General features: G+C 51.6%; 2 protein-coding genes and 2 long non-coding RNA genes across 23 annotated transcripts; 2 read left to right on the top strand and 2 right to left on the bottom strand.

Moving 5' to 3' along the window:
• Window positions 1-85756: 85756 nt before the first annotated feature.
• RFLNA (refilin A) lies at window positions 85757-100886 on the top strand. Of its 2 annotated transcripts, XM_070769391.1 has the most exons (4): window positions 86198-86325; window positions 96975-97115; window positions 97481-97590; window positions 99343-100886. In XM_070769391.1, the coding sequence occupies exons 2-4, from the start codon at window positions 97008-97010 to the stop codon at window positions 99674-99676; spliced, it is 552 nt and encodes a 183-aa protein (XP_070625492.1). In that variant the 5' UTR covers window positions 86198-86325; window positions 96975-97007; the 3' UTR covers window positions 99677-100886. The 2 variants fall into 2 exon arrangements, with proteins under 2 accessions (XP_070625491.1, XP_070625492.1); XM_070769390.1 differs by lacking the exon at window positions 96975-97115 and having other exon boundaries at window positions 85757-86325.
• A 5719-nt stretch (window positions 100887-106605) lies between these two features.
• On the bottom strand, window positions 106606-343903 carry NCOR2 (nuclear receptor corepressor 2). Of its 18 annotated transcripts, none has more exons than XM_070769371.1 (49): window positions 343613-343903; window positions 309519-309565; window positions 265979-266196; window positions 259052-259179; window positions 256832-257009; window positions 249407-249586; window positions 244868-244981; window positions 235560-235616; window positions 227969-228021; window positions 217224-217290; window positions 209128-209300; window positions 207878-207971; window positions 204606-204784; window positions 201094-201148; window positions 198606-198704; window positions 184698-184840; window positions 182733-182905; window positions 180734-180796; window positions 166982-167124; window positions 158387-158534; window positions 154249-154299; window positions 152506-153139; window positions 144869-144989; window positions 143543-143714; window positions 138985-139149; window positions 137731-137870; window positions 136963-137065; window positions 136654-136758; window positions 136251-136354; window positions 133095-133245; window positions 130353-130493; window positions 129896-129982; window positions 128983-129281; window positions 126830-127184; window positions 125534-125755; window positions 124705-124956; window positions 123660-123809; window positions 123372-123521; window positions 123059-123281; window positions 118064-118605; window positions 116765-116914; window positions 116451-116596; window positions 115769-115962; window positions 114763-114912; window positions 113996-114141; window positions 112557-112610; window positions 109673-109897; window positions 108351-108530; window positions 106606-107777 (listed from the first exon to the last, which is right to left on the bottom strand). In XM_070769371.1, exons 3-49 carry the CDS (start codon window positions 266081-266083, stop codon window positions 107596-107598), a joined length of 7746 nt encoding a protein of 2581 aa, XP_070625472.1. In that variant the 5' UTR covers window positions 266084-266196; window positions 309519-309565; window positions 343613-343903; the 3' UTR covers window positions 106606-107595. The 18 variants fall into 18 exon arrangements, with proteins under 18 accessions (XP_070625472.1, XP_070625486.1, XP_070625477.1 ...); XM_070769385.1 differs by having other exon boundaries at window positions 109811-109897; XM_070769376.1 differs by having other exon boundaries at window positions 138985-139146.
• LOC139176725 (uncharacterized) lies at window positions 342512-351096 on the top strand. Of its 2 annotated transcripts, none has more exons than XR_011561144.1 (2): window positions 342512-342690; window positions 350651-351096. It is a non-coding gene; the product is annotated as an uncharacterized lncRNA (long non-coding RNA). The 2 variants fall into 2 exon arrangements; XR_011561143.1 differs by lacking the exon at window positions 342512-342690 and adding an exon at window positions 349347-349918.
• Window positions 351097-380618: 29522 nt separating this feature from the next.
• LOC139176851 (uncharacterized) lies at window positions 380619-382860 on the bottom strand. Its single transcript, XR_011561329.1, has 3 exons — window positions 382620-382860; window positions 382405-382521; window positions 380619-380828 (listed from the first exon to the last, which is right to left on the bottom strand). It is a non-coding gene; the product is annotated as an uncharacterized lncRNA (long non-coding RNA).
• Between the last annotated feature and the right edge of the window lie 143014 nt (window positions 382861-525874).

The following is a 525874-nucleotide window of genomic DNA, read 5'->3' as shown; positions in this document are numbered from 1 at the left end:
ATGAAACGAGATGCCAGTCCAGGTTCAATGCACGATACTGGATGCTTGGGGCTAGTGCACTGGGACGACCCAGAGGGATGGTATGGGGAGGGAGGAGGGTTCAGGATGGGGAGCACATGTATACCTGTGATGGATTCATTTTGATATTTGGCAAAACTAATACAATTATATAAACTTTAAAAATAAAATAAAAAAAAAACTTACTGACAGGAGATACAGTCTGGTAAGAAAGTTCTATTTTCTTTTCCCTGGATTTTTGTCTTATTAATTTTTTGACTTATCTTGTTGTATCTATTTTAATTGGAAACAAATATAATGATAACATTCATGTAGTAAAGCTGCAATAATTTGATCATTTTATATAAAGCTAATCATATTTTTTGACATTTTCTTCCACTTACTATGAAATAAAAATGTCCATAATATTTTGTATTCATACATTAAAAAATATTCATACATTTTTAACTTGGCATGGTAAACATTTCCCCATGTTTCCACATAGTCTTCAAAATAACTTTATATTCAGTTCAGTTCAGTTCAGTCTCTCAGTTGTGTCCGACTCTTTGTGACCCCATGAACCGCAGCATGCCAGGCCTCCCTGTCCATCACCAACTTCCGGAGTCCACCCAAACCCACGTCCATTGAGTCGGTGATGCCATCCAACCATCTCATCCTCTCTCGTCCCCTTCTCCTCCTGCCCTCAATCTTTCCCAGCATCTTTTCAAATGAGTCAGCTCTTTACATCAGGTGGCCAAAGTATTGGAGTTTCAGCTTCAACATCAGTCCTTCCAATGAACACCCAGGACTGATCTCCTTCCATAAGATTTCATCATGATGCTGGACCATGAATTATGAAGCTATTATTCTCATGCAGATGGTTTCTAAGTTTTTACTTTGTAGATTATGCTGCATTGAATATTTATGAACATGCATATTTTCTTTCTGTTCCTTAAATTGAGTCTTTGTGGTTAATTTTTATGTAAGAACTGTGAACTTTCAAATGAAGGTCTAATTCTTGCTTATGTAGTGTAAGTTTGGCAAGCCTGTAAGTTCTATGTAGTCAGTTCATTGTTTATTTCCTTTCTTCATGAACTCGCAGATCTGTAATACACTCCCTTTTATTAATTTTCCTTATATTACTACCAGTTTTTATTCTATTCATTCATACTAATGTTATTTAGCTGATAGTTTATGAATCCTTATCTTGATTTCGTTACAAACTAACTTCAATAATAGCCAATTTTATCTTGATAAATATTTTGCTTTATACATTGTGTTATTGAGTATCAATCCCTTTTCTTTCATATGAATTTGACTGAAGATCATTTGCCATTATATTCTGCCTTTCTATTTGATTTTTGTGTCTCTTCTGAATGACCAGTTTCAGGCCCTATGCTTTTAATAAATAAATCTGGACTATTTACATTTATTTGTTATAAAACTGTTATTTGTTATAACAGTTTTGCTTTTCTTTTTGATTAATTGATTTTGTTTGCTCTTAGCTGGCTTCTACAGTCTCACATTCCTAGAACAAATTTAATTTGTGAACATTCTGTTTTCCATTATAAACAGTATGTTTAAAAGGCAAAGAACTATATTTGAACATCATCCATGAGAGCTAGGCTCTTTTTTGCTATTAGTTTTTCCCATTGTTGGTTTAGGATTTGGCTCTTTTCAGGTCTGGTAAATCAGTTTTGACTCATCCCATTTACCTCTCAGCTTCTAAAATATTCTTGTTCCCTCCTTCCCTTGAAAGTTTCAGCTTCAAAATAACCAAAACCAAAAAACTGCCTTTCTTGTAGTTTTAGTGAGGTTTTGGGAGGGAACAAAGTTAAATGTATATGTTCCATCAACCATCTTAACCCCAAAGTTTGCCATCCCAATTTACATTATTTATTTTGTCTAAACAACTCTGGTCATCACACATAACTTTTTCCAAAACAACAAGTGTTTTGAAATTCCTTTCCTCTTTCTTTAGTCTTTGGAGTTCTTGACAATGTCTTCCCTACTGATGTCTGACAAAATGATACCTAGGTGGTAAATTTTGTGGAAGTTTGTGAGCGTACGAATATCCTTCTGAAGCAGTCACGTTTGAAGAATACAGCTTGGACCACTTCCTTAGCCATCATCACTCTCTTTAATGTTTTTGAAGACTGACTTTTGGTTTGGTCCTTGCAGCAGGAGGGTCCCCAGAAATATCCTGCTTTGGGTGTCTTTGAGAGAAATCTGTCTTTTCTGCTTGGGAAGTTGAAGAACTTTCCATCCTTTCTCCTATTCTTCTTATCTCTGTAAATTTCTTCCTAAATCTTTGTCTATGCTTTTAGGATCTTCCATTTTACTGATTCTCTGCATCTGTGGTCTCGTGTGTTTACTGTTTTCTGTAATGATTTAGTGAAGTCGCTCAGTTGTGTCCGACTCTTTGTAACCCCATGGACTGTAGTTTACCAGGCTCCTCCGTCCATGGGATTTTCCAGGCAAGGATACTGGAGTGGGGTGCCATTTCCTTCTCCAGGACATCTTCGCAACCTAGGGATTGAACCCAGGTCTCCCACATTGTAGGGCAGGTACTTTACTGTCTGATACTACCCTGGTCTGCTCCTTGTCCTACTGTGATCATATCCTTGTTAATGCGGTAGTGGAAATTCTTCCCTCGGGGGCCAGATTAAGTAAGACACATACAGCATTTAGAACAGTGCCTGGCATGCGGTCAAAGCTCCTGAAAGGATTGTAATTCTTTCCTAAAACTCTTGGGTCTTCACTCTGGAGGTTCTCTGATTCATGGATGGATTGACCTCTGGGCATTTTCTCGGTCTTTTCTTTTTTCTTTTACTGAAAAACCTTTTCATTGGAGTCACTTTCCTCCTCTTTCCCCCATAAAGTCAAATTTCCTTGTAATCAATATGCCCATCTTACAAGGTGAGTTCCACTAGGGTTGAGTTAGAGTCCTCCGCATGCTAATTTGATGGAAGGTCATTGGCAAGTTTAGAATTAAGAGAGGGTTTGCTGGGGTGTTGAATAGCTAGATCTCAGTCAACCTGAGATCAAGAAAGCCAACCACCTGGAAAAACTAGAGGTCCCTTCTCCTCTCTTTAACGCTTTTGCTGTTAAAGTTTCGGAGTCTGAGGCAAGTTTTAGCAGAGACGGGATACCAAGCAGAATAATTCTGGATGTGAGGAGGGAGCAGTAAGCTGGTTTGGCTCCGTGCCATATTACCCTATTCCCTTTCCTGCCCGGAGCTTTGTCAGAGAGACCACCCCCCAAAGATGAGTTTGACATCCTGATCTCATCACAACTTGAGTCTGACTTTTCCAACAGGAATCCCATGTCACAAATAGGGTTGACAACACCCATGCAACAGAGCTATGAGTGAGCATAACCTCGGGTGCTGCTGGGTTGGTAGGATGGCTCTGGAAGAGCATATTACTGTGATGCTCGTGCTGATTTGCCTCGGACAGCTGGGTGGAAGCCCAGGACTCCCAGGTGGGAGAACAGGGTTTGTAGGAGGTGTCTATTTGCATGTAACTTACATACATTTCAACACCGCACCTGGTGCTCCCTTGCTATCACTGCACCTACGTGCGAGGCGCTCCACACATGTTTCTGGGAAGAAGGGAGGGAGGGGTTTTTCATTTCTGTCTTGTCTTCACTTCCTCAAGACACGTCAACTATATTATCTCATTGGATTCTTGCAAGAGGAAGGAGAAAGGATGATTTGTCACCAGGCTTATTTTATGGATAAGGAAACCAAAGGAGAATGGCTTGATGATTAGTCCAAAGAGGCAAAATAACCAACACAAAACCGACAGGGAAACTTGGTGTCACTTATTACAGATTGAAAATGGGAGCCTCGCCTATGTGGGGAAATGCTTGTGCTTTTTGAACGCCCTTCACCTGTGTATCTCAGCGGTCCTCTTGCTCATTCAGTGGGGGAGAGAGAGCAGGCGTGTCACCCTTTTTTGTCATGGAGGGCACTCCAAGCTGCTGTGTTTGTTGCAGAAAGGGGGAGGGTCCAAGCATGGGCTCTTGTCTAACACTCGGAAATGAATTGTCCGAGGAGACACGCGTGCTGACAAAGCAAGAGACTTTTTTGGGAAAGGGTGCCCAGGTAGAGAGCGGCAGGGTGAGAGAACCCAGAAGGACTGCTCTGCCATGTGGCTCACAGGCTCAGATTTTATGGAATGGGGTTAGTTTCTGGGTTGTCTCTGGCAATCACTCTGACTCAGAGTCCTTCACGGTGGCACAGGCATCCCTCAGCCAACGTGGATCCCAGCTAGACGGGTTCTGGAAGGACATGTGGATGGGCCTCTCCTTTGCCCTGTCAGCCTTTCCTGCATATCCCCTTTGGTGGCAGTCTGTTAGATCTACCTTCCTTTCCAGGACGTCCTGCTGTAAGGTAACTCACGCAAGAGGTTACTATCTTGCCGACTCAGGGCGGGTGGTTTCAGTCAGTGGTTCCTCTAAGGTTTTTGCTGTTCAGTTGCTCAGTCGTGTCTGACTCTTTGCGGCCCCATGGACTGAAGCACACCAAGCTTCCCTGTCCTTCACCATCTCCCAGAGTTTGCTCAAACTCATGTCTGTTGAGTCAATGATGCCATCCAACAGTCTCATCCTCTGTTGTCCCCTTCTCCTCCTGTCCTCAATCTTTCCCAGTATCAGGGTCTTTTCCAATGAGTCGGCTCTTCACATCAGAGCCAAAGTATTGGAGCTTCCGCATCAATCCATCCAGTGAATATTCTGGGTTGATTTCCTCTAGGATTGACTGGTGGTCCAAGGGATGCTCAAGAGTCTTCTCTAACACCACAGTTTGAAAGCAACAATTCTTCGGCACTCAGCCTTCTTTATAGTCCAACTCTCACATCTGTACGTGACTACTGGAAACCTGGAATACAGCTCTCAACTGGGCTCAAAACCCTCGGCTGCCCTGCCATGTGTAGCAGAGGTCGCAAACATCATTAGTCTTGGCACCAAAACAAAAGCTGAGGACTTTCTCTATCAGAATTACGAGAAGAAAAACACCCTCCTCCTTGACTGGGGCTCGGTCCCTGCACTCTTCTGTGGCAGGAGGGTGAGAAGGGCTTTGCCTTCAAACCAGCACCATTTTCTTCCCTTGGCTTATCCAGGTCATGTAGAGGAGTCTTGGTTTCTTCATTTTCCTTTCACTTCCAGCTGCTGTCACATTGATTCGCCAAGTATGGCCCAGGGAAACCTTGAGGGAGTGCTTTTCAGGGGTCCACAAGGTCAATACTATTTTTATAATAGTATTAAGAGAATTGTCTTATTGCTCTCATGCTCTTGTGAATGCCCAGCAGAGTTTTCTAGAGGCAAAACAACATATCCATGATTATTTAAAAAGGCTGTTACAATTCTACTCCCTCCTTCCAACAATCTATCTATATGTGGCAGGATTTTCTTCATGTGCTTCAACCAAAATGATATATCACAACAGATAAGATGCAGATGCAGAGGTAAGAATCTAGCTATCTTTGGATTCCAGAAGTTGAGATTTTCCTTGGATAAAAAGAAATTAAACACATCAAAGAAACTTGCAAAGTGTAAACCAGTGCCACACTTCTCGCTGTATTTTTTGTTTTGGAAAAACTTACTCGTTCTGAAAAAGAGGATTATTTGTGTCAACATGTAATAGATAGGTTATTGTTATTTTAAAATGAATTCAGTTCAGTTCAGTTTAGTTCAGTCGCTCAGTCGTGTCTGACTCTTTGCGACCCCATGAATCGCAGCACGCCAGGCCTCCCTGTCCATCACCAACTCCTGGAGTTCACTCAGACTCATGTCCATCGAGTCAGTGATGCCATCCAGCCATCTCATCCTCTGTCATCCCCTTCTCCTCTTGCCCCCAATCCCTCCCAACATCAGAGTCTTTTCCAATGAGTCAACTCTTCGCATAAGGCGGCCAAAGTACTGGAGTTTCAGCTTTAGCATCATTCCTTCCAAAGAAATCCCAGGGCTGATCTCCTTCAGAATGGACTGGTTGGATCTCCTTGCAGTCCAAGGGACTCTCCAGTCTTCTCCAACACCACAGTTCAAAAGCATCAATTCTTCGGCGCTCAGCCTTCTTCACAGTCCAACTCTCACATCCATACATGACCACAGGAAAAACCATAGCCTTGACTAGATGGACCTTTGTTGGCAAAGTAATGTCTCTGCTTTTCAATATGCTATCTATATGGATATTTTTTAAATTTCTCAATTTTAATTCTTAAAAAAAATATTTATTTGGCTGCACCGGGTCTTAGTTGCAGCATGTGGGATCTAGTTCCCTGACCAGGGATCAAACCCGGGCCCCCAGCCTTGGGAGCCTTGGCCACTGGACCACCAAGGAAGCCCCTCAGTTTTAGTTCTTGATACAGTGAGTATCAACAGATACAGTGCGCGTGGAACACAAAGCTCTTAAGGAGTCCTCAGGAAGTTTAAAGCATGTAAAGAAGCCCTGTGCATTAGTGCCCCAGGGTTCCATCATGGATTGCCACAAACTTGGAGGCCAAACACAACAGAAATTTATTCTCTTAGAGTCCTGGTGGCCAGAAGACCAAAATCGGTATCACTGGGCCCAAATCAGGGTGTTGGCAGAGCCACACTGCTTCCGAAGGCTCTAGCAGAGAATCTAGCTATGGTAGCTCCTGCCTTTCTTTGACTCGTGGCTACATCACTCCAGTCTCCACCTGCAGTTTCACCTGGTCTTCTGTTCTCTGTCTCAGATCTCCCCAGGCCTTTCTCTTATAAGAACACTTGTCAGGACTTCCCCGGTGGTCCTGTGGCTAAGACTCCAAGCTCCCAATGCAGGGGGCCTGGGTTTGACCCCTGGTCAGAACTAGATCCCACATGCTGCAACTAAAAATATTCACACCACAACTGAAAAAAAAAAAAAAAAATCCCTCATGCCACAGTAAAGATCAAAGGTCCTGCATGCTTTGACCCAGCATAGCCAAATAAATAGATATTGAAACACACACACACACTTGTCATTGGGTTTAGGGTCAACCTGGACCATCCGGCATGATCTCATACCAAGATCCTTAACTTAATTATACCTACAAGACCCTTTTCCCAAATAAGGTCATATTCACAGGCTCCAGGTGTGTGGATGCTGACATATCTTTTGAGGGGCCACCCTTCAACTCAGGATGCCCTGTTACCAACCCATCTGAGAACTGCTGTCTGTTCTTTGTCTCATCCTCAGCCTCCCCAAACCTCCATTTGTTGATTTTTAAAGATAGTTAGGGATAAAGACTGCCCATCCCTCATGTGATCAACAAGCAAGAATTCCACTCTAGGCAAGTCTGCATTTTCCCCCCATGCTCCTGCAAAACAGATACAATCTTTTAGCCATCTACCATCACTCTGGTTCCCTTAGAATTTTTCTGAAAATACTCTTTCTTCTCCTATCATCTCTGAAACTGCAGTGGTTGGAGGAGTGGGCGGAGGAACTCTGCCGTCAGTCTTACCCTCTGGAGCCCGCTTGGGTCACTTTGCCTCTAGGCAACATCTGATAATCTTTTATTGAAGAAAAAGAAGTTTCTCCAAATATCAAACTCTGCCCAAATACAGTTAGAGTGGCTTAAGTGAAGGAGGGTCAGAAACATACGGAATAAATTCCTTTCAAAATAAACATGGGTTTTAAGCAACAGTGGATTGGAGAGAGACTCAGTTTTAGGTTTTTGCTAGGACCCAAAATGTCAGTCAGGATTAGAGCAAAATATCGGTTGACTCCTTCCCCACAGTTCCATGATGGAGCGGTTAATAGTGCAAATTCTAGCTGCAGCCTCCTTGGGTTCAAGAACCTCTCTGGGAATCAATTTCCTCATTTATATTGTGAAGAAATGAATTATTACCTACATTGTATCAGTCAGGATATGCTAGGTTATGCTGCAGTAACAAATGGCCCCCAAAATTTCAGTTGCTTATAACAAAGTATTATTTCTCACATTTACTCCACAGCCTTCCTGGGAAGCAGAAGGTTTTGCTCCCTTTCATCGTCAGTTCAGAACCAGATGATGGAGCATCAATCTGGAACACTGCCAGCCTCCTGAAAGAGGGAATAGATTGTGAGACAAAACACTTACTGTCTCTTAAAGCTTTCACTCGGAAGTGGAAAACAACCCTGATGCTCACATTTCATTGACTAAAATGGGTCATATATAGCCACACCTAAGTACCACAGGGTGGGAATTATTGTTCTTCCTTGGATGGGCTGGGGTGACAATGGGGAGTCAGGGAACTAGGGGGAGGAGCAGGATATGCTACAGTGATACACTCTTCCATGGACTTTATAAGCTGTTGTAGGGATCACATGAGATAATAACACACTCAGAGCCTCGGTACAGTGCTTGGCACATAATTGGCTGCACGCATAGGCACTCAGTCATGTCCAACTCTTTGCGACCCTTTGGACTGTAGCCCACCAGTCTCCTCTGTCCATGACATTTCCCAGGCAAGAATACTGGAGTAGGTTGCCATTTCCTCCCCTAGGGGATCTTCCCAACCCAGGGATCAAAGCCGGGTTTCCTGCATTGTAGGCAGATAATTTACCGCTGAGCTACTGGGGAAACCCCTGAATGAAGTTGAGGGGATGAGTATTTATCCCCCATTTTCATATTGTGCATCTCTTTAAAAAGCAGACTCTCCTTCGATTCTTTGAGACCCAACACCTAGCCCAGTATCGAGCATACAACAGATACCTGATCAGGGTTTGTGGGCTGAATGAGTAAACGGATGAATGAATGAATGAGTCAGTCGTAGGAATGTGCTGGTAAACCTTAGTTGAATAACTGGCTCTATTGGGAAAAAAACAAAAGCAAAAAGCCTTGGTTTGTAGCGTTTACCAGTTTCCATGGTATAAAAACTATCACCATGACTGATCTTAAGCTACACATGAGATGTCGTGGCGGGCTCCCTGGGTGGCGTTAGCAGTAGAGAACTCGCTTGCCAGTGCAGGAGACAAGAGATGCGGGTTTGATCCCTGGTCTGGAAGATCCCCTGGAAGGGGGTATGGCAACCCACTCCAGTAGTCTTGCCTGGAGAATTCCAAGGACAGAGTAGCCTGGTGGGCTATGGTCCATGTGGTCACAAAGAGATGCAACTGAAATGACTTAGCATGCATTCATGAGATGTCACTGCATGTAGCCCTGGGGCACAGTATAGCCTCCAGTGAGTTGCGGGAACCAGCTTTAACACGCCACTATTACCCTCCATGATATCTTTGCTCTCTATCAAGGAGGCACTTACTGAATCAAAAGGCAGTCTGTTCCATATTTGAACTGTTCTCATTATTACCAGACTCTTACATAAAATACAAACGATTGATGTCATCCTTAGAGAAGAAGGATTCCTCCTTCCTTAGAGCAGAAGATCAGAATTAGGAAAATATGTAGATTGTTTTGCTGTGTGACCTCAGACAAGTGCTTTACCCTCTCTGAGGCCCAAGGCCTGAGAATGACGAGAACATGAAAATCGCATAGGCTTAGCTTGACACAGAGGATAAATAATAGCCTGCTTCCCTGGTGGCTCGGATGGTAAAGAATCTGCCTTCAAGGCAGAAGACATCCCCTGGAGAAGGGAATGGCTCCCCACTGCAGTGTTCTTGCCTGGAGAATCCCACAGACAGAGGAGCCTGGTGTGCTACAGTCCATAGGCACACAGAGAGTCGGACACGACTGAGTGGCTGACATTCACCTTTTTCACATGCTGGATGGTCTGTGAGAGATGCTCTGTGGTTTGATTCGGACACATGCCCAGCTTGAGCTAAGGAGGACCCCCCCTGGCATGAAAATTTCTCTCTTGAGCACATCCATCATCACCACAAACCAGAACCGTGACACGTGCTTAGAAATCCTTTTACAAAAATTCCAAAACAGCCCAGCCCAGGGACCAAGCAGCAGGTAACCAAGAAAAACAAAAGAGAAAAACAATAATCGCCTTATTCTGGAAAGTTCAAATGTAGGCCAGAGCCTGTAAGTACAATTTTTAAGGCAATGAAAGGAATGGAAAATTTCGCTTGCTCACGTCTTTTTGTGAAAGCTCTCCTGGCGCCATCGTTGGCTCCGGCGTGGGGGGGTGGGGAATGGGGTTGGGGCAGTCTCGTGTTGCAGGATGAATGTGAAAAGCACACGCAGCCCTCTCTGGCTTCCTAATCTCCAGATATTACAGATGACAGATGATGGTTGGATTCTATCCATGGTCCCTGCAGGGGCTGGACAGCCATGCTGGCTCTCCAGTCTGTGTCGGATGCTTGTGAAACTCAGGGAGTGTGCTCAGCACCCTGCTTGGCATGTGAAGGGGACCTAGTTCTCCCTGGGTGCGGGGGTCTGTCTGTAACCTTGGGAGTGAATGCCAGGCTCCAGTGGGGACAGCTGAGTTTCCTAGTCCCCAGGGAGTTAGCGAACCAGCAGGTGCTGTGGACACCCTAGAGACCTCTCTCCCAGGAGGTGTACTATTGTTTCCTTCATCTTATCCCTCTCCTCTGTCGCCCCAGGCATCAGTCCCTGGCATAGGAGCTGCAGGATAGGTTCATGTCCACCCCTGCTGCTCTCAGGAGTCGCCTGGAACCTTCCCCCTCACCTCGCACATCAGGAAACCTTGCGAGTTTTCTGTCTCACATCTCCCTCTGCCATCTGGCCAGGCCGCCTATTCCACTGGGAAAACCAACGAGGAAATCAGGCTTCTTACCCAACTATGTCACACACAGGCAAAGCTATGATTTTTCACCAAAGAGCAGCTTTGGATGAACTGGCAAGAGCTAGATTTAGACCCTCAGCATCAAGCCCCTGGGATTTGGAAATGAACTTGCAAGTTATTCTTCTCTGTCCAGGAGATCCCAAGAAACAGAAGCATTTGCTCCTAGCCCACTCCTGAAAGTCACCATCACTGCTGACTGGGGTGGCAGTTACAGTCTCTCATAGTCTCCCCACTTCCTTTCTTGCTCCCACAATCCATTTATTCTCCTTCCAATCACTAGAGTGGTCTTCAAAAGAAAAAAGTCAGAACAGAAAGGAGGCCAGAGTAACCAAGTGTCCCCTGTCGGGGGGACGATCACCCTAGATGAGAACCACTGCTCAGTGAAATGTGGTCTTTCCCCTCTTGTTTCCTTTCTTCATAGCAGTTGCTATGATCAATAATTCTTTTGCTTATTCATTTGTCTTCTGTTTATTGTCCATAAAAGTGAAGTGAAAGCGTTAGTCACTCAGTCATGGCTGACTCTTCACGACCCCATGGACTATAGACCACTAGGCTCCTCTGTCCATGAAATTCTCCAGGCAAGAATACTGGAGTGGGTTGCCATGCCCTCCTCCAGGGGATCTTCCCAATCCAGGGATGGAACCCAGGTCTCCTGCATTGCCGGCAGATTCTTGACTGTATGAGCCACCAGGAAAGCCCTTTATTGTCTGAGGAGGTTTTCAAGCATGGCTGCATATTCTTTGACATCCTCTCTTTTCTACTTCCTCATCCCTTCAGATCCTTCTCCTGCGCTACCCCCTGCCACTCCCCCCGATACTGCCGTTTCCTCCTCTTCATAAATGCAGAGAGAAGTGATGGAATAAAGCAAGCTGAACACCAGAATTAAGACTCAGGTTTTTTTTTTTTTTGTACGTTCTCAATCCTCATCCTGGGCTCTGTGCACAGGTTAGATGAACAGGTCTCAAGTCTTCCAGAGTTTACAATCCAGGGATGCTCTGCTCCATTCCAGTAGTGATACTCAAACTTGAGCGTGCATCAGAATCCCCCTGGAGGGCCTGTGGAAACACAGATTTCCAGCCCATGCCTGATTCAGCAGGTCTGGGTTAGGCTAGAGAAGCTGCATTTCTGTCAAGTTCCCAAGAGATGCTGCTGAGCTGGGGACCACACTCTGAGAACCGCTGGCCTGTTTTAAGTCCTGAGCACCAATGGTTTGCATGCTAGACTTCCTCCGTCTTAACTGCCTGCTTAATTTTGCGGGGGAGGGGTTGGGATAAAAGAATAGCAACCTTGGGAGTGTGAATGGAATTGCTGGTGCTACTTTCTCCCCCTGGGATGAGAATTGAGATGCTGCAGGAAGAGGGGCAGCCTGGTGGCGGTCCGTGTCCCTGCTTTGCCAGAGGAAATGCCGCCCATGGCCTCACTTGGTGAGAGGTACCCCGACAGGCAAGGGCTCATTAGCAGGTCCAGTGATGGGTTCCCCAGCTCTGGAGAAACAGCCCAGCAAAACTACACAAATGTGGGAGTCTGTAAGAGACCTGGTTAATTACGCTGCCATTTGAAGGAACATAATCGTCCTTGCAATGGAGAAAAATTACAGGTTACCAGGCTGTCAGAGGTAGCTGTCAGAGGTAGCTGTCAGCCTGAGCACGAGCGACTTTTTAATTGAAAACGGTTTCTGTTCTGCTTTGTTGGGTTCACGGTTCTCTTATAGAAGGGTCACGTCACTCTACTGGAACACAGACGCCACCCAGAGAGGCGGTGTTAGGAATAAAATGGGCTTGTCTCAGTCCGCAAACAGCAGCAAATGTCAGGGCATGGGTGAATTATGAGCTATTCCAGGAGATATATTTGTTTTCCTTTCTAACCCCAAAGCTAATTGTAAGAAATGAAATTCATGTTTGTTTTTCTTTAGGTGTGTTTGAATTTACAAGTCTTAAGTCTTGTGGAACTAGGTCAACCAGACTTTGCATATGCGTATACTTTGGATGAAAATAGTCTTTATTTACATCTCTCTCCACTTCTTTCCAAAAAAGGAATGAGACTACAGTTTACAACAAAGGATCTCATTAAAAAAATTAAAATGAAAATGTTGGTATAACAGAAACAGTATATTAGGTCCAGTGAAAGAGGGTGTAACTATGCTGACAATAAGGATGAACCATTTCTGTGATGAAGCATATGACTCAGCCCCGAGCTTCCTGGTAGCCAGGTCAAAAAGGGAAACACAGGACATCTCATCTTTCTCGTAATAGAAAGAATGAAACAGCAATTCTTTATTTCTGATACCAAATTCTATAAATTTCTTATATTGGGCTTTATATAAAGGGTATCAAGTTACCATGCTCTGGACAACCATTTTTGAGCAAATGCAAATATAGGATTCCCATGATGGTTTCTTGAAATAATCTTGGATGAAAGCCGATATGGTGAAGGTAATTCCTCAAGGAGCTAATCTGACATGGTTCTTGTGTGATGACTCCTTGTGACCTCATTTGAGCTGAAAGTGGATCCTTCTTGGGGAGTGGAGGAAGGATAGTAATACTCCAGCAAACTGTGTGCTATTTTAGTTGCAAAGAAAAGAGACTTGCACTGGCTCTTTCAAGTAATGGGACCATTGCAAGGCTATGATAAATGCCAGTGCCTTCCAAATGCTTTTCATCACAGTGAGAGTAAACGCTGCAAGGTCCTACATGATCAGGCCCTGTCTGGGGCAATTCCTGCTTCAGGGCCTTTACACATACTATTCCTTCATGCAGAACACTCTTCCCTCAGTTGTTTGAGTGCTAGGCTCTGACTCATTCTTTAAATACGTGTCCAAATGTCCCCTCCTCCAGGAGGTCTTCCCTGACCACCTAACTAATATAGCCTTTCTCCCCTTCAAGTCATTGTCCATCATATTTATTTAATTTTGTCTTCAAAGCAGTTGTCATTTTGAAATGATTTCATTTACTTGTTCATTTTCTTTCTCTTCTCCTCATGAGATCAGGGATCGTGTCTCTTACTCCCTAGACAGTGCCAGGCAGTTAAAAACATACCTGAAAATGATGTGTTGAATGAATGAATGAATAAACATACAATGGATATTTGGCTGTCTCCAAATACCCAGAAAGTGAGCCCTGGTCAAGATCGTCATGTATAGTTGTAGATGTTGTACACTGCACAACTGCAGGAGGTACACAGCACCTTATGCATGGCACATTCAGTGTACACCCTATACAGCTATGTGCAGCAACCATGGGGTATTGCCTCTTGGAGATGGCAACTGGAAAGCCCAAATTCCCAAGAAAGTGCAAAGGCCCCAGCCGCAGGTCCCAGGGAGCTTCCCTCCAGGGCACATCCGTTGGCAGGATTCCACTAGTCTGTTTCAACTTTTCTCTCTGTGCCCGCTTGTGTATCCTCTCTCCATCATTCAGACACCCTGATCTTGGGCATAGCTTTGTCTTGCTCACGGCTCTCTAGTGCCCCTCCTGCCCATGTCTTCTGTCAACCTCATGCCTTTTGGTTCCTGTCACCAACCACCTAGTCCTCTCCACATTCCCAATTCAGATTCCCCAGAGGGAAAATCTTTCGGTCTCAGTTTTCCTATTTGAGTAGAATCTTCATGCTCAGCCTCCTCACTGGTTGCCAGCCAGCCGATGGCTTGGCCACGGACACTGGGTTGTGCCCTCTGTTCAATCACCTGCCCCCACGAGGGGAAAAGTCTACAGTACAGAACAGGCTTCACCCTGGAAAAGGTCTATAGGTGGAGCAGTCTCTCCCTCCTTGAATCAAAGGGCATATCACTGACTCGACCTACATTTCCCCTGTCTGAGAAGAGCCAGGACGAGGCCATGTGATAACAGACAACAGATCTGTTTGTCTGAAATCCAAACTGACCAGGGGCAGGGCTCCTATTTCATAGTGGAAACCAAACCAGGGAATTAGACTTTTCACGCACTGCGCACACAGGGAGAGAGATGAATTGTCACCAAAAAGAGCAGTTTTGAATGAACCAGGAAGTGCTCGATCTAGAACCTGAGCACCACGCCCATGGGACATTCGTTTACAGGTTTTCTCAGAAGGATATTTCTGAAATCATCTTGCAGTTTATTCTGTTCTGCCTAGGAGTCCCCAACCAATAGAAGCATCTTGGTAAGCGAGAAAGCTACTTTCTCCTTCTGAGCCTCAATTATGCCAGTTTTCTCGGTGGGCATAGCCATCCTTGAGCCCACTTGAGAAAGCTTGGAGGCTTGGAGCTGGGCCATGAACATGGATCCCAGCCCTGCCCCAGCTTCAGTCACTGCCGAGGACAAACACTTGGGAAGTAGCAGTCTCTCCTGCTGTGTCATGGTCCTCTAAAGAGACATCCTCAAATCAGGCCTTATGGCCTACTCACAGTGAGTGCTTCTCTCTTATTCCCCATGTTAAGCCTGAGGAAAGGGAAGTCCAGAGAGGCAGAAGTTAAATGACTTGACCAGGGTCACCCAGCACCCACAAGGAGGCTCCAGTCTCCCTCCCTCTCTGAGCAGTGTTCTTTTCATGACATTATACTGGCTTTCTCTCTCTCTTTTAAAAAAATATTTATTTATCCATATGTTTATGTATATGTATATATGTGTTTGGCTGTGCCAGGTCCCACTGTGGCACACAGGATCCTCTATCTTCGTTGTGATGTGTGGAATCTTTTCGTTGTGGCATGCAGAGTCTTTTCATACTGCTCATGGGGTTCTCAAGGCAAGAATGCTGAAGTGGTTTGCCATTCCCTTCTCCAAGGGACCACATTTTGTCAGAACTCCCCACCAGGAGAAGGGGACGAAAGAAGACAAGATGGTTAGATGACATCACTAACTCAATGGACATGAGTTTGAGCAAGCTCCAGAGTTGGTGATGGACAGGGAAGCCTGGTATGCTGCAGTCCATGGGGTCTCAAAGAGTTGGACACGACTGAGCGACTGAGCAACAACAAATGCAGAATCTTCAGCTGGAGCATGCGAACTCCCAGTTCACGTGGGATCCAGTTCCCTGATTAAACCCAAGCTTTCACCACTGGACCACCAGGGAAGTCCCCATACTTTCTTTCTCATTGTAGGCTTTCCTTAGCACCACCTGTAACTTCCCAGAGAGAAAACTGATGTTGCTTATCCCTACAATGCTTGGCGAAAAAGCTAGCTTAAAACTCAACATTCAAAAAATGAAGATCGTGGCATCCAGTCCCATCACTTCATGGCAAATAGATGGGGAAACAATGGAAACAGTAAGAGACTTTATTTTTTGGGTCTCCAAAATCACTGCAGATGGTGAGTGCAGACATGAAATTAAAAGACGCTTGCTTCTTGGAAGAAAAGCTATGACATACCTAGAGAGCATATTAAAAATCAGAGACGTTATTTTACCGACAAAGGTCCGTCTAGTCAAAGCTGTGGTTTTTTCAGTAGTCATGTATGGATGTGAGAGTTGGACCATAAAGAAAGCTGAGCACCAAAGAATTGATGCTTTTGAACTGTGGTGTTGGAGAAGACTCTTGAGAGTCCCTTGGACTTCAAGAATATCAAACCAGTCAATCCTAAAGGAAATCAGTTCTGAACATTTGCTGGAAGGACTGATGCAGAAGCTGAAACTCCAATAGTTTGGCCACCTGATGCGAAGAACTGACTCATTGGAAAAGACCCTGATGCTGGGACAGATTGAAGGCAGCAGGAGAAGGAGATGACAGAGGATGAGATGATTGAATGGCATCACCAATTCGATGGCCATGAGTTTGAGCAAGCTCCAGGAGTTGGTGAAGGACAGGGAGGCCTGGTGTGCTGCAGTCCATGGGGTCACAAAGAGTCAGACATGACTGAGCAACTGAACTGACTGACTGACAGTGCTTGGCATTGGTTTCCAAATGATGATTAAGGTTAGTTGAGATGAAACCAATCAGGGTATTTCTTCCTTAAAGCATTTTGGTGATAGCACCTCCCCCGCCGGGGGCCTTTGCACCTGCTGTGCCCGTTGCTTGGATTGTCCCAGGGCTTGTTCTCTGACTTTATTTTCCTTTTCAGATGTCATCTCTTTAAAGGGTCTTTCTTTAACCTTCTCATTTGGTTATCGCCCGTCTTGCATTTTTTTCTCACCATGTTTACCTTTGTGTATCAGCAATATGTTACCTGCTGCTATAATATTTATTTGTTTTTTCTTTTTAATATATTTATTTCGTTATGCCGGGTCTTAGTTGCAGCATGTGGGATCTAGTTTCCTGCTCAGGGATCAAACCCAGGCCCCCAGCATTGGGAGCACAGAGTCTTAGCCACTGGACCACCAGGGAAGTCCAATATTTATTTGTTTATTTGCTCATTATCTACCTTGTCTACTGGAATGTTGATTGCATGAGGGCAGCTGGGACGTTGGTTTCTTCTCTCCTGTGTTCCCAGGTCCTTGAACAATGCCTGACACAGAACAGAAGTTAATAAATGTTTACTGAATGAATGAATGCCTAATCAATATTTATTTCCTCATTTGGACTTTCTGTTGAAGTGAAGAGATGGGTCCCTGCTGGTTCATCCAATGACAAGGCTCTGTTGGGTGACTGACTTGTCCCAGTTTCCTGGCACCTTCCCGGGCTTAGCACTGAAAGTCCAGTGTCCTTGGTCTCTGGCAGACAGGGAGGGTTGGCCACTGAAGGGCTATGATTTCATTAGCCCTGTCATTTAGGCTGTTAATAATAGCCACTAACTCTTATAGGGTCCTTACTGAGTGCCAGACTTTGCTGTAAGCGCTTTACATCCATCACTTTATTTAATCCTCAGGGTGGCCCCACTTGGCAGATGTGGAAACTGAGGCACAGAGCTTTGGGTAGTGGGGAGAGGCTTTGAGTCCATGCCCTTCACCTCAAAGTCCAGGCTGTTAGCCCCCTTCCCAGCCTCCTTCTTGATCAGTCTCTCAAGTCCCCAATCTCTGCCCTGCTGGCCATCACTGGCCAGAGAGAGGACCTCAAAGAAGCTGATCAAGGCAGGGCCGGCTGTCAGCTCACAGTCCCCAAGGCCCCAGCGGCTGCCAAGACTCCTTTGGCCCCATGAGCTCATGCGTATTTCGTTTTCACCACCTCAGCCCCTGGTAAAAATATATGTCTGTATAAATAAATAACTAAATAGAGTGGATAGAGTAATAGTAAGTGGCACAGACCATAAATAATTCTGTGAAATGAGGAACTTGGTGAGCGGTCGAGAGGACTCCTTTATAAGATCAAACGCTGACTGTAAATGCCAGGGAGGGAGTTTATGAGCTGAGAACGAGCCTGCCCTCCCCTGGCCTGGGACGGCTCCCCTGCTCCCAGTAGGATGGGGCTGTGGCAGGGTGCCCTGGCAGGAGTTACCTGACCCACCCGGGAGGGCTCCCCAGGGCGACAGCCATTGCCCGGGTCTGGGAGCCTGAGGATGGACGGAGCAGGGGTGCTGGTCCACCCCTTGCTTTACTCAGAGACATGTCTCTATTTTTTTTGCCGATTCAAAAAATTTCTTAAATTGGAATATAATTGCTTTACAATGTTGTGTTAGTTTCTGCTGTACAACAACATGAATCAACTATGCTGTTGCTGCTGCTAAATCGCTTCAGTCGTGAATCAACTATGTGTGTGTGTGTGTGTGTGTGTGTGTGTGTGTGTGTATGGGCTTCCCTGGTAGCTCAGTTGGTAAAGAATCTGCCTGCAATGCAGGAGACCCCAGTTTGATTCCTGGGTTGGGAAGATCCCCTGGAGAAGGGAAAGGCTACCCACTCCAGTATTCTGGCCTGGAGAATTCCATGGACTGTATAGTCCATGGGGTTGCAGAATCGGACACAACTGAGCAACTTTCACTTTCACGCTTTCACGTATGTATATATTCCTTCCCTCTTGCGCCTCCCTCCCCCTCCCACCCCACCCCTCTAGGTCATCACAGGGCACTGAGCTGAGCTCCCTGTGCTGGACAGCAGCCTCCCACTAGCTGCCTACGTTACACATGGCATACACATGGCAGTGTATATATGTCAACGCTAGTCTCTCAGCTGTTCCACCCTCCACTTCCCCCACTGTATCCATAAGTCTTTATTCCTGCCCTGCAAATAGATTGACCTGTACCATTTTTCTAGATTCCACAAATATGCGTTAATGTATGATGTTTGTTTTTCTCTTTCACTCAGAGACACACCTTATTCAACATACTCCTGTTTCTACTTATCCAGGTCCAAGCGATATGAGTATATTAGCCACTAGAATAAATTAAGAATTAAAAGCAAACATACAAGAAAAACTTCTGTATGCATCTTTCTAACCCCCTCCCCACAAAACAAAGGAGTCTTGCCCTCCCTCAAACTTTCCATGTTCATGGACTTTTTTATTATGGGTATTGAATATTCATACCCACCAGTGCCTACCTGAAAGGCCAACCCAAATGGAAAGGACCAGCCATACCACGTGAAAATGTGGAACACTCTCCTACAGTGTGGGTGGGAAGGGAAGAGTGTGGTCACTCGGCAAAGAGGTTGAGCAGTTTCTCAGAATGTTCAACACACACCAACCCTATGATCCAGCCATTCTATGAACATGTGCGTATGGCCACCAAAAATCACGTACTGGAATGTGCAGAGCAGGACTCTTTGAAACCGCCCTGAACTTGGGGCTCATCCAAAGTTCCTTCAGCAGGTGAACAGGACAAGTGGGGTCTCTATACGAGGGGCCATCTGTGAGATCGACAGACATGTGCTACGCACAACTCGGAAAAACCACACACGTGGTGTTGAGCAGAACAGGGAGCGGGACCCGCTGACTGATTCCTTTGACATGGAGGTTGGGAGCCGGCATGCGTCCTCGAGTTGGGAGGCAAGGATGGTGGTTTCCTTGAGTGTACGCTGGGGCGGGGCCCAAGGCAGATATTTGGGGAACCGGGAAGGTGCTGGTCTTCCGTCTGGGTGCTGGTTATCTGGGTGTGTGCACTTGGTGAAAATCCAGTGAACTGTGTGTGTCTGATTTATACACTTTTCTGTGTATGGAAGTGAAAAGTGAAAGTGAAGTCGCTCAGTCGTGTCCGACTCTTTGCGACCCCGTGGACTGTAGCCCACCAGGCTCCTCCATCCATGGGATTCTTCAGGCAAGAATACTGGAATGGGTTGCCATTTCCTTCTCCAGGGGATCTTCCAGATCCAGGGATCGAACCCAGGTCTCCTGCACCTGCAGGCAGACGCTTTAACCTCTGAGCCACCAGGGAAGCCTTTCTGTGTATTAAATGAAATAAATAACTAAATTTATTTTCAATTAAATAAAATAAATAAGAAATTTAAAAAAAATTTATTTACTAGACTCAGGTTTCATCCCTGGGCCGGGAAGACCAGACAGTTCCCCGACCAGGGATCATACCAACGTCCCCTGCATTGGAAAGCGATTCTTAACCACTGGACCACCAGGGAAGTCCCTCAGTGAAACATCTTTAAAAGTTAGGGAGTGCTTAAAAGAGGGAGACAAAGCGCAGGGGTGGCCCCGTGCTGTCCCGTGACTTGACTGGGGTGATGTCCTCTCTCTGCCCGCTCGCAGTCACAGATATGACAGCTCACCTGTTTTCCCTCCAACCTCAGGGGGAAAGTTTCCTTTGTCTCCGTGTGAAATCTGGCATCAATTCTACCCAAAAGCTGGCACACTGGCTGGGGCTGCGAGGTGCTCACATCCCCACGGTGGCTCGGATGTCCCAACATTGGACAGCAGTGATTGTTTGGCTGCCCAGAGTGGGCCTGTTTGCCCCGAATGCTGCCTTGGACCCCTGATCATGTCCTAGCTAGAAACTGCTGGCTGCTCCCCGTGCCCACTGGCCAGGGGTGGCCAGCCCCAGAGTCAAGGACAAAGACATTTTTAGAAGAGCAACTGAGAAACATTTTGGCAGCTTCTCAGGGTGTGCTCAGGCCTGTAACTTACCTCATGGTCTAACTGGAAGGTATTTGCAGCCCATAAAATTGACACGAGGCATCTTATTGCCAATGTTATTCTTGGACTGAAATTTCATTTCAAAGACATTTGAAACCCATGTACAGAATCCCCTAGTTCAGGTGTCTTCCTCCGGCTAGTCTGGTGAACACGTTGCAGGAATGTTACCTGGCTGGTTCACAGGGCCTGGAATTCACAGGGTGCGTACAAATTAGTTCAAAGAGAGGCATTGCAGGGGCAGGGAGACCTCCCTGGTGGTCCAGGGGCTGAGATTCCATGTTTCCAATGCATGGGGCCCAGGTTTGATTCCTGGTCAGGGAACTAGATCCCATATGCCACAACTGAGAGTTTGCATGCCTCAACTAAGACCCAATGCAGCCAAATAAATAATAAATACATATAATAAATATTTTAAAAATGAAAGTGCATTACGGAGTTTGTCAATTTTTAGGTGTATGGGAACACTCTCTGGTCCTGAGCCTTGATTAGAGTCAGCCTAGTGTGTTTGAGCTTAGATTCAAAGGATGGATAGAAGGTACTGGTGGTGAAGGAAAAGGAAGGACATTTCCAACAGATAGACTGGCACATACAAAGGCCCAGTGGCAGCAATAAGGAGGAAAGAACCCCAGGGTGGTCAGGGCACAGGGGGTGAAGGGAGTATGCAAAGGTGGGCAGGGCCCAGAGCCCACAGGGCCTTACAGCCACACTGAAGAGTCTCACTTTATCTCAAAGGCAATAGAAATCATTGAACAATCAAAGGGAGACAGAGCTGGGGTTGGGAGATATCCACTCTTTGAAAGATCACTCTGCCTAAATTTCCACCATCTGCAAAGCTGTTCTGTGCTGAAAGAAGGAAAGGTGAGACACTTCCTGTCTCTCAGGAAGTGGACAACCCAGGTAAAGAAACAGAAAGGAACCCTGTGCTGTCCTCTAGAAAAAACATGTGAGCCACAAATGCAAGACAAGTAGTTTAAAGTTTCTAGTACCCACATGTTTGAAGACGTGAGAAGAAACAGGTAAAATTAAAAATTTTAAATTATTGAATTGATTTGGCTGCACCTGGTCCTAGCTGCCGTACAGGAGATCTTCATTGCTACATGCAGGGTCTTCAGTCGCAGCCTGTGGGATCTAGTTCCCTGACCAGGGATCGAACCCAGGCCCCCCACATTGGGAGTATGGAGTTTTAGCCACTAGACCACCACCAGGGAAGTGCTGAAATTAATTTTAATAAAATTTTAACACATTTTCATCAGTATATTTAACACATTTCCATCTCAACATTATTGATACAGAACGTTACTTTTATTGTTAGTGAGATATTTCACATTTTTCCACACTGCATCCTTAAAATCCTGTGTGTATCGTTTGTTCATGGCCCATCTCAGTTTGGAGTGGCCGCAGTGTGAGCATCTTACAGCTATGTGAGGTTAGTGGCAGCAGAATTGGACAGCGTGGATCAAAGTCATGGGTGCTGGCTTCCCCTGACCACTGCCTCGGATGAACACATCAGACAGGAAGGATGTGGAAGGTGGGAACGATTCTCCCAAATGAGAGCAGGATGGGGCAAAGTCCAAAGTGAAGAGGCACAGCAGCTGTCATGTGGGAGAGTGTGCACAGCATTGTGGTCTGTAGCAACCCCAGCTCAGAAAGACCCTAAATGTCCATCAGCAGATGGGAGAGATTGACTGATGGATTCGTGCAAAGGAATACCAGCTTCCATACCCATATCCTGGCTAGATGAGAAACGCAGAAAATAACAAGTGTCAGTGAAGATGTGAGAGGCATTGGAAACTTTGTGCCTTATTGCTGGGAGTGTAAAATGGGGCAGCTGACGTGCAAAACAGTCTGGCCATTCTTCAGTGGGGTAAACGTAGAGTTACCATAGGAACCAGCAATTCTGCTCCTGAGTATACGCTCCAAAGATCTGAAAGCAGGTGTTCTAACAAACATGTGTACACAGATGTTCAGTCAGTTCCGTTCAGTCACTCAGTCATGTCTGATTCTTCGAGACCCCATGAATCGCAGCACGCCAGGCCTTCCTGTCCATCACCAACTCCCAGAGTTCACTCAGACTCACGTCCATCGAGTCAGTGATGCCATCCAGCCATCTCATCCTCTGTCGTCCCCTTCTCCTCCTGCCCCCAATCCCTCCCAGCATCAGAGTCTTTTCCAATGAGTCAACTCTTCGCATGAGGTGGCCAAAGTATTGGAGTTTCAGCTTCAGCATCATTCCTTCCAAAGAATGCCTAGGACTGATCTCCTTTAAAATGGACTGGTTGGATCTCCTTGCAGTCCAAGGGACTCTCAAGAGTCTTCTCCAACACCACAGTTCAAAAGCATCAATTCTTCCACGCTCAGCTTTCTTCATAGTCCAACTCTCACATCCATACATGACTACTGGAAAAACCATAGCCTTGATTACACAGAACTTTGTTGGCAAAGTAATGTCTCTGCTTTTGAATATGCTATCTAGGTTGGTCATAACTTTCCTTCCAAGGAGTAAGCGGCTTTTAATTTCATGGCTGCAATCACCATCTGCTGTGATTTTGGAGCCCAGAAAAACAAAATCTGACACTGTTTCCACTGTTTCCCCATCTATTTCCCATGAAGCGATGGGACCAGATGCCATGATCTTAGATTTCTGAATGTTGAACTTTAAGCCAACTTTTCACTCTCCACTTTCACTTTCATCAAGAGGCTTTTTAGTTCCTCTTCACTTTCTGCCATGAGGGTGGTGTCATCTGCATATCTGAGGTTATTGATATTTATCCCGGCAATCTTGATTCCAGCTTGTGCTTCCTCCAGCCCAGCGTTTCTCATGATGTACTCTGCATAGAAGTTAAATAAGCAGGGTGACAATATACACCCTTGACATACTCCTTTTCCTACTTGGAACCAGTCTGTTGTTCCATGTCCAGTTCTAACTGTTGCTTCCTGACCTGCATATAGGTTTCTCAAGAGGCAGGTCAGGTGGTCTGGTATTCCCATCTCTTTCAGAATTTTCCACAGTTTATTGTGATCCACACAGTCAAAGGCTTTGGCATAGTCAATAAAGCAGAAATAGATGTTTTTCTGGAACTCTCTTGCTTTTTCGATGATCCAGCAGATATTGGCAATTTGATCTCTGGTTCCGCTGCCTTTTCTAAAACCAGCTTGAACATCTGGAAGTTCACAGTTCATGTATTGCTGAAGCCTGGCTTGGAGAATTTCGAGCATTACTTTACTAGCATGTGAGATGAGTGCAATTGTGTGGTAGTTTGAGCATTCTTTGGCATTGCTTTTCTTTGGGATTGGAATGAAAATGATAGGATTATTGCCAATAGCCAAAAGGTGGAAACATCTCAGTGTCCATGGAGAGTTGGATGGATAAACAAAACGTGGTTCATCCACATAGTGGAATATTATTCAGCCATTAAAAGGGGCAAAGTACCGACATAGGCTACTGCATGGATGAACCTTGAAAATGTTGTGCCACATGAAATCAGCCAGACTCCAAAGGCTGTGTATTGTATCATTCCAGAATTGGTAAATACATAGAGATAGAAAGTAGTTTGGTGGTTGCCAGGGGCCGAGGGAGGGGAGAATGAGGTGTGATGCTTTAATGGGTATGGGGTTTCCTTTGGGGATGATGAGAATATTCCAGAACTAGATAGAGGCAGTGGCTGCACACCGTGGTGAAGGTACTAAATGCCACTACTGGTGAATTGTGTGCTATACGGATTCTTAAAATTATTTATTTATCAGCTGTGTTGGATCCTCATTGAGGCGCTTGGGCTTCTCACTGTGGTGACTTCTTTCGTTGCAGGGCCTGGATTCGAGGATGCATGGGCTTCACAGTTGTGGTACACCGGCTTAGTTGCCCTGTAGCACGTGGGATCTTCCCAGACCAGGGATTGAACCCATGTCCCCTGCATCGGCAGGCAGACTCTTCATCACTGGACCATCAGGCAAGTCCCTATAGGCATTTTTAAAGGCTAAAGAAAAAAGGATGTGGGAGGGTGAATACTGGAGCTACATCGCACCAAATGTGAATGTATCTCATAGAACAAAGAAGGGAAAGCCAAGTTTCGGGAGAACGAGGAACAGATGCTGCTGACAGTGGCCCGAATCCCCCTGGCCGCCCCCACCCCCAGCCCTTGGCAGAGGCACGGGCTCTCTGCCTATTGTTTCCCCTTCTCAGGCACCTGTGTGCTGTGCTGTGCTTAGTTGCTCAGTCGTGTCCAATTCTTTGGAAGCCCATGGACTGTATCCCACCAGGCTCCTCTGTCCATGGAATTCTCCAGGCAAGAATATTGGAATGGGTTGCTATGCCCTACTCCAGGGGATCTTCCCAACCCAGGGACTGAACCCAGGTGTCCCGCATTGCAGGTGGATTCTTTACCTTCTGAACCACCAGGGAACCCCAAGAATACTGGAGTGGGTAGCCTATCCCTTCTCCAGGGAATCTTCCTGACCCAGGGATTGAACCAGGGTCTCCTGTATTGCTGGCGGATTCTTTACCGGTTGAGATACCAGGGAAGCCCCAGGCACCTGTGACCCTTCTGCAAAGACTTCCTCTGCCTGCAGGTGTAACTCCCCTGCAGGCGTGGGAGGGCACGGGTACTCCAGCATCCTAGCCCTCAGCTCGCGCTCTGAGGGCTGCTCTATACACTCAGGGAGCCCAGGGGACACAGCCTAACCACCGCAGCCCCCCGCCACCAGCTCAGCCCTCACTGCCTTGTCTCCTGCTCCCTGTCTTTCCCTGCCTCCCTGGCCTCACCTCCCACATAAACTGTGCACCAAACCCTCTTAGCCTCTGCTTTTAAGTGAACCCAAACTTAGACAAATGCCCGTGACGTTACATCACGTAGGTAGGATTTTGAACTGTGCAAAACAATACAGAGGTGTTGCTTGGGGAATTCACACACAGGTAGCAAAATGGCTAAGACACATCTAGGAATGATCAGCACCAAGTTCAGGGCACTGGGCACAGCCGGAGAAGGGGAGGGGCAGGTAGGAGGGAAATGCCCTCTGAGAAGGGTACCCAGAGGGCCTCAAGTGATTGGAAATGTTTTATCTCCTAAACACGGGTTGCAGGCACAGAAAGGCTCATTATATATGTATATTTCTTGAATGTTTGAAATGTATCATCGTCATTGTAAAAGAAGGCACGAGTAGGTGTATTTAGCAGCCAAGGAATTGGAGGGGATGGGGACATTTTAAGTGAAGAAATGCTGGACGCTAAAGCTGGTCCAGGTGGCAGTGGGGAGGTCAAGCGATATTGCTGTTTCATGTCATTCTGTTTGTGATCCGAGGACCCAAGGCAGCGAGGAGGACCTGGGGCAGGGAAGCTCCCATCACAGCTGCAGTAAGACGGTCTCAGTGGGGGCAGAGTCAGGAAGCAAAAGACCTCGGAAACATTTGAAGGCGGGAGGCAGTGGCCAGCTCTGCTCACTGGGGTGGGAACCAGGAGCAAACGAGGAGCTGGGGTTGCAACTCTGGGGGACAGGGGGACGGGAGGGCCCCTGCAGGGCTCTGGATACCCAAAGGTTGAACTGATCAGAGAAGGGGGCTGGGATAGGTTTGTACAGATCTGTACAGCATTTGTACTTGCTGGGGAGGCAGGTGGAGGCGGGAAGACTTCTGACCTCAGCACCTTGGATTTTCAGGTAACAACAGGGCTCTGTGTGCCCCCCAGCTCTGAGACCCCTGCAAACCAGTCAGCCCCTGCCTACAATTCACATGTGACCACTATTTCCGGGACCTGAGGGTGCGTGCCAAAGAAGGAGAGGATCCTTGGTGGCAGGTTCTTGGCGGGGGTCTGAGCCAACCCTTCACAAAGCCATTCTGCTCTGGGACTCAAATGCTCGAGGGAGACCCTGGGGTCTGATGCATCGCCTGCTCTCCGGTGGATTGCTTTAATGGTGCCCATTCTCCCTCTCTCTTTGTAGCCACACTCTGTGCTCTGGACCTTCTTTTCCCAGCTTTTTGGGGCTTTATTCAGAGTACAGTCTGATAGATTTTGGTAACTGAATTCCACACTGGTGTCATGATCTAGAACTTTCCAATCACCCCCAAGCTCCCTCGTGCCCCTTTGCAGTAAACCTCAGCCCCAACGTCTAATTCCAGGTGACTCCTGATGTCTTTCTGTCGCTATGATTTCGCCTTTTCTAGAATTTCATATAAACAAGTTCATTCTATATGAGCCTTTATGGACTTGAAAAATTATATTCTTTTTTTTTCAGTTTTGTGGAGATACAGTTGGCAAATAACCATGATATCTCTTTAAGATGTATAGGGTAATGCTTTGATATACATTATGAAATGATGGCTTCATAAAGCTAATTAACACACTCATCACCTCCCGTAATTCCTTTACGTGTGTGTGGTGAGAACACAAGATGGACTCTCTTAGCAAATCTGAGGTATACAATACAGTGTTATTAACTGCAGTCAGTCACCATGCTGTACACTAACTATCCAGAAGTTACTCATAGCTGAAAGTTTGTACCCTTTGACCAACATCCCCCCATCTCCCCCACCCCTCAGCCCTTGGCAGCCACCATCCTATGCTGTTACTACGAGTTCGACATTTTTAGATTCCACATATAAGTGAGGTCACACAGTATTTGTCTTTCTGTGTCTGACTTATTTCACTTAACGTAATGTCCTCTAGGCTCATCCATGCTGTCACACATGGCAGATTTCCTCCTTTCTCACGGCTGAATAATATTCCATTATATGTTCTTATACCACATCTTTGTGGGCTTCCCAAGTGGCACAGTGGTAAAGAATCTGTCTGCCACTGCAGGAGCCTCAAGGAGACACAGGTTCGATCCCTGGATTGGGAAGACCCCCCTGGAGGAGGAAATGTCAACCCATTTCAGTATTCTTGCTTGGAAAATCCCATAAACAGAGGAGCCTTGTGGGCTACAATCCACGGGTTCACAAAGAGTTGGACATGACTGAGTGACTGAACACACACATCTTTATCTGTTGACAGAAACCTAGGTTGTTTACAGACGTTGGCACCTGTGAATAAGTCTGCAATGAATGTGGGAGTACAGGTATCTTCTGGAGATAGTTTAGATATATTCCCAGAAGTGGGATTGCTGGATCATTTGGTAGTTCTATGTTTGAGGTTTTGAACAACCTCCATCTAGTTTTGCCTTGTGGCTGTACCAATTTACATTCCCACCAACACTGCATGAGGGTTCCTTTTTCTCCACAGCCTCCTCAACACCTGTTATTTCTTGTCTTCTTGATAACAGCATTCTAACATGTGTGAGGTGATAGCTCATTGTGGTTTTGATTTGTATTTATCTGATGATCAGTGATGTTGATCAGCACCTTTTAATATATCTATTGGCAATTCGTATGTCTTCTTCATAAAAATGTCTACTCGAGCCGTCTGCTCATATTTTAACTAGGCTATTTGTGTGTGGGGGGGGGTTATTTTTTGCTATTGAGTTGATATGAGTTCCTTATATATTTTGACTATTAGCTCCCTGTCGGAGATATATACCAATAGTTTTCAAATATTTCAAAATATTTCAAATATTTTCTCCCACTCTGTAGTTTGCCATTTCATGTTGTCGATTCTTTCCTTTGCTATTCAGAAACATTTTGGTTCATGGATTGGAAGAGTTGATATTCTTAATATGTCCATACTACTGAAAGCTATCTGTAGACTCAAAGCAATCCCTATCTCAGTTCCAGCGGCATTTTCACAGAAAAGGAAAAAATAAGTCTAAAATTCATATGGAACCATCAAGGACTCTGAATAGCCAAAGCAATCTTGAGAAAGAAGAACGAAGCTCGAGGCATCACATTTTCTGATTTCAGATTGTATTATAAAGCTATAGTAATCAAAATAGTACAATAATGGGATGAAAACAGACCCTTAGACCAATGGAACAGAGTAGAGAGCCCAGAGATAAACCCACACAGATATGATCAACTAGTCTTTGACAAGGGAGCCAAGAACACACAATGAGAAAGGAATAGTCTCTTCAATAAAAATGATGTTGGGAAAACTGGACATCCACATGCAAAGGAAAGAAATCGGACCCTTACCTTACACAGTACACAATAATCAACACAGAGAGGCTTAAAGACTTAAACATAAGACATATGTGCGTGTGTGCTCAGTTATGTCCGACTCTTTGTGACCTCATGGACTGTAGCCCGCCAGGCTCCACCGTCCATGGGGTTCTCCAGGCAAGAATACTGGAGTGGGTTGCTATTACCTTCTCCAGGGGATCTTCCCGACCCAGGGATCAAACACATGTCTCCTGCGTCTCCTACATTGCAGGCAGATTCTTTACTGCTGAGCCACCTGGGAAGCCCTAACATAAGATGTAAAGCCATTAAAATTCTGAGTCAAGGGTTTGGAACTTCCTTGGTGGTCCCTGGTTAGAGAACTAAGATCCCACCTGCTACACGGAGTGGCCAATAAATAAATAAATAAAATAAATATATCTTTTAAACAAAGGATCTGAGTACCAGGGGATAAGCATTCAGGAATCAAGTCCAGGAAGCAGCTAGAAGGAGGTGTGCACAGTGCGATGGGGACAGGAAGGCAGTGGAAAAGGATGCAGCTTCAGGCAGTTCACTGCTGGGCTACTGAGGTTCAGTAACCCATTGGGGAGCCCCGGAAGCCAGAATGGAACATGCCTTCAAACCTCCCCACTGAGGGGCTTCCCTGGTTTCACCATCCCCTGGGGGTGGGTGTGGACATGAACTCCCTAGCACTTCAGCCCAGGATCACTGCGGGATGAGTATGTAGCATCCAGAGCGGCTGATCACCTCTTGGCCCCCTTCGGTCCCTGATGATATGGAAGCCCTGAGATGCCGAGTAATTGGGAACCCTGCTTGTGCCTCAGAGTCCTCAGGCCCCATCCCTACCACCCTTGGATGTCCTCTGCTAACTTCAATATCCGGTTTCACAAGCCCCACAAGCCCAGCAGGAGCCTCCCAGGCTCCAGACAGGGTGGGGTCTAGCCCTGGTGCCCACGCGTCTCCGGGCCCTCCGCATGCACCTCCATCTGTTCATTCAGTGCGTGTGGCTGAGTTGGTCTCTGAATCAGGTGTTTGACTCACAGTGATTGCGGTGATAATTCCCAAGCCGGCAGCATCCACTTGGCTGGCTCCTAGGGTTTGTTGATTTGCATCCCTAGTCTATTAACCTCTGATAGATTGGAGCTTAAGAGCATCAGGAAAACCCCTGGTCCTCCCACCCTGGGATCAGCTGGGTCCCCAGGGCTCAGCCTTTTATGACCTCTGCTGCTGGGTTACCGCCTCCCACAAGGAGGCCCCTGGCGGCCTGGAGCTGATGGATGGTTTGGTCCTGAGAGCAGTGCTGCCAGACAGGGCGGGGCTGGATGAGTCATGCTGGACCTTGCTTGGTCATCCAGGTGCCAGGGCGGGCCTGTCCCTGGTCACCCTGGGATGTGGGGAGCTCCCCAGCAGGGCCTGTCATGGGTAATAATCCAGCAGGAGGGTTTATTTGCCTTCTCTGCAAGAGATCAGGGAGGGTGGAACCTATGCTGCAGCCACTACCCAAGGACGGAGGCGGGGCGGGAGTTGGGTGGGGGGGGGCTGACCTCCTGGGGGGCCGCCTGCCTCTTGGAAGATAATCAACCTTGATGGTTTGGGATGCCGCCTTCCCTAAAGGCGGGGTTCTCATTGTCAGAGTTTAAGAACAAACAAAACCAGGGTTTCTCAGAAACAGCCACTGCTGGGGAGCAGATGACTTCAGGTGGAAAATTGAATGGATTTAAATGAGATTAAGTCACATGATGAACAAATTATCCCCCCCTCCAGGGCTCTTTAATCCAGTTGATTCTTATCAGGCAAAAAACTCAGCCTGGCACTTATGAGTCTTTAATGCCTCTCTAGGACTTCCTAATTTCCTTTTTTTTAAAAAAAATACAAGGAATGTTAGACCTCAAGCTGCAAGTCTGACACAGTCCATCCTCCTGGTTAGAATTGAAAATGCTTGTTTTGTTTTCATTGAATTCACTTTTGCAGTTGTGTGTGCATGGTGTAGTTTTCCATTTAGAGGATGAATATGAAAAAATTTTTAATTTATTGTACCCTTTTTTTAGTCTTACAGCAAGTCCTTAATGTATTTTATAAATAATAATATGAGTTGGGGGTTGGCAGATCCTGGCCCTGGGCCAAATCCAGTCTGCAGCCTGGTTTTTGTCAATAAAGTTTTATTGGCACTTAGCCATGCCATCACTGACATGTTGTATGCTCCGGTTGCTTTAACAGGAGTTTCAATGGAGACCGTCCAGCCCATGTTGCCTAAAATATGGACCGTTGGGCTCTGTAGGGAAAAGTTCACTGATCTCTGATGTAAGTGATACACTGAAACAACAACAAAAAAGGAAGTGACAAAGGGCTAAAGTTCGGAAATTATTGATGAAATTAAGTACGAATTTCAGGGCCTTGGGTAATCATAGAAAATTACCATCCTTCTGCTTGTCTAATCACTTATCACCCCGAAGTACCAGTATGATGACCAAGTGAGCTGGAATTCCTTGTGTTATGTGTTCTTCCCCAGTTCTGGGCAGACTGTGGTTGGATGAATCAGCTGGGTATTGGGAACAGGGGTGTAAATGTCCAATTTCTTCCTCTCTTTTCCTGCCTGGTTCGACTTAAATTTTCTTTCCTAACTTAAGGCTGTAGACCTATGCCTGATTTCCCATTTAGTCCTGTGGTAGTTCTGAGCAATGCTCTTTTTTTCAGTCAATTATTTAAGTTCAATATCCTGCCTCCCATGCAATAAGCATTTTTGAGCTGAATTCTGAGTTGGAGATGCAAAAATGAAAGACCTGGGGCTTCCCTGGTGGCTCAGTGGCAAAGACTCTGCCTGCCAATGGAAGAGACATGGGTTCGATCCCTGGTCCAGGAAGATCCCACATGCCACAGAGCAATTAAGCCCGTGTGCCACAACTATTGAGCCTGTGCTTCTGAACCCACTCAATGAAAGTACTGAAGCCCGGTGCCCGAGAGCCCATGCCATGCAAGGAGAGAAGCCACCACAATGAGAAGCTTGCACAGTGCAAGTGTAGAGTAGTCCCAGCTCGCTGGAACTAGAGAACGCCTACATGGCAACGAAGACCCAGGACAGCCAAAAATAAATAAATACATTTTTTGTTTAAAAAAAAGAAAGACACTATCTAGCCTTGTGGACAATTCACAGCTTGTGGAACTCACCACCACCACCACATTTATCACCATCGCTGCCGCCCTCATCACCCCCATCATCACCATCACCACCCGCCCTACGGGTGATCAGCACCACCATCACTCTCACCCCCACCAGCATCTCCTCCACTACCACTATGCATAAAAGAGCCGACTTTAAATTGCCTAATGCTTAAAATACCCCAAGGGCAGCAGAGGCAATATCTGAGGTAAAGTTTCGCAAGAACATCGGGGGACCCTCTATCTTGCTGAAGCACCACCCCTCTTCTGCAGTGCCCACTAGGCTGGAAACAGGTCAGGGCTGTCCCCTGCCAGGAAGATAAATCTTCTCATGGCTTCGCTCAGCTCCTCCTACACAGGAAAAGTAGTCGTGGCTGAGCAGCTTGTATTTTCTATTTGAGTGGCTCACAAATACATTTTCTAAAACTCCCTTTTTTCCTTGTATGTATTTTCTGACTCTAATTTAGACACTTAGAAAAGACCCAGAATTCAGTGAGTCCTCGTCAGGCCCCAAGAATAGAAGCATGACCAAGACTCAGAGGGCGCTCGTCATCCAGACGCCAAGACAAACACGCTCACGGCCCTTGCCCGGAAGTGGTGGCTTGCGGTTCAAGCGCCCAAGTGGTGGGGGGAGGGCTGATAGGAAAAACAATCAAGAGATAACGTAGAGAAAGATTTCCCTCACCAACTTCTGCGCCGGAAACGCCTGTGGCGTTGCCAAGTGCTCCTCGTGTGGGCGGCAGACCGGCAGACCACCTCAGGTCCCTGTCTCACTAGAGCCGAGGCCGACCAGGACCTCGAGAAACAACGGCATGGCCTGCCCCGAACGAGTCTCCTTCTCAAAAGCGGAAGCCGTTGGCTTAAGCCAAACTTACTGGCAAAGCCTTGTCTGGGTAAAAGGTGCATAGCAAGGAAAGAAGAATGATGAGAAAACCAAGTCTGAGTGCCTGCTTGGGATGGTGTTAGAAGCTAGAAGGCAGAGGTGGGAGCAGAGTAACCATTGGATGGTGACAGGAGATGCCATAGTCATCCAATATGGTAGCCTCTGGCCACGTGTGGCTGGTGAATACTTGAAATGGGGCTAGTTCGACCAAGGAACTGACTTCTGGTTTAGTTTAATTTTAACCAATTTATTTGTTGATTTACTTATTTATTTGTTGTTATTCTTTTCCATTATGAGTGTGTGTGTGGTCTTTTTTTTTTTTTTTTGGCCACACCATACATCATGTGGAACTGTCCCACCCAGGAATGGAACTCAAGCCCCCTGAGTTGGAACCTCAGAGTCCTAACCACTGGACACCAGGGAAGTCCCATTATGGTTTATCAGAGGATATTGAATATAATTCCCCATGTCATGCAGTCGGACCTTGTTGTTTATCTATCCTGTATATACTAGTTTGCATCTGTTAATCTCCACGTCCAGAGACAATTTAAATTTAAACACAGATACTTAGTGCAGTTCTATCACAGATACTTAGAGCTTCCCTGATAGCTCAGTTGGTAAAGAATCCACCTGCAATGCAGGGGACCCCAGTTTGATTCCTGGATCGGGAAGATTCGATGGAGAAGGGAAAGGCTACCCACTCCAGTATTCTTGGGCTTCCCTGGTGGCTTGGGTGATAAAGAATCTGCCTGCAATGTGGGAGACCTGGGTTCGATCCCTGGGTTGGGAAAATCCCCTGCAGAAGGGAAAGGCTACCCACTCCAGTATTCTGGTCTAGAGAATTCCATGGACTATATAGTTCATGGGGTTGCAGAGTCAGACAAGACTAAGCAACTTTCACTTTCACTTTCCACTTACTCCAATTATTAGAAATCTTAAGTATGTTTGGAACACCTTTGGTAGGTGAATTAAATTTGTCAATGGTATATTTTCATGAAACATGCAACTTTCTTTTTTACACATTGTAAAATGTACTAATTTCCAATAAAAATGTAACATCCAAATCAACTTGTGCATAAGTATTCAATACACGTCAAATTTCAGACTTAATACAAAAAAAAGAAAATAGCTCATTGATAGTTTTTCTTTGTATTGCTTGCGTAGTTGAAACGATACTTTAGATATACTGGATTAAATAATACTTGTTAAAGTTCATTTCACTTGCTTCTTTTTAGTTTTTTGAAGTGGCTACTAGAAATTTTTATTTATTTATTTGTTTAATTCTTTAGTCAAGTTTGCTTGGCATGTGGGATCTTAGTTTGCCAACCAGGGATTGAACCCCCTGCATTGCAAGTGTGGAGTGTTAACCACTGGAGCACCAGGAAGATGGCTAGAGAATTTTAAATGACACATGCAGATTGCATTCGGCTTCCCCCAGAATTCGGGAAGCAGGCACAGTCTGCAGGGCCCCCCGGAGCAGCCACTGATGCTGGTCGGTTATTTCGTTTCCCTCTGTCCTCTGCCCCCTCCCCAGCCACACCTCAGGAGTAAATATTTGCCAACAGTTGCCCAGAGAGGAAGTGTGATATAATTAGAAAAATGAATCACGAGTTAGAAATTGTACAACTCCCAGTGTTATCATTGAATCTGGACTATTCCATAGAGTCTCAGTTCCTGCAGCAAAATTTGCAGGGAATTTTGATTTAGATCACCAGAGGAAGTGATCAGCTTATCCTAGATATGACTTCTCAAGACCACAAAGTTCCTGTCCCCTGAATATACTGGACTCTGTTGACCAGAAGATGTTGGGGTTCAAGATTCCCGATGCAGCGTCTCTGTTGATCTAAAAGTTATTTTAAGTGTAAAAGTTTATTTTTTAGAAAATCAAGTCTTGGACTTGAAACCAACCAGAAAACTTCTGATTTTAAGTCCTCGACGTGTGGCTTCATACTTTCCTTTCTAAAGGCATCATTCTCTTGTCCTTGTGTCACTGACATGGTAACTATCGGCCATGGGTGGCTATTGAATACCACATCCCTACTGTAAAGTACATCACATTTGAAAGGCTTAGGATGAGGGGGAAAAAAAAGTAAAGTGTCTAATTAATAATCTACTTAGATTGCATGTTGAAATGATAATAGCTTGGATGTACTGGGTTAAATAAAATATATCACAATGAATTTCCCCGGTTTATTTTTATCCTTTTAACGTGGCTACCAGGAAATTTGATCTACACATGTGCCTCACATTTGTGGCCTGTGTTTGTGGCTCACATCCTGTTTCCTTCGGATGGTGCTCCTGCAGAGTGTCCTTCCTCCATCCGTGATGGGTGAGATGTTACCCTCCTGATGTATGCACGGAAGATCCCATTCTGAATCCACCCAGTGTGACCACCAACAGGCCCCTTGACCTGTGGGAGCCTTGCTTTCCTCACCTGGAAAATGGATATTATAATAGTGTTCACATCGTGCATAGTATCCACATCAGGGAACTCTTCTGAGGACTAAAAGAGGTGTTCTATTGTAAAGTGCTTAGTGCCTTGTCTACCATATTGTAAGCCTTCAAGAAATAAATAAAATGTTACTTTTCATCTCAAAACTCCACCCTTTCACCTGTTGCTCCTTGGCATGTGGGATCCTCCCAGATCAGGGATTGAAACCGTGGCTCCTGCATTGGCAGGCAGATTGTTTACCACTGAACACTGGGGAAGCCCTCACTTACTCTTAAGTCTGACTTCTTTTCCTCTCCTTCAGAGTGTGGTTTTCTTTCTCATCCCTTCTCGGTAGTGCCTGGTCCTATTTCCCTGTAAACGCGTCCATCTTCCAAGATGACTGATGCTTCCCCAGTTCTCAAATGAGAAATATCTTTATTTGGACTTGTTTTATGACTCACTGTCCGATTTCTCTCCTTTCTTTTGCCACTCATGTGAGTGCTACATTCCATTCCTGTACTTTTCTTTTACTTCATTTTTTAGAGCAGCTGTAAGTTCCCAGCAAAATTGAGGGAAAAGTACACAGATTTCTCATATGCTTCTTGCCCCCAACACATGCACAGACTCCCACATTATCAACATGTGTGCATGCTTGGTCACTCAGTCGTGTCCAACTCTTTCGAGACTCCTTGGACTGTAGCCCTCCAGGCTCCACTGTCCATGGGATTCTCCAGGCAAGAATACTGGAGTGAGTTGCCATTTCCTTCTCCAGGGGATCTTCCTGATCCAGGGATCGAAACTGTGTCTCCTGCAGCTCCTGAACTGGCAGACAGAATCTCTACCACTGAGCCACCTGGGAAACTACATTATCAACATCCCCCACCAGTTGGTATATTTGTCACAAGTGATGAACCAACATTGACACATCCGTGCATGCTTCACATTACAGGTCTCCCTTGGTGGTGTACGTTCTGTGGGTTTGGACAAATGTATAATGACATGTATCCACCATTATGGTCTCATCTGGAGTATTTTCACCATCCTAAAACTCCTCTGTGCTCTGCCTACCCATCACTCACTCCCCACCAACCTCTGGCAACCACTCATCTTTTTACTGTCACCATAAGTTTTCCTTTTCCAGAATGTCACAGACTTGGAATCTTCTAGTACACAGCCTTTCAGATTGGCTTCTTTTCCTTAGTAATCTGCATTGAAATTGCCTTTGCATCTTTTCATGGCTTCATAGCTTGACAGCAATGAATAATATTCCATCGTCTGGAGGTACTAGGATTTATTTATTCATTTACCTACTGAAGGACGTCTTGATGGCTTCTAAAATTTGGCAGTTAAGAATAAGCTGCTATAGGGCTTCCATGGTGGTCTAGTGGTTAAGAGTCTACCTGGCAATGCGGAGGACACTGGTTTGATCCCTGGTCTGGGAAGATGCCACGGGCTACCTGTCTCATGCCACTGCAACTACTGAAGCCTCCGAGCCTGCCGCACTTGGAAACAAGAGAAGTCGCCACAGTGAGAAGCCTGTGTGCCACCACTAGACAGTGCTCAGTGCTGCTGCTAAGTCGCTTCAGTCGTGTCCGACTCTGTGTGACCCCATAGACGGCAGCCCGCCAGGCTCCCCCATCCCTGGGATTCTCCAGGCAAGAACGCTGGAGTGGGTTGCCATTTCCTCCTCCAATGCATGAAAGTGAAAAGTGAAAGTGAAGTTGCTCAGTCGTGTCCGACTCTTCGAGACCCCATGGACTGCAGCCTACCAAGGCTCCTCCGTCCATGGGATTTGCCATGTGCAGCAACAAAGACCCAGCACAGCCAAAATGAAATAAATAAATACATTTAAAAAATTAGAACAAAATAATAAAGCTGGTATAAACATCCATGTGCAGGTTTTCGTGTGGACAGAAGTTTTCAGCTCCTTCGAGTAAATATCACAGAGTACAATTTCGGATGATGTGATAGTCCCTCCACTTTTGAATCCTCCGCCCCTTTCCGGATCCCTGGCAAACTCAGCTTCTGCCCACACCCTCGGGCCAAAACCATCTTAAAACTTAGCCAGTGATTTATATCTCAGCGTGACTCTTGCCCGATCTCATCCTCCTCAATCCTTTAGAATAAAAAAAGAAAACAAGAAAACAAATTTAGGGATCTTTTAAAGTACTTTTGATTACAGCGATCCAGCTTTCTCCCAGTTGGTTGCATCTTCCTGGAGATGGATGGGGGAGTTTGCCTTCACTTTCATGTCTAACCTCCTTGCGTTTGTGGCAAGCCCCTGTGTGCAAGGGGCTGCTCTTATACGGATGGAGCCCTTTCCATTGAGCTGGAGGCAAGAGGTGCCCTGTGGGGAGCAGAGCCCCCTCCTGGCTCCCCTCCAGCCCACGGTCCCTGCAGAGCAACGTTAGCGTCTCCAGTCCAATCATGTTTTTCTGCCACATGTGCTAAGCAGTAAACAGCTCTCCGAGACCCAAATAAAAAGGTCTTTATGGAGAGAACAAACACAAGTAAATGCCAGAATCCAATTTAAATGAATAAATAAACCCAATTCCAAAGGCTGCAGGCCACAAGATTTCAGCAAGACGAGCCAAGCGAGTTGCTTTCTCTTCAGTTGGCTTCTTGACGTGAGGGAGGAAGAACCATTCCAGGCTGTCAGCAGAGCCCAGCATCTCCAAATCTGAGGGTCCCAGTCCCCTAAGAAGTAAAAGCACACAGTGCCAGATTTCTCAACCAACAACTAAGCCTTGCAAATTTTGCGTTTAGAAATAGAGGCGAGTTGAATCTCAGAGACTCAGGGAGAGAGGACTTGCCAGCCTCCTGGAACCTGCATCGGGGAGGGATTCCTGGAAGGTGATGCTGGCCCCTGGGATCTGTGCATCTTGTCATCTCAGGATCACTGGCTCCAGTGTCCCCTGCCGGCATGTGGAGGGGGCCCTTTCCTGGTCTCCATTCACTCCATCAACACTTGTTAAGCATGTTGGGTGCTGGGCGGTAGACAAGGAAACTCAGGAGAATAAACCCTGTCTTTGCCTCATAGGAACTCTCAGCCTGGAGATAGAGAAGCAGAATCTCCGTCAGATTCTAAGACAATCTCCTCCAATGAGTGAATGCGGTGGAGGAGGGGAGCGCTAAGAGTGAGGGTGAGGGGGCAGAGGAAACCCTCTGAGTCCTGGGGGCCAGGTCAGAGGGTGGCCGGACTGTGCTGTGAGGGAAGAGAGGCTGAGAGACACTTCTTGAGTGTGGGGAAGTGTCAGGGATATTGTGACATAAACTATGGGTCAGGAGGGACTCTGATGCCATTTTTAGAAGGCAGGTCAGCATCCAGCAAGTGCTGAGTCACTGAAAAGTGTCCTGTCCATCCTGGCATCTTCCACGAGTCACTCGGTGGCGTGGAGGGTGAGTCTGAGAGCTCGGTGATGACAGAGACTGCCAGCCGCCCCTATATCCCTGTGCGTCTTTCCTTCCTGGCCAAGCCCAGGAAACTACATTTCCCAGAATCCTCTGCCCCACTAGGTGAGATCACGTGAGTAGTTCTGGTCAATGGACTGTGGGCAAGAATGATGCCCGCACTTCCAGACCCGGCCTCTAAAACCTCCCTAGAGAAGCTCCGAGCTCTTTTCTGTCTCCCAGTTGGACACAGAGGATCCAGTGGAGGGTGCTGGGATGGAGCCACAATATGGAAGGAGTCTTGCTTGCCAATGCAGGTGACATAAGAGACATGGGTTTGACCTCTGGGTCAGGAAGATTCCCTGAAGGAGGACATGGGAAACCACTTCAGTATTCTTGCCTGGAAAAGCCCGTGGACAGAGGAGCCTGGTGGGCTATAGTCCATGGGATCGCACAGAGTTAGACACGACTGAAGTGATTTAGCAGGCTTACATGCATGCACTGGGTCCCCAGATCACTATAGAAGGACCAACCTATGTCAGCATGAGTGAGCAACACATTTTCATTGCTGTCAAGCTACTTTGATTTTGCAATTGTTTTTGAAACTGTGAGCTAATCTCTTACATTTTCTGATTCAACATCCATGATTGAGACATGATAGGAGCCTAAGTTTAGCAGATGGGGACCGAGAGAAGGAGGAGAAACAGATTCAAGCCACGTTGAACAGGGAAGTGATCACCACCTGATAATGAAGTAGACGAAGGACACGACAGAGAGGGGCACATCTAGGTGGAGGCTGGTGGCCTGAGAATCCAGGAGGAAAAAAAGTCTTTAGAAGGAAGGTGATGCATGTAAATTCACACTTGATAAACCTGCAGGAACCCCATGGGGGTGCCTGGGAGACCAAAGTGAGGAATTTGTGTCCAAGATGTAGATAGATGGGAACTGGAGCCAAGAAGTTAGACAAGCATGAACAATGCTTAATCATGATTCCACCCATCACAAAAGGTAGTAGTAGACACCAGTTATTTTTCTTCACCTGGTCAAAAAGAAAAATTGCAAGGAATACTGTGGATAGAAAAGAAAGTTCGCATATAACCCCTAATCTATAGAAGTATAGTTTCTTAAGAGTTGGAATCGATGTTTTGCAAAAAAACAAAAAACAACTCACTGTTTTACCAACTAGAAAAACACTAGTTAAAAATGAGCGCTCTCAGCTGAAGCAAAATTTTGAAGAGAGGAAAAGTCTAGAGCTCTTCCCCCCAACTCTTCAAATGCTGCCCTGGGTAGCATTTCTAATCTGAGCATGGGTAATACATCCTCAACCTGGCGAAATCTGGAAAATTGCCAGTGAGGTTGGTGGATGATCTGTCTCACTGTAGTGCAGATACAATGTAGTATTTTTTGAAGGCAATGGGGCATCTTTGCCACTCCAGGCCAATTACACCTCTGGTTTGGACCTACAGTCTGGCTTTTCAGGGAGCGATGGGAGCTGTAGCTGCCAGCATGGGGAGAAGCCCAAAATAATGGTATCTGTGTGTTCGCCCCCCTGATGTCCAACCCACTGACACTGGGCCCTTGTGCTAGAGACTTGGAGCAAAACCGAGAGGCAGGGTCCTGAGCCTTGGGGGCTGCACTGGGCTCCCTGAAATCCTATTTTTCAAACACTGGGGGGATTGGTTAAAATCCAAATTCAGTTTTTCCATGTTATGCTTTTTTTCCTCCTCAATTCAGCCCTCTTCATAACTCCATGGACTTTTTAGCCTTTGTGTGGGTATGAGTGTGTGTGTGTGAGAGAGAGAGAGTAGGAACATATATACATGTGTGTCCATGCATGGGTAGGCGTGTCTGCAAACACATATTATAGGGGAACTGTTCAGAGGTCAGGAACTTGGGAACTTAGCATTGTAGAGAAATGTAAGTAATGAATTCATCTCAATTTCCGTGGCCCTCTGGCACTCAGCAAAGGTAAGGTGAGAGGATTCCCTGGTTAGAACTCTGTACTTCCACTGCTGAGGACCTGGGTTCCATTCTTGGTTGGGGAACTAAGACCCCATAAGCCATGTGGTGCAGCCAAAACAAACAAAAATAAGGATAAGTTGGAAAAACTAGTTGAAGTTGACACTATGTCATTCTGTAGTAAGGAAGAGTTGTGATGGGTTAACTGTGTCCCCCTCCCCAAATGCACAGGTTGGCATCCTAACCCCCAGCACCTCAGAATTGGACCTGATTTGGAAGTGGGTTGTAATTAAAGTAATTAAAAATGTAAAGGAAGTAATTAAAGATGTAATTAGTCAAGGTGAGGTTACACTGGAGTAAGGTGGTGCTAATTCAATATGACTGGGCACTGGCACCCCACTCCAGTAGTCTTGCCTGGAAAATCCCATGGACGGAGGAGCCTGGTGAGCTGTGGTCCATGGGGTCGCTAATAGTCGGACACGACTGAGCAACTTCACTTTCACTTTTCACTTTCATGCACTGGAGAAGGAAATGGCAACCCACTCCAGTGTTCTTGCCTGGAGAATCCCAGGGACGGCAATGCCTGGTGGGCTGCCGTCTATGGGGTCGCACAGAGTCGGACACGACTGAAACGACTTAGCAGCAGCAGCAGCAGGTGTCCTTATAAAAGGGGGAAAATAGGCTTCCCAGGTAGCACAGTGGTAAAGAATCTGCCCGCCAATGCAGGAGACCCAAGGGACTCGGGTTTGATCCCTGGGTTGGGAGGATCCCCTGGAGCAGGAAATGGCAACCCTCTCCAGCATTCTTGCCTGGAGAATTCCATGGACAGAGAAGCCTGATGGGCTGCAGTCCATGGGGCCTCAGAAGAGTCGGACGCAGCCGAGCAACTGAGCGTGCTTGGACACAGACATGCACACAGGGAGATGACCCTGTGAAGCCTGGAGTTATGTTGCCACCAGCCAAGAAACTACCGGAAGCCAGGACAGGAGCCTGGCAGGGATTCTTCCTAGAGTCTCCAGTGGCAGCAGGGCCCTGTCAGCACCTCGATCTCAGACCTCTAGCCTCCAGAATTGTGAAGCAATGCATTTCTGTTGTTTAAACTGGTTGGTTTGTCATTTGGGCAGTCCTAGGGATGGCACCCCACTCCAGTACTCTTGCCTGGAAAATCCCATGGACGGAGGAGCCTGGTGGGCTGCAGTCCATGGGGTCTCTAAGAGTTGAACACAACTGAGCGACTTCACTTTCACTTTTCACTTTCATGCATTGGAGAAGGAAATGGCAGCCTGCTGGGCTGCCGTCTACGGGGTTGCACAGAGTCGGACACGACTGAAGGGACTTAGCAGCAGCAGCAGCAGCAGGGCTTCCCTGGTGGCTCAGACTGTAAAGAATCTGCCTGCAATACAGGAGACTCGAGTTTGATGCCTGGGTTGGGAAGATCCCCTGGAGAAGGAAATGGCAACCCACTCCAGTATTCTTGCCTGGAGAACCCCACGACAGCAGAGCCTGGCGGGCTACAGTCCATGGGGTCTAAGCACAGCACAGCACACATTCCTGTAGTAGGAAACTGATACAGGAGTTATGACGTTGATATTCAAAGATGAATCACTAAAAAGGCATTCTTTTTGGTTCCTTGGGAGGTATTTTATGAGTTTTTTTCCTAACAGACTTACTTTCCTTTTTTGTTTGTTGGGTAAATGCAGGCAATGAGACTGCGTTTACTCACGATGCACTAGAACACTATCATTCCTTCCTTCTTTCTAAGGAAGAAGGAGCTTTATTTTTAATTTTTTTTGAAGTAGAGTTGATGTACAATATTGTATTAGTTTCAGGTATACAGCAAAGTGGTTCAATTATATATATATATTTCAAGTTATTTGCCATTATAGGTTGTTACAAGACATTGAATATAGGTCCCAGTGCTATATATTAACAGTAATCCTTTTTGTTTGTGTACAGTGGTACATATCTATTCATCTCGGACTCCTAATTTATCCTTCCCTCTCCCTTTCCCATTTGGTAACCATAAGTTTGTCTTCTACATCTGTGAGCCTTTCTGCTTCATAAATAGATTCATTTGCATTATATTTTAGTTTCCACATGTAAGTGATATCACACAACACTTGTCTTCATCTGACCTAGTATGATCATCTCTAGGTCCATCCATGTTGCTGCAAATGGCAATATTTCATGTTTATGGTTGAATATTATTCCCTTGTGTGTGTGTGTGTGTGTGTGTGTATATATATGTATATATATATATATATCTCACATCTTTATTCATTCATCTGTCAATGGACAATAGGTTGCTTCTCAATCCTATTATCTTTCATTTGATTTTTGAAAAAAATTAAAACTTGAGATGATCAAAAAGGTTTAAAGAGGAATATAACAAAAGCCACTGGGTTAAGAAAGAAGACATCACTAAACAAACTGAAATCCCGGTGTCTCACCAGAATTAACAATTATCCTGAGTTTGGTGTTAGCTATTCCTCTGCATTTCTTTAAACATTTCTACGTATGGATGAGCATCTCCTTAAACCCTATACATTGTATGTTTTTAAGCATATGTGTATATACACATGGGCTTCCCTTGTAGCTCAGTCAGTAAAGAATCTGCCTACAGTACAGGAGAGCCGGGTTCAATCCCTGGGTTAGGAAGATCCCCTGGAGAAGGAAATGGCAACCCACTCCAGTATCCTTGCCTGGAAAATCTCATGGACAGAGAAGCCTGGTGGGCTGCAGTCCATGGCATTGCAGAGTCGGGCACGACTGAGCAACTAACACTTACTATATACACATGGGCTTCCCTGGTGGCTCAGACTGTAAAGAATCCGCCTGCAATGCAGGAGACCTATGTTGATTCCTGGGTTGTGAAGATTCCCCGGAGGAAGGCATAGCAACCCACTCCAGTATTTTTTCCTGGAGAATCTCCATGGATAGAGGAGTCTGGCGGGCTACGGTCCATTATGGTCCGCAGAGTCAGACATGACTGAGTGACTAAGCACAGCACATGTATATATTTACACACATAATATGTAATATAAATGTTTAAGATCTTTATAGACTGCACTGTATCTGTTCTTTCCTGACTCGTGTCTTTGACTCATTATTGTAAGTTCATCCACATTGATACGCATTGTGCCAGTTCATTCATTTTCACTAAATACAATATCCCTTTGTGTGAATGTTATCCATCCTGCCTTGGTGGGTACTTAAACTGTTCCCTGGTTTGGTTTCACGTGGTCTGGTTTTGTGTCCTCTCATGAATGAAGCTTCTAGAAATACTGTTGTCTGCGTCTCCAAATTTCTCTGGGGCAGTCTTTTTTCAAAATGACGGTGGTGCCCAGTAATGAGGATTGAAGTCGATTTAGTGAGCCACGTCAGCAGAACCATGAAAACAGGAGGCGAGGAAACAATCTATTAGAGCACATCACACATAGTGAGACTTTGCACCGTTTCATGGAATTTTCATATCAGGAATGTGTGTATGTGTGAGTGTGAGTGTGTGCTGCCTTGATTGAGATAGAGAGCTCCTAAATGTGAGCAGTTTGAGGAAAAAAGTGCTGTCTCATTTCAGGCTTCTATAACCAAATCAACTGATTTCACAACAGGTGACACTGAGGCTTTTTAGTGACATACCTGAAGCCTTGAATCTAATAAATTACAGAGCAAAGATTATGAAGCTAAGGGGCTCATCCTCAGAACCACACACTCTCTCTCTTTCTTTTTTGGCTGTGCCAGGTCTTAGTTGCAGCACTCACGTTCTTCGTTGCAGCTTGTGAGCTCTTCACTGTGGCACGTGGGATCTAGCTCCCTGATGAGGGATCAAACCCAGGCCCCCTGCATGGGGAGCTTGGAGTCTTAACCACTGGACCAGCAGGGAACTCCCTCACAACCACATTTTGACCACCAAGACATAGTGCTTCATATGGTTGCTTCCTACTTCATAGGGTTGAGGTGTTTTGTTTTGTTTTTAACATGATCAAGGAAAACAAGAAGGCAAATGTGGGTTAAACATATAGCTTGGGCAAGTGTAAAGAAACTTCTTTCTAAGCAACCTAATTGTTCACCAACAGATGGATGGATAAAAGAAGATGTGTGTATATATATAAATAATATATACACACACAATGGAATACCACTCAGCCATAAAAAATAATGAAATGATGCCATTTGCAGCAACCTGTGTTAGTGGCTCAGTCGTGTCTGACTCTTTGCAACCCCACAGACTGTAGCCTGCCAGGCTTCTCTGTCCATGGGATTCTCCAGGCAAGAATACTGGAGTGGTTTGCTGTCCCTTTCTCCAGAGGATCTTCCCAACCCAGGGATCGAACCCTGGCCTCCTGCATTGCAGTCAGATTCTTTACTATTTGAGCTCCAGGGAAGTTGGATGGACCTACTTGTCATCTTATGCAAAGTAAGTCAGACAGAGAAAGACAAATACCGTATGATATCACTTATGTGTGGAATCTAAAATATGACACAAAAGTGAATTCATTTACAAAAGAGAAACAGACTCACAGATGTCGAAAACAAACTTACGGTTACCAACAGGGATGATGGGGGGTGGGGGAGATAAATTAGGAGTTGGGGATTAATAGATGCAAACAACCGCATATAAAAGAGATAACCAACAAGGACCCACTGTATAACACAGGGCACTCTATTCAATATCTTGTAATAACTTATAACAGAGAAGAAAAAAAAAACAGGTAACAGGATGGAGAACCTGGCGTCCGTTTCTTTTCTGGCTGCCGAGTTGCCATTCTGCCTGCGGTTTGAGTAGTTTCTGCTGCATTCCAACCTTTATTAACTAAGAATTTGCTCCAACCCTTTATACAGTCTTAAGTTACAAATGCTGTGTGGAAGAGCCGGCGAGCCCAGCAGCTCCGTCGTGTTCAGTTCATGTTGTGGGTTATAATGCAGTAATTTATAAGGGGAAATCTACAGCACGCCCCTTGGCCCTGGGCCCGTAACTAAGAAAGGTTGCTCAGAAACATGCAGTCTTTCGTGCTTTTATACACTTCATGGCCCAAGGAATGAAGGAAGGGGAGGGGGTTGGGGAAGGGAATCTCAACTTGTGTTTACTACAACTCTACCCACACCCCTGTATTCCTCCAAGAAAGTCTTTCCAGTTCTCTTGTAAAAGGCTTCATGGTGAGCCAAGGAATAAAGCTGCCTGAGCAGGCTGGCCTTTACAAACAACACAACCAGGCTACTGTGGAGTGGGCTGTGGGCTGGACCACTAAGGTACCTGTGGAAGGAAACAGGCAGGCGAGTGGTTATAACTGGGTCTCGTTGGAGAGCAGATTAGGTCTGAGGCATCACGTGACCCACTGACCCAGCTTGGGAGGATTCCAGACCGTTTGCAAGGACAGAAGTAAGACCCCAGGAGTGTGGAAAACCAGGGGGTCAGAGAGTGGATGAAGGCAGGAACCACCTCACTTTTAACTGGCCCCATCTCTGCTCCCATCTTGAGCTGGCTTCTTTGGGGCCAGTCAGAGTGACCCGCAGGAATGCCGTGATTTCCCCAGGACACTGCCTGGGCTCTTTGGCGGGCATCTCTGAGTGCTGGCCCTCTATCCTGCCTCTATTCCTAAATTTGGGCGAAAGCTAAGTCCATCCTCATCCTATCAGTTGTCTATAGGATGAGGATGGACTTCGCTTTCTTCCCAGAGATGGGACCCTAGAGCATAGGGAATTCCACTGAATGCTCTGTGATGTCCTGCATGGGAGGGAGCCCCAAAGGGCAGGCATGCCTGCATACGTATGACTGACTCTTCTGCTGTGCAGTAGACACTAACACAACATTGTAAAGCAACTGTGTGTGTGTGTGTGAGCACGCGCATGCGCTCAGTCGCTCAGTTGTGTCTGACTCTTTGTGACCCCATGGACTGTAGCCCACCAGGCTCCTCTGTCCATGGAATTTTCCAGGCAAAAATACTGGAGTTAGGTTGCCATTTCCAGGGGATCTTCCCAACCCAGCAATCGAACCAGTGTTTCTTGCGTGTCCTGCATTGGCAGGTGGATTATTTACCACTAGCACCACTTGGGAAGCTCAAAAGCAACTGTACTGCAATTAAAAAAAAAAAAAAGCCCTCATCCTACTGGAAATCTGACTCTGAGATCTTGTCTTCCTCAGGGTGAGTGGTGTGAGAAATTTTGACTCTCGGAGATCCTATCCTCACAGGCACAGATGCTGAGACCCTGAGACGGAGGTTCTCATCCCCCGTGACTGATCACAGGCAAACTTTTGATCATGCTGAAATTGTCACATCAGCTCTGGGACAAAGTTTTCCCCCATAATGGGTTGAACTGGGACCAGGACCTCCATTGAGAAGGAGACAGGAGAGGTTGGGGTCCCTGAGAGAGCAAGGAGAGGTGGATACACAGAGGGAGAAAATGGCTAAGAAAGGAGATTTGAGACAGAATGCCATGCCCTGGCAGGATGACCTTGGTCAAGCATGTTGCTGCTCACTCATGTCTGACTCTGCAACCCCATGGACTGTAGCACCTTGTCCTTCACTATCTCCTGGAGTTTGCTCAAACTCACGTCCACTGAGTTAATGATGCCATCCAACCATCTCAACCTCGGTCGCCCTCTTCTCCTTCTGCCCTCAATCTTTCCCAGCTTCGGGGTCTTTCCCAATGAGTCAGCTCTTTGCATCAGGTGGCCAAAGTATTGGAGCTTCAGTGCCAATTCCCTCCTCCAGGTATAACCTTGAGCATTTACTGCACTCCACGTCTCCATTCCCCTCCTCTGTACAGTGGGACAATAATAGTACCTATCTCAGGAGCCAGAAGAGGATGGTTAAAAATGTATGTATGTATTTATTTTTGGCTGTGCTGGGCCTTCATTGCTGTGTGCAGACTTTCTCTGGTTGTGGGGAGCGGGGGCTACTCTCTAGCTGTGGTGCATGGGCCTCTCATTGCTGTGGCTTCTCTCGTGAAGCATGGGCTCAAGGCATGTGGGCTTCAGCAGTTGCAGCTCAGGGGCTCAGTAGTCGTGGTACGTAGTTGATTAGTTGCTCCGAGGCATGTGGAATCTTCCTGGAAAGAAAGAAAGAAAGGGAAGTCACTCAGTCGTGTCCGACTATTTGCAGCCTCCTGGGCTGTAGCCTACCAGGCTCCTCCCTCTATGGAATTTTCCAGGCAAGAGTACTGGAGTGGGTTGCCATTTCCTTTTCCAGGGTATCTTCCTGACCCAGGGATCAAACCCGGGTCTCCCGCATTGCAGGCAGATGCTTTACCATCCGAGCCACCAGGGAAGTCCTGGACTGAGAATCAAACCTGTGTTCCCTTCATTGGCAGGCAGATTTTCATCCTTATCCACTGCACCACCAGGGAAGCCCTGGAAGAGGATTTTAAGTGAAATCTTGGACTTGAAGCCCTGAGCAGAGCACCTGGCTGTACTAACTGCTCAGTAAAGACCAGCTTCATTATCGCTGGAAGAGAACAGAGGGGCACCCCGTGGCTGAGCAGAGGCTGAGCGGCACCAGGATCAGCAGGGAGTGCGCCCCTCACACTTGAGTCTGTGCCCAGGGGTGGGGGTGGGGTGTGCTGTTTTCCTCTGAGTCCTCTTCCTGCTTCAACACAGTTCAGCATCTGACACATACATAAGCCACATTGCTTTGGGCTCATTCCAGAGTTTACCTCCTGGGAGAATCCACGTCCCCAAGCATCAGCATTAAAAAAAAAAAAAGTCTAGGTCTTTCTTTTTGCACAGCCTTCATCTCAAGAGCAGACGCATTAATGTTTCCCCCACATAGCAGCCCAGGTTGCCCTCTAACCCACTGTATTTGTTCCTGATGGGCTGTGTTTGGGTTTCCCAGGTGGCACAGTGGTAAAGAACCCACCTGCCAATGCTGGAGATGCAAGAGATGCGATTTCAATCCCTGGGTCGGGAAGATCCCCTGAAGCAGGAAATGGCAACCCACGCCAGTGTTCTTGCCTGGAGAATCCCCATGGACAGAGGAGCCTGGCGGGCTATGGACCATGGGGTCACAAATAGTTGGATCTGACCGAGAGACTGAGTGTGCACACACACACACACACACACACACACACAGAGAAGCATTGTTAGGGTGGATGTGAATCTAAAGAATCCAGGCATCAAGGGACTGAAGCCTTGAATGGGGCTGTGAGGCTAGGAAAGGAGGTGGGTCTGGCCAAAAGCCAAAGAGAGAGACCATTTCTCACCCACTAGGGCGACTAGTGTTAATAAGACGTGAGCAGCTGGAATGCTTGTTCTTGGCTGGTTGGGATGCAATCCCACTGGTAGGTACTGACCCAAGAGAAATGGAAGCACATCCACCTGAGGACTTACACCTTTATGCTTAATAGCGCCACACTGGAAACAACCCAAATGTCTGCCAGTCGAGACACACTTATGCTAAAAAAGGATTCACTGATTATTCGAAATTCAAATTGAATCCGGGTCCTGTATTATCTGGCAAGCCTCCTTCAGAGGTGGGCTTCCCAGGTGGCTCAGACGATAAAGAATCTGCCTGCAGTGCAGGAGACCCGAGTTTGATTCCTGGGTCAGGAAGATCCCCTGGAGGAGGGCATGGCCACCCACTCCAGTATTCTAGCCTGGAGAATCCCCATGGACGGAGGAACCTGGTGGGCTACAGTCCCTGTACTTGCAAGAGTGGGACTTGCAAGAGTGACTAACACAAACACACACTCCTTCAGAGGCACTGCCAGGAGGTGGTGCTGGAGGTGAGGGGCGAACCCACAGCAAGGTATTAAACATGACATTGCTGCTGCTGCTGCTAAGTCGCTTCAGTAGTGTCTGACTCTGAGCGACCCCATAGACAGCAGCCCACCAGGCTCCGCCGTCCCTGAGATTCTCCAGGCAAGAACACTGGAGTGGGGTGCCATTTCCTTCTCCAATGCATGAAAGTGAAAACTGAAAGTAAAGTCGCTCAGTCGTGTCCAATCCTCAACGACCCCATGGACTGCAGCCATCCAGGCTCCTCCATCCATGGGATTTTCCAGGCAAGAGTACTCGAGTGGGGTGCCATTGCCTTCTCCGAAACATGACATTGGGTTGACCATAAAGTAAGATGTTATGGAAAAACCCAAACTTTTTGGCCAACCCAATATATAGCTACCATTTTTTGCTAAGTCGCTTCAGTTGTGTCTGACTCTCTGTGATCCTATGGACTGTAGCCTGCCAGGCTCCTCTGTCCATGGGATTCTCCAGGCAAGAATACTGGAGTGGGTTGCCATGCCCTCCTCCAGGGGATCTTCTTGATCAAGGGATCAAACCTGCGTCTCTTACATCTCTTGCGTTGACAGGCAGGTTCTTTAGCACTTGCGCCACCTGGGAAGCATTTACTGTTTGTTCTCAGGGGCTGCTTAGCTTGGACTCCCAGCTCTGTAGCTTTTCAAGCCGTGGGACCTTTTGGTGCCTCTGTCTCTTCATCTGTGAAATGGGTATAACTGTAGCCTCACAGGATGGTTTTGAGGTTTAAAAGAATTGATGTAGGTCGAGCGCTTGGAATCCTGCTTGACACGTAAAGGATACTCAAAAAGTTCAGCTACTATTAACATTATGGTTGTTGGCAGTTTCATGTTAGCCAAAGAAAACCAGTATCAATAAAAGTTACTTGAAGCAATCTCCTTAAGCCAGGAACCAAATTTGATAGACAAGAGCCAAAGAGTTGGATTTTTGCCTGGGACTTCATGTTGAAAAATGAAACCAGGTGATAAACATGTAGAAGATGATAATTGCACTAATGCACGAAGTCTTAAAATGAACCAAATAAAACTCTACAGGAGTTGGGGGTGTATGATTTTTCTGGCAAAATCACGTGGTTGCAGAATAAAATGTTCTTCTCTTCGGCAGCCTCCCAGCTGGTCCCTCTCCCCACTTCACCTCTCCTCTCCTTTTTAAAAATGTTCATTTATTTATTTCCATTTTCTTGCGGCACTAGGTCTTTGTCACTGCGTTTGAGCTTTCCCTAGTTGCGGGCATCGGGAGCTACTCTTCATTGTGGTGCGAGGGTTTCTTATTGCGGTGGATTCTTTCGTTGCGGAGCACGGGCTGAGGTGCTCTGTGGCATGTGGAATCCTCCCAGACCAGGGATCGAATCTGACTCTCTGCATTGGCAGCTGGATTATTAACTATGGGACCACCAAGGAAGCCCACTAGCTCTCCTCTCCTTAAATTGTACATCCGCACTGCAGCCCCCGGTACCTTGTGAAACCCAAGTCGCTTGTGTCCTCCTCCTTGTCAGAACCATTTTGAACCAATGGCCCACAGGAAATAATCCAAACTCTAGCATAACTCACTGGACCACACTGTTGATGAGAAGAGGTGAAACCTAAGACAACAAACCAAGATGTCAAAAGGTGATCTGGGGAAGAGAAGGGGACGTTTTAAGAAAAGAGAGACTGCCCTGACTATTTAAAACAGTGTTTTGGTGGGAATTCCCTGATGGTCCAGTGATTAGGACTCTGGACTTTTACTGCTGTGGCCTGGGTTTGATCCCTGGCCAGGGAACTAAGACCTCTCAAGTTGTGCAGCAGGGCCACAAGAGAAAGGGAAATAAATAATAAAACGGAGTTTGGAGAAATCAAAGGAGAGACGGCATCTGAGACAGAGAACAAATAAAAGTTGGCCCAGATTGCAGAAGGAAATGATAAACAGATAAGAGAATGTCAGTAGAGGTGAAGGACAGTGTCTTAGTAACCGGCTAAAGTACAGCCGCCAACAAAATCAGACGTGTAGGTCAAAAATGGTCACTGAAAGAACATCTCGTGCTGTTTAAAACTAGAAATAATATTCTAAAATCGCCGTTTACATGCACACAAAAATTAGGAATGGGCAACAGAAAGTGGAAACTGGTTTCATGTTCTTTGTCTCATTTTACACAGAGACCATTTCATTCCTGATCTTGATAATTACAGAGAGACTTGAATCCTCTTTATTGAAAGGCTCACACTAGTGAAACTAAAACCATTTGACATCTTTCACGTCCCTAGAGGGAAAAAGAAGAGTCTTCTTTTTCATATATAAAGGGTATGAAAGAGTAGAAATTGCAGAGATGACTAAACAGAACCTAAAACGAAAGAAGGGACATAGTGTGTATTTGTTGTAAAAACAAATATATAAGTTGGTTCAACCATGCTAAAACAGATTTTAATTGCTGATTTGAAAAATGAAATCCAACTACATGCTGTATACAAGGGACTCAGCAAAGTGATCAAGTGAGGTTAGAAATGCAGAGGAACAAAAATGTGGGGTGCAAATGCACAAGAGAGGGCAAGATTGAGAGAGGCGGAGGGACACAAAGCAAGCAAAGGAGGGATGGACCTCCTTGGTGGCCAGTGGTTAAGAATCCACCTTGCCACACAGGGGATGAGTGTTTGATCCCTAATCAGGGAACTAAGATCCCACATGCCTGAAGTAACTAAGCCCATGCTCTGCATCAAAGACCCAGCACAGAAAACAAAACAAATGAACAAAAGACAGAAAAAAAAAAACAAGCAAAGCAGACAAGGCACTGAATTCTTCAGAGGATGCAGGTTTTAAAGGGCAAGGCCTCAAGTAGGTCACTCCATATTGATAAAATCTCTTAGCACCAGATAATTCCGCTTTTGGTCACACTCCAGAGAAGATAAAGCTGAAACCAGCCTGAAATATGATCTCCATCCTCGCTGTTCCCTCGCTCTCCCCAACCCCCAGCACAATTTCCTGGTCTTCCATTCTGACAGCGAGATAAATATTTTTCAAGAGTCTTTTACTCAGAGACCTCCCTTTCTCTCTCTCCAAGGAGCTGATATTCAGAAATCATTCCAGGCATTTAGAATTCAGAACATAAACATCTCCAAGGCAGCCCTTGGCCCCAAACTCCCCAACACACCCTGTTTGCTCCCTGACACCTGTCTTCATGCCTCACTCCTAATTTCCCCAAGCTCTTGACTCTCGCCCTGTCCCAGGCAGTTCAGTTCAGTCGCTCAGTCGGTCCGACTCTTTGCGACCCCATGGACTGCAGCACACCAGGTTTCCCTGTCCATCACCAACTCCCGGAGCTTGCTCAAACTCATGTCCATTGAGTCGGTGATGCTATGCAACCATCTCATCCTCTGTCCCAGACATATCATGCTTATTCATGAAGAGGCAGCTTTCTCTGGGGACCAGAAATAAATTCATCCTTGTGTGCATTGTTTGAAAACAACCAACACACCATTTGGGGATTCGAGAATGCAGAAGTGTTTAGGGGTACAGCGTTCTTTTTGCAACAGCCCTAAAGTGGAAACAATCCACGTGTCCATCAACAGATGAATAAATAAAGTGTGGTCCATGCATGCAATGGAGTATGACTAAGCCATAAAAAGGGATGAAGCCCTGACACATGCCACAATATGAATGAACCTTGAAAAACTCATGTTATGTGAAAGGAGCCAGACCCAAAAGGGCAAAAACTGTATGATTCTATTGACATTTATAGAAAACACCCCAAATACGTAAATTCATAGAGACAGAAAGTAGCTTGGAGGTTGTCAGTGGTTGGGGAAAGGGAAAATGGGAAGTCACTGCTTAAATGGGACAGAGTCTCTGTTTGGGATGAGGACAAGTAGAAACAGAGGACGGTGACGACATTGCAGATGTTGTGGATCTATGAATGTGACTGAATTTCACACTTATAAAGGATTTAAAAGGTAAATTTTGGGTCATGTATGAAAAAAAAATGAAACGTTAGTTGTTCAGTCATGTCCGACTCTTTGCAACCCCATGGACTATACAGTCCCCGGAATACAGGTCGGAATACGGGAGTGGGTAGCCATTCCCTTCTCCAGGGGAATCTTCCCAACCCAGGGATCAAACCCAGGTTTCTCACCTTGCAGGCAGATTCTTTACTGTCTGAGCCACCAGGGAAGCCCTGGGTCATATATATTTTATTCCAATTTCTTTCAATTATTTCTTTCTTTTATTTTTGGCTGGGCTGGGTCTTCACTGCCGCACCTGGGCTCTTTGCTGCTGTGCACCGGCTTGCTCTAATTGCGGCCAGCGGGGGCTCCTCCCTAGTTGCAGTGCTCAGTCTCTCATTGTGGTGGCTTTTCTTGTCGCAGAGCACAGGCTCTAGGGCACCCAGGCTCAGAGATGTGGTGCTGAGCATAGTTGCTCGGGGGTGTGGGATCTTCATTCCTGCGCCAGGGATCGAACCCGTCCGTGTCTCCTGCCTTCGCAGGCAGATTCTTAACCACTGGGCCGCCAGGGAAGTCCCACAATTTTTTTTAATAGGAAGAAAAGTGATCTTTCTGCTCAAGGTACATGGAACTCCCCCATCCACAATGGGGATGGTCCTCAAGGCTGCCTGGAATGTCACCGGGGGACAGTGAGTGGTTGTGACAGATGATCTATCAGTGCTTGCTCCCCTCCCCGCCCCAGGCACCCCCTGATGGGCGTCTGCATGGGAAAAACCTTTCTTCTCCCTCCCTCTTCCCCTCTGTCTTTTCTTCCCTCTGTCCCTCCGCCTTTCTAATTTTTTTCCCCGATATAATAGCAACACCTAGTCAGTTGAGATGGAGAAGGAAATGGCAATCCACTCCAGTGTTCTTGCCTGGAGAATCCCAGGGACGGGGGAGCCTGGTGGGCTGCCATCTATGGGGTCACACAGAGTCGGACACGACTGAAGTGACTCAGCATAGCATAGCATAAGGAAGAAAGCAGGGAAGGCAATGGCACCCCACTCCAGTACTCTTGCCTGGAAAATCCCATGGATGGAGGAGCCTGGTGGGCTGCAGTCCATGGGGTCAAAAAGAGTTGGACACGACTGAGCGACTTCACTTGCACTTTTCACTTTCCTGCATTGGAGAAGGAAATGGCAACCCACTCCAGTGTTCTTGCCTGGAGAATCCCAGGGACGGGAGAGCCTGATGGGCTGCCGTCTCTGGGCTCGCACAGAGTCGGACACGACTGAAGTGACTTAGCAGTAGCAGCAGTCAGTTGAGAAAATGTAAAGTCTACCCAAGAAGCACCCATTCTCACACACAAAGTGATGCTGTATTGAGTCCTCCCTGTGTGGCAGGTGCTGGGGGGAGCCTTGGTCACTGGGAACACATGTAACCCCACAGCAAGCCTGTGGTAGGTATGTCATTGCTCCCAATTCACAGATGAGAAAACTGAGGCTCAGCGTCAATCAAGAAGTAGAGGAGCTGGAACGTGAACCTTGCTGTCAGGCTGCTGTGTCTTTTCCTAGTCCCTGTCCCTTTCCGGTCCCTATATTTGTGGGCAGAGTCACTGCAGACCTATGGAGACCAAGTGAGACCGTGGTCTCTGAATGGAGGCAACCTTTTCTGATCTCCACTCACTTCATTTTCTCCCAGGAATGTGTGCAGGCCCTGAAGCAGCACAGAGCCCCTTCCCTCCACCTCGCAAGTGTAAACATTTTGGCACCACGCTGCCAAAGGGGAAGAAAAAATCCTCACCTCGTATTAAAAAAAAACAGAATACCAGGCTGTGGAGAATCAAAGGGAGCTTTGTGTGGGGAGCCTCCAGGGAGAGGAGAGATGGGGTCCCCTCCAAGGCCAAGCCTCCCCATTGCCACCTCAGTGGGGGTACCAGGCTGGAATCACCGCCCGATGGCTCAGGGGAACAGGTAGGACCAAGTCAGGAATAGCCATGGATTCAGCTCTGGGCACCAAGATGGGTGCTTCCTTGCAGGCGGGACTGAGGCTGCCGGCTGGGGCAGGGGGCTTGGGTTCTGCAACGAAGGGGTTGAACTTGCTTCCTGGGGGCCCCCCAGAACAGTGAGTCTCCCCTCGATTCTGCAGTGGCAGCTCCCCCCACCCCACTCTTAACCCCTGCCCATTTCTGGGCACATTTAGTTTAAGCACTAGGAAGTGGGTTGGGGGCTTTCAAGAGGTTGGAAATCGCCACTGACTTTTCTGTCCCGCTAACCACACACTCCATGGAGGTTTCTTCACAGTATAGACGCAGAGACGGGTGTGGTGGGCTGCGTGAGTGCTCAGACATGTCCGACTCCTTGAGACCCTGTGGACTGTAGCCCACTAGGTTCCTCCGTCCATGGAATTTTTTCCAGGCAAGAATACTGGAGTGGGTTGACATTTCCTCCTCTGGGGGATCTTGTCAACCCAGGGATTGAACCTGCATCTCTTGCATTGGCAGGCGAATTCTTTACCATGGAGCCACAGGTTTGGGGTAATTCTGTAGGCACTGCAATCGATCATGACTCTGGGAGTTTAACACCAGGAATTTCAGATGCTCTCATTATAAACGTTCCCTGTGAGTTAGAAGAAAGTAGGGGACACAGTAACATGACCCAGTCATGCTCAGCTCCTAGGAGACTGACCAGAAAGCAGCATTGTGCTTCAAAGGTAACCATACATGCTGTGTATTTGAGTGCCCACCTAGTCTGAGGCACTTAGAATTATTAGAAGCTGATGAGACTTCCCTGGTGGTCCAGTGGCTAAGACTCTGCGCTATCAATGCGAGGGGCCCCAGTTTGATTCCCGGTTGGGGAACTAGATCCCACATGCCAAGGAGCAACTAAGAGTTCGAACACCGCAATTGAAACCTGGCATAGCCAAATAAATAAATTAAATATTAAAAAAATAAAGAAGGGGGGGAAGTTATGAAAACAAAATTTTAAAGAGGAGTCAATTCCACCCCACCAGAGACCAAGGAGGCACGCACTGTTGGCGCCCACTTTGCAGTTGAGGAAACTGAGGCACAGAAAGGTTAAGTAACTTGCCCAGTCAAGGACACACATGTAGTAAGCCATAGATATGCGATTCAAAACCAGGCAGTCTGGGAGCCCGTGCACAAAAACCTGTGTTACACGAGTGCCCAAAATACTGTACTTTCAGACTGTGGAAAGGCGTGGAGAAGCACACCCCGGGCAGACAGACAGGCAACCACACACACTAATAAAACTGACTAATAAAAGAGTCCTTCCCTGGACAACTTGCGTGGCAGGACCCCAGGATTCTGCCGAGGCTGTTTGCTTTTTTCGTTTTATTATGACTCTTAATTTTAGTGTAGGTTAAGACTCACCAGAAGTTGCTAAAAAAAAAAGGCACAGAAAACCCCTTGTACCTTCAGCCAGCTTCCCCCCGTGCTGACCTCCGACACCCAGAATTCACACAGGTAAGACGCTACATGCTCAGGCACAGACCTTACTCGGATTTAGTTTTTAGAGGAGGGAGAGCATGGTAAAATAGGTCAGCCTTTTGGTTTGAAACTGAGGGGCTGAATTCACCAAGAGTGGTGATCTGAAAGGATTTTAAGGTTTATTGTGTCGAGACTTCCCAGGTGGTCTGCTGGCTAAGACTCTGTGCTTCCCACGCAGGGGGCCTGGGTTCGATTCCTGGTCAGGGAACTAGATCCCACAAGCTGCAACTGAGGGTTCACAGGCCGCAACTAAAGATCTCACGCCTCAGGCTGGAAGGAAAGGCCCTGCCAAGGGCCTCAGGGCAGCTGGGAGCAGACCCTGCTCAGGGTTTGAAGCTGATTTCTGCATCTCAGTCTGTTTAGGGCATCTCCACAGAGGTGGAACAAGAGCCTGGGAAGAGAGTAAGGGCCAGGAGGTGGCAGCTGGGGGTGTGGGCGAGTCCCTAAGAACCAGAGCTCCACCCCGCTTGCAGTCAGGTCCTGACATGTAGCTGTGAGCAAAGGCTCAATCCCGGGGAAGGTAGTGATGACCTGGGGGCTTTAGTGTCTGAGGTTTCCTCTAAATCTGGAAAAGAGCTTTTTAAAGTGAGGCGTCATCTACATATAATGAAACGCACAGATTGCAGGTGTTTGACACACGTCTACACCTGAGTCACTAACGCCCCAATCAAGATCTGGAATACTCCCTCACCAGGCAGAGAGAGTCCCGCCTCTTCAGGTTAATACCCCAGAGGTAACCGCTAGGCTGACCAACCTCATCTAGACCAACCTCTAGTCTCATTGGCTCTAGAATTTCCCATGAATGGAATCGCATGGCGTTTTTGCATCCGGCTTCTCTCCCTGGGCACGGTGAATCTAGGACTCATCCCCACAGGGTGTTCCCTGTCCATCTGCGTGGCCGGCTAAGCCCTTCGCTGTATGAATAGGACCACCATTTGTTGATCCATTCACCTGCTGATGGATGTTTGGGTTGTCTCCAGATCCAGGCTGCTACAAATAGAGCTGCTGTAAACTTTCACACACAAAGCTTTGTGTGACCATCCGTGCTCCATTCTCTTGGGTAAATACCTGGGAACGGAGGTTTGGGGCTCGGGGTAGAAGCATGTTGACCTTGACGGAAAGCACTTTGGAGGGAGCTATTCGGGTGGCTCAATGGTAAAGGATCCACCTGCCAATGCAGGAGACCCAGGTTCGATCCCTGGGTAGGGAAGATTCCCTGGGGAAGAAAACGGCAACCCACTTCAGTATTCTTGTCTGAGAAATTCCATGTACCGAGGGGCCTGGCGGGCTACAGTCCATGGGGTCGCAAAGAGCTGGACAGGACTGAGCGACTAAAGAACTGAAAGCGAGCGCTGTTCTAAGCCACCCCGTTCGTAGCTGCTTGTCACAGCAGCCCCAGGAAATGGATATAGCCATCCTTTCCAAGGAAAACTGAGGCCCAGCACAGGACGTGACCGGCATGGGGCGTTCCTCCCGCAGCCCACCCGAGTAAGGACAAGTCCGCATTTCAGTCCTTTCAGCAGACCTGGGAGAAATAAAGACCCGCCCTGGGCCTGGCAGAGGGAGTCTTGGCAATCGGCCAGCTGCTTTCCCTCCCGCTACAAGCTTCTATCAAGCGCTACTCTGTGCTCTGAGCAGCTGAGCACTCAGGAGGGATGGGGAACATTGATTCCGGCATCAACAAACCCTGTGGAGCGACTCTTTGAGCCTCCAGGGGATGTGGAGATGAATAGACTACTGTTTGCCCGTAAAGCCGGTAGCCTGATGAGCAAAGTCAGCTAGAGTTAAGACGCTGCATTCTGAGCACCTTAAGGAGGATGGGGCCTCACGGAGGTGGGGGCAGTAGGGGGTGACAGTGGGGGAGGGACATGGTCTTTGGGCTAAAGCTTAGAAGACTGATTAGCCAGGTGGGTTTTGGAGAAATGCATAGATTTCCTCTCAAAAAAGAAAAAGAAAGAAAGAAAATCGCTACAACACAAAACAGAATACCATGATGAGAGTAGAGGGTGGCAGTGTAGGGTGGAGGTTAGAGAGCAGGCCTGGGAAACAGCCTGGGTTTCCTTCCCGGCTCTGCCTCTCCTGCTGGATCCCAGAAAGTCTGCACGGACTGCTACCCACTTCCACATGTGCTGGATTCTGGAAAACCTTGCATGGCAATTGATTGAAAGACTAAGAACCAAAAAATGTGAAAGAAGAAGAGGTCATCAGAACCACCCACTCCCTGCTCTGATGAGCAGGCGGACGCAGCCTCCAGCGAGCAGACACCTGGAGGTGGTCCAGGCCCCGCAAATCTCCAGCCTGTTCCCGCAGCAGCATCCTGATGAGTACATCCCAACCCAGTGTCCCTCCTCAGTGTGGGCCTCATGTTGGGAAAAGGACAGGTTTGGAAGAGCAGGCTGGCCTGGCTAAAGGGATGTTCAGCCCTTCTTTCTCCCAGGTGGGGACTGAAAGAGGAGATGGTACAGGAAAAACGGGTTCCTAAGCAGAGAAACAAAGAGATAGAGAGATGGCCATCACCACACTGTCAACTGTGTCCCCTCCTCAACTAGTTCCTGGACCAGGCTTCCAGGCCCTGAACCAGGTAAGCACAGCCTCTGTATTGATTGCATCACAGAGAAAGAGAGATAATTCCTTCTCTGTGTAATCTAAGCACGAGGTCAGCTTTCTTGAAATCATGATCCATCCTCTTTGTCACTGAGACCCTGGGTCAAATTTTGGAGGCAAACTGCAGTTCAATGATGCTTGAGAATTTGCGTTTCTTGGGGCTGGCATGTGGCCTGGGTTGGTGGTGGTGGGTGAGGGTATCCTGTGCTCTTGGGACAGGAGAATAGCTGGAACTTAGCATATTCTGGGATAAGGAAATGGTAACCCACTCCAGTATTCTTGCTTAGAGAATCCTGTGGACAGAGGAACCTGGTGGGCCGCTGTCCATAGGGTCGCACAGAATCAGACACGACTGAAGCGACTTAGCATGCATGCATGCATTGGAGAAGGAAATGGCAACCCACTCCAGTATTCTTGCCTGGAGAATCCCAGGGACAGAGGAGCCTGGTGGGCTGCCATCTATGGGGTCGCATAGAGTAGGATACGACTGAAGTGACTTAGCAGCAGCAGCAGCATATTCTGAATGTGTTGGGCAAGAATAACCATTATTGTACCTGTTTCAACAAAACCCTCATGAAAAAAGTTCCTAAGATCCTTCCAAATCACTTTCTTAGCTCAAGATCCATATCTCTACCTCCTTCGCATGATATTTTTCCCGTTAAGGGATTTCTAATGACTTTCCCCTTATAAACATCTGTGGAGGGTCTCCCTATTTTATGCATTATTTTAGTGTCTGTCTGTCCATATTCCTTCCAATGGTTCATCTGTAGATTTCCCCTGCAGTAAAAGGTGACTTCAGATCTCTCTGGGCTCCAGGAAAGCGTGCCCCAGTTTCTTCCCTGACAACCCCATTATGTATTTCTTACGATTGCTAAGGTTTCCAGTCCTTTGGGTTAAGATTGACAAGGCCACACTAGTGTCTATAAGAAATTCTATCAAATGGCCTGCCACATCACCATCAGAGGTTCGACGTTAGTTATGTAGAGAGTATCTCTAGGCAGAGCCACTTTTGGGCTCAGGCCCATAGGTCCCCTGATTGTGAAACCATCAATGGCTGAGCCCCATAATATTGGAATTATTAGTGATAATATTGTATTATTATCAATGACTTTATTGGTATAATTGATGTTATCAATAATATTATTGATAATTTTATATCATTGTATTATTGATATTGCCAGTAGTTTTATTCATGTTATCAGTATTATTGATATTATTCTCAATAATTGACAATATCAATATTATTAATATTATATAACAATATTATTGGTATTGTTATCAATATTATTGATGTTACTGTCAGTAATAATATTAATAACCAGAGCAGCAAACATTTACTGAGCATGGGCTTAGAGATGCTCCAAGGAGAACCTTTGCATCATCCCACGGATACTCCCCTTCGCAAGTCACCCCAATAAATCTAAGTCTCAGCAGTCAGCTTGCTGCATCTGATAAATAATGACCCTGCAAAGACGTCTACATCCTAAGCCCCAGAACATGATTAGTAAGATGGCGGTTGGCTGGAGCCAGCTCGAGAGAAGACCGGGGGGGGTCCAGATCCTGCAGGGCTTTCTCGGGGTTATAGTCATGACCTTGATGTCACCTCTGAGTGGAACAATGTAACCCTGGTCCCCAGCGTAGGTCCAGGCCCCTGGCCACGTGCCAAGTGTTTAGGCAGATAAATCAACGTTTGGGCACAGGGGACACTGGCCAAATGAAAGCGTTCAAAGGCCAGCATGAGCGAAGGCAGCAGGAGATGGGAGGGGTTTCTTTCTTTTCCTGCTCCTCCTCAGGCCCTGTATGTGCCTCCTAGGGCGGCTATAAGAAGGGACCACGACAGGGAGGCTAAAAACATCCAAGATTTATTTTCTCACAATTCCTAAAACTAGAAGTCTAAAATCAAGGTGTGGGTGGGGCCGATCCCTCCAGCCCCCAGAGGCGGATCTGTCCCAGGCCTCACCCCCAGCTTCTGGGGGCACCCGGCCCTCCTTGGACCCCCTCAGCCAGTAAACACCTCACTCCAGTCTCCGCCCCCATCTGCATCTGCACACGGATCCCTCGTCTGTGTGTCTGTCTTCTGACCTCCTAAGGACGCCTATGGTTAGGGTTAGACCCACCGCACTCCAGGGAGACTTCATCTTCATTTGATCACATCTGCAGAGACCCTATTGCCAAATAAGGTCCGATTCACAGGTCCCTGGGGGGCCTAGGACCTATCTTTGGAGGGAACACAATTCAATCCACGACAGGCCTCTTCTTTGCCTGTTATTTGTCCCCCTGTGTGTGTGCACATGTGTATGCACAGGTGTGAATGTGTGTTAACTCATGGGGAATTCATCTCACCAGCTTGCATTTGCAAGAACATCAGTGTTTAATTGGGAAGCATTTCTTAGACGCCCGGCCTCAGGAGCTCATGCTGATGGATGCGGTCCAGGCTGCACACCACAGGACCCTGCCGGGGCATCTCTGCATGAGGTTGGGAGCGCACGGGGCCGCCTGGTCTCTCCAAGTTTAACAGCCACGGCTCTGAATTTCTTTTCACTCTTCTTTTCCCAGAAGACAACAAGCCCGCACTCATTGTCCTTAGGCAGGGCTCAGAGAGCCTCTCCTGAATGCTCCAAAGAGCTCGCTTTTGCCACCAGCTTCACAAAGGGAGGATTCAGAGCCATGAAGGTAAGCAGAGAGGGGAGCCTGTGATTGGCTGTCTGTCCTCAGGGAGAAGAATGGACTGGTTCACAAGGCAGATGGAAATCAGATCAGATCGACAGAATCCAGGGGAGCAGAGAGCAGGGAGCCAGAACTGTAGGTCCCCAGGCCCTCTGGGACATGGTCTCCCCTGGGAGGATGGAGACCCAGGCTGCACCAGGGCTCCACAAAGTGGAATACAAATGAATGTAGTTTCAGGACTCACAACTGGGGTTCCCACAGCCAACGGGGAGGTCCAGTAACCCTGCAGTGAGTTCTGAGGGCACCTGCTTCCTCCTTCCCAGGCAGTTAGTGGAGATAATAGGCTTAACCCCTCAATTAATATAGACCCTCTTAGATGATTTGCTTGAAGGATCCAGGCCCCCCTTTTATCATGACTGCTATGGACTGAATGTTTGAATCCCCCCAGCATTCAGAGGCTGGAACCCTGACCCCTAAGGTGATGGTGTCAGGAGGTGGGGTCTTTGGGGTGAGGAGGTCATGACGGTACCACCCTCAAGTTGAGGTTGGTGCCCTTAAGAGAAGAGACACAAGACAGCTTGCCTCCTCTCTTTCTCTCTCCACAATGTAAGGATAAAGCAAGAACAGGCAGGAGGAGGCTTCTACCCAGACCCATACCATGCTAGCACTCTGATCTCAAATTTCTGGCTTCCAGAACAGTGAGAAATAAATGTTTGCTGTTTAAGCCACTTAGTCAATGGAATTCTGTTACAACAGCCACAACCGAGTAACGCAATGACTAGAAAATGAGTGAGCCTGTCCTGCAGTGCAGTCCCAATGTAAGGGCTGCCTGTCTAGGTCCCGAGGTAGATTATAGAAGCAGAGAGGTCTGTACTCTGCAGACGTGTGTGAAGGAATCTTGGGAGGAAATGCCAAGGACAGAGCACGTGTGGGGTTACCCCAGGCAGTGTCCTGGGTTGGGGAGCAGAGTGCAGAGGAGCACAGCTCTGGAACCTCCCTGCGAACCCCAGCTCTGCCATTTCCTCACTGAATGACCCCAAACACCTTGTGTACTGGTTCCCCCTAACTGACCTCATACAGTTGCTGTGAAGGCTAAACAGAGTAACTTATATCAGGGCCTTAAAATAGTGCCTGGCCCAGGTAAGCACACAAATATTATTATGATATTATAATCTTCTAAGACCTGAGATGTCGAAATTCTCTGTGTGACTTCCCTGGTGGCCCGGTGGTAAAGAATCTGCCTGCCAGTGCAGGAGACACAGATTCGATCCCTGGGTCAGAAAGATCCCTTGGAGAAGGAAATGGCAACCCATTTCAGTATTCTTGCCTGGGAAATCCCTTGGATAGAGGAGTCTGGCTGGTTACAGTCCATGGGGGTCACAAAAGAGTCACACAACTTAGCAACTAAACAATAACAACACTTATTTCACTGTATAGGGTCCCAGACGCAGCCCACGGCATCTTTGATCTTCACTGCAGCACATGGGATTTTTTGCAGTTGTGGAATGCAAACCCCTAGTTGCAGCATGCGGGCTCCCAGCTGTGGCAAGTGGGATCAAGTTCCCTGACCAGGGATTGAACCCAGGACCCCTGCCCTGGGAGCATGGTGTCTCAGCCACTGGGCCACCAGGGAAGTCCCTGTTTTCCCATCTTGACTTTGAGGTCTCTTGCTCCACCAGCCCTCACTCAGGCCACCAGGCCCTTCAGGGGGAGAGTGATGGGCAGGTACCACACACAGATTCTCCGATGCTCTGTCACCAAACCCATCCACCCCAAGGACCCCAGTGGGAAGGAGTGTGGACCTGACCCCCACTCCCCAGAGTGCTGCTTTCTTTATACTGCATAGGCAGATTTAGTGCCTGGTGGGGAGCCCTCATCCAGGTTCCCATCTTCTCACATGGTGGAAGGGGTGAGGGGGCTCTCTGGGGCCTCATTTATAAAGGCACAATCCATCCTTGTGACCTACTCACCTCCCAAAGGCTTACCTCCTAATATTAATACTATCACATTGGAGGTTAGGATTGCAAGTATCCATGCTGGGGAAGGGGAAACACACATCCATTCAATGGCAAATGGCTAAGCAAATTACAACGTATCCACTCAAAGCACACTATACAGTAAGGAAAAAGAGCAAGCCACTAATACCCCTGACAACATGGGTGAACCTCAACAATATTATGCTGAGTGAAAGAAGCCAGACACAGCAGGGCCCATCTGATATGATACCATTTGCATGTTTTAAAAGTATTTATTTATTTACTTGGCTGTGCCAGGTCTTAGTTGTGGCACGCAGGACCTTTGATCTTCATTGCGACACACAGGATCTTTACTTGCAGCACGTGGGATCTTAGTTCCTTGACCATGGATTGAACCTGGGCCCCCTGCATTGGGAGCACCAGGGAAGTTCACCATTTACATTTTACCGAGTTGTTCTATTTCCCTGCCTTGAGGCAAAAAGATGAATCTTAGTTGATCTTTAGGCGAAAGTCATTAGTGATGATCCAAGTCCAGGTGGAGGTCTCTCTGGGGTTGTTGGCTGGGAGGAGGCTGAGGGAGCCCTCTGGATGATGGACATCTTCTACACCGGGCTCTGGGTATGGTCGCATGGTGTCCACACATATAACAATGCATGCACAGAGATGGACATTTGAGATGTATGCTCCCCACATGTGCAAACTGTACCCCAGTAGAAATGAAGATGAAGCCGAAGCTTCAATACTTTGGCCTCCTGGTGCGAAGAGTTGACTTACTGGAAAAGACCCTAATGCTGCGAAAGATTGAGGGCAGGAGGAGAAGGAGGCAACAGAGGATGAGATGGTTGGATGGCATCCCTGACTCAATGGACATGAGTTTGAGCAAACTCCAGGAGGTGGTGAAGGACAAGGAAGCTTGGTGCGCTGCAGTCCAGGGGTCACAAGCGTCGGGACACGGCTCAGCGACTGAACAAAACAAAATGAAGATGCAGAGAAATGATGTATTCCACACCCAGAACTCACTGAAGAGCACACAAGAATAAATGCTTTAATGAAGGGAGGAATTGAAGGATGCTTTCTGCTTCCTGGGGTCCCCCGAGGGCTGAGCTCTGGAGCCTCTGAGCCTCCGGGCGCCCTTTCCAGCTCCCTCGAGCAGCTCATGTCCCCAGCGTCCTCAGGTTTGTCCCAGGAGGAAAAGTACCCTGTGAGTCAGCACTCTCAACCCCCCAAAGGACTCTCCCCAACACCAGTCACCTCGTTTTACCCACCCTCGACCACGAGCAGGCTGGGACCATGGCTCCTCTTATATCTGCACCCACCAGGGCTGGGGCACACCCTCCATGGTCTTGGGGCCCCACGCCGGCTTCTCCTGCCTGTTTGAGTTCAGAGCATAGGGGGAGTCACCGAGTCAAGCCAGCTTCCTCCTGCCGCAGAGAGTGTCCAAGTGTCCGGGCGCCCCGCCCCCCCCCCCCCGCCACCCCCACCATCCCTGGCCTCCCTCAGCACCCTAAGAGCATTTGTTGCCCCCACGCTCCAGTTAGGACTGCTGAGCTGAGCGATTTCCAGAATGGATGGTGCTGGAGAAGGCTCGCGCCACCGCGGGGGTTTGTAACGCCCCCTCCTGGAGGTCTCATAGCACCTGAGGTCGCCACGTGGCCTGCCCGAGTTCACGCTTTGGGGTCACGTGCTTTCCTCCAGGCCAGGTGGGACTGAGAGATCACGGCCATGTGGGGATACCCTTCTGCACTCCAAAACTCCTTCTGAACCTCCCCTCAGATGGTGAATTTGCCCAAAGGCAGCTTGCAAAAGAACCCTCTGGAAGGCAGCCTCAGCATCCACTCATCACCCAACCTGGAGCCAGGCATGAAGAAATGACGGAGGTCAGAGTGGCAGCTGCTGTTGAGCTGACTTTGAACTTGAACTAGTTTGAAATCCAGCTCGTAAATCTCCAGCTCAGCCCGGGGGCACTCACCTTCAGGTTGGGGTGTGGAGTTCGCGGGAGAGACCCGGGGTCCCCAGCACAATGCGACATTGACAAGGCCGCCTGGGGAGTGTGTGTGGACCTGGGGACGTGGTGCTCTGGATGGTGCCAGAGGGAGGGCAGCGTACATCTGGAAAGTGTCAGGTTTAACGCGCGAAGCCACGGGGCCCAGGTCAGCTAAAAGTACATGTTTGCTTCCAGCCGCAGCTGTGCAAACTCCCGCCGCTCAGCCCTGCTGGGCTCACATCAAGTTCCCTCAAAGACAGTGGTCCCTTTGTCAGATTGCCCTCCAATCCCCCTTTTCAAAGTCACTGGCCTGCCACGGGGCCCCCGCCACAAACAGCTGTGGGGCAGCGTCTGTCTGAGGCTGCATTCATTCAGCCTTGAGAAGGAAAATATCGTAATTTAGGGGTGCGTGTCTGCGGCCCCTCCACCAGACAGCACCCCTCCCCTCCCCTGAAACCTCTGCGTCCCGGCTCACCATGTGCCCACCCTCTCGGCTGCTGTTCAGGCATCACAGACAACTCAGCGTGTGCCCTGGAGAGCTGGTTCCTTTGGTTCTTCGTGGCTGGTAGTCACTCAGTTGCTTCTGACTCTTGGCGACCCATGGACTGTAGCACCCACCAGGCTCCTCTGTTCATGATATTCTCCAGGCAAAAACACTGGAGTGGGTCTCCCCTGGCCCTTCTCCAGGGGAACTTCCCAACCCAGAGATCGAACTCAAGTCTCCTGCATTGCAGGCAGATTCTTTACCATCTGAGCCACCAGGGAAGCCTGAAGGAAGAGTGGCTATTGCTTGGGAAACCCTTCCCTGTGGATGGATTTGGGGAAGGTGACAGGAGCACCAGAGTATGTGTGTGTCCATGCATGACAGGTGGGAACAGATTAGGTGTCACCTGTAGACAGCCGATGTCCTGGCCTGGGTTGAGCCCTAAAGCAGAGCTTTAGACTTGCAAGAAGTTAGTTTGTTTGCAACTGTGGTCCCAGGTATTGGAAGTGAGGGAACAGGGCAGGAAGGACCCAGTCCTTATCAGTCGGAGCTCCGTCCTGTAGGACCATCTTCTGAGATGCAGCTTCACATCTGTCCTCCCGGGGGATGGGAAGGGAGAGCATCCCACCATCAGCAGCTGCCCCTGCTGGTGGCTCCATGGCTGTGAATCTCTCCACACTCAGCTATGCATGTGCAAGGGGCAGGAAGGCCCCTGCATGTGGGGAAGCAGCCAGAAAGGTCTGAGGGATGCCCCGAGGTGGGAGCAGTCCCACTGCGCCTAGTGGAGCTGGATGAAGACTGTGAGGGGATGTGAAGGGTTGAAGTGATGGGAGGTGACAGATAGGAGGGGTGCAGAGGGAACAGCTTGGGTCATGGTGCCTGAGCCCCCCTGTCCTGCATCCTCCTGGGGTGCTGCTCAGTCTGGTGGGAACATCACTATAAAGTGACCAAGCTCTTGGTGTTCTTTAGCCAAAGGGAATGGGGGTGCTGGGCCTATCTAACCACAAACCTTCTCCCCAGGAGGACTGAAAAAGCTTGACTCTCTTGGGGAAGAGGGCTTCCCAGGTGGCACTGCTGGTAAAGAATCTGCCTGCCAGTGCAGAAGATGCAAGAGATATGGGTTCGACCCCTGGTTTGGAAAGTTCCGCTGGAGAAGGAAATGACAATACATCCTAGTGTTCTTGCCTGGGAAATTCCATGGACAGAGGAGCATGGAGATCTACAGTCCATAGGGTTGCAAAGAGTAAGACATGACCCAAGTGACTGAGCACACACTCCGTCTCTGCACATAGCCGCCCCTGTTACCAACATCTTGCATTAGTGCAATACCTTTAGTACACCTGATGACCTCTTAGTGTTAACTAAAGCCCATAGTCTACTTTGAGTCACTCTTTTTTTTGGCAGAGTTGGGTCTCTGTTGCAGTGCAAGGGCTTCTCTACTTGTGGTGCACAGGCTCAGTAGTTGTAGCTCTCGAGCCCAACTTATGATTAAGTTAAGCATAACTTAACCTACACTGACTGATACAGTTACTAACAGGATTGTTTTTAATTTATAAAAAAAAGAGTGATCTCTGGAAGCCAATATGGGTTCACTTAGAACAAGTCATGCCTGACAGATGCCTTTTACTTATTTGATAGATTATTCTGGTTTGGTAGAGTGATAAATCAGAAGAATTCTGTAGCTATAAGTGTAACTGCCTTTCAGCAAGGCATTGATAAGATTATTTCTCATAAACAATATGGAGAAATGTAAGCTCACTGATAGCATGATTAAATGATTTTATAACCATCACAGTGATGAACCAAGGGGGATGCTAATTAAATGCTGCAGATGCCAACCTACAGAAAGGTCTCTAGTGGTATGACACAGGACTCTCCCCTTGTCTCATTCACATTAACATTTTTATTAATGATTTTTTACAAGGTCTTCAAAGATGTGCTGATCACATTAAAAAATGATACCAAGCTGGGAAGAACAGTTTGCTGAATGATGAAATATTTTTGGCAGAACATAACAAGATGAAATGTGCAGAGATCAAACCACATCTCAAAAAACCAGAAGGACTGGAAATGGAAGATATAGATTTATAACGGTACGTGTGGAAAAGACAGAACTTGGTGGACCTTGAGCTCAGTATGGGTTATTATTAATTGCCAATATTCACTTCATACTCACAATGTACCAGACACTCCGTTATGTACTTTACACAATTACCTCATTGTATTCCTCACAACGACCCTGGTTATTTCATGCCATGCTTTGCACAAGAGTTGCATTCATTGAATCTCCTTATGGAAAAAGATATATGCGTATATATATATTTTTTTTCCTGTAAAGAAACTTCCAAGAAGTCGAGTCCAGTCATTCTGGAATGTGATGTTTTTTATCCTTTCTTCTTCAGTGTTTCTAACTTAAGGATTCAATTTAATTCAACAAAGTGTTTATTGAGCATCTACTATGTATCCAACATTTTTCCAGGGGCTGGGAATTGATGAGTGAATAAAACAGATAAGCTTCTTTCCTCCATGGAGTTGCCCACTTGTGTGGGAGACACAGAACAGTGAGCCTCATAATTTTAGGTGGCAATACATTCTTCGAAGATTGCAAAGCAGGGTGTTGGAATAGAGTGACTGGGGGAGGTTCATGCATGATCAGTTGTGTCTGACTTTTTGCTACCCATGAACTGTAACCTACCAGGCTCCTCTGTCCAAGGGGTTCTGCAGGCAGGAATACTGGAGTGGGTAGTCATTCCCTTTTCCAGGGGATCTTTCCAACCCAGGGATCGAACTCAAGTCTCCCGCATTGCAGGCAGATTCTTTACTGTCTGATCTACCAGGAAGGGGCAATCAGGCAGAGTAATCAGGGCAGGTGCCTCGAGGAGGTGAGCAGAGCCCTGAAGGATGAGAAGAAGCCAGTTGTCTTTTCCAAGGAAAACATTTCCTCTCCCTCCACTTCGTCTTTGATTAGAGACCAAGGCACTTGGGCAGAATGAATATATGTGTATGTATGGCTGAGTCCCTTCCAGTGGTGTTCACCTGAGCCTATCGGAACATTGTTAATCGCCTGTACCCCAATACAAAATAAAAAGTTAAAGAAGAAACCAAGGTACTTGAAACTTCCAATGTAAGGGTGTGGGTTTGATCCCTGGTCCGGGAGCTAAGATCACTCACGCCCCGGGGCCAAAACAAACAAACAAACAAAAAACAGAAGCAACATTGTAAGAAAAATAAAGCCCTTTAAAAATAGGCTAATGATAATTTAAAAAAAGAAAGAAAGAAACTAGGCACCAAGAGTGACTATAGAAAAGCTACGTTTTGAGTCAGGGCAAGAGGAGAGATTCTAAGAAGCTTTCAGATGTCCAGCTTTTTGTCCAGCTGGCTTCAAAGCAGAGCCTTCCCTGAGCCCTCGAACCTGGCAGGTGCCAGGGGCCTCATCCTGGGCCAATTCTAACAAACATACAGAAAGCAAACAGACAGACAAAAATGTATAGAAAACAAATCGCAAACAAGGGTATCTTTCTCCAGCTTGGATTATTTTTGCAGCTTTTGAGTTTTCCCTGTACGTTCAGGAACCCTGGGAAATGATTTCTTAACAAGAGCATTCGGAATTTCTCAAAGTCTGTTTTTTTAATAAGCAGCTTTGCCTTTGCCCTGTTTTTCTCTCTTTGTTTGGCTTTTGAGCAAAAACTTCCTACCCACTGTGATATTTTCCCCATGAATAGCTAAGTAGGCTAGAAAAACAGTAGTCGGAAATAGGGTGGATAGCCAGGAATCAGAGTAAACAGCAGCCTGGGAACCTCCCAGAAGAGCCAGGATCAGCATTCCAACCTCAGCTCATGTCAGCAAGTGGCTCCAAAGCCAAGGTGGCCATTTAAGTTCCACGGAGGGGATCCCCTTGCAAGATGCCGCTTAGCTCTAAGTCCCTCCCGTAGGACAGTGGCAATGGCAGACGCCTTGCTTGGCACGTCCTGTAGGGAACCAAGAGAGACACACATTTCGGAACCATCTGCCGTGAAGTTGGAGATAAAGCATCTTGTATCCGCAGTCACTTGAGGGACAGTGGCTGATCCAAATTTACCCAGCCATACCGCATCTTGCCTGCATAACAGTGACTTGAATTTGAAAGGATTAAAAGAAGCCCATGGAAATGGACTCTTTTCCCCCCTTTTTGCTCTTTATGTATGTAGTTTCAAATTTTTGTTAGAGTATGGTTGATTTACAATGCTGTGTTAATTTCAGGTGTACCACAAAGTATATCAGTTGTACGTATACATAGCCACTCTTTAAGATTCTTTTCCCATATTGGTCATTAAAGAGGGCTGAGTAGAGTTCCCTGTGCTATCAAGTAGGTTCTTATTAGTTATCTCTATTATACATAGTTGTGTGTGTAGATCATTCCCAATCACCCACTTTCCACCCTGGCAACCATAAGTTTGTTTTCGACATCTGTGACTCTATTTCTACCTTATAAAGAAGTCCCATTGTACATTTTTAAGAGTCCACAAAAGAGCAATTTATCTTTGCCTGTCTGACTATTTCACTCAGTATAACAGTCTCTAGGTTCATCCAGGTTGCTGCAAAATGGTATTATTTCATTCTTTTTTATGGCTGAGTAGTATTTTGGAGAAGGCAATGGCACCCCACTCCAGCACTCTTGGCTGGAACCTCCCATGGACGGAGAAGCCTGGTGGGCTGCAGTCCATGGGGTCGCTGAGAGTCAGACATGACTGAGCGACTTCACTTGCACTTTTCACTTTCCTGCATTGGAAAAGGAAATGGCAACCCACTCCAGTGTTCTTGCCTGGAGAATCCCAGGGATGGCGGAGCCTGGTGGGCTGCCGTCTATGGGGTCGCACAGAGTCGGACACAACTGAAGTGACTTAGCAGCAGCAGCAGCAGCAGCAGCAGTATTTCGTTATATATATGGATCACATCTTCTTTACCCATTAACCCAGTTTGACCATTTCAGTTGCTTCCATGTCCTGACTATTGTAAACAGTGCTGCAGTGAACTGAAAAGAAAAAAATCATCTCTGAACCACAAGGGCTGTGAAAGGTCAAATGTGAAGGGAAGCATGTCAATCATGCTTTTAGACAATTTGGGGGGAAATAAACACGGAAAGTTAAAGAAAAAAATTATTATTGGTTATTTGTCTATTCTAAGCATTAGCGCAGTTACCATACTTTGGTAAATGAAAGTGAACTTACCTTAATTTTAGTTTTATCGTTTTAGATTTATGTTTCAAGATGGAGTTCCAATCAAACCTCTTTTTTTTTCAACTATTAATCTATCATCCTTTTTTCCCTCTTGTTTTTAAAATATGAAATTTGCAGTCCCCTCATCCAGTGGCTTGACTTTAGATGCCCCTGTTTGGGAACCTGATGCCTTGGGAAATGAAGCCCTCTGTCCTTCTTTTCCTGGGCTTTTGGGCCACCCTGGTGTCACAGAGAGAATTTCACCCCCCTGGGCTGTGTTCCCATAGTTGACATCTAGACACCACTGAATGGAGATCTCTGTCTTCTGGGTTCTTCTGCGCAAAGGAAAAGCCCTATACTTCTCGTCTTCTCCATCTCTTCTATATAGGTCAGGTTAGGCAGCATTAGCTGCTGTAACAAACAATCCCCATTTCTCAGCAGCTACAGAGCTATCAGCAAGCAGGCTTTTCTTTACATAGTCACTCAGGAACTCAGGCTCCCTTATCCTATGGCTCCTCCCTCCTTTAGGTCCTTTGAATCCCCTCCCTTCAGCCAGTTGTGAGAGAAGGAATGCAGAAGTTCTATGGATTGGTCTTAGATGTATGGATCCCATGGATCCATACATGGATCCCATCCACAGTCCAGTGGCCACACCTAACTGCCCAGAAGCCTGGGGGATACAGTGCAGCCTCATCCCCTGGAGGGCATCCCATGTGGCACTAGTGGTAAAGAACTCACTTTCCAATGCAGGAGACATAAGAGATGTGGGTTCGATCCCTAGGTAGGGAAGATCCCCTGGAGGAGGGCATGGCAACCCACTCCAGTATTCTTGCCTGGAGAATCCCATGGACAGAGGAGCCTGGCAGGCTATAGTCCATAGGGTTGCAAAGAGTCGGACACGACTGAAGTGACTTAGCACACACAACTCCTGGAAGGAGAGCAGGACTTCAAAACCGGTGAGCCTTAGCAATTTGGCCACGCTTACCTGTATTTCCATCTTCTTTTTAATATCTCCTTCCTGTTCTTGTTCATCTCAGCTAAACACTGATGTGTCTAGCTCAGGCATCCTTGTTCACTCAGATGTACCAGGTAATCCTTGCCTCATCCTAAACCGCTGTTCAGTTTGCCAACTTGCTGAAGGTCAGAGACAATTTTAAAGCTAAGTGAGCTTGTGTTTCACATGGGCATATCTATGTGCACAATGTTTATACAACCTGAGCAAAAAGTAAACAACGTGGCTAGTGGCAGAGAGACACAGTCTAGCTTCCCTGGTGGCTCAGCTGGTAGAAGAATCCACCTGCAAATGGAAGACCTGGCTTCAATCCCTGGGTTGGGAAGATCCCCTGGAGAAGGAAATGGCACCCCCTCTAGTACTCTTGCCTGGAAAATCCCATGGACGGAGGAGCCTAGTAAGCTACAGTCCACGGGGTCACAAAGAGTCGGACACGACTGAGTGACTTCACTTTCTTTCAGTCTAGTTTGAGAAGCTACCCATCCATCCATTTGTTCAAACAATAATTAATGAGCCCACCGTACACAGAGCCTTGTGGTAAGTGCTGTGCAGAAAGGGGGGAAACAGTATAAGTCATACGCTCTGCTTTTGCTAAGTTTGTAATCCAATTGGGGAAATAAGAACTAAACACACAGGAAGCCAGCAAAAATTCCAAGTCCGTGCATGTAGAGACAAGAAGGGGCCGTTCGGAGTGAAGGCAGTGTGGGCCTGCTTTGCACACGCCTGTCTCCCTCCCCCCACAGGCACACAATTTGTTTCTATAGCCAGTGGCTTTCTTTCCCCGCCCCCATGAGTTTTCCTGTCCTTCACCTCCAGGCTTTCACAACCGATCTCTTTCACTTTTTGTCTTCCAGTTCCTTTTTCTTTCTTTTTAAAAATTATTTCTTTACGTTTCTGCATGGCATGTGGGATCTTAGTTCCCTGACCAGGGACTGAACTTGTTCCCTCTGTGTTGGAAGCATGGAGTCTTAACCACTAGACCTCCAGGGAAGTTCCCCTATCTATTTTTTTCTTGTCTCCCTTTCTCTGTTTATTTCCACCACCACCCCACTCCCCTCTGTCTCTCTCTTTTCATTCTTCCCTATATAAAGAGCACTTCAAGATTTGGTTCAGCTATTTCCAACAAAATCTACATTTCACTTAGTCTAAAACTTACTAAAGGCATGGATAAGAACAGGACACTCAGAATAGACACGTGGTTTTGATTGTTGGTTCTGCCACTCCCCAGCTGAAGGGATATTACATTGTAATTTTTTATAGAAAATGTCTTCTATTTTGAATTGAATATGACCCTTACTGCTAATAAATCCTGTGTTACATTATTAAAAAATAAAGAGTACCTCAAGTTTGTGGTGGCCTCAGGGACTTTGCACCTTCAGTGTCCTCTTCAAGGAATGCCCTTTCTCAGACTCTACTCAGGGCCAGCTCCTTTTCACCCTTCAAACCCACCTCCAAAGCAGCTTCCTTGGCTCTCTTCACCAACCCATCAACAGCAGACCCATCCTGGTTATTATCTTCCCGTCATCCCATTGTATTTGTATAATATTCATAAGTCTCTGAAATTATCTTGATCAGCTGTTTTCTCTCCCATCCATCTCCAGCCCCGACTAGAAATTACATAACAGTGGGGACCAAGCTTGACTTGTCCATGGCTGTATCCTCCATACCATGCATACAGCTGGTGCTCAATTAATAACTACTGATTGAAGAGATGGGTTTGCCAGGTGGCGCTAGTGGTAAAGAACTCACCTGCCAATGCAAGAGAGAAGGCATAAGAGACAGGAGTTCGATCCCTGTCCCCTGGAGGAAGGCATGGCAACGCACTCCAGTTTTCTTGTCTGGAGAATCCTATGGACAGAGAAGCCTGGCAGGCTACAGTCCATAGGGTAGCGAAGAGTCGGACACGACTGAAGCGACTTAGCACACATGGTAGCATGATTGAAGACACAGAGGATAAGAGTTCCTCTCCCTTTCCCTCAGTGTCTTGAGACTACATGGAGAGCACTGCTGAGCCTCCCTCTGCCCACGCCACACCCTCTCTAGAGTCTGGTACCCAGACTCTGCCTCCCTGGAGTTCCGGGGCATCATGCCAGGAGCCCAGAGTCTTTCTTTGGCTTCCTACTCAATGCCCCTGGTCTCCACTGTCAGCTGCAAACCACACAACCAGAAAATCTGCCCGGACTTGTGTCTTCCTTGAGAAATGAATGCAAACAGTATTTGTCTGCCCTACGCTGCAGTGTATTCACCCCAGGGCCCTCTAGGAGGGGAATACAGGGCCCCTGGCAGCTTGCCTCCACCCTCAGTCCCTCTGAGGCACAGAGAAATAGCTTGGAGTTTGGCAGGAGCTAGGAAAGAGTTTTGGAGAAGGCGATGGCACCCCACTCCAGTACTCTTGCCTAGAAAATCCCATGGATGGAGGAGCCTGGTAGGCTGCAGTCCATGGGGTCACGAAGAGTTGGACACGACTGAGCGACTTCACTTTCACTTTTCACTTTCATGCACTGGAGAAGGAAATGGCAACCCACTCCAGTGTTCTTGCATGGAGAATCCCAGGGACAGGGGAGCCTGGTGGGCTGCCGTCTATGGGGTCTCACAGAGTCGGACATGACTGAAGCGACATAGCAGCAGCAGCAGCAGCAGCAGGAAAGAATTTTGGAGAAGGCAATGACACCCCACTCCAGTGTTCTTGCCTGCAGGACGGAGGAGCCTGGTGGGCTACCGTCTATGGGGCCGCTTAGAGTTGGACAAGACTGAAGTGACTTAGCAGCAGCAGCAGCAGCAACAGGCGGAAAGAGTTTGTTCTCTCGTCTGCATGCCTCTCAGCTACTCTTGCCTCCTTTTGACTCCACCCAGGCTAGACTTACTCTTATGTATGTTGTGTTTTTTTTTGAAAAAGGAAACTTGCATTTTTATTTTTTAAATTAATTTTTTTTTAATTTTAAGTTTTTGGCCGCACTGTGCAGCATAAGGGATCTTAGTTCCCTGACCAGGGATCAAAACTGTACTCCCTTGCATTGGAAGACAGTTTTAACCACTGGACCACTGGAGAAGTCCACTTATGTATATTTAATGCACACAAGTGTCCTTTCTGCTTCTTTATTCAGATGTAGAGAACAACTGTCCAGTTAACGAGTATTTGTCATACTGGCAAAGTGAAAATCCATTGTGATTTTTGGAGGAATTTTCTCAGTATAACAACTTTTTCATTCCCACTCCCCTCAACCGTGTGTCTGAGTGCATGCGTGCTAAATCGCTTCAATCGTGTCTGACTCTTTGTGACCCGATGGACGGTAGCCCGCTAGGCTCCTCTGTTCATGGGATTCTCCAGGCAAGAAAAAATCAAGAAATCATGTTTATGCATCATGGATCTCGGCAGACATATTCAGCAATTCACGTAACATCATGCTTTCTAGTCAGAGAAAATCCTTTGAAACCGATTTAGATGGCGTGCCAAGTTTGGGAACATTTTGCCTCTCACAGATTCGCCAAGCGAGAGGCATGAAGAAGGGGCAGCTTCCACAGCTTTTAGTCCGCTGTGCGTGCACCCTGGGTCCACATGCGTCAAGCCCTGAAGATGTTTGTGTTTAATTTTAAGCGCAGCTTGAGAGCAGGAAAACCATGAAACCCTAAAAAAAAAAAAACAAAAAACTGGAAAAAAGTGGTAACAAAACTGGTACAGAAAGATGAATATACTGGGGGAATTCTCTGGTGGTCCAGTGGTTAGGACTCCAAGCTTCCAATGAAGGGGGCATGGTTTTGATCCCTGGTCAGAGAACTCAGATCCCTCAAGGCATGCAACTCGGCCAAAGAGAAAGAGAGGGATGAACGTGTTAGAGGAGATTTACTGATGGTAAGTCCTTGACTAACAACTCTGCTTCCATCTACCACCGGCCACTCTTGCAGGGACGGCAGGCTTTTCCTACAAGGGGCAGGGTGGGAAACATTTTAGGCTCTGCAGGTCGGGGGATCTCAGTTGTTGAAGCAAAGCATAATTTGCCCTGGTATCCGTGGGGCTGTCACCGAGCACACTGCCTCTCGCAGATGAATCGACTGGAGTTTGTGGAGGTTAAGGCTTGTCAGAGACAGGATATCCCCATGGGTCAAAACATCTTTCCACAGATTCCGGATGAATTACAAAGAGAAAGATAACTTTGGTGGTGCACCACCTCAGCCAAGTGACAAGATGTTTGCCTGATCGACAATGGGACAAGCTGCCCCGACGTCCCTTCCGCTGTTAGTGCCACCACAACAACCCTGTGAATTTCCTGCGGGAGTGTTTATGTGGAGTCTAATCGTCAGGGAGCGATCAAACTAACGCCGACTGTGGGACTTCCTACAAAACGACTGGCCTGTATGCTTTGGAACCATCAAAGTCTAGACAGACATAGAAAGGCACGGGATTATTCTAGAATAAAGGATGAAAGAGAAATGACCATTGGGGGTGTGAAGTGACTCATACTCTTGTCTGAAAATGATGATCAAAGACTAGAAAGGTCTGAGATCTCACCCTCCCAGCCAGCTAAGAAGGTAGCCTGCCCCTGTTGCCTGGGTCCTGGCAAAACACAGAAGACCCTGGGACCAGGGACAGGGGATGTTACTACTCACAGTAGCCAGAGTGCTGGCATTTCTTTGCCATTTTCCCCAAGCCCCGGGTCCCACAGGGCCACTCAAAGAAGGCCAAGTGTCGCCTGTACGCATAGTGCCTTGCTTGCCTCATAGTAGAGGAGCCCTGAGTGGGAGAAGCCCAAATACTTCATAATGGACAATAAGCCTGCCTGGTCCCCCCGCCCTCCAAGAGAGGTATTACTTTTCTTTCTTTCTTTTTTTTGCTGCTCCATATGGCCTATGACATCTTAGTTCCCTGACCAGGGATCGAACCTTCACCCTCTGCATTGGAAGCTCGGAGTCCTAACCACTGGATCACCAGCAAAGTCCTGATATTATCTTTCCTACACTGGATGGTAAACATGCCTACACTTTGCTTTGGAGGGAGACCCTGTCTCTACCTTTTGGAGCTGTACTCCTCACAAACATCCTAGAAATGACAGTCCAGGCAAAGGGCAGCCAGAGTGTCTGCTCCCAAGATGTGCAGAAATACAAGAGACCTGTGGAAATGGGCCCCCAGCAGTGACAGCTAGGAACACCGAATGCTTGGGCCCCAGACTGAAAAAGAAAGCAGTTCTCTAACATCGTTGGGATCATTGGGGGAATTTTTTTTTATATATACACACTGCTATATTCATTTATTTATTTTAAAATTTTGGCTGTACTGGGTCTTTGTTGCTGCATGTGGGCTCTCCAGTTGCAGCGAGCAGGGGCTGCTCTCTCGTTGTGGTGCACATGCTTCTCACTGTAGTGGCGTCTCTTGTTGGGGAGCACAGGCTCTCAGTGCTTGGGCTCAGTAGTTGTGGCACACGGGCTTAGTTGCCCTGCAGCACGTGGATCGAAGGACCAGGGATTGAACCTGGGTCCCCTGAGTTGGCAGGGGGATTCCTATCCACTACACCACCAGGGAAGTCCAATGGGGGGAATTTTGAGATGAGATCGAGATTCTGTAATATCATTGTGTTAACAGTTGAGGTATGGTGGAGAAGGATATTTGGGCTTTCGTGATATTATTCTTTCAGCTTTACAAAACAAAAATTGGTCGGGGACCTGGCTTCCCCAAGAACGCGCAGCTGGCCTGGGGCCGCCTGCCTTCTCCTGACTTAAAAGACTGCGTTTTTACTACACCCTGTCACCGATCTTATCCCTGCCCTGCTTTAATGAAGTGCTCTGAAGACATAAATAGTTTTTTGTTTACTCAAGCCTGGGAGAAGCTGGCAGAAAAGGCCTTTTCAGCTAAAAAGCTCCTTAAAGCCCGAAGGTGTGAACCAGTAAGTTAACAGCCGCGAAAACCCTTTCAGCTGTGTGCGCCTCTGCACGCGAGTGTGCAGTGATGCAGTCAGCTAGAAGGAGAGAGGTGAGAGCTTCTAGAAGGAGAGAAGCAAAGAGCAGCAGGAATTGCAAGCTAGAAAGGCAGCCCACAGACCCTTAGAGCAGTTTAATCCTCTTGCTTGAGGCACTGAGCATCCTGAGGCTGGACCAGACTCATCCGTTCAGAGGTCAGCAGAAGGATGCAATCCCGGGTCCAGATATGCTCTGGCTGCATTTTGTCCCCATGTCCCTCACAGGGCTGGTTGTCAAGAGCTGGGCCTGGCACGGACGCTGGTCCCTGCCCTCTGTGCACAGTCCCTGACCCCCAGACAGACAGCTGCTGGGCTGACACAGCCCCAGGCTCACAGGATTCGCTAAAAATGAAGAAGTGAGTCACTGGTGGAGCTATGTCCCGGCAGGGACACCTGTGGCCCAAGCTGGGCACCGAGCAAGGGGGCCATGGAAAAGCCTCTCAGGCCAGATGGCCAACAGGGGCGGACAAGGCTCTGCTGGCCGGGCTGGGCCGGGCTGTGGCCCAGATGTCATTGTCATTGCACATTCAGCCCTGGGCCTCTCACTGAGAGCCAGCTCCATTGGATCCCATGCCCTTGGGGACAAATCGAATGGGAGAAACAGACTCATAGACAGAGAATAGACTGGCAGTTGCCAAGGTGGACAGGGGTGAGGCAGGTGGCTCGGGAGTCTGAGCTGAGCAGATGTGGACTAGTACACAAAGGATGCATAAACAAGGTCCCACTGTAGAGCACAGGGGTCTCCATCCAATACCCTGTGATGGGCCAGAATGGAAAGGAATAGGAAAAAAAGTGTGTGTGTGTGTGTATGTATGTATCACTGAATCAGCAGAAATTAACACAACATTGTAAATCAACTATACTTCAAAAAGAAATCTATTGGGAGTTGTCTAGAGCTTATGATAACAAAGCAACTGTTTCTCAACTTCTCTGCCCTCTGCCTCTTTGCTTTTTTTGTTTATTTTTAATTTTTTTTGTTTGTTTTTGTTTATCTTTTGGCTGCCTGGCATGTGGAATCTTAGTTCCCCAACCAGGGATCGAACCTGAGTCCCTTGAATTGGGAGCTTGGAGTCTTAACAACTGGACCGCCAGCGAAGTTCCCCTCTGCCTCTTCAAACTCCACTTAGAGTCCTGGTGGCTACCTTCTAACACCAAATAATGTTTGATTACTGTTGTTTCCTGGATTCCCTACAGATAGATAATATCTATGCACTCTGCACGTAAAAGATAAGGATTTAGCTCACATTTCACCTCCTTCTCTTAAATATAAATATAAATATATATATATATATACACACACACACATATTTTTTTTCTTTTTTGGTAAAGAATCTGCCTGCCAGTGCAGGAGATGCCAGAGATGTGGGTTCGATCCCTGGATCGGGGAGATGCCCTGGAGGAGGAAATGGCAACCCAGTGCAGTATTCGTGCCTGGAAAGTTCCACAGACAGAGGATCCTGGTGGGTTACAGTCCATGGGGTTGCAAAGAGTCAGACACAACTTAGTGACTGAGCATGCATATATTAATATGTATGTGTGCACGTGTACCTCTGCTTATATACATATACACAGGTATTCAATATTGGCTGTATGTTGATATACTGATTATACATATACACACATATATTTAATATGTTAATTACTTTGCTCACTTTAACTAGAGAGGAAATGAGGTACTGTGATTAAGAGCAGGGGAGGGCCAAGCCTGGAGAATTTTTGCTGGCGCTGTGCCGAGGGCTCAGCCTGGCACTGGCAGGCCTGGAAGCTGACTCTTGTTAGGCTTACACTTAATCCCAGTGGATTTAATCCTCATTTAATTCCTGTATTAACATCCCCACTTTATGGGTGGGGACACTTAGGCACAGAGAGGACATGCAAATTACCCAAATCACACAGGACTGGGATTCCAACCCGGGCAGCCAAGCATGCCGACAGCAAGAAGACCCCTTTCCCTCCAGTGGGAGCGCTCCTGGAAGGGGAGGGTGTAGTATTACAGCTGTGACCACACCCCGTGGTGAGGAGAACCTGTGCCCACGGGCCCTATTGCCCCACCCAGGGGTGCACCCCATTCCTGACAGCAAGAACCCCTCATCTAGACTTTGAAGGAAGCTCATGAAATAAAAGTAGACAAGCTCCGATCTGCCCGTGGGAACCAAATCCTCGTTGGAGGAAGAAGGGCACTTCTGGGTGGGTTTTGACTTCGAGCCCTGCAAAGGGACAGCTCCTTATTGCAGACAGACCCCTGAATAATAACCAAGATGGATCCCAGATGAGGATCTGAAGAATGGGCTCTGCTGTGTGACTTTAGGCAAAACACTTACTCTCTCTGTACCTCCGTTTTCTCGCCTCTAAAGGTGATATAATTCTCTATATTCTGCCAGTCTTCCCAGAACATGATGTCAGCCACTGAGGGTCTATGGGGAACTGCGTGTGTGTGTGTTTAGTCACTCAGTCCTGTCCGACTCTTTGTGACCCACTGACTGTAGCCCGCCAGGCTCCTCTGTCCATGAAATTCTCCAGGCAAGAATGCTGGAGTGGATTGCCATTCCCTTCTCCAGGGGATCTGCCCAACCCAGGGATCCAACCCGGGTCTCCTGCATTGCAGGTGGATTCTTTACCATTTGAGCCACCTGGGAAACCCCGGGGAAGTATACAAATTTGATTAAATGAACCGGCCACTGCCTCCCCGGGGACTGCTTTGTAAGTGACTAGAGCCCTTCAGGTTAAGTACAATTACTCAGACTTGCTGTGTATGGTGTGCACAGCCCACCAGGAAACAGGAGTGCCAAGCCCTGTCCTTGAGGAACTTACAGGGCAGTTGGCAAGCCGGGAGGTGACCTGTGAACAATCACTATGTCACATGAGCAAAATCTTTGCTTTCCAGTCCCTGGGCCTTTGGGGTCTTCAACATGCTCCCCAGATGGGCTGCTTGCTTTCGTGTTTTCTGTGCAGGTCAGGGGAATGCCTCGTTGCCAGGCACTGAGACCTCAGTCTTGCTTCGCCCATTTCACAGTACAATGGCACCCACTGACAACTTTCCCCATATCCATCCTTAAGGCCTCTCTCTGCTTTCATCTTCACAGCTGTGTGGCCTCAGGCAAATCACTCACCCACTCTGAGCCTCCACGGATTGAGCTGCTCTCTTTTAAATTGGAAGGAATGCATGCGAATCTGGAGTGTGAGGGTGGTTTGCGTGGCTCCAGGGTGAGACGGCGTGTGTGCAGGGGCCTTTGTCAGAAGGTCCAGCCCCACTTCATGAATGTTGCTCACTGCTGCTTGGAACAAGTGGCTCATGGCTCTCTATGAAAAAGCCTTTTCTCCTCTGTGCGCTTCCTCTTCATCTGTTGGCCTTTCCCTCTCCCAGCATTGAACTTCTCTCCCTTACAGAGCAGCTCCAGAGAAGTCTCCCTGAGGCCGGAGTGCTGGGTGAGCCCCATGGAACTTGGGACCACCCTAGGTCACCTTTCTTAAAAGTAGGTGACTGCCTGAGCTGCTGAACGAACCTCTTTCTTCCCATAAGTGTGTGGTACCTGGGTCTCTGTCTCTCCAGTGTTGGATACCGACTTCTGGACCCCTTGTCGGGGTACCCTAATATTTCTTTTCTGTTAAATATCAACTTTACCTAATTTTTCTCTGTCTCAACTCTCCCCTCTTTACTCCGACTCCAGAAGCAATTTGCATCAGCTCATTCTTTTTTATTTCTTCTTTGGCTGCACCAGGTCTCAGCTGGGTGCGCAGGATTGTTGCCCTTCATTGTGACACGCAGGGTCTTTAGGGGTGGTGTGTGGGATCCAGTTCCCTGACCAGGGATCGAACCCAGGCTCCCTGCATTGGGAGCTCAGAGTCTCAGCCCCTGGACCACCAGGGACATCCCATATCATTCTTAAAATCTACATGTTCTGCATCCTCAGGCAGGTAAAGTCCAAATCCCTTAGACCCACATAGGCATCCCTGCAGACTCGAACTCGGCTTCCACCCACACCACCTGGCCCAGAGCATTTACTCCAATCTGGAACGATCCCTCTTCTTGCTCTTCTGGCCTCCAGTGACCGAGATTCCAGCCCCCTTTCCTCCAGAGACCAGCCAAGACAGCCAGCCAGCCACCCACTGCTAGCCCCTGGCTCAAGCTAACTTATGGAAATTTCAGCCTTTTCCCCTCTCTTTGACATTTGCAGACCATCTGGCACAGTGAGAGACAGAAGCTTTTTACAGTACGGGCTTTCAGTGGATGGACAGCCCTCGGCCTGTAGCAGTGGACTCGAATAGGTCAGAGGTCATGGTCACCGGGGTCGTTTGTGTGGGCTGCTAACTGGGTGTTTGTAGTGTAGTCATGTTTTTCCTGCTGCTGGGTGTATACACATCCCCAGTGTTACTACATTTCACGGGGAAGTTGTGTGTGGGTGCAAGGAAACTTCCAGAACCCAAGTGGGCACAGTTGTGAAGGCACCTCTAATAAGCCTGAATGGCACAAGAGAGCCAGGATTAGGGAGAGGAGAGTGGGGCACTCGCCTAGAGAACAAAATTTAAGGAAATGTCCCAGGGACTTCCCTGGTGGCCCAATGGTTAAGATTCTGAGCTTCCAATGCAGGGGGTATGTGTTCGATCCCTGGTCGGGGAACTAACATCCTGAATAAGTACATGGCCAAAAAAAAAAAAAATAGAAAATGTCCCAAACTCAGAAATCATGACAAATACTATTTTATTGCAATGTTTTACAGGTCAAACTTAATACAAAAAATTCCAGGTGAGCAACAGAGCAACACTTTAAATACAGTCAAGATAACTCTTCAAGTCTGCCCCCCACACCGCCCCCAGTGGATGCTGCTGCCTGGGGTAAGAAGCAGTCAGTTCTTGTCAAAGATTTTTCTCCAGCAATGGATGCAAGCTCTCTCTCGAGTGGGTGAGCATTTGGGGAAAGTGCATCTTGGGACTTCCCTGGCAGTCCAGTGGTTAAGATTATGAGTGTCCTCTGTAAGGGACGTGGGTTCGATCTCTGGTTGGGGAACTGAGATCCTACATGCCTTGCGGCACGGCCAAAAAAAAAAGAAAAGGAAAGAGCATCTTAATGTGTCCATGTTCTGGAAGGCGCAGTCCCCCACTTTTGTCCTGTGAATGATAAGTCACCCATGTTTTTCTGGTCAAGGAGCCCAAGGCTGAGGAATTCCTATCTTGTCTAAGAATTGAAGCAGTCAGTCAGTTCTGTTTTTTTTTCCTCCAGAATGCTCCAGATATTCAAAGTTCTGTTTGGGCAGCAGACTGCCCATGATCTTCCTGGTTGATATGGAAATGGGCTGTAAATTCATGATAACGCGTCGCTCTATGCACCTCCCCCCACCCCACACACACACTCGAAGCTACCCTGCCCTTCTGGGACTTCCTGGAATGAACCTCATTCTCACTACTGACTGGAAGGCTGATTCTCTTCCTCCAGCTCATGTGTGGTTATTCAGGACTCATCTTAAAATATCACCTTCTCAGAGTCAACTTCCATCAGCACCCCAGCAAGAAACTGTCCCGCTGATGGTTCTTGCTGGCAGTTTCTTGTTAATTTCCTCCCTGAACCTCACAGTGTTGCTTCCCCCACTCATCAGACTGGGCACCCCAGAGCTGGACTATCTTGCTTGTGGGTAGTTCTGAGGTTGAGCCAGGGCTGGAGACACAGTGGGCGCTTGATCAGTCCTCATGGGATGAACATGCTTGAAGATGGTGCCTTCAGTCTGGGGCTGTCTGAAGAGCAGACACCAACCAAAGAGAAACTCAACTAGTGTATCTGTCCACACTCACACCTTCCCTGCCACCTCTGTTCCCTTAGCTAGAATATGAGCCTCTCCCACAGTCCTTTGGTTTTTTTCAAAGCAACCTGCAGGTGCCCCTGGGTTCCCTGCTTTCAGAATGGAAGGTTGGATCACATGGAGGTGTTGTGGAGTGGCTGAGTGGCTGGGAGCTGAAAAGGTAAGGATCCCCTTTATCAGTCATCTGAAGTCCCCACTTTCAGAATGGAAGGCTGGCTCACCTGGGGATGGTGTGGAAGTGTCTGTGTGGGTAGATGGGTGGGTGGGAGCTGGAAATGTAAGGACCCCCTTGTCAGTCACCTGAAGAAAGAGAAGCAAGTGCCTTCTTCCTTCCAAGGAAGGAAAACAGAGGAAAGATGGGTGAGACCTTTGTCAGCGAGCAAGAACCTGCTTGGAAGAAACTAAAGTGAAAGTGAAGTCGCTCAGTCATGTCCAACTCTTTGCGATCCCGTGGACTGTAGCCCACCAGGCTCCTCTGTCTATGGGATTCTCCAGGCAAGAACACTGGAGTGGGTTGCCATTTCCTTCTCCAGGAGATCTTCACAACCCAGGGATCAAACCCAGGTCTCCCGCATTGCAGGCAGACGCTTTGACCTCTGAGCCACCAGGGAAGCCCGGGAAGAAACTAGGCACCCAGCAATATGCTGGAGGATTCAGGACATATTTCTAATCTCCTGGTCACCTCCCCCAGCCCCATTTTCCCTCAGTGCTGTCCACCCGCAAAGGCCCAGTGTGTTGGCCTCGGATGATCGATAATGGAGACACAAATACCCCTGGCCACTGGTTCCTATCTTAGAAGGTCAACAGGGGGGTGGACAGTCGCGTTGGAAAGAGAGGAGCCAAGGAACAGGTCTTGAAGCCTGGTGAGCGTTTAAGCATCTTGTTTTCGCCCCTTCCGTTGTAAGTTACAGACCTTCTAAAACAGAGATCTCTGAAGATTCTTTTATTGGGACTTTAGTGAGCGGGAGGGAACCTCGAATGGTCACATCAGACACGACTACTACTACAGCTGTTGCTTAGGATGGCTTGAGGACCCCATGAATCACCCCCTAGTGCTGCCACTGGGGTGTTTATTCCAGAGGCTTGTAGGGCTTCTCAGGTAGCTCAGATGGTAAAGAATCTACCTGCAATGCAGCAGACCCGAGTTCAATCCCTGGGTTGGGAAGATCTGCTGGAGCTGGGATGGCAACCCACTCCAGTATTCTTGCCTGGAGAATCCCCATGGACAGAGAAGCCCGGCTGGCTATAGTCCATGGGGTCGCAAAAAGTCAGACACGACTGAGCGACTAAAACACACATAACGTCGAGCTGTGCTGTCCCCCGGGCGCGGGCTGGTGGAGGCGCCGGCCGGGGCGGTTGCCCACCGCGGAGGAGGCCGGAGGTGGGGTGGGCCGGGAGGAGGAGAGAGGAGGGAGGAGGAGGCGCCTAGAAAAGGAGGCGCGGCCGGGAAGGTGCGGAGAGGGCCTCGCGGCGGCGTGCGCCTCGGGCTGGGCCGGGCCGCGGGCGGTGGAGCGCAGAGACGAGGCCGGGCCGGCGTGGCTGGAGCGCGGCCAGCGGCGGCGGGCGGGCTGCAGGCCCGGCGTGGCAGCGCCGCGGCGGCCGCCCCGAGCGCGCAGAGCCGAGCGCCCGACCGCCGGCCCCTCCTGGACGCGGCGCGCACGGCCCGGCCGGTCGGGGAACCCGGGGGCTCTGGGAGCCCCGGGGCCTGACGCGCCGCCTCTCGGCTCTGCCTGCAGGTCCCGGGCGCGCGCAGCCCTCGCCCCGCCGCCGCCGCCCGCCCGCCCCGGGCCCCGGAGCGCGGTGGAGGAGCCCCTCGAGGAGCCGGGGGCCTGCGCCCCGCGCCCCCCAGACATGGTGGGCCACCTGCATCTGCAGGGCATGGAGGAGAGCCTCAAGGAGAAGAGCCGGGAGGGCGTGCTGGACAGCCCCGACTCCGGGCTACCCCCCAGCCCCAGCCCCAGCCCGCCCTTCTACTCGTTGGCGCCTGGCATCCTCGACGCCCGCGCTGGGGGCGCCGGCGCCTCCTCTGAGGCCCCCGGACCCGGCGAGGCCAGAGCGGTAAGCACGCACCTTCGGGCAGAAAGGGGGGCAGTGCCCGCCCCCCTCACCCCCCAAGGAGACGGGGTACTTCAGGAGCCGGGCCTGGGTTCATCCCGGCATCCCCCCAGCCTAGAAGGTGTCCCAAGTGACAGCCATGCTCCCCAGGTGGGGATCGAGGCGCCTAGGTGGGGGTGGGCCAGCCTGATCCCTGCAGACCTCTCCCTGGCTGCCGACCTCTCTAGGGAGTCTTACTGTCAGCAGTAAAAGAACAGAGGGTGAGGACCATCTGAAATTCTCAAAGAGGTTGTCTTCCCAGAGGTGAGCTGGAACCCCAGGCTGCAGCAATGGACCCAGGTTCCCTGTTTACTGTTCCCCTTGTGCTGCCAACGTGAAAGCCTTTTTTTTTTTTTTTTAACCAAACCCAGACAGGAACCCTTCCTCCTCGGGATTTTGAGGGATGTTGACGTGGAGTTGAGGCGGTGCCTGGGGAAGGCTGGAACCCCAGGTCCGGAGGCGCAAGAGTTTTACCTCTTGCCAGAGGCGGTGGGACCTTTAGGTGGACTGCCAGGGTCTCCCCGCTTGGTGGCTGGGCTGAGACCGGGTTCCCCCCACACCACCCCTTCCGCGGCAGGCGGGAGCCAAGCGGGCGGGATCGGGTGCCTTCTAATTTGAGGAATGATAAACTGAGATCCGGAGGCTGCTCCCAGGCCCAGTGGCATCTCCCCATTCTTGCAGCTCTCTGCACGCTTTAACGGGGGTACTAGCAGGACTCCAGCCTGGCACCACTTCCTGGGGCCCCTGGCAGTGCTTGGTCCCTCACAAGGCAGTAAATGCATCCTGCTCATTGGAAAATCTCCCCAGAACCGAAAGGAATGGTTATCCCGCCTCCTGCCTACAGACAGGAATGTCACTGGTGTCTCCCTGGTTCTCTGCTCCGGTGTGGCCCAAACTTGAGAGCGCATGGGAATCTCTGGGAGATTAAAAAAAAAAAATTCCCATACCCACCTTGTACTTCCAGACATTCTCATTTGATTTATTAGAGGCTGCAAACTGGACATCAGGATTTTTTAAAACCTCCCCAGGCAATCCCAGCGCATCAAAGTTTGGGAAACCCCTGTCTTAGACCGAAATTACGTGTTGAATTTGAACTTTGCTCTCTCTTTGTGGGTGAGGGGGTGGGAGAGGCGTTCAGGACTTCCAGGGATCGATAGGTGTGACCCCAGCTGTTGGCAGTGAAACTGATCCTGTTATCGGAACGCGCCAACTTTCCTGCACAAGTGTCTCAGACTTGGCACTGTTGAATGGGGGTTTTTTGGGCTGCTCGCGATGGGACTCAGTTCCTCTGGTGTCCCACACAGTGGGGTTTGGAGGATAGGGGCGGAGAACCAGGCTTCCCCTTTATTCTTTGGGTCACGCAGAATTTGCCTTGTAGAAGGTTTTCTGGATGCTTTTCCTGCCAGCCAGGGGCAGCCACAGGAACAGAGCACCCAGCTTACTTGTCTTGGCTGTCCTGGTTGATTTTATTTTTCCCTCTCCTTGCTAACTAGATGCCAGATATGGAACTGAGCTGTGTCTCTAATCTTTTTAATTTGGCTTGAGGGCAAGACCTGGGGGTTTGTGTGCACAGGTAATGACATCTGCACTTAGACAGCCTTCCCATGTGCTAAGAACTGTCCTAAAGCTCTTTACTTCTGCCAACTCATTTCATTTTCATGATATCCCTATGACGTATGTAGGTGCTCTTGTTAGATCCATTTTCCAGAGGGGGAGACTGAGGCACAGAGAGGTCAGTGACTTTGCTGGATTAGAACCCAGGAAATTGGGCTTCAGAGTATGTACGCTTAAACCTTGCATTATCCTACTTTTCATTGTGTGGCTAATTAACTATCTGCGTGGGTTTTAAAATTTTATTAAAAAAATTTTTTTAAACATACTTTATTTTTTGTTTAATTTTTTATTGAAGTATAGTTGACTGGGGGGCTTCCCAGATGGCGCCAGTGGTAAAGAACCTGCCTGCCAATACAGGAGACATAAGAGATGTGGGTTTGATCCCTGGGTTGGGAAGATCCCTTGGAGGAGGAAATGGCAACCCACTCTGGTATACTTGCCTGGAGAATCCCAGGGACAGAGGAGCCTGGTGGGCTACAGTCCACAGGGTCACAAAGAGTCAGACACGACTGAAGTGACTTAGCACGCACACACACACGCACTGAGAATGCTTCCCGGGAGCAGATGTAGGCAAAAATACCAGCTGCCAATCTTGCACAAATGGACAGAAAGTTCTCCTGCGTTTTGGAGCTGATGGTTTCAAATGCCCAGGAAGAGGCTGGCTGCACGCAGGGCCGGGTTTGCTTTGGCACCCCGGGGGGGCCAGGGGTTCAGCCTGGTGTAGACACCTCTGTTCTGACACCCTGTTCCTGGCACTGCCCTCCCGGTCAACATTGGTGCCACACGCCCCAGCGGGTGGACGGGGGCGGGGTGAGCTGCAGTTCTGTCCCCACCCCCAGGTCACTGAGGTCCTCACAGGCTTGTCACCGTATTTATTATGCTGGACGTGCATGTTAAATTTGCTCACCCTCTACAAAGAGGTCCCCTCTCCCCCTACTTTTTTGTGAATAAGTTAAACTTACCTTCTGGACAGTACTCCATGGATGTAGGGTAACTGGCTGGCTGCAACACTGCCCCCCAAGACCTAAAAGGCGCTGGGGACCAGGCTGGGTGTGAGTGAACCCCCGACCCCCACCCTATCTTGACCATAGGTTTTTTTCTTTTTTCTTGCCCACTTTTTGAAGCAAAGGTGGTAATGTTTCTAGTAATTCTCAAGCCAAAGGAAGATCTGGGAATCATTCCATCAATGCTTACTGAGCACCTACTGTACGTCATGCCGTTTTGGGGCTCGTGGGTGACACAGTGGTGAACAAGATGTTCAAAGGTGGTCCCTGCCACCATGAAACTGGCATTCTAGTGGGAGAGACAGTCACCAACTTAAATACGTGATACAACGCTAGACGGACTGTTAAGTGCCCTTAAAGAGGTGGGTGCGAGTGGACAGGGTGGTCAGGAAAGTGACAGTTAATGGAAACCAGAAAAATGAGAGTGGCCCTCATGGTCATAGGCCTGAAACGTGTGTCAGTCCAAGGGAATGGCCAGTGCAAAGGCCCTGAGGCAGAAGCAAGCTGGCATGGTGGAGTTGCCGCAGTGAGGCCAGCCAAGGCCATTACAGGGACTTGTACACCCAGCTGAGGCCAGAAAGTAAAATTCCATTTGGTCTTTTAAAAAGGGACTTGTGGCTGTTTTATTTTCATTTTTTGAGAGCCTCATGAGTTCCCAGACTATTTAGAAACCCAAATTTAGAAACCCAAATCAGAGACTTGACTGAGAGGGGCCCGTGTGGAACAGGCTCTGTTGAGGGTGGAAAGAGGTCTTATCTCCATGCGGTGGGGCCCCGCTCAGCTGCAGGACACCGGGCCAGTCAAGGCCGCCTGCCGAGCCAGCCAGGCTCTGCCTGTCAGCTGCATTCATCCTTCGAATATTTAAGCCAGGCCCGCTGAGGGATACAGCCAGGAACAGGACAGAAGCCGTCTGTACCACCTTCAAGCTCCCAGGCCCTGGACCGCCAGCTCCCGTGTACTTCCTCCCCAGCTCCCTGTCCTGCCTGGAAGGAGCTGGGGGACTTTGGGGGCATCGTTGGGGAGAGGCTTATGTTGCCAGGAGGGCTGAGTGAGTGTGTTTGGCAGACACCCACCCCTCCAAGTTAACCTGGACAATTCGGGCAACTAGCCCTGTCCCTCTTTACTGCCCTTAGGGGGAGTGCAGATGGCATTGGGATCTCAAGTCATGATCTCTGGGTGCCCACTGGAGAGGACAGCCACCATGGGGTGGGGGAGATGAGAGCTTACCACCTGTGGCAGATGAAGGGCTCGCCCTACTGTGATCAGAGGTGGTGGTCTGAGCTGTTACCCCTCAGATATGGATGTGGATTCTCCAGCAGCCAGTGTTCTGGGTCCCGTCACCCCCATCTCATCTCCAGGGGTCTGTTTATACATCGAGTGTATGCCTGAGTGGCCTGCTGGAGAATTTCCCGAAGGATGAGGTGCTGGTTTCCTGGATCTGGATTCTGAGGGCACCCCTTGGGGCCAGATCCAGGTAGAATTAGTGATGGGGAGTGGGCTGTCTTTGCCCCATCCTTGAAAATTTCTTGGGGCTGCCGCCCAGCTCTTGGAAATCTTGGTCACAGCCACGTCTTAAGATCTTGTCTGTGTCCCCCAGAGTCCTCCACCCCAGGATGCTTGGATTTTCTCATTTCTCTGTTTCTAGTCTGTGTTGATGAAACCAAGGATGAGGGCAGAGAGGGAAGGGAGTTAGGAATTAGGCAGTTAGGGCCCAGGATTGGGAAGGATGTATGGACAAATGAATGGATGGATGGATGGACAGATGGGAGGATGGGCAGATGAATGCATATGTGGAGAGAAGGCTGGATGGACAAATGGATGGATGAATGGATAAATGGACAGATGGGTGGATAAATGGACAGTGGATAATAGATGGATGGATGGACATGCGCATGGATGGGTGGATGGATAGATGGATGAATGGGACGGACAGACAAGTGGATGGACAAATGAAGAGAAAAGTGGAAGGTTAGGTGTATGGCAGATTGTGAAGACAAGGTCAGCCTCCTGGCCCCCTAGCAGGCCCACAGGTGTGTCCCTGACCAGCACAGTTGCCTGAGCAGGGTCGGGGAAGAGAACCAGTTGTGTCAGGCCACGGGGGGAGGAGCCTGTGTGAAGGAAGAAAGGCTGTGAGGAGCCAGAAACCCTGGCGGCTCCTTTCAGCCCCCATCTGCTTAATCCTGGACACAGCGGCCTCCAGCGGAAACCCAGCGACCTCTCTGACAGCCCCGCTTCTCTGTGAAAGGCTCACCTGTCTGAGAAGCTCCGCCTGGAGCCTTAGTGTGAAAAGAAGACAAATAGGCCCTCGCCCTGCTCTGGGGTGAGGGAGCGATCAGGAGCCACCATCCTGGGAAAGTGGCACCCGGTGGAGGGGCACCCGGAGATGGGTCTGTCCTTTTCGCCCTTGGGACTCCTGGCCTTCCTGTCAGGGGAGGGATATTAGTACAAAGAGGCCACAAGTCTGAGACCCAGGTGTCAGCAGGTCCACCGTCCGTCCAGAGGTTCTAGGGAAGAACCCATCCGTGCGCCTGTCCCAGCTTCTGGTGGTGCCCGCCAGCCTCGGTGTGCCTCGGCTTGTAGACACACGCCCCCATCCCCATGTGACCTTCTTCCCTCTGTATATCCCATGTCCAAAGCTCCCTCTTTTTATAAGTACCCCAGCCGTATTGAATCAGGCCCCACCCCCACCCAGTGGGACCTCATCTTAACTTGATCTTCCTTACTTAAAGACCCTATTTCCAAGGAGGGTCACACCCCCAGGTCCCAGCAAGTAAGATGTGAACATACTTTTGTGGGAGCTTCCCTGGTGGCTCAGATAAACAATCTGCCTGCAATGCAGGAGACCAGGGTTCAATTCCTGGGTTGGGAAGATCTTCTCGAGAAGGGAATGGCAACCCACTCCAATATTCTTGCCTGGAGAATTCCATGGACAGAGGAGCCTGGTGGGCTACATACAGTCCATGGGGTCGCTGAGAGTCGGACAGGACTGAGTGACTCACACACACACACATATACCTTTATGGGGGTCACAAGCCAACCCAGCACCCTTCTGTGGCTTGGGCCTCTTTGGTCACTTGTCTTGGGGAGTAGGCCTGTCCTTCAGCCCCGCCTCCGACCTGTGGTCTATGGCTTTGCTCAGGTTCACTCTCTGAGTGTCAGCCCCTGGACCATTTGGGGTCCCCTTGGCCCCCCAGCCTGGCCCCGCTCACCTCCTCTGTTGTTCCATGTTGGGCACCTAGCCTTTGGGAGCTGCCTGCCCGCGCTGCAGCCCAGAATTGACCACCAATCCCCAAGGCCTTTCATAAAAAGGATGAGGATTCTTGGGGCATAAATAACCCCTTCTTGAATCGCTTTCCTCATGGGTGAAGGCTAACGTCCACTTTAGCCCACCATGGGAGCTTTTGGTCTCAACTCCCCAAACATGCTGAAGATCATCAGTTTAATTCTGATTGCAGTAGAAACCATGGCCACCAGTTAGGTCAGCAGCCTTGAGAAGGTCCATTTCAGCCCTCACAAAGGTTCCCCATGGCTTTGATGAGGATGCCCTGCCCCCACGCCAGTGTGGGGTCTCCCTGGACCCTTGCTCCTGCCACTCACTCTCCACTGATGGGGGCTTGATACCCCCTGACTGAGCAGAAAGTTTCGTGGGACACACGTGGCTCTAGCCACCTTCCATGCAGTGGCAGGTGAGGGACCACTGTGGGTCACCCAGGCTGGGGACAAATGCCCCTCTGCTGTCCCTAGCTGTCCCTGCCAGCCAGGCTGGGACCCCCGGTCAGGCTGGGCTGTCACCACACGGCACGGAGCTCTCACAGCCCAGCAGCGCTTATCTTTCATTGCTGTCCTGTGGGCTGTGCTGTGTACAGCAGCCAGAGACAGGGAGCGCTCCAGACGCCCATGTGTATTTTTACTTCCAGTATTTATCCTCACACATGAATCACGGGGCAAGGCGGGTGGGGCCTGGTGGGCAGAGGGCAGCCGCGACTCACTGCTCTCTGGGTCCTGCTTTCTCTGAAGTCCTCCCTGGTCCCCATGCAGATGCCCTGCCTGCCCAGGAGACCAGGGAGCCAGGCCAGCCCCCTCCCCAGGCCAGAACGGGGCTCTTCTGGTCCCCAGAAGGATTTGAGGGCTGGTCCAACTGTGTTACCATCCTAGGGTGGAGGGCGTGGTGTCTGGGAGATGAGGATCCAGCCTTCAGCCTCTCCACTCCTCTGCCCCAGAGACTCAGCTGCTTTTCCTCTGGCCCTGCCCCTCAGGGCTTCAAGGGGCCCCGAGGACACTAGCCAGCCTACACCTGGGCACCCAGGACTGTGGGCTTCACAAATGGCATAATCCCATTGTACAGATGGACAAACTGAGGCATGGTGAGCAGGTTCCCTGAGCGCAGGTGTCTCTCAGTGGGTCCTCTTCATAGTGGAGCAAGCACCTGGGCCTTTAGGGAAACAAGCTGGCCTATGGCTGCCCCCGGGTTGGGGAGTGGTGAGGGGAGCAGGGTGCCTGGGAGTGTTCTTCGCTCCACGTGGCCTGGGCCAGGCGAGCAGGTGCAGCAACAGAAGTGGTCCCTTGGGCCCGTGTGCCCCAACCCTTTCCACAGCCCGCCCTCACCCTGGTGGCTCCCATGGGGGTGTCCAGGGGCTGGAGGTGGGGAATTGGGTGAGCTGCTTTTACAGGGTCTGCGGCTTGCCTTCCTGGCCCGCCACTGTAGCTGCAAGACTGAGCCCCGAGCTTCTGGGGCCAGGCAGGCAGCTGTGGGGCACCTAGGAGCTGCACGGGTCCCTGGAGCCCTGCGAGGGTGGCCTTCAGCTGTCCTATGGCCCAGGTCCCTGGATGCCAGCCTCTGTCTGGGTTTTCAGTAGCTTCCCCCAGCTCTTGTATGGCACTCCCGGGTGGGACGAATTTTAGCTGTTTTTCACCAGGGCCCTTGGGACAATGATGTGAAGTCAGCCTAGTCCCCTCTGCTGGCAGCCAGTCGGGGAGTGAAATCTGGCCAGAATAGGGCCCCAAACATGCACTTGGCTCTCATCAGGAGGCTTGAGTGAAACTGAGAGGGATGGTGGTACCTGGTTCTTCATTACCTCCCAAAGAATTACTCCCTGCTTCTGAGCTTAGGAACTGTTCTTTCGTGGGGGTGGGGTGGGGGTGGGTGATGAAAACCAGTAGCAGGCTACCCCTTCCTCCCTCTACCCTTCCACCTAGAGATGCCACCGAAAACCTTAGCACCCACATCCACAGCCCCTTGCATGCCTGCATCATCCTCTCTCCTCTTCTGTGTCCACAAGACGAATCCTGGGAGGCACTGTGATTCATCCAACCCACACAGGATCTGGTGCACAGTAGGTGTTCAGCACACAGTAGGTGCTCAGCAAACCACTGCACACATTTGGGGGAGTGCCATACTTCAGGTAGGGAATGGCTCACCACTCTAGTATTCTTGCCCGGAGAATCCCATGAACAGAGGAGCCTGGTGGGCTACAGTCCACAGGGTCGCAAAGAGTCAGAAACGAATGAGCGACTAACATGCTCACTTTCGTACTTTAGAGAGTCTTGCAGGGAGAGAGCATGGTTTTTACGAACACCAAGTCATGGAGTTTTATAGCTGAGGTCAGTGCTGAGTTCACAGAGCCATGGAGAACACCAGAAGTTCCAAAATCTTGTCACTTTTTCTTTCTTTCTTTAACATTTTGACTGTGCTGCATATCTTGTGGGATCTTCGTTCCCCGACCAGGGATTGAACTCGGCCCTCGGCAGTGAGTGTGGAATCTTAACCACTGGACCACCTGGGAATTCCCATCACTATTTTACTTTTAAACTTAAATCTCCTGAATGATGCGTGCTTGCTTCTGGCAGGTCAGAGCAGGGTTGTCTCAAGCTTAAAAAGGGGGTGTGGACTGACCTCTCTCTGGAGAGGAACCCCCACCCCTGTCTCTTGACCCTTTATGAAAAGCATTCAGAATACAAGCCCACACTTACATGGAGCTTGCTCAGTGCCAGGCACAGTCCCACTCATTTACACACTTTGAATCCTGCAGTCCTCACTACGGCCTGTGAGGCAGGTGCTCCTGTCACCCCACTTTGGGGACCAGGAGGCTGCAACCCCGAGTGGGGAGTTGCTTGCCAGGTCACATGATGTATGAGCCCCCTGTCGCTGCTCTAACAAATGGCTACACACAGAGTGGCTTAAAACAACTCGGACTCGATACCTTACAGCTCCAGGGATTTCCCTGGTGGTCCAGTGGGTAAGAATCCGCCTACCAGTGCGGGGGACGTGCATTCTATCCTTGGTCAGGGAACTAAGATCCCACATGCCGCCAGGCAACCAAGCCCACGCGCCACAACTAGAGCAGACTGAGTGCCACAGCGAAGAGCATGTGTGCTGAGAAAGACCCAGCACAGTCAAAAACAAACAAGTGAAATCAAAATAAACGTAAAGAATACCGTACAGCTCCAAAGGGCAGCCGTCTAAAATGGGTCTCACAGGCTATTAATGAAAGCAAGGATTTGGGCAAGGCATCCTTTCTGGGGGCTTCCCAGCTGGCGCTAGTGGTAAAGAACCTGCCTGCCAGTGCAGGAGACATAAGAGATGCAGATTCGAGCCCTGGGTTGGGAAGATCCCCTGGAGGAGGGCATGGCAACCCACTCCAGTATCCTTGCTTGGAGAATCCCCATTGACAGAGGAGTCTGGCAGGCTACAGTCTATAGGGTCGCATAGAGTCAGACACAACTGAAGTGACTGAGCACACACCCATGCATTCTTTCCAAACACTCTAGGGGGGAATCCTTGCCTTTCCCACTTTCTAGGGGCTGCCCATGTTCCTTGGCTGGTGGTCCCATCCTCCATCCTTAAGACAGCAGGGTAATGGCCTCAATCTTTCTGACTCTGACCCGCTCCCTCCCTCTTTCACTTATAAGGACCCTTGTGACGATGGGGGGTGGGGTGGACACTGGATACTCCATGACAGTCTTCCCATCTCAAGATCCTTAATCACACCTACAAAGTGCCTTTTTGCCTTGTAAGGTTGCACATTCCCGGGAACTGGGCAATAGGACCTCACATTTTGGGAGACATTATTCTACCTGCCACGCCCAGCAAAGGAGAGATGGGACCACCCTGAGGACAGCTGCTGGAGACCTGTGGGGAACCCCTTGTTTGTCCAAGTCTTGGGTATTTTCTTCCTGTGGTCCTTCATTGCCCTGTGTTCTGGGGACACTGTGATCAGCTGAGGAGGTGGCTTTGGTGACCACAGGCAGATAAGCAGATTAAAAGACAGGCATGGGGCTGGCTCAGGGGCTCACAAGTGTGTGGGGGAGCAGGGTGCTGCTTTGCACGTGTGAGGTCCTGCCTTTGGACAGCACGGGGTCTGAAAGGCACCAGGCACTGGGGATAGAGTGGTCCTCTGGTCCTGAATCTTAAGGAGCTCGTGGTCTGGGGGTGACAGACACACAAAGGGGTCGCAGCAATGGAGACGAGCAGGTGGGAGCTCCAGGGACCCCACAGAGGATGTTCGGGAAGACAGGAAGCTGGTTTCTGAGTTGTCGCCTTAGACCAAGTCAGAGAGAAAGGAAAGGACGTTCCCAGTACCGAGAACATAAGCCAAGGCGCAGAGGCAGCCTGGGGCGTGGCCAAGGCTAGCGGAATATGGGCCTGGATGGGAAGCTCTGTGATCCTGTGCACGAGGGCAAGCTTGCTCTGAGCATGGGGGTGACAGGTCAGGTCTTGGGGCTACAGCGCCAGTCTTGTGGGCATTGAGAGGCAGTGGGGGAATGTGGGCGAGGGCACAGGCTCTGCAGCTAGACCATCAGCTCTGCCCCTTCCTAGCTGTGTGGCCTCAGGCAAGTTACTTGGCCACTCTGGGCTTCAGTTTTAGCGTCTATACAACAGGGATACGAGTAATAGCTCCGTCCCGTGAGTGAATGAATGGATCCACGGGGGCCTCAGAGCAGTGCCTGGTGCAGTTCACGCTCTAAGAGTGTCCACTGCTGTGATCCCTCATCCAGGTGAGGTCAAAGAGGACCTGGCGAAGGATTTGAATGAGGGACCCACAGCCATGTACCAAGAAGGAAACTCTTGCCTTGATGAGCGTGGTTTTCAGCCCATCGCAGAGCTCCGTCCTGCAGTGTCATCCCGGGGGGCAGCTCGTGAGGCTTGGGCTCAGGGGCTCCTTGAGAGGGTTCTCAGTTCTACAGGGCTCCGAGCCTGGCTCTTGGGGCTCAGGTGGGCTGGGCACTGTAGAAAGAGGCCATGACCACGTCCCCTTATAGTGATGCCTGAGAACCAGGTGGTTGGTGGCGGGGGGCAGGCCAGTGGGTGAGTGGGCATCAGAGTGCTTGGATTCCATAGAGGGACTCTGGGGTGGGCTTCCTGATGGACCCCGCAGAAGCAGCCTTCCAGAAAAGCCAGGACTGGAAGGGTGTGGGGAGCTCCTCTTGTGTCCATCAGGGAGCTGAGGCCGTAGTGCTGAAGGGCTGCTCACGTGACCCTGCGTCCCTGGCTCTCCCCACAGCCCCCTGCCCACCCACCAAGCACCCCAGCACGAGAGATGAGGCCCCGGATGCTGCCTGTGTTCTTTGGGGAGAGCATTGAGGTGAACCCAGAACCCACACCAGAGATCCGGTGAGTGGGGCTGCTGGGCTGGGTAGGGGTGGGGTGGGGGTGGGATGGGTGGGGGGCCAGGCTGGGGGTCTCTGCAGGTTCCCCTTGCTCTAGGCAGCCTTTCTGAGTGATGCTCCCCGAGGAGGCATGGCTGTGATTTGGAGAGACTCTGCGGCCTTTACTGTCTACACCCTCCACCTCACCGTCCCAGGCCCACATTTGGCCATTTCCACACTGACTTCACCTCCAACCTGGCTGATTGTTATTTAAAATTTTCCCCTTTATCCCCCAAGGAGCCATTGCCTGGAAGTGTATTAGGTGCCCTCCCATCACAGGGTATCTCAAGTGGCACCTGCACTGCTGAGCCAAGGTGACCAAAGACCTTGATGCTGGGAAAGACTGAGAGCAGGAGAAGGGGGCGACAGAGGATGAGATGGTTGGATGGCATCACCGACTCTATGGACACGAGCTTGAGCAAACTCTGGGAGATAGTGAAGGACAGGGAAGCCTGGTGTGCTGCAGCCCGTGGGGTCACAAAGAGCCAGATACGACTGAATGACAACCCCACCCCCTCAGGTGCTCTTCTCCAGCCATCTGCCCTCCTGAGAGGGCTTCTGGGGCTCAGGCTTCCAGAAGGTGCAGTCTGAGGTCCGTGGGTCTGGCCCCCATATCCATGGCATGCTCAGATGGATTTGTTCACATCACTCTAGCCTGGCCAGGGATGTGGGATCCTCTGCCTCCTGCTCCTCCAGCTCTAGATATGTTTCCAGGAGACAAATGGGTCTACTTTAAAGAATTTTCTGCCCGAAAAGTTATCCTTTTTAGTTTTTATTATCAGAGGCCCCTGCCAGGGTGGTTGCGGGCTGCCTGGGCTCTTGGGAGTCTGCTTCCATCCCCCCATGGATCACCCGTGGGATCCAGTGGGGAAGGAGACAGACAGGTGAAGCCCCTGCTCCCCACAGCTTTACCTTCCAGTGTGATGATCTGGGAGCAGAGCTGGGGGGTGCTGAGCAGCTGGCCACTCATGAGGGGGTCACCCCTGGAGGAGGGCATGGCAACCCACTCCAGTATTCTTCCTTGGAGAATCCCATGGACAGAGGAGCCTGGTGGGCTATACAGTCTATGGGGTCGCAAAGAGTCAGACACTACTGAGTGACTAAGCCCAGGGCAGCGCAAGGGGCTCACTCATCTGGAGGAGCCGACGCTACTCTGGGGGAACTTATTTTGATAAAATTTCAAACGTAAAGAAAGTTGCAGGAAGAGTATAGGGGACCCTGGTTGAACTGATTCCTTGTTGTTTCTATATTGCCCCGTTGGCTTGAACAGCCACATGCTCTCACTCATTCTACATAAACAAAACATTTTTTCTGACCTGTTTGAGAGGAGGATGACGACATCTTGACCTCGAACCTCTAAATAACTCTGGCTGGTGTCCTTTCTGAGAACAGGGACATCCTCTCACATAATGACGGTCCGCTTGCCAAAATCGGACCAGCTAAAGCTAAAAACACGACCACTGCCTAGTCCAATTCCGCCCATTGTCCCCAAATGTCCTTTTATAGCCTATTTTTAATCCCAGTCCAGGATCCCGCCAACTACATGTGGCATGTAGTTGGCCCGTTTCTTGAGTCTTCTCCGAGTCGGCAGGGTTCCTTCTTTGTCCTTTTGACCTTGACATTTTGCAAGAGCCCAGGATGCTCAATGTCCACCTTGCCCTCTGATCATGACCTGACTGCCCGGTCCTGAGCTCACCCCTGTCCTCCCCTCCACCAGCTGCAATTCTGAGGTCAAGTATGCATCGGAGAAGCACTTCCGGGACAAGGTCTTCTATGCGCCGGTGCCCACGGTCACGGCCTACAGCGAGACGATCGTGGCCGCCCCCAACTGCACTTGGCGCAACTACCGCAGCCAGCTGACCCTGGAGCCGCGCCCTCGCGCCCTGCGCTTCCGCAGCACCACCATCATCTTCCCCAAGTGTGCCAGCAACTCCTTCCGCACCACCCTGCACCTCAGCCTGGGCCGGCCCCGCTGCTGGTTCACGGCCAGTGTGCAGCTGCAGCTGTGCCCGCGCCCCGGGCCCGGTCTCCTGGGCCCCACGCCGCTCTGACCCACAGCCCGGCCCGGGTGGCGGTGCCGTTGGCGGGAACCAGGGTCATCCCTGGGGCAGCCGGAGGATGGACTCCGCTATTGGGAAGGACCCTGGGCTGTGTTTACCCTGGCCGCTGGGGCTCACCCAATAGACACATCTATTTTATCAGCACCTATTTGGGAAGGCAACTTGGGCCTGGCTCTCGGAGGAGCAGGGGGCGGGGGCAGGTAGATAGGCGGCAATGGAGAGAAGAAGGCACGTGTCCTTGGCTGCTCCTGAGGCGGGGACACCCTGAGCATCGGCAGGATGGAGGCATCCCAGCCTTGGCCGCATGGGAGGAAAGAAGGGGGCCATTCAGAAACCCGGCAGCCCTGGAGGAGGCTGTTTCCAAAGCGAGCCTTTCAAATGCATGCAGCTTAATGCCCAGAGCCATAGCCCGGCAAACTCCGGCGGATGGTGGGCCAGGAGCTGGATGCCAATGCCAGGGCCAGAGTGGGCTGTGTTTGGGGAGCTGCAGGGAGGAGCCCTGCCCACACTGTCCCGATGCCCGTGCCCCAGGGCAGAGGATGGAGGGCCCAGCCCGTCTGCACCGCAGCCTTTCAGCTCCGTGTCCAGAGCCTCACCCGCAGGGCAGCCTGCTAACCTCTGTCCACCGACGCCTTCAGGACCAGGACTTGGGAACATCAGAGCCCTCGAGCCAGGTGCCAAGGGGAGGCGTCTAAGCTCTTGGAGATGACCACCACCACCTGCCAGCCGTCAGCTTAGATTCTGTGGGGCCCGGCTGCCCTTGCTCAGGCCTTCCCCTCCTACAGTGATGACTCGGCAATGGCCGTGCTGTAGGGCTCACTGCACACGTGCAAGGTCAGGGAGGAAGACATGAGACCCCCATGCTCCTGGGAAGAGCCAGGACACGTGGGGGCCGGGGCCACGACCTGGGGCTGCTCGGCACCAGTGACCCAAAAGCTCCCCAACGTGGCCACAGAGATGCCCTCAGACTGGACCCTTAGGTGGGGGCTACCCCCGACATTCCCCTGGCTTCCCCCCTAAGATGGGGCTTTAGCTCCCTCGCTGGGGAGAAGGGCAACTTGGAGCTCACGTTCAGGAGAGGCAAGGTATTTTTATATAACTATACAGACTGTGCGTGGTCTCTCCACAAAGATGCTTTCTGATTAACAAAGAAATAACTTAAGGAATGACTGATTATCTTAATAAAATGTGCAAATTCAAAGAGTTTCCCTCTTCCGTGCTTCCAAGACCTTTGGATTCCCCGGGAGGGGGTGGTATTCACCGGCCCATGGTCCCTCCCGGCTGCTCACAGGGGACAGGAAGACACTCGGAAGGGTCAGAGCCCTATGCTAGCACCCCTTTCCCCATAGACAGCTTCAGGGTGCACCAGCTCCACCTAGGAGCTAGGAAATTAATGCAGAGGCCCAGCCCCACGCTGGGACTTGGTCTGGAGGTGATTCCAAATAAAGTCCCGGCAATCTGAATATTTGATGTTCCCATGCTTTGCCACCCCGTATGCCAGCCCTCAACACCCACAGACCCCCAGAGCCGGCTGTATCCCTGGAAAAGGGCCTGTGCTGCCTCAAAGCAGGTCTTGACCGTGTTACAACTTCTCCCCATCTGGTCCGCATCCTTGGAGGGCCCTCTGGGGCCCCAGATTGTGAACGAGGAGGGCATTCAGCAGCCTTAGGATGGTGCCCTCTTTTGAGTAGCGGAGTGCTGGTGTGTTTGCAATGGGCTTCCCTAGTGGCTCAGGGGTAAAGAATTCACCTGCAATGCAGGAGACCCGGGTTCGATACCTAGACTGGGAAGGTCCCATGGAAAAGGAAATGGCAACCCACTCCAGTATTCTTGCCTGGAGAATCCCATGGACAGAGGAGCCTGGTGGGCTACAGTCCATGGGGTAGCAGAGTCGGACACGACGGAAGCGACTGAGCACGCACGCTTGGTGTCTTTGCAGGGACTCCAGCCTTGCAGGAGGATGGTCTCTGACAAGGAGTGGGGGCGGTGAGGCAGGAGGGCAGGGCCAAGGGACAAGTTCATGTCACCAAGAGAAAGAACCTCAAGGCCTTGGCTGCTTGGGGAGGACAGACGGGGCGCAAACACAGCGCTGGGGCCTTGTGCGGACATGCACGCGCGCTGGGGTCACATCGCTGGCACCAGGCAAATTCAACTGAGTTTACTTTCCAGTCACAACTCTGATCTCCCCACTTGGAAGGAAAAATGGGTTGGGCTTCCTGACATGTTCAATTTTGGTGCCAACGAACCTGGTGACCTTGGAGATGTCCCAGGGGTCGCCGTTCAAGAAACAACTTCTGGGGCGTGTAGTTAGCTGATGGCTTCGTCACAGAGCACAGGAACAGGACCCCTCTGACGGGCGTCTTGGCTCTCGGTTGACCGAGGCTGGATCCCTGCCAGGTCCTGCTTTCTGCCTTTGTCTTTCACAGACGTCACCCCCATAGGCCTCATCCCCCTGCCCCAACCATCTCAGTACCTCCCCAAGGACCTGGGCAGCACTTGTGCCTCTGAGAATCAAGCAAGACCATCTCCTTGGACCATGCAAACAGCTTCCATGTTCCCTGTTGACCTTCGAACTCCAGCCTGCTTCCTTGTATGGCCGGGGTTCCAAGAGGCCCACCGTGTGGGGAGGAGTAAGAGGGGTGCAAGGGTTGCAGCCACAAGACCCTCAAGCACACCCCAATTTTCCTCTAGAGAAGCTGTGTGTCCTACCAGAACCTAGAGGACTTCGAGACCAGCAGAAAGCGGTGCCCGTCTCATCTGGGACCTGTCCCAACCCTTGAGATTACTACCCCTAAAATAGAGCCTAGAGGCTGGTGACCCCACTACCGAGGCTCAGGGTGCTGCCTGCAGAAGGCACTTTGGTCTTCTGTCCTCCCCACAATGCTCTCCAGATCCACTGGGCAAACTTGGGGGGCAGAGGTTGCTCACTAAGCTCCCTGGGAGGGGAAGACCAACATGGGAAGGGCATGGTGCCCGGAAAGAGTCTCTGGCTTTACTTCTCTGAGCATCTGCAAGATGGGCACATGATTTCACCTCCCTGGCGGCTGGGACAGTGAGAATCCATGCTGGTAAAGCTTCGGCTGCAATTGAATCAAGCTGGGACCATCCTGGGGGCGGGTGAGGGCATCCATCTCTCACGCAGCCGCAGAAACACTTCCCAGGTTGGAGGACCGGCTCTGGCCCCACACACCCAACCTGACCTGCTTTGCTAGGCTTCTTCTGCTGTCTCCCCAGCCAGTCTCTGGGTTCATCACACTCACAGGCCTCAAATCCAACTTGGCAGCCCCCGCCCACCTACAGACAGGTGCCCTGGCGGCAGTCTCATCCCCGCCCGCCCTTAGTGATGCTGCGAACAGCGGCCCTGGCAGCCGACATGTACACGGACTGCCTTCTCTGTCTGCAGACCGCCTGACCCTGCTGTCAGCACTTTTTTGAATTTAATCTTCCCAAGGAGCCTGTGAAGTAGCTGGTGAGACATTCTAATGAGGAAGTGGGACCTGGCCAAACTCCAGAGGGGTGAGATGGACAGACAGCCTGTCGTGTGACTGCCACAGCTGAACCTTCCCCGGCTTCCCGGAGGAAGCGTGAAGACAGACACTTCCTTCTAAGGGCTCGCTCCCACCAGCTGCCAGGGATCAAGTCAGTCCCACCCCTTCCCGGTAATATGCAAATGAGCCACTGTCCGTGGACCACCTGGAGTTTTCCCTCCCCTCTCTCCTTTCCTAACAAACCCATTCATGTCTTTTTCCCTGGCCTCACCCCACCAACTCCTGCTCAGATTGGTAAACTGTGTCTCTACAGAACTACACAGCCCAGCTCTGAGTTACTCCTCCCAGCAATATCATTGTCCCATTTTACAGATGGGAAAACCAAGGCACAGAGGGTTCAAATGGCTTGGCCAGGGTCACACAGCCGTTAAGTGGCAGCTGGCCTCACGGTCCATCCATACGCGCAGGCTACACCACCTCCCTCCTGCCTGTCTCGTTCGTGGTCTGGCCCCTTGATGGGAGCCCTTCCTGAGGCAGTGGGTCTCTGTCCTGGCCCCACACTAGTTTCCCGGCCTGCTTTCCCCTCAGCACTCGTATCCTCGCAAGTCAATGAGCTCCAATTTCAGAAAACCAGCCCCTCATCTTACTGGGTGTTGCTTGTTCTGTCTCAGAAATTCCAGGGCCCCCACACAATGTCCACCCACCCTGGCCTCCTGAATGCCCTGGCTGGGTCTCACCTCCCATGCTTTGCCCACACAGGTTCCTCCCACTCAGCACATCCCTTCCCCAAGAGCCACCACCTCCAGGAAGCCACCCTGATTGTTCCAGGTCAGTTGTCATTTTGTCTGAGTCACCTGGGCCCAGGAAGGCTTGTCCTGAGCCAACCTGAGTGCCTTGGGGACCAGCCCATTCCTGCCTTCCCTGTGGATGGCAGCTCTTCAGGCCAGTGGGCTGGGCCTTCCTCTGAAGAGCTGTCTGTGGCCTTACTGGAGATGTCCTGGCCACAAGGAACTGAAGGGATCGGGTTCTAGCTCCAACCTTGGGTACCACCCCTGCCATCAGGAGGGCTGCAAAGCATCTGCATCAGAAACATCTGGGCTGCTGGATGAATACAGATTCCCAGGCCCCACGGTGAACCCAGAGAATCATTCATATCCACCAGGTGGGGCTCAGGAATCTGCATTCTAACCAACGCCACACTGAGACACAAGGACACTAAATAACTGTCCCCCACCTTACAAACCACGTTCTCATTTCCTACTGAATCTGATCCTCACGTGTCAGTTCAGCTCACCAGTCACCAGGGGGCTTGGTTAACAATAGACAGGAAGAGAAAAGCAAGAGCCTTGCTCTCCAGGGGTTCTGTCCAGTAGCTTGTGGTGTATTAGCAGAGACCCAGAGGAGCAAGAAGACAGGAGAGATGATGGGTTTTAGAGGAGGGAACGACCTAGCTGGGTTTTGAAGTGTGTGTAAAAGTTTTCCAGGAAAATGGGGGTCAGGGAACAGCATGAAAGTGTTAGTTGCTCAGTCGTGTCTAGCTCTTTGTGACCCCATGGACTGCAGCCTGCCAGGCTCCTCTGTCCATGGGATTCTCCAGGCAAGAACACTGGAGTGTGTTCCCATATCCTCCTCCAGGGTATCTTCCCAACCCAGGGATCAAACTGGGGTCTTCTGCACTGCAGACAGACTCTACCAGAGAATTAATGCGAACAGCTTTGGGCTCCTTTTAAGATGGACCAGTAAGAAAACTGAACCAGAAGGGAGTCAGGTGAACCCTTTTGGGGGCTGAGCCTGGAAAAGAGGGTGGACCCTCTGCAGGCACCAGGAGGACCTGAGTTCTCCCTGTGCCCTGCCAACATCCTGGTGTGGGGTCTGTGCTACCGGCCCTGAGAATAGAGGTGCCAGGTGGTGTCAGTTCTGAGGTCCTGGAGACAGAGGGCTGGCAGAGATGACCCTGTGGGTTGACAGCTGTGTTACCCCCTCACCCCCACCCCTGGTCTGACTACAGCTGAGGGAAGAGCCATGGGATCCTGGGTGACACCAGCATGCCTGGCTAACCCCTGGTGGCTGGTGTGGCCAGTACAATCTGACCCACCCTGGATTCCAGGTGGGGGCTGGCCTGCACCCCAGGCAGAGGGAGGCCCCGCCGAGGACAAGACCCTTTGCTGGCCCAACACTGCCACCTGCTTGTCGGCACCAGTACTGCAGCCCAGGTGCTAGGCTGCATGCTGTGGGACTCAAGCCCTCTGCCTACTCCCTTCACGGCAAACAAAGGTTCGCAGGGTAAATTTGTAGTGCCAGCGAGGCTGGGCAGAGTCCCCTGGGAAAGCAGATCTCCCCCCCAACGCCCCGGTCTACACCCTGGGGAGATGGGGTGCTGGGTTGACCACCAGGTTTAAGGTTGGGCTGGGGATGGCAATTTCTCCCTCCAGCGGCCCTGGCTCTCTTCTCCTCTGCCCCCGACCCTGAAAGCCCATCCCGCACACCATGGCTGCTGCTAAGAACTGCAGCCTCTCTGAAGCGCTGGCTCCGCTCCCGAAGGAACATGGCAGGCGTGAGAGCACAGCCCTTCAGACCCGTTCAACCAAAACCGCAAGTCGCCAATCGGCAGATGTCTCAAGACTCGAGGTGGGAGGGCTGTTCCCTCTTCTGCCTCATATTCAAAGCCAAGGATCTGTCTGTTTTCTAACGAGGCGTAGGTGGAATAATTTTTACTTTTTAAAGTATTTATTTATGTGGCTGTGCCGCATCTTAGTCGTGGCATACGGGATCTTAACTGCTGTGCACAGGCAGAGTTGTTCCGCAGCATGTGGGATCTTAGTTCCCTGACCAGGGATCAAACCCGTGCCCCCTGTACTACAAGGTGGATTCTTAACCACTGGACCACCAGCCAAGTCCCAGAATAATAACTTTTGAGGTATTTTAACAGTTCAGTGTTGATGATGCCTGTCTTGGACACTGTCAGCATGGGTGTGAATTTCCGATACCCTCCTCGTGGGTGAAAATTCAATACTCCCACCATGGGTGTGATGGTTCAATGTCCACACACTGACGTCCTTACCATTGGTATAAATGCTCGCCTGCAGAGGAGCCGACTCACTGGGAAAAAACCCTGATGCTGGGAAAGACTGAAGGCAGGAGGAGAAGGGGACGACAAAGGATGAGATGGTTGGATAGCATTCCTGACTCAATGGACATAAGTTTGCTCCGGGAGATAGTAAAGGACAGGGAAGCCTGGCTTGCTGCAGTCCACGCAGTTGCAAAGAGTCGGACACGACTGAGCAACTGAACAACATTCAGCTGCAGATGGGACGAGTCTGGGGAGCCCGGGGACGTGCCCATGTCCCCCACAGGGTTACACTCCCACCGTCCCGTTCTGTGTTGCCCACCCTCCAGGCTGCGGGTCCGAGATAGAGAAGGAGCCTCTGTAACTCGAGTATAATTTGCTTTTTAATGAGAAGAACATGTGTAAATGACAGGACGCCACCGCCGTGCGCAGATGGCGGTCACAGAATACCCATCAATTCATTCTGCCCAAGGAAGGGAGGACGCAGGGGGGCTTGGGGGCCGGCAACTCCCACCCCCCCTTGGTCCTGCGGACAATGGGGTCACCGACTGTCGGCCTGCGCACGCCTCTTGAACGGTAAGCAGAGATCGAAAGCACAGCAGCAATAATACTGGGTAAGTCCTTCCTTGCTTAAAACATCTGAATTAATTCATTGAAGGTATCAAAAATATACCCTGTAAACCAATATATCATTTACACCTGCCTTTCCTTCCCGCCGCTGCGGCAATGCTGCGTGAACGAAACAGTCCAGTTCCTCGGAGCAGCCGCTCGCCCCAGGCCGCACCCGGCCCTGTCGCCTGCCCACCTGGCCTGATTCGGTTTCCCGCGGTCTCGTCGGCTGGGGCAGCCCCTGGGGCCCGGGGAAAAGAGTGCTGGGGCCTGGACAGGGCCCGTGTCCGTCTGTCCAGAGTGCTAAGCGGGAGGGGGGTTGGGGGCAGACGGGGCTGGGGGTGCGGGGGCTGCGAGCTCAGTTTAGACTTTGGTTCCAAATGCGTTAAGGGGGGAGGCAGTGGCGTGGGAGGTGGGTGGTCGTCCTGCTTTGGGTCCCTGGCCGCCCCGGCTGTACGCGTGTGGCTGCCACACACGCCTGCTGCGCCCCCTGCCCGGCCCGGCCCCTCCCCTCCCGAGCACCAGGTAAACATCCCCTGAGTAAGGTCACTGCGCGGGCCAGCCGGGGCGGGAGTCGTAGTTAAGGCTTTAGACAGGCAAGGATGCCGGCTCTGGACGGACGGACGGACGGACGGATGGGCGCACAGGCAGACTCAGGGGCTCCTTCCTCGGTGCGGGGAGTCGGCGGCCGCCCGCTCCTCGCCCCGCTGCTCCAGCTGCTCGCTGCCCCCTCCCCGCTCTGACCGTCACTCGCTGTCGGACAGCGTCTCGTACTGCGAGCAGAGCAGCGGCTTGGGCTCCTCGTCCCAGGCGTGGTGGGGGCCGGCCAGGGGCCCGCTGCCCGCGGGGAGCCCGGGCGGGGGCGGGGAGGCCATGACCCCTGCCTGCAGCCGCATAATCAGGGGGTTGTAGGGGAATGGGGTGGACCCTGCCGGAGAGACCGGGAGAGACAACTCGGTGAGCCAGGCAGTCCCTGTGGGCCCCACCCACCTGCAACTCTGGGGCCTCGCCCTCCTGCCTCGGCTGCCCCTTCTATCTCCTGAAGGTTCTCAAACTTCCCGCCTGGACTCCCTGCCACCACTCCCATCCCATCCATGCCCAGCAGCCTATCTTCCAGCCCTGCAGGAGCCTCCTCGCTGCTCCTGCCCTTGTCCCTGGGGCTTGTTTTGCAGCCAAGGGATCTCCTGAACCTCCACTAGGGACCTCCCCACACTCAGAGAGAAATCGGGGGTGGGGGGCTCCCTTGCAACCCCCTGCAAACCCATGGGACTGGTCCCTGCCCACGAGCTTCTCTCTTCACTTCCGGAATCCTTCATCCTCTCTAACTGCACCCTTGCCCTCCAGCTGGGCCCTTACAGGAAGTGTCCTGACCCTGTGCAAGCCTGAGTTTAGCTGGGCAGGGCCCTGAGTGGTTTTCTCAGAACAGGCCTGACCACACGCTCCGTGCACGGTAGGTGCTCAAGCAGCTGGCCTGGCCCCCTTGCCCAGCCCAGGTGCCCACCTGCGGACGAGGGCCGGTCCTCCCACACGCGATTGGTGAGTGGAGTCCGGCGGTTGCAGTCTCCTTCCGAGTGCACCGAGGAGACGGAGGGTGGCCGGTCCCCAGACGCCAGGCCCGGGGCTGGGGACTTGGCTTTTCGGCTGCTGGGTCTGCCGGAGACTTTGGCCTTCCCGCCGCCACCTGCAGGGAGACACACGGAAGGGGCCGCGTTGGACTGTGAGGACAGGTCTCATGCTGTGGGGACTGGGGGATGGGTGAGGCCCTGACCCCCTGCTTCCTGGGCCCCCCAGGGAGGGGGAACAGCAGCCCACGCCCCTGGGAAGCCAAAGAGGTCAACCAGATGTCCAGACCCAGCCATGCGCCTGGATGTGCAGGGGTTTCTACTAGGGCAGTGGATAGAACTATGTGCAAAGCCCCCTCAGGCTGCCCCGAGGCCCATCTACCCACTATGGGCTAACACTCCAAGCACAAAGCCTCAGGCCTCTGGCTTGACCCTGACCATGGCCCTAGGACTGTGCTGGGGCCTGGGGGGGTGCAGGCCCTCTGCAGGGAAGCCAGGGGCCCTGAGGCCAGGCCTCGGCTCGCCTTAAGTCCAGAAACGTCCTGGGGCCACAGCGTCCAGGTTAGAAAAATGGTTCAAGCGCTCTCCTTGCCCAGCCCTTGCTCTGATATGTGGTTATGATTAGGGACCCAGGGCTGAGGGCGAGCCGGTCCGTGTGGTTTCCCTAACTCATCTGAGTTTGGGTCTGGCACACAGACCCTGGTCTCCTCCCCAGCAGGCCCGAGGGCCAGCCGTGGACATGCATGGTGGCCACTGCAGGCACAGAGCCCACTGGCCTGGCTGCCCATGAGCCCAGGGGTCCCCTCGATCCACACACAGAAGGTAAGGTCCTCACTCCAGCCCGATCGCCCCCAAGGAGACACAGAGGCCAGGACGCGGGCATCCGGGGACCTGTGTCCGGCAGGGTTCGAGGAAGGCGGGGCAGGGCTCGGGCAGCGGTGTGAGTGGTTTTAGAAAAGCGGCAGCTCCTTCGTGCCCAGTGGGCAAGGGCGGACCCGGGGCAACTGGGACACCTGGGGGTGCCCGCCCAGCTTGGGGTTAGCCAACTCCAGGACCACGTCAAACACGCACAAAAAAGTCAAGTCACAAGCTCCAAAGCTGGGGGTGGGGGGCGGGAGGGGGGGCGTTGGTCAGAGGACCGTGGAGGAGGAGGAGGAGGAGGAGGAGGAGGAGGAGGCGGGAGGATTAATGACACCAGGGTGGGGAAAGACGGGGCGGGCGGGCGGGGCTGGAGGGCCGAGGCGGGAGGAGGCCTGCAGACCTGGCGAGGTGAGTGCGTGTTCGCTCCGTCCGTCAGCAGCGGTTATGGGCATAGCAGCAGCGGGCAGGCTGGCACTGGCATTCAGAGGGTTAAAAGCATTGGCGCTGAGCGGGTGCTCTTCCCACTGATCATATTTACCCATGAGCGCCTTTCTAATAATAGCCTCCAGCCCCATGTTGGTGCTGGCATGCTCCTGCACCGCCTGGCTTCTGCAGGTCATGAGGCCTGGGAGAGAGACACACACACAGAGGGGCCAGGAGGGGGCCAGAGGGGGAGGGAGAGAGAAGCACAGAGGGAGAGAGGGAGGAGAAGAGAGAATACACAGTGAGCACATTTCGGCAAAGCGACGATCGGTTTCCCTGTCTACCCCGCCCGCCCTGGTCTTCCCTGTGGGGCGATGGGTGGGAGGCCTCCCTCTGACTCGGACACTGGAGACTCTTAGGGATTCCTGGTGCGGGTGAGGGGGAGAGGTGGGCTTTGGGGAAGTTACATGCTCATCACCCCCCACCAAGCCTCACTTCTACTCTGCCCTCTGGGGAATCGGAAGCTCTTTCTGGCTCCCTAACCCCAGCTGGGGCTGCGTCATTATTTAAAATCCAAGTGGACTTAAAAACAGGGAGTGGGGTGGAGGGCGGGATCAGAGGTTCCCTTATTGAGGGGAAAGGGCTGTGGGGAAACTAAGCCCAGCCTGCGTGCAGCGCTGGGCGTGGGGGAGTCCTTCTTTGGTTCCCAGGGCTGCGGAGAGGGACGGGGGGAAGGTGACCAGACAGTCCTCTGGCTGCCCCAACCTGGGAGCCCCCAGCCCCCTGCCTGTCCCCCACCCCCCCACAGCTGGGGCCTAACTCTCCTCCCACGCCTTCTCCCCACCCAGGGAGCCACGAGGAGAGAGAGGTGCAGAGACGGACGGTGAGGGAGGGTGGCAGCCATGCAGTTACGGTGCGTGCGGGGGTCAGGGCAGAGCTGGAGACAGTGGCCTGGCCGCGCCCGCCCGGCCACCCCGGCCCACAGTGGTCCGATCGACGGTTGCCCCCGTGGAGCCTTCCAGACACCCACTGCGAAGTCAAGCCAGTTACTCCTCTTTTTCTGTTCACCAGGTTTTCTGACCCTCTCGTGTTTCCTAGGGACTAATTTTGCAAACCCTGGGGAATGTGCCTCTTTGGGGTATTTTTTGTTGTTGTTAAACCAGACTTCGCTTTCAAAAACCGCCGACAAAGCTCTCTGCCTGCCACCAGGCAGAATTTTTCATGAATTTTAAAACTTTTGCTCCGAGCCAACTGTATGATTAGCAAGTCTGGCTGACCCCTGACTCATCTGTAAACTGGACTGCTGACTTCGTGACACGGCAGCTTCTAAGATCACATTTCTAAAGCAACTATCTGCTGTCTACGTTTCCTTTTTCTCTTCTTCCTTTTACTTTCAAACTCGTTCACAGCCACAAGACCCCTTGACTTTTTTTTTTTTTAACTGGGTGTTGGCCATGTTTCATCAGCACTTCAAATAAAAAAAAAGCCATGTCCATCAAGAAAAAGCAAATTTTCCTACAGGGGTGATGGATGGGTGGAGGGGCAGGGAGAGCATTTATGATCCTACAAACTTAAACAGAGGGAAGTGGAAAAAAAAGATGTGAGGGATGCTGGTCATGATGGTTCCTCAGTAGGTTAGCATCCTACAATCACAGATGAGCCTGACACCAAGGTCATGGATACATGGTCTGACTGGTGCTTAGTCAGGAAGCTGACCCACCACCAGTCCTGAAGCAGGAGCTAAAGCAGCAGAGACTAAGGTCTGGGGGAAATTCTTTTGTTTGGATTACACGGCTTCAGAAAAAAAAAAGTTGGATCTAATTTATATACAAGTTTTCACATAAATCTTGGTTGTTGCGCATGAATTTCTACATACACGTGCACCTGCGTGTCTCAGTGTTTCAGTCAAGGTTCGGAACATTCTGGAAACATCCATTTCTGACCATCTTGTTGTTTCGACCAAACTGCCTCCTCCCTGTTGCCTAAGGCTCAGCATTTAGAGGCCCCGTGGCCCCTTGATACAATCCAATAGTTGTCTTTTGCTCACCCTGTGCCTGGAGCTGTGATGGCCCCAGAGAAGGTCAATATGTCCCCCTGTGTTCCTCCCGAAGATGCTCCCACTCTGGCAGAGCGTCAGCCCCATCTGCTCTGGGCTCAGCCTTTTCACACCAGACACAAGGCCCTTCCCCACCCAGCCCTACAGAGGCAGCAGAAATGCACAGTGTGGCCCCTACTGGAGGCTGGGGGATCCAACCCCAAGGGCTTCCAACGCATCATAGAAGGCTTAAGTTTCAGCTTTAACACACGTGTGGATTTTACGCTCCTCTCAGAATACATCTGCAGTGTTCCCCTAGCCCCCTGGCTAGCATTTTCAAGAAAAACTGATGCTCTAACTACATAAAATGCCCACCTGGACCGCGAGGGCAGCCTATATGCACACAGGCTCACTCCCCATCCACAGACTCGAGTCTCCATCTGAGACCCCAACAAACAAGCCGGGCAAGTTTCTGGACAGCTGTGTGTGATTCTAACACTGTCCTAAATGCACCAGGAGGCCTTGAAATTGAACTTCAAATAGAGACTCATTGCAGGCCTCTCCCTCCCCCGCCTCCGGCCTTTTATGTGCATCTGTATCCCCACTGCAAGGTTTGCTTAGACCAGAGGAGGGGACACACTCGAACTGAGAAAGGCTGCTTGTCACCACGGCTACAGCCAATGTGGGGCCCAGAGACCTCCATGACCTCACTCCCGAGTCTCCTCCTGGGTCCAGACACCCAGTGTGACCTCCCCAGGGTGCATAGTGACAGGGCTGGGGTGAGGGGACAGGCACAGGGCTGGCGGCCCCCGGGATGGATGGTTACCTGCTCCGGTGATGGCGGGCATGTTGAAAATCTCCGTCCCCGGCTGGCCGATATCTGGAGGGGGATGATAAGAAGGGAGAGGGCGATGGGCCCATGGATCCTGGAAATCATCTGCCCCGTCCCCCCCACCCCACGCCCCTGCCACCCGCCCCGCTTCCCTGTCTGGTCTAGGCAAGGTGCGCCAGCCAGGAGCTTGTGCAATGCAGCAGGCCTAGTCTCGGTCCATGGGATTCTCCTGGCAACAATACTAGAGCGGGTTGCCATGCCCTCCTCCAAGGGATCTTCCCGACCCAGGGATTGAACTCGTGTCTCTTGACATCTACCTGCATTGGCAGGTGGATTCTTTACCACTAGCACCACCTGGGGCAGCACTTGAGAGTCTGTATTTCTTTTTAAAAAAGACAGCCTGCCATACATAACACCTCACTTGGCTATGTCTCGAGTTTTGGAAGTTTGACTACCCTATGTGTGTGTGCTAAGTTGCTCAGTCATGTCTGACTCTTTGCAAGAGACCCCATGGACTGCAGCCCTTCAGGCTCCTCTGTCCATGGGATTCTCCTACAAATGGACTCTGAGTGCTTGTGTGGAGGTTCTAGCACAGCTAGAGGGGAGCACAGAGCTACTCATACACCCTTGACCAAAGAGGGGGTCATCCTCTTTAACTGTGCGCACGGCTCTGGGAGGCACACGCGTGCAGCAGTGAGGGAGGAAGGGGACACCTGCCAGACAGCCAGGTCAGCCAAATCAATCCTGGTGACCAATGGGGTGACAGAGGTCACAGCCAGGTGGCCCTGACATCTGAGATTTTGCATTCTGAGCCAGCTCTCGGGGGCTGCTCATCCACTGGCCAGTGCACGGCACTGGACAAGGTTCTGGACTTAACAGCCTGGGCCAGGGACTGTCTGAAAGGCTGTGATGCCAGCCCCAGAAGAAAAGGCTCTGCAAGGCCCTCGAACTCCCCCTGACTAAAGAGCTCTTTGAAGCTGGGGATGTGAGGACCCTCCATTCATTGGTTTACCAGCTCACAGGTTCTCTTGAGCGTCTGTTATGGGCCAGGCGCTGTGCTAATAGGGGTGGGGAGCTGAGCTAGGACTGACATCCAGGAACCACACAAACAGGGGAAAATCACATATGTGAGGAACACCGTGAGTGGCAGACACATGGAGCCCTTGTATGAGCATGACCTCAGTTGCTGGTGCCCAGCGTGAACTGGCCCGTTCATGCAAATATTCCCTGAGAGCCCTCTGTGTGCTGGGCACCATTCTGGGCACTGCATTCTGTGCCACCAGATACCTACAGCAAAAAGAGAGACCACCCTGGGCTCCTTGAACATGAGGTGACGGGCCAGCGGGAGAGGCGGTCGGCAGGTCCACCCGGCCCTGCTGGTCCCCAATCCTGCCCCCCGTCACCCCGCTCCCGGGGAGAGGTGGGCCCCTTACTGTATTCTGGCTCATTCCGGTTGTGGGTGTTCAGCTTCTTATTGATCTCCTGTTTCTTAGATTTGACCATGGCCGAGTTGCTCTCGGTCAGCTTACTGAAGAACGCTGGCGGCTGGCTGGTGTTGCCTGGAGATTTGGAGCCCATCCTGTTGTAAGAATCAGACATCCCAGGTCAGTTCACTTGGCGCTGAGGTTGCACACCCTTGATGACGGGGCGCTTACCACCTGAGCTGCCTTAGAAATTCAGAATGATGCTTCTCCCACCCCCGAGCCTGCTTCCTTGGTCTCTTAGGGACCATGTCTCCTGAAATCCTCTATCCTTGGCTCAGAATATCTCTGGAGAACCCCAGCTGTCCTGGTGGGCCATACCTGTCTGCCTACCACAGTCAGACGCCCAGAAAAGGGCTTGTGGAACCAAAACAGGCTCAGATCACACCTTCCCCTGAGATGAGGGGGTTTTTTTCTCTGCCTCCATCCCCACCCTGGGCCCTGGCTTGGTTCAGAACATTTAGCTCTTTAAATCTCAGATCCTCAAGTGTCGGCAACAGGGGCCCAGCCTGAGCTGAGAGACCCCAGCCCAAGACTCTGGAAGTTGTCATGGAGGTCTCCCAAGTTTCGACCTTGTTTAACAGTAGGTCTGAGGTCCTCAGTTGCACCCCGAAGCCCTTGTCAAGCCCCCAGTTGCACAGCGGTGGACCGAGGCCACAGGTGGGCAAGGGCTGTATTCCTGAGCACCCCAGGAAGGGGAGGGGCCACCAAGAAGATACCTGGGCTCCGCCTGTTCCCCGTCCCGGTACAGCAGCGGGTACATGGTGCCCCGCGGATGCCCAGGCTCCACCATGCCCTCCGGCGGGGACACAGGTTCGATACCATCCTCGCTGCTGCCCAGGGCTGATGTCTTGCTTGGCTCTGGAGACCTGGGTGGAGAGAGGGTCCCAACGGTGGTCAGAGCTCTGAGCTCTCTCTCTTGAAGGGGGTGCACCCCTCCCTCCACTCCCCTGCAAGCCCTGCCTCACTCTAAACCTGCGCTTAGCACACTTTTCCTATAAGGGGCCATATAGTAAGTATTTCAGGGGTGATGGGCCAGTTGTGGTCTCGACTATATTCTTCTTCATTTAAAAAGAATAATCCTTTAAAAATGTAAAAACGTCTTTAGCTCACGGACTGTGCAAGAACAGGCTATGGCGGGATTTGGCCCATGGGGGGCACTTTGTTGAACCCCTGCTGCTCCCCCACGCCAGGGACCCCATTGCTCCCCCAAGGACATCCTGCCATCTCCTTTCCTCTGTGTGCTACCCGGAGTGGCTCCCTCATCCTAATGGAGGGCCCTCAGGGGGGCCCTTCCCTCTCCTCTCCGACCAGGGGCCCCTCGGGGTAACCAGGAGTGTGAAGTGCATGGGTGCCTGCTAGGAGGCTGCTCTCACATCACACAGCTCTGCTTCGAATCCCAGCTCTGCCACTTACTGGCTGCGTCCCTGTGGGCAAGTGAGTTCACTGCTCCATGCCTCAGTTTCTTCATCTGTGAAATGGGGTAACACTGCCTATACTTCCTGAGGCTGTGGTGAGGATCCTGGTTGGCGTGTGTGAAGGGTTTAGCTTGGTGCCTGGAACCCCCACAGAGTGTGGTGTACATATCAGCTAGGGGTCCAGCTGCTCTGTGACCTTGAGCCAACTCCCCAACCTCCCTTAGCTTCACCCTTCCCGCAGCAGACACCTCACGAAGCTCCTCGGTGGGGGCTGGCAAGGGGCACCCCGTCTCCCACCCCTGCTCACCTCTTGCCCCCTTCACTGTGGGGTGAGCCACGGGCCTGGGTGCCGTGGTCCGGGGGTGGGAGGTAGAGGTCGCTGGGCGGGCGGCGAAGGTCCAGGACAGGGCAGCTGGCTCCGGGAAAGGAGTAGAGGGGGGCGGGGAGGGGCGCGCTGAGCTGCTGCGGGTGGTGCCGCGTGTAGTCCTGCGTGATGACCTCCTGCAGGCCAAGGATCAGAGGAGACATGAACGGTCAGGTGCCAGCCAGCTGCCAGAACCTTCCAGATGGGGTGAGGGCTGAGCTAGCGTTGGGGGTAGAACCTTGGGGCGTGGTCCTTGGCTCCCCAGGAGCTTTGAGCCTGTTTATAGCAGCTCAATGCCCCCAGGTGCATGGGGTGAGGCCCGAAGTGCCCACCTGGGCCCAAGATGGGTCAGATTCAACTGGCCAGCGTGTGTGAGGTATGGATCGTGGATGAGCTTGTGCACCTGACGCCCCATCAGTGGAGGAGGAGGGACACCTGAGTTGGAGACGACTCTGGGACCCCCGGCATGACGTGCCCTTGTCAACCCCCAGATCCCTGGTTCGCCCCCCACCCCTACCCAGGACTCAGTTTACCTGTCAGAGGACGTGTGGACCCTCCTCCCCTCCCTTTCTCAGGACCTAGTCCCGCCCCAGGTGCAAAGGCAATGACGAGGTGGGGTAGTTACACTGATGTGCTGTGCCAGGGTGACGACCCGCTGGTGACCTTTGACCCCTGGGGTGGTCTGGAGCAGCGGGCTGGACGAGGGCTGGTTCTCGGGCAGCGGCCGCAGGTGTGGGAGGTGTGCCGCCTCACCGCTGAGCTTTCCTGGGCCTGCGGGCAGAGCAGGGCTGGTCAGGGCGTGGCCGGGGTGGGCAAGGCCGGTGCCCCCCGGGGCTGCCGTCCTCAGATCCCAGCTCCGCCCTTTGAGCTGAGACACGGGGCTGACTCCACCACCTCCAAGTGCCTTGGCTTCCCCATCTGTGTGGGGCAGGACCCCACCTGGCTGCTTGTGCCGCAGGTCTCCCTCCAGGTGGCTCTTGTCGAGCTCCTCCAGGTGCTTGGGGAGCCCCTTGTCATGGGTCAGGCTGGGCGAGCTCACGGGGCTCACGGGCTCTACCCCGTCGGGGCTGTAGCTGCCGCCGTGGTAACCTGCAGCCGGGCGAGGCCCTGAGTTAGGCCAAAGCCAGGGCCAGGGCTGCCCTTCCCAGCCCGCCCCTCCACGCTGGATGGGTTCCCCCGGGCCAGAGGCGGGGAAGATTTGGGCAGACGGAGAGCGGGAGTGAGCCAGCGTGAGGGCTGCTGGCCAGCCAGGGGTGGGGACATGTCGGGAAAGGAGGGTGAGACAGCACTGCAGAGAGAGGTGGACGGAGAAGAAAGGCAGAGAACAAGACACACAGGCAGACAGGTGGAGGGAGATGGAGAGAGACCCAGAGACAGTGAGAGACGGACAGCAACAAGGTGCCAAAGGGGGACCGGAGACAGACCCGGCTGGTGGGGGCCGGACGTGGGGACTGAGATGGCGCAGGATGGGTTTCGGGCAAGGGAGTGTAGAGGTAGCGGATGGGTGGCGAGGGTGTGAGGTCAGTGTGGTGGCGAGTGACACTCAGATCCCAGGGTTGTCCGCCCACATCCCCCTCTCCAGCACAGAGGAGCCCTGAGCTGGGGCTGGAGGTGGGAGACAGGCACAGAAGACTCCCCTCTTCCCTGGGGAAGCTGGCTGGTGGGTCGGCAAGGTAGACATGGGGCCAGAGCATCCCCAAGACCCCCTCACAACCTGGGCAGAGGACGCTGGGGCCAGGTTCCCAGCTCCTCCTGGGAAGCGGGAGGGTGTTTCTCTTTCCTCCCTGACGTCCCCCTCACTGTACGCCTCGGGGGCAGTGGGGCGGGGTGGGGGAGGCAGCCTCCAAACCACACACAGCAGCAGGCAAAGGCGTGGGCCTGCGCCCCTCCGCAGCCCCGCTCCCCAGACAAAGGTACAAATGGGGAGATGGGAGGCGCGGCTGGAGTCAAAATCACAGATCCATTCATTAAAGGAAAAAAAAGCGAAAATCCAAAAGAAAAAAGAAAAATCATGATAAAAACGATGTGCAAATGATGCAGTGCTCCCCCCTCCGATCGGAGGGGTGGGTAGGCGCAGCTTGAGGAATCATCAGAGCGTGCAATCGACGAAGACGAGCTTCAAAACAAAATACCAAAACCAACGAAAAATGGGGGGAGGGGAAAAATAAAAAGCAGAGATCTGAAAATATCTTTAGGCCACAAGACGGGGTGGGTGGGCGGCGGGGCCGGAAGTCTTACCATCGCGAGGGGAGTCGTTGGCCAGCGAACCTCCTTCTCGCGGCCCTTTATCGTGAGCAATTTGACGCATGATTATCGCGTCTATGAAGGTGGCCGCTGTCAGGGTGGTCTTACCCAGAGAACGGAGTTCCAATTCCTGGATGGAAAAGGGTTTACTTTGAGTCTTTTCCCGGTGCAGGTCCGCAGCTGAGGCGGGGGGCGCCGGCTGGTCCGGGCTGGCGTGGTGGGACGCGAGGCTCTTCGCTGGGGCGCGGGCGATGGCCGCGTGGCCGGAGCCGGGGGGCGCCAGGGGCCGAGGCTCAGAGCCCTTGCCGGGGGAGGAAGCGGGCTCCAGCCCGGCGCGGGCTGGAGGCTTGGCGAGGAACGTGTGGCCAGCGTCCGCGCGGGGCCGCTCGGGCCGAGCGACCCGAGGGGCCTCCTTAGGCAGCAAGACAGGCTCCATGAGGGTGGGGTAGACCCCGTCGAGGGTGCCGCCCAGCGGGCAGTGGGTGGCGGGTGGGAATGTGGCAGCTGGGCGGACAGGCGAGGAGGTGGAGGTGGACCTGGGGGAGGAGAGAGGGAGGGTCAGCAGCTGCAGGAGTCGTAGCTGTGGCCCTTGAGGCTGAGGCAGGGTCACTCACTCACTTTGACACTCTGAGGGGTCGCCACTGCCCAGAATAGCTCCCACATTCCCCAAAATAAACCCTCCCAACTGTGGCCTGCGAGACCCCATGCCATAGGGCCTCACCTACCCCATCCATCCATCCATCTACCCATCCATCCATCCATCCACCTACACACCCATTCATCCATCTACCCATCCATCCATCCACCCACACACCCATGTACCCATCCATCTACCATCCATCCATCCATCCACCCATGCACCCACGCACCCATCCATCTACCATCCATCCATCCATCCACCCATGCACCCATCCATCCATCCATCCATCCACCCACACACCCATCCATCCATCCATCTACCCATCCATTCATCTATCCATCCACCCATGCACCCATCCATCCATCCATCTACCCAACTATCCATCCACCCACACACCCATCCATCCATCCATCCACCCACGCACCCATCCATCCATCTACCCATCCATCCATCCATCCACCCACGCACCCATTCATCCATCTACCCATCCATCCACCCACCCACACACCCATGCACCCATCCATCTACCATCCATCCATCCATCCACCCATGCACCCATCCATCCACCCATCCATCCACCCACACACCCATCCATCCATCCATCTACCCATCCATCCATCCACCCACACACCCATGCACCCATCCACCCATCCACACACCCATCCATCCATCCATCCACACACCCATCCATCCATCCATCTACCCATCCATCCACCCAGGCACCCATGCACCCATCCATCCATCCATCCATCCACCCACACACCCATCCATCCATCCATCTACCCATCCATCCACGCATGCACCCATCCATCCATCTACCCATCCATCCATCCACCCACACACCCATCCATCCATCCAGCTACCATCCATCCATCCATCCATCCACCCACGGACCCATCCATCCATCCACCCACGCACCCATCCTCCATCCACCCACACACCCATGCACCCATCCATCCATCCATCTACCATCCATCCATCCTTCCACCCATGCACCCATCCATCCATCCACCCATCCATCCATCCATCCACCCACACACCCATCCATCCACCCACGCACCCATGCACCCATCTATCCATCCACCCATGCACCCATCCATCCATCCATCTACCCATCCATCCATCCACCCACGCACCCATCCATCCATCCACCCACACACCCATGCACCCATCCATCTGTCCATCCATCCACCCACGCACCCATCCATCCACCCATCTACCCATCCATCCATCCATCCATCCACCTACGCACCCATCCATCCACCCACGCACCCATCCATCCATCCACCCACACACCCATGCACCCATCCATCCACCATCCATCCATCCATCCACCCATGCACCCATCCATCCATCCATTTACCCATCCATCCACCCACATACCCATCCATCCATCCATCCATCCACCCATGCACCCATCCATCCATCCAGCTACCCATCCATCCATCCATCCACCCATGCACCCATCCATCCATCTACCCATCCATCCACCCACCCACGCATCCATCCATCTACCCATCCATCCATCCACACATGCACCCATCCATCCATCCATCTACCCATCCATCCACCCAGGCACCCATGCACCCATCCATCCATCCATCTACCCATCCATCCACCCACCCACGCACCCATCCGTCCATCTATCCACCCACGCACCCATCCATCCACCCACGCACCCATCCATCCATCTACCCATCCATCCATCCACCCACACACCCATGCACCCATCCATCCATCCATCTACCCATCCAACCATCCACCCACACACCCACGCACCCATCCATCCATCCAGCTACCCATCCATCCATCCATCTACCCACACGCCCATCCATCCATCTACCCATCCATCCACCCACCCACACATCCATCCATCTACCCATCCATCCATCCACCCATGCACCCATCCATCCATCTACCCATCCATCCATCCATCCATCTACCCATCCATCCACCCATCCATCCATCCATCCATCCATGCGCCCATCCATCCATCCATCTACCCATCCATGCATTCATCCATCCACCCACCACCCATCCATCCATGATCCCATCAACCCAAAACCTCTTACTGAGCACCTACTATGTCAGGCACTGTTCTAGACATCAGGGATATGACAGGGCACAAAACAGACAAAACTGCCTTATGTTCTAGGCGAGGAGACACACTACGTACAGGCTCATATGATAACATGATAAATTAAACTCCTATTATTGTGGCAGTTGCTTGAAGGTAACGATTCTGGGTGGAAAACAAGCAAACAGCAAGGGAGCTCTCAGGCATGGGTGGGGTAGGGTGTCTCCCTGAGGGGCTGGCATATGAGCTAGAGAGGAAGTAAGCAAGCCCCGTGAAGAATCAGAACGCCAAGGGCAAAGGCCCTGAGTGTGGGCCAGGGTGGGTGGTTAGAGGAAAGGGCAGGGGCACCCAGTTCTTCCACCTCAGCCACCAGGGGCCACACAGGGCTTCTTGCTGTCTTCTCTGCCCGGAGTGCTCTCCTCACTCCAATTGGGCTGGAGCTGGCTACTCGAGAGTCCCATGCCTCTTCCTTCAGGCAGCCTTCCCTGATTGCTGCCTTGGTCTAAACCATAAGCCCTAAGAGGGCAGGGCTTGCATCACCATATCCCCCATACCCAGCACAGGGCAGGAGACCTACTGCAAGCCCACCAGGAGGAAGAAATACACAAATGCACTCCCTCTGACCTTCAACTGCTGCTGCTACTGCTGCTAAGTCACCTCAGTCATGTCTGACTCTGTGTGACCCCATAGACGGCAGCCCACCAGGCTGCCCCGTCCCTGGGATTCTCCAGGCAAGAACACTGTAGTGGGTTGCCATTTCCTTCTCCAGTGCATGAAAGTGAAAAGTGAAAGTGAAGTCGCTCAGTCATGTCTGACTCTTAGTGGCCCCATGGACTGCAGCCTACCAGGCTCCTCCGTCCATGCGATTTTCCAGGCAAGAGTACTGGAGTGGGGTGCCATTGCCTTCTCCGCTGACCTTCAAAGATAGTCTTGGACATGAGCTGGCCCGACTCTATCTCTCATTGGCTTCTCTCTCTAGTCCAATGTTTCCATGAGGAAGTCTTTCACTAACCCTCACCCTCAAGGGTCTTCCTCAGCTGCCACTGGGGAAGGCTTTGATGTTCCTGCTCCAGCTTCTCACTGGCTGTCGCTGGTGGGAACTCATGTCTGGGCACCCTGCTCTTAAGAGTCAGGTGCTCCTGTTCTGTATAACTGCTGGAAACTGACTCGGAGGACACCAAGACGATGCTTTTGGTAAATGATATTATTTTTTTGTAATTGGAATTGTGGTGGGGAGGGCGTGATTTAGAGCAGCCAAGTGTGGGGAGACTTGCATGAAGGGACGCTTCATTTTGGAAGAAGCAGCTGCCTCCACACAGGTCCCTGGGCAGGGAGGGGCCCTGGGGAAACACCTGCCCCCGGTCAGGCAGCTCAGCCCACAGGCCTTGGGCAGTGGTAGGAGGTGGGTCACCAGCGGGGACTTGGGCCTGTTGTGATAGGAAGTGGACTCCGGGGACCAGACACATCCGGGACCTCTGCAGGTTCTCCAGTCTCCAGGGAACCTCTGGACTTGGTCCAGACAAGAGGCACCCGATCTCCTCCTCCCTGTGGGGCTCTGCTGAATGAATACCTGGGGGAGCAGGAAAGCCTCTCCTCACAGCCCTCATGCTCTCTCTCCCTCTCTGCTCCAGACTCCATTCCTGAACTCCATAACCTACCCAAGCTGCTCACCTATCCACCCACCCAACTCCCCATCCACCTACTCATCCATCTACCTACCCAGCTCATCACCTATCCACCTCCCCATCTACTCACCCACCCACCTACCACCTAACCAAATATCCATTCCTCCACTTACCCGACCCATCATCTGCCTATTCACCCATCTACCCTCCATCCACCGATGTAACCATCTAACCATCCAATCAGCCTCCCATCAATTCATCCACCTATTCACCTAGCTCTAACCACCAGTCCATTCGTCCACCCACTGTCATCTGTCTGTCCACCTACCTATCCATTCATCTAGTCTGCCATCCATCCATCTACCACTGACCCACCTATGCACCTACCTACTCACCTGTCATCCATCCACTTATCCATCCATATAAATGGATAATATCCACTTACCCAAATCTATTACTACCCATCCATCTAACCAAATCACCCATCAATTTACCTCCTCACCCAACTCTCTGCCCACCCATCGCTCACTCTCCCATTTATCCCTGGACCCATTGGTACCCGCGCACATTCCTCTACCTGTATCCAGCGACCAGCCCCCCACTCCTCGCCCCCCCCACCATGGGCCTGTCCCCTCCCCTGTGCCAACCTGGCCCACCTCAGGACCGTAGGCGTGCTGGGCTCCACGGAGGTGATGATGCTCTTCATGCCCGTGTTGTGCAGCACACTGGGCCTCTGCTGGATGGTGTCCTGGGTCCGCGGTGAGATGGGCGAGTGCTGGTGGGCATGGGAATGGGAGGCGGGGCGGCTGCTGCTGCTGCCCCCACCCCCGCTGCTGCCACCGCCACCACCGCCACTGCTCTGCTCCGTACCTGGGGGAGGCAAGCTGTGCTATCAGACCCCTGGTGCAGCTGCGAAGACCCCGCCCCCCGGGGCGCGGGCTGGGGGCTCGGCCGTCCTACCGGGTCTCCAGATGGGCGCGTGCTCTACGGTGGTGGTGGACGTGAGGATGGACTTCTCCCGCTCGCGCTCGCGCTCCCGATCGCGCTCCCGTTCCCGCTCCCTCTCGGTCGAGGACGTGGTGGTGGGTTTTGTCAAGTGAGTGGGGCCTCCTGGAAACCCAAAGGCCTGAGGCTCAGCCCCAGGGACAGGAAGCCCCGCCCCCCACCACCCCGACTCATCTTCTGGGATGGAACAGAGAGGGCAAGGCATCTGCCCAAGGACGCCCAGCACTGGGGTGGGGGCATCACCTGGGGAGAGCGGTGAGCTGCTGAGCCGGCTGCTGAAGTGCTGGGGTGCGGTGGGGAGGTAGGCGAGGCGGTCCATGGCCGTGGCTGGTGTGCCTGGTGTCGGGGGCACCAGTACAGGCAGGTGTGGCACTTGAGACAAGTCGATGATGCCTGTGAGAGAGGAGGTGGGGCTGGGGGCTGCAGCGACGTGGGGAGGAGAGGAACCAGGCTGCCTGCTCGCTGACCGCACCACCCGGGGGAACACCGCACACCCTCTGAGAAGCAGCACTGCCTGGTGCTCCCTCCTTGGTGCACGCCCTAGGTCTGAATGCCGGCTGCTCACAGCCCTTCCTCCCTTTGCTCCCAAGCCCTGAAGTAGAGGTAGCTTGCAGGTGGCGCCACTGCATACACTGCTGTGCCCCTTGTGCCTGTGACCCTAGGCCATCAGTTGCTTGTATTCAATCCCCACTGTTTGAAATACCTAGTGTGACCAGTTTTAACAACTAGACCCTAACTAGGACTTGGTTGTTCTGAAAGAACATTCCGGAAGTGTTTCTAGAGAGTGTAATATTCATGTGCAAAGTAACCACAGGCTGGTTGCTCATCAAGGGAACAAGAAATTCAAACAGCCTTACATTTACATGTTTTTTTTTTTTTAAGGACCACATACATCAACAGCACACAGGCACACGCAGAGCCCATGTGTCGTCCAGGATGCAACCACACACAACTCTAAACACTGGCAGGGTGGTGGGTAAGACGTGGGCTTTCATCGCCATGGTCCTGGGTTTGATCCCTGGTCGGGGAACTAAGATCCCACAAGCTGCGACATGCAGCTAAAATATATTAATAAGTTAAAAGAAACCGCCCGCTGGGTCTGTGCATGCTCTCAGCGAGGTGACACCACCTGGGACTCTACAGTGACCACTCTCGGCAAGGGCAGATGTACAGGCGTGGGCACATACGTGTCCTGTGCTTCAGGAACCTGGGCAGACCAGGGATAAGGCTGATTCTGGGTAGAGGGTCCTGCCCACCCGTGTGCCTGGCAGCACCCCGCCCCACCCACCTCGCGGGCCAGTGGCGTAGTTGAGGGCCAGTGAGGACTCTCGGGGCGACAGGCCCCTCAGCATGTCAGCTCGCTGGGCCATGGCGGTGGCCGCGTTGTGGTGCATCTGCTGCGAGGTGATGTAGTCGTTGATGATTGTCTGGCGGTTCTCCAGCGCCGCCGTGTCGGGGTAGCCGCGGATGAGGTAAGGCGGGTACAGGTGTGGGTAGGTGGGGTTGGGGGCCAGGTGCCGGGGCAGGTAATAGGCAGCGGCTGCCAGGAGAAGGGGAATAAGTTCAGGCCGGCCCACACCTCGGCTGGGAATGCCCCTCTGCCTGTCTTAATGCCCCCACAGCTTCTCCCAAACACTCCCACAAAACAGAATTGAGAGCCTCAAAGTAGAAAAACCCTTGCTCTCCAACATACACGAGGGTGCCTCTTGTTGATAATATTCTTGGGATCAAAATTCACCCAAACACAGGGTATCCGAAATGCAGATCACAAAAATACCTAAGGGCTGTGTCCTTTTACACAGATTTTCAGATCATGTCTGTTTGGGGAAAGCACACCCTTGAGCCCTCTTTTGATACATTTGCAATTTTCAAGGTGCTGATTAAGTCTCACAGGAAAAGAAAACCATTGAAAAAATGTTTAACCCAGCATGATCCTGAGAACCCCCCAAGAGAAATTCTTTTCTCACCTCAACTGCTGACATGACTGCAATGTTGGGTTCCCCCCCTCTCCCTGCCCTGCACCTCAGCTTCCCCTTCTAGTGGAGCCTAGCTGATGCCTGAGGAGCCCTTGGGCTGACACTGATGCTACAGGGTTCCTTGGGTCTGGGACAAATCACCTGCATCCAGAGGGATTCCTCGGGGTATGGAGGTGGGGTCGAAGGCCAGCGGGATGTGGCCGCGGTACAGGTCCACGCCGCTCACCCCCCGGAGCAGGTGCTCGTAGGGCGAGATGGGGTGGGGGTGGTGCTCAGGCACGCTGCTGTGTGGGGACTTAGCAATCTCCCGGGGCGTGGATGTCAGCTTTCGGTCCTGGGATGCCTTGCTGGACGAGAGACTGCCTGTGGGGATGAGCCAAGTGCAGATGGCATCGGACCTCAGACACGGGTGTCCCACGCCCTACGTGGGGGCTGTTGCAGCTAGTGCTTATGGGAAATCGTTTGAGGGTAGGGTCTCTGGGGTCCCAGGAACCAGGCCTCTTCGTCCATCCATTTGCCTCTAGTTCATTTTTCGTTTTTACTCATTCACTCATTTGCTTCTGCTTTTTATTCTTTTAAAAAGCTCATCCATTCTTCTGTTCCCTTTTCTTCTCATTCATTCAATCAACCAAAAATATTTATCATGTGTCTACGATATGCCTAGTACTTTCTAAGAGCTGGGGCTCCCCCACCAAACCAAACAGGAAAACCCTAGCCCCCATGGGGCTGACATTCAATGTAGGAGGCAGATGATCAACCAGTTATCAAAAAAGAATTTCAAAGTAATAAATGAAGAAAAATTTAAACTGTGATAGAATGTGACCAGAATAGTGAAGAGGGAGGGTGACCATAAGTAACCTCCCTGACAGTGTGACATTTGAACAGAGTCCTGAAGGGCAAAAAGAAACCAGTCAGGTAAAGATCTGAAGGGGGGAGGGTGCATTTCAAGCATAGGGAAACTGCACGTGCAAAGGTCCTGAGCAAAGAAAGCTGAGTGTGGTCAAGTAACAGAGATAAAGCCCTGAGATGGAAAGGCGGGTGGAGCTGGATCCTGCATGGCCATGGCGGAAAAACAGTGACTTTATTTTTCCCCCTAGGAGCAGTGAGAAGTCACTAGAAAGATTTAAGCAGAACAGTGGCGTAACTCATGTAAATATTTCAAAAAAGTATTCTGGCTGCCGTTTTGGGGAGCAGATTATAGCAGCACAAGAGAGTAGTCAGGGAAGCCAGGTAGACTGGAGGCGGCAGGGAGACGCAGAGAATTCTGAGGATGGTCTGGAGGCAGAACCCACAGGTTTGGCAGGTGGGCTGGCTGTGGCGGCCCAGAGGATGCTCCTGAGCTAAGGGGTGGACGGTAAAGCAGTTTTCGGAGATTAGAGCCCACGGCGGCCCCGCCCCCGCCCCGCCCCGCCCCTCCTTGCGCCCTCCCCCACGCACCCTCCTGCAGGCGCGGGGTGGGCTCCCGTGTGGTCACTGGTGATCCGCGGGGTAGGTGGCCGGCGAAGGGCGCTGCGTGGTCCTCGTAGGTCAGGGGGCTCTGTCGCGGCTTTCCCAGCTCAGGCACGATGACCGGGGCCCCCCGGGTGATGGAGCCCCCCGAGCTGCTGACGGCACCCGACCGGCTCTTCAGGCTCTCCTCGTAGCAGGCGCGCTCCAGCGCCCGGGTGTCGGCCATCACGTCCAGCGGGTGCACGGCCGGGAACGTCCGGCCGGGACTGCCGATGATGGAGCGCACGTCGTGCTTTTTGGAGCCAGTGGAGGACGTGCTGGTGTCATACTTGAGCGGGGTGCCCTGGCAGGGGGGGAGGGAAGGGGGACGTGACCACCAGTGGCACAACCTCTCTGAGCCTCAGTTTCTCTGCTAGGAAATGGGAGAGACATCTCACGCTCCAGGGGCAGGGGTGAAGGGCTTTGCTAAGCCTAAGATGAGCCCACCTGCCCTTGCCCTGCCCACCCCTGGCCCCCAGGGCCACCCTGGGGGCTGCAGAAGGGGGCACAAAGTGCAGAGGTCAGCCCTTCCTGAAGCAAGTGGGGGACCCTCGGTTGGCCCTTGGGATTTGCTGGAAAGAAACTTAACAACCCCATGAGGGTAAATGCCTTCTTCCCATCAGTCTGGGACCCTCCCTGACCCACCCAAAGCCAAGCCAGAAAATCCAGCAGTAAAATCCAGTTCCACCACCCTGAGGTTCAAGTCTCAGAGGTCAGGGCTAAGGTTATGTCTGCTCTTTGGCCAGAAAGGGCAGCTGAAGGAACAGGGGTCATGATGAGACTGTAACCCGGCTGCCTGGGAGAAGACCCCACCCTGTCTAAGCAAGCCTGGGAAACCTAGGATACAGTGGGCTCTGTGTCTTTGCAAGTAAGAGGACTCTGCTTTTATTCACGAATGTTTTACTTACTTTCTTAAGAAGAGGAAATGCCCTCATTTTAGAAAGAATATTCTAGAATCAGACTGGCCTCCCTTTTGGATCTACGATGGACTCTTGCCAGTGACCCCAAACTGCCTGGAGGCTGAGTGCCAAACCTGATCCCTGGCCTTCGACGGCCTTCCCACCACTCCTGCCTTTTCCCTAGGTGATTCTGAGCCTTGACTCAACTGTGAGGCCCCCTGGACACCTCCCTACCACCTCTTAGCCATGCAGTCCCCCATGGATCTCATTCTCCTTCCTGTTCACATCTCTGACCCTGTGAAAAGACAGTGGCCCTTAGGTCCTCTAAGGGACCAGCTCCTCACAGAGTCAGAGTTCATCTTCCCCTTCCAGGCTGGGGCTTCTGGGGGGCCCAGTGCAGGCAGTGGATAGGCGCAGGGGTTGGGTGGGGATGCAACCTGCCGGAGGAGGCCAAGACACAAAGATGCTACAGATGTAAGGACATCTGGATTTGAGGTTCACAATGGCCATTTACTTGCTGTGTGACCCCGGATAAGTTGCTTAACCTCTCTGAACCTGTTTCGTCACCACTAAAATGAGGACACCTCACAACACTGTTGTGAGGGTTACATAAGTCATGACGCCAAGTTCTCAGGCAGTGAGTGCCTGGCTCACACTTAGGGTGCAATCAAGCTTTAGTACACCTAGCTCTGGGCTCTCAGCAAGCTTCTTGACCTCTCTGGGCCTCAGTTTTTCAATCTGAAGAATGGGGGTGATGGGTATAACTTCATGCTCAGATGCTTCAGTTGTGTCTGACTCTTTGTGATCCTACGGACTATAGCCTGCAAGGCTCCTCTGTCCATGGGATTCTCCAGGCAAGAATACTGGAGTGGGTTGCCATGCCCTTCTCCAGGGGATCTTCCCAGTCCAGGGATCAAACACATGTCTCCTGTGTCTCCTGCATTGCAGGCGGATTCTTTACCCACTGAGCCACCTGGGAAGCCTGGGTATGACTCTCCTGGGCTGTAAATACAACTGAATGAGGTCATGAGTATAATATAAAGCACCTGCTATGGACCCTGGAATGGATGTAATGACAACTCAGTAGTTAGCAGCTGTGTGACCTTGGGTGTGGCACTCAACAAGTCCAGGCCTCAGCTTCCCACTTGTAGGGGCCAGAGCCATGCCTATTGGTATCCTCTACCCTGACCTTGGCCCCCGTACCTGCGTGATGGAGCCCTCCTTGAGCGGCCGGGGGGCCAGGGGCAGCTCAGGTGTGCGCCGCAGCTCCTCCCGTGGAATTTCGTGGATGGAGCGGCCAGCCTCCTTCACCGTCGCCACCAGGCCTTCGTGGGCTGGCTTCAGCTTCAGAGGACCCAGGGCCTCCAAGGGCCGGGCCTTGTAGGCCTCAGCCAGGTCCCGAGGGGGCGGAGGTGGCGGTGGCGGCGTGCCCTCGCGCTTCAGGAGCTTGGCCTCCCGGCGCTGGTAGTCTTCCTGGGCCTCCACGTAGGACCGTGGGATCCCTGCCAGGGAGGAGGGGGCGCTAACGCGTGGGCACTTGCCTCCCACCTTGCTCATCCTAACCTGGGGCAGATTCTGAAGCCTGACTACCTGGGTTCAAGTCCTCACGTGCTGTGTGACCTTAAGCACGTGACTTGACCTCTCTGAGCCTCAGGTTCTTCATATATAGAATGGGAGTATTAACTGAAGCACCTCACCAAGTCATTCACATTCAGTGGGATGATACAGATACAAAGCATGTTAAAAAGTACCTGGCTTGCCACTGACCAGCCAGGAGAACGTGGGTGTCTTCCTTTCGGAGGCTGTTCCATAAGATAAGGAACAGAGAGCACTTGGGGTAGCACCCAGCACAGAGCACAGGAGATGCTCATTAAATGACAGAGTGAAGGGTGATGGGTAGTAGTTTGCTTTCGATTTTTGTTTTCATGCCTTGCTCTGCCTTTCAACCTGCACCCGTACCTGTCACGTACACATGTGTTACACGCCTTCCCTGGGTGCCTATGGCACTCTGGTATGCCTTCCCTCCCCTGCCCATCTTGACTGTAAACCCGAGGGCCTGTTGCAGCTGCCACGAGGGTGCGGTGGCTGGGCACGCCGGGAGTAGAGGGCAACTTACCTTGTGTGATGGAGCCTCGGATATGGTGCTGCTCTTTGAGGTGGTGGGGGCTGTGTCGCTCAGGCGGGATGGCACGGCCCATGAGACCTGGAGGGGGCGGGCGACAGCACTGTCTCACGGCTCCCTGACCCGGCCTTGCGCAGTGACCGGCCAGAGTCTACAGCCCCTGCCTCCCTCCAGCGGGTCCCTCCAGCCACCCAGTCCCCGAGATGATGCTGGTGGTGGTGGCGACAGAGGACCCAGCTGGCAAGTGGCCCGCTTTCTGGGCCCTGTGCTACCTCCGGATGGAGGCTCAGAAACTCCCAGCCTCAGTTTTCCTATCTGTAAAGTCCAGATAACTATTCCTGCACTCCGTCCAGGGGGAGCTGATGTAACCCAGCAAGTGGGGAAGCCCCCCGGGGCAGGTCTTACGGCCCCCGCTCCACCCCCAGAGTAGGGAGCCGGGCAGGGCACACACCTTCTATGCTGGCTGAGGAGATGGCCCGGCTGACACGGCCCTCCATCATGTCGTAGGTGCGCTTGGGGGCGGCTGTCTCGTGGGGAGGGCCCGAGCTGCTCCTGCCGTCCTCCTTGGAGCACTGGGGTACGGACATGCCACCTGGAAACCAGACCACGCTTACGATGCAGAGCGGCCCCGGGAGGCTGTGTGCAGTGAGCCCAGGGCCAGCAAACTGGAGGGCCGGAAGGCGACGGCGGCTCAAACAGACCCCTGTCATGAGAGCCCGTTGGTCACGCAGCTGAAGCCGGGCCCAGCTGAGCCTTCCCGCAGGAACCCCAGCCGGCAGTCCAGCCCAGGGCATGCTCTGCTGGTTGGTGGGTCTGTCCTTTGACTGTCCGCAGGCATGTGAGTCTGTGCACAGACGAGCACTCGTGGGAGCAGACATGTGATGTGAATGTGTGGAAACGTGTGCATGTGAGCAAAAATGCACCACCCGAGTGTGAACACGCAGGGCTGGCACGACCATCCCTGTGTGTCAATGCGGGTCTGTGTGTGTGCATACGTGTGCCACTGTGTGTGTGCCTGTCCACTGTGAACGACGTGAGGCCACGTGCAAAAAACTATGTGCATCTGTGTCCACGTGGGGAGAGTGTGTGTCTAGTTGGAGGTGGGAGGGACAAGGAGGGTCCACAGCACGGGTGGCCTCATCAAGCCAGGCTGAGCCCAGAGGGCGGGCACGTCAGGCTGGGCACACGGGTGCTTGACAGGCCATGGGTCTGAGCAGCCAGGAGGGGGGCCCTGAGGAGGCCACGGTTCGGTCTTGCCCATTGGGCTGGAGGCTCCCGAGTCAGTCTCTCCTTCCAGGGGTGGCGGAGTCCGCGGGTTTCAGAAGCAAGTCCCGCATGCCCCAGGCTGGCCCCTTAGGATAAAGGGTACCCTGGCTCTCACGGATTTCCATCACGACCCCGAGAGATCCTCAGAGCAGGAGCTCCTCCATGGGGTTACAAACTACTGGCCGGCGGAGAGACGGTATTGCCGCTCCTAATTTTTCTCAAAATTGATCGCTGATGTTTAAACACCAGGAGATGTCAGATAAAAATGGAGAGATCAGAAGTCTGGCTGGCGAGCTTGCACTTGTTGCAGGGTGACAATCAGCTGTCGGAGAACAGAGGCAGGGGCCCCTGTAGAGATGGCCATCACTCCCGGGGTTGCCACAGTCTCCTCCCCACCATCTACCGCCTGCCACTGGCATGACTAGTCCCCAGGCCCCAGGAAGCATGTGAGGAATGAAAAGCCTTGACGACACCCTTTCGGAGGATGCTAAACCTAAGGCCTGTAGGGGCTCAAGAACTGATGTGGAAGCCTGAGTGGGGATGCCACCCAGGGCTCCCTGCTCACGACACCTTGACTGCCTCTCTGTCCACCCTTCCCAGGGCCCCTGGCCATCCCCCAGGGCCCTCAGCCGTACTGAGGCTGGCACAGAACACAGCTGACAGCCTGTCCCCAAGGCTGTCTCCACCACTTGGTAGCAGAGAGAGGCAAGTGCCTAAGCCCCACGGTACCACCTCCGCTTCCCAGGACCTAGGGGGCCGTGGGGGCTGGGGGCCGGGCCGGTGGAGGCTGATAGTGAAGAGAAAGCACCCGCCCATCGGAGGAAAAGCAATTTGCGGCCCTACGGCTGCCAGCGGCTGAGAGGGGCGCCCATTAGCGGCTTTTATCTCTGCACCCCTGGGTGCCCGAGGCTGCCAGGAAATTGACATCTCAGCCCTTGATTCCCTTAATTCCTTCCAGGCAGGGCTTCTGGGTGGGGAAGCGGAACCCAGGGAGGGTGAGTGGAGTGAGGAACACTGAAGTGGGGGGCCCAGGGCATAAGGGGGCGGCGTGTCACTGGTTACCGCCCCTGCCTGCCACCCTCGTGCGGTCAATCAGAGAGCGCAGCCTTTGCCAGGAGCCTAGGGGTGTGAGCTGCGGGCTTCTGCTCCCTGGGCCTATTCCCCCACTCGCAAGGCTGGCCATAAGTCTGCTTCCTAAACTGTAAAGAACTAGGCAGAGGTGGGAGGCAGCTAAGGCCGATCTTCAGCTCCTCTGACTTACATACCTACAGGGACGGGGAGGTCACCACCTCTCTGATTGTGCTTCCTGGTGTCACCCCAGCCCTGCCTCGCGAGGAACCCACCTCAATGGACCAAAGACTCTCCCCACCCCCATCCCAGGGCTCCTGTTCTCTGAGGGGTACAGAAGAACCACTGGACACCATTGTACCTCAGCTCCCACACCTGGAAAATGGGAAGACAGTCCTTCACCTCGGCTCTCAACCACACACAGCTGATAGGAGGGCAACACACTCCCCAAGACTTGTTTCCTGAAGACATCTGGCTGCCCTTTAACCCCAACCATATTTTCTGGAACCTTCTCTCTTGACCAGCTCCAGAAACACCAAAGTCTGGGGTTCGGTGAATAAGCCACAGTGGATACAGACAGGTTTAATGACGAGATTAATAAGGTGACTTCCCATTTGCACCTGGGGAGGGGGGTTGTCCTGAGAGCCTTCTGAGGGGGCTTCATCTGCTGGACCCCCAACCCCTGGCATATGGGTGGCCCCCAGTAAATATCAAGCGACCAGATGAACAACTACCTCCAGGTCCCCATTGGTTCTCTACCTCGGGAGTCCTTGCTGGACATCAAAGAGCCCTGAGTGGGATGGCTTGGCCAGCCCCTGCCCGCCCACCAGCTTCTCATAGCCATGGCGGCATCACTCACCCTCATAGGACAGCACATGGCCCTTCTTGCCCTCGTAGATGACGTGGCCCTTGGGCAGCCCATCCTCCCGGCTGCGGTCCAGGCGGCTCGGGCTGTCCTCACCGATAATCCTGGTGATGGTTCCCTTGTACAGGACATCGGCCGGTGTGCCCTGCGGGTGCGGAGGCGGGTGATCACCTGCAGGCTCTGGCCAGGGACTGTACCCACCCCCCCAGATCGCCAGACATGACCAGGACGTGTGCACGTGTGCCTTCCAAATCCACACAGGCACACATGTGTATATCACTGCATACATGTTCATACACATGCGGCTTCAAAAGGGAAGGCAGAGGGACTTCCCTGGCGGTCCAGCGGCTAGGACTCCATGCTTTCACTGCCGGCACCCAGGTTCAATTCCTGGTCGAGGAAATAAGATCCTGCAAGCTGCCATGTGGCCAAGGGAAGAAAGAAAAAATGGGGGAGGCAGAGCCCTCCAGAACACAACCACACGGAACAGACATCAGCGATGTTAATAATAAGCTCTGAACCCCGTACAGGTATTGACTCATTTAATCCTGAAACTGAGTCAGGTACTGCTGTGCCTATTTCAGAAGAGGAAACCCAGCCACCAAGACACCAGGTAGCTTTGCCCAGGGTCACCTGGCTAAACGAGGGCAGAGCCAGGCTGGGGAGCCGGGTGGTCTGGCACCGGGCCGTGTTTCCACTTGTACTACGTGAATTGTACTTTCTCAGAGCCTGGATGCTGGGATGCCGGTCCACGTGCCTGTGACCGCGTGTCGCTCCCCAAACGAGAGTGGGGACTCACATCACGGCAGGACACCAGAAATCTGAGCTCTGCACAGGGTTTCTCAACCTCGGCACTGTGACCTGTGGGGGCCACCCTGGGCACTGCAGGACACTTAGCAGTGGCCCCTACCCCGGCACCCTGGGCTCTACCCACTAGATGCCATGTGATCCCCTCAACCTGCCCCTCCAGATATGACAATCAAAGATGTCCCCAGACACTCCCCAGTGTCCCCTGGAGGATAAAATTGCCCCTGTCAGGAACTACGGCCTTAGAGGGAATGTGCTTCCTATTGAGGGGTGTATTCAGGCAGACAGAAGATAGCCCCACGGGGTAGCATCCTGCCTTGGATGACTTCCAGGAACATGAGTGTGGGGATCAGAATATAAATCTGGAGTCAGACTGCTGGATGGCAAACAGCAACTTTACCAGCGAGTTGCTCTGTGACCTCTGTCAAGTCACTCTGCCTCTCTGAGCCTCAGTCTGTACATCTGCAAAACAGACACAATCTCTGCCCACGATTCTCGAAGGCACTTGGCACAGACAAGCCGTCCCCAGATCAAGACGTCTCTCTTCTCCTTCTATGAATCCAAGAGCCGATTCAGAGATGTGAGTCTGACCGTGTGCCAAGCCCGGGACTGGTGCCCTTCGAGTCTCCCCATGGGAGCATCTCTGCCAAGAAACATCCTTCTATGGGGTAAGGGATGACTGGCACCCCCTGGGCTTTTATCCCAAATCCTGGTGTTCAAGTTGGAGAAAAACAAAATGCCCTAACAGGTCTCCAGACAGGTCTCCCCAGATGTCTCAAAGCAGACACCCTAGGTAGGATCCACTGGTCACACTTTGGAAGACTTGTGCAGAATAAACGGGCTTCAGTTTGGGTGACGGTCCAGGGGTGGGCAGTCACCTCTCTCCTCAAAAGGGCACAGGGCAGCGGAGCCAACTGCACGTCATCAGGAAAGGCCTCTCCAGGGGCAGCTGACATAAGCACACGCATTGGAAGTCTACGTGTGTAAGAGTGTGTGTGTGTGTGTTCGTGTGTGTCTGTGTGTTTGTGTTCCCCGCACAGATTTCATCACCACCTGGTCGAGAGGCTATGGGAAAGTCTGACCCTCACACATTTGGCAGCTGCCACCCTCTGCCAACAACCATCACAGGCGTGTGAGTGACCGACACGGCTCGGGTCATGGCCACCTGGAAAGCAGAGGCCGACGGATGCCCAGACACTTCAGATGTCGACCTTTAACCCCAAACCACTCTACGAGAATGACTCAGCAGGGCTTCCCTGGCTGTCCGGTGGTTAAGACTCTGCACTTCAAATGCAGAGGGTGCAGGTTCAATCCCTGGTTGGGAAGTTAAGATCCCACACGCCAAAAAAAAAGTGATTTAAGAATTCCTACTCTATTTGAGTACTGATACTGAAGCTCCAATACTTTGGCCACCTGATGCAAAAAGCCGACTCACTGAAAAAGACCCTGATGCTGGGAAAGATTCAAGGCAAAAGGAGAAGAGAGTGACAGAGGATGAGATGGTTAAATGGCATCACTGATGCAATGAATATGAATTTGGGCAAACTCTGGGAGATAGTGAGGGACAGGGAGGCCTGGTGTGTGAGTGCTGCAGTCCATGGGGTTGCAAAAAGTCAGACACAACTGAACGACTCGACTCAATATGAGAATGACTCAGCGAGAGACAATTTTACCAAAGGGGTTTCAAAACTGAATCAGGGGGCGTCGGTCCCCTGCCTGGGTGAGTGTGTGGCCTGCCTTTGGCCCTAGGTACCTGGCAGCTGCCTTCGTAAGCTGGTGATTTCAAAACCGACAGGTCTTAGAGAAACATGAAGTGTGAGGGGCTCCCCTCTGTGGTATGATCTGAGGCCTCTGGGCTGCAAAGACACCTCACTGTCAGAGCCTGCGGCCTGAAGTTTCATCATTAAGACACATATGGGAGGGGGTGCTGTTCCCTGAGGCTCCTGAAGGGCTCACACCTCTGAGAGGTCTCCCCCAGCTCCCCTGTCTATGTGGCCTCGGCAGCACTGGACGCTCTTAATCGCAGAGTTTGACAAAGTCTGAAATCACCGCTCAGTTTTCACTGGTCTGCCTCCCTCTGCTGCCCTGCCAGGTCCTCGGGGGGCCTCGAGGTTTTTGCTCAGCACGTTAAATGCCTGGCTCCCAGGAGAGAAGATGAACGCTCACAGAACAGGCGGGTACCCCCAGGAAGCCACCCCATCCACTGGGGCAGGGGCCACTCAGGGATGCCGGTGGGGGGGAATGGGTGGGCTGCCCACTGCTTTGTCCACAATCGGGGCCACGTCCAGAATGCCGCCTGCGAGTCCCACCCTGGTCCCGCACACTGTGGCCCTGGACACCTACGTGGGTGATGGAGCCGCGGTACGTGATGGGGCTCTCGGAGGGGACCCGCGTGCTGGGGGTGCCCTTGGTGATGCTTCCGCCTGGAACCGAGCCCAGAGACGTCCCTGGAAGACATGAGACACAGGGCTTAAGAGCCGGGCCCAGAGCCACCCCAGCTGTGCTCCTGGTGACCTGCAAGCTCCACCCGCTCCACTCACGGTGTCTCAATGCAGAGTCCCCCGCCCCTAAAGGGAGAGACAGACACTTGGGAAGAGAGGCTGCCAAACCCTCTGGGAGCTGACACTTCTCAGCTAGGTTTTGGATAAGAGGTCCCATTCCTGCCTCGACCCTCCTCGGGATGGAGGGGCAGCCACAGGGATGAGGGCAAGACACGGTGCCTCATGCCCAGCTCCCACGCCCTCACCTCTCAGGACGGAGGTCTCCTGGGCCGTAGGCACCCCCAGGCTCTCAGGGGGTCCGGCCTGGCCCCGTGGGGACAGCTGCTCCTGCTTCACTCCGCTGAACGGTGCTGGGGATGGGCGAGAGCAGTGAGCAGAGCCACAGGGCAGGGAATGGGAGGCATGGCCCCCCGCCCCGCCCTACCCAGGGGCTGGGGGTCTTCCCCACCATGCTCAGGCCAGAGTCCCAAAGGCCAAATTGCCCTCCCTCACCCCTTGACACAAAGGATGGGAGACGAGCCCCGGCCATCAAGGTTGGGGGTCTGGATCCTTACTCAGCTTCTTGGGGTCCATGGCGAGAGGCAGCCCCATGGCGATGGGGCCCACGGGGGCCTTGGCATGCTCTGAGTATGGGACGTGGAGCTGCACCGACATTCCCTGTGGGGGCAGAGGTCATGGGTCCCAGAGGCTTCAACCAGGGCTTCCTGACACCCGCTTTCACGAGAGCGCAAGAGGAGGGGAACCTCGGGACCACACACGGGTCAGGGAGGCCTGGGGCTCAAGTCCCAGCCCCGCTGCCCCGCTGAGCGACTGTGGAGAAGTCACTGCCTCTCCTGAGCCTCAGGGCCCTCACCTGTGTGGTGGCCATCATGAGCTGGTTTAAAGGAAATGCTGCCCACGAGCATCTGGGCCAAGCGGAAGCCTTGCCCCTGCCCTCAATACACGGCAGCAGGTCAGGGAGATGAAGGGGCAGGCAGACCAAGGCTTTGCACATGCTGATGTCTCGTGAGCATGCTCTTCCGTTTCACAGGGAGGTGCAGAGAGGTCAAGTAACTTGCCAAAGGCCGCATAGTCTGGATGCAGTGCCCCCGCTCTTGAATGCCCCATGGGGTGACCTCCCAAGGTCCTGAAGCCTGGGGCAGACTGCAGCCAGCTTGGACCCAGCCACTTGGGGGCCTGGCCCCCACCCAAACACCATCCACCCCAGCGACCCCTCCCCCAACTGTACAGATGGAAAGGCCAAACCCTTAAAAGAGGAAGGGGCTATTCTCTGGGCACCAGCTGGCACAGGTATTTCTGGGGAGCTGGCCCTCCCACCTCACCTGGGAGATGGCCCCCATTTGCCTCTCGAGGACGCTGGGGTGCTTGGTGGAGGAGATGAGGGGCGGTGGGTTGGAGATGGTGGGTGGCCGTGGCAGGACGGGCCGGGCGCTGTCGTGGAGGCCCAGGGGCAGCGGGTGACCTGCAGGGCACATGTCTGTCCTTCATGGGGCTCCAGAGCAGTCAGAGACACAGCCCCCGGGGCCGCTCCCCACCCTGTCCCTGTCCTGTCCAGGGGAGTGCCTGTCCACACACGCCCCCTACTGCTCCTCTCCCACTTCTGCCCTGAGGAGCTGTCTGCATCCTTGGTTCAGACACCACTATGCCCACCCACCCCACCTCCCTCCATCCACCTCACCTCCGGGTCCTGGACCAGGTCCCTCCACTCTCCCTAGACTCCTTAACTGGTCTCCCCATCCCTCCTTTACTCTCCAATAGTTCATTCCCCTCACAGGAACCAAAAGGATCATTTTCAAAGTCTACTGGTTCACCTGCTCCCCCCGCCTCTGCTGCTGTGAACCTTCTATGGCTCCCCACTGCCTTCAGGGTTAGATCTTAGCCTGTGACACAGCTTTCAGGCTCACCTGACCTTGTGGGTGTGGTCTCCCCAGGCTCACTGGGCACTGCGCTTCCACAATGGCAGTCTGATTCAGTGTCTCAAGCTTTGCCTGCTCTTTCCTGCCTCCGGACCTTTGCTCATGCTGTTCCCACTGCCTGGCATACCCTTCCCTGTTTTTCTGGCTCTTTTGGCTCATTCATCCTGCAGGATCAGCTCTGCTGAGGATGACCTTTGCTAATTAAAGTCCTTATCCACCTCTAGCCTTGCTCCTTCTATGGCTGGTAGGGCCTAGCAGGACTGGGAACCTCAAGAAAGATCTAAATCCAGCGTGACTATATTTGTAAGCCAAAGCTGTCTCCTTCCCTCCTTACACCTTTCTCTCGACCTGCTCATTCTCCAGCTCTAAGTCATTGGTGGGAGTTGGCGCTCCCACTCCAAACCTGCCTCTCTCATCATCAGCTCAAGCACCTCCCTAGTACCAGTGCTTCCGTTGTCATGCTGGAGATTCCTCAAACCTCAGTGGAGCCCCCTTTCCCTTCACTGACCAGACCGTCCCTCCCATTAGGACCTGTCAGATTCTAAGATCCTTCTGCATGCAGTTCCAAGCAGTGCCGAGTGATTGGTGGGTGACTGGTGGTACCTAGTGATTGCCCGCTGGCTGACTTGTGGAGGAGGCCGGCTGGGGTGAACTACTCACCAGGTGGGGCATAGGAGAAGGCCAGGGGGTCAGGGGCATGCGGAGAGGCCTTGATCACCTCGCGAGGGGGCACAGGGAAGGGCAGGCCTGACGTCCAGCATGAGGGGTCCGCGGGCAGCTTCTGGCTCTCAGCTGCAAAGGCCGGGAAGAACACAGGCTTCTCTGCTGAGGGGTGAGGCAGGGCAGGTAGTCAGCCACGCTCAGCCAGCCCTCAGGCCCCCAGCCCTGGCTGCCCTGCTCAAATGAGCCCCCCTCCCCTTGCCTGCAGTGCTGGCCTCGGCCAGAGGAGGGTCCCGGCCAACAGTGATGGGGAGGAGGAGGGCTCCTAGGGTAGAGCTCCCCCAAGTCTGCAGACCAGGCACCACTCTGACTCTGTTAATGTCCTCCTGAGCACGAGTGTGCCTCGGGAGTGGGCTGGGGGCCTCTCTGCAACCCTTGATTTCAGCCCTGGAAAGACACAGGCACTGGCCCGGCCCCAGGTGAGCAAGGGGCCTGGACAAACCTCCCAACCAGGGGACGGAGCTGGCAGCAAGGGGCCCACCCACCGCCTGATTTTGCATGTACACTTGTACCGAAACGTGGTCATGTGTACCTGCTTATTTATCATCTACGGCAGAGCTGAGGAGTTGCGACAGAGACTGTCTGGCCCACAAAGCCTGAAATATTTACTATCTGGCCCTTTCCGGAAGAGGCTTGCTGATCTCTTTAGATGATGAAGGTGGTCGAACAGTTTGCCGAGACCTGTGTACGTGTGCTCTGGTGGGTGCGGCTAGGAGCCCACATGCTTGGGATGACAGCACGCACACGTCAGCCTGTGTACTAGCGCGTTCCACGTCCGGGCACTGGGCCGGGTGTTTCGAAAGCATGAACTCAACGAGCCTCCTCGCAGACTTGGGAGGGAGAGAGCGCCCAGGCCCGGCATTGTGGAATGGGAGCTGAGTACGGACACACTGATGGACTTATCTAGGGTTGGCAGCAATCATTTGGCCAAGTCAGGATTTGACCCCTTGACCTCATGGCTGCTGCAGTAGCAGATAATAGAACAGCTCTCCCATGAGGGCTCCAACTAAGGGCACTGTGTGGACTGACTTGTTTATCCTCCTAACACCCTTCAGGGAACTGATGAGGATTATCCCCATTTTGCAGATGGGAACACAGAGGCGTGGAAAGGCGAAGTCACCAGGTCAAAAGCTCAAAGCCAGCAAGCAGAAGCCCTGAGCCCAGGTAGATGGGCTGCAGGCTGTGACCTTAACCTTCGCAACACACCCTGAGCACCAGAAGAGGAGCAACAACTGACCCTGGATTCTCAGGCCTGAGGACTGCCTGCAGACATGGCCAAAGGCCAGGCCGTCTTCACAGTGTTCTCCTGTGGCCTCTCGCTGCTGAAATCGGCCCTAAGCACCAAACCTCTCCCTTGAGACTTGGTGTCAAGCTGGAGGACCCCTGGGAGCTGGGGGGTGGGGGTGGGGGGACCAGGGAGTAACCGGCTGCTAACAACTTGGGAACGCCAGGCCTGGGATGGGAACGGCAGGCAGGTGTCCTCCCTGGGGCCACCTCCAGATGACGAAGGGGTGAGGTTCTGAAGACCTGGCCGGGTGAGCGGGAGTGTGTTGGCAGCGATGAGAGGTGCCCGCTGTGGGCCCGGCAGGTGGGGTAGAGGCTGTGCGTGCTGTACACCCTCCCCGTCTCTCCTGGGAGAGACAGAGCTCCTGCTGGACCCATGTGCCTGCTGGTGGGGATAGCCTGCAGCGGGGGGCGTCACACATGTGGGCAGTAACCCAGGTAGGGGTTCTCACACTCAATCTCCTCTAATGGGGCACCTCTCTAGGGCCTGCACCGGGCCCAGAAAAATCCCCAGATGCCCCGGATGACGCTCATCCAGCGACCCGACCCTGTGCGCACCCGGGCTGCTCTCTCCAGCTCAGCCCCAGCTGTGGTGGGAGGGGGGCGGGAGGCCTCCGGTGCTGGAAGGGAAACTTGGGCCCCCGCCAGGCTGGGCGGGCAGCCGAGAGCCTGGAAAGACAACCTGTTCCTCCAGCTGGGCCCGGGGAGCCAGAGGGGTGGGTGGAGCCAGGGGGCAGGGGAGGCAGGAGAGACCAGAGAGAGGTCGAGCTGGGTGTCAAGTTCACGCATGTGCCTAAGGGTGCTAGCCGCAGGGCAGCCCACCATACCCGACGCCAGGTGCTCCATCTCTGGTGCTGCCGAACGATTCCAGGAAACGGCGCGGCCCTCTGCCGTGCCAACGGGCCGAACGCCAGACTCAGAAACCAGGGGGGAGGTGGCTCACCTTCTCTCGGGACAGGGCCTGTGACCCGTCCCAGCAGGCTCTGCCTGGCCCTGTGCGGTGTCCAGCCACCCAAGCGCAGCCTGACCTGGCTCAGATCTGGTGCTGGCCAAGGCTGTATGGGCCCCTGTCATTGCCATGCGGCTACTCCGCCCTGGGCTAGTGTCCTGGCCCTCGAATGTCCTTCCAGACCAGACCCCATGTCTCACACTACACTCTTGCCCAGCAAACCACACCCCCACCATGGGGAGTCCCGGGCCCAGCGTGGGTGACTGGCAGGGTCCCAGGAGGCAGCTGACACCCTGCTTTCAACCCCACACTCAGGTTCCTCAGCGGGTTCCACTGGCTTTGCCTCTGAAACAAAATCCCAAACCACCCCGCTTCCATCTCCATGGTCACCCACATAGTCCAGACTGCCACCACTGCTGGCCGGGAACAGCGCTGTGCCCTCCTCCATCTGCCCACAACTCCCTGTAGCCCTTTCTTCCCAACAACGGTCAGAGAAAAAGATCTTTTCAAAATAGAAATCGGACTGCCTGACCTCTCCTCAGTCCCCAACACACACATACACCCTGAAAGTTCCTCTTGTAAAGGCTTTCTTTTCCTGCACCCGAGACCAAACGCCCACAGCACCACAGCCTACCAGGCCCTGCATGATCTGGTCCCCATCTCCCATCCTCCCCTCCCCTCTCCCCAGCCACCAGGACCTCTTGCTGTGTCAGCTCTGCCAACATACCAAGCTTGCTCCTACCCCAGGGCCTTTGCACATGCTGCTCCTGGCGCCTGGAATGCCCTTCCCCCAGATCTTCCCACCACTGCCTTCTCCTGGTCTCAGAGACCCCTTCTCTGAGCCCCTTGTCACTCACCCCATTTTGTCTCATTCATTCCATGAACTACCCTGAGGTCATCTTGCTTCCTTGTGTGTTCCCCTGCTTAACATACTCTCTCATTCACAAAAAGGGCAGCTGGCCAGAGTAGGAACTTCATCCTGCTCACTGCCAGACCCGCACTTCCCAGGGGTAGTGCTTGGCGATGGTGGGTGTTCAACACATGTCCTGATCCCCTGGCCACACGCTGGATGGATGGATGCATGCCCGTCCGCGTGGGTGGCATCTGAGACTTCCTATGGCAGGTGAAGGTAGCCTCAGGGAGACAGGTCGGGGGTGGGCCGATTAGCCGGGGAGTGTCTGGCAGACCCTGTCACTTTCGACATGTGGAGCTGGCCTCCTTTAGGGACAGCCCTGCTTTTGTCCTCAGACACACAGCACCGCCCTCAGGGAGGTCCATGGCCAAGGGCCAGTCTGACTTTCTAGAGACGGCAAGATGCCGTACCAGAAGTTGCTCGAGGTGATGGCGCAGATGGCCCTGGCCGCCCGAGTCCGTCCCTGGCGGTGTTGGACAGGGATGGTGGCCTGGGGTCCCGCTGCCCTCGGACCCCTAGAGCAGCCTTCAGGAGACTGGGCTAGAACAGCATGGGGGGAGCCTTTGGGGGGAGGGGTCAGCCCCTATTGCTTGCGCTGTGACAGGCTGATCTGGGATGGGTGTCCCTTAGGGATACAGGCTTGACACTTCTTGGGGCCAGTGGGGAGTGGGGCAGAGATAGAAGATCCAGAGAACAAGAAACCAGACCCCACCTGTCTCCTGACCTTGAACTTCACGTGGTGACAGTAAAGCATGCCCCGAGCAGTTGCTGTAACACAGCTGCTCAGGGAATCACTCACTGGCTCCCCAGTGAACCCAGTGACCTCGGCCTGGAATAAGGTCAGGGTGAAAGCTGGAGAGGGCAGTGCTTCCTGCCTAGGCCCAGAGTTATTGCCAGCTGGCACTGAGCCTCATGGTTCTAGAAGCTCACGTGTGGACTGAATCACATGAAACCAGAAACAGCCACAGACGTGTTTTCGTATATGCACAGAGCTTGTAGAAATTTTGAGAAGTTGCCAATGTTGAGAAACTCTTAAGATTTCACATGAAAAGATGGATTTCTAGCTTCTCTGAAAGAACAACCCACAACCCCAGGCCTGAATTGCCACGTGGTGACTCTTGGCTGAGGCCAACGTGAGCCCGCTTCAGAATGAACGTTGAGTTCTCCAATTTGCTGCAGTCCCCACCACCCCCTACTGCCTCACTCCCACGCGTTTCACTCATTAACTTGGCCTGTCCTGCCGCCATAGCCATGGAGTTGGGAACAGCTGCTCGGCACACACAAAAGGCCCCTTATGCCCGCCCATCAGCCCCTTCTCCCTCTGACTCCCTCAGCCACTGACACACACTTACCCTCCTTCTCGGCAGGAGGCGCAGGACTCCTGCTTTTGCCTCGAGGGCTGCTGCTGGGCGGCTGGGGGGTGTCACTCTCCGGCTGCAGGTGCTGCGATGGTGGGGGGGCAGGGGGAGCTGGCTTAGGGGGAGCTGCTTCCTCCCGGGGCGGCTCGTGGACTTTGGTGACCTGCTGGGGGAAAGCGAGGAGGAGCGAGTGTCTTTACAGGCTGTCTGCAGGTCCCAGAGACTAGGGAAAGCCTTCCAGGCCCCCTGCGTGTGACCAGTCTCGAAACTGAGGCCCAGGAGAGGTAGCAACACACCCAAGGGCACACGGCTTGAGGGGCCAGGAGGTTGGGCTTTGTGCAAAGTGTAAGGGGTGTGCCCAGCCATCCCGGGTGCCTGGCTGTGGATGGGGAGCCCTCATTACCCTGCCCCTAGCCCCTTCCTTCTTCCTCAAATTTCTCGGGGTCTCAGAGAGATCAGAGCTGACAAATGGGACAGTGCCCGGCTGTGGGGAGCAGGCAGCACAGCCTGGCACTCCTTGTGCCCCTCACTCAAAAAGCCCTGGTCAGCTTGGAGTCTTTCAGCCCACAGCCCCCAGGTGCACTGGAAGGCCAGGCTCACGTCCTGGGAGAGGGCAATGACTATGTGAGTGTGCTAAGTCACTTCAGTCGTGTCCAACTCTTGGCCACCCTATGGACCGTAGCCCGCCAGGCTCCTCTGCCCATGGGATTTCCCAGGCAAGAATACTGGAGTGGGTTACCATGCCCTCCTCCAGGGGATCTTCCTAACCCGGGATCAAACCCACATCTCTTCCGTCTGCTGCATTGGCAGGCGGGTTCTTTACCACTAGCACCACCAATGACTGAGCCGTTACAATCACGGGCACCTCTGAGGATCCTCCTGCTTGGCCTGGAGAATTTTCTGGACAACCCCCCAACCCTTTCAGAGGGTCTCAAGTTAACTGGTGCGGCCCGGCCTCCTCTCTGAGGTGTTGTGACAGTGGGGGGCTTCCTGCCTGGTCTGGGGGGCTCTGGAGAACCCTCGGCAGGCAGGGGTGGGGTGGTGAGAGCTGCCAGGCTGGGAAGCCAGAGGGAGGAGACCTGCAGGCCGGGTACTTTGGGGGCCCCTCAGCCCCTACTGTTCCTGCCTGTCTCCATGAGGATTTCTACAGGAACAGGAGGTGGTGGGAAGAGGTGGCGCTGCAGATGCCGGGCCTCCACCTTCCTGGCCTGTGATCAGCCTGATTTATTGTCTCCTCAACAGGAAGTAAAGGTCATGGGGGCTCTGCGGGTCCTGGCTGGGTGGGGGTCCTGGGTCATGGGAGGTGGGCCTGGGACTCACAATTGGGGGGATGGCGGCCGCTCGCTGCTTCAGCTGCTTCAGGTCCAGCGGCTTCTGGGGCGAGGCGTTGGTCCTGGTGTCGCTGGTCGGGGTGAGGAGGCTGGGCCGTGGCGACAGGAGCCTGGTGGCAGGCGGGAGGGCAGGGGGGACGGGGAAACCAGTGTCAGGCCCACGGGCTCACAGGCTCTCCTGGCTCCTGCCTGGACGATGCAGCTGGGGGGACCACCAGAGGGAGGCGAACGTCCAGCGCCAGGGAGACCTGGGGTCGGGGTGGGGGCTCCTCCCTCCCTCCTCTGCTCCATGCAGGCCCCACAAGGGACCAAGACCCCTCCCACCCCAGCCCAGAGGATCAAATGCTCCCGAGATGGCCCAGGGCAAGGGAAGTCCCAGAGAAGCCCACACTCAGGGCCCGTTACCACGACTGGCCCTTGGGAAGCTGCTGGGAAACCCAAGAATCAACCTAATTAAGGCTTGGGAGGCTTAAGAGATTCAGGGAGATGACTCATCACCCAAGTATGAGAGGCTCAGGCCCCAGGGTAGGGGCCCGGGGTATGGTGCTGAGTTGGCCCTGCTTACTGGAGACGAGGACTGGGGCGCCCTCCCATTCAACCAGAATGCGTGGCTAACCGGAATCTCACCCGCATACCAGGCGGGTGCAAGCTCTGCGGGCACAGGGTCAGCATGTACACTGCCCGCCCTGCAGCCGTAAGTGGGGCTGAGCTGGGCCTGCAGGTGGCTTGTCCTCTAAAGCAAGGTCACATCTGTCTGCTGACATGCAGAACAGGGCAGCAACCTGCTAAGGGTGCACGGTGTGTGTGTGTGTGTGTGTGTCTGCACACGGGTGCACGGAGGTGGGCAGGGGGCTAAAACATGGTGGGAAGCCAGGGCTGGGGTCACCCCAGGGAAGAGCTGCAGTGCCTTGGGCGCCTGGGGCAGAGGCTGCCGTGGGGCGTGGCTCCAGAGCTGCTCACGGGTGTCCCCTCCTTGAGAGGTCTTCAGGGATTTCCAGGACACGACAGCCCTGGCCCGGTGCCATGCCACAAGCCCCGTCTGGTTCACCAGCTGGCATGAGGTCTCGAGGGCAGAAGCTCAGAGCCCCAGCCTTAGAGACTCTCACCCCTGCACTGGGGCTGCCAGGTTCCTGCCCAGCTCTTGAGTCCTACCTGGGACCACCACTCGCTGAATACACAGCAGGCCTGGGGGAATCAAACAGTGTGCACGCACAAAGGCACTGGCCGTGGGCTGGATTCAGCCAGGAGGGAGAATCACAAGACAGGTCAGCGAAGCCTGAGGGTCCTGTGGGCACAGCCCCTAGTGTGTGCCGTGACCACCCTGGCTGACGCCACGTGCAGACCATCGGCACAGCCCCTGCCTTCCAGGTAAGATCTGTGACAGCCAGGGTGCAGCTCACACCACCCAGAGCTGGCTGCCGGATCCAAGAGTGGATCACGCGCCTTCCAGCCGGCGGTGCAGGACAGACGTGTGACGTGCAGGCGATGGGCCCCCTGCTCCCTGCGGTGACGGGATCGCAACCCATGACGAGCCAGTCCCTCGGGTGCTGACCCCCTGCCCACATCTGCCACACGCTCAGCTGAGCAGAGACGGTCTTGGCGACACCCCCTGAGGCTGCCCATGGCATGCAAGTGGCGCCAGGCTCAGAGGTCAGACTGACTTCATGCTCAGCTGGGCTTCACCGTCCTCCTGACCAGCTCACCCTCCCTGCCGTCCTCACCTCTCTCGACCTCTCTGGATCCTGCTCAGGCTCCCAGGACCACCGGAGGCCTCTCCTCTGGTGGCTGCCCATCTTCACTCCCCTGGAGACCCAAACCCAGCCTCGTTTTGCCCTCTACCCTTGGGCCAAAGCACCCTGAACAGGTCTAAGAACTGATGCTCTCACTTGTCCTGTACCCCTCACTGTCGGCTCCAAATGTCACCAGCCCAGCCTTGCTCCCCTCCTCTTGCAACTAATTATCACTGTCCGCTTAAACCAACTTGTATTTGTAAACTTAAGAGTGAATACACTGCAGCCCTTCTGGAAAATGCTCTGGCATTTCCTCAGGAAGTGCATTAGAGTCATTATAGGGCCCAGCATTTGCACTGCTGGGCATACACTCGTGAGAATAGACACACACACACCCACACACCAACCGTTCATGAAAGATCATAGCAGCCACTATCTGCAAAAGGCAAAAGGTGGAAGCCAGCCCCACGTCCAAAACCAGGTGACATGGATAAACAAAATGTGGTATGTCCACACAGTGGAATATTACTCAGCCAAAAAGAATGACTCCAGGCTACAACTTGGATGAACCTCAGAAACATGATGCTGAGTGCAAGAAGCTGGTTGCAAAAGGCCATGTACTGCACGATTCCAATTACAAGAAATTCCCCCAAGAGGCAAATCCGTAGACATAGAAGATGAGTGGGTGCCAGGGGCTGGAGGGTGGGGGATAAGGACTGACTGCTAATGGCCTGGGGTTTCTTCTTGGGGTAGTTGACAATATTCTGGAATTAAACAGTGCTGATGATCACATAACTGTGAATGTACTAAAAATAAATCACTTCAATGGCTGAATTGCATGGCTGTGAATCATATCTCAGTAAAGCCATGAAATTAAAAGATGCTTACTCCTTGGAAGGAAAGTTATGACCAACCTAGATAGCATATTCAAAAGCAGAGACATTACTTTTCCAACAAAGGTCCATCTAGTCAAGGCTATGGTTTTTCCAGTGGTCATTGTGAAGAAAGCTGAGCGCCGAAGAATTGATGCTTTTGAACTGTGGTGTTGGAGAACTCTTGAGAATCCCTTGGACTGCAAGGAGATCCAACCAGTCCATTCTGAAGGAGATCAGCCCTGGGATTTCTTTGGAAGGAATGATGCTAAAGCTGAAACTCCAATACTTTGGCCACCTCTTGCAAAGAGTTGACTCACTGGAAAAGACTCTGATGCTGGGAGGGATTGGGGGCAGGAGGAGAAGGGGACAGAGGATGAGATGGCTGGATGGCATCACTGACTCGATGGACTTGATTGAGTCTGAGTGAACTCCGGGAGTTGGTGATGGACAGGGAGGCCTGGTGTGATGCAATTCATGGGGTTGCAAAGAGTTGGACACGACTGAGCGACTGAACTGAACTGAACTGAAAGCTGTTACAAGGAAAAGATAATGAATATACTCCTTGCTGGCCACAAAATCAAGGGTTTGATATATTAAGTATATTGTTTCAATGAACAATAAAGTAATAATGCTATACTATTATCTATTGTATAAAATATTTGAAAATGCAAATTTTAAAGTTAAAATATAAACTTTCATATCTATGTGAATATAATTTTATATGGACACAAAATATGCTTTTATGATACAAATAAAAAGCCAAGTGTCTGTGTCTCACTCTGATTGTCAACGAACCAGGGCCCTTGCCCTGTCCTGGTTTCCTGGTGGTTCCTTGTCCAGGCAGCGGGCAGGCAGATTGGAGGGAAGCAGGGATCACCCTCAAATGCCCTCAGCAGGCACCAGCTGGGGGTGTGCATGGAGGCCCAGACCCCTCTCTCTTGAGCCCCCCCAACCCCACCCAGGGAGGCAAGAGCTCAGTGGGGGTTGCAGCCATGGGCACAGTACTTCACAGCTGACAAGATGATAGTAGCCTGACCGCTCACTGTGAAGAGGGCAGCATCCAAGAGCAAGGGCCTGGATCCTGATCTTTAACAAGCCCGAGGGGCCTGAGCCTCCCCACCACCCCTGAGGGGCGGGAAGATGCCTGGCGCTCACGTGGCCCCCAAACTGCCTCATCCCACCTCCACAGCGGCAGGAGCCACCACCTCCAGGAGCTCTCCTCACAGTATCGCCCTCCCTCTGTTCTCTTTCCTTTGTTTTCTTGGAAGACAGGGCGTTTATTTTCCTCCCTAGAGACCGGGGCAGGGTAGGGGCTCTCGGAGCCTGGCACTGTGCACGTGACCTGGGCCGGGAGGGGCAGGGGCGGGGGCTGGGGGGAAGCTGGGTGGCAGGGGAAGCCGGCAACTTGGCTGAGAGCAGCTGGGGCCCTGCCCCCTAACGCTGAAGTTCAAGACTCCACCTCTCAGTTCAAATCCCACCACCGGCCAGATGACTTGACCAACTGTGCCTGACTCAGTTTCCTCATCTGTAAAATGGGTGTGAGAACAGTCGCTCCCTCCAGCGACTGTCCTGTGGGTAGGACACGGGAAGGCACAGGAAGCCGTGACAACAACGCCTAGTGCTGAGCAGCCTGGGCATCTTCTCATCCCTGGGATTTTCTTCCCACCCCGGAAGACCAGGGCTGGGGAGGGGGCAGGGCCCCAGGGGACTCTGGGTCTGCAACAGTACGTCCCTTCTCTGCTGAGCCCCCTCCCCAAATTCCTCATTATCGCTGGGCTGGGATAATCCCCGGCTGCCAGGCTGGGGCTGGGAAAGCAGGATTGTGAAGATCCACAAAGGCATGGTCATGCTGGTTTCCCATGCCCCCAAGATAAAACCCCACTCCTCGCTTCGACCCCCGAGGCCCTGTGGGGCCAAGTAGAGCCAGGACCCTGCCCACCTCTGTGACCTCCTCTCGTGCCCTGTCCCCTTTCCCTCACTCGCTCCGCTCTCTGCCACAGGCCTCTTTGCCGTCTATCCAACACAAGCTCGTGAGGCCATAGGGTCTTTGCATTGGCTGTTCTCTCTGCAGACTTTCCCTCCGTGTCTCATACTCTGTGTTTCCATCATCTTTCAATGTCACCTCCTCAGGCAGGTCTCCCTGACTGCCCCTCACACTCCCTCCATGACCAATCTCTCCCTCATCTGCTTATCACACGAGCATTCCCTTTATTCCATTGCTGTTCCAATTCCGTACTAATCACTCCCAGTGAAATGTAAGCTTCCTGGAGCCAGGACCTCATTTGTCGCTGCTCCCCTTGAGCCCAGGATGGTACCTGGCACACCCCAGTGCCTAGTTAATCATTTATGGAATAGAGAAATAAAGGAGAAATTGCTGTTACATTCTTTTGAAATTCCAGGGGCTCGGAAGTGCCTACATTCCAAGCTCCTCGTGGAGTGAACTTTGGGGGCTCCTGAAGCAGTTCCAAAGGAAGGGAGTAACTCCTTTCATTGAGCATCTTCCTGTGGGCTCGGAACTCCATTCTCCTCCCAAGCAGCCCATAAGTGGGGATACCCACACCCATCTTATGGGTGAAAAAACTGAGGCCCAGCAAGGCCAAGGCTCTTCTGAAGGCCCAGCCCTGTCAGAAAGTGCCCAGCACCGTCTCTGGGAAACGGAACAGGCGGGGGCAGGCAAGCTCAAGGCTCTGCAATCAAAGCCACTATCTCTGGCCGCTAGCCAAGAAAACTCCCAGGCGGAGCTGTCTGGCAGAAAGCAATGGAGAGTAAAAAGCAGGATATGATTTTCTCTCCCAAAGCCGTACGGGCACGGGCCAGAACGCAATGCATCTTGTGTCTTGTCCAGGGACGCCCAGTGCACTGCGCTGAGACTGCCAGGCGGGAGGCAGGGCTGTGGGCAGGAGGCCAGGACCTGGGGTCGCCCACCGATCTCTCTGGGGCGGTGAGGGAGGTGGTGCTGGCTGCCAGGGCGCACTCTGACGCATCTCGCCTGCGTCCTCCGGCGCCCGCCTGGCCCTGTGCGGCCACGGCCGGGGCAGGAGGGAGGGGTGGCGGACTGCCAGCCAGGAAGAGGTCAGGGGGCTGGCCCGAGTCCAACCTCACCCTGAGGGTGGGGGACTGGCCTCGGTCACAGAGGGCGTGACAAACCAGGTGTCCTGACTCCCAGCCCAGGGCTCCTGGTCCCGAGGGACCAAAGGCTGGACGCTCAGGCAGGAAGAGTGGACAGGAGCCAGACCCAGCTGGGGGAGAGAAGGACACATCCCTGGGTGGGGCTGAGGTTGTGCGGGGAGAGGCTCAAAGTAGGCTGCGGGGCTTCAGGCCTGGCCCAAGAGGTCCAGGGGGAAGCTGTTGGGACCCAGGCCAACCCTCCGAGCTGTCCAGCCCAGGCAGGCCATCTGTACCCAAAACACAGACTCCAGGAGGCCGCTTATCAGCGTGGCTGTCCCATGAGCTCAACGCTCTTCCCGCTAAGAGCAGAAACGTGTGTTTCCATGACTCTGTCTCTGTGGCCAGCGGGAGTAGGATGGGGAGCCGCCCACCCTAACCCCATTACCCAGGCACAAAGAGCGAGACTCTGGCCCAGGGCCTTCCCCGGCAGATCAGGCCACCGTGAACTCTTGTTTTCCGAGCTGCGCCCACTAGGCAGGAAACTTAGGACCTCCGGGCCCCCAGAAACCTGCTGGCCAGACTGCTGCTTATCCATGAGCCATACAAGTGGGCTGAGGGTCCTGCCAGGGACCAGAAGTAGCTCACTGAACACGTGGGGACCCAGCGAGCTCTGACCAAGTCCGGTTTTCACATGAAACGTTCTAGAATTTGCCATCTCCGCATGCCCCAAGGTGAATCACGGAGCAGAGGAAACGGCTCCCAGTGAACCGGTCAGATTTGAAAGTCAGATTTTCCTCTCTCGCGCGCTGCCCAGAACTTTTCCGAGAGACGTGAAAGGAGCGAAAACAGACTGCACTGTTTTCAGTCAAAATAAAAATGACCGGCCCGCCTCACTAGAAAACAATTCCTTAAGCCGCCCAGATGCAAGCGGGCGTGGATCTCCGCAGCCCTGCCCTTTGCTGCCCAGACTGGGCCCCGAGTGGGGCCTGCCAGCTTCCGCTCTGGCCGGGGTCTCAGGGACCCTCAGCGGGCAGAAGATGAACTGGCCAGGATCCCGGGCATCTGCCACTTGCCCCCATGTCCACCGCCACCAGCCTCACCAGGACATCCCCAAGGCTGCCTCACAAAGTGCATCCCTCTGCCACTCTGACCCCCATTAAATCTACCCCCTCACACAGCTGGCAAGTTTCAGAGCCTGAGACGCACCCCAAGTCTCAGGCATGAGCTGCGGAGGTCTCATTGTCCTGAGAACAAAATGCAGCCACCCACCCAGCCTGGAGGCCCTGCAAGGTGGGCTGGTCTGCTGAATCGTGCAGGCTCAGTCCCACCTCCGGCTTCTGCACTTGCTGGTTCCACCGTGTTGAGGGTAAAACTTTGTCTCTCCAAGTCTGTTCAAGTCCTAAGAGCCAAATACCTGTGAATGTGAACTTCTCTGGAAATAGGCTGTTTGCAAATGTGATGCAATTAAGAGGAGGTCCTGAGGGTGGACCCTCATCCAAAGACTGACATCCTTACAGCAAAAGGGAAATGTGGGCAAAGTGACACATCTACAAGCTGAGGATGGCCGGCACGACCAGAGCTGGAGGAGGCGGGAAGGAGCCTTCAGGGGGCGTGGCCCTGCCGATGCCACTCTGGGGTGGTCCTTGGTGGCGGCAGCTCTGGAAGCTAATCCATGCTGTCACCCTACTTCTCCCCACCCGGGCTCAGCTCAGAGGCCACCGCTAATGGGGGACCCACCCCATCAATGCTGCCCTGTCCCAACATCGGAATTCCTGCCAGACGGAGAACACTTAGTGGTGGCCCCCTCTCCCTCCAAGGGCAGGCGTGGAATCAGCCTCGTGTACGTTGTCTCGGTACACAGGTGATGCTCAGTAAGTGCTTACAGAATGAGACGACAAAGCCAGCGCACTCACCTGTTCTTGTCGCCGCCCTCGGGCTCGTCCACCTCGTCGGCGCTGCAGGTGGCACTGGAGTCACTGTCCTGGGGGGCGCCTGAGCCCTTGGCTGCAGGGCCTTTGCCCCCAGAGCCGCTGGCCTCCTTCTTCTCCACCTTGAGTGCCCCCTCGGGCGCAGCCTCCACCGCGGCCTCCGGGCCCGCCTTCACCTTGTCGGGCCCCTCTCCGGCGGCCTCCTCCTCGCACTCACTCTTGACAGGCTCCACGGGGTGCGCTTCGCCCGGCTCCTCCGTCTTGGCCTTGCCCACGTCGGCCGCCAGCTCTGGGGCCACGGGGGGCTTCTGTTCCTCCCCCTCCTCGGTTGAGGGGGCGGCTGAGGCCTCTTCCTCCTTCTCCTCCTTGGGGACCACGGGAGGGGGCGTGGTGGGTGACTGGGGTGCTGGTGGGGGTGTGGGCGGACCGGTGGCTTCGGGGGCCGGGGCGGGCTCGGTGGGGGCCGGGGTGTCCTCGGGCGGCGGGGTGGGCGGCTCGGGAGGTGGTGCATCCGTGCCCGGGGCGGGCGGGGGCTTGGGCCCGTTCTGCCCCGTGTCCTTGGCGGCCTCGGTGCGGGGTGAGGGGACGCTCTCGGTGTCGGAGCTGTTGTTGACGGCAGCTGCGGGGAGAAAGCAAAGATGGGGTGAGTGGTGTCGGGGGGCGCTCAGGCTCGAGACAGGCAGGGCCCTGCCCACGCTCCTCTCACCACCCGATGACCCTGACTGTGCAGCCTGGTTCTGGGTAGGAGTTCAGGGGGCTGCAGTCCCATCCCTGGACACCAAACAGCTCCGAGGCTCCTACACGCCTGAGCAGCCTGCCTGGCCCCTCCCAGACCTCTGTCCTCCTCGGGCCACCCTCTCCACCTGCTGACCCTGGAGGAGCCCAGGACCTGTTAACTTCCGATCCCCGGAGTGGCTGGGTGGGTGGCCAGCACCCTATGGAGCCAGGCCAGGGGCAGCCAGGGGTGCAGGCTTTCGTTCTGGGGTCTACTTGTTCTCATCGGAGCTGCAGCCCTGGCTCTGCCCCTGCTGTCACAGTGACCTCCTGGCCTCGCTTTCCCCATCTGTAGAGTGGGGAGAACAGTTCCCACCTCACAGGGGTTGCGGCACAGGGTGACACCTGCTAACTGTCTGCTGTTGTGTCATCACTGTTGTCTTCATATAACGCGGCCAGTGAACCTGGAGGAGCTCACGGGGAGAGGGTCCACACCAACTACAGCCCCTGGCCACTGTCCACAGGGCTGGTATGCAGCAGGTGCACAGGAAGTGCTGATCGAATGACAGTGTGCACAGATGAAGGGAAAGGGGACCTCAGCTCCAGACCTGGCTCCTTAGCCTCAACCACAACTCCTCTCGCTTCTTTGGGTTTCAATTTTCCTCACTTTCTACAAAATGGGGACATTTGAAACCTCCCTCCCCCACACACTTGCTGTAGGAGAAACATAAGTGGGTAAGAGTCACAGGTGGACACACAAGTAAGAGATCAACAGAACAGTCAAGTCGAGTGCACTGATCTGCAGGTGTGAGCCAGGGAACAGCATGGGGAACAGACACTGCACTGAGGAGGGGGAACAGAGACGGTGGTGGCACCAGCAGTGGGGCTCACAGGCAGAGGTGTGCTCACAGAGGTGGAGCCCCTCATAGACAACAGGGAACCTGGGGGTGCCCCCCACCCCGGCCTGGCCCTACCCCCACCCCACCCCCCCAGGCCAGCTGGCCACATTCATACCTGGGCCACTGCATTCCCCTCTGGGGACCTCGTTCCCAGAGGCGTGTAAGGCTGGAAGGAAGTGAGAGAAGGGTTAGAAGCGAGGTGGTATGAGCAGCAGGTGGGGAGGGAGGAGAATTTGGGGCCAGGCAGGCAGGGAGGACCTACAACCCTGTCCCAAAAGCCCGCAGCCCAGAACACTCCTGGGTGTCCTTGGACAAGTCACTGGCCTTCTCTGGTTCCCGGCTCCAGGGTCCTAGGGGTGGGGTGCTGGCCTCAGAGCGGGGCAGGGCTGGAGGGAGAGGCCTGTGAGGCTACCCGGCCCTGTCTCACCCCTCAGACGTGGAGCCAGGCCAGCAGGGGCTGCCAGTGCCCTGCAAAAACACTTCTTTCAGGCTTTACTGCCTCCAGACTCCCACCTCTCCTGTCTCTTGCCTTCCTTCAAGGCCCAGAGCAAAGGCTGCTCCTCCCAGAAATGACCATCCCAACAACAGCAACACAGGCTTGCTCTGTGGGTGTTGGGCTCTGGGCAAAGTGCTTCACACACATAACTCACTCTCAATAACCTCTAAGTTAGAGATCATCATCACCACTCTGCTTTGCAGATGCAGAAACAGAGAGGTTGAGTCGCCTGTCCCAGGCCACACTGCATGGGGGCAGGACAGGGTTGACCCCAGCATCCTGTATCCCTCAACACGGGGTTCCTGACCCTGCCTTCTGACTCCGGCAATGTCACTCCCTCTTTTCACATTGTCAGACCACAGGACGAAGGGGGCCAGCACTGAGGTCCTCTGGACAAATGGCTTAGCCCCAGAGTCTGTGTTCATCTACAAAATGAGTGGTTTATGCCTGGCTCTCTCCCTTACCCAGCAGCTTATCTCTGTCAGGGATTCTCAGGTATAAGCGTGCCTGAGGGTCGTGAAGACTCAGACGGCTGGGCCTACTACCGAAACATTTCTCACTCAGTCGGTCCAGGTGGGGCCCAAGAATCAGTATTTCTGACAAGCTTAAATCCTGGTCCCAAACAGGCCAACTGGCTTCCTTGGATAACTTCCTGTGTCTCAGAGTCCTTGTCTATTAAATGGGGTGACGACAGCACCCGTTGAGCTGCTGTGATGATTAAAGGGAATAATTCACGGCTGATGCTCTTATTACAACCACAGTCTTTACTGGAGAAACTACAAGGTCAAATGGACCACTCCTCCCTCCCCTGGACTCATCTCCAGCCTGGATACAAGGCCCTTGCTGCCTACCCTCTGGAGGGGTCTGTGGGGCTATTGGGATATTCTAGATGGTTCCATCGGAGAGACCTCAGGCTCTAACCTAGGACCTACCTCCCCTCCCCTATCCTGGTCACAAGGGACAGGTTTACACAGCAAACGCCAATCGGACTGGCAGATTCCAAGTCTCCCAGCTACGTGACACCCTATGTGAGTAATTCTCCTCTCCCTCCCACATGAGGCCTCGGTTTCCTCGTCTGTAAGATGGGACTGTCACCTGGGGCCTTGGGCAGACTCTTCTCAACTGCCTCCCTTGATGCGCTCAGGGCTGCCAGGTGGTCACAGAAGCCCTGGGTTCAGCAGACCAGCCAAGAATGCCCATCTCCCATCCTTGATGGGGCGTGTGAACCATACAGGGGACAGGGAACTCACTACCTCAAAATTCTCTAACTGGGCAACATCTGTTCTGCTTTTAATGCTGAGCCAAAGTCTGGCTTCCTTTAACTTTCCCACCAAGCCTGCATCCTGCCCACACACAGCCGGGAGGATATTTAAAGAGGAGAGTGGGTTCCTGCTCCCCAGGTTCCCTTTTCCTGGTTACAGACCCAGGACTCAGAATTCAAGGACCTGAGGGATTTGGAACCTTCCATCAGAAACTGGTCAGGCCTCTAGCCAACCTGGCCTGGAGAGACCCAGCGCTGGTAAGGAGGCCAGACTCAGCACCCCAGGTCACCCCCAAAGTAAGACAACAACAACCAAATGGGCCAATTCTTCATTTTCAACCTGGAAGTAGGATTCAGGCTGGTGAATGCACTGCAGGCTGGCGTAACTTGGATTTATTTGCATGTCTTGCTTACAGAGCGGGGGTGATTCACACCTTCCTTGCAAATGCTGGCAGAAGTTTGGGAGTTTAAACGCAGGGGCAAGCAGACAAGAGCGACAGGAGGGGAACCTGGCAGGAGACGGGACAGGAGGAGAGGTGGGGCCCTTCACTAAGAACCTGAGGCCCCGCGGGGGAGTTCAGGCCGGCGGGATGGCAGAAGGAGAAGCAGACACATTTAGTGAAGCGGGGGGCAGGGGCCTTCAGGGGTGTTGTGTGGGGGGTCTTCAGGGTTGTCGTGCCTTGAGGGACTGGTGTAGAGCAAGTAAAAGGGAGAGGACTGGGGGCCAAAGGCACAGTAATCAGTGACCAAGGATGCAAGCCTGCCTTTGGGCAGCCTGGTGTGACTTCCACATCTATAAATGCTATTTGCATAGTGGAGCCAGGTGTTACATGGGGGCCAGGCTCCGAAGTTGAGTGACCATCTTGTGCAGTCGAAATCCTCCTTTTGAGAAGCGGGCAGAACTGAGAGCAAAATTTAAATATTAATTCTCACTCTCTCTTTGGCAGCCCTCACCAGGTGGCAGAATTCACCTAATATCCAGGCCGACGACGCAATTCTGGGGTGCCTGGTGCAACTGCCCCCAGCCTCAGCGCCCCCAGGCAGAAAGCTGGGGGCTGTGCAGTTTATCATTCAAATTCAGACATTTGGGAGCAAAATGAAGCATAATTACATAACTTTTGAATACTTATCTACCAACGGTATTCGTTCTGCTTACATTGCTCAAGTTGTAAAATAATGTATATTAGTCACTCAGTCTTGTCCTGACTCTGTACAACCCCATGGACTGTAGCTCACCAGACTCCTCTGTCCATGGGATTCTCCAGGCAAGAATACTGGAGTCTAAAATAATGGTTCAGGTCAGAAAACTATTTTTATGGACTTCTCTGGTGGTCCAGTGGTTAAGACTCCACACTTCTACTACAAGGGGCACAAGTCTGATTCCTGGTTGAAGAGCTAAGATCCCGCATGCTATGTAGTGTGGTCAAAAAAAAAAAAAAAACTATTTTCAAAAATAAACAATTTTTTCCCCTAAAATGTGATACCAGATATGCTGGCAAGATAATAGGTGTCACCAGAACTGGATATGTCCTGGATGTGTAGGGTCACCAAGCACAAGATTGAACTCACAGGGGGCAGGAGTATAGAATGAACAAGTGTCCTGTGACTGCAGAGAGGCAGATTACCGTGATTATTGTTCCCACTGTCACCACCATCGTCACCACCACCACCATTGTCACCATCACTACCATCGTCACCATCACCACCACCATCACCATCACCACCATGATCATCACCACCATCGTCACTAGCACCATCACCACCATCACCACTACCACCATCATAACCATCACCACCACCACCACCATCGTCACTATCACCATCACCATCATGATCGTCACCACCACCACTGTCACCATCACTACCATCGTCACCACCACCATGATCACCACCATCATCACCATCGTCACCATCACCACCATCGTCACCATGATCATCACCACCATTGTCACTATCACCATCACCACCACTGTCACCATCACCACCACCGTCACCATCACCACCACCGTCACCATCACCACCACCGTCACCTTCACTACCATCATCACCATCACCACCATCACTACCATCGTCACCATCACTACCATCTTCACCACCACCATGATCACCACCATCATCACCATCACCACCATGATCACCACCACCATTGTCACTAAAACCATAACCATAGTCACCGTCACTACCATTGTCACCATCACCACCACCGTCACCATCACCATCACCACTACCATCGTCACCATCACCACCATGATCATCACCACCATTGTCACTAAAACCATAACCATCGTCACCGTCACTACCATTGTCACCATCACCACCACTGTCACCATCACCACTACCACCGTCACCATCACCACCATCGTCACCATCACCACCATCATCACCACCATGATCGTCACCATCACGATCGCCCTCTCCCCTTGGGGCAGTCCAGGCCCCTTCTCAGCAGGACCCAGGCATTTCTGGAAGAGGCCAGCTCCCACGGCCCACCCTCACCTTCCGCCTCCTCCGCCATCTCCTCTTCATTTCCACTCACGCCCGACGCCTCCATCTCCTCGTCCTCCACTACGGGTGGGAAGGCGGCCTCCTCACTGGCAGCGGCCGGGGCTTTCTTCTTCTTCCTCCGTGCATTCCTCTCCTTCTCCTAGGGCACAGGGATAGCGGCAGGTCAGGGTCAGCACCAGGGCCAGGACCTGGGCTGCCAGCCCGGGGACTCCCAGAACCAGAAGCCTGCCATAGCTGCTAGGGACAGTGATCCCGGCCACTGTCCCAAGGGCACTCTTCCCCGCTTGCGCCCCAGTTGCACGGCCAGACATGCCAGTGGTTATTTTTACCCACAGCTTCATTCTTCCGTCGTGTCCCAGATACACCAGGGCGCAGCGTGGCCTAGGGGCTGCCCCGACATCCTTCCGGAACGGGTGAGGAAGGGCTGCCTCTGCCTGGAGGCCCCCTAGGACTGCTCCAGCCCTGCTGGCTGTCCAAGCCAGAGCGACGACCACACTCCCTGGAGGGCACACTGCCAGGTGGTGCAGTCAGTACACTGGAGACAATGAATGAAAGAAGCATGCCCTTGCGGCACCACCTGCCCCCAGGCTAGCTTGGGTGGCGTGTCATTTCACCCCACCGGTCTTTATAGTACACCAGGGGACAAGAAAGCACAACGAATGATGTAGTCAGGGTCTCTGCCCCTCCACAGGCCAGCTAGTCAGGGAGACAGCAATCGACACATCAATTAAAAAGAAGACTCAGAGGTAGAAGAACGGCAGCCCATGGGGACAGACAGGGTGGGGCGAGACTGCAGGGGGGTGGGGCTCAGGAAAGACTTCTCGGAAGAGGTGACATCTGAGCTGAGTCCTGAGAAGAAGCTGGCCAGACAAGGCTCTGGACGAGAGTGGCCCAGGTGGAAGGAACTGCAAGTACGGAGGCTGGAGGTGGAACCAGCAGGGTGGTTCGAGGAACAGAAAGAAGGCCCTTGGTCGCCAGCCTTTCACTTCCCTCCACACCTCCCTGCCCCCGTCTGGTCCCCAGAAGCCCTGCTCCCCACTCTGGGAGCCAGGGGCTCACCCCCAGCCTGGGCACAAATCCTCCTTGACAGCTCCCATCTTTGCACCTCACTGTGCCAGGTGCCCCAGGAGGATGTCTCTTTACCCCCAGGCTGAGCCAGGCAGAGGTTCAGAAAGCGTTTGTTGATTGACTTACTGAGTGACTGAATGGGCAGCATCGGGGGCCTGAACACACAGCTGGCAGAGTCAGGGCACGTGTGGAGGCAGCGTGTGCTGGGGATCCAAAGTCACCAGGGACTCCCAGGGGGGTGCACTGGCCCCTAAGAGGGGACCCACCCAAATACCGCCAGTGTGATGGGAGGGGCCGCAGCCTGAACCCTTTGGGTTCCCAAGGAAGGAGATGGAACCTAAATGCTCCTCGACGTGTCAACAGCTCCCAGCAAAGCCTCTTACCCTGGATTGACTAGGTTCCTCCCAGAATAAACGTCCCTGGTGGCTCAGAGGTTAAAGCATCTGCCTCCAATGCGGGAGACCTGGGTTCGATCCCTGGGTCGGGAAGATCCCTTGGAGAAAGGCATGGCAACCCACTCCAGTATTCTTGCCTGGAGAATTCCATGGACAGAGGAGCCCCACAGGCTACAGTCCAAGGGGTCGCAAAGAGCCAGACACGACTGAGCGACTTCACTTTCACTTTCACTTTGAACCCTAGAATGGAACCTTACTTAGAAATGAGCTCTTTGCATATGTAATTATGTGAGATGAGGTCTTATTAGGTGAGAAAAAGAAGAAAGAAGAAGGTTGCTCAGTCGTATCCGACTCTTTGCAACCCCATGGACTATACAGTCCATGGAATTCTCCAGGCCAGAATACTGGAGTGGGTAGCCATTTCTTTCTCCAGCGCATCTTCCCAACCCAGGGATCAAACCCCAGGTCTCCTGGATTGCAGCCGGATTCTTTACCAACTGAGCTATTAGGGAAGCCTGGAGAATCCCAGGGACGGGGGAGCCTGGTGGGCTGCTGTCTATGGGGTTGCACAGAGTCGGACACGACTGAAGTGACTTAGCAGCAGCAGCAGCAGTAACTGAGCTATGAGGAAGGACCCTAAATCCAATATGACTGGTGTCCTTAGAAGAAGAGAGAATCTCGGACATAGAAGCACCCAGAGCCGCCAGCTGAGGAATGTTTGGGATTGTGGGCTGGCCCCATAAGCTGGGATAGCAGGGGGGCCTCCCCTGGAGCCTTCAGAACGAGCAGAACCCTGCCGACACCTGGATTTCAGACTTCTAACCTCTAGGATTACAAGATAGCAAGTTTCTGTACCAGTCTGCGGTACGCTATTACAGGGAAAAGGGCACTAATGCACCTCCCCTCTGCCAGTTCCCAGCCCCATGCAGCCCAACTCACTCTCGGACAAATGCCGCATCAACTCCAGGTGCCAGCAGGCCCTGCCCAGCCTGGCCCCTTACCATGCAGGGCCGCGAGCAGGCCTCAGGGGTCCCCAAGCCCCAGCCCCTGCCCAGGAGTCGGATCACTTCCTGTCCTGTCTCCTTCCTGAGCAAACGGGGCTCCTCGGAGTGCAGCCACTCAGAGTATAGGGAGGAAGAGGGAAAAGTCCGTTTGCCCGTTAGTCACGGTTTCCGTCACCAGCACTCGGCCAGGGCTGCAGCCCCACCCTGCCAAACGTCCACCGGGCTCCTGGGCACGCCCAGCTCCACCGCCATCTGCCCGCCTCCAGGGGCTGGTGCAGCCCAGCCCCAAATCCTGAGCTTCTCCCGGGAAGGTCCCCCAGCTAGAGCTTGCGAGGACACGAGAAAGTTGTGTGGCATGTGGGTTCTGTGGGTGCGGCTGAGGGCTCCCGCTTCTTCCCCAATCTATTTTTAGCAGACAGGGACCCACTTGAGTGTTTGGGGCTGGGTGATCAGCTGCCCGGGGGGCTGGGTCAGGGGTAACACTTGGAGCCTCACAGGGAACAGGGGCTTCCTGTGGGCTAGGCAGGGAGGCACCTCCTGGGGAAACCGAGGTCCCTTGGACCCACAGCCCAGGCCATGTCGTCCCAAGCCAAGTGAGTATGATGTCTAGACTGGAATTTCCCCAACACCGGGTCTGAGACGCTGGTGGACTTTGTGTCCCAGCAATCATACCAAATCCTTCCACACGTGGCCCCAAACCCCGGAATTGAGAGTTGTGTATGGAACAGGAGATGCTGGCGATACTAGTGTTAGTGACTACAGCTGATGTTTATTAAGCACCTACTGTGTGCCAGGCCTTCTCTACTTACAAATTTCCTGGCTCTGCACATCTACTCTGCAAGTCACAGAATTCTGCTCCCTGCTTTAAACTCCCCAGCCATTCCCGAGAACCCACAATATAAAAACTCAAGTCCTCCCCACTCCATACAGTCCAGTGTAATTTAGATCTAGACCCCACTCAGGTCTCTAACTGGTTTACCTTCCAGGTCTTCTACAAACACTGCCCTTCTTATGCAGATGTGCTCACAATGCCCTGGCCACAGGACCTTTGCACTGGTCATTCTTCTGGCTGAACATCCTTCTCCCAGACACCCACAATGCCCACCTCCATCAGGGTTTTACTCGTACATCACCTCCCCAGAGAGGTCTTCCCTGATTACTCCATCAAAATGAGCTAATCTCACTCCCCATCAATCACTTTCTACTACTATCCCTCATCATAACATCTTCAGACCACAATCAGAAATCATCTGTGTGTTAACGCTAATTTGTCTTTCCAGCTAGAACTAACCTCTCGAGGGCTGGTACCTTTGTTCTCAGCTGAATTCCCAGCACACCTAGAACAGAGCCTGGCGCAGAATAGGCACTCTGTAACTACTTCTTTAGATACACGAAACTGATAGACAAAGCCACTAGCTCAGAGAGGCAAAGACACCTGCCCAAGATCGCACAGCTCACGGGGTCGAGAAGTTCAGACTTCACTGCAGGTCAGGTTCAAGCACTTCCCTGCCTGACCATCTCTCTCTATTCAGGCCTGGGCAGCTTCAGATGAAGAGGCAACAGAGGAAAACAAGGCGAGGCGGGGGATGGGTTGAGACAGACAGAGACGGAGAGACACGGAAGCTGAGCCCCAGGGCCTGGATTCACAGATGGGAGGAAAGGGTAACCTTCGGCCATTAGCAGGGGGAGGGAAAACCTCGGAGAAGTCACCAGTGCCAGATGTTACATAACTCTGGGACGTGTTCCGCCTGCCCACCCGACCCTGCTTCCTGCTGACGTTGTCGGTGGCCACACTCAGGCAAGGTCTGGCGCAAGGCAGGAGGGGACACCCCCTGACCCCCTGCTTCCCCCACTGCTTCCTCCGTTGGCAGAGGGTGACATGTCTTCCTGAGCTCCAGACAGGGTCTGGCCGGCAGCCAGAGGTGGCTGCCCCTGCCTCAGGAATCATAAGGACCTGTCTCCCTCCCGGGATCTGCAGGGTGCGGGGCAGCATCTTGTGAGGCCTGGCTGCACTCTCCAGTGACGCGGAACTCACCCCTGCATGCCGGGTGGCCACTGTCAGGATGGATGGACCCAGGGCTGATGGGGCCCCACATCCCTCAGTGTACTTTCTCCGCAGCCTTCGACATAAGTCCACTCCCTCGCAGTCAGCAGGGAAAGAGAGCCAACCCCACTCTCCCAAACAGCCCTTTCTCATCCACAAGTGACTGGCCAGGTTCACCCATCTGCTGGCCTCAGAACATGGCCTGCTGGCCCCCACCTTCTGGGCCACTGCTTCCCACCAAGACCACCTTTGCTGAGTTCCGTGGGAGTCCTGGAACACAGGGAGGGGTCCAGAAAGGGAAGCCGGGTGCCTACAGATGTGAGTTCAAACCCTCTCTGTGGCCTCACCAGGCCCCTCTCCCATCTGACCTCAGCATCTTCACCTGAGGATGGGGTCAAGGTGACAACCTCAGGGGTCTGGGGAGGGGCCCAAGATGGTGCTCAGGGTCCCCCTGCTGCTCACACCCCCTCCTCCTCCTCAGCCCACCAGTGATGCCGCCTGTCCTCCAGCAAGTTCAGGGTCTGGGGACAAGGAAGACGACCGTCTCTATCAACTTTGGCTGCGCTTTGCTGGAACCCGCACAATCTACCTCAAGCCCAGCCCCCACCGGGTGGCCTCTCAGCTCACAAACCTTCAATGATTCCCAGTGTCCATTAAAGAAAGACTCAGTTCCTCAGTCCAGCAGGAAACCCCACCCACATGTATATGGATGGCACCTGCCATTTCTTCCGTGGCACATAATAGGCACTCAGTAAAGCCATGCGGAGCGTGCAAGGGGGGTGAGGTCCGATACTTATTAAGCATTGATCAAGGACCACGCCTGGCCCTTTACAAGTAGGAAAGCCTCTGCAGCTCACAGCAACCCCACGAGGCGGGCCGGTCTTACCTCCTTTAAAGCGAGGCTGAGTGCCACAGGCACCACCAGTCGGGAGGCAGCAGAGCTCTGTGTGCCCTTTAGCCCAGGGCCCCACTCTGTACCATCTGGCTAGGCTGCCTCTGAATGAGTGAATGAATGAATGAGCCAATCGATTAATGAACCAATTCCTCAGGCAATCCAGGAGTGGACATACTCTACACCCAATCAACAACCAAGAGAGATGCGACACCCCATCTCTCAGTGCACTTTCTCCGCAGCCTTCAATGTAAGTCCACTCCTTCGCAGTCAGCAGGGAAGGAGTGCATTTACATTGTCCAGTCATCCAAGCCACCAGGCACCAGGTGGCCACGGGCAATTCACTACTGAACCCGCCAACACTGCCACCGCCACATGGCTCTCAGTGAGGGACGCTTACGACATGCCAGGAACACTTCTAAGCACCCCACGCCCATTTCACTCAAACTGTTCCCACAGCAGCCCTTTGAGGTGGACATGTGTGTGCTCAGTCGTGTCTGACTCTTTGTGACCCCATGGACTACAGCCTGTCAGGCTCCTCTGTCCATGGGGATTCTCCAGGCAAGAATACTGGTCTCTTCGAGGGGATCTTCCCCACCCAGGGATCAAACCCATGTCTCTTGTGCCTCCTGCACTGGCAGGTAGATTCTTTATCAACTACGCCACCTGGGAAACCCACTTTGATGTAAGAATTATCCCCATTTCATAAGTGGGGAAACTAAGGCCCAGAGAAGACAAACCACTCACCCAAGGTTGCAGAACTAGAAAGCATCAGAATCTGCATTTGAATCTGGGTGTCTGGGGCGAGTCCCTACCATGGCTTTTCCTGCACATATTATTCAAGAGAGCACTTGAATAACACCCTTGAGAAGAAAAGCGGGGGGCCAGTGGCTTTAAAATAAACACGATGCCGATACCACTGCTAGTAGTTAGGGCAGCCTGAGTTCTAGGAGTAAGGGTTGTCATTATCATTTACAGATGAGGAAACTGAGGCTCGTGGGGTGAAGCCACTACCCAAGGTCACAGGTGTCAATTCATGAAACCAGGACTTGATTTCACTTTCTCCCAGAAGACGAGCCACACCACCTATCCAGCTAGTACCTCTGGTTCCCCAACCCACCCTCTCAAGTTCTGGGGTCTTCAGGGGTGCAGCAGGGCCGTGCCCCAACGAAACCTGGAAAGTGAGGCTGTGGGCCAGCAGGCTGTGAGAGGAGACTCCTGTAACCCAATAGCCTGGGGAAGGCACGCTGGTGTGTGGGCTCTGGGCTGGGCTGAGCAGGGAATGGGAGGGGGAGGGGAGAGGCAGGGAGGACTGACAGATCAGAGGGAGGAGGGGAGGGAGCAGGAAGAAGGCCTTTCTGTCCCTGGGGGATGTCAGGGCCAGCCCCTGCCCTTGGTGTGTACAGGTGACCTGCCACCCACCTCCAACCACCACCGCCACCTTGTGCTACGGGATCTTAACAAGCGTTGTGTTAGAGACCAGGTGCCCCTCAGCCTCAGCCCTCACCATCTTCCTCCCTGAAGAAACCAGAGTCCTGGAAAATCTAGAAGACCAGCAGAACTCCTTGTGTTTGAGTGAGCCCTGCCTGGAGCTTGAGGAGGAACAGAGGAGCACTGGGAACCAACTGTAGAGCAAGCAGGGGAGGGGCAGGAGGCACAGCCCAACCGGACACAATGGGGACGGGGTGCAGGCAGGGGCCTGACCCAGTGAAGCCTGCAGGTGGGCCTCAGCCCTGACCACAGGGCCATGGCAATAGCATCTTCCTCCAACCAAGAATACTCAGGGGGCTGGGAGTGGGTGGGCTAAGTCGTTTAGTCACGTCGAACTCTTTGCGACCCCATAGACTGTGGCCAGGCTCCCCTGTCCGTGGGATTCTCCAGGCAAGAATACTGGGGTGGGCCGCAATTCCCTCCTCCAGGGGATCTTCCTGACCCAAAGATTGAACCCATGTCTCTTATGTCTCCTGCACTGGCAGGCACGTTCTTTACCAACTGCACCACCAGGGAAGCCCAGGGGGCTGGGGAGTCATGTCCTCAGATTTAGCACAGCGCTCCAGAGCATTCAAGGAGGGAGATTTTGGTCCCTGATCCGCCTGCCACGCTGTGTGACCCCAGCAGCTTGCTTGCCCTCTCTGGACCACGGTGGGCTGCATGAGGAGCAATTCAACCCCCACCCCCCAGACAGACTGCACATACTTTGAACCCAGCAGAAGCCGCCCAACCATGGGGAACTGGGGTGTGGAGAGCTGTGTGTCCCCCTCCTGCCCCTTCACATCTGCAAGGAACTACACAGCCTGCCGACCAGAGGCATGAGTCCTCAGGTCACGTAGCTGTGGGTTCACCCCCAAGTCAGCTGTTTATGAGCCTGGCTGAGTCTCAGTTTCCCCAGATCTGAAATGATGACCATGCTTGACGTGTCACAAGTGTGCCCAAAAGGGGGAGAGAGAGGGATGGAGGGAGGGAGAGAGAGAAGAGGAAGAGAGGGAGGCAGAGAGAGAGAGGGAAAAGAAAAGGGAAAAAAAAGAGAGAGAAGAAAAGATGCCGCCCCCAAATGGCCCTGTAACAGCTTCCCAGTAACAGCTGCGGAGGAAGTGTGCAGACCATTCATAGGAGCAGTGAGGCGAGCCCGCCCCTTCTGTGCTCCTGGGGGAGGGAGAGCTCAGAGCTGCTTCTCCAGTCCCCTGGAGGACAGGGCTGGGCCGGCTGCCCCCCGGGGTGGCCCTGAGACTGTGAGTTCAAACGGGAGTGGGGGGAGATGCTGACTTAGGGTTCATCTGCCCCGGGTCTTCATTCCAATGTGCTGACAGCCCCAAGTCCCTGGTGAGTCAGTGCCTTGACCCACCACGCTCCTTCCTTCCTCCCTGCCCGGAGCTCAAGGCCCTCAGAGGGGTCTGACCGGGGAGTGCTAGTGAGGAGGGGGCGGGGTGGAGGGTGGTGGAGCCCGGGAGGCGGGAGGGTGGGCCTGTCCATTGAAGTACCCAGGAGGGATGCTGACGGCATGGGATCAATCCCAGCAGCATTCCAGGGGGACCACTGAGCAAGAACCGGGAGGGGCTGAATCCTGAGCCAGACCTGGTGTTAAGACCCCTCCCTGCCCAGGGCTCCGGGGCTGCAGCGACCACATGGGCCCACGGTGTGACCCCAGTGGGGAAGGAGGGGAGAGGAGGTTGGGGGGGGACTCACCATCTTCAGCTTGTGCTGCTGTAGAATCTCATCCAGGTTCTGCCTCTTCTTGTAGTTGAAGTAGAAGTTCTTACACTGGGACACGGTCTTGGAGCCCACCATCCGGGCGATGGCCGACCAGTTCCGGCCGTGTTCCAGGAGACCTATGGGAGGAGGACGGCAGATGAGGGGCGCGTCAGGGGGGCTGGAAGGGCAGAGAGGGCCTGTGTCCATGGCATGGAGAGCAGAGCCCCAGGCCAAAAAACAGCCCTGATCCCGGGCCTCAGGCTCACTGCACCGGTCCAGGGTTTCTGGGAAGAGACACACGTGGGATTGGGCTGGTGGGGGAGGGCACAAAAAGGAGGGGGCTGGGCTCCCTGAGAGAGGCCTGGGCTCCAGGAACTGGAAGGGCAGGTGGGAACAGCCAGGGTGCATCCCCACTGAGGTCACCATCAAGGGTTCTGGGGGCTGAGGGCTGAGGTCAGGGGCACAGACCCCGCCCGGGGCCCCACCTCTCCTCCTCCCCTGCCGGTCGTGACCCGGCACTGACACTCGCTCGCAGCTGCAGACGAGGAGGCCTCGGGAGACCGGGCTGTTTTCCGGCCGCACCGGGCCAGGGAAAGGAAGGAACGTGTGAGCAAGGGTGGGAGGGTGGAGTTCGGGTGGGGGTGAATCAGGCCAGGAGCCTCCGTGCCCAGGTTAACTGGGGCAACCCCAAGCTCCCCTGGGACACCTAAAGGCCCACCCTGGACTCGGGCCCCACCAGGTTGGTTCAGGATCTGGGGTGGACTTGCCCCACAAATCACAGCCACCCTCATCTCCATGAGCTTCTCACACAGCCTCAGAGATTCCTGATGTGGGGAGAAACCCCTAGGAATTTGCAGGCACCACCCCAGACTCACCTAGGGCAGAGAAAGCTCCCTCCACGCCCACAGACTTGGGCCAGAGCTGCGCCTCCAGCCCCTATTCCATTTTCAACACCGTAAACGCCAGGCTCAGCAGAAATGCAGTCCCCCCGACCCCCCCACCCCGCCTCAAGCCGGCCCTGAGTCTCAGCCCATCTGCCCGCCGTGCTCCGAGTACACGGGCTCGCCTCACATCAGCCGGTGCCTCTACGTTTTTATGTCTCGTATCTCCTGGTGGGCAGCGTGCCTTGTGCGCCCAGGTCAGCCCGAGCAGGGAGGGCCTGCCCCCGCTCCTGACGGCTGCAGGAGGGGCTGAGGGGACGTTCCAGCCTCCAGGGGCTGCGGGGCAGGACTGGGCCCCCAGAGGGCAGCAGGAACGAAGCCTGAGTCACGTTGCTGGGAACAGAGCAGCCTCTGAGCCCCGGAGCTAGACTCCTAACGACTAGCGAAAGATTTCCCATAACGAAGTTTGAGGTCGTCTTCCTTGAATCAAATCAAGCTGCAAGCCAGGAGGGCTATATTTTGCAGGGGTGGGAGCCTGAGGGGCTGACATTCTGACTGTCGATATTTTCTTTCATTCATTCATCCATCCATCCATCCCTCCATCTACCCATTCATTCAAACATATGCCGGCGGCTTGCTACATACAAGGCTCACACAGAAATAAAACAGCATCAAAAACAACATCAACAAACCACCGTGTCACATGGCTGAGCAACCTGGAGTTTGCAAAGCCCTTCAAAGATTTGGTTCCCTCTTATCCTTGCTGTCGAGGCCACGGCCGTTTTCACATCCCCTGGACGGGAGGGAAACCGATGCTCCAGAGATCAGAGCAACTCACAAGCTCATGGGGTGGGCCATGGGGCCGAGTGGACGTGGGGACCGGCTCCCGCCTGTAGGCCCAGCTGGGTGGGGGAGGGGGTGCTGGACTGACAGGCCACCTGCTCCCCTGCAGAGGCCACCGAGCCACGTGGCTCCACGGCCGCTGCTCAGGGTTCCTCAAGGACAGGCACGGGGCGGGGGGTTGGGCGGGGTTGGTGGGGTGGGGGGAGCCGAGGCGTGGGATCAAGTGTAACCCAGCCCCCTGACCTTTCCCGCCGCCTGCGCCAGCAGCAGCTGCCACTTCCAGAGAACCTGGCCGAGGACGACGGGGACACGTTTATTTATATTTCCCCAACCGGGGCCAAGAGAGCCCAGGCAAACACGTTGGGCCGGAACCCCGGGAGGGAGAGGGCGGGTCTCCCATCTGGGCCTGCTGGGGGGGGTAAGTATGTGGGGGGTAGGGGGGGTGGACAAGGACCCAGGGGGTGGCTGGACCCCAGGGAGGTTGACATTTACAAACTGGACACATAAATAAGGAGATGGCGTGGAGTTGGCTGAGAAGCTGAGGTTCTAATTAACTCCACTCGTGGCAGCAGCAGGGGCTTGGAGGGCAGGGGGGGTGTTGCCCAGCCCTGCCTGAAAGCTGCCTGGGAAGGACCGCTGGACTACGCCATCCCGAAGCCCTGCCCAGACTTGCTGTGTGTGGTCCCCGCCATTCCCTCTGCTCTCTGGGCCTCAGTTTCTTTAAGTGCTGTGCAAAGAGCTGGGGTGAGTGTCCTAATATTACCAGCCAGGACACCTAGGGTTGGGGTGGACGGGTATGGGGTGTCTTCTGGTTCTGAGAACCCAGACCAAGGGTGCTGGGCACAGGGAGATGCCCTGTAGACCTCATGAACCTGATGAGGCGTAAAGCCCCTACCCCTCGACCTGGAGAGAGCACCTCTGAGCACACACTGTCCAGGACCCCTCCCGGATCCACCTCAACACAGACCTCCTTCCCAGGGAGCCCCCACCCGACAGCCAGAGAGGCTGGGAAGGGGCCCTAGAAGAAAGTGAGGGTGGGACCCCACGGTAGAGAAACCCCGAGTCCCCCCCCCCCAGCCTGAGGTCCTTGTCACCCCTGGGGTCCCCGTCACCGTGGCCCAAAAGCCCCCCCCCCAATCCCCAGTCCCCTCCCCGGAGCCACTCACTCACATCCTCTCATCTGCGTCTCCCCCTCGGCCAAGTTTTCCGGAAACATACGGCTTGGAGGATGCTCCAGGGATCGGAGCTGGGAGCAGCGGGTTGGGAGGCGGGAGGCTGGGCGGCCGTGGTGCCGGCTCCGCAAGGCTTCTGGCTGGCGTCTGCTGGCGGCTCAGCTCAGCCTCACATCCTTCTCGTCCAACGGCGGCGCGAGGGAGGAGGGAGGGAGGGAGAGGGAGGAGAGAGGAGGGAGGAGAGAGGAGGGAGGAGGGAGGGGCCGGGCGGTGGGAGGGGCCGGGCGGCGGAGGGCGGCAGGCGGAGGCTGGCTCCGGGGAGGGCGGGGAAGCAGCTCCGTGCTGCGCGCGCCGGCCCGCCGGCCCGCCGTGGTGGCCCAGGGCTCCTCCGGCAGCGCTGCCACCCCTGAGCCGTCTCCCCCCCACACCCCCCCGCTCCCGGCAGCTGCGGGCATGCGAAGTGCCCTTCGCCTGATGGGGGAGGGCGGCGGGAAGTTGTCGGCTGTGTGCTCGGTGCCCCGTGCCAGGCGTCACCAGGGAGCACCGCGTCCGCGCCTCCTCCGGGCACCGACGTGCCCAGCGTGGGCGCTTAGCCCCAGACCCCTGACGCCCCCACCGGGGAGAAACCAAAGACCCCACCCCCACCCCCACCGCCTGTCCGGCAGCCTCGCCGCGGCGCACAAGGACTCGGCCGATCTTCCTGCTGCCTGACCCAGCGAGACGCGTCAGGGCTGAATGTGACCTCCAGACGGAGGCTCCCGGGAGCGGGCGGGCGGGGGAGCGTGGCAGAAGCCCAGGTTCAGAAGGGGGCGGGCCAACTTGGCACTGGCCTCCCCCTCCCTCTCTCCCCATCCGTGGCGGTGGCGGCGTCAGCAGCGGTAAGAACAGATGAGAGTTCAGAAAAACAGAGCTTTTCCACCCCGGCAAGCAGCCGGGGAGCAAACAGCTTCTTCCGCCGTCATTCCCCTGTGCGCTGGTTCCACCTGTGGTCTGACCCCCTTCCCGCCTGACTGCTGCCAGGGCGGCCAGGCCCATCGTGGGGGACTCTAGAAGACTGGATGGGCTGGAAGGGGGCGGTGGGTGGGCAGGGCTAGGTTCGCCTTCTAGGAGGAAACTTAGAATCTGAGGGGATTCTTCCAAATGCAAATGAGACCTCCAACCCCTGAGGATGGGAGGGGGGAGGGTCTGGAGTCCTTAGAGAGCTCTCTGCTCCCCGAGGGTCTTGGGGCCATGGCTACCTTTTTCTTCCCTCTCTGGGACACCCAGGTCAGCCTGTGCCCCATAAAAAACACCTGCTACAGATGCCCCAGGCAGCTCCCAGGGAGTTGAAAGTTAACTGAGTTGAACTTTGGAGCGAGATCCAGGTCATGAACGATATCTTCAACTCCCGGGTCATTGACCTGCTCATCCCTTCTGCCTTCAAGCCTTTCCATCCTGCCCACAAAACCCAAGGAACAACAGTCCACCCCTGTCCCACCACCTTGCCCACAGACCTCGCCGGGGCCCTGGGGCACACCCCCAGGGAGGACAACAGAGCCCAACCGTGCTGGGGAGCTGGACATCCCACCCGAGTCCCACGATCCTTTCCCTGCAAGGGAGGCCCAAGGGAGCTTCTAAGGATGCCAATCCAATCGGGTCACTCCTCTGCTTCAGATTTGCCAGTGATGACCCAATGCTCTTGGAATAACACCCAAAGGCTTTGGCGTGGTGCGTGAGGCCCTGCAGACTCGCCCCGCTCCCGTTGTCCAACTTGATTCCTACCTCTCCCCTTGCTCCAGCCACCCACCAGGACCTTTCCTGCCCAGCCCCTAGGTGTGCCCCAGGGCATCTGTACTCAACTGTCCCTGCTGCTTGCATGGCTTTTTCACAGATCTCCTTCTGCCTTCCTTCACTTCTCAGCTTCAAGGGACAGCTCCTCAGAGAAGCCTGCTGTGACCACTCTTTCCAAAGCTCTCCTCCCAGCCACCCTGCTGTCATGGGGTTTTGGTATCTCCAGAGCACTTATCGCTGCTCCCTGAAATTATCTCCTTGGCTCCGCTGCTCACTGAGGGCAGTGTCTCTGCACCCACAACTGCTAGGTATGCAGGAGGCACCCAGCAAATGAATAAAGCTCCAGATACCCTAGGCGTGTGGGTTTGGGGGCTCCCTGGGCATCCCCCAGGCGCCTCTGCTACCTTGCTGGGGCCCCCAGCTTCAGAGAGGAGTGGGCTGAGCATTTATCCCCAGGGGGGTCCTGAACATTCCCCAGAAGAGAAGGGAGGGAGTGCCCCCCTCTCACACCAGGGGCCCGCCCTCACGTACTCTGTGCCCCAGACAGCAGATTCTGCCAACATCCCCTGTGGTTTGGATTCCCCGACCTCACTTCTAATTTCTAAGGAAGGAGTTTCGTTCTGAAGCGCCCGGGAGGCAGGAACTAGGAAGTGAAATTGACCAAGACAGGAAGTCAAGCCAGGAGGTCTGAGTCATGGAGCGCAGAAAGAGGCGAAGGAGCAGGGGGTAGCCGCAGAGGTGATGGTGGGCGGGGGGGGGGTTCCCTGTGATGGGGCTTGGCCTGGCCGCTCTGGTTGCCCTGGCTACCCTCAGCAGGGAGCTTCTCATACACTGTCTGGGGGCCTGAGACAAACTGTTCTCACGGGAGCAGTGTCTAAGCCCCCATCAACTCAAGTACACAGGCCCCCAAAAAGGCCTTGTCCCTGTCATGTCCCTCCCCAAGGTGCTGCCCTTTCAGGGTCCCCACTGCAGGCAGCTCTCATCTCTAGGGTCTGCAAACCTGCACCAATTACACCCCCCAACCCCACTATGGGCATGTTCTGATAACCTGAGGGCGGAAGTACACCCGCGGGCAGTACCACACTGCCATCCATCTGCATCCTGGGAATTTCACAGCTGCACCCCGGCCCCCCCGCCCCGGAAACTAGCATCCGCCTCCCAGGAAACACTTGTTTCCCACCACCCCAGCCGGCCCCCGCCAGCTCCAGCCAGCCCTGAAGTTTTCTATTCCCTCCATGAAACAGCACAGGCCACTTGCAAGAAGGACGTGTCCACAGCCCTCCCACCAACCGCTGCTTTCCAAGAGAAACTCTGGTTTGCAAAACAAGATTTTCTGCCTAAAACACTATCAAAGGAGCAGGGTAAAAAAAAAGAAAGAAAGAAAAACCAGCCGATTTAGTCCTGAGTCATGCCACTTCCTTATTTCGGAAACTCCAAGCCCTGGGCGGGTTTGACTTGGACTCAGTGCAGGGTTGGTGACCTTGCCGGGAACCTACTGTGTATCTGAGCTTCCAACACACCTCCCGCCAGTCCCCGAGGGGATTCGGCCAGACAACCTCACACCTGAACTCGGACTTACCTTTCTACTCTTTTCAAAGTAAGCCTCAGTGCCTACACTAGCCTCGGCTTCAGCTATTACATCTGCAAATCTTAGGGACAATGTGATCTCCCAACATATGATCAAAGACATTAAGATGAAAAAAATATCACCTGTGTGCAACCTGGCATCCTACCATTTTGGGCAATTATGCATTCTATGTCAAGTTTTCCAATAGAGCACAGCCAAGTGGTAAATTCTGGGGCCAAGCAACTCCAGGATATTTGTTGTACAAGCTCCGGCTCATCACTCAGCCCCTTGGGCCTCAGTTTTCCCATCTGCAAAGCAGAAGGTGTGTCTGTGTGCGTGTGTGAGTGTGTGCACACATGTGTGTCCTCAAATATGGAGAAGCCGCCTTGAAGGTCCCTTGGAGGATTAAGTAAGATCATTCATGCAAAATTCAGGGACCAGCGAGCACCGGCCACGTGCTAACAGGCATTGTCATTACTGTGCAACCTGCCTTGGGTCTCTTTCTCTGAGGAAGCACCAACTTGAATGCCCATGTGTGGATTTTGCTCCTGGAAGTTTGAGTGGGCTGGGAGATGCTTGACTTTACTTTCAAGGCTGCTGCTAAGCAACAAGAGAAGGGTCTGGAGCTTACCCTGGTATCTGGCTGGGTCCCCCAAGTTCAGGCAGAAACCCCAACTCTCTCCTCCTGAATACCAGAAGAACCCAGGTTTGGGGAACAGTGCACCCAAGATGAAGTTGAGCTCCAGCAGGAGGTGGTGACAGCTCCCCACCGATGCCAGCCCCGGGATGGTGCAGGCTCTCTTCTAATGATCTTCGAGGTCACCCCATCCCTGTCCATGAACTGTCCCCAGTCCCCACTCAACATGCTGGTCCTGTTTCCTGCTGGACCCTCACTGATCTGCGTACTCAGAAGTGACCCAGCATCCTGAACCCGGGTGCATCCATCAGCTGCCAACCCTGTGCACTGACCATGGTGTCACGCTGCTCATTGTAAGCCCCAGTGAGCATGTGCATGGCTGTCCAGGCCAAGCACACCCGCCGTTGCTCTCCCGTGGTCCCTGCAGGAAGGATGGCAGGAGGCTTTAATGACAGACGTGTGGAAGTGGAGGCCTGAGCTCCCAGGCTGGGGACTCACACCTCCCCTCCCCAAGCCCTCGACTCTTCATCCGTAAAAACTAATTAAACCAGCCAGTGTGCACAGCAAGCACTTTGGAGGTGCAAAGCAATTAGTGGTTTCTCCCTCAGTCCCCATGAAAGGAGGCGAGTCCTGCGGGCAGAGTGGGCCTGGAGTTACTCGGGGAAGAGCTCTGGGACCCACCTGGGCTCCACCCAGGCTGATGGGCTTTGCTTGGGGGCACCAGGGCCTGGTCTCTGCAGGGCCCTCCCCCGGGTCCATGCACCTTGCCCTCAGCCTCCTCACCAAGCGGGCCACTTGAGGCCAGGGAGGGGCTGGCAGTGCGGAGCTGGGCCAGTGCCTATTTCTGGTCTTGGGAATGGTGTGCCCGGGGCCTCCCCTACCCCCCTCCACAGCTGGCGCCCTGTCCACCAGAGAAGGGGGCTGGGGACCAGGAGGGGGTGCCAGCCAAGCCCAGGGCCTCCCACTTAGCTGGGTCAAGACTGCAAGCCAGGCCACGCTGACCTTTCCCAGGGGAACCAGAGCTTCACATCCCAGCCCAGTGCCTGCCCAGCATGGCGCTGGGCCCAGGGGCAAGCGGCCAGCTCCCTGGGGCTGCCCTGCACTTGTTTGGTCCCCACCTGGTGTGAGCCCCAGGGCAGGCAGCCTGACTCCACATACAAAGGACGGGCAGGTGCTCACCAGCTACCTGGAACCCTGCAGTTCTCCTGTCTCTGGGCCACGCCTCCCCACATTATGGCCTCTCCCTGCTCTAGAGCAACCACCAAACTCTTGCCCACAGCTGGTCAGGCTGGCAGGGGTGGGATGGGGGTAGCCCTCCCAATGGCTTCTCCATCCCTTGCCTCTCTTTCCCTTGCTCTCTGGGTTTTTTTGGTTGTTTTTATTTAACTTTTGGCCACACCGTGCAGCAGGTGAGATCTTAGTTCCCTGACCAGGGATCGAACTTGTACTCCTTGCACTGGAAGGTGGAGTCTTAACCACTGGACCATCAGGAAAGTCCTGCTTGCTGGGTTTTAACAGCCTGTTACTTGACTTCACTGCCCTTGCCCTAGGGCCTTTGCACATGCTATTCCTTTTCTGGGATGCACTCCCCCAACTTCATCATCAGATTAATAGTAGCCAGGCCCATGGACTCATTTATTGAAACCTCACACCAGCCCCATTCTGTAACTAGGGTGCCTGGGTTTGAATTCCAGCTCTACCAATTAACAGCTGTGTGACTTAGCAGGTCACTTAACTTCTCTGGGTCTCAGTTTCATCATTTTGGATAGAGAAACAAGAAATAGCATCTGCCTCATAAGGTTGGTGGGGATGAAGTGATTTAACACACAGATCACCTTTAGCAATACCTGCTACATGGAAGTACTGACAAATACTTAATATTATTACTTATTATCCTGTGCTTTGGGTATCAGCCCCAGGGCCCTCTCCCAGTGCCATGAAACCACCTCCAAATGTCATCTTATACCACCAACCCCATTCTCAGGGAAGGGGCCGAAGCCCCCAGAGGTGTAGGTACTGTTCAGCGTCACCCACAAGAGACAGAGCCAGGACTCAAATGCAGAGTCTGTGTGCTGAACTGCAGGCCTGCCACTTCTGAGAACCTACTGTATACCAAGGACTGCACAAATAAGGCTCACATCACCCTTCTAATGCCTTTCAGTGATGGCATCCCCATCTCATTTTGGAGGACAAGGGAAAACGAGGCTAAGACAGGCCAGGTCAGGGTCACAAGGCTAAGGGGCTGGTTATCGTTCCAAGTGGTTGATGGGCTAAGTCACCACCCTCCTAAGCGTTTCTGCTTTCTTTTACTGAATCCTCACAAAGGGGCTTCCCTGGTGGCTCAGTGGTAAAGAATATGCCAATGCAGGAGACATGGGTTTGATCCCTGATAGCAGAAAATCTCACATGGTTGCGGAGCAGATAAACCCAAGAACTGCAACCACTGAGCCCTCGTGCCATAACTACTGAAGCCTGCACACTTAGACCCTGTGTTCCACAAGAGAAGCCACCACAGTGAGAAGGCTGGGCACCACAGCTAGAGAGTGGCGCCTGCTTGCCACAACTAGAGAAAAGCCCACGCAGCAAATGAAGACCCAGTATAGCCAAAAATAAAATAAATAAATAATTTAAAAAAAAAAGTAGTCGTACTGGATTAGTGTCCCCTGCCTCTCGTCAATTTCATGTCCACCCACCTGTAACCTGCGAATGTGACCTTATTTGGAAAAAGACTTTATAGACGCGATCAAGTTGAGATGAGGTCATGCTGGATTAGGGTGGATCCTTATAAGAAGAGGAAAATCTGGACAGAGACATGCAGAGGGAAGGCAGCCATGGAAGATGGAGGCAGGGATTGGAATGTCTACAAGCCGAGGAACGCCGACGGCTGCCAGCAACAGCAGAGGCTAGAAGAGAAGAGGCGGGATCCTTCCCCAGGGCCCTCGGAGGGAGCCCAACCCTGCCGACACCTTGACTTCGGACTCATGGCCTCCAGAACTGTGAGAGAACACGTCTCTGTTGTTTTTAAGCCACCTGAGTTTGTGCTTTGTTACAGCAGCCCCAGGAAACTAATACAGTGGGTGAACCTTGAGTTTTCATTGTACAGATGAGGAAACCAAGGCACGGAGAAGTCGACTGGTTTGCCTGATAACACAGAGCTAAAAGACCCCGAGGCTGAGGTCCAGTATCTCTCTGGGGATGATGGACTGTCTGCAGATTGTCCTACAAGGCCTGGCTACTGGAAGTCCCGCAGGATGCTCGGAGCAGGCTCAGTGGTCCCAAGACCTCGGGGACACCTGGATGCTCATTTCCTGGGCTCCCCGAGGGAGGGACAGAGCTGGCTCATCTCTGGTACCCTTGCCCTGCACAGGGTACAGCACTGGGCTGATATGAGTGATGGGTAGGAGGATGGGTGGGTGCCATCTGCCTTGGACACAGCGGGGTTTGAGGTACTTTCCTGGGTTTCTGAGAGTTGGGGGCCTTGGAACTGCCCTCTCCCCCACATCCCCACTCTCTGTGGAGAAGGAGTCCTGGGGGCTGCCAGCACCTGCCTCTCCACCCTGAACCCCTCCTGCCGCCTGGAACACGCCGCCTTTAGCAGCCACCCTGAGCAGTAATTGTGCAGATTGCTGTAATTCACAGCGGACGAGCGCACTGGCGCTCGTCACATTATCACAAATGTCACTGAGCAGGGCCTCGGCATGCACTGTTCCCCGGGGGACACGCACACCACCGTCTCTGTGGGCTGGGACTCAGGATGAGATCACTGCCGTCCCTGAGGACCCAACCTTGAGACAGTGGGGCACACTCCCGACTCAGCCGATGAGTCATCCCCAGCCGTCCTCCCAGCCCCTGGGTCTGCCCTTCCCAAAGGGAGAGAGAGGGCCGAGCAGCCAATTCCCCGTTCCCAGGCAACAAGGAGGGAGCCAGGGATGGGGTTGCCATGACGACAGAAGACGCAGCTCAGGCTGGCGGCCCTGGGACGTGCACGTGGAGCCCCTCACGGCCCTGGTGGTGATGGAGGGGTCCCCTGGGGCAATATCACTGCCAATGGCTGAGATCTCAGGGTCTGATGTGTGGTTTAAAAAAACCATGCGATTCTACACAAATGTTCACAGCAGCACTAGGCACAAGAGCTCATAGGTGGAAACAACCCAAGCATCCGTCAACGAACGGACAAATGGATAAACAGAATGTGGCATGTCCATACAGAGGACTACCACTTAGTCATAAAAAGGGATGAAGTGCTGACACAGGCTAGGACGTGGATGAACCTCGACCGTATAATGCTGAGAGGAAGAACTCAGATACAAAAGGGCATTCATTGTATGATTCAATTCATGGAAAAGTCCCAAACAGGCAAATCCACGGTGACAGAAAGCGGACTGGTGGATGCTGGAGGTTGGCAGGGCTTGGGGGGTGGGGGGTGGGGAGTGGCTGCTAATGGGTACGGGGTTTCCATATGGGGTGATGAAAAGTTCTAGAATAATGGTTGCACCATACTGGGAATGTACTTAATGCCACTGAATCGTACGCGTTAAGATGGTTAAAACGGTAGATCTGATGTTATGTGTGTTTCACCAAAATTAAAGGCAGGGGAGAAAAATCACTCATTTTTCAAATAAAGTCTCTGTTGCACCCCACGGCGAAATCCATACCAGAAACCACAAAATAAACACAGAAGACAGAAGGAAAGGATGACACGGCCCCCTTGGAGGGCTGACAGCACCCGCTGTGCCCTGGCAGCTAGAGACCATGCCCACAGGCCCCCACTCGTGCTCCTCTGAGATGCTGAAGTAGGACCTCCCCCACGACAGGAAGCATGACTGCTCCTCCTCTTACCCACAATGCCGAGGGCCAGCTGGGCCCTTCCTCCTGCTCCGCCTCGCCTGAAGGCTGGGAGCTTGGAGGAAGGAGGTCTGGAGCCTCCAAGGGGCAGGGTACCTTGGACAGGAGCCCGAGGGGAGGGGTCGGGTCCCAGGTGGAGGGCCTGACCAGGTCTGGGGCTGTTCCTCATCAGTTTCTCTCTCCTTTCTTTTAATTTTTACTGGACTAAATAAAGTCCCTTCCTTGGTGGCTCAGTTGGTCACGAATCCGCCTGCAATGCAGGAGACCCGGGTTATATCCCTGGGTCGGGAAGCTCCCCTGGAGGAGGGCGTGGCTACCCACTCCACTGCCCTTGCCTGGGAAATCCCAAGGACAGAGGAGCCTGGCGGGCTACAGTCCATGGGGGCGCAAAGAGTCGGACACGATTGAGCTACTAACCACACCAGCACACAGCTGCTTTACAGTGTGTGTTAGTTTCTGCGCACCTGTGTTCAGTCGCTTCAGTCGTGTTCGATTCTTTGGGACCCTATGGACTGTAGCCCTCCAGGCTGCTTGGTCTATGGGGTTTCCTGGGCAAGAATACTGGAATGCGTTGCCATGCCCTCCAGGGGATCATCCCGACCCAGGGATTGAACCCGGTCTCCTGAAATGTAGGCAAATTCTTTACCACTGAGCCACTGGAGAAGCAATCAGGGTTAGATTCTGCTGTATAGCAAAGGGAATCAGCTGTGCGTATACATATATTCCCTCTTTTTTGGATTTCCTTCCCATTTAAGTCTCCACAGAGCACAGAGTAGAGCCTGAGCCATACAATAGGTTCTCATTAGTCATCTATTTTATACATAGTATCAATGGTGTATATATATATATCAATCCCAATCTCCCAATTCGTTCCACCACCCTCTTTCTCCCCTTAGAGTCCATATGCTTGTTCTCTACATCTGAGTCTCTACCTGATCAGCTTCTGAAACACCAGGACCAGACGCTCAGGCCCCTCAGCTCCCCTACCTGGGGCCGAGGGTGGGAGCAGGGCACTCAGCCCGCAGTCCAAGGTCTCAGCCTCCAGGCCTGGCTGTCCTCACACACAACCGCCCCTGTGCAACTGGGTCCCCCATTAGAAAGGCCGTTTGTTCCCTCCCTGAGTCACGACCTGGCACTCTGGGCACAAAGAAGCTGCACGTCAGCAGTGGGGCCTCAGAAGGACCTCTGGGACAAGAGCTGGGGGTGGGGGTGGGGCAGGTCACCAACTCAGGACCCCAGCCATCCCCAGCCTCTGCCCCTCCCTTCCACGTCCACAAAACGTCCAGAAACAAGACCACCCCTCAGGGCTGGGGTCAAGATGAATGAAAGCAAGTCTGTGAATGGGGCTCAGATGTCCCCCCGACCCCACCAGCCTCAGCCTTCCTGTTGGTGCAAAAGCTAGTCTGATGGCCCCCAAACATCTCCCAGAGATGAGGCCGGGGGACCGACACCGACACGGGACCGACACCGACACAGCCCCGACAGTGCCTGTTATCTCTGGCTTCTCTGGGCCCATCTTGACACCCCTCCCATCTCACAGATGGGAAAACTGAGGCTCAGAGACAGTCCACTGAGCAGGGGAGGCAAGGGCCCAGCCATTCAGGCTCTAATAAACAATGGGGACACGCTGATGGCTTCCACGGAGGATGTGGGGTCGGCATCGCAGTGTAGCTGATGAGGGGACGGGTTGACACCGTGACCCCATAGCAGTGGATACCAGAAGGCTCTGCCCCTCCCCTCAAGGCGCCTAGGAGAGCTGCTGCCACTCTGTCTATAAGGCCATGATGTGCTGGCCCCAGAGGCCACGGACGCTGTCCCCCAACAACATGGTCACACAGACCCATCTTCTGGAGGACAAAACTGAGGCTCTGAAGAGACGAGGCCAGTCTGAGAACACCTAGAAGCGGAGCCTGGCCCCTGCACACCACACCACAGACCCCATAAGGGCACGTGTCAACCTCCTCCCCACCACACAAGCTGCAGGGCCTGCATACACATCGAGGGCGATGAGAGCGGCCAGAAACCACTCACCTTTCTTGGCTGTCTCCATCTCTTCTTCCGTCCAGCGAGAACTCTCGTTCATCTCCATGGAAGCTGAAAAGGAAGATAGCGGGTGTGTTGGCGGCAGTCCGCAGAGGGGAGGTTTCTCTGCCTCTGGCAGCTTGGGGCACTTGCTGGGATGGGGGGAGTGTGTGCAATCACCCCATTTCACAGATGGGGAAGCTGAGGCAGTCCAGGGCCTCTGCATACACCTGACAGCTTGGTGACTGCATTAGGGCGAGGAGACGAGAAGGGACACAAGCTTTGGATGGGCAGGGACCTCATCTGAGCATGGACTCACTAGGGCCGGATGAGTCTCTGTGGTGGGGGCTGCCCCGGGTGTTGCAGGGGCTTGAGCAGCAGCTCTGGCTTCTACCCCGCAGGGGCCAGGAGCCCCGACTCCAGCTGTGACAATCCAAAATGCACCCAGAGGTGGCCCCCTGTCCCCTGCTGGGGGACCCTGTTCTACAGGGTGATTATTAGACCCTGTTCCGACCTGTAGAGCACATGGAGGAGGCAGCTCATGTTCTTGAGAAGTAAGGCAGCTGCCCTCGGGAAGCTGGCCAAGGAAGGGTCTGCCGTGGCTATTTCCGAGCCTCTCCTCCGAGATCCCCTACGCGTGAGCCCCGGTCCTTCCCTGAAAGTCGCTTGAGACGTCGTGAGAGGGGTGAGCATGAGGGACGTCAGCTTCATGGACTTGGTGCCTGGAACACCGCCAGGCACAGAGTATGTACTCGGTAAAGGCTGCTGACCCCTGGGGGAAAGTCTGGGCAGCTTCCCCAGCTCCCTGCTGCCATGGCCAACTTCCCCTCCCCCTGCCTACAGGACCCCCAGAGGGAGGCTCTGGAAGCCGAGCCTGGGATGGGGAGCCCGTCAGAGGGACCAGGCTCGTGTTTTCCACCCCACTGCCCAGCCTCAACATTAGCTTGAGGTCCAGAAGAACGACCCTAGAGGTCAGGTGCACCAACACCCTACTGAAAAGAGCCCTCCTGCCCTGTGCCTCCGGGCACGCCGGCACCAAGGGGCAGCCGGCAAGAGCTTACAGGAGCCGAATGGTATTTGTGGCCAGTGGGCTGGGTTTCAATCCCAACTGACTCCATGACTTCACGGAGGCAATGTCCCTTCTCTCAGGCTCAAATAGCCCATCTATGAAATGGGTACAAACGATCTCTCGCAGGGAGAAGGGAGAGAAGCCTGGCACAAACCTCGGGTGTGGACAAGGAGGGCATCTGTGAGACAGAAACCATCCCTTCCATCAACTCCCACCCCAGGAAGACATCCAGGTGGTTGGGGCCTCAGCCTGAGCACTCAGGCCTCGGGTGGAAGTTCCCGCAGACACAAGAGGGCAGGCTCCAAACAGCCAAAATGGTATAGACAAGCACACACCGGCTGCCCCCCTGTGGCCAAACTTGGGAATTGCTATGCAATTCTTTTTTCGCCCACCTTAGGTTCAGAGCACCTAGGGGTGGGCATCTGTTGAGCAGGAGAAACTGAGGCCCACAGAGGTGATGGTACAAACCCAGATGCCTCCCAGGGCTGGAAGGGACAGCAGCACTCAGGCCCTCTTGAAAAGGGGTGGGTTTTTTGGCCATGCTGTGTGGCTTGTGGGATCCTAGTTCCCCAACCAGCAATTGAACCCGGGCCCACGGCAGTGAAAGCCTTGGGAAGACCCGAGGGCAGATCTTCTGATTGAAAAACAAAACCAAACTGGTGCTCTAGATTTGTAGGTGAATTCTCCAGCTCTGGAAGGATCACAGCTGAAGGCCAGCGAACCCGCCCCAGGCACTGTTCTAGGCTCTTCCTACACACAAAGTCACTGAAATGCTCAACCCCACAGTTACAGGCATTACTCACAACCCTGGTGCTGATGAAGCCAGCAGGGTACAGAGAGGTCAAGGAACTCACCGCAGGTCAAATAGCAAGTTTGCAACCAATGTGGGGATTCTGAGCCCGCTGGGGGTCAGCGCCCCTTCCCCAGCCCAAGACTCACCCAGCTCAGCGCTCTGCTGTGGGGTGACAGCCTCCTCACTGTTGGCCTCGTTGGCCATCGAGCGGGTGATGCGGCCTTTGCGTCTCCCCTGGCTGTTGGCGGTTTTTCGGCCTTTGGAGGTCACTGCCTCCTTTTCATCATTGTCTTCCCCAGATGTGTCATCCGTCTTCTCCCTAAAGGCCAGAGAGGGGAGACAGGGATGGTTTCACCTGGGCCAGGAACCTAAACGGCAGTTTTAAGATACCTGCTTTTCTTTAGCAAGATGAGAGCTGGCTGCCAGCGATTTTCTACTAGTCCATGGCAGTGGAAAAAGGGGGGAAAGCTCGGGGTGACGCGGTAGCAGTCTGCAAGGCTCCTTTATTCACCAGATTGAGGGAATGAGGCTGGTAGAGGTCTGCAATGCCATCTTATTTATCAAAAGGGAGGTGAGAGCTGGTAGCTGTCATCTGCTTTATTCTCCAATAGGGATGTGGGCTGGTAGGTAACTGATTGGCTTATTTTATTCATCCAATGTGGGTATGGGCTGGTGGCTATCTGCAAACCCATTTTTTTAATTATTTATTTGGCCGGGATAGGTAGGTCTTCATTTCTCCAAGGGCTTTTCTCTAGTTGTGGAGAGTGGGGGTTACTCTCTAGTTGTGGTGATCAGGCTTCTCATTGCAGTGGCTTCTACTGCTGTAGAGCGCCGGCTCTAGGGCACATGGACTTTCAGGAGTTGTGGCTCCCGGGCTCTAGGCTCGTAGGCTCAGAAGCTGTAGCACATGGGCTTAGTTACTCCAAGGCATGTGGGATCTGCCCAGACGAGGGATCGAACCTGTGTCTCCTGCATTGGCAGGTGGATTCTTTACCACTGAGCCACCAGGGAAGCCCTGCAAGCCCATTTTATACATCAGCTAGAGATGCTCTCTGCTATCCGTTTGCAAGATTACTGGATTAAATGCATAGGGGTGCAGGCTGGTACACCCTCCAGGCCACTTTACTCCCCAAAGAGGAGATGTCTCCCTGCAAACAATGCTAACTTTGCCTTCTGGGTTATCATGGGCCGCTGGGTCTTGCAGAAAACGCGAGAGGAGAGTATTCCGCCGGCCTGATGCGGGCCGAGTCAGGTGTGTGGGGAGCATGTGACCTCAATAGCTGGGGCTGGGACTTTTCTCAGAAACCGACTCAGGGGAGTTTACTGCAGGGCCGCTCAGATTTATCACCACCGCCTTCCATTCATCTTCTTGAAGGCCCTCGCGGGAGCGTCTGGGAGACAGGGGGTAACGAAGCCAGATGTTCTCAGAAGCCACATTCCTGAGCCCGCTCCAGGTACCTGGCGCTGAGCTGTGCCCACCCCCCCTTCACCCCTTGCTCGGAGTGAATCTCCAGCTGGCGGTGCTCCACCCCTGGCAGGCACGGGAGGCCGTCAGGGGCCCCGAGGCGAGGCTGTGCCTTGATCTGCAAGAACTCACACTGACAGCGATAATTCTAAAGGTGAGGGCTGCCGCCTGTGTGTACCTCGTCCTCTCAGATCTCCCCCCTCCCTCTCTCAGCTCTCAGGAGACTCAGCTGAGGAAAGGGGAGAAGACGGGGAGGTGGCGGAGGGGGGGCGAGGCAAAGAGTTCCAAAGTCATTGCCTGGATTTATTAGCTCAGGAGTAGAGCTCAAATGAGCCATCAGTCTCTAAGGTCTCCAGAGGCTTCAAGAGAAAGGGCGGGCAGGCGGAGGGAAGAGAGAGGAGCAGGCTTCCGGAAGGGGGGAGGAGGTGGGTGTGTGCTGCCAGGGGACCGGCAAAGGAAAAAGCGCTTCCCTTCTCAGCAGGAGATCTGCTGTAGATAGATGGCAAATGCTCACACACCTTTACGGAGGGCGGGTGGCCTGCAGGCTGAGTATCGACCACGGCCCCCCTGCTCGCCTGCCTGCCCGCCCGCCTGCCACCTGGGGGTTGCGGCCGGGCCCCCGGCAGGGCGGCCGGGCTGGCCTTACTTGATCAGTTCCTCCTTGTCATTCTCCACGTCGGGCTTCTCCTCCTCCTTCTCCACCTCCTTCTCCTTCTCCTTCTCATCTTTCTCCTCCTGGCTGCTACGGGGCATCTGCTGCTGCTGCTGCTGCTGCTGCTGCTGCTGCTGCTGCCAGGCCCCAGGGGAGGGCAGGGGGTGGTGGGGGAGAGAGGGACACAGTCAGGCAGGCGAGGCTCTGCACCTGGACTGAAAGAGCTGGAGGGGATGGGGAGTCCGGGGGAGCCCCCTTCTCCAACACCTGCACTGTGAACTGGGCAGAAAGCCCCACAATCTGGGGCACTGGGAGGCAGGAGTCAAAGGGCAAGGTATAGAAAGTGTTCGTGTCAGACGCCTGGCCTCTGGCACTTGGTGACTGCGTGACCTTGGATGAGAGTCTTAAGCTCTCTGTGCTCCGATTCTTCCCTTTGAAAGCATGCCTACCCCTCAGCCACGCATAGGCAGGCTGAAACGAGAGAATGCTTACAGAGTTGGCATCTGGCACCAGTATTTAAGCGTGGTGGGAACCCCAAGGCATGAGGGTGGGGCCCTAGTCAGCTTCAGGCAAGAGCAGGGTGAACACAGGGAAAACTGGGTCATAGCCTGAGGCCCCTGCCTGCCTGCCTGCCTGACTGCCCCAGACAAAAGCTCAGGCCAGCTCTCCAGGCCTCAGTCTCCACGTCTGTAAAATGGGTAGATGGAAGGGCTGTCCCCAGGCCCATTCCAGGATGGCTGCTGCTATGACGAGGGCCTGCTTTTGCTGCCGCAGGCCTGGTCTTCCTCTCCAGTCAGTCAGCCCTTGAAGAGGAAGAGAGCAGGCCCGCTGGACAGGAGAGATCAAAGGGGCTCACAACAAAACCAGCCCCCTTCCCGCAGGCCTGTTCCTTTCATCTTCTTCCCGAGTGAGTGAGCCGGAGCTGGCCAACCTGCCCCAGTCAGCCAGGCTGCTGACCCTGCCCTCGGCAAGACAGGGAGGGCGGGCGAGCGCCTCCCCACACCGCCACCCGACTTCCTTTCTGTCCTGCCTGATTTCTTTTAAGCCACACACTGATTCTCTTAGCCACCCCCAAAGTGCTCCATGCGGGCAGCTGCCAAAGCAGACCATCTTTCCATCCCCATGAGTCAATGAAAAAAAAAAAAAAAAAAACGAAATGCAAAGCCTTTCAATGTGTGCTGAGGGGAGTGGTCACACCAACATTTAAACCAAGGAGAAAGAAACCCAAGCAGATGGAGAAGGTGAGGGCATAGGGCAGGGGGCTCCCTTTCTCCCCATCTTTCCTGCACACCAGGAACACATGCCCATCCCCAGCACAGGCTGCCTTGGCCACCTCCCCCAATCCCCCCGCCCTCCTCTGTAGCTTTAATTTATGATTCATAATACGGCTGAGCACAGGGGTCAGCTACAGGCAATCTGTACAGAGCGGGGGTCTGGGTATTCATGGGAACCGTGGGCTTTCTGAGACTGCAGCAGTGTGAACCCAGGAAGCTCCTGGCTCAGGTCTGCCCCCTTCCCCAAGAACCTCCCTCTGATCTCTAAGAGGAGGGGCAAGGGGGCAGAAGAGCCTCCCTCCGCCCCCTGCTACGTCGCTGTCAATTCCCAGTGGGTGGCCCAATGTCTTTGAACTGTCCCTCACCACCACCCCAAACCCTGAAACACTAAACTTCCAACCACTAGGGAAGATGGAAGGCGGGGCAGCAGGGACCAGGATCCAGAGTGAGGGGAGATGGCATGGCCAACTGGGGAGGGACCCTTGCCCCGTGGGCTGCTCGGCATGGCTGCTGTCTTCACCTGTGAGACCTGCCCGGCTTCTGTACACTCAGGAACCTGACACCCAGGGCCCGGAAGGGCAGGGCTGGGGCTTTCCAACCTCAGGGGGCTTGATGTCTCCTGAAACATCATCGCTGGACTTTGTGCCAAGAATGCCCAACTGGGCTGCAGCTTCACTCCGAAGCTTTATCTGCTGTCCCTCCCAGTGGTTGACTCCAGGAGCACCTGTCATTGTTCCCTGGGTATAGGCTGGGGGCAGTGTCTTCAGCTCCCCCAGGAATCTCACCCTTGGGCCACAAAGCAGGCCACTATCTGCCCCCAGCACGGCCAGCAGAGGCAGCTTCCGAATTGCTGACCCAGGCAGCAGCGTGCCGCAGACCCCAGCCCTGCACTAACACAGCACGACTGACTGGGGCTGCTCCCAGGAAGTCTGCGCCTGCGCCCTCCTGCCCAGGGCCCTCCTGACTCAGCCCTCCCCACATCCTCCAAAAGCCCCACTGAGGAAGAGGCCAGCACTTTCCGAGAGCTCACTACCTGCCCAACACTGTGCTGTGCACGGTCTATTGATCAGTTCCTGGCCCCTCTGAAGTCCTGAGGATAAAGAAGATGAAAAACCAACAGTAATGGTGACCTGGGGTTCGTCCACTGTGGCCACTCCTTCCCTGGACCAGACCATGCCGAACGCCTTGCAAATACTCTTTCATCTACCGCCCTAGCCTACCTCTGTCGGGAAAGGACAGGGACCACTGCTCCCATTCTGCAAGAGGCAACTGAGGTTCAGACAGGCACAGCCTCACCGTCTCAGAGGGAGGGAAAAGGGGGGGCTCTCAGAGATGGGGAGCAGGCCTGATCCTGTCATCCCCAAAGCCCCTCTGAGGGTTTCACCTGACTCTACACTCTGGTTGGCATCATGGGCTCAAGTGGGGCGTCTATGGGCATCCTTGTCCCTTTTCATCAAGGCTACCTTGTCCCTCTTGCAAGATTCCTCGAGCCCCTACCTGGGCCTGGGCCAGCCCATAACCACCCATTCCCCTGTATAACCATCAACATCACAGCATTAATAATAAAAATAGCTCCCAGTGCCCCGTACCTGGCACATGTTTTATGCACTTCCTCATCTCCTTTACCAACCCCCATCACACTCCCATTTTACAGAAGACGACGCTAAGGCACAGTGAGGGTGACTGACAAAGCTGGGCAACAGCAATGGCAGGATTCAAACCCAGAGGCTGAGTTGACCCCAGGCACAACCAAGCCCCTCTCCCGTCATCTCCAGCACGCCACCCCGCCCCTGACTTCCCCAATCCTGCCAGTCTCAGAGGGAAGCTCTGAAATCCTGATCCGCACCAGAACCTGGTCATTATTCCTGCTGCCTCCCACCCAGGTGTGCAATCCCAGTGCCAGATCCCGTGGCCTCCAGCTTGACACTCTTATCAAGCCCCCCAGGGCAGGGGTGGGTGACTCCCACATCCCATCCTCCGGGAGAAGTGACTTCAGGGTCACTCTGGAGCCAGGGCACAGAGCCCCATGGATGGGCTCCCGGTTTCCTGGGGCCTGAACTCCATCTTCCTCTGAGGAGGTGTCCCTGTACCCCAAGCTGAGTGATGTGAGTGGAGGGGATGAAAGAGAGAAATCCCAGGTCAGTCCCGGCCTGAAACCTGGCTTCCACTGGGAGGGACCGTCAGGCACAATAGTGACCAGCTGCCTGGGACACGTAGGAGGTCAGCAGGCTGGTGTCCACTCGATCCGGGAGATTGATGGAGCCAGAAGGAGGCCCCAAATCCCAGGTCCCTGTCAACTAGCTCAGTCCCTGATAGCCTTCGAGGACAGCAAACATGGTGACAGCTAACTCCGGGACGATTCACACCTACTAGAGCTTCGCTTCTAATCTTAGGCCCATCATTGATCGAAACTGCACTTGCTGGGTTTCACGGGCAATTTAGAGCCACTGTTCTCACAGCTGCACACTCAGGTCACCTGGGGAGCTCTGGGAAGTCCCGATGCCCAGACCCCACCCACACCAGTCATATCAGGACCTCAGGGTGACAGTCTGGCATCAGCATGTTTAAATTCCCAGGTTATTCCAATAGGCAGCTAGGTTTGACGATCAGCAAACTTTTTCTGTAAGAGCCAGATGGTAAACACTTTAGGGCATCGGTCCATCCGTCTCTTTCGCAACTACTGACTCTGCCGTTTATAGTGTGAAAGCAGCCAAAATGTACACAAGTAAGCGTGGCTATGTGCCAATAAAATTTTATTTACAAAAGCAGGTAGGGGGCCAGATTTGGCCTGTGAGCCATAGTTTGACCACCGCCTGTCCCTGACAAGCACTGTTCAAGCAGAAATGCACAGTGGGGATACTGGAAAAACGCAGATCCTCACTCAGCATGCCTAGAGCAGGCCTGAGAGTCTGCATTTCTAAGTAGCTCCCAGGGACCACCCCATCCCCCAATGCTGCTGGTTCCCGGACCACACTCTGAGGAACCAGGCTTCTGGGGCAGGGTCGGGGGGTGGTCCTTGTTTCACAAAACACACCCAGGACCCTGGCCACTAGCAGCTGGTGATGCCCGTGGGTCCGGGAAAAGAACCGGAAGCCAGACTCCACCATCTCAAACGATTCTGGAGCCCACGGTGAGATCTACCTGTGCTTTCCAGACACACCACCGGTCATGCTGACAACGGGCTTCGTGCCCAGTGCCGGGACGCGAACGCCACCTCCCAAACCACAGCACAGCTCTGCAGAATACCTGACCAGATCTAGGGGTAGCCAGAGTCCTCAGTTCAAATCCCTGAGAGAGCCCTGCTCACTGAGCGCTGAGTGCTGGACAAGCAGCCCGTCACTGAGCCTGCGCTATGCTAAAGCCCCAGACCGGAAGCAGTACAGAAAACATTATGAATAAAAACAACAAATACTGACAAAGCACAACGAACATGGGACGAGGCCTTCTCTTTAGTTCATACCTGTCGTTAATAACAGCCTCCCAACAGTCTGTTTTACAGACAAGCACACAAAGACACAGAGAGGTGAAGTAGCTCGCCAAAGGTCACACAGCATTTTCCTGGCAAGGTCCCACAGACAAGTGCTCAGCCTCTCACCCTGGACTGGGGGAATCACAGGCTCCTCTCGCTCCCATTTAAGCCAAAGTGTGCCTATGCCCCTTGTTTATTCCCTCCACAAATACACTGTGAGCCCCCATGAGGAATACCAAATTATAGAAAATACCATCCCCAACATTACAGAGCTAGCACTTCAGTTGACAAAGTCAAGGAACGAAGTTGACAAAGACAGGACGCGTGGAAGCTACAATGTTAAGAAAATTTTTAAAAGGTCCAGCACCTTGCAGAGGCAACAGCGATTTACCCTGATGAACAGGGAGGAGGGAGGAGGCCTCTGAGCTGAGCCTCCAAAGGCTTTTGGTAAAGAAAGGTGAGAGATGTTTCAGGGAGGGGGCCCACTTGAGCAAAAGCAGGCTGAGAAAACGCCCACTGTCCTTACCGAACGGTATACTGGACGTGGCGGCAGAGCCTGGCCAGCTTTAACACCCTGGCTCAGAAATATGGAAGGCGGTTACTTCCCTGGTGGTCCAGTGGTTAAGAATTCGCCTTGCAATGCAGGGGACGAGGTTTCAATCCCTGGTTGGAGAACTAAGATCTCACATGCCCTGGAGTAAATACGCCTGTGTGCCACAACTAGAGAGCCTGCGTTCCTCAACTACTGAACCCGCACGACACCGTGAAGATCCCGCGTGCTGCAAGTAAGACCCGACGCAGTGAAATAGAAATAAACAAACAAACATTTTAAAAAGAAGAAAAAGAAAAGGAAATACAGGAGGTGCCCTGACGACAGGGGACAGCCACTGAGGCCTTTTTCAGAAAGTGGAGGCGGGGAGGGAATGCCGTGTTCCACCCCATGTTGCGGCTGATGCAGCAGCTCGTCAAGGGAGGAGTGTCTGTCAGTTTGAGGAATGAGAGGAGAGTTCAGTGAAGAGGCGGGAGCGACCGTCCAAGGAGGAGTTGGTGAGATTTAGTTCTCAGATGGCAGGTCCTCCCAAAACCTGACGAGAATTTCCCAACACCCAGCAACACGGACTGCAGCAAAATCTCACTCATTCATTTGGTAAACACTCTGCTGAGCATGAACTATGTGCCAGTGAGCAAATCCAGGAGGGGTCTGCCCTTGAGAGTCCCTCTCTTGCAGAGTGAAGGGACATCCTACGAGTCCAAGGCTTGGTGGGAGGAGTGAGGTCAGGGGTCAGGACCAAGACCCAACAGTTTTCTGTGGCTGGCAGGCCCTCCCTGACATTCGGCCCCCACCCTTCTTATCTAGTCCGTGTGTCTTCCTGGAAATAAAACTCAGGCCGGGGATGCCTTGTTGACCTTTCTAAGACACACAGATACAGGTGTGCTGGGCCGGCTTGTACCAGCTCACAAGTGCAGACTTCAGTTTCCAGGAATTTTGCAAGTTAGCTGTTAGAAACAGCCATTCTTAAAAGTGGAAACACGTAACTTTATGATGAAAGAAATTATAGTAAAAACAAAGGTAGTAAGTACTCAAAAATGCACCCCTTTCTCATTACTTGACTGCACTGGCTGTGGTCTGTGCTCTCGTATGCAGCTGTACCTACACGGTGCGAGTGGGAGGGATCGCGTCCCACCAGGTGTCAGGCACGCCCCTTTCCAACTCTACATTCAGCTGGTGGCCTGGAATCAGCGGGGTAGGAGTATTTCCACCACGGCAATCAGCGCGCGCTACAATCGGGGCTTTGTGCCCTGAAAGCTGGTTGTCAGACACTCACCAGCATTCCACCGCACACCGATGCATTCGCGTAACCAGAGCAACATCCAACACCCACACCCGTCACGTCTGTTCTGCCTTCGAGAAGACGCCTGCTTAAGGCGGCCAAGCCTCTGCTTTAACTGTCAATCAATCTTGTCTAGCCACTTGGGATAAAATCAGTGGTCCACACCTCAAGGCCGGGTGATGTAGCTCCTCCCCTGCACACACACCCCTCCTGGAAGATGTCACACTGGTTCCTGCCTCCTGCCTCAGGGCCTTTGCACTCAGGGTGCCCTCTGCCTGGGAGACTCCCCCTCCTACTCTGCCTGACCAGTTCCTCTTATTGCTCAGGTCTGAGCCCAAAGGATAGCTCCTCTGAGAAACCTTCAGGATTCTCTCCCTCAAAGCTGCCTTCTCTCCTATGTCAGCTGCCTCCTGACCCCGGCTCACCGCCTGTACCCCTGGCCGCCCCCTCAGATAACCATGTAATTTACTCGTGCACCGTCGATCCCCCCCGGGGGGCGTGACAGCTCTGGGGACCTGGTTTGTTTCGTTCACCATGGCATCACCTAGAATGGTGACACTGTGAAGGCAGGACAAAACGGACTGGAGCTTGGCCACTGTCTCCCCCCATCCCCCCGACGGGGACCCCTCCTGTGGTGACCCGAGCTGGCACAGGCCCACACGAATGCTGCTCTGCTGATAACTCTTTCCTGATTCTTGGCAGCCGAGCTTAAAATGCCCGGATGTGAGGTCTGTCAGCCCCTACCTCTCTCACCCGCCGGGAGGTTGGACTGATCCCTGCTCACATTTGCCACATCTTCCTGTCTCTTTGGTATGGCCTGCCTCAGACAGTGCAGAGAGGGAGCTGGGTCTGCCCTGCCACTGTGTCACGGCTGGTGAGAAGGCAGTGTCTCTCTTCCCCAAACGGCAGCCCAGCTTGTCGGGTCCCTGGGGCCTGGCCCCTCCAGCCGCCTTCCTGGGAACCATGTGCCCCGGGCGGGGATGTATCTGGGAGACCGTGGGCCTGGACAAGCTGTCCATAGGTCTCTGCCCACAAAACTGGGCAGGGGATCAGGGACATCTGCTTGCTGGAGCCCTAAACCTGGACATGATCCCATCCAGCCCAGCCTGCCCCCAGCAGAGCGGAAGTGGCCACCTCCTGCAGGCTTGGGCGGCCCGGGAGAGTCAGACTGACCCCCAAGCTGGAGGCCCAGCCAGGGTGGCGGTCTGGGACCGGCCCCCTCACGCTCACCCAGCAGGCAGGGAGCAGCACAGCCCAACCTGGAGGCAATGTGGCCGCGACTGGCAGGCCACACGTCCCCTCCAGACTTTACCAGGCTGAGCCATCCAGTGATATCATCTGCCCGGGGCGCGGTGGGGGGTGGGGGCCGGGCAGCCAGGGTCTGGGAACCAGCACCAACTGCGTGGTGGCCGCCCCCTCCCTCTGGGGACGGCCGCTTGGCTGGCCCTGCCCTGGAACGCCTTCCGGTCACGCTGTCCCCCGTGCAAGTTGCCCACGGCGCGGGAGTCTCTGGAGTGCAGAGCAGAGCAACTGGGAACAAGGTCACCTGTCCCCCGGCAGGGACCTGGGTGAGGAGGTGAGGGAAGGGAAGGAGGCTGAAGGAAGATGAGGGATACAGGGGAAGGGGCAGGTGTGGGGGAGAGACAGACACAGAGAGAGAGGAGAGATGGGGGAACAGGGCTGCAGGCCAGAGAGAGGAGGAAGGAAGTGGCGCCCTGTTCCCCAGACGTGCTCTTGCAGCTCCCAGGAGCGGAAGGCTGGGTGCCCTGTCCCTGTGCCCGTCTACGAGGGAAGAAAAGACAGACCATGTGGCCTTGAGGAGACCACAACCAGCCCAGCTCCCAGCTGCCCACGTGGCCCTGAGGGGTCAAAGCGGGGTGGCCGCACCTCCGTGGCATACCCCCCCATCGCCAGGAGTCCCCCCTGCAGAGCTGGGCCACTGGTCTCAACCCCGGTTCCCCGACAGTTCACACAGTTAAGTCAGGGAGAGACTTCTGACCACAGCATTCCTGGGCTCCAGCACTGCATTTAGCTGGGATAATGTAGCCCCTCTGTCCATGAATCATGAACTATAAACCACAGTGCCGTCACTGGTGCTCCGAGCTGGTCCCCGCCTTGGCTGGTGACTCACCTCAAGGAGAGGACGCGGGGGCCCTGGCCACAAGCTCACTGGCCACTCATGGCTAGATCTTGGGGACTGGGGTCCAGGGGGTGAGGGTTCCTTGCCAAAGCTCAGGTGTGTGGGGTTGGCAGGGGATGGGTGTGAAAGGGTTGGAATTCCTGAATCTCCCTCTGTCAGGATAGGGGAAAGCTTCTGGCAAGTGGATGGCACCCTCTCTCTCTCTTTTTTTTTTTTTTTGGCTGCGCTGTGCAGCATGTAGGATCCAGTTCCCCAGCCGGGGATCAAATCCGGCCCCCTGCATCGGAAGCATGACGTCTTAACCACTGGACCGCCAGGGAAGTCCCCAGGATGACACCTTCTCTGATATTCCAAATGGCCAACAGGTGTCCCTGCTTCCAGCCACTGCAGGGCCAGGCAGCCTTGCAGTGGACGTCAGAGCGGCCTTGCGTTCTCGGGTCATCGAGGGTCTGAGCCCAGAGACATCTGTTTTGAAAAGACAACGCTTTTCATCCAGGAATTTTATATGTGCTTTTGTAATCATCCCCGCTTTTGAATGGCAACCACCACCATGACGAACCAGGGGCCCAGCACTGGGTGTGGAGAGGGTGTCACAGAGCGGGTGTCACCTGAACACATGAGGTGACATCCTGCTGCCTGCTCTGTGGTTAAGCATCATGGCAGGAATATGCAGACATGCGGGATTTGTCCCCAGGATGTAATGACCAGGCCCCTTCCTAGAAGAAGCTTGCTGCCCCAGCTGCCAAGAGCGCACTCAGCCTTTATGGCCTCTGGGCTAAGGCCTGGCCCTCTCTGCCCACCTGGGGAACCTGGGAAGGTGTTAGCCCACCAGAGAATCTTCTGTCCATGGGATTCTCCAGGCAAGAATACTGGAGTGGGTTGCCATTCCCTTCTCCAGGGGATCTTCCTGACCCAGGGATCAAACCCACATCTTCTGCATTGGCAGGTGGATTCTTTACCATGAGCCACCAGGGAAGCCGGGTGACCACACAGTGTCATACATCCAGCACCTCAGTGCAGGTGGGCGACGAGGGTGGACTTTGGAGAAATGGAAGCAAGAGGGCCCTGAGGGGCATCTGTGGGCGGACAAGTTGAGCGGCCCCTAGTGGCCGTCCTTAGCTATGGCGTGGCCAGAGCCACAGGAAACACACCAGGACCACAGCCTGTCCCAAAGTTCTGAGCTACTGGAGTGGGCCAAGTGTTGGTCAGACACAAGGATGGGACAGCCGAGCTGTCACCTGAGCACCTGCTGTGCCTCTGGCAGACGGTGACTGCTCCCTAGCCCACAGTGAATCACCCTCCAGGCTCATTCCCAGCTGCCACTTCCGGCTGTACAGAGCAGAGGGTCTCTGCCTGCCTTACCACTCCTCACCGCCCCCCTCCATCTGCTCACAGTATTAACCCACGGGGGTCGACCACCACGGGCATCCATCCATCCATCCACACGTAAGCGCCCAAACAGATATACCTGCCCACAATCCATGCCAGGCTGGGGCACCTCCACCCACCTCCTGAGAGATTTATCAGCAGGATCACAGGTTTTATAAAATCATGGAGAGAGAAAGCAGCTCAGATTCACTCCAGTAAGTGCATCTTGAATTAAGAAGAGGGGCTGCGGGGCCTGTGTCTGCCTTTTATTTCGCTGTCACGGGGCCAAGAGATGAGTTATGACCACAAAGTCAACACCTGGGGTGACCCATTTATCCCGTATTTATGAACAGGGCTGGCGGATGGTGGTGAGGGCGGTGGATCTGCCTGGCACAGGAGCCCTTCCGGGGTTTGTGTGTAAATCTCTGTCCCCGGCGAGGCCGGGACCACACCACGCCTCCTTGCAGTCCCCACTGATCAGAGGGAGGGGAAAGCCCCAAAGGAGATGGAGGCCTCCTGCCCTGCCTTCTTCTCTCTTTCTGCATCCCTGTTCCACCCTGGGAGCCCCAGCCTGACACATCAGCTTGGGCAGAGGGTAAAACCTCACCAAAGAAGCCCCATGACCCCAGCATCACAGCCACAGCTGACCCAGAACGACTCAGATGAAAAGAGGAAGCAAACATTTCTTCTATAGCCATAAAGCACTCCAGGGCCCCCAGTGCCCTGATCCTGGCCTCTGTCACAAGTCACACATACTCTCTGTACCTCCTCCCTGAGCCTTATCACACTCTAGCCCACAGGTCCTGTGGGCTGAGAACAGATTTCAAGAGCAAAGATGAGCTGTCTGGCCTATACAGCATATTGTTGTCATTGTTTCATACATGACCTAAGAATAAAAATCAGGCAGTTTCACGTAATTCCAGATCTCCAGGTCATCATTATAAAAAAAAAAAAAAAAATCAGATCTGGACTTCCCTGGTGGTCCAGTGGTTAAGAATCCTCCTGCCAACGCAGGGAATATGGGTATGATTCCTGGCTCTGGAAGATTCCACATGCTAGGGGGCAACAACCGTGTGCTGTGCACCACAAGTACTGGGCCCACACGCTCTACAGCCTGTGCTCTGCGACAAGAGAAGCCACCGCAGTGGTAAGTCCTCGCACTGCAACCAGACAGTAGCCCCCGCTTACTGCAACTAGAGAAGGCCCAAGGGCAGCAATGAAAAACTCATCCCAACCAATAATTAACAAATAAATACCATTTTAAAAAGATAAATTAGATAAAATTTTTAAAAAATCAGATCTGACAATACGGGGCCAAGTAGTCAGCTGGAGCTGATGAGGTACAAGCTAGCTAGTTAACCCCAGGCCTCACCATTCCCTATTGTCTCCCATGGATTCTCCATCTCTTCATTCATTTAAGACCCTGGAAGGTACTCAGACTCCTGCTCCTAAGACTCTCAGGGTGCTGTGCACTCTCTCGTGCCCTGGTGCTCTTGTACCTGCTGTTCCCTCTGCCCAGGTCACCCTCACCTCTATCCTCGTCCTCCAGGGGGGCTGCTCCTCAACCTCATCTTTGGCACCCCTTACTCGATGGAGCCTCAGGCAGACCACTGGCACGCTGACTTGGAACCACCCCTGTACACCTGGTCTAGATGACTGGGCATGGAGCTGCCATTGTCAGCACACAAGCGTCCAGTGGACAGATGAGTCAGCAAGCAAGGCATAATGAAAAGCATGGCAGCCAGGACCAGGGGCGTCAGGCACTGACAGCCCCCCACCCCCCAGGACTCCTCTGGAGATACCCCCTCCCTACGGTGACGCCAACACACAATCTTTCTTTGCCTCCCTCCATGCAAATGTGGTTTTTAGCATAAGGTGAGGAGAATGCCATGTCTCTCTCCATCTGACTCAGAACACTTTCCTCTCCTAAGCACCCAGCCCAGCCATAAAAAAGGGCCTCATGAGCCCATCCACAAGGTCCCTACAAAGGTAGGGAAGCAGGGGTTCTGGTACACAAGAGATGCTCAAAAAATACCTGGCGATGTTTTTAAAATCAATCTAGAGGCCTGACTTTCCCCCTTTGTTTAGCCACAGTCCACGCCATGCCCTACTGCCTTTTATGCCAGCATAGTTAGGCTCTCTGCCTGGCATTTATTTGAGTTCTTGCCTCTCAGTCTAGAAAAGTTCCTAAACGCACTTCAATTTCTAACATGTGGCAGCTAGGTCTTTAGAACTGACTCACTCCAAGCTAGTACACCTCAGTTTTACGCATCTGTAAGATGGGTGAGCAGGCTGGCCAATTGTGGCCGTGCTAAACCTAGAAGAAAACCCTATCCTCAAACCAATCACAGCCACCCTTCAACGACTGGGCCCACAACAACCAATACTCTGTCTCAATCATTTTGGCCTGATGTTCAGGATGCAGTAAGGGGTTGTCTATTGCCCCCTGCCAACAGACTTGCTTCCCTAATTACACGTGGCTTAGCCAACAGGGGAATGGACTCACAGTCCTGAAGCACAGTTTCCAGAACGCAAGAAAGGAGACAGGGCATGTGTAAACCAACCCCTCAAAGGCTGTGGCCTTGATCACAGAGTAGCTGCTTCACAGTGGACACTGGAACCCCATGGGAGATGGCTGGACTTGACACCCTCAGGGTCCTGTCCCTGCTGGCCTCGGAAAGGAAAAATGCCAATGTCAGCGAGCACTCACCTACCAGAACCTTTGAGTCTTGCTCTTCCGTCCTGCTAATTCTGACCTTCGTCCCTTTCCCTTGTCCGATCTCCCAGGCCAGAGGCCCCAGAGAAGGATATGCCTCAACTAGTTCCAGTCCAGCATGTAGCAGCAGTGTCCAGCGCCTTCTGCAGGGTCCCGCCTACAACCCCCTGCCTGCAGCACAAGTCCACCCTACTATCTCCCAGCATTCCCTCCTGCCCTCAACCTCAGTACTCCCAGCATCGGCTCAGGGCTGATTCTCATTAGCCCAAAAGTAAGACTAATCCTTCCCCGTTCCTCTGTCTCCCCGAAGCCAAACACTCATGAGCCCCCTTAAAAATGTGTGCCACTGACCCCCATCATCTTTAACATATTTACTAATTTTTTGTTAAATGAATAGCCTTTTCCTCTAACTCAGTGGTCAGCAGACTTTTTCTACAAAGGACCAGATGGTGAATATGTCAAGCTTTGCGGTTTGTCATGACTATTCAACTCTGCTGTTGTAACAGAAAAGCTGCCATGGTAATTCCTCAACAGGTGTGTGTGGCCCTGTGTCAATAAAACTTTATTCACAAAACAAGTGGCTGGCCTGACTCACCCAAGAGCCTCAGTTTGCCAAGTCCTACTCTAACTTAAATCATCCCTCAGTCATATACAGTGATGTTTGAAATATGGCAATTTCAAGTACTGGCTACTCTTTTCCTTCAAAAATACATTACACCAAAAACTATTAAAAATTTTTAAATGTTAAGTTTGTGAGCCAGTCCAAGTTATCCCGGAAGCCCAGGCCTTGGTCTGGGAATGTGACCCTATTCACCCCAGAGCCTATGGGTCACCAAGTCAACTGTTCTAGAATTTTCCAGGCTAAAGATGGAAATGGCCATTTCTCCCAGCTCTCTTCCCTACTGTTGGGGTACAACAAATACCCCCAGAGAGGGTCTCCCAGCTGCCACTGAGAGGACCCCAAATGAGGGACCCACTGCTAAGAAACATGTGGAAACATCACTGCAAGCGGCAGTCAGGCCTGCCAGCTGCCAAGCATGCTGGGAGTCAGCCGCAGAGCATGCTGGGAACCCATCCAGAAGCCCGCCCTGCCCCCTTCTCACCTGGCTTTTGCCGCGGCGCCGGTAGCTCCGCCTCACCAGGCTCTTATAGTTCTCATTCTTCTTGGTCAGGTAGTAATAGAGGACACACTCAGCCACTGTCTGCAGGACAGAGAGAGAGAAAAGACTTCTGAGGAGTGTGCAGTGTGTACAGTTGGAGCAGGAAGCCTGGGTTCAAATCCCGCTTCCTCCACACGCTGGCTGGGTGACCCTGGCTAGTTTACTGAACCTCTCTGGGCTTTGGTTTTCTCACCTGTGTCATGGGAGTACTATCGCATACACTTCACAAGTTTGTCATGAAGACCAAGTAAGTTAATATACTTACGTGTAAAGGACTTAGGACCACAGAGCACGCACTGCAAATGTGTGACCTCTCCGTATGGTGGGGGCTGCTACTGTTAGCAGCAGCGACGATAAAGCCGTCACAGGCCATCCACTCGGGAACAAGGCCTCCAGCTCCCCTGCAGTCTCCTTCCTCTCACGCCAGTTTCCTTCTCCCTAATACTTGGGGCCCTGAGTAACCTCTTCCAAGCTTCGTGCATTCAGCCTGACTAATGTCCCCATGCGGCTCTTCATCTCTTGGGACGTTTCTTTTCTCTGTTGTGGTCTTTTCCATGTGGACCTGACACCTCCGCGTGCTGAGTAAGTGGCTGGTTCTCTCTGAACCCCACCACCTCCTCCTTGTCCAAATGAGACCAGTAAGAGGGCGTCACCCACAGAGAGCAACTGGAGGACAGAACGCGATGATGCCACGGCCTGGGCCCACTCCAGGTGACAGCTCGCTTTTGCCGGCAGCCATTACTGACATGATGTAAACTGTTTCTGTGATGCCCGGAGCTGATGCCAAGCCAGGAACTGGCCTCTGAGGGGCAATCCATGAGGGCTGCTGGGTGCAGAGGTGGGCTGGGCCTCAAACCCCTGCGTCCTCATCCACTCCCTGGAACGGACTGTGAACAGAGATGGCTCCCAGGCTAAACCTGACCACACGCACAACCCGCAAAGTAGTTCAGAATAACATTTTATAATCAGATGCCAGTATCTGCACACTGGGGGATGTGGGTGTCTGACTTCCCCTTGAACAATTCACGAGAGTGCCTGCCTGCGTCGGACAACCAATGGGCTGGCCCTAAGCCTTAGTTGCCCCTGTGGGTGGGCACGAGCTGGCCAATCCACTGGGCTCCCACCCTGCTATTGGCCTCACTCACCGTCAGGGCACACCAGTCCCCAGAGGCACAGCAGGCGGCTCCAGCTTAGACCCTTCTGGAAGCTCTATCTGAGTCTCAGCTTGGGCTGCCTCTTAGTCAAAGAACACCATAAAGTTTATTCTCCAGCACAGAGACCTCTGATTTCCTCATTCAAACAGCGCTGCTCAATTACCAATGTCTGAAATCCCTGCTTGAATCTCCGGGGAGCCCCAACCTAGAGTCTCCTGCATTGTCCACACCCCTAGTAAGAAGCTGTCACTAACTCAGGGGAGAGGCTATTTATGGGCTTGCTTCTCTGCACTGGTTTTTCAGGCCAGGAGAGATTTCGCTTCCCCACGCTGCTCCATCTCCCTCCTTCTATGGGTATCAGTTCATTAAGGGCAGATGCTGGGAACAACTGTTACCCTTTAAAACATCCGCCTGGATCCTGCTCCAACTGCCCTCCCAAAATTAGAAAGCGTGAGGCCTCCACTAGCAGGGTATCTGCAAAGCTAGGGGTGGGCAGACACCCCCACACTGAGAAACAAGATTCGGGGAAATGCTGCTTTAAACACCCAGACAAGCAGCTCCAGAAAGTAAACCTTTTCAGGAAGCTTGTCTGGCTCCACCCCGATGATGCTGGGGTCCAATGGCAGACTCTGACCTAGGGCCATGTCCAGCCCAGCCTCGTGGGTGCACAAAAGGGGGCGTTACCATTCCCTAGGACGTTCTGTGTCCACCTGCCAATAGGGAGCTGGAGCAGAGAAGGGCACCGCCCCTGTGGAGCTCCAGTGTCAGTTCTCCATCAAGTTTTATCCAAAGGGAATGAGGACTTTGCCAGCCACACGCGTCGCTTGGCATAAGGTGTGTCAGCATAGAGTGACCATCAGAGGGACCTAGAAAGGTCATTCCATCCAGCGCCCTGGAAGACCAGCACTCTTGCCCATAAAGCCTTAATTAGGATGCCAGGCACAGCACAGCTTCTAGAACCCAGGCCCAATCTGCCAGGATGCTCGCTGCCACGTCGGAGGAGGAGCTGGTGCACACAGCTCTCCTGGGGTTTCCCAGCCTGGAGCTCCGCCCCCGAGGGCCCGGGAGGCTGGGGCGGGGCCTGTGGCTGCTCCCAGGAGGGAGGCAGGAGGGAAGCGCTGTCAGACACAGCAAGGAGAGCAAGGGGCCGGCAGGCAGAGGCCTCGTGGGTGGGGAGGGAGGGTCCTTCACCAGCAGCCCAAGCGGCTACCCGCAGGAGTGGACGCCAGAGGGGAACGGGGAGGGGCGGGCGGCGCTGCACTCCTGGGCAGACTCACCTTCCTCTCCAGGAATGATGCGATCAGACCGAAGTTCTTGGGGTGCTGCATGAATCTGCGGGGAGAGAAGGGCGGGCCTGAGACCAGGCCGAGGGGGGCTGCCCGGCTGGGCGGCCGCCGAGCTCCCGGGCGCCTGCCATCTCCGCGGGCCCGGCTGGACGGGCGCCGCCCCACTCGGAGCAATTAAGCCCAGGGGGGTGTGGGAAGGGCCGCGGCGGGCGGGACCGAGGGGTAAGAGAGGGCGTTCCTTGGAGTGAGTCACTGGTTTTAGCGCCTTTGAAAATACATTTGTTTGTCCTGCTAGAGGCGGGTTCCAGGAAAAATGAGGACATTACATGCAGCCCTGTGGTGGGGTTCCCCCCCTTTTAAAAATCTGCTTTTGTTTCTATCTCCGGCTGGGCCTGGGAAGCTGGGCCTCGCCTGGCCCACACGGGGCCCCCACGGGTGAGGTCACGGCGCAGAATCTCGAGGCTGCCGGGCCTCCCCGGGAGAGATGGGAGCAGAGGCTCCGAGTGCCCGCAGGGAGGCGGGCAGGAGGCAAGCAAGCCCAGGAGGAGGCAAGAAGGGACCGAAGTTGGAGGGGTGGCGGGAACTGGCGCCCCACCAACTGGCTTCCTGCGAAGCCGAGAGAATTACTGGGAAAGAGCTGGGCCAGGCTGAAATGTCAGGGCCACAGGAGCAGGCGGACGGCGGGGGTGGAGATGTGGGTCACGGCTGCTGGGGCCCCGGGGATGCTGGGCGGGGCCTTGGCTGCGCCCCCCCCCCCCCCCACAACACACCACCACCCCGCGGCCTCCCTGGGGAGGGAAGAGGCTGCTGGGGAGGCAGGGGCCCCGGGTCCCCCACCCCCACCCCCAGGGAGTCCGGGCCAGGGCTGGCGATCATCCTGCCCAGCCCTCCAGATGGTTGGGCTGGAGGCCAGCCGGCCCCTCCCTGGCTCCCCAACCAGACACTGGAGAATCCGGAACAGCCTCTTCTGTCTTCCCAGAGGAAGCCGCGAGTCAGGCAGGCTTCCCGGCCTGCAAGTCCGCCTCAGGCAGCTTGCAAAGCTGGAGGCGGCCTAACGCCCTGATTTTCCAGACAGACAGAATCTTCCCTTTCTCTCCCCGCCCCTGTGACACTTCCTTCCCCCACCCCCCAAAAAATATCCTTTCCTCGGGGTTTCCCCAAGCCGAGATGAGGCCCCCAGGAGACCAAGAAGCAAACTCAGAGGATTCCCTTAGGTCAACTGTTCCACCTCCCTCCAACCTACACCTGTATCCTCTGAGAATGTTTCCTGAGAATTTACTCTGACACGAGGCACCTCAACAGCCAGACAAGGAGGCACTGAGGCTACACCCATTTTACAGATGTGGAAATTGAGGCTCAGGGAGGAGAAGTGGCTGTTCGAAATCACAAGGCCACTAAGTGAGCTCTACGCCACTGACACACGATTTTCAAAGCTCCTGAGTGCTATAACTTTCCCTGAGAAGGAGAGATCACCCAGGACCCTGAAAGACACAAGCTGCCAAATTGGGTCTCAGCACACATCAGCCCAGCCTGGGTCCCCCATTCTTCAGTTACTGTACTAACAGTATGCAATCATTGGGTCGGAACAAAGCACCCCCAGAAACCTCTTAAAAAAAAAAAAAAGCATAAATAAAAATAGGAAACACGTTAGGGGGATTTAAATACCTAATGCAATAGTCATTCTTGGAATCCATGACCATCCCATAGTTGGTTCTTAAAGTGTAAAACACCTAATACAGAGGACTGATTCAACGGCAGGGCAAGCACATCTGTGAGCATGAGACCTAGAAAGGAGCCACAAAGTACCTGGGTTTCCTGTCTCTGAGCAGTAGTCCCCGAACACACGTGGAAATTGCTCCCACAGCCCTCTTTCCTGTGGAAGACTGCTGAATCTGTGTTAGGTGCTCAAGGGGGCATCATACCATCCCTCTATTTTTATGTATGTTTTAGAATTTCTATAATCAAAAGCCATTAAAAAAAAAAAACAAAAAACCACAATACTTTCCATACCAAGAGCCTCTTCAGTCGCTTCTCCTGCATTTCCAAGTCCTGGTGACTGCACTGGCTGATGCACCCCAGCCTTGCCCGTGACCCAGAAGCATCCCCATCTCGGGAGCCCAGTTTGGCATTTTGGGGTCACTTGACCCTGCAAAGGGCAGAGACAGCCCCCGTCCCTATGGCCTGGAACCACAGTGGGTGGCTGGAGAAGTTAAGTTAATGACCCACGCAGGTCATCTCTTTTGAGGAAACTCTCTTGGCGATGAAAGAGGTGGTGGGCGTGAACATCCAGCAGCTAAGCCCCCAACGCCCTCCTGGTAGAGTGCTAAGGTCTCCACCTGTCCCTCAGTTTCCCACCCTTTTGCTTCACAGGGGTCCTCAGTCCTGTGAAGGTACAATGTGCTCAGGATGGGGTTCCCTGGGACACACCTTTTGAATCTAGTGGGGGAAAGGAGGGCTTTCTCCATCTGGCCCTTCACTCATCTCCCCAAAACAGTCATTCTGCTCTTCCATTTTAGAAGCCCCAGCTTCACCTCTGAGCATCCACATCCTGCCTCTGCTTCCCAAAGCGCTCCCTACTCCCTGGTTCCGTCTTCCCTCTCCCCCGACAAGCCTCTCAGTTGCAGCTGAGCCCCTGACCTGAAGCTGGGGGATTCTGAATCCTGCCTCCACCCTTTGCAAGCTGTGTGACCTTTGTTAAGTGTCTTAAATTCTCTGAGCCTCTGTTTCCTCCTCTGTGTAATGCAGATGGGTAACGCTGTTATGGGGGATAAGCGGGACAAATGCACAAACCCAGAAGACATCTGTTTAGTGTCTGTGATGAAGGAGGTGCTCAACCAATAGTCACTTTCCAGATAAAATGAAAACCAGTTACCGGCCAGCCACATGCCCTTGCCCATGCCTTCAGACCAGCCTCGAAGGCCCTCCTGCCTTGTTCTTCTAATACACACTGACTCATTTCACATAAAGCTTCCCTGACACTCTGTACTGGTCCGAATAGTGTCCCCCCAAAAATCTTGTCCTCCCAGAACCTCAGAATGTAGCCTTATTTGGCAGTGAGATCTTTGTGGATATAATTAGTTAAGATGAGGTCATACTAGAGTAGGGTGGGCCCTGAATCCAATGTGACTGGTGAATTTATAGGAAAAGCAGAAGACACAGAGAGACACATGGGAAACAAGACCATGCGAAGACAGTTGAGATGGAGGGAGCCATCTGCAAGCAGAGGGGTGACAGAGATCTCCAGCCACCACTGGGAACCAGGCTGGAAGGGATCCTCCCTCGGAGCCTCTAGAAGGAGCCACCCTGCCCACACCTTGATCTTAGACTGCTGGCCTCCAGAACTGTGGGAGAATACATTCCAGCTGTTGTGAGCCACACAGTTGGTGGTCACTTGTCGTCACAGCCCTGGGAAGCCAGGGCAAACCTCAAGAATACAGGCTTCCCAGGATAGGGGAGGGTGGCCTTGGCCAGGCCCCCCTCCACCCCACCAACAGGGGACTCACTTCTCCCGGAAGGTCTCCTTCTCCTGCTCACTCCACATGTTCATGACCTGGCGGTCTTTGTACACCTTCATGGGATCATCCATGAGCCCATTCATGTTGATGAACTTGATCCGCTGCTGGTCGGCATCATACAGCATGGGCGGGATTACAGCCAGCTGACGCATCTGCTTCTCCAGATTCTGGAAGGAAAATGGAGATAATGGAGGGCACCACCCTGGTCGGAAAATGCAAGAGGACAAGGAACTGGGGATCGGGCCGGGGAGGGGACAGGCTGCTCCTGCCAGCACAGGGGAACCCAAGTGAATGAGCAGAGGGTAGGGATGCTCCAAGTCAGAATGGGAAAACACAAAACCAGAGAGAAAGCGCATGATGGGTTAAAAAATAAGAGCAGGCCCGTGCAGGGGGAAGGGAGAATTTAAAGGCAGCCCCAGACAGGTTTATGGTGGGCAGGGCTGTAAATTCAACACAGAGAGCAGCAGTCACCTTATCTGCAGTAAGAGGGGAGTGATGAATCTTCCCTTTAGAAATGCAAGTGCCATAAAACACTGCAGGGAAGATGTGCAACCTGGCTGGCTCGGGGACGGGGCTGCCCACCCCCACCTCGGGTTCAGAGGGCATGCGGTGGGGGGCAAGGGGCTGCCTTGCTCTGGCAGGGCCCAGCGAGGCTGAAGAACCATTTCCTCACCAGCCGTCCATCTCTAGCCCCGGATTCCGCTCCTTCAAGCGTGCCCACTGGGGACCAAGCCTGCCCAGCCCTGTGCACCGCAGGAGTCGGGCGGCCTCACTCCTAATGCATCGGGGCAGCTATTAAGAGGCTCAGAGCCGCCACTCAGCTGGACTCATTTCCCCAAATCTCTGCAGCCAGCCCATTACTGGCGATTAATTACCAATCTCCGGAGGCAGGCGAGGGCCCCGGCCCAGCCAAGGTCAGCCGGTTCAAAGGATCTGCTGCCTAGCCTCCCACATCTAAGCGCTCCATTCAGTGCTGGGGATTCCCAACAGAAGCAGGGGAGCGCAGTGGGGGCACAGCCCTGACCTTGGCTGAGAGGAGGACTCCCAGGGAGGCCTGAGCCTCCCCGGCACTTGAGTAGCCCTCCAATACCATCACCTCCCTGTGTCCCTCGCCTGCATGAGACGCACAGTCCTGGCAGATCCAAGCTGGGTTCCTCTTCGCGGGAATCCCCACCCTATTCCATGGTTCCACCCACAGTGGGCTCGCACCCTGACTACTGCAAGCTCCCCCGAAATCGTGAGCATCTCTTTTCCTGCCCAGCCCCCTCCTCACCACCCTCCCAGGGAACCTCAGGTCAGCCTGGACTGGGTGAACAGTTGCTGCCCTGAATTCCCTTTCTGACCATCACCCTTAAGCACTGTCCCCTCAACCTCCCCAGGGACCCTGGTGGCTGCATTCTCATGTGGCCAGGAGCTGGGGAAGTGGTCTTCTGGGATGGGGGTGGTGCTGGAACACTGAATCAGCTGAGATGCCATGCACCCTGCATCAAGCAGGGAGCCTGCAGGAAAGGGTCACCCTCTTCCTGCTTCCACATGCCAGTGTGGGTTGTGTACTTGGCCACCATTGGCGGGACAGGAGCCGGAGCAAACCCACAGGTGTGGACAAAGGCGTTCCGAGTTCTGCTTTCTGCAGACTAGAGGGTGTTCAAAACAGGGCCACACCATGCGAGGTTTTAAGACAAAGGTTTGGACTTCGGCTTCCCTAGTAGCTCAGATGGTAAAGAATCTGCCTGCAATGCAGGAGACCCACGTTCAACCTCTGGGTCGGGAAGATCCCCTGGAGGAGGGCATGGCAACCCACTCCAGTATTCTTGCCTGAAGAATCCCATGGACAGAGGAGCCCGGCAGGCTATAGTCCATGGGGTCATAAAGACTTGGACATGACTGGGCAACCGACAGTTTGGCTTTCACACTTTTCCCTAGCAGTCCAGTGGTTAAGACTCCTCCTTCCAGTGCAGGGGGCAGAGGTTCGATCCCGGGTTGGGGATTTAAGATCTCTCATGTCGCCAGGCGAGGACAAGAAAAAAAAAATTTTTTTTTAATTAAATTTATAAAAATAAAATGAAAGCTCTTTTTTAAATAGCCAGATAGTCTGAACTACCTATGTCAAACTTGCATGAACAGCCTGGTGAAAATGCAGATTTCTGAGTTCTGCCATCCCAGACTGGCTAAATCAGAACTGCTGGGGGTGTGGGCCTGGGAAATCACAATTCAAGCTGGATGTCCCCTCCCCAGGACTCCTCAGTCTGTCCCATATGAGACTCAGTGACCTAGGGCAGCACCACCCAATAGAATGTTCTGCAGCGATGCAGGTGTTTATGGCCTGCTCTGTGCAGCACAGGGCCACCAACCACACGCAGCTTCTGAGCACTTGCAATGCGACTGGTGACGCTGGAGGAACTGAGTTTTTAATTTTATTTCGTTTCTGGTCATTTCCATTTAAACAGCCACATGCAGCTCATGAGCAGTGACTGCACTGATCTGGAGTTGTTAATACCTCCCAGCTGGACAAAAGCTCTCCCTGGACACAAGGCCCGGGGGAGGAAGAATGTGTTCCCCTCCTTTTGCGAGGCCCCCTCCTTTCCACTGTGATGTTGGGAACATGGAGGGGGGGATGGGGAACTGACACATGAGATGCTTGTAAGACCTGGGAGGGGGCAGGGCTGGTACAGGAGCAAATGCCTCCTCTCTCTGCTCCCTGGCCACCTCTGGGCTCCAGTGACCAGAGCCAGGGTCACCTGGCTGATAGAAGGTCATCTGGGAACTCTAGATAGAAGGTCCCCGGCTTGGTGAACAGCTGGTGAGCTGGGAAACCCCCTTCAGACCCTGGTTCTGGACAACTGGGAGGCTGACCTACAAACCACCACCCTCAGGCTCCTGTGCCCTCTGGCTTCTGGTCGGGTTCAGCCAATGGGAAGCACTGAAAGTAGACAGGGAGTGGGGGAGGGGTGAGAGGCCAGGATACTTACTCGGCCGTGGCATCATGACGGGGTCCCTGGCTGTGACCCTTCCTGGCTACGTCCTGCCAGGTGGCCCCTCCTGCATGGCCCCGGGAAGGCCTTTCTGCCTGCTCGGCCTGCAGGCCCGGGGACACCCAACGGCTACACCCCTGGGGCCTCCAGATCCCTCCTTGGTTCCGCCCCACATTCAGTACCAAGCCCCTTGATCTCAACCACCCAGGTGAATTCTGTTTCCTGCCAGACCCTCTCCCTGGACAGGGCACACAGCGGGTGGAGCTGAGGTCGGGGTCAAGGACTTACCTCCTGCTCCGAGAGGCCATCGATGATCTCGGACACCTCGTGCTCGCTGCGGGCGGCCGACATGGAGAGCCCGCTGCCCCGCTGACCCACCCTACTGGAGATCGAAGGCACACACTCAGGACCAGCCCCTCGCAGCCGGCACAGCGGCACAGCCCCAAGCCCACAACTTCCCCAGAGGCGGCGTGTGGGCAGTGGGGAGGAGCCAGGCCTCCCACACCCACACGGATGGCCCCAAGCCAAGGGGGTCTGGGGGAGGAATGGAGCGCCCCCACTCTCACCCAGAAAATGCCAGAACCCTTTTTCTCTCCTAAGATGCCCCCCACAAAAGACCAGCTGCACAGATCCACATACAAAGTCCAGGCCTGCCTCTTCGCAGCCTCTGGCTCCATGTCCTCCCCTGTAACCTGGGGATAAAGTGGTACCTGGCTCCCAGGACTGGGAGCAGGCATTCAGTGAGATATGGGATGTGAGCATCCAGTAAAGAGTGAGAGCCAGAGACTTCCCTGGGTGTCCAGTGGTTAAGACTCTGAGCTTCCACTGTGGGGACATGGGTTCAATCCCTGGTCAGGGAACTAAGATCCTACATGACATGTGGTGTGGCCAAAAAAAAAAAAAAAGACCCATGGCAAATAATCAAGGGTTCTAACAAAAAGAGGAGACAACATGCAGGGATAACTTAAAACTAAGAATCATACAATAATAAATTTTCATATATTTATTAAAAAAAAAAGAGTGAAGCCCATCATCCCTGCTCACAGCCCATTGCCTTATCTGTGTGACAACAGAAACTGCACTCACACGCCACCAAGCACCTACTGTGTGCTGGGCACTCCAACAGAGGATTGCACCCAGTCCTTATGCCCGCCACGTGTGACCAGCATCCTTTCCCTTTGACTTACACCAGGGATCTCACACTCGGGGGCCACATAAATGAACAAAGCTGGGGTGGGTACCAGCCCATGGCACACCAGAAGGAGAGCTCACTGCATCAAAATGGATTTAAGTTTCTTTCCAAGAAGTGTTAAGGCCAGGCAGGTGCTGAGTGACACACCCAAGGACCTAACTCGGCCCTTGGCGTGCAATTCGAGACCCTGCTGTGCTTTTCTTTCTCATGCCAGCCAGGGGTCCTCTGTGGACAGTGCCGCAAGCGGACCCAGGTCCTGGGAGGCAGGGAAGGAGGTGGTGGCAGGCGGGGGCGGTGTGGAGAGAAGGAGGGTGAGGGGCGCGAGTGGGCCCGGTCCTCAGCTCACCTCTGCATGCGCTCCTGCAGCTCCCGCTGCTTGCGGATCTCGGGGAACTGCTTCTCGTAGTACTCGCGCACCTTGCTCTCCTTGGCCCGCCGCCGGGGATTGTTCTCGATGCGCTCCACCTTCTTCTCCCAGGCCTCCATGAGCTGGTCATAGCGCTGGCAGAACTTCTGTTCCTGGGGACACGCGGGGGAGCCCTGTGGCAGCTGCTCCTCCTACATCCGACATTCAGCACCCCAGGGCTCCCTGCTCTGCCGTGCGCACGGGCAGGTATGCGATCACACACGGGTGCACGGGCAGACACACGACCACGCGGAGACCGGGGCAGACCCCGGCCACAGCCTGCCCTAAGGATCCGGCTGCCTTGCTCCTTGGGGCGTGGGCCACCCCCACCCCCAGCCTTCCTCTAGAAAGGCCTTATACTATACAGACGCTTCCAGTCACATGTGGCCGTTAAAGCTGAATCATGTAAAACTAAGTCGCATTTAAATGCAGGTCCCTGGTCCCCCTGCCACTGGGGCCACAGCTACTGTCTGCAGTGGGCGGTGCACGCAGACCATTTCCATCATGTGTCAGATGGTGCAGCTCTGGGGTGCCCGTCAGACCTGGGGCGGCCCTGTGGAACGCATTCTCTTTCTGAATAGTTCCTCATGCCGCAGCCTCAGGCCCAGCCGTGCTCCCCAGATCCAAGGACTGGGTGTAAAGACTCAAGCTGCTGTCCGTTCACGACAAGGAAGTCCCTCTCTGAGTCTAACCACAGTGCTTCCTGCTCTATGCATGTCCTTCCTTAGAGAAAAGACCCCTGCTCAGCCCAGAATGTAAGCTGCCTGGCTTCCGAGTCTCCAAGGTGACCCAGACCTCGAGCAGGCATGGAGCGTCCGGCTGCTCTTGAGACCCAATCTCCCCATCTCTAACAGCTGCCATGGACAGATGGCACGGTCTGGGAGTCTCGCTTGAATGCCTTCTCAACACTTCAGCATAATCAGAAAGCCCGTCTCTGGTCTTCGTGCCCAGACACCCCATCCCATCCTGAATTTCAGCTTCTGACCAAGGCAGTCTGTGACCTTGGTCCTCAACAAACCCAGCAACGTTGACAGTCCCCAGGGGGATGTCAGGCCATCTATGAGGAGGAGCAGAACTTGACCCCCAGCTACCAGGAGCACCACACAAACCGGGCTGCCCCAAGAACCCTTGGGAGTTCAAGTTCTAGCAGCACGCAATGGCCACACATGTTCGTGGCAACATGCTGCAGACAGCACTCCTGGGGTGGGAACCGACATGAAGGATACTCAGCCCATCGTCAGAGCAGGGGACCCTCGCCACCCTCTCAGTGTGAGTGTGTGATCCGAATCCTCCCCCGGCCAGCAGGGCCATCCAGGTGCAAATCCTGGCAGGGTCATTGCTGCCGCAGAAGGGGCAGTGGCCACAGCCACAGGCTGCCCTGCGGTGCTCAGGAGGCCTTGGTCTGATGGGCGAGAGCAGGAGAATGTCAGATGGGCTAAAGGTGAGAACGTGCTCACTCAAAAACCAGCAGAGAGAAAAAACGCAGTTACCAGTGAAGACAAGCAAGAAACCCGTGGGGCCACCAACCAGCTGCCCAGTGGAGGGGCGGCTGGCAAGATGACCCAGCCCTGCCTGGGGCCCTTGTAGAGCAAAAGGGACAGAACAGCCACGAGGGGTCATCCAGTCACACTGCCCAGCCCCAATCACCATACACAAAGACGCGAGCAGCTCCTGAGGACTATTCAACATGAGGAAGTTCCCCTTCATATCTGACCACACTGCCACCTGCTGTCACCTGTGTGCTGGGCGCGCTCTCTGTCCACTGAGGGCTGAGGGCCCTGGGCACCGCAGGGCAGCCCGTGGCAGTGGCCGCAGCCCCACCTGGGGCAGCAATGACCCTGCCAGGAGTTTCCACCTGGGTGGCCCTGCTGGCCGGGGGAGGATACGGATCACACACGCACTTGCACACACACACACATGCTCACACATACATACACTCACACTGAAGCACATACATCCCCACACATCCCCGCACATACACACATGCACACACTCACACACACACCCTAATACACACACACGGACAAATACATAACGCATATTCTCACTCACAATACAAACCACACTCACTCACTCATAATCTCACACACCCACGCTCTCAAGCACACATGTACTCACACACTGTCTCACACTCACATTTCAGAGGCTGGAGCACCGCTAAGCGAGCCTGCAGGCGACAGGGGCAAGAATCTGCACAGGAAAAGAAGGATGGCCGCTGTGACCGCAGTTTGTCACCCTCAGCGAGAATTCTTTGTTCCAGCACCGTCACCATCATCATCTTTGCCATCACTATCATCTCCATCATAAACAGCAACATCAGCTTCACCATCACCATCGCCACTGACACTGGCCTAAGGACCACTGCGCCACATGCCAGGCACAGAGCAGAGTCCTTCCCGTGACCGACTTTCCCAAACCCCCAAAAGCGGTGACCGGCATCCCCCCTCTGTACAGGTGGGAGCTCAGAGCTTGGGCGCCATCAGGCCTGGATTGCACAGTCCAGACGGGAGGTCAGGATCCTGACGGTTGTTCTGATAAAGTCCAGCGTGTCTACTTCCCCTTTCGCTGGTCTTTGGGCAGTCTCACCCAAGAGCCACTGCCAAATCCAAGGTCATAAAGATTCACCACAAGGGCTTTTCTTAATTGCATGGCTTTAGAGGTTTTTGGTTTTTTTTTTTTAAGATTTCTGGCTGCATTGGGTCTTCGTTGCTGCATGCGGGCTTTCTCGAGTTGCAACAAGCAGGGGCTGCTCTCTACTTGCAGTGCACAGGCTTCTCACTGCAGAGACTTCCTTTGTTGCAGAGCATGGGTTCCAGGAGCAGGGGCTTCAGGAGCAGTGGCACAGGGGCTTAGCTGCTCCAAGGCATGTGGGATCTTCCTGGACCAGGGACTGAACCCATGTCCCCTGCAATGGCAGGTGCATTCTTAACCACTGGACCACCAGGGGAGCCCTGGCTTTCGCTCTTGCATTTAGGTCTCTAGCTCATTTCGAGTGCATGTGTGTGTTAACTGTGTGAGGCGGAGCCCAACTCCATTCCGCGCGTGTGACCATCCTGCTGCTCCAGCACCGTTTGTTGAAGAGACAGTCCTAACTCTCCGAATGGACTTGGCCTCCTGTCAAAAACCCACCAGCCACAGATGCGAGGGCTTGATTCCAGACTCTCCATTCTGTTCCGCTGTCCTCCGTGTCTGTCCTTAGGCTGGAATCACACTGTGCTGATTACTGCAGTTCTGCAGGGTTTTTTACATTTATTTTTTAATTTTGGCTGTGCTAGGTCTTCGTTGCTACCTGTGGCCTTCCTCCAGCTGTGGCGAGCAGTGACTTCTCTTGTTGTGGAGCAGGGGCTCTGGATGCCCAGGATCAATAGTTGCGGCTCGAGGGCTCTAAAGCGTGGGCTCAGGAGCTGCGGTGCACGGGCTTAGCCGCCCCACGGCATGTGGGATCTTCCCGGACCAGGAATCGAACCTACGTCCCCTGTGTTGGAAGGTGAATTCTTAACCACTGGACTGCCAGGGGAGTCCCGCAATGTGTTTTAGAATGAGGAAGTGAGTCTTCCAACTTGGTGGGTTTTTTTCAAGACTGTTTTGGCTATTTGGGGTCCCTCTGAATTTGAGGGTCGGCTTGCGGCTGACAGTTCCGAGCAACCACGGTGGTCCAGGCACGGCCCCAAGCATGCCGCTTGCAGCCTCTTGCTCAGTAGCCTGATGAGGTGGGTGTTCCTACAGTCCCCACTGAATGAAACAGGAAACTGAGGCCCGGAGTTCAATGATTTGCCCTGGTCACCCAGCAGAGCCAGAATTTGAACCCTTCCTTCCCTGCCAGGTGTGGCAGAATGCAACTCTATAATTAGGGAGGAAATAAGAGATGGGGTGCCCAGGAGAACCCCCTAAACTGAGGAAGACAGTCTCAAACCAACAGAGAACATGGAGGGAGGTGCCAGGGAGCTGACTGGAGCCGGCTGGCCAGGGAAGCTGATCTGTGTGGTCACCTAGTGCCCTGGCATCCTCCGTACCCCCAGGGAGCCCGCGGCCTCACCTAAAGGCTTTCTTCCGCTGGGCTCAGCGGCTCAGGAGCCACAGAGTCAGAGAAATGTTCCCCCACTGGCTGTCCGTATGTTCAGCGATGGGTGAAGGGGACAGGCCGGGGCTTTCCCAGCCTCTGTCCTGCGGCCCATCACTCAGGCTGCAGAAGCGGATGCTGGGCCAAGTCAGGACAAAGCCAGATGTGAAGCATAAGGACATCAGAGGTGCAGGGGATACAGAGTGTGCATCCTTTAGCCATCTCTTAAAAAAAGAACTGTGGTGCTGGAGAAGACTCTTGAGAGTCCCTTGGACTGCAGGATCAAACCAGTCCATCCTAAAGGAAATCAACCCTGTATATTCATTGTAAAGACCAATGCTGAAGCTCCAATACTTTGGCCACCTGATGCAAAGAGCTGACTCATTGGAAAAGACCCTGATGCTGGGAAAGATGGAGGGCAGGAGGAGAAGGGGACAACGGAGGATGAGATGGCTGGATGGCATCACAGACTCCACGGACATGGGTTTGAACAAGCTCTGGGAGATCGTGAAGGACAGGGAAGCCTGGTGCTGCAGTCCATGGGATCGCAAAGCGTCGGACACGGCTGACGCACACCTCAGACCCCGGGACAGACGTCCATGTAAGAGAAGAGAGGGGAAAAGGGAGGTGAGGACAGAGGCCAAGATGGGAGTCCGGTGGCCACAGCCAAGCATCGTCTGGAGCACCAGGAACTGGAAGAGGCAGGCTTCCCCTAGGGCCTCTAAAGGGAGCACGGCCCTGCCCACATCTTGAACTTCTGGCCTCCAGCACAGAGCGAGAATACATGTCTGTTGTTCTTAGGCACCTAGTTTGTGGCCATTTGTTACAGCCACCTCAGGAAGTGAATACACCCACCATCCAGGCTGGGCTCACCGCTGACTAACCCATCCTGCAGGGCCACCGTCAATCACGCCCACTCTCCCCGCCAGGCACTGCGCTTCCTGCAGTACCACCATGACCCCATTTCACAGATGAGGAAAAGCAAGGCTTGGGGCCAGATAGCTCTCCCAGGACCACTCACAGCAGGTCTGGTGGATGGGGTTTGAACCTGTGCATCAGTGACTCAGCCTTACACCCTCCTCCCCCAACACACACACACACACACACACACACACACACACACACACAATCTGGCTTCCAGGGTTGTGGGGTAAGCTCAGGGAAGGATAGGGCAGGCCCGGTGGGGGTTCCTGTTGGGGCTGGGCACCCCTCCAGGAAAAGAGCCTCAGCTCTCTGGGCAGAGCAGGCACGCAGGGCAGCCTGGGCTGCTAGGTCGCCGTCCCCGAGACCTCTGAAAAGTGAGAGCTCCGCCGGAGAACTGACTCAGGTGGAGGCGGGCAACACACAGATCTGAAGGGGCACGTCTTGACCAAGCCCCCTCCAGGTCCTGCCTGACAACAGCACACAGGACTCGGGGCCCATTATATAAGAACTAGAGCGAGATCACGCCTGATGCCCTCCTGTCACAGTTTCTGTGGTTTCCGAATTCGTTTTCACAAGAGCCTCTCTTAAGACGGGCTCAGCTTGGCCACAAAGCCACCCAGAGTTTCTTAGAAGTCTCCAGTTCCTCTTCCTCTATCTTTAAATAAGCCCATTTCCCCTCCATCCCCTCAAAGGACCTCCAAGGAGCCCTGGGAGATTTCTTAAGAACTTACATCCACCCAACTCCAACCTCAGCAGTCACCAGGATCCTTTTAAAACGTAGATCAGATCTCCTTTCTCCCCAGCTAAAGGACCTCCCCAACCATGCCCTTCACCCCCAGGCAGGACTACTTGGGAAAAGCTGTACATCCTGAGGTGTGCTCCCGAATTTCCTTCATCCGAGAGAGACAGGGAAGCATGACAGGCGAGGGTCTGGGCATCCACACTTACTTTCTAAACGTTCACCACAAAAACATTCGTACTCACACACAGACACACAGACACACAAAGTGAATGTAAAGAAGTGCGTACACATTAAGTCACTTCGGTTGTGTCTGACTCTTTGGGACCCCATGGACTGTAGCCCACCAGACTCCTCTGCCCATGGGATTCTCCAGGCAGGAATACTGGAGTGGGTAGCCATGCCCTCCTCCAGGGGATCTTCCCGACCCAGGGATCGGACCCGCATCTCTTCCGTCTCCTGCATTGGCAGGCGGGTTCTTTACCACTAGCGCCACCTGGGAAACCCAAAGAAATGTTAACCATGAGGAATTCTAGATGGTGGGCATAGAGGTGTTCACTGTATCCTGTCAAACTGCCTACATGACTGTCAAGTTTTTGGAATCACTAAAAATCCTTAAAGACTTTGTATTATCTATTAAGAATGAATTGTCTCACTGTATTTGGAATAAAATCCAAATGTTCCACCCTAGTACAGAATGGTTCTCCACCACAGTCTCCTCACTCATGCTCTGTAGTCCAACTTGCCTGTTACATTGTCCCATGTCACCCTGTGCTGGTTCCTACCTCAGGGCCTCTGCACTTGCTGTGCCCGCTTCTTGACACTCAGACCCCCAGACATTCACACAGGTCGTCCTTTCCGGTCATGCCTCTCTCAGTTCTGAGGTGGGACACCCAGGCTGTCCCCCACCCCACTTCTCTGCCCGGCACTCGTCCCTCCTCTCCTCCACTCAGCATAACACAGCTCAGCACTGCACCAGGCCCACAGCACGTGTTCAGTAAATATTTCTTAATTCAATGAATAACATACGATGCCCTGTTTCATGAACCCCATCTACCCAGTGGGTGCTTCTGGTCACCATCCAGTCAGTTTAGGAGCCTGAGAAGGTCAAGAAAGGAAAGGCTGGGAAGCCCACCACTTCTTACCCATGGGTCCCTAGAGTCCAAAGGTGTTACCCCACCAGCCTCTCAGTCCTTCAGCATCTGGGACAGAAGTATCTCCCTTCTCTGAGGGTCCAGCTGACATCTAGAGCAGGGTGGGTTCGGAAACTGTTTCAAAGGGTCCAGGGCCCTCAAGTGATACAATCCGAGCTTTTGTGACATGGTCTAAGAAAGAGTAGTTCTCTCTTTCTGGCCTCCAAGCCTGCTGCAGAAATTCAGGTCCCAAAGGAAAATCAGTTTGTCATTGTGCTAACACAGAGTTGAGACAAAAAAAAACAACCAAGAAACTGCATAGACTTCAGGTACATCAGACCAGGTACAACCTGATCAAACCACTCCTGAACTCCATTCAGTGGACTTTGTCAGCTACAGAAATTCCTTGACTGGTTAAGCCCATCTGAGCCAGCTTTTCTTCCTCTCACAGCTGAAAGAATACTAACGGGTAACACTCCCTCCGTCCCTCAGCCCTAATCTCCCCCAGCACACCAGTGATGTAAACGAGCACCCTAAACCACAACTAAAGGTGTTCTCCGGCATGTGCTCTCCCTGCCTTCGGGCTGCCTCCCAGCTGAGACTGGAGTGTGCATGCAGCGGAATGCAGGAGTCGTACCACTAAGCAAGGAGGCCTCACTGCTTCTCTGGGTCCTGACTTTCCTGAGCCCAGAATGAGCACAGTGGGCTGGGAAAGGCTCATTTCTCAGGGAATCCCCGGCAATCACCGTCACCCAGCATACAGCCCACCCCATACTCCACCTCTGCCAACAGACCTCTCTCTGCCCAAAATATCCACAGTGGGTCCTCTGACAAGGGACCAGTTTTCCCAGCTAATGTCATGCTTTCTCCTCTTCCAGGTGGGAAAAGGAGGGGCAACGTCCCCAGCACCCCCTTCCACCCACACCCTTGCTTCCTTGAGGCAGCTGAGCCTCGAGCCCCCGGCCTCAATAAAGCAGCTGCTGCCTTTTCCCGTTTCTCTTGCTGTCCTTGGCTTTTTTTTCATGACCTGGACACTCAGGAATCAGGATCAGAACCCAGGGGTCCCAGGGGCCATGGCCTGAGTGGCGGGGACCATTTCCACTCTCCAGGAAGCCTGGTCCACGGAAGGGAGGGGGCAGCAGAAGAGATTCCAGGGCTGGGGGCCCCAGTGATGACTTACCCATTGTTTCCGGGCGTGATTCCTCCTCTTGAAGTACAAGATTAACTTTTTCCGCATCGCCTGGTTTCTAAGCAGGAAGGAGACAGCCAACAGGGCAGGTCAGAAAGGCAGGGTTTCAGGAATTTCGTCCCTCGCTGAAGCTTGCCCCATCACTGGCTTCCGGTGAGGGAAGAGACCCCACAGTCCCCCAGGGCAAGCCACGTACTGCCCATGTATGTCTTTCCTCTGCCCTATACGAAGTGCCCCCCACCCACACTCTGGCTGAGCATGTTCTGCAGGAAAAGAGGGCTCCAAAGTGGGGGCAAGGTCCTGAGACTTCCTGCCCTCCCTGGAGCTGCCATCACCCAAACTCCCCTCTCTCGTCAGCCACGGGAAACCAGCCACAGAGAAAAAGCCACAGCCTTAGACCAGGAACACAGGCCGGGCAGAATAAGCCCCCAAAAGCTGCAGACCCACAGAGGCAGGATCTTGGGGTCTGGCCTCAGTGACCCCAAGCCACCTCCAACCAAGAAAGCCCCTGCTCTGCCCCCCTGGGGTGGGGGTGATGTGGATAGGCCAGCGACAGGCTGGTGGGAGCCAGTGAGGCAAGAACTCCAGGAAGCACTCGAGGGGCCTCACGCCTCAGGTCGGTGAAGCCAGACCCCTCCTGCCATCGGGGTTCTCAACCGAGGAGGCCACACACAGCACTGTGGGCTCAGAGAGGAGTGGGCACTTCCAGGGGGTGGGAGGGATGCGGGTGGTTCAGAGAGAAAGAGAAGCAGAGAGAGAGACTCCGAGACCAGGAATGAGAGAGAAAAGGAAAGCAGAAAGACAGACAGAGCCCCAGAGAGAAGCAAGGGGAGAGAGAGAGAGAAATGGATAAGATCCCAAATGAGGACAGAGCCCCAGAGGGGAAGGAGCCTGGCAGAGAGAGACAGCGAGACAGGAAGGGAACAGGCCTCCAGGCAGAGGAGGACACGATCCAAAGAAAGTGGGGGGGATGATGGATACGCAACAAGGACCTACTGTAGAGCACAGGGAACTATGCTTAATATCCCCTTAATAAACCATAAGGGAAAAGAATATTAATATTGCTATATGTAAAACAGACAGCCAGTGGGAATTTGCTGTATGACTCAGGGAGCTCAATGACAACCGAGTGCTCTGTGGCAACTTAGAGGGGTGGGACGGGGTGGGAGGTGGAAGGGAGGTTCAAGAGGGAGGGGACATATGTATACCTATGGCCAATTCATGTTGATGTATGGCAGAAACCAATGAAATATTGTAAAACCATTATGCTCCAATTAAGAATAAATAAAGTAATGGAAATGGTATATAGGAGGCAAATTTTAAAAAGGAATATTAAAAGAATGTATATGTTTGTATATATATATTTGCTGTGCAGCACAGTTGTACAGCACAACACTGTGAATCAACCACACTTCAATAATAAAGTAAAAATGAAAGAAAGGGAGATGGAGCCCTAGAAGAAGGCAGAGGGAGAGTCAGAGATGCGGACCGATACAGAAAAGGGGGGAAGACACACCCAAGGACCCACTTCCCCCGACCCCCTCTCCACAACCTCCTATACACAGCAGAGTGCAGCAGCTGGGGTCTGCGGGGGTCACAGACAGGCCCCGGGAGGTCATCAGGCCTGTGAACTTGCTTGATCCCATCCGAGTGTACAGTGGGATCAATTTTTATGGGGCGGGGTCCCCCAAGTTGCTCATAGCCTCAGCTGCACCCAGAACCCTTGCAAAAAGCTCCCAAACCGATGGCTGGGAGCCATGCATGCACGGGTCTACCAGCACACCTTACTCCTGTCTGGATGAGTGTCCCCAGACCCTGCAGTGATTTCCAGCATCCTCACTATGAGGTCTCAAGTCCGAGATGCTGACAGGCCTGCACGGACCTTCTTCATTTATGGACCCCAGCCAGGCTTTGAGCCCTGTCTCCATCCATCTCCTGACAAGGAAAGGCCACACTCACTTCCAGGAGGGTCGCTGGTAAGAGGCCCTGGGCTCCCTGGATCAATCTGATTTCACCTCCTGCCGCGCAGGCCTCCCACCTCGAGGTCTCACTGCTTAACATCAATCTTGCCCTCCCCAGCAAGGTGGGCAATAGGGGTCCTCAGCCACACAGGCTGAGACCAGAACCCCCTCATTCCACATTAGGGGGTCTCTGAGCAAATCTCAGAAGGTCTCTCAGCCTCAGTTTACTCATCCGAATAATGGGAGCAATGGCATCATGCTTTCATCTCCTCAGTCACTCAGCAAAAGTTCACTGAGCACCTACTATGCGCCGGGCACTGTTCTGGGTCCTGGGGACCCACAGGTGGGCAACACAAAGCCCCGAGTCCTCATGGAGGCAGGTGACACATAGAGGGACCATGCTGACAATAAGCAATATAATCCTGGGGACCTCCCTGGTGGTGGAATGGTTAAGAATCTGCCCGGCAATGCAGAGGACATGGGTTCGATCCCTGGTCAGAAAACTAAGATCCCACATGCCCTTGAGCAATTAAGCTGGCACCTCACAACTAGAGAGTCTGTGAGTAGCAACCAAGATCCTGTGTGCCAAAACTAAGACCCGACGCAGCCAATTATAAATATTTTAAAAAATGATAACCTTAGATTCAGAAACTTACACAGAGGGATAGGGTACTGACTGGGGGAGGGGAGGGCATAGCTATTTTAGGTTCGGGGTGCAGAAAAGTGTCTCAGAGTTGGCCTGGACATTTCAATCACCAGGAGGGCCCAGCTGTGGAACGACCCACAGGGAGATGCACTCCAGGCAGAACACACTGGGTGTGCAAAGGCCCTGAGGTGGGAACAAACTCAAGTGTTTGCAACAGAAGAAGATCCTTGTGGCTGCAGAGTGCTGAGGAGGGACAGAGGGGAGGAGAGCAACAAGGTGAGCAGGGCCCCCTGTGCAACCTCATGGGCTGGAACACAGGAGAGGGTAGGGACCTAAAGGCAGCAGCTGAGAAGGCCAAGAAGCCATGACAGTTCAGAGCAATGAGCCCACCAGCTCTGAGGTCTTGGTCCCTAACACCATCCTCCAGTACAAGGAGCCATTTCTCAGGACTTCTCTGGCAGTCTACTGGTTAAGATTCGGTGCTTCCACTGCAGGGGGCACGGGTTCAATCCTGGGCCGGAGAACTAGGATCCTGAATGCAGAGGGACATGGCCAAAAAAATAAAAAAATAGAGCCATTTCTCCCTGGAGGAATGACTGAGTCCGGTGCTGGGGCAGGAAATATACAAGATGAGCCCAGAACATCTTTAAGCAGAGAAGTGTTAAAAAGGAAGGACAAAAAGATAAAGCGTGGGGGGGGGGGGTGTCAAAAGGACACAGGACCCAACCAAAAAGAGTTTCTGGCGACCAAAGCTGGAACAATCTGAGAAGCAAAGTAAATAACACGAGTGCTAGATTATAACCCGAAGAATAAAATAAATACCCACACGTCTACACAGATGTAAATAAATGATAGAATAAACAAACAAAGGAGAGAGAAGGGACACGTGTTCTTTGTGTGTGCGCATGCATGCTCAGTCAAGCCCAACTTTTTGCGACCCCATGGACTGACTGTAGCCTGCCAGACTCCTCTGTCCGTGGGATTTCCCAGGCAAGAATACTGGAGAGGGTTGCCATTTCCTTCTCCAGGGGATCTTCTTGATGCTGGGATCAAACCCCGTGTCTCCGGCACTGCAGGCGGGTTCTTTACCATTGAGCCACCTGGGAAGCCTTACGGAATTTCAACTACTACGTGCAGAAGGACTGAGCGAAGGAGAAAATCCCCATTAGATACCACGGTGCTCATCGTTACAGGCAAGCCCCTTCCATGAATGTTAAACTGGTTGGCAAAACGTTGAGGAAAGATGAGAAATTTGCATAGCTGCAAAGCACTTTCCCCCAAATATTTACTAAGCATCGTGGAGGCTTTCACTTGAGTCCACAAAGTCTTTGATATTCGCCCTTTAGGAGGTGCAGCTGGACTTCCCTCCCCTTGACAGTAGGCTGGACAGCGACTTGCTTCTAAAGCACAGAGTGGGGACTTCTCTGGTGGTCCAGAGTGGTGGTGAAGACTTCACCTTCCAATGCAGGGGGCTCAAGTTCGATCTCTGGTCAGGGAACTAAGATCCCACATACCTCCTAGCCAAAAGAACCAAAATGTAAAACAGAAACAATATTGTAACAAATTCAATAAAGACTTTAAAAATGGCCCAGACATCCAAATAAAAATAAAAAATAATGCACAGAGTAGGGATGGGAAAGACAGCAACTTGACGGGGAGACAGCTGACACTTCCCTGAGCAAGGGAGCAAAGTCAACACCACCTGTAGTGACAGAAACAACCCCAGTCAGGGTGTTGGGTGCCCCTGATGTATCGTGATGGGAAGGGCACCCCCTCACCTCGGGGGAAATCTTCCCCCAAATCCACAAGCCCAGCTCCTCCTGAAAAAATATCAAACACACCCAAATCGTAGGACATTCTGCAGATTCTGTGAGCAGTCCTCTTCAAAAGTGACAAGGTACAGAAAATCAAGGAAGACTGAGAAATGGTCACAGAGTGAAGACCAATTGGTCACGAGGATGAAGTACAGAGAAGGATTCTGGATCAGATCTTGGACCAGAAAACAGGCATCAGTGGGAAAATGGAAAATCCAAACAAAGTTTGTGCAGTGGTTCCCAATCTTTTGGGCACCACGGACAGGTTTCATACAAGACAATTTTTCCATGGACTGGGAGATGGTTTGGGGATGAAAAGACACAGGAAGAGGGCCATGTGAATATAGGGTTGGAGTGAAGCATCTACAGGCTAAGAATCGTCAAGGATGCTCAGCAAACACCAGAAGCTAGAAAACGCATGGAAGGATCCTCCCCATAGCACCTGCAAGAGATCACCCTGCCAGTCCCTGGATTTCCAACTTCCGGCCTGCAGAACCACGAGAGAATGACTCACTATAGTTTCCAGGCAGCCTGGATGTTGTGACGAGTTCTGGCAGCCTGAGGGAACTCAAACAGCCTGGAAGGATCTACCCCAAGCACAGTGCTGTGGCTTCGAGCTAAAGAGGCCTCGGTGAGAACAAAGGCTCGCTCGCAGGGGCAGAGGCCAGGCAAGCAGCCGTCTCCATTCCCCATAGCTACTGGAGGGCACGTGTCCTCCCCAGCTATCTGGGTTTCCTTCCAGAGCAAGCTGGTATCCATGGCAGGTATCCATTCGCTGACTGCCAAAGAGGACCAATGTCAAGTCCACAGGTTGCAAACAGGTGCAGTCCACCAAGCAGGGCCAGTTCCTGAGACTGCTGTGTTTGGGCTATGGAGCTTTCTAAAAACACTGCGTTTGTTGCCATTATTGAAAACCAGAAGCTGCTGCATAAAAAGATGAACAGAGAGCTTCTCTTAAAAAAAAAAATCAGGCAGCCTGATCACACTCCCTTATGGCCACAGACTGGGAACTGAGGTCTGACTGCCCCCCCACCACCCTTTTAAAATGTTTATTTATTTGGCTATGTTGGGTCTCAGTTGTGGTATATAAACACTTAATTGGGCTGCGTGGGATCTAGTTCCCTGACCAGGGATCGAACCTCTGTCCCCAGCACTGGAAGATTGGAGTTCTACCCACTGGACCACCAGGGAAGTCCCCTGATTGCCCATTTAAAAGAGTGACAAGCTCCCCATTCACCCTAGTCCCCACACTCCCTAGCACCTCCCACCAGCCCTTCCCTAACTTTGTTCCTGCCCCAGAGGCATGCATCTGGGTTCACAAGCTTCTAGACATCTGGCTTGGGGTGTTCATTTGTGCAACACTCTTCTGGCAAACTTTTTTTTTTGACTGTTTATTTTGTCGCAAGAAGTGTTTAGGTATTGCAGCTGCAAACAGCATACTGCAGACAAATCTTCTCTGCCGAGATTTTGTCTGGCAAAAATAAGAAGCAGAGTCTCTCTCAAAGGGTTCTGGAAGGACCGACAGACCAGCAATGTGATGAGTTCGTTGGTGGAAGCATTTTTGGGGTGCAAAGGATATCTCAGTCTCCTGGAGAAGTCAGGGTTTAAAAAAGCACAACCTGTCAAGAAATACAGGCTTTGTCAGCTGACACTGAACTAGGAGAAGGGGAACTAGGAAGGAATGAAAATCTGTGGACGTTCGAGGAAGAGTCTGGCCAAGCCCTGGGGTCTATAGGATTCTGAAAAAGGAAAGCATGGGACAATCAGGGGAGGCTTCCTGAAGGAGATGAGGTTTGAGCAGAGGCTTGGGAGAAGCAGTGAATAGGTGGGCAAAGAGAAATGAAGTAGGCACCCTTCCAAGGGAGGAAGGGTGATGGTGAATTTGGAAGAAGAACCAGACCCCCCAACTTCAGGGGAAAAGATGGAGGCAGCCCGTGCAGGGCCCTGAATGCCTTAGGAAAAGCTTGTCAGATTGGGGTGACTGATGGTCCGAACCAAGCTCCCTGGGCCAAGCACTTTTCCTGTGTGACTTCCAAGGAGACCAACTTACTGACAAGCAAAGTGATGTGACTTGCCCGAGGTCACTGGGCTAGTGAGGGGTAGAGCCTGGAGGAAAGCAGGCTGGGTGTGCAGATTGGGCTGGTCTAAAGAGTGTGGCTGTGTGGCCCCGGGGAAGTTACTCAACATCTCTGAACCTCCAGAGCAAGACCACAAGGACCAGTTAAGAGTAACCTGGGTCCACAGCGCCCCTCCCACCTGCATGGCCCTGGGGCATCAGCCAAACCCCAGTAAGGCAGGAAAAGGGGAGAAATCAATCTGTAAGACAAGAAAATCCGGAAGGAAGAGCCACCAGGAGCCAGCAGGCTTCTACCCTCAAGGGGAGGAGAGGACAAGGCTTAACACCAGGTGAAGGGGTAGCCACGGCAGAGCACACAGGAGCTGCAACTGTAACCATTGCATCAAGCCCACAACCTTTCACCGAATCACCCTAGGCTCCCCGACCCAGAGAATTCAGCCCCCAGCTCTCCCCGTGGGTCCAGCCTGCAGAGGGCAGGGAGCCCCTCCATGGAGCACCCACTGATGCCGCTCTGGGGTCGCCCCCCACCCACCCCGGCCCCTTCCCCTGCTTCCCAAAGCCTGGGAGGTCTGCGGAGTCACTGCCGAGGTCTGCGGAGTCACTGCCGAGGCTAAGACCAGACCACAGCCAGTCTCCCACACCACCCCCGCCACTGCCAGGAGCGTGGGCGGCCACCCCCACGCCTCCAGAGGCGGCAGGTGGCAGAGGACAGCATCGGGGTGGGTACAGGTGACTTCAACACGTCCGAAATTGCCAGTGCAGCAGGAAGTCAGGCGTGAAATTAACTTTAACTCAGAGGCCCCAGTGCGCAGACACAGAGAAATTAAAGTGACAGGGCAAGGTCCTTGGGGAAGGGATAACCTTCCACCTGGTGGCAATTACAGAGGCGGGAGGGAGGAGCCTGGGGGGAGGCCCAGTCGAGGCGAGCTGGTGAAGCTCTGCACTCTGAGCAAGAGAACGCCTCACCCCAGCCCCAGCCTGATCTGTCTTCTTGTCCTTATCAAGCTATCATTGTATCATAGACGTATTTCTTTATGATCTGCCTGCGCCACCAGAATGGCAGACCTCCTCACTCACTGCTCTCTCCCCGGGGCCCAGAACAGTGCCTGGCACAGAGCCAGTGTTCCTAAATATCTGCTGAATGAATGAGTGAATGAATGAGGGAGGGCAGCTCTCTTGGTCTCTGCTGATGAAGTGAGAAAAATCACAGAACACTTCCTACAGGCCTGACGCTGAATAACTTCTAGGGATTCATTGAATCTTCAACCCATCTCACAGATGGGGCAACTGAGGCACTGAGAGTGACTGGCCTCGTGAGCCAGATGCTTGTGATCCTCAACATGCCCCCCAGACCGTGGGCTCGCAAAAACCCCATCACATCACTTCACATAAACCTCATTACTAGCCTCTAGCACAGATAATAAAACCCAAAACTCGTCACCAGCCCTAGGTGATCAGCCTGGCACCTTCTTCTCCCTCACCTACCCCTTCGGGACCTGCCAGGCTTCTCTGTGATCCCGCCAGCTCAGTCCAGCCCCAGGGCCTTTGCAACGCCTGTTCCACCTGCCTCTGGTGGGGGCAGCTGCATGCCAGCTGCTGCTTGGTCTCTGAATGTTCCCTCAGCTGTCAGGTCCTGGCCCTGATCCCCTCGGCTTAAGTCACCCCTTACATTCTCTCCCATCACCCTGTTTGCCATCTTCATAGCATTTTTTTTTTGGCCATGCCACACAGCATATGGGATCTTAGTTCCCCAACCAAGGATCAAACCCATGCTCTCTGTAGCTGAGTCTTAACCACTGGACCACCAGGGAAGTCCCTTCAAAGTATTTTTTAAAGTAAATGACTGCACTGATTTAATCACAATCACGCTGAAACTAAAATTACAGAACTGAGTATGAATTCAGAGGCAAACTATGGGGGAAAAAATTAAAATTCTAAGAAGAAAGCAATTCAGATAACTTGCTTACAGATACATTTTTCTAACATGAAACAGACCACTTATCACCGAAGAAATCTCAAAATTATTTATCTCTATGTTTTAAACTTAAACATGTTCATCTGTGACTTAGATTTGGAGTAACTTTCACTAGGCAGTTACCTACTTAGCCAGAACGTACTCTAGTAGAGGAGAACAGTCCTCTGATGAAGATTATAGGCTATAAAAATTGGGCACTGGTTTCAGTAAACTCATAGCTTTATTTTACTTATATGCAGCAGTGTCTTATCAGTTTGTATTATTTGTATGGATACCTTTTGCCTTTGTTGTTTGGATTCTATGGCCATTCTTATAACCTGAAATCACCCACGCTATTCAGCTTAAAATATTACCCATTTGTAGTCTAGTGAAAAAAATGTATGCAAGACTTCTAGTGTAACAATATTGCTATCAAAGATGTTTATGTTGAAAGGGAAAATACAACTCGGTATATTAAAGCATAAAGAGCTTAAGACAGCTATGTGACCACAGTACTTTTTATTCGCTGATATTTTCTCATTTACTTAACTTGTTTCCTGTCTCCACTGCTAGATAAAGCTTAATGAAAGTATAGGGAACTTTGTCTTGTTCACAGCTAAATCCCCAGGTCCTAGAACAGGGCCTGGCATAGTGAGTGTAACAAATGTGTATTGAATGATTGAATGTTCCCAGCAGGGTCTGCCCAGCTGAGAACATGCCACGCTCATCCCCTAAACCAGCCAAGAGAGGCCCTGAAGGGCCCCACGCCCTCACCCAAACTCCATCTGGGGCTCCCCCACCCCCAGCAGTGGCCCCAGGAAGGTCCTGGGAAGCTTTATAAAGGACTAATGTGGCCTGATTGGAAAATAAAGCATGCAGTATTGAGAGAGATTTGGTACCTGAGCGGTGAACACACTCTCAAGGCCAAGCCAAAGCACAGGCCACACAAGACACGGAAAACCCAGGGATACCCCAGTGCTCCCCCGGAAAGGACACCCCACAGCCCCTGCCAGCCACAGGCTAAGTGACAGGCAGCAACGAAGGTGAGGCAGGTGCTCGCAAGCCCAAATAAGCCAAGGACCTCGGCGGCAACAAGAGATTCTTCTAGGTTGCTCCATTAGCCCCTGGGAGCTGCAAGGGCGGTGGCCGTGTTGGGTCCCTAGAGCCTAGACTAGTCATGTGGGTCCAAAAACTACAAGAGGAGGGACCTCTCCAACAATTAGTCCAGCACCAGTGGATACTTGAAAACCATCAGGAGGTTTGGATGCCCCCAGGGATGGGGAGCTCACTGCCGCACATACACCCTGCAACTCCACCCCAAGGAAGTTCGGACAGTCAGACCAAATTGGACTGCCCATTGAACCAGCTAAGCACTGCCCTCCTGAGGTCACACAAAAATGAACCTTGAACAGTTCAAAGATTGTGATCCCAAAGGACCTACCTATAACCTAACATCCCCGGAGTGTTCACAGCCACATGTTCTTCAACAGGCAAGACTCCTCTGATTTTTTAGATACCTGGATAATGACATGAGGTAATATCCCCTCCTCGGCCAAGGAGGCTATGCTCCTACTAATGCATCCCCAGAAAAAAGCCAACCTCTTTCTGACAGCCACAATTCCTCAACTGGTGCCCAGCTTGAACACATAAAGACACTGGCCCCCAGCACCGTCCTGGCGCCCTGCTGCCAGCTCGACCCATGCCAACTGTGCGTGGCACTTCACTGATATTTTTCAGCTTCTGTGTTCATCTGGGAAAAGGCCCCTTCACTGGGCTACATCATACTGGCCATTCCAAAGCCTCTGGGTCTGGGTGAGTGCTCCCAGCTGCTCCCACACGGGGCTGTATCACAGATGGACCCCCTGTGCAGACCACAGACAGTCCTAACTATGCTTACATCAGAGCCCAAACCACAGGGTCCCTGCTTACTCCATGGCCACTGCACGAGCTCACATTCCTCCTCCTGGTAACAGCTTCCTGCAGCTCAAACAGGAGGAGGACCTGCAGCCCTCCACCTCTGTTTCTCAGAAGCTATGCATGCAGCTTGCCCACCCTCCCAACCACGGTCTGCCTCCCAAAGCTTCATGGGGCTACTCCCTTGGCCCCCCACCACCTCTGCCTTTCCATCCAAGGCCCTGCCTGGCCCAGAACTCCGGCCCAAATTGCTCCCTTCCGTACTCTCCTCCTGGCCCTGGAGGGAGCCCCGACGGGAACTGAGAACCCACATCCCACCCCGGGCGCCCCACCCCACTGTGCGTCTGCACGGCTGCCCTCAAGTACTCACATTTTGATGTTCTCATGGTACTGCCTGGTGTCGGAGGGCTGGTTGTACAATGGCTGCAGGAAAACAGAGAGGGAGGCAGGTCAGAGGCGGGCCAGGACTGTGGGCAGCTGGCGCGGGCTGGGCTGGCCACTGCCCTGTTGTGGCGCCCCAGGCCCTGGCATCAGGGAGCTGTCCACTGATGTGAGAACCAGCCGCAGGCAGGCATGAAACAGGACATTGGGACCCAGCCCACAGCCCCAGCCAGGAACAGACTGTGACCCTCTGGGCACAGCGATGGGTACTATGGCCCCCTCCCCTGGGGCCACCATGGCTGCTCTGCAGGACACAGGGCCGTGCTGGCATGAGCACCCAAGGACAAGCACACACACCCCAGGTGAGCTGAGATCAGCAATGGTCTTGAACAGAGAAACTGCCCAAACATGGTGAGATACCCTGTCACCACCAGGGACTGGCAGAAGAGAAAACAGCCCAATAGTGCCAAGGGTTGGCAAAGACGTGGGGAGATAGGAAGGCGTGCGTACAGCCGACAGAAACATACACAGGTATCTGTGCCCCAGAGATGTGAAGGGAGGTGTGCCCGAGGACCCCCTCCCCTCCTGCAGGCACCCTGGAAACAGTCAGGCACTGTGTTCCACCAGGAGATGGGCCCCAGAATGCCCGGAAGGCACTGTTCATAACAGCAACATGTTAGAAGCAAGCCAGGACTTCCTTGGCGGCCAAGTGGTTCAGACTCCACGCTTCCAATGCGGGGGGCACAGGTTCAATCCCTAGTCAGGGAACTAAGATCCTACATGCTGCACGATACGGCCAAAAATGTTTTAAAAAGAAGCAAGCTGAGTATCCACCTTCAGAAAAAGGAATAAGGAAGTAAGGACTCGTTTACTCCTCGAAGGCTACACAGTGGTGAGAAATGAATGAATTGGGTCCACATACAACAACGTGTGCAAATCAAAAGGAGGAAGTTGCTGCAGTGTCTGCGATGGGGCAAGAGCTGAGCTAGATGGTGTGTGTTCTCTCTCCTGGGTGGCAGGGCTGCAGTTAAAGGCTAACCACCCCGGGCTCACATCCCGGCTCTGGCATCTTCCAGCTGTATGTCTCTGGGCGAGCACCATCTGTGCCCCAGGTTTTCACCCATAAATGGGGTTAAACTCGGAGAGTTGTTGTGAAGATCCAAAGAGATAACGAAAGCAAAGCTCTCAGCCACGTCTGGAAGACTGAGAGGCCCAAGAAGTATCAGGGTCATTATCACCATCAGGGTGCAGTGACCATACTCATGGAAGCAATTTTTCCTGCCCACCTTGTATCCATCCACACCCAATGTTTTGTTTTTCTGTTTGTTTGTTAGTCGTCCAGTCGTGTCCGACTCTTTGCAACCCCATGGATTGTTGACTGCCAGGCTCCTCTGTCCCTGGAATTTTCCAGGCAAGAATACTGGAGTGAGTTGCCATGCCCTCCTCCAGGGGATCTTCCCAACCCAGGTATCACACCTGGGTCTCCTGCATTGCAGGCAGATTCTTTACCGACTAAGCCACCAGGGAAGCCCCAATGGGACAGATGCAAACTGTGAAAGCAGATGAAGCCTTTCTGCTCTTTCTTCCTCTCTTGTTCGCCTGCTCCCCCTGCCCCTCACTGTCAAGAAACCAAGTGTAGCCTGGCCTGCTGGAGGCAAGAAGCCGGCACGGAGGACAGCAGCACTAGCCAAAAACCTGGAACCATCCGAGCCAAAAGCTAGACCCACCAGCTGATTTCCCAGCTGCCCACAGATGTGACTGGGCTGAGCCCACATCAAGAGAAACTGCTCAGCTGACTTCTATACTTGTGGGAAATATCAACCTGTTTAAATTTGGGGCCACTTTGTTACACAGCAGTTACTGACTGATACAATTACCATCCCCATTTTACAGATGAGAAAACCTAGTCTCTGAAAGATTAAAACGTTTGCCTCTGGCTGGTAAGAGATGAGCTGATACTTGAATCCCACCTCTCAGCTCCAGCCCTGGAGGGAGGGGTTTGCCCTTTCTCTGCTTGCACCCCTCTTTGTGTGTCTCCTTCTGTATGTCTCTGTGCATCTCTCTCTGTGTTGGCCTCTCTTCCTATCCCTCTCACCTCCCTCCCTCTCTCTGTCTCACACACCCACACAGGCATCCATGGATGACGGTGGTACAAGCCTCAGGTACAGAGGGTGACGGGTCAAGCTGGGAGATGTGGTGTCCTGAAGCCTCGAGGTAGGGTCCTGGGGTGAGGCAGCATGGTATATCAGGCCCCGCCCTTGCACCAACCCCTGAAGAGGGAGCTGAACACACCTTCTGACGTCATCCCAGCTGATGGGGACCACCCCCAAGCAGCATGGCACAGGTCCAACCTGTCATTTACCCAGGGACAGGCCTCCTACCCTCCGTGGACAGCCTTGGCTGAGGACAATTCACCATTCCTCAGGCAATTCCAAGCCCCAAGCTCAGCTACTCCCCCCAGGATGGAGACGTTGCCCCATGTCTGGCACAGGCCATCTCCCCCCATGCTGGGTCAGCTGCTCTTCCAGGTGCTTGGCTCTAATCAAGGAGGTTTCCCCACCCCCACTCTGTGTATCTGAACATCAGGGCAGCAGGAGAGACCACAGTCAGACTCAGTGCAGAACTTCCCAACCAGAGAAAGTTAACACGTTACTGCACATGATTGACGGACCGCATCTCAGGACAGCAAGGAGTCCTACAAAGATGCCTGTACTGAATTCCAGGGCATTAAATGCTGTGCTCAATCCCGGGTGACTCTGCATCGGGTCTTTTATGTTCACCACAAGCTAATAAAACACAAGCTTGGCGAGAGTGGGCACGCCTTACATGTTCACTTCGGGGAGCAGACGGGTCCCAATTTAAGTGACGGCACTCCCGCTGCTAACTGTCAGACATATGCCTTCAACAGCCAGGGCCTCAGCGTCCTCATCTGTAAAATGGGCATAGAGCAAATAGGAGCTACCTCATAGGGCTTTCGAGAAGCCCAGGAAGTGTCAGATTTGGCAACTCAACTGCCGGCTTTTGGTTTTACAGATGGCAGTCCCCACAGTCTAAGGATGCCAGGAGGGGCTGAAGGGCAACATAGAGAGACCCCCGGTGCCAGTGATGGGCTGGGGGTAAGAGGCGGGGGGTGGCCCGTTTCTACAAGGTGGGATGGGCCAGAGAAGAGGAGACGGACTTCCAGGAGGGCAGTGGGGTCCCAGCCCACCTCTGACCTGCCAAACCTGCAGGGGAGGGATCACTGTCACCCTCTGGCCCTGCTGGATGAGACAAGGACACAGCACTCTGCTGCCCCAGGTGGCCTTCAGCAAGAGGCCGGGAAGAAATCAGAGAACACCCTGGGGTGCGCTGCTTCTAACCAGAGGGGCTGTCCTCCAAGGAGGTACTCGCTGGGCACTGAGCTAAACACTCTGGCCTCAGGAGGCTGTTCGCTGCCCTGTCAGGGGAGTAAGGAAGGATCACAAAGCATCTCTGGCTGGTACACTGCTGGGGGGGAAGGGGGCAGGGCCAGATGTGGGGGTTCCCACCCCTCCTCACCACCTGCAGCGGGGCTATACAAGGCCAGGCAACACCTGCTCTGTCCTGGGAGGCATGTGCTTTAATATAGAGGCCATGGGGTCACCATGGCCTTCACACCCACAGCAGCTTCCTCTGCTACCGCCCAGGTTTCAAGGTGGGACTTTTCCTGGTGGTTCAGTGGTTAAGAATCCCCCTGCCAGTGCAGGAGACACAGGTTCAATCCCTGGCCCGGGAAGATTCCACAGGCGGAGCAACGAAGCCCTTTTGCTACAACTTCTGAGGCCCGTGCGCCTAGAGTCGGTGCTCCGCAATGAGAGAAGCCACCGCCGTGAGAAGCCCACGCATCGCAACTAGAGAAAGGCTGCCTGCAACAACATATACCCAACGCAGCCAATGATAATAATACACTTAAAAAAAAAAAAAAAAAAGGATTTAGGCGGGGAAATCCCTGGCCCGGACCCCAGAGGAGCGAGGCGGGGCGGGAGTGGGGGTGCGCTGGGGCATAGATCGGAAGGCCCACCCCCTCCACGGCTGCACTTCCTCCTCTAGAAATGGGGGCGCAGCTGAGTAAGGAGGGAGAAAGTGCGCACACAGGGCGGGATGTGCCAGACTGGAAGGCCTGGGACAGAAATGACTAGGAGAGAGGAGCTAGGTCTCGGGGAGAAGGACGGGGCTCCTCCCCTGAGGCCTGACGGCAGGCAGCCGGCGGGTGGCCGAGAAGAACCAGGTGGACGAGGTGCCAGAAACGAAGTGTCAGTGCTGGCCCTCGGTCCTCTGGTGACACCGCATTCTTAAAATAACACCTCTGAACAGGAAGGAAACCAGTGACTCAGAGCAGTATGGAGAGGAGGTGGGGGCTGGGCTGCCCCTTCCTCTGGGCCAGGCCTGGTCCCCAGGGTGCAGAGGTGGAGGGCGAGCCCGCAGGCTCACTATTATCTCTTGCCCACGCACATTTCTGCAGGGCCCAGGACTCCCCCCAGGTGACTGTCTTCCTCGGCTGACTGCTCCCTGGCTGCAGATGGGAGAGACCCCCAGGAAACTGGACTCCCCAGTGGTGCCACCCAGTGACCTGAGACCTGGGGTCAGCAGCACCAGGCCCCCCTCCCAGCCTGAGACAGGACTCCCAGGTGGCACGAAGCAGCTCTCTGCAAAGAGTGCGCCTCTGAGCTGCCTCTGCTTGGAGGATACCTCTGGCCACTCGGGCCTTGTGGTACCCAAGACAGAAGGCAGACCTCTGAGGAATTGGCTGGTGGCAACCCCCTGGGCTCAGCACACCTCTCCACCTCATCTCTTGCTGTGTGACCCTGGGCAAGGCACTGCCCTCTCTGAGCCTCACCTGGAAGATGGATGGCGACATCTCCACAAGGCCTGACTTGGTGCTCTGTCAGCATGAGTCCCTTCTCCAGCCCCCGTGAAGGCCACCGAGCCAAGAGCCTATGGACTTCAAGAGGACTCCAGTGACAGCCACGCAGCCCCACCAGCCACTCCAGACCTCCGCCTCCTGTGCCACCAGCCTTGAGGGAGCCTCCTTTCTGAGAACCCCAAAGGATGGCATCCTCACCTCCAAAGACCCAGGAAAGAATCACTGAGGCTATGAGCCCCACAGACACCCTGCTGCTCTTGGTGGAATTCCTCAGGCCTCCAGACCCAGAGATCTCCCTTTAGGTCCCCACTGCCTACTCAGGAGCCCCCAGGAGTAATTAAGTCAGGAAAGGGGAAAGGAAGGGCCACCAGGTCTAGAAATGGTTGAGGGGCCAAATCTAGTCCTGGAGCTCCCCTGGCAAGAAAGGGGAAACCAAGGTGAGCAGCGGCTGACTGATGGGGATGGAAAATGGTAGAGTGACTCTTGAAAATCATCTGGCAGTTAATTCCTCAAGAGGTTAAACACAGAATGAATATGATCCAGCTGGGTAGATGAGACAGTAAAGAATCTGCCCGCAATGCGGGAGACCTGGGTTAAATCCCTGGGTCAGGAAGATCCCCTGGAGAAGGGAATGGCAACCCACTCCAGTATTCTTGCCTGGAGAATCCCATGGACACAGGAGCCCGGCAGCTCCACAGTCCGCGGGGTCACAGAGAGTTGGACATGACTGAGGGACTAACGCTTTCACTTTCAGCAGGTCTTAGATATCCACGCAACAGAAAGGGAAACACATATCCACGTGGAAATCTGTACGCTCACGTCCACAGCGATTCCTTTATAATGGCCAAAAGCAAAATCTACCTAAAAGCCCATCAATGGATAAATGGATAAATTAAATGCGGTCCATCCGTACAATGGAATACAATTCAGCCATAAAAAGGAATGAGGCAACCAAGACACAAGCTACCACTTAAGAACAGGAAGCTGAGAGAGAGAAGCCAGGCACAAAAGGCCACGTGTTGTATGATTCCACCGATATGAAATGTTCAGAACAGGCAAATCCATAGAGACAGAAAGCAGATTGGTGGTTGGGGGGAGAGGGGTGGGAGGCGAGGAGGGGGAAGATAAGGAGGTGATAGTTCAGGGAACAGAGTTCTTTCTGAGAGGGTGAAATGTTCTCAAGTCAATTGTGGAGACGCTCACACACATCTGCTAACGTACTAAAAACCACTGAATTGTACTCTTTAAATGGGAGAATTGTATGGCACGTGGATTACGTCTCAATAAAGCTACTTAAAAGCTTTTTTAAAAAGAGGCTGCGAGAGACATCTCAGAAAGCATGCCCAACGGGAAGCAAGAGCTCAGGCTGGGAGCTTGTCACCCATCACAGGAGGAGCGCTGGGCTCTGTCCTTGAGCCATAGGAGCCCCTGTTGCTGCTGCTGCTGCTAAGTCACTTCAGTCGTGTCCGACTCTGAGCCCCTACCCCAACCCAACTCCCTGTCTGGCTCTGCCCCTGCGAGGACCTGGGGACAGGAAGAGGCCAGCTGCTCACAGCTCCACAGTGGCCCATCCGCAGCCGGCCCCCCAGGCTGGAGAGCAGCTGTCACTGCAGAAAAAACTCCAGGGACAAAAGTTCCACCCTCTGAGGCGACCACAACACCGAGTGCCTGCCGTGGGCCAGGTGCTGGGCCGGCGAGCCTTTACCGCGCACGACTTCATTGGTCCCTCATCAAGATCCACAGCGTCCCCATTTCACAGATGAGAAAACCGAGTCCTTTTCCCAAGGCCACGCGGCAAACGCAAGGTGGGGCCAAGTTTAAAATTAGGCTCCGAACGCATAAAACTTCATTTCCGCCCCCCAGCCAGTACACACATGCAGAGACCCCCGCGCCATCCAGCAGGCGGGTCCCCCGTGCTGTGCCCCCATCTCTGCACCCACCCGCACCATGGGACAGTGGTCCCGGGCAGGCGGGAGCTCTGGCCATCTCTCCCAGGACTCCAAAGCCACCGGCCGGGAGTTTCCGCGCTCCCGTGCTTCCTATCCTTGGTGACACAGAGGGTGACAGGTGCCTGAGAGAGGAGAGGCCTGGTCTGCTTCCTGTCTCTGCTACCAACGTGGCATCTTCCCATCAGCAAAATGGCACTGACAGTGGTAACAATAACAGCAACAACTAATGCTCCACCCTCACCGTCTAAGGGGTGGAGTGTTCAGGGCGTCACAAAAAGGTGCATGGCTCATCTTCACTAATGGGTATGTGCGATCATTCATCCCAGTTTACAGGTGAGGAAACAAGGCACAGAGAGGTTAAGACACCTGCTCAGGGTCACACAGCTATGAAGTTACAGACCTGCGAGTTGAACCCAGATCACCCGGCCCGGAGCACAGGCTTTCTGTGACCAGCTAGACCACACGGGTTGGACTCCAACTGGTCAATCTTGCAGCTCGACTGGCCGGGCTTGGGAGCAGAGCCGGAGGGCTGACACACCCCCACCTCGCACCCAGTGCGGCCCGGCCCACCTGCCCACTGTTATCTGCCTGTCCCTCTTATCAGAGAGTGGATTTCCTGCCTCCTCCAGAGGACAGGGCAGTTTGGCAGCAGACAACTTCCTCCTTGCCTCCACACCCACCTGCTGCCCCGTCTACCTCTCCAGCTACCCCCCGCTTCCCAGAGCACCCCACCCTGTTCCCCAGCTCACCAGCTCCACCTGGGGCCCCAGGCCTTCCAGAATCCGATGTGCAGCCTCGGCCTTCTTCTGCAGGGGGACGGAGAAGAGGAAGAATTAAAAAAAAAAAAAAAGACACCCAAGGCACGCGCACACACACACACACACACACACACACACACAGAGAACAGATTATAAATAGAGGCCTCCTCCTGGAACACCAAGCAGCTGCCCAGCCCAGCACGCCCATCCAGGCCCCAGGGGCGGGGGTGGGGGGTGGGGAAGGTCCCCCTCGCCAGCCCTCCCTGGGCTGGAGACCAACACAGAGAGGCCTGAGCATCCCCACAGCAGCCCTGGCAAGCCCGCCAAGTTTCGATTCGAACAAACACACCCTGTTCTCTGGTGCCGGCTCCCCTGAAGCCCCCAGCTCGACGCGCTCCCCCCCACCAGGGCCCAGAGTGGGCACAGATCCCCGGCCAGGCCTCGAGATGCCTTCCTCTGCCTTGGAAGCCTGGAAGCCGGCTGAGTGTCTCCAATTACCTCGGAGCTGGTGCCGCCAGTGAGGGGGGAGGAGGCGGGGGAGAGAGGGCGAGATAGAGGCACGGGGAAGATACCCTTTCTAGGATTCTTCTATTTCACAATCATGTGACTATTTCTGAGCTGCCCTGGGGCTCGCTGCCTCCCTCCCCACTCACAACTCGGGATTTATTAGGAAAATAGGAATGTATGGCAGAAAGGGCTAGGTGACTGCGAATTCAACAGGCTGGACCCTGACCATAAGAGTGGACGTTGTGTCCGCGCCAGGCCCAGTTCTGGGACCACAGGGCCCACTTGGCTGGGCAGGCTGGAGGATGGGGTGGGCACAGAGCTGGGAACGGTGGCTTCAGAAGATGTCTCTATCAGATGGAAAGCGGGGTGCCCACAGTGCACACATTGAGAGACCTGAGACCCTCCCGTGACCCAGGACAGGCTGGGTGCTTACGACTCAGCCCGACTCAGGAAGACCAGCCAGGACTTGGCGTGGACTGGCAGGACAGGCCAAGCAACTCACCATTATCAGATTGAAAGCCTCCCCCAGTGATCCCTCAATCCAGACCCACCATACAGGGGTGACCCAGAGCCCCGGAGGACATAGCTGTCAACAGAACTGGAGGCCCAGGTGTCACAGCAGGGAGGGGGCGTGCTGAGGACCAGCCTCACCAGCCCCAGCCCCCGTGCCAGAGGGCAGGTATGTAGGTGGGCTCAAGCTGGCACCGAGGACGGCTCTGCCTAGAGCCCTGGGCCCAGCCCACCCAAGAACAAGCCATGATCTCGGCCTCCTTTATGCAAAGCCAGAACCCTGAGAGCAGCAGCCTCAGAGTGTGGCTGGGGGCCAGAAAATCTTCCGGGGGGGGTGGTGCAGATGATTATCATTAATGATGGCCATTTTATTGAGAACCTACTATGAGTCAAGCTTTGGGTACACGGCATGCATTAGCAGTATCTGAATCACACATAACACGGAGTCAGGGAGATAGAAATATCCCCATTTTACAGATGATGAAACTGAGGCACAGGAAAATAGTATAAGACGTCTTTCTTCTGATCTCCAGGCTCCAAGAAGGGAGAAAGACAGGAGCTGGTCCTATCCAGGGCCTCCCCTAGACTTAGGTCCTGCATCTTCTTTGAGTTGTGGCAGGTACCAGTCTGGCAGTCACCGCAGACCACCCCAGCCCTGGTCACATCACAAAGCCAGAAACTGTCAGCCATGGGGGACCAAAGATGGAAGAATTCCCTAGCTGGACCAGAAGGACTGGGTGTAGGGTGGCGAGAGGACAGGGTCGCTTCCACAAACATTTGGGCAGCCACTCTGTGTTAAGCACCACGGCATGAAACAAAACGAATAATATCAGCCTCTGTCTGCAAAAAAGCGAGGCTAGTGAGCAGTTAGTCATGAGCAGTGATGGCAGGTTAGTACGCTCAGGCAGGAAAGGTACGTGAGGTATATGAGGGAGTCATTAAGTGGGTCAGAGTCACTCTCTCCATAAAGGTAAAAGGAGGGATACACAGTCGGGGTTTTGAGGAATGAATAGGAGTTTATGTGTATTCATGAGGCTCTGTGGAGATGGGCAACTGCCCATTGAGACAAAGAGGTGACGTCAAACACAGGAAGGGCAGGGCTGGAGAGACTGGGACACTGGAACTGCCACATCACATCCCTGGGCCCGGGTCTCAGATCTGGGACCCATACGGGGGCTCAGGAAGCCTGTGTCCTACGAACCACAGAGGATACCATCTTCTACCACATCCTGTCTCGGGAACACAAGCACCTGGGCAGGGGCCTTCCTGCAGCCCCTGCAGAAGAGAGCAGCGAAGAGACCCTTCCCGACCTTCCAAAGCCACAGGGAGCCCAGGTGACGAAGCACAGCCCAGGGCAGCCAACTCTTGTCACACAGCCGGTGTGAGAGAATCTTTGCTCCCTAACAGGCCTTCCCCCAGGCTCTGCGCTGAAGCCCTGAGTGGCCCTGGGGCCTTTTTAAGACAACTCAATTTCCAAAAGGTCGCGCGGGGAAAAGAAAATGACATGACATCTTTAGGACCGTCATGGAGCAGTCCTTGCCGCAATGCTGGAACACGGGACAGCAGGGTGGTCAAGAGCAAGGCCACACAGGAAGCCGGACTGGGCTCTGATCCATTTGCCAGCTGTGTGGTCCTGGACAAGCTCCTTCACCGCCTCTGAGCCTCAGTTTCCTCATCTACGAAATGGGGACAAGAGCAGCACCGCCCCATGCAGCTGTTGAGAGAATTAAATGAACCAACACACATTCCAAGCTAAACTCAATCAGGATCTGGCATGTGGGGAGCGCTAGGTAAGGGCTAGCTGTTATTACTGCTGTCAACAATAACGACAAGGCCACGGCTCACACCAGGTGACCCCCTACACGTGCCAGGCCTGGATCCCTTGTAAGCCCTGTCCATTTGGATTCCTGCAGGTACGCATGGCAGAAGCTTCTAGCATCAGCCTCCTTTACACACAAGGAAGCCGAGGCTGGGGTCACGCAGCTCAAGTAGCCGGTAAAGGATGGGACAGGCAGGCCCTGAGCCGGCACCCCACCTCCTCATGTCTTCCTGGGGGGGCTTCTTCCACCTCATGCTACACATCGCGGCTCCCAGGCTCTCTGGTCCGGTTTGCAGGGGCGGGGATGTGGGGGCAGGGGGGATGGGCTGCCATTGGGAATCTGCTTGGTGGTTTCCAGCGAGCTAGGGCAGTCAGGATGCAAGTGGATGTCCCGCCTACTGGGCCCCTCCCCCAGGTGGGCACGGCTTTCGAGAAACACACAGCTGTCCATCAGGGACCCACATCTGGGAGTCCGCTGTGCTTTAACCCTCAGCAAGTCACTTCAGCCCCACACGGGCTGACTCAAACACATGTGTATCCACACAGTCATCCCACTGGAACACATACATGTGCACAGACATACAAATGCATAGGAATCACATGCCCCGCACATGCTAAGCCACACACAGGCACACACACACACACAGCCCTCAGTAGGTCTGCCCACGTAAACAAATAAGCACATACATGTGTGGGGTACAAGTGCACACGTGTCCCCTGCAAGGTGGCTCCAACACACAATTTGCACACATGAAAACAACTGTCCACTGTTACACATGTACTCACACACATGTACACATGAACCGCTCCCCCAAAACACACACACACAGAGTCCCAGTTCTTGGGCAGGAGGGCCACAGCCTCACCCTGACCAGACCTCTGGCTAGCCCCCCGCCCCTTGAAGCCCCCATTCTAGCTCCTCCAGTCTGAGCTCCAAGCCTCACCCTTCTCTTCTGCAGAAAGGAGGCAGCACCCAGGAAGTCTGGGACCCCCGCACCCCACTCTAGGCTGCACCACCCTCCCCTCCATACCTGGCAAGTGCTGCAGCATTTCAGGGGAGCAGTTACCCCTCCCCCAAGGCTCAGCTTCCTCATCTGTAGCTGCAGCCTAAAGACCCCATCCAGAACCTTTCCAGGTGCAGGACAGAAGTGACCGAGTGCTGAGGTAGAATTCATGGGCTCGTGTTAACTCAAGAGCACAGCACTCCCTACATGCACAGGAATCTGGAGTAAGCCTTGGACTCCAGGGCTAGTTATGATGGACAGACACAGAGGCAAAGGCAGGACTCAGCCTGGGACGCCCGTATCAGAACTCAAGTGGGAGGGGAGTCTGAAGCTGGGCATTGGGTGCCTGGACTCCCAAAATGCTCTACAAAATGCTACACATTCTTGGTTATTACTGATACAATTATTCATCTTTGTCCGGCTTAGTCCTAACCATACTGTATACATACTTTACTAGAAAGATGCTTAAAATCTAAGACAAAAAAGGACTTGGTTCTTACTCTCTGATTTCCTCCTCATCCCTTAGCAATCGGAGGGCCCTGCCTCCATGAATTCTGCCTCCTCACCATCTTCAGAAAGGACTGTCATCCTCTCCACTGGAACTGTCCTTCTACCTTTTCCCAGCGGTGCCCATTTGTGCAGACGTAGCTCAAGTCACCTCTAGGAAGTCTGCCTGGATTGCCCACTGCCCTGAACTTCTACAATACTAGCACCATGCAAATTGTCTCTTATTTGTATAAGGGTGTGTAAACATCCTTTGCTAGTGCTGTGTGTGTGTTTGTTGTACCCAAACTCAAAGTGTGAGCCTCTTCCCACACCCACCAGACCTCCACCTCCAACCCCTACACATGCCCTTTGAAGATCAAAGGAGAACCCAGCCCCTCTGTGAGCCTCCACATGTGCTGCAGCCCCCACAGAAGGCACTCCTCAGGTTGGTGGCCCACCCACGGCTTCCAAGAAGCCTTTCCCAATCCCGGCCCTGCCCCGCCCTGCCCGTTCCTGCCCCTTGGGGCCTGCAGCAACCCTGCCTCCTGCTCTGCCATCTGCAAGCACCTGCCTGGCCCCGCCCACATAGGCAGCTCCCCCAACGCACCCTGGCGCCTCGTCCATGTGCCCTGAATGGATAATGAACCCGAGTCCAGTCTGCAGAAGAGCTAGGCAGGCTCTGCGCCGCAGGAAGCCGCATTTTCCAGCCGGCGTGGCTTTTAAAGATAGACCCTTGTGTCCGCCTCTCAGAGGAACCCGCAGAGAAGGAAGGAGGATTAAAATTTAATCCGATTGATTCCCCCAAGGGGTAGTAAGTCCTGACTGCTCCTGCCCACCTGGCCTCCAGCCCTTGAGGCTTGCCCCAGGTAGGGGAACCCCCGCCAACCTTCACTGGGGACACAGGCCAGTCCCACCCAAAACTAGAGGACTCTTTGTGGGGAGAGTCTCCCACCTCTCTGGCATTCATTCATCTGTTCAACAGATACTTAATAAGCACCTACTACTGTGTGCCAGGCGCTGGAGATATAGCTCGGAAAAAAAGAATCCTCGCCCCCATGGAGCTTCTAATTCACAATAAACAAACAAAATATAAATTATGTCCAGTGGCGACAATTAAAGCTAGGGAGAGGAGGTGCTGATGGGTTTTCAGGATTAAACAGAGGGTCAAAATGGACCTTGGCCAAAAAGGGGACATTTGAGCAAACAGCTGAAGGAGTGAGAGAGAGACAGCCCAACGGGGAAAAAGGAGCTCCAGGCAGAGGACGCGGTCAGTGCAAAGGCCCTGAGGCAGAAGCATGCCTGAGTGTTCAAGGACGTCCAAGGGTCTGAGGCGGGAGCAAGGGGTGGGGTAGATGAAAGGAAAGAAAGAGGGACTGGCACAAGGACGGGCAAATTCTTCAGGCCCACGGTGTGCCTGAGGGGTAGGGGATGGGGGGGCAGTGAGGAGTGGTTTCAATACGTGAACCGTGAATGTCCAGATGTTCAAGATGGTTTTAGAAAAGGCAGAGGAACCAGAGATCAAATTGCCAATATCCGCTGGATCATCAAAAAAGCAAGAGAGTTCCAGAAAAACATCTATTTCTGCTTTATTGACTATGCCAAAGCCTTTGACTGTGTGGATCACAATAAACTGTGGAAAATTCTGAAAGAGATGGGAATACCAGACCACCTGACCTGCCTCTTGAGAAATCTGTATGCAGGTCAGGAAGCAACAGTTAGAACTGGACATGGAACGGAGTGGTTCCCAATAGGAAAAGGAGTCCGTCAAGGCTGTATATTGTCACCCTGCTTATTTAACTTCTATGCAGAGTACATCATGAGAAACGCTGGGCTGGAAGAAGCACAGCTGGAATCAAGATTGCTGGGAGAAATATCAATAACCTCAGATATGCAGATGACACCACCCTTATGGCAGAAAGTGAAGAGGAACTAAAGAGCCTCTTGATGAAAGTGAAAGAGGAGACTGAAAAAGTTGGCTTAAAGCTCAACATTCAGAAAATGAAGATCATGGCATCTGGTCCCATCACTTCATGGGAAATAGATAGGGAAACAGTGTCAGACTTTATTTTGGGGGGCTTCAAAATCACTGCAGATGGTGATTGCGGCTATGAAATTAAAAGATGCTTACTCCTTGGAAGGCAAGTTATGGCCAACCTAGATAACATATTAAAAAGCAGAGACATTACTTTGCCAACAAAGGTCCGTCTAGTCAAGGCTATGGTTTTTCCTGTGGTCATGTATGGATGTGAGAGTTGGACTGTGAAGAAGCTGAGCACCAAAGAACTGATGCTTTTGAACTGTGGTGTTGGAGAAGACTCTTGAGAGTCCCTTGGACTGCAAGGAGATCCAACCAGTCCATTCTGAAGGAGATCAGCCCTGGGATTTCTTTGGAAGGAATGATGCTAAAGCTGAAACTCCAGTACTTTGGCCACCTCATGCGAAGAGTTGACTCACTGGAAAAGACTCTGACGCTGGGAGGGATTGGGGGCAGGAGGAGAAGGGGACGACAGAGGATGAGATGGCTGGATGGCATCGCCGACTTGACGGACATGAGTTTGAGTAAACTCCAGGAGTTGGTGATGGACAGGGTCACAAAGAGTCAGACATGACTGAGCAACTGAACTGAACTCATAATTCAGAAAGCCACTGTGAGTGGGGCAGGAGGCCAGGGTCCCTGCTGCACCCCAGTGCCTGAAACAGTGGCAGGCCCAGAGCAGATGCTCAGTTACACAGCTGGTGAATGAGTGAGTAAATGAATGAATGAACAGGACGAGCGTGATGCATCCAGAGCACCTGAACTTGCCAGGCAGGGGACTGCTCTCAGAAGCTCAGGATCTAGGGTTTGAGGCCCAGTCTGCCACTCACTACCTGTAAGGCCTTGGGGAAATTACCCAGAGTTTCTGTTTCCTCATCTGAAAATATGGAGTGGGGGGCTGGGGAAAGGCCAGTGTCTTTCCCCTACTGTCAGGACCCCATCAGGATGAAATTAGCATAAATGGGCATAAAGTCCCCAGCCTGAGGTGCTGTTGGGGTGAAGAGAGGACAATGCCACCCGAGGATCAGGGGGGCCTGGGGGTGACAGCTCTAGGAGCTCTGCCTTTGCCCCCTTTGCCACAGGCTCCTGGAGCCAATTCATTCTGGGTTCTGATCCCCAGCCTCAAAACTCACTTGCTGTGCAACCCCAGGTAGGTCACTTTCCCTCTCTGAGCCATGGTTTCTTTATGAGTAAAACAGAGAATAATGGTACTTATCTTATGCAGGTCTGGAGAGAATTCAGTGAAATCATGCAAAATGTAAACAAATACAAGAATAAAAGAACAATGACGATAGCAATTAATAGCCCCAGCTTAGCACCTACATGGTGGCAGGCACTATTCCAAGGATACTACATAATGAACTTATTTAATCCCCACACCTTGGTACAAGGTAGGTGCTATAATTATCATCATTTCACTGGTGAGGAGGATGGGTTACAGGGAGGCTTAAGAAATATGCCCAAGGTCACAGAGCCAGAAAATAGAGAGATGAGTTCGAACCTAGGACATCTGGCTAAAGTACACACAGCTGCTTTAGTTCTCCTATCATTGTGATGGTTATTGGTTAATTGGATGGGAAGCCAGGGTGTGAGAGGTGACCAGCCCTGACAGGCCTGGCACACAGTTCCCAGGCTCCCAGCAAGTTCAGTATCATCCTGCATCTATTGCAGTTTCAAGAGGTGATGGCGTAGCCAAACCAGTTGATCCAATAGTTTCCTGCCTGGAGCTACAGCCACAGGCACCAACCACATGTTTCCAGGCTCTAGAGTTAGCCATCCAAGCCATGGGACACCATGGACTCTCCAGCGCCTGCCTGGACCCTAAGCATTGATCCAGCAGCCAGGGGCAAATCGCATAGCACAGACAGCTGGGAAGCACGGCCAGGAGCCAAGGACAGGAGCCGGGGGGAATCAAAGGAGTCCATCTGTCACACTTCACTGTATGACCACAGACAAGAAACAATCCCTCTCTGGGCCTCAGTTTCCTCTCCTGTAAAATCAAGGAGGGGACTCAACATCCACAGGCCCTGAGCACATTTGAAAAGAGTCAACTGCAAATCACTGAAGCTGAGCTCTTAGTGGTTTGACTGGAGAAAATGGGGAGCTCACCACCTCACCAGATAACAGATTCCACTTCAGTGCAGCTTCAGCCTGGGGGTTCAGCCCCCTGTGAAACACTCTACTTCGGGTACCCTGAGCCCCTTCCCCTTCAGACACCCAACAGCTGCCCTCCAAAGATCCCTAGGAGGCTCCACAGTCTGCTACAGACTCTATGTTCAACCATCCCAACAGCCCTTTCCAGGGCTCAGTGTAAACAGAGGCCAGTGTCGACAAATAATGCCCTGGGATCTGACAGCTCACGGGTTCAAATCTCAAGCCCACCACTTCCCAGCTGTGTGACTTTAGACAAGTCACTTAATGTCTCTGGGCCTCAGTTTCTCCCTGTGTTAATTGGAAACAATCACCATACCTACTCTCTGACGACTGCTATGTAAAAAAACTTTGCACATCACCTGAAAAGAAGGAGCTGTTCAACTAATGTTACTGTTATGACAAATAATATTACTACTGTCTTTGCATTACAGGAATTTCTTCTGAGTACCTAAGTGATTACCCATCCCCCCCACTGATCAATTGACCCCTGAAGCTCTCCCATGACCTAACGCCTGCATTTTCATCTGCATCCCACAGGCCAGCCACGGTCCAAACCACAGCCACACCAAGATGGGTCTCCAGTGACCACCCCTTCCCCCTCCTACTCACAAATCCAGATCTGTGGGAAGGTGGTCACAGGGATGCCCATTTCACAGATGGGAATACTGAGGCCCCAGGAGACAGTCAGATCCTTCACAGTGACACCTGCCTCCCACCTGGTGGCCAGCACAGGGCAAGCAAGAAAAGGTGGGGCAGGGGCTATGAAGGATAGGATGGGGCATACCCGGTTCTCGTCGTAGATGATCTGTACCAGGCTGCGATGCTTAGACTCGATGGGCGGTGGTGACACGGGCTTCTCGGGCTCTGGCGGCTTGGCGGCCTCCTCTTCCAGCTGTTGCTGTGGGGAGCAGGGAGAGTGTAGCGGTGAGCACGCCGGCAGGCGGAAGGAGAGGCAGCTCCCCCAACAGCGGGGGCGGCTCCTCGTTCAGCCAGGCTGGTGGCCCCACACAGGAAGTCAGGCTGCTAACCATTTCCTCTGAGTCACCCGCAGGGACTCCAAGCCTTGGAGAGGCCCCAGCTCCCACAGGGAAGGGCCCGACCAGGGCTGGCTCCAGACTCTGCTGCCAGCCTACCTGGGTGTAAGTTCAGCCTTGGTGATTTACCAGCTAGGTGAGTATTAGCAAGCAGTTTAACCGCGCTGTGCCTCCATTTTCTCATCTGTAAAGCGGGACTCATGGCCGTGCCTCCTGGATGAGTTAATTTATGTACAGTCAGACTGGGGGCTCACTGAAGGTGCCCCATTATCCATCATTACCAACACAGGCACCGTCATCCTCAGGAGAGGCTATGGAGACTCTGGAGCCAAACTGTCCATACTGGAACCCTATTTCTACAACAGTAAGTCTCCTACATATGAACCTTTGAGTTGCAAACTTTCAAAGATGCAAGCATGCCCCTGTATGCCAGCTGTTGTAATGTAATTACTGTAATTTTCAAGGTCCTGTAAGATTACAGATGGTTATTTTCTGTGTTTGTTTTTCATGTATTATTTGTGTGAAAAGTATTATGAACCTATTACAGTACAGTGCTATATACCCAATTGTGTTAGTTGGGTACCCAGGCTAACTGTTGGTTGAGAGTTAGTTGCTCACAGTCACTCAGTCATGTCCAACTCTCTGAGACCCCGTCGACTGTAGCCTGCCAGGCTCCTCTGTCCATGAAATTCTCCAGGCCAGAACACTGGAGTGGGTAGCCATTCCCTTCTCCAGGGGACCAAATCCAGGTCTCCCACGTTGCAGGCAGATTCTTTACTGTCTGAGCCACTAGGGAAGCCCAAGAAAACTGGAATAGGTAGCCTATCCCTACTCCAGAGGATCTTCCCAACCCAGGGATTGATCCAGGGTCTCTTGCATTGCAGGCAGATTCTTTACCAGCTGAGCTACCAGGGAAGCCTGTGTAACTTTGTTGGATTAAGGTACAAATTGGACTTAGGAATGTGCTTTCGGAATGGAACTCATTCATATGCAGCAGGCTTAACTGTATTTACTTGCTGTGTAACCTTGAGAAGTTGCTGAACTCCCCCAAGTGAACTCCCCCAAGCCTCACTTTTCTCATCTGGAAAATGGGGATAATAAAAGGTTTTATCCTAGAGAGTTGATGTGAGGATTAAATGAGCTGGTGCACACCAAGCACTCAGCACCTAATGAGCAGCTTCTCATCATCACTATTATCATTGTCATCTGCCCTGTGGTCTTCATACTGGACCGTCCTCCTCCAAACACCATAAAAGACATCCCTGCATGCTGTTATCTGCTTTATACCAAAAGGGCAAAGCAAAAACCAGAGAGTTTAAGACACTGGCCCAAGGTCACACAGGAGGCCAATGCCCAGGGAATACAATCTGACAGGGCATCTTTGAGGGAGATGAGAACACTGTTCTTTGCTCATAAGGCTCACACACCCTGCCCATGACCATGAAGCAAACCATTATGAACTCAAAAATACAGCCAAGAGGGGGGCCATGCAGAAAGTCTGAAGCCAGGCTGGTTGAGCCAAGCTGCCTCAGTCCCACAGTGACCCCTAGTGGTGGCTTTCAGAAGGACAACCAGCCCTCAGAAAAACATTGAAATCCCTCCAAAAAATGTGAAAGAAACCACGCCAAGAAATGGAAGGCATGCATAGCCGGGAAGAAGATTCTCACCAATCAGTGAAGGGGACCCTTCCCGAGACACTAAAAATTAAACACAGAGTTACTGTAGGACCTAGAAATTTCATCCCTAGATACAGACCCAAAGAACTGAAAACAGGTGCTCAAACAGAAACATGAACACAAAAGCTCACAGCAGCATTCCTCATGATAGTCAAAAGGTAGAGGCAACCTAAATGTCCGCCAACTGATGAACGGATAAACGACTGTGGACCATGGATCCATACAGCGGCATACTGGCCACACAGGGAATGAGGCCGGCAGAGGCTGCAACAGGGATGAATCTTGAAGACATGATACCGAGTGAAGGATGCCAGACAAGAGGCCACATGGTATTTGGTTCATTTACAGGAAATGTCCAGACAAATCCTCAGAGACAGAAAGCAGGTTAATAGCTGGTGGGGCAGGGAGAGGGGAGTGGCTGCTAGTGTGCACAGGGGTCTTCTTTGGGGATCATGAAAATGTCTTGGAACTAGATAGAATGGTCCTCGTACAACGCTGTGAACGGACTAAATGCCGCTGAATTGTTCATGTTACAAAGAGTCATTTTATGTTTTGTGAATTTTATTTAAAAAAGAAAAATGCCAAAATGGAATTTTTTTTTTTTAATCTGACTATCGAGGGCTGCCCTGGGCCACCTGGCTTGCAGCCTTAGTCACAAATGTGTGCACATGGCCTGTAGCTTCAGCCTCACCCCAAAGCCAGGCCTGGGGGACCTAAGGCCCAGCACTCCGCTGGCCTTGGCATAACTGCTGACTCCAACCAGGGCCCGGCCTCCCCACGTGGCGTGTTGCCGTCCTGGAAACCCACCCACTTCCCTCAGTAGGCCAAGCCTCACTGACTGACCAGGCTGCCGGACCATCCTCAGGTGTCCCCAGGCGAGCGACAGTCCCGAGGTCTCTTGGAATCAATGCTCCCCTCCCCCTGTATAACTTTCAAAGCCTGTCACACTGCCCTAAACTGGCCACCAGGAAGCGTCTCTCACCAGCCTTCCTTCCACTGCCTATGGTGGCCAGAATGAGTCCTTGGATCCGTCATGGAGCTCGTGCATCCTTACCTGGAGGGAATCAGGTGTGACCCTGCTTCCCCCAGGGTCAAGACAGGTGTTACACTGATTCAATCCACAGTTTTCAAGGAGCACCTACTCTGTGCCAGTGTTGCTAGGAGCACAGCAGGGAACAGGAGATAAGAACCCTGCTTTTGGACTTCCCTGGTGGTCCAGTGGTTGAGAATCTGCCTGCTAACGCAGGAGACATGGGTTCAATCCCTGCTCCAGGAAGATTTCCCATGCCGTGGAGCAACTAAGCATCAGGCACCACAACTACTGAAGCCCGCGCGCCCAAAGCCTGCGCTCTGCAGCGAGAGAAGCCAGTGCACTGAGAAACGTGCACACAACTAGAGTGGCCTCCCGTTCACTGCAGCTAGACAGAGCCTGAGCACAGCAGCAAAGACCCAGCACAATCGAACACTGAATTAAATAAATAAATACAAGTTTAAAAAAAAAGAACCCGGCTTTTACACTGTAGTCGTGAGAAGACCACAATGTCACAAAACAAACTACACGTCTGTAATGGTGACACCATTCAGCAGGGTGACGAGATTGGCAAACTCCCTATAAAGGCCCAGAAAGTAAATATCTTGGGCTTTGCTGGCCACACAGTCTCTTTTGTGACCACCCAGCTCTGCGGTTGAATCATAGAAGCAGCCACAGACGATGTGTAAACAATTGGATGTGGCTGTGTGCCAATAAGGCTTTATTTACAAAAATAAGCATTGAGCCACATCTGGCTGGATTTGCTGACCCCCAGGAGAAAGAATGGGTGGTGATGAGAACTCCTATAAAGGTCGGGGGGGGTCTCCTCTGTGGAGGGAACATCTGAGCAGACACCTGAAGATGCCAGAGAGAGAAGCAGAAGAGCCAAGAAAAAGTAAAAATAAAATTATAAAATTAATCTTATTATTCTTTATGTCAACTTTTCCTTGATTTCAATGACAATGATGACTTCTTTTCATCACGTGACTCTGTCCCTTCCTCACAACCCTAAGAGGTAGTGTCATGTCTGTGCCCATTTTACAGACAAGCAAACTGAGGCTCAGAGAGGTGAACGCTCTGAGGCAGAGGTAGGAGGTCCAGCTCATCCCGATTCCAGAGCCAGGGCCAGAATCATGTGAAATTTTCCTTTACATTATAGATGAGGAAAGGGAGGCACAGAGAATCAACTGTCCACCCCACAGCTGTTCATTCCTGTGCCACCCAGGACAGTAGCCACATTTGGTTATCCAAGTGTACAGCTCATTTAATTCAAATTAAACTAAATTAAATATTCAGTTCCTCACCTGCACTAGGCCCATTTCGAAGGCTCAACAGTCACATGTGGGTAGTGGCTACCATTTTGGACAAGGCAGATTCAGAACATTTCCATTAGCAAGTTCCAATAGGCAGCACCGCACAAAACAGCTCTGCTGTCCAATAAACATAAAGGGCGTAAAAATGAGTCGGCACACAGGCCGTGCTCACCATACATTAACAACTGCAACTCCTACTATGTTATCTGCTCAGCTGCAGCTGCTGCTGGATCGGAAACTGAGACCCACCATTCCCCCACCCACCCACACCTGCTTCTTCTTCAGTTTGGAGATCTGCTGCTCCACCATGGTGATCTCCCGGTCCACCCGGTCCATGTTCTGGATCAGCTCCTCCTTGGAGAGCCGTGGAGGTACCAGCTCCAGCTCAGGGTCAGCATGCGGAGGGCTGGGAGGAGACACCGGCTCCAGCTTGCCTGTCAGGCTGCGGTCCTGCAGAGGAGGAAAAAAATAGGCATGGGCTCAGGACAGGAGGCACCCACCCCCCAAATACACTGAACGTTTCCAGCCATGACTTCAGGTACCAACACACCCGGCATCTGTTGTGCCGGCCCCCACGTCCCAGACACAAGGTTGCTCACTGATCCCACCTCCATGCCTCTCCCTCACTGGTCCCCTGCCAGATGCTCCCTCCCTGGCCTTCTCCAGAGTTCAGATCCTTTCTTCTATCTTCCTACAGGCAAGTTTTCCAAGCCTCCCTGCAAGGCCTCCCTCTTCCCTTTCCCTATCACACACCTCTCTCCTACCCTGTTACCCTGCCTGTGTCCTCCCTCCAGATCAAACTCCTCGAGAACTGGCCTCAAAACCCACAACCTCCAAACACCCAGGGCCTGGCCTCAGTTGACCCTCCAGGAACACTTATTCACGATTCTCAGTCCAAATGAGCAAGTTACAGAATATCATACACACTACAAATCTGGTTTTGTAGAAGATATACACAAACACAAGAAAACTATAAGAATGGGAAACAGAGATGTCAAAAGTATTTACTGGGGAAGTGGGAGAAAAAGGGGATATTTTCACTTTCCTTTTTGTAAGCTGAGGTATTACTTGCCTTTACAGTGTTACATTAGTTTCTGTGGCACAATGAAGTGAATCAGCTATATCTATCTATCTATCTATCTATCTATCCCCTCCTTCTTGGACCTCCCTCTCACCTCCACCCCACATCCCACCCCTCTAGGTCACCAAAAAGCACAGAGTTGAGCTCCCTGTACTGCACAATAGGTTGCCACTAGTTATCTCTTTCACACATGCTAGTATACATATGTCAATCCTAATCTCCCAATTCATCCCACCCTCCTTCCTACCTCTTCTTTTTATTTACCAGTGTTTTTCTGCTTTTCCTTCACTGAGTGTTACTCTGTGTAATGAAGTCATTTTCCAAAATGTGCTAAAAAAAAAAGAAACAAAACAAAACAAAAAATACACCTTGGGAATTCCCTGGTGGCCCAGTGGTTAGGACTTCACTTTCACTGCCGAGGGCCTGGGTTCAATCCCTGGTCAGGGAAATAAAATCCCACAAGCCACACGGTGTGACCAAAAATAAAAACAAAACAAAAATGTGTTAAGCAAACAAGGGAGTCAGTGGCTCCATTCCACCAGTCAAAGTTTGTTGAGCATCCAAGGTTGCTGGGAGCACAGTGAGGAGGAAGTAAAATAAAACCCAGTCCTTGACCCCAGAGCACTCACCTATGTGGCCCTGGGTTCAAATCCCCACCCAGGATCTTCGTGACCACAAGCATATCACCTGCCTCCGTTTCCTCATCTGTACAATGGGACCATTCTCACTTTCTGGCTGCTGTGAGGCTTGAATGAGTACCTATGTGCAGAGGGCTCAGCTCAGAGCCTGGCACACTCTCAGGGCTCCACAGGCACTGGCTGGAGCCGTCCTCCCCAAAACCTGGCCCCCGCCCTGTACCATCCTCAAGGCCAAGCCAGCAGCTGTGACAGAGGAAGCCCCAGGAGTAGCTCCGGGAGGCTGCCTCCCCACCCCCACAGCAGCTGCAGCCGGAGGACAGAGGACACATTATTCGGAGGGACAACTGCAGCCCCAGGGCTGCCAAGCGCCACCCTCCCCCCACCCCCTCAGCTCGAGTTGAGCAGAGGCTGTGCCATCTTATGTGTGAGTCAGTTGCTCACTCGTGTTTGACTCGTTGCGACGCTATGGACTGTAGCCCGCTAGGCTCCTCTGTCCATGGGATTCTCCAGGTAAGAATACTGAAGGGGTTGCCATTCTCTTCTCCAGGGGATCTTCCCGACCCAGGAATTGAACCCAGGTCTCCTGCATTGCAGGCGGATTCTTTACCATCTGAGCCACCAGGGAAGCCCTCTGGTGCCATCTTAAGTCCACCCTTTCTGTCCTTGGAGTCTCGGTCCTACACACACAGACTCCACTGAAGCCCACAGAGCCCAAGGGTCTGGGGATCACTCTGGCCTTATCATTTCCATCTGAGATGTGGGGGAGAGCAGGTGTGGAGACTCTCAGATCCTCCACACACCCAGAACCCTTGGGGAAAAGGCAGAAGAGGCCCCAAGTCCTTCAACAGGGCCAAATGTGGCCCTGACATGGCTCTGATGTGGCCCTCCATGCTCCTCAGGGACACCCAGGAAACCGAACCAGGCATTCCACTCTGCACACCCCTGCCCCTCAACTCTGACTGTGGTTCTCCTGGGGGCTGCCACTGCATCCCCATAGCACAGATGAGGGGGCAAGGAACTAGTAGGCACAGATCTGGCATGGCTCTAAGCCAGCAGTCAGCACACTTTCTGTACACAGCCAGGTGTAAAAATACTTCAGTCTTTGCAGAGCAGACAGTCTGTGCTCCAACCACTCACTCATCATTGCAGTGGGAAAGCAGCCAAAGACAAGACACTCAGGAATGGGCATGGCTGGGTGTCAATAAAACTTTATTTACAAACCCAAGCTGAGGGCCAGGATTGGAGCTTACTATGCTCTTAACTCACATAGTTGTCACAGCCCACACGGGAAGTGGAAGTACAGGTTTCCCCATTTTCCAGATGAAACTAAAGATCCAGTGAGGTTCAATGACATGCCTGAGGTCACCAGTCACAAAGTGATAGAGCTTTGGCTTGGAAGGCTCAGGATAGGAGAGACAAGGCCTCAATCAGAACTCTCCAGGAGCAGGCAGAGCACGCAACCAGGTGGCAGGGGCTCCTACAGCAGAAACAAGGTCCCCACCACACATTCATTCATCTCTCAGAACCATGTGGCTGGGCAGGAAAGCAAGAGCGAGTCCCTTCCAGGGTCCACGACTCCCTGATATTAGAAGCAAAGCTGTGCACGGAATTAAACAACCTCTAGAGAAATACTCAGAAAGGGTGTGTGTGTGTGTGTGTGTGTGTGTGTGTGTGTAACTGCTCCCCAGTAGGAGGGATGAGCTGGGGGACACAGGGACTGCAGGCATCTGATCCCACAGATGCCAAACCAGAAGCCGCTCACGTACCCTGGCAACTCCAGGCCTTTGTACCAGCTGTGCCCTCTCAGGACTCTACCTGTGTGCCACCTCATATCAGACTCACCATCCATGCCCCCACGCCCAACCCTTATCTGAGCTTCGCCCCTTCCCTCTGTGCGCCACAGCACTTGGCTGGTCTCCCCCAATAGCCTCAATCATTTCTCAGCGTTCTTGAGATGAAACGTTTTGGTGACATGGTTCCCAGAGCCCAGTCCTATTACCTGCTGTAGGAAACATCTCTCCTGCCTTGCTCTGATCTTCCACCAGGACCAAGAAGGAAGGGAGAGGAGCAGGGTGAGAACAAGAACTGTGGACAGGAGGCTTTCGGTGCCAGGACCCCCCGCAACAGTTCATCTAATTCAGGGATAATTCTCAAAATGACATGAGCAAGACTGGTGGTCCAGTGGTAAAGAATCTGCCTTCCAACACAGGGGACTTGGATTCCATCCCTGGTCGGGGAAGTAAAAGCCCACGTGCCTCAGGGCAACTAAGCCTGCACACCGCAACTACAGAAGCCTACACGCTACAATAAAGAGCACACGCTGCAACACAGAGCCCAGGCAGCCAGATAAAGAAATAAAAAATTGTAAATAAAATGTCATGAGGGAAAAGATTTCCGTCCCCAAAGCTGACAAGGGCGGCAGAGGGGTCGGATGAAGCAGTTGGCAATGACCAGGAACTACTGGAAAAGTTGTTGGAAACTTTTTCTTAAAGTCTTGATGGGGAAAAGCTGTCTTCTTCAATGGTTTCTTCCTCAAGGTGCGGGCTTGGCTTTTATTCTCAGCAAAACTGCACAGACGGGCCCATCAACTGACAAAGTGTGGTCTCTCCATATAATAGAATATGATTCAGCCATAAAAACGAGTGCCATACAGACCCATGGTACAACACAGATGAACCTTAAGAACATGATGCTGAATGAGAGAAGCCAGACATAAAACACATATCGGATGATCCCATTGATATGAAGTATCCAAAACTCGTACATCCATAGAGACAGAAAGCCGACAGGTGGTTGCCAGGGGCTGGGGAGGAGGAAGTGGCTGTTGATGGGTCACGGTTTCTTTCTGGGATGATGAAAAGTTCTCTGGAACTAGGCAGAGATGGTGCACAACTCCGTGAATGTACTAAATGCCACTGATTTGCTCACTTCAACCTGCTTAATTTCATATTATGTGAATTTCACCTCCATCTGACTAGAAGATGCACACCAGAGGGCAAGAGTGCTTTCTGTGGTGCTGAGTTTTCCAGGAATGGGACTGGGGGAGCCCGGCTACTGGGCCTCCAGATGGTTCTCCCAGTGGCGGCTAGCCTTCATTTCAGTCCAAACCCGCAGGAGGAAAATAACAATCCAATACCTTTACCAGTCGCTAGGTAGCAGTTGGCACCATTTTCCCCGTCAGATGCCCTTGGCGTAAAAATTCAGGCCAACGTGGAACAGAAAAGCTCATTATGTAAAATTACAGACACAGAGGTAAGCAAAAGCCTTGAGGGCTGGAGAGGACCCCGTGGGGCTCCCCCTTCCTCCGTCTCAGACCCAGGAAAGGGCAGGGCCAGGCTCGGGCACCCACAGTCCACTCCTCCAGTCACCACGATGGATTCCAGGACAGGCAGGGGCTTACTCAAAGGCAGAGAGATAAATAGTTCTTGTCTGGAAATGTGGAAACACAGGGAAAGCTCTTTTTGTTGACCTTGAATGTGGGAAGAGGAAGGCCTGGAATCTCAAATTGCCTTCTTGTTAACAAGACCACATGCAAGATGGCAGAGCCAAGAAACGGACAGAGACAGGAACCCAGGGACATGTCACCTCGATCAAGCTGTGCCTGAAGCCAGCAATGCTGGGATTTCAGTTATATGAGCCAGGACTCCTGCTTAAGCCAGGTTTGTGTGGGTTTTCTGTCCCTTTCAGCCAACGGGGCCCCAACAGACAAAGAGACTTTCAGAAATGGTGCTGTTTGTGATGATTCTAATGTCCCCAGAACCAAGTCTGGTGAAGTTCAAAGGAAGCCTCTGATGCCACAGGACTCCAGAGGCTTGAGGGCAGGGAAGCATTATAAAACAGAACATTTTTATATGAAAAAGGAACACAGCCGGAGGGGAAGGGAGCAGTGCTGTTTAAAAAAAACAAAAAACAAAAAACCCATCAAATTCCTATCTCACGCATCCAGCTAAATTCCACACAACAGACGCAAAAAACATCTGAACTCCTTCAGAGTTGTGTTTCTCCCCTGGCTTCTTCCCTTGCCCAAAATGCGCTCATACTTTCCAAATGCTCTTAACAGCCCGGAGCAATTACAGGAGTTGGTCCAGCCAGGCCCCAACACTGGGCCCATCACTCCCCCACACCCATGAGGTCCAGGAAGGGAAGAAACAGACAGAGACAGAGAGAGGAGCAGAGACACACAGATACACACACACATCCAGGCAGAGAGAGACAGAGAGACAGAGACAGAAGCAGAGACTGAGAAAGACTCACAGAAGGAGAGGAAGCACCCTAGGGCACTCTAAGAAGCAGAGGGATAAGCAGAAGGACTCACAGAGCCCCTGTCAGGCCCAGAGACCCTCAGAAGGACCCGCAGGCCTGAGGGCTTGGAGCCCAGTTCTGCAGAGCCATAAGGCAGGCAGCAGAGGCCTGATAGGGGCTGACCAGAGACCCGCACCAGCCAATTCTCCAGGCAGAGACAGATGTGAGCACAGGGACATGGCCCACTCAGGGCTCTGGTCCCTCTGGGAGGACATCAAGCCTCCCTGGTTATGGCGCTGTGTCCCCCGCCACATGCACCCCGCTCCCCTACTACCCAAGACCCTCTTCAGGGAATAGCTTTTCCAACAGCAACATCCCTCCCAGGAGGCTGAGGGGTCTCGGAATCTAAGAGGAGGATGCCAGCAAGGGGATGGCAGGATGGCAGGCTCGAAGGGCCAGAGGGACAGCCCAAGGCGGGGATAGCATCCTGGGCAGACCTGGGCCACGTGGGCTTCAGGGCCCACTTCCCACATTCCAGTGACTGCCGGCGAGTGGCTCTCTCAGCCTGGGGTCCCCTATATAAAAGGTGATTATAGGAACTTCCCAAGTGGTCCAGCAGCTAAGACTCTGTGCTCCCAGTGCAGGGGGCGTGAGTCCAATCCCTAGTCAGGGAATTAGACCCCACATACTGAAACTAACGATCCCACATGCCACAACCAAGACCCAGCGCAGCCCAGTAAAAATATATACATTTTAAAAAGATGATCGCAGATCAGTCTTCATCCAACTGCGATGGCACAATGGAATTGACAGTCAGATGTACCCGGCCCACAGGCAGAGACTCCATCCGTGTTAGTTTATCATCATCATCATGACCAACCCAGGAACCCCGTTTCCTGCCAGTCCCCCTACTAAAGAACCTGCGTCAGCCTGAAATCTCACTATTCAATCCCATCCAGTGTCAGGCAGAGAAGAAGATCCAGCAGGTCTGAGTGGACCACCTCCCTCCCCTGGACTGGCTCCCAGTCCCCACCCACCCCACTGAGGCTGCAGTAAGAAGAGCACTGACCTCACTCAGCAGCTGGGCAGCCGTTAATGAGCTAACGTGTGTCCCCGCGGTCCTGAAAGACCATGACGACACCACTCAGCACGTGCAGAAAGGACATCCATCGTGCAGCCGGCCAAGGACAAGCGTGTCACCTGGCCACGGTCCCTGCTGCACCCTAGGCAGTGGCAGGGAAATGACAGCCTCTGAGGCAGCTGGCTGACCCTGGGAGACAGAAGCGTCTGAACCACTGGCTGCGATTCCTCCATTCAGATGGAGACCAGAAGAGCTTCTAGGGGTCGGTCCTGAGGTTCACTGGAATGGCAGAAAACCTCTCCCAGCAGCAAACTATGGGCGCTTTACCTATGCACATTCTCCTCCTCCATCTCAGCTGACTCTCTGATTAAAGAAGAGTGAAATGCAAGAGCCCTCCAGGGCACTATGGTCCCCAAGGGCGGGAAACACTTGGGGGCGGAAAATGGGGGTAGGGGAGATGTTCCTCTCCAACCAAGAAACAGCCCACGGAGCCAAGCTCATCCCTAGACCCTCCTCTCGCTGCCCAGCCTCTGCACACCTTGTGCTCAGTCCCTCCTCCCAGCCTGACACACCCACCCAATTCCTTGCACCCCGCCCAATCGCAGCACCACCCAAATCCTTGGAGCCGCTCCCAGCTGGGAGCCAAGCCTTACCTTGGACAGGTCCTCAGAGCCCCCAGGCTGGCCAGCGGCCAGCAGGGGCGAGGGCCGTAGCAGAGGGTCGGGCAGGAGCTCCAGGCGAGGGCGCTTGCTCTCCAGGAACTCCATCTCTGACTTGCCCAGCTCAGGCAGGTACGAGTGGGACTCAGGTCGCAGGTGAAGCTCCTGGGACCTGTTGGAGGTGGGGGGGGGGGGGGGCGCACATGACATCACATCTGCTGCCCTCCTTGCTGAGAACGGCCATGAGCCACGCCCTCTTCCACCCTGCAAGGAGTGTCCATCTGCTCAAGGGCACACAGCGAGGCAGGACTCAAACACAGATTTGTCTTCCTCTGAGTCAGCATTCACTGACAATCTTTATAGCAAGAGAAGGTCCTGGTGACTGCCTGCTCCTTGAGTGTGGTCCCCAGAGCAGTAGCATCAGCCCCTCTTGAGGCTGATTACAAATACACAATCTTTTGAGTCCTATCCCAACCTGCTGAATCTGACTCTGCATTGAAACAAGATCCTGGGTGATTCATAGGGAAAGTCTGAAAAACACTGTGGGTCTAACACAGATGTTAACACACGTGATGCTACTTGCACATCACTCACCCAGAGCAGATTATCACTAGTCTATCCCAGCACTCTGGCTGTTCAACCTGGCCTTGCCCCCTTCTCAACTCAGCCTAGCAGTCTTACGCAGAGATAGGAGCTGTCCAGCCTAATCACTTGTGACTAATTCTCCTTAACCCTCCTCCCTAGTGGACCGAGAAGGAAACTGGCCCAGAGAGGTCATGGCCTTGCCTGAGCACACACAGCAGACCCAGGACTCCTAGCGTCCACCTCCAGCCACTGCTGCTGACCAGAGAGTCCAAATGCTGCCCCTGCCGAAATGCTTTTCAGGTTCATATTTTTTTCCCCCAATAAACTCAGAATAAGAATCCAGATGCATTTCCCCATCCTCAGGCCCTGCCTGATCTGGCCCCGGTTCACCTTGCCTGCTGCATTCCTGGCCCAGGGCCTTTGCACTGGCTAAGCTGGACCACAAACACACACCAGCTCTTTCCATGTTAGTTCTTCTCCTTCCTGTCTTAGTGCCCGGGGCATCTCCTCCTAACAGCCATCTCCCTGCCCAGCAAAGCTCGAAACCCTCCCATTGGTTTCTGTGAAGTTTACCCTCTGGATCCCTAATCACCTGTTAACCCCAGCCACCCGACCTCCTTGCCTCTCTGGAACAGTCCAAGGACATTCCCCTCTCCAGGCTTTTGCACATGCTGTTCCCTTCACCTGAAATGCCTTCACCCTGCTCTCCGAATGGCTGGTCACCCCACTCTCCAAATGGCTCTCTGAATGACTGGCTACTTAGTGCCAAGTGTCTCTCCCCTGAGAGGCCTTTCCCAGCCACTCCAGCCAAATAGCAGCCCTTCCCCGCCCAGTAGGAAATAAGTCGCCTGCCCCATTTTAAAGTCATCCTGGGTGTTTGCTGTATGTCCCCTGCTAAGACCATGGGCTCCCTGCAGGCAAGGCTGTCTGTCTAGGTGCCTGTGGGCAGCCACAGCCTATAATATAATAGTTCATCACGTGTTAGAAGCTCAAGACTCTCAAGAGTTCCCTGGTGGCCTAGTGGTTAAGGTGAACCTGCGTGGCCCAGGTTCAGTCCCTGGTTGGGAACTGAGATCTCATAAGCCACAAGGCACAGCAAAAAATAAAAAGGCTCAGGACTCTTAGCAATGAGTGCTATTACTGTCTCAGGCATCTTCAGGCTCTCTCAGGGCTCTGGCCTGTCCTGACAGCCTCAGCCCTGGCCCTGCTGGGTCCCCACCTGCCACGTGGCCTGCTCCCGCCCACCTGGATTTCACAAAGGCAAGGCAGGCCCAGAGGACCTCGTCTGCCAGCTGAAGGATGGAAGAAGACTCAGAGAAAAAGGGATGATGACAAAGATGGGAGGGAGGGGGAAGGGAGCTCCCTGTGTGAAGCCAGCTGCACGCACATGCCTCCAAATCAGCAACCCAGCCCCGCTCCCCCACTTGTAGGTGGTCATCCCCTTCTGCCTGGGCCACACTCCCAGGGACCCCTGCAGGCCCACAGTGGGAAGTCCGAGGGGCCACGTGGCTCTTCCCTGACCATCTCCAGCCCTGCCCCAGTCACAGGCTGACACACCTCCAAGAGCTCCCCACCAGCACAGGCCTCCACTTCCCCATCTGAGCAATGGATGCGCAAGCCCCTACTCACCTTTCATTCCCGGGCTGAAATTCAGACAGCAGGGAGGGCCTCCTTCGCTGGGGCTGGATGATGGAGCCAGGCGACAGGTGAGAGGTGTAGTCACGGGGGTGGTGCGGATATTCGAGCAGCCCAACATCCTGCAGCAGAAGACAGGCCAATGAGCGCCCACCCCACTGCGGTGCGACCCACACAGCGACCCAGGCCCAGAGCCCCCTGCCCGGTGCTGCTCCTCCACCCGGGGAGCCTCCCACGTCCTCTCCCAGCCCTCAGTCCCTGTCCTGCCAGAAGGCGTTCCTGGGGCCAGTGGCCACCAAGAAGTGACCCATTCAGCTAACGGGCGCCCCACCCTGTCCCAATCTCCCAGTCCTGCCGTCTTTCCCTATGAGACGACCAAGCCCATGTGTTAGCAGAGAAAACCGGAGAAAGGCACAACCTGCGTGTCTGTCTCCAGTGCAGGAGACACAGCAAGACATGGGTCAGGGGAAGCGGGTGACGCAGCAAACACTGACAGTCTGCAAGGCTCAAATACCAGGTTCCAAAACAAAGCACCAACGTGGGAGTGCCCCGTTTGCAGAGAGAAAACCCACACACGTGTGTCGCATACACAGGCACAGTTCAAAGTCAAAAGGATAAACTCCAGGCAAAACCCTCCTTCTTCAGTAATGTGCCATCATCACCCATTATCATCTGGGGGAAAACAAAACACTAACGAATTAGATGTGCTCCGATTAGCAACTACACGCTGACTGGAGACACATTAAAATGTTAAAAAAAAGAAAGATTGAAACAAGAAGTCTTTCAAAGGAGAAAACAGGACAGGCTTCCTACTCGTACCAGTCCAAATCGATTACTTCTGTCTGCCGAGAACATTCACGCTGTGGGTGGCAATCAGCTAGTGATGTCTGGCAAGAGTAAGGCTTGGGAAAGCGTGGGATGGTAGGTGATTTATTTTCTTCTTGGCACCTTTCTGAATTCTCCCAATCTTCCATAAAAATCTAGTCATTCTTTTGCTGTCTGGCTTATTTTTTTAAAAGCTGTTATTTCTGCAAAGAGAATTAGATGATACCACGTAGGTGTGTTGGGAATGGATGTGTTTCAGACCCTCCAAAACAACAGCATGTAAGAGGCTGGGAGGCTGGGAAGCTGGAGGGGATGAGTAACTAGAATCAAGAGGGATCCTGTCAACTTCAGAGGCTGGAAATGTTGAGGGAAGGGCCTTCCTGGGCAGCCCAATGTGGAAGCAAGAAGCTACAAGGCCTCAGGCTAGAGGTAAGTGTCCATCACTCAAACCCTCTGAGCCTCAGTGTCTTCACCATTAAAATGGATGCCTGAATCCCCTGGTGGTCCAGTGGTTAGGACTCCACTCTTCCACTGCAGGAGCAAGGGCTCTCTAGTCCCTGGCCAGGGAACTGAGATTCCCACGTGCCACATGGCGTGCAAATAAAAGAAAAGAAAACTGAAATGGATGCTTGACCTGGACTGAAGGAGGCCTCTGTGCCTCCAACCACAAATCCCCCTTAGCTCTCCAAGGATTTCCCTCAAGGCTGACGGCAGCTTCCAGGAGGCAGAGGAGGGCTCGGCCTCCCCCGAGCTCCCCACACTCCAGGATGTCCACCAGGTGCTCTCAAAGGGGGAAGTAGAAAGGGCTGGGGGGAGTGGGTGGCAGCCTCTGGGATCCCACTGGCGAGGCTGCCAGGCACGGATCTGGTGTGCACACGCGCGCCGAGGTGTGAGAAGAAATCAGCAAGCGCTGCAGTCTGCCAGGAGGAAAATTCCCTCTCACACAAAAGCAAAATGAACAAAGCCACAGAAAGGCAGACAGTCCAATCCCTCGGGAGAGGGCCCGGGCAGGATGGCGTGCCTACCACCGCCAACTGAGGCGGAGAAAGGCACGTGGCGCCTGGGGCCCCTGAGGCAGGGGCATGGGGCGACCACTGCATGAACCCTTCTGGCCTCAGTTTCCCAGTTTAAGAGTCAAGCAGGATGAGCTTAGAGCACAGTCCCTCCAAAGACCATCTTGGGGGCCACCCACATTGATCTCTACCCTAGGGCTCTGAGTCCAGGGACCCCAGAGGGTGCCTCGATCTTTATGGAAAGGAAAGAACTGGGGAGACCCCAAGAGAGGCTGAAGGTGAGACTCATTGTGATCCTAGGAGCCTGAAGACACCAGGCACGCTGGCTGGAACCCTCCAGACACGTCGCGCAACATGAGAACCCTCCACGTGTTTCAAACCATTCCAGGCCCGCCCGCTGCCCCCATACATGTATGTGGCCCAAGCAGGCTCCTGAGTCCGTGACCCTTGGTCTGGAAGGAAGCGCTGAAGATGAGCAGATTCAGATCCTTCTTGAGAGCCTGTTGACAGCACCGCAGCATCTGAGCGCATGGCCGGCACAGTCCTGCCGGCCTCGGCCTAAACCCGTCCTCACGCCCGCAAACTGGGTCACGTGCAGAAGGCCCATGTATCCGTTTGTGACAAACTGGAAATGAAACAGACCGATCCTTCCCACAGAGAGCCTGATAAGCACTGATCTGGGGCCAACGAGGCCCAAGGCCAAAGCCAGGCTCGGCCTGTCTCATCAAGTGTCACTGGCACACGGCCACAGCCACTCCAGTACGTGTTGGCTGAGCTACTTTTCGCGCTGGGACAGCAGCAGCCACGAGTCATTGTGACAGAGACCGCATGGCCCGAGAAGTCTGAAATATTTACAGAGAAGGTTTGCCAACCCCTCCTCTGGAGGAAAAGCCTGCCGTGTACCCTGGGGGCCACTCGGAAAAGGATGCTAACGGGCACGTTGTTGTCATGACAGCAGCAGCATCAGTCATCAACACAGCACTGTATCAGTCACGCTAACCTTCCCAGGCATTGTGCGCAGGCCTCAGCACGTGTCAACTAACTTCATCCTCAGAGGCTTAAAGAAGCTACCTGCGATGCAGGAGACCCAGGTTCGATCCCTGTGTCAGGAAGATCCCCTGGAGAAGGGAATGGCTACCCACTCTAGCGTTCTTGCCTGGAGAATTCCATGGACAGAGGAACCTGGAGGGTTACACTCCATAAGATTGCAAAGAGTCGGACATGACTGAGTAACACTTTCAGAGGCTTATGACTACCCTCACCCAACAGACAGAGAAACTGAGGCAAGGGGTGGTCAGGCCACTAAACTAGAGTTTCACAGCTAGGACATCACTGAGGCAGGACATGAATGCAAGGGGTTTAGCTTGAGACCCTGTGCACTTAAACACCCTTCTAACACTAAGGCACAGAGAGATTAAGTAACTTGTCCAAGGCCACACAGCAGGAAGGAGTGGCACTGGGATTCAGACCCTGTGTCTTTGGGCTTTAATGCATTCATTCAGCTCAAGGCTTGAAGGAACTTAAGAGAGCTCAAGAGGTCCCAGGGGACCTGAGGGAGACAGCAGAATCGAGGTGGCTTGTAGAAAGCAGGAAGAGACAAGAAGGGGAGAATGTGTTGGGACCCTCAATCCTGGGAGACCGTCAGACTCCAAGACCCTCGGGGGAAAATGTGGGGTCCTGATACTGTGGGGGAGGAAAGCCAAGACCACAGAGATGGTGAGAATAGGACACAGAGAGGTTGTGTGGGAGGAGCAGCTGGGACTGAGCAGGCCACGTGCACAGCACTATGGAGAGAGGCTCTGAGCGTGCCTGACGCCAGACCGGAGAAGTACACTTGAATTAAGCCCTCCACCTGAGCCAGGCATAACACAGCAGGCGGCCTGGAGATGACGTAGGTCGAAGCACAGGCCAGCAGAGGAGGCTGCTCCCAGCCCCCTCTCAGAATCCAGGCCCTCTTCAGTCTCCCGCCAGCCTCCCAGGAGGAAAGAGAGAACCGCCATGTGCAGACACGGCCCTGGGCACCTTGCAGACATCTGCCGGTGATGCTCAGACCCACAACAGCCATATCACAGATGGGAAAACTGAGCCTGCCCCACGCAGCCCAATGTCACTCAGCAAGTTGGGAGGGACAGGAATTCAAAGGCACATCTGGGCATTCTTGCCCTGCCCCTCATCCCAGCATCCCTGCCTCAACTATTGTACAAGGCGCTGGGACCCTGGGTCCCCATCTGGCCCTTGAACCGGGCATTTGTCTCTCTGTGCCTTTATTCCCCTTATCCTTCACCATTTGTCTTTCAAAGACTCGGGGTGGAGGAGGGAATTCTCAGAAACTCTGTACAATGGCCTGACAGTAAGGGGTTAGGGGCTCAGGGCTGCAGGGGGACCCCCAGATTACAGTCCCAATGCTCACCTCCCACCTGCCAAAGAAAAGCCCTGGACATATGCCTGGGAGAGCAAGACCCCACCACCTGCCCTGGACACCCAGAAATCTTGCTTTTAAAGCCTTCCCAGTAACAAGCAGGGGCCCGCAGCTGGGCCACCCCAGCGCCAGGCAGGGTGGTCAGGAAGCGGGGCCCCACTGCGGTCACCACACAGGATAAGGATGCCCCACCTCGTAGCTGTCCAGGGCCCCGCCCACGCACGGCCTCAGCCTCCTGCCCGGAGGAAGTGACCACTTGGTTCTGCCCAGCCACACCCTGCATCACTGGCAGTCCAGCAGGAAAAACAGAAAGTGTCTGAGATCAGGTGGTGACTCCAAAGGACTGCAAGAGGGCCGAGCTGGGGCAAAGGAAGGGTGGGATGGCAGGATGGCAGGGCCATGCGGACTCAAGGACTCACCCAGGGGGTGGGGTGGGGGGGGGAACCTCCCTGAGGGGGAAGGGGGAGGGTCCCCAAGGGGAAGGGGGAGGGGAGGGCCCCCGCCCCCCGCCAGGCAGCTCTAATGACGATGACAATTTTGCAATTGGACACATGTGCCATAATGCTGTTCCACAGATCATCACGTTTCATCCCCAGGAGAAACCAGGCAACAGATGCTCTCATTACCCCATTTTATGGATGAAAAACCAAGACTCAGAAGCGTTACATAACCCATCCTATTTGCTCACCTGCAAAATGTTCACCCTGGAGCAAGGGCAACTGTATACACAAAGAGCATAAACAAAACCCTCGCCCTAGGGACTTCCTTGGTGGTCCAGTGGCTACGACTTCACACTCCCAGTGCAGCGAGCCTGAGTTCGATCCCCAGTCAAGGAACTGGATCCCACATGCTGCAACTAAGACCCGACATAGCCAAATAAATAAATACTTAAAAAAACAAAATAAAGCTTGTCCTGCAAGCACTCAGTGGATGAGAACACTTATTTTTGCTGTTGTGATCATGACAAAGCTGATGATGATACATAATAATAAATGATCCCCAGGAGCATAGTCCTGGGCCCTGGGCACACAGTAGGTGACCAATAAACAGAAGCATCTTTTTCACAGGGGCTCAGAGTCCTTCTCTGGTGGCTCAGTGGTAAAGAATCTATCTGCCAATGTGAAAGATGCAGGTTCAATCCCTGGTCCAGGAAGACCCCCTGAAGGAGGACACGGCAACCCACTCCAGTATTCATGCCTGGAAAATCCCACGGACAGAGGAGCCTGGCGGGCTACAGTCCATGGGGTCACAAACAGTCAGACACCATTTAGCGACTAAGCATGCATACACACAGAGTCCTGAAGCTGAAGCCGACTCTGCCTCCTCACAGTGATTGAACCTGAGGCCTATTATTTAACCTCCCAGCCTCAATCTCCTCGTCTGCACAATGGGAGGATAACGTGAGGTGCTCTTTCATTAGGTTGTTTGTGAAAATTCGACCACTCCATCCAGAATGTGCCTGTTGACCACAGCCAGCTCTCAAAAGCATCTTGGGGCCCAAATTCTCAAGAGGCCCTCAGGCTGGGTCAGTGGGCTCATATGCAAAAACATCTCGATCACGGAGGATGGAAAAGCCCTCCCATGCCATTTCCTTTCAGCGTCTCAGGAGGAGGGACCACGCCACCCGAGAAGAACACACACAGCATGTACAAGCCGGGGCCAGCACAGCCAGCTTCAACCCCGGCTGTGACTGCAGATCCTCACAGTCCCTCGCTGAGTAGCTAGGAGGTCCAGCAGGCGACGCCCAGGACTCTGAGGGCCCTCTGGCAAGCCCCTGAAGATGCGGTATATAGTAAGTGCCCAATAAGTGCCAACAGAGCAGAACCAAAGCTCATCCTCGGCGCCACAGGCAGCTACAGGTGAAGTCAGGAAAGGGGGCCCCCACTAGGAGCTGGACAGAGTCGGGTGCCACTCAGCAAAGCTGATCAAGGAGACTTCTCTGGTGGTCTAGTGGTCAGGATTCTAGGCTTCCAGTGCAGGGGGCTTAGGTTTGATCCCTGATTGGGGAACTAAGATCTCACATGCCACATGATATGGCCAAAAATTTTTTTAAAAACCTGACCAAGGTCATATCTGCTCCCTCCCCAGCAGGCTACCACCCCCAACATTGGGGCAGCTCTCCCATGAGCAGAACCAACCCCCTGGACCTCCCCCATCGCTGCCCCGCTCATATCAGAGATTCAGAGAATGACACGTGCTGGCCTTGTCATCTGGAAGCTCTGAGCATCACTCAGTGAATAGGTTCCAGGCCCTGAGGATTGAGGAGGGGAGGGTCTGCGACTCACAGCCCCCAGGAAGTCACTTCAATCCTAAAGCAGGGTAGCCTGGTTGAGGCTGGGCCGACAGTGTATACAGCAGGAGCTCCACATCAACAAGCAAACCCCACAGCAGACCCAGAGGCAGGGATCGCAGCTCAGCCTGGCCCTGGGCTCCACCTTCCCAGCTTTAAAGTGGGAGCTAAGAGATTTTCCCAGATGTCCCGAGGCCTGGCAAGGCCACAGATGTCAGTGGTATCTGCCCTGTCACCCCACTTCCCCACGGGGACAGTGAGCCCTGGCTGGACACCATCGGAGCCACACAAGCACCAACTCCAGGGAGAAACAGAAACCCAGTGACAAAAGAAAACTCCAAAGGTGACCCCAGGCGAACATCCGTGCCCCTTACCGTGTGCGGCCGGGCGATCTGAACAGGGTAGGAGATGCCGTGGGGCGGGTAGCGGGGCTCGGCGGCTCGCCACGTCTGTGCCACAGGCTGCGTAGATCCCGACATGGTGGTGGGCGTCCAGAGAGGCTCTTGGGCCCCTGTAATCTCCCTCTCAATGGTCAACAATGATTACAAGCCAGTCTTCGTCATCTGCTTGTAGACCACCCTGTCCCAGGCACCTGTGAGAACAGAAAAGAAAGCAAGATCAGCCATGGGGTAGCTGCTCCTGGCAGACCTTGGAGGGGCCCCAAGTCCTTCCTGTGGCCCCTGTGAGGGAGCGAGGGCAGACAGGGGTCTTCCAGGACCCTCCTCCATGCCACTGACACGCTCCCTGCCCACTGACAGCAGAGGGAGACACCAAGTGGTGTTTGAGGCCCCTCCAAACCACAGGCCAGGCCAGCAGCTGCTGCACACGCCACGTGGATGACAGTCGTGCCCTCCCCCACTGCTAAGGTGCTTGCTCAGCAGGCATGGGAACCCCAACTCTACAAGTGCTGCCCTACCTCACTTATGGCCCCCAAGCAATCTCAGCCCACCCAACTGCACCCCGTGGAACCCCAACTCTGTGGACACTGCCCTCACCACCCCTGTGGTCCCCAAGAACTCTCAGACCACCCAACCTCACCCCCATGGAACCTCAACTCTGCGGACACTGACCCCACCACCCCAACGGACCCCTAACACCCTTGACCCACCCAATCTCACCCCAAGTCCTCTGCCACTTTGAGTCACCAGGGCAAAGTTCCCCAAAAGCACCTGGCAGCTCAGTCCCAGGAGGGGACAGGTCCACACGAGCTTGGGGGGACGGTGGTGAACAGGGTCAGCTCGGGAAGAACGCAGGTCACAGTGTGACCACGGGCAGAGCTGGGCCTGCCTGGGCCTCCTGGTGACCCTCGGGTGGGGGAGTGTGACACCGCGATGGGGGACAGGACAAATGTGAGGTTGGCCGGGATGTGAGCTGAGAGCGAGGGCACTGGGAACCCAAGGGCCACATTGGGGAAACAGCCGAGGACACGGCCCCAAGGGGGCCCCAGGCGGCTCCTGGGGGCCAGGGGAAGGATAGCCTCCGCAGGGGAGAAACCACGCCTGTGTCCGCAACGGAAGGAATCTCAAGAAACAGTCCACTGGCTTTCCAGATGGAAAAACTAAGACTCAGAAAGAAGAAAGGACTCCAGGCAAGAGAGCAAGAGAGCCTGTGGCCAGAAGAGGCCTTTGCCCAGGAATCTCTGGGGGGCCCCCCCTCTCCCCAGGCCCCTTCTCTCCCTTCTTTGCTGGCCACTGCTGCAGGCAGCCTCCCCAGGATTGTAACTGGTTCCTCCACGCAAGCCAGGATTGAGAGCCTGGCAGGTCCTGGGCCCCCTCCACACTGGGCCACTCTGAAAGGGGGTGTCCACTCAGAAACACCAGCACCACACACAGGAGGAAGAGGGTGGTTAACAGAACAGAAGGAAAGACCTGGGAGGTTGGGGGCAGCTCTGGTGATGTGGAATCTTCTGCTTGTCCCTGTAGCTAAGAGGACAGTGCCTTCTGAAAGGGGAAGGGAGGAAGACCATGGGTTGTTATATTTGTATTGTTTAAGAGCCAAATAAATCATACCCAACATCAAAAATAAAAGAAAAAGAGAAAAAGGGTGTCCATCAGGCCCCCACCAAGTGCAATGCCCCACTCACAGCCCCTCCTCAAAAGCTGAGGAAAATCCAAGATGGTGCAAGCGCTCAACACCTGGATGTCCCCAGGTAGGGCTGGGGTTGCACCTCACATGTACCCCCTCAGCTCCCTGAAATTTCATCACAATGTCCCTCATCACCCTGCCCTCCACTGACGACCATCCTTCTCCAAGGGCATGGACACCCCAAAACCCTCCACTGGTGCTCTGCCCACTGAAGATCTGATGTGGAGGGATGTTAAGAGGGAAGAAGGAGATCATGGTGGTCAGAAGAGGAACAAACCCCTCTCCCCTCCATCTGGGGGCCCTGACTGCTTCCTGCTCTCCACCCCCATCACCTGCTACAGTAGACTTGACTTTCCTTTCAGGAACCATCTTCCCTCTCCAGACTCCAGGAGTGATCACATGATCCAGGCCTGGCCAATCAGATTCCTGCTTCCCCTGGACCAATGATTGGCTCAGGGATTGGCATGTGACCCAATATGAGCCAATGAGAGTCGTTGAGTCTTGAGACTTTGAGAAGGAACCAGAAAGAGGCACTCTCCACTGGGGCTGTAAGCTAGGAGGATGAAACCTTGGGGGTCTTGTGGGGCCACTGCATGGCAGAAACCTATCCAAGAACATACCCCTAGACAGGCAAAAGTGAAGGGTGGCGAGAGAACAGTCGGGTCCTGATGACAGCCATGCCTGAAGGCAGCTCAAAGCTTGCTTCTTCATTCAGGGAAGTCAAGGCTCTCCTTCTATGCATTTTGCTTTGGCCAGCCCAACCTGGGTTTCTGCCACTTGCCATCAAAAGTTCTGACTCCTCCAGAGCACGAAGGAGTCTTGGAGCAGGCAACCTTTCCATCGGGTGCTGTCCAGCCTTCTACCACTGCAAAGCCAAAGAATTCAGAGCCAAAACTGCCACCCTACAACCACTGTAGGAGAAAAGCCCACATGGACTTCTCCCAGCCATCGAGACAGGATAAACCGTGTAACTCTTAAGAACGGGGAACAAGTCCCACCCAGCAAACAGGAGCTACTACGACTACAACCACTAGCACTGTCACTGCAGTAGCCGCAGCCCGGTGACAGCGATGTGGAAGGGAGACCAGGCACACCAAGAGCAATTTGGCATCTGTCCTGGAGCCCAGAGACAAGAGACTGGCCTCCGGAGAGGGGTCAGTTGTGGCCACCAGTGCTGGACCCAGTTCCAGAATTCCTTTTGTCCCAGCTTGTCACAAACCCCAGCAGACCCTGGTGGTCCGATGCAGCAAAGCCAATTCTATCCCAGCTTCTCTCTGGGTTTTAAACCCAGAGAGGCCAGCACGAGGACGAGGCCAGCAGCTGGGCAGGTAGAAGTCGGTTCTGCTTGCCTTTCCTCCCAGAGCACCACGGGCAACTTCCAAATTGCTCTGTGGCTTTGCATTGCACAAGGTGGTGAGAAGTCTGATGTCCCCACAGCTTTTCTACCCTTCTCTGTCTAATGAAATGCCGACTAGGGATGGCAGCCCTGGACAGGTGCTCACATTGTGGACTGCACAAGGGCTCCAGAAGCCAGGGGAGTGACACCTTTTCAAACCAGCCCTGGAGAATCCCTGGCCACCCCCCCACCCTCCTCAAGCCCAGCCTGGCTGGCTTCCCACTCCATCAACACAGAGCATCCACCACCAAGGGGCTGCCACCCCTGCCACCCACCTGCCAAAGGCACTCCACCAGCTCCCTGGTCCAGCATCCTCAGATGCAGGTTGTCCCCAAAGCCAGGGGCCCCTTGGGGCCTCATGCTGCTTACACTCACCACGAGCTTATTTCAATAAGCTCAATTTCTATCCCTCCCAACCTCAGCCACATTTTTTTGCCAACTTGAAAAAAAAAATTTTTTTAGGAGAATAAGTCTGGCAGCTCCTCAAAATGTTAAACATAGAATTACCGTATGACCCAGCAATTCCACTCCTAGGCATAGACCCAAAAGAATGGAAAACAGAGATTCAAACAAATCAGTGTACACGCACATATTCACAACACCAGTATTCACTATAGTCAAAGGTGGAAACCACCCAAGGGTCCGTCAATGGACGAGTGGATAAATCAACAGAACACAGTCTACCCCTATGATGGAGTATGATTCAGCTCTAAGAAGGAACGAAACACGGACACCCACCACAACGTGGATGGACCTTGCAAACAGGATGCTGAGTGACAGAAGCCAGACACGAAAGGACAAACACTGGATGATTCCACTGATGTGAGATGTCCAGAACAGTAAATCCACAGAGACAGAAAACAGGTTGGTGGTTGCCAGGGGCAAGGGGTGGGATGGAGGTGGGGAGGGTGCTGATAGATGTAAGGGTTACCAGGCAAGTTTTGAAACTAGATAAAGGTGGTGTTTGCATAACATCGGGGGATTAAGTTTTTACTTCATCAGCAATGTTGGGAGGTGCAGAACAAGAAAAAGTATACATTGCTTCACCAAAGACAAGGGTGCAGGGAGGACTTTCCTGGTGGTCTAGTGGCCAGGACTCCACGATCCCAATGCAGGGGGCCCAGGTTCGATCCCCGGTCAGGAAACTAGATCCCACATGCTGCAACTAAGAGTTTGCATGCCACAACTAAAGATCCCACGTGCTGCAACAAAGTTCGAAGATCTCACATGCTGCAACTAAGACCCGGCGCAGCCAAATAAATTAACATAAAGACAAGGCGAGGAGAGGATGAGCGAGACCCATGGGGCAACGTAGGGGGTCCCCTGAATCTGGCCTTGGCTGAACGAGGTTCTGAGAACAGGATCCAGGTTAGAGCAGGAAAGCGATGCAGTGGCCCCAACATCACTGCAGTCCGGGGCTTTGGGGTCAGGAGGGGATGGTGGCATCCATTGTTCTCCAGACACTTTGAGGTCCCCACTCAGAGCTCAGCCCCAAGCTACTGAATGAGGCAGGGTCCAGGCCACAGATGGTCTTGGCGCTCCGGCAGGGTGCGGCAGAGAGCAGACAAGCAGTAAATAGTGACCTCTGAGTGCAGGCTGGGGGCTCTGCAAGCCTTGAGGAGGGCAAGAGGGAGCCGGGGAGAACCTCCTGGAGTGTGAACAAGACACAGCCGGGGGAGGGGGAAGTAGATGGGGCTCTAGGCAGAGGCCACCACCTAAGCAAGAGCCCAGAGACCAGAACAGGCACTGTGTGCTTGAGAAATTCCTCGAGTCATTCAAGGCCCATGGGCCACAGAAAGGATGGATTTTGTTTGAAAGGCAGTGGGGAGCTACAGAAGGTGGTTGACGAAGAGAGGAAAGGGCTGGAGTGTTTGATAAGCAGGCGCCGTGAAGAGCAAGCGTGGAACCAGGAGGCCAGGGTACGGGGGTGGGGGGGTTATCACAAGATACGTGAGATGATGCTGTGGGATTGGGGCAGCAGGGACCAAGAAGCAGAAGCAGACTGTGTGGAAGGTGGGAAGGAGACTGCCGGCCTCAGAAACACCTTGCTCTGGGGGTGAAGAAGGCCATGCGTTCCCCCAGGGATGGGGGCTGTGGTTCCCCTCCTCTGGCAAGACGCCTCGGGGCTCTGATCCTCTATTTCCTCAATGGCAGACGGGAAGCATGCGTGTTCCTGCTCCACGGACCCAGGAGGACAGCATGCTTGTGAAGTGATGCCTGGTGAACAGAAGGTGCTCAATAAGGCAAACTCAGCCAGGTCAGGGTTCCAGGGAGAAGAGGGGGTGCTCTGGTGAGGTTAAGGGCTTGCTTCACCAGGCGGCGTAGGACACTCCTGAGCCCCATGGGACGGGGACACGGCAAGCCCCGCTGGGCCTCGCACATCCAAACCACAAAACACGGCGGGGGCAACTGCCCTGCTGCCCTGCGGAATCAGCCTGAGGAAGGCTGCAAACTGGGGCTCCCATGCGCACGGCAGGGACCCCCAGCACGCCTGTCCCAGAGGAGACACCTGGCCAGAGCCAGGAAGCCGCCCTGGAGAGCCCTATAGGCTGTGGCTCTGATTTGGCAGCAAACCCACAATGCTGCCAACCCCACGTTCCGCATCCACAGAGAGAACTCACCACTGCCTTGGATTCTGTGTCTGCCCCTGCGGCCTCCCGTGAGCCTAGCACAGCACCGGGCACACAGCAGCTGCTCAATGAATGAACTTCTGGGAGATGAACACCAGTAACACGAGGTGAGGACAGAGCCCACCACACCCGCATCCTCAGTCCCCAGCCCTGCTGGGGAGAGGTCTCTTTCTTTGGGTGGGGGGAGGGTAAGTTTCCATCCTGCCCTGACATCCCTCTTAGGCCCCAGGCAAGACAGCCAGGGAGGCCATACCAGGCACACTCCGTGGACTTTTCGTATCCCAAGCAGCCTGGCTCATAGGAGGGTGGATCATGGCTGCCGGGGCTGGGATGTCTCTGAGAGCTCAGGGAAGTGGGGGGATTGCTTGTTAAGAGCCCAGAACTGAAGCTGAAATGTGCCTGGGACCCTTCAGACCTGAGCCTTGGAAGATGAAAGGGGAGCTGTCTGCACAGCACGTGCCTGACATTTTCTTGGAGCTAATGGGCACCCACGCTGGAAATTGCAGCGGGTGGAGGAGCCTCAGAATTTAAAATCAGCTGCCAGGCAGGAGCGAGGAGGCCCCCAGCACAAGCACACGAGCACTAGTCAGAACCCTCCACTGAGCTCAGAGCAGCCACCAGTCTCACAGAAGGGACATGGTCTATGACACCCCCATCCCCACCCAGACTGTCTCGGGTCAGAGACACACAGATGATCTGGGAGCCTGTAGGCAGAGGCCTCGTTGGTCTCTTCAGTGTCTGACACACAGTTGTTCAGTCGCGAAGTCCTGTCCAACTCTTTGTGACCCATGGACTGTAGCCTGCCAGGCTCCTCTGTCCATGGGGATTCTACAGGCAAGAATACTGGAGTGGGTTGCCCTGTCCTCCTCCAGGGGATCTTCCCAATCCAGGAATCGAACCGGAGTCTCCTGCATTGGCAGGCAGATTTTTTATTGCTGAGCCACCAGGGAAGCTCATCTGACACACAGTAGCTCCTCCATAAACATTTAAGTGACAGCTGAATCCCCCACAAGGCGCATGGTGCACACAGTAGGTGTATTGTTTTCCTGGAGCCACTGTAACAAATTGCCACAAACTGAAGGGCTAAAGACAGGGGAAATGGATCTTCTCACTGATCTGGAGGCCAGAAGTCCAAAATCAGGGTGTCAACAAGGCCACACTCCCTCCAGAGGCTCCAGGGGAGGACCTTTTCCTGGCTCTTCCAGCTCCTGGTGGCTCCAGGTTTCCTTAGCTTGTGGCCCCACCGCTCCAATCTCTGCCCACCTTCACATGGCCTTTTTTTCTTTGTGTCTGTCTTCATTTTGGCCTCCTCTTCTTTTTGGCCATACCATGCAGTATGCGGGATCTTAGTTCCCCGACAAGGGATTGAACCTGTGCGCCTGACATTGGGAGTGCAGAGTCTTAACCAGGACCTGGCCTCCTCTTCTTATAAGGATTCCATTTATATTGGACTTAAGGCCTAGCCTCTCCAGTGTGACCTCAACTTAACTAGTTACATCTACAAAGATCCTCTCTTCCAATAAAGTCACACTCATAGGTTCCAGGTGGACATGAACTTGAGGAGGACACCACTTAACCCAATACAAAGCACTCTAAATCACTTCAGTCAAGTCTGACTCTGTGCAATCCTATTGACTGTAGCCCCCAGACTCCTCTGTCCATGGGGATTCTCCAGGCAAGAATATTGGACTGGGTTGCCATGCCCTCCTCCAGGGGATCTTCCCGACCCAGGAATTGAACCCACATCTCTTATGTCTCCTGCATTGGCAGATGGGTTCTTTACCACTAGCGCCACCTGGAAAGCCCCAACCCAAAACAGCAAGGTGCTCAATATGTGCTTTGTTCACTGCTATATCTCCGAGCCTGGCACAAAGAGGCATTCAGTGGCCCAAGGAGAATGGAGACCTGGAAGCCAGCACTGGGGCGCGGGTGGAGAGATGGGACAGGACTTGAAGATAAAAACAGTTCTGGAATGTGAGGTGAAGATGCTGCATAAACACCAGCTAGAATGAAGCTGACTGTTCACACTTTGTATTTCTAGCTTTTGACATACAGTAAAAATTCGGGAATAGGCCATCTATTTGAAGGTTGCCTTCAGCAGGGGCTTATGGTGCAGAATGAATGCCCAGGAACCCAACTCTGAATCAAGTAATGAGATAAAGGTGGGAAGTTGTGTGGGTGAGCCTCATCTGGCCTGGCCCATAGGAGCCAGAACAGCCCATGTGGATGGGGGCACAGGCAGAGATCCTGCCCGGTGCCCTGGCCACCCCCTACTGTCAACCATGATTTATAGGCACCTCTTGTTGGGCTTCCCTGGTAGCTCAGATAGTAAAGAATCTGCCTGCAATGCAGGAGACCCGGGTTCAATCTGTGGGTTGGGAAGATCTCCTGGAGACGGGCATGGCTACCCACTCCAGTATTCTTGCCTGGAAAATTCCATGGATAGAGGAGCCTGGTGGGCTACAGTCCATGGGGTCACAAAGAGGTGGACACGACTGAGTGATTAACACTTTCACTTTCACTTGTGGGACAGGTACCAGCACACAGCAGCAAGTGACAGACTCAAACTCCCCGCCCACCGTCGCAGAACTGGTGTTCCAGGAGGTGACACGAGAATGACTATAGGATGGCGGACAGTGTTTGCGCTATGGAGAAAAGCAGAAGTGTGGAGTAGGTAGGCAGGGGATAGGGGCTGGGGTGCAGTTTTAAAGTGGGTGCTCAGGGACAGGCTCACCAAAAGGTGTCCTCAGGCAAACACGTGGAGGAGGAGAGAGAGGAAACCGTGTAGATGTCTTGGATGGGCGTTCCAGGCAGAGGGAACGGCAAGTGCAAAGGCCCTGAGGTAGGAACAGCAGGGAGACCCAGACGGTGAGAGTGGAGGTCACACGGGGCTTTCACTCCAAGTGAGAAGAGAAGGATGACGCCCTGTGGGCTGGGGCGATGTGAAGGGTCTCCTACGCTAGGCCTGCCCCCGCATCTCTGTGCTCAAGGAAACTTCAGCTGTGCCCCCTGTCTACAGCCATGGGCGCAGGCCTCTGTGCACTGGATGCAGGTAAAAGGGCTGGCCCACCCATAATCCTAACACTATTAAAGCCACTGTCCAGGGACCTCCCTAGTGGTCTGGAGGTTAAAACTCTGTGCTGCCAATGCAGGGGACAGAGGTTCAATCCCCAGATGGAGAACTAAGATCCCACCTGCCAAGCAGTGCAGGAAAAAAAAAAAAACACCATCCAGGATCCTACAGAAATGGGCCCCTGCCCACCTTGGCAACTCCAGCAAGAAGACCAACCTCCCTGTTCCTCACCTGGCAAAGAGGTCACTGGGCTCCCTAAGGAGGAGCCAGGACCCCAACCACAGCCTGTCCTTGGCCCTGCCCAAGGGGCGGTGGTCCAGAGTGGCCAAAGGTCACCATTCTCAGAGTCAGCTCAATGTGCCGCCCATAGGGGTGCCACCTGCCACCCCCCACCAAGCTGGTACCAGGTTAGACAAACCCAAGCCAACGGGAATCTCCACACATTCTGGCCAATCAGGAAATTATTTGGGTATCTACAATGTACAAGCAGTATTCCAAACACTGGAGCTACAGCAGTGAACCAGTCAGACAAACTGCCTGCCAATCAGAGCTGACATCCAGTGACTGGCCGGTCCCAACAGGGAAAGCTCCCAGCCAGGTACTCAAAGGAGATGGATGGAAGGAAGAGGAAGGAGAAATGAGTGGATGGATGGAGGGATGGATAGATGGGATAGAGTGGGGGACGGATGGATGAAGGTGATGAATGAGGTGAGTGACGGATGCATGGAGGGTAAGATGGATGAGGGAGGGAGGGGAGAGGGAAGAAGGAAGGATGGGTGGGTGAGGGGTGGATGGATAGGTGGATGGATGGATGGATGGATGAAGGGATGGATGGGGAAGGATGGATGGATGGATGGATAGATGGAGAGGGGATGAATGGATGATGAAGGTGATGAATGAGATGAGTGAGGAATGGATGGAGGGTTGAGTAGACAAGGGAGGAAGGATGGATGGATGGATGGATGGATAGATGGGTGGATGAAGGGATGGATGGACGAAGCATGGAAGGATGGGTGGATGGATGGATAGATGGATGGATGAAGGGATGGATGGATGAAGTGTGGAAGGATGGATGGATGGATGAAGCAAGGGAAGGATGTATGGATGGATAGATGATGGATGAAGGGATGGATGGATGAAGTGGGGGATGGATGGATGGATGGATGAAGCAAGGGAAGGATGGATGGATGGATAGATGGATGGATGAAGGGATGGATGGATGAAGGGGGGGAGGATGGATGGATGGATGGATGGATAGATGGAGAGGGGATGAATGGATGATGAAGGTGATGAATGAGATGAGTGAGGAATGGATGGAGGGTTGAGTAGACAAGGGAGGAAGGATGGATGGATGGATGGATGGGTGGATGGATGAAGGGGTGGATGGATGAAGCATGGAAGGATGGGTGGATGGATGGATGGATGGATGAAGGGATGGATGGATGAAGCATGGAAGGATGGATGGATGGATGAAGGGATGGATGGATGAAGCAAGGGAAGGATGGATGGATGGATAGATGGATGGATGAAGGGATGGATGGATGAAGTGTGGAAGGATGGATGGATGGATGGATGAAGCGAGGGAAGGATGGATGGATGGATAGATGGATAGATGAAGGGATGGATGGATGAAAGGATGGATGGATGAATCGAGGGAAGGATGGATGGATGGATGGATTGGTGGATGGATGGATGGATACATGGATGGATGAAGTGGGGGAAGGATGGATGGATGGATAGATGGATGGATGAAGGGATTGATGGATGAAGCGGGGGAAGGATGGATGGATGGATGGATGGATGGATGAAGGGATGGATGGATGAAACGAGGGAAGGATGGATGAATGGATGGATGGATGGATGGATGGATGGATAGGTAGATGGATGGATGGATAGATGGATGGATAAGGGAGGGGAGGATGGATAAATGGATGGATGGATGAAGGTGGGGATAGATGGATGGATGGATGGATGAAGGGATGGATGGATGGATAAGGGGGAAAGGAAGGATGGATGGATAGAAGGAGAGGGGTGATGGATGGATGAAGGTGATGAGTGAGATGAGTGAGGAATGGATGGGTGGATAAGGGAGGAAGGATGATGGAGGGATGGATGAAGGGGGGGATGGATGGACGGATGGATGGATGGACTAATCAACCAATGGATATCAATTCAAGTGTTCCACTTTTCAGAGGTTACTTTTTTAACCAACTCCCAGAGCCAAGCATGTTTTTATTCCACTAATATCCCCCCATCAGGCTTCCTGCCAGCCGCCATGGGGGACACAGATGAGCACCATCATCCCCATGAGCACCCTCCCAAGTCCACACAAGTGCTCCCCAAGCCCCAGGATGCTGGGCACAGAAACCCAGGGGGAAAGCTGCCTCTGATTCCAATCTCCAGAATCCCAGTGGGATGGACTCAAGGCCCACCCTCCCCTGGGCACCACTCTCCTCAACCCACAGCCAGCACCCCTTCGTCCTGGAGAAGAGGAGAAAAGGAAAGCCCGTTGACTGCAGCCTCAGAAATTTTCCTTGTGGCCAATGGGATTCACAGCCCTGGGTATCACGACACATCACGCCACACTCAGGCACCAAGCAATAGCCAGAAAAACAGCTTCCAGTGGGTCCAGAATGTGGCATATACCCCCAGATATGTTTTCATTGGACAGATTTCCAGGGACCTGCTCCCCTTCTCCCCATCCAGCTGAGCCAGGCCCCAGGGACCAGCTCAACACGAAGCATTATCAAGAGAGTTCACAGAAACACCCCTAATTTCTGGCTTCTCTGAAAACTAGGGACTCACACACATTGCAGGCAGGGATGTAAAATGGTGCAGTCTCTGCGAAAAACAGTCTGGCAGCACCTCACGAAGATAAACACAGAGATACCGTGTGACCCAGCAAGTCTACTCCCAGGCATACAGCCCAAAAAATGAAAGCAGGTGATGAAATAAAACAAACACGAATGTTCAGAGCAGCGCTATTCACAACAGCCAAGAAACAGAAACAACCCAAACATTCTTCAACTGATGAGTGGGTAAATAGACTGTGACGGATCCATTCACTGGAATATTATTTAGCTATAAAAATGGACACATAAGGCTTCCCTGGTGGCTCAGTGGTAGAGAATCCTCCTGCCAATGCAGGAGACTTGGGTTCGATCTCTGATCCTGGAAGATCCCACATGCTGCGGACCAACTAAACCCATGCATCACAACTGCCGAGCCTAAATTCTAGAGCCTGGGAGCTGCAACTACCGAGCCCATGAGCCGCAGCCACTGAAGCCTCGAGCCCCAGAGCCTGTGCTCCACGAGAGAAGCCACCACAATGAGAAGCCCCAGCACCACAACTAGAGAGTAGCCCCCACTCGGTGCAATTGGAGAAAAGTATGCGAAGCAATGAAGACCCAGTGCAGCCAAAAAGAAATTAAATTATTTTTAAAAGGGGGGAAGATATAAAAATCATGAAAATATTATGCCGAAAGGAAGCACGTATTGAATGATGCCATTTATGCAAAATGTACAAAAGAGGCAAATCCCCTGAGTTAGATGTAGGCTGGTGCCTACCAGAGGCTGGGGGAGGGGAGGATGGGAAGTGACTGTTAATAGGTATTAGGTTTCCCTTCGGAGAAGACAATGGCACCCCACTCCAGTCCATGGGGTCGCTAAGGCACGACTGAGCAACTTCACTTTCACTCTTCACTTACATGCATTGGAGAAGGACATGGCAACCCACTCCAGTGTTCGTGCCTGGAGAATCCCAGGGACGGGGGAGCCTGGTGGGCTGCCGTCTATGGGGTTGCACAGAGTCAGACACGACTGAAGCGACTTAGCAGCAGCAGCAGCAGCAGCAGAGTTCCCTTGGGATGATGAACACATTTTAGGATGAGACAGTGGTGACGGTGTGGCACGCCACTGAATCTATTACACATCCACGAACCATACACTTTAATATGGTTCAAATGGTAAATCTTATGTGTATTTTTCCGCAACAAAATCATTTAGGGGCATGACCAGCTGGAGGTGAGCAGGGGTCACCCATGTGAGATGGATACCCCTCTCTGCTGATTGCCATGTCCCCTCGCAGTCTGCTCTATCTGTTTATATCCCCAGCCTGAAACAGGACTAGGTGACCTAGAGCACAGTTCCCCTTCCCCTTCGGGCCTGGCTGTATGGATGGAGCTCTCGCCTCCACCATCACTTCCCAGGAACCCTCCCCCAACTCCAGCTCCCCAACCTGGGTTCCCAAAAGCCTCTCTCTCCCTGCCACCCCCATGGGCCCAACGCCACGCACCACTGCCGTCTGTTTACCCACTGTCTCCCAGAGCCCGGAGAGAGCTCACAGCCAGCAGTTTGAGCCCTATCTTGGATCACCTGCATAGCAGGAGCCCTGAAGGCTGTGGGCCGAGTCACAGCCCCTCAGGCACTAAGGGAAAAGGTGGTGCCCTGCAGCAGGTCACCCTTACCCTAGAGATGCACGCTGTCACCAAGCCACCACCTGCCCACACACCGCCAAGTGTGGAAAGCTGCCAACTAGGTTCAACTTCCAATTCTGCTACTATGTGGCTGTGTGACCCTGGACACAATAGGGACCTCTCTGGGCTTTTTTTTTTTTTTGGTTGGGGTGGGCCCTCGATGCTGCGCCTGGGCCTTCTCTAGTTGCAGCAAGAGGGGGCGACTCCTCATTGTGATGCATGGGCTTCTCACTGCGGTGGCTTCTCTTATTGCAGAGCACAGGCTCTGGGCACACAGGCTTGGGTAGTTGCACTTGGACTCAGTAGTTGTGGCTCGAGGACTCTAGAACTTTGGCTCAGTAGCTGTGGCACATGGGTTTTAGTTGCTCTGGGGCATGTGGAATCTTCCCGGGTCAGGGATCAAACCCAGGGCTCCTGCATTGGCAGGCAGATTCTTCTCCATTGTATCACCAGGGAAGTCCTCTCTGAGCTTTATTAACATCCCATCTGTCAAACTGTCTCCCTAGGGCCAGTAGAAAGATGACTCTTTGGGGAAAGATCTATGGAAAGCTCAACACCCATAAATGAGTCCCCAGAGACATCCCTGGTAGTCCAATGGTTAAGAATTCACCTTCTAAGGCAGGGGACAAGAGTTCGATCCCTGGTCAGGGAACTAAGATCCCACATGCCACGAGGCAACTAATAAGCCCTTGTCTGAGACAATGCTCCGCAATGAAGATGGGGAATGCTGCAACTAAGACCCGAAGCAGTCATAAATAAAACTTAAAAGATATTTTTAAATAATAATAAGCCCCCCAAATCAGAGCTAAGGCTGTTACCACCCTGCATTGCTCCAAATACTAGGGGCAGGAAGGGAGGCAAGTTAACAACCACGATGGCGCTGATGTTACCGGCAGAGGTAGTTACCGTGACTGTCTCCGTGATGCAGATAAGCAAACTTAAGCTGGGGGAAGAGCCGACCAAATGGTGCAGTGAGTCCGTAATTAGGAGGTTGGATGGGACAGGGGAGCCCCACACCTGATGACGGAGAAAGTAGAGGGCTGATTCCCCGCGGTGAGCAGGGCCTCGCACAGTCTGGAAACAAGAAGGAGGGGGCTGCCCTTCCCCGCCCTGCGAACTTGGCCGCGGGACAGCTCACTCAACACCCTCTCGTTACAGATGGGAAACTGAGGCCGGAAAAGGGTCAGCAGGCTGTTGCCTCATGGCCAGACTCCGCCCTCCTGAACTGGATCACTCTGCCCTAGCGGTGCAGGCTGGCGTCTGGGACAGGGGCGGGGGCGGGGGCAGGGGCGGGAATGGGCGGAACTGAGTGGTCTTCGCTGAGCCCAGGGGCCAGGCAGGGGAAGGGCTCCAGCTCCACAGGATAATCAGGTCCCGGGACAGAAATGCCTCTGCATCCTGGCTGGGGGACCATGGATAAGATCCCGATCCCCACCCCAAACGCCACATCCTGCATCAAACTTTCCAACGAAGGGACTTCCTGGCAATTGAGTGGTTGTGCAGTGCTGTGCTTAGTCGCTCAGTGGTGTCGGACTCTGCGACCCCGTGGACTGTAGCCAGCCAGGCTCCTCTGTCCATGGGGATTCTCCAGGCAAGAATATTGGAGTGGGTTGCCATGCTCTCCTGCAGAGGATCTTCCCCATCCAGGAATCGAACCGAGGTCTTCTGCACTGTAGGCAGATTCGTTACCAGCTGAGCTACCAGGGAAGCCAGGATTCTGATTTCCACTGCAGGTGGCACAGGTTCGATTCCTGGTCGGGTAACTAAGGGCCCGCAAGTCGTAATCCGCAATCCCGCCAAGTGCAGCCAAAAAAAAGAAAAAAAACCTTCCAGGAAAAACACACCCCTGGCATCTGCCCCACCTCTTACCTCCCTGAAAAAGGATCCCCAACTACTGGGAGAACTTCCCACCGGCACCCCCTGCCACTCATTCTGCTCCGAGAAGCCCTCCCAGGGCCCTCGGAGCTGTCCCTCACTACCAGTAGTTCCGCCTCATCCACCGGCACCCGCTCACCGGAAGAATCCGATTTCCCACATCAAACACGACTGTCCCCATTCAACAGAACAGGAAACGGAGGCTCAGAGAGGTGAACTCACTTGCCCAAGGTCACACAGCGAGGAAGCAGCCAAGCTTCTTTCGGATCCCTCAAACCGCCAGCCCAGCGACGCCCCGCCCCAACCCGCTCCCGCACACCCCGCGCCCCCTCCCAAAGCAGGCAGAAGGGAGGCGGTGCTGGTTGGAGCCGTCAAGGAGGCCCATTTCTGTTTCCAATTTAATTGGTACATTTGTGTCCGCTGGGCTGCGGCCAGCTCGGCCGTACGGCACTGCTCCCCTGCCAGGGCAAGATCTGCTCAAAATCACTTCCTCCTCGACCCTTTTTCTTTTTTTCCCCCCTTTTAATTTTAAAAGAGAGAGAGAAAGAGGGAAGCCACAGCCCTGACAAAACCTCCTGGCACACCAGGTCTCAGGGTTCCACACGAGAACCCTTGCCGTGCGACGCGCCCTCCCTCTGGGGTATTTCACAAACATTACGCCGGATTTTTCCTGGCTCTTCCTCATTAAGTTCTGGGCGCCCCAGGAGGGACGTGGTTTCCATTAGACCCAGCTCCTCCATCTGGCCTTCCAAACGGCAATTTTCTCTGCAGAGAGAAGGCGAGGTGGGGGGTGGAGGGGGGGGGACACACAGAGAAGAGGCTGGTGTCTGGGCAGTGGGGGATGGGGCGCTGGCACCAGCTGTGTGACCCGGGCAAACCGATTAACCCCCTGCCCTGAGGCTGGGATGGGGATGGGGGGCTATGGAGTGGGTTGTAGGCACAAGACAGGGCGAGCTATGTGGGGGCTGAGCATCATGCCTGCTGGTGGTGAGATGCTGTGACCCGGTTACTAATTCTGGGAGGACCCTGGCATTCGAAAGGATGAGGGGTTCAGGGTCCTGGGTCCATCCACTTGGCTTCAGCCTGGATGGGACTGAACCAACAACCGAGGCAAAAACAGGCTGCAGAACACAGCTCTTGACATTCTGCTGAGTGAAATAAGCCAGACATAGAAGGACAAACACTGCAGATTCCACCCAAATGAGAGCCCCAGGGTAGTCAAGAGTCACAGGAAGTATAATAGAAGGATACGTGCCAGGAGCCGGGGGAGGCAGAAGGGAAGTTTGTGTTTAATGGGCACAGAGTTTCTGTTTTGCAAGATAAAAAGTTCTGGTGATGATGGTGATAATGGTTGCACAACTGTGAACGTTCTGAGCTGTATATTTAAAAACGGCTGAGGGACTTCCCTGGAGATTCAGTGGTTAAGACCCGAGCTTCCAAAGCAAGGGGTCTGGGTTCAATCCTTGGTTGGGGAACTAAGATTCCCACATGCTGCACAGCATGGCCAAACAAACAAACAAAAATGGCTGAGATGCTGTGTTTAAACTGTACCATTCTGAAGGAGAGCAGCCCTGGGATTTCTTCGGAAGGAAAGATGCTAAAGCTGAAACTCCAGTACTTTGGCCACCTCATGCAAAGAGTTGACTCATTGGAAAAGACTCTGATGCTGGGAGGGATTGGGGGCAGGAGGCGAAGGGGACGACAGAGGATGAGATGGCTGGATGGCATCACTGACTCAATGGGCGTGAGTCTGAGTGAACTCCAGGAGTTGGTGATGGACAGGGAGGCCTGGCGTGCTGCAATTCATGGGGTTGCAAAGAGTCGGACACGACTGAGCGACTGAACTGAACTGAAACTGTACCATAGTTTTAAAAAAAAATTTTTTTAAACACACACACACACCTCCTCCAGGGAGGCCTCCCTGATTGTTAGCTAAGAGCACCTAGCTGCTTTATGGGGGTTCCCACTGTCAGAGCCACCCCATGAAAAGAGAGCATTGCCAAGAACACTGCCAGGGGTCCTACCACTCAGTGGACCCTCAGAGCCAAGGGCTGAGTGGGACCACAGTCAAGGGCTGATGGCAGGATCTGAAGGCCACACGACCTGACTGGGCCTGCAGACCAGTGTCTCACAGCTCTGGTCCCTCAGCAGTGCCCCATCGGCTGAGCTCTCCACTGACCAGTCGCTTCTACCCAGATGGCCTGGATGCAGGGAGGGGCTGACTAGAAACTCTATGCCTCTTAAGATGGGTCCTTGTCCAAGGGTGAGGTGGGCAGCTCCTGGGTTCCCACCGACTCCCCAGCACCAACATCTGGCAAACGTGTCCACAGCTGTGCAGCTGCCGGAAACGCCTGCTCCCAGCCTCCTCCGCTCACACAGGCCCTCAAGGACAGCTTTCCGAGGAATTTATGGGGTCGCCTCTAATATTTCAGGGCAGATCTCTGGGGGATGTCCTCCACCACATGCGAACAAGGACAAATGTTTCTGCTGCTAAGAATAGCTGCTCTAGGCTGGGAGCCCACCCACTCATCACCCGCCCTTCCATACATCACCTCTCTCCCCAACCTCCAGCAAATCACCCGTCTGGACTCCGAGGGCCCACCTCCTACAGGCCTGGCTGCGAGATCCCCTACTGCCACCAAAAGGCCCCGACCGAAGGGCAAAGGACCCACTTTGATCCGATCCATTCACCTCTCAAATGTGGATGCTTAACGGGCCACTGAAATAGCCTGAGGGCGTTTGCTGATGAGTGAGTGTCTGACGATGGAGAAATGACCAGGAATCCAAGGTCCTCCAGCCCTGCAGCCAGGAGTTCCAGATGGTGAACGCGCTTTCAGTGCCCAGGAGTGCCAAGACTGCCCCTGGGATCTGATTATCCCTTTGGGGAGAAAGGAGAATCTAAAAAGCTCCAGGCGGGACATCCCTGGTAGTCCAGTGGCTTAAGACTCTGCGCTCCCAATGCAGGGGCCCCGGGTTTGATCCCTGGTCGGGGAACTAGATCCCACATGCTCCAGCTAAAATCCCACACACTCCAACTAAGACCTGGTACAGCCAAATAAATAAATAAATACAACTAAATATTGAAAGAAAAAAAAATACTCCAAGACAGAGGGTCCCAGGCTAGAAGTCGGGAAAGGAAACGAGAAAGGGGGGCTGTGGACACCCACCAGCTGCCTGCAGTATCTCGGGCCAGGCTGGGACCGTGACAAGGAAAGACAGGTGGCGCTATCTGTGTGCCTGGGGCACAGGAAGGGGCCGGCCCAGGCCATCACAGCTTCTGATTCCTTCAAGAGAAGAGAGTCTGGGGCTTCTCTAGTGGTCCCACGGTTAAGAATTCACCTGCCAGTTATTGGACACAGGTTTGATCCCTGGTCCGGCATGATTTCAAATGCCACGGAGCAACTAAGCCCTGTGAGCCACAACTACTGAGCCCGTGCTCCACAACAAGAGGAGCCACAGCAATGAGAACCCCGTGCACCACAACCAGAGAGTAGCCCGAACTCGCTGCATCTAGAGGAAGCCCTCACAGCGACAAAGACCCCGTGCAGCCAAAAAGAAAAAAAAATTAATTTTTAAAAAAGGGAGAGAGAAGAAATTCTGATTTTGAGACATCCCTCAATTTGAAATTTTTATTTAAAAAACACTGGACTAGAAACCCAATGTAATAAATCAGCCTGACATCCAAATACAGCCCATGAGCTACCAGGATGTGACCTGTGGCTTCTGACATGTGGTCAGCTGGGAGCCACAAGAGAGGGCCTGGCAAAGTCTGGGGAGCTTGAAGGAGGAGGGGGGCCCAGGGGACCCCTAATTACAACAGGGAATGAGAGGGACAGAGCCCACTTACCCACCAGCGACACCATCGCAGCCCCAACAGGACACACTGGATGAGAGAGGAGGACGGGCTCATCTCCAACGCATGGAGTTGTTTATGGCAAACTACACGCCAGTGTTCTTGAGGTCCCTCTTGTACCCTCAGTCCTGGCCTTGGGGTAGGCTAACCCCACCTCTCAGGTCTGGCCAGTCAGCACCAGTTGAGGCAGCACTTGCTGCAGTGATTGGTTTGGGTGAGGCTTTCAACTCTGAGCTGATAAATCTCATTCCCAGGACTTTAGCTGGGACATCAGGAACAACATGCTTACCTTCCACTGGGGCTACTGAGCTGGGATGAGTCTGTGCTACCACGGACTGGACATGAAAAGCACTTTGTCACCTGAGTGCCTGAATCTAACAGTTCCTCAAGCTTACCCCGAGCCTTCTGTGTTAAATACAGGAGGAGCAGAAAAGTCTGCCAGTTGCAACCAAGAGGCCTACGATAGCAACACCCTAAAACCCAACTTCCAGGCATCATGAAATCTCCCGGGAATCAGATTTCCTCCACCCTCTGGTCCCCTCACCTGTACAGGCAGTGAAAGTGAAAAGCAAAAGTGTTAGTTGCTCAGTTAGACTCTTTGCGACCCCGTGGACTGTAGCTGCCAGGCTCCTCTGTCCATGGGATTATCCAGGCAAGAATACTGGAGTGGGTAGCCATTCCCTTCTCCAGGGGATCTTTCCAACCCAGGGATCAAACCCACGGCCCCACGGCTCCTGCATTGCACGCAGATTCTTTACCACTGAGCCACCAGGGAAGCTGCCGCGTACAGGTTGGGAGAGGTCTAAAAACAGCCAGAAGGAGAGACGAGAACTGAGATGGAGCCTGGGACAGATTCAGTGTGGAAGGGCCCAGGCAGGAGCCTGGGATCCATTTGCCCTGCTTCTCACCCGACAGAATGGTGTCTCCCAGCCCAGCCTGAGCCATCAGTGGTTCTAATGGGGATACGGCAGACAGTGGCTTTGCAGATAAAGGTGCCTCTCCTGGCTGACTCAGATCTGGGTCATTCCCCAACCGCAAGCACACCCCACCCACACTGCCCCAGGCAGTAAATACAGCCCCCAGCCTTGGTTTCTGGAGTAACATCACGACTGCACTTTCTCTCTCCCTCTCTCTCTCTGAACATCTGCTACCCTGAACTAAACATGCTGATAAACAGAGACCGGATTAAGGAGGTCCCGGCAGACCTGAGGGGCCAGAAGACGGGCATTGTCTGTGGCCAGGAGGCTAAGGGGGCTCCGCCCAGGGTCCCAGGCGTGCCAGGGCCTCAGTCTCCTGGGCTGTAAAATGGGCAGCTGCTGCTGGCTGGGAAGGTGGCCAAGACTTGAACCAGCAGATGGAGATCCTGGTCCCACCCTCTTTCCACTTCTCCCACCATCCCCCTTCCCTCCTTCCCTTCTTGACCTCCATGTGACCATTTCACAGACTGAGAGTCTGACAGCAAAGAAGCCTGTCTGTCCAATGCCTCCAGGTAGGCATGGGGCAGCGGAAAGACTAACAAACACGACTTTGGCTTCCAGGTTCTAAGCAGTCACTGTATTAGATCCAAAAGTGAGTGTCTTGCACTCAGGATCGCAGCTAGTCCCTAACACGGTGTTTGCTGGCATCAGTTCATTGGATCATCCCAACATCACTGGGGGCAAGACTTGAGGCACAGAGAGGCTAAGTAACTTGCCTGAGATCACAGAGCCTGGATGCAAAGCTCTCTCCAGCATTCAACTCTTATCCACTGTGTCATCACCAGAGTACCCCTGTCTTTCTTCCCGGACTAGAGGAGACCCATCCCCCTAACCAGGCTCCAGGTCTCACACCCAACATCACCTTCAGGCCAAGTTTTGCCAGCTGGAGGCACCCACGGATCTCTGGAGAAGGGCTACCCATCTTCAAGTCTACCCAGTCAGCCCCCAAAGCTTGCTGCAAAGCCCTGACCCCAAGCCCCGGAAGAAGGCAGGCAACTTCCTGGCCCCCAGCCCAGCCGCCGGCCCTCCTCCTTCCCTCCTCAGGGCCTGGAATCCTCCTTCACAAAGTCCTGCTGCCTTATTTCCCATCCCCCACAAACCCAAACATAAGATCCATGAAAGCAGGAGCCACCTCTGCTTTGTCTATCACTGAGTCCCAGCACGTCACACACAGCAGGCAATCTATAAATGCTTGTTAAATCCACAAATTTTCTAAGAGCAGAATTCCAGGCTCTGAGCTGAAGATCAAAGACCACTTTGCAAACACAGAAACTGAGGCCAAGACGGTGTCTACTTAAAGCCAGATTTCAGGATGTTTTCTACACTGGGCCAGCGTGTCCCAGAAACTGATCCACACACACACTGCCTGCTCCACTGTCAAAGTGGCCCAGGACTCTGATCCCTCCCTCCCGGAAGCCACGGTGCCAGCCCATCCATTAGCTATGACTGGGTCTCCAAAGGCTCTCACCACCACCAAGGGACTGTGCGATTTTCCCCAGGTAGCCTGTCCTCTCTGAGCCTCGGTGTCTCCACTCATCAAGGGCACCAGACAAATGAGGCAGCTTCCCAGGGAACGGTGACAATCTGAGTGCTGGTGAGCTGCCAAGCATATGGGGAATGGGCATTCTGGGCTTGGGAAGGGGTCTGGCGTGGAACCCTTAGAGATGGGAGCGGTTTAGAAGCAGGAGATGGTCGGGTTCAAGAATTTGTGGATTTAGGGACTTTTCAGGGGATCTAGTGGTTAAGAATCCGCCTTCCAAAGCAGCGCTTGTGGGTTCGATGCCTGGTTGAGGAACTAAGATCTCACATGCCGAAGAGGAACTAAGCCTGTGAGCTGCAACTACTGAGTCCCGCACACTCTGAGGCCCACAAACCACGACTAGGGAGAAGTACACACTGCAGCTAAGACTTAACACAGCCAAATAAATAAACATTTAAGTTTTAAAAAAACTTCTCTCCTGAGTCGGGAAGATCCCCTGGAGAAGGAAATGGGGCAACCCACTCCAGTATTCTTGCCTGGAGAATCCCATGGACAGAGGAGCCTGGTGGGCCATATATAGTCCAGGGGGTCGCAAAGAATCAGACTGAGCGATTAAGCATTAAAAAAAAAAAAAAGGATTTGTGTTCTGGGTGAGGGAAGTGGGCTCCTCACACCACTGGGCACTCAGTTACCTTAGGTGGTCCTGGTCCCTCAGGCTTGGGTGGGAAAAGACATCACACAAACCCCTCCCAGGGATTGCTCCCCCCAACCTCCAAAGATCGGAGTGGTGCGGGGCGGGGGTGGGGGGGTGGTTGTGACCAGCTGTGTTAGTTTCCCCAGATCCACCGTAAACAAATAATCATGATCCGGGTGGCTTAAAACAATAGAAATTTATTCTCTAACTGCTCTGGAAGCCAGAAGTCTGAGATTTAGGCATCTGCAAGGCCACGCCCTCCGACGGCTGAAGGGGAGGATCCTTTCTGGCCTCTTTCAGCTCCTGGAGGCTCCAGGTGTCCCTTGGCTTGTGGCCACATCCCTCGGGTTTCTTCCCATCTTCACATGGCCATCCCTCTGTGTGTCTTCCTCCGCTTTCTGTCTCTCAGAAGGACACCAGTCTCTGAACTTAAGGCTCACCCAGATAACCCAGGATCACCTCATCTCAAGACACATCTTCAAAGCAGGTCACGTTTAGACACAAGCACACGCATTTGGGGGGCTACCGTTCACCCGACTACACTGGCCTCGGCTTTTTTTCTGATCGCCCATCTACTGAGAGCTCACTCCCCGCTTGGCCCCATGGGCAAGGCCCAGCATGATCCCCATGAAGCAGATGGGCAAACTGAGGCACCACATGCCCAGAGTTTGAATCTTCTTTCTCTGGGCAGGGCACAAGGGCCTACCTCCCACTTAGAGGAAGCACAAGACTCTCACACCCACGCCTCCAGGAGAAGGCCCACGGGTGATGACTCACCCCCCACCCCCCCACTGCACAGGCCAAGAAGTGGTTCCTCGGCGGGGTGGGGGGGTGGCGGGGGGGAGCAGGGAAGGGAAGGGGGAGGGGGAGGACACAAACCTCAGAGTGTCAGTTTGCTCCTGTGTCCAATGGGAGCAAATCCCACCTGCTAAAGGATGAAAGAGGATCCTGGAAGGAGAGCCTCTGCCCCCTGAAAATTACCAACCCCCTTATTCCCAGCCAGGGCCAGGCCCACACAGCTGCCCACCCAGCCTCCCACTCTGCGCAGAAAGGGCCCATTATGACATCACAGGCCAGGAATTATGTTATTAGCCTGGGAAGGAGGCAGGACCCAGGGACAAAGGGCTCATTGTCATGCAAATCCATGACTGGGGTGGGGAGTGGGGCACAGGGACAGCCCCTCCTGCCTTCCAGCTTCAGAGCTATGCTGACAAACCAACTCCCTGCCTTCTAGAAGCATATGGGCATCTCCCATCCTCAGATCTGGTTCCAACGAGGCTCTCAGACTGGGAAGTGGGCCCTTCCCCAGGTCGGAGCCAGATTCCCAGAAAATAGCACCTGCTCAGAGGAAGGTCGCCAACAGAACCCGGGTCCAGAGCCTGTCTTCCCTACAGCTGTGCCACTGTCCTCTGAGACACCAAAGGGCCTCCCAAGGATGAAATAAGATCATCCGCTTAAAGAGCTGAGCAGCGCCCGGGGGCACAGAAACAGCCGCATAGGAAATGCCACTACCTATTAATCTTGCCTCTCAGTAAGGTGCCTGCAGCTGTGTGTCTCTGGGCAAGCTGCTTACCCTCTCTGTGCTTCATCAGATGGAGAGGCTTGTGGGCAGGACCTAATACACAAGGTGTGCAGAATGCTCATTCCACAGTGTCAGTCCTCAACACACAAAGCAGATGCTGTCAGCATCCCGCTCCCACAGCCTGAACCCCTTGGGGGGAGGGGGGCATTTTCCTTGCTCACCAGCCCCACCTCCTTGACTATCCAGGAGGTGCAGACTTTCTGGGGATGTTTGGCAGGTTCTATCAAGGCATTCTTGAGTAAACATACAATAACTGCTTTTTCCAAAGACTTTAGTTTTCCAAGAATACCCCCTCAACCCCAGTGCATTCTCAACCCTTGGGAGCAGTCGTCCTGGAGGGCAAGGAGGCGAGTTTACCATGAATTCCAGCTCGAGGGACCTAGGCCTCCCTAGCCAGAGCCCTTGCAGGTGTGTACATCTGTCTCCGTGGACCTTGAGGGGACAGACCCAGGTCCACAGTTTGTGGGGAACACTGAATCAGGCACAATAGTTTTCTAAGTGAAAGTTGCTCAGTTGTGTCTGACTCTTTGCAACTCCATGGACTATACAGTCCATGGAATTCTCCAGGCCAGAATACTGGAGTGGGTGGCCTATCCCTTCTCCAGTGGATCTTCCCAACCCAGGAATCGAACCAGGGTCTCCTGCACTGCAGGCGGATTCTTTACCAACTGAGCTAACAGAGAAGGCTATAGTATGAAGTCACTCAGTCATGTCCGACTCTTTGTGACCCCGTGGATCGTAGCCCGCCAGGCTCCTCCATCCACAGGATTTCCCAGGCAAGAATACTGGAGTGGGTTGTCATTTCCTTCTTCAGGGGATCTTCCCAACCCAGGGGTCAAACCCGGGTCTCCTTAATGCCTGACCTGCTAGGGAAGTTTTCTAAGATCGCTTACTATGTGCCCAGCGCCAGCGACACAGTGATGACTGAGATGAACAAAATCCCACATGGAGAGGCTGGGGAGACATGGCATACGGTAATTGCATGTGATGAGAGCGGCAAGCTAACAGAAGTGATGTTGGAGAGGTGGAGGCCTGTCTCAGGATGTGACATTTGAGCAGAGGCTCAGTGAGGGCAGGGTGTGAAGATCTCAGAGAAGGGCATCCCAGGAAGAGCACAGTAGGTAGAAAGGTCCCAAGGCGGAACCCTGATTGGAGCATCTGAGAAACAGCCAAGAGCCTCCTGCAGTTGGAATGTCCCTAAGCCCCCACCCAACTCCCTGACCCTCCCGGCTCTGTCCGGCAAAGCCAGAACCCAAGTCCCTGAGTTGTGATCAATATCCCCTCCCTCGAGACACAAGCCTGCATCACTCCATCATAATCGTCATCATGACTCCCTCTCAGCAGCTCAGACCCCCACCCTGGGCACCGCAGGCACCCACCTGTTCCAGCCTGGGATGCTCTGAAACTCTCCTGAATCCTGAGGCACAAAACCTGCCCTGCCTGGACCTCTTGAGATGTCCAAGGGCCCATGCTCACTTACTAACCAGCTGTGTGGGGCACAACCTTCTGATGACCTTTCCCAGGAGCCCTGGAGAAATGCCTACCCACAGATCAGCTTTCTCACGCTAAGTGCCAACAAAGGTAACCCAGCTCACTCTAGGGTGGGCTGTGTGTGTGTGTGTGTGTGTGTGTGTGTGTGCGCACTTAGTTGCGTCCAACTCTTTTGTGACCCAATGGACTGTAGCCCGCCAGGCTTCTCTGTCCATGGAATTCCCAGTCAAGACTACCATGGGTTGTCATTTCCTCCTCCAGGGGATCTTCCCCACCCAGGGTTTGAAGAACCTTGGCAGGCAGGTTTTTTACCACTGGCGCCACCCGGAAAGGGTGAACTAGTTACACCCCAAAGGCTTTCTCACCACTGCTAGAGGCAGGAAGGAGCCTGAGGGAAACCAGTAGCTGCTGCAGGGAACAGCAGGAGGTAAAGGCTGCACCCAGCAGACAAAGTGAGGGGGTCAAAGTGCTTGGAGAGGAGGCCGAGGCCAGGAGTGAGCCCACAGACAGAACTGAGATCCAGTCCCACCTTGGGGTTGCAAAGAGAGACCTCAGAGGATGTGGCTGACAGGTGTGAGCTCTGGGTGGGCCCCAGCAGTAAGCAAAGGGGTCCAGAGTCGAGGCTTCCTAGTTTTCACAGGTCATGAGCCCAGCCCCTTGTCCGGCTGACAGATGAGGAGAGGAGGAGGGGACAGAAGCTCAGAGAGGGCAAGCAATCTCCCCAGGGTCACCCAGCAGAAAGAAACTCCACACACAGGCTCTGGTTTGGGGTTTGAGTCCTAGCTCCGGTCCTTACAAACTGTGTGCCCTTGCGGGGGTCAGAGGGGGGCACACAGCCAAGCCTCAGTTTCCTCCTCTTAGAAGTGGGGATCATGCAGCACCCTCCCTTCCTGCGGCTGATTCGGGTCTGAAATTAGACAGCACGGGGCAAACCACAGCCATCCCATCAGGGTCATAAGAGTACCAGTGACAGCACCCCTCGCCCCCCAACACGCGCCAGCAGCTTCCTAAGCACTTAGCGTGAACCAAGGCATCTAATCTTCATGCAAGCCTGACGAGGTACCCGACACTACCCGCCTTCCACAAATGAGGGGATTGAGGGAGCCGGGTTAAGCCACCTGGTGTAATGCACACGGCTACCAAGGGGCACAAGCGGATCAAATCCAGGACAGCCAGTACTCTGAGTCTGTGCTCTCTTTCCTTCTAAGATCACTGTGAAGAACCGACTCATTAGAAAAGATCCTGATGCTGGGAAAGATCAAAGGCAAAGGAGAAGGGGGCGGCAGAGGATGAGATAGTTAGATAGCATCACCAACTCAATGGACATGAGTTTGAGCAAACTCCCAGAGATAGTGAAGGACAGAAGAGCTTGGTATGCTGCAGACCATGGGGTCACAAAGAGTCAGACACGACTTAGCGGCTGAACAAGATTCATGTGCAACTGTAATAGCTGGATCGCGTGGACCCTTTAGCCAGCTTCCTCTAATGGCAGCATCCTTATAATACCTGCAACCTGGAAACTGACACTGATGTAACTAATCTTATTCAGATCTCGGGGGTTTACATGCACTCACTTTGTGTGTGTGTGTGTGTGTGTGTGTGTGTAGATTTATACACTTTTAGCTCAATGTAGATTCCTGTGGCCACCGCTATTGATGCAAGGGTCTCTTGTGTGACCTCTGGTCTGAACCACCAAAAGTGACTGTCTTTCTCAGTGGATAGGGGATCGAATCACTGAGACCTTCGGGGCAAGACAGGGCAGGGACAGTACAGCTCTGTGGCTGACCCACGTGACTACCAAGGTCTTACGGGCAGCAAGGAGACATTCATGGGGTCCCCTGCTGCACCAGCCTTTCCTGAGGTCCCCAGGAGAGGCCTGAGGACAATCGGACAGCGGGCAGCTGGCAAGGGCAGCCTGGACACCCAGGGAAGTCCCTGCTGGCTCCTGCTGGCCCCAGAGGAGAAGGCCTGAGCCAACCACCGGCCCAGCATCCGGTGTCACTTACAAACACAGGACAGTTGCCACTCTTGGCAGGAGAGCCAGCTGTGTGTGCCCAGCCCCCAGGCCATACCAATCGCTGTTGGGGTGCCTGGCCCAGTCTTGGTGGAGGATGGGGCAGAAACAGGCATACATGCAGTGTGGGGGCTACCCAGGGACCCCAGCCCAGGTCCAAATGCAGACTGAGCCTGGGGCTGGGGAGGGACCCTTCTTAACTCGCTGGGGTTTCACGTCTGTAAAATGGGAGGGGCTCTCAACAGGGAAAAGACAAACCAGTGGAGTCCAAGATGTATTAATAACTAACTTAAATGCAACCTTGTGTCTACACTTACAGACTCTCTCCACATCAGCCCACTCGAGGCCCCTGCAGGTGTGTGTCTGTTTTCTCCAAAGTACCTCTGTGGGCAGCTCTCCCTGGATGGACAGGAGAACCGAGGCTCTGGGGGGCTCCATGACCTGCCCAAGATAATCCTGTCCATGAGAGGTGGGGCAGGAACCATTCATTAGCCCCCTTAAAGCCATTCAGCAACTTAGGGATGGAGACAGATGGAGAGTCCATTTGCAGATAGGAAACTGAGACTCAGAGCTGTGAAGTGACTGGTCCAAGGTCACACAGCTGGGATATGAATCCAGGCAGTCTGGCAACAGAGCAAAGCAGGTACCTCATCCTCACGCCCCCATCATGGTCCCATTTGACAGGCAAAGAAACTGAGGCTCACAGTGGGAGGCCCAGCATAAAAAGGGACGGAGACAGGATTCAAACCTGGGTCCGCGGCCACCGAGCCCCGCAGTCTGGAAACAGCCCTCCCTGGCCTGTGCTCACACGCCCCAGGAGACGGCCCACTGCCTCCCAACAGCCCCGGCGCACCCAGACCTCAGGACAAATCGCTCCCTCATCCCCTTCACTTGCAACTGAAGGCTCCTTGTGAGCTCAGGAAGCCCTTCCAACTTTCCAGTGTTTATCCCGACTCCTCTCTGCCAGGTCCCTGGGCAAGCCTGGGCCGGTGGTGCTGATTTCAAACCAGACACGGGCACCCAGCCAAGCGCCACCATGGTGGGAGCCGGACGCCAGGGCAGCCAAGGCACTGCCTGCACCTGGCCCCCTCCCCTGCTCCATGGCCACTGAGGCGCCCACCCCCCAAACCCTAGGCCCCCAGCCCACCCCTGGGGCCAACACCGATGAATGGATGCCAGATCCCTGGTCTTGCCTGCTTCCCTGCAGGGACGAGGTACAGGGGCTCCAGAAAGCAGCACCACCACCTCCCACCCCACGCATCCACTCCAGGGGGCAGCCTGTCCTTCTGGGGCACCTGTCCACCCAGCACCCATTCTGGGGCTTTACCCACCCTGATAAGGCATTGGGGGCCACTACCTCCTGGCCATCGCCAGCCTCCCCAGACAGACCCAGGGAGCCAGAATGCGAAACCATCAGCCCCCATACAGGGTCCCCATCCCACGTCCAGGTCCTACAATCTGTGGCCCCCCGTCTCTCTGCCTACCCTTCCTCGGCCGGGTGACCGGGCCACGCCGCATCTCCCTGCCCACCACCGAGCCCGGAAACTTTTCTTACCCAAGCACATGACCAGCCTCTCGCTCACGTCAGCTCCCAACACAACTTGAAGTAACTCTCCCACAAAAAAAAAAGAAAAGAAAAAGAAAGAAGTAGAAGGTGCCAGCAAGTGGGTCAGCGGAGTCCACACACACAGACTGGGCTGTTGGCTTCCAGAGGACACACGGCGTCCAACCTCAAACCCATCCTTCCTCCAGGGCTGACCCAGGAAGAGGGGCAACCCCACCGAGCAGCCACGCTTGCCTTCCCGCGAGACTGCGGGCTCCCACCCCAGCTCAGGGATGGGGTGGGGGGCCTGCAGCCGACCCAGCCCCCCAGGCTCCCAGCACGATGCCTCCCTTAGATGGGGCGAGCAGAGGGCCACCCCCCAGGGACAACCCACGGGGCCACCCGACCCACAGCAGGGTGAAAATGCGGTGTTGAGCCACAGGCTCCCTGCTTGCCTCCTGCCACTCCGGGCCTATAAACACAGGGAATTACATAAGTCCACTCCTCTTGTTGGGAAGCCAAAAGTACGCGAGCTTTCTCTCCCAGCCTTGGCAGTAAGTAATAATTCCTCATCGCCATGGTAACCCTGGCGGGCTTCCAGCCGACACTCGGGAGCTGAAACACGGGGAGGCCTTTTTATAGCTTGATAGAAAAACCTCCTCACTGTTCACCGCTCCCAGGCGAAAGCAAGCTCCCCGCCGGCGTCTCCTCCTCAACCCAGTCTCCCCCGCCGAGCTCAACCATCCACCCAGAGGGCAGCATGGCTGCCCCGACCCGGACCCAGCATGAACCGACGCCTCTACTCCCATCCCTTCTCGGCCCTCTGGTCTCCAGGGTGACATGGCCACTGGGCAGGCTTCTGCCTTTAAAATATTTCTGTCCTTGTCATCCCAGGAAAAGCAAACATGACCCCTTCACATTGGCATTCTGAGCCAGGGTCATCACAGCTGACAGGCCCAGAGGGTTAAAAAAGATACAGTCACACACACACACACACACACACACACACACACACACACACACACCAGACACACACACTCGCACGCACGCATGCACACTGGCCAAAATGGGTGGCTTGGTGGTCAGCCAGGGGTCTGGATCTTGGCTGCAGCTAGCTGTGTGACTCAGAGACAAGTCTGAGCTTCTCTGGGTGTCAATTTCCCCACTGCAGCCGGGCAGGCTCCGCTCAGCTTCCCCGGTGCCCCGAGCAACAGCGTCGAGGTGTCAGGAGAAGATCCAGAGGGATTTCTAGATTCGCTACCCTGCCCCCAGCAGCCAGGAGTCAGGCCCAGCACTGTTTGCCCAAGATGGCATCCTGAGTGATGCGAAGGGCTCCCTCGGGATACGGATGAGGGGAAAGGTGGCGTAGGCAGGAGGCGCAGCAAGGGAGAAAGTCTGGAGGCCGGGTCGACTTGGGAGTGTAGCAAAAGCAGAGAGGAAACTGATGTGGCCAAGTCCAGTGGGGATGCGGTGAGGGCATTAGAAGTCAAGGTCAGGGAATGGTGGGAGAGGAGTAGGGCAGGGAAAGCATGAGAATTCTGGGCAAATCACCTAACTCCCTGGAGTGCAGACACCCCAGAATGATGTAATAATGATGTAATAATGATGAGGAGGGGACTTCCCTGGTGGTCCAATGGCTCAGACTCTGTGCTCCCAGTGCAGCAGGCCCGGGTTCGATCCCTGGTCAAGGAACTAGACCCCACATGCCGCAACTAAAAAAAAAAAAAAAAAAAAAAAGATCCTGCCAACTAAGACTGCTGCTGCTGCTGCTGCTAAGTCGCTTCAGTCGTGTCCGACTCTGTGCGACCCCATAGATGGCAGCCCACCAGGCTCCCCTGTCCTTGGGATTCTCCAGGCAAGAACACTGGAGTGGGTTGCCATTGCCTTCTCCAGCCAACTAAGACTAGGCACAGTCAAAACAAAAAAAAAATTTAAATAATGATGACGATAGTAATAGTAACTCATCCTGGGTCCCAAGCGCTTTGTAAGCACTTCATCAGTTAACCCATCTGTCCTTAGCACAGCACAACAAAAGGCAGGGGCACCCAATATACAAAGAAGGAAATGGGCCCAGAGAGGTTAACTGGCTTGCCCAAGGTCACACAGCTGGGAAGTGGCTGAACTGAGGTTTGAATGGCGCAAAGCTGGCTTGCATCCGCCAGTGGAGAGCCGTAGAGGGTTTGCAGCAGGTCAGATTTGCATGTGACAAAGGTTCGTGGCCACTGAACTGGCTGAGGGGCCACAAGAACCACTAGGAGACCCCCTGAAGAGGCCCACGGGAAGGCCACGTGTGTGCCGACACTCATCGGCTCACCCTTCAGCCTCTCCCAAGAAAACACTCTGGAGGATTAAGGAAGAATTCTGCAGATCTGCTTTCTTTTACTGGTGGGGAAACCGAGGCACAGAAAGACGTGCGTGATCAAATGCTGTACTTTTAAACCAAAGATCCCGCCCGTCCACTCTCATCCTGACCATCAGAGGATCTCAAGAGCGAGCCAAACCAGCTCCACCAAAACACAGGCAGGCGGTGGAGCCCGAAGCAGCCGGGTCAGAAAGCATGGGTTCCTTTTGTTCTCTTCTGCTTGTTTTGGACACAGACCTGCCCCCAGACTTTCTCAGAGTCTGGCCCTGGAATCAGGAGTAACACCCCAAGCCCCCACCAGAGGGATTTATGCTTCGGGCAGGTTCAAAGCTGGGCCAGGTCATTCCACGGTCACTTCTTGTTTCTGCCCTACAAGGAGCCAGGGAATGAAATGGTTTGCTGAGTGACTCTGTGAAGATGGGAAATCATCACAGACCAGAAACAGCCCCAGGCAGCCCCCTCGAGATACAGCCAGCCACCAAAACCAAGCTCCTGTTCAGAATACGTTACTGTGTGGCCGTCTGCTTAGCAAAAGAAGTCCTCATTCCCCAAGATTCTGATGGCGAGCATCCCTCGGTGTTCTAAAAAACCAAGATTCACCAGCATGTACTTCCAGGAACCTGCCTGTGGGCAAAGCTTTGGACGATGGGAAAGATCAGTGACGTTACAGAATACACGGTGATGGGGACCACAGAAGCAGGAGGGGTCCCTAGGCCGAGTGGCCCTGGGCAAGATCTCAGCCTTTGCAGACATTAGTCTGCTCAGCTGTGAAAAGGGGGCACACCTGCCTGCTGTCTCCGTTAGGGTCAGCAGAAACTACATCTGTTTTGGGAGGAGCCTCAGGAGACCAGAGGGGCTCCCATTCAGCCTCCAGCTCCAAGTGGAAGGGATCCTTGCTCACTCCCTCCCCTCGTGGATGCTTCCTGATCCAGCCAGGCTCTAAGATAAGGTTAGGAGCAGAGTGGGGACTGGGGGAAGAGAAAGAGAAAAACGAGTTAGAAACATCTGGCTGGGACTTCCCTGGGGGCGCAGTGGATGAGAATCTGCCTGCCAGTGTTGGGGACACAGGTTCGGTCCCTGGTGTGGGAGGATCCCACGTGCCGAGAAGCAACTAGGCCTGTGCGCCACAACTACTGAAGTCCACGTACCCTACAGCCCATGCTCTGCAGCAAGAGAAGCCACCGTGATGAAAGCCCGCGCACTGCAACTACGGAGTAGCCCCTGCTTGCCACAACTAGAGAAAGCTGGCACAGGGCAGTGAAGACTCAGCGCAGCCAAAACAAAGAAATAAAACTTTTAAAAAAAGGAAACATCTGGCTGTTTTTACCTCTTCCTTTCCTTTCCTGAGGACTTCCCTGGTGGCTCAGACGGTAAAGCATCTGTCTACAATGTGAGAAACCTGGGTTCGATCCCTGGGTTGGGAAGATTCCCTGGAGAAGGAAATGGCAACCCACTCCAGTCCTCTTGCCTTGAAAATCCCATGGACGGAGGAGCTTGGTGCAGGCTACTATCTATGGGGTCGCAAAGAGTCGGGCACAACTGAGCGACTTCACTTTCCTTTCCTGAAGCCCAGCGCTCCCAGATTTGGGCGGGTGACTGAAAAACGACCCGGAAGGTGACTTTGTGGATGTCCATCCATACAATGTGACATTCTTCAGCTGGAGAAAGGAATGAAATACCGATTCATGTAGCCACGTGGACGAACCTCGAAAACATCATGCCCAGGGCCAGAAGTCAGACACGAAAGGTCACACTTTGTATGATCCCATTTATAGGAAATGCCCAGAGCAGGCAAATCCAAAGAGACAGAAAGCCAACTGGTGGCTGCCAGGATTTGCGAGGAGGAAGGGGGAGAGTGCCTGTTCAGAGGCTCCTTACAGGGTGATGGAGCTGTTTTAGAATTAGACATAAGTTATCGGTTGTACAGCATTGTTTACACACTAAACACCAATGAGTCATGCACCCTTTTTTGGCTGCACCACATGGTAGGTAGGATCTTAACTCCTCGACCAAGGATCAAACCGGTGTTCCCTGCAGTGGAAACACAGGCTCAACTACTGGACCTCCAGGGAAGTCCCTGAACTGTACACTTTCAAATGGTAAATTTTATACGATGTGAATTTCGTCTAAATTCAAAATAAATAAAAAGGTGGTTTGGTTGAACAGACTCCATTCCAATCCAGTTTACTGACCTTCTGGAAGCTGCGACCGCCTCTAAGAGTCCCTGACCCCAGGCCTGGAGACACCAGACATTTAGGGAGCCCCAGTGATACGCACCAGGCGCGAAGAACACAGCAGGAACAAGAAAAGGATCCCTGCCCCCGTGGGGGTGACTTGGGAAAAGGTGAGGAAGTCAGCAACAGAACAGATGTGATGACATCAAGGACCGGCAGCAGCAATGGACGGGTGGTTTCTGGGGAGGTGACAGTTCAACAGTGGCCTGGATGGAGTAAGAGAGGGAGATGTGGAAACTTCTCAGGGAACAGTGTCCCAAGCCGACCAAACAGCCAAGGCAGAGGCCCTGAGGCTGCTGTCCTTGGTGAGTTCCGGGAGCAGCCAGGAGCCCGCAAAGCATGGCAGGGGAGGTGGGCCTGGAGGGATGGTGTGGGGCTTCGCAGTCCACAAACAGATCTCTAAGTGTGATTTAAATAAAATTCAGGCAGATGAACGGATAAAGAAGTTGCAGCACATATGTAATGGAATATTGCCCAGCCATCAAAAGGAATGAAACAGGGTCATTTGCAGTGATATGATGAATATGGAGCCTGTCATACAGAATGAAGTCAGAAAGAGGAGAAATGAACATCGTACATTAACGCATATACATGGAAGTCTAGAAAAAGGGCACTGATGAACCTATTTGCAGGGCAGGATTAGAGAGACAGACGCAGCGAACAGACACAGTGAGGCGGGTGCAGGCGAGGGGAGGATGAACTGAGAGAGTGGCACTGACATATATACATCCCCATGTATAGTAGATGCTCCAGCGTTTTAAAGAAATCATCCCATCCCCCAAGGGCTCCCCACCCAGGCTGAGCCAGACGAGAACAGGCCCCAAAGAACACAGACACCCCTCCCTGAAAGAGGGATCCATGAGCCACTCATAGGCAGCTGGCTGGAAGGGGGCCTCCCTGAGGGGGAGACTTCCCCAGACCAAACGCACTGTACTTCATCATTTCTTCCAGGCACAAAAGCATCACATTAAACCCTTGGCCATGCTGGCTAAAGGCAGTGAACTGGTCCCTAGGGCTGGTTTCCTATGTGCTGCTTTTATTTTTAAAAGGGGCTGCCCCCACCGGCAACAGCTGTGAACTGGCCTCGGGCAGGGCTAATTGCTACACGTCAAAGTGCAGAGCCGTCCTGCAGCCAAGGGCACAGAGCAACTGGCAAGGATCGCTGGGGGAGGGGGACCCACACCCAGGAACAGAGGATGAAGGTGTCCAGGAAAGCTCTTGGCCACCACCAGCCCCAGATGGCCAGGGCTCAACCCAGGAAGGACAAATTATACCAGCCCAGGGACACACACCCTCCCAACGTGGGGCACTGGGAAGAACAGGCTTCCCACATGTTCCCTGATGCCTCACAACAACCCAAAAGGATATTGTCATTCTCGTTTTACAGATGGGGAAACCAAGGAACACAGAGGTGAAGTGACTTGTCTGAGGGCATACAGCTAGGAGTGGCAAAGTCAGTATTTGAATGCCCCGGTCACTAACCACTGGGCTAGATTGTCTCTCAGACCAAGTTGAACTCCTCTGGAGAGCGCTGGGATAAATTAGGCAGCCTCAGGCCTCCACTCGTGGAGACGGCATTTCTGGAGGCCTAAAATGTGACTCCCCAAGTTTTAGGACCTTCTGTGACATTCCATGGACCAGTCTGCCTGGATCATGGAGGGCAAAATACTTGGAAATGAAAGTCACAGCTAAGCACAGAGGCCACAGAAGGATGACGGGCAGCTTTGGCCAACAGGGAAGCTCTTTCTGGCACATACAATGTTTTGTTTTGTTTTTAAATTAGGGCATTGCTTATAAAATCCAGATTTCCAGCTTCTCTCGGAAAAAAATCAGAATATCCAGCAGGTTGGTTAGCCACAATCCCCACCCCTCCCATTTGCCTCATTCCTTTCCTTGACTGCATCTGAGTTGGGGACACTCCTTCCCCTTACCTTGGCCACCTCCACCCAACAGTAAAAATAGCTGAACAAACAATGAAAGCCTCATTCAGTAAGGAAACGGCAAAGAGCAAGGAGGCTGTTCTTGGGGCTTCAGGCGACTGACTCTTCCTCCTCCTGGTTTGCTGTGCTGGAGGCATGAACTTGCCTGAGAACAAAGCCCACACAGAAGGAAGCAGAACTGACACAAAGCCAGCTCTCCAAGGTGTGGTTTGAGCCCCTGGATCCAGCCATGCCTGAACTTGCCCTACCCTGGACACTCTGGCATTAGGAGCACCCATCGACTCCTCCTTGTGGCCTAAGCCAGCCTAAATGTGTCTCCACCACGACTCCAGAGTCCTAACGAATCACCCTCATGTCTCGCCTCCACTGACACTTGTCCAAAGAAGCCTGTCCTGGCCCAGAGGCAAATACGAAACTTGTTACGCTCCAGTAGTGGTCTGAACTCTGTCCGTGTGACCCTTGGTGTCACTTGTTTAACTGACCCTTTCCCTCCGGACACTGAACTCCTCAAAGGCATGAATGATGCCTGACTTTTTCCATCATTCTGACTCTGGAACATTCCATGTGCCCAGTAAATGTATATTAACCAGCTAGCAAAAGAACAAAAGAAGGAATCCAAAGCCATGGATTTCTGCCTTAAATGCAATAAAGGGCTTCAGATCCAGAGAACTAACCTGGTGCCTCTGACTCTGTTTCAGCCAGGTAGGCCTCCTCAGCATTCCTGGGACATCAGGACCCCAGGGCCTTTGCATAAGCTGACCTCCCTACCCAGCTGGCTCATCCCTCTTCCTTGCACAGGTCTGGTTCCTTCTCTTGGTCCAGGTTCCAGTTCAAATGCCACCTCCTTGGAGACTACCTGTGATTCCTTGACCTAAGGCAAGTAGCCCCCGACCCCCACCTCACCCCACCCCAAAGCAGAATTGCTCCACCCTATTATTCCACAGCCAGCATTTCACTGCTTTCTAAGAGCATGTGTGTTTACTACACTGTCCATCTCCCCATCAGCCCATAGGATCCACAAGGCAAAGGCTTGGCATCTTGTTGGCTGAGTATCACAACCCACTCCCTCTCCCAGGAGGCCATGGGGACACCAGGCTGGCTGCAAGGAGGCAGGAAGGAGACCCCCTCATGTCCTGACCAGTCCTGCCCAGCCCAGAGCAGCTGCTGCATGCCTGAGGGCCCTACGTTACACATGGAGCCTGGCCCACAGCCGGTGCGGCCTGCCAAGAGACTCAGTCTGGCTCCAGGCTCAGGGAGGGCTGCAGGTGGTGCCTGCACAGTCCCCACAATTAACAGCAGGTGCCATGGAGTCAAGCTTCCTGGGTTCAAATCCCAGCTCTGCCAGCTGCCAGCTGTGTGACCTCAGGCACATCACTTAATCTCTCTGTGCCTGCAGCGTCCTTCCATATAAAACAGGGCTGGTAATATTAGCCCTTACCTTATACAGCAGCCTTGGGGAGAATATGAGTGGGTGTATATGACATGATTTAGAACACAGCCTGGCATAAAATATATGGGCAGGAATCATTAGAAACTCTAGGGTTCATAATAATAACAGCAAACTCTCCCATAGCACCAAGGCAAGCAAAAAAAATCACGAAGTGTTAGCTTAAGTAATAAATGTAGCATTTTCTCTATGCCTGTTTGAGGTGCTTTACACATGAGTTCCCCCAAAGTATGTTTCTTATTCAGCAAAGGTATGTTTGTTCTTCATTCAACAGGCTTGTTCCAGCTCTTCCAGGCAGCCTCCCCAGATTGCTCCAACCCTCAGGAACAACATGGACACATACAATTCCTCATGTGAGTCTGTCCTCAATTCCCCTTTTCACCCCAGGCTACAGAGAGGGACAGGAGAGCCCGCAAACCCCACCAGACTAAAGTCAGCACATGCATGCTGCATACTAGCCCAAGCTGCAGCTCCTGCTGGACTCTCAGAAATGCAGGCCCCATCAGGCACCCCAGAAAGTGAAGGGTGCTCCTTCCCTGCAGTCTGCAAAGGGGCAATTCCTGGTGGAGGCCTGGGTATCCCAAGGGCTCAGGGCCCACTGCCCCTGACAGGGTCAGATGTCCAAGACACAGGGCACACCGTGAAAGAACAGGCAGTGAGTTTGGCTGGGGGGTCTGGGGTCTCCAGAGACGGCAAGTGAGAACAACAATGCCCCCACAGCCACTTCCATCCTTTCTGTCCCCCACATGAGGTGGGCGCAGCTGATCTCCTGGCTCCCAAGCACAGAAAGGGACCCGGTGAAGCCAGCCTTTGGCGTGCATGGCCCCTCCACTTCTCAGACAGGAGAGGCACCCCCCTTCATGCCAGGGAACTGACGTGGTAAAAGCTGGTTAGAATGCCAGCTCTGGCACCTCACTCAAGTCCCTCTACCTCACTGAGCCTCACTTTCCTCATCCGGAAAATGGGCTGGGTCTAATGATTATCAGCATAGTACCTACCATAGGCAGGACCAGGAGTGCCCAAAGAGCCAACAAACCAAAGCCACAAAAAGAAAGATCTAGAAAGAAGTCATTTTAATTTCTGCAAATGGGTTTGCTTTCTAGTTACAGGAAACATAATTTTACATGTCATGTTTCAGAATGGTTTCTGTTTGGATTTATAGCAATTGTGGAAGGCATGACCTGATCTTTCCAGCACTTAAACCTCTTGAGGCCTTGAGCCCCCCTAAATTAGCATCTTCCTCTGAGGGCGCATGCCTAGCAGAGACAGCTCTCCAGGTCTGTGTGTACCACACAAGATGACCTAGAGGCTAAGAGAGGAGACCCAGAAGGATGCAGGCTCTGGGGAAGACAGTCTGGGTTCAAATCTCACTGGTTGTGTGACCTCAGGCAAGTCACTTAACCTCTCTATTCCTCAATTTCTTCATCAGCAGAGTAGAGATGACAACAATCTCCACTTCACAGGCAGGGCTGTAAAATTAAATTATAATAGGTAAAGTAGACCATGATTGCTACGATAAACCCTGTTCTTCTTACTGTTTTCATTTGCTGCAATTTCAAAAGGTTTAGAAATCTGACTGCAGGAAAAAGACAAGTTTACCTGGATCCGTGGGGTCTGGGGGGCCCCACCACCACCTAGGCTCACCAGGAGCCCCCAAAAGCAGGGCCTCCCTCCTCCCACGGCTGAGGGCAGGGAATCCTATCAGATGGAAGGAGACACATGTCAGAGCCGAAGATTAAAAACAAGTACAATTATCGGGCAGGCATCCATCCATAATTATGAATCTGATATAATTAGGCACCCCACTAATTTCATTACTTATTTATTTACGGGATTGCTTATTTAATTTACAGGCCTCCTTCCCCGAAAAGTCATCTTAGCTCACACTCCTTGGGCAAGGAAGGAGGGGACCCTCTACTCTGTCTCCCCTCCCCCCTTTCCTGGGCTTCCTCACCCCAAAATAGCTCCCCAGAAGGTCTCTGTGACTGAAAGACAAAGGTTGACATTCACTCAGCAGTGCTGGGTGCCCACAGACAGTGTGTGACCCAAAAGGTAGAAGGTACAGAATGCCCTTTATACCCTCATCTCCCCGGGCAGAGGAAACCCAGGGGGAAAGAAGGGTGATTCTAGGCACCCCCGCCCAGCCACTGACTTCTGAGGTGACCCTCTGGACCAGCAAGCACATTGGTAAACAACAGGGCTGGTACTTCCCAGCCTGGAGATGGAGAAACAGCACTCCACTCTCACCAGATGACCTTCCATAAGTCACCTGACCCCTCAGAGGCTCAGTTTCCTCATCTGTCAAATGGGAGTATTCAGGACAACACCCACAGCCAGCTAACCCTAAAACTGCCAACTGCCGCTAGTCAGTGCTACCCTGTGGCCTCAGCCAATGCAATAAGGCAAGAAAAAGCAAAGTGGCTTAAAGACTTTCTAGCTTCATTCATTAATAGCCAAGAACTGGATACAACCTAAAGGTCTATCAACTCATGAATGAATAAACAAATGGAATCATATATGTACACGATGACAGATCAGTCTCAAAAACTTCAAAACAGTGAAAGAAGCCAAACCCCAAAAAGTACACACTTCAAGATAATCTTAGTACAAAAACCTAGAAGAGTCTATAACCTCTATGACAGCAGATCAGTGGGTGCTGGGGGATGGAGATTTTTGGGGGGTGACAGAAACCCTCCTGATGGTGGTAGTCATATGAATGTTCACATTTTGCCAAAACTCATGGAACTGAACTCTTAAAATGGGTGTATCTTTTTACAGGTTAATTCCATCTCAATAAGGCTGTTTTTCTTTTTAACTGTAACAGAAAATATATATACATATATTAACACCACTAAATCCAATCCCCATGCCCAGGGACTATATTCTCACTTCCAGCTCAGGTCTGCTGGTTCCTTTACTGTCTCTCAAGTTTCCCCAAAGGCCCTGATTTACAAGCCCTAGACAAGGCAGATCAGGGTTGAATCCCAGATTTATCCCTTCCTTCCTGAGTCATTCAGGGAAAATCACTTTTGCCTCTCTATCTGTCAGGTTCCCCATCTACCGAAGCAGGGTTATAAACAGCATGATCGTTGGAGAGTTATTGCGGAGTAAAACGCACCAAGGTGAAGTACCTCTGCAGGCCCTGGCATACAGCAGGGGCCTCATTACTGCTACTACAAAATAATGAACAAGCAAGGACCCTGCCCACTGTGGACAGGGCTGGCCAGGATTCTTGTCCCCCAGACACACAAAAGCCCCTCACTGCCAGGCAAGACTCCAGGTCCAGGTAGCTGCCCCCATCACTGAAGGCTCCAGACTGCCAAGGTTCCAGCATTTAATGGATGTCTGCTGTCCAGGACAGGACAAGTCTCCTTGACTCCACCCAACTCAATCCTCCCAGGAGAACGGACACAAAAGGATGAAGGTCATGTGGGGAGGAGCTTGCCCTGAGGGCGGTGTGGTACACCCTGAGAGGTCATCTGGGGACAGAAGCTGGCTGGTAGAGAGGACCTCCTGGTAGAGAAGGATGCCTTGGCAGTCAGGCCATCATGAATATACTAACTGGGGCAGGACAGGGTGACCCCGGAGCCCACTCATTTATGTAGGAAAAAGGATGATGGGAAAAAGGACGACAGGGAGGGGGCTTAGGGAACTGAGGTGCAGATGCTGCGCCGGCCTCCCGTGTGCCCTTCTGAGGGCGGCTCCGGCTGCCCTGTGAGTGGTGGAGCAGGCAGGCAGTGCCTGGGAGCCCGGGCGGGAGGGGCGTCCCCCGGGCCCGATTAGAGGGCCAGCCGCAGGCAGACACGCTCAACTGTCAGCCTCGTCCTCCCAGCCACCATCAGAGGCACCATTAATTGCTGTCATTTGAGGGTAGCCTGTGGAGAGAAGGAGGGGGGCTGTGGGAAGGGGAGGGGAAGGAAAACGGAGGAGGAGCAGGGAGCAGTGAGGGATGGAGAGAGGAGGGGAAGGGGAAGGAAGGTGGGGGAAGGACAGCTGGCTAGGGCTGAGCACCCTGAACTGGAAGGAGAGAGAACCACCCATGCATTCTCCTCCTCCACCCAACGGAGGGACCACGGTCCCCCCAGCTAGGGACATGCCCATCAACCCATTGCCCAGGAGGGACAAACAGAGTCCAGACAGTTGTGATTCTGCCTGTCCCAGTCCCTTGAACCTCCCCCAACTCCCACCACATACAATTGGCCACTTGTCTGCCTGGGAGTTGGTTGGTCTTGATCTTCCTCCCCAGGAGATCCAGAAAGCTCCCCTCCCGCCCACCTTCAGCCTCCAGCCACACTTGACTCCTCACCCTTCATGTATACACTACCAGGCACCACACTGGGAGAGACTCAAGGCTCAGACAAACCCCACTTTCCCACCTATACCCCCGCACTCAAGCAGTTCCCTACCGCAGGGTCAAAACCTATACCTAGCTTAGGGGCCCAAATGCCACCTCCTCTAACACATCACCTCTGGTGCCTCAGTTTCCTCATCTGTTGAATGGGCATAAGGACAGCAGAGTGCTGAAGCAGAGTGCAGCTGCTGTTTCATGATCATTCAGGACTTCCATCCCCCTTGACCCACACACAGCTTCCCTTCTGCCTCTTATTGTGGTTTTTTTCTCAGAAATACCTGTTTCCCTGAAGCTGACTCCAGCCCACCAGATCCCCCACCCCAGCCCCCAATGGTGGGATGAGGAGGGTCTCAGAAGGCCCCTGAGCTGCCAACTGGGAGCTCCTGGGCATGGGAGGGGAGCCTAGATCATCCACCCAGCCTCCATGCCCCCTGGGGCCCTCCCTCCCAGCTGGCCCCACCTGTCCCCAGACAGGACTCATCTCTGGGCTGAGGAGCCACTTGGGTCCTGCCAGGGGGGCTCCTGGGAGCACTGGCTTCCTCAGCAGGGGGAGGGACCTCCTCTCTCCCTCCCCGCTGTCTGCCTCCCGCCTCCCTCACACGTGATGGATCGCCCCAGAGGAGGAAGCTAAGTGCTTGCACACAAAAAGCCCTTTTATCGTCCTCGGGTGGGCCACTGGCGTGACAAGCAGATAACTCAACCACAGGAGGAAGGCTCTCCATTAGGCCTTCGATGGGGATTGATGGAGGACAGAGAGGCAGAGGAGGAGAGGAGGGAAAAACACCCCAGGCAAGGCCACCTGCCTTCTAACTTCAAAGGCATCATGAAGGCCAGGTAGAAAGCCCGGCTGGGCTGATTACCTCTGTGGGGACCACCACCAGTGTTGCCCATGCTCCCTGCCTCCAAGATGAAACGTACTCCTGCTGTGGGACCAAAGGCCTGGCTCAGGAAGCAGACAGCCTCCAAGGCTGTCCTTCCCTCCTGCCTACTGGAGAGCCCCAAAGGCTCAGGAACAAAGGAGTGAGGCCTGACTCAAGAAAACCCCAACCAGGTGACTCATACAGACTCCTGCAAACCAGGAGGTCCATTCCATATAGCCTCAGGGCCTTTGCACAGGCGGTTCCCTCTGCCTGGGTCACCCTTCCTCTAGAGACCTGCACCCTTCCTTTCACTGCCAGGGGCCTGGGTTCAATCCCTGGTCAGAGAACTAAGATCCAACAAATTGCACTACACAGCCAAAGAAAAAACAAGCCTGTGCCCAGCCCGCTGACCCACCTCTGGTCTGCCTTCTCTTTCCCCTGACACCCCAAACTTTGCCAGTGCCCCCATGGCCTCCCTCCAGTCCCTCTGGGGGACAAGCTCTCTGGAGAGACCCCTGCCTTCAGAGGTACCAGGTGGGTGGTGGAGGCAGAGAGGGCAGTGGGCACAGACATGCCCAACACGGGCCTCAGTCTGCCCAGTGAAACGGCTGTGAAATGGGTGCGTTGAGGAAGAATCCACTGGGTTCCCTGGGAGGGTTAAAGAATTAGTCTCAGCCAGCTCTTTGCTTCCAACTGGGACATGGAACAGGTGATCTATGCATGCCTCCCCTTCCTCATTTGTTAAAATGAGAATAACAGTCCATTTTGCAGCATCACCATGAGGGTGACTAAATGGGGTCACACGAAAAGCCCTAAATGGTGATGGACTTTTGAGCACCTCCTCTGGGCCAGATGCTGTCCCACAGCAGCCCACTGAATCATGGCAGTGACCCCCGCTGGGGACTGCTCATTACCCCTGGTTTACGGAAAGGGAGATGGAGACACAGGGAGGTGAGCTACCTGCCCTGGGCGCTCAGCATGAAAGGGGCCGAGACTGGGACCCAGGTCACTTCTCCCACTGGGCACAGTGACCACAGTGGCGCATCGGTGTCCAGCCCCGCACCCTCCTCCAATATCCAACGTCCCAACTCAAGGGCCTGCACACTGGCCCTGCCCTCGTTGAGCCTGCACATTGGCCCCGCCCACTGAGTCTGCACACAGGCCCCGCCCCCTCTGAGCCTGCACATTGGCCCCACCTGCTCTTGAGCCTGCAGTCCACCATCAGGGCACAGAAGCCATAGGCCCGTGAACCCCAGAGATGGAGAAAATGCATAGTCCTACAGCTGCACTGTCGGGGCAGCTCCTTCTCCGAGGCCCTGTCTGAACAGCACTGCCTCCAGTTAGAAAATATTCCATCCTGGAGGACCCCACAGCCTTCACAGTGGGCAATGGTGCTGCCCATTCCACACCCCATGAAGCCACACGGAGCGCCCCACCACCACCACATCCACCCACCAGTAGAATATGGCAACCCAGCAACTTTCGACCCACCACCCCGAGGAGGTCCCAGCAATATGCTGGAGACAGCAAGTGGGGACAAACAGGAACCTACCAGAAAAAGCCGCCAGCAACTCCGATTCCTCAGAGACTCCCGGGGACCTGCAGGGGAACATGCGGGTCTTGTTAACAAGGATCCCAGCCTCCACTCATGGCCCAGGGCATGACCACATCAAAGTGCAGGTAGATGGCAAGGCCCTGGCCTGGGCCTGGGGCCAAGTATTTCTCCATGACAACCCTATGAGGCGGTACTGCTAGCTCATTTGACAGAGAGGGAAACTGGGGTTCAGAAAATCAAAGTCTCAAGTCCCAGGATCCACAACTAGGAAGTCATGGAGCTGGGATTCTAATCCAAACTGTGTGGTTACAGAGGCAGCCCACACCCCAGCAAAGCCCGCCCAGGGACCCCGGGCCTGTGTTGGGGGCCCAACAGTGTCGGAGCAGCAGTGGTGGATTACAGTGTTGCCATGAACATCCTTCATTAACGTCCCAGGGGACCCCATAAAAAGTCAGTAAGGGACACCCGAAGGAGGGGTGGGCCTACTACTCGCATTCAAGAATGCCTGAGTCACCCTTCAAAGTCAAAGCCCCACAATAAAAACAAGCATCCAGGATATAAAAAGCACTGCTGCTGCTCCTGCTGCTGCTAAGTCGCTTCAGTCGTGTCCGACTCTGTGCGACCCCATAGACGGCAGCCCACCAGGCCCTGCCGTCCCTGGGATTCTCCAGGCAAGAACACTGGAGTGGGTTGCCATTTCCTCCTCCAATGCATGAAAGTGAAAGTGAAAGTGAAAGTGAAAGTGAAGTCGCTCAGTCGTGTCTGACTCTTCGAAACCCCATGGACTGCAGCCTACCAGGCTCCTCCGTCCATGGGATTTTCCAGGCAAGAGGACTGGAGTGGGGTGCCATCGCCTTCTCCGATAAAAGCACACTCACAAATAAATAAGAACCAGTCAACCCAATAGAAAAATGAGCAAAAAGACTTGATAGCACTTTGCAAAAGTGGATATAGAGATGGCCAACGAGCACGCGAAAAGATGCTCAATATCATTAGTCAGCAGGAAAGTGCAAACTAAAAACAAGAGACCAGGGACTTCCCTGGTGGTCCAATGGCTAAGACTCCCCACTCCCAATGCAGGGGGCCCAGGGTTCGACCCCTGGTTGCGGAACTAGACCCCACATGCCAAAACTAACAGATCCCATTTGTTGCAACTAAGACATGGCACAGCCAAACAAATAAATATTTTTAAAAATAAGAACAAGAGACACCCTACACATGCATCTGGATGGCCAAAATAAGACAGACAATACCAAGTGTTGGCAAGAATGCAGATCAACTAGAATTCTCAGACATTACTAGTGGAATGCAAAATGGTGCAACTACTTAGGAAAACAGTTTGGCAGTTTCTTACGAAGTTAAACATACATTTGGGTGACCACATGACCCAGCAATTTCACTGCTGGGTGTTTACCCAAGAAAAATGAAAGCATATGCTCACACACAGAGTTGTACCAATACGTGAATGTTCATAACAGCTTTATTCATCATCACACACACAAAAAAACTGTAAACAATATATCCATCCATAGACAAAGGGATAAACAAACAGCGGTACATCTATACCACGGACTACTACTCTACAATAAATTCAAACAAACTACAGACACAACCACATGGAAGAATGTCAGATACTAAGCTCGCATCAGGATTCCATTTAGAGGATTCTGGGAAAGGTAAGACTCCACTTTCACAAGAGATCTGCAGAGGCAGTCACCCTAGAACAAAAGAAAAATGTTTCCCACAAAAATTAGAACACTGATCACCTATCTCCTTAACAATCAGTCATTAATCTGCACCCAGGTGTTTATGCATTCTTTACTGTGTTAGCCTCTGCACACACACAAAAAGAACAAGTAAACAGTGGGCTTCCCTGGTGTCTCAGATGGTAAAGAATCTTGCCTGCAAGGCAGGAGACCCATGTTCGATCCCTGGGTCAGGAAGATCCCCTGGAGAAGGGAATGGCAACTGATTCAGTATTCTAGCTCGGAGAATTCCATGGACAGAGGAGTCTGACGGGCTTCAGTCCATGGGGTCGCAAAGAGTCAGAGACGACTGAGCAGGCAACACACTTCAAACAAACAGTAATGGGCAGACCACTGGACAGAGATCAAAAACCTGGCTGTGGTCCCAGTTCTTCTACTAACGGCTGTGACCTTGGGCAAGCCCTCAGTTCTCTCTGACCTCAGTTTTCCCATCCAGAAGACGGGCCTACTCCCCAAAGCCATCTCCAAGACCCGTCCATTCACAAACATCTCTGCCTTAGCTGCACCTTCAGGGAACCTCCTCTGCATCAGAGGCAAGTGGAGCTGAGGCTACCGGCGCTCACAAGGCCACTGCATGTAGGGCTCAGGCTCCAGAACCAAGCTCCCTGGGTTCAAATCTGGGCTCTGCCCCTCTTAGCTGTGTGCACCCTGGGACAGGTAGCTTCAACTCTCTGAGCCTCAGTTTCTTCCTCTCTAAAATGGGGACGAGGGAATTTAATTCCCTGGCGGTCCAGTGGTCAGGACTCTGAACCGTCACTGCCGAGGGGCCAGGTCTGATCTCTGGTCAAGGAACTGAGATCCTGCTAACCATGCAGTGCAGCCAAAACAAATTCTTTTTTAGTTAAAAAATAAAATGGGTAAGACGAAAGATAAAAACACTGACCTTACAGGGACACCGTGGAGATGAAGTGCTTGCAGAGCCGACGTGGGCTCAGTTCCTGCTGGACATTACATTACCCCGATGCAGGGGCTGGCAGCTAAGCTCCAAGACTCAGAAGTCCTAAAAGGGGCCGCAGCCGCCAGTGGCTCAAGGGGGAGGATCCTGCCCCTTCTCTCCTATTCTTTTAAGTTTTTTGGTTTTTTTCCCACTGTGATGCCTCCAGGCTAAGTACTTGTCCTGGGCAGCTGCAGAGACAAGGCCAAGCAGGAAGGCTAGAAGTAGGGAGACCAGGTGTGTCTCCATAGCCTTCCCAGCCCCGGGCTCCCGGGAGCCTCCATGGCCAGTCCCCTGCAGCAGATCCTATGAAGGGCTCAGGCAGGGTCAGGTAGGTGAGCGCTCTCCCCAGGAACCACCTTGGAAGGGCAGCTTGGAGATCAGATCCCACCTGCTTTCCACATTCTCCCAGCTCCAGCCAGTCCCCAAATGGAATCCTCTGATGGTGTGGGGTCCAGACTGGCTTGGGCCAGCCCCAGGGTCACAAGCCCCGGGAGAACAGACAGAGTTCTTTCAGCAATGCTGGCAACATGCAGGTCCAGAGAGCAGTTCCCAGCCTGAAGAATCTGGGGACTTTCCAGGAGAAGCCACGCCAAGCCCCAAGGAGGAAGGTGTGCTTGGCCCGAATCGGGGTGGGGAGGAGATGGGTTGGCAACACGAGAAGATGGTGGGGGCAGGCAGAGAACAGCTGATCCCAGTGCAGATGTCGGAGCAGAGTGTGTGTGAATGCTGAAGAGACAGAGCTGATCATGCAGACCCTTCGGAGGGTTCTGCATGCAGAAAGGGACCGGTCCCATTGGAATTTGGAGAGTGCGTTTTTCGGGCTCTGGAGTGGAGGATGGGTGGAGATGGAAGTGGGACAAATGGACAGGATGGAGACTATTTTGCAAGTAGCATCCACACAGATGAGGGATCAAAGAGGAGCCCTGGTGGCCATGCTGGGCTCCCACAGCCTCCTGGCCTGGAGACGGCTCTGGGTTGGGGAGGGCAGGAGAACCACATACACTTCCTGTAGCCTTTCTGGGTTCCAGCTGCTTCCCTGTTACCCCATATAAGTTCCACAACCATCCTGGAAGGTGGGGGTGGCCTCTGTTTTCAGCCCAGGAAGTTGATGCTGAGGGTGGGGGTAACTCACCCAAGGTCATCCCACTAGGAAGGGAAGGAGCCAGGATTCCAATCCAGATCTGAGCTCTTTAGGCCACGGGAGCCAGGTCACTGGGTGGGGGATGGGCAGAGGGGTGTGCAGTGCAGTAAGACCTTCCTTGGGTGTGAATAGGAGGAGCACGAGGGGGGAGATGGCTGCTCCGGCCCCCAGGTTGACCCCAAGCTGCGGGAACTTCCCACCAGAGCCACACCCACTGCAACCTCCCTGGGCCTGGAAAGGTCCCCCTGCCCTGGGCCTCCTAGGAGGCAGGCAGCTCTGACCCCTGTGCAAGGGAGTCCAGTCAAGGAGCAGACCCCCTCATTCAAAGTCTCAGTCACACCTGTGCTCGCACACTCAGCTGTTCATGCCCACCCTCAGTCACACACACACACGTATTCATGCACACATGCTAGGTTGCTTCAGCCGTGTCAGACTCTGTGCAACCCTATGGGCTGTAGCCCGCCAGGCTCCTCTGTCCATAGGATTCTCCAGGCAAGAATACTGGAGTGGGTTGCCATGCCCTTCCCCAGGGACTCTTCCCCACCCAACGATCAAACCTTCTTCTCTTATGTCTCCTGCATTGGCAGGGGGGTTCTTACCACTAGCACCACCTGGGAATTCCCAAGGCACAACCAAAACTTTAAAAGGAAAAAAAAGAAAAGAGCAAGATAACATCAAAAGGCAGTGACTGCAGTAACAGACAGAAACCAGGGTGAAAGTGAAAGTCGCTCAGTTATGTCCAACTCTTTGTGACCCCATCCACTATACAGTCCATGGAATTCTCAGGCCAAAACACTAGAGTGTGTAGCTTTTCCCTTCTCCAGGGGCTCTTCCCAATCCAGGGAACGAACCGGGGTCTCCTGCATTGCAGCTGAGCCACAAGTAAAGCCCAAACCAGGGCAAGCCTGCAGTGAATGACAAGAGCAATGGCAGGTGAGGAGGAAAATAGGAAGACAGAGAGCGTGTCCCAGGAGGTGAGGGTTTTATCACTATTTCCAGTGAGGCCACAGGAGGGGAGTAGCACATTCTGAACTGTCACATCACCAAGTAGAACAGTGTGAGGCAGGGCCAGGGAGACACCTCCAGGTCAATCCCTGAGGGCTCCATGGAGGCGGTGTCCTCTTCCCCAAGCCCAGCATCTCCCTGCACAGGCGTCTCTCCTAAAGTCAGAATCTCAGGGCTCCAGCCTCAATACCAGTTAAGTGCTTGGTAGTTGAGCCTCAGTACTTCCAGGCCTTTCTCCCCAGGCCACCCAGGGACAAGGCCCTGACTCTGCGGGCCCCCTGAGGCCCTGGCAACACCTGGCCTTTGCCTCCACCTGTCCCTTGGGCAAGTTGCTAAAAGCGATTGCCCAAGCCAGGGCTCAGAACAAATCCTCTCTCCCAGCCCTGCCTCCTCCGGGCCTCCAGCCATGCGGGCTGCACCCTCGGCAGGGCCCCCGGGGGGCACACTTTCCAGATGTTGAAGGAGCCCTTGCAGTGCCTGAAGCCTACAGGCAAGCAGTGACAGAAGTTAAGGTTCCAGTCCCGGTCGGCCACCACCGCACTGGGCACCCAAGTCACTTTATTCCCTGTGCCTCTGTCTCCCCCTCCCGCTGAGTGTAAACTGAGGCGTGGTAACAGAGTCCCCTCAGAGGGTTGCTGCGATGATTAAATGAGTCAATACAGCTCAGCCTCTTGGAACAGGGCACAGTGTAGACCTCAACAAGCCCTTTCGTTAAATTTATTTGGCTGCACCAGGTCTTAGTTGTGGCGTGTGGGTGGGATCTAGTTCCCCAAGCAGGGATCAAACCCGCATCCCCTGCACTGGAAGGCAGATTCTTAACCACTGGACCACCAGGGAAGTCCCTCAGGTAGGTTATTTATTATCCCCATTTTACAGATGAGGAATCTGAGATTTGGGGAGATTGAGTCATTTGCCCCAGGCTCATATGGCTAGTGAGAGAAGTCAGGACAGGTGCCCAGGCGGCCTTAACTGCACACATGGGGCTGAGCGCTGTTACTGGTACTGGTACTCTCCTCTGGGTTCTCAGACCCTCAGTCTAAGGGCAGTAGTAACCTGACCCGATCCTCCGAAGCTGCTGCTGCCCATCTCCCTGATGGACAGACTGAGGCTCCAAGAAGGGATTGCACAGCCAGGCTGCCATTCACCTCAGTGGTCCGCCCAGTGGGCGGGTCCTCCACGATTCTCCCCCAATCAGTGCAGAGGCCAGAAGCCAGCGCCCAACCAGAAGCAGGAGCCACAACTAACCACTGTAGTCCCGCCCAGTCATCACCTCCTCCCAGGGCAGGTTCACCGCCTAGGCTCTGCCCATCCAGCCCAGTACCGCCCCTCAGAGAGGAGATGCTCCACCCATAGTCCCTGTTATTTCATCTCAATATCCTCAGTGGGCACAGGTCAAGTTCAATCACTCGGCCAATAAGCTTAGGGGCTGGGACAAGGTCCCCAGCCAGGACCCTCGGGGCCTGAACTAGGTACCTCTCCGAGTCAGCCTTGGAGAAAAGACGCTCCTTCACCAGCTGCTACTGCTGCTGCTAAGTCGCTTCAGTTGTGTCCGACCGTGTGCGACTCCATAGACGGAAGCCCACCAGGCTCCCTCGTCCCTGGCAGCCCCTGCCTTCCCACCTCAAACTCCTTCAGTAGCACAGATCATGTTCCACAAAAATCACCCAGGGCTTGGGGACAACTGCAATGCCTGCTACTTTGAGGAAAGGGAAGTGACCCCCACTTGAGCCTCCACGTGGCAGTGTGAACTTGCTAGGCCAAGATGAGCCAGTCACAAAACGTGCTCTATGGAGGCCCTAAACAGGACCCTGCAGATCCCGACACTGCCCCCAAGGGGCAGGCATAACTTTTGGAAGCTGTCCCTGCAGGCTGAATTTGGGGACTTCAGGTGCAGTGTGACCCAGGGCAGGAGCAGGCCAGGGCCCTGAGGCATTAGAGGGTGGCAGGGGGTTAGGGGGGTTCCTAACACCCCTCTCAGAACCTCCTGGGCCTGCTGGGCACATCTCTTCACACTAGATGAACAGGGAAGTCTCCCCTGTCCCCTGGGGCCAGGTGTCGCCCTTCCCTGTCACTGCAGTAGTAAGCAGGCCAGACAGCCAGAGCGAGAGGGAGGCGGCCCCTTCCATTTAGAAGCCACTGGGGTATTTTATTTTCCTTCTCAAGTGACAGCTGAGGCTGGTGATCCTTGAAACTGCGGAGAGGCAGTCACCAAGAGTTCACCCAGGTCTCTTATTCCCCACCAGACCACGGCAGTCAGCGACAGCTGAGGGGCAGGGGGTGGGGCGGCGCGGCAGCCAAGTCAAGACCACGGCCAGCAGGGATGTTGAGTGGACAGGACCTGGGGGAGGACAAAGTGGGGAGGAGGGGCTGTGGCCCAACAGAAGGGGATGCATGGCCCCGCCCAAAGGGGACACAGCCCACCTAACCATGGGGGGCGCCGCCCCACTCCATGGGGCTCGAGGGCCATCCCAGGGAGGCACACAGTCAGGAGAAGGAGGAGGAGTAGCCCTGAGCCCTGCCCATGAGTGCCCCAGCCTCCAAATCACCCGTCTGGGCTCCCTAGAGACCTGCACCGATTGCAGGTGAAACAAGCACAGCAGTAATAATAGTCCCCTCCTGTAAGTGCGCTCACTTATGCCCGGTTCTGGGCCACCTATCCTGACCCCATTTCACAGATGGGTAACCTGAGACCCAAAATAGTTCAGCCACCCACCCGAGCTGGCACAACCAGTGAGGGGCAGAGAGATGGGCACCCGGGGGACTGCCCTTGGCCACCCCATCCTCCACCCCCTCCACCCTCAATTTGACCTCGGAACACACTTTTCAGAAACCTCCCGCCCATCTTCTCACTACAGGGTGTGGGGCCATCTGCGGAGACAGCAGCCAAAAGGAGCAATTAGACGCCAGGAAGGAGCCAGGATATCGACCCATTTCTGGAAGGAAGGGGGGATGGGGGGGGGCTCGGGCCACACCCAGTGTTGGCAGCCTGGCTCCCAGCCAAGTCCAGGTCAAGGCAAGGCAGGCAGCACAGACCAGGCTGGGTTGGGGGCCGGGGTGGGGCGGGGTGGGCAGCTTTGCTTCAAGGCCTGCAGAGACCCAAGAGATGCCCTCTGTCTGTCCATCACCAGCACCACCAGTGGCAGACACCTGGAACCCCCCGTGGCTTTCTCTGAGTGGGCACCATGCTAAGCCCTCTAGCTTACTAACTGGTTTAATTCTTACAAGCATCGTACGCACGAGTTACCATGACTCTCCCCCATTGTACAGATGGGAGCAATGAGGCAGAGAGGCAAGAAAGTGTACCCAGGGTTCCCACAGCTAAGATTTGCATCTGGGTGTCCACTTTAACCACACATCACCTCTGCATGGGAGTCCCCTGAGGGATGGGAGATGAGAGAGGGCTTTCTGGGAATGGGGCACTGGGGACTGCATGGGGTGGAAACTTCCAGAAGCCTCTGGAAGTCCCTCAGAGGCCCCATCCTGGACTCTCTGTAAAAATAATTCAGTTTCTACCCTGTAGGAACACAGGGCAAATGCCCTAAAGGGCTAGCTACAGGGTTCCCTGGGGAAGAGGCTGCCTGATGGTCAGCCAGAAGGGAAAACCACTACAGCGTTCCCAGGCCCAGCCCCGCAAACCCTGGGCTTCCCTGCCCCAGAGCAGGGTCTGGGCCATTAGCGGCTGCAGGGCAGGGGGGAGGTGGGGGGTGTGGGGTCTTGAGGGCAGCGGGTGGGAGAGCAGGGGGGTCATGGAACCATGCATGGATCGCCAGAAGCAATTAATTGTCTGGGTCAAGAGATGGTGAAAGAGATTTGTCACCCGGGGGGCCCAGGGAATATTCCGAAGAGTCCAGCGACCCTGGCGGGGCGGGGGGGGGGTTGCAGCAGGGAGGGAGGGGTGGTCCCCACTGACTGGGAGGGGGAGGGAGATCAGGACCTCTGGAGCTCTCCATTCCCCCTCCCCCAACCCCATCCCCGCCACACATGTCACACTGGCAAAAGCTCTTGTCTCCACGGGTAACCCCTCCCTTCCCCAACACCAGCCTCTGTCTGACCCACCCCAGCGTCCACGACCTGCACACCAGGGAGACCAGCCCTTCCTGCACAGAAAGGGACGGAGATGCCTGGCAAGCGAGTCCACACACAGAGTCCTGGCAGCCCAGGATCCGGCCAGAGACCTGGACCCAATCCCAGCCGCACCAAGTTTGAGCTAGGTGACCAGGCCTGTTGCTTAAACTCTGAGACTGCTTCCTGTGCTTTTACAAGAGGGAGGCGATAAGCAAGGGAACTAAAGCCAGGCTGGCTCAGGCACAAATGCCAGCTCTACCATGTTGTTAAGCCTGACGCCATCACTTGGCTTCTCTGAGCCTTGGTTTCCCCATCTGTAAAATTGGGGGAGGTGGGGTGTGATGCCAAGGGTTACTTTGAGTGGAAATACACAGCCGGGGCTCGGGGCAAACTCACCATCAGGGTTCACCAGCCCGCCACCCCAGGGACCCAGGCCCAGCCACCCCAGAACCTAGGACACCCAGGCTCAGGCCCCCAGCCTGGTCAGGATGACAATACCTGGAGCACAGACCCCCCACCCAGCCTCTGCAGCAGGACCCAGTGGGAGACGTAGGCTGCCATGGCCACCATTCCTTGACTGGGCTTGGCCTGTTATAGAGAACAGAACACCCTGGACACACACAGCCCTCCACCCACACCCTCCGAGGACAGATGTGGAGCGGGTACGGGGCATGGGCTTCCCCCGCGTTGAGTGCCCACAAGGAGCTCCCAGCTTTCAGCCCTTCATGTCCACACCAAAACCCTCCACGCACACCCTGGGTACATGCGGCCCTTGGGATCCACTGTTCGATGCCAGTAAACACCCTAAACACCTCCCTCACTGCCCCCACTACACAGATGAGAAAACTGAGGCCCGAGCACCCAGCAAAGGGCAGCTTCAAAGCCGGCTCTTTGTGATGTCCCACAGGTGTTCAGAAGCCCAGGTCGCTGGGGCAGGGAGGCGGGGGCCAACACTGAGTCAGAGTGAGAAACTCGACGGAAACTGAAAACAGCCCTGGAGGCCCCACGAACTCTCCAGAGTGAGTCGCGCTGATTCACAGCCGGGCTCTGTGTTGGAAAGTTCCTGCTTCTGTGGTGGAGTGGGGGTAGGGGGCCAGGGGCACAGCACAGCCACGAGGCAGGCAAGCAGTGAACTGCTCTAGGGCCTTTGTATCACATCCAGCCCTGCGCCCCACCCGGGGCCCAATCAGGGAAGTGCCCGCAGGGATGTTCCTGGCTGGAGGGCAGGCAGGCAGGAAAGACCACAGAGCGCAGCTGTGGTGACCTGAGGATCTGGCCTGAGACCTAGCTTCAAATCCAGGTTCCCCTGCTTTCCAGTTGGGTGACCCCGGGTGTGTTGCTTAACATCTCTGAGCCAGTTCCTCACCAGTGAAACGGAAATTCTCATCTCACAGGACTCAGAGACTTAGTGAAAGTGTCCATACAGACTGCTGAGCATACAGTAAGAGCCCAATAAAGACGCATCTTTTTCAGTTCCCAAATGGGTTTTTTTATTGAGGTGAAATTCATACAACATAAAAGTAACCATTATAAAGTGAAAAATTCAGTGGCCTTGATTACATTCACAGTGCTGTGAGGTCACCAACTCTAGTTCCAAGCATTTCCAACACCCAAAAGAGAAAAGAAAACCCCTATTCACTGAGCAGTTTGCCTCCACGCCCCCTCCCCTCCCCCCAGCCCCTGGCAACCACTCATCTGCTTTCAGTCTCTATGGATTAACTATTCTGGACATTTCATAGAAACGGGACCACGCCATATGCAGCCCTTTGCGTCTGCTTTTTTTTCACTCAGCCTCATGTTTTCAAGGTCCATCCTCACTACAACATGGATCAGCACTTGTTCCTTTTTTATGGCTGAATCGTATTCCATTGTGGGGATGGACCAACTATTTATTTTTTAAATAAGAAGAATAAATGTGCCCTGAATAATACAGAAAAGCAATCTGACAATATATACAAATACACACAGACGTGAAATACTTTAAAACTTGCAATGTTATAAAATAACCGTAATGCTCTGGCCAGAAGGAAGAACCAGTTGGCTGGAGAGAGGGGACCATAGTAGCCCCAGAGCTAACAGTCCCTCCCTCAGGGCCTTTCCTGCTCAAGCGTCAGGCCTCCCATATCCAGGCTGTGCTGTGCTGTGTGACCCTGGTCAACTCCTTACCCTCTCTGGGCCGCCAGTTCCCCATCTGTAAACAACGGTCATGGAAAGGACCCTCTCAAGAGGGATTTCCCACCAGAAAGGCGAGAGAGACTGTGGCAGCCAGACTGTGGAACCCATCAGGCATGGTGCATGTCACCCAGGGAACTGCCAGGCTTCCCGGTGCTGGTGACAGCTAGGACAAACAACTCTGGGATGTTCAGAGTCCCTATAGAAGTGGGAGGGGTTGGGGACAGGGCATACTCTGGGCCACAGAAGTACAGACACAGCACGAAAAGGGAACCTGGGTGCTCCTGCCCTCCCCTGCCCAGGGCGGAACCAAGATGTGCGTTTCTAAGGCCTGACGCCACGTCCTCACACTTGAGACATTCAGTTCTTATCGACAACCCACTCCAGTATTCTTGCCTGGAGAATCCCCGGTCCATGGGGTCACAAAGAGTCGGACATGACTGCAGTGACTTAGCACAAATGCTTGTGCCCTATAGGATGTTCACAGCACCTCTGGCCTCGACCCACTACACCTGCTGCACCTCCCTCGGGCTGGGACAAATGAAATGTCTTCAGACATTGACAAATAATCCTGGGGGCAATGTCACCCCGCTGACCCCATCCCCACCATGGTCCCCACTAAGAGCCTCTATTCCTGGACAGGAAATGGCAGTGAGTGGTACCCACCCCTCCCCTGGGCCGGCCCTCTGGTCTGGTCAGTTCCAGACAGGGTAGAACCCCCTGAAAGGACAAGGACCCTGTGTCCAGGACCCATCCTCCTTCTTCTCCAGGTCAGGCCAGGCCTGGTCTCCCTGCCAAGAAACACACGAGCCATCCCCACTGACAGCCGATGGATTCCTTGGCAGGAAGCCCCTGTCATGTCCTGACGCCGTTCCAGGCACTGGGGGCTCAGCTGTGGATGAGATAGAAGCAGCCCCTGCTTTCCTGGAAGTGACTTTCTGATGTGGGAAGGCCAACAACACACCAAGGAATGGAATCAACTGAGAAACTTCATTGATCAACAACTACGTCTTGAGTGAGGGGCTGGGATAGTGGCTTGGAGTGGGGGGCGGTGCTTGACTGGGCAGCCAGGAGGACTTCCTGAGGGTGATATATGACCTGAGACCTGATGACAGTCACCATGCCAATCACAGGGAACAGCATTCCTTGTGGGGGAACAGCAAGTAGAGAGGCTGAGTACAGAGGTCAGGGTGGGGGAGGGATGTGGCTGGAGACACATCAATGCAGGGGGGAGGCGGGCAGCTCCCCAGCATGCTCAAAGCCTCTAGTTTTATTCTCAGAGAAGGAGGAAAAGTAGGGAGGGAAGAATGTGAGACCAGAAGCTGAAGATTCTCATTCTCCTTTGGAGAGCATGAAGAAAATGGTAGGAACAAGAATAGATGGATTCCAAGGCCAGGAAAAGGCTGGATGGGTGCCCAGGTCAGACAGTGGAGCAGGGAGGGGGACCACAGTACCTGGCCTGCTATTATGAAAGCAGAGAGGGTCTCAACCACAGTGGTCCCATCCCCCACCACTAAGAGCATATTGTTATTTTTGTGTTGTTAGGGGGTCTCCTAGGCAGGGTCCCCACCCTGGAACATCTCAGAAACAAACAGGGATGTTTTTGGCTGTCCTGTGACTGGCACTCGGCCAATGGGACAGTCCCACGCCGCGAAAGGCACCCTCCCCACACAATTTTCAAATAACCTGGCCGTTAAAAAAAAAAAAACAAAACCTGCCAGAACTGATCCAAACACTAGCCTTTTCTTGAACATCACTTTCATGTGTTTCCAGAACCGAAACGCCTCTGATCTCACTTGCCTCGGATCGACACTTACTCATGCTGAGTAGGAGCCAGCAGCAACTTCCTCCCATTTCCTCTTATACTACAATGGGGCATACACTGATTGTTGTTGTTCTGGTTAATTCTGTGCAAAGTCAAGACTGTATTCAGGAGGAATCTCAGTGCCAAGGAGTAAAGGGGATTTTCCAAGATATCCCCAACGGTTGTCAGGATGCTGTGTGGCTCTAGGTGAGTCAGCCAACCTTTCTGAGCCTTAGCCATTTGCCTGAAACACAGGGAAAGTGAGGATGTGATCCTCGCTAGCTCACGAGATGGAGAGGACCGGACGAATGAACGCAGCAAGCGCCTGCTGCTATTCGACACAGAAAAAGCACACGGCCCCGGTTCACCACGTGCAGCTTGAAGGGACTGGAGGTGGATGGGGCAAAAGCCCCCCAGCACAGGCCCCGGGTGGGCAGGGGGTGGAGGAGAAAATCCTGCACTCCCCAAATGGCCAGGTGGCGCCTCGCCAGCCCGGCTTTCATCTCCAGGAGATAAGCCGCCTGCTCAAGTTCACGTTCAGGATCAAATGAACCCACTTAATCGCCTTAGGGATCTCCACTGAGCCGGCTCCTCAGGGACTCGGGGAGGAGGGCAGCTGAGTTCCCTCCAGCAAAGACCCCCACTCGCACAGCCAGGCACAGAGAGGACACTGTTGCAACCCGCCCACACCTCACTCACACCCCCGACCCCACCCCCGCAATGCCTATTGCAGCGACTCCCCAAAGGCAGATGTGTGCACACTGGCCTTGTGAGTCTGCACACATCATCTGCTCACCATCACAAAGCATCTTGTGTGCCCTGTGGCCCAGGAAGTGTTAGTGTTAGTTGCTCTGTCGTGTCCAACTCTTTACAACCGCATGGACTGTAGCCCGCCAGGCTCCTCTGTCCATGGGATTTCCCAGGCAAGAATATCGGAGCAGGTTGTTGCCATTTCCTCCTCCAGGGGATCTTCCCAACCCAGGGATCGAACCCGCATCTCTTATGTCTCCTGCAGTGGCAGGCGGATTCTTTACCACAAGCGCCACCTGGGAAGCCCACAAGGTGACAGGGTTCCCCGCAGGATCAGCAGCAACCCTTAGGACAACACTTCCTCCATTTCGCAGAGGGGGAGACTGAGGCAGGGACGGGCCTTAAGGCACCACCACATCCCGATGCCAAGTCAGGAGCGGGTGAGCAGAGTGTCCAGCTAACGCCTCGGTAGAGGGGGAGCAGCCAGGGTGCACTTGCCTGACATAATCCCAGCCACATCTTAGAACTTGGGAGAGCTCCTGACACCCGGTAGGTCCCCTCAGTGAGAGCATCCAAATGAACAAAATCCACACACTGGACACAGACTCCGAGGAAAACTCCCTCACAGGACGTCTCTGCCCTCCTAAGAGCACCACAGGCATCCTGGGGGGTGTTTGTGGCCCCCCCAGAGGACACTGGGCAACCTCTGTCATCATTTCTGGTTATCACGATGGGTGGAGGGTACCTAGCGTAAAGACCAGGGATGATGCTAACCATCTGACAGTGCCCAGGACAGCCCCCAAATAGAAGCATCCACCCCAGCAATGTCCAGGAACATCAGCAATGTCCAGGCGAGAAATCCTGCAGCACAACATTCACTCAAGCATTAATTGGGCACCTCCAGCATGAACAAGTAGAAGGCAATGGCAACCCACTCCAGTCCTCTTGCCTGGAGAATCCCATGGACGGAGGAGCCTGGTAGGCTGCAGTCCATGAGGTCCCTAAGAGTCGGACATGACTGAGCAACTTCACTTTCACTTTTCACTTTCCTGCATTGGAGAAGGAAATGGCAACCCACTCCAGTGTTCTTGCCTGGAGAATCCCAGGGACGGGGGAGCCTGGTGGGCTGCCATCTGTGGGGTTGCATGGTCAGACATGACTGAAGCGACTTAGCAGCAGCAGCAGCATGAACAAAAGCCTGCAAGGAGACGAGGTCACAGAGGCGAGGTTTTGTGTTCAGAGTCACACAGCGACTGCAGGGCAAAGGCAGGTCCCATGTCCAACTGACTCAAAGCCCCATCCCAGAGCTGCCAGACACCTGCCCTATTCCTGAAAATTCTGACCCACCAGGTCTAGAGAAGGGGCTGCAGAATCTAGACAGTTCCCCATTCCCTCTCCCCATGGTCACATCCAGGCAGCAAAGGTCAGAACTGGTCCTTTCTATCCAAACCCACAGACACTAAGATGCCAACAGTCTCTCTGGGGGATGGGAATGTGGTTGCATTTTTTTTTTTAATATGCAGGCTTTTTTGGTTTCTTCATTTTCCAATTTATAGAGAACACATCTGTTCTGCTTCTGAAAACCAAGAAAGAGACTTCTCTAGTCCAGTGGTTAGGGCTCCATGCTTCCACTGAAGGGGCCACGGGTTCAGTCCCTGGTCAAGGAACTAAGATTTGGCATGTCACTTGGCACCACCAAAAAATAAAAAAGAAACCAAGAAAGTCTTTTTTGTAAGGTAGCTGTCAAACCACATGTCTTACCCAAGGCCCTGGCTGCTAGGAGATCTTACACCCCAATGCAGAGGGCCAGCCAGGGCAGCCCCCTTGCAGAGCCTGCCAGCATCATCTAGGAGAGCCACAAGCTGGCGGTCTCACTCCCAGGAATACGCAGAGGAGAACAGCACATGAGCACCTGGAGGCACCTGGAGAAGCTCCAAACGCTGCAACCCACCCCAGCGGCATCTAGGGAATACACCGATCACGTGTCCTGTATCACCATGACAAGACGCTATCTCTACAGAAGTTAAAATTCATTGAGATCTAACTGCATCAAAACGTCACAAATCACACACTGCTACATTTTAAACAGATCACCAACAAGGACCTACTGTATGGCACATGGAATTCTGCTCAGTGTTATGTGGCAACCTGGAAGGGAGGGGGGTTGGGGGAGAATGGATACATGTATATGTATGGCTGAGGCCCTTTGCTGGTCACCTGAAACTATTACAACATTGTTTGTTAATCGGCTATCCCCCAGTACAAAATTTAAAACAAAATTTTTTTTAAGCCACAAAATCCTAATTTATTTTTTTGACTGTGCGGTTCGTGGGATCTTAGTTCCCTGACCAGGGATTGAACTTGGGCCCTCAGCAGTGAGAGTGTGGAGTCTTAACTGCTGGACCACCAGGGAATTTTTGAAAAATAACAGTAATAGGTACACAGGCTTCCCTGGTGGCTCAGTGATAAAGAATCTGTCTGCAATGCAGGAGCCATTGGAGACTTTGGTTTGACTCCTGGATCGGGAAGATCCCCTCGAGGAGGGCATGGCAACCCACTCCAGCATTCTTGCCTGGAAAATCCCAAGGACAGAGGAGCCTGGCAGGCTACAGACCATAGGATCACAAAGAGTCGGACACAACTGAAGTGACTTAGCACACAGTAGGTACACAGTTTTGTGTATTACATTTTTAATCCTCAGAACGATTCTAGAAAACACATACTACTTCAGTCCCTATTTTACTTAAAGGGCAACTGAGGCACAGGGCAATGCCTCGCAGCTGATAAGAGGCCATGGAGGGGGTGGGAACCCACGCCATCAGAATCCCTGCTCGGAACCACTTCGGTCTGCTTGCCTGTCTCAGCGTGGAGAGGAAATTACTAGGCTGAGTTATATAAAAGCTGTCGATATTCGACCACTTTTGACCTACAAAACTGGCAGAGTCCCACAGCTCGTTCCGATAGCAAACTGCAGAGCGGCACACGCAGAAAGACTTGGCCACGTGCATCTTTTCTGCCTAGAGATGAGACAGGGCTCCTAGGTCCTTCGGGAAGCCAGACAGAGGCCCCTGCACGTGTGACAACATTTTTAGAAGGGCACACGTTCAGTGGAGAAGTGGTAGTCTCCAGGGGAGGGGACTCAGGTGACCAGAAAGTCATCTGCAATTTTTTTTTTTTGGGAAATAAAAGGCAGCCACCTGGGACTTCCCTGGTGGCCAGTGGCTAAAACTCCATCCTCCCAAGGCCTGGGTTCGATCCCTGGTCAGGGTACTAAACACCATGTGCTGCAACTAAGACCCAACACAGCCAAATAAATTAAAAAAAAAAAAGGTGGCCCCCTTAGCTGGTGCCCTGGAGCCCAGCCTCCTGGACCAAGGCTGACTAGAACATTCCTAACCTCTCCCCTCTACCCATGGCAGCCTTTCTGCCCCTGAATCCCACATAGCCCATCCACAGACAGCTGGGTCCCCAGGACCTGGTCTCCAGTGCCTCCGCCCCCAGGTTGGAGAAGCTCTCCCCACCTTAAGATCCAGTTTCATTTAATTGCAGGCTTCAGGTTTCTGGACGCCAGCCCAGAGGACTTTGGGGCTGAAGGCGTGGGTCATTTTCTTCCTTTTTCCAATAAAGCTGAGAAGGAAGCAGTGTGTGGCATCGCCCATCTCCTCTGAGAAGGTTCAGCACCTGCCCCTTGGGAGACCCCACCCAGGAGAATCATCTGTGGCTCAGCACAGTGGGGAGACAGGCTGGGGACACAGAGTTTTCTCTGGCCCTTCATCTGAGCCAGGTACTCCCCCCACTAGATTGGAAGGAATGAAAAGAAAGAAAGAAAGAACATACAAACACACAAACATCCCTACCTCGCACCATTCCTTTTCTGCTCCAAAACATCTGGTCATCTCTCTGGTTCTAGCCTTTTTTTTTTTTTTCCAATTTTTAAATATTTATTTGGTTGCATTGGGACTTAGTTGCAGCACATGACCTTCTCTCTAGTTGCAGTGCACGGGCATTTCTAGCTGTGGCGCTAGAGCTTAGCTGCCCTGAGACACATGGGATCTTAGTTCCCTGAGCAGGGATCTAACCCGTGTCTGCTGCATCAATAGGCGGACTCTTGACCACTAAACCACCAGACTTCTTTTCTTCTTTGCATTTTATTTTTTCCTCCAGCACAGCCTTTTTATGGTTTGCAGCTTCCTGTCTTCACTCCATGTCCCTCAGTCTGATTCCAAGGTTACTAGTGGCAGGGGACACACACGACCTAAGTGACCGGGCTGCCCCTGGATGCTGGGGTTCTCGGGGAAGATGCAGGCTCTGTTTGAGCTTCCTCTTGCTGCGGTAACAAACGCTCACAAACGCAGTGACCTAAAACAGCACAAATTCATTATCTCGTAGTTCTGGAGGTCAGAAGTCCGAAATGGATCTAACAGGGAGAAAAATCAGGGTGTTAGCAGGGCTATGCCCCTGCTGGGGGTTCTCTATGAGAATGCACTCTTTGTTTTTTCAGACTCTAGAGGCTGCCTGTATTCCTAGGCTCTCTGCCCCGTCCTTGACCCTCAAAGCCAGGAACACAGCATCTTCAAATCTCCTGCCTCTTCCGCATAAGGACACCTGTGATTACCCTGAGCCCACCACGACTATCCAGAATAACTTCCCCCATCTCAAGGTCAAAGGATGATTAACATCCTTAATTCCATCTGCAACCTTAATTCCCCATTGCCATGAGGACGAGATGGTTGGACGGCATCACCAACTCCATGGACATGAGTTTGAGCAAACTCTAGGAGATAGCGAAGGACAGGGAAGCCTGGCGTGCTGCAGTCCATGGGGTGGCAAGGAGTGGACACGACTTAGCAACTGAACAACAGTGTAACCCAGAACAACCACAGGTTGTGGGATTTATGGTTGTGCAGATCTTTGAAGGAGACATTCATCTGCCTTACCACCGGCTCCAAAACATCTCTAGGGCTCGAGGGAACCACTCCAAAGGCCCACTCTACAAACCCTGAACTCTAGGAGGCAACTGTTGAGTCCACGTGACTCAGTCTCTCCACACCTACACAGCGAGAGAAGGCATACCCCTTTATGTCACCTGGATGGTGAATACATATCCCAAGGGTGCTCAATCTAGCCTCTGATGAAAATGTGAATCAAGCAGAGCCCTATGGCTTATCACTAGAGACTTCTCTAAGACAACAAATAACTCATCCATCAATCTCCTCAGGCACCTTTTGTGGGTTTGAGGGGGACCAGTCATAAATCAACCTATTGTACATCTCCTACTCCAGCAAGATCCGTAACAAGACGTCCTGTTAAACCTTCTTCTTCACGTCCCTGCATTCTAGGTCAAGAACACCACTGGCACTAAGAAAGCATCTAACCTCTGGGAAAACAGAAAGCTTTGCAAGGTACAACTGACCTGTAGCATGATACTTAAACTTGGAAAACTGCCCCAAGGACCAAGACCTCACTGCGTAGCTGGTATCAGCCAGAGACAGGGGTGGGTGGTGAGGAGGGACTGGGGAAACACAGGCCACCCAATGTACCCAGCAGCACGACCAACTGGGGCATCCCTGGAGTGAGTCAGCACCCTTTCCCCATTGCTCCTAATGACCACAGCTCACTGACCCCACCCTGGAGCCGGGCCTCCAGGGACCTGGCAATGCAGACAGAGACAAGGTGAACCCTGTCCCATGACCCAACATAATGACATTAACATAGCAGCCATCAACGTGAAAGATGATAGAGGACACAGTGATATAGTCTCCTTGCTTCAAAGCCTTTGTGCATCTCTTTCCTGCCAGATAAATCTGGGAGGACGATGCCAAGGCCCAGAGAAGTTGTACAAGAATTACACAGCAACCCAAGATGGGTCTCAAATGCCCATGCCCATGCTCATGCTGACGGTCCACCTCCCAGTCCAGGATGCTCCAGGCAGCTCCATCCCATCTTCCCCTTCCTACCTGCATTTAAAAAGGGCCCATCTCCCCTCTCCAGCCTCCATCAATGCCCTCCTCCCACTTATCTCCCCTCCAAGGAAAAAACTACCCCCACCATGTCAAACCATCCACCAAGCCCTCCACACCTCCCTGGCTGCCATCCAAACACCCAGGAGACACTCATTACGGCTCAGGGAGCTCAGAGGCATCCCAGACACATAGCCAGGGGCTCAGGGGCACAGAGAGGGCAGGGAGGGCCCAAAGGTCACACAGCAAACCTGCAGAGCAACGCCTGGGGTGCACACATGCTTCCACCTTGGCACTTCCACCAGGAGAAGCTCAGTTCCAGGAGGCGCTGCGGCAAGGGGGCAGCAGCCAGAGCCCAGGTGCCATGAGCAGCTTCCTGCTTGCCACTGCGGCTGCTATTTATAGTCTCAGTAGTGGGGTCATCTTCCTGCAAGGCAGAGCCCAGGAGCCTGCGGGGAGCCTGAGAGGATGACCTCAAGGGGGATGGGCCAGGCCAGGCCAAGGCACCCAGGGCCAGCCCCCAGGGTCCACAGTCCAGGGGCAGCGGGGAGGAAGACAGAAAGAAAGTCCAGATGTTCCCCGCGACAACCACACACCAAGGAAGGGGCTTACAGGCTGTGTGCCCTGAACCAATGACATCACCCCTCTGTGCCTTGACTTCCCCATCATTAAACAGGAAAATTAACAGTTCTGACCACAAGTGTGATTGTGGTCATTGTGAGGCTCTCATTATCGTGAGGCTTAAATGAGCTAATAGGAAACAGCATGCAGTGAACTTGCCCGGAAAGCCTCTGTCAACTCAGACTCCACCTCCAACCCCTGAGCCCTGCACAGAGACCAAACAAGGAATTCGAGGAGGGAGATGGCATGCACATCACCTGTCCAGGGAAGGTCACCATCACTGAGAACACCCTAGGTGCCCTAATCCACCCTACCCCTCTAGGAGGCAGGGAGGACATTTACTTCCATTTTCTGGATGTGGAAACTGAGGCTCAGAGCAAAAGAAGAATCCAGCCCAAGAAAGGGAGAAGGGGCCCTCCCATCCCTGGGTTTCATGGAGTTACTTGGGGTCTTCTCTCTCACTCTAACAGCAGACAGGCTTCTAGGCCCTGGGAATGCTCCCCTCACACCTTCCCCATCCCCACCGCTAAGCACAGGACTCCCTTTCCTGGGATGGGGTCCGGGGCGTACAGAGCCAGGAAGGAGCTGTCCCAGGTCACAAGAACATCCAGAGGCCACCCACCCAAGGGAACACTGGCTTAAAGTCCCCCAGGCACCTGGAGTCATCTAGCTATGATGTTTCACCCCTCCTCCAAAAAAACAGCAAAGGGAACATCCACACAGCAAACTGAAAATACCAACACCACCAAATGCCAACTGAACTAAGTCTTTCTCTGAGCTCTCAGTGCCAGACAGTGAGCCCCTGCATGTGTCACCTCACTTAACCCTTCCAACAGCCTCAAGAGACCAGTGATCTGATTGTGCCCATTTCATGGATGGGGAAAACTGAGGCCTGGAGTAGCCAGGACCTTATTATCCCAAACCCCGCCCTCTCCAGAGCAACCAGCTCCGCTCTGCAGAGGACCATCCTGACCACCCACAAGAGAGACAGGGAGGGAGTAGCTGAAGGCCCAGGGACCTGGGGGGGTGGGGCAGGGTGATGTCCTGTGGTGAGTTGGAAGGGGGTTTCAGGTGAGGGCAAAGGTATCAGATGCAGGGACAGACAGACAACTTTGGGTCCCAAAACATCCTGCAGTGGGATGCCAGGTCAGGCCATGCCTAGCCGGCACCTGACAGTCGACACATTTATTGAGCACCTACTGTGTGTCCAGAGGTGTTCTAGAACCAGGATGCGGCAGTGAATGTGGACCATAGTCCCTGCCTTCTGGAATACGCATTCTAGCAGGGCTGACGGAAAACAGCACTTTGAACAGACGAAACCACAGTTCATCAAAAGGAGACACGTGCTAAGAAACAACTGAAGGAGGAGAAGAGAGGGCTTGAGGTGGAGAAGGTGCAGTTTTAAATAAGATGCCCAGAGAAGGACCCACAGTAAAGGTGGCAGCTGAGCGTAAGATGGCAAAGGAATGATGCCAGCCATCCAGACACCTGGAGGAAGAGTGTTGTAGGCACAGCATGTGCAAAGGCACTGAGGCAGGAGCATGTCAGTGAATTTCAGCAGGGAGGCCAGTGTGGCTGGTTTCAGATCAGGGGAACAGATCTGAAATTGAATGGGCATGGGGGAGCAGACTGTGCAGGGACCTGTAGGCACAATAAAGAGTGGACTTTTGGAACTTCCCCAGTGGCCCAGTGGCTAAAGCTTCCAAAGCAGGGGGCACAGGCTTAGTCCCTGGTGGAGAAACTAAGATCTCACATACTTCGTGGTGCAGCCAGAGCAGAAAATAAATAGAGTTGGCTTTTATGCTGCCTGAGATGGGAGGGCTCTGATCACAGGAGGGACAGGTCTAAAACAAAACCCCCTGGCTGCCATGTGAGGAACATGATTAGGCTGACTGGTGAGGAGGCTGCTGCAATAGTCCCAGCAAGTGATGGGATGATGGGAGCTCTATTAGTTTCCTGGAGCTGCTCTACCAAATGATCGCAAACTAGGTGGCCTAAAACAATACAAATTTATTCTCTCACAGTTATGGAAGTCAGAAGTCTGAAATCAGGGTGTAAGGTAGGTACTTACTTCCTCTCGGCAGGGAGTGTGTTCCATGGATCTAACCAGCAATCCTCAACATTCTTTGGCTTGTAGACGGATCACTCCAGTGTCTGCCTCCATCTTCACAAGGCTTTCTCTTCTTTTAAGGACACCAGTCCAATTATTGCATGTAAGATCACCCTACTCTAACATGACCTTATCTTAATTAATTACCTCTGCAACGACCCTATTTCAAAATAAGGCCTCCCCTCTGAGGTTCAGGGAAGCACATGAATTTGGTGGTGGGCAGGGGTGGGGGGGGGCCGTGGTGGGGTGTGCTGGTAGGGGACCCTCTTCCACCCAGTACAGTGGCTTAGATGGAGTAGGCAGCAGAGGTGGGCCAAAGTGAAAATGGTTAAAAGTACTCAAGAGGGGGACTTCCCTGGTGATCCAGTGGTTAAGATACTAAGCTTCCAATTCAGGAGTCACGGGTTCAATCCTCGGTCAGAGAACTAAGATCCCAAATGCCTCAAGGCGTGGCCAAAAGATAAACCATAAAATAAAACATAAGGATGGGAGACCGCATTGGTGGGTATATGCAGCAAGGAAAAGTGGGCGCCTCTCTATCTCTCCCCGCAATTTCATCCTCTCCTGGTTTAATTGGTCACAGGAGTTACCACCACACATAATTCCCACCAGAACCCCACCCTGCCAACCAAGCCTGAGCCCCCAGGACCCTGGAGGACCCCTGATCCCACTGGGCTCTGCAGCATCTTCAGGGCCTGCTCCACTCCTGGCCCGGTGGCCTGGCAGACAAGTCCCGCCAAGCCCCGGGGCAGCACATCCCCGGCCCCCCACCTCGGCCTGGCAGGCTTGCCTCGTTAGCCTAACGAGCAGGGCCCCGGTGCCAGGCGGTTGCCATGGCCACGGAGACAGCACCGCAGCGCTGGGCGATGCTCCCAGAGGGTCTGTGGCGGGCACCAGAGTTCAGCCTGAGGACAAGCAGGGGCCCTCGAGGCACCCCTCTCCTCATGGGGTCCCCACCATGTGCACCTCTGGGCCTGGCCTCAGGGACTTCTGACTGCCAGCATCTCCCAGAGAGGAACCCCCAGGCCACAAAGAAAAATTCACTCCCCTGCCACTCATCCCTCCAGACCTGCCTGGCTAGAAGTGCCCCACCACTCCAACACAACACACAGTTAATTGCAGGGGTGGCCAGCCACGGGGAGGTCAGAGGTCAGCGGGCAGCTGGGGAGACAGGCCTCCAAGGCAGTGAGAAGGGCCTGGATTTCAGGCAAGCAGTGCTGGGAAGCCCTTCGGGCTCACGGGGCTCTGAGTAAGGTCAGGGCACTGCCCCAGTGGCCCCACCCCGTAGCTGCTTACACAGGACAGACTGTGGGGGCAAGACAAATGGAGGCTTCTGCGGGCACTGGGCGGGTGAGAGGGTGACCCCCAGATCTCTGGCCTGGCCCCACACTCCGGGAGCAAGCTCAGGCTGGGAGTCTGAGGGCAAAGGGGAACCATAGGTCCATTTTGGGACACAGTAGTTCTGAAGCCCCTTTAGGACATCTGTGAACAATGTAAAGGAGGCTGGATCAGCCTGCCTGGTCCCAGAGTGGGCTCCCTGGGTTTATGAGCTGCAGACAGGAAAGTGAGGGGCAAGGATAGGGCCTGCTGGACTAACTACTAACTCAAGCCTCCAGTGGCCCCTTAGCTCCCTTTGCCTCACCACACCCTGAGTTGTGTGCATTCATAACCCCATTTTCCCTGGTGAGTAAACTAAGGCACTTCATGCAGCGGCTCCATTACTTGTCCTAGGTTGCACTGGACTCTGCCCCGTGGCTCACTCGAGCTCCCGTTCACAAGCCCTAAAACCCAAACACAAGTCACCGAAAACCAAGCCAAGCCCAGGAGACAGGAGGCAGAGAGTCAGCCCCACGGGTCCCTGGGAAATATACCCACACGTGCACTCCGGTGGGCAGCTGGCTGTGATCTCATCTGATTCTACCCGTGGCTTACTTTTCTCCCCCTACTTCCTTTCCAGCTCAAAGAAATATCCCAGGGTCAACAGAAGGAAGCAGAAATATCCAAAAGCATCAGCAGAGCGCCAAGGCTGGAACAAGAGCCCAGAGGCCCCTAAGTGTCGACACACCTTCAGCATTGTCACGGCAACAATTCCAAAATCCCTGGGCCCTGGCTACAGAACAGACGGAAGTGACACTCCACCGGGGAGTGCTAAGTGTCACCTATCCGATTCCAGGGCCTTCCTTCAGGCCAAGTGGTTCACAAGGGCCCCAGGGCCTCCGATAGGGATATTTCACCTTCCAGGTTACTGACTGTCATCTTCCTGAGTCCAACCCAAGGCGTAAGTGTGTGTTAAGTCGCTTCAGTCGTGTCTGATTCTGTGCAACCCTATGGACCGTAGCCCACCAGGCTCCTCTGTCTATGGGATTCTCCAGGCAAGAACACTGGAGTGGGTTGCCATACCTTACTCCAAGGGATCTTCCTGACCCAAGGATCAAACCCAGCTTCCCTGTGTCTCTAGCATTGACAGGCTAATTCTTTACCACTAGAGTCACCTGGGAAGCCAAAGCCCCAACCCAAGATGACACCCAACGACCAGGTTCTTGCCCAGGGTATGACCTTTGTTAAGACACTCCATGGGGCCAGGTCTTGGCTTCCCCTAGAATTATCCATTAGGAAATCACCCACCCCACCCCCACCCCCACAGGCACTCAGGAGGAACAAACATGGAAACATCTTGCAAGTGTTTTCCCTTTTCTTTGCTCCTGTCTGCTCCAGCTCACCCTTCAAGAACTGAGACAACTTTTTTTTTTTTTTCTGAGACAACTTTTAGGAATGCATATGATATGATAAAATTCAGAGAGCAAGCCCAAGAAGAAAATTCAGGGATGAACCAATCTGAAATCAGGATAGAATCCCAAACACAAACCAGATTAGACTGCTGAAGGCAGGCAGCAAAATTTGGCTCTGAGCTTCCTAGTGGCCAAAGCAAAGAGGGAAACAAGATGGGTTCTAAGTGACTTTGCAACAAGTGTGAAAACTATGTAGCACCAGGTGTTATAGCAATCCTTCAGCCCTGGACAGAAGAGATTATAGCCTCAAACACCATCTAAGAACCCAAAAATCCATGCCAAAGGTCAGCTGCCTTGACCATCCCCACTTTCCTATTGCACTCAACAATAGCATCAGCATAACAGCGAGAACAGTGAGCCAGGCAAGAATAAGGGTTGTTTGTTGTTTTTGTTTTGTTTTTAGTATTTACTTATTTGGCTGTGTCAGATCTCTGTTGCAACACGTGGGATCTTTTGTTGCCGTGCACGGATTCTCTAGCTGTGGCGTGGGCTCAGTAGTTGTGGCACGTGGGCTTAGTTGCTCCATGGCATGCAGGATCTTAGTTCCCTGACCAGGGATCGAACCCACATCCCCAGCATTCTAAGGCAGGATTCTTAACCACGGGACCACCAGAGAAGTCTTTGGTGTGACCCTTAAACTCACAACCCTCTTAAGGGCCCCCGTTCCTCTGACATGACCCTGGAAGATTATGCTGAAGTTAAAAAGAGCATGGCAGCTCTCTATCAGGGGTCGGCAAACGTAAAGGGCAAGAGAACCAATATTCCACCTTTTGTCAGCCTTCCGGCCTCTGTCATAACTCCTCAATTTTGCAGCTGTACCCAGAAAACGAAGAATTTGATGCTTTTGAACTGTGGTGTTGGAGAAGACTCTTGAGAGTCCCTTGGACTGCAAGGAGATCCAACCAGTCCATTCTAAAGGAGATCAGTGCTGGGTGTTCTTTGGAAGGAATGATGCTAAAGCTGAAACTCCAGTACTTTGGCCACCTCATGCGAAGAGTTGACTCATTGGAAAAGATTCTGATGCTGGGAGGGATTGGGGGCAGGAGGAAAAGGGGACCACAGAGGATGAGATGGCTGGATGGCATCATCGACTCGATGGACGTGAGTTTGAGTGAACTCCAGGAATTGGTGATGGACAGGGAGGCCTGGCGTGCTGCAATTCATGGGGTCGCAAAGAGTCGGACACGACTGAGTGACTGAACTGAACTGACTGACCCTGAAAATGACCACAGACTATACACGAATGAATGAGCATGTGTTAGTCACTCAGTCATGTCCAACTCTTTGCAACCCCATAGACTGTAGCCTGCCAGGCTTCTCTATCTATGGGATTCTCTAGGCAAGATACCGGAGTGGGTAGCCATTCCCTACTCCAGGAGAATCTTCCCTACCCAGGGATCGAACTCTGGCCTCCCATGTTGTAGGCAGATTCTTTTCCACCTGAGCCACCAGGAAGCTGCATTCTGATAAACTTGACAGCGGATGCTGAAATTTGAATTTCACTTACTTTCACATGTCACAAAATATTCTTTTTTTTTTTCCCAACCATCAAAAAAACGTAAAAACCATTCTCAGCTTGGGCATATAAAAAACAGGAGGTGGGCTGGATTTGGCCTGCGGGCCATACTTTGTGAACCCCAGCTCTCTATATATTTCAGAATAAATCAAGATGTATTATAATTTAAAGGAGGAAAGAAAGACATAAATATGGTGTGATACCATGTGTGTGCTTGTTTTTAAAGGGAACACACACATCTATGTCCCTGTGAGGCGGACATATGGCCGGAGTATCTCTGAGAGGAAACCAGACCCGTGTGGATCTGCCTCGGGGGACACAAACAGAAGGCCAAGAACAGGAAGGAGACTTCCCTCGACACCTCCTGTGTTCTGTTTTAATTTTTTTAACAGGCCCATGCTTCTTCTTTTATTAAAATAAGTTTTTATAAAGCCCAAAAGCAAGTGGCAGGGTTGGAGTACACTGTCATTGCTTAGTCACTCTTTTGCAACCCCATAGACTGTAGCCCACCAGGCTCCTCTGTCCATGGGATTCTCCAGGCAAGAATACTGGAGTGGGTTGCCAATTCCTTCTCCAGAGGATGTTCCCAACCCAGGCATCAAGCCTGTGTCTCCTGCATTGGCAGGCGAATTCTTTACCGTTTTAGCCACCAGGGAAGCCCTAGGAGTGTATCATTTTGGGGGTTTTCTGTATTTTTCAAATGACAAATAAAAAGCAATGCTGTCTGCTCTCCCAAAGTTAATCTAGTTGTTATCAACATGGAAAGACATCCATAATGTGTTAATCCATAGCAGGAAAAAAGTACAGACCACGACAGCCCCTGTGGGAAGCAGGCCTGCTCAACGGATCTGCAGGTGTGGACACAGTCAAGGCAGGGGTTGGACCATCATCTCTACAAACCTGAGATTCTTCTGAGCCTGAGTCCAAGACTCCTGAACCTCAACTCAGCCCCCCGTGGGAGCGGCCCACACTTTGCACAGACCTGAGGCTACCTCCCGTGCTGCAGAAAGGACAGTCAGGGGAGGAAGTAGGGGACACTTGAGCCAGCTCCCCAGTCTCAGGGATGCTGGCCTGGTAGGACCAGAAAGGGTAATAACGTACAGCCAGTGGCCTGAATTCTGGCATTTGGCCCTGAGTCAAGAAAGAAGGGGAACTTCCCTGGCGGTCCGGTGGTTAAAACTCTGTGCTTCCACCGCAAGGGGCACAGGTTCGATCCCTGGTTGGAGAACTAAGATCCCACAAGCCACAAGACAAAAAAAAAAACAGAGAAGGCAAGGCTCTACCGTCAAGCTGCCCAAGAGGAACAAAGCCCACTAGTCATATTTTGTGTGTGCGTGCTCAGTCGTTCAGTCATGTCCAACTCTACAGACCCTCCAGACTGTAGCCCACCAGGCTAGTCTGTCTATGGGATTTTTCAGTCCAGAATACGGGAGTGGGTTGCCATTTCCTTCTCCAGGGTAACTTCCCGACCCAGGGGTCGAACCCATGTCTCCTGAATTGGCAGGCAGATTCTTTACTGCTGAGCCACAGGAAAATCACATTTTCAATGTTATTAAAAATCAAGTAGCAAATAACAGTCCGATCCTGGGTTGCATTAGCCTCCCTTGAGGTGCTCAGTGCCACCTGTAGAGAGCGGTTAAGGGCAGGTCTGGAACATTCGCACCATCACAGAAAGGTCTCCTGGACAGAGCTGCCACAGAGGCTGGTAGGGCAGGAGAGGGTGGGGACATGAGAGAGGTGGGCAAGGGAAAGTAGACAGAGGGCTGTGGAGTCCAGGCCAGCACCCGGGAGAGACTCAGGCTTTGCTGGGAAACAGGATCACAGAATGTGGAGTCTCCCTCCAAGATGACAAGGCTCCGGTGGCTCCAGGCAGAGAAAAAGCACACGAAAGAAGGAAAAAAACCAGCTGCTGAGAGTCAGGCCCGGCTCCCATATGCTGAATCTTGTTTCATCATCCAGTCTTGGGCCTTCTGACCAGGGCAGGCATCAGACACAGCCACATGTGGCTTTTTAAATGTAAGTTAATTAACATGAAATAAAATTGCCAGTTCAGCCGGCACTAGCCACATTTCAAGCTCTCAAAAGCCACACATACCTAGCGGGTGCGCATATGTGCGTGCACTTAGTCGTTCAGTCGCGTTCGCCTCTTGGTGACCCCATGGGCTGTAGCCCGGCAGACTTCTCTGTTCATGGGATTCTCCAGGCAAGAATACTGGAGTGGGGTGTCATTCCCTTCTCCAGGGGATCTTCCTGACCCAGGGATCGAACCCGGGTCTCCTGCATTGCAGGCAGATTCTTTACCGTCTGAGCCACCAGGGAAGCCCACCTCATGGTTAGGCGACAGCAAAGGTCCAGAATGTTCCCCACCAATACCAGGAGCGCCGGGACAGTGCAGCCCTAGATGGTCTTCCCAGGGGTGTTATTTTGCATATCCCACTCCCCCATTTAAGGATAAGAAAACTGAGGCCGAAAGGCTTTTAATGGAGGGGAGCAGGATTTGAGCCAGGTCTGATTCAAAGGAGCCCTTTCGAGAACCACCCCCCAGCCGCAGGGGTAAGGGGAAGCTCAGCTCTCCCCCAGGAGGCTCCCTGTGTCCTCCCCATCAGTCTTCCCCCCACTTTCCAGGCGGCCTAAGCCCTCCAACTTCAGTTCCCAGCAGGTGCTAGGGAATTAAAAGCAGAACAGAAAACCTTGGCCTTCAAGGGCCCAGGTCTCCTGGGCAGATCTGGGAATCACCAACCAGTCGGACAGGAGAGGAGCCTGCTGCCTCCAGAGAGTAACCAGCCCAGGCACGGGGTTCAGGTGAAGAGATTATTCCATAAGATCCTTCCCAGCAGCCTTTTAGAAAGAATAGCTTGCATCCAACCAGCCCGTCAGTGAGGACCCAGGTTGAACAAAAATTCTACAGGCGCAAAGTCTCCCCTCTCCAATGGTGGGAGCATCGGGGAGGGGCAAAATAACAACAGCTCCTGTGATATATCATGACATCCACAGAGTCCTCCTAACAATAAAACCAGAAGTAGAATCATCATCATCCCTATTTTAGAAATGAGCAAACTGAGGCTCAGAGAAGTTAAATAACCCATCCAGAATCACACAACTTGAAACTGCAGAGCGGAAATTAAACCCAACGCTCTAGCTTTCTGCCTTTAATCCTCTCCCCCTACCCCACGGCCCTAGTGGGTAATATGCCCATTGTACAGACCACGGCACCCAGACTCTCAGGGGGGCAGGGATCAGTCCCAGGGCACTCTGCTTGCACATGGCTAAGCCGGGGCGGAAACTCACTGGAACTTTGCAATGATCAGTGGTGCGAATCTCAGACAAAACACTCCCAGACAGTCCTCTGCTGTTGGTTTAGGATGATTCTTTACGGATCTATGAACCGAAAGTTCCCAAGTTCCCTCCCCCTGGGCGTGGTGGTGGGGAAGTGCCCAGGCAGAAAAGCCTCACTTTCGACTAAAAGAAAGACAGTGATGATGATTTTGATCATCATAAGAAAGGCATACCACCATATGACCTTGGGGCTGGCCTGGCACCTCTGACCCGCGCCCTCATCTGTAAAACCGGAAAAAGCTGTCATCCGCCGCAGGACTTTCCAAGGTCTCCAGCTACAAAGAACCCCAGGGCTGCCCGCCAGCAAGCAGGAGCTCATCTGATGCAGTTTTCTGGAGTCCCATAATACGCCATGCTAAATAATTCAAAACCATGTTTTCATTTCAAAATAAACACAGCCCTGTCGCTACAGCGAATGCCAAATTTGCATGAATGTTTAAGATAAAATGAGACTTCAAAGGAACTTCAGACCTGCTTCTGGCACTGTCCCCCCTCCCCGAATCCTGGGGAGAGCAAGTTCTCAGTCTCCAGCCCCGTAGGGCAAAGATCTATAGGTGCTGCTCAAATAAGAAACATCATTTCTTTCTTCCTGTCTTCTGTGGCAGCTCCACTGAGCAGGTCTGCAGTATGTTCATTCTTGCTGCACCAAGGCGACCATGAGTAACCCCAGGTCTTAATTCTTAGCTCCATATCCAAACTGTGTGACCTTGGGCAAGTCACCTAACCTCTCTGTGCTTCTGTGCTTCATTTCGCCATCCATAAAATGGGATGATATGAGCCCTGACCTCACAGCGCAATAATGAACAGTAAAAAGATTCCTGATGAAGGTGGACCTGGCACATAGTAAGCACTTTATATATGTTGGCTGTTATTATTGGATTACTGCATCATATTTAGTATTTTTCAGCTCCTAAACCAAAACTTCACTTGACAGGTTGTAAAGTCCCTTCCCCACCTCCAAGGATCCTCCAAAAATGCCAGATGATCTTTTCTAAGCATCACTTCCTTGGGGGACTCTGCATACCCACTCATGGAACAAGCCTTTTAAGAAGACTCCCCTGGCCTGACCCTGGGCAGCCTGGCCCTCCCCAAGCAGGCAACCCAGGCTCCCATCCCCTCCTGGCCCCCTTCCCTGGGCGCCCAGGGCAGGAAGGACCAGTTCCTCCAAGCTGTTTCCCTGGCAGGGAGTCTGGTCTTGAAGGTATCACCTGGGGAGGCTGCTGTTGGCATTAGAAAGATGAAGAGGAAATAGAGGAGGAGGGAAAAACACACACAAATAAAAGCTCTCAGCCCCCTATTGTCAGAGGCAGCATTTGATGTGGGGGATTTACGGTTCAGAGAGCTGTTGGAAGGATGGGGTGAGAGCTCCAGGTCTCTTGCAGGAGCATCTCTGCTTCTTACAGAAGGGAGACCCCTCCAGCTGGGTTATGCCTAGCAGCACTTCCCCCCACCCCTCTGCCCCGCAAAAAAAAAAAAAAAAAATCTCAGCGTGAACCAACTTTTCCACCCACTGCCAGGTTGGGAGTACCATCACCTCTAGTCAGAGGGTATCCAGGCCAGGCAGCCTCCATCCAGACTGAATGGCAAGATGCTGGGGGCCAGGACTCCTGGGGCCTCTTTCCAACGCCAGCCAGCCGGCGAGTGTGAGCCCGGCCAATCCCCCCAACCCCCATGCCCGGAGAACAATCAAGCCTTCCCTGCTCGGGCCTTTCATGCAGCTAAATTCGTGTTTGCAGAGCCCTCAGAAATCTTTAGGAGGTGGTATGAGTATTATTAATTGGGGAAAAAAGAACGGATTATGCCAAATAAAATCCTTCCCACGTAGCCAAACCCTCGCGGAAGGAAGGAGGGAGGGTTCTGCCCCACGAGGGGGTCTCCATCCCTCACGGGGGCCTGACAGCCACATTACCATTTACATGGCTTTATCAATAGTATTGATCCCAGAGCAAGCGTAAATAGCTCGGTGGGAAGAGGCAGGGGCTGGGGCCCGCTGGGTACCCGCCCCCACGTCTGGGCACCGCAGACTCCCTGGGCACCCGGCGGCGGCGGTGGTAAATTTCCAAGCAAAGACAAGGCAGCCGGCGCGAGGAAGCCAGACAGAGCCCGGGACGCCCTGGCAGCCGCCGCCACCGCCTCCTGCGATTCCTCGGCTCTCCGCCGGCGGCCGGCCCCAGCGCCAATCCCAAGCCGGACTCAGTCTGCGCATCTGTTCAGTGGGCTGAAGGCACCACCTGCCCTTCTCTGTCCTCACGGGGAAAAGTCAAGGGGTTGGGGAGGTGGGTTGCAAAGAAGGCCCCCTCCCTTCACCACATCTCCTGGCAAAATGCATGGCCGCCCCTTCTCATCAAATTTCCAGGCCATTGGAGTAAAGACCAAGTTTTAGAACTCAGGAGTAATAATAATAACAACAGTAACTGGTGATACATATACAAGCACCTTCTATGTATTCCCACCCTTGGTTCTCACAACAACCCTCTAAACTCGGTATTATTATTATCATCCCACTTTGCAGATGAGAAGCCTGAGGCACAGGGAGGTTGAGTAATTTGTCCAGAGTCACACTGCCAACAGTGGCAAAAGTGTGATTCCCACCAAAGGCGATACGTTGCACGAGCCGGCTGTGAATGGTTCAGCTCCCCGGGTTCAAGGTCTCTCACTTTCTCAGAGGGCTTTCCCCCTACACCTCAATCCAAAAAAAAAAAAAAAAAGACCACCCACCACGAGGTACATAACAATGCCCGGGGACGTCCTCCCAGCTGACTCCAGGCCCGGAGAACCCCTTCTATCAAAGCAACGGCGGGGACCCAGATCTGGTTTAAAAAGGGCAAAGTCAAGGCCACGGATAACACAACCCCCAACAAGCCCAGAACTCCCTCATCCAGCCAGCCCGCAGGGCTCCTCTCCCCATCCCTCCTCCCTGCCTCCCTCACAGCCTTCCTCCAAATCTGCAAAAGGAAAAAAAAAAAAAATCATAATAAAACCAGTTCTCACCAACAGGGGGGGAGGAGGAGGGGGAGGAAGCGAGGAGGCTGAGCCGACAGCACAGATCCGCCTCCGCTGCCTGCACCAGACCCTCAGAGAGCCGGAGCGCGCGACAGGCGGCTGGAGGGCCCTCGCTTCCAAAAAAATAAACCTACAATGTAAAAATAACGCCGGGCGCCCTACGTTAATTGGACCCGGGCGACAGCAGCTCACAGGTACAGCGTGTCTCGCCCGCCTGCCCGCCCGCCTAGACCTCTCTCGCTCCCTCGGGCTCTTTCCTGCAAGCGTCCGGGGTGGGGAAGGCGCGCCCCACGGGTCTCCCCCCAACTCCCCGCCAAGTCTCCGGGGGTGCTCCCCCAGCACTAGGACCGGGGGCCTCCAGGTCCAGCCCAAGTGGGATCAGTTCTGAATTCCAACTTCCCAAACTAGTGGCATCCCAAGTATCCGCACAGCCCGGGGGAGGGACCAGGAGGCGGCCCCATGAGGCGTCACCAGCCACGGGAGGCAGGCCCAGACACCAGGAACACCGGCCCAAGGGGGAGGGGGGAGCAAGGGGCGCCTCTCCTCCGGGACCCCGACCCAGAGCCCTCCGACCCCTCGCCCAGGAGCGACCACGCCGGCGGCCCCCAGTCCCCCGTGGCGGGAACCCCTCCCAGGCGCCTTCCACAGCAGCCAGGCCGGGGAGCCGAGGGTGCCATCTCCAGGGGCACCCCCGAGCCGCACTGCCCGCTGGAAAATAAGGCGCAGTGTCACCCCCCAAGTCCAGGGCTGCTTGGAGAGGAGGGAGGCGCATGGCGGCCATGCCCCCAGGGCTGTGGCACACGGTGGGGGGCTGTCCTGCGCAGTTCCAAGACACCCCCCCCCGCCCGCCCTCCCCCCAACGCCTCTTCCCTCCTTCCCGTCCCCTCGCAGGGGAGCTGGAGTTCCCCTAAGTTCCCCGGCACCCCCACGCACGCGGGCCGCAGTGTCTATGGGGCGCCTCGCTCCCCAGCAGGCCACCCCCCGAGAGCGCCAACTCGGGAGTGCAGGGGCCCCGCCAACTCCGCCGCGTGCGCCGACCGATCTTCCCCGATTTCCCCGGAAGCGCGCTCAGCGCCTCACCCCGGCCCTCCGCGGGGACCCCCAGCCCCAACTCACCTCGCGGAGGTGGCGGCGGCGGCGCCCGAGCTTGGGGCGCGCTCGGGCCGCCCGGGCGCTCAGGCAAGTGGCGGTGCAGATCGGGCTGGGGGCGCGCAGCAGGCCCGGCCTCCAGCCGGGGCGCGATCCTCCCGCCGCCGCCTCCTAGGGCGCTAGCCCCCGGTCCCCGAGCCGCAACTTGGCGCGCATCGCGGGGGCGCAGGGCGCGGGCGCACGGCTCGGGCGGGGCGCGGGCGGACACTGGGCTCCGATGCGGCCCGGCCTGCCCGCGGCTCCGCTCCCCGGCGGCGGCGGCGGTGGCGGCGGTGGCGGCGGCGGCGGCGGGAGGGGGAGGAGGGGGCGGGGCGGGAGCCCGGGAGGCGGCGGCTCGGCCTCCCGGCTCCTGGCTCCCCGCCCGCACCGACGCGCCCCGGCCCGGCCCCCTCGGGCTCCTTAAAGGGCCCACGTTGCCTCCCCCGGGCCTGCGCGCACCCACTCGCGCGTGCACACGCTGCCACACAGACACACACACGCTTGGGCGCGACGCCGAGTTTCTTTTTAGCAGCTCCCTGAAGGAGGAAGGAGGGGGAAAGCGCCTCCCCATCCCGCCCCCTCCTCCTCCAGTGGGCCGTGCGCCCTCCTCTTCCCCAGCCCCAGATACTTCACTCCAAGTATAATCGCGTTTCAGCTATTAAATTATCAGTCTAACTCTGGAGTGACCAGTGGATGGGGAGGGGGCATACGAGGAGGGCCACACACAGGACCTTTAAGGGACCCACACAGATGCGAGGGGACACAAGCGGTGGAGTTCGCTCTGGGGGGTCTCGCACACAGTAGGGCGCAAGACTCTCACCAGTGGACCTTCACACACTGGGCCTCAGAAAGGAGAGCTAACCCAGGTGGGCACGAGGGAAAACTCGCAACCACCCCCCACCCCCAACCCCGCAGACGTGAGCGTAGCCTGGGACATAGACTCCTAAGACATAAGGTCACCCGCAGATAAACAAACCCGGACACAGGCAGGAGTTCACGCACGCGGGCGGACACACACACACACGCACTAGAATGTCCGTTTCTAGAGGGCGAGGATTTCTATCTGCTCTCTGATCTTTCCTAGGTAGGGACGCAATGTGCTGCAAGAACTCCCAATTCGGGACTTACAGGGACACAAACGCAGATACACGATGCTGCAAGTGTGTGGTGGGCACGAGCGGGCAGGGTCACGGACGAGCACACATGTGGACACTCGCCCGCGCACACGCAAGCGCTCACCGCTCCAACAGGAACCCCACTGGCAGCCCTGACAACCCATGTGTCCTCATTTACCCCCTCCTCTGCCCCTCCCAGGCTGCTTTCTCAAAGCCGGGGAGATCTTCTTAAACAGCAGAGGGCACCGGGAGCCCCAGACCGGGACCCTCCCTCCTCCTCTGCTTTCCCCTAAGATGTAAGAGAGTTTGAATTTTTTTTTTTTTTTTCGGTTCAACTTTCCTTTTTTGGAGCGACGTCTCAGCAGATTCAGTTCTGCCATCTGCCAACATCTGAGAACCCCCAGGGGGAGTGGGGAATGGCTGCGGTGGGGAGGCGGCCATGCGGTTTCCAGGGGCAGGGCGGGCCTCCGCCTCCAGCGCTCCTGCAGGGGTTCTCGGCCTCCCTAGTAGCAACGTGCCCCTCGTGGCCCCCTCAGGCTGCTCGGGCTCTTTTTTTTTTTTTTTTTTTTTCTGGAGAAGGTGGGGTGGGGAGCACCTGAGACTGACAAAATCTGGAAAAAGGGAAGTGTCTGTGGAGGGGCTGAGGGATGGAACAGAAGTAGGGGGTCTCAGGCCAATGAATGTCCCCTCCCTTCCCACCCTGGCCCCACCAGCTCCAGAGGCGCCCAGCCAGACCACGAGAATCCACAGGCCAAGAGCCAGACCTAGGGAAGGAAGGACTAGCCCTTCAGATGGGGCCTGGAGGAGGGGATGAAGGGGAGGAACTGGGGTGGGGGGGTCCCACTGCACCAGGCAGACTCGGAAACCCCCACCCACACCCACATGTAACCTGGGAACACTCTCTGGGATTTGCAATTCAATGAGATTTGGTTCTGGGATTTGGGACCCAGGGGTGGGGAGGAGGGTGCTGAGGGTAAATTCAGGGGTTCCTTCTCCCAGCTTCTGCCTCCCAAGTGTTGCCATTGGGCTTTGACTGATTCTGGGGGAATAAGAGGGTCAGGCAGGCAGGGGGACTGTCAGCTTTGTAATGTTCAGAGGTGGGGGGTGTCACTTGGAAACCCCTCAAAGAGTCAAGCAGAGACTCAACCATCCTCTACCCTCTGGACCTACCAAGTTACAGATGGAAACGCCCAGACCCCGAGAAGGGGCAGCATTTTTCTACAGACGACCTGGCCTCCTTCTTGCCCACTCCTGTCTCTCATGATTATTAATCCCATCCTCATGAACAACAGGGAGCAACACAACTGCTTGTTCTCAGAGTTCACGAATTCCGCCCCCCTGAAATCCTCAGATGGGGGGTCGGGGGCTCCTGAGATGGGTCCCACGATACAGATGGGGAAACTGAGGTCCTGAGAGATGAAGAACTTAAGTAGCTGGACTCACTCAGCTAGCGATTCCGGATGGGTGCTCTGAACCCAGGCTCTGCAGAAATGAGCTGGAAGAGACCTCTACATCCAGCCCACCACAGATTTCATCCCTGCCCTGATTGCTACTCTGTGTTCTGTATGTTTCACCACTGGACTCAGGAGCAGCCCCAGGGATCCACTTGTAACTAACAAGAATAGCAGCTTTGAAAAACCGCCAAACACTCTGGCCCCCAAACAGTCTTTCTGGAGGGCCCCTACACCCTGTGGGAATGAGGGTTAACTAAGAGCTTCCCAAACAGTTCATTAATCCTTCGTGAGGGAAAGACTTTCCATATACCCATTTCATGGGTTGGGGGACTGAGACTGAGTAGAGGAGTCACCGGAGGACATGGTAAGGACATCCAGTAAGTGACCTGGGCCAGATTAGAACAGGTGAAGGAATGTTATATGCATCGAGGGAGCTCTGGCCCCAAAGGAACCAAATTCTGCCTTAAGCTTGGATCCCACTGTTCCCTTCCCAATTCTTCAACGTTTCCCTCCTAAATACCTGGCAAACTATTCAGCTCACCCCTGCCTCAGGACCTTCACACTCGCTTTTCCCTCTGCCCGACACAGGAATTTAACTTCAAGTTCCAGGTTAATACCGCCTCCCTAGAGAGGCCCTCTGCTGCTGCTGCTGCTGCTGCTGCTGCTGCGGCTAAGTCGCTTCAATCGTGTAAGACCCTGTGGGACCCCATAGATGGCAGCCCACCAGTCTCCTCTGTCCCTGGGATTCTCCAGGCAAGAACATTGGAGTGGGTTGCCATTTCCTTCTCCAATACATGAAAGTGAAAAGTGAAAGTGAAGTCGTGTCCGACTCTTAGCGACCCCGTGGACTGCAACCCACCAGGCTCCTCCGTCCATGGGATTTTCCAGGCAAAAGTACTGGAGTGGGGTGCCATTGCCTTCTCTGAGAGAGGCCCTCACTAACCCTCAATCTAAAACTCCCGAGGCACTCACTAACCTACCCCGCCCCCATTCCTTTTCCTCATCTTTTTTCACCACCTAAAATTATCCTGGACACGTCACTTATATATTGTCTTATCATCAGACTGTTCGCTCCATGAGAGCAGAGACCTCATCTGTCTTCTCACTGCAGTACCCCCAGCACATAATAGGCATTAAGTTAGAGTGTACCGAGAATGAAGGAACGAATGAATAAATGAATACAACCCAGAGGAAAATGGCTGGGTGTCAGACATGGCCCTGGAGAATCTAGAAGCAATTGGGCATGGCTGGCCTGTTTTCTAATACTCACTCCTCTGGGATATTTCAGAGTTGAATCTTTACTTCCCTCTGTCTATCTCATCCTCTAGGTGGGTGGTGGATGGTGGGTTGGTTGGGGGCCTCCCTGAACAGCACCCAGGGACTGACACCTAAAGATATCCCATTCAGGGTCACTGAGTCCATAGGGGCAACCACAGTGTCAGATCAAACTTCCAGCCACTCCAAGTGGGTCTGCCCTGAAAATATGCCCCCCTAGGCAAGCCTGGGGAAACCAGGCATTTAGAGGGTCAGATTGAAGGCTGCATGGTGCCTTGAGCCGCCTTTTTTTTTTTTTTTTTTTTCTTTTCTTTAAGTTTCTATTGCTTTTTATTTTATTTTATTTTTGGCCTCACCTTGCAGCCTGCAAGATCTTATTTGCCTGACCAGGGATTGAACCCTTGCCCCCAGCAGTAAAAGTACTGGCTCCTAATCACTGGACCACCAGGGAATTCCCAGCCCTAAGCCTCCTTGACTCCAGTGGCCCCAAAAGGTCCCCAGGCTGGCCATCTGAGTACCCATGAAGGAAACCCCTCATTGTCGGGACCTCTGTCAGTGACAACTCAAAAGGTGCCCAGATGAGCATCACAGGGGCAAGCCTCCTGTACACATCAGAACAGCATACACATAGGAGATCTTACACACCCTTTTCATATTTTCGTTGTGCCTTAAAATGCAGTAGTCTTGCCTGGAGAATTCCATGGACAGAGGAGCCTAGCGGGCATTGCAAAGAGTAGGACACAACTGAGCGATTAACACACACACAAAATGGGGAGGGTGGGAATTCTCCAGTGGTCCAGTGGTTGGGGCTCGGTACGTTCACTGCTGTGATGGTCCTGGGTTCGATCCCTGGTCAGGGAACTAACATCCCACAAGCTGCACAGCATTGCCAGAAAAAAAAAAATAATAATAATGATAAATAAATGAATAAAAGGGAGAGAGGGCAAACGTAAATGCCCGCAGGGCCTGGCAAGACCAGCAGGCCTGTGACTGGAGGAGAGGTGAGTAATGGGGTGGGTGGGACCTGCAGGCACACCCCCACGCCTGTCCTGAGGCACTCACAGTCACCCTGCTTAAAGCATAAGCACGGCCAAGCCAAATACCAAATGCCTGGGTGGGCCACAGTTGTCAGGGGCCAGCTTGTTTGTGACCCCGGCAAAACCTTAACTCCCCAGGCCGGTTTTCTACTCAGTGACCTGTGCTTCCCACCCCAAGTTGAGGGGCCAAGTAGGGGCAGGAAATAGAAGCTTCCTAAGGTAACAGGAGACCCTCTTCCATAAGTGTGGGTCGTTGTTGAGTCGCTAAGTCGTGTCCAACTCTTTGTGACCGCATGGACTGTAGCCTGCCAGGCTCCTCTGTCCTCCACTATCTCTGGAGTTTGCTCAAACTCATGTCCATCGAGTCGGTGATGCTATCTAACTATCTCATCCTCTGCCGCCCCCTTCTCTTTTTGCCTTCAGTCTTTCCCAAGATCAGAGTCTTTCCCAGTGAGCCGGTGTGAGTAGGAAGAGGGAAAGCCTGGTTTCAATGCATGCATCCCAGCTTTGGTCATTCAGGATGTATTTTTTTTGTTTTAAATATGTATTTATTTATTTGACTACAGTGGATCTTGGTTGCAGCTTGCAGGATCTTAGTTCCCTGACCAGGGATCGAAGTCAGGCCCCCTGCATTGAGAGCTGGGAGTCTTAGCCAGTGGTCCACCAGGGAAGTCCCTCAACGGGTATTTTAGTAAGTGCTTCCTATATGCCAGGCACTGTGAGAGGGAAGAGCAAAGGAGATCAAGCCGAACCCTCAGGAACTGGCATCAGGCAGGGAGTCGACATTCAAAATACAAAGTTATGTCACTGCCTGTGTGCTAAGAGCCCTTTAAAGGGAAGGGAAAATGCCCTGGTGCTCATAGGAAAGTTAAATTTCAGGACACAGAGGATTTTGGAAGGGAGCGGATTTCCCCAAATCCCCATCCTCTCCTGCACACGGGAGTCCAGAGCTCCTGTCCAATCTCACAGTCTGACGAAAATATCACTGAGAATGTCACCCAGGGCCCCCAGCCACCCTCCCCCGCCTTCGCTGCAAGAAACTGCCGTGTCACCCCTGGCTTCCTCTGATGTCTGCGCTTTTATTTATGACACTGTGTGCATTTCAGAAAGAAGGAAGCAGGGAATGAGATCAAGCCCCTGTCTGATAGGCCTGATTACCTCTGAAGATAAACAACTCCCTTTCTCCCAGGGCTGCATTTCTGGGGTGTTTGCTGCCCATCTGCTTGCATCTTTGCTCTCGGGAGCCAGTGGGGTAAGAACAGAGACATCCAAGGAGGACGAAGGTCCCCGCAGCCTTGCTCACGGCGCCCCAGGGCGAGCTGCCTGAGTGGACGTCAGTGGGGCAGGCCGTGTGGAGCCTGGGCATTCTTCCAATGGAACAGTCGGCAGCCGTGGATGAGCACAGAACAGGCTGTACGTTCTGATGGGGGCAGAACTCCAAGATACATTGTTTAGCACGAAAGCAGGTGCAGACCTGGGAGTGCAGTGGGGTCCCTTTTGTGCACAGAAGAGCAAGGGGAATCAACTGTGCAGCCACGTGCTCATCTGTGCTTGGCTACTTCCAGAAGGGTATTTATAAATTCAGGAGTACCTACTGTGTGCTGGGCACCATGTCAGCTAGGCTCAGGGAATTCGGCAAAGTGACCAAGACAGCAAAGTCCCTGCCCTCCTGAAGCTGACATTCTGAAGGTGCAGATCCATAAGGAAAACTAAATAAATGTATCATATGCTGTATTGACAGGTGGTAAGTGCTCTGAGAAAAAGTAAATCAGGAAAGGAAGACACCATAGATGTGAGGGAGGGAACCATGCATGCAGTATCTGGGTAAAAGCAGGAGTGCAGAGGCCCTAGGGTGGGAATGTGCCCGAAATATTTAAGGAGTAAAGAGTAAGGCCAGGAGAAGAATGAATGAGTGGGCAGTGAGGATGGGGGGATGTCCTAGGAGCTTGCAGTGGTTAACAGGACACATGAGAAATAGAGGTTAACAGGACACAGGAGTTGCCTCTGGGTGCAGGAGGGGTGCCTAGGAATTGGGGTTCAGAGGCGGGGGGGTGGGAGTTGGGGGCAATTTGCTTTGACCACATTCCCTGTGGACTGTTTAAAGTTGCATAATGAAAGTTCTTTCTTTTCTTTTTTTTTTTTTAGTTTGGACATCTGGTTTTGGACATCCCCGCGTGCACTTCTGGATTTTTTTTCTTGAGATTCAGGAGGTCTCCTTTCCGGCATCTTTGTACCACATTTGCTGTTTTTCAGCCTCCCAGAGAATGTTAGGAATTAGCCCCTGGGTGGCCTGACCTCCTGGTTGGGCCTGGGAAGCCAAGCAAAAGCCCCAGCCTTCCCAGGGTGGCGGCGGCACGGATGTCCGGACACTATAAGAATCCACATTGCAGCGGTTACCACACGTGGTTCTCAGAGCAGCCTTGGCCTGAACAGCCCCACATATGGGCCCAGAGCACAGGCCCCTGGTCGAGGCAAGGTCAGAACCCAGAGGCCTGTCCACAGCTGGCGAGGCTCACCATCTTGTGTGTCCCTCCTGTGTCCCCTCTGGCTTTTACCCAACAAAATCAATAAAAATTCTCATTTTGAAAATATCAATGTGATGGGTCCAACTGACTGAGAAAGGCCCTCCAGGCCTTTCAGCACCCTCAGGAGGGCCCAGCACAGAAGGCCCAGCAGTTTGTGCAAAGGGTACAGAGTTCTACAATCCCAAAGGAGGGTCCATGTAACAAGCTAGAGCAAGTTGAGATGGAAAGGATCCACAGTTTAGAATCAGACAGTTCTGGGTTCAACTTCCAACTCTGACACCTCATTAAGTCACTCAACAAACATTTAATAGACTGGCCCCAAGATCCAGCTTACATGGAGCTTCCTGGCAGGGCAGTGTTCATCCCTCCCTCCTCCTGGCATGACTTCTGGATGGCATAAGCCAACAAGTAAGCTTTCCAGGGGCTTCCCAAGCAATGCTAGTAGTAAAGAACCCAACTGCCAATGCAGAAGATGTAAGAGAGGTGGGTTCAATCCCTGGGTCCAAAAGATCCTCTGGAGGAGGGTGTAGCAACCTACCCCAGTATTTCTGCCTGGAGAATCCCATGGACAGAGAAGCTTGGCGGGCCACAGTCCACAGGGTCGCAAAGAGTTGGACACAACTGAAGTGGCTTAGCATGCACGCACGCACATGCTTCCCAGACTCCCTTGCAGTGAAGCTTCTGTGTGGATCCCGGTTCCAGCAATCCATAGGTAGCATTAGAATTCAGAACAGAGTTCACGGGGTAGAGAGAGGGTCTGGCCACTGAGCTGGGTGCACTGCAGCAGGGGGGCAGGTTCTGGAACTGGCATCTGGGGGCAGCACCTCACTCAGACGGTGGCTTCCTGCCTGGGACAGGGGACAGAGCTCCCTGGCACTCCAGCTCTGGAGCGTGTCTCTGAGTGTTCTGTCTGGAAGCTCTGAAGGACATAGGCAACTCACTACCCTGACTGGTATTAATACCCTTAAAACCCTTCTGTGCAAGATTTAGGGACTCAGAAAACAAACAAGCAAAGGAAGAAGGAATACAGTAAGTCCTCTACATACGAACCTTCAGGTTTGAACTTTCAAAGATGCAAATGTGTGTGCCAGCTGTTGTACTGCCGTACTTTTCAAGGTCCTGTGCTGTAAGTTTAAAAATGCTAGACTTCTCTCATGGTCCAGAGATTAAGAATCTGCCTACCAATGCAGGGGACACCGGTTCAATCCCTAGTCTGGGCAGATCCCAAATGCTGTGGAGCAACCAAGCCCCAATGACATAACTACTGATTCTCACCACAAAGGAGAGTAGTCCTCACTTATTGAAACTAAAGAAAGCCCACACACAGCAACAAAAGCCCAGCACAGCCAAAAATAAACAAATAATTTTAAATATATTTTTCTTTTTAAAAAATTTGATTTATTTTTAATTGGAGGATAATTGCTTTACAATATTGTGTTGATTTCTGCCCTACATCAACATGAATCAGCCATAGGTATACATATGTCCCCTCCCTCTTCAACTTCCTTCCCACCTCCCACCCCATCCCACCCCTCTGTTTTCTTTATTTTTTGTGTTGTTTTTTATGTACCTATTCTTTGTGTGAAAAGTATTAGAAACATTACAGTACGTTGTCTACAACTGATTGTGTTAGTTAGGTACCTAGGCTAACTCTATCGGACTTACAAACAAATTGGACTTAAGAACATGCTCTTGGAACAGTAATCTTGAGCGAGTGATTCAACCTGCTTCCTAATCTGTAAAATGGGGAACAGTAACAGACCCTCCCTCCCAGGATGACTGAGAGAATTAAACGAATTAATGTGCATAGATCAGGCAGTGTCTGGTACATAGTGTTATAAGCATCAACTGTTCATGGTATTTCACTGAGCCTCCCAAGAACCTGGTAAGATTGGGATTGCTACCATTCCCACTATACAGATGAGAAAACTCAGGCACAGATGAGGAAACTAAGGCTCAGAGAGGTACCTCACCAGCCCAGAGTTATCAATGGGAAGCAATTCACATTTAAGCCCATCTCCATCTGATTCTGGAGCCTTCCCTGTACCATCCCACAAGACCCAGTTGACTCCTTGCTTTGACTGTAATTTCCACTACTCACAGGAGACATTCATACCAGTGATGGAATGGGGGGTGCAGGATTGACATCCCCGTACCCCAAAATACAGCTGCTCACTGTCCACACCATGGTCCCCTGTTCATTAGAACATTACCCAGAGTCTGGTTTGCAGGAATCATCATTGTCATTGCACCTGCCATGCCAGAACAATCCATTTTGCTAGACAATGTTGAAGAGGCAAGAAAAGCAAGAGGGACAGCAGCAGGGGAGGAAAAGAGCCTGGGAAGACCATCCTGCTGAGTCTCCCCCTCTTGAACTCTGCTCCACCACACTGACCTCCTCAAATACATCCATGATGCTGCCTCAGGACCTTTGCACTGACCGTTCCCTTTACCTGGAATGCTTTTCCCCAGATGGCCATAACTTGTTGCCTCATCTTTTACATGTCTGATAAAATGTTATCTTCCTTGTGTGTGCTAAGTCACTTCAGTCGTGTCCAACTTTTTGCAACCCTGTGAGCTGTAGCCTGCCTCTGTCCATGGGATTCTCCAGGCAAGAATACTGGAGTGGGGTGCCATTCCCTTCTCCAGGGGATCTTCCTGACCCAGGGATCGAACCCAGTTCTCTTGCATTGCAGGAGGATTCTTTCCCGTCTGAGCCACCAGAAAAGCCTTCTTTTTAAACAAGCCCCTCTCCAAAGCTCCCAATCCTCCTGCTTAAGTTTCCTCCTAGTGTTTATCATTTAGACACCTGAGACATACTTCCTGATTTCACAGGGACTATCTTCTGGTGAGCAGCATCAGACAAAGAAACAAATCCATATATGATGGCATGTTCTGCCCGTGTGGGAGACATGGGTTCGATCCCTGGACTGGGAGGATCCCACATGCCGCAGATCAACTACTCTAGAGCCTGAGAGCGGCAACTACGAAGCCCATGTATAACAACTGCTGAAGCTCGCGAGCCCTAGAGCCTATGCCCCACAATAAGAGGAGCCACCACAACCTGAGAAGCCCACACACCACAGCTAGAGAGTAACCCCAGCTCACCACAGCTGGAACAAAGCCCACACAGCAACAGAGACCCAACCCAAGCGCGAAGATCCAACACAGCCGAAAATGAATACATAAAATTATGAAAAAATATATATAACGGCATGTTGTAATGCCAGCTAGTATTGAAGGAAGAAGAATAAAGCAGAAGGTGACAGAGGGAGGTCAGGGAAGTACTCTTTTTTTAATGTTTAGTTATTATTTAATTAAATACATTTTAACATTTAATCTAATAAAATTTAGAGTTTGTTTAATATTTATTTTTAAACATTTAAGAAGGCTGCACTGGGCCTTAATTGTGGCATGTGGGGTCTTCGATCTTCATGGCAGCATGCGGTTCTTTAGTTGTGGCATGCGGAATCTCTTAGTTTCAGGATGCAGGGTCTTGAGTTGTAGCGTGCCAACTCTTAGTTGTGGCCTGTGGGGTCTAGTTCTCTGACCAGGGGTTGAACACGGGCCCCTGCATTGGGAGCATGAAATAGCCACTGGACCATCAGGGAAGTAAGTCCTTGGGAAGACCCCTTTGAGTGAAGGGAGAGAGTCAGCCACAAGGATATCCCTGGAAAAGGCATTTCAGGCAGAGAATACAGCAAGTGCAAAGGTCCTGAGGTAGACTAGACGAGCCTGGCAAATCTGAATGGCCACACAAGGAGTCCAGACTTCCCCCTGTAAGCACTGGGGAGACCCAGGAGGGTTTTCAGTGGGCCTGTGGTCAGGTCTGGGTCAGGTTTCAGAACAGCTCTCCCTTTGAGCAGCACGAGGTGGGAGGCCTTGCAGTGAGAAATGATGTGTCAGGTCAGGGGCAGCGAAGTGGGGAGGAGGAAACAGATGTCGGGGAGGTTCAGCAGGCAGGATGTACACCACCCATCCCCCCACCCCCAGCATCCCAGCGCAGAGAGGAGACCTGCGAGGCTGGGTGCGGAGACAAGTCTGGGCCAGGTGAAGGGAGTGGAGCCCGTTTGTACCTGTAAAACAGTTTGCTTTGGCAGCCGCGTGGAGAAAAAATTTCAATTTATGCTCCCTGCAGTTCCTTTGAAGTTATTTATGGAAAGGCTTGCACCAAGGCTACAAGGCCCATCTTGTTCTCAAGGCCATCAGTGTCTACGTCAAGCTGGTGAAGGCTGTGCAATATAGGTGGAGCAGGCTGCTCCCATTCCATCTCAGATCCTTCTTAGCTTCTGCATGCCTTAGTTTCTTTCTCTGTGAAATGGGTATCATACAAGCCCTTTCCTGTTGGAGTGAAAAGCCCTTTCCTCTTGGGACTGAAAATTAAATGAGATACTGATGTAAAAGCTTTTAGCATAGTGTTGGAACCACAGAAACGTCAAGCATTATTATTGGTTATGAGGAAGGGCAGAGGTGGGTGTGAGCTGGAAGAATCAGGATTGACTTCCTATCAGAGGCATGACTACTGCTGGGACTGGTTAATAATGGCTAGAGCTGGTCGCAAGTTCACGCTTGAACTTCCTGAATCCTTGCAAGAATCCTTGGAGGTAAATGCAATTATCAGCTACTTGGTATAAATCTCCTTGTCGCTGCTATAATGAATTGCCACCAACTTAGGGGCTTGAAACAACATAAACTTATTACTTTATCCTTTTGGACATCAGAAATTCAAAAATGAGTCTTACAGAGACTTACAAAATCAAGGTGTCTGCAAGGTTGGAGGCTTTGAGAAGAATCTGCTTCCCTGCCTTTAGCAGCTTCTGGAAATTGGTGATCCTACATCACTCTAACCTCTGCTTCACCATCACATCTGCTTCACTGACCCTCACCCTCCCACCTCTATCTTACAGGAATCCTTGTGATGACACAGGGCCACCTGGATAATCCAAGAGGATCTCTCCCTCTCAGGGTCCTCAACTGAATCACAGCTGAAGTCCCTTTGTCATGTAAAGTCACATATTCACAGGTTCCACGGATTAAGATGTGGACATCCTTGAGAAGGTCATTATTCTGCCTGTTAATTCCATCTTATGCACAAGAAAACAAAGATGCGATTATCAGCCCAAGACACACAGCTTAAGGGCAGAGCACTGGCCTTCAACCAGGTCTGTCAGACAGCAGAGCCGACAGTCATCACCCTTTCAGGAGACTGAGTTTTGCTTGCTGTGTTTACTATTTGAACCTGCATTTGGGTGCTCTAGACACTCTGCTTCACCAGTTAGTCAGCAAATATTAACTGAGCACCTATTTTGTTCCGGGTACTGATGATAAAGCAGTAACTAAGACAGGAGAACATCCCTGTCTGTAAGAAGCTGACCGTCATTCAGTTATATCCATTACAATCCAAGTAACAAATCCCAGGCTTCCCATGTGGCTCAGTGGTAAAGAATCTGTCTGCCAGTGCAAGGAGATTCAGGAGACCTGGGTTCGATCCCTGGGTTGGGAAGATCCCCTGAAGGAGGAAATGGCAACCCCCTGCAGTATTCTTGCCTGGAGAATCCCATGGACAGAGAAGCCTGGCGAGCTACAATCCATAGGTTGCAGAGTCAGACATGACTGAGCACACGTGCATTGTCACTAATTAACAAATCCTAGCACAAATCATCTTGAACAACGAGATCATTTGTTATTTCACAGTGCAAGAAATCAGGAAGAGGAAGTAGTTCGGAGTTTGATTCATTAAGTGCCATTGTTATGGATCCCCAGTTTCTTTCCATGGTTTTTGTTTCTTATCCTCAACTTTGTTCTCATCTCAGATTCCTTCATGATCACAGAATGGCTGCCACTGCTCCAGCTAATACATCCAGACACAATAGCCAGTGCACAGAGAACAAGAAGCCTTTCCCCAAAGCCCACTGCAGCCTTTAGTTCATGTATCATTGGCTATAACTGCGTCCCATGCCCATGATTTAACCAATTTCTGGCAAGGGAAATGGGATCAGATAATTGCCTGAGACCAATTTGGATTTTCTTCAGACCTGGGAATGGGTTACACTTTCCTGTGTCACATGGCAAGGCATGGGTCTTTAAATAAAATCAGGATTCTCACAGCAACAAAGGGATGATTACTTAGGCATCCAGTGGCCTGGGTTCAAATCTTGGCTTTGCCATGTTCTCTCTGAGTAACTCTCTGAGCCTCAATTTTCTCATCTGTAAAATGGATAACCTGGTTCATAGGATTGTTAGGACCATAAAATGAGTCAATGCCTGCAAAGCCCAGCTACTATTACTTTCCCTTCAACCTACTTCTCAGGGTGGGGTCCAGAACATCAATTTTTATTCCATTGCTCTGACTGCAGATGTTTTTTCTAGTTTCTCCCCAAATTAAAATGAAAAGCTGCTCAAGATGACTGCATTTCAAGACCCCATCCTAGAAGCCGGTGGGGAAAGGACTCATGTGAACCCCCTTCCCAGAACCAACAATAACTTGAGAGGTACTTACTAAGATCAGGGGGCTGGCTAAAGAGACACAGAGCAACGTGGCTCAGGTTACCAAGAGCAGAAGCAGAAAAGCAGGATCCAAACCCAGGTCTGACAGGCCCTGAGATCCAGCCTGCAGACAGACAATCAGTGTGCCCCATGCAAGTTTTAAACACCTTATTGGTCAGCATTGGGTCACATGCCCATTCCTGAACCACCCCAGACAAAGCGGATTGGCTCACTCTCATACCAGTCAGATCCTTCTCTGGAGCTGGAGGTGGGGCTCAGCTGTCCCTGGGGTCTTATGACTGGTGGAGAAGCCACATAAAATCAGGGTTCCTCCTGCTGGGTAAGAGCCAGCAGTACTGCCTCCACTAGTCTTTCCAGAAGTGTGACATCTGTACTGCTCGATGGCAGAGTGGTGACTTTAGGTGAACCATTTTAACAGTTACCAGTTTTTACAGTAATTATTATTACCTTTTTGTTTGTGGCAAGTGATTCTGATTTTTCTTTTGTGATAGCTATATAGTTGCCTTTTAAAAACAAGTTTAGGGACTTCCCTGGTGGTCCAGTGGTTTAGAGTCCACCTTGCAATGCAGGGGACATGGGTTCAATCCCTGGTCAGGGCACTAAAATCCTAAATGTTGCAGAGCAAATAAGCCCGAAAAGCCACAACTACTGAGCCAGCACAGCACAACTAGACAGTCTGTGCGCCTCTATGTAAGATCCCGCACGACTCGACAAAAATCTGATGCAATCAAATAAATACATAAATAACTTTTTAAGTCACTATCTAGGGAATTCCCTGGCAGTCCAGTGGCTAAGACTCAGTGCTTTCACTGTTGAGGACCCGGGTTTGATCTCTGGTTGGGAAACTAAGATCCTGCAAGCCAAGCAACCAAATAAATAAGTTTATATCCCACCATTCTGACCTTTGAGATAATTACACATAAGTTAAAAATAAATAAACAAAAAAAGTTTAACCAAGTTTTCATACACTTGGGTGGGAATGTCAAATGGTTCAAAGACTTTGGAAACTGTATCTACTATATCTAAACACACACCCGCTTGTGACCCCAACACTTTCTAGCCCAGGTATATACCCTTTGGGCTTCACAGGTGGTGCAGTGGTAAAGGGTCTGCCTGATCTGGCAGACAGACATAGGAGACACGGGTTCCATCTCTGGGTCAAGTCGGGAAGATCCCCTGGAGAAGCAAATGGCAATCCACTCCAGTATTCTTGCCTGGGAAATCCCACGGACAGAGGAGCCTGGCAGGCTCAGAGTCAGACACGACTATGACTGAGCTCACATGCATACATACAGAAAAGTGTCCGTGGGTTCATAAAAAACACATGCACAAGGATGTTTATATAAGGTTTATTTATTACATCCCAGAATAAAAACTCTCCCCAATACCCATCAACCTAGAATGGGTACGTAAATTGTGGTGTATTTACCCCATGGTAGGTAACACCACAATTACACAAGCCAACATGGATGAAACCAGACACAAAGAAGTCAAAACTGTAAGATTCTATTGATTTAAACTTCCAGTTGAAGCAAAATTAGTCTGTAGTTTAAAAGTCAGGACAGGGTAGTGGTCGCCCTTGGGACTGAAAAGAGGTCTGGGCAGCAAGAGTCATGTGGGGGTTTAGGAAGGTGGTTTTCCTTGAAATGAGTGCTAGTTTACACTAATATGTTCATTTTATGAAAATTCTTTAGGCTGTACATTTAAGACCCATGACTATGGGATTTCCCTGGTGGTCCAGTGGTTAAGACTCACATTTCCAATGCAGGTAGATCCCAGGTCAGGGGATTAGGATACCACATGCTGTGCGGAGAAAAAAAAAGAAACAAACGAAAAACCCCATGACTTTTCTGTATGTCTAATATACTTTAATAAAAAAGTTCTAGAAAGGTAAAGCACTTTAAAGAAAAATATTGGCTAGACAATAGAGCCAGTGGTACACTGGCTTATGAATATGTGAAGGTTTTCAGGAATGACTGAAGTCTTAGAAGCTGTCTTATTCTGTCGTTATTGTGATGCCTATTTTTGGTGGTTGGAGTCGAATGAACAGCAAACACCTGTTGTTGATAATGCAGACTAAGAAAAGAGGCTTAGGAGAACAGACGGTGCATAGAGCGTGCTATTTGCTTAGAGATTATTTCATTTAGCGTTCAATGGAAGTAAATCTGTCTTCACTTGCTGGGATGACCTCTTGACATCCCCTTTCTTTGGAATAGCTTTGGGAAGACCCAACCCAGTCTCAGCAAACATGAGGCTAGCCTACTATCCCTGCACGTTCTGCTCCCAGGACAGGCATTGCTAATCGATCCTCGAGCCCTTGTCCATTGATTCCAGGAAAAGCCTTTAATTCCTCGGAACACAATGTCAAAGGGAGTTGCTTGCAAACAATTGCAGCTGGCACTTGAATGACATTTACTTGGCATTCCAGATCTAAAGCTCTGCTCTGTCTTAATCAGGAAGACATTAAGTCACAGGTCCCACCTCTGACCACAGCACACCCAGGAGACTCACCAAGCCCAGCAGAGTGTGCAGAAGAGGAGAGGCTGACAGCTTCTGCCTGAGACTGTAGTTCACACTGTGTGTTTCCTGGACACCATCTCTCTGCTCTCAGTCCTACTTGCCCAGCCTGCAGCTGCCTTTTTGTAACCCCACCTCTGCCTCTCCTGCACAGCCTTCACTTCTAGACAGAAGGACCTCGCATGTATTCACCTGCATGACCCAAATACAAACAGATCCCCCCAAATCACCATCTAGTTTTCATGAGCCAGAGTACTATCAGTTAGTTAGCTCTTATTTTCTGTATTAATCAAGGCATGGAGCACAGGGAGATAATAGCAGATTCATTTTGACCTTGGGATGACAGTTAGGACTTTCCTGCCATGCACAATATTTGCATAATTAATCATAATTTGATTAGGCTGTGTTTTTGCTTGACAGGCATCCATTTCTTCTCTTCCCAATAATAGCATCTCCTTTAGGGAAACTTTCTTTCCCCGCTACTAAATGAAATAATCTCTAATGTGATTTGGATAGAGGATATGGCCGAACTTGGGCAGACTCATGGTGATTGTTTCAGGAATGGGTGTAAGAAATGATTGGGCCAATCAGAGCTGGCCCAGTAACTGGAGCTTTCAGGCAAGAAGTGTTCCCCTGCTGCTCAGGTTGCCAAGGTGATAAAAGGTAACTGTACAGCTGTTGGCACAATCTTTTCTCCACTTGAAGAGCTCCAACCTTAAAATGAAACCAAGGGAAGCAAACCCAACATATGACAGGATACAGATTCTCAATTTAAGCACCTGGATCCAGCCATACCTGAAAGTATTTCTGCTTAAGGCTATTTGAATTGGATTTCTTTTCCTTGCAGTCAAAAGACTCTTGACTAGCACAGGTTTAAGTAAATAAATAAATATTCAAATAAGTCTGAGTAGCTTATAAATAGACAAACAACCATTAAGGGAAATGTCCTAAAAACATGTGGGAAAGGAATAGCATTGTCAGATAAAGCAGATGCAGAAGAAACAAGGTGGACAATCAAGGGCTTGATATCAATTCCCACTATAAAGATAATGAAACCACTATTCAACAGATCCTTTAGGAGGGTGGGGTCCTGAGGGGCCATCTGTTCTTCCAGGGTGGTCTCCCCATGAACACAGGAAGCTGACATCAGCCAACGCAAGGTAGCTTAGTGAACCTTTTAGCTTCTCGTGATTATCGTATTTTCTTCTAAATAGTCACTAGCCATCTGTGTGAAGCTCTGTTCCAGAATTCTGCTAAGAACTCTGGCTGTCAGACATACCCCATCTGGGGATTCCAGACTCCATATTATTTTTCCCTTTTAGAAAATCCAGGTCTTTGCCCATCTTCAGGCTCTTCTCTTGTGTCTTTTTTTTTTTTTTTTTACTGTCTCCCAGCCAACCACGAATTCAGCTCTCTCTGTAGAACTTGTCTTCCTCCCGTGGTATTTGAAAGAACATTTGTCCTCCGTGGTGAAGGCAGAGCTGCAACAGTGATGCGTGATTCAGTGTTCTTACTGCTGCCTGAACACACGACCCCCTCGCCCCACACAAGGGATCCATCTTTTAACATCTCAGTATTTTCCCTCAATTTCTGACATTCTTCATCTTGCAAAATTCATCTGAATACCTTACTACTTGTTAAAAGTAACACACACATATGATAAAACAAGTTCCAGCAGGTCCAAAGATCTCCCCACCTGGACTTCTGGCTCCCTGACTCCCCCTCCCCTAGGACAGCCGCAGCTATCAGCTTTACCTTCCAGAGATATTATGTACATTTCCAAAGATATATGTTCGTGTGTATGTATGAATTTGTATACGCCCTCTTCCTGACATTATTTGTATGTGTGGTAAAGTATTCATAACATAAATTGATCACCCACGACATTTCGCATGTTCAGTTACCACCACTATCTAGTTCTAGACCATTTTCATCACTCCAAACAAAACCGGTACCCGTGAAACAGTCATTCTCCGTTTCTCCCCTCCCCCAGTCCCTGGTAATCACCAATCTCCTTTCTATCTCTGGGTGCTGCGCTGTACTACACCGCTTCAGCGTGAACTACACCCCATGGACTGTAGCCCACCAGGCTCCTCTGTCTGTGGGATTTCCCAGGCAAGAATACTGGAGTGGGTTGCCATGCTCTCCCCCAGGGGATCTTCCCCTCCCTGAGATAGATTTACCTATTCTGGATATTTCGTATCAGTACGTGGCCTTTTATGATTGGCTTCTCTTATGACTGGCTTCTTTCAATTAGTATAGTATTTTTGCGGTTCATCCATGCTGTAGCCTGTGCCAGTACTTCACTCCTTTTTATGGCTGAAAAATATTCCACTGTATGGATAAAACCACAATTTTTTGGTCCTTTCATCTGTAGATGGACATTTGGGATGTTTTACCTTTTGGCCCTTGTGAACAGTACTGCTGTGAACATTCATGTTACATGGATTTATCTGAGTCCCTGTTTTGGGTTCTTTCTGGACATTTAACACCTAGAACTGGAATTGCTGAGTCATAGAGTCATTCTGTGTTTAACATTTCAAACTGCTGTACTATTTTTCACAGCGGCTGTACCATTTACATTCTCACCAGCAATGCGTGAGGGTTCCAATTCCTCCACAGCCTCACCAACATTTCTTTTCTGTTCCTTTTTTTTTTTTCTTTGCAATACTCATCCTGATGGATGTGAAGTGGTGTCTCATTGTGGTTTTGATGTACATTTCCTTGATGAGCAATCATACCCTCCTTTTTTTTGTTTTAACACAAACATAGACTTCTATACACACCATTTTGTTTCTTGAATATTCACTGAATGTTCTATAATTGGAGCTTATTCTGTATCATTTTCACATCACCTCCATGTTCTTCCCAGAGCTGCATAGTAACCCATACTGTCTGGATAAACCCTGCCTCATCAGTCCGCTACTGAAGGGCATAAGAATGTATCAGTCTTTTCATTCCATACAATGCTGTAACAAACACCACCCCCACTCCAGTGCACGTCTTTGTGAACATTCATCTGATTTTCTTTTTTGTAATGTTTATTTTCTTTATTTATTTATTCAACTCCACCAGGTCTTAGTTGCAGCACGCAGGATCTTTTAGCTGTGGTATGTGGGATCTAGTTCCCTGACCAGGGATTGAACCCCGGGCCCCTGCTTTGGGAGCATAGAGTCTTAGCCACTGGACCACAGGGAAGTCCCTCCCTCTGATTTTCTTAATTTTCTTCCCTGAAATCAAGGGCAGCTCCCTCGCTGTTAATTTCTGTCTCCCTGAGGCCTTCATCTTGGTCTCCCACAATCGACAATGAGGAAACAAACAAAAATGAATGCTATTTCTGAACTGCACTCTATTCCAGGCACTTACATTTCCATGCATTACTCCATTGACCTTCCCACTGATTCTTTGACATGACTTTTCCCCCACCCATTTGTCAGGTGGGAAATAGATGTGCTGGGCTTCCCAGGTGGCGCACTTGGTAAAGAACTCACCTGCCAATGCAGGAGATGCAAGTGACTCGGGTTCGATCCCTGGGTCAGGAAGATCCCCTGGAGAAGGAAATGGCAACTCACTCCAGTATTCTTGCCTGGAGACTCCCATGGAGAGAGGAGCCTGGCAGGCTACAGTCCACTGGGTCACAAAGAGTCAGACATGACCAAACACGCTCACAGCAGCAGTAGCAGACTGATGTGTATGAGGGTCACTGGTCCTATCTTTCACAGGGTCAGTGGAGGTAACGGAGTCCAGACCCTGATCTGTCTGACTCCTGGGCCATCCCCAACATCTCCGGGCAGCTCTCTTGCTTGGGACATCGGGAATAAGGTGACCAACCATGCCAGTTTGCCCGGGACAGAGGGGCTTCCCAGGATGTGGGAGCTTTCGTGCTAAAACCCAGAAAGTCCCAGACAAACCACTGTGGTCTGGAAACTTGTCCAGCTTGTGTTGGGGACACACGGCCATGAGTCATCTTTGCCTCTCGTCCTTCCTCTGTTGGCTTGGGGCCCAAGAGTCGTAACCCAGGGCCTTTGGTGGGACTTGAACCCACAACCTTGAGTCCTCATTTGCCTCCCTCTCCCCCTCACACATACACTCAGGCCTCGGCAGTCTCTCCCACACATTTCCCCTTCCACACAGTTCCAGTGAGACATGAGGGCCACAACCCACTGCAAGGCAAGCCAAAAGCCTGTCCATCAAGGGAGATAAAGCAAATTCCTGGTCTCACTGCCAAGGTGACTGAGTCAAGGAAAGTGGAGACAAACCCAGCATCCTGTCTCCTTGGGTCTCTGCGTTTTCCACAGTTTCCTTGAGTTCCTGTCACACATCTTGGGCTGAAAGGAGGCATTTGGGGCCGGGGAGTTTAAAGAGACCTGTCTGAGTATTGGTGCCCCACCAGAAGTGCCAAGTAAATAACAGCTCCACGCCACAGCTGGCCAGCGATGGCTTGGTGACACCCATAATCATTCAGAACCGTTCACTCAGAGGAAACCCAGGGCCCGGCATGGCCTCTCCTCACACTCCTGATCTGCCGGCACCATAATTAGCTTATTACCAGCCACCTCATGTTAATAACCTCTCCCTTTATGACTGCAAGAGGAATTAAAGAGAACTAATAGACCGAGGCCAGTAATCCATTTGTAACCTTGCATTTTTTTTCCCAGTGCCGGGTAAAGAGAGAAGTCAAGGGAACTTCCACCCCCACCTCCTCGAGATTCCTGTTCTTTTTGGACAGTTTTTTTGTAATGCAGGGTGGTGAGCAACGTTGACAGGACTTCCCCTTTCAGTGGGTGCATCTCAAGTTCAGTTGGCCCCCACCCCTCTGGGCTGGATGAATCCAAGGGCACTGAGTGGGCCAGAGAAAGCCCCAGGTAGTCCCACAAAGGATGAGAAGGATGGGGAGAAGGTGCTCGGTATCCCCTTGGCCCGGCCATAGAGGCCAGCTGAGGTCAAGTGTGGTCCATCTGGCGGTTTGATCTTATGGTGATGCTGTTGTTTGCTCACCCAATGGCCATTCTCCCTGGATTTGCTGTTTTATTTCCCGCTTTGGCCTCCTGTCACCTCTCCTTAAGGATAAGAGACTGTGTTTTATTATTTATTTATTTTATTTTTAGCTGCACTGGCTCTTCAATGTTGCAACACAGTCTCTCTAGTTGTGGCGAGCGGGGACTGATTTTGTTAGAGTGCATGGGCTTCTCATTGCTGTGGCTTCTCTTGTTGCAGAGCACAGGCTCTAGGCATGCAGGCTTCAATAGCTGCAGGGCTTAGTTGCCCCGTGGCATCTGAAATCCTCCTGGACCAGGGATCGAACCTGTGTCCCCTGCATTGGCAGACAGATTCCTAATCACTGGACCTCCAGGGAAGTCTCAGACTTGCTCTCGATGAGAGAGGCTGCCTCCCCAGTGGAGGCCGAACATACCAGCTCCTTCCTGCCCTGGTGCAGAGAACCCTGTTGGTATCCTGCCCTGATCCCTAGGAGGCCTTTCACAGAATCTGCGCCTCCTTTCCCAGGTTCTGTGAACTTGACCTCTCATGGCTCACACCCAGGACCGTCCTCTGAAGGCTGACTTAGTGCTACCGGAGCCTGCTCACCTCCTAGTCTGGAGCAAACAACTCCTGGCACTGCCGTCTGCCTGTACTGGCTAGGGCGAGGTGCGACTCCAGCTCTCTGCCTCCAGGCGGGGTAAACTCTGCTGCTCCTGGTGCTCTGAGATGCCTGGTTTGGAGCCATTCCTTAATCTAAGCATCAGGATTCCCTGGAGGGCTTGTGAAAACCCTCCAGGTGGAGATTGCTGGGCCCCACCCCCAGATGTGTGATTCAATGGGTATGGACTGGGGCCGAGAAGCACATTTCTGTTAAGTTCCCATAGAGCTGATGCTGGAGGCTGAGGACCACACTTTGGGAACCACTAGTTTGTCATATCCGGAGAAGGCAATGGCACCCCACTCCAGTACTGACTCTTGCCTGGAAAATCCCATGGATGGAGGAGCCTGGTAGGCTTCAGTCCATGGGATCGCTAAGAGTCGGACACGGCTGAGCGACTTCACTTTCACTTTTCACTTTCATGCATTGGAGAAGGAAATGGCAACCCACTCCAGTGTTCTTGCCTGGAGAATCCCAGGGACAGGGGAGCCTGGTGGGCTGCCGTCTATGGGGTCGCACAGAGTCGGACATGACTGAAGCGACTTAGCAGCAGCAGCAGCAGTTTGTCATATCAAAATTAGCCTCATGGGTCTCAGCCTGGCTAGATATTAGAGTCATCATTTTAGAACTGTAGATGCCTGGGACTTTCCTGGTGGTCCAGTGGTTAAGAATCCACCTTCCAATACAGAAGACACAGGTTCAATCCCTGGTTAGGGAACTAAGATCCCACATGCTGTGGGGCAACTAAGCTCTTGTGCCTCAACTATGGAGCCTGGTGCTCTGGAGCCCATCAGGCACAACAAGAGAGAAGCCCCAGCACTGCAACGGAAAGATTCCAAGTGTCACAACTAAGACCCCACGTGCGTACGTGCTAAGTCGCTTCAGTTGTATCTGACTCTGTGCAACCCCATGGACTGTAGCCCTCCAGGCTCCTCTGTCCATGGGATTCCCTAGGCAAGAATATAGGAGTGAGCTGCCATGCCCTCCTCCAGGGGCTCTTCCCAACCCAGGTGTTGAACCTACATCTCTTACATCTCCCGCATTAGCAGGTGGGTTCTTTACCACCAGCACCACCTGGGAAGCCCCTAAGACCACCACCCCTCCCATGCAGCCAAATAAATAAATAAATACCTTTTTTTAAAAGAAAGAACTGCGGATGCCTGTTCCCCATCACCCAGAATTTTGATTCCGTTGATTTATTGGCAGAAGCCAGGGACATCCATGTAGGTAAAGACGTTCCCCCAGGAGATTCAAAATAAATCACCAGGTGAGATCCACAGCCTCTGCCTGAAACCACCTCAAATCACGATGTGTGGGATTCTTATGTCATATCCCCGAGACATTTATTCAGAGAGAACACCAAGAAATTTAATCTGATCTCGCCATTATAAAGTTTGCATTCATAGGTGTTGGATGTCACTATAAACAAACCTTTTAAAGGTCATTTTAAAAAGTAATATAGGAAGCGTTCCTTGCTGGAGCTCATCAATAATATACACCACAAAGCAAATGAAACAAGCAGTGTCCTAATTTATGCAAAAGGGTATTTGTGGCCTGGGATAACATTTCCAGTGGCTGCATCATATGCAGATTCAAAAAAGGCCATTTCTGAAAAGTTCTAGACGTACGGGGAGCAGATGGGCTTGGCCAAACTCTATTTGATGATTCAAAACACAATGTCAAGGGTACAGGTGGAGGGCTCAAAGAATATTATTTCATGAATGTAAGCCCAGAACAAAAAGACATATTTTTTAATGTACTATATTAGTTATTTAACATGTGACTTTAAATAAATGTAGTTAGGCATGGTCATTACTCTATTACTAATATAAATGTGCAAATAAATATTTGACTATTTAATTTGTACCCCAAAACTTTTATACTTATCAAAAACATTGGGAGAGAAACCCTCTCATTGTATAAAAGGGAGTCACCTTACATTGTTTGGAGATGTATATATATATATATATATTTATTTTTTTTTTTTCCAGTATGAGGGTAAACAAGACAGATGAGGTCAGGTCTCTGCCTCTAGGAAACTGACTAGAGGGAGAAAGACAACAAACAAACAGATACAATATTGTAATGAGTACCATGATGAAAACTAACGTAGGGATTTCCCTGGTGGTCGATGGGTTAATGCTTCACCTTCCATTACGGGGGGGTGCAAGTTCGATTCCTGATCAGGGAGCTAAGATCTCCCGTGACTTGCAACCAAAAAACCTAAACACAAAACAAGCAATATTGTTAACAAATTCAATAATGATTTTAAAAATGGTCCACATCCAAAAAAAAAAAAATCTTAAAAAGCAAAAGTAATACCGAAGGAAAGGAGCACTAGGGAGAGGTGCTGCTCCATCTGAACAGAGATCGAGATAAAGAGAGGAACTGAGTCTCGTGAATACTTTAGGGAAGAGAATACCTGGTATTGGAAACTGTGAGTGCAAAGGCCCTAAGGCCTTTGCTTGCACAGTCAGGGAATAGCCGGGAAGAAGTGGGAGAAGGGGGGCGGTGCAGATCTTGCAGGGCCTGAAGAGGGGTGTATCTTATTTAGTCTGATGGATCAGGAGTGCCTGGTTCCTGTGGCGCTGAGCAGAAGGTAACCTCTCATCATTCTGTATTGGGACCTCTGTCCACAACTGGATCCAGCATTTTCGGGCCCTCTGGGATGAAAGTATTCATGTTTCTTGCTTCTCCGTTTACCTCCTACTTTTCTCCTTCTCCTTCAAACACTCAAGGGCAGGGAGGGGCCACAACAAGTCCCAGAGGTTAAGTATGGGCTGCGCCATCCCACCTCCAACTGTACAATGCAACTCAGCTGTGGGAACAGTCAGCACCTCTTAGATGCAAGGCACTGACCTCAGCTGGCGCCACACACAGCCAGGCACCCCACAACACCTGCTTCTGAGGCTGCAGCTAGGAGCCCGCACAATCATCCTTTGTTTTTTTTATGGCCTTGGAGAGTTTACTTTGCTTTCCTGCCAGGCCTTTGTCATCCCTTGGGGAGTCAAGAAGACAGAACTGATGGTAACAACTTGGTAGCTTAAGAAAATAAGCAGGAGACAGAGAAATCCCAAATCTCCAGAACTCAGCAATCCTGATCCCCATCTTTGTCTGCCAACTCAGAGGTGCATGAATCCAGGCACATCTGGACTTTTCGCGCCTGCCATGTGTCCTACTGTGTGCTCCGGCCATGGGGGGCTGATGGGGACAGGGCCAGCTTCCTGAGTGAGCCACTGTACAGCCACTCAGGGAGCCACACTCAGAAGGGCCCTAAGCTTGGTTTAATACTCTATGGTCACCACCTTGAAATTCTCAATCGTTTTTGAACAAGGGATCCTGTGTTTTCATTTTGTACCAGGACTCAGCAAATGATGTGGCTGGTCTGGACCAGGACCCCATTTGAAATGTATGTACAGGGTCCCTGGCAGTCAATGGGGATCTGAGATGTAGCCTCAACTCAAGGTTTCAAATGCTGTGGCCTGTGGATCCCCCCGGTGACTCTTCAACCCCAGTGTTGTATGGAAGAATCTACATAGATGTCAGAGCTGCTCTGAGCAGACATCTGTGAGGCGATGTCTGGTTTTGATTCAAAATTGAGAGTCACTCATTAACTTGCCCCACAAGCAAACTTGGAAGCCCTCCTGATATAAACCTCCACCCATATAAACCTGCCACCCACATCTCCTGCTGGAAACCAGGAACCCCTGGTTCAGGAGCTGTGAACACAAAAGAGGAGAAAGGCCTGCAGTCCAGCAAAGCCTATATCTTCCATAGTGCAAGGACTTCCCCACCCTGCTCTCTCCTATCCTGACTGGGGTCAGAGGCCATTATTTACCTGGTACCAGGGATCCAGGAGGGCATCCTGCCTGCTTTGGCCACTAGATCTAAAATTTCATCAGAACCAATCCTTTTTCCCTGGGTGAAATACCTTTTCCCTGGCTCAAATACCTTAAGCTGTTTTGCATTTCTCATTGTAATTTTTGCAAGGATTTATTTACAAGTTTGTCTCCTCTCCAAGCCAGAGCTTTGGAGAGAGAAGTCCATGCCCTAATCATTCATTCGTCAAGAAACCTGTCCCAGAGCACCCCCTGTGGTGAGATGTTCACAGGTACGAGAGCTCTAGAACAGTCTTTGGATCCAGAACACTAGGCAAAGGGCCTCCCCTGCTTGGGGGCCTCTTAGTAGTTGATGAACGAATGATGCACTAGTTAAAATTATGACATATCAGGCTTCCCTGGTGGCTCAGTGGTAAAGAATCCACCTGCCAATAGTGACAGGAGACACAGGTTCGATCCCTGATCTGGGAAAATTCCGCATGCTGTGGGCCACTAAAGCCCGTGTGTCAGTACTACTGAGCTTATGCTCTAGAGCCCCTGGAGCCGCAACCACTGAAGCTCAAGCACCCTGAAGCCTGTGCTCCGCAACAAGAGAAGTCACTGCAATAAGAAACCAGAGCCCCTCCAGTTAGAGAGTAACCCCTGCTCACCACAACTAGAGAAAGCCCTCACAGCAACGAAGACTCAGCACAAAATAAATAAATAAGATTGTTTTTAAAAAGTGTAACATATTTGTATGTCACCTATCAGGTTCCAGGCACTGTTTTCACCAGTTTGTATGTATTTTCTCATTTAACTTATAACAACCCTGCATTTTGTGCTATTCTTGTCCCCATTTTACAGAGGAGGAGACTGAGGCACTCAGAAAAGACGCTTTCATTTAGAGGGCTTACAACATACATACACACACACTTGTGCACACGTGCTCGTGCACCTCTGCAAGCCAGAAACTAGTCAATTCATAGGCAGGCAGGGTTCAGAGCCAAATTAGCAAAATATATTGAGATGGTATTTATTTTCTTTCTAATTCTCGAGTTGTAATGACTGTTTATTCTCATAAACATCTAATTTGTGTACTCAGCCTACCAGCCAGAGTGAAGCACCAAGTGGCTCGAACGTTTGTTCTCTGGTCGGGTATCATGCCCCTTCCTGCTTTTTGTATAAAACAAGACTCCTCAGGGTCTGCACATCTTACTGGCATCTCACAGCTGGGACATGCAATCCTCTGTAGTATCAGAGGCCTCGCCAGGCCAGTAGAAGCAGGCTGGAGGGGAGTGAGGGTTCCCTGCAAAGATGGCCACCAGCAACTCTTCCTTTCCCTGCAGGTGCCTGAAGTGCCTCCCACCAGGAGGCAGAGTCTCCTGAAAATGGGTGGGCTCTGTGAACGCTTTGACTAATAGAAAGCAGCAGAAGTGATTCCATTCCAAGTCTGGAGAGACCTGATGATTTCTGCTTTCCCTCTCTTGGGACCCAGCTGCGGCCATGGTAAAGAAACTCAGACCATGTTCCAGAAGAACAAGAGATCACGTGGACAGAGTGAAGCTTGAGGAAATGAGAGACTACAAATGGACAGAGGGACCCTGCCAGCTCCAGCCCTTCCAGCCAGTGGCAAACATTACAGGTCAAACCACATGGAATACTCAGCTCCACACAAAATGAGGCAGACTATGCAGCTAAGTCCTGAAGGTCAGCCTTGCCAGCAGCCCATCCCCATGCACTCCCTCTTCTCCGTGCCCTGGGAGCGTGTCTGCTTGTCTTCCCAACAGGTGTTAAAATAACGACCTTTGGGCTAAAAAGGAAACGGTGTGCAGGGGTGATAAGAGAGTCTAGCTGCCTGAACCGGAAAGAGGGAGGGAGGAGGAAAGGAGAAGGGGGCAGCCTGGGGAGGTGGGGAATTGGCAAATTTCAGGGAGGGCTGTCAATGAACTGGGGGACACAGAACTTCCTTTCTCTCCCCCTCAGAATTCAGCCTCTGTCTTTTCTTCAGGAACAAGATTTGCAGGAAAACCAGGGTCTGAGACTGATAGATAGCCCTTTCTCCTGACTCAGGGGTTTTGCACTTACAATTCCCTCTGCCTGGAATGTAATCCCTCCACCCTCACCCTTATTTGGAAATACGATCACTGTAGATGAAATTAGTTAAGTTAGGATGAGTCAGATCAGAGTAAGATGAGCCTTAAATCCAACATGACTGGTGTCCTTATAAGAGAGAAGAAGACTGTAATGAAGACAGAGACACCCAGGGAGAACAATGTGACAATAGAGGCTGACGTTAGAAGGATGCAGCTGCAAGCCAAGGAACTGCAAAGATCGCTGGCAACCTCCAGGGAAGGAGCTAGAAGAGGAAAGGGGTCTGGGGTGGGAGGTGGGGTGGGGCGAGGGAGAGTTGTCCTTCATTAGAATCTGCGTAGGGATTGGGACTTCCCTGATGGTCCAGTGGCTAAGACTCTGCACTCCCAACGCAGGAGCCCAGGTTCTATCCCTGGTCAGAGAACTAGGTCCTACATGCCGTAACTGAGATTGCATGGCATAACTAAAGATCCCGCATGCTACAACAGAGATTGAAAGTTCCTCTTGCCCCAACTAAGACCTGGTGCAGCCAAATAAATAAATATGGGGAAAAAAAGAATCCGCACATGGACATAACCCTTTGTTATGACCCATGACACTTTGATTTCACACTTCTAGGCACCTGAACTGTGAGAGAACACAATTCTGTTAAGCCACCCAGTTTGTGGTCCGTACTTGCTACAGAGGCCCTAAGAAACTAATATACTCCAGCTGTGCCTTGCCCTAGTACCCCAGGACTCCAGCAAGTGCAGTTGACTCTGCCTTGAAAATGCACCCCAGATTGGCCCTTTTTCCCCATCATCATCTTGTCTTGCCTGGGCTATTGCAATAGCCTCCTCCCCAGTCTCCCCACAGTTACTCTGCACCTTCTCCCCTAAAGCAACCAGAGGGGTCTTTTAAGCCCTGAATCAGGTCTGCCACCGTTCCTTAAAAGTTCCCAATCCCAGGACTTCCCTGGAGGTCTGTTGGTTAGGACTCGGTGCTTCCACCGCAGGGGGCATGAGTTCCACACCTGACTAGGGAATTAAGATGCCGAGGTGTGGCCAAAAAAAGGAAAAAAGATTTTGGAAAAAGTTCTCCATCTTGCTCACAATACAATCCCAATTCCTCTCCATGGCTGCATCAGGACCCCAGGATCTGGCCTCTCCAGTCCCCATGATCTTCTCTCCCTCCACCCACTTTGATCCAGCTCATTGTCCTTCCTCAAACACACCAGAAATGGCCCCACCTCCGGGCCTTTGCACATTCTATCCCCTCTGCCTGAATCCCTCTTCCCCACACATTCCCGTGACTCTGGCTCTCTCTTGTTTACATCTTACTCAAATGTCATCTTCCTCTGAGAGGCTTTCCCTGACCACCCTCAATAAAACCGCTAAGCCCCCTCCCCTCCCCGAACACTGCCCCATCTCCCTCCACCCGCTTTGGGAAGCAGATCTCTTCCTGTGATGTCAAAGCCCTACTCCTCCTGCAGGCATTCTTTGAGGCCACTGTTCTGTTTCTGGGACCTGATCCTGCAGAGAGGCTGGCATGAGGCATGGAAGCTTGGACAGACAAAAACGTGCTCAGCCAGGCTGCTGACAGCAGCGAAAGCCTGAAAACAAGGTTGGTGTCAATCCACAGGGGACCTGGTATATCAGTTATGAGATGGCCAGACGATGAAACACGATGCGGCTGTTATGAAGGGTGAGGCTGTCCCAGGGCCAGGGCAGAGCAGCCTCCTAGATCTGCATTCACACATCACTTCTGTTTTGTATTTTTTAACTGTGGGATGATATACACGTAATAAAGAGCATGAGGTGGGTTAGCCTTTGGTGGACAGCTCAAGGGATTTTTTAAAAAGAGATCCTTAAAAAAAGAAATACACTATTTTTGGCTTCCCTGGTGGTCCAGTGGTTAAGAATCTGCCGGCCAATGCAGGGGACATGGGCATGATCCCCGAGTCAGAGAAGACTCCACTTGCGGGACAGCTAAGCCCGTGCGCCGCAACTACTGAAGCCCACACACCCTAGAGCCCATATTCAGCAACAAGAGAAGCTCCCAAAACGCAACTAGAGAGTGGACCCTGCTCGTCGCAACTAGAGAAAGCCCACGTGCGGCAACAAAGACCAAGCACAGTCAAAAATAAATAACTAATTTAAAAAACATTTTTAATAAATACTTTATAGAATGATTTTAGGTTTACAGACAAGTTGCAAAGATGGCACAGACTTCCCAAACATCCTACACCCAGTGTCCCCCCAATCCCATTCTTTTTTTTTTTTTTTACTATGTAGTCTATTTATTTATTTATGGCTCTGCTGGGTCTTCGCTGCTGCTTGGGCTTTCCCTACCTTCGGCAGGGTCTCCTGTCTACTTGCAGTGCTCAAGCTTCTCATTGCAGTGGTTTCTCTTGTTGCTGAGCACAGGCTCTAGAGTGCAGGCTCCGTGGTTGTGGCTTGCACGGGCTTATTGCTCTGAGGCATGTGGGATCTTCCTGGATCAGGGATCAAACCTGTGTCTCCTGCCTTGGCAGGCAGATTCTCTAGCCACCAGGGAACCACCCTCTCCAGCCCCATTCTTAACATATTCCATCCATTTAGTGCATTTCTCACAGTGAAGAAATCTACATTGATCCATTATTATTAACTAAAGTCCGTCCTTTATTCAGGTTTTCTCACTGTTTCCTAATGGCCCTTTTCTCTCCAGGGTCCTGTTCAGGACAGCATGTTGCATTTAATCCTCACTTCTCCTTAGAGCCTTCCCGACTGTGATGGATTCCCAGGCTGTCCTTGTTTTTGATGAGCTGGGTGGTTTGCAGAAACCTCAGTCAGGGATTTTGCATGATGCTCCTCCATTGGGATTGGTCTGATGTTTTTCTCCGCCTTCCACTGGGGTTACATCTTGAGAAAATTTTTAAGCTCTATTGTTCAAGGTAGAAAACTAGGTGGGTACAAACGACCAAGAGAGGGCCCTCCCACTGGTCCATTAAGGAATGATTTCACATTATTTGTACATTTCTTTGTGTGCATCCTTTGGTCACCTCTGGAAGGACACCCAGAACTTGGTCCCTGCAGAGGCTTCAGGGGCAGAGAAGTGGATACCCCAAAATTAGATGGGACAGAGATATCCTTTACACTGTGTCATTTGAAAAAAGGTAACCATATGTATATGTGATGGAAAAAACCCAGAGAGATAAATGGAACAAAAGAGAACACCCTCCCTGCCCTGGGCCTCCACCTCTTCCTCAGCAACCCTGAGAAGCTTGGCAGGAGTCCAGGAGGAAGGTGAGATGGAGAAAGAGGTTGTTCAGGCGGCTGGCTGGGGCTTCAAAGGACTTCAAAGGAACTGCTGTGCCTGAAAAGGCGCCCCTGAGGCCAGGGTCATTCACCTCTTGGGAGGGAAAGAAATGTCAGCCCCGGGGGCCATCTCAGAACGTCTCCAGGGAGCAGGGTGTGTCTGCCAGGTCACCTGAGCAAGCAGCTTCTTCTCTCTGAGCCTCAGCCTGTTCATCTGTGCGTTGGGGGTGTCAAGTGCTCCTGATCTCTAAGGCTGGTGGGAGGATGGATGTAAGCATGAACATCAAGAGTTTGACTCACAGCTGAACTTGGAATCCGAGTTCGTCACACTGAAAATAAAGTCAAGGTCCCCTCCCTTTGCTGACGAAGATCTGTATAGTCAAAGCTATGGTTTTTCCAGTAGTCATGTATGAATGTGAGAATTGAACCATAAAGAAGGCTGAGAGTTGAAAAATTGATGCTTTCGAACTGTGATGCTGGAGAAGACTCTTGAGAGACCCTTTGGACAGCAAGGAGAACAAACCAGTCAATCCTAAAGAAAATCAACCCAGACTATTGGAAGGACTGATGCTGAAGCTGAGGCTCCAATACTTAGGCCACCTGATGCAAAGAACTGACTCATTAGAAAAGACTCTGACACTAGGAAAGATTGAAGGCAAGAGGAGAAGGGGACGACAGAGGATGAGCTGGTTGGGTGGCATCACTGACTCAATGGACATGAGTTTGAGCAAGCTTCGGGATTTGGTGAAGAACAGGGAAGCCTGGCATGCTGCAGTTCATGGGGTCACAAGGAGTTGGACATGACTGAGCAACTGGACAATGACAACCCCTCCCAGTGGCCCACAGGGTCCTGTGTGAGTCGCCCTTGCCCAGCTGTGAGACCCGCCTCTGCTTCCTCCTCCTCCAGTGGCTGGAGTGAGAAGGCTGGGAGGTGTGGTCATGGCAGGGGTGGGGTGCAGACCCTGCAGAACTAGGGCGTTGAGAAGACTTGGGATTTCACTCGAAGTGAGAAGGGACCCACTGAGACTTGGGAGCACAGGAATACCAGGACCAGGCTCCCTCTGGCTGTTGCAAGGAGACCTGGAGGGCCAGGTGGCTGCCCAGAGAGCAGAGAGGAGACTACTGCAACAGTCCGGGCAGGAGCTGAAGGCGACTCAGAACAGGGCAGAGCCCAGTGGGGAAAGCAGCTGGTAAAGCAAGGCTCAGACTCGAATCACATGTGGATTCCAATGGGAGCAGGAGCTCTTCTGGTGCGCGCTCAGTATTACAGTTCACCTGTGGATCCATCAGTCTGGGGCCAGCCCTAGAGTTTGGAACTTCCTGCCCCCTTACTCACAAAGTTCCAGGTCCCAGGGACTCTGTCCCACACTCCCCTGGGTTGTTTTTAAGGGTCTGGGTCCTGATGGCCCAGAAGAGCATCCTTCAGTTCCCCTGCCATAGGCAAGTGAGCACACTGCCCACGGGCACCTCTCTCCTTGAGCACCTACCCTTTCCAGAACCACCGTGCAGAGAGCAAGTGCTCTGGTCGCTACACCTGTTTTCATTTGGACACAAGTGCTCAGAGCAGACCTCTTCGTCCTCGGTGTAAGCCAGAAGCATCCCAAATGTCCACCAGTAGGCGGACGGACCAACAGGTCAGGACATGTCCATATACTGGGGAATGCCTTGCAGCAGTGAAAAGGAAAATGAGACACAAATTCCTACAGCAACACATGAGAATCCCAAGTGCATTCTACTGAGCAAAAGAAGCCAAGATGCAGAAAAGCACAGGCTGTACAATTTCACTGTGTGAAGTTCTAGAATGAGCAGTCAGCCTAGAGGGACTGAAGGCACATGCATGGTTTCCTGCAATGGTGTGGCGGGGGGACGCAGGTAAAGGGAAGGTGATTAGCAGGGGGGCAAGAGGGTAGCAGCCAGTTTTTACTGAGGTATAACTCACATTTTATGAAATTCAGCCTTTTTTAGAAAAGTATTTATTTGTCTGTGCCATCATGAGATGGCATCATTAGTTGCATCATGAGAACCCTTAGTTGTGGCATATGGGCTCTAGTTCCCTGACCAGGGATTGAACCTGGGACCCCTGCATCAGGAACCAGGAGCCTCAGCCACTGGACCACCAGGAAAGTCCCTGAAGTTCTGTCTTTTAATGTACATTTCAGAGGCATTTAGTACATTCACAGGGTTATACAACCATCACCCCCTATCTATTTCCAGAACATTTTCTATATCCCTAAAAGAAACCATGTACTCATCAGATCACCCCCATGTCCCCCTGCCCTAAATCCCCAAGCACCCACTTAGCTACAGTCTGTCTCCATGGGTTGGCCTATTCTGGACATCTCACATAAATGGAATCGTACAGTCTCTGACATGTTGCATCTGGCTTCTCTCATGTAGCATCACGTTTTCAAGGTCCATCCATGTGGTAGCCTGTATCAGTGCTTCTTTTCCTGTTTAGGGTCGAATAACAGTCCATTGTCCATCTCTTTACCAATGGATGGTGTCCTTAAAAATAATACTGCTACGCGCAAGTGTTTGTCTGGATACACGTTTCTGTTTTGCTTGGGTGAGTACCTGGGAGTGGATTGCTGCCGAGCCATGTGGTGGTTTTCTGCTTAACTTTTGAGGAACTGCCAAACAGTTTTCCAGAATTCCTGCCAGAACTTTGACATGAGCTAATAAGCATCTGGAACAATCTGGAAGCTTCTATTCACCTCTTTCCCTCTTTATAAAAGGTATAATAAACGATCTGTGATGTTCTAGTGTTCTAGGAGTGGAGTGATGGATGCTATCAACATGTGCCTGAAGAAGGGTTTGGGTGGCTTGGGAGAGGGGTAGTTCGGGAGGGGGTGCTGAGCCCGTGGGGCTCTGGAATCAGGATGCCTGCTTTGGAACCTCCCCATCACTTACTTACCATGGCCTTTGAAGCGATGCCAGCTTAGCATTACTTCAGACCCAGACAAAAGAGCAGGGAGAGAAATGAAAGTGCCACCCTGAGCTCAGGACCCCGGAGCTGCCCTGCTCTGCCCCCACCCACTGTACCCTAGGATCACATGACTGTAGACAGTTTAGGGCCATGATCTGGACTGGTTTCTGCCTCCAGTGTTCAAATCCCAGCTCTCCCACTTCTGTGTGACTCCAGGCAAAGTACAGAACCTCTTTGATCTCAGTTTCCCTCTGCCTGAAACAGAAAGAATAACAGAACTTGCCTTGAAAGGGTTAACATGAGTACTTCTTGCATTCCAGACCCGAGTGTGTCTGTGGGTGTGACCCTGGGAGTGTGTGCCACTCTGCAGCTGTTGGCGAGGATGCATGCGAGTGTGGACGTGCTCTATCACTTGCCTTCTCCGTTGGGCAGACTGGTTGGCTGCCCAGAGGAGGTGTCATTGGCCAGTTTTCCTGTGGTTCTCAGGAACCTGTTTCATTGAAGCCAGGCTCCTCCAGGGGTCAGGGAGATGAGCAGTTTCTATCCTGGAGCTAATCATTTAATGGACACTTATTTAACCAGACCCAGCAGGTCTGTCATTTTTCCACGCTGTCCCAGGCAGGAGCTACTGGCCATGATACTTGGCATGCTGGCATGTGAGCCTCAGGCTTCCTGGCCTGCGCCCTGAGACCCCTTATGGAGGGGCTGGTGGTCTCATGGCCTCTTCCCCACTTGGACCCCACATTGCTGATTCACCTTATTGTGTGGATCCCAGTCTTGCTGGGGCCTCCCTCAAAGAGACCCCACACCCCAAACACCTGTGACTTTAACAAGACAAACTGTTCCTGAAAGTTGGGGTCAGGGCTGGTGGCAGGGGAAAAGGGGGGGTCCATTCTGGAGCAGTTTCTATTTGTCTGTTTGTTTCTCCTCCTGCCTCCTCTCAGAATCAACCAGAATCCCTCTTTCCTCCAGCGTGCAGTTCCAAGAGCAACATATCCTGTTTCTGGAACATTCTTTGAACTAGAACTCCCAGCCAGTGGCTTCCCCTAATGATCCTTCAAAGCAAAGGGAGGTCAGCTGAGGGTCCAGCCCGGGGTGGAGGCAGGCTCGAGAGGAAAAACACCTGGGCTGGAAGGTATTGTCCTCAGAACAACGAATGTTGGTTGAATGAACAAGCAATCGCCTTCAACAAGGCTGCAGGGAGGTATTGATGGCGACACTTTTCAAATAGAGAAACCGAAGCTCAAGGTCACACAGCTTATAAACAGAGGCGCGGGGACTGAAACCCGTGTCCGCCTACTCTCTCCTCACCCAGAGTTCCTCAGAAAACAGGGTGAAAGTCTGTAGGAGGCCCTGCCTGCCCTCCTTTTGCCCCCACAGGAGAAACAGCCAGCCAGCAGGGAAGGCGCCAGGCAGCTGGCCTTCCCCGGGAGGCGCAGAGCCTGCAGAGTCTGACTTGTGATGGCAGAATTAATCTGCCCTTGGGCTGCGCTGGCTCTGGTCCCAGCCTGGTGGTGACTGTCACTCTAGATAGAAGAGGGCGCCTCTTGCCATGGCAACGGGAACGTCACCGGGGATGTATTTGCACAAAAGGGGGTGTCAGGAAACACCCACATGCTGGCAGCAGGAACATGGTGCCGTGGCCTCTGTCCCCTGCCCGAGGACAGCTGCTGGGAGGTGGCCGAGCCTCTCTGAGCAGCCACAGCCTCCCCCAGCCCTCGCGTCTGCCCTCCGAAGAACTGGGCTGTTTTCTATTCTTTCCCAAAGTGGAGAAGGCAGGAGAGATGCTGCATCTGCTTTGTGCCTAGTGAAGTGCTGGCGTTTTCACACTGCTTTGAATCGTGACCATTGCACAAATGAGGCGGTGCTCATAATTTAGTCGCTCAGCCGTGTCCGACTCGTGCGACCTCAAGACTGGCCTGTCAGGCACCCCTCTTTCCTTGGGATTTCCCAGGCAAGAATACTGGAGTGGGTTGCTGTTTCCTTCTCCAGGGTCACTGAGTCTCTGAGCCTTAATATTCTCATCTATAAAACGGGAATAATGATAGTTTCCAGAACAGTCACTCATTTTCTTTCTTTCTTTCTTTTTTTTAGTGCTGGGGCCAAGGCTGGGGCTGGGGCTGGTACTCATCTTTTTTTAAGACTATGATTCAGTGATTGTAGTATATTCAATTGGTTGTGCAACCATATGCATGCTTAATCACTCAGTTGTGTCAGACTCTATGAGACCCCACAGACTATAGCCTGCCAGGCTCCCCTGTCTGTGGGATTTTCCAGGCAAGAAAACTGGAGTGACTTGCCTTTTTCTACTCCAGGGGATCTTCCTGACCCAGGGATTGAAACTGAAGCTCCTTCGTCTCCTGCATTGGCAGGCAGATTCCTTACCACCGAGCCACCTGGGAAGCTCCCTTGCAAACATCACCATTATCTAATTCCAGAACATTTTTCATCAGCCCGAAAGGAAAGCCCCAACCTTTAGTAGCCATTCCCTTTCCCTGCCCCCAGCCTATAGCAACTAGCAATCTGCTTCCTATTTTTATGGATTTGCCGATTCTGGACATTTCATATAAGTGGCATCCTATGATACATGACTTTTTGTTTTTGACTTCTCTCACTTAGCATGTTTTCAAGGTTCGTTCACATTGTACCAGGTATCAGAACTTCATTCTTTTTTACAGCTGAAAAATACTCCAATCTACTGACAGGCCACGGTTTGTTTGGCCGTTCATTTGTTGATGGACCTTGGGTTGTCTCCTCCTTTTGGCTGTCATAAACAATGCTGCTATGAACATTCACATACAAGGTTCTGTGTGGATGTATGTTTTCATTTCTCTTAGTATTTACTTAGGAATGAAATGACCAGATCATATAATAGATACATGCTGAACTTTTTAAGAATTGCCAAACTGTTTTTGAAAGTGGTTGTACCATTTTGCATCCTCACCAGCAACAGGTTTTTTTCTTCCACATCCTCAACAGCACTTGTTTTCCTGCTGTCATTTTATCATCGAGATATCATGGAGATGCTGAAAGTAACAAGAGAGCCCATGCATTACTCCTAATAGTCCAATGATGAAAGCAGCCCAAGAGGCTGTCAACAAATGAATGGGTAAACAAAATGTGGTCTATACACACAGGAATACTATTCAACCTTCAAAAAAAATTCCCTCTCCCATTCTGGATACCATATGCCAGATAGGCTAAGAGTGCCCCTGGAGGCTGGTGGTGCTGTCCTAGCAAACAGGAGCTTAGCACGCTAGCTCACAGAGATGGTAAGGCCCTGAAATAATCGAATCAGTGTTTTTTATAACATACCCCCCTGGCATGACCACTGGCACAACTTCTGATGACGTGGAATCCAAGCAAATAAAATGCCCCCATTTTTTTTTCCCCAGTTGTACAAAAAAAAAAGAAAAGAAAAAGATGGAGATTCTGGCACTAGCTACAATGCGGATGAATCTTGAGGACATTATGCTAAATGAAATCAGCCAGTCACAAAAGGGCAGATACTGAATAATTTCATTTACATGAGGCACCTAGAGTAATTAAATTTATAGAGACAAGGAGAACGGTGGTTGCCAGGGGCTAGAACGGGCAATGGGGAGTAAGCCTTTAACGGGAATAGAGTTTCACTTTGGGAAGATGAAAAGGTAATGGAGATGGACAATGGTGATGGTTGCACTGCAATGTCGCTGAACAGTGCTCTTAAAATGTTAAAGTCATGAATCTTATGTTATATGCATTTTACCATAAGTTTTTTAAAAATGTAGCATCCTTTGTATTTTGTCCATGGGCGAACTGCTTTTGATTTCAAGTCATCCAGTCTACCTTTAGCCTTTAGCCCACTTTCCTTCCTGCTTTTGGATATCGTTGCATGAGCAGGTGATGTCTGGAGCCGTGGCAGTCACCTTGTCACCATGATGAGACAACTAAAACAATCTCAGAGATGTCAACCCTACGTTATGATATTGAGGAACTATTGAAGCTACCTGGGCATTGCCTACTTCCTGATGTCCTCTTTTATAAACAATGAATGACTTCAAGATTTAAGTCACTCTTCGCCCAGGTTGCTGTTACTTATAGCCAAGTGTATTCCTAGCGGATTCAACACACACATTTTTCTATGGATTCAGGGTTTGAGTCAAATGACTTGGAGTTCATCCCAACCTGGGCTTGTATCCCAGCTCCAACTGGCCAGCTACGGGATCATAAGGGAACTGCTCCACCTCTCTGGGCCCCCAGTTTGTCAACTGGAGACAGTAGTGCTGTGTCCTTCAGAAGGTAGATGGTATGAAGTTAGTGCACGACAGGATGTCAACATGTGCCTGATACACAGGAGGGGATCATTCAGCTGTTCCCTGGGAAGCAGGATGGTCCTTGTACCGTGGGAACAAAATCCAATGGCAGTGCAGGACTGTCTGGGCAGAGATGGCTGTCCCCAGCCGCAGTCTTGTGGCTGCGGCTTTTTGTTTTTTTCCTGGCTGCCTGAACTGCGGAAGCTGCAGAGGCCTTGGGCTGCTGGCTGGGGAAAAGCACATCGATCCAGTGCTGATTGGGGGTTTTACTTTCCCTTCTCCCTTAACAAAAGCGCTGAGCACTTACTTAGAGCAGGCTCATAAATTCCCAGCCATTGCACAGCCTTCCAACTGGAAAGAGTCAAGCGTTCCTCTTTGCTGAGTTCAAGGTTGGCCTCCCCCTGTTGTGCTGGCACTCGGGATCCTGTGGAATGAACTGAGTCGTTGCAAGGAAGTGGTGGCTGGAAGGAGCAGCACTGCCTCTCCCAGGAGGGACCAGGGAATCTAGAGACAGCAGATTACCTCACAGGGTCCCCATTACCCCAGGAGGAGTTGGAGAGCAATCGGTTAAGAAAAACTTGCAAGTGGTCATGAAGCAAGCGTGGTGTGTTCCCACACCCCCTAAGGGAGGAGGTGGTGGCAGCTTTGACCTCATTAGCAAGGCTGAGCTCATCTTTCAACTGTCCAGAAACTGCTTAACAATCTTACACTCATTCCCCAGCTGCCTCGCCTAAAGCTGTTCCCATGTTTGGGTGCCCCTCCTCCCCAGTTCTTATGTTGAAACTAACCCCTATGTGATGATATTAGGAGGTGGGACCTTTGGGAGGTAATGAGGTCACAAAGGTGGAGCCCCCACGCATGGGATTAGCGCCCTTAATAAAGAGGCCCCAGAGAGCTCCCTTCACCATGTGAGAACACAGACAAGACCAGGGACCAAGGAAACACACAGAATCTGCCAGCACCTTGATCCCAAGATCCAGAACTGAGATATTAATGTTTGTTCAACCTGTCCCATTGATGGTATTTTCTCATAGCAGCCTGAGCTGATAAGACAGGCCCAGAGAGATGTGAGGGATTCCTTGGTGGCTCAGATCGTAAAGAATCCACCTGCAGTTCAGGAGACACAGGATACCCGGGTTCCATCCCTGGGTCAGGAAGATCCCCTGGAGGAGGAAATGGCAACCCACTCCAGTATTCTTGCCTGGAGAATTCCATGGACAGAGAAGCCTGCTGGACCTGCAGTGGACCTGCCCCAGGTCGGTGCCTGTAAAGTGGCAAAGCTCTCTGGCAGTGAGCATTGTGGGGCTCCCCACTTTGTTCATCCCAGCCTCACTCAGTCTCCCCCACTTTCCCTCCCCCAGCTTTTCTTTGACAGGCCTCTCTCTCGAGGGCTTCTTAGACTAGCTGCTGTTCCTACTTCCCTGCTCAAGAGAGTGATTCTGAAAAATGTTCCCATCCTCAGGAATGCAGACTCACTGCTTCTTGTTTAAAAAATAATGGCAAATCCTAATGCAATATGAACAAAAGCTAGGCTGTAAGAAACCCTAGGGAGGCCACAGAGAGTGGGGAGGTGTGGCTGAGCCAGGAGGCAGCAGGGACCTACAGGGTGTGGGAGGGGAGAGCTCTGGCCCCTCTGCTTCAGCCATGCAGGCTTCCTTATGGGACCTTGAACATGCCTGGTTGGGTCCTGCCTCAGGGACTTTGCACCTGCAGTTCTCTCACCTGGAACATTCTTCCCCAGATTTGGCACATGCATGCGTGCTTTCCCTTCAGCCATGTTTGACTGTTTGCGACTCTATGGACTGAAGCCCGCCAGGCTTCTCTGTCCATGGGATTCTCCAGGCAAGAATATTGTAGTGAGTTGCCATGCCCTCCTCCAGGGGACCTTCCCTACCCAGGGACTGAACCCAAGTCTCCTGCGGCTCCTGCATTGCAGATGTATTCTTTATTGCTAAGCCCCTGAGGAAGCCCAGATCTTGGCTTGGATCAAAGATCACCTAAAAAAGCAGTTCCCAGTGGCCTTTCTAGAGTAGCCACTCTCCTTCTCCCTCACTCTCTTCCTCAGCATCTCCTCTACGCACTTTTCTCTTCCCATTGCCCGGAGTTCGGAATCTCTTTGGTTGTTCATGGTCTGTCTCCTCTACTGCTGTACCCCCGTTGCTAAGACAATAGCATGAAAGAATAGGAGGACCAAATGGATGGATGGATGAATGAACGAATGAATAATGGAGGCTGGTCGGGTGGGGGGTTAATTGTGGCAACACGCACAGCGATGTCTTGAAACTACAGGGTGCTCTCTCCCCGCTGCAGTCTCTAGCGCCAGCCTTGGCCTCACTCAAGGCTTGGGAACGCTTGCTGATGGCCCTGCCCCTGGGGCTCCATTCTCCTGCCAGCGTCATTGCTGTGCAACAGCAAAGCTTTGAAGCTGCCATTCCCTGCTGGGTCTGCAGGTGGGAGCTGCCTGACATTTCTGCAGGGGCAGCAGGCTGGGGGCAGGGGAGGGTCTGTAAAGCAGCCAAGCTCTTGGTTTCCTGCTGGAAAACTCTGCAGGAAAGCAGATATATATATATTTTTTCTCCCCAGATTGCCAAGATCGGTCTCTCTCCAAGGCACCAGGCACCATGCACAGTGAGCCTCAGGGCTGCTCCTGGAAGCCATCAGACTCCTCACAGGGCAGGTCAGGAGAAGAGAAGCCTGCGGGCTGGCGGGCTCTGCTGAGAACTGCACAGAGAGCAACCTTCAGAGCCTGAGGGATGAGACAGAAGTTTCTGAGCAGCCAATAGGAAACCGTGGAAAGGACCCAGCCCTGGAGGGGGGGTATGGCAGGAGTAGGTTTAGGCCCTTAGGAACATATTGCATTTTTCAGAGATGGCTACTGAAATATCCCCCATACCATGTGGTCTTCTTCCCATAGGACCCTGACACCCTTCTCGACTAAGGGGGTGATTTATATCACCTCTCTCTTGAATCTGGGCATGTTTGTGACTTGTAACCTACAGAAAGTGGTAGAAGGAATGCTGTGTGGTATCCAAGGCCAGGTCACAGGGAGTGGTGCAAGTACATTCATGCAACAGACCAGAGATGCCATGTAAACGGTGTAACTTCTGAGGCTGCCATGTTGTGAGGAAGCCCAAGTAGTCATGAAAAGAGGCTGGGTGTACCTGTCCTGACCCATGGTCCAAGCGAGGTCCCACTCAGCCAGCTCCAACCACTAAATAAGATGGCTTTGCTATGCCCTGCACGAATTCTTGGCCCACAGAAATTGTGAGTATAAGAGGACGACTATGGGAATTCCCTGGTGGTCCAGTGGTTAGGACTCCGCCATTTCACTGCAGGGGGCATGGGTTTGATCCCTGGTTGGGGGAACTAAGATCTCACAAACCATATGGCACAGCCAAAAATAATAATATTAAATAATAATAAGATGACTGTTGGATGCCTTAGAGTTTGGGGCAGAGGTTTGTCATCCAGAACCAGTGCACTTCTCCCCTGGCATGGGGGCTTTGCCTCAGCATTCTTACTGGCCTCCCCACCTCCACTCTGCCCCACCTATCACCGAGGCACCAGGCCAGGCCCTTCCCCTGTTTAGAGCTATCCTTGTTGTACAGAGGAATGGACAAAGAAGATGTACATATATAAATGGAATATTAGCCATAAAAAGGCAGAAACAGGGATGGACCTAAAGACAGTCATACAGAGTGAAGTAAGTCAGAAAAAGAAAAACAAATATCTTATATTAACGCATATATGTGGAATCTATAAAAATGATATAGAAGATCTTATTTGCAAAGAAGAAATACAGACACAGACATAGAGAACAAATGTATGAACACCAAGGGGAGAAGGAGGTTGGGATGAACCGGGAGATTGGGATTGACATATATACACTGCTCTGTATAAAATAGATAACCAATGAGAACCTACTGTATAGCACAGGGAACTCTACTCAGGGCTCTGTGATGACCTAAATGGAAAGGAAATCCAAAAAAGAAGAGATATATATATAGGTCTGACTGATTCACTTTGCTGATGGTGACTGCAGCCATGAAATGAAAAGACACTTGCTCCGTGGAAGAAAAGCTATGACAAACCTAGACAGCATATTAAAAGGCAGAGACATCACTTTGCAAAGATCAATACAGTCAAAGCTATCATTTTTCTAGTAGTCATGTACAGATGTGAGAGTTGGACAGTGAAGAAGGCTGAGCCCCGAAGAATTGATGCTTTAGAACTGTGGTGTTGGAGAAGACTCTTAAGAGTCTCTTGGACTGCAAGGAGATCAAACCAGTCAATCCTAAAGGAAATCAGTCCTGAATATTCATTGGAAGGATTGATGTTGAAGCTGAGGCTCCAATACTCTGGCCACCTGATGTGAAGAGCTGACTCATTGGGAAAGACCCTGATGCTGGGAAAGATTGAGTGCAGGAGAAGGCGACTGAGGATGAGATGGTTGGATGGAATTACTGACTCAATGGACAGGAGTTTGATCAAACTCTGGGAGATAGTGAAGGACCGGAAAGCCTGGTGTGCTACAGTCCATGGGGTCCCAAAGAGTTGGACATGACTTAGTGACTGAACAAAAGGAAAGAAACTAACATGACATTGTAAAGCAACAAACTCCAAAAAAATAATAATAATTAAAAAAAGAAACTATAAATGGCACACTTTAAAATGGTTAAGAAAAATTTCAAACACACACACAAAAAAGGACTCAGTGTGGGTTTGAGTTTATCCCTTTCTCTGAAGATAAGGAATGTACCTATCTTTCATCAAATTTTGTCACCTGGCTCTTTGCAGTTCTCCCACAAAACCTGAAGAAGAAATTAAATCTTAGAGTGGTTTCAAGAAGCCACTTTGCCTGCTCAAGGTCAAATGGTTGGAGTAAACTTACGCCTTCTAAAACGTAGGGCAAAAGTTCCCATGTTTTCCCATCCATATGGTCATTGCAGATGGTAATCACAACCACAACAGCAATAACAGTGATTGAGGGCTTGCTCCGTGCCAGTCTCTGTTCTAAGCACGTCTCACATATCACCTCATCTGGATTTGCTCATTGTCCAAGCTGGTATGATTCTTTTAACTTTTAAAGATGAATTAGTTAGTTTTGCTGTGTCAGGTCTTAACTGCAGGATCTTCATTGCAGTCCTCAAGCTCTCTAGGTGTAGTATGCTGGCTTAGTTTCCAGGAAGCATGTGAGATCTTAGTTCCCCAGCCAAGGCTGGAACCCACATCTCCTGCATTGGAAGGCAGATTTTTAATCACTGGACCACCAGGGAAGTCCCCAAGCCAGTATGATTCTTGGGCAATTTCTTACCCAGGTGGTTGGGCACAAGAGTTTGTAATAGTCAGGACAGGACAAGTTATGCTGTAGTAACAAACAGCCCTGCAAGGTCAATGACTTGACACACAAAGGTTGACTGTCCCTTGTACTAAACATCCATGGTGGGTCACCTGTGGCATCTGCTCCATATTGTCCTTACACCAGGACCCACCTTGTTGAATAGCATGTTAGAAGGGAAGAGAGGTCTGGAAGGTCTCACGCTGACAAATGAATGTGCAGCCTGGAATCATCACTTCCACTCACACTCATTGGTTGAAAACAGTCACATGCCACCCACCCCATCCCCTGCCCCAAAACCAGGGGCCAGGAAGCAGCCAGGAAAAGGAATATATGAGCAGCTTGTGCTGCCCTGGAGTCTGCAGAGAGCAGTGACTGGTACCTGGGTCCAGCATCCCCGAGGGTCCCACTCAAGCCTCCCTCCCCTCCGGGGTCTATCTCCCCCCAAACCTAGTGAGGGAGGGGCACTCACCCTCACAGAATCCACCTGCAGAGGGTAGAATAACCACCATTCCCCCCCAAAAAATGTTGTCCTGAGACTTCCTAGGTGGTCCAGTGGCTAAGACTCAGAGCTCCCAAGGCAGAGGGCTTGGGTTCAATCCCTGGTCAGGGAACTAAATCTTACATGTCACAACTAAGATCTGGCAAGGGCAAATAGATTTTTTAAAAAGTTATCTTACCAGGCAGTTAGCTCAGGCAGTTAGCTACCTTGACACATTCTGTGGGCTTACATAAGACATTTATTTCCTCATGGTCCTGGAGGCTGGAGTCAAAGGTCAAGGCGTTGGCAGGGCAAGTTTCTCCTTCGGACTCTCTCCTAGGCATGCAGACAGCCGCCTTCTCACCGTGTCCTCACACAGTCTGCTCTCTGTGCGTGAGTGCCTGCGTGCCTCTTGGCCTCTCTTTGTATCCTAATCTCTTCTTATATGGCACCAGTCTTTTTGCATGAGCTTTAATGACCCCATTTTAATTTAATGGACTCTTTAAAGACCTTATTTCTGAATACTGATGTTCTCTGGGCATCACGGCTTCAACATATGAGTTTTGAGGGGTCAGTTCAGTTCACTCGCTTAGTCGTGTCCAACTCTTTACAACCCCATAGACTGCAGAACGCCAGGCTTCCCTGTCCATCACCAACTCCCAGAGCTTACTCAAACTCATGTCCATTGAGTTGGTGATGCCATCCAACCATCTTATCCTCTGTCATCCCCTTCTCCTTCCACCTTCAGTCTTTCCCAGCATCAGGGTCCTTTCCAATGAGTCAGTTCTTGGCTTCAGGTGGCCAAAGTACTGGAGTTTCAGCTTCAGCATCAATCCCTCCAATGAATATTCAGGACTGATTTCCTTTAGGATTGACTGGTTGGATCTCCTTGCAGTCCAAGAGACTCTCAAGAGTCTTCTCCAACATCACAGTTCAAAAGCATCAATTCTTCAAGGATCAGCTTTCTTTACAGTCCAACCCTCACATCCATACCTGACTACTGGAAAAACCATAGCTTTGACTAGACAGACCTTTGTTGGCAAAGTAATATCTCTGCTTTTTAATATGCTGTCTAGGTTTGTCATAGCTTTTCTTCCAAGGAGCAAGCATCTTTTAATTTCATGGCTACAGTCACCAACTGCAGTAATTTTGGAGCCCAAGAAAATAAAGTCTGTCACTGTCTCCATTGTTTCCCCATTTATTTTCCATGAAGTGATGGGACCAGATGCTATGATCTTAGTTTTCTGAATGTTGAGTTTTAAGCCAGCTTTTACACTCTCCTCTTTCACTTTCATCAAGAGGCTCTTTAGTTCTTCTTCACCTTCTGCCATAAGGGTGGTGTCGTCTGCATATCTGAGGTTATTGATATTTCTCCCAGCAGTCTTGATTTCAGCTTGCGCTTTATCCAGCCTGACATTTCACATGAGGTACTTTGCATATAAGTTAAATAAGGAGGGTGACAGTATACAGCCTTGACGTATTCCTTTCCTGATTTGGAACCAGTCTGTTGTTCCATGTCTGGTTCTAGCTGTTGCTTCTTGACCTGCATACAGATTTCTTAGGAGACAGGTCGGTGGTCTGGTATTAGTCAATCCCTAACATGTGACAAAAGGGACTTTGCAAATGTGATTAAGTTAAGGATTTTGAGATGACGAGATTATCCTGGTGGCTCCAATGGCGTGGAAGTGGTCCCTGTTAGAGGGAGGTCAGAGTCAGAGAAGGAGGCATCAGGATGGCAGCAGAGGATGGAGTGACGTAGTCCCAATCAAGTAACCAGGTGCCACTAGAAGCTGGAAAAGGCAAGGAAGTAAATCCCCCCTCAACCCCACCCACAAGCCTCCAGAGGGAATCAGGCCTGCCAACACCTTGGTGGCAGCTCCATAAAATCCATTCAGAGCTTCTGCCCTCCAGAACTGTCAGATGATACATTTGTGCTGCTTTAAGTCAGTAAATCTCTGGTAATTTGTTACAGCAGCAACAGGAAACTGATACGGCTTCAAACCCCCATCTTTGTTGAAACTGCCCCTGGAGGTACTGTACCCCCAGGCAGAGGGGCCCAAAGGCCCAGGGCCGCCGCCTTGGATGATGGGGGACTGGCCCACAAGAGTGAGTGCTAAATACAAAGGACAAGCGCCCACAACGGCCCGAGAACTTTCTCTCTAGCCTGGGGGCAAAACACCCACACTCTCAGGCACCCCTCTAACCTCCCTGACCTCCTCTCTGGCCACACCCAGCTGCTCTTTTCAACCTCACTCGGCCCTTCCCACCTCCCAGCCTTTGCCCGGGCTATTTCCTCTTCTTGGTGTCCCTGTGTGCCTGACTCATGGTCAGGCTCCAATGAACATCCCCCACCCCCAAGGCTAACAGCCTGTCCTTTCTGACCGCGCCTGGCCCGGCTGAATTAATCTCATTTCATTCACTCCCTAGACGTTTAGCAAGTGTCTCTTCCATTCTTGCCAAGCAGTGAACAGGACGGACACAGCCATGACCTCAGAGCAGATGGCACCAAGAGTGCCTCCCTGCCCCATCCCCCACTGTGGCACGCAGCTTCCCTTTATTATTAATATCTGGTATTAGTGTGACACATTTATAACAGTGAATGACTCAACATGGATGGAATTTTTAAGTGTTTTTTTTTTTAATGTGGACCATTATTTAAAGTCTTTATTGAATTTCTTACAATATTGTTTCTGTTTTATGTTTTGATTTATTGGCCAGGAGACATGCGGGATCTTAGCTCCCCCACCAGGGATCAAACCCACACCTCTTGCATCGGAAGGCGAAGTCTTAATTACCAGACCACCAGGGAAGTTCCAGATACATCATTTTTAACTACAGTTCACAGTGTACAATAGGGCTCACTCTTGGTGTTGTACAGTCTATGGGTTTTGATAAATGTTTTAATAATAGGTATCTACCATTATGGGGCTTCCCTGATAGTGCAGTGGTAAAGAATCTGCCTGCAAGGCAGGCGTAGGTTCAATCCCTGGGTTGGAAAGATCCCCTTGAGTAGGAAAAGGCAACCCACTCCAGTATTCTTGCCTGGAGAATCCCATGGACAGAGGAGCCTGGTGGGCTATAGTGCATAGGGTTGCAGAGTCGGACACGACTGAATCGACTGAGCACGCACACATCTACCATTATGGCATCATACAGAATTGTTTCACTGCCTAAAACCCCCCCTGCTCCACCTATTCATCTGTCCTTTCCCTCAACCCCTAACAACCAGTGATCTTTTTCTGTTTCCCCATAGTTTTACTTTTCCTAGAATGTCGTAGAGTTTGAAACATACAGAAGGTAGCCTTTTCAGATTGGCTTCTTTCACTTAGTAATATACATTTAAGGTTCTTCCATGTCTCTTCATGGCTTGATAGCTCACTTCTTTTAAGTGCTGAATAAAATTCTATGGTCTGGATGGACCACCATTTATCTATCCATTCACCTACTGAAGGGCATCATGGTTGCTTCCAGTTGGGGCGATTATGAGTAAAGCTGCTATAAATATCCATCTGCAGGTTTTTGTGTGGACAGAAGTTATTAACTTCTTTGGTAAATACAGAGAAGCATGATGGCTGGATCATATGGTAAGAATGTGTTCAGTTTTATAAAAAACCACCAAACTGTCTTCCAAAGTGGCTGTACCATTTTGCATTCCAACAATGAATGAGAGTTCTGGGTTTTTACATTTTTTCTTTCATGGTTGAAAAAAGTTGAAAGAAAAGTAACATTGGGAATTCCCTGGTAGTCCCTCCACACTCTCATTGCTGAGGGCTCCGCTTCAATCCCCTGGTCGGGAAACTAAAATCCCACAAGCCACACTGTGCAGACCGAAAAAAAGAGTAGTATTTCATGACACATGAAAAAGACATGAAATTTGAATTTCAAGGCTCATAAATAAAGTTTTATTGGAGCACAGCCTTGTTCATTCATCTAGGTATTATCTATGGTTTCTTTCATACTACAAAAGTAGAGTAGAAGGCTGCTATATTTAAAATGGATAACAGTAAGATCTTACTGTATAGCACAGGGGACTCTGCTCAATGTTATGTGGCAGCCTGAATGGGAGGGGAGTTCTGGAGAGAATGGATACATGTATATGTATGATTGAGTCCCTTTGCTGTCCACCTTAAACTATCACAACATTGTTAATCAGCTATGAAAAATGAAAGTCGCTCAGTTGTGGACGACTCTTTGTGACCCCGTGGACTGTAGCCCACCAGGGTCCTCTGTCCATGGAATTGTCAGGCAAGAATACTGCAGATAAGAATCCCCTGGAGAAGGGATCTTCCCGACTCAGGGATCGAACCTGAGTCTTTTGCATTATAGGCAGATTTTTTACCATCTGAGCCACAGTTCCAAAACAAAATTAAAAGTTTTTTTTTTTTAAGTAGAGTAGAATTGTTGAGACGGTAAGCCCCACAAAGCCAAAAATATTTCTGCTTGATCCTTTACAGAAAAGGCTTACCCACCTCTGATTTAGGATTTTGAGATTTATGTATGTTGTTGCTTGAGTCAATACTTCTTTCCTTTTTATTGCTGAATAGGATTCCATTGTGTAGGTACACAACGATTTATCTGGTCACCAGTCCAAGGATGTTATGTGTCTCTAGTTTTTAGCTCTTATGGATAAAGCAGCTATGCACATTTGTGTATGAGAATAGATGGGACACAAATCTTCATTTCTCTTGGGTAAACGTCTGAATGGAATGGCTGGGCCATGAGAGCAGGATGCTATTTCTAACCAATGTGCATTCTATTTCATTTAACCCAAAAAAGGGTTCCTTCTTTGCCCTTTGTTCCCTGCCCTCTGCCAGACTAGATCATGAAGCATTCATTGCGCAGAGGAAGAAGAAAGTAAAAAAAAAAAAAAAAAAAAAACATAAAAAAGGCCATTTAGTTTCAGAAGCCAAAGCTTTTGAAGCCCGGGCTTTCGAGCTGCAAAGCCAGAGCTATGGAAATATCAAGTTGATGCCCCAAACAATAGACGGGAGGGGCAAGTGGAATGTAAAAGCCAGACTCAGAGCCTAGGAGGAGATGATGGCTCCTGGGGCTGGGAGACAGAAGACAGCAGATGGACAGACACCACTAGCTGCTCACCAAATCTGTCCTCGTCTCCTTTGGGCAAGCAGAAGATGGCCTTCCCAGCATCCCTTGCAGCTAGCCATGGCCATGTGACTGAGCTCTTGCAGTCTGACTCTCCAAACCTCCTCTGTATGATTCTACTTTACTTTTTTAAAAAATTAATTTATTTGGCTGCACCAGGTCTTAGTTGCAGCACATGAGATCTTTTAAGTTGCAGCATGCAGGATCTTTAGTTTCGGCATAGTAACTCTTAATTGCAGCATGTGGCATCTAGTTCTCTGATCAGGGATCAAACCTGGGCCCCCTGAATTGGCAATGCAGAGCCTTAGCTACTGGACCACCATGGAAGTCCCCCTGTGTCATTCTTGTTCCCTTTGTTTTCCGTCAGTCGTAAGCTGCTGCAGTGTTGAAGCTCAGGTATGTGGTACCACAGGATGGCAGGAGCTTGAAGTGTGAATGGTTAAGGAAAGAGAGCTCTCCTCCACCTAATTACCCTGAATGCTGAGCCATTATGTGAACAGGAGACTCACATCATACATAGTAGGTGAAATTTTTTCAAATCAAGAGTATCTAGCATGAATGCTCAAGGAGCCAGATAGGTAATGTAGAGCACTATGGTTGGGGTGAGGCAATAGAGAGTGGTGGAGACTGTGGCAAGCTGGAACTCACACTCCATCTAGACAGGGCAGCCACATTTCATCTCTAACTACTGTCACAAGGGAATATGACTCAGTGTGGCCAGAAATCCTAACTTCTCTAAGACCTTTCTAGAAGCTGAAAATTTTGATACATGTAAAATATCTTCCTCATCAAATGGCAGCAGCTCATTTATTCTGACTCAATTCAACCTATCTGTGTCTGGATTTGACCTATGGGCCACACTAGTAGCTCAGCCAATAAAGAATCCGTCTGTCATGCAGGAGACCCCGGTTCGATGCCTGGGTCAGGAAGATCCCCTGGAGAAGGGATAGGATACCCCACTCCAGTATTCTTGGGCTTCCCTGGTGACTCACATGGTAAAGAATCCTCCTGCAGTGCAGGAGACCTGGGTTTGATCCCTGTCTTGAGAAGATCCCCTGGAGAAGGGAATGGTTACTCACTCCAGTATTCTGGCCTGGAGAATTCCATGTAAAGATGAGCCTGGTGGGACACAGTCCATGGGGTTGCAAAGAGTCAGACACGACTAAGCAACTTTCACTTTCACCACCAGTTTGCACTCTCTGTCCATTCGTTCAGTTAATAAGCATTTTTGAAGAACCTATGGTGGGTCATGCACAGATAAGGCACACCATAGGGAATTGGGGAGGGGAGAGTAATTTCCCCAGCAGAGACCCAGAGGGCCAGGCTGTTGGAAGTCCCCAGAGTGGTTGCTGGTCCTGGGCTGGGGACCGGACAGGGGTTTCCTCCCCTCACCCAGCCTGTGTGCCTGTACAAAAGCCCCACCCTCCGGAGGCTGAGAGGCTGCATGGGTGGCCCAGTAGCCTCCAGGCTTTTCCAAAGATTTACAGGAGAAAACTTTCCCTCCCAGTTGCTCAGAACTGTTAAATTCCCAGCCGTTCACTAATTACTGTGCCCTTGAGCAAAAATGTTAATCTAAAAAACGTAAAAATTATAATGGCTTACTTGACATAATTGGAACAAACAAGATGAGCAGGGTGGCAGCAAACAACAGTGTTATCCGCATCAGCCCCCTGTTGGCCTGGGGGGAGGGTGGCAGGACCCTCCTGGCAGGAGGTCGGGGGGGGGGGGGGGGCAGGGCCCACCTGGCAGGAGGTGGGGGGCAGACCACCAGAATGGGCCAGCCACTGGGAAGGAAGACCCAAGTTGGAGCCCTGGTGGGAGGAGGAGATATATGGGCCTCATGTGCCCCTCACCTTGCAATATGGCTGGGCTCATCTTTCTTTTGAAAAATGTTTATTTATTTGACTACACTGAGTCTTAGTTGAAGCACACAGGAACTTCTTTGCCGCTCAGGGGCTCCAGAGTGTGTGGACTCAGTAGTTGAGGCAACGGCTTAGTTGCCCCGAGGCTTGTGGGATGTTCCTAGACCAGGGCTCGAACCCAGGCCCCTTGCATTGGAAGGCAGATTCTCAGCCACTGGACCAGGGAAATCCCCATGAGCTCGTCTTTCTGCCATGGGTTTCTGGCCCGTGTTGGGTGCCGAGCAGTCAGCATGGATGTGCATCCCACTTTTCGCTGTACGTCTTGAGAACAGTGATTGCTCTCTCCTCCCCTCTCCTGTTTGCTCCTTTGCTCATCCATGAAAAGGGACTGATAAGAATGTCCACCTCCGAGAGTTCTCCACGGGACAGGTTTGTGAGCGCTGAGCACAGAGCATCAAACGCAGAAAGAACTGGGCACATAGTCATCACAGCTGTTGATAAAGGGAGCTTCCCAGGCTTGTCTGAGCGGGAGAGGAGGAGATGCGAGTCTCTGGCTTTCATTCCTCTCCTCCTGCAGGGGCCTTGTCCCACATTTCTTTAGCTATAAGGGCCTCATCTAGGGAACACTCATCTTCCTGCCTGCCTGCCTTGCTGAATATCCAGTAAGGAGGATTCCAGCGATTCTAGAATCAGCAAAGAGGCGAGAAGAGAACTGATAATCTCCTGATAAGAAATGCTCAGAGAGCCCTTAGAACAGCCCGGTCCTTCTTATCTGAGCAGATAAGATGATGAGGGGGATGAAAACACCAGGGCCCCTGCACCCACACCAGTGAAGTGAAGTGAAAATTTCTCAGTTGTGTCTGACCATTTGTGACCCCATGGACTGTAGTCTGCCAGGCTCCCGTGGAATTCTCCAGGCCAGAATATTGGAGTGGGTAGCCGTTCCCGTCTTCAAGGGATCTTCCCAATCCGGGATTGAACCCTGGTTTCCCACATTGCAGAGCCCATGCTATACCACCAGAGCTTGTGCATGGACACCCAGAGCCCACGCAGGGCTAATACTTAGCCCCAAGCTCTCTCTGGATAGTTGAAACTATCCAGAGATGCTTTGGGCTGCAAGTAACAGAAAAATCTAACTCAAAAATGGCTTAAACCATGATTCGGCAAACTGCTGCTCATGTACTGGCTCCCTGCTTTTGTTAATAAATCTTTATTGGAACAAACCCATACCTATTTATGGATTGTCTCTGGCAGCTTTCACTCTCCAGCAGCAGAGTAGACTAGTTGGTACAGAGACGGTCTGGTCTGTAATGCCTAAAGTGTTTACTATCTAATCCTTCATGGAAAAGTGTTGCCAGCCCGTGGCTTAAACAAAAAGGAGACTAATTACATCATTTGATGAATGCTTTCAATGAAGGTGGTGCATTACTTATCTATGACTGGACAACAGGTCACCCCCAAATTTAGAGGCTTAAAGCAATAATAATCATTTACTAGCTCACAGTTTCTGTGAGTCATGAATTCAAGAGTGGCTCTGCTGATTGTTTGGAACTCAAGGTGTCTCAGAAGTTACAAGTGAAGGTGTTAGAGGTTCATGCCAGATTGTGAACTTTGTGTTTGTGTCTGGTACCTCAGGTGTCTCCCTTCATCTTTTTTTTTTTTTTTTTTTGGCTCATGCCTTGTGGCATGTGGGATCTTAGTTCCCTGACCAGGGATCGAACTTGCTCCTCTGCATTGGAAGTACAGAGTTATAATCACTGGACCGCCAGGGAAGTCCCCCTCCCTTCATCTTTTTGTGTTTTTTTCCAGCACAATAGGCTCAGAAAAGCTGGATTACTTACACTGCAGTTCATGGTTGGATGTCCCAAGCATGTCCCAAAAGAGAGCCAGGTGGAGGTCATTTCACCTTCTTATGAAACCACCATTCAGAGCCATCACAAAGGTTCAAAGAGAGAGACCCACCTCTACAATGCCTCAGTATGGCCACTATGAATCCAGGATCCTTCCATTTTTCTGTTCTAACGGTCCTGCTCTGCTCCTAGCTAATAGCCTCATGGTCACAAAATGGCTGCTGAAGATCCAGTATTTTAAACAAACACAACAACATCCATCAGAAGAGGAAACGGTCTTGATCCTGTATCTCTCTTTTGTCCCCAATATTTTTATTGAATTGTAAGATACAAAAGAGGGCATAGATCATAAGAACACAGAGCAATAAATTTCTAGAAGTGTGCACATGTGCACACTCAGACAGATAACATGACCAGAAGCACTCAGAAGCCTCTTTCCTCTCCCTCAGCCACCATTTTTCTCAAAGGTGATTGCTTTCCTGACCCTTATCACTGCAGCCTACGCTTGGCTATTTTTGCCTTTTATATGAGTGGAGTTACAACTACAGGTGCTTGTGTTTAGCTTTTTTCACCTGATATCACATTTATGAGCTTCTTTCACACTGCTGAGTGCAGTGGCAGGCAGTTCTTTTTCATTGTCGTGTAACATTTCATTGTGAGAACTTCCCCCTCCCGCCCAATTTGTTTTAACATTCTCCTGTTGAGAGGCGTCTGGGTTGCTGGAGTAATTATGAAATGAGCTACTGTTAGTATATTTTTAGGTCTCCCTTTGAAAATTGGACTGCATTGGCCATGAAACAAGGAAGAGAATTGCTGGGGTATAGGGTAGGTGAGTGTTAGTCACTCAATTGTGTTCGACTCTTTGTGACTCTATGGACTATAGCCAATCAGGCTTCTCTGTCCATGGGATTTTCCAGGCAAGAATACTAGAGTGGGTAGCCATTCCCTCCTTCAAGGGATCTTCCTGATCCAGGGATCGAACCCGGGTCTCCTGCACTGCAGGCGGGTTCTTTACCATCTGAGCCACCAGAGGAAGCTCCAATACTTTGGCCACCTGATGCAAAGAGTCGACTCATAGGAAAAGACCCTGATGCTGGGAAAGACTGAGGGCAGGAGGAGAAGGGGGTGACAGAGGATGAGATAGATGTTTGAATAGCATCACCAGCTCAATGGACACGAGTTTGAGCAAACTCTGGGAGATAGTGAAGGACAGGGATGCCTGGTATGCTGCAGTCCATGGACTTGCAAAGAGTAGGACATGATTTAGTGACTAAACAACAGAGTAGGTAAAGTCCAGCTTCAATAGAAGCTTCCAGACTGTTTCCAAAGTGGCCAACAACATCCCAGGCCCCCAGTTCAGGAGCCCCAGCATCCCGCAGGGAGTGGCCCATTATGTCTAGTCTCCTCCCCCAGCATCGATCAGCCCTCCCCCACCCTTTTCTTTCCTGCCTTCCAGGGTCCAGGGCTGTCAACTCCAAGGTGGGCTATAAACACAAGACCTGGTCACCACCAGAGACAGCAGGCACTGTAAAGGACACCTCAGTAAAGAACTGTCCAATCTAAAGGTTTCAAATGGGACATTTTTTTTAAGGACAATGACTGCTTATTTTAAAGTGTTTAGTAAAAGCAAGTCTAAAGGGAAGAAAATAAAAGCTTCCTCTCATCTCATTGTCATGCAATAATCTCCATGTATATTTCTTGCCAGTCTTTTTTCTATGCATTTATTGGACTTCTGTGATGGCTCAGTGGTAAAGAACCCCTCTGGCAATGAAGGAGACCTGATTTGATCCCTGGGTTGGAAAGATCCCCTAGAGAACGAAATGGCAACCCACTCCAGTATTCTTGCCTGGAAAATCCTATGGACAGAGAAGCCTGATGGGCTACAATTCACAGGATCACACAAGAGTTGGACATGACTGAACAACTAAACAACTCAACATATGGGCATAGGATTGTAACTAACTTTCTTTTTTTTTGGCTGTACCAAGTGGCATGCAGGATCTTAGTTCCCTGACCAGGAATTGAACCCCTGACTCCTGGAGTGGAAGCGCTGAATCCTAACCACTGGACCTCCAGGTAAGCAAGCCCCTGTAGCTCAGTTCCATAGCACACTTACTATATGCCAAGCACTGTTTTTTAAGCATTTAATATATATTAATTCATTTAACTTTCATAACAATTCACTTAAATGGTATTATTAATTTAATAATTAATACTTTCCAGATGAGGCAAATAAGGCCCAGAGAGGTGAAGTGACTTGCCCAAGGTCACACAGCCTTGCATCAGCACAGCAAAGACCCAAATTCAGCTTTCTCACCCCTGTTTTGCTTTCAGCTACTGCAGCGTCCTTCTCCTGGCCTTGTTCTTATTCACCTGCAGTCAGAGGGTGCAGAGTGGATGCTGATCGTGGATTTAGGAGTTCTGATCCTGGGAGACCCTGTCCTCCCATCCCTCCGTGGTCAGGTCACAAAAGGCACCTCCTGTCCTCTCTTCACATGTCTGACTTTGGGGGGGTCCAGCCCTAGGACAGTGGTCACAGAGAGCCAGCTTGACCTTCCTGTTTCCTTGGCTCCAGAGCCTCCGCAGAAGGCAGACTTATTAGGCATTTACCTGTCCATGGCCAGGTGCCTCTGTCTCTGCCTCTGAAGATAAAAATCTACTGGCCTCTGAGTGGATTTCTGGGGAACACCAACACATTGTTCACGCTACCCCGGGCTGTGTCCTCCCCAGTGCATGCTGGGTCCCTGATGCCTACGTGGCACTTCCCAGGTGCCCCAGGGGAATTCTGTCACCTGGCAGCTCTGACTCACGGTAGGCAGGAGAGTCAGCTTCTCCAAGACCAGTGGTGGCGGGAGCTCTGCCCAGGCCAGCACTCAGGTTCCCCCACTCATCATGTCATGCTCTCGAGCAAGGTCAGCCTCCCTGGACATCAGTTTTCTCATCTGGAAAGTTGGTATGATGATACCATCTTTCATCACAATGAAGCTGACATCAGTGTTTGCAGCAAAGTGGCATTATGCACCGTGAAGCAGAAACTGTTGCCACTTAAACTGTGACAAGCCATGGGTTGTCAGAAGTGTTTTGATTTCAGCGATGAGAGAAAACAGGCTTCTGAGTGACAGGCTCGCATGAGTTGACTTCATAGGGCTTGGCACTGGTACTGCCATGCTATCGTTGCAACCTCTCTTCTCTTTCTTCTATTTTGTGGCAAGGGGTGAAAAGCAGTGCTAATTTCACCAAGGGGAGTCAACCTCTGGACCTGCCCTCCCGAGCCTCACAGTGGACTCCCAGAGGTCCCTCCACAGGCTGGAAACCTGGCATTTTGTCCTCCACCTGCAGATGCCCAGGGGAACTGCCACTTGGTGACATCGTGGGGTCTCTCTGCTATGATAAAGGGCACACAGGTGGCAGAAAGGGCTCCTCGTTGGGGAGGGGGTTCTCATGTGGATGACCTGAAGGGCAGGGAGAGATAGCCAACCGGTAGACGGACAGGAAACACTCCATTACAATGTCAGGGAGACACGAGGGTCAGAAGAAAATAGAGCAGCATGAGGGGTCAGTGAACAATGCAGAAGGCCCAGGCTATTTAGATAAGGAGGTCGGGGAAGGCCACTGACATGAGTGGTGAAAATCGAGAAGGAGTCAGCCAGGCAGACTTCTGGGGGAAAGGCATGGGGCGGGGGGAGGGGGGGGCGGTGGGAGGTGGGGCCACAGCAAATGCAAAGGCCCTGAGGCAGGAACATATCCATGTCTGAAGAGAAGGAAGGCCGTTGAGGATGGAGCAGAGTGAATGGAACGGAAAAGAATAGGTCATGAGATGAGGAGAGGCAGGGACCCTGAAGGTCATGTGGCATGTGTGGATATTCTTCTGGGAGCAAAGGGAGCCTCTAGGGGTTAAAGCAATGGCACTCCACTCCAGTACTCTTGCCTGGAAAACCCCATGGATGGAGGAGCCTGGTAGGCTGCAGTCCATGGGGTCGCTAAGAGTCAGACACGACTCAGAGACTTCACTTTCACTTTTCACTTTCATGCATTGGAGGAGGAAATGGCAACCCACTCCAGTGTTCTTGCCTGGAGAATCCCAGGGATGGGAGAGCCTGGTGGGTTGCCGTCTATGGGGTCGCACAGAGTCGGACACGACTGAAGTGACTTAGCAGCAGCAGTAGCAGGGGTTAAAGCGGAGGGGTAGCAAGGTCTGGGTGATGTTTGGAAAGGTCGCACTGGCATCTGTGAACTACAGAGTGCAAGTGCAGTAGTGACTTCATAGGAGCATCCTGGAGGCTGCCGGAAAGACTCCATACAAACAGTGCCCGCACCAACTTGGCATACACTAAGTGCTCAATTCATGGTAGTCAGTGTGGCTATTGCTGGTATTTTATTATCATATTTAAAATTTCTGTATTCCCAAGTTCATCAAGGAAAGTGGTAGTCTTTTAAAATGTTTGTTGGTTTATGTATTTGGGCTGTGCCGGACCTCTTGCCACGTGTGGCTTTCCCCAGCTGCGACGAGCAGGGGCTGCTCTTGGTCGTGGTGTGCAGCCTTCTCATTGCGGTGGCGTCTCTTGTTGCGCAGCATGGGCTCTAGGCGCGGGCTGCAGAAGTGCAGCACGTGGGCTCAAAGTTGCCCCGTGGCACATGGGAATCTTCCCAGATCAGGTATTGAACCATGTCCCCCACAGTGGCAGGCAGACTCTTAACTACTGGACCACCAGGGAAGCCCTGTTGTAATTTTATTATTATCAAGATTTCATTTCCATATACCAACAGAGACTTCAATTCTGACATGCATCCAGTCCCTGAAAGCTCAGACTCTGTCTGGGATGATCAATTCTGCCAAGTGAGGGAGCCCTGTCCTCAAGCCCAAAGAAGGTTCTAGGACCTCAAGGGAAGGAGGGTCAGCCGGGACTACCCACCTCTGATGCCCCTTCTTACACCTTTGAATGCTTCCCAGTCCAGAATTTGACTTCCCAGGTGGCTCAGTGGTAAAGAATCTGCCTGCCAATGCAGGAGACACAAGAGACACGGGTTCAATTCCTGAGTCAGGAAGATCTCCTGGAGAAGGAAATGGCAACTCACTCTGGTATTCTTGCCTGGAAAATTCCACGGACAGATGAGCCTGGTGGGTTACAGTCCATGGGATCATAGAGTCGGACACGACTGAGTGCACATACACACACATACATACACACACACACACACAGAATCCAAAACGGGCTGAGTCAACCTTCCAATTCACTCCCCACCTTCTCTCACCTCTCCAGAAAAGCCACCATCTGTGTGCTCTGAACATGCTTGCTGACTGGAAAATCTCCCTGGCCTCAGCTATTGTTCCCTGCTCAGAATTCTCTGTGGATCTTGGCTGAAGCAGTCACCTACCTAACATCTGAGTTAATATTCCATGAGTTTCCCCAAGTAAGAGATGATCAGAATTTGCAGGAAATTTTGAGATGGCTAAGCTCAGGGTTGGTGAATACACAGTATTTCTCTGTGCCACATCTGAGCAGACGTCACTAACAGATCTCAGCTCTCTCTCTCTCTCTTTCCCACTAAGCTTGAACATCACCTCTTCATCACGGACCTTCAGGGGACCACACCTGATTACTAAGAATCAGCACAGGATGAAAGCTCCTTGCTTCTCTTAGTCTAGCACAAAGCTCTCACTGTGTACTAGGAAAACTGAGGCCCATTTAAGAAAAATAAATGAAATTCAGGCCCCCTGACTCTCAGCCTACAGTCTCACTTAAGAAGGGCGAGCAGACAGCTATCATTTATGTCTGTCCCAGAGGACCTAAATATAGCAGATATTGGCTCACAAATCACAGGAATTAGATAAATGAAAACCAAAGAAAGAAGAGTTTCAGCTGCAGTGGATGAAAACTACGTTGGATATGAGGAAGACATTGATGACATCAGGGGTTGCTAGATATTTAGAAAAGTTGCTAGGAGAAAATTTTAGAGTATCTTTCCTTGCAGGACTTTAAAAATAATGCTAAGAAATGCTCTAATTACATATCTATCTGCCTTGGAGACTCACACAGAATTTTGAGTTTTTTGTTCATTCATCATTGAAAAGTGTTTGCTGAACACCAACTGTATGCCAAGCGTAAGTCAGTTGTTGAATTAAAAAGCAAAAAGAACAGCTAGAATCCGTGTCTCAGTACCCATAATGGATCTTGGGCTGTGTGTGCCAAGGAAAGCCTGGGGGCTATTAGTAGATATGGCTCCTTCCATGGCAGGTTTATTTGTTAGCTACAGCTGCATAACAAAATACCCTAAAACTTACTGGCTTCAGTCAACAATAACTACTTATTGTCTCACCCAGTTCCTGTGCATCAGGAATTTGAGATCAGCTCATCCGGTGGTTCTGCGTTGGAATCTCTCATGAGGCTGTAACCACATGGTGTGGCAACATGTTCTACTTCTTGCCCTGAGTGCTGGTACCTGGGTGCTAGCTTCGTAAATATACTTTCTACTCTGTTAAATGTTCTATTCCTTACCAGGTTCTGTTTCGAGAGGAGAAAGTTCATGGGCTTTGGTGCTCATCATGCATTAAGTATTTATTTCTTGGGCACCTACTGTGCACCAGACCGGATGCTACACTATTAGGGATAAAGAGAGAACAAGAAAGACATGACCTCTGTCCTCAAGGGATTCATGGACAAGTGGGAGAGACAGATATTAAGCCAATAAAGACATGTGTGGCTGCAGTTTGATTATATCTGAACCAAGTCAATGAGAGAGCTTTAGGAAGCACAGTACATGCTGGTACCATGGAGACCTGTGTGAATGGATCAAGAAGAAACACTAGTAGCCAATGCTTCTTGCTCCTTGCCCTCCTGTGTATATAAAGGCATTTTTCTATCTTCTTTTCTTAATTCCCACACTCAATCCTTTTAGCAATGCTATAAGGTAGATGCTGTTTCTGTGCCCACTTAACAGATAGTAAAAACGAAGTGTAGAAAGCTTCAGCAACTTGCCTCAGGTTATCCAGTTCAAGTGGCAGAGCTAGGATTCAAACCCAGGTGGTCTGATTCCAAAAGCCCTTGAACCTGACACTAGTCTGCACCTAGAGGAACTTCAAGGTCTTTAAGATGAGACCTGAAAGATGAACAGGGTCAGCAGCAGCTGTCACCAGGAAATCAGGGAACAGCATTTTCACCAGAGGGACTAGCATGTGCTAAAGTTCAAGCTGGAAAGCAGTAGGGGGTGTCAGAGGGGCTGAAGGCTGGAGTACACTGACGATGGCAGAATGGCTGAAAAGGGTCCTCGTGGAGCCCCAGGGCCAAGTATAGAATTTCAGAGCTGCTCTAGGTCCCAGTGTGTCTCTCACCCTCTGCTGGGTGTAATGGGATCTCCCTGGTTGCTGCAAGGGTGAGATGCAATCACATGCAGTTGCTCCTCAACTGCATTAAATCTTTTCTTTTCCCCTGCAGTTCAAGCTCAAAGAAATAGCCTCCAAAACACGGAGCCATGAAACACAGAGTTGTAACACTGCTGATATAAGAGGTCTGGCACTTCCCGCTTCACGGAAGACCCATCAGTGCACACACAGCCCTTCTGCTATGTGGCATCCAGCACTTCCATGGTCTCCGGGGACCAATGCAGCCCTGCAAGCATCTGGGTGCCCACACCAGCCGCCTGCCTGGGGAGGGAGCAGCAATTTCACGTTCACACTCTGAGCAACACAACCCCTAATTAGACACGGAGGCACTGCAAGCCAGCGGAGGTTGTGGGATATGGTTCCTGTTTAGTAAAAGTGTCATTTCATCTTTCTCTCGCTGCTTTTGAAACTTGCTGCTGATAGCAGAGATCGGAAAAAAGAGAACACCCACAGAAACACATGCCTGGGGGCTGAGGGGGGCTGAGGCGCGCTGGGCGGGCGTGCGAAGCAGCAAGTACACGCGCACACATGCAGGCCATGTGCTCACGCGGCTGGGCTCCCGGCACAGACACCATGCTCTGCTCCCTGGTGTCGTGGTAGAGAGTGGCACTCCGGATCCTGAGTTCAAATCCTGGATCAGCTGCTTGTTAGTTGAGTGTCCTCAAGCAAAGAACTTGACCTCTCTCAGCCTCCTGTTCATCAACTGTAACACATAGCTGATTATTTATAATGATCTCACTTGCCCTCTTCCTCCTGGCTCTGTGTCTGCAGGGGCTGAGTGTGCAACACAGGAGCTGTGCCAACAGACATGCCCTTCCCCCACTCCACCCCGGTACCAGTGGGAAGCATCAGAACAGATTGGAGGGTGGGGGAAGGGAGAAGGAAGTGGGGTTACTTATGCCCCTCGGTCCCTCCCTACAGGGATGAGGTTTGGCAGTGGTTTGTCCCCATACTGAAGGTCACAGCTCCTGGTGGGCAGTGCTTTCTGAGAGCTGCCTGTAATTGCCTCCTATTACTGTCCTAAAGACCCCAAATATTCATTGGAAGAACTGATGCTGAAGCTGAAGCTCCGATACTTTGGCCATGAGCTGACTCATTAGTTGCCCTGATGCTGGCAACTATTGAGGGCAGAAGGGGACGACAGAAGATGAGATGGTTGGATGGCATCACCGACTCAATGGACATGAGTTTGAGCAAACTCTGGTAGGTAGTATAGGACAGGGGAGCCTGGTGTGCTGCATTCCATGGGGTCGCAAAGAGTCAGGCACAATTTGGCAACTGAACAGCAACTGTACCTTAATAGCTTAAAACAGCACAAACTTACTTTCTATTATTATCATTTTAGTTTATTTGACTGTGCTGGGTCTTGGCTGTGACATTAGGAATCTTTAGCTGCAGCATGTGAGACCTTTTTTTTTTTTTTTTACCTTTTTTAGTTGTAGCATGTGGGATCTAGTTCCCAGACCAGGAATTGAACCCGGGCCCCTGTAAGTCCTCAAACTGACTTTTTTAAAGTCTGGAGGTCAGAAGTCTGACACAGGTCTCACTGGGCCAAAATCAAGGTGTTGTCAGGGCTGCATTCCTTCCGGAAGCCCTGGGGGAGTATCTGTTCCTTACCTTTTCCAGTTTCTGTGTGTATTACTCGCTCATTTGTGTCCAACTCTTCGAGACCCCATGGACTATAGCCCACCAGGCTCCTCTGTCCATGGGATTCTCCAGGCAAGAATACTGGAGTGGGTTGCCATTTCCTTCTCCAGGGGATCTTCCTGACCCAGAGATTGAACCCGGGTCTTCCGCATTGCAGGCAGATTCTTTACCATCTGAGCCACCAGGGAAGCCCAGCTTTCAGTTTCTAGAAGTCATCAACCCCTGGGGCTTCCCTGGTGGCTCAGTTGCTAAAGAATCCACCTGCAGTACAGGAGGCTGCCTGTAGCACAGGAGATTCAGGTTCATTTCCTGAGTCGGAAAGTTCCATCCATGAATTCAGGTTCCCCTCCTCCATCCTCACATCTCCCTGAGCCCCTGCCTTCTGCTCCCACTTTTAAGGACCCTCATGATGACCATGAGCCCGCTGGATAATCCACAATAATCTTCCCATCTCAAGGTCAGCAGATTAGCAACCTTAATTTCACCAGCAACTTTCACTCCCCTTGGTCCTATAACCTGGTACACGCACAATTGCCGGGAATCCAGCTGTGGAAGTCTCTGCAGGCCATTGTTCCATCTCCCATGCTCTCTCTGTGGCTCCAGGCACTGCTCTGGTCCCTGACCCTTCAATCTAGGAACAGGAAATGGTCCCCATGATAGCAGCCTCAGGGTGCTACATCACCCTGCGGCTTCCATTAGCCTGCCCACCCCACCGTCTGCATCCCTTCATTTCACGTCCCCATTGACCCCTATTCCAGCTATCTTCTGCAGGTACCCAAGGAGTGTTTTTTGAAGTTTCTTGAGGATGAAACGGCCCATCGTGTGTACCTGTGACACCCTCAGCCTGGTGTCTGGTGCATGAGAAGCGCTCATCACGTGTTCATGCTCGTGATCATTATTATTATTTTGTAAATTTCCCTTGATGCAGACCTTTGAAGGTGGGAACTATATATTTTAATCTCATTTTCCCTAGTCCAGCTGTTCTCAATGACTAGGTGATCAATTATTCATTTAACAAACATGTACTGAGCACCGGCTGGACTCTAGGGAGACAGAGGTGAGAAAATTTAACCCTAGAAAGCTTCTGGTCTAGCGAGGGAGACAGCTACGGCTGTCATCAGACAAACACGTGATGACATGTTGTTGCTGTTCAGTCACTAAGTTGTGTCCAGCTCTTTGTGACCCCATGGAGGGCAGCACGCCAGGCTCCTCTGTCCTCCACTATCTCCCAGTGTTGGCTCAAATTCATGTAAGTTGAGTCAGTGATGCCATCTCACCCTATCATCCTCTGCCACCCCTTCTCCTTTTCCCTTCACTCTTCCCCAGCATCAGGGTCTCCTGCAATGAGTCGGTTCTTCGCATTAGGTGGCCGAAGTATCGGAGCTTCAGCATCAGTCCTTCCAATGAATATTCAAGGTTGATTTCCTTTAGTATTGACTGACTTGATCTCTTTGCAGTCCAAAGGACTCTCAAGAGTCCTCTCCAGCACCACAGTTTGAAAGCATCAATTCTTTGGCTCTCAGCCTTCTTTATGGTCCAACTCTCATATCCGTGCATGACTACTGGAAAAACCATAGCTTTGACTAGGTGGACCCTTGCTGACAAAGTGACATGACACCAACACTGGGATTTGGGTAGTGGAGGTCAGTATACAGTAGAAAAAGGAGATAAAGTGTCCTGAAAACATAGCCATGTGCAGACCAATGGGTACCTAAACAGATCTACTTAAAACTCAGCTTCCTTCTGTTTTACATTTACACTTATCTTTTACATAGACTCATTTTAAGTATGCTGGTTTCCTTTCAATTGCCCCTTCAGTCAGTCCCTGCTCTGTGCATCCGGAGGCTGACTCTGTGGACTGTATTTCCTAGGATCCCCTGAACTCTGGTTTCCTCCTGGGTTCAGCCAATGGGAAGCACCCAAGGGGAGATCTGAAGCTGGAGAAGAGAGAGGTTGGGATATTTCCCTTACCTCCCTTCCTGCCTCACTATGATTGGAACCGGGCCTATGTTCTTTTGCTGAAAGTCACTCCTGTCAGATTCGCACGTCTTCTCCAGCAATAGGTCTCTCTGGGTTCTAGTAGCTACTCTTTCTCCACCCCTTCCAGCTTGAGGGTACTGCTGCTGCTGCTGCTAAGTTGCTTCAGTCGTGTCCGACTCTGTGCGGCCCCATAGACGGCAGCCCACCAGGCTCCCCCGTCCCTGGGATTCTCCAGGCAAGAACACTGGAGTGGGTTGCCATTTCCTTCTCCAGTGCATGAAAGTGAAAAGTGAAAGTGAGGTCGTTTAGTCGTGTCCAACTCCTAGCGACTAACAGCTCCTTATTTTCGCTAGCCCTAGGCTTCGCAATGGCAACACACTCCAGTATCCTTGCCTGGAAAATCTCATGGACACAGGAACCTGGTGGGCTGCAGTCCATGGGGTCGCAAAGAGTCGGGCACGACTGAGCGACTAACACTTACTCACTTACTTCCTCAGGCTTGCACCATTTCTTCTTGATTTCTCTGCACAGACCCTGCCTCCACCTTCGTAGAGTGTCCCTTCATTAACTCTCTCACTTATCCCATTTGAGTGCTGGGACTCAGATAGGTACACTGCACAACGATATTTGTGACATTGCAGATTTGATGGGCCTGTCACAACATTTGAACACACATTAAAATAAAGATCACTTATTAAAGAAAAAAGTACAGTGGTGTTCTGCTTAAAATCATCTCACATAATATCATTGGTATTCATGACACTTGGAACATTGTCATGGAATAAGCCCTATTACAGGAATAATACAACCCATGTTTGGCCTAACATGGGAACCAAATTATCACATATCTTTAGGGAGTGGGGTGCAGCTTGCCAAGGTCAGACTGCACTAGCAATATGCACTGGGGGAAAGAGCATTGAGGAAGATGAACTCAGTGTAAGTACTCGTTCAGTCGCTCAGTTGTGTCTGACTCTCTGGTGGCTCAGATGATAAAGACTCCGCCTGCAATGCTAGGAGAAATGGGTTCAATCCCTGGGTCGGGAAGATCCCCTGGAAAAGGAAATGGCAACCCACTCCAGTATTCTTGCCTGGAGAAGTTCATGGACAGAGGAGCCTGGCAGGCTACAGTCCATGTGGTCGCAGAGTCTGACACAACTGAGTGACCAACACTTTCATTTTGTGACCCCTAGGACTGTAGCCCGAAAGGCTCCTCTGTCCATGGGATTTCCCAGGTAAGAATATTGGAGTGGGTTGCCCTTTCCTTCTCCAGAGGATCTTCCCGACCCAGGGTTCAAACCCACATCTCCTGTTTGGCAGACAGATTCTTTACCACTGAGCCACCAGGGAAGACCTTGTGGGTACCATCTAAAATGGTAGATTCTGGTATTTCACATGGGAAATTTGCCATTTTTGTAAATAATTACTTGTATGACACCATCTTTATTGTTCATTGCTGTGACATATACACATTTCTTCATCTGATAAGCTATTTTAAATCAGAGTTACTATTATCTATGATCTCTTGATTCACTTGGAAAAGTCCTGAAGAAACCAGTTTCTTTTTTGTTACCTAATATTTTCTCAAGAATAGTTTGATAACACCTTTTGATTTTCCTCTTTAGATAATTAGCAAATGCAGCAAAAGCTGAGACACTTGACCATGGTGGGTTCAAATATTGTTCCCTTACTGACCAGTGCTGTGATCTTGGACAAGCCCTTCTCCCAGGAAAGTTCCTGGGCAGGGACAATTATCTGCTCAATATCCACACTCCTCTTCTTCTTTAGCCTCAACAGCTCGATTTTTAGCTGGACAATATTTCCTAGCCTCTCTTGTGGTTAGGTTTGGCTGTGTGGCTAAAGCTAGCCAGTGAGATGAAGGCAGAAGTGTCTCATGGAACTTCTAAGAGAGCTCCTTAAAGGAGGAAGGCTCAGCTGAAGGATGATCTCTTTCCTTCTTCCAGCCGCCTAGAGTGCAGATGTGATGGTTGGAGCCATCTTGGACTATGAGGTAACTTGGAGAGTGAAAGTCACACACTAAGATGTGGAGGAGCCCAGGGCCTGATGCATAATAAGTGCTGAAGAAATGGGAGCTGTGATTTTGTCATTAATATTGCCAGGACCCAGGTTTTCCCCCAGTGTATTCTGCAGAACACAAGATATTCCCCCCACCAAAAAACTGATACAACTGGGATAGGTCTCCTACAGATGTAGGATGTTTATTTGACTATTTAAAGCCTAATAAGTCCTGCACTTTCTCTTTGTTTAACCCTGCACTTCCCAGACTGATTTTGGACTAAACAACACCCCCATTATGTTTTCAAAGGAGGGATAAAATGAACCAAGTAACAAGAAAGTCAAGTAAACTCTCTCTTATGTACGGATTAAGAAGCAGGTTCAGAGAGCTTAGGCAACTTATCCAAGGACACACAGCTAACAAGTAGCAGAACTGACTCCAGATAAACTGCCTTGATTTTCTCATCAGAAGATTATAGTGAGCTCTGGAGAATAAGGCCAACATTTTAGGGAATTCCAGGTGGGAAATGGTGTCCATGGCCATTTTTCTGTGGGTCTTGGGCTCAGCAAGCCAGGGCTCCAGGCTGTCTGATTGTCTAAGGATTGATCTCTACCAGGAGGTCAAGGTGTCTCCACACTCTCTGGGTCACCGGGATCAACCTGTCAACCACTCTGGAGTAAAGAACAAGGCATGAAATGTTCCCTTCCTCTTGGCTCGGGCCACCTCCCCCATCTGCTGGTGAAATCATCTTATTAGAATCCTGGGATGAGCAAATGAGGTCATTCTGGCAGGTCTGAGCCAGTCATGCCTGCGCCCACGCAGCCCTGCAGCTGCCCATTCCACCCTGCAGCCCCACTCAGACCAGAGGATCCGTTTTGACAGCCTTGGGGTTTGGGAACGATGGAGTCGGCCCCACTAATGAGGCTCTGTGGGGCTTTGCTCAAACTCCCCTTTTCCTCTCTCATCCCAGACTTATGATGGGAAACAGCAGCGCCACGAGGGCAGAATAACCAACTCCATCCTGATTTGCTAGGACTGTCCCAGGGGCAGCACCAAGAGTCCTGCATCTCAGGAACCTCTCAGTTTGGAGCCAGTGGGGGCCATTGGTGACCATCCTCCCACGGCGGGTGGGGTGGAAGGCTTTCTTCTCTGTTCCCATGAGGACAAACCCTGTCCACCTGCTTTGTTCCCTTGCGACTTGCTGCGATGGCAGTGCAGGGGAGTGCGTGTCTTCCTGCGTGTGTGTCTGTGTAAGCACCCCACCTCGGTCTTGTCTCCTGTAGAATGGGGATAAGGATGTTATACTCCTGGCAGAGCTGCCAAGAGGCTTAAAGGAGGTAAGGCCCATAAGAGACTTGGCAAAGATTGTAAGCACCCATAGGAGGCAGCGCTTTTATAGACAATAATAACACTTGGGGCCCTGGCTGAGGAGGCAAAGTGAGTCTTGGGGAAATTTCTGCAAGTGGAGAAGACCACAGGCCAGAGTTGGATGTGAGTCACATGCCCACGGAGTGTGGAGCCCCTGCTGGGCATGCGCTTGATTCATTCTGAGACCTACATAGTGGGGAGTATTACTGCCTCATTTTATAGATGAGGAAACTGAGGCTGTGAGAGCAGTTAAGAAAAGTAGCTCCCTCTCCCCTTCTCAGTTGCAACTCTCCCTTCTTGAGGCCCTGGGAAGGGAAGAGACTGAGTCATCTGTCCCCTGGCCCAATGTCCATCCAACATCCCAGAGGTCCCCATGCTGGGGGAGCAGGACCATCCTGATTCTGCTGGGGGCTGTCCCCCAGCTCTTTTGATGGCTCCAGGCCTGGAATGGCCTCCCAGACTCTGCTACCCCCATCCATGACTCAGCTTTGTGGGGCAGGAGCCTCAGTTTCTCCCTCTGTAAAGTGGAGATGATGGAACCCTGAAGGCTGTTGAAGGGAACTTTCCTTGACTCACTGAGAGCCAGTACTGAACAACCCAAGCCCTGGGCACATTGGGGTTCACACAAGGGACCAGTGTGAGGATTCTGATCACTGGGGACCCCAGCTCCTCCCCCAGCAGGGTGGGATGTCTCTGACACGCTGCCCAACGGCCTTCATGCCCCCATACCCATTCTGGGTTATAACTATCAGCTTAGGCTTATTTGCTGGCCTCACCCATGGGTCTGTGACATCAGACAGGGCAGAGATCTGCCTGCCTCCCGCCCCGCAGAGTCCCAGCACCGGCACCTCCAAGCCTCGGTAGGCAAGATGAATCCAGACACTGTCTCCTGGGGCCCCATCCTCCCTCTGCACTTCAGAGGCACAAACCCACACTTAAACAGCCCCCCCTAGACCAGCCTTTCGTGAAGTGTGGCCCAAGGATCCCTGGGGCTCTGAGACCCTTTGCTGGAATTCACAAGATCCTCCTTTTCCAGCCCCTTGTCTTGAGCTACCCTTGCTCACTGCCTTCCACCGAGAAGACCAGTGTCAACAGGTGCATGAGGAGCAAATCCAAGGGTCCAGACCCCAGACATTAAAGAGATTTGCACAAACCGAAAACAAAGCCACTCTTGTCACAGACTTTTTCCTTTTGACTTGAGACAAAATAATTTTTTTTTTGTCATAAAAATACGTTATTGACATTGACATGAAATAAGTGTATTCTCTTTCTTTTTAAATGAATTAATAAATTCAGGCTCTTCTGTCCATGGGATTCTCCAGGCAAAAATACTGGAGTGGGTTGCATTTCCTCCTCCAGGGGAACTTCCTGACCCAGGGATCGAACCTTCAACTCCTGCGTCTCCTGAATTGGCAGGCAGATTCTTTACCACTGAGTCACCTGGGAAGTCCTGCTTTAAAATCTGACCAGTCTCCATCTCTAATATGATAAATACTGAAAAATAGAACTTTTATAAATGAAGCCTCTTTGGTTTGGGTCCCTGATAATTTTTAGGTGTCTCAGGGCCTAGAGGGAGAAGGCAAAGGCAAAGGCAACCCAGTACTCTTGCCTGGAAAATCCCATGGACGGAGGAGCCTGATGGGCTGCAGTCCAGGGGGTCGCTAGGAGTCGGACACAACTGAGCGACTTCACTTTCACTTTTCACTTTCCTGCATTGGAGAAGGAAATGGCAACCCACTCCAGTGTTCTTGCCTGGAGAATCCCAGGGACGGGGGAGCCTGGTGGGCTGCCGTCTATGGGGTCGCACAGAGTCGGACACGACTGAAGCGACTTAGCAGCAGCAGCAGCAGCAGCAGGGCCTAGAAACCAAAAAGTTTGAGAACTGCTTTCTTAAGCAATGACCTTACTTTGGGACTTCCCTGGTGGTCCAGTGGTTAAGAATCTGCCTTCCAAAGCAGAGGATTCAGGTTCAACCCGTGGTCGGGAAACTGAGATCCCACATGCCACAGGGCAACTAAACCCGTGCACCGCAACTACTGAGCCTGTGCACTCTGGAGCCCATGCACCACAATTGAGACCCAATGCAGCCAAATACATAAATATGTTGGGTTTTTTTTTCAATGGTCTTACTTTGCCCCTTGAATCAAAATGGCTAACAGTTACATAGCACTTTCTATGTGCTGAGCATCTGTCTAGACATTTTGCATAGATATTTTTATAGAGGTGTGCATGTAGGTACCAATTTAGTAACACAACAATTCCCTGAGGCGAGTTGTAGTTTTTCCATTTTACAGATGGGGAAACTCAGGCTTAAAGAAGGGAAGTCCCCTGTTGGAGGTGAGGGGTGGGGGGAAGGGTGGGCTGGACTTGAACCCCAGGAGGCTGGATACTTAACCTCTGGAGAAGCCACACACCACCCCACCCCTGCCAGCAGGAGCACCCAGGCTAGCCCAGAAGAAGCTGAGAATTGGGGTCAAACCCTCTGAAATTCTCAAAGTTGGGCCCCACTCAGGAAATCCCCCAGGTTTCACTGGCTGGATTTCCCAGAGTCTCAAGTAGAATAGGGCTCCACCCCAAACCCAGACCTGTTCAGATCACGTGAGTGCTCAGTTGCTAAGTCATGTCCAACTCTTTGCAACCCCCACTATAGACTACCAGTGGGATTACCTGTCCATGGGATTTTCTAGGCAAGAATACTGGAGTGGGTTGCCATTTCCTTCTCCGGGGGAGCTTCCTGACCCAGGGACTGAACCCTCATCTCCTGCATTGGCAGGTGGATTCTTTACCACTGAACCACCATCGAAGACCTTGTCCAGATTACCTTACCTGTTCCAAAAAGGCCTGGCCATCCCTTCCTCACTCTCTCCTGCTACATGGGTCTTTTTGCTGCCCCCTGGACACACCAAACAGCTTCCAGCCTCAGGGCTTTTGCACCTGCTGTTCCTTTAAGCAGGCATGCCTTTCCTCCACCAGGGAGGCCCTTGATCTCATTCTGGCCTAATGGGTCTGCCTTCTCCGGCCTCTGTATGAAATAGCAGCACACCCTCCTCCCTCATCCCTATCCATCCCCTTTCCCTGCTATATATTTCCTTAGTAACACTTATCACCATGTGACATTATATTACATATGCCCTCGTTTAGGATTTAGCGTCTGTCTTCACTGTGAGAATCAAAGCATGGTATAAAGAACCAGGCATTGTGACAGGTCCCAGTGCTATTGAATGAGTGATGAATGAGCTGAGGACTGGAACAGAAAAGTCAGGCCAGGTTTAAGGGACAGCCACTCTGTCCATCCCCTCCCCCCACAACACCCTAGCCTGGGCTATGCTGATGCCAAAGGCTTGCTAGATTTTTTAATTTTTCGAAAGAAGCTGAACATCCAGATTTTTATGTAGCATCTCTTATTTTTTTTTAATATACACTAGCAACTTATTCAAATTACCAAAATGAAAAAACAGCTTGGTAAGCCAGACCTTATGTAGATAAATGCAGTCAAGTTTGGCAAAGCAGGCTCACCTCCCATTGTAAGGGGAAGTGATATTTGAGCAGGGTGGGGAGACTAAAGAGGGGAAATTTGGGCACAGGTCAAGCAGGGGGCTGGGGAAGAGGAACCCAGGCCCAGTGGGGGTAAAGGCGGGTGGGGGGTGGACTCTGAGCTGGGCCCACCCCCTGCACAGGCTCACATCCCTCAACCTTCCCTTCAGAAGCACCCTGGGTCCCAGCTGGCTGCAAGCCATGCACTCGCAGCATATGTGTGGAGTGTTTTGAGAAAGGAACACACAATACACAGCAAATAAGGCTGCTTCTCCGTCTGGCCCGGACGCGTCCCTACACCCCGCCAGATGGTCCCCCATCCGCCTCCCCAGCTGAGGCCGGGGCTTAGTGAGGCTTGGTAGCGACTCCTCTCCATCTCACAAGGGGTGGCTGGGAACCTCTCTCCCTGGGGCGGCTGGGAAGATTTTTCTTGGCCCACAGACAGGAAGGCTGATTCAGCTGGGAATCTTCTGGATTTATAACCCCCACCGCTTCATCCCCTGGTGACCCAGAACCCCAGTGTGCTGGCGTTTATTGCTAATTGTTTTCAGACAGATGGCATGGCCCAGGGTCTAATTCCCCAAGGGTTAGGGGGCGGGGATGCTGGAGGAGGAGGCCATGCCCTTGACCGCCGCTTACATTCTTGAGGAAAATGTTCAGGGTTGAGGAGGGGGGCGGGGCGGTGGGCAGTGACCATGGTGAGGGCTGATGAAAAGGAGGCCCATTAAGGCTTTGGAAAGAGAACAAGGGAGGAGGAGGAGATTTTGCAAGGGTAGAGTCAACCCTAGAGTTCAAAGGACTGATAAAGCTGACTGGAGAGTGCCCCGTTCTCCAGAAAGTCCTCCTGGATTGAAGTCTGTGTGGCAAGGAAAATCCCTCTTTTAGGGTTGGATTTAGGAATGGAAGGAAGTAAGGGACTTATCGGGAGGGTGGAAGACCCACCCACAACCTAATAAGCAGTCCTCACTTTTTAATATGATCGGAACATAATTCAAGGGCTTACAGAGTCATCCTCATTTCATTGGATCTCATGAATGACAGGCGTGAATGAAGATGCCAAATTAGAGTGAGAAAAAGAAGGTAGTCTTTGAGAGGGTAAATGACTAGCTTGAGGTCACACAGTCAGCCCATAAGGATTCACTAGGGACTTCTCTGGTGATCTGGTGGTTAAGACTCTGTGCTTCCAATGCAGGGGGTGTGGGTTCGATCCCGGGTCAGGGAACTAAGATCCCACTGTGTGGCACTCTCAAGTGCCACGATGCTGTGTGGCACTGTCAAATTAAAAAAAGAAAAAGGATGCGCTGAGCACCCACTGTGCTGGGGATACAACACACAGCAGAGGGCAAGCCAACAAACTCCCTGCACTCACAGTCTCTAGGTTTGTGAGAACAGACAGATATTAACTCACAAAAAGTAAGTTCAGAAATAATAAGGACTGGAAAGAGATAAAATAGGGAGATGGAGGAGTCCGGGAGCTTAGGGGAAGGTTAGGGAGGGCTTCATGGAGGAGGCAACTGTTGAGTTGAGTCTTGAAAATGGAGCAAAACCCAGATGTGCCAAATCTCAGGGAGGAGCATTTCAGGCAGAAGGAAGAGTAAGTGCAAAGGCCCTGAGGTGAGAATGAGCTTGCTGTGTGCAAGAAACCAACTAAATAGCCAGTGTGACTGCATCAGTTTAAGAGTTATGGAAGGTGAAGTGTGGGACCTGGTGGGTTTTATATAAGAGCTGCGGCTATAAAGCCTGTATATCAACATCAGTTCAGTTCAGTCGTTCAGTCGTGTCCGACTCTTTGCGACTCCATGAATCGCAGCACGCCAGGTCTCCCTGTCCACCACCAACTCCCGGATCTCACCCAGACTCACGTCCATCGAGTCAGTGATCCATCCACCCATCTCATCCTCTATCGTCCCCTTCTCCTCCTGCCCCCAATCCCTCCCAGCATCAGAGTCTTTTCCAATGAGTCAACTCTTCACATGAGGTGGCCAAAGTACTGGAGTTTCAGCTTTAGCATCATTCCTTCCAAAGACAGCATCATTGGACACCAAATGCACCCACAACTGAGTGAAACTGATAAGCCAAAGATTATAACCCTGTGTTCCAGGTGTTGAAACCAGGGCCCTCTCTGAGAGCAAATGAGTGCCCCAAGGTGACCAGCTAACCTGCAACAGAACTTGAGATTTGAGTAGGCCTCCTTACTCTTTCACCAAGTCTCAAGGCAGAGAGTAAGCCTGGACTTCACGGAAGGTTCTGCAGAATTTCTGAAATGTGTGTCAATTTTCTGTGTGTGACAATTAGATTGAACAATGGACAGGAATCTCTTGAGCCCGTGGGTGACCAGTAAGAGAAAACACAACACTCCCTGGCATAAACAAGAAAATTTATTGAGTCATGTAACTGAAAAGTTTCAGGGGAAAGTGGCCTTCAGGAATGTCTGGATGCAGGGATTCAAAGATCCCAGGAGTCACTCTCTTCATCTCTCCATCCTGTTTGCTTTGGTAGGCTCTCCCCAAAAGATGGCAGAAGCACTATCAGGAGCACTTAGGGTGCTCAGCAGCTCAGCATACTCCACACAGGCAAAGCTTCTGTGCTGCTAAGTCACTTCAGTCGTGTCCGACTCTGTGCGACCCCATAGACGGCAGCCCACCAGGCTGCCGTCCCTGGGATTCTCCAGGCAAGAACACTGGAGTGGGTTGCCATTTCCTCCTCCAATGCATGAAAGTGAAAAGTGAAAGTGAAGTCGCTCAGTCGTGTCCGACTGTTTGCGACCCCATGGACTGCAGCCTACCAGGCTCCTCCGTCCATGGGATTTTCCAGGCAAGAGTACTGGAGTGGGGTGCCATTGCCTTCTCCGCTGACCTTCAAAGCTAGTGTAATTATCCCCATGCTGCAGATGAGGAAATAGTCTTGGACATGAGCTTGCCCGACTCTATCTCTCATTGGCTTCTCTCTCTAGTCCAATGTCTCTCTCTAGTCCACTTTGCTGATTGGCCATCCCTAGAACTTGGGATGTGGAACCTCTCCTTCTCATTGGCTGAAATTGGGAGAGAGATGGTCTCCAAAGGAAAATGGAGATGAAAAGCCAGACTGAGAAGGAAAAGATGCCAGGGAGGCCAAAGTAAAGCATGCCCACTGCAGAGTTGGAGGGTGGCTCCATCTGCATGCCTCCCACGGCCATGTCAATGCCAAGAGACTCTGCAAAGCACAAAGACAATGCACTAGCAGCCCACACAGCCCCTGCCAGGTGGTCACCCCTCCACCCAGAAGGCTGGCAGGAGGGGTGGGTTGTAGAAGCCTCCCAGAGTGACTGTTCACAGGCTGTGGCCTCCTTTGATCACTGACATCTGGGCTTGCTGTGGGAACTCCTCTCTTTATTCAGTAAATATTCACTCCCCACCTACTTGGTGCCAGTCACTGCACTCAGCCCCAGATATATAACCCTGAATGAAACAGAAAAAGAAATCCTTCTTTCTGTGCCCCAGATATATAGAGTAAGGGCCTGCCTCAGGACCTTTGCATGTGCTGTTCTTTCTTCCTTGCCGACTACTTCCAACTTGACCTCACTCCTACTCATCCATTAGGTCCTAGTTAAACATCCCTGGTCTGAGAAGCCTCCTCTATGCCCCTGGAGGAAGTCATTCCCTCCCCTCCCCATTTATGCTCTCCCCATCTCTCCCTGGAAACTCTCTTGACCCTCATTCCATTCGAAGGGAGAAGCAGAAGTGTGCAGTGGTTAGAGCACAGAGCCTAGAACCAGGCTGAGGTATAAAGTGAAAGTGTTAGTCACTCGGTTGTGTCTGACTCTTTACAATACCATGGACTGTAGCCCTCCAGGCTCCTCTGTCCATGGAATTCTCCAGGCAAAAATACTGGAGTGGGTAGCCATTCCCTTCACCAGGGAATCTTCCCCACCCAGGGATTGAACCTGGGTGTTCTGCATTGCAGGCAAATTCTTCACCGTCTGAGCCACCAGGGAAGCTAAAATCAAGCTGCCTGAGTGCAAATCTCAGCCTCTCAGTGAAGAGCAGTATGACCTTGACCAAGTCATTTAACTCTCAGCCTCCTTTTTAAAATGAGAATAATAATAATCCCACCCATGAAGGATTATGAGATATTATATGCCAGGAGCCTGGAACAGTGCCTGACATATTGTTTGTGACCAATAATTGCTATTGTCATTATGCACAATTACTTGTGGACTGAGGATCTTCCCTGCCAGGCTGAGGGGATGAGGGTGGGGTGCAGGGAAGGGCTTCCTTGGGCGTGGTCACACCTGGTTTGCAGGTGTACCTGGCGCTCCGCCAGAGGTCTGGACTGGAAAACTCAATCATCACATACAGACTGGATGGATGTTTGATCTCTGAGACCTGTGGACACTCCATCCTACACCCCCATGGCTCCCCTCTCTCCCCTCCTCCAGCCCCTACCACCAGGGCTCATCTGCCCCACTCCCTCTCCTCCCAGCCTCCTCTAACCACCCAAGTGCAATTAAGCCAAACTTTTGATTTAAGATATTTATAAAGGCACTACGAATGCCCTCTAATATCAGCTTATATATTTTTAATCTGCCGTTAAAGTGATTTAAAACGGAGCTCGACAGACGTGCGTGATGAAAATTAAAAGTCTCCATCACCTCGCGTCTGGCTGCGGCGCTCCTGCCGACAAGGACTCGGGGGCACCTCCAGCCCGCTCAGTTCTTGGGAACCGCAGCCTCGCCCGGCTCCTTCTCCAGGGCTGGGGCCGCAAGAGCTCCTGCGTAATTAAGTCAGGAGCGCCAGGGGCTGGGGTCTGGGGAGGGAGCCACGCGGTCGCGCTGCGCACGCGGCCTAATGAACGGTGACATCTGCTCGTCTGTTTAATTAACGAGCCCCTCGCGCTGTGGCAGGACACAAGAACCACGTCCTTTGTGCCTGCAGTGGGGGGGTGGGGGGAAGCTGGTGGAGAGAAGACTGCAAATTTGCAGGAAGATTCCACTCCCCCCACCCACCCCGCCTCCTTTTAGAATCCAGAGAACTGAACCGGCGCCTGTCTTTCCTTTTCTGCAAGGCAATTTCCTGGGACTCATTTTCTGCGTCTTCTGGTGGGTGGACCAGCCTCCCAGCCCATTCTTCTCCCTCCTCCCCACCCAGCCCCTTCCCAGGAAAGTCTGAAATAAATGAAGGCAGCGAGCACATGGGTCTGCGGCTTTCTCCAGTCCCACCGTGAAAAGGCGTGAATCAGCAGCGAATTAAATCTCCCCATCGTCAATTCACTCATCCACAAATGTCTCTTGTCTTCCCTCCACCCACTGACAGTGTGGTGCCACCTAGGGAGACACCAGCCCCCGGGGGCGGGAGTTTTTTGGGGGGAGGGCGGGGGATGGATTCCGACCGGACCATCAGGTGGTGGCCCTGGAGAGCACAGCCCCATTTGCAGGAACATTTGGTGGTGGTCGTTGGGGGTCGACGCGGATGGATCTGCCGTCATAACTCCCCATGAAATCTGCCCCAAGATGGACAGTTCTGACCACATCCAGGAAGATCCTCATTGAAGTTTCTCCCCTCAACTCCATGGAAATTGGGGTCCGGAGTTCAGGTGGGAGAGATGGATTTGGACGCACCCAAGTCCCTTTGAGACATCTGAGTGGCAGTACTGAATACACACGTGGATAGCTCACTCAGAAGAAAGATCTGGCTTGGAGATATAAATGTGGGAGTCACTGACAAACATGCTTAGGAGACGGAGTGGGGCTTAGGAGACAGAGTGGGGCTTCCCAGGTGGCTCAGTGATAAAGAATCCACCCGCCAAGCAGGGGACGTGGGTTCAGTCCCTGAGCACAGAAGATTCCCTGGAGAAGGGAATGGCTACCAACTCCGGTATTCTTGCTTGGGAAATGCCATGGACAGAGGAGCTTGGTGGGCTACAGTCCGTGGAGTTCCAAAAAGAGTCGGACATGACTTTGCTATTAAAACAACTTCGACATGGAGCCAGAGTAGTGGGGGAGGGTGGAACTATAGAGTGGGGAAGGCATGGGTTTCTGACAGTCTTGGGGACCACTCCCAGAGGTGGGGAAGGAGCCTGGGTGATGGACGGACCCCTAAGATGCCCCGCCACGGATCTCTGTCCTTTTCTGCAGTTGAAGTCCCTGTGTAATCCTCTCCCCCTTGACCGTGGGCAGGTCCTGAGGCTTGCTTCTCCCCAGCAGAATAATTCTTAAGATCTACCATCTGGAGGGCACTTAAAAGCCAACAGAAAGAATCTGGCTGGGCAGAAGCAGTTCAAATCCCAAGAGGAAGAAAAGAAAATGGATTTGAGCGATGGAAGGGAGTGCCAGCCACACCCTAGGCTGAGGGATAGTCAGCACCTATCCCTCAGTGGGATATCCCCCTGTGAGGGCCTTCCTCCTTCCCAGGCAGGGATATCCCCCTGTGAGGCCTTCCTCCTTCCCAGGCAGCCTCCTGTCATCCAGGATGGTGGGCCTGGGGCTGGCGGGCAGCGAGCCGAGGAGGCCCCCATGCCACACTCCAGGGCTGAGCCGAGAATTCTGCCCTCACAGCTGGGCTGACCTCCTGCGGGCGGGCCTTCCTCTAAACAAGGGCCCAGTGTGTTTCCCTAGGCGAGGATTTGGCTGGGGTTCGCCCGGGAGCCTGGTTCAGACAGGAGCCCTTTGAAGGCAAGATGAATTGGGCTCAATGTCTCCATCCTGCTGAGGGCGGGGGTGGGGGGCAGGGTCCCGGCCAGAGCAGCTTCCAGAAGGCCTCTTGTCCGGGAATGAGAAGAGGCTTAGCATCCATGCCCATGGCCGAGTCCTGTGGCTGCATCCTCACCCCACGACCCAGCCACCACAGCAGCGATTCCCACAGCCTTTGCCAGGGTGAACCCGGGGCAGGACAAAGATGGCCCTGGACAAACACATCTGACTGTAATACTTGTGCATTTATTTTAAGGTACACTAGATAAAATACAGCTGGCTCATCCAATTACCGCTTTCTTGGGTTTTATTGCTTAGTGCAAGGTGACATCGGCTGACATTTTAAAAGGGGCATGAGACTTCCCTGGTGGTTTGGTGGTTAAGAATCCACCTTGCGATGCCTGGGACTCTGGTTCAGTCCTTGGTCTGGAAACTAAGATCCCACGTGCCCACTGGGCAACTAAACCTGGACGCCACAACTAAGACTCAGTGCAGCCAAATAAATAAAAAATTTTAAAAGTGGAGGGGCGGCGGTTGCTGGCAATGACCCGAATGTCCACTATGGATAAGTGACTTGTGGTACGTCCATACAATGGAACGCTGTACAGCAATGCAAAGCAATGCCATCCTGGTGCGTATACCATGCACCCACAGTATACGTAGAGGCCTGGGGGTGGATTCTGGGGTTTTTGTATTGTTTTGTTTGGCCATGCCACACAGCTTGTGGATCTCAGTTCCCTGACCAGGGATTGAACCCAGGCCCTTGGCACTGAAAGCACTGAGTCCTAGCCACTGGATCACCAGGAAAGTCCCCTGGATGCTGTTTAACTTAAAGGAGGAAGACTCTGAGCCTGGATGTTGCTTGGGACAGGGGCCAACACACAAATTGCTCTAATGTTCTACCCCTCTGCTGGCACCCAGTCTGTCTCTACATCAAGGAGATTGTCCCCAAGAATGTTCCCGATCACTCCTAACCCACCCATTGTCTGACTCTTATTCAGATGAATACATTTCTCTCTTGACTTCCCTTGGCCCTGCCTCTGGCCTCTTCAAACCACTCCCCTCCTCCCTGACAGCACGAATTAATCTTCCTAAAGTGCTGCTCTGATTGAGGCTCTTCCCCTGCTCAACCACCTTCAATGGCTCCCTATTACCAGGAAAACAAAGATTAAATTCCTTAACCTGGAGTTTCACGTTCCCAGGATCATCTGAACTAGCTTCTGTCCTACATCAGTCACCATCCACAGCAACTAATTTTAAGCCCTTTCCTGAATGTACCCCACAAATTCTCACATCTTGATCTATTCCCTCCACCTCAAATGCCCTTTTCCACATCCCTGACTGTCAAATCCTGCCTTTTTTTTTTTTTAACTTGAAGCTTAAATGACACTCTTTCAAATGACACATCCTTCTTCACTGTTTCACTCCATCCTACATGTCCTAATCCATATTTCCTTGGCCCATAGTCAGTCAAGTTCCACTCTCAGGGAATCAAGATTTTAAAACAATCCCTTGATGATGGCAATGCTTAATCCAAAGGAATGCTCTTCTGCTAGTGAAACTTCAAGCACCTGTGATTACAGAAGACGACATAGTATTGGTCCAGGGGACCCTCCCTGCAAAGCACATAGACCAAAGGCCACAAACACCAACAGAGTTGAGGAGAGATGCTGTGAGCTAATGTTAGCAGGGAGGGCATCACAGAGAATTGATCTGGAGACTGAAGGTGGATAGGACTCAGGGAGGTAGCATGGTTCTGAGTAAAGAATTTGGACTTAGATAGGCTTAGACTCAAATTCTTTTCCTGCCTCTTTGTAGGCCAAGAGCCTCTTTCTTATCCTAGAAACCTCAACTCAATATGGCTTCAGTGAATAAGAAAGGGTATTGAACTTTTTATAATGACAAAATCCAAGAGTAGCATCAGCTTCAGGTATGGCTGGATCCAGGGGCTCAAGCTCATCCTGAGATGCTTCTCAAGTCTCTTTCTGTCTCATGGTCATTTTTGTCTGTGCTGGTTTTATTCTCAGGCAGGCCTTGCCCTCAAGATGGAAAAGGCATCCCAGCAGGCTCAGCTGAACATTCATGATGTTTACTCCCCACCCCCAACTCTTTCTTACCAACTGTTCTAAGATTACCTCTGAATGGACCAAATTGGGTCACCTGATGATCCTTGAGCCAATCACTGAGCCCACAGGTTTGAAAATTTTTGATTGGCCAGGCTATAGTCACACGCCCTGAACTAATGGGAGGAGTCAGACTAACCCAAATCACAGTGATCTGAGGTGAGGGAGGGGTCATTTTCAAGGAAATTTGAGACTGTGACCAGGAGAGGCATCCAAAGCAACTGATGTTCCCTAAAAGTACTGAACAGCTGTGGGACTTGGGCAGTTCCTCCGAGGGCTTTCTGATCCTTGGAGCCTGACAGTTATAAAATGGGACTATTAGAGGCCAGCCCCAAAGTGGAGTTGTGGGTGGTTGATTTGCTGATATTAATGAAAGCTGCAGGCGCTCACTGGGTACCTGATGAAAGTACACAGAATCGGAAGCTGGGAAGAATCTGGGCTGGAAGCAGAGAATGAAAGGGTGAGAGTGGCCGTGTGTATTCTGAGACAGTCACAGGTTCATCCGTCTCACAAGCTGTTTTTATGATATGAAGTTGTCACTCCTGCCATTGACAGATGGGGGCCATGTCCCTCCTCTTGGCTGGAGTTTTGGCTATGTTGGAAGTGACACTATGTGACTTTTTTTGGTTGCACTGGGTCTTCATCGTGGTGCATGGGCTGTTCATGGCTGCACTCAGGCTTTCTCTAGTTGTGGTGAGTGGGGTTCTCATTGCAGTGACCTCTCTTATTGCAGCTCTTGGGCTGTAGAGTGAAGGCTCAGTAGTTGTGGTGCATGGACTTAGTTGCTCTGTGGCATATGGGATCTTAGTTCCTGGACCAGGGATTGAACCTGTGTCCCCTGACTTGCAAGGCAGATTCTTAACCACTGGACCACCAGGGAAGCACCACTATGTGACTCCTGAAGCTAAGTTGTAGAAGGTGACACAGCATCTTCCTGGCCCTCCTGGGACATTTCCTGGAGTTGCCATGTTGTGAGGAAGCCCAACCTGCCCAAGGAGGCCACAGAGCCCCCTGAGGTCCTGGCTGACAATCAGCATCTATTGTGTGAGTTGCAAGATGTGTGAGTGAGCAAAGGTCAAGATGGCCCCAGCCTCAGGGACCATGTGATTGCAGTGGAATAAGAGACCCTGCCTGGGATCACCTAGCGGAGTTTACTGGATGCCAGAACTGTGGCATAACGAAGTTATTGCTTTTGTTTTATGGACTAAGTTTGAGGTGGTCTATTACCATAGCAACAGATACCAGGAAGAGTGGGCTAGTGGGGAGATTGTGAGCAGAGGCTTTCATGAGGAGTTTTACTGGTCTGATCACACAACAGAATGTCTCTCCAAAGCTCACTCACTCCCATGCCTGGGTTAATGCTGGTCTGTTCAAAAGAAAAAAAGGAGAGGCTACGCTTGCGACCCTTGAGTCCCTTGAGCTACACACAGCCCTGTGCCCTACTGGCAGAAGCTGGCCCAGCCACACCCCTGGGCACATGCTATGAATTTCTCAGGACAAAGTTGTGGCCTCACATGCTTTGGGGACAAACTCTACTTTGCAGCCTTGGTCCTTCCAGAAACTCTGGCCCAGCCAGCTCTCACTGACTCGTGAATGGCGCTTGTCACCTTCTGAAAGTGGAGGGAGTGGGAGTGGGGGGTGGGAGGGAAGGAAAGGAGTGAAGAGGCAAATTAAACCCTTGAAGGTGAACTTGCTAGATGTTTGCATAACCCAGGAGATAGGTTATGCAAAAGGAGAATTTCCTTTTGCTGAGATTGGAAGAGGCAATGGGTCCCCATTTATCAGCCCCATTCTGGTCTCAGCCCTTTCATTCAGGTCCTGTGGCATTTCCTGGTTCCCATTCTGTCCCACTGTCCTGGGTAGGTCACCTCTGATTAAAGAAGGGTACGTGCATGTGTGTGTGCGCTCATTTGTGTCGGACTTTTTGTGATCCCATGGACTGTAGCCCACCAGGCTCTTCTGTCCCTGTGACTCTCCAGGCAAGAATACTGGAGCGGGTTACCATGCCCTTCTCTAGGGGAACTTACCAACCCAGGGATCGAACCCTCATCTCCTGCGTCTCCTGCATTGCAGGCGGGTTCTTTACCACTGCGCCACCTGAGAAGCCCCCCTGAAGGAAGAGAGATGATGTTAAATGTGAATGGTACCCAGGTGGTGTCTACACAGATCAGAAGATAATCCAGCTAATCGGATTGTTTGAAGCTTACAAGGAAACACTCCACTCTGGACCTCAAACTCCCAGGCAGCTGCCACCCCCCCTTCCCAGGGCATCTCCATGCAGCTCTGCCCCCATCCCCCTGTAGCACCCATGGGAACGGATCCTGCCCTCTTCACACTGGAACTGCCATTTCCTTAATTCTTTAACATTAACCACGTGCCTCCTCTGTCAGAAGACTCACTGACTTCAGAAGGACAGTTTAGATCACCCCGTGATTGGAAAAGCCGATATCACATGTTGTAAACAGAAGGTGACTGTGAAAATAAAGGCACCGGACATGAAGGGGTTCACCAAACTCTGGCTTCCAGCCTGCCGCCTGACCTGACACAAAGGTTTTTTCAAGATTCTCCTGCTTTGTTGTAAAGGTAGCTGAGGCAGCCTGAGCGAGGTGTCCAAGGCATATCAGCACCCCGCAGAGACTTTCTCCTTGAAGTTGGCAGAAGAATGGAAAGGAAAAAGGGAGTGACTTTCTTGCCATTGAGGGTTATTTAATGCTGTGTCTGCATCCCTCCCAGGTCCTCCCAACAGCTGGGGAGACACGGTAGACTGTGAGGATGGTGAACGCTGGAGCAGAGCTTGCTGCGGGCTTGAGGCAACTCCAGGACCTTCAGTGCACTCTCTCATTTAATCCTCAACAACCCTATGAGGTAGAAGTAGGTGCCATTATCATCCTCACATGGGACCCAGAGAGGTTAAGTAACTTAACAAAGGTCAGACAGCCAGTGAGTAGTGAAGCAGGGATTTGAACCCCAGTCTCCCCCACCTAACTGCCTGGATGGCACAGGTCTACACTCACTGGGTCCCAGGATAATTGCCTGAAGTCTCCATGCTGGGTTGAACAGTGTCCTATCCACCCACCTACCCCACCCCCTTCCAGAATTTGTGTCCACCTCTGAAGGTGACCTTATTTGGAAATAGGTTCTGTGCAGATCAAATTGAATAAGAACTGAATTAAGATGAGGCCATACTGCGATGGCTGAATAAAGACAATGTGGTGTATATACATACAGCGGAATATTGCTCAGCCGTAAAAAGGGACGGAACACTGCCATTTGCAGCAATGCGGATGGGCCTAGAGATTATTTTACAAAGTGAAGTAAGTCAGAAGGAGAAAGACAGCCATCATATGCTCTCACTTAGCGGTGGGATCTAAACTAGGACACAAATGAACTTATTTACAGAGCAGAGACAGACTCACAGACAGAGAAAACAAGGGGCAGGGGTGGCGGAGGAATAAGTTAGGGGTTAGGAGTTAACAGATACAAACTACTACTGTATATGAAATAGATAAACAAGATCCTACTGTATAGTACAGAGAACTTTGTTCAATATCCTGTAATAAACCATAATGGAAAGGAATATATGTGGCGCGTGCACGCTCAGTCACATTCAACTCTTTGCCACCCCATGGACTGTAGCCCCAGGCTCCTCTGTCCATGGGATTCTCCAGGCAAGAATACTGGAGTGGGTTACCACGTCCTACTCCAGGGGATCTTTCTGACCCAGGGATAGAACCAGGGTCTCCTGCAACTCCTGCTTTGGCGGGCAAATTCTTTTACCACTGAACCATGTGGGAAGCACAAGGAATATCTAAAAGTATGTGTATATATATTTTTTGTTGTTGTTCAGTCTCTTAAGTCATGTCGGACTCTTTGCAACCCCATGGACTGCAGCACGCCAGGCTTCCCTGTCCTTCACCATCTCCAAGAATTTGCTCAAACTCACGTCCATTGAGTCGGTGATGCCATCCAACCATCTCACCCTCTGTCGTCCCCTTCTCTTCCTGCCTTCAATCTTTCCCAGCATCAGGGTCATTTCCAATGAGTTGGCTCTTCGCATTGGGTGGTCAAAGTATTGGAGCTTCAGCATCAGTCCTTATATATAAACACTGAATCACTTTGCTGCACATCAGAAACTAACACAACATTGTAAATCATCTGTACTTCAATTTAAAGAAAACGATGAGGTTACATTGAATTAGAGTGATCCAATGGAGAAGGCAATGGCAACCCACTCCAGTACTCTTGCCTGGAAAATCCCATGGACGGAGGAGCCTGGTGGGCTGCAGTCCATAGGGTCTCGAAGAGTCGGACATGACTGAGCGACTTCACTTTCACTTTTCACTTTCATGCATTGGAGAAGGAAATGGCAACCCACTCCAGTGTTCTTGCCTGGAGAATCCCAGGGACAGGGGAGCCTGGTGGGATGCTGTCTATGGGGTCGCACAGAGTCAGACACGACTGAAGCAACTTAGCAGCAGCAGCAATGACTGGTGTCCTTATAAGAAGATGGAAATTTGGACACAGTGATACACAGAGGGAAGATAGCATGTGATCATGGAGACAGTGATGGAAGTGGTGTGGCCACACACCAAGGAATACCAAGAAAGCCTGCAGCCCCTAGGAGCTGGAGGCAGTGTGGGAGATTCTCCCCAGAGCCTGCAGGGAGCACAACCTTGCTGACACATTGACTTCAGGGTTTCAGCCTCCAGAACTGTTAAGAGATTAAGTTTCTGTTTTTAAAGACATCCAGTTTGTGGTCATTGTTACGGCAGCCTCAGGAAATGAACACAGTCCCCTTGGCCCGTGTCTGGGGGGAAATGTTCTCAAGAGGGTGAGAGGCTTGTGGGAAAGGGGTCTGGAGTTCACTGCAGGAGGTCCCTCGTTTGTTGGAAAGGCTGAATTCCCACCTTGCCCTGCCTGCTTGGACACCTGCTGGGGCAGTCTGACTTTCCCTGGTCCTCTGCTTCTCTTGCTGTGTAACTTTGGGCAAGTGACTTAACTTCTCTGAGCCTCCAATGCCCATCATGGATTTAAGGAGAAATAAACCCCCAGGAGGCGGCTCCTATGTCTCAGTAGATCTAGGCTTCAGGAGTTGTCACCATCTGGAGTCTCCTTGCCTATTGGTTTACCTGCTTGTGTTTGTCTAAACCCGTGTGGCCCAACAGAGCTTTCCATATTGAGCCCTTGAAATGTGGCTGCTATGACCAAGGAACAGACTTTTAAATGTAATTAAATGTAAATGTGAACACAGGTATTAGATTCCTCTTGCTGCTGAAACCAATGACCACAGACTTAGTGACTTCAAACAACATAGATTTATTACCTTATAGTTCTGGAGGGCCGAGGTCTGCACTGGGCCTCACTGGTCTGCAATCAAGGTGTTGGCAGGACTGTGTTCCTTCCTGGAGACTTTGGGTGAGGTGTCGGGGGAGCAGAATTTGTCTTCTTGATTTTCCAGCTTCTAGAGGCTCAAGGACCCGTAGCACTTGGACATCTGCTTCCATTGCTGCATCTTCCCCGATTCTGACCCTCCTGTCTCTCTTTCCTGAGGACTCCTGTGATTACACTGGGCCTTCCCAGATAATCCAGGATAATCTCCCTTTTTCGAGATCCTTTACTAAATCATATCTGCGAAGTCTCTTTGTCATGTCAGGTCACGTATTCACAGGCTCCAGGATTAGGATGTGGACAGCTTTGGGGGGCACTGTTCTGCACCCCCCACACAGACCTCACATGGCTCGTGATTACCATCCTGGACAGCACAGGTCGGGACCTTCTGACACCAATGTGTCCCCTGAGCCAGGCACACATGCTTGCTAAGTTGCTTCAGTCATGTCTGACTCGGTGGGACCCCATGGACTGTAGCCCACCAGGCTCTTCTGTGCATGGTATTTTCCAGGCGAGAATACTGGAGTGGGTTGCCATCCTCCAGAGGACCTTCCTGACCCAGGGATCGAACTTGCATCTCTTATGTCTACTGCATTGGCAAGCAGGTTCTTTACCACTAGTGCTACCTGGGAAGCCAGGCACAGAGTAGGTGCCCAATTAATGTGTTCAGTTGATGAAATTTGAATATTGCCTCTCCAACATGTGTTGAAGGATGTGCTGGGTTTTAACTCCAAGTCCTAGCTAACCTTGGCAAAATGGAGACAGAGTGTGGTGCCTCTAACAGAGCTCAGGAGAGGCCTCTGGAAATGGTTCTTTTCCCAGATCTACCATGTGACCTTAAGCAAGCCTCTGTGCATCTCAGCATTGATGCCCTCATCTGTACGATGAAGGGTAAGGAGGGAAACGAGCCACGAGAAACAGCTACCAGCAGCCTCATAAGAGAAAAGAAAACTGAAGGATTTCCCGTGGTCCAGTGGTTAAGACTCCACGCTTCCAACGCAGGGGGCCCGGGTTCCATCCCTGGTTGGGAAACTAAGATCCCAGACGCTGCGTGGTACAGCCAAAAAAATAAAAAGGAAAATTGAGGCAAAGACAAGCCAGGGAGCAGACCTGAAATCAAGGTGGTGAGGAAGGGGAGGAATCTGTCCCAAAGACCAGAATGCACTTCAGAAAGAGGGTGTGAGAAACCTGCAGAGAAGCTTTCTGTGCTATCTGAGTGAAGATGGTAGCCTGGACCAAGGAGAGAATCAGGGATTGACTTCGTAAATGTTGTGATATCTGCCTGGATAGTTCCCCTAAACTTTTTTCTCGTTGTTGAACTCCTACTCATCCATCAGGACCCAATTCAAATGTCCCTTTTTAAAGGAAACTGTCCGTGACTCTCTGAACTCACCTCTGATCCAACAAAAAGGGCCCAGGATCTCTGGACCTCCCACAGAAGCTGTGCTGTCCTATCACATGACCTACCGAAAGTCACATGGGCTGCTAAGTGACTGATCTGGAACGTGAACTCAGGTGATCTGGCTTCAGTGTCTATGCTCTCATATACACATCCCTAAATGCACACATACACACAGGAGCAGACTTCGGGAGATAGTGAAGGACAGGGAAGCCTGGCGTGCTGCAGTCCAAGGGGTCACAAGGGTCGGATGGGACTGAGCGACTGAACAGTAATAACAAATACGTGCACATGCTCACACAATCCACACACACACAGACACACATCCATAAACATATTCACATACACAACACACAGACACACACAATCCTATTCGTTTGCACATGTGTGACCACTGAATGCATGTGTGCACATATATGCACACATGCATATACATGCAGAAAGACCAGACACACTGCCCCTCGCTCAAGCTTGTTCCCCTGCACACACACAAACCACATGCTGGCCCATACACCAGCCCACAGGTATGTACACACAGACGCGCAGGAAGTCTACCTGCCCACAAACCCCTCCACAGGGGCCTAGACCTAAGAAGAAAGTCTACAGGAAGCCTGGCATGCTGCAGTTCATGGAGTCACAAAGAGTCGGACACAACTGAGCAACTGAACAACAACTCACCGGTGGGGCAGCACATGTAGGCATACACAAATACACATGTGTATCTTCACACAGCTAAAAATTCACACGTATCATGAATACAATCAGGCTTCCCTGGTGGCTCAGACAGTAAAGAACCTGCCTGCCAATTCAGGAGACCCGGGTTCAATCCCCGAGTCGGGAAGATCCTCTGGAGAAGGAAATGGCAACTCCAGTATTCCTGCCTGGAGAATCCCATGGACAGAGGAGCCTGGTGGGCTACAGTCTGTGGGGTCTCAATGCTGAGTGACTAACACACACACACACATAAATTCACAAACAGAAAAATGTCTAACAAATATGTGAACTGGAGTGTTCAAAATTTCATCTTCCCTTCATGCACCCCTGACATGTATATGCACACTCGGGTACACACGCATGCTCCTGTTCTCTGGCCCCAGGCCCCGTCCTGCCCACCCTGGGCTCCATCTCTGCTGTAAGGCCTGGAGGCAGGTATCAATGCCCTCTCGTCTGAGATGCCTGTCGGAAGGAAGAACAGTCAGCTGCCTGGCCTCACCTGCCAGGCTAGGAGGTAGCAGGCAGCACAGTGTAGGTGCTAGGAGGAGGGATGTGTCCAGCCCCAGCCCAGTCCTCAGAGCCCACCTGCCTGGTCCTTGTCACCCTGATCACGCTGCTCCTGACCCCTACACGGTCCAGTCCATGCAGGATCGGGGGGACAGAGGCAGACCCAACACACTCCAGGAGGCCCAGATGAGAAATCTGGGAGGGGACAGGTCCACCCTAGAGCACCCCCTGCCCCCCACCACCACTGGCAATTCTGAGCAGAGAGGAAGAGGATGTACCGCATGGACTGGTAGGAGGAGGGGAGTGGGCGCCTGCCGGGACAGCCTCCTACGTGTCCAGATGGCCAGCCATCTGCAGTCCCCTCCTCCTCTGGGGTGGCCGGGCCTGGTGCCGGGGCAAGCCGCCTTGGAACTGGCGGAGCACGTTGGAGCCAAGTGTCGCCTGCCAGGCTGGGGGGATGTTCCTTTGAGGGAGGCGTCCGAATGTACAACCAGCCAGGCATGGGCAGGCCTGCTGTGCCCGGCTGCTGTGGCCCAGCCTCTCATCCCATGGTGCAGGCATTTCTGATCTGGAAGATTCTAGGGTTTCAGAATCCAGCCCCTTCATCCAGTCATTCGTTCATTCATTCCCTAAATACCAAGTGGCTACTAAACGCTGGTCCTGGAGGTACAATGACCAACAAAACAAGTGTGTGCTGAGTACCTGTCCTTCTTCCTCTCTGCTCGGCAGGGCCAGTGGGGTCGCCAGGGTGGGTGAGGGGTCTCTGTCTCCTCTCAGACTTCTAGGTCTCTTCTGGGCTCCCTGGAGTATGTTGGATCTGGACTGTGCGTGCTCATCACTCAGTCGTGTCTCCCTCTGGCCCCAGGATCCAGGCACTTTCCTAGGAATCAGGGATACAGTTGCGAACAAAACAAATACATATTAGACATCTACTCTGTGTCAGTCATAGAGCTGAAGACAACAGTGAGCGAACTATTGAGCACCTACTGTATGCCGGGCACTGGGGAGACAGCGGCCACCCCAGAGGTGACAGGTTTCTGCCCTAACTGAGCTTGCAAGTCTCTGGGGCCAAAAGGACAGACAAGCTATAGTGAAAAACAAGGGGTGAGGGAAGAACAGTGATATTCTCATCCATTTGATCATTTGATCTTTTTTTTTTCTTAATATTTTATATATTTGGCTGCACCAGGTCTTAGTTGTGGCATGTGGGATCTAGTTCCCTGACCGGGGATCAAACCCAAGGCCCCTGCATTGGGAGCATGGAGGCATAGCCACTGGACCATCAGGGAAGTCCCTGTCCATTTGGTCATTTTAGACGGACAGTCAGGGAAGCCTTCTCTGAGGAGGTGACATGGAGCAAAGACCTTGATGATGGGAGGAGCCAGCCCTCAGACTCCCTGGGGAAGAATGTTGTGGGCCAAGGGAATAGTCAGGCGGGAAGTCCCGCAGCAGGAACAGGCTCTGTGTGCCCAAGACAGCTATGGGGAACCAGGGCCCTTGTGCCAGAGCAGGTGAGCCTGGGGAGGGGAAAGGGTGGGAGATGAGGGGTAGGTGGAACCACGGTGGGGTTCTGGGGAAAGCAGGGCCTGGGAAGAGACCCCAGGGCTTGCAGGGTCGGAGGCAGAGTGGGCCTGTGAGGTGACACGAACATTCTGTGTAGGAAGTTCTCCCCGGGGCCAACCTGCACAAGGGCTGTTTGTGCATGGGTCCCAGTGAGTCTGGGAAATGAGCGCCAGGATGATTCCCATTTCACAGACAGGAAGGTGGAGGCACAGGAGAAAAATGCGAGTCTGGGGCCCGTATCTCATTGGGTGCTCCCGATCCTTCCAGAGCAGACAAAATGGAGGCGCTCTGAGCCCATGTGGGCCCTACCCTGCCACCCCCAGAGGCTCCAGGCTGGCCCAGCTCCCAGTCAGCACTGCCCCACGGATGGGCTCTGAAAACAACGTCCCCAGCCAACCCCTCTGCTGGCGCCTGAAGCTGTCAGCCCCGATTCCCCGTGGGCTTAGTCACCCCGCACAAGTGACATTTATTTATTCCTTCGCACGGGAGTGTGGCGAGAATTAATTATTTAGCGCCGAGGAAGCACTTTGAACATGAAAAGTGCTGAGGATGACCGTGACATTACAGAGAATAATGTTCCCTCCTCACGCCCGCCTGCAGCTCTGCGTGGCTGAGCTGTCACCTTCCAGGGTCCCCGGACCCCAGCCCATGATGGGGGGGTGCGGAAACACCCCCTGACCCCCCACACCTCTCCATGGGGAAAAAATGATCTGAGCTCAGAATGTCTTTTCTGTTCAAGTAGGAGAGTAGAGAGGGAAGGAAAAAGAGGGGGAGGGTAGTTGTGGGGTGGGAGGGGGGAAGGAGGGGGAGGGGAAAAGAAGAGGAAGGAAAGAAGGAAAAACAGGAGACAGGAAGGAAGGAGGAAAGTTTCCAACGGCTCCATGCCTCGTGAGTTAGGAAGGTGGGACAGAAATGAGTCACGAAATACAGTTCTGGTTTATAAGGCACTTTCTCTGTGTTATTTTCATGAGGTCTGCAAAACAGGGTGGTTTCTCAGAGCAGAGCAAGGGTTGCAGCCCCATTTTATAGATGAGGAGACAGCCTCAGAGATGTGCAGCAGGCGTCCAGACTCCACAGCCTGGCAGCAATGCAGGAGCAAAAACTGTTGAAAGAATGGGGAGGGGGTGCCCCTGGGGCCTCTACCCCAAAGGTTCTCATCTCTGGCAGGACAAGCCCCAGCTCTGGGATCCCCTGGGCTCCCTTGAATCTGAGCCTCTCCCCTCTACTGCCCTGAGGGTCTGTGTGTCCCCCATCCCCCAGGTGGGAGGGAGATCTTGTTAGAGTGAGGAGTGAGGTGGTGGGGGACACAGAACAGCCCTTTAGGGAACCTGAAGTTTGATTTGATTTCATATTTACCCTCAAAGAAATCCCATCAGGCAGAAGAGTCAGCTGGAGACTGGAGTTTCTATAATTGCCAAGTGAGACTGTCTTTGTTCCTACCTTCAGAGGGAAAAAAAGCTTGCAGGCCACACTTGACTCCCCTCCTCCAGGCCAGATCCGAGACATTCCAGTGGAGGCAGAGAACTCGGGATTTCTGGGCTGTCTGCACACTTCTTTCTAGGGGTCCCAGCTGTGTCTTTATTCATCTCCACTCACCACAGCGGCCAGAACCATGCCTGCATTCAGCTCAGTTCAGTCGCTCAGTCATGTCGGACTCTTTGCGACCCCATGGACTGCAGCACTCCAGGCTTCCCTGTCCATCACCAAGTCCGGGAGCTTGCTCAAGCACATGTCCATCGAGTCAGTGTTGCCATCCAACCATCTCATCCTCTGTCATCCCCTTCTCCTCCCGCCTTCAATCTTTCCCAGCATCAGGGTCTTTTCCAATGAGTCAGTTCTTCGTATCAGGTGACCAAAGTATTGGAGTTTCAGCTTCAGTATCAGTCCTTCAAATGAATATTCAGGACTGATCTCCTTCAGAATGGACTGGTTGGATCTCCTTGCAGTCCAAGGGACTCTCAAGAGTCTTCTCCAACACCACAGTTCAAAAGCCTCAATTCTTTGGCGCTCAGCTTTCTTTATGCATTTAGTAGGGGCTCAATAAATGTCTGCTCATGTGTCCTGGGCATTATCTGAGGACCATCTTCAAGGAAATAGAGCAGGACAGGGATGAGGTGGGGTTGGGCAGAGGCCTTGCTGGGATGGGTGACTTAGCCTCTTTGTGCCTCAGTTTTCCCATACATAAAATAGAAGCAAAAATGCTAGACCAACATCACAGACTAGTGAGGATTCAGGAACGGGTTCCCAAAGTGTTTGAGACGGCACCTGGGGCTTCCCTGGCAGGCCAGTGCTTAAGATTCTGGGCTTGCACTGCAGGGGGCACATTCTTCAATCCCTGGTTGAAGAAATAACATCTCGAAACCCTCGAAATATGGCCAAAAAATAAAAATTAAATTAAAAAAAAAAAGACAGCACTTGGCACACAGCAAGTATTCAGAGCTACTAGGAGAGACTGATCCAAGCAGAGCCCCTGGCAGACATGTGGTCCTCACAGCTAGATTAGAAACCTCTATTCCAACCTCCTGGACAGATAAATGGCATAGGAAAGGGGGTGAGGTTCCTGGTGGGAAAGGGCTGGCCTCAGCCCATCCCACCTCCCACTCCTATTACCCTACCCCCACCCTCCTCAGACCGCAGGAGGCTCTTTATGCTAATCTGGCCTCAGGGGTGGCCCTGACGTTTCCCTGCGTGGCCGCCCGCATAGGTCATAACTGAGTGCTGTGTGCTTTGAACCAGAAGACACTCGGCTGTAAATCAGGAGGCTGCCCATGGGCACGGAGGCCCCGCAGCCACCTGGCGGCTCTCAGTCAGGGAGGTGGGTGGAAGCCCCGCAGGCTCCTTGGACAGCTGGGAACCTGCTGGAGCCTGCTGCCATGGCAACATGCTGGCTGCCCTCTCTCTGCGTGGGCCCCATCCTGCCTCTCCTGGCACTGAGTGAGCTGGGGCTCAGCTGGTTACCTCTCTCTCCTCCTCCCCCAGGGGTCACCCAGGGGTCCCCAGGCTCCCCGCCCACTCGCTTCCCCAGCCGGGTAAAGCCACCTCTAAGACATCCCTCTCTTAATAATAACTAACACCAGCTGACAAGTATTGAGTACTTAGTCCTTTACAAGAATTAATCACTTAATTCTCATGATAACCCATTCAATACACAAAAAGACTAAGGTCCACAGGGGCTTCCCGGGTGGTGCTAGTGGTAAAGAACCTGCTTGCCAACGCAGGAAACGTAAGTGACGCGGGTTCGATCCCTGCATCGGGAAGATCCCCTGGAGTAGAAAATGGCAACCCCACTCCAGTATTCTTGCCTGGAGAATCCTGTGGACAGAGCAGCCTGGTGGCATACAGTCCATGGGGTCCCAGAGAGTCAGACACGACTGGGGTGACTTAGCATGCAGAAGGTTCAAAGGGGGCAAAATGACTGCCCAGATCCAGTCATCACATCCCACTAGGATGAAGTATAGTCTAAGATGAGCCAGTCAGCTCTTTTTTGTGTTTCTCTTTTTAAAGAGGAAGTCAAGACCTCCCACCCGCAGAAAGCCTCTATTGGAGTCCCCCTCCATATTTCATTGGCTAGCAAAGTGCAAAGCCAGGGCTTGAACCTGGGATTTTGGCCCCAGAGTTCGATTGCATAGTATAATGCAATGGCTAAGGCGCAGACTCTGAAGACTTCCCTGGTGGGCCAGTGGTTAAGACTCCGTGCTCCCAATGCAGGGGGCGTAGGTTCAATCGCTGGTTGGGGAACTAAGATCCTACATGCCATGCAGTATGACCAAAATATTTTTTTTTTAAAGAAAGATGTCAACTCTGGAATGAAACAAGCTGTGTGATCCTGGACAAGTTACTGAACCTCTCTGGGCCTCAGTTTCCCTTTCTGTAAAATGGGATAACAGCACCTGCTTGGGAGAGTCTTTGGAAGGATGAGATCAGTTAATACGTGCAAAGCACTTAGAGCAGCAACGGGCACAGAGTATGTTCTGGAGCTTACCTATGCTTCCCCCAGAAACAGATGCTAAGATGAGGATTTGGGGTCAGGTCCTCCAACGGAGGCCCAACAGGGAACAGGACAGAGTGAGGATGCTAAGCTGAGGTTGTCACTGGGGCACCGTCCCAACCCTGATCTGCAGAGGGCTCTGGAGCGTGAGTTACACCTCAGTTTCCCCTGCCTCCCGGTCAGGGGACGGGACCCTCACACTGTCAGAGGTTGCCTAAGGGCTGCCCCAGGGGGGATGACAGCTCCCAGGCAGTTCAGGCTTTCTGGGCCCCGGGCCAAAGAACTTCCAGTCGCCCAAGAGCTGTGCGCAGAAGTGAGGCAAGAGTTCAATAGTCAGGAGGAAAACACACAGGATTGCAGAATCACAGAATTGCGGAATTGAGGAGAGACCAGGACTTGTGGGTGGAACCCTGCCTCCTGTCTTAGCTACTGTTATTTATCTTCCTAGGATCTCACTGCAAACCTGTCTGACCAGTGGAGCTGTCCTCGTTTTTACAGGTACAAGGCCACTTGGTTTGGCCACAGACACACTGATTTGGGGCAGGGAGCCAAAACTCTAGAATTTCAATTCTGTACAGGTTTCACTGCACCCTGTGGCCTGGGCATGGGCCACTGCCTGTGGCACCTACAGAAGAGGATGCTGCAGGGGGAAGGTCAGCAGCTCAAAAGCCTGGGGCACCTGGAAGAGGCTGTACTAGTTGAAATGTCTTAGGCACCAAATAACAGAAAAATCTCAATTTGAACAGCTTTAATAATGAAGACGATCTCTATTTTTCATGATAAGAAATCCTGAGGTTCAGTCAGTTCAGTTCAGTTCAGTCGCTCAGTCGTGTCCGACTCTTTGCGACCCCATGAATCGCAACACGCCAGGCCTCCCTGTCCATCACCAACTCCCGGAGTTCACTCAGACTCACGTCCATCAAGTCAGTGATGCCATCCAGCCATCTCATCCTCTGTCGTCCCCTTTTTCTCCTGCCCCCAATCCCTCCCAGCATCAGAGTCTTTTCCAATGAGTCAACTCTTCCCATGAGGTGGCCAAAGTACTGGAGTTTCAGCTTTAGCATCATGCCTTCCAAAGAACACCCAGGACTGATCTCCTTTAGAATGGACTGGTTGGATATCCTTGCAGTCCAAGGGACTTTCAAGAGTCTTCTCCAACACCACAGTTCAAAAGCATCAGTTCTTCAGCACTCAGCTTTCTTCACAGTCCAACTCTCTCATCCATACATGACCACTGGAAAAACCATAGCCTTGACTAGACGGACCTTTGTTGGCAAAGTAACATCTCTGCTTTTGAATATGCTATCTAGGTTGGTCATAACTTTTCTCCCAAGAAGTAAGCATCTTTTAATTTCATGGCTGCAGTCACCATCTACAGTGATTTTGGAGCCCCAAAAAATAAAGTCTGACACTGTTTCCACTGTTTCTCCATCTATTTCCCATGAAGTGATGGGACCGGATGCCATGATCTTCGTTTTCTGAATGTTGAGCTTTAAGCCAACTTTTTCACTCTCCTCTTTCACTTTCATCAAGAGGCTCTTTAGCTCCTCTTCACTTTCTGCCATGAGGGTGGTGTCATCTGCATATTTGAGGTTATTAATATTTATCCCGGCAATCTTGACTCCAGCTTGTGCTTCTTCCAGCCCAGCATCTCTCATGATGTACTCTGCATAGAAGTTAAATAAGCAGGGTGACAACATACAGCCTTAACGGACTCCTTTTCCTATTTGGAACCAGTCTGTTCCATGTCCAGTTCTAACTGTTGCTTCCTGACCTGCATATAGGTTTCTCAAGAGGTAGGTCAGGTGGTCTGGTATTCCCATCTCTTTCAGAATTTTCCACAGTTTATTGTGATCCACACAGTCAAAGGCTTTGGCATAGTCAATAAAGCAGAAATAGATGTTTTTCTGGAACTCTCTTGCTTTTTCCATGATCCAGCAGATGTTGGCATTTGATCTCTGGTTCCTCTGCCTTTTCTAAAACCAGTTTGAACATCTGGAAATTCACAGTTCACGTACTACTGAAGCCTGGCTTGGAGAATTTTGAGCATCACTTTACTAGCGTGTGAGATGAGTGCAATTGTGCAGTAGTTTGAGCATTCTTTAGCATTGTCTTTCTTTGGGATTGGAATGAAAACTGACCTTTTCCAGTCCTGTGGCCACTGCTGAGTTTTCCAAATTTGCTGGCATATTGAGTGCAACACTTTCACAGCATCATCTTTCAGGATTTGAAATAGCTCAACTGGAATTCCATCACCTCCACTAGCTTTGTTCGTAGTGATGCTTTCTAAGGCCCACTTGACTTCACATTCCAGGATGTCTGGCTCTAGGTCAGTGATCACACCATCGTGATTATCTTGGTCATGAAGATCTTTTTTGTACAGTTCTTCTGTGTATTCTTGCCACCTCTTCTTACTATCTTCTGCTTATGTTAAGTCCATACCATTTCTGTCCTTTATCGAGCCCATCTTTGCATGAAATGTTCCCTTGGTATCTCTAATTTTCTTGAAGAGATCTCGAGTCTTTCCCATTCTATTGTTTTCCTCTATTTCTTTGCATTGGTCGCTGAGGAAGGCTTTCTTATCTCTTCTTGCTATTCTTTGGAACTCTGCATTCAGATATTTATGTCTTTTCTTTTCTCCTTTGCTTTTCACTTCTCTTCTTTTCACAGCTATTTGTAAGGCCTCCCCAGACAGCCATTTTGCTTTTTTGCATTTCTTTTCCATGGGGATGGTCTTGATCCCTGTCTCCTGTACAATGTCACGAACCTCCGTCCATAGTTCATCAGGCACTCTGTCTATCAGATCTAGTCCCTTAAATCTATTTCTCACTTCCACTGTATAATCATAAGGGATCTGATTTAGATCATTCCTGAATGGTCTTGTGGTTTTCCCTACTTTATTCAATTTAAGTTTGAATTTGGCAATAAGGAGCTCGTGATCTGAGCCACAGTCAGCTCCCAGTCTTGTTTTTGCTGACTGTATAGAGCTTCTCCATTTTTGGCTGCAAAGAATATAATCAATCTGATTTCGGTGTTGACCATCTGGTGATGTCTGTATGTAGAGTCTTCTCTTGTGTCATTCGAAGAGGGTGTTTGCTATGACCAGTGCATTTTCTTGGCAAAACTCTATTAGTCTTTGCCTTGCTTCATTCCGTATTCCAAGGCCAAATTTGCCTGTTTACTCCAGGTGTTTCTTGACTTCCTACTTTTGCATTCCAGTCCCCTATAATGAAAGAAAAGGACATCTTTTTTGGGTGTTAGTTCTAAAAGGTCTTGTAGGTCTTCATAGAACCATTCAACTTTGGCTTCTTCAGCGTTACTGGTTGGGGCATAGACTTGGATTACTGTGATATTGAATGGTTTGCCTTGGAAACGAACAGAGATCATTCTGTCCTTTTTGAGATTGCATCCAAGTACTGCATTTCGGACTCTTTTGTTGACCATGATGGCTATTCCATTTCTTCTAAGGGATTCCTGCCCACAGTAGTAGATATAATGGTCATCTGAGTTAAATTCAGCCATTCCAGCCCATTTCAGTTCGGTGATTCCTAGAATGTCAACGTTCACTCTTGCCATCTCCTGTTTGACCACTTCCAATTTGCCTTGATTCATGGACTTAACATTCCAGGTTCCTATGCAATATTGCTCTTTACAGCATCAGACCTTGCTTCTATCACCAGTCACATCCACAATTGGGTATTGTTTTTGCTTTGGCTCCATCCCTTCATTCTTTCTGGAGTTATTTCTCCACTGATCTCCAGTGGCATATTGGGCCCCTACTGACCTGGGGAGTTCCTCTTTCAGTATCCTATCATTTTGCCTTTTCATACTGTTCACAGGGTTCTCAAGGCAAGAATACTGAAGTGGTTTGCCATTCCCTTCTCCAGTGGACCACATTCTGTCAGACCTCTCCACCATGACCCGCCCATCTCCTAAGTTGGTTGATTCAACTCAGTGGTAGCATCAGGACCCAGCTCTTTCCCTCTCATCTCTTTTTTGCCATCCTCAATATAGATCATGCCATTCAAGGTCCCAGAACCGCTGCCCAGAATCCAGCCATCACATCTCAATAGGATAAAGGACAATCCAAGATGAGCCAGTGAGCTCTTTTTTGTGTTTCTCTTTTTTAAGACCAAGTCAAGATCCCCCCATAAAGCCCCTGCTAAAGCCCCCCTCCCATATCTCATTGGCTAGAGTTGGGTTACATGACCCAACCCAACAAAGTGACATAAGAACCATGATTGGCTTAGACAAGGGGTCTATACATTATGGCCCATTGGCAAAATCTGGCCTCAAGCCTGCTTCTATAATAAAAGAGTATTGGTGCACAACCATGCCCAATATTTTTAACATATGGCCACTTTTATGCTACAAAGAGTAAAAAAAAAAAAATTGTAGGTTGGGTCATGTAACCCAACTGTAACTAATGAGATATGGGAGGGGGACTCGAGTAGGGGCTTTATGGGGAGACTTGACTTACTCTTATTTCATGCAAAGATGGGCACAATAAAGGACAGAAATGGTGTGGACCTAACAGAAGCAGAAGATAGTATGAAGAGGTGGCAAGAATACACAGAAAAACTATACAGAAGAGATCTTAATGACCCAGATAACCATGATGGTGTGATTACTTAACTAGAGCCACACATCCTGGAATGCGAAATCAAATGGGCCTTAGGAATCATCACGATGAACAAAGCTAGTGGAGGTGATGGAATTTCAGTTGAGCTAGTTCAAATCCTGAAAGTTGATGCTGTGAAAGTGCTGCACTGAATATGCCAATAAATTTGGAAAACTCAGCAGTGGCCACAGGACTGGAAAAGATCTGTTTTCATCCCAATCCCAAAGAAAGGCAATGCCAAAGAATGTTCAAACTACTGCACAATTGTACACATCTCACATGCTAGCAAAGTAATACTCAAAATTCTCCAAGTGAGGCTTCAACAGTATGTGAACCAGGAACTCCCAGATGTTCAAGCTGGATTTAGAAAAAGCAGAGATCAAATTGCCAACATCCATTGGATCATGGAAAAAGCAAGAGAGTTCCAGAAAAACATCTACTTCTGCTTTATTGACTACGCCAAAGCCTTTGACTGCATGAATCACAACAAACTGTGGAAAATTCTTCAAGAGATGGAAATACCAGACCACCTGACCTGCCTCCTGAGAAATCTGTATGCAGGTCAAGAAGCAATAGTTAGAACTGGACATGGAACAACAGATGGGTTCCAAATTGGGAAAGGAGTCTGTCAAGGCTGTATGTTGTCACCCTGCTTATTTAACTTATATGCAGAGCACATCATGCGAAACACAAGGACGGATGAAGCACGATTGGGAATTAAGATTTCTGGGAGAAATATCAATAACCTCAGATATGCAGATGACACCACACTTTGGCAGAAAGTGAAGAGGAACTAAAGAGCCTCTTGATGAAAGTGAAAGAGGAGAAAAAAGCTGGCTTAAAACTCAACATTCAAAAAATGAAGATCATGGCATCCGGTCCCATCACTTCACGGCAAATAGATGGGGAAACAATGGAAACAGTGACAGACTTTATTTTCTTGGGCTCCAAAATCACTGCAGATGGTGACTGCAGCCATGAAATTAAAAGACATTTGCTCCTTGGAAGAAAAGCTATGACCAACCTAGATAGCATATTAAAAAGCAGAGACATTACTTTGCTGACAAAGGTCTGTCTAGTTAAAGCTATGGTTTTTCCATTAGTCAGGTATGGATGAGAGAGTTGGACCATAAAGAAAGCTGAGTGCCGAAGAATTGATGCTTTTGAACTGTGGTGTTGGAGAAGACTCTTGAGAGTCCCTTGGACTGCAAGGAGATCCAACCAGTCAATCCTAAAGGAAATCAATCCTGAATATTAATTTGAAGGACTGATGCTGAAGCTGAAACTCCAATACTTTGGCCATCTGATGTGAAGAACTGATTCATTGGAAAAGACTCTGATGCTGGGAAAGATTGAAGGCGGGAGGAGAAGGGGATGACAGAGAATGAGATGGATGGATGGCATCAACAGCTTGATGGACATGTGTTTGAGCAAGATCCCGAAGTTGGTGATGAACAAGGAAGCCTGGCATGCTGCAGTCCATGGGATTACAAAGAGTTGCACACGACTGAGTGACTGAACTGAACTGATGCTACAGAGGTAGATAGTAGCAATAGAAACAGTCTGGCCCACACAGCCCAAAAGAATTGTTATTTTACTCTACAGAAAACCAGTTTCTTGACCTCTGGTTAAACTAATTGGGATTCATCCCACGCTGGACTGAGTCATTGTCTCCGAGGGATGAATATGGAACAAAATGATGCTCCATGAGTGACATAGGACGGTGTCTGGGCTGGCAGTTAAGTCATCCTCTGGGTCTTTGCTACTCAAAGCACTGTCCACAGACCAGCAGCAGCAGCAGCCTCACATGGGAGCAGAGCCTGGACACTCCTCCCATCCTTCACCCCAGACCAACCAAACCAGGACCCACACTTGACCAAATTCCCAGCAGGGTCTGCGTACATGTAAAACGCCTTAGCCCTGGAGACAGGTGAAGGGACAGGTGGGGTGGGGATATGGGAACTGCACCAGATTGAACTAAAGCAGCCTGAGTTCAAGTCCTGACTGTGATCTTGACCAGCTGTGAGGTGGCGGGCAGGTCTTGCCACCTCTTAGGATCTTAGCACCCATACCTGTTAAAATGCCACCAGTTGGCATCCTGGGCTGCCACAATAGAGTTCCCCAAAGTCTCGGCTTAGAATAACAGTTCTGGAGACCCTGAGTCGGACATCAAGGTCTCGGCAAGGCTGCACTCTCTCCAAAGGCTCCCATGGAGGTTCCTGCCTGGCTTCTTCCAGCTTCCTGAAACCCAGTGTTCATCGGCTGTGACTAATCCCTCCCATCTCTGCCTCCATCCTTCCGTGACTTTCTCCCTCTGTATCTCTCCTCTTCTTAAGGACACTAATCATATTGGATTAGGACCCTGAATCTGCTCAATCGTGTCCAACTTTTTGCGACCCCATGGACTATAGCCCACGAGGCTCCTCTGTCCATGGGATTCTCCAGGCAAGAATACTGGAGAGTGGGTTGCCATTTCCTCCTCCAGGGGATCTTCCCCACCCATGGATCGAAACTGCATCTCTTGCATCTCCTGCATTGGCATGCAGATTCTTACCTCTGGGAAGCCAGGACTCTGAACAACCCCATCTTAATTTTAAAATATTTATTTGGCTGTGCTGAGTCTTAGTTGCGGCACACGGGATCTTCAATCTTCCTTACATCATGCAGGATCTTTAGTTGCAACACGTGGGATCTAGTTCCCTGACCAGGGATGGAACCCTGGCTGGCCCCCTGCATTGGGAGTGTGGAGTCCTAACCACTGGACCACTAGGGAAGTCCCCCTGAATGATCCCATCTCAACTTGATTACATTTGTAAAAACTTCATTTCCAAGTCAAATGACATTCACAGGTTCTGGGCGTTAGGACTTCAACACATGTTCATGGGGGACACGACTGGACATGGGGGTGGCACTGCTCACATATGCCACACAGGTGAATGGGACACACGTGCTTACGTCTAGGGAGACGACAGGGCTGAAGGAGGGACAGCTGGCCAGCTGGCTGGAAGCTTCTTGAAGGTCGCTGGTCCAAGGGGGCCTCAAGGGGACCATCTTTACTCCCTCAACTGCTATGGGCCGAGATGCTTCAGGGACCTCCTGAGTCTGTAGAAACCAGGCCTGAAAATCCTCAGCAGTTTCCCGGATGAGAATGAGGCAAGTGAGGCAGCGAAAGCTTTCCTTTGTTCTCAGGGGTGGTCAAGAAGGGCACACTGCTTTCAACTTGGCACCGAGTGCCTTGTTCACCTCACCCCATCCAGCGCAGGTCCTCAGTTCCGCTCCTCTGTTCTCAACTGTGGTTGGGAAACCAGTGGGCTCTGCCCCAACCTCTACTGTGTGAGAAGATAAAAGTCTGTTTAACTTCACAGATAAACTGAAAACATCCAGAAGTGTACCCTGAGCACCTAACTGGTATTTGAAAACCACATACGTTAAGTGAACAAGGAAATAAATTCCCAAATCCACATTCCTCACCATGACCCACAAGGCCCAGCGTGGTCTGGTCTTACTCACTTCACTGGCCTCATTCCCACCATTTCCCCCCCAAACCACTGGGTTCCAACTACACTTCCCTCCAAGCTCTTTCCAAAACCTGCCAAACCGCCTTCAACCTCAGGGCCTTTGCATTCGCTGTGTCCTCGGCCAGAATGCTTTTCTCCAGATGCCCATGTCTGATTCTCTCTCTCTCTCTCTCTCTTTCTCTTTTTAATAACAGGAATGCCTACTTTTAAAATTTTATTTTTATTTTTGGCCACACCCTGTGGTATGCGAGGTCCTAGTTCCCTGATCAGGGATCGAACCCAGGCCCCCAGCATTGGGAGTACAGAGTCTTAGCCACTGGACCACCAGGGAAGTCCCCTGGCTCTCTTATTTTATTCAGATTTCTGTGCAAATGTCACGTCCTTGGAGAAGCATTCCCCGCCACTCAACACGCACCGCCCCCTCCTGCACCTCCATGACCCCTCCCTCCACCCAGCCAATACTCAGTCATATTCTATCCCATCAAACTACTTTATTGTCTTGATAGAACGCACAGCTGGAGTGTGGTATTCTCACAGGCATTTATTTATCCACTGGCCACATCCTCAGTGCCTAGAACAGTGGCAGCACATAGTGGGTGCTCAGGAAAAATTTGCTACTTGACTGAATGAACCCCTTTTCCACCCGAATCCAGTGGACCTCTCAGGGAGGTCTCAGGGAACACTCAGGCAACCCCAGGCCCCTGCACTCAAGGCCTGACAAGCCTCACCCTGAGGTGGAATTTTCCAGATGAAGCTGTTCCTTTTGTTTGTCAACCAGGCGTTTAATCTCAACCCATCGCTGGGCAGGAAGGAACCTGCTTTGCTAAAGGACAAAAGCTGTCAGGTAACGTATGAGGGCCTTCTCAAGAGGAAAGCACCACTCGCCACCCCCACCCCTGATAAGCATCCAGTGTCCCCCTCGCCTTTTCCACCCACAGACCTGACCACAGGCTGAGCACCCCTGTGCCCGCTCCCGGCCCACAGACTGCTGGAAGGCCCTTCACTGGGTCAAGAGGTCTTTAAAACTTCCTGTATAATAGCCCTTTAAAATTAGCATTACTCACTTTCTTTTTCTTTCCCTCCCCATGTTAAAAATTTACACGCGTAATCTACATGTACTGACAATGAAAAATTTCTAGAATACAGTGGAAAGCAGTAAAAAGGGAGTGACTTTCACGCCATTGAGGGTTATTTAATGCTTCTCACTTTCATGCACTGGAGAAGGAAATGGCAACCCACTCAAGTATTCTTGCCTGGAGAATCCCAGGGATGGGGGAGCCTGGTGGGCTGCCGTCTATGGGGTCGCACAGAGTCGGACACGACTGAAGCGACTTAGCAGCAGCAGCAGCAATGCTGTGTCTGCATCCCTCCCAGGTCCTCCCAACAGCTGGGGAGACACGGTAGACGGTGAGGATGGTGAACGCTGGAGCAGAGCTTGCTTCGGGCTTGAGGCAACTCCAGGATCTTCAGCGCACTCTCTCATTTAATCCTCAACAACCCTATAAGGTAGAAGTAGGTGCCATTATCATCCTCACATGGGACCCAGAGAGGTTAAGTAATGTACCAAATGTCACACAGCCAGTGAGTAGTGAAGCAGGGATTTGAACCCTGAGCTCCTCAGCTCACGGCCTGGGTAGCACAGGTTTATACACACCAGGTCCCAAGGTAATTGCCTGGAGTCTCCATTCTGGGTTGAATAGTGTCTTATCCACCACCGCCCCCCACCCCCCCCACACACAAAATTCATGTCCACTTGTGAAGGTGACTTTATTTGGAAATAGGATCTGTGCAGATCAAGTTGAATTAAGATGAGGGCATGCTGCAGATACCACACACATACTGCAGATGAATAAAGATGTAGTGTGTGTGTGTGTGTATACACACACAAAGGAATATTACTCAGCCATTAAAAAGGATGAAATCGTGCCATTTGCAGCAACATGGATGGACCTAGAGTTTGTTATACTGGGTGAGGTAAGTCAGACAAAGAGAAATGTCATATGACATCCCTTATATGCAGAATATAAAAAGAAATGATACAAACTAACTTATTTACAAAACAGACTCACAGACTTGGAGAAGGAACTCATGTTAGCCAGGGGGGAAGTTTAGGTGGGAAGGGATAGTTAGGGAGTCTAGTCCTCTAGAGCTGTTATATTCTTACCCCCATCTTACAGATGGAGAAAGTGAGGTTCAGAGAGGGATACAGCTAGCCAATGGTGGGATCAACATGTATATATTGTTGCATTTAAAATGGATAACCAACTGCCATTTCCTTCTCCAATGCATGAAAGTGAAAAGTGAAAGTGAAGTCGCTCAGTCGTGTCCGACTCTCAGCGACCCCATGGACTGCAGCCTACCAGGCTCTTCCATCCATGGGATTTTCCGGGCAAGAGTACTGGAGTGGGGTGCCATGGCCTTCTCCAGCAAGGACCTACTATTTAGCACAGGGAACTCTGCTCACTGTTATGTGGCAGCCTGGATGGGAGTGGAGTTTGGGGGAGAATGGATACATGTATATGTAAGGCTGAGTCCCTTTGCTGTCCGGCTGAAACTATCACAGCATTGTTAATTGGCTGTACTCCAATATTAGACAAAAAGTTAAAAAAAATTACACATGTAATCCACATGTGCTGACAATGAAAAAATGCCAATATTTCTAAAGTTTGGTGCAAAGCAGATCATCACTCTCCAGATTCCAACCCCTAGGGCAAAGATGAAAACCACATTCAAAGGTGATGGGTGCCCTTGGGAAGGCCTGGATTCTTTTATTTAACATGTTCTTGTATGGAGCCCCTAGCAAATCCTCTAGGGTTGTTATATTTTTACTCCCATTTTACAGATGGAGAAAGTGAGGCTCAGAGAGGGACTCAGCTAGCCAATGGTGGGCAGCAGTGAACTCAGACGGTCTGTCTGGCTTTGATCCTCGCTTTGATCTCTATGTCATACCACCTCTTGGCAGAAAAGTTCTTGGTTTGGTTTTTAACTTTTTTTCCCCTTTTCTGTTCCATATTGTTCTTTAACTTGCTTTTCTCATGTAATACTTCCATGTCTGGAACATCAATCCATGGCAGACACACAGAGGTCACACCATCTTTTTTAATGTCTCTGTTGTATCCCAAGCTCCCGATACACAGCATAGGACTATTAATATTGTTTGGTTCAAAATGGTCCATTTGTAATCATCTTAAATTCTCAGTGCATAATTTATTTGAATGTGAACTATAGTAAATATGCGATACAGTGAGCACTTCAGGGGAAAATCAATAAGATCTGTACTTACTGGGCAGGAGAAGGTCTGAGTTTCCCTGTCATCCATAGACTCTAGGCTAAGTCTGAGAGATGATGTTGGTAGAGAAAGTAAATGCTCCATGAGCCAGAATTTCCTAGCCCCAAAGAAGGATGAAACATCCCTTTTGCTGATAAGCTACATGTCTAAGGGCTCCAGCAGGTCAAGCCTTCAAAGTGTGGTGACTCATTTGCTGAACAACAATGCCTGGTAATCCACAAAGCAACCCTCATCACATCACACTTTGTCTGCATCTCCAAACAAAGTCCTACTCAGAGTCTCCCCTGAGCAGATCAAGAGAAACCAAGCCTCTTTCCACTTCAGACACTGGGTGCTTTCAGGGGACTAGCCTAAAGAGTGGGCTTCCCTGATGGCTCAGCAGGTAAAGAATCTGCCTGCAACACAGGAGACACAGGAGACTTCAGTTCGATCCCTGGGTCAGGAAGATCCCCTGGAGAAGGAAGTAGCAACCCGCTCCAGTGTTCTTCCTGAGAAATTCCATGGACAGAGGAGCCTGGCAGGCTACAGTCCATGGGGTCCCAAGAGTCGGACAAGACTTAGCGACTAAACCACCACCACCAAAGAGAGGGAGAGTGAAAGGCATAAGCTGTCATAAAGTCAAAACGAAACTGCCAACAACATGGGTTCTCTGTCTCCCAAGAGTGACTCACCCAGTGAAAACCAGAGTATTTATTGTTCCAAGTGTCAAAATCTGCAGAACTCCCTCCAGGATTTGGGTCTCATCCAGCTTCAATGAACCAAACATTTCAGCATCTTCCTCCAGTACCTGTGAACGCTGCATTGCCTTCTCCCTGTGGCTTTTGTTTTTGAAAGCTCATAAGGAGGACCCCAGGAGGTCAGGGGACAGCAGGGTGGCCATTTCCTTACCCAGGACAGCCTTCAGCCAGTTTCTACATGCCTCCCAGTGATTGCCTCTTGCCAGGGACCAAACTGGTGCTGTTAGCACCCGGAGGATGCAGAAAACCAGGACCCCAGCTGGGGGCTGAAATGTACTCCATTGAAGAATCCTCTGGCCTCCTCAGCACTGGAAGGACCAGCCAGCGGCAGGGAGAGTTTATCATCATTTGGAGGGAGTTAACTTCAAACAGGGGAGAAATGCTTTTGGAGTAATTCTATTAGCACTGGATTCTGGAATGCCTTTTCTATTCTAAGTAATATTCTCTGCAGCCCTGTGCCCTCCATAGAGGAGGAGGAAACTGGCCGGTTTGTAGATGGGGAAAAGGCTGAGCATTTCGATCTCCTGGTTTTATTTATATAAGGGAATTCACAAGATAATCTCAGAACACTACAGTTTGCCTTGTGGGGTTGGCTTGATCTCCATTGTCCTACTGAATATATTTTTGGTGCATATGTTAGTCCGTAATGAGTTATATAAAAACCAGGATAATGTGACCTATGTTAGTTTTCAGCCTTGATGGGGACTGGAACAAGAAACAGAAGGATAATAGTTAACACCTATAAAGAACTTTGTGGGACTTCCCTGGGGGTCCAGAGACTAAGACTCTGTACTCCCAGGGTTCAATCCCTGGTCAGGGAACTAGATCCTGCATGCACAAATAAGAGATCACATGCTGCAACTAAACATCCTGTGTGCCCCAACTAAGACCTGGTGCAGCCAAGTAACTTTTTTTTTAAGAGTTTTGTATGGGCTGGACACTATCTAAGCACTTTGCACGAATCAACATTTAACTCAGATAATGACCAACAAGACAGGTGCTTATATGATCATCCTTTCACAGATAAGGAATCTGGGGTACAAAGAGATTAAGTAACTTGCTCAATGTCAAACAGCTAGAAAATGGTCAAGCTGGAATTTGAACCCAGACCTGCCTCGATGATTTGTGCTCTTAATCCTATGGAGCATTATGTGACTGTATCAGGTCTAAAGATACTTAAAATAAATGGACTGTCTGTGACAGACACCATGATTGACCTATCAACCATTCCCAGCCTTTTCTCCATCCCTCTATCAACCACCAGGTCCAGAAAGACTATTTACTTTCCCAGGATTCTTTAAAGTTCTGGCCAATGAGATGGAGGCAGAGGCCAACTGTAATAACTGTGGGAATGGCTTTGCTTTCCCTAATAAAAAGAGCAAAGGTAGAAGATGCCCCTGTGCCCTTTATTCCTGCCTTGGAAGTGGATGTGATGCCTGGAATCATGGCAACCACTTTGTGAGCTGAGGGACAGGTCAAGAGAAGCACAGTGACCTGGAATAGCCTGAGCTTTGGAATTGACTTTCCTACCCTTCAGACATCTTTTTGTATGGGAAAATTAAACCCTGTTTGTTCACATCACTGAGCTAGGTTTTCTTTACTTGCAGCTAAAAATCACATCTAATATTCTTTTCTCCCTTTCCATCTCTCTCTTAATCCCACTTGAAAGTAACTACTTTTTAAAAGCCAGCATCTTAGAAAGAGTGAGGGACAGTGGTAAGCTTCTTCCTGAAGATATTTGACATAAATTAAACTCTCCTGCAGACATGCCATTTACTGAGCATGTACTGTATTGCATGTGTATCATAGGCTCCAGGTTATTTTCCCCCAACACTCTTACATCCTAGGAGGGAGGCCATATTCAGCTCCATTCTACAGACAAGGACACTGAGGTACTGGGCCTTAAGAACTTGCCCAGTGGGTAGGCAGCAGATTCACCCAGGCCAGTCGGACCTCAAGCCCAGGGTCTCCCTGTTCTCAGCAGAGATCACTCCACCCCTTAAGAGTTTCTCCAACTCATCAGACTCCAGGCCTCTGTTCCCTCCTGTCCCCTCGGGACTAGTACCTCGCCCTCAGTGCCTCAGGGTTCTCATCTGTAAAGTGGGGATGATACTAGGACTCACTCACAGGGTTGCTGTGCCAGTTCAGTGGAATAATCCACTTGGCATGGAGGCTGGTACCTGGGGAACTCTCAACAGACAGAGTTATTATTATCATCACTATTATTAAATACCTAGAGTCCTGTCCCCAAGAGTGATATCCCAGAGCAGCAATGAATGGAAAGAAGAAGCTGAGAGAAACTGGGGCCTGATGTCTATTGAGCTTGACGTGATTTCATGCTCCCCCGGCCTGGGAGCACGTGCACCCTTGGGTGAGATCTTGGAAGGCTTTTTGTGCAGAGCTGCCTGAGGAAGAAGGCTCCTGCCAAACACCCTGTCTGGAAAGGAGCACACAGTCAAGGAAGCCTGTCTCCTGCCAGGGGCTCAGGGGCTCAGGGGCTGGCTGTTAGCATCACTGGCAGGGCTGGTCAGTGCACAGGGCTTGGAATTCACCCTTTGGCTCAAGGCCAGGGTGGCTGCCAGCTGCGGCAAGAGGGAGGGCAAGGGGGAGGCAGAGAGATAGGGAGAAAGAGAGAGGAGACATCTCCTTGCTGAGCCCCAGGCCACAGCAAATGGAGTCAGCCTCCAACAGGGGAGGGGAGAGGGCTCTGCTTAATTAATTAATCCTTTAATGACAACGTATTCACTGCCAAGCATTTGGATACACAAGCTTCATTGAAACCTCATCACATCCCTCTGATGAAAGTACTATTATCATCTTTATCTTGAAGGTGAGGAAAACGAGGCACAGAAAGGTTAAGCAGCTTGCCCTAGGTCACACAGCTAATAACTGGAGGAGCCAGGATCCTAGCCCAAGTGCCCAGACCCCTGAACCAACGCTGCTAAGCAATAAAGAAGTAATAAGACCTTTCATTCTAATAGGGCTGGGAGAGGAGAAATAGACTATAAAAAAATCAATAAATGATGAAATAACTCTGGATGGTGACAGTAATTGATTAAATCACCCATATCCGATGAATCTGGTGGCAGGAAGAGAGCACGTGGAAGGCTTCTAAGATGAAATGGAGTCTGGGGTCCTCCTTGAAGGAAGGGTGAGATTTTAACTGGGAACTAACTGGGAACTTGGGCATGAAAGGCATGTCAAATAATGGGATGGGCATGTTCAAAGGCTAAGAGAAAAGAAAACAGATTGGGAGAAAACTGTGGAGCCAGAACTTGGTATGGGTAAAAAAGCAGACATAACAATTGGTGCTCCATAAATGGTCATTGTGGGCTTCCCAGGCGGCTCCGTGGTAAAGAATCCACCTGCCAATGCAGGAGAGGAGGGTTTGATCCCTGGGTCGGTAAGATCCCCTGGAGAAGGAAATGGCTACCCACTCCAGCATTCTTGCCTGGGAAATCCCATGGACAGAGGAACCTGGTGGGCTACAGTCCATGGGGTCTCAAAAGAGTTGGACACAATTTAGGGACTAAAAAATAAATGGTCATTGGAAAGAGTATCTTGGAGGTTAAACCATGGGAGGCTTTAGAGAACTAGAGGAATTGTTTCTAAGTCCTTTTCTGAGTCTTTGTTCCAGCATCTGCATCCTCAGTAGTACTAGAGAGTCACACCCAGCCTCAGTCCCAGAGCCTGAGTCCTGATTGGTCCAAGATGTTCATGCCCCTGGCCAGGGATTGGGCTGCTCATGTCACGTGACGTAATCTGGCCAATGGCAGGCAAGTTTCTAGGAAAGTTTTTTTTTTTCCCCTCACCCTCAAAACGCAAAACTTCATCCAAGATGACCCTTGTATTAGTGATCTGTTGCTCACAACAGAATGCCCCTAAACTTAGCAGCTTTAAACAACAATTAAATATTACTTCAGTTTCTGTGGGTCAAAAATCTAGAAGTGACTGAGGGTGATTCTGGTCCAGGGTCTCTCAGGAAGTTGCAGTCAAGACATCACTGGTGGTTGCCATCTTCAGAGGGATTTCTGTTCAATCTCTCTTCAGGTGAAGGTGAAGAAGGGTGTCAGAGGTCAGCTCATCCAGTCTCAACCTGCAGACACCCAGTCCTTGACTTTTTCCCAACACACCGATCCCAATTTAAACGTCACCTCCTCCAAGAAGCCTTCTGAGATCAGCTTTTAGAAAGCAGCTCCTCCCTGCCCATGCCGAGAGTTTCAGTCCTATCCCCCCTGCCTAACTGCCTGACACTCTGCTTTTAACTTACCTTTGTTTGTCCCTTCTTGGTTAACCATTTTCCTTTTTGGATCTCTCTACCTTTTTGGATTCTCTACTAGAATATATCCTCCACGAAGCATCAGATTTTTGTCTATCTTGTCCTCTGCTAGATTTCCTAGAGTTTAACATGGGACCTGCTCTGTATTAGGTGCTCAGTTAGATATATGTTTATGGTTTATGTCGAATGAAGAAGTGAGTGGATATTTCACAGCTGTGGAGATGATCTGGGATATCAGAGAATTCTGAAAAACCAAGAAAGAGGCTGAACCAAGAAGCATGCACTTTTTCCTCCAACTGCCTGTATCTACGTTGCCCTCACGCTCACATGCAAAGTCCCCAGATTCAGCCCTCTCTGGTCTGCTTCCCAAATTGGCTTCTCCACCCCCATACCACCTCCTCCATCTTGTTCCTACCAGATCTGTGAGGCCACCTGAATAACAAAAATTACATGGAATTTGGAGTCAGACAGACCTTGTCTACATTTGAAACCTTCCAGCTGTCTGAACTTGGGTGGCTGACTTCTCATTTTGAGCCTCAGTTTCCCCATCTGTAAAATGGGGCACTGCCTGCTGTCTCCATGAACATGAGTGTGAGGTTACTTCCAACACAGAAGGGCATTGGGCTTGCCTGGAATAAAACTCTCCTCTCCACAGCCCACAGCAGCTCAAACTGTCTCCAGTCTGACCCAGCAGTCGGCCCTCCTCTTGCAGCTGCTCCCCAAAGAGCATGAAAGCTTAACTGGCCAATATTTTCCCCAGCTCAGCACAAAGTGCAATCATTGCAGGGCAGCCAGGAAGGGCTGTTAGCTTGATTGGGTCCTTTTTTCATCTCCATGTCAGCTAGTAGGCAGCTTAGCTCACACAGGGCGCCTGCTCCTTTTATTATCCAGCCCTGGAGTGGGGTGGGTGGAGCCCTTAACATATAGCAAGAATGTGGCACCACTGCATACCACCCCAGACACCAGACCCTCGAGACACCTCATCTCCTTATTAAAAAACTAGAAATAGCTTCTCATTCCTACCCAGAAATTAAGTCCAATCCCACCCCTCCACCCATGCTGAAGGTTTCCTAACCCCTGCTTCCTCCTTTCTATTTGGGCAGGAAACATTTTTTTTTTTCAAAGTCCTCCAGGTGCACTAAGCTTAGGAGAATGAATACTTTAAAACACATGGGTAACTACTTCTGCCTCCTGTGGGAGGGGGTACAAAATATTTGATTCCTGCACCATCCCCTCTTAATAATAATATAACAAATGCTTATAGAGCAATAGCTATATGCTAGTCAATCGCTATATGCTAGGCACAGCTCAGAGTGTTTTCTGTAAATTCACTTAATTAATCCTCTGAGCAACCCTAAGTAAAGTCCATTATCCATATTCCCCTTCTACAGACCAGGTTATAGAATCGCCTAAGGCCACAGCCTAAGGTCACACAGCCACTGAACAGAGGGTTTGGGACTTGAGTTTAGATTTTTTGGTGCTGTTAACCTACTCACTAAAGGAAGGGAAAGTGGATATGGCAAAGGCCAAAGCTCACTTGTCTGTGACTGTGAGGCTGGGGTATGGGGAAAGTATGGATGGCCATTTCCTTCTTAGGACAAAATGATGAAGGTTTGGAGCTTGACCTTGGTAGGAGGCTGCATAAGAATGTTTAGATAATAGAGTTTCCTGGGGAGTCAGAGAAGGAAAGCACTTGAAAACAGAAAAGCAGGGAGTCTTAAGAGAAAATGGAGTCTGAACAGCATAGTGCTGCCAGACCTCTTCCTTGCTCTCCAAACCTTAGCAAAGTCTGCTGCAACCAGAAATGAACCTGGGTCTTCTGCACTGCAGGCTGGGGGATGGGGAAAGGGAATCATGATAATGTCATGATCAGGGCATTTGCATAGCCAGAGACAGACATCCAACTCTCAGATTTCTAGTTTCATGTAACTGAAAAGTCTAGGGTGGATTTCAGGCATGGCTGGATTCAGGGGTGCTAATAATGTCATCACTTGTCTCTCCTTCCCGGTGCTTCTTTTCTCTAGGCTGATTTCTTTCCCAGACAGGTTCAGTTACATCCCACCGGCACGACAACTCAATGGAAATAGAGATCTTTTCCCCAAGTGGTTTCAACAAAAGTCCCGGGGAGAGTTCTCATTGGACCAGCCTGAATCACATGGCTGCACCACATGACCATCCCTGACCCAATGGCTGTGGTGATGGGACAGAGTTTGACTCACTCAAACCACATGGGTGGATAATAATGGAGGGGTGGTTCCTCAGTGGGACATGAGAGGGAGAAATTTTCTTCCAAAAGAAGAGGACCTAGACAGGAGGGCCACAGACATCCACTGTGGGGCCATGAGGTGAAGAGGAGGGGGAAGAGAAAAGCTGTAGGACGGCATCCACTAGTGAGACTAGGGGGTTAAGAGAGAAGCCTTGAGTGATCAAAACACAGACCCGGCTGTCTGCTCCCTCCTGGAATTGCATAGAAATCATGCCCCAGGTACAGTAAGTGTTAGTTGTTCAGTCGTGCCCAACTCTTTGCGATACCATGGCCTGCAGCCCACCAGGCTCCTGTGTCCATGAGATTTTCCAGGCAAGGATACTGGAGTGGGTTGCCATTTCCTTCTCCAGGAGATCTTTCCAACTGAGGGATCAAACCTGGGTCTTCTGCACTGCAGGCAGATTGTTCACCAACTGAGCTACAAGGGAAGCCCCAGGCTGCCTGTAGAATAAGAAATAAGAGAAATGACTCAATAATCAAGAATAAGACTTCCCTGGTGGTACAGTGGAGCAACTAAGAATCCGCCTGCCAATGCAGGAGACACGGGTTTGACCCCTGGTCCGGGAAGATTTCACATGCCATGGAGCAACTAAACCCATGTGCTACACCTACTGAGGTCCAAGCACCTAGAGCCCATGCTCCACAACAAAAGAAGACAATGCAGTGAGAAGTCCACAGAAGGAAGCACAGATATTCACTCAATGGACATTCTCTTCTACTCCTGGCTGCCAGTCCAAATGCCACCTCTTCCAAGCAGTGTTTTGCGATTACATATCTCTGATGCCCTCTTGGCCTCTCCTCTTGCCTGCACACTGACTTCTTGGAAGTTCAGATCAGTGCCTTTGGAGTCCCTAGTTTATCTGGCATGTGGTGCTATAAACAGTGGGTATTGTAGAGATTTTGAGATTGATAATGATGAAAATGATAATGATGATGGGCAAAAATGTCGTTTGAGACCTCCCAGGCCTCCTTAATTCTTTTTCCAATTTAATTTCAGTTTAACTTGATTCCAGAAATCTTTTCAAATCCACGTTTGCAAGGATGTAGGTATAAACAAACACATAAAACCAAGCATCTGCTATATCCAGCATTCTCTGTACGCAGCGTTCTCCCAGGCCAGCCTTTCTGCCAGTCTCAAGAGGTGTCTTTGCCTTTAATGATGAGGCTTTCATGCAAACAGAGTTTCATGGTCTGCAAGATTACTTGGAGTGGTGCACAAAGATGAACACTTTTTATTGTCCTAGTTATGTGTTTATTTTAATTAGGAATTGCATTTGGCTACATGTAACTGAAAATCCAAATCAGAGAAGCTTACTCAAATAAGGAACTTCTTTCTCTTTGTTAAGAGACACCTCCACCTTGCCATTAAAACTCCAGCCCCGTTCTAAGCCTTTTATCCTAATGCTCACCTTATGGTCACAAGATGGCTGCTCTACCTCCAGCATTGCATCTAAATTCCAGGCAGGAAGAAGGGAAAGAACAAAGAGAGAAAGATCAGTTTTAGTTCCTTCTGTTCCCCACCCCGACCCTTCACTTTTTAAAGAACTTTGACAGAAGTCCCACCTAATCACATCTAATTTAAATCTCACTTGGCTAGGTGTGGGTCATGAGCATCACCGTTAATGAGCAACTCCTACTTGCAAAGGAAGCTTGGAAAGGTGGAGTTTACACTGGATACAGTGTTGTCCCAAACACAACTAGGGTTTTAATAGGAAGTAAGAAAAGCAGAGACATTACTTTGCCAACAAAGGTCCATCTAGTCAAGGCTTTGGTTTTTCCAGTAGTCATGTATGGATGTGAGAGTTGGACTGTGAAGAAAGCTGAGCGCCGAAGAATTGATGCTTTTGAACTGTGGTGTTGGAGAAGACTCTTGAAAGTCCCTTGGACTGCAAGGAGATACAACCAGTCCATTCTAAAGGAGATCAGTCCAGGGTGTTCTTTGGGAGGAATGATGCTAAAGCTGAAACTCCAGTACTTTGGCCACCTCATGCAAAGAGTTGACTCATTGGAAAAGACTCTGATGGGGCAGGAGGAAAAGGGGAAGACAGAGGATGAGATGGCTGGGTGGTATCACCAACTCGATGGACTTGAGTCTGAGTGAACTCCGGGAGTTGGTGATGGACAGGGAGGCCTGGCATGCTGCGATTCATGGGGTTGCAAAGAGTTGGACACGACTGAGCGACTGAACTGAACTGAACTGAAGAAAAGAAGAACAGATATTGTGAAAGCAATCTGTAGCATGGACCACACACACCAAACCTATTCGCAGGAATTATTACTTAGAACAGCAGTTCTCATGTTTGAACATGTGTCAAAAATTCCCTGGAGGGCTTGTGAAAACACAGGTAGCTGGGCCCACCCCCAGAGTGTCTGACTCAGTAGATCTGAGGCAGGGCCCAAGCATTTGCCTTTCTAATGAGCTCCCAGCTGATTCTAGGCTGCTGGTCTGACACCACACTTTGAGAATTGCTGACGGCCAGGCAAAGTCAGTACTCAGATAAAAATATATGATGGTACATTGCCTGGTTCACAGCAGGTGCTCAATGAATAATTGAATGAATGAATGAATGAGCTGGGTGAACTGCTTACTTTAAACTGTGGTTTGCCAAACTCAGTTCCTCCTGTATATCATGATCCAGCCAATGGGAGGCATCAGCTGGAAGCTAGAGGCGGGTGGAAAAGGAAGCCAGGGTGTTTATTCCCCAGCTCTCTCTCTGCCTTGCTTCAGGTTGGCTGTGTCCCTTCAATAAAGCATAAAGCTCCTGGGACTTATCTGGCCATCCAGTGGCTAAGACACCACCTCCCATTGCAGGGTACGGGTTCCATCTCTGTTTGAGGAACTAAGATCCTACATGCCATGTGGGGCAGTGAAAAAAAGATAAGGGTCCTATTGAGTGGTCCTCTGTGATAGCTCCTGGCTTCAGGTTCTAGTAAGGTTCTCACCCTTGTCCCTTTCATATACAGTGACAACTCCCCATATTGCTATTGGATGGTGGATACCAGAGGGCTGGGAGCTCAAGAGAATGGAGCCCACATGGGTCAGCCTATACAGAACAGAATGGAAAAGGGGTGGAGAGTAGACCTGCAGAGGAAAACGGAAGATGTCCAGCACAGACAGTGAAAATATCATGACATCATGATATACAGGAGCAACTGAGTTTGGCAAATCTCAGTTTAAAGTAAGCAGTTCACCCAGCTCATTCATTCATTCATTCAATTATTCATTGAGCACCTGCTGTGAACCAGGCAATGTACCCAGTGCCCGGGATTTAGGACTAAATTAACCATGACTCCTGCCCAGAGAGGCTGCTGTGTGCTAGGGTCAAAGTACCTTAGTGGAGGGTGGGTGGAGTCCTTTTCCCCCCGCCTCTCTGCTGCCACAGCCCACCCAGCCAGACTCACTGTGCCTGCCCCTGATCTCATTCACTTGTCACCCACAAGAATTCCGGTGTGATTTAGGCTTTCATTAAAGTTTAACTACAGGGGAAAGCCTGCAAAAAAAATCACCTACTCCATCACAAATCACAATGTTATTATGTGCTGAAATAGGGGCCATGGGAATATACTGAGCTGGGGGTGGGGTGGAATTTGGTTGGGATAAGGGGCAAAATGGATTTAAACCACTGGGTGCCCACACGCCTCCCATGGCAACACCCTGTAAACTTATGCATATAGATTTATATCCGGCAAATTGTTGATTATGGTTTTTTTTCCCCCAGCCCTCACCAGCCCCTCTGCTGTCACATCAACCTTACACAGAATGTCTGTCTCCACGCTCAGTAGCCAATAACAAAAATGATGAAGAATCTGATGCAGACGCGGATAATTGCTCCGGCTTCCTCCCGTGAATTTAAATAGCTTTCTTGAATTACTGCTTTTGACATGATCAATAAAATTGAGGTATTGCTGTATCAGGCCTTTCAGCAAATACACAGGAAGCTGTGCTCCTAGGGCTGGTGGTTCAGGGACTCCAGCTGTCCCGGTGGGTGGGGCCGTGGCCTTAACAATTGATGGAGTGAGGACAGGGATGAGCTGGACTGACCAGCAGCCAAAACAAGAAAAGCAGATCAGCTTCAGCATTCTGCCTTCCAGTTGACCTCAGTTTTCTTATACTCCTTCCCCCACCAGCCATGTGACCTTGGGCACTTGCTATGTCACGCTTTGAGCCTCATTTTTCTCATCCACACAGTGGGATGAGATCTTGTTTGGAAATAAGGTCTTTGCAAATGGAGTCAAGTTAAGGTGAAGTCATGTTGGATTAAGGTGGATCCAGAATCCAACAACTCGTGTGAAGACACAAGGATCCAGAGAAAACACAGCCAGCAAGGCAGCTGCAAGCCAGGGAATGACAAGAGTTGTCAGCAGCTGCCACACACTAGTAAAAAAGCAAGAAAGGACCCTCCCCTAGAGCCTCCAGAGAGAGTGCAAACCTATTATCACCTTGATTTTGGACTCCTGGCCTCCAGAACTGTTGTTTTTGTTGTTCAGTCACTCAGTTGTGTCCAGCTCTTTGCGATCCCATGGACTGCAGAACGCCGGGCTTCCCTGTCCTTCATTTTTTTCTGGAGTGTGCTCAAACTCATGTCCATTGAGTCAGTGATGCCATCCAACCATCTCATCCTCTCTTGCCCTCTTCTCCTCCTGCATCAGCATCTTTCCCAGCATCAGGGTCTTTTCCAGTGAGTCGGCTCTTTGCATCAGGTGGCCAAAGTATTGGAGCTTCATCTTCAGCATCAGTCCTTCCAACGAATATTCAGGATTGATTTCCTTTAGGCTTGACTGGTTTGTTGTCCTTGCTATCCAAGGGACCGTCAAGAGTCTTCTACATTTCTGTTGTGTTAAACCACCTACTTTGTGGTGTAATGAGTTACGCCAGCCTGAGGAAACTAGTTCAGGGACGGTTTGGCAGGTGGAAGTCTCTGTGATTTCTGCTGGCTGATACAGGATTCGTTCAGGAGGGCAGGTGGGTCAGGGGACGCAAGGGGCTAAGGAAACTCTCTGGCAGCCATCCTGAGATGGGCTAGGACCTGGGACCCTTTTCTGCAATGCATGCACCTGGACACACCTCTCCTCCAGCAATAAAATACAAAGTAACTATAAGGGACTAAAAATAACTGCATGAACCCCTGGCAGTTGGGACAAATTCTGGACAAAAGATACAAAAAGACCAAAAATCTCAACTGCCATTTCTGAAGAGAAGAGAGGAAAAACAGGGTACTGTGCATGCTTCCTGCACTCAACCCCACTAGAGGGTTGAGCAAACCACCTAAACCACCCCTCTGACTTGACCCCTGGACACACCCCTATCTTCTCTCCAGAGTATATATAAGGAACCAGCTTGCTCTCCTATCTGGGGGATTGAGCAAGCAAGGGAATCTGTTTCTTGTTCTGCCTCCCCGCTGTGCAGTGGGGAGCCCCAGTAAAGCCTTGCCTGAATTTCTTGTCTGGCCTCTAGTCAATTTCTATAGATTAGAGAAGGCTAAGAAACTAAGAGTCAGACTTAACCTCCAGCTGTCCAGGCCTCCCAGGAGGGTAAGGTCAGGGTCAAGGATGTGTTTTAGTGGGTCAAGGTTGGAGGCTACATGAGGGCCAGTCCTAGGGTGAGTTGAGGGGTCGGCTTGGGGGTAGAATTCATGACTAGAGAAAGCCCTGGAAGGGTACTGCAGAATGGAAAAACAAGGGGCTTCTTAGAGGAGTGCTCTCTGCTCTGACCCCCACTGGAATTTATCTTCTGGTCTGTTTTTAATTGAATATAATTGATTTACAGTGCTGTTTATTTTAAATTTTTGGCCGCATCCTGCAGCACGTGGCATCTTAGCTCTCCATCCAGGGATCGAACTTTCACCCCCTGCATTGGAAGGTGGAATCTTAACCACTGGACCACCAGGGAAGTCCCTCCACACCTATGTCTGTTTCTATCATGGCAGAAGCAGGACACCAGGACGTAGATTAACCAAGTCCTCCAGAGGAATGTTGACATCCCAAAATAGGAGATGATGTCAGGGGATCCCCTGGGGCGTTGGGGATCAACCCCAAAACTGCCTTCTCACCCAGCCACCCATGACTCAGAGACTCTCCCCAAAGTGCCGACTACTTCCAGAACAACAGCCACCAAAAGGTTGTAGCCCGGTTCCCTGCACCTTCGACTCTGGGAAACCCCATTCTCACAGAAAATGAGCATTTCCCCAAGACAGCCCAGAGCAGAAGGGAAGAAGCAAAGCCACGGGGGAAAATGGCCATCAGCAGTCATGCTATGGCTTTGCCCATTTCCACCCGATAAAATCCACACTGAAAGAACCCCAGGGAGGCTGGGATGATGCGGGCTGAATTTCTGAGACGATAGTTTTGGAGTTCTCAGCCAGTGGTTTGACAAAGACAGCAGGAGGAGAATGAACCCTGACAAGTCAAAACAGGCTATCGTGCCCCAGCGGCCCCCAGATAAGGGCAGATGCTTCTTAAATCTTGCTTAGCCCAGGTTTCACACCAATATGCAGAGGTTCTGGGCGCCTGGGAGCTGGGTGACCACCTCCTAGAGTAGGTAACCACGTCCTTGTCCCATGTGCATGTGCACATGTGCACAAGGCAATCACTTGGCTTGCATTCCCTTGGAAGTTTCTGATTGCATAAATGTTATTGCAAATCTGGTCTCTGACCTGCAGAGATACCAGCCGAGCCATGCACAGGGCCCAGAGAGCATTCAGAAGAACGCCAGTTTGAATTTCTGAAGCCAAACCAAACACTGGGCCCAAAAACGTTTTCTTATTATCTCATTCCCTGACTATGGAACAATCACCCCATTGAAAAGCCATGAGCCCGCCCAAGTTTTAAATTAAACCTTGTGAGTTTTCCCTCTGAGAGCAGATAAAGTCCTTCCAGCTTATGTTTTGAGGAAAGAATTTGGTTTGTGTGTCTGGGTGTGTGTGTGTGTGTGGGGGTGTGTGTGTGTGTGTGTGTGTGCACACGCGCATGTGTGTATATTTCCCCTAAAACTCATTTTCTTTTGTTGGATTCCTTAAAGCCCTGTTTAAATATTTTACTTGGGGAAATAATTACATTTGATGAATGTTGAAATACCCTTCCAGGAGCAAGTCCTTCAGGCTGCCTAGATTCCAGAACGAAGCTCTTTTTGAAAGAAGAGGCGAGGCCCCTTTCCGAGAAGTAAGCCCCCCAGCGTGGCTTTGAAGAGCTTTGCTGACATTGTTACAAGAGGTATTTATTCTCCACCCATCTATTTATTCCTTGGATGTCAACCACAGACTCTGAAAATCCACTGTGTATAAAAGCTCAAGTTGGAGTGATGGAGTGCAGAGAGAGAGGGTTTTGTTCCTTGGCTGCCGCTAGCAGAGGCCCAAACCCTGATGCGGCTCCACCCTGAACAGCTGGGCGAATGCTGGCCAATTTCTTCTCCTGTCAGCATCTTAGATGCCTCACCCGCAAAGGAAGGCTAATCCTAGGAGCTCCTGTTGCAGAACTGCCATTCACAAATGCACAGAAGTGCTGGCTGCTAATGCACTGTCATTTAGCCATTCAACAAACATTTGCCAAGCACCTCCTATGTGCCAGATTCTGTTCTAGCCACCAGGGAGACAGTGGGGGAACAAGACAGACAGTATCCCTGCCCTCATGGAGCTGATGTTCTAGAAGGTGGGAGAACTTCTCCGTTTCAAACTCTTGGAGTCGTTTCTGATTTCATTTTAGAAGTTACACAGGGCTTTGGGGAGTACCTCGTACTTAGATCAATACTTCTCTTTTTCTTTGTTGTCATGAAATGGATGGTAAACTACCATTCCCAGGAGAGAAGGGCCTGGGGATAATGTGTGCAGGAGGAGGGGCGTCGGCAACTCTGGGTCTGGAGGTTGCAGCCACTGTGGTGATCTCGGGGTCCCCATGAAGAATCCTCAGCCCAGCTGAGACAACGCTGACCACACCACCCTGACCACACTACCCTGACAACAGTGACTCCCCCACCCCGTGCAGCCTGACTTCTGCAGCCAGTGATGAAAATCTAGCTTTAAAGTCAAGGGCACAACCTAGCAACATGGTGGGGAACCCAGCCTGCTGACAGATTGGGGTATTTCAAGCATACCCCAAATGCTTGGCTTCTGTTAAAACATCAGAAATTTAGTCACATTGGGGCGAATTCCTGCCTGGCTGTTCTGAGCTGAGGCCTCTGCCCTCCAGGTCACTCCTGACCTCTCCTTTATGTGGCCACACAGCCTCTGATGACACCTGCGTTTGCAATCCCATCTCTATATAGAGCGGGCAGGAGTTTTGATGAGGTTATAGGTGGCTTTTTTTTTTCGTATGACTGCGCGCAGGGTCTAGTTCCCTGACCAGGGATGGAACCCTCCCCTACACTGGGAGCGTGGCGTTTTAGCCACTAGACCACCAGGGAAGTTCCTATAGGTGGCATTTTAAGTGATAAGAAGCTTTTTCCACCCTGGTTGGTGCAGGCATGGAATGGGGTGAAGCAAACACAGGACTGGGAACCAGATAATCAGTGGTTCAAAATCCTGGCTCTGCCATCCATTGACTGTGTGATCTTGGGAACTTCAGTTTTTTCATCTTGAAAATGGGAAGCTGTGTCCCACTAGACTATTGCAAGGAATGAATTAACACAAAAAGGTCTTCTATGCGCCAGGTAGAGTCAAGGGCAAGGGGCACAGAGGACTAGGCAAGTGATTGAAACCCAAAATCTATAGAGATCAGACAGGTAATGCATATGAGCAAAACAGCTCAGGTGTGGGGCAATAGGGATTGGTGGGGAGTGGAGTGAAGTGAACAAATGAGCACCTGCCTTGTTTAAAAGCCATTTCCAGCCAGTTGTCATTGTGTCAGAATGTAGGGCCCAAGGTCACCAAATCTTCTGATTTTTTTTTTTAAACAAAGGCCAAAAATCTAGAGTTTTAATGTGAAATCTCTAACTTTAAAATGATGCCAATGGGACTTCCCTGGTGGTCCAGTGGCTAAGATTCCAGGCTGCCAAGGAAGGGGGCCCGGGTTCAATCCCTGGTCAGGGAACTAGATCTCACATGCCACAAATAAGTGTTCGCATGTCGCAACTAAAAAAAAACACTTCACATGTTGCAACTAAGACCCAGCACAGCCAAGTACATACATATATATGTATGTATTTAATGATGCTAATTTGTTAAAACTGATAAACAAGGGCAACTAAACCCATTTGTGGACCACCCATGGGCAATATATGGGTTAGAAACACAGGATTTCTGCTCTCATTGACTTTGCAGCCTGGGGAGTGCAGGGTGGGGAAGCTGGCTACAAGGAAATAATTTCACAATTCTGGATTTACCATTTGTGATAATTCTCTAAAGGGGAAGCACTGAGAGCTGGGAGAATGTATTCTGGGGAGAAAGGGGAAGCATCTTGAAGAAGTCATGGTTCAGCTGCGACCTGAAGGCTGAGCTTGTGGAGTGATGGGGGATGGGCAGGAGGCAGGGGAAGGGCAGGCCCAGTGGAGGGAACAGCATCGGCAAAGTCAGCATCGGACGTTAACCTGCCCGTCCAGGAAACTGAAAGGCGCCCAGCACAATACAGCTCCCTTGCCAACACAAGAGGTGCTTGTTACATCTCTCACCCTAGTGGGAAAAAAGAGGTAAGCCTTCTAGAGAATTCGGTGCCAAGCTCAGGAAGCACTAACCTGAATGCCAGTGAGTGGAGGGTCAGGCTACCCTGGAGACCCTCTCCCCATGGATTGGCTGGAAATCTGAAATGCGGGAGCCTCCTTTGGGCCTCTTTGGGCCTGATCTCATCCCCCCAGGTCTTAGCTCCCAGGAGCCCTGCCCCAGCCCTCTTGTTCCTGCAGGAGGGAGCCTGGACACACTTCAGATTCCTTTGCAATTATGCGCTGTTTGGGGCATCTGGGGCGAGGCCTGGCACATTCCAGAACAAATGGAGTTAGCGGGTGGGGGGGTGGGGAGTTGGTACAACTTCAGCAGGGATTAGGGGACCACGAGCAGAGGAAGCAGATGGAGACCACCGACCTGGGTCTCACTCTTCTCTGCTGGGTCTGGATCCAGTTTTGAACTTCACTTTTTTTCTTGCTCTGGCCTCAACCTGTTCCAGCTCGACATGGGGTCTTGGAGAGGTGCTATGTGTCAGCAGGAATTTCTTCAGGGTCAGGCTCAAGGTCATACTGATTTGCATGTGAGCACCTGCTTCGGGCGGAATACGACTGAAGTGACTTAACATGCGTGCGCCTGCTCCAGGCCAGGACTGGGTTTACTTACAGTGGAAAAAAAAGTCAGTCCTGTCTGACTCTTTGTGATCCCACGGACTGTAGCCCACCAGGCTCCTCTATCCAGGGGCTTCTCCAGGCAAGAATACTGGAGTGGGTTGCCATGCCCTCCTCCAGAGGATCTTCTCAATCCAGGGATCGAACCCAGGTCTCCCACATTGCAGGCAGATTCTTTACCATCTGAACCACTAGGGAAGACAGCAAAGGCTTCACCACACTTGGGGGCAGGGCCGTTTTGGAGGCGAAGTTGAAGGGACTCTTAGCGCCCCTAATCCCTTACAACTGTCGCATAGAAGCTAGAACCTCTTCTTCCCACAAATACTACACTGAGAATGTGAACAGCCAGAGCTGGGCGCAAAATCAGTGCTCAATAAATGCACACCCAAAGAATGTTAGCAGCCAGGGCTGGGCATACAGTCAGTGCTCAATAAATGCACACTCAGTGCTCAATAAATGACCTGAAAAGGGACAGAACGCGTCTGCTTTCTTTGACCACACTCCACAGCATGGGCAACATGCGCACCCTCAGCCCATCTCCCTTCAACGACCACTGGGAAGGGAAAATATTAATATGTTCCACCCTAATCAAATCTGGATAATTTCACTAGAAACCTTTCCATAATTTCATCAGCATTAAAGGATTACAATAGCAACAAATTAAACCAACAGGCATGAATTTAGTTGCTCAAGAGGAAAATGTAGCTTGATTTAGAAACGGATGTTACAGTTTATTAACCAATCTAAATTAATTCGATTTTGAGCCCCTGTTAAATATACATTAGGATGTATCACCCAGTAGCATAGCTGGCAGGGGGAGAGAAGGGCAAGGAAGGAAAAGAAGCAAGGCCGACATGAGCTTGGTGCCTGCACACAAAATAGCGTGTAGCTTCTGCAGTTTTGGGCTGGGTGTTCAAACCTGGAGAAGGGGGTCCCAGCTGGGACTCCCAGTAGCAAGAATCACAAACTCAATTCAAGCCAGCTTAAGCCAGAAAGGGGATTTATTATCTCAATATCTGAAAATTTCAGGGCTTGTGAAGCTTCAGGTACAGCTGAATCCAGGTGCTCAGGGTCAATAGGAACTGATCCTTCTGTTTCTTAGTCTGTTTTCTTCTCTGGAGACTCTACTCTCCATCAAGATAACCATCAGCAGCTCCAGATTTTTGTTCTACTGGCTTAGCCATCTTGCAGAGAGCTCACCCCACCCCCCAAGTCCCAGATAAAGCTCTCATTGGCCTGGCCAAGGACATGAACCATTCTGATGGGCTAGACTTGGGCCCCTCACTCATCCTTGAGCTAGAGAGGAGAAGAGGATGGTCAGATCCATGTGGGTCAGGTGGACGAAGAGCAGGTGAGGGGCAGTTCCCCAAAGAGAAGGAACAGAGGGGCAGTTACCAGTTTTGAATATGGAAGAAACAGCAATGGTCCTTCTAGAACGCAGGCCTCCTCCAGAAGCTGAAAGAGGCAAGGAACAAATTCTCCCCAGAGCCTCCAGGAGGAACCAGCCCTGCTGACACCATGGTACTAGTCAGTAAGGTTCATTTCATAGAGAAATTTTTAAATTTTCATTTATTTATTTTTGCCTGCGCTGGATCTTCATTGCTGCGCACAGGCTTTCCCCAGTTGTGGCAACTGGGGGGGCTGCTCTCTCGTTGCAGTGCACGGGCTCCTCATCGCCGTGGCTTCTCGTGTTGTAGACCACAGGCTCTGGGGTGTGCAGGCTTCAGTAGTTGTGGCTCAGCAGTTGCAGTTCCCAGGCTTTAGAAAGCCCAGGCTCAAAGTTGTGGCGCTCAGGCTTAGTTGCTCTATGGCGTGTGAGATCTTTCTGGGATCAGGGATGGAACTCCGGCCCCCTGCGTTGGCAGGCAGATTCTTAACCACTGGAGCACCAGGGAAGTGTAAGACTCACTTTGGACTTCTGACCACCAGAATGGTAAGAGAACAAACAGACTTTGTTAAGTCACTGAGTTTTGGTGGCTAGTCACAGCAGTGAGACGAAACTAACACATTTGTGTAAGAATATGCACTCCCCTGAGCATGAGACATCAAACCCACTACAAAGGAGAGGAGACTTCAAAGGCCATAGAGAGAAAATACTTTAGGTTGCAACAGTTTCAGATCTACTAGGGTCCGGAATGCAAAATTTGCTTGAATGGTCACCTTAATATATAAGCCGTCAAGGACATCCAGGCTGGGGCTTCCCTGGTGGTCCAGTGGCTAAGACTCCAGATGCTCACAATGCAGGGGGCCCACGGTTTGATCCCTGGTCAGGGAACTAGTTCCTCCATCCTGCATGCTGCATCCTGCAACTAGAACACCCCATGTACCACAACTAAGACCTGGCACAGGTCTTTCATTGGAGTGTAGTTGATTTGCAGTGCTGTGTCAGTTTCGGCATACAGCAAAGTGAATCAGTTATACATATGCACATAGCCAGTCGTTGTTAGCTTCTCTTCCCATTTAGGCCGTTACGAAGCATCGATAGTGTTCCCTGTGCTGTACAATAGGCCCTTATTAGTTATCTAACATATATAGTAGTGTGTATATGCCACTCTCAGTCTCCCAATTTATCCCTCCTCCCCCACCCACCCCCTGGCAACCATAAGCTTGTTTTTACACCTGTAACTCTATTTCTGTTTTGTAGATAAGTTCATTGGCACTCTTTTTTTAGATCCCCCATATAAGTGATATCACATGATATGTCTTTCTCTGACTTACTATGCAGGCCATTTTTAACCATGCCTTCGCAGATCAGGGCACCCACTAGCAGCCACAGCACTGTCATGGCTTTGACCGTCATCCCCTGGGGTCTCCTACTGCAGGGCACATGACTGACTGATTGACAGCCCACTGCTGTGCTCTGAACCCACATTGTGCCCCGAACCCACCCTGTTCCCCATGGATGTGCCAGCCAATGACCCAGCATGGGAGGGAAATGAAGGTAGGCCCATCCCGGTAAGATATGGGATGTCTCCAATGGTAACCTTGGCTCCAGTTCCCATCAGCCTTCACAAAAAACTTCCCCAGAACTGTGTTGAGGCCTGAGCCCACTCCTGCCTGACCCTTCTTGCTCACCTCACTCCTACACAGAGCCCAGACCCACATCTCAGCCTGAAGCCTCTCCCACCTCCTCTTTTCCTCTTGGAGCTGTTTTTCCCAGTCACCATCTTGCACATCAAATCTCACCCTTGACATCCTTCTTTTTTTTTTTTTTTGCTTGCCATGCCACGTGGCTGGCAGGATCTTAGTTCCCCAAGCTGGGATGGAACCCACACCCTCAGCTAAAATCCCAGAGTCCTAACCACTGGACTTTCAGGGAATTCTCTTGGCATCTTCTTAAAGGACCCAAACTGACCCAGCACTGTAGGCATTAGAAAGAGAGCCCCTGGTGGATGAATTATAAAACCAGGTGCTTCTTACAGGATAAGCAGCTGAGCGAGCAAGCCAGGCACAGACTGAGAGCACCCCAGTCACCTCTCCAGTGGGCACCTTTGTGCAGTGCACGGCATATACCTGTGCATGGCAGGCTGCTGCAGATCGCTTGGCTGTAAGGGGATTTTGGAGGGAACACTAACACAGGCAGTCCAGGAAGCTCCCATCTCACTACTCAAGGGAGCAGGAGAAGCCCAGGCACCCTCTACACACACACACAGGACCAAACACTTATCCCTGCCCACCTCCTGGGCTGTGCCCACTATGGGCACTCAGTAGCTGAGTGCAGACACTGTTCTCAGCAAGGACCACCCTACGCTGGGTTTTTGAGAACTTTGAATTGCTAGATGGCACCCTTTACAATGGAGAAGGAATGGCAACCCACTCTAGTGTTCTCGCCTGGAGAATCTCATGGACAGAGGAGCCTGGTGGGCTACAGTCCACAGGGTCAAAAAGAGTCAGACACGACTGAAACGACTTAGCACGCACGCATGCACGCACACACACACCTTTTACGAAGGAGAATTTTAGCTTTAGCTTCCCTTGAAAACTCAGCTGACCTGGCACACAGAGACCATGTCCCCTACGTGGGCAGTGCCCCTTCACAGTGACCGAGTGTCCCAGCCGGCCACAGTCCCCCCAACACCCACCCATGCTAGCGGGCCCTGGGGGCTTGCCAGTCTGGTGATCCCACTGACTTGATGTGTGACCTTGGCCCAGCCAATGCCCCTTTCTGAGTCCCACTAGCCTGTTCTTGCAACCAAGGGGGAAGGACAGGCTCTTCTCATCTTCAAGGGCCCTCCAGCTCCACACACTGACATTGCTGGGGAAGATGGAGAGGGAGATAAAGAGGGAATAGTTCTGCCTAATTGCCTCATTAAGCCCTCCTTGTTGGAAAGCCAGAAGTGGAGCAAGCGTCCTCTGTTTCATGGCTTGCCTGCATCCTCCCCAGCTGAATGATGCAGCTGAACGCTGAGGGGCGGGGGAGAAGCCCGAACACAGAGGAGGGTCCTTGGGAAGGGGCAGAACCTAGGCAACCTCAGGCACCATGAGATTCCCAACCCTGTCAGGGTTCTATTTGCCTGCACGGAACAGAACCCTCTCCTCAAAGACTGCTTTTTTTTGGCTGTGACTCGAGGCTTGATCCCCAGTCAAGGATTGAACCCAGGGCCCTGGTAGTGTAAGCACCAACTACTAGCCACTGGATCGCCAGGGAACTCCTGCCCCGACAGCCACTTAAGCAGTGTGGGATTTATATTTTCTTCAGTGTACCAGCGATGGTAACAAATGGTACTATGGAACGTGACCTACGCAGGTGCCCAGGGCGGTTCTCAGCATGTTGTGAGGTTAACTCACAGTAAAACATGTCCCGGGATGAACATCCTCTAAATTCACATCCACCTGAAACCCGTGAATGTGACCTCATTTGGAAAATGAGAGTTTGCAGATGTAATCAAGCTCAGATGACATCATACCAATTGGGGTGGGCCCTGAGCCAATGACCGGTGTCCTCATAAGAAGAGAGAACGTTGATCACAGAAACACAGGTAAGACCGTCATGTGTTGACTGAGGCAGAGATTCAAAGAATGCCTCAGCAAGCCACGGAATGTCAAGGATGGCTGGCCACCCCCAGAAGGTGGGAAGGGGCATGGAACAGATTCTCCCTCACTGATGCCAGAAGAACCCAACCTTGATTTCAGATTTCTAACCTCTACAACCGTAAATGATTAGATTTCAGCTGTTTGAAGCCACTAAGTCCATGGCACTTTGATGTGGCACCCCAGAGATGACTACATTCCAAGCAGTGGGTTCTGTCATCATCCCTATTTACAGATGGGAAACTGAGGCAAAGAGAGGGTAAGTAACTAGTGCAAAATTGCACAGTCTGTAAGTAGTAGAGTCAGGGTTTGGTTTGTTTGTTTTTGGCCGCACTGAATCTTGGTTGCAGCATGCAGGATTTTTGATCTTGGTTGCAGCATGCAGGATCTTTAGTTGCAGGATATGAACTCTTAGTTGCAGCATGTGGGATCTAGTTCCCTGACCAGGGGTCGAACCCAGGGCCCCTGCACTGGAAGTGTGGAGTCTTAGCCACTGGGCCACCGGGGAAGTCCCTGAGTCAGGCTCCATCTTAAAGAATTTCTGCCAGAGAGAGAGGCGTGTGTGCAAGTAGACTGGCATCTGTGCATACAGATGCAGTCAAGAACTTCTTCAGGGTCACCTGTGCGTGCAATAGGGTGCCCATGATGCTGAGACACAGGATTTGACCCGAGTCCACAGAAAGTGTGTGTGAAGCGATGATGAACGAGCCCTGGGATCCGAGCCTCCACTGCGTGATCACATGGTCACATTACCAGCCCAGCTGGAAGAAGTATGGCCAGATTGATGGATGAGATGTTGCTGACTGGGTCGGATGAGATTTAGCAAGTCAGAGCCTTTGCTGATGGGATAATCCCCGAGCGACTGTGCATGGAAGGAATGCTTGGGCTGGCCATCAGCATGGACCCTCAGGGACAGTGCTCACACAGAGAATGGGACCTCCTCGAAGACCAGGGGCTTCCCTCTGACCCCACCTCCCTTAGCCTGTCCAAGCCTTTGTTTCTTCCTCTGTGAAATGGGGCCATGGATACACATAAGGTGGATGCTCCCACAGACATCATGTTGAGTGGAAGAGGCTAAACACACAAAAAAGCATCTTCTGGATGAGGTCATTTTAAAACATTTTTATTTGTTTATTTTTGACTACACTGGGTCTTCATTGCTGCATGTAGGCTTTTTCTAGTTTCAGCAACTGGAGGCTATTTTCCAGTTGAGGTGCCTGGGCTTCTCATTGTGGCAGCTTCGCTTGTTAGGGAGCGTGGGCCCTAGGGTTCGCAGGCTCAGTAGTTGTGGTACTCGGGCTTAGTTGCTTCTGCAGCACGTGGGATCTTCCCAGACCAGGGATCAAACCCCTGTCCTCTGCATTGGCAGGTGGATTCTTAACTACTGGACCACAGGGAAGTCCATGGATGATGCCTTTAGTATTAAATTCTGCAATGAAACTCATCTATGGGGAGAAAGTCAGAATAATGTTTCACTCAGCAGGGTGTGTGCCATTGAAACAGCAAGGACATGAAGGAGCCTTCTGGGGGCTGGAAATGGTCTCTATCTTGAGCTGGGTGGCAGTTACTTGGGTATATAATAAACACATAGGAAATTCATCAAGCTGCCCCAGCAGGTTAGCTGCTTTTGCATACATGTAAATGCACAGGTATGTACATTTTGTTGGAAGGAAGGAAGGCTGTTAATTTTCGGTCACTAATGTTCTATGTGTTACATCCTATAAAATGGATTGACAATCTTCTGGGGCTGGTGCAAATTTTATTCCCACTTTACAATGAGGCAGTGCCTCCAAGGATGTGCAGGTGGAATCTGGCAGATGGGCTCCAAGCCTGTGACCTTTTGTCCCTAATCCAGGGTTTCCTCCAAGTACCACATACTTTCTACACTATTTTGTTATTGTTCAGTTGTTAAGTCATAGCTGACTTTTTGCAACCCCATGGTCTGTGGCAGTCTAGGCTGTCCTGTCCTCCACTATCACTCGGAATTTGCTCAAACTTACGTCCATCGAGTCAGTGATGCCATCCAACTGTCTTGTCCTCTGTCGCCCCCTTCTCCTCCTGCCCTCAATCTTTCCCAGCATCAGGGTCTTTTCCAGTGAGTTGGCTCTTCCCACCAGGTGGCCAAAGTATTGGAGCTTCAGTTTCAGCATCCGTCCTTCCAATGAATATTCAGGACTGATTTCCTTTAGGATTTTGACTGGTTTGATCTCCTTGAGTCCAAGGGACTCTCAAAAGTCTTCTCCAGCACCACAGTTCAAAAGCAGTGATTCTTTGGCAGTCAGCCTTCTTTATGGTCCAACCCTCACATTCATACAGGACTAATGGAAAAACCATAGGGATTTCACACTATGAATCCTTCCAAATACTGCCCTAATCTCACCAAGAGCTGTGTGGAGTTGCCCTGATGAAGCTTCATGGCCATGGCCCCCAAATCCTCCCCTGAACTCCAGGAGAAAAGGAGGTGATTGGAGGGCAACGAGTCGGGACCCTTCCTTAAAGGAGGGCTCCCCACCCTGGCAGCACTGCAGCAGAGAGTGTTCTAGTTGTCCTCCCAAATCCAGTGGCCCCTTCTTCCTTAGTAATAGAAACTCTGAATTTTAGCTGGGTGCACAGCTGGCAGGAATAAAGACAACCTTCTCCAGCCTCCCTTGCAGCTAGGTGTGCTGGAACAACTCAGTCCTGAAACAGAGTCCCCCTAAAACTGAGTTCCCTTACTGAGTTTATGATTAATATCTCTATTCCAAACTTTATTCCCTTTCTTGTCCCCTCTGACCTCAGTCTTGTGCTCTAATTGAACACTAATCACTCAAAATCAGATGCTAAAATTGCAGTTGTTAATATCATTAATGTACTAAAAACTGCTCTTATAGATCTCATCATTAATGTACAAACTCGGGTTTTTTCTTCAGGGCAAGATGAGCTCACAAATCCCCAAGCCATGGATCACTTGGCCAGAAAATCATAGAGTAGAGACATTCTGACTCCTGAAACTGTGATTAAGAAATGTCACAAGATGATGATTAATCTCAGCCTCTTCCCCTTAAAAAAACAAAAACAAAAACCCTAACTCAAAGACCAAGGTGGAGTAGATCTGAGGCTTGTCTCCCACTCCCTTGCTTGGTGCTCTCTGATAATCTTTACATTGCTGCAAACTGCCACTGTCAGAGTCTGGCTTCCTACACTGCAGGTACACAAGCCCTTTGTTCCATTTCAGTACTGGCTACCAAGATGTAACTGGAAGTTATAGCTTTGATGTCTGGGGAGGAGCCTTAAAGGATAAATGGTTATCTTCCGGATTTTTTCTTTCTGCTGGCTGGAATTCAGATGTGACAACTGGAGCTGCAGCAGCCCTTGTAGTCCATGAGATGCAAGCCACGACTCCCTCCTAACTTTGTTTTCTTCTGAGAAGTAAATTTCTGTCTCGTCTAGGAGTTCTTTGTCAAATGGTTCTCTAACTCATAATGACAATAAAGTGTCCAAGCAGTCACAGGGTTACAAGGTTTTGGAGATAGCCTCCAAGTAGCCTTGTTTTGGTTGAAAGGAAATTATTATTTTTTTTTTTTGAGGGTATTTCTGAGGCCTTAGCACTGATCACAGAGGTGGCACTTGGAATGACAGAAGACCCCACCATGCTTGTATATGAACTCATTTGTACAGGCAATGTGATTTAAATTTTTCTAACACAACAAATGTTTTCCACCTTGGGGGAAAATAGTTCAAATAGCAAACTAGACTCCAGCAGCTATTGCTGCTGCTAAGTTGCTTCAGTCGTATCTGACTCTGTGCAACCCCATAGAAGGCAGCCCACCAGGCTCCCCCGTCCCTGGGATTCTCCAGGCAAGAATACTGGAGTGGGTTGCCATTTCCTTCTTCAATGCATGAAAGTGAAAAGTGAAAGTGAAGTTGCTCAGTCGTACCCGACTCTTAGCAACCCCATGGACTGCAGCCTACCAGGCTCCTCCGTCCATGGGATTTTCCAGGCAAGAGTACTGGAGTGGGTTGCCATTGCCTTCTCCAGCAGCTATTACTTCATCCCTATTCCAAATTCACTTTCTCAATATCTTGTAAATTGCAAACTATTTCCAACATAGGGTAATGTTATTAACAGTAACAGATTGTATAACCCCAACCACTCAAGTTAAACAGATATTAACATTTTGCCAAATTTGCTTCAGATCTCTCTCTTTACAGAATTAAAAGGTTGCAGATCCAGCTAAAACCTTCCTCCTCCCACAAGCACACAGAGCATCCTCTCCTCCTACACCACCCCTACCCCGTGAACGCCACCAGCCTCCAAACCCTGAGGTGGCAGATGACACTCCTGTGTGTCTCAATACTTCTCCTACACATAACGTCTCCATAAACCACAGGCTGTGGTAAAAACCACTTTCTTACTCCAGCTAGTTAAAGTCATTTGCTCATACATAGTTGAAGCCATCATTTTATGACAATTTATGTAAGACTACTGGGCCCATTGGGAGGATATAGGTCTTTGGGGAAGTTTTATTCCACAAATATTACCCAAAGACATATGTGCTATTTCATTTTTCTCTAGTCCATGTTACAGTAAATGTGTAAGTTATTCAAATGAAAAGAAACAGCTGAACTGTATACCAGCTAAAAATATCCTGTGCACCACCAACAGTACACTATGAATTGGGAACACAGTCTAACCAGTCCCATGAGAGCTAACTTCTGTGATCCCAGTCTCCTCTGAAGGTCAGCCAAACTAGAACGTTCCAGGCAATTCTGATTGTACCTTGTGACAATAAAAATAAAAGTTGAGCACCAACCTCCGTGATAACGAATATTTCTTAACTTGTAATTTATGCATCTTGTATTACTCGGCTGTTTTCTTACCACTTACCTGTGTTACTAGAATTAGCCTCCATCTGCCGCTTCTCTGCAGGGAGATGTTTAAGCTACTTGTCCATTTCGTGAGGGTTACTTCAGTTAATCCCTGTTACCTTCATCTTAAAGTCGCTAGCCCAGGCTTATTCACGCTGCAGTTGTGACCAGTGTGGAGAGCACTCCTCCAACCCCAGGTGCTTGAGGAACAAAAATAAGCATTTATCAAATGCTTACTGTGTTCCAAGCCTATTCTAAGCTGCTCTCCTCAGACTAATTTATTTAATCCTCACAACAGCCCAAGAGGTGGTATTATTGTTATCCTTATTCACAACTGAAGTTCAGAGAGGTTGAGAAAAGATCAAGGTCACAGAGCTGTCCAAGGGCTGATGGGCTGTAGTCCGTAGGGTCGCAGAGAGTCAGACACGACTGAGTGATCGAGCATGCACTGTTTTCTAAGGCATCTTGGGAAAGGATATGACGTGAGACCAGCCAACATTTGGTCTGAGAGAGGGGGCACCCATAACAAATCAAACTTAAAGACTATAAAGAATCTTTAACTGTAGATTACATTCTAAAGTGAGCCAATAAGAGACTTCCCTGGTGGTCCATGGTTAAGAATCCACCTTCCAACGCACGGGACATGGGTTTGATCCCTAGTCCAGGAGGATCCCACATGCTACAGGGCAACTAATCCCGTGCACCACAATTACAGAAGTCTCTGCGCCCTAGAGCTGGTGCTCCACAATGAGAAGCCACCACAAGGAGAAGCCCACTCACCTCAACTGGAGAGTAACCCCTTGTTTGCGGGAACTAGAGAAAGACTGAGTGCAGCAACAAAGACCCAGTGCATCCAAAACTAATAGATAAATAAAGTTTTGAAAAATAAAGTGAACCAGTGAATATTAATTAAAAATTAATATAATCAAAGTTATCCTTAAATCACCCATAAGATAAGTAGTAGACCAGGTCATGGGAAGTATAGCACAGTAAGTGATTCCTCTGTTGTGGTGTGGGTCATTGCCTGCTTGCTCTACCCTAGAGAGCTACAACCTTTATTTGCTGAGATTTCAATCAGCTGGCTTCCTCCCAGGGTCAGCCAATGGGATGCATTGGTTGGAATTGGAGGGCCAAAGGAAGGACGCATCCAGAGTATTTCTCCCCATCTTTCTTATTTGGTGTTTTTTGGCTTTGCAGCTTCTGGGATCTTAGTTCCCCAACCAGGGACTGAACCCCTGCCTTTGCAATGGAAGCATGGTATCCTAACCTCTAGACTGCCAGGGAATTCCTTCCTTTGGTGGTTTTCTCCAGCAGCAGCTACATCTCTATTGTGTCTCTAGCTCTTGCCAGATGGCCCTGCCAAGACTGTAGTTCCACTGGGTGACCCAAGCTCCTAATTTGGGTACCACCATCTCCTCCATCTCTCTAGTTTAGCAATGGCAGTGGCTTCCTCTTGTTACTGACCGCTGGGCTTCTCAGCTTTTCCATCTGACCAAATCCTTGCATTAAACTCCTTTTGTTAAAACACCTAGAATGGCTTCTGCTTTCCTGATTGGACCCTGACAGACACACATTGAACAATGTCTGAGGGCCAATCATATCAAAAATATGTACCTTTGGATGGCATGCCAAGTATAGACAAGTGGAGCAACTGGAACTCCCAGATATGACAGATGGCAGTGAAAATTGGAAGAGTTACTTTGCCAAACTGTCAGTAGCTACTAGAGCAAGCCCACGCCCAGTCTATGATTCAGCAATCCCCATTCCAGACATGCACCCAAGAAAAAAAAGAACAAATGGCCATCCAAAGACATAAACAAAAACATCCACAGAGGCATTCTCTGAAATTGCCCCGCACTGAAAACAACCCAATGTCCATCAGCATTAAAATGAAAAATAAATTTTGATCTATTCACACAAGTGAAAACTGCACAGAAATTTACAAGATCAAAGAGTCGGTTTACGTATCAGCATGAGTGACTGTCATTGCCAACAGAAAGCAGAAGCCAGACATTGTGGCTTTAAGAGCTCATACTCTGTCGTTTCACTGCAGTGACATTTGGGAACGGGTGCAAGTTATCTATGGTGGTGAGGGTCCCAGTAAGGGCGACCTCTGGAGGGGAGGGGTGGCTCTGTTGAGCAAACTCTAGGTGATTGAAATCTTCCACATCTTGATGAGGATGCTAATGACATTGGTGTAAAGATGTAAAATCCATCCAACTGCGCACTTAAGATCTGTGCACCTTCCTGTGTATTATTCTTCTAGTCAAAGCTATGATTTTTCTGATAGTCATGTATGGATGTGAGAGTTGGACTGTGAAGAAAGCTGAGCGCCAAAGAATTGATGCTTTTGAACTGTGGTGTTGGAGAAGACTTTTGAGAGTTCTTTGGACTGCAAGAAGATCCAACCAGTCCTTCCTAAAGGAAATCAGTCCTGAATATTCATTGGAAGGACTGATGCTGAAGCTGAAACTCCAATACTTTGGCCACCTGATGCGAAGAACTGACTCATTAAAATAGACTCTGATTCTGGGAAAGATTGAAGGCAGGAGGAGAAGGAGATGACAGAGGATGAGATGGTTGGACGGCACCACCAACTCAATGGATATGAGTTTGAGTAAACTCCTGGAGTTGGTAATGGACAGGGAAGCCTGGCGTGCAGAGTCGGACACGACTGAGCAACTGAACTAAACTGAATTGAACGTGTTTAAAAAATCTTCACTTTGAACATGAAGTTCTCTTTTAGCATAACAATATAGCCAATGAGTGGGGGGGTGGATACCAAAGTTGGTCTCTCACCCTCCATCTCCACAAGCAGAGATGTGAACAAAGGCTTACATACCCACGTTCACAGCAGCAGTAGTCACAATAGCCAAAAGGTGAAAACAACCCAAGGGGCCTCCAGTGGACGAACAGAATATTGTTCGGCCATAAAAAGTAATAAAGTTGTTGTGAACCTGAAAAATAAAGTCTATTTAAAATATATATATATATATAGAGAGAGAGAGAGTGTATATGAGGCGGGAGGAAAGGAATAAAGTACAGATACGTGCTATGGCATAGATGGATCTCGAAAATACGATGCTGAGGCAAAAGGACAAATATTTCCTGATTCCAAGTATGACTTTTGTGGGGGAAGCAAACATTCAGTCGACAGCATATAAGCTCTCCGTGCTCAGTGGTGTCTGAATCTTTGTGACCCCATGGACTGTAGCCCGCCAGGATCTTCTGTCTATGGGATTTCTCAGGCAAGAATACTGTCATGGGTTGCCATTTCCTTCTCCAAGGGATCTTCCTGACCTAGGGATTGAACCCACCTCACCTAGATCGAATCCAGGCAGATTCTTTATCACTGAGCCACCTGGGAATCTCAGCATGGTATATTTTAGTACAATGAAAAAAATAAAGCAAAAAAAAAAAAAAAAACCCACACTGTATAATAAAACACACACATGCATAAACCCTGACCTGTCTGGCTGAAGACAGGAATGACCTTGGTGCAATTTATGCTCCAGAGCCCAGAGCCCTGTGTGCAAGCAGGCTGAGACCACATGCTTATTTTCCCTGTGTTTTTCATGTGCTCCATCCTGCCTCCCTTTTCCACCTTATCCCTCTATATATCACTCCTGTAAGAATCTCTCTCTTGGGTTGCAATTACAAGGTGATCCAGAAAGGCCTTGCATGAGCCCATCAGCATCGGAAACTTTGAGAAGGAGGAGTTGAAATCTCTCGTTTCAGAGAAAAGGGGACGGAGGACCAGAGAAGAGCCTTGACTTGGCCAAGATTCTGCAGGAGCAGGAGACTACACAGGGCTCAGACCCACAGCTCTTGGCATCCTGACTCTCCATAACCTTCTTTACTTGCGGCAGGTTTGGCTTGGCCATTTAGGTATAAAGCTGGTGCAACATCAGCCTGTCCCCAGAGGGCCAGAAGTCCTTCACAAGCCTGTGAAAATCTGGTTTGAGAGCTAATGGCCAGGAACGGCCAGGAACGACAGGCTCCTACTCCCCGGGACCTGCCCCAGGGCCCCGCTTGATGGAAGCGAACCTTGTCTTATTAAATCCACAGTCGGCACGTTTGCCCCAGACTCTGACCTCAGGAGCACGGCCCCTTGACCTCGCCCAGGGGTTACCAGCTGAAGCCAGGGCCACAGAGCACAAGCAGGGGAAGGGTGAGGGAAGCAAAGGACCCAGGACCTGCAGTGGGAAGTTTCATTTCTGGGTGGCAGACAGCAAGAAATTGTCGCTGTTGTTTAGTTGCTAAGTTGTGTCTGACTCATTGTGACCCCATGGATTGTAGCCCACCAGACTCCTCTATACATGGGATTTGTAGCTCAGATGGTAAAAAATCTGCCTGCAATGCAGGGGACCCAGGTTTGATCCCTGGGTCAGGAAAATCCCCTGGAGAAGGGAATGGCAACCCACTCCAGTATTCTTGCCCAGAGAATCCCATGCACAGAGGAGCCTGGCGAGGTACAGTCCATAGCGTCACAAAGAGTCAGGCAGGACTGAGTGACTACTACTACTAGGCAAGATTACTGGAGTGAGTTGTCATTTCCTCCTCCAGGGGATCTTTCTGACCCAGGGATCGAACCCACACCTCTTTCATCTCATTGGCAGCTGGGTTCTTTACCACTGAGCCACCAGAGAGCAAGAAGGGGGTGGTTCTCAAAGACACACACAAGTCCAGGTTGAAATCTCCACTTTCTGCGCCAAGACAGTCACTATATACAAACACAAACTACTGTGTCCCCAGACAGCACTAACTGAGTGTCCTTTGAAAGGACTGACGACAGGACAGTGCACTAAAACAATTAGGGCTTTTGCATGTGAAAGGAGAGGGAGGGGAAGAAGGGATCAGATCTTATTTGATTACAGTAAATAGCACAGGACTTCCCTGGTAGCTCAGATGGTAAAGAATCTACCTGTAATGCAGGAGATCAGGGTTCCATTCCTGGGTCAGGAAGATCCCCCGGAGAAGGGAATGGGCTGGAGAATTCCATGGACAGAGAAGCCTGGCAGGCTACAGTCCATCGGGTCGCAAAGAGCCGGACACAACTGAGTGACTAACACACACAGTAAATAGCAGGAGGTAAGTTGGATAAAGAGAAAGCATGCCGGTTTTTTGTTTTTGTTTTTGTTTTTTTTTAACAGAGAGGAGGCTGGCCACTCCTGGTTAGAGCTGTGAAGTGATTTATGGCCAGACCCCAGCTTCTTAGCCATGGGGGAAACAGACCTTGCCGGAGAAGAATTTGAGAAAGATCGGCCGGCTTTATTTGACCAAGGGCAGCCCTAAGGTGGCTAGTGGAATCTGGGTCTCCTTCCATCGTAGTCAAGTGTGGACACTGTAAAGGTTGCAAAGATATTCTAAATACAGTCCTCCATAACCTACTAGTGCTGAGAGAAGAATGCATGGGGAGAAGGGAAGACCACATGTTAAGCACCTGCTGCTGCTGCTGCTAAGTCGCTTCAGTCGTGTCCGACTCTGTGCGACCCCATAGACGGCAGCCCACCAGGCTCCCCTGTCCCTGGGATTCTCCAGGCAAGAACACTGGAGTGGGTTGCCATTTCCTTCTCCAATGCATGAAAGTGAAAAGTGAAAGTGAAGTCGCTCAGTCGTGTCTGACTCCCAGCGACCCCATGGACTGCAGCCTACCAGGCCCCTCCATACATGGGATTTTCAGGCAAGAGTACTGGAGTGGGTTGCCATTGCCTACTATGTCTATATTGGGTGATTTATCAGGATGCCTTTTATTGCCTGTGGTTGTATGTTCAGTAAATCTTTAGTGAACACCTACTATAAGCTGCAGAGCAAACAATCACAGGAGCTCAGTGCAGAACACAATTAATATCAACTTACCTGGGTACTAAAGCTAGGGCAGGCTTAAGCAGTACACGAACCAAGAACTTCCAGACGTACAAGCTGGGTTTTGAACAGGCAGAGGAACCAGAGATCAAACTGCCAACATTCACTGGATCATGGAGAAAGCAAGGCAGTTCCAGAAAAACATCTACTTCTGTTTCATTGACTATGCCAACCCCCTTGACTGTGTAGATCACAACAAACTATGGAAAATTCTTAAAGAGATGGGAATACCAGACCATCTTACCTGTCTCTTGAGAAACCTATATGCAGGCCAAGAAGCAACAGCTAGAACTGGACATGGAACAACTGATCGGTTCAAAATGGGGAAAGGATTTCAAGTAGGCCTATATGTTGTCACCCTGCTTATTTAACTTATATGGAGAGTACATCATGAGAAGTGCCAGACTGGAATCATATTCTGGAATCAAGATTTCCAGGAGAAATATCAACAGTCTCAGATATGCAGATGATGCCACTTCAATGACAGAAAGTGAAGAGGAACTAAAGTATCTCTTGATGAGGGTGAAAGAAGAATGAATATGCTGGCTTAAAACTCAACGTTAAAAAAACTAAAATCACAGCATCCAATCCTATCATTCCATGACAAACAGAAAAGGGGAAAATTGGAAGCAGTGACAGATTTTATTTTCTTGAACTCCAAAATCACTATGGACAGTGACTGCAGCCATGAAATGAAAAGGCACTTGCTCCTTGGAAGGAAAGCTATGACCAACCTAGACAGCATATTAAAAAGCAGAGACATTACTTTGCTGACAAAGGTCCCTATAGTCAAAGCTATGGTTTTTCCAGTAGTCGTGTACGGATATGAGCATTAGATCATAAAAAACGCTGAGCGCCAAACAACTGATGCTTTCAAATTGTGCTGGGGAAGACTCCTGAGAGTCCCTTGGACTGCAAGGAGATCAAACCAGTCAATCCTATAGGAAATCAACCCTGGATATTCATTGGAAGGACTGCTGCTGAAGCTGAAGCTCCAATACTTGGGCCACTTGTTGCAAAGGCCCAACTCATTGGAAATGACCCTGATGCTGGGAAAGACTGAAGGCAAAAGAAGAAGGGGGGTGGCAGAGGAGGAGAGAGATAGCATCACCCACTCAATGGACATGAAATTGAGCAAGCTCTGGGAGATAGTGGAGGACCCAGGAGCCTGGCGTGCTGGAGTCCATGAGGTCACAAAGAGTCCGACACGACTTAGCGACTGGACAACCACCACAAGGGTGGTCAGGACCAGCTGCTCTAGGCTAGCTCACCTGGCAGGCTCTGGATGTGTCACCGGGACAGGCTCTTGCCTCTGTAGCTCGCCTAATGGAGCGGCTCAGAGGCTCAGCTCTTCTCCTCCCTCTGGGACCAGCATCCTCTCCTCATGGAGATGAAGATGGGCAAAATTGCGTGCAAAATCCGGCAAGGATAAGCTAGGACCTGGCACTAGTTTAAAGCCAAAATCAAGCGGCAGAAAAGCAAAAATGGGCTTTCCTGATAGCTCAGTTGGTAAAGAATCCGCCTGCAATGCAGGAGACCCCGGTTTGATTCCTGGGTTGGGAAGATCCCCTAGAGAAGGGATAGGCTACTGGCTCCAGTATTCTTGGTCTTTTCTTGTGGCTCAGCTGGTAAAGAATCCACCTGCAAGGCAGGAGACCCTGGTTCGATCTCTGGGTTGGGAAGATGCCCTGGAGAAAGGAAAGGCTACCCACTCCAGTATTATGGCCTGGAGAATTCCATGGACTGTATAGTCTCAAAGAGTTGACATGATTGAGCGACTTTCACTTTCTGCCCCTATAGTGGGAGGGGCCAGGTGAGTGGGAGGAGCTGGAGAGGCATGACGACAAGGAGGGCAAGGAATGGGAGCCAAAGTCATAATAGGGCGCTTGCACATCCTCTCTGCCAGACTCTGTGCCGTTTGCTTGAGGAGGCCATTGTTTATTAGACACTGAATGTGGGCCACTTATTCATACATTCCGCAAATATTTACTGAGTGCCTGCCAGCTAGCACTGTGGAACCAGCACGGTGGAGTGTTGGAGAAACACTTGTCAACAAAAACTGATAAGTCACTGCCCTGGTGGACTTCACAGGGTGTGTAGGGGGAGGAGGTCAGGAAACAATGCGCCTGGTGCCTGATGGTTGGCTGTGATTAGCATTCTAAACAAGAGGCGCTTGTGCTAGGGGCGCCTCTATAATAAGGGACCTGACCCAGCCTTGGGGGCTGAGGGAACGCTCTCCCAAGAAAAAGACGATGGCGCTGAAACTTGAGAGATATGTCGTAATGCCCTTGTGAAGAGGGAAGGGAAAAACATCCTAGGCTGGGCTCTCAGCAGGTGCAGAGGTCTTGCAAGGAGAACTTTGCCTGCAGAGGCAAAGAAGGGTGGGGAGGCCGGTGGGGGACGCACGAGGGCAGATGACTTGCTATGAACACCAGTCCCCAGGGCATGGCGGCTGCTGAGCCCTGGGGCACAGCACTCTAAGCCCGACAGCTCTAAGGGCTGGTGACGATGTCCGAGGACGTTAAACAGAGCATGTGCTGCCTCTAAAATAGAAAAGACAATGGCAGAATCCAAGTTAATAACTGTCGACTTGGATCGTGACAGGACTTATCATTCTGTTAACAACGGCAACAAGTCAAATACAACTCAAAAGAGCTCTTTGAGGTTGCTGCTTTTAAAGCACGATATTGGTAGGACTGGTGCTTCCAGATATACTTCACCCGTCTTCCTCCTACCGTGTGTGTGTGTGTGTGTGTGTGTGTGTGTGTGTGTGTGTGTGTTAGTCACTCAGTCGTGTCTAACTCTTTGCAACCCCATGGACTGTAGCCTGTAAGGCTCCTCTGTCCATGGAATTTTCCAGGCAAGAATACTGGAGTGGGTGGCCCTTCCCTTCTCCAGGGGATCTTCCCAACCCAGGGATCGAACCCAGGTCTCCTGCATTGCAGGCGGACTCTTGACCATCTGAGCCCCCAGGGAAGCCCCTTCTTCCTACTGCATATAACTAAAGAACACAGTGCTGGCTTATACTTATTTAGTCTTTACGGGTGCAGCTGCTGTGTCAAGTGCTCTATGAAGGCCCATTATATTAATCTCATGAACCTCCCCCACGTACTAAGTCAGATGTCGTTAAGTGTTAAGGACAAAAATTAAAGAAGGGCAGGGAACCTAGGAGGTGTATCTTTTTTTTTTTTTTGACCACACCACATGTGAATCTTAGTTCCAAAACCAGGGATGGAACCACCTTCTGCATTGGCAGCTCACAGTCTTAACCACTGGTCCACCGGAGAAGTCCCTGGGAGGTGCAATTTTAAATAGAGTAGCAGAGGCCTTGCCACCAAGAAGGTGTCAATTCACCTGAAAGAGGAAGAGGGCACAGCCAGTGCAAAAGCCCAAGGCTGGCAAGTTTCAGGCACTGGTAGGAAGCCAGTGTGACTGATGCTGAGTCGGTGAAGGGGTCAGTATTGGGAAATGATGGCAGAAAGGGCATGGGAGGTATGCTGAGAAACCTGACCTGGTGTATTGCATTAAGAATATGCAGACTAGGGAACTTTCCTGGTGGTCCAGTGGCTCAGACTCCACACTCCCAATGCAAGGGGGCCCGGGGTTCAATCCCTGGTCAGGAAACGTGATCCCACATGCCGCAACTAAAGATCCTGTGAGCCACAATAAGGATCGAAGATTGCGCATGGTGCAACTAAGACCTGGCTGCTACTGCTAAGTCACTTCAGTCATGTCCGACTCTGTGCAACCCCATAGACCGCAGCCCACCAGGCTCCCCCGTCCCTGGGACTCTCTAGGCAAGAACACTGGAGTGGGTTGCCATTTCCTTCTCCAATGCATGAAAGTGAAAAGTGAAAGTGAAGTTGCTCAGTTGTGTCTGACTCCTAGCGACCCCATGGACTGCAGCCTACCACGCTCCTCCATCCATGGGATTTTCCAGGCAAGAGTACTGGAGTGGGGTGCCATTGCCAGCACAGCTAAACAAATAAATATTGAGGGGGGAGGGAATGAATGTGAGGGTTGGGAATACCCTGGCAGTTCAGTGGTTAAGACTCTGTGCTTTCACTGCATGGGTTCGTGTTCAATCCCTAGTCAGGGAACTAAGATCCCAGGGTCAGAGACAGGTGGCCCTCTCAGCACCTAAGCTCCCATTTGGGTTAAGTGAAACCCACAGGGTTGTTCTGATGGAAGATTCAGTTTCAATACACCCCCACAGAGGAAGCAGAATCATAAGATTTCTTCCACACATCCCAGAAACAAGGGGGTGCGATGCATGGGGGAGAGCAGGGTGGGCCTCTGTCCCAGATCACCAGGCAAAGAGACAGAGAACAGGGTAGCCAGCACTGATTACTTACACAGTGGTTGGAAAATGCTCCGAGAAACATCAAAATGGGAACTGGTGGTGGGCAGCCTAAATTCAAGCCCTTATCTAAATGTCCAGGCTCTGGGTGTGAGTAGGGTTGTGTGTGTGCTACATCGCTTCAGTCATGTCCAGTTCTTTGCAACCCTATGGACCATTGCCCGCCAGAGTCCTCTGTCCATGAGATTCTCCAGGCAAGAGTGCCATGAGAAGGGTTGCCATGCCCTCCTCCAGGGGATCTTCCCGACCCAGGGATGCAACCCACATCCCTTATGACTCTTGCATTGGCAGGCGGGTTCTTTACCACTTTGTGAGCAGGGTTATCATACCATAAATTTTCTGGGCAACAGCTCAGAAAAAAAAGTTGTTTTTCTCATCACAGGAGGTGAGAGCATGTGAGCTTTGAGGCCACATTGAGAACTTTGCTTTTTACTCTGAGGGAGGTGGGAGCCATGGAAGGCTTTAGAGCAGAGGAGTGGGGTTTGTTTGTTTGTTTTTGCTTTATTTATCTTTGGCTGCACTGGGTCCTCTTTGCTGCTCAAGGGCTGTCTCTAGTTGCACTGACTGGGGGCTATACTCTTAGTTACGGTGTACAGGCTTCTCACTGTGGTGCTTCTCTTGTGCAGCACGGGTCCTAGGCATGCCGGCTTCAGCAGTTGCAGCTCATGCTCTCAGTGGTTGTGGCTCACGGGCTTAGTTGTCTTGTGGCATGCAGGATCTTCCCGGACCAGGGATAGAACCCACGTCCCCTGCGTTGGCAGGTGAATTCTTAACCACTGGACCACCAGAGAAGCCCAGGAGTAGGCTTCAAGAGAATCCCTCTGGCTGCCATGTGAGGAATAGGTTCAGGGATGGGGCCAGGGTGGCAGCCAGGATTCCAGGAAAGTGGCCACGGCAAAAGCCCAGGTTGGGACCTGGGTAGGAGCAGTGGTGGTGAGGAAACGCGATCAGACTCTAGATCTACTGTGACCAGAGAAACAACTGGATTTCGTAATAAATTGGAGACTGAGGATGACAGGCTCAGGTTGGCACTCAGCAAAAAAGAGGGGTCGGAATGATTCCGAGGATGTTAGTCCAACAACCAGAAGATGAAGTTAGCATCCAGGGAGATGAGGAGACAGCAGCAGGAGCGGGTCTGAGGTCGATTTTAACACCATCAGCTTGAGCTGCCCGCGAGGCATCTGCAGCCAGCCAAGTTTTCCTCTAAGGACACAGCAGCAGCAAATGTAATGCACTGTCTGGTTGAAGCTTCTAAAAAATCTTTGCTTGTCAGATTTGTTCTCCTCTGGGGATAAAACAAACCGACCAGATCTTTCTCTGCCGTCTCTCCTGAGCGCGGCGAGCCTCCAACTGGGTCGGCCTGCATCGGCGGGGAAGCTGGTGCCATAAATCACCGAGTGATGATACCAGGGCCTTCACAGGACACCTGCTGGTATGAAGCTCAGACAATAGAAGGGGATTCGCCTGAGCTCACGCAGCAGCAGGCACATTAGATTTACCACAAATTATTATAAAGTAACAGGAAATCACAGTGATCTCAGCTGAGCTGCAGAAAGAACAAGCAGAGGGTGGAGGGACCCTCGCAGTCCCCGCATCCTTCAACTCATCACCCTGCTGTGTGTGTGCACGTGTTTGTATATGTGTGTGTGTGTACCCCAGGGTAGGCCATCAACAGACTCAGCGTGAATGAGAAATGTGAAGGTTTTCTTGAGAACATCAGAGGATTTCTTTGCTTAGAGACTTTAAAGCTGTGTGTCCTTGAGCAAGTTATCTGACCTCTCTGAGCCTCGGTTTTCTCATCTGAAAAATGTAGATGATAACTGGACCTACTTCGAAACACAGCTGGGAAGGATGTGTGAGCCATTCATCCCTAAACCATTTGTTGTCTTTCTGGTTCTCCTGCCCAGCACACAGTAAGACTGCATTTCCCTACCCCTTGAATTTAGGTGAAGTCATGTGACATGCTTCCACCTATGAAATATGAATAGATTGATAGTATTGCTTTAAGAGCCCATGCACAGTACAGCATGATTCACTGCATTCATGTCCCTTCAAATACTCTGTTTACCAAGAGACAGCTGCTCAAGAATATATATATATATATGTATATGTATCTCTTTTCAGTCTTTTCCATTATAGGTTACTACAATATATTGAGTATAGTTCCCTGTGCTATACAGTAGGTCCTTGCTGGTTATCTATTTTATATACAGTAGTATGTATCTGTTAATCCCAAACTCCTAATTTATCCCTCTCCCCTTCCCCTTTGGTAACCATAAATGTGTTTTCTGTGTCTGTGAGTTTATTTCTGTTTTGTAAATAAGTTTATATGTATCATTTTTTTAGATTCCACATATGTGTGGGTGTGCTCAGTCCCTCAGTCGTGTCTGACTCTTTGCGACCCTCTGGACTGTAGCCTGCCGGGCTCCTCTGTCCACAGGATTCTCCAGGCAAGCATAGTGGAGTGGGTTGCTGTGCCCTCCCCCAGGGGATCTCCCCGACTCAGGAATCAAACCTGCATCTCCTGCGTCTCCTGCATTGCAGGTAGATTCTTTCCCCACTGAGCCACCTGGGAAGCCCTTTCCACATATAAGGGATATCATATATTTGTCTTTCTCTGTCTGATTTATTTCACTCAGTGTAATCATTTCCTCTTCTTATAAGGACAGCAGTCCTGTGGGATTAGGGCCATACTAATGACCTCATTTTAACTTAATTACCTTTTCAAAGACCCTGTTTCCAAATACAGTCACATCCTGAGATATTGACGGGTTTTCAACATACGGATTTTGGAGGAGACACAATTCAGCTCATGGTGGTTGGTTACTCTACCTAACAGCCCACAAGGAACTGAAACCCTGCCAACAACTATGTAAGCATATAAGCCAATTGTCCCCAACCTTTTTGGTACCAGGGACAGGTTTTGTGGAAGACAGTTTTGTCCATGGTCAGTGGGGTGGGGACAGTTTGGGGATGATTCAAGTCTTTATATTGATTGTGCACTTTATTTATTATTATTACATCAGCTCCATCTCAGATCATCAGACATTAGATCCCTGAGGTTGAAGACCCCTAATACAAGTTATCCTTCCCCAATTGGGCCTCCAGATGAGACTCTGTCCAGCCAACATGGGACTGCAGCCTTGCAGAGGAACCAACTAAGCCATGTCCAAGCTCCTGACCCATAGAAACTGTGAGATAAGCAGTGTGGGTCATTTTAAGCTGCTCACTTTGTGGTGATTTGAAATGCAGCAGTACACAATGAAAACACTGAGTCATATCAGCACCCTTGTCCAACGTCGTTGCTTTCTGCTGATGCCCAGCACAAAAGCCTCTATTCCCATATTCTCAAGATGTTCTTCTGGAAGGACTTCAAGTACTTATTCTTCAGGCTCCTCTTCTGTTTAACCTGATAACTCATCCCACTGTGCTCCTAATCCTTCGCTGAAGGGACGGAATTTTGTTTTTATCAAAGTGCTTTTGTATGCTTTGTTAATCAATCCGTTTTTGCTTGTTGGGTTTTTATCATCTCTCCAGTCACACAAGATAGCTGTTGCCTCCTAAATGCAGCTGGGAAGGTGAAGGTCAGAGAGGTGATGTAATCAGTGCAATAGACTCCATCCTCTGGGTACCTTTCACGTCACTAATCCAGAGTGCTCTGCAGCAACCCTGTTGGAGCACAAAGATGCTCTTTGAAAAGCGGATTTCATGGACAACCGAATGTTCTCAGCACTGCTTAGAGGTGCACTTCGGGTATATCAAAGGCACTGATAAGCCCAGCACAGGAAGAAAGCACTTCAATGCCTTTAGACGAATGTGGCTGTGTTGCACATGGTGACCTTGCAGGGTAGGTAAAATTATGCCTACTTTACAGATAAGAACATCGAGGCTTATTCTAGTGCCTTGCCCAACGTCCCCCAGTTAATATAGTCAGGCTGGGAGTCAGACCCAGCCTGGGTACACCAAAGCCTGGTCCCATATGACTTCTTAAACCACTCAACGAATTGAACAAGGCTTTGGTGGAGCTTAAGGGGGTGGCAAAGGTCAAGAATTTGCTGGAACAGGGACTTTCCTGGCAGTCCAGTAGTTAAGACTTTGCCTTCCAATGCAGGGGGGCGTGGGTTTGATCCTTAGTTGGGGAACTAAGATTCCACATGTCACTCTCTGCCAAAAAATTTGCTGGAACAAGAGCAGGGACTGACTTGGGGGCCAAGTCGGATGTTTTGTCGGCTGAAAACGTCCTCTGGGTGAAATTCCAACCGTCTCCTCTTTAAGAACCACAAATTCATCTATATTTTTAAAATTTTTATTTTCTCTAAAATGAGATGAAATGAAGGAACTCGTCTGGACTCTGGTGCCTATTAGACTAACATGTGCTTTTTCCTCTGGAGGTTTTGCTGGGAATAGTCATACCATTATTAGTAATGGCTCATAGCTATTGAGCTCTCGTACGTGCGTGGGGTGCATGCTGTGCTAAGCATGGGACAGCAGTGTCTTACTTAACCCCGACAAGAACCCTGTGAAGTGAGGGGTATTCATATTTCATTTTGCAGATGAGGAAATACTGGGCTAGAAACAAGAGGCAAATGGCCTTCAGACACAGCGGGAGGGACATCCGTGAGATTTTATAGAGAGCTGCCAAGAGTATGAGAGACCATGATCTCTGCCAATATTATAATAACATTGACTACCGGGCCTTGGTTAGCAACAACAGCTGTTTTTACCACGTGCCTGGTCCTGTTTTCAAGGCTTTGTCTAGCTGCAGTTGTTGAGTTCCCATGAATCCAAGAAGGGAAGACGTGTTATCATCCTCCCCATTTTCCTGATGATGAAACTAAGGCACAGAAAAGTGGAGTGCCATGCCTAAGGTTCTGCGGCTACAAAGTGCAGAGCTGGGACGCCAGCCCAGAGCCCTGTGCCCTTAGCCTTGTGCTCCACCGCCTCTCTGGGCCTTATTTCCTTTCTTTCCCCTGCTGGCCCATTTTGTAGAGGCAGAAACTGAGGCTCTGCAAGGTGATGCAGGTTGCACATGACCACCCAACTACTTGGAAGGAGACCTGATACCTATCTCACCCAGAGCCAGTGTTCTAACCACCAGGCACCCCTATCACTTCCCTGCAGCACCTGATGCCAGGCCTGAGGTGGGTTTCACCTTCCCAGTGCCACATCCAGCTTGGCTGGACAGGTCCTGATGGACCCCACCTTGTCTAGGCCCATCACCACTATCTGCTTAAATAATGCTAACCCAAAAGATCACAGGCAGACGATGGCTTGGTGCTCTCCACATCTGCTGCTTGCTCAGCATTCTTGCTGAACTCAAAAAAAAAAAAAAAAATCCTTAAGAATGCCAGAAGCAGAGCTGTTGCTTGCTTAAAATGAAAAGAAAAGAAAAAACTGATAATGTCAGGAATCTTTCTTGCAAGCCAATGCAAATCAAACCAGCTTCAGCAAAAGGGGAATGCATTGGTTCAAGTAACTAAGATTCCAGGAATAGTTTCAGCTTCAGGCAGAGATGGATCCAGGGGCTTAGATAATGTCATTAGCATGAGTGTCTGTCTGTCTGTCTATATGTCGGCTTCATTCACAGATGCCACATGGTGGCAAAATGGCTGCAGGAGTCTTATGCCACATTCCCCGGCTTGGGGTCTAACAGGAAAGACAGTCTGCCCTCACAGGCAAGTCGCCACAATTGGCTCTAATTGGGCATCCTGGACCAATCACAGAGGCCAGAGGAATGCAATAAGCTGGTTGGCTTAAACCAGGCTCCTCCTCCCTTGAGTTGGAGGTGCACCATCTTTGGCCTGTGGGTGGAAGCCTGGCTCCCCGAAGACAAATCTGGCTACTGCCAGAAGGAGGAGGAACAGGTGCTGTGAAGACAGACACAGGTTTTCACTAGACTAAGAAACGAATCAGACCCTTTGTGCCGGCATCTTCTGTTTGCCTGCCTCACTGGATAGACTTGGCCGATTCGGAGCCCCTGCAGGACTCTGGAGGAGACCGAGGTCAGGGGCTCCCCAGGGCTGGCTGTTTGCTTCCACTGAAGGACACCACGCCTCTGCAGGCAGGAGATGTTACATCCTCTCTCCTGCTGGTTTCTGGAATTTTCCCTCCCTCCTCCCTTCCAGCCCCCGGTGATAACAGCGCCTCCACGTCTAGCCCAGGATTTCCCCTAGGTCTGCCCACGCCCTTGCAAATAGCCCCTTTATCCAGCTCTCTTGGAATTACCCTTCTGTGACTGCGCCTACATTTCCTGAAGCCTGGCTCCAAGAGAGATGCCGAGAAGTAATCCAATCCCGGCTGGGACACCTGGCTTCTCCCATGATCCTCTTGCACAGGCCCTGCCCCCAGGCACCCCATCCCCACCTGACCTTCCCCCAAATCTGAAAAGCCAGTGAGTTGGAGAAGACTAAAAAGTTCTGGAGGCTGATGGTGAACCAGTGTGAATGTAACTTAATGCCACTGAGCTGTACGCGTAAATATGGGGGAAATGGTACATTTTATGTTCTGTTTTACCATAATTTGTTTAAATGCTTAGGGAGAAAAAAAAGCCAATACACACAGAGCCTTCTCCACCCAGTGGCCCATTTCTGACCCCCACCCCACCCCACCCCCGCCCCCGAGGTTGGGTGCTGGAGAAGTCCTACTCCGAGGCACTTGATGAGGGAGGCAGTCTTCTCGGAATCAATGCCGTATTGATTGTTGTTTTGTGCAGAGAACAAGGCACAGGCTGATTTCCTTCCAGTGGATCTGAACTTCAGATGCCCCCACGCCTCGGGTACAAAATGATGCAAACCGTTTCCGCAGCCAAGTGGGAGGCGTCCCACCGGCTCGGTCGTGGCTGTCCGGGGGCGGCGGGCAGGGAGAAACGCGTTTGGCAACCGCGACTTGGGAAGGAGCCATGGTGACAAGGTCTCAGCAGACGCCCAAGTTCCCCTTCCCAGCGCAGGAACTGAGTCACCCTGCCCGCGCCCTCCAGCAGCTGCTCTTCCTCCTGTGGGCTGGGAATGCCCTGTTTCTGAGGACACACGCCCACGGTCAGCAAATCAATGATGGTCCTTCCGCTGAGAGAGATGGGGACCCAGAGCACAGGGCAGCCCAGACCCGAGACGTCCCTGATAAGTAAGTGAGCCCGGAGACTAGTGGCTGGCTTCACCCAGCTGGCATTCCAGAGCAGCTGGGAAAAGGCAGTGAGCCACATGTACAATTAAAAACTCCCTGTAGCCACGTTAAAAAGGAAAAAGAAACATGAAATTGTATAGCACAGGGAGCTCTGCTGAACAGAATCCACCTGCAGTGCAGGAGACACAGGAGGCCCAGGTTCGATCCCTGGGTCAGGAAGATCTCCTGGAGAAAGGAATGGCAACTCATTCCAGTAGTCTTGCCTGGAGAATCCCATGGACTGAAGAGCCTGGCAGGGTCCAAAGGGTCCCAGAGATTTGGGCATGACTACAAAAAAGATCTTCACGACCCAGATAATCATGATGGTGTGATCACCAACCTAGAGCCAGACATCCTGGAATGTGAAGTAAAGTGGGCCTTAGAAAGCATCACTATGAACAAAGCTAGTGGAGGTGATGGAATTCCAGTTGAGCTGTTTCAAATCCTGAAAGATGATGCTGTGAAAATGCTGCACTCAATATGCCAGCAAATTTGGAAAACTCAGCAGCGGCCACGGGAAAAGGTCAGTTTTCATTCCAATCCCAAAGAAAGGCAATGCCAAAGAATGCTCAAACTACCGCACAATTGCACTCATCTCACACGCTAGTAAAGTAATGCTCAAAATTCTCCAAGCCAGGCTTCAGCAATACGTGAACCGTGAACTTGCAAATGTTGAAGCTGGTTTTAGAAAAGGCAGAGGAACCAGAGATCAAGTTGCCGACATCCTCTGGATCATCGAAAAAGCAAGAGAGTTCCAGAAAAACATCTATTTCTGCTTTATTGACTATGCCAAAGCCTTTGACTGTGTGGATCACAATAAACTGTGGAAAATTCTTCAAGAGATGGGAATACCAGACCACCTGACCTGCCTCTTGAGAAATCTGTATGCAGGTCAGGAAGCAACAGTTAGAACTGGACGTGGAACAACAGACTGGTTCCAAATAGGAAAAGGAGTATGTCAAGGCAGTATATTGTCACCCTGCTTATTTAACTTCTATGCAGAGTACATCATGAGAAATGCTGGACTGGAAGAAACACAAGCTGGAATCAAGATTGCCAGGAGAAATGTCAATAACCTCAGATATGCAGATGACACCACCCTTATGGCAGAAAGTGAAGAGGAGCTAAAGAGCCTCTTGATGAAAGTGAAAGAAGAGAGTGAAAAGGTTGGCTTAAAGCTCAATATTTAGAAAACTAAGATCATGGCATCTGGTCCCATCACTTCATGGGAAGTAGATGGGGAAACAGTGGAAACAGTGTCAGACTTTATTTTTTAGGGCTCCAAAATCACTGCAGATGGTGATTGCAGGCCTGAAATTAAAAGACACTTACTCCTTGGAAGGAATGTTGTGACCAACCTAGATAACATATTAAAAAGCAGAGACATTACTTTGCCAACAAAGGTCCGTCTAGTCAAGGCTATGGTTTTTCCAGTGGTCACGTATGGATGTGAGAGTTGAACTGTGAAGAAAGCTGAGTGCCAAAGAATTGATGCTTTTGAACTGTGGTGTTGGAGAATACTCTTGAGAGTCCCTTGGACTGCAAGGAGATCCAACCAGTTGATTCTAAAGATCAGCCCTGGGATTTCTTTGGAAGGACTGATGCTGAAGCTGAAACTCCAGTACTTTGGCCACCTCATGCAAAGAGTTGACTCATTGGAAAAGACTCTGATGCCGAGAGGGATTGGGGGCAGGAGAAGAAGGGGACGACAGAGGATGAGATGGCTGGATGGCATCACTGACTTGATGGACATGAGTTTAAGTGAACTCCGGGAGTTGGTGATGGACAGGGAAGCCTGGCGTGCTGCGATTCATGGGGTCACAAAGAGTCGGACATGACTGAGCGACTGAACTGAACTGAACTGAGCGACTAAGGATGCGTGCGGGCATGCATATGAGAATCTAAAAAAGAACGAACATATGAATCACTTTGTTGTACACCTGAAACTAACACAACATTGTGCATCAACTGTGCATGCGTGCCAAGTCGCTTCAGTCGCGTCCGACTCTGTGTGGCCCCACCGACTATATACCAATGAAATTAAATTATAAAAATAAAACTGATGAAATTAAGTGTAATGTTTTATTTAACTTAATGGATCCAAAATATTTCTTTTTTTTTTATTTTGGAGGGGAGGACCCCCCCTGGTCCCATACTACGCAGCATGTGGGATCTTAGTTCCCTGGTCAGGGATTGAACCCACACACCGTGCTCTGGAAGCAGGGAGTCCTAACCACTAGACTGCCAGGGAAGTCCCCAAAATATATCAGCATCCAAGCCACATGAAAAATTATCAGTGAGATCTTTACATTATTTTATTTTTCATATGAACTCTTTGGAATGCCCTCTATGTTCTACATTTGCAGCCCATCTCACTGTAGACCATCAGTTCCCATTGGAAATACTTGATCTGTATTTCAGTTTCATAAAACGGACAGTTAGAAAGGTGGATGGACCCACCCAGGTTGTCCTGCAGAGACTTTAGTCTTTCAAGCACTGAGTATTCAAAAGCCCTTTTGCTTTAATATTTGTGACCACATTTGTTGAAACCAGCTGGATTTTTTCATTTAAAATTTAAATGGATTAAAATTAATTAAATTGAAAATTCAGTTCTGCAGTTTCACCAGCTGCAATTCAGGTGTTCCAGTAGCCACGTGCAGCTATTACTGGGGGGCAAGGCTGGAGAGAGACATTAAAATACATATAAATAGAATCATTTCATGTAAATGGAATCACACAGTAGGTCCTCCTTTTGTATCTAACTTCTTTCACTTAACATATTTTGAGAGTTATCCATGTTGCTCCTTTGTGTGTTTATATACATATGAAAGTGTTGGTTGCTCAGTCATGTCCAGCTCTTTGTGACCCCATGGACTGTAGCCTGCCAGGCTCCTCTGTCCATGGAATTCTCCAGGCAAGAATACTGGAGGGGGTTTGCCATTCTCTTCTCCAGGGGATCTTCCCAATTCAGGGATGGAATGTGAGCCTGTCACACTGCAGGCAGATGCTTTACCATCTGAGCCACCAGGGAAGCCCTTATATACGTATAGTTTTAACCAAATGGAAGTTAGCACTAACAAGGAAATAAAGCAAAAGGCAAGACAGAGAGGAGTCTGGAGTTCTTTTAGACAGAGCAGAGATTTGTGCAGGCCTCTCTGTGGAGGTGACCTTTGGAAAGAAGCTGGAAGCCGGTAAAGGTCTGAGCCATGTTTGGATCTAGGGGAGTGGAAACCAGGCAGTGCAAAGGTCCTGAGGTAGGAGTACACCTGGTGGGTTCGGGCAGCAGGGCAAAGGCAGGCAGGGGAGAAAATGAAAATAGAAGGGTCTTGGGGCCAATCTTGTGGATCTTGTGGGATTCCATAAGGACTCGGGCTCCTACTCTGAGAGCCACAGTCCCCTCGCTGGTGGTGTGCACGGCCCTCTAGCCAGCGCATGCTCAGCCCGGTTTCCCCTCTCCTTGTCTTTCTTTGCTCCATAGTTATGCTGAGAGTCGTTCATATACTTACGTGTATCAATAGTTCATTTTTTATTCTTGCTGAACAGTATTCTGTGGTGTGGATAAACCTTTGTGTGTTTATCCATTCGCTTATTGATGGACCACTGGTCTATTTCCAGTTTTTGGTTATCACAAAAAAGTAACTCTGAACATTCATGTAAAAGTCTCCATGTACACGCTTTCATTTCTGTTAGGTAACTACCTAAGAGTAGGATTGTTTGGTTCAATGGCAGATATACGTTTAATCTTTTAAATTCCCAAACTGTTTTCCAAAGTGGCTGCACCATTTTACTCTCTTTCCAGCTGTGTATGAGAGTTCCGGAGAAGGCAATGGCACCCTACTCCAGTACTCTTGCCTGGAAAATCCCATGGACGGAGGAGCCTGGAAGGTCGGACACGACTGAGCGACTTCACTCTCACTTTTCACTTTCCTGCTTTGGAGAAGGAAATGGCAACCCACTCCAGTGTTCTTGCCCGGAGAATCCCAGGGATGGGGGAGCCTGGTGGGCTGCCATCTATGGGGTCGCACAGAGTCAGACACGACTGAAGTGACTTAGCAGCAGCAGCATGAGAGTTCCAGTGCCTCCATGTTCTCATCAACCCTTGACACTGTCAGTCTTTTTAATTTTAGTCATTCTAGTTGGCGTGCAGTGGTATCTCATCATGAGTTTGGACTACACGATCTTTCAGGTCCAGAACATTCACTCATGCATTCAACAAATATTTGCTGAGGGTTCACAAAGCCCCAGGCACTGTGCCTGTGCTATGCACAGCTTTTAGTGAAAGCAAGCACAATATTATGGCATACTCAGTTTTGTGTATGAGATTGACATTTACCAATTATTGAACTGCATGCTTTGTCTCACTCATGTGCGACCCTATGGACCATAGCCCACCAGACTCTTCTGTCCGAGGGATCCTCCAGGCAAGAAAACTGGAATGGGTTGCCATTTCCTCCTCCAGGAATTGTTGAACTACAGGGGCTTTAAAGGCACATGATGCCAGGCGTGTGTGAAGCCAGGAAGCATGATCTGCTCTTGGGAGGAGGGAAGCAGGGCAAGCTCCTCTGAGGAAGTGACATTGGAGCTAAGCTCTGCATAGAGGAAGAACTACCTAGTTGAGTTGGGGGGTGGGGGGAGGGCTGCCTGTGAATGAGTTGGAATGTTTTTTGGCTGCAAGTAACAGCTATGAAGAAATTTAATTATCTCATAAGAAATAAGAAGCCTGGAGAGCATCAGTTTCAGCATGATTTTGGTTCTACAATCAAGAACCTAGGAGCTTATCAACTTTCTGCCCTACTATCCTCAATAGGTCAGCCAAGTTAGCCTCACAGTCATAAAATGGTTGCTGTGGCTCCAGGCAACACTCCCTCACACAACAGTGAACCAAGCAGGAAAGAAGGATGAGACAGCAAGAGAAGCTTTTTTCTCATGTGCTTCTCTCTTCTTAAGGGGAAAAATCTGTCCTCAGCAGAGTTGCCCTAACATCTCCTTGGCTAGAGTTGATTCTCATGCCCACTTAAGATCAACAAGAAGTAGGATTTCCTTAGGCCTATCTGATTGGTCTCCCGGGAGAGGGTTGCTCATCTCCCAGATAAAATCCAGGCTCTGTTGAAAAAGTAAAACGGGGAACAGTTGCTGGCCCCAGGACCCACCTGGCTCACAGATTACTGTTTAACTGAACTGGCTGCCAGTTTAGGAATGTTTACGTCGCTGGCCTGAGAGAATTCATCCAAGGTGACATGGCGAAAACGGAGGGATGATCCAGGTGGCGCAGCTGGAAGCAAGGGTTGAGTTACAAGAGCCCACTCATGAGGTTTTCTGAATGAGGGTCCAGAGCCCCCTCTCTCCATGCCCCACTGAGACATCTGGAGTGGAACTGGGAGCTGGGCTGGGTGGCAGTTCAAATCCTCCTTGGCACAAATCTCAGCCCAGCCAGCTGCTGGCACTCAGTCAGTCCCCTCTTTCTCTCTTGCAAAGCTCTTTTTTTTTCACTTCCCTATGGGAAACATCTCAGCAATTCCAGAGTGCAGCTCTGAAGAGGAAGGTCAGCGTACAACAGGACTCATCAACCCCTCCCAGGTGAGGGGAGCCCGGCTGGGTTTGTGTACAAGAGTCTGTCCACATCTGCAGTTGTGTGTGCACAGGGGGAGTGGGTCTGTGTTTGCAGGGGGTGTGGACTGCACTTAACAGGTATATGCTGCTACCTTCATTCATTTGGCCAGGATTGACTAACAACCCACTACAAGCCTGGTGCATCTCGGAGTTTCCAAGATAATAGCAGAACAAGATTCACCCCAATTAGCAGGCTTACTTTCTCCAAAAAAAGAGAGATACAACATATAAGAAAACAAATGGGGTCATTTTAGATAACACTTCTCCATGCTGGGATGCAATGAGAGCCTGACAAAGTCTTGGACTCTTCTGCCTAAAAGGCCAGAGCAGTCCTCTCTGGGCAGCTGATGTCTGAGCCAAAAACTAGGTAAGAAGGAGCCAGCTGTGCTAAGAGCTTGGGGAGGCTGGTTCCAGGTGGAAAGTACATTTAACACAAAAGCCCCAAAGTGGGAAATTAACCAAGGGGAAAAAAAGGAAAGCCTCTGAGTTTAGGGGGCAGTGTGTGTGCCCCTCTGAGGCTCTGGGTATGATTGGAGGGTCTGGATATTAAAAGTCAGATCAGGCCAGAAGGACTCTGGGCTTTCTTAGTGGAAATTTACTCTTTCTGGAAACCCTGGAGGCAGGTGGAGCAGTTAAGAAGCTGTCTTTGACTGTGGTTGCTGCATCAAGTATCAGAACCACAATTTTTTCCTGGGTATTGGGGCTGGAGGGGGCAGAACTTGTTCCTGGCTAGAATTCCTTTTCCAGCCTCCTTTGTGGACATAAGTGGTAAGCAGGAGTTGTTAGGACAGACTTCTCAGAAAACTTTTTTTTTAAAGTCAGGTTTATTGAAGCATAATTTATATACCGTATTCAGTAGCATTCTACCAATTTTCAGGAATTTTGTGCAGCTGTTAAACTGTTGGCCTTGTGAAAGCTGCAGTGGTGGGAGTATTTACACCATGGAAATGGGCAAACGCTATACATCAGGGCTTCCAGCTACCTGCCCTACTTCCCCTACACTCCAAAACTTTGACTTAAAAATGCAATTAAAGTTTGTATATCCATCATGATCAAAATACAGAATGTATATCATCACCCTCCAAATTCTCCTGTTCCTTTCTAGTCAATCCTTTCCCCACCCTAGTCCATACCAACCACTGATCTTTCCCCTGTTCTTGTAGTGTGGCCTTTCCCAGAATGTCATGTAAATGAAATTACATATCTTCTTTCATTTAGCAAAATGAACTTGAGATGTACCCATATTGCTGTATGAATGAGTGTCTTGTTCTTATTTAACACCAAGTAGTATTTCGTTGTATGGATACATTATAGCTTATTTATCTGTTCACCTATTGAATCTCCCCTTGCCCCTTTCACCTCCTTCCTGTCTTCATATAGATATAATGACTGGAGCTACAGCAGCCATTCTGTCACCATGAGACAAACAGCGACAATGATAAGAATGGTAGTATAAAATGGTAGGAGGAGCCTGAAGACAGCAGCATTCAACTGTCTTCCAGTTGAGCCCCACCTGCCTCCAGACTTTTTTTTTCTTAAATAATTTATTTTTATTTATTTGTGTATTTTTCTGGTTGCACTGGGTCTTCAGTGTTGCTCTTGGGCTTCCTCTAGTTGCAGTGAGCAGGGGCTACTCATTGTCACAGTGCCTGGGCTTCTCACTGGGTGGCTTCTCTTGACTTGGAGCACAGGCTCTCGCACACACAGGCTTCAGTAGCTGCAGTGCACTAGCTCAGTAGTTGTGGCTCGTGGGGGCTAGAGCATGGGCTCAGTAGTTGTGGTACACAGGCTTAGTTGCTCCAAAGATGTGGAATCTTCCTGGACCAGGGATTGAACTTGTGTCCCTGAACTGGCAGGCAGATTCTTATCCACTGTACTATCAGGGGAGTCCCCAGACTTCCTATGGGAAAAGAAGTTCTTTTATCTAATCAACTCTTAAATGATTTTCTGCTACTCACAGCCAAATCTACTCAAACACCAAGCAAAGTCTAAACTTCTTTGCTCCCTCACCTTATGAATTTCTCCAGGAAAAGGGAAGGATGTTGGAGGGATATACACTTTAGATAGAAGAGAAGACCATTACATGAGACAGAGTCAAGAGTCAGAGGACAAAGGACCCTCCAAGCCAGTTGGCCATTCCTTCTTGCTCCTTCCAAACTGGGATTCTCCCAGTTCAGAGAATGTATTAGTTTCGAAGACTGGGTAACAAATCATCACAAGTTTATGAGCTCAGAACATCTAGTGATTACCTCATTGTTTCTGTGGGGCAGGAATGCAAGCCCAGGCTAGCTTGACCCCCTGCTCAGGGTCTCACCAGGCTGGAAGCCAGGTGTCAGCAGGGTTGCTGAGACTCTGGTTCCTCTTGCAAGCCCCTCCAGTTGGCAGAATTCACTAGGACTGAAAGCCTCATTTTCTTGCTGGTGGTGAGCTGGGGCTGGCTCTTGGCTCTCAGAGACCCTGCAGTTTAATTCCTCAAAGCCAGCAGGGAGGGGTTCATCTCACTACTGTCTGCTACTATAAGATAGATTTTTATGTAACATAACTATGGGAGTGACTACGTGTGCACGAGTGCTACGTTGCTTCCGTCATGTCAGACTCTTTGCAACGCTATGGACTGTAGTCCACTAGGCTCCTCTGTCCATGGGATTCTCCAGGCAAGAATACTGGAGTAGGTTGCCATGCCCTCCTCCAGGGGATCTTCCTGACCCAACGACTGAACCCAAGTCTCCTGTGTCTCCTGCATTGCAGGCAGATTATTTGCCACTAAGCCACCAGAGAAGCCCCAGCTGTGACTATACCTTTACTTTCTTTTTTCATCTATAACACAACCTGATCAAGACAATGTCCGTCTCATCACATTCACATCCCAGCAGTGGGAATCACATGAGGCATTCACGCCAGAGGAGGGATGATCTTGGGCCTATCTTAGAATTCTGCCTACCTCAGAGGACAAAGCTTTTCACAGAGGCCTGGCCTGATACAGATGCCAAACCTCAAGTCCCAGGAGGGTGCAGAGATGATCCCCGCCCACCCCTCACCAACAAAGGGTGGTGTCTACAGTCTCACTGGGAATTCTCCACTGGCCAATTTCGAGCAAGAGATTGCTAACTCTTCACCCTGCATGACCCAGACACTCTTGAGTAATCCAGGAGAGGTTAAGGAAGGCAGGGAGAAGCCAGGAGAAAGCCAGGCTGAGGAGAGCCTCAAGAGAGGTGGAGAAGGCAGCCAGCAGGAACCACCTGTGGAACCAGAGGGCAAAGGACCAGAGAAAAGTCATGTTAGGAGTTAGAATTAGATTCGGTTGCATGCAATAGAAAATCTATTTACTGAGCAGGGTGGGGATCTGCAGGGAATTCCTAGTGGCTGTCGCCTGTATACATATTAATAGAAAACAAAACCAGCTGCCCACAGAAAGTTACCTCCATTTTGCAGATTAAGAAACTGACACTCGGAGAGATTAAGTAACTTGCCCAGTGTCACACAGCAATGAAGTGGCAGAATTTGGGATTTGAACCCATTTGATTTGGCTGATTATTATTTAAAAAAAAAAATCAGCCAGTAAGTCCTAATTAATAGATCATGCAACCCTTGACACACTCTGAGTCAAACCAGGGGGTGAGCTGGCCCTCTATGAGCCCCTTCATTCTCAACAAACAGGCCAAAGTCCCAACTTTCCTCTGACAGGAACCCCTGGCAAACAAAGATGGGCAGCTCCCATGCCAGCAAGAAAAACCTCCAGAGGGGTCAGGCATCATGAGACCACAAATGGAAAAAGCCACATTTCTTTCTCCCACACCATCAACAGACCAAGGAAGATTTGCCGACAAGTTCAATCTCCTTTGAAGTCTGAGTCACGAGATGAAGATTCCATTCTAAAGCTCTGATATAGCAAAAACCATTGAGACTGCTGAAGCTTGAGCACACCAACCATCCAGGACCCTGGGGTTGGTTTGACAGTAATTGAGGATGGATCAAAGCTGGCCTGTGACTCAAGAATGATCCCACCCCGAGGAAGTCACAAGGCGGTGGCAACCAGCTCCTGAGAAAACAGAGGACCAGAGAAGTTAGGCCACCTACCTGAAAGCGCACAGCTCATGAGACAGAAAACTGGGAATTTTAAAACCCAGGTCTCCCAATGCCCCCCAGTGCTCTTTCCTCTTACTTTAGAACTAGGTGAGAATTTCCCCTCCTCTGTTGTAGTGAAAGGTTGCTATTTTTAGCTATATTGCATTAATTCCCATTTCTAGCAGGAGTAGAATCTGAATTTCCTTCACCTCCCTAACCTGATTCTCAGTTCAGGATGTTGCTGTGGGGCTCCACCCCCTCAAGGGGAGGAGCCTTGACCCACACCTGGCCAATCAGAGCATTGCTTGCCAGGTGATTGGCTCAGAGATGGGGAAGTGACCCAAACTGATCTAATCAGAATAATGACTTCTGCAGGAGTTACCAGGAAGAAAGTGTTCCATCTTTTCTGCTAGACTTGAAGCCAAGGCAGATGTGAGTTTAAGCAACATAGACTGATTATCTTACAGTTCTGGAGCTCAGACGTCTGAAATGAATCTCACCAGGCTAAAATCAAGGTGTCAGCTGGGCTGCGTTCTTTCTGGCAGTTCTAGGAGAGAATCCATGGCTTGCCTTTCCCAGCCCCTTCTAGAGGCTGCCCACATTCGGCGCCTCACATCCTCTTCCAGAAATGGCATCACTCCTATCTGATCACTACTTCCATAGAGTCACATCTCCTCTCTGTGATAGATTCTCCTTCCTCTCTTTCACTGAAAAGGACCCTTCTGATAACTCATGTGATATTCCAAGATAATCTGCCCATCTCAAGATCCTAAACTGAAACACATTTGCCAAGTTTCTTTTACCATGTAAAGTAAGAGTCACAGGTTCACTGAAATTAGGGCATGGACATCTTTGGCGGGGGTGGGGAGGAGTCCATTATTCAGCCTGCCACAGAAATCAAAACCATGAGTTCTGAGCTGGAAAGAAAGTAAATCCTGGTAAAGGTTTCTAGCCCCTGAGTCAAGCTGTACCTGACCTCTCAGTTACATGATGACTGTCACCTTTCCTTTGCCTTGAATGCCTTTCCTTTGTGCGTAACCAAGTTTGAGGTTTTTGCTTTGTTTTATCACTTGCAAACAGAGCCTGACTAATCCAATTCTCAACCCATAAGAATGTCACAATGAGTAATTACCAGTTCCCGCGTCTCTCTCACGTGAGGCTGAGATTCTTTGAGAGCAGAAACAATACCTTATTTAACTTTGCATCCTCAGACCTCGCAACAGCGCCCGGCCCGGAAGAGGTCCTGAACAAGCGTTTGTTGATTGAATAACAATTTGCTGATTGAACGACTGAATAAACACCCTCCCACGTGCCCTCTCTCAGCAGCCATCGCTAAAACACGAGGATGGAGAGAAGCCTCAGCAGAATTTTCCAGGGGTGAATTGCAGGCCAGTCATTTCCTCTCTGAGGGTGGCAGCTTCCTCAGAGAGAGGCCCTGGGAGTGACCCAGACAGAAGGCTTGGAGAAGGCCTGACCTTTGTGGGCAGCCAGCAGCCCTGCCATCCTGAGGCAGCAGTTCCAAATTAATCCCAGGATGGCAGCTGCAGTCCTCCACCGACAAATCTATCTGAGTCATTTCTGGTCAGGAAGCGCCTCGCTCTTAAATGAGAATCACAGCAGGTCCCTTTGGGCAGCCGGAAAAGACAGACTCCTCGTTTTCCAGGGCTGCAGGGCCGGCCGGCCAAGGCCTGGTAAGAAGGGTTTTCATGAAAGGAGGAGGGAAGATGAGAGAATAAAAACCTACCTGGCTCTGTCGTCAGAACTGAACCATGTTTTTTTTTAAACTGTTTTTAAACAATTCATTTGGCTGCAACAGGTCTTAGTTGTGGCACTCAGGATATAGTTCTCTCTGACCAAGGATTGAACCCTGGGCCCCCTACATTGGGAGCACAGAGTCCTAACCATTGAACCTCCAGGGAAGTCCCTGAGCTATCATTTTAATCAACAAAGCCCCTGCCATTTTTGTTCCCCCCACATAGTTCTGAGAAATGAGGTCTGAGGGAGTGATCCTTCCCTGTCCTGCACCCCCATGCCAGACACATCTGCCTGTTCCTTTCCCATCTCACTTTAGAGGGTATGGTTTATCCCTCTAAAGGAATTATGGTGAACTCTTTATGGTGAATTCCAAAGGGCAGGGCTCAGCCTTTGCCGCACCTGCACTGGGCCACGTACTCAGTTCATTGCGCACTGAAGTGTAGCAATAATGCAAGTCTTCGCACACGCTGTTCTTGGGACACTGTTCCCCACACTGGTTATGCCTTTGACTGGCTAACGTCTTCCACGGATGCTTGAAGTCTGAGACGATATGTCACATTTGTTTATTTAATCAATTGGGATTGATGCAAATAATTAATGACATGCAAATAATTAATGACGCTTAGGGCTTCCCTGGTGACTCAGTGGTAAAGAACTGGCCTGCCAATCCAGCAGACGTGGTTCAATCCCTGGGTCAGGAAGATCCCCTGGAGAAAAGAATGGCAACCCACTTCAGTATTCTTGCCTGGGAAATCCCATGGACAGAGGAGCCTGGTGGGCAAGAGCCCATGGGATCACAAAAGAGTGAGATGCACCTTAGCAGCCAAACAGCAACAACAATACAGCACTTAGGATGTACCAGACTCTGCTCTATCTATTAGAGATGTGCGTGACTTACTTAATCTTCACCACAAGTCTAAGAGACGAGAAAACTGGCACAATTGGTGAGTGGCAGACAGACAGAGCTGTCCACAGAGACTGACTATTCAACCCCTGAGCTGTACCAAGCTGAACCCAAGGCCAAGTGCTCTGCTGTGTCCGCCCCCAGCCCCCATCAGATCCTGTGCTCCATGAGGACAAGAACTGCCACATTCACCTCTGACCCCCCAGCACCGCCACTGGATAGATGCGTAAATACATAAGTAACTGAGTATGCAGTCAAGCTACGTGACCTTGGGCACTTAACCTTTGTATGCCTCAGTTTCGCCTTTGTGAAATGGGAAGGATGATAGCACCCACCTTGACAAGGATGGACCTGGGTATCTCCTCTTAAGAGGGGCTCTCGGAAGGAATTCAAACAAGAGACTGGGGGTTGGTCTCGATACACCTTCAAGTCTGTGATTGAGGTCACACCGACCATAGAGGCCCAGGGGTGATGTTGTAAATATTTAACAGGTTCGTCAGCCTGGGCACCTACCATCAGAATGAAACCAGTCATAAACTGCTCTCAGGACAGTGGACTGGCACGGATCCAGGTACGTAGGCCCCCAGCCAGCTCTGACAGGTGGGTGCTTCGGCCTCCGACTAGCCCACACTTGCACTGGGACAAGCCAAGGGGATCTTACAGGAGCGGGAACAGTGCCCAGCATGAGTGAGTCACGGGGGCCCTTTGCAGATTCCAGGGGTGGCGGCCAAGCCTGGAAAAAAACTGGAGAGGGGACCACTCCACTCTCCACCCAGGTTGTCCTCCCCGCACCCAGGGGAAGCTCTGAGACCTGTCTGACTCTGATCCCCGCTGAGATCTGGCTTCTCCCCTTGGCTTAGGCAGTGGAGTGTAAGTGGCAAGGGGAGCCCTGTTGGAGGGTGTCATCAATGGCTTGGGATTTAGACATCCAGGCTGAGGACTTACCTAGTGGTCCAGTGTTCAATTCAGGGGGTGCAGGTTCAATCCCTGGTCAGGGAGCTAAGCTCCCACACGTGGTGCGCACAGCCAAAGAAAAGTCCAGGCTGCGGGAATTCACCAAGCCAGGAGTTCCCCAGAGAACTGGGCTCAGAGAAAACTTACAAACCCATGTGTTTCTCTGATTCTGCTTGACAAGTATAAGATCACAGGATAACTCCTGGCAGCCCCCCGATCCTAAAGAAGCAAGATCTGGATCTCGTCAAATGATAGCCAGGAGTTCTCAAGCAGGCCAGAATGTTGTGGGCATCCTCTAACAGAGGAGCAACCTACTTTGGGGGTTAGGGGTCACATCTGCAAGCTGGCCTTAGTGGGCAGCCAAGTTCCCCTTACATACCCCCAGGGACGGGGCGCTCACTCCTTTCTGTGTTCCTGATTCAGGATTATGAATTGGTGTTCGCCTCTGCAGAGAGGACTCCAGCAACCACCTGTCTTCCCCGCACTGTTTACACAGATGCCAGTATATCTCTGTACTTCTGTCAAGTTCACCATACATCTTTGCTCAACCCCACAGTCATTAAAATCAGTCTGAAATTGCCAGAACCCCCCAGGCCCTGGGCCTCCTGGGGCTCTCCTTGTTCATGGAGGTTATATTCTAGAATGAGGAAGCAGACACTCCAAAATAACCAAAGAAATAAATCTATAATTACAAACTGTGATAAGTTCCATAGAGAGAAGTGGCAGGCAAAGGAGACAGGGGTTACTTATAAATATGACTTTAGACACCAACATTTTAGAATGTCCAGGATAATTCCTGGCTTTGAAGAATGAGATTTTTTTTTTTTAGTTTTTTTGATGTGGACCATTTTTGAAGTCTTTATTGAAGTTGTTACAATATTGCTTCTGTTTTATGTTTTGCTTTTTTGGCTGTGAGGCACATGGGATCTTAGCTCCCCAATTAGGGATCAAACCCACACCCCCTGCATTGGAAGACGAAGTCTTAACCACCAGGGAAGTCCCTGGATCCCCTTGGATGTAAGCTATCACGTGCCTATGTTCTTAACACTGTTTTCTCTTTTTTTTCTTCTCCATTTTTCAGTTTTCTTTTCAGATTCAGTTAGTCTTTTTTCAAGTCATTTCCCTAGACGGAGACCTGGAAGTTATATTCTCTGAATCCTCGACTATTCTCCTTTTGCTGCAAAAGATGGAAAGTACTGAAATCACTGTGGATGGTGACTGCAGCCATGAAATTAAAAGACGCTTGCTCTTTGGAAAGAAAGCTATGACTAACTTAGCATACAACAAAGGTTCATATAGTCAAAACTATGGTTTTTCCAGTAACCATGTACAGATATGAGCATTGGATCATAAAGAAGGGTGAGGGCCAAAGAACTGATGCTTTTGAACTGTGGTGTTAGAGAAGACTCTTGAGAGTCCTTGGACTGCATGGAGATCAAACCAATCAATCCTAAAGAAAATTAACCCTGAATATTCATTGGAAGGACTGACAGTGAAGCTGAAGCTCCAATACTTTGGCCACTTGTTGGGAAGAGCTAACTCATTGGAAATGACCTTGATGCTGAGAAAGATTGAAGGCAAGAGGAGAAGGGGATGGCAGAGCATGAGATGGTTAGACAGCATCACCGACTCAATGGACATGAATTGGAGCCAACTCTGACAGACAGTGGAGGACAGAGGAGCCTGGCATGCTGCAGTCCATGGAGTCCTAAGAGTCGGACATGATTTAGTGACTGAATAACAACAACAAAGTTTGAAAACTGGATAGAAGATTCTTGAGTTTGCATCCCTTCTCTCTCTTCTCTGTAGATACTGTTCCACTGTCCTCTTTCCATAGCTTAGATGAAAATCCAATTCCAGTCTGTTTTTTTTTCCTTCGTGAATATCTTCTGCTTTCCCTTTGACACTTGTAAGATATTTAAGAATTTTACCAATTAGGGATCCCCACATAGGACTCTTATCTCATCAGACCAGTCTGGAACTCAGTGAGCCCTTTTTTGAAAAAATTATTAATTGCTTAACTTCTTTTGGCAATGTCCCCCAGCATTCGGGATCTTAATTCCCTGGCCAGGGATCAAACCTGCGTCACCTGCAGTGGAAGCACAGAGTCTCAGAAGACTCTTGAGAGTCCCTTGGACTGCAAGGAGATCAAACCAGTCAGTCATAAAGGAAATCACCCTTGAATATTTATTGGAAGGGCTGTTGCTGAAGCTGAAGCTCCAATACTTTGGCCACCTGATAAGAAAAGCCAACTCATTGGAAGAGATGATGTTAGGAAAGAGTGAAGGCAAAAGGAGAAGCAGGTAGCAGAGAATGAGATGGTTAGACAGCATCACTGGCTCAGTGGACATGAATCTGAGCAAACTCCAGGAGACAGTGGAGGGCTAGACCACTGTCCCAGGAATGAGGATTTTTGTCCCAAAAAATAAAGAAAGAAAAGTGGTAAGGAGAGAGGGAAGAAGAGGGAAGGAGAGGAAAGGAAAAAAAAATAAGGAAAGGAGAAAGAAGAGATATTCAGTCCCCATAACTATAATCTAATCCAGGAATCAACCAACTACAGCTGTGAGCCAAATCCAGCCTGTTTTTGTGCGTCCTGAGAACTAAGAATGATCTTTTTACATTTTTAAAGGGTCATAAAAAAAATCAATCAAAACAAGAGACAAAGAACACATAACAGACCTTGTGGCACACAATGCCTGAAACATTTTCTGTTTGGCCCTTCACAGAAAAAGTCTGCCGCCTCTGAATCCTACCAGTTTCCGCTCCTGTGAAACGTTCCCAGCCTGGACCAGCTGGGAAAGGCAGAATGAAGGGACAGACCAGACAGCAGAGAATTTTCCATTTCTGCCCACGAGGCCAAGCACGATCCATCATAAACCTTTCAAAGCCAAGGCCCAGAAGGTTAAGTGATTTCTGCTCCAGCTCAGTGAGGCGAGGTCAGGGGCCGCGGGAAAATGGATGTCCTCACACACCAAAGAGAAAGGAGTGGTCAGGCAGCCTCCACCATTACCCATTCCTCACCAGCTTTTTAGAAAGCAAGGAAATTAATTTTCCCTGTTCTGCACATGGGGAGGTGGCATTTCTGTTTTAGGAAACAAAGGAAGACAAAAGGCCTAGTTATGAGTCAGGACTCTTCCTTCCAAGTGATAAAATCCCAATTCAGAAGGACTGAAGCAACAAAGAGAGTTTATTGGACCATGTTACTGAAAAGTCCAGGAGTTGCACAAGCTTCAGGCATAGCTGTATCTAGGGGCTCAAAATGGCACCATCTATATTCATTCCCTCCATTTCTTCTGGGTTGGTTTTGTTCTCAGGAAGGCTCTCCCCTCATGAGGCAAGATAACACCACCACATTCCTTCCCTTCCACTTGCCATCCCCAGCCAAAAGAGGTTCTGTCTTTGATGTTCCAGAACCGAATCTCACTGGACCCTATCTGGATCATGTGAACCCTCCCAACCAATGATTGTGGTTGAGGGATGGGATGATCTGATGGCCAAGTTTGGTCATGTGCTCCTTTGGGAGTGGTGAAAGGGATCAGCCAGCCCCACCTGAACCACAGCCAAGAGAGGCGAGAAGAGAATTATTTCCCCCAAAAAGACTGGGGCCATTATCAGAAGGAGACACAGGTGCTGAACCTTCAAAACCAACTCCTGTCCCTACAGAAGCCAACTGATCTTTTTTCTTTTTAAGCCACACCACACGGCTTGTAGGATCTTAGTTCCAGGACCAGGGATCAAACCTGGGCCTTTGGCAGTGAAAGCAGTGAGTTCTAACCACTAGACTGCCAGGGGATTTTCCAGACTGATATTCGCAGGCCCCTTTGCTAAGTTTCACCACCACCCATATGATAGTTGAAACATATCCTGGAGGTAAAGTCAGTCTCTCAAGGAGACAAACCTGGTTGATGCGGGAGACAGGATTCTAATCTTAATCTGAGCCTGACTCATAACACCTACTGCCCACATGGACCATCATGCATCTCCAATCCTGTCCTTAAAAAGCCTAAGAAGCCTACACATAGTTGGTGTGCAGTAAATGCACATCATATCCAACCATTGTTAAGTGACTGCCTCCCCTCTAGACCATAACATACCTGAGGGCAGAGACCATGTCTGCTTTTTCACCCCAGCATCCCACCACCTGCACATAGTAGGTGGTCCACAGACACTTGGCAAATCTATGCATACAGCCTTAGCATTTAGCACATAGTAGGTGTTCCATAAGTAGTTGGTGAATAAATGAATGAATCTCAATAGAAATCAAGCTGCCCGGCACTTCAAACATTTCCAGATCATTAATAGATGATCAGTGAACGAAATGGATGGGAATTGGCAAATTTAATTCTGGTGACCGTTATATCTACTACTGTGAGCAAGAACCCTTTAGAAGACATGGATTAATCCTCAGAGTCAACAAAATGCAGTATTTAGGTGCAATCTCAGAAACAACAGAATGATCTCGGTTTGTTTCCAAGGCAAACCATTCAATGTCACAATAATCCAAATCTATACCCCAACCACTGATGCCAAAGAAGCTGAAGTTAACCAGTTATATGAAGACCTACAACACATTCTGGAACTAACACCCAAAAAAGATGTCGTTTTTATCATGGGGATTGGAATGCAAAAGTGAGAAGTCGAAATACCTGGAATAATGTGCAAGTTTGGCCTTGGAGTACAAAATGAAGCAGGTAAAAGCTAACAGAATTTTGCCAAGAAAACATGCTGGTCATAGCAAACTTCCTTTTACAACAACACAAGAGACGACTCTACACATGGACACTGTCAGATGGTCAATTCCAAAATCAGATTGATTGTATTTGGAGAAGCTCTAGACAGTTAACAAAAACAAGACCCAGAGCTGACTGTGACTCAGATCATAAGCTCCTTATTGCAAAATTCAGGCTTAAATTGAAGAAAGTAGGGAAAACCATTAAGCCATTCAGGTATGACCTAAATCAAATCCCTTATGATTATACCATGGAGATGATGAATAAATTTAAGGGATTAGATCTGGTAGACAGAGTGCCTTAAGAACCAGGGCCAGAGGTTCATGACATTGTACAGGAGGCAGTGACCAAAACTAACCCAAAGAAAGAGAAATGCAAGAAAGTGAAGTGTTTGTCTGAGGAGGCCTTATAAATAGTTGAGGAAAGAAGAGAAGCGAAAGGCAAGGGAGAAAGGGAAAAATATACCCAACTGAATGCAGAGTTCCAGAAAATAGCAAAGAGAGATAAGAAGGCCTTTTTAAATGAACAATGCAAAGATACAAAAGAAAACAATAGAATGGGAAAGACTAAAGATGTCTTCAAGAAAATTGGAGATATCAAGGGAAGATTTCATGCTAGGATAGGCACCAAAAAGGGCAGAAATGGTAAGGATCTAACAGAAGCAGAAAAGATAAAGAAGAGGTGGCAGGAATACACAGAACTATACAAGAAAGGTCTTAATGACCTGGATGACCACAATAGTGTGGTCACCACCTAGAGCCAGATGTCCTGGAGTATGAAGTCGAGTGGGTGAACTCTTACTATGAACAAAGTTAGTGGAGGTGACAAATTCTAGCTGAGCTATTTAAAATCCTAAAAGATGATGCTATTAAAGTATTGCACTCAATATGTCAGCAACTTTGGAAAAGTCAGTCCAGTTCAGTTGCTCAGTCATGTCTAACTCTGTGACCCCATGTACTGCAGCACATCAGGCCTCCCTGTCCATTACCAACTCCTGGAGCTTACTCAAACTCATGTCCATCGAGTAGGTGATGCCATCCAACCATCTCATTAGTGGCCACAGAGTTGGAAAAGGTCAATTTTCATTCCAATCCCAAAGAAAGGCAAGGCCAAAGAATGTTCAAACTGCCCTACAGTGGTGCTCATTTCACATGCTAGCAAGGTTATGCTCAAAACCCTTCAATCTAGGCTTCAGCAGTATGTGAACCAAGAACTTCCAGGTGTACAAGCTAGATTTAGAAAAGGCAGAGGAACGAGAGATCAAATTGACAACATTCATTGGATGGTGGAGAAACCAAAGAAATTTCAGGAAAACAGCTACTTCTGCTTCATTGACTAAGCTGAAGCCTTTGTGTGGATCACAACAAACTGTGGAAATTCTTAAAGAGATGGGAATACCAGACCTCCTTACCTGCCTCCTGAGAAATCTGTATGCAGGTCAAGAAGCAATAGTTAGAACTGGACATGGAACAACAGACTGGTTCCAAATTGGGAAAGGAGTACATCAAGGCTGTATATTGCCACCCTGCTTATTTGACTTATATGCAGAGTACATCATGCAAAATGAAGGGCTGGACAAGACACAAGCTGGAATCAAGATTGAAGGGAGAAATATCACAACCTCAGATATGAAGATGATAGCACTCTAATTCCAGAAAACAAGTGAAAGTCGCTCAGTCATGTCTTACCCTTTGTGACCCCATGGGCTGTATAGTCCATGGAATTCTCCAGGCCAGAATACTGGAGTAGGTAGTCTTTCCCTTCTCCAGGGGATCTTCCCTACCCAGAATCGAACCCAGGTCTCCCACATTGCAGGCGGATTCTTTACCAGCTGAGTTGCAAGGGAAGCCCAGAACTAAATCTTAATGAGGGTGAAAGAGGAGAGTGAAAAAGTTGGTTTAAAACTCAACATTAAAAGAACTAAAATCATGGTATCTGGTCTCATTACATCATGGGAAATAGAAGGGGAAAGTGTGGAAGCAGTGACAGATTTTATTTTCTCCGGCTCCAAAATCACTGCGGATGGTGACTGCAGCCATGATATTAAAATGCTTGTTCCTTGAAAGGAAAGCTATGTTAAACCTAGACAGGTATTAAAAAGCAGAGAAATCACTTTGCCAACAAAAGTCCAAATATAGTCAAAGTTATGGTTTGTCCAGCAGTCATTTACGGATGTGAGAGTTGGACCATAAGGAAGGCCTAGCGCCAAAGAATTGATGCTTTCAAACAGACTTAAGAATCCCTTGGACTGCAAGGAGATCAAACCAGTCAATTCTAAAGGAAATCAACCCTGAATATTCATTGAAAGGACAGATGCTGAAAGTCAAGCTCCAATACTTCGGCCACCTGATGCGAAGAGCTGACTCATTGAAAAAGACCCTAATTCTGGGAAAGATTGAAGGCAGGAGGAGAAGGGAATGAAAGAGGATGAGATGGTTGGATGGCATCACCAACTCAATGGACATGGATTTGAGCAGACTCTGGGAGATCATGGTAGACAGAGGAGCCTGGCATGCTGCATGCAGTCCATGGGATCGCAGAGTCGGACACAACTTAGCGACTGAACAACAACAACGGAGAGATGCAAGGACTTCCCTGATGGTCCAGAGGCTAAGACTCTGCACTCCCGATGCGGGACGCCTGGGCTCAGTCCCTGGTCAGGGGACTAGATCCTGCATGCCACAGTTAAGAGTTGGCATATGGCAACTAAAGATTTCGAATGCCGCAAGTGAGAAAATCCCTCCTGCCATTGCAAAGATGGAAGACCCTGCATGTCAAACCTAAGACCTCATGCACCCAAAACCATTAATTATTTTTAAAAAGATAGATACAGATAAGGAGATGAAGGAGAGGTGGGAAGGATGAATGAATGACAGTCTTCTAGAGTCTGGAACGCTCAGAGCAGAATCCATAGATCTTGTCCTAGACAATGAGAATGTCAAGGTTATTTGGAGAGCGTAACCAAGTTTTCATAGGGACGCTGAGTCTTTTCATAGGGACGCTGAGTCTTTGTGAGGCAGGAGAGGGGGTGGTGGGGCTGGTAGGAGGAAGCCAGGTCAGCCAAGACCCAGCCAACCGGCTGTGCCAAGGACACTGTGCCCCGGGCAGGGCCAGAGCCCCGCCCCATTGCCCCTGACCTTGCCTCATCCCACAATAGAGCATCCATTGTAAGTGGATAACTGGGTTCCGGCGTATCCCCTCCCCAGGCGGGGGGTGGAAGTGAAGGGAAATGCAATCTGTTTTCTATTTGTCACAGCTGCCAAGATGCCACTCCCTCCTCTACTGCCCACCCTCGCCCCGCTGTGTGACAGCCACTGTGACATTCCTTGGCCAGGGCTGAGTGTGGAATAGAGCTGCCGCCTGGGCCGACTACCCCAGGAGAAACGCGACAGAAACCTAAAAGCAGCCTAACAAGCCTCGTGGCCTTGGTTTGTATCCTGACCTATGGGGAGCTTAAATGTTACCCTAATGGGAGTCTCTCCATCCAAAGGAGGGAGTTCACATCTCCTTTTCTTTGTGGCTATGTGACCTTGAGCCAGCCACCTGACTTCTCTGTGCCAAGCAGGTGATGGTGATAATACTAGGAAAGACTGTAAGTTGTCTTGAATGTGTTCATCCATCAGGGTGCTGGGCGTTGTAATGTTTGGTAACTGCTGGTAGTCACTGGATTTACTGTTTAGGAAGTTGAAGCCTCCCTGTTTCAATTTAGTTTGCGAAGTTCAACATCTCTGACCCAGACCACTCGGGTGAGGGAGTAAAGGGCGAATAGCTCAGAGAGGGTCCTTCCTCTGTGTGAGCCCCAGGGCGCCACCTCCTTGCTCCACACACTTATATCCAGATTTAAGTGGGTGGATTGCATTGTATGTGAATTACGTCTCAATAAAATTGCTATTAAAAATAATAATTAGGGGGACTTACTTGGCGGTACAGCGGATAAGAATCCACCTGCCAATGTAGGAGACACGGGTTCGATACCTGGTCTGGGAAGAGTCCACACGCCGAGGAGCAACTAAGTCCATGTGCCACACCCACTGAGCCCACAAGCTGTAACTAGCTGTAGCCCACGTGCTACAACCACTGAGGCCCACATGCTCCAGGTTCTGTGCTCTGCAACTAGAGAAGCCACCACGATGAGAAATCCATGCACCACACCTAGAGAGCAGCCCCTGGTCACCACACCTTGAGAAAGCCCACGAGCAGCAACGAAGACCCAGTGTAACCCATAAAGAAATAAATAATAATGAGGGACTTACAGTCTATGGGGTCGCAAAGAGTTGGACACGACTGAGCGACTTCACTTTCACTTTCACTATCCCCAGTGCTCCAGTGGCTAAGACTCTGTGCCTCCACTGCAGGGGACGTGGGTTCAATTCCTGGTTAGGGAACTAAGATCTCACGTGCCACATGGTCAAAAATAGAAAATATTAATCATAATAATGAGAAAAATGTCACTAGTGTCAGAGTTGAGAAATTCTGCCATACACTGTTACTAAGATTCACCCTGTGCGGGCCTGGAATTGCTACCCGTTCATTTTCACTGCTGTATAATACTCCACAGTGTGAATACATGACACTGTAGTTGTCCTTCTTCCTGCCAATGAGTACTTGGGTTGGTTTCAGGTTTTGCCGCAGTGAACAGAGCTGCCGTGCACCTCCTTGTACCCATCACTCAGGGGGCACATGCGAGAGTTTCATTTTGGCGTGGATGTAAGAGAAAAATGACTAAGTCACGAGGAACGTATACCAGAAAATTCCAGCCATTTTATTATTTCTAACTCACGCCAGGCAGGCTTCTCCGGTGGCTCAGTGGTAAAGAATCCGTCTGCCCTCTTGCACTGTTGGTGAGAATGCAAACTGACACAGCAACTATGTAGAATAGTATGGAGATTCTTTAAAAAACAAAAAACTAGGAATAAAACTACCATATGACCCAGCAATCCCACTGCTGGGCATATACCCTAAGGAAACCAGAGTTGAACAAGATCCATGTACCCCAGTGTTCATTGCAACGTTATTTACAATAGCTAGGACATGGGCTAAACAGTCTACCTGTTTTCTCACCCATTTTCAAGAAAAAGACACTGAGGCTCAGAGAGGTGAATGAACTGGCCTGGCCCAGGATGAGCAGATCAGACATAAGCTGTCAGCCACACTTTCTACAGTGAACTCCCCTGCACGCCTGAGTGACAGGCTTCCCCAAGCTCCATGCTTCCAGCAGCATTGGGGGCGGGGAATGGGGGACTTGCACAGAAGCCACTTTGAATAATTCACCAGCCGCTCCCAGCTCAGCCTGGATACAGAGATGACAGCAGGAGACAACTTGTTTAGAAAACAGCCCACTGCTTCCGAGACATGCATATGGAAGAGCCTCCAAGAGGCTTCCCAGGCTGGGGCCTGCTGAACTTTCTAGATGGTGCTGGCAAACCCACATCACACATCACAGCCCTCTCCTCAGGCACCCAGAATCCACACGACAATCTCAACACAAATGTTCATCATAGCATTATTCACAATAGTCAAAAAGTTTGAGCAACCCAGATGTCCATATATAGATGAATAAACAGAATATGGTCCCTTCATACAATAGAACATCATTCAGCCATAGAAAGGAATGAGGCCCTGACACCTGCTACAATGTAGATGAACCTTGAAAACATGACGCTGAGTGAAAGAAACCAAACACAAAAGATCACATATCTGCAATCACATATCGCGTGATGCCACCACCCCCATGCCTCTCTCCTGTCCTGTGTCTTAACTCCAAACAGCACTTGCACACCAAGCAGAATAGGAGGGTGTAGCGGTGATGCCCATGGGGTCTGCTAACCTCATTCCAAATCCCGCTTTTACCACGACTTGCTGTGTGACCAGGGGACAGTGACTTGACATCTCTGAGCCCGTCTCCAATAAAATGGGGACATTGATGCAGGCGGTGGCATCATTGGTATACATCCCAAATCCGAGTCTGCAAGATGGAACCAATTTTACTTCTTTCTGATCTACATAGAGCCAATTCCAAGCCCATATCCTCCTAAGATGGTAAAATAGATAGATAGATGTAGATATATTCTCAGTCTCAAGATTGGAGTTCCTCCATGCTGGCTCATGTCAGAGACCAAATCTGAGAGTCCATCTGGCCACTGGCTCCCACTGAGAATCCAGGAGATCCAGGACGTGCAGCCTCTTCTGATGGGAAATTCTTCAGCATCCCTGTGGTGGGGATGGGGGGAGGGAGCTTGTCTGCACTAGGACCTCTTCACTCAGGGTGCCCTCTTCCTGGTACACAATGCAGCTTCTAGATTCTGACACCTCCCAAGAGCACTGCCACCAAATGAAGTCTCCAGGCCGGCCTCCCTGCTGCCAACTCCAGCCTGTGCAAATTTCCCGCCATCGCTCGCTCTCCCTCCAGAATCAGGGAGTTTTCAGCCAGTTCCAGGATGACTGCTGTCCTCCAGGAAGAGAACTTCCGCTGGGATCTGGCTGCTGAGCCAGAAACACCATCTTCCAGCCCCTCTTGCTCCCCTTTGAGGCCGAGCAGGAATGGTTTGTGTGGCTTGCACACCACTTGCTTAACAGGAAGTTGCCTGCCTCCACTTTTTCTCTCTCTCCCCATTTCTGAGAGCTGGCACATGGATCTGGTTTTGCTTCTGCTTCAGCCGTGCTTTGAGGGAGCATCCATAGCCTTTGTTGTTGTTCAGTCACTCAGTCGGGTCTGGCTCTTTGCGACCCCACGGACTGCAGCACGCCAGGCTTCCTGTCCTTCACTATCTCCCGGAGGTTTCTCAGACTCATGTCCATTGAGTCAGTGATGCCATCCAACCATCTCATCCCCTGTCACCCCCTTCTCTTCCTGCCCTCAGTCTTTCCCAGGATCAGGGTCTTTTCCAGTGAGTCAGCTCTTCACCATCAGGTGGCCAAAGTATTGGAGCCTCAGCTTCAGCATCAGTCCTCACAATGAATATTCAGGGTTGATTTCCTTTAGGACTGACTGGTTTGATCTCCTTGGCATCCAAGGGATTCTTGAGAGTCTTCACCAGCACCATAGTTTGAAAGCATCCGTTCTTCGATGCTCACCCTTCTTTATGGTCCAACTCTCACATCTGTACATGACTACTGGAGAAACCATAGTTTTGACTATATGGACTTTGTTGGCAAAGTGATGTCTCTGCTTTTTAATACACTGTCTAGGTTTGTCATAGGTTTTCTTCCAAGGAGCAAACGTCTTTTAATTTCATGGGGGCCGTCACCATCCACAGAACAAAACCGAAGGGTCTGGGACCCTGATGGCTGCAGAGCTGAGCCCCTAGCCCTCCTGGCATATCCCCTACCCTCAGACCTCTTACATCAGAGATATATAAACTTCAGTTTTGTTTTAATCTATGTGGGTTTTTTGAGGGGAATGGGGCCTATGTTACACAGGCTGAGCTTATATCCTAATACACAAAGTTTTCACAAAAGACTTGTGATGATTAATTTTACATGTCAATTTGACTGGACCATGGGCTGTGCAGATATTTGGTTAAATGTTATTCTGGGTGTGTCCATGAGGATATTTCCAGTGGAAATTGACATTTGAGTCAGTAGACTGAGTAAAGCAGATTGCCCTCCTCAATGTGGGTTCAGTTCAGTCAGTTCAGTCGCTCAGTCATGTCCGACTCTTTGTTACCCCACGGACTGCAGCATGCCAGGCTTCCCTGTCCTTCACCAACTCCCAGAGTTGCTCAAACTCATGTCCATTGAGTAGGTGATGCCATCCAACCATCTCATCCTCTGTCGTCCCCTTCTTCTCAATGTGGGTGGGCCTTGTTAAATCAGTTGAAGGCTTGAGTAGAACAAAAAGATGTGGAAGGGAGAATTCACTCTCTCTGCCTTATTGTCTTCAAGCTGGGACACTGATCTCCTGTCTTGGAACTCAGACTTGAGCTGGAACTCAAACCATCAGCTCTCCTGGGTGTCCTGCTTGCAGACGGCAGATTGTGAGACTTCTCAGCCTCCATTACCATGTGAACGAATTCTTTATAATACATCTCTTTGGACTTCCCTGGTGGTCCAGTGGTTAAGACTGTGCTCCCAACACAGGGGGCACGGGTTTGATCCCTAATCAGGGAACTAAGATCCTGCATGCCTCACAGCAAAGCCAGATGAAAAAAGAAAACTCTTTGTAAGTAGATAAATAGAGATGATAAGGATAGAAACACGCTATATCCTATTAGTCTCTGTCTCTAGAGAGCCCAGATTAATACAAAGCAAGTAAACTATCTTCCAGAAACTTCTACCCTCTGCTTGGGGGGAGAAACATAAATTAAGAAAATACAAAGGGCTGAAGTCTGTCTTGGAATCCAATGAAACAAAATTACAGGGTGAATAAATATGAATGAATAGCTCCATAAAGAGTCCTGCTCATTGTTAACAATATCATATATTTGAAAGTTGCTAAGACAGTAGATCTTAAAAGTTCTCATCACAAGAAATAAAAAGTTGTAACTATGTGAGGTGATGGATGTTAACGAAATTTACTGTGGGGAACATTTCACAATGTCTGTGTGTGTATGTGCGTGTGCTTCGTCACTCAGTCGTGTCCGACTCTTTGCAACCCCGTGGACTGTAGCCTGCCAGGCTCCTCTGTCCATGGAGTTCTCCAGGCAAGAATACTGGAGTGGGTAGCCATTCCCTTCTCCAGGGGATCTTCCCAACCCAAGGACTGAACCCAGGTCTCCTGTGTTGCAGGCAGATTCTTTACCATCTGAGCCGCCAGGGAAGCCCTTCACAATGTGTACATATATCAAATCATCATGGCATGTGCCTAAAACAAACACAGTGTTGCATGTCTATCATATTTCAGTGAAACTTGGGGAGAGGAGTTAAAATTTCAAATAAAGAATCCTGTCACAGTAATGCCTACTGTGGGGTTGGGGGTGGGGGTTGCTTGAAAGATGAAAGGGATCATGCCTGCACTCAGGGCAATTGGCTCATGAGGCCTGGCCCTCAGCTAGTACCCAGTAAGTGGCAATGACCCCTGGGGCACCAAGCACGTAGGATTCTGCCTTTGACGTTTTCCAGGGCATGTGATGTCCAGTACATCATTTCACAATTGCAACGAGTAATCATTGAACACTTGCTGTGGGCCAGGCACTGTGGTAGATTCTGGGGCTACAGTGGGGGTGGGTAAGAAATAGCTAGCCCCAGTTCTCTCTAAGCTATATTTGGGGCCCTTGAGAGATGCCAGCCTTAGGGGTTCTTAAATGTCAGGCTGCCCAGCTTTAATGTTCAGCAATAGACATGGAGGTTCACGGCAGATGGAGTGACATGGCAGAAACTGGGGGGGAGGGTGACGAAGCTGGCCAGAAAAAGCATAATGGATTAGACTCAGATAATTAGCATCTCCAGAAGGGAGAAGAAAATTCCTGACTTCTATGATAGCTCAGCAGAACAGCTTTCACTAATAAATACTAACCCTTCTGGCTTTCCAGCTAATAGTAAGGTCTCTCTTCTCCACTCCCACCACCCCACCAGGAGTTAAGCATGGCCACATGACTTGCCTGGACCAACTCAATATGAGTGGAAGTGATGTAAGTTGCTCATGGGAAGAATCTTTAAGAACCATTGCACGACTTCCCTGATGGCCCAGTGGTTAAGAATCCTCCTGCCAATGCAGGGGACATGGGTTCAATCCGTGGTCCGGGAGGATCTCATAAGCCCCGGAGCAACTAAGCCCATGTGCCACAACAAAGAGTAGCACCAACTCTCCACAACTAGAGAAAGCCCAGGCATAGCAACAAAGACTGAGCACAGCCAAAAACAAATAAATAAATTTGAAAAAACAAACCAACCAGTGCACAATTTCCCCCATGCCCAATGATGGTCATGCTGCAGATGGCACATTCCATTAATCTGACTCCCACAGTGAGGAGGTGTGGCAAAGAGTCACCAGCCAACCCACCATAGCCATGGAGCATCAGTGAGATACAAACTGGTTGTTTTAAGCCATGAGGTTTGGAGGGGGCTGTTTGTTACTGCAGCATAACTAAGATGATGCTGACACATACCTCTCCATTTCACAGATGGGGAAACAAAGTCTGGAAGAGGTCATGGACCTTACCCAAAGTCAAACTTGTGGGCACAGCCGAGACTCAAAGCCAGGCCTGCCCTTCACTGTGACCTTTCCAGACGTGGGGTGTCTCTGCTCTCAACAGATCCGGTCAAATCCCTCACTTCTAACCCCTTCGATTAAAGCCAATTTCAAGGTCTTCTGTTTTCTAAATAAACAGCCCTGATCATGTTCGTTAAAGGCCCTGTCTGCTCAGGCTGCTCATTTTATCAGAAGCCGCCAACAAGATAAATGGCCCTGTAACTTATTGTTCTGCTGCAAAGCACCTCACAGCCAGTGGCAGCACAGATGCCAGGAATAAATCACATCTGATCTTCTGAGAGTCAGGCCTAGCTCCCGCGAGGGATGTTGGAGACAGGGGAGTGGCCTGGAGCAGCTGCAGACTCTGGGGGACTTCACCAAGGACCACAGAGCTGCTGGGAGGTCTTCATCTGGACCCCAGAGGTCTGGGGTGAGCATCATTTTTTTTTTAATCTTCCCAGCATCTGTTTCCTCTTCTTAAAGTTTAATAGCAACACTTTTTCTTTAGAGAAAGTCCTCTCTCCTCCACTCTGAGTCCATATGGGTCAGGTGGGGTCATCACTCCCCTCCAGCCACAGAGAGTGAACATGAGATCTAGCCTTGGCTGTTCACAGCCCACGTCCTGTCGCTGCCATGAGTGGTTCACAGTGAGGATATACCCTGGGGTGATGGGACTTGATTTTCAGACTTTTGTTGAAATCCTCAGAAAAAGAGAAGTTCCCTTTTAACAGACATTGCTCACAGAAGGAATATCTTTTTCATTGAACTGTCTCTAGCTGCTACCACAATTCCACATGTGTAGTCGATGCTCGATAAACATGGGTTGAATGGGTGAGTAAGCAAGCTGGAGTCAAGATGGCAGGGTTCTTGTCTGGACTCAGCCACATCAACTCTGTAACCTCTAAACGCTCTCTTCACCTCTTTGTGCCTCAGTTTCCTAGACTATGGAATGAAGTTAATAATTACACTTACCAATTGGTTGTATTGGTTAGCTATTGCCACCAATATGCTGCATAACAAATAACCCCTAAATTCTGTGTCTTAAAACAACAATCATGCTTTATCATTCACACATCTGTCAGTTGCATCTTGGTGGGGGAGTTACCTGATCCAGAGTGGGGTTTGACTGGTTAGCTCTGCTCCACCAGAATTTCATTCTCTTGAATTAGCAGACTAATCCAGGGTGTTTGTCACACACCATGGCAAAGGTGCAGAAAAGCACAAAGCCTCTCAAGGGACAGGAGTAGCCCAGCATCACTTCCATTTCATTTTTTGGCCAAAGCAAGCCACACAAGTTGAAGTTCAGGGTCAACTCTATGGCAAAGAACATAGATGCAGGGAGAGGTGAAAAACGGAGCCCACGTGTGCATTCTCCCACACAGATGTGACCATTTTTGTTTACCTGTTTCCTTGTTCAAAGTCAGCTGCTCTACTGGAATATAACTTCCCCCAACATGTGGCTCTTAACTTGCTCTGCTCCGGGTGGTGGTGGTAGCTCCAGGCCCCTAGAACAGGGCCTGGGACTGCGTCAGTGTTCAGCAAACTTTTGTTGAAAAGCTGAGAGGATGTCCTCCTCTCCCTACGCTGTCACAAAGACTAAACCAGGTCAGAAACACAAGCAACACTCTGGGATTTATAGAAGCCCTCCCAGGGACTTTCCTGGTGATCTAGTGCCTAAGACTCTGCCTTCCAATGCAGGGGACATGGGTTCGATCCCTGGTTGGAAAACTAAGACCCCACATGTCCCAGGCCAACTAAGACCATATGCCATTGACTTCTGAGCCTGTGTGCCACAACTAGAGAGCCCATGCACTGCAACAAAGACACAGCACAGCCAAAAAAAAAAGAAGCAGTCCCAGGGTGGTGATTCTCACTCCACCTGCATGTTGAGTCTCCTCAGGGAACACGGGTAACTGTCCCATCTCTCCCCCTGATAAACAACAGAGTCAGGGCTCCAATTATGGGTGGGGGCGTCACACCCACCCTTGGTTAGTCTGTATCTCTCAGTCTGCCCTGGTGGTCCTGGAGAGGCCCCTCCACCTTAGATCAGGAAGTTCAGGTTCAACTCTGGGCTGAGAACACAGATCTCTCTGGGCTGAGAAGGAAGTGGCCCCAACAGCCCCAGGAGAGACAGCCCGCTGTGGCCTCGTGCTTGGCCCGGAGCCCCTGAGGCCACGGTGCCGCCCTGTGTGGTTTCCCTCCAGCCCTCCCTCCTGTCTGCTGGAAACAGCAAAGTCAAGGACCCTCTGCCCACTCTGGGTCTGCCCTCTCCTGGGGGAGCTGCCCGCCCCTCGTGTCCATCTGGCCCTCAGCACCTCCATCCCACCGGGCAGAATGGGCTCCCCCAAACCCCACACACCGGCAGCGTCTCCAGTCTGCCCCCGCGCTGCACACTTCAGCACAAAACCCTTCTCCAGGCCCAGCCCGAAAGAACCAAATGTTCCTCTATTATGCAAGCTCATTTCTCTCTTCCTGCTGGGCCCAAATTGCAATCTGCGCCAGGGGAAGAGAGGGAGACGGAGGCCTGAATTGGGGAGCTGAACAGCTCTGGCAGGAAACCTCTTCCCCACCACTATCCTGCCCAAGGCCCCAACCCCTTACCCTGTAGCAACACTGGCCCCCTCAGCCCCCCAGGTCTGAGCCCAACACCCCAGCAGAGGGGAGCTGTGTCAGTGCCTGTCACCCAGAATTAACACAGCTGTTCCTGGGGTCTGCCCAGGACAGATAACCCCTGGTTGTGTTCAGAAAGGGCAGAAAATCATCGCTTTGTTTGTTTTTGACAGCTCTGGGTCTTCGTTGCTGTGCTCAGCTTTCTCTAGTTGGGACAAGTAGAGGCTACTCTCTAGTTGAGGCTCACTGCAGTAGCTTCTCTGTTGCAGAGCATGGGCTCTAGAGCACATGGGCTCAGTAGCTGTGTCACACGAGCTCAGTTTCCCTGAGGCACGTGGAATCTTCCCGGACCAGGGATCGAACCCACGTCCCCTGCCTTGGCAGGCAGATTCTTAACCACTTGACCACCAGGGAAGTCCCAGAAAAGCATCACTACAAGCCGTCCACCAGGGCGGGGTCAAAAGCAGGATCTAGGGCAAGAACTTTGCATAAAACAACAGGTGGGTATTATTTACTCTGTGTCAGGCTCTTCTCTAAATACCTTCTCATGTAATCTTGCTCTCTGAATAGATGCTCATATTACTGCAATTTTGCAGAGGAGGAAACTGAGGCTCAGAAAGAGTGATTCAGCTGAGAAAACAGTTAGGAAGCAGCAGAGCTGGGATCCAAACCAAACAGTCAGGCCCCAGGATAAAGCTTGTCCAATCAACTGCTGCTCTGTAAATGTGTGGATCTTTGTTCCCAAAGGGTTTGCCCACCAGGCTAAAAGGCATACCACTTGTGGGACTTCCCTGGTGGTCCAGTGGTTGAGACTCCATGCTGCCAATGCAGGGAGTGAGGGGTTTGATCCCTGGTCAGGGAACTAAGATCCCACATGCCATGAAATGTGGACAAAAATAAATAAATAAATAATTTAAAAAGTCACACTACTTGTGATCCAGCCATCCCACTTCTGGGTATATAGCTGACCTTGAACGACATGGGTTTGAAATACACAAGTCCACTTATATGTCTGTTCTTTTTTTTTTCAATAAATGTATCATGTATACTGGGCTTCCCAGGGGGCGCTAGTGGTAAAGATCCCATTTGCCAATGCAGGAGACATAAGAGATGCGGGTTCGATCCCTGGGTCGGGAAGATCTCCTGGAGGAGGGCATGGCAGCCCACTCCAGTATTCCTGCCTGGAGAATCCCATGGACAGAGGAGCCTGGCGGGCTACCGTCCATGGGGTCACAAACAGACACGACGGAAGCAACTTACACGCACGCACCGTGTATACCACTAGGTTATTCAGTCTGAGGTTGACTGAATCCATGGATACAGGTTTGAATCTTAGATACAGAGAACTGACTGCAAAGTTATACTAAGATTTAAGACTGGGTGTGGGGGTCCACCCCTATCACCCCCACATTGTTCAATGGTCAACTGTATGCCCAAAAAGATTGAAAGCAGGGTTTTGAAAGATTAACTACACACCCATGGTCCTGGCAGCATTATTCACAATTGCCAAAAGGTGCAAGCAATCCAAATCTCCATCAATGGATGAGTGGATAAACAAAATGTGGTCTATCCATATAATGGAATATTATTCAGCCTTAACAGGGGGAGGAGATCCTGTCACACTAGAGCATGGATTCCTAAGTGAAATAATAAAAGCCAATCCCCAAAAGATAATTCCACTCCTATCAGGCCCTGGAGGAGTCAGATTCACAGAGATAGAAAATAAAAGAGTGGTTGCCAGGGCCTGAAGGAGGAGGAAGGGGAGGCAGGGTTGATCGGGTACAGAGTTCCAGTTTTGTGAGATGAACAGGTTCCCGCTTGCCCTCCTGCCCCTCTGCCCTCACCATGGGTCACGCCTGGGCTAGCCTTCTGGAGGAGACACATGT

Source organism: Bos indicus, chromosome 17 (genome assembly GCF_029378745.1).
Source record: "Bos indicus isolate NIAB-ARS_2022 breed Sahiwal x Tharparkar chromosome 17, NIAB-ARS_B.indTharparkar_mat_pri_1.0, whole genome shotgun sequence".
NCBI lineage: Eukaryota > Metazoa > Chordata > Mammalia > Artiodactyla > Bovidae > Bos > Bos indicus.
Note: the sequence above shows the minus strand (reverse complement) of the source record. Positions and strands in the feature narration are given on the sequence as shown.

What these genes read in the sequence shown, in the direction of transcription:
- NCOR2 (XM_070769371.1), bottom strand. Translation starts at nt 266,083, where the DNA reads ATGTCGGGATCTACGCAGCCTGTGGCACAGACGTGGCGAGCCGCCGAG. An exon ending in GATGGAGACAGCCAAGAAAG is followed by an intron (nt 167,125 to 180,733) that starts GTGAGTGGTTTC and finishes CTCCTCCCATAG; the next exon opens with GTCTCCTGGAACACGGCCGG. An exon ending in AGCAGCACAAGCTGAAGATG is followed by an intron (nt 158,535 to 166,981) that starts GTGAGTCCCCCC and finishes CCTGTGCCCTAG; the next exon opens with GAGAAGGAGAGGAATGCACG.
- RFLNA (XM_070769390.1), top strand. Translation starts at nt 86,119, where the DNA reads ATGGTGGGCCACCTGCATCTGCAGGGCATGGAGGAGAGCCTCAAGGAG. An exon ending in GACCCGGCGAGGCCAGAGCG is followed by an intron (nt 86,326 to 97,480) that starts GTAAGCACGCAC and finishes CTCTCCCCACAG; the next exon opens with CCCCCTGCCCACCCACCAAG. An exon ending in GAACCCACACCAGAGATCCG is followed by an intron (nt 97,591 to 99,342) that starts GTGAGTGGGGCT and finishes CCCCTCCACCAG; the next exon opens with CTGCAATTCTGAGGTCAAGT.